The 461,268-nt window shown below is 39.9% G+C and overlaps 6 protein-coding genes and 1 long non-coding RNA gene across 28 annotated transcripts; 5 read left to right on the top strand and 2 right to left on the bottom strand.

Annotated features, from left to right (window-relative positions):
* Nucleotides 1–93,482: 93,482 nt before the first annotated feature.
* On the bottom strand, nucleotides 93,483–210,050 carry LOC138060898 (zinc finger SWIM domain-containing protein 6). Of its 2 annotated transcripts, none has more exons than XM_068925071.1 (14): nucleotides 209,526–210,050; nucleotides 146,138–146,494; nucleotides 136,536–136,684; nucleotides 135,850–136,000; nucleotides 121,532–121,711; nucleotides 119,750–119,926; nucleotides 119,324–119,470; nucleotides 116,092–116,238; nucleotides 114,251–114,511; nucleotides 110,819–110,954; nucleotides 103,945–104,102; nucleotides 103,250–103,413; nucleotides 98,601–98,682; nucleotides 93,483–96,095 (listed from the first exon to the last, which is right to left on the bottom strand). In XM_068925071.1, the coding sequence occupies exons 1-14, from the start codon at nucleotides 210,037–210,039 to the stop codon at nucleotides 95,233–95,235; spliced, it is 3,486 nt and encodes a 1,161-aa protein (XP_068781172.1). In that variant the 5' UTR covers nucleotides 210,040–210,050; the 3' UTR covers nucleotides 93,483–95,232. The 2 variants fall into 2 exon arrangements, with proteins under 2 accessions (XP_068781172.1, XP_068781173.1); XM_068925072.1 differs by lacking the exon at nucleotides 209,526–210,050 and adding an exon at nucleotides 208,500–208,644.
* A 521-nt stretch (nucleotides 210,051–210,571) lies between these two features.
* LOC104146868 (uncharacterized) lies at nucleotides 210,572–284,297 on the top strand. Its single transcript, XM_068926119.1, has 4 exons — nucleotides 210,572–210,704; nucleotides 280,967–281,116; nucleotides 281,812–281,884; nucleotides 282,651–284,297. The coding sequence occupies exons 1-4, from the start codon at nucleotides 210,587–210,589 to the stop codon at nucleotides 282,754–282,756; spliced, it is 447 nt and encodes a 148-aa protein (XP_068782220.1). The 5' UTR covers nucleotides 210,572–210,586; the 3' UTR covers nucleotides 282,757–284,297.
* LOC138064290 (uncharacterized) lies at nucleotides 211,044–237,534 on the top strand. 2 transcript variants are annotated; one of them, XR_011137555.1, is made up of 3 exons: nucleotides 211,044–211,182; nucleotides 225,132–225,222; nucleotides 237,097–237,534. It is a non-coding gene; the product is annotated as an uncharacterized lncRNA (long non-coding RNA). The 2 variants fall into 2 exon arrangements; XR_011137554.1 differs by lacking the exon at nucleotides 225,132–225,222.
* Nucleotides 284,298–285,505: 1,208 nt separating the features above from the next.
* LOC138064289 (NADH dehydrogenase [ubiquinone] 1 alpha subcomplex assembly factor 2-like) lies at nucleotides 285,506–350,769 on the bottom strand. The gene is made up of 4 exons (XM_068926118.1): nucleotides 350,486–350,769; nucleotides 305,652–305,741; nucleotides 299,596–299,636; nucleotides 285,506–285,869 (listed from the first exon to the last, which is right to left on the bottom strand). The coding sequence occupies exons 1-4, from the start codon at nucleotides 350,610–350,612 to the stop codon at nucleotides 285,612–285,614; spliced, it is 516 nt and encodes a 171-aa protein (XP_068782219.1). The 5' UTR covers nucleotides 350,613–350,769; the 3' UTR covers nucleotides 285,506–285,611.
* Nucleotides 350,737–383,749, top strand: LOC138060895 (DNA excision repair protein ERCC-8-like). Of its 6 annotated transcripts, XM_068926098.1 has the most exons (14): nucleotides 350,802–350,940; nucleotides 353,576–353,671; nucleotides 353,823–353,924; nucleotides 358,915–359,038; nucleotides 360,602–360,683; nucleotides 361,390–361,458; nucleotides 364,688–364,754; nucleotides 366,661–366,764; nucleotides 368,899–369,023; nucleotides 374,325–374,522; nucleotides 379,129–379,209; nucleotides 380,033–380,119; nucleotides 381,850–381,954; nucleotides 382,429–383,744. In XM_068926098.1, the coding sequence occupies exons 1-13, from the start codon at nucleotides 350,864–350,866 to the stop codon at nucleotides 381,916–381,918; spliced, it is 1,281 nt and encodes a 426-aa protein (XP_068782199.1). In that variant the 5' UTR covers nucleotides 350,802–350,863; the 3' UTR covers nucleotides 381,919–381,954; nucleotides 382,429–383,744. The 6 variants fall into 6 exon arrangements, with proteins under 6 accessions (XP_068782197.1, XP_068782199.1, XP_068782201.1 ...); XM_068926096.1 differs by having other exon boundaries at nucleotides 350,737–350,940; nucleotides 381,850–383,744; XM_068926100.1 differs by lacking the exon at nucleotides 379,129–379,209.
* Nucleotides 383,750–384,709: 960 nt separating this feature from the next.
* Nucleotides 384,710–439,468, top strand: LOC138060844 (very long chain fatty acid elongase 7-like). Of its 14 annotated transcripts, none has more exons than XM_068926104.1 (10): nucleotides 402,508–402,595; nucleotides 416,838–416,994; nucleotides 417,366–417,555; nucleotides 423,530–423,623; nucleotides 425,929–426,119; nucleotides 428,384–428,464; nucleotides 429,313–429,369; nucleotides 431,091–431,196; nucleotides 434,161–434,297; nucleotides 435,593–439,466. In XM_068926104.1, the coding sequence occupies exons 4-10, from the start codon at nucleotides 423,560–423,562 to the stop codon at nucleotides 435,794–435,796; spliced, it is 840 nt and encodes a 279-aa protein (XP_068782205.1). In that variant the 5' UTR covers nucleotides 402,508–402,595; nucleotides 416,838–416,994; nucleotides 417,366–417,555; nucleotides 423,530–423,559; the 3' UTR covers nucleotides 435,797–439,466. The 14 variants fall into 14 exon arrangements, with proteins under 14 accessions (XP_068782217.1, XP_068782215.1, XP_068782211.1 ...); XM_068926105.1 differs by lacking the exon at nucleotides 416,838–416,994 and adding an exon at nucleotides 411,586–412,539 and having other exon boundaries at nucleotides 402,537–402,595; XM_068926108.1 differs by lacking the exons at nucleotides 416,838–416,994; nucleotides 417,366–417,555 and adding an exon at nucleotides 411,586–411,718 and having other exon boundaries at nucleotides 402,507–402,595.
* A 190-nt stretch (nucleotides 439,469–439,658) lies between these two features.
* LOC138064291 (DEP domain-containing protein 1B-like) lies at nucleotides 439,659–460,744 on the top strand. 2 transcript variants are annotated; one of them, XR_011137556.1, is made up of 11 exons: nucleotides 439,659–439,884; nucleotides 440,486–440,751; nucleotides 448,062–448,197; nucleotides 450,747–450,874; nucleotides 451,667–451,797; nucleotides 452,884–452,931; nucleotides 453,328–453,468; nucleotides 455,821–455,987; nucleotides 457,527–457,703; nucleotides 458,318–458,525; nucleotides 458,828–459,871. XR_011137556.1 is itself a non-coding variant. In XM_068926120.1 (11 exons), exons 1-11 carry the CDS (start codon nucleotides 439,741–439,743, stop codon nucleotides 458,987–458,989), a joined length of 1,686 nt encoding a protein of 561 aa, XP_068782221.1. In that variant the 5' UTR covers nucleotides 439,659–439,740; the 3' UTR covers nucleotides 458,990–460,744. The 2 variants fall into 2 exon arrangements, 1 of the variants encoding a protein (XP_068782221.1); XM_068926120.1 differs by having other exon boundaries at nucleotides 458,340–458,525; nucleotides 458,828–460,744.
* The last annotated feature ends 524 nt before the right edge of the window (nucleotides 460,745–461,268 follow it).

Genomic DNA, 461,268 nt, shown 5'->3' on the forward strand with positions numbered 1-461,268 from the left:
CTGTACTCTGAGTAAACAGGATTGGGCTAATGGTGTTTTGTGTAAATGAGGTACATGTTAGATTGAGTGCATTCGGGTCTGTTTATCTAGTTGCGATTTTTCTTTGCAAGAGCCTTTCAGTCTTCAGTCTCCTTATACAAATGTCCCTTGCACTGGGTGTCTGGGGGAGGGGAGAAGGTCTAAAGAAGTTCAAGATTTTACAGCTGAATTGAATACTGAGGGAAACGGATACCAAGGTCAGGTTAAGAATAAAGAAATTTGATTCAAAGGGCAGTGGTACGGAGGGAAAGACCTAGACTCTAGCAAAACATTTTCCTTATCATGGTTCTGTTATATAAGAAAGTCAGTTATAATATAAGGTGACGACGGAGAGAAAATGTTATGGAAACTGAACATAGCAAAATTTTGCCAGTGATTTATTGTATATGTATTTTGATTGCTCCTTTCCCACTGTTCAGCTCCTCTGCACAAAGATGCGGAGTGGCAGACCCTGAAAATGGATTCTTTCCAACAGACCCCTGCCAGCTCTGGTCATTGATCCAGACGTATATGCTGGCTCAGGAGCAAAAGGCTGGATCTAAATCCTGCCATGAATATTTTCAGGAGTAAGCTATTTCACGCTTTAGTGTTATTACAGTTTTGAATATGTGTATAATGCAGTACTGTATATCAAACAAAACCCTACATAATACTGCAGATGTGACCCCTTCTGTTTCATCTGTGGTACCTAGGAACAGGAAGATAACAGCACAGAATTAATGGGTTTTCTATTGTGGCTCTCCACTAATTATTACAATATTTTCAAGATACTACCACAAAGTGCCACATGGAATGTATTTATATTTAGATAGATTTCATATTGTGTTAAAAATAGGCAGCTTCACTTAAATCACATGGATATCTACTATATGCTCAAAAAAGCCTCCGTGCAGCAGTGCAGAAAAAATTATGTAATTTTTTTTTTTTTTTCAGCAGTAGGCTGTGGACTTTTTCTGATCCATAACGAAAAACTGAAATGGGTAAGCATTGGTTTGGGACATCTGTAGGCCTCAAAGCAGAGTTTAAATTTTCACAAGACGTACATGGTCATTTGCAGACCAGCTCATTTCACTTAAACAAACACAGGAACAGTTTCAGCTAGCTATAAAGATATCGTGACGCTGAAGTGCTTATTTTAGAAACAGATAGAGCTTCCTAGGCTTCAGATCAGAGGTGAATCTAAAGGCAACATCACCGAACCAGGTGAAGAACCTCCCAGCTGTCCGAGGGTATTATTTTGCCACAGCTCCTTTCAACTTGGCTTTAAGTTGGTTGGTTTAGTTACTCAAAACCACTGCGGTTTTGGTGGTTGTTTCAAGTCATACAAAAGGTTTATTTAAAACATGCTTAACCTTATAGAAAATAGCAACAGACTCTGTGTAACAAGGGTGGGATCAGTAAGGCTGTACAGAAATCACTCCAAAAAGCTACATGATGAGTTTTTGTGGTGCGTATCTGAGGCAGCAGGAGGCAAAGTAGCTTTGCACCCTACCAGACTGAGGCTGGGGCTGGGGCATTCGGCCTTCTCCCCACCCCATGTCATTTAGAGAGGCCACAGCCTCTGCAACTTGGCAGCAATGCTGGAACTCACCTCTCTACTGCTACGACCGGGAAAATTGCCCTCAGCACCTACTGAGGTGGTAGGACCCTTTCCTGTTGTCATGGGAGAGAGCCACAGCTGGGACGAGGAGCTCACCCAGGAGTCTGCACGTAGCATAAACCCACTCGGTAGAATGAATGTGATTTCAGAGAGAAATGTTTTTGCTCTTATCCATACATGAAACCCTTACGGGGCTTAAATCAAAAAATACAACTTTATTATATAATTTTAAAGCCCGTTTGCAGAATTCTTCAGATGATAACCTTTTTTTAAAAAAATTATATATTGGGTATAATGTTCTCTATGAACTAGGCATTTTCCACAATTTTCACAGTTCCACACAGTCTAGAGACTTACAATAATACATTAAAAAAATCAAAACTAAGATTTAAAGATAATTTACTTAAATGTTCTGCTCAACCTCCATTACAGAAAGACTGCTATATACTGTAATGCAAGACCATTTAGAATTACAGAGCTCTGCTGAAAACTGTTTACTATTTCGGTACTGACTCTTCCTGCAATCTACCCATGTTCCTAATTCCTTTCTGAACTCTGGTAAATCTGGCTCAGTTCTGCTTGGTGGCAATGACTTCTATAATCTGGCTTATGTGCTCTGTGCAATTTTTTCATTTTTAATGTAACACCTTAGTTTAATTAAATATGTCTTTATTAATCCTTCATGTACCTTTTCTGTACTGTTCATTACTTGATATGCTTTTCATTGCATCCCTTTCTGTTTTGTGCTTTGCCTTTAGGATAAGTCTACACGAGAGGGAAGCATGCCCCCACGCTTAAGCAAGGCCTTTGCCCAAGGCCAGGGGCCGTGCACGTTCCTCATTTGGAAGCTCATGTTTGCAGACACCTTTAATGCTGGAGTTCACTCCAGGGGAGAGAGTGGCATCCTGCTGACCTCAGGATGCTCCTTATACGGCAAAATACGTAAATAAATATTCCTCATCTTTTCCACACCTCATGACATGGGAGCTTTCCCAGCCCTCTAAATCTTTCCTGTCTCTGAAGCTGTCCCTGAGTTGCCATCGTCTCTGCCGCACCCTGTTGTGAGATGGAGCGATGAGAACTGAACACTGCTCCCAGTAAGATGGCACATGTGATTTACATAATTGCACGGTAGTCTTCCATACGCTATTCTTCATTCTGCTCCTGACGGAGCCATACACCTTGGTAGCTTTGCTGACTGTTGCTGTTTGCTGAGCTAAGGTCTTTATCCATTTGTCCACAGCGATGATTCCCAGGTGAGTCGCGCACTTTTGAAAATTTTACTGTGGAACTATTTCCTGAATATATGCACTTAATTAATGATGTATCCACACAGCACTATTTGTGAGCAGAGTGAATGAACCCTGTTGGATACTGAAGTCAGTATACTTTGCAGATGTGCCCTGTAGACATGCCCTTAGCGTCTGAAAAATAATGTGAGTAGTATAGATGGTTCCCTCGCTCACAGTGCAAATAGAGGCACCGAACTTCACCTGCCAGACTGCTACCCCTTGCTCTTCTGGTTTGTTTTAGCATGCAAATATCCTCAAAATCTTTTCAGTGTGTGATTAACTTAAAAAATGTGAGGGTTACTGCAAGAGTTCTAACTCAACTTCCCAGCTTCTTTTTCAGTTTTAACGAACGGATTAGAAAATGATAATTCTAGGGCGGAACTTGGTCAATTTTTTTATTAGCAAAGGTAGTCAGACATGAAACAAATCACTATCCGAAAGAAAATGTCAATAGTTTGAAAGGATTTTTTTAAAAATTCTCAATCAAGAACAAAATTTCAATTTCATGCAGAAGAAAAGATCTGAGGGAAAAAACGGAGGTAAGACAACTGAAATACTTTTTCCTTTGTAATGTTGATGTGTTTAATTTCAATACTACCCAAACATTATTGCTTTAGCATTTTGATTTTTATATAAAATTGTAAATATAAGTAAAATAATAACATTAAATTTCTGTCATAAAACAAAATTCTAGTCATAATGAAACATTGCAACATAATTAAAACTACAAAGTTCAGATGACTCATTTTGACTGTTTCTGTAGCAAATTTCATTGAAATCAACACGTTCTATGAAACAATGCAATTTTAAATAAATTTACTTTTTTTAGCAGAAAACTGCTCTATTAAAAACATGCTCAGAAGTTCCAACTGTTAACCTTTGTCATTTCAGAAATTAACAGTATATTCTCTTTCTTTTGTGTCCCTTAACCAGTTTCTGAAGCAGGAGTTTTTCCTCTCAGTACTTGACCACATTATTTCTTTTGTAGCTTCACTTGTTGGACTTTACTAAAGGCTATTGAAAGTCAAAATAAATTTTATCCCCTATTACTTTATTAGTACATTCTAGAAGATTAAAGAAGCACCATATTCCTTTGAAGAAACTGTGCTAGTTAGACTCCATTGTGATCTTTAGTGCTCTTTTATTGTTTTGATTATAATTCCAACAACTCAAAAAGTGGCATGCCAGATTTTGCAGGTCATTCACTTCTGAAGGTAAACACAGCATTTTCTGTGCATGAATTTTCAGGTAAAGTTGCCAATTTTAGTGAGGTTGTGTTAATTTCAGCTCTGCCATTTCATCCTTAAACTTTTCGGGGCTGCTGGGTGCATTCCCCTGAACCAGATGACTTACTCCTTTTCAATGTATCACTTTGTTTAAGTAGCAGGTTTTCTGAGGCACCTCTTTCTCTGCCAGAACCTCATTCTTAAAATCAAATACGTTTTCTGAGCCAGAAAAATATTATTCGTTTATTTTTGCGGAAGCTAGAATAAAGAAAACTTGATGCGTCAGTTTTGCCACCCATATTTTGGATACCGCCAGCTTCCATATGCATGAAGACTGAGGTCTTCTGTCATCTTGCCCAGTGCTGGTTTTCAGTAGGGTGGGATGAGTTGTAGCAAATCAGCAGCCTGAGCATTGCTGGAATTTCTAGAAACTTTGTGGAAAGGGAAGTTTTTAAGTGAGATATGAAGATAATAATGAGAGTATCTTGCAGACCTTTACAGAGAGCTTCTCCAAAGTATCATGGGAAACCTCGGAGAAAGAACAAAAATAATAGCCAATAAATAGAATGAATAGGATAGAATTATAATAACCAGGATGGGAAATCATCTAGTCCATTCACTGCCAAGCTAGTGCAGTAATCTGATGGCATGTCTTTGTGCCTGCTTTAGTGCCTAGGCGACATGAAAGGATCACGCTGGGAGGTGACAGGACAGACCGCTTGTGTTCCCCCAGTAAGTCCATGTCCCTTGTCCATTGATGGTAACTGTTATGGACTTACTGTGTACTTGACAGTTTCTCTCTAAGCACTCAGCTGTCTGCACAAGTGGTTATGAGGTAGCTTATTCAGGGTGTTCCAGATGAATTACCTGTTGTGTTTTCTCTTTTGTAGAATTCAAGTTTCTTCTTCTGTTGTTTTTCTTTATAAAAGTCACTGAGATAAAGTTGTTCTCTGTTTCCTGTAAAGTAAAACAAAAACTTTTCTGTGGGAACTGAAGTAAAGCCATGGCCAACAGACTAGCCTTCCCCTTAGCAGAGCTTGTACCACCCGGAGCTGGACTGGGGGGCAAGGTCCATCAACGTTAGCAGGGGTGGTCTGGAGCAGCAGTGGCTTGAGAGATGAGTCCTGTGCTGTCCTCAGTTTCTTCACAGGAGCAAAGCAGTTCTGGTGCACGTGAACTAGACTCCTCTTGGGTAAAACTAAAGCTGTGAAGAGCCAGCCCAGGTGCTTAACTGAAGTGCTCCTAGAGGGCTCTGCTTCTGCCTACAAGGCCTTACACTGATGACAGTGTCAGAGGCAGTGACTGCCACCACCACCTGCTAGCAGCAGTTGGGAGGATATTGTCGGACTGGTGAGGCCTGCTGAGCGGCCTGCGGTGCAGAAAGCAAAGCTTTCCCTTGGCAGCTTCACCCCCCTCCCCCCAACTGAGGGAATGCATGAGCCAGAGAAGTAGACTAAGTCTAGTCCAAAGTAAAACCTCTGAAATGCCTGCAGTGTGCATATTGGGTCCTCAGCACTAACTGCTTTGATCTGCTGGTCTTCATTACTTCTTACAATGCAGACATAATCAAAGGTGACTCTAATCCATGTTATCTCAAGGACTAATTCAGGTTTGTAATGTCAGAGTTCCTGGAAAACCAGCAAGCCTCAGACAAAATTCAGGATTCCTTATGCACCCAGCCTCCTTCTGAACTTCTCAATCACTGAGTGTTTAAAATACAGGGCGTAGCCACCAGTCTCACTTTTTGCAAGACTGTATGAGTCAATCACCTCTCAGCAACGATTGAGTTAATATGAATCTAAACATTTGCAGCCAAACATGGCAAAGCAAGCTGTGATCTAGTGAGAGGGAATGACTTAAAATCTGAATCTAAGGAGTATTTAGGTAAGCAGAAAAAGGCATTGCTTTGAAATATCTAACCCCCATACCACTGCAACTCTCACAAGCGCTTCAGAGACAAGACGAACCACCAGCTAGTATCCCAATGTCCAGTGGAAACGCATTATACAGTTTTACAGTAAGTAGGACAGTACGTAACAGAGGCAGAAGCATGTTGCTTGCCAGCCAATCCAGGCACGTATTAGGAGCACAGCATTTGAGTTTTGGCAGTCTCCTGTCAAGGAAGTCTGCCATCAGCTGATGAGGGCCAGAAGATTGCAGCAGATCTGTCCTCCATAAGAGCAGAGAAAAGAGATCATCTGTCACTCTGAGTAAACACTTTTTTGTCTTCTTCCAAAGAAGCCTTTTTACCTTCCTACAGTCCTCCATCTACATTGTTCTACTGGGGTCACAAATACTCAAACTACTGAACTGGAGAAAAAGTGTGCCTGGAACTCATTCATTTTTGTGATAGGTCTTTCAGTATTTCTAGCAGGGAATTTTTCTGGGCACTGACCACTTTGCAATGTAATTGCTTTGGTGTAAGAATAGCTGCAATAAAAAAGAAGCTGGCAGAATTTGTGGTATGTGCGCTTTTGCTCGAGGATTTGTTTCTGTTCATCCATCCAATCTACTGACTTACAATGACACTGAGCGGAGAAAAAGAATGACTGCAGATTTGCATCCTTCTTATCGTGTCAATCACTTACTAAATAAACAACTTAAAATACATTTAGCAGAAGATGCTGTAAGTATCAACACTTCACAATATTAAAGAAATGTGTACAAATGACATACATCTGAGGTTGTACCTTCCTGTTGTGTGGACCAAATCCTCTGGCTTTCACACAGCCACTGGTGAAACCATGCTATTTCAGCGGTATTATTGCCAGCCCTGGAATGAAGCATGTGATAAGGTGTTTGAGCTGACCAGGGCTCTTGTGCTCAGCGTTCCACAAGAAAGAAACTGTCCTGGAGAAAACTGAAGAAGAAATTAAAAGCCCATTCTCTGTTTGTCATAATGCTAATTCAGGGCATCAAGCCTATGTCTGTTCTCTTCGTAGGGAATGTTTAGAATTTATTTCAAGAAACTCCCCTTGACTTTTAATCTAGAGAATAACTTGCTCAACTTAAAGCAATTCTGTGAACTGATTACTATTAGAGAAAAAATATAAAGGAAAAATTAAGGAATATACATTTAAACCAACCCTAGACAGCTCTCAGTTATGCAGCTTTTATTTATGCGAGAGATCACCAGAAGAATTTCCAATCTTTTTTTCCATGTTAGCAATGAACAATCCCTTCAGACGTGACTCAACAGCTACCCAGTCACATACATTTATATGTTCGCACACATTTATCATCAGCTAATATCTGCTATTTCCTTGGTGTGCTAATCCATATACATGAAAATAATGATTTTTAAAATGGTATTTTATCAGTGAGTTTTGACATTAGGGTGATCTTTTCTTTTTAATTTATTTTCCTTGTTTTCTTAGATGGTATTGTCAGTCATAATTCACAATATAAGGTAAAAGAAAAATATCTCAAGTTCAGAAATTTGAGAGTGGGAAGAGAAACAGTGGGGAGGAAGAGAAACATTTTTTTTCTTTTTTTCTTTTTAACTTTCAGCTATGCATTTGCCTAATAAGCCCCAAGACAATTAGGATCTGATGCTTGGAGGTGTTTTTGTAGGGCCCGCCACAAAGCCTGCTGAAGCTGGCAGGAAGATCCCAATTCCCACAGCTCCCGGGTAACTGTGCGCGGGCTGGGGAGGCACCAACCCCAGGAAGCTGCTGCTTCTCTCCTCTGTACTCCCACCTTCCTATGCTTTGCCAGTCAGTGCTGGTGCCTGTGAGGAAACTTGCACTCTTTTATTGCCCTGGGGAAACACGGAAGATAGCTACAGTCAGACCCTCTGTACTTTAGGATGAACATGGACACACATGTCTTTTCACCATAAATTCCAGGTATTTTTTTAAATAAATGTAGAGCTACCGCAGTAAGAGGACAGCTCTTTCTTATCTCCCTTCCCCCCCCAACCCCGCCTTTCCCTCCGCACTACATAGCAAGAGACAAAGAAAGTCTCCCACTCTACCCCTTCATAACCAGTTTGCGCCTGTGACAGTCTATTAGACTGATTAGGGTGATGTTCTTTGTGAGATGTGCTGCAACACACCACCACAAAAGAGTGATTTTATTATATGGGGGAAAATGTCAATTTTCTTACTTGGTATGTTTAATGATGATAATGATTATGATCTTACATTTCTATGGTGCCTCTCCTCCCAGAGGACCTCAGCTTGCTCTGATACTTACTCTGATACACCAACTCTGTGCAGGGATCGCGTCCTCTCCTATTGAAACACAGTCATCTCTGCAATGAATGCAGCAATGGTGCAAAACGATACAACCCAACCCTATAGGACAGAAAACAAAGACCATCTAATTCAGTTAGAAACAGCATCTGGAGGGAAGGAGGTGGGGAAGGTAGGTGCAAAGAAGACTGCTTCTTCCTTCTGAAAAGATGCAGATTCAGTCACAGGAATCAGCATTTGTCACCTTACTCTGCAAATAAATTCGGTGTGACTCACCCTTATAAGGGGAAACAGGATCTGCCCCTAAGGTTAAAACATAAAGACTATCTTTGACTTTTCCTCCCACCATGTGACACTGAGTTTGTCAGAGGTATATCATTAATAACAATAGGACTCAAACTGAGTTTCTAATGGGCAGGGGAGGGAAGGAAGCAACAATAATCAAATAAGTTATTCACTGCCAAATATTAGCTCAGCTTTGATTTGGAAAGAAGCAAAATTGTTTAGTGTGAGCTAGCACCCAAAACTGAAGAAGTTTCACCTGAGCGTTCAGGGAACAAGTGGATTTTTCCAGATGGGAAATTACCACTTTCTAGATGCCTGACAGAGGTAATACCAGCCCAGCTGTCACTGTACTATCTTAATATCAGTTGAGGGAGCGCAAGGAGGTAATACTTGTTAACCGAATTTAGCAGAACCTCTCTTCCAGCAAGAGCATTCTGGGAGGGGTTATAGTCACAAGCCTCATTCAAATTTATGAGCAAACTCTGTGAGCCTGAGGGATATTAAAGCTGTAAGGGCTGCTGACAGAGGCTACAGTAGTAGTCTTATTTTAGATGTTTATTTTCATTGTTTTTACCCCAGAATGTTCTCGAGGTGCAAGCATGGTTTGCTGTGCCTACGTTGAGTGCTCTGTCCGCAATGTGTACAAGTAGAGCCAAGCCAGCTCCAAACAATCTCGGACAGGTGCTGGGAAAGTCAAACCGGGACAGCACAAAGCTCGGTGCAGGACACAAAACTGGCCCAAGCAGCAGGCAAAAAACCTGGGCAGTTAGCTGGCCTTGCACTTCACACCCTTGTGATTAGACTGCCGTCATGACCTTCATTAGTTCCCTGACAGGCAGTTGGGATACACCAATACTACGTTGTGTGTAGATGCCACATGCTACCACGCTGGTGCTGAAGTGCTCCTGCCTACAGGAAGCAGAGATGTCATAAAGGGAGAGAAGGATGTGGAAACTAGAATTATGCCCTTCTGGCTCCTTCACATCATCCCCCTTTTCTCCTCTGCAGGTAGCCCTGAACTCCCAGCACTGTTTCATCCCTGCCCAAGAATGGTCCATCTCTCTACACATCGTCCAGCCTATGCTGCTGACTGGGAGCATATAAATAACAGCAAGAAATACTATATAAATATAGTATAATGACTCTGCTTTTACCTGCCTGGGTTTTTGGTAATATTAAATAAAATGGCTTCAACCGTCTTTCCCCTCCCACTTGCTAAGTGTTTTGTGCCCTGTATGTGGGGATGTGATATTTTTTCTGTTTATATTCACTCTTAAGTAAGATTTATTTTATCAAAGACCATCATCTTGGCTCCTGTTATTTAGAGTCAATCAGCAGTGGGATATAACCCACAGAGAGGTATAACTCTGAAGTGGAGCTGAGGATAAGACTATACAGCCCTGAAAATAGACTGTTGTCATGTCTCTTCCTAAACAGCTGTGCAGCTGGGCTGGCAAGAGTCAGCATAGTCACAGAAAGAGACAAAAAAAGCTAAATGCACAATGCCTCATTGTGTCCTGGAGCCTACACCCTGAGTAACTGCATGTCCTGCACCCTGCATGACTCCAGGCCCTGCTATGTTCTCAGGCTGGAAAACCTGGATCTTATATCTATCTTATGTAGAAAAAGAATTTATTTTGAATTGAAGTTGTGAGATAGTCCAGCTCCCCTGCACAAGCTATAGGGAGCAAGGAAATAACCAATGAAATCATTCAAAATCCCACTCTGCAGCTTCCCCAACCAACCTCAAACATTTCCCCTCCCTCAGTCACAGGGCACACGGAGCTGCTGTGCAACGCGAGCCCTGCGGGTCCGCAGAGCCCGACCACCACCTGCCCTGCTGCTTCCCCATCCCTTTGCCTCCCCAGGGCCATATGAAGAGCCCGGCTGGGCAGTAGGAAGAGAGCTGCCCAGAACATTTGCAATGAAAGCAAAATTTTTGTGGAAAAGAAAAAATTAATCTGCCTCTGTAGTGTCAAAAATGAGCGAACCTGTCCTCCTCTCTTGGTGGGGAGGAGTGATGCGATCCCCCAAAGGAAGGAAAAGTCACTCTATGTCTCGCACTTTGAAAGTCGAAGAGCGGTTACCCTGAGATGCTATACAGTTACAGGTTTTGTTAGATTTAGAATTTGTAGGTCAAGATTATTGGAAAGATATGGGAGTAAAAAGGGCAGGGCCTTCAAAGACTATTCTTCGTTTTCTGAGGACCGAACACACATCCCACAAAGCTCTTTCTCAGCCCTCTACATTAGATATGGAGGACATTATTTACTTGAAGTATCATTTTCCTCATTAAATATAAAACAGCTCTCAAAAGACAAAGATTGCCAGTGGAGAAGTCTGGACCAGAACTCACTTATTTCATTCAGTACCCAAAGGTTCAGCCTGCAGTCTTAAAATTTAACTATATCTTAATAGCCATCCACTAGGAAAGCAGAAGACATCAGACTATCTCTCTGCCAAATTTCAGATTGCTAGAGGCCTTCAAAGATACAAAATAGACAAAAACACAACTGTTAACAAAATCGCCTGCTGTTCGTTAGCCTCATTCTCAGACCTCACTGAACGCTTTTTGCTGAAATGTATTTTTTTATTAAATATTTATTCTTGTCCTGGAGCAGGAAGCACAGAAATGCCAGCCCAAGCCATTGTAAAGTTGTAAGAAACAGAAAACAGGTACCTTTAATAGAAAGGACTAGGCAAGCTCAGTCATGGGCCTTGCTACCAGTTCTGCCTGTATTTAGCCTTTCTGGGTAATACCGAGCAGAGGCTCCGTCTCTGCTGTAAACATTTTTCCATTTTTTTCTTGGAAAACTCTGAAAACGGACTGTTTGCAAGATCTAGAGATGAAAAGCAAGCTAGCAAGTTGCCTCATTGATAGATTTACGTTTGGAGCTTTAACTACTTTCAGCTAAAGCAAGTAGTTTACAGGACAGCGAGTCCTGTCAAGTAGCAAAGAAATCTTAAGCCCAGAACAATAGCAAAAAAAAGCACATACTTTCTTTATGCGTTATTTTTTCCCTTTCCAAGTTCTGTATTGATTTTATTAAGCTCTCCCCAGGCAGAAAATTGTGGTAAGCACAAGCGGGTGCATGCTGATGCTACACTGGTATTTTACAGAAATGTATCCACCGTGCTTTTTTGCTTCCCCTCTTCCTCCTTCCCTCCCCCAGTGTAGTCTCACATCTAAAAGTTTTGCTGCTGCTGTTTTGTTGGGCATTGGCAGAAAGCAGAGGAGGGTGAGCTCGGCCAAGACGGGATGCTCCAGAACTGCCACAATCAACTGAACTGTGAAACTGGGCAGATGAGAGAATAGGTGTTTTCCTGATGCAAACCCAGTAGGCACTCACATTTTAAAATGAGTTGAGCGCTGGTATTGTAAAGAGATGTTTTATTGCATGAGGTTGCTACAGGTCTGGCAAATGACTAGGAAGCTTGACAACTGGCTATCTTGCATCTAATGCATTTTAAATTAAAAATCCAATGTGAAAATGTGCCCTGAAATGAATGACCATTGTGTGCCGGGCAGTTTATCTTACCATTTGTAATGCAATAAAAGAGGATCAGATAAACACAGGCGTAACCTCTGCCACAATTGATAATGTAAAACATCCCTTGTATCATTTGTCTTTCCTTTAGGCAGTATACAAAAGACATAAAAATGAACAATTCATGCCTAAACAAAGAGGAGCTTGAAAGCAGTGCATGTCAGATGTTTACTCTAGGTCATCATTAGGGGGTTGAGTGGATTTGCTTATAAACACAGGTTACTTTGTGGGGAGGGAAATGTGAGAGATAAAGTGTTTTCAGAAACAAGACATCTCTTTTAAAGGCACAATGTTGCTTTTTCTGGCATGCACAGTAAGTTACAGATAATGTTTTTTTATGGGATATGAAATGTCGTCTCATGAGCAGTGTAAAACATAATGTGCTGTAGAAACAATGCTTTTTCTCTCCACTTTGTGCAAATGCCATTTTTCATTACACAGTGAATCTGAGCTTGCTTGGGACTGAAATGAGATCAGAAGAGCACCCTATGACAGATGGATATGCAAACCTCTGATGTACTGAAGAAAGATCTACTTTAGACCACTGGGAGGTGTTCCTTTGGTAGCTTTCACTTGACTCTAAGTTTGAAACATGGGATCTTTCAAGAATGTCACATCTTTTTACGTTATCCATTTTAACCATTCTTATTCATTGCTGAGTTTACACCCAGTCCAACCAGAGGCAGCAGAAGAAAAAGCGCCTAAACAAACAGAAAGAGCCTTGGGGATTCAGTAATGGGTACAGAGCGTGCGTGCCGTAATCATTCTTTTGATTTGTGTTCAGATATGTTTTCTACTTGCCTTGCAAAGAATGCATGCTTTCCCCCCTGGATTACAAATAATCTGAATCTGGATAAAACCATTACAAAGTGCCCTTCAAAACACTGTGCCTGCATTTGAAATGAATGTGTGATGGAAAAGCTAAACACGAGGATTAAAAAACTTTAGTGGATGAGAATTAAATGCAGAAGAGCCTGAGCATAGCAAATATCCTGCTGTGGAGTTTATTCTATCCCTTTTCTGAGCTCTCTGTCCTTCTTTTCCAAAGTGAGTCACCAATATTTACGAATATGAAGACGGAGTGCCTATCTCCGTAACAGAACAAAGCACACACACCCCAACATAACCCCTGCAATGAGGAAACCTGCTTCCTGGGAGCCTCTGCCACCCGCTTCCCCAGGCTCACGGTGCACGGCCCTTCCTGGCTGCAGCACCGGCCAGGCCGGCCCGCAGCCACCCCGGGCCCCCGCTCGCCTTCACTGACGGCTGCACTTGTTTTTACTCTTTCCAGGTCCTGGGCCCTTAGAAAGGGATTTTGCCTACTGAAGCAGGCACCACACAAATAATTCAGTGAACAATCAAAGCTCACAGCCTAACGTAATGGGCACTGGTTACTGCTTTTTTCCCAGACTGGGAACTTTGTCGCTAGGGCTGCTAACTGATAACAGTTTTTCCACAAATCATCGAGAAACTTGCTGTCATCTTTCTCCCAAATAATAATCTGTTGAAAAGTTACTAACTAATAACCTAATTATCCTTCATTTTTCACCCAAGTCAAATTTGGAAATATTCACAGAAGTATATGACTCGTTTGCCAAACAGACTAATACTCATGATAACCAGCCCTGCTGGCGCACGTGAGCCCAGCGCCGCTGTGAGGGCGGCAGGGCAGCAGCCGTGCTCTAAAGTCATATCTGGCAGCTTTTCCATTCACCCGGTGGCTTGTGTGACTTTTTACATGAATACCAAGCAAGGCACGTCTTGCAGTCACGTTGCTGTAAATATACAAGCAGACTGAAATGAGGTGATTAACATGGTTGCTTGGCAAATATTCATTACTTCTTGACAGGTATTCTCGCTTAGCGATCTTAGACTGAATGTAAGCATCCCAGTTAAAGGCACAGGAGGTTGAAAGCAAAAACAGCAGAAATGTGTTCAACATCGTGAAGCGTTGCAACTTAGGTGCAGATCCCCAGATTGTATAGGCAAACTTTTAACTACAGCTGAGCTTTCTGGTGAGTAGGACTTGGCAATGGCACACAACTAGCAATAGATGGCAAACCAGTCATCATTTTTACCATTTTTTCCTTCTGAAATTTATTTGTTGGGCCTAAGAACATAAATTACAACCCTGCTTACCCTACTTGTGCCCTAGGGAAGAGAGGAACCACGCACCATGCTCTGCAGAGTCACCTCAGTGTCACTGTACCTCTGGAAACCTTTCCTCTTTTCAGGTTCCCAGTGCAAGCAGCAGTGCCCAAGCTGTGTTAGCCGCTGGTCTAGATGCCAGCCTGCTTTGCACAGCTGGTCCCTGAAAGCTACACAACAAGCCTTCCTCCTGAGAGCACCCATACTGGCAGCCAGCCTCTCCAGAGGGCTAAAAAGGAGCATCTTGAGCGTCCTCTTTGCATGAGAACTGCTGCCATGAGAGGGCTGATGGCATCAAATCCCACCAGGGACTTTCTCCATGAGCCTCCAAATCAATGACTGGAGGCCCAAGCACCTTCTGGCTTGTGGGAAACTGGACCAGGCATTGTGTTACCCGCCTTCCCGTACGGGCAATCTATGCTGAGTTAGCCTGGAAACCAGAAAGAACCACCTCATTTCCTACTTCTGACGTATATGAGCCCACTGGACGAGAAGAGCTGGGATAACGAAACTACCCGAATGCGAAATAAAGATGAATGTACTATACTATACAAAGATGAATGTGCAATGTACTGCAAATGGGATTGGGCTTGTAAAGGACCCTACCAGCAGTCCTGGAGAAAGTACTAGTACTGAGTCACAGAATGGTTGAGGTCAGAAGGGACCTCTGGAGATCATCTCGTCCAACCCCCCTGCTCAAGCAGGGTCCTCTGGAGCACATTGCCCAGGATCACATCCAGACAGGTTTTGAATATCTCCAGGGAAGGAGACTCCACAACCTACTCCACAGGTTGCCCAGTTCCAATGCTCTGTCACCCTCACAGTGAAGAAGTTTTTTCTCAGGTTCAGATGGAACTTCCTGTGTCTCAGTTTCTGCCCGTTGCCTCTTGTCCTGTCGCTGGGCACCACGGAGAAGAGGCTGGCCCCGTCCTCTTGACACCCTCCCTTCAGATACTTGTACACGTTGATCAGATCCCCTCTCAGTCTTCTCTTCTCCAGGCCGAACAGGCCCAGCTCTTGCAGTCTTTCTTCAGAGGAGAGATGCTCCAGTCCCCTCATCATCTTTGTAGCCCTCCGCTGGACTCTCTCCAGGAGTGCCATGTCTCTCTTGTACTGGGGAGCCCAGAACTGGACACAGGACTCCAGGGGAGGCCTCCCCAGGGCTGAGGAGAGGGGCAGGATCACCTCCCTCGACCTGCTGGCAACACTCTGCCTAATGCACCCCAGGCTCCCATGGGCCTTCTTGGCCACAAGGGCACACTGCTGGCTCATGTTTAACTTGTCCACCAGGACTCCCAGGTCCTTCTTGGCAGAGCTGCTTTCCAGCAGGTCAACCCCCAGCCTGGACTGCTGCATGGGATTATTCCTCCCTTGTTGAACTTCAGGAGGTTCCTCTCTGCCCAACTCTCCAGCCTGTCCAGGTCCCTCTGAATGGCAGCACAGTCTTCTGGTGTGTCAGCCACTCCTCCCAGTTTCGTATCATCAGCAAACTTGCTGAGAGTGCACTCTGCCCCTTCCTCCAGGTCATTGATGAATATGATGAACAAAAGACTGGACCCAGGACTGACCCCTGGGGGACACCACTAGCCACAGGCCTCCAGCTAGACTTTGCACCACTGACCACAACCCTCTGAGCTCTGCCATCCAGCCAGCTCTCAATCCACCTCACTGTCCACTCATCCAGCTCACACTTCCTGAGCTTACCTAGGAAGATGTGATGGGAGACAGTGTCAAAGGCCTTGCTGAAGTCTGGGTAAACAATGTCCACTGCTCTCCCCTCATCTGCCCAGCCAGTCGTTCCGTCATAGAAGGCTATCAGGTTGGTCAAGCATGATTTCCCTTTGGTGAATCCATGCTGACTACTCCGGATCACCTTCTTGTCCTCCACATGCTTAGGGATGACCTCCAGGAGGAGCTGTTCCATCACCTTTCCAGGGATGGAGGTGAGGCTGACAGGCCTGTAGTTTCCTGGCTCCTCCTTCTTGCCCTTTTGGAAGACTGGCGTGACATTGGCTTTCTTCCAGTCCTCAGGCACCTCTCCTGATCTCCAGGACCTTTCAGAGATGATGGAGAGTGGCCTAGCGATAACATCCGCCAGCTCCCTCAGCACTCGTGGGTGCATCCCATCCGGGCCCATGGATTTGTGGATGTCCACTTTGCACAAATGATCTCTAACCTGATCCTCCTTGACCAAGGGAGAGTCTTCCTTTCTCCAGACTTTCTGTCTTGTCTCCAGGGTCTGGAATTCCTGAGGAGTGGCCTTAGCAGTGAAGACGGAAGCAAAGAAGGCATTCAATAACTCTGCCTTCTCTGTATCCTTTGTCACCAGGGCACCCGCCCCATTCAGCAGCGGGCCCACGTTTTCCCTAGTCTTCCTTTTGCTATTGATGTATTTGAAGAAGGCCTTCTTGTTGTCCTTGACATCCCTTGCCACATTTAATTCCAACTGGGCCTTAGCCTTCCTTGTCGCATCCCTGCACGCTCTGACAACGTCCCTGTATTCCTCCCAAGTGGCCTGTCCCCTTTTCCACATTCTGTAGACTTCCTTCTTCTGTTGGAGTTTTGCCAGGAGTTCCTTGCTCATCCATGCAGGTCTCCTGCCCGCTTTGCTGGACTTCTTCCTCAGAGGGATGCACTGCTCTTGAGGCTGGAGGAGGTGATACTTGAATATTAACCAGCTCTCCTGTACCCCACTTCCTTCTAGGGCCTTACCCCATGAGATTCCTCCAAGTTTATGCCAAGCACTGGGTTTTTAGTCCCAAGGGCTCCTAAGGAGACTGCTTGATACAACTTAACAGCTTAGAAAGGGTCCCGTCCTGGAAAAACTGATCACATGTAAAAAAACCCTGTAATTTATTTCCAGATCTCTTTCTATTGCTTTTGCGATGTGGATAGATATTGACGCAGAATGAAAGCTTTCTTCCTGATTTCATTCTTCATTAAAGTCATAATCCTATGGCTGTAATATTCAGTCTACTGCTAAAAGATGTCACAAACTCAGCTTTATTTTTTCACAATAGGATGAAGAGAGAGGAAGATGGGAGGAAACAGAGGATAGTGATACATGAAGTCTCTTAATCTTTTCTGCTAAGGCCTTTCTTATCTTTTGATTTCCATGGTTTTTGATAACACCTCCAGCCTTCCTTAAGGCTGGGAGTCCTCCTCGACTCCTCTCCTCCTCCCAAACTAAGGCCATCCTGTTGCTCTCTCTGTCATCATTTTCTCAGGTTCAGCTATCCCTCAACAGTCCACACTTTGGACTGTTTGTTCCTATGGTCCCATTTGTTTGCATTTACCCTTCTGTAACCAGGAAAAGCATGTTTATCTGTGGACTAGGATAGAGTTATATGACTGACAAAACCTGGAGACAAGGCCTGAATTCATTGACTGGACACCCTATTGCTTTTCAGCCCATCCTCACCTCCAGTGCATGGGCACATCCCACCCTCCTTCCTGTGGAAAGCTCACTGTGCTAGATCTTATACTTGGCTTCCAAATATAATCTTCACCCTCACCTAAAAACATCTATTATTGCAGCTGAAATATACAGAAAAAATGCTAGCGTTGGCTCAGCCCCATTTTGCAGAGACAGTCTCACTGAAGTCGATGAGAACGGCAGAATCTCAGCAGAAGCTCAGAGCCGCCCAGGGCACAGCCACGGAGGAGTTTTGCCAGAAGAAGGATTTAGGGAATTCCAAGTAAAGACTCTAGGATTTTGTGCCTCATCCAGTTCCCATTAACACGCAATGGGAACCCTGTTGCCAGCATGGAGAGAAGCTGGGCCAAGTCTTACACCCTTTTAAAGTTATTTAAAGTCTTGTCAGAATAGTCAGTCCTTTGCCATACTTCTAATTGTCAGGATTTAAAGTTGTTTTCTTCAGATACTATTCAGTAGCTTTTCATGATACGTTCCATCGCACGCCAAATTAAATTGTGCTATTCTATATGAATATATATTCTATAAGAACCTTTGTCATATTCCATCTTAATGGAATCAAGCACAAAATTCAACAAGCTTTTAAAATTCTATCTGCTAAAAAATGAGCTAGTAATATGAAATTCCTCCCACATACTCCCACTCTAATGTTTCTCTAAAATCTATTTATCTTAGTCACGACCTTATGAGCATGAACAGAATGTGGCAAACATTTCTCAGTGTAAGAATGTGTCTAAACTTTGGAAAAAGTTGTTATAGCTGAAAAGGTATAATTTCCACACAGCGTTCAGGTTATATGCTGTGATAAAAAATATAGATGCCAGAAAAGATGTTACTTTGTGTTTTACACTTCACCTAAAATTACTTTTTTTTTTTTTTTAATTTTAATCTAGTACTGCAAGTTACTGAGTGCTCTTGGCTCCCGTTGAAATCAGTGGAAGCCAAATGTTCTCAGGACTTATTAGAAGACATTCAGTAACTCACAGGACCAACTTCTTTAAGAAATAAGTAATTGCTAAATGACAAAACTGCTCATTTAAGGTAATTTTCTGCTGATATTGAAGTCAATGGGAGTTTTTCATTATCTTCAAGGGTAACCGGACAGTGCCTTTGGAAAATGGTAATAAATTAGTAAGGGACACAGAAAAGGTGTGTTCTTAAGTGTGCTTTGCCATTTGGTGAAAAATGTAAATAACAATGAGTATAAATGATTAAGATGTATCCAGAATAAATGGATTAGTTGGACATTGGCTGATTCTACTAGAACTGACTGAATTTTTCTTGAACTTTCTTTATTTTTCTTGAGGGGTGAGAGTAAACGGGTTTTCATTACAATACTATTAAGAATTAGTTTGCATCCAAAATAAAAGCTGAACTGTCCAAAGAAAAGACTGTCCACAGAAACATTGGACCATCTCTGTGTATGTTTTGGGCTAGATCCAAGAACAATATGTTCTGGAAAAAGATGATGTGCTGGAGAAGTTCACCCCTGGTCAGGCATTCCCTAAACTCCAGAAATGTGTAATCTGAGATACTAAAAGTATGTCACAGGCATGTTCAGTATTTATGGATGCCATTTAGCAAGCATGAGGTAAGAGGCAATGAACTTGCCACATAATGTTGTTCCATGTTACTGCATATGATAAAAATGAATGGACTTTTTCCACACTAAATGACAACATTTATTACAATGCATACAAATGCTGAACCAAAGAACTGTACCTTATTTTTTTCAGCTTTCTAGTACTAGCTCAGAAGGCGAGACAAGCTTCCCTGCTTCAGACTGAGAAACCTATTTAAAAATTCATTTCTTTTAAATTTATAATAGTCATTTTGAAGACCGTTCCACAGCTGGGTGACCGTATAGAAAGTAACATAATTTGCACTCAGTTTGGGGAAGCAGTAAGCACATGAAAATCTTTTTTTGTTGATTTATGAGTCAGAGAAAGAAATGCAAGTTGCAGTCCTCTCACTTACCAAATTCTATATCAGCACAACTCTGCTGAGTTAATTCGGAAACATCAGTCCTGAGAAGAGGTGCTGCTTATAGGTGAGCTGAGATAGAGTATCTTGAGACAACTTAGAAAGACTCCTCCTAGGACTGCTGCTGTCTCTCCAACCTGAACAATTTACACTTTGAGGTTTGTTTTTGCAGAATAAAGATCTAGAGATTTCCTTCAAACAAACAGACAAAACCAACTTCTTCCCAACAGTGTCCTAAAGCCTAGGTTTTCTTCAGCTATCCATCCTACTGTAATTGTCACCCCATGTCAATGTCTTAATCAGGAAATAAACTTTTGTAAGCAACTGAATTTTAGTCCCAGGTAATAAATCATAGCTCAAAAAGTCCACTGAACAGTCTATCCAGTAAAAGTTTACCTATCCTGTAGGTACTGGTTTTAATCAATGCTAAGATTTTTTAACTTTCATTTCAGGAAATTATGGCTGATTTTTCACAGATTTTGTAGTTGGATAGCCTAGACCTGGGGCTAGGCAAAATCTGTCACAGTTGAGATTGGTAGGCTAGGGGAGGAAAGAATAAGCTAAGCTTTTACTGGAAATTCTGCTGGCATATTGTGTACGGAGTAGCTGCTGCCACTATGTGACATCTTCCTCCTTTAGGCAAGCACTCAGATGCACCCAGCTCACCCCCCAAAGAGAGTGTGCAAGAGGCACAGCCCCCAGAACAACTGAGCACTGAAGTGTCTCTGGAGCTCTCCTGCGGCTGCCTCTGAGCTGCACTGGTCTCCTCAGTCCTCAGTCCTCCCCATTAGTGTCTAGCCCTGACCCTGGTGGAGGTGCTCATTACCATTTGCCATCTCCATGGAGGAGGCCCTGTAGATGTAAGACTGACTTTATCCTGCTGGTCAGCCAGGCACAGGTCACACCCCACGGGGAGCAGTCAGACTTGCAGATCACAGTGGAAATAATTTGGAAGCTTTCCAGAAGGTTGTGCCCCTTTCCTATACTGCAACATTAAAAACAATACATGCATATGTGCCCCAATTCAAACATGAATTTGTTTTTCAAGTGCCAGCGATTTTCATTATGCATTCTTTTCAGGGATGACTTTCCTTATACCTCAGTCTCTCTGTTCCAGTCCTTCATTATCTATCTCAGTAGTAAGCTTTTCCTAATATCTTACCTGAATGTTAATTGTTTCAGTTTAAGTCTAAGACTTGTCTCTAGCCACCATGGCCATGGAAAATAAATCATCTCCTTCAGTCACTTTGTGTTGCTATGTTTGTTAGCACTGATTCTTTCCTCAGCCTTCTGCAATCTTGGGCTAAAATAACCTCAAATGATGTGTTCACTTCCCTTCTAGACTTCTAACCAGTTTTAGCGTTCTTCTCTGGACTTTTTACAGTTTCTCCACAAGGTTTTCAAAAGAGATCACCCAAGACTGGATACAGCCCTGCAGCTGTGTAGGTAGTTAGGCCTGCCAGTGCTGAACAGAATGGAAGGATTTCTCACACATCTTACAGCTTATATTTCTGTGTATTCAACTACAACATTTGCTGGTGTTGCAACTGTATTTCCTCATCCTCAGTCCATGATCCACAGTAGTCCTCTGATGCTTTCATGAAAACCCTCTATTTTACCAGTTGTTTTCTATCCTATATTTATTTGATGAAGCCTTTCTGAGAAAAATACCTTGCATTTTACGCTATTGAACTGCACAATACTTTTTCAGAACATCTTCCCCTAATGTTAGAGTCATTTTTAATTTTAGTCTTATCTTCAAAACTATCTGTGGCCAGTCCCAATGAACTGATCATTCGGAAATTGAATAGGCTTACTTTATTTTCCCCCACCTAGCTTGATATTGAAAATACTGAACAGAACTGGATCCAGAACTGACTCCTGCAAAACTTCACCAGCTATAACTTCTATTACTAATAGATCCTGGTGGTTTCTTTTCACCTAGATAATATTGTCCCCATCTTAGAGGTTGCCTACATTCAGACCATTCTTCCTCGGTTGGCTTAGGAAAATGTCATATGGAATAGCATGAAAATCTCCCTAAAATTAGGGTATCTGACTATTTCTGTTTCTCTGAAAAATTGTTTATCAAATGGCATTAAATTGACTGGCATTATTTATTCTTGGCAACTCTTAGGTTTGTTTCTACTTATTTTCTTGTTTCCTCTTAGATGTTTAAAAATAGTCTGTGTTGACCATTTTAACATTTTCCAGAAACCAGCAATAACCTGAGAGGTCTATATGCCTTCATTTTACCCCACTTCATAAAGGTTGGCCTTTGTTCTTCCCCATTCTCTGCCACCTCACTTTTCCACAACAGGCTCTTGAAGATACTACTAATAGTGCTGAGACTTCATCTAGATGGTTCTTGTATTACCTTAGGAGTGAGGTTCACTGAGCCTAGCAAGTGTGAAAATATCTGATTTACCCGCAAACTCCCTGAGCATTGCCTCATGACAGTTCTTCATAGGGTGAAACTTGATGGAGTTATATTGGTTGAGGAAAACGATGCCCTGTGACAGTCACCATCAGTTTGCTCTGGTGATTGACAAATTGTCCTACATAGGAGCCCTCTAATACTAACACCATCTGTAGTTTGATTATGATCAATAGATATTGTGATAGGCCTGTGAAAAGTGCTGTTTGATTACTTTTATACGAAGGCAGTACAAAAATGTCTCTTAATTCAAAGTATCACAATATGAGCTGAGAAGCTGGCAGATAAATTATTAGAATACAGGCTTTGCACTGATAAACTTTTGAACTTTCATTGAACTTGTATATTAAGAACAGGCAGTTTTTCCAAGAGGAAAATTCACTAGACAACCTACAATTTTTCTTTCACATATTTAAGGAAGATGTTCGATCTGGTAAGGAAATAATAGTAATTTATGTCTTTGATAATTGAGAAGGATTGTAGTTCTATACACAGAAAGCAGCAGTCGTCACCTGCCCTCTGAGTCAACAGTCCTATTAAAGAGGTAGGTACCACCTTAACCAGATGAAAGCTCAATATTTTGGGCTGGGAGAAGAGGGAAACTTCCATCTCTCTGTGAAATGAAAACATCGGTAACAGCCTCTTGCTCTCCCTTTCCTGCCTTAAGATTTGGCACAAAACTGTTAAATCCTTCTTCTCCTCATGTTCTATTCCTTAAAATGAGGGGGTCATTTCCCCTCTTGCATGCAGATGCAGGCTCTAGGAGTAGCTGTCCTAACAGTTAAAAACCTGCCTTCTTCTGGCTGGGCATGTCTGCAATTCTCCGTCCAGCATCCTGCTCTAAACAAACTGGTATAAACTAAAGGTTGATATATAATTCATGATATAGGTGATTTTTTTTACTACTGACCCACTGTGAAGGAAGAGTGAATCAATTAAAAAGCATCATCTGACATCAGACCGTAAGGCACAAATAAGATTTCCTGACCACATTTGCTTCATCCTATCTAAAGGAAAACTCGTGGAAATGAGACAGGCAGAGAGACGTATGAGAAGGACTGGCTTGCGGACACGCCACCTCCTTCAGCCTTTTGGGGCATGAAGATCATACCTTTTTACATCACATGGAGGAAGTCCAATCCCCTAAAAATCCCTTAAACCATGATCTCTGCAGCTGGGCAGAGACATTCAGGAGAAGGCTGCACATGTACGGCACAGGAGATGAGCCTGCTCATGTCATGAAAAACAGCAGATTTGGGGAAAACAGTAGTTCTGCTTTCTTCACTTGCTGGGGGCTACTGCCTTGCACCACTGTGCTGTGCAGAGGGCCAACGTGCCTGGAGGGAGCAGGGTCTCTTTGGACAAGTGGCACGAGGTGCTTCAGCTTCCTGGCAGGTCTCAGTGAGGGCTGGAGTCTGGACCCACCGCCCAGTCCCACCTCCTTGCCAGGATCCCTCCTCCCTCATCAGAAACATACCTCTCCTTCATCCTAATCTTTCTTCTCTAGTTATTCAGTAATTCTTACCTGTGTCCTCAATCCAGAGCCTTTCAAAGTAAGTGCAGAGCCTTTCAAAGTAAATGGGAATCTCCCAGAGTAACTGAGAACCTCCCACTAACTTAAATAGGCCTTGAATCAGCACCTTTTGAACTATTTTTAGGGTGCTCAGCACTGCAACACTGAAAGAAGTCCTCTGTAATTGCACACACTGCTTTCTTCTGTACTTATAAATGATAAATTCTGTAGTCATTTTCTTTCTTCTTTTCTATTAACTTACAGAAATGAGAGGTGCAACAGGTTTCGGTGAGGTCAGAGGTGTGGGCTGATATTAATCTGACCAAACACAGATACATGCAGATGGTTTAACCACCCTAAGATCCCTTAGCAGAGAAAGGAGAGAAATCAGCACTGCCAAAATGGGGGCCAATGTACGCTAAAGCAGATCGTTTAAGTGGGGCTGAGGAACTGGTGACTTCTGAGATGAAATCATTCTCTGATGAAGACCCTCCTGAGATGACGAGCCTCCAGACAGAAAGCCTTCTGTTTGCCTGCCAAGAGCATCTCTCTAGTTTTCAGCGTGAGTACTGACGTGCCTTTTCCAGGATATTTTAGCTTTAATTTCCAGGATATTACTGTAGCTCAGTAATCTACAAGATACAAAAGAGTGCTCTGCCAGAGCGTACTTCCGCTGTGAGAGGGCAACCTCGCAGGCCTCCCAATGCTATGAAAGGGCTCACAGCTCAGACTGTTTCCAGCAGATCTTCGCTTTGTGGGGTGCCTCCTCCGTCAGATCCAAGCAGGCTGCTGCAGCCACCCTCAGGTTCCCACAGTCAGCCCCAGCTGCCCTCTCCCCCTGGGCTGAGGACTGCTTTCCCGGAGCACCTGGCCCCTGCTGCCCCATTGCTCCCCAGACATTTCTTGCGAAGGTTCATGCTGGGGGGGAGTGAATCTGGCTGGCCCCAAGCTCCACTCCTTCTTACAAGGGGAGAAAAACAGACTAAGTTGAGCTTTCTGGCTTTTAGCTCGGGTTGCTACTTGATCCCTGGGCCATGCTCTTTTGACTTTTGATTCACTCAACGATAAGCATGGTAAGCGGAGAAATTGGACAATACAACAGAAGATCTGGGTGCCTTTATTCTTTCCTTGCAAGTCCTGAATATTTTCTAGAATATTGCATCCTAGACAGCCTTGCTCCTCAGTTGGAGCAAAAACCAGTCACTGTAACACCCTCTCGCTCAGCCCATTCGTTCCCAGTAAATTAGACGTGCCCAGGAATGTTCCCGGGCACTGAGGCCAACTGGCTTGCAACAGCCCATGTCTATGTGAGCAGACCCACCAACGCTCGCTGGCTGCCTGCAAACTGCCCGCTGGGAATGGTCCCTGAGGTTTGGGCCCATGCCAGTTGCCCTGGGCTAGAGAGTGCTGTAAGGGTTTCACAATAGAGATGATCCTGTTCCTGTGCCTGAGCACCTTCCCAGGCGCTGCTTATTTTATACTATTGTCTATAGTAATGCCTTCCTCTTCTTCAGAGCCTCATGCCCAGCTACCACCAACTGCTCCACACTTTGTTTTCCCACAAGTGGCAGCTATAACAATCTGATGTCCTCTTCTCTGCTGGTCAGGGTGCAAGTTGCAAGTTGAACTGAATATTCCCTAGCAAATAGTTTCCCCGCGGTTACCTGAACTGGATCCACACTGACAATATCTTTTCCATTGGTTTGCTTGCTGTTTGTTTTGCTCCTAACGATCTCCTGGCAATCTGGCTAAAATCGTTCATACAAACTGAAGTGCTCCTGGTATGGATAGGATCTAGCACAAATAACTTCCTTCTTCGCTATGTCATAAACTTAAGCTTCATTACATCTCTCTCTCTCCTGTTTAGCAAAGTTTGTCCAAAATGTTTCAGCAGAACTCTTTTCATTGGAAAGTACTGATCAGCTGCAGTCTAAACCTTCAGCAAGGATGTAAAGTATGTGCGATCTGAAAGACAATGCAATGGAAAAGTCAAATCAAAAAAAGAAAATTTTGACCTTTTCAAAATTAAACAACTTTAATTTTATTGACATAAAATGATATATAATGAAGTTGAAATAAAATGTTCTTTCCATTTTTCTTAAATTTGATTTTTGAAGCCAATTCAAATAAAAATATTTGAAACATCAGCCTTTTCCGCTGATTGCAACTCTGTCACCATGTTCATGGCCAGTGGAGAATGAAGGGCTGGCTACTCTTTGTGTGGCAGCTGACTTGCAGAAATGCTCAAGAACAGCAGGCTGGCAAGATCCTGGGCACAAATGTGATTAATTTTTTTATCACCTCATCTGTGAAGAGATTGAAATGAGGTAAGTCTATTAGCTTTGATTTTACATTTAAAAATGTTACAGTGAGAGAGTTGTTTATGTACGGCATCTGCCTCACAAAAGAGCCCTTACAGCGTACACACTGCAGCCATCCTCCTGAATATCCTCCTGATATGAGAATCTCTTTCTCCTTCCTTTCCCTTCCCCCACTCTTTGCCCTGAGGAAATCAGGATTAAGACATTACTTTCTGGCCTCTTTGAAGTATCCCAAACCCCCAGACCCCAAAATCTTTTCCCTTTAGCAATATCGGGTGCTCTAATTGCAATATGTACTTTACATGCAAATTTTAATGATTAGGTTAAAATTAGTTTCTCCTGGAAGGTGAGCAGCAGTGTCCCCTGAAACAAAAACAATTTCTTTGAGACAGATCAATAGCACATGGGAAAGCGATGTTAAATTGGGTACCTTCCTTATTGTATATGCTAGTGAACTTTTTATATACAGAAGTTTCAAGATTCAGCCATACTGGGAAAAGTAATAATAACAGGGTAAACCTAGCATATGAGATTACGATAGCAACTTCCTTATCAGAGTCTATGGAAAATAAATCAAATCTCCAAAAATGTAGAACTCAGACCATGTGGTTCTCACTAGAGCTAGGTAATGTTCAGCAGTTTCAGATCATACCAGAGACTCTGCCTGGTGGTTTCATTGCATTACAAAATGTTTGTGAATCTCTAGTTATCAGGAGTCAGTGCAGAAGAGAGGTGAAAGCAAAGATGCTAAAATTAAAAAATTGTAATTTTTTTTCCGAAGATAGTTTTAGCTCACTTTTGCAAATTCAGTTGACACCCAAAGATGACACAAAAATGCAAGAATGTGTGCTATCGCAAATGAAATCAGTGCATTCTGGAAATCTGGTATGCTAAATAAGATATTGACGACTCATTTAGCTTCATTACATAACATGAAATGAAGCTGGGTGAATCAGGCACCGAGCTGGGAAGCTGTTTTCTATTCTCAGTTCTGCCCATAATCGGCTGCATGGTCTTAGGCAAGCTCGTCACATTAGAAATTTCAATTGAAGAAAAGGGTGGCTAAGATCAACATTTTTGAATATGGGTGCCAATAGTTAAGTGCTTAATTTCAGTTGATATTAAATCCTTGGGATCTGAGAAACATACCATACTTCTGAACACCAGATCATTTATTCAGAAGTCTAAATATGGATTTATACAATGAGCTTACACTCCTGGGTGTGAAAGTCAATAGTTCTATTTTCCCATCTGTGAGATAGGGAGAACATATGAAATAGCCACTGCTGTGCAGCATGTGGGAACATACAGGGGAAAAATAATAAATATGGCACCTCATTCCACATGTTATCAAATATGTACACATATTTGCACATTTTTGCAACAACATTAAAACCATAATTACTATTCTGTCACCACTCTTACTTCTACAAGAAATCTATATTTTGCTGTTGTAAAACTGCGATGAATTTCCAAGATACTGCACTCTGGAAGATGGACTGAAGACTAGCACTGGCACAAGAAAAATGAATATCCTTTGACCAAACATAAATTTAAGTTGGAAACTATAAAAAGATTTCTGACCATTAGAAGTGGAAGAATTGCCTTCCAGTAAGAGCAGTAAGAGCAAATAACTAATCCTTCTGTGGGGTTACAAACAGGTTAGATAATGCTGCCTGAAATAACTGCACTTATTGACCCTGGGAGTCTTTTCCATTCCTACATTCTTTTACCAGTCAGAATAGTTTGATGATGCTCATCAGAAAAATCCTTCACTCCCACATCCTCTGGTTTGGACAATTCCTCATCCTTACATTGCACAATGAATCAAGATGGACACATATATGGAGCCCAGACAGACACATCCCGTTTCCAATGCTCCATTGAAGCATATGGAGGATATGGTACTAAAACCCACAAGATATAGCAAAATTCTTCAAAATCTAGGAAGAAATAGATCTCCTTGAGACTGACTCATTCTGCAGCTGAGGAATCAAGTCATAGCAAGGATTCCTCAAGAAGCTGACATACCTGCGATTATGATATTGCTATTACAGATATATAGCTAGTTTGTGTGGGGATTTGTTTTTTGTTTGTTGGTTTTTGTTTTAGAACTGGATTGTCTAATACCATTTTTCCACTCTATTTTACTGTAACGTATGCAGAGGCCAATCCTTTATCCATTTCTTTAGGTAACCTAACAGAAAAAAAAGATATATTCTTCTCCAGAAGCTAGGCTGTAGAAAGTAAAGTACATAGTGAGAAAGACAGATTGGTCAGAAATGTTCCAATAAAAAAGATTTTCACTAGAATGCAACAGAGACCCTATAACCTGCTGACCTTCACAGTCTCCAGGGGTTTTGCAGGTCCATGCTCAAGTTCTTGAACCCATAAATAAATTTTCTTATTTATAGCAGTGAAACCTCCAACATGAGAGACTGAGAGAACAGTATTTGTGATACAGTTTCAGAGATCTGGGAAATCTTCACTATAAAGCAGTTCTGAGCAGGTAAATAGCACAATTAATGCTAGCAACAAAAGGAGTAAAATCTCTGCCTCTAGGATAAGCTTAGAGAGTACAAGGAAGTTAAATGTATTCAAATCAAGTGGTGTGATGAACATCAGCCGAGAGTGCCTGAAGAACTGTCTGAGCCATTAGCAGTTATCCCAGAGACCCCCCTGGAGGATGGATAAGAAGCCACAAGACTTGAAAAGGTCCAAAATTATGCTACTTTTGAAAATGGGGGAAAGGAGAGGATGGGCACTACACAGAGCTCTGCTTGATTTCAGTATGCACGGAAAATGCTATAATGTTGTAATGTCAAGTTTACAGGTAAGGGTGATTCAAGCTGTTTTACCTTGCATGGGAGAAGTCTTTGAATGTCCACCTGATCACTTATTGTATCCATGCTGACGGATGGTAACTTCTCAAGCATTTCAGATTATGCCTTAGTATTTAACTACATCTATTAGGAGCACATCAGTTCAACTGGCTAGTCATTCTGCCATGACTACTTGGTCATGGTGCATTAATTTGTTTCCATCCCATCTATATTATTCAAGTGCCCCATCACTAAGCACCTGGTGGAAATCCACTATGCTGGAAGATGTGCTGGAGAGGGGATACTAGAGAAAGCTCCCAGCATGTGCCGTTGTCAAGTCACACCACACACCTGACTCAGAGACATAAGATCATACACGGGAGTAACATGACTGCACCACATGGCATATGTGTTCAATCAAAACAACTCATATTTTGAGTATTAAATATTTAAAACAAGTAACGCAAGAACAAGTTGTACCTCATGAATTATTCACAGTAATTTGGTGTTTTGAAAAGTGAATATTTGATAAACTGTGACTTGTTCATGGACAATTTGTAATCAGAAAGAGATGAAAATCATCAATACATTATTCATTACAAATTATTTGTTCATTTCTAGTATCAGGTTATGTTGAGTCTTTGAGCTGTTTACTCACGCTCAGAGCTTTCCTCTGAAGTCCTCTCCACAATGTCATTTCAGACTGCTGTGCATACCTGAAAGAGCCCAAGTCCCCATTTCTCCATCAAAGGTCCCTGGTGAGCAGATGCAACATGGAGCCATGCTCGCCTCAGGCGCCACCTCGCCCCTGATCTCCAGCCGGGGCTCCAGTGGCCGCACGATTCAATGAAGGTGCAAGAGCGGGTAAAGCGTCTGGGTGCTGCTACAGCATAAGCTACAAGTCATACGAAAGCTGATTTTCCAGGGCTGATCACAGTTTGGGAGCAGAGGGAAGCATGGGGCAATGGCATGGTGAAGCATGAGGAGGAGGGAATATAATATTAATCCCCTTCATCACCCGCTCTGCCTTTACTACATGGGCCCGACTGTTGCTATGAGGCAGCCTCCATTTACATTGCAGTGGGAATATTTCACTCTTTCACTAGCAACACCCCTGCTTGACCCCTCAGAGCTGAAAATAGCTGGTTATTCTGTCTGGGGACATAACTCAGGAAATCACTGCAACCTCACTTAGCAGTTTTATTCACAGTATGCCATAGGCAAGAACCTTGCAACATCACTAATTCCCTTAAGGTCTGCGGAGGTTCGAAACATACGTTTCCTGCCAATATGCTGCTTTTTTTAAATGAAACTTTTCTCAACCCATAAGGGCCAGGCTATGTTACAAATCTCACTCACATGCAGTATCTACTTATAAGGTACTGTTCTTGTACCACTTAACTGTTGTTCAGTGAATCTGGCTATTTTTTCACAGCTCCAAAGTCAAATGAAAATAATTGTTTAAAATGGGGCAGAATCACAGAATCACAGAATCACAGAATCGTTTAGGTTGGAAGGGACCTCTGGACATCATCTCGTCCAACCCCCCTGCTCAAGCAGGGTCCTCTAGAGCATATTTCCCAGGATCACATCCAGGCGGGTTTTGAATATCTCCAGGGAAGGAGGCTCCACCACCTCTCTGGGCAACCTGTTCCAATGCTCTGTCACCCTCACAGTGAAGAAGTTTTTCCTCAGGTTCAGATGGAACTTCCTGTGGTTCAGTTTCTGCCCGTTGCCTCTTGTCCTGTCGCTGGGCACCACGGAGAAGAGGCTGGCCTCATCCTCTTGACACTCCCCCTTCAGATACTTGTACACGTTGATGAGATCCCCTCTCAATCTTCTCTTCTCCAGGCCGAACAGGCCCAGCTCTTGCAGTCTTCCTTCAGAGGAGAGGTGCTCCAGCCCTCCAATCATCTTGGTAGCCCTCCGCTGGACTCTCTCCAGGAGTGCCATGTCTCTCTTGTACTGAGGAGCCCAGAACTGGACACAGTACTCCAGGGGAGGCCTCCCCAGGGCTGAGGAGAGGGGCAGGATCACCTCCCTCGACCTGCTGGCAACACTCTGCCTTAATGCACCCCAGGATCCCATTGGCCTTCTTGGGCACAAGGGCACACTGCTGGCTCATGCTTAACTTGTTGTCCACCAGGACTCCCAGGTCCTTCTTGGCAGAGCTGCTTTCCAGCAGGTCAACCCCCAGCCTGGACTGCTGCATGGGGTTATTCCTGCCTAGGTGCAGGACCCTGCACTTGCCTTTGTTGAACTTCATGAGGTTCCTCTCCGCCCAGCTCTCCAGCCTGTCCAGGTCCCTCTGAATGGCAGCACAGTCTTCTGGTGTGTTAGCCTCTCCCCTCCCGTTTAGTATCATCAGCAAACTTGCTGAGGGTGCACTCTGCCCCTTCCTCCAGGTCATTGATGAATATATTGAACAAAAGACTGGAGCCAGGACTGACCCCTGGGGGACACCACTAGCTACAGGCCTCCAACTTGACTCTGCGCCACTCACCACAACCCTCTGAGCTTGGCCATCCAGCCAGCTCTCAATCCACCTCACTGTCCTGAGCTTACCTAGGAGGATGTGATGGGAGACAGTGTCAAAGGCCTTGCTGAAGTCTGGGTAAACAACGTCCACTGCTCTCCCCTCATCTGCCCAGCCAGTCGTTCCGTCATAGAAGGCTATCAGGTTGGTCAAGCATGATTTCCCTTTGGTGAATCCATGCTGACTACTCCGGATCACCTTCTTGTCCTCCACATGCTTAGGGATGACCTCCAGGAGGAGCTGTTCCATCACCTTTCCAGGGATGGAGGTGAGGCTGACAGGCCTGTAGTTTCCTGGCTCCTCCTTCTTGCCCTTTTGGAAGACTGGCGTGACATTGGCTTTCTTCCAGTCCTCAGGCACCTCTCCTGATCTCCAGGACCTTTCAGAGATGATGGAGAGTGGCCTAGCGATAACATCCGCCAGCTCCCTCAGCACTCGTGGGTGCATCCCATCCGGGCCCATGGATTTGTGGATGTCCACTTTGCACAAATGATCTCTAACCTGATCCTCCTTGACCAAGGGAAAGTCTTCCTTTCTCCAGACTTTCTGTCTTGTCTCCAGGGTCTGGAATTCCTGAGGAGTGGCCTTAGCAGTAAAGACTGAAGCAAAGGCAGCATTCAATAACTCTGCCTTCAGCAGAAATTGTTGCTGAATCAGTGTCCTGAGAGCAGAAGAAAAGTTGAGTTTAAAAACAAAAATACGCACCTCAGCGGCTGGGTAAAAACTCTCGAGAAAAAAAAAATATATCCATAAGGAACCACACGCTGTGTTACCCAAGGTGAAGCACAGCTCCTTAAAACGTGCAATTAGGTGCTGGGCAACTCTGCCCTTCAGAGAGAGAAGAAACTCAAGGCCCCTGACCGAGGCTGCTGCCAATGTCCTGAACCTGTACAGGAGGCCCAGCGTAGGAGCTATAGGCGTCTCTCCCATTTCACTCCGGCCAGGAAACAACTCCAGCCAGTGAGATGGTACGCGGGGTGAGTTTAAACAAGAGTGACTCAATAGTTTCAGGCAGTTCACAGGGTCAAATTCCCTTGCAATCTGGCGCTTGACTGATGGCAGCGCAGGCTCGGCCCATCTCCCAGCCGCGGAGGCCGGTAATCGCGTCAGCCCGGGCTGTAAAGAAGTTAGGGGTGAGCCACAGCAGGTGTGTGCTGGAGCCAAGGAGCAGCAGGGCTACCAGCCTTTGCCAAGCAGATGCAGCGCGTGCACAAAATGGAGTCAATAACTCATGGGCTGAGGGGGCCCTCGGCCTCCGGGTCAGATGGTATCACCAGCAACATCCGCAGCTTTTGGGGAGGGGGGTGGGAGGAGCGGGGAGGGAAGGGGCTGCGCCCGCTCGCCCTCGGCAGAGCCCCCTCACAGCAACGGCAGGGGCAGGGCCGGCGCTGTCGCTGCCGGCGGGCTGCTGGCGCTGGCGGTCGCCTCATTTGTCTGCAGCCAGGCGGACGCAGGCAATAAGCACAGAAATCGAACACCGGTCACTGATGATAGCAACTCGAACCCGGAGTCGCACCTGCTGGCGCCGAGCGTATGGGGCAAGGGCGGCCAGGGCAGGCGGCAGGAGCCCCGGCCCCTCGGCCCAGCCCCGGACCTGGGCTGGCGCAGGTGATTTCGGGGCTCCCCGCAGCTGCCGGCCGCGCTCCTCGCGGCCCCGGGTCGGCCCAGTGCAAGCCCGGCCTGCCGGAGGGCGGCTCTCCGCAACGGCACCAACAGGCCTCCCGGCTGCTCAGCCCTGACCGCTGTGAAACCAAAGTGCACAAAGAGAAAGTTCGGCCAGTAAAGCTCTCCTGCTAAAAACGCCTGTGCTCCATAATGCTTTAGGACACAGAACAGCTACCACCGGCTTGAGATGAGGAAGAAATACCGTGGTTAATTTTTTTCTGTGCTTCTTTGCTCCAGTCTTTCTTGCCTTCCTCCTTGAGGTGGCTGGTGCCAGCCACTGTTAAGAGACTCACTGGGCACCGGGTCCTGCTGGAGGGAAACAGCCGGATCCAAGAGGTGCCAGGCTGGCGTGGGGCGCCACCTCCGCCCCTGCCCGGCCGCCCAGCCGGCTTTGCTGCAAAACCTCAGCAGACAGGGCAGGTACAGCATGTGCCTTTACCACATTCCCTGTGGCTTGTAGGAAAATTTACATCTGACTCAAATTTGGTCAATCTAGATTTTTTTTTCTATCTATCGCTCAGGACTCAGAGATATCAGGACTTGGGCAGCACCGCCGGGTGCCTGCGAGGGCCGGGGGGCCGAGGCTCACGGTGGCCAGTGTCCGGGCAGTACTGTTGCCAGCCAGGCTCCCTGGCTGCCCCGGCTGCCACGGCTTCATCCAGCTCCCACCTACGCCTAGGCCACTGCTGGCGGGGGGAACCGAGCCACCCTCACCTCAAGTGGGGAGGGCAAAGCCTGGCCCCTGCCGGTCCTAGCGGTACCATGAAAAGTGGGAAGAAAGGGAAAATGATTAGTCTAGTTTTATTTACAGAGGCAACTTAAGATGTAATTATAAAAGTCCCAAATAACTACTAATGTTGTACAGTCCTTTGCCAAACAAAGGAAACAGCTGTGTTTATAATGCGCCTGGAGAAATCTCCCACAGAAAGCTGTACCCTGTACCCGTCAGACGGGCTCGTCCCAGCGCCCCGCAAGCTGCTCTCCTTGGCCCTCATAATCAGCCCCCACGCACAGGCCCTGGCTCTGCAGTGACCTGGAGGAAAAGCTAAAAGCCACCAAGAACAGTTTTCCAATAACATGGAGAGAAAATTAGTCTCTTCCTTCTTCCACATAGTTAGTATGCATGATTAGTACCCGCACAGCTCACTGGCCTTTTTTAAAGAACCTTTAGATGGAAAAGGATCCTTTTCTCTTCCTCCATTTTCTTTTTTTCTTCCACTGGCAAAATGAAAAAAAAAACCTAACAAACTGGGAAAAGAAGAGAGAAATTGGTAGAGAAGAAATCTGACTTTCAAATTTCTTCTTCAAATTTCTTCTTGCTCCTCTAAAACAACCCAGTTTTTCCCAAAGATTTTTGATAGAATTGCACCAGACAACTGGAATGATTAAAAAAAAAAAACTTCCAAACTTGCAGAATGGAAATTATTACTGTAATTTTCTGCAAAGATATTTTAATACTTCTTGATCAGCTCAGGTTATGTCTACCACGGCAGGGCTGCAAATGATCCCTATTGCCTATGGGACCAAATTACCTCACAGTACGTAGAAGAAAACTAGACAAGACATGTCATGATGCCAGTCATGTTAGCCTCATATATTGCTTCTTTCATGTTGGGAAATAATTCTATCTATCTCCATTCATCTTTGTCTCTGCTTTGCCAGTTTCTAAATCATAATGGAACGTCGTCTTTCTCTCTGCAATTATTTCGACTTCCTAGTAAGCTCTTGCAATGCATGTTAACAAGGTTTTTGGAAACACAAATACATTTCATTCACCAGTTCTTTATCTGGTGTCAGCCCTCTACAAAGTTGTGATATTATGACTAAAGGTGCAATTTTATATTGCATAAAGCTGCATTGGCTTAATTCAGCTGATATAAATTACACCCTTTGTCATTAATGAATATGTAGACACCCATATCAGTTGAAACCTTGCTTATCGTGGGCCATCTTGCACTGTTGAATTTATAGGCACAAGCTGAAATCATATAACCCATTTGAAGCCTTTTTTTTTTAAATCTGCACACAGAGGTTACATCAGTTTAATTAAAAACAGAGTCTATGTGGTGCTATATACAAGCCGTAAGGGATGGGTGGCAACATTTCCCTCTACAGAAGATGCAAGGAATACAGATCTTGCAGAAGAAGCGGGAAAATATATCATGTTTTAAGATGCCAGCTGTTCAAACCATAGCTCTTCTTAGGACACTGTAGGAGGATTTCCCTGACATTTCTCCTTTCTGTTCTCACATGGAGCAAGCAGAAACTGAGGAGAGAGCCTGGGAAGCTAATATCCATTAAGAGCTAGAAAAACAGTTGCAGACGAACCATTTCCAGAAGTGTGGAAAGTGAACCCAAGTTTTTGCCTTTTGTAGATACCATTGTAGGGCGCTTGTTTCTGCAACTGTCCTTTTCTTCTGCCATGTAATCTGTACATCCTGGGCCGTGTATTACCTCCTGTGAGATCAGTAAAACTGTAGTTTGGGTGAATTTTAATAGTTAAGGTGCTAACTGAGTACACCTAGCTTAAGCTGTTCTCCAGCAATTCTGGAGTCACTTACTGTGAACACCCACCCATAAAAGGCTGTACTTCTGTCCATAGTCCTCTTCTATACAGCTCTGTCATGTGGGGTGGTGGGAGAAGAAAACTTCACTGCAGCAAAAAGAGGTAACCTCGGTGGGGGAACCACAGCATGAATATGGCCATAACAATAGTAAATAGACATTTTATCACAGGATACCTAATCACAGCCTGAGGGGCTAACAAAGTGTCCTCTGGTACAGTCCTTCTTCATCTGCTTGACCCCTCTAAGCGGGCTGACTCAGTGGTGTTCTGTGACATGAGACACATCGTGGAGTCTAACTGCCAGGTGCAGGAGAGTCATCACCACTTCCTTCAGCTGGAGGGGTTTCAGTTTTGTTCAGAGAAGAGAGAAGAGAGAGGAGAAGGCTCCCTGGAGTCCACTTGGTCTGCAACTGCTGTCTAACATTGCTGTTCCTCCCTGGACAGCATCTCATTTAGCAGTTACCTGCTTATCCCCCCCATTCAACTCAACATCTACACCTCCGGGCACATGTACCAGTCAGCACAGCTGGGGGCTTTGTGTCCATACCAGCCAGATGGGACACTGGCCAGAACATGGCCACCACACCTTTCTTCCATGTGCCCCATGGTTCCCTCCACAGAAATTAGAAAAGGTTGAAGGTGGCTAGCCTAGGCTGACAGTTATAGGCCACTAGCTTTACAAATAAAACAACTTTATCTCAAGCTATAGCCCTGCGATATTTTTCCATCTTCCCTGCTTAGTATCTGTGGTTACCCCAGCCACAAAACCACAGGATGAAAAAGCAGACCCCACCTTCAGCTGTTGAGGTTAAAGCAGAGCTGGGGAAACAACCTGATGGGAGGGCAGAAGACTGCTTTTCAACCTTCTAGAGACTTCATATGCCCCCAATACACAGAGCAACACCTGCCATGGAGGCATTCCTGGAGATTGCCTCAGCCATTGATTTCTTTTTAAGGAACAGTTGTTGCATACAGCGGTGCACTGAGCAACAACTTAAAATAGTTAGGTGGGATGTGCAATACCTGCAACATAATGATAAGCTACTAGCTGCCAGCAAATTAATTAAAGTAGCCTGATAAATGCACCCATGTTGAGGAGTATATGAATTCTTCATCCCAAAGACTGATAGGAAAGAAAGGTACCTATTCAGGAATAATGGCGCAGTGGCTGCTGTTCCCTTTCTGAATTAATATTCTCCATCAGAAGCTATACAGAGGCTGGCCTACCATCCTTTGGTAGCAGTTTATGTGCCAATAGAATGTGGTTAGTGATGAATAGTATTTGTACTCAGTACAGGATTTGAACATGAATAGATACAGAAAGGTATGCGAGACAGGCTGAATTCAGAGGATGTCTACTGTGAATTTTTAGGACTGAATGTTAGAAAATACGTAATATGAAAAAAAGCAGCCCTCTTAGATTTGGCAGATATGCAGGCATTTCTTTCCATACTAATATTCTCTGGAAAGATAGGGGAACATATTTAAGAGCTGTCATTGCCTTCCCAAGGCACTGTCTCTTTTCTGTTTCTGTCTTTCAGATCCTATGGGGCAAAGGATAGCTTTGCCTGCTCAGGCCTCTGCCATCATTAAAAAAACCATGAGGATAGTATCAATAACACAAGGAAAGCACTTTCATCTTAATGAGATCAGAATTGAAACAATTCACATACATAGATAAACAAAATATTAGCTGTCTTCAAAATCTGAACTGTATCTAACAGGTCTGCAAGTTGCAAATATTTTCAAGTTTGCATGCTTCAAATCTCAGTTCTTGTCTAGCACCCATGGGTGCTGGGGATCTGATACGGGCGTTGGCTCACAGCTGCACCAGCTAAAGGTGTTGTCAGTTCATCGACAGTTTGCTATCACTCCCTACTAAGCAACACACCCCGCATAGCAGGGCTGGCAGAAGAAACATATAAGTTAATGTACCTCCTTCAGCAGATTAAGCGAATGCACCAGTATGTGCCCTGGAGCAGCCAAGGTGGGGGTGCACACTCTGCTCTACCAACTCTGTAACTGAGATGCTGACTTCCAAAAAGGAAGCCAAAAAGACAATTGTGGTAGTAACTTACAAGACCTTTGCAGCAATATTTTCTGGAGCTTGTCTCTCAGAGTCTTAACGCTGCAGATTAATTTCCTAGGTGCCTTTGTTAGAGTATAATGAACCATTATTTACGTCAAGATTATGTGATTTCAAAAGTCAGAGAGATCACCAGAAAACTGAAAAGGTTATATTTTATTTGCACAATTGGTACAATAAAATAGTAAAATTATCATTTATTTGCCATTTTTCATGACAATATTTTTGAATGAGGAATGGTATAATGATGACTGTATATTTTGTCTAATCTGCCGTCTACCACAGAAAGGCAGTCTATGCTAGGATGGATTGGAGCCAGCATTCTGCATGAGCATTTTAGACAGAAATATTCTAACCTGCCTAATGTTATCTAATTATAACCGTTTCTGACATCTCTTTTTGTATTGGTAGTGTCATTGTGTGACATTTAAGCAGGGAAAAAGACTGTAAGATTAAGCTGAGCAGCTCTTATTTTACTGAGCACACAATGACACCTGTGATGTGACATCAGGAGCAATTATTATGGTAGTTATTTATTTATTTATTTATTTATTTCTACAGCAGATCTCTGAAGCACCTATTGGACACTGTTGCGTAGCTCATAGTTCTTCTTTGTAATCTAATTTGCAATTTCACTGGATATATGTATCTGTTTTAAAATACTTGGAATGGCATAAAAGACAGGAGAGACAATCTCGTCTTTGGATTTTGACATACAAGGATTAGAAAATCAGGTTAAAAAAAAAGATGTGGCAATAGATCAAGTATCATCAACAGATGAATAGTATGGAGAAAGGGAATACAAGGGTGCCAACATTGGTCAGAGAGGCCTTATAATCTGTGAAAGAACTGAATTTGTCTGAACTAACTGATTTATATCTAAGTATTAAATTCCAGACTTTTCCTGGAATAGTATTTGTTCCCATCTACAGGGTTAGATTTAGAAACGGTTGAAGATCTCTATAATCCTATTAGAGAGATAAATAGTAGCAGGGATGTATTATTATTGTGTCATTCACTTACCAGATATAGATTAAGAAGCAAATGCAACAACTAATGGTACAGCTTACTTTTTCTTGGACATGATAGTTGACACACATCTTTGCCAAATAATCACTGAACTAGAAATAATACTATGTCAGGCATGGGTTTGGTAGGTAGTGAGAAAATTATAGAACAATTGATCATAGAACATAAACTCAGATTAACTTGACATGAGAAGATTCAGTTTAAATTAAATGGAGGGCTAAACAAAAATAAGTCTAGAGTATTTTCTATTTAAAAGAAGTGACAAACTGCAAAATAAAGAAAACCAGTTGATAAATCAGCTTGAAGTGCTGAAGAAACTGAATGTGTGGAATCCAGGAATTCCCTTAAGTAAAAGATACAAAAACTACTGGAATTAAGAAAAGAGAAAAAAACTGTTATGGAAAGACTTCAGACATGGCTGGATAAACTGCCATTTTCAAAATGGTATGAGGAGTAGGCAAATGAAACTAAAAGAACTTAATGTATTCAACTCAAGGGGAGCAGACAATCACCACCTACAGTAGTAAAAGAACTGGCATGTGAAATAGAAGGTCCAGGAGCAAGGATTTTTTATAAATCTTTCAAGTTGAAGTAATGCTACATAACTGCAGAATAGCATACAAGCATACATAGCATCTATATTTAAGGAAAGGGGAGAAAAGAAACTGAACTACAGGAGTGTTAGACTGACGGTGCAAAAGAAATTTTCTAAACGTAAATCATGTTGGAGCAACTTATTATCCAGTTTTACTAAAGAATTAATTTTTTTTAATAGAAGCTAGATTAAATCTAAACTGGCTTTCCGTAAAATGTATTATTTACTTATTATTTAATATTGTGCCACATGAGAAATTACTAGTTAGAAGGGTAAAAATAGGAGTCAAATAATTTTAAGATATGCATGAAACTAGCCAAGAGATAGATAAAACAACATATCTGTCTGGAAGAAAACTATAGGCACAGAGATTTGTCAATGTAACTTCTTATCAATATGTTTCAGAACAGATATTAATTCATTCTTTCACCCTAACACAGAAAGCAGGTCTATGGAATGAATGACAATCAGAATATCACAGAATTTAAAATGAAAGAAACTGAGATCGAGACTACAAAACAGGATTAAATTTAAACACCCAAATGCAAGATCAGGAACTTGGAGATTATTCAGATTTCTGCTAAAAACTGAGACTTCATCAGCTGGAAATGGTAGTATAGGACAGAGATGTAGATACACTAATCTCCTCGAGAGAGACATTTGCTACTAACAAGATGAGGCCACACAAAAAAAGCAAATACAAACCAAGGACGTATAAGGAACAGCAATGCCACTGAATAAGGCCTTGGGGAGACAACATCCATATACAGTTGAGGCTGCCATGTTTCAAGGAACATGAGTTAAAACAGAAATACATACAAAGACAGACATCTGGCAGAACTAGGGGATTGGAGACCCTCTTTTGGGAGCGGAGGCAAATACTACACAAAAGTCTATATTAGCAAATATAGGCTAAAAGGCACTAGAGCTGCCATTTATAAATACTGGGGAAGGAGAAGAACTATTTAAGCTAGAGGAAAGTGTCAGAACGAGAGCAAAGGGTATCAAATGACCATAAATACCCACAGGCTAAAAATGAGGAGGAGGTTTCCAGTTGTCCACAGTGTGACTTTCTATATTTGCAATAGAAGTATTGGAAGCCAGAAATCTAACTGGTTTTAAGATGAATTGGGATACAGGAATGATATGTGGTATGTTCATGAGGGCAAAGGACTAAATGCAGTGTTGTAGGAGATGCCACACAGGCCTGTATCTTCCATCTTGAAGAATACAGAAAAGCAGACCTCCTAACGTGGTCCTGCAAGCTGCTTTGCACTGTTAGCTCCCTGTGAGATGACACACCACTGTTCAGCGGACTGCAAGTTCTCCCCAAGGGAATACAACATACTAATACAAAGAATTTCCATTTTCCAGTTACAGTTAATTTCTTAGTGGAATTACAAAGCATATTACAAAGGTTGATTAAGTGTCAGTAATGGTTTTTTCTGATTTATACCTTCTCAAAACGCCTGACAGTCGTTCATGATTGCATTTACACATCCGTGCATGCAAACACACAAACACTGTAATTTTCTGCACTGGAAATATGAATCTGCTTCAGCTAAATTACAATTTGGAACGGATGCAAACTTTCCAGCAATTGAAAGCAGTGACTTGGTCCTTTCCTATTTAAAGCCCAGGGCCTCTTGACCTCCCTGGCACCTCTAACATATTCACCTGGTGCCACCTGCAGAGCCTGAGCCAGGGTCACCAGCATGCCAGCCCCAGCCTTCCATTATGGCCCTGCTCAACAGCCCTAGCACGAGAGTGATTTTTCCACCCATGATGGGGAATGAGATGGCTCAGAAGACTGGTGATGTCTCTGCCATGGTTTAAATGCAGGTATGGCTGGATGTGATGTCTGCATATGGTGACAACAAACCTGAAGGTCTGTGTGCTTTGATGATAGGCATTAGCTCTCCCAGCTGGCCCCTTCCACGACCTGTAAACAGAGGTGTTGGGTTAAGCGGACATGGAAATTGAGCCACCAGCAGCCAGGAGTGTCCCAGACCATTGCTGAGGACAGCACCCTGCAGTTACACGTCCAGTGGTCGTCTTGCACCTACTTTGCTGTTAAAGAGAGGATATTGGTATCTAAACCTATATGTCAATGCATTTCCTCAATTCACTTAAATAATTAAACACTGTTTTAGTGCACAAAGCACTCAATCAGAACAAGTCCACCCCCCCCCAGCTCTCTCCATACACACAAAACTTTCATTTCTCTCCTGACATGGAAGTCTCTTGTCATCTAGTTTGATGTAGTTAAATTGACATATCTTGTTAAATCTTACCTAGCGGCTGACATTAAATTGGAATGTAGTAAAGAGATAATGGCTAGCAATATTGTTTCCTCGATTTGCAAATGACTTACTTAAAAACATAATAAATATTAACTGATTCGGCAAACCTGCAACTTTCAATTGCCAGAGCATTTCTGTACTTTAATTCTTCAAAGGAAAAATTGTCACTTGCATAATGCTTCTGAGTGGGGGAAAAATACAGTTTCAATTTTCACATGCTGTAGCATTGTAGGGAAAGATCTTATTTCTTGTCATGTTGTATCCTGTCCCAGAACCAATAAATATTTTATGCATTTAATGCATTTATCAACTCTGCTGTATAAAAAGTACAGAAGAGCCTATGCAGTGGTGTCAAAGACATCTCATGTATTAAGGGAGTCTGAGCAACCTCTTGGGTGCTTCTCCACCTTGAAATTTAACTTTACATCTTATCCATCAACTGAGTGAGAAGTGACAACAGTTCCCTGCTCTCCAAGGTAACGGTGCACTGGTTTTGCTGGTAGAAATGCAATTCTTTTAGCAGTTAGATGCTGTACATTTCCTCACGCTGAGCATTTTCACAGCTTACTCTCTCTTGTCAAGAAAATAGGAAATAATTAAGGATGTAGTTTCTCATTTAATGATGCAAACTCATATTTAGTGAAATTGCTCCAGACCCCTTAAAAATAATGGCTTACATTCATAAATATAACAGAATTTGCTCCAGTCATTTTCTTTTCTGTAAGGCTGAGTTTTTTAAGACAGCATAAAGGAGCCAGATACCTCAAGACAAAAGAAATTCCATAGGACTCGGGTATCTAATTTGTAAACCCCATTGAAAAAACCCATTTATAAACTGTGAATTCTTGCATTTAAAAAAAGAAAAGTCTCATTTGGTTCCTCTCTGTCTATATATAAACAAGCGTGTGTACACATACACACGCATACACACACACGCACACACACACGCACACATATGCCCACTTATAGACACACATGGCACAAAACTTAGTACTGTACTAATTAAATCCACTAGTAACACTGAGATATGAGGCATCATTGATGCAGACGAGGATCACAATGTTACCTAGGAAGCATTGGGTGATATTAGGGATGACTGTGATGAAATTAGGATTAAATTTATAGTTAAGAGTGAAGGTCATGTGCCAAGAGACTAATGACAAGAATTTTGACTAGGAAATGTAAGTTCTCAGCAGCTGGAAAAAAATAGTAGAGAAAGAAAGAGGTCTTTGTGGTATCAGAAAATCAATGGTTGAATATGTACCACTAGCAAGGTGCAGGCCTCTGTGAAATGCAACAGAAGGAAGCTCAGTGTCGTCTGTCCTCCCTGTCTGTACAAACACAGAGGAGAGGGAATGCTATTTAAGCAAAGGCACGATGCTGGCACAAGAGAAAACATATATGAAAGGGACAGGAATACATGTAAGAGGGAAATAAGAAGGAAATAAGAACCCTCTAATAAAAAAACCAGGGGTGAGGAACCAAACTATTTTTAAGATGGAGCTGCTATACAGAAAGATCATCCACACTGCAATTTAGCAAAATTGTGCGATATTGACAACCGCTATTCAAGAGAAATAGGAGACTAGTATAATAAAGGTATTGTACATCAGGAAAGAAGCCATAAAGATCTGCGAGTAAAATAATAAGACTGTTTATTGCTCTGACTTGAGGTAGGTTACCTAGAGGTTTAATCTTGAGTTTTAATTTGAAGAAGATAGCTGGGACTTTCTCATTATTAGATCCTCTGCTACTGAGCATCCTCTCTGATCTCTATTGCAGTCTTTTAGGAGGTGGTTATTTTATTAATAGCAATGTTTTACTTTTCCTCTTTCCAGTCAGTCTGCTGTCCAGATGGAATAGGAATGCTTGGTACTAGAAATAGGCAAGGCTGTATTATTTTTAATTATTATTGTTAAGAATAACCTGTAAGTGGCTTTTCTGGATATTGTATGAATCAGTTATAAAAAACTGATCCCATACATTTTATTCTTCCATTTTTCCTAGTTATAGCTCTAAAGCTTTTAATCCACATGACATTTCCTTTGTTAGGGACTGATTTCATGACATTTTATGTCCTAGCTGGCTCAGACCCTTTTTGTCCTTTCTCTCTTTTCTTTTCTTTTGGATCTAGCATAACTTAATCATTACTTGTAGCAATTCCTTGCCTCGGGCTATTTAATTCAACACAGGTTCCAAATCCTTGAACTCTTCTATTGCCATGTTTTTGGCCCTAAAGTTCAGAGTTTCGAAAGAGACTCTAGAGTGGTAGAAGGTCTTTGAAGGCAAGTGTCAGCTACTCTTGCTGTCATAGCAACCCACAAACTTAACAGAGGGGCTTAGGGCAATGCAAAAGGTCTCTGACTACTCCCCACAAGTAGGATGAACAGGTAACACAATGAAAAATCTCCCACTCAGTCATACAGAAGAAAAAGTTGAATTCTTTCTCCTATTGGCATAACCACTGACGTGCTCTCTCCATGCAGTCGTGGAGCCTGGCAAGCATTGGGTATGCTATAATGATCCTACATATCACTGTCTGATTCTTCCTCATTACTGTATTTTTCTTGTGCTTCCTTATTCTCTGAGGAACCATTTGTTTTAATTTATTTAATCGTAGGAATCAAATGAAGATGCACTTATTTAACCTGGGCTTAGGTTCTTATTCTGTTGTCATTATTAAGCCATGAAATGATCCCAAGCAAAGACCTTTGGTTGCTGTGCTGTCGACTGACCTCTACCTGAATCCAACCTGCTCTCACCCATTTTCAGTTTCTACAAAATAAAAACCCAATTGGAAATGAAGAGATAATAGTAGGGACAGGCAAGAGGAAAAAGAAAGACGAGGCCACAAATGAGAAGATAGTAAGGCTGACCTACCACAGAAGAAAAGCAAGAGTAGCACGGACTGTTGAGTGATTTCCACATACACCTCTGTCATTGTATTTTAATTTTAACCTGCCACACACTTTTGCTTTTTATGTCCTGAGGCTCTGCAGCTAGAAGGTGTCGTTTTGTTGCAAACTTTCATCAGAGGCTCCGAAAAAGACCATCATACTAATCAGCTTTACTGGGTCGTATTGCATACTGAAATCCAGGTCACTGGGGACAAAACCCCCCAAGATGTGGCTTCTGTTTACTGGAATAGGGAGTAACCTAGTAGATTGTAAAATTAATGTTTAACAGTCAGTCTCAAAAGCTATTTAGGGGGCAACTGCTCTTTATATGCAACCACCGGGAACATGCCACAATATATTCTAGAATATCTGGGCTTCGGTCCTTTTTTTGCTCTAAAGTATCACTTGATCTACTCTTCAGGCACAGTAATGAATAGTTAGCATTTTCTCCAGGACGCCTCAACTCAGGAACATACCTTCCCTTTTCTCCAAATGCACTAGCCATTTCATAAGGCTTCTCTCTGCTCCCAGTTGGGGAACGCACTGGAATTAGGAGAAGCTAGGTGCTAAAGAGGGGTGACTTTGTTTTCCATTCAAATGACTACATTCCTATTATTTTTATATGAGTTATACATGTTGTTTGAGGCGCATGTAGGTAGAATGACAAGGGGTTTCGCGTTAAAGGAAACCGGAATAAATAATAAATATACCATTATGAAAATAACCCTAGGGAAGAATGAATCTCTAGGAGTAAATGCAGTGAACCGCTGCTTGCCAGCCTATTTCAACCCTTCCTGTACGTGGAAATCAAATAGCAGAAGGGCTGTAGCTCAAAACCGGTACATCCTCTGGGAGCCTGTGCCAGCCTGCATATTCGAGGGGCTCTCGCGGCTCGCAGCGGCTGCCCATTGAGCCTGACAGTTGGCTGCAGTTTTCGGCACGGCTTCATTATGAATATCCTCATTACCTACAAACTGAGCGTCTCCATCCTCCTCGCCAGGCTCCCCTCGCCCCTCAGCCGAGAGGCTCTCTGGCAGGATGCTCGCTTGTGCCTCCGCTCGACTCTCCTCCGGGCCAGGAGTTAAGAGAGCGGGATGAGGCTGGGAAGATCCCGGGGGAGCAGGGATCCAGCACATCCGTCGGGGCAGAGGCTGGCAGTCCCAGGTGCATCTTCCCAGCTGATTCCAGCAGTTTTAAGTTGTTTCATGCAAAGTCATCATAATCCATAGGCAAACTCCGACTCCTCTTTATCAGGTTTAGCTGAAAAACAAAACAATTAATTAAAAAAGCAAAACATAAGACCCAAACATTATTTATGCCCCTAATTATCTCATTCTAGTGGATATTTTAGTCCCTGTCTGGTCAGAACATTAATTATCTTCATAAATACAGCAAAAGTTAAATAATAAGCACCCAGGGCTACAGAACCACTGTAATGATCAAGCTTAAATGAACATATAAATTTTATTAATGGATGCTTTATACAACTCCATATATTGTAAATCAAACAAAAAACCTATTTCCATCTTCTAAGGTTGCAATGAAAAAGGTTTAACATTATTGAGGATAATTTTTATTAAGTTTAAAACTCCTTTTTTGCAGTAATGAGACTGTTATGGGGGTAATTTAATCTGGTTTGTCATGAGGCACCTCAGCTTGTTAAATAAGTTAATAAATGACTATGCATTAATCAAAGTGACAAAGCTATGAAGAGCTGAGGATGGGAGACAATTCTGGTGATAGTATTAATTAGTATTTAATTAGAAACTTAGGGACCATAAATAAAAAAATCATGGGAGAGACGTTTATGCAAATTGCTTTGGAAGTGTGGTGGAGCTGAATTTGCTTTAAAAAAAACCCTTCCTTCCTTCCACCCTTCCTTCCTTTTTTCTTATTCTTTCCTTCTACTCTGTACTTTGCAGAGTTGTAGTGACATCACATGGATAGAAATGAGCTTGTATTGTTCTTAATTTTTTCCAATTAGAAGACTGAGCTTGAATCACCCTTTTCACTCTTTAAAATGGAAGTATGTTTCAGATTTCTGATTTCTAGACAAACAGAAAGAAATAAAAATCAGAAGAGAGAGAGAAAAGGGATAGAATTTCTACTTCTGCTGTTTTAATCAAGATGTGTGTCACCATTTTCGATGGAAGAATTATGTCATAATGACGTTGCTGACATTCTTCATATACAACAATGTCTCCCATTCATGAGAGCAAACAGTGCTGGAGTTCTCTTAGTTATATTGTGCAATAGAAGTAGCTTTTCTAATTACAGTCATTTCACTATTTTTCCAGTAAGTTGTCCATTTTGAAATGGTAGCAAAAGAAATAATATATCACTCTGTTATGCATTTCAGGCTGTTTTCCTGAGAAGCAGACTTTATTGTTTGTTGCTTTGATACAAGAAGGTTATCCACAGTAAAACTGCTTTTTCTATTCAACAGTCTGTCTCTGTCACGGCTCATTTATGTGTGAACATGACTGACTGAGACCAACATTATCCACAACTGACAAGTGTCAGACCTACAGTTCAATCAGCCTCTTCCTTAAGATAATGCCAAGGGCCGGTTGTTTGAAGTAGTGGGACAATAAAGTGGAGAGAGACAATCAGGGTCAAATTGATCCAATTCCCTGTGTATAAAAGGGATTCTGCCTAATAACACGCAGCTCTTTTTGCTCTCCAAACACATTAGACCTTAAATGGGGACCTGGCCTTCAAGAAAATGTGTGACTGACACGAAGATGCTGAAGTTTTTAGGTGGTTTCTTTAGCCATTTCCTTTCAAGGCTTTTTATTAAGACTATATGTGTAAATCTAAGATAAAATGCACTTAATACCTAGGGTTTTTTGGTTATTTTTGTGGGATGTTTAGACTGCAGAACCCAGTGTTGACACAGAGTTCGTTCTCTTTTTCCTTTTGTTTTATATTTATTTAACAAATCATTTGCATCCGTTAATAAAATTAAACCTGAGAAATGAATAAGAGGCAGCTCCTTTCAGTGACGCTCCCAATTCCCACTGCCAATATAGCGAACTGAGTTCCTGAATATATTTCTTTATATTAAGTCTCCACAGAACGCAGCAGTTAACACAAATATTCCTTCAAAATTACCAGCTGCTTCTGTACTGCAATATATATCAGGTCTGGAATTTAATAAGATATTTTACTGAACTTCCAGAAGATAAAGAGCTGAGCAGTAGTCACTAAAGACTCAAGAGAAATTTTGGTACCTTCAAGCATTAAGACACCAAACTTTTACATATTTCCCTTCCTCCATCCCCTAATTAATAAGCCCCTGGAGTTGCATGTGAACATCTATCTTTTTTTTTTTTTGAGGGATGGAGACAGATCTACATATTTCGATAATCAGAAAGGGTTTTTTTTCCTTTGCCTCTCATTTCCCAGCTATCACCTCCTTAGCATATTGAATGACCCACAAAACCAGATTTATTTCCCCCTCTAGTCCCCATACAAATGCAAAAGTAGGAGGCCATGCCTGCTCTGCAGATCATAAGCTATATATTGCTGGTTCTGTGGTGCTTTTAGCATCGTTTAAATTCTCTGTTGAACCTAGTAAAGTAGGAAAACATGTTCACTATTAACTTTATTATTGTAGGTGCTGATCTGCTTGGGGGGCTTGTGATACAGTGTGGGCAGCGACCTTGCGGCCACACAGGGACCCCCAGCTGGTCCCTGCCAGCAGCCATTTGCAGGGCTCATGCAGCACACAGCTGTATTCAGCTCAGACAGGACCCATCTAGAAGCGCCTGCCATGGCTTTGGCTGGTGTTCGTGGGCTGTCATCCCCCTCAGGTGCTGCCCTGAATGAACCCTGTCTTTTTGACCCCAACTTGGGGTGAGCTGTCCAGCTCTCTTTTCAGTCCCATCTTGGCATTATGAACCTCCACACTTTCCTAGCAAAACCTGGTTGTCTGCAATATGCCCGCTCCTTTTTGGACAAGTATAGATTAATAAAGTGTGGGCAGCAGGAATGAGGTCATATGAGCACTTGGGCATGCTTTGCCGAAGCCCCAAACAACCCTGAGGGCATCGAGCTGTGACCAAAAGGAGTAGGTGTGCCTCAGAGTGGTATAGGTTCTTTGCAGACAAGGCATTTTGGAAATTTCCCTTGCTCTCATGTGGTTTTCTCTGTAAGTTTACATGCTCAGTGAGGTATTTCCTCTAAAAGATAATGTGCTTCTGCTTATTTCTCAGTGGACAAGGAGTTAACCTCTATCATATTTCTGATCAGTTAATGAAAGTGGTTATATGACATTACTAAGTAATAGCAGGACATGGGCTTGATCCCGCCATTCTGTAGGTAGCTAGAGAATTTATTTTCATCACAGTAAATATCAGACCAGGAAGTCCTCCAGGAGGAAGCTCATTGCCTATGAAAACCACTGTTGTACTCTCCAGTGTTAAAACAATAACCCATGTTCATCTGTGGCATAAGTCAACTGTAGGTAGTGACAAAGGCTAATTTGATTGATTTTGGTCAGAGAAAGGTTCTTGTGGTGGGTTATTCCAATAGGGAGCACAACTACGCTACTCTGAATGCCGCCTGGTGAAACCTATTTCCCACTATTGACTAAGGAAGGAACCCTCAAGAACTCACACTAGCCTTATGAATCACACCCAATCAATAGAGTTTGGTGAAAAACTTAAATAATCATCAGGATCAATACTATGTTTATTTATAGCGGTTATAAGCACTGTCACAAACACAGTCTAATAGATTTTTATACCATATTAGCAGAGCCCTATATATTAGAAAAATGCAGTTACCCTTTGTCTCGATAACAATGCAACTAACTTCTTTCTTATAGAGCATCATAAGTTTTGGGGATTACACAAAACAGGGAAAATAAACAAAATGCAATATATACAACTTTTATCAAATTGCAAGTCCAAGGATTTGCTCTGTGCCTTATTTTTTATAGCACTCCCAATTAGACAGGCTCCATGCTTTAGCACCTCAAAATTGTACAGACAGCATTTCATCAGCGTCATTAGGAGATGTTCTCAAATTAGCTACAAGAATAAGATGCTTAACAAATCTAGCCCTATTTCACTTTTTGTGGAATATTCATCAACAAACTTTGAATCTGCAGCCTATGTCTTTCCAACAATGTGAGGAGAAAAAAAAGGAGAAAGAAAACAAAGCAGAAGCTCTCTTTAAGATGCAACTTGGACAGTTTGCAGCAGGCATTACATGGCATGGTTGTCTTCAAAACTAGAGAACTGGACATGATGGCATAGCGAGTACCTCCCAAACCTATGTGCCTATGAATTTATATTACCAGAACAGTTCTAATTATAATAGGAGAAAAATTTATACAGACAAATAAATTATACCTTTCCTGAGCTTGACGTATCCTCCCTGATGGCTAATCTAAAAATTCTAATTAGCTCTCCAATTCCAGAAAACATTTCGGTATACACTGGAATTTGGCGAGCTTCCATGGTTTTAAAATTGTACTGGGGAGCGATGCCTCATGTACAAGGCATGTAATTGCATATGAGAGTGCATGCTATTCCTTTTCATTTGGTAGTTCCTACTTTGATGTGTTTAAGTTTGATTTTCATGGGCATGGGAGGATGAAAGCAAAATCTGGAATGCTCCAAAAATGCTAAAGCAGGAACCAAGTCCTGCACTTTTGTTCAGGTCAGTGATGGAACCACATGTGGACTTAAAACCAAGCCAAACCTGCTTTTATATAACCACTCTAAAGTTTAAGTTAACCAGGGCTCATTAACTTCACCTAGAAGATCTGATACAAGGATCTCAAGAGCTTCTGAAGGAAAGTAGAAATCATTCAAATATCAGTGAACACAGGCCTTCTGTCGTGGCTGGGACAGGAACAGTTTACATCAATAGTTGACCAATGGAGCATTTTAACAGTGGAGTCCTTCTGCACATTTAAGCTGAGGAAGCTGAAATACTGTCCCTCACACTGAAAATGGACCGTTTCATTAATGTTTTTGCATTTTCCAGTTTTTACCAAGTGAACCCTTATAATGCTTCTCGAAAGTAGGCAGATGGCAAAAGTTTGTAAGTGTGGGTCCATGGCTGGGGGAGACGGACACAGAGGGCACACGGGTGCCTTATCCAAGGCGGCACCCACACAGACGGCAGACGTTAGCTACAAGCCTGGAGACTGCGTGCCCTGCTGCACGCCTTCTTATTTCACTGCACATCCACCTGTGAGTGTATCCTTCCAGCTCTGAGCAGTCAGCCCATATCTCACCCTTTACTGAGAGTATGTATTGCCACAAACTAAGGTGATGTAACACCAGTTACTCTAGTGAGCTTTTGTGCGTTTATTGATTTTGCCTGATTTGATTATTACTCACTCTGTGAATGCAGTGAGTGCTATCTGAAGGGTGAACAAGAGCATGAAGAAGAAAAGCACAGTAACCACAGGTTCCTGAGCCTCAGACTGCTTTGATAGTTTGCTGATAGTAAATATTATCCTGTGAGAATATGTGGTGAGTTTTTTATACATATGCATTTCCTTACCTCTTTTCAGTTTTCTTTTTACATGATATTTTTCTTTACACTTACTGAATTTGGTTCCTGCTCCCTGAACGTGCACAGAGGAGGGAGGCAGGAATCTGCATCTACTCATCAAGATGAATTTGAAGCTCCAGCTCCTTTCCATATCACTGCGTTCTATGGCGTGCAACTTGAGGTACTGCCAGAAGAGACAAAACATAGAGGAAAGCACTGTAAGTGCGTGGTGACACCCTGGGTGAACATATCTGCACTGGAATAGAAAAACATCAGGAAAATTAAAACTAGGGAAAATGGGGAGGGGAGGCAGGTTCCAGAAATCAGTCAAAAGTGAACATGCCTTTTCTGGAGATGGGGGAACTGTTTGTGATGCCACTAGTAGTTTGGAGAAAAACAGAGGTATGGTATGTGGATTAAAAACAATGGATATGATAAAGCTGCTTTGACAGGAGGGGTTTATTGTGGCCTAGGAAGCTGAGGCTAAGGAGACTCTGGCCCAAGCAGCCCTTCCTGGTATGGCTTGTCTATGTGCTGTGACATGACATGATAGCTGTCAGGCCACTGCATCCTCCCCACTTCCCAATGCATGTTATAGCTGTATTCATATATGTATTACAGGACTGATCTCACCTGTCCTTCAGGGTCTGTGCACTCCTTTCTGGGGCTTTAGACCTGTATATTAGTACTCTGAGCCCTTGGCCTGATCCTGCTTTTTATAATGCCAAAAGGAATTTCACCAGTGATCTCAGATCAAGCCTAAATGGAATACAAGGGATCAAATGCATCAACAAAAACTCAGAGTAGGTCTGATAACAAGAAATGATATAATTCAATCAGAATAAACTTTTAAATTACTCCCCTGTCCTCTTCATCATTACTTAGGAAAAGGGAATTAAGTGAGCTAAATACCACCCCTCATTGCTGCGTAAATCCACTGACTGACTTCCCATGGCTGCATTGGTTAAATTACCGTGCAGTCTTGCCTAATAAATTTCAGTAAAGATGGCAAAATCCTTTATAGTCCATATTTATTAGAATTTGCATCCCTTGATGCACTAGCCTGTCCCAGAAGACATTAAGCACATTATAAAGTTGGGACGGCCTCTGGCCCCTGCGTGCACGCTGTGCAGTGAGCTATGCATGGGTCCTGGGAAGCAGCACAGCCATGGCCGAAGAAGTGACGCTGCCTCCTGCTTCCCGGAGACTGTTCGAGTGGGGAGCCCTGCACCAGGTGGCAAGGCTGGGGCTGGGCTTGTAAAGCAGCCAGCTTGGAACTCGTCACGCCAAAGATACCAAAAGGTATCACTGTATCACCAGTTTTTTTGCATATGGGGAAGAGTGCAAGGAGCAGTGGGCAAGCAGCAAAGGTCTCTTTCCTTCTTCCCTCTTATCAACTGGTTTGCAGGGGTGGGGAGAGAAAGAGGAGGCAGAGCCCTTGAGGACCCTCATGCCCTGGTGGAAGCTGCACTCAGGAGGTTCCCTGGAGAACGAGCTCCGCTTTCTTCCCCAGCCCTGGGTCTGGGAGGTGTTGTCTCTCCTCTTGCTCTGAAGCCCAGCAATCCCGCACAGCAGTGCGGGTCCTTGCATTGCCGGCAGTCCTGCATGCGGGGGAGCAAGCTGGGAACAGTGCCCAGCTGCCATCCCTCCCCTTTCGCCCTGCTGCCGCGGGGAAGCTGGCCTGTAGCATTGCCATGCTGCGAGGAGGGGAAGTGGGGAGAGACACAGCCAGGAGCAGAGTGCATGGTCAGGGTCAGTGCCACACAACACAGCACAACACACTTCACTGCGTTGATACCGCTTGATATGGCATTAAATTAGAATCACTGCAAGAACATGCAGTTACATGCAATAACATGGGGTCCATCATTATTTTAGAGTATGTCTGTAGCAGCACTGAAACTATCTCCAGCACTATAGATGGAGAATGACGTTTCTGCCTCCATTGGTGCAAGCAGCCAGCTTGGGAAGACCAGAGATTTGCTGAAGTAGAGTCCTTCCAGAAGTATTTTACATTTCTGAAGGGCTCATCAGTAAGAAATAAAAGAGCAAACTATTATTGCTTTGAAGGCAAATAGAGCTTTTCTAAACCACATCAAAAACAGATGTGCTTGAGCAACACTGCACGCACTTTCTAATTTTGTAGGAACTTCCAAGGTGTATTGATCTGGGCCCCTCTCACCTAATATGCAGTCTGAAGTCTGGACACTCCCCTTTGTTTTGAAGAATAGTTTATTAGAGAAGAGCTAAGAACATCTTCCTTTTCTAAATATTATTCTGAAGTCCATTTCTTGAGTTTCTTCATCTATAATATGGGGATATTATTTTCTTCACAACCTCTTAGGACTAACTAATGAAGGACAGTGCATGAATTTAGCTATAAAGTGCCAAGCCTTATTATATTAAGAATATTCCATTAAGTTTAATGCTGTTTCATTTTTAGGCTGTGAAATGAGGCTCTTGTTTTTTACCAGCGTTACCCGAAGGTGAACCAACAGAACCTATCCAATAGCAAGTCAAGATCGCTATATTTTGCTCAGCAGGAGGTTTACAGCAGATCTCAGCTATAGGCCTGTGAAAAGCCTAAAATCTGCTCTGTACAGAAAAGTTCCATGTATGTAATAGGACTGAAATCAGAAAGAATCTAAAGAAATCATTTCAAAACCCAATAGCTTTCATAAAGAGTAATCTCCCTTCTATATATTTTAACAATCCTATGAAATTCTACGGTAACACAAGTATTTCTACAGTAATACAAGTATTTCTATTACATTCTATGCAACAGTTAGAAAAAACTCTGTGGAAAGGTTATCATTGTCTAATTCTAGAGCACTTTGCTGTACATATTCTTCAGAATAGCACTGCAAAGGAATAGTTTTGATGCTGGACAGGGGATATGAGAATTGATTCAAGAAAATGAGAATTTTCCTTTACTGGTTTGGAGAAACTGTCTATATATTAATTCCATTTGATTTTGTGTGATTTTCTACATATGTTTCTATCTACCAACTTGAAAACCCTGTGTTAATTATGAAGCTTGATTGCCTTCTTTCTTTTTTTAATCTCCTCGTGGACAACTGTTCAGCAAGCAATGGCACAAAAGTAACAGTGGAGGGTCGTTAAACATTGACCATCCTCTACTCACAGAGCAGTACAGAGCAGCAAAGTTTTGGCTATGGCCCAGCAGAGCTGTGCTGCCTGAGTGGACATTTCTCTCCACAGGGAGTCATTGCTGGGATTCCCTATGGCAGATATAATTATTTGTGGGGCTACCTTTATTGTTCTGTTACTTACAATGCAATAACGTAGTGTAAGGTCAGATAGGGCAACTGTGATCATCCAATCTGACCTCTTTCGTAACAAAGGTCCTAGGATATCCCTGCATTAATTTCAGTTTGAACTAAGGCTTTCTCTTAGAAGAACACCTTTTCTTTCCCAAATGAGGGGCTGAGGTGGCTGCCCCAGGGGACACAGGTGCCCACTGTGCCCACCTGCAGGATGGGGCCGCTCAGCCCTCCTGAGCTCCAGCCATAGTGAGGCTGGTGCCGGCAGCCTTTGCCTCTCCCAGCAACCACAGCCCTGTGTGGGCTCTCCTTCCGCCAGGCAATATCTGCCATGCCAGCAGCCAATCTGCTCTGCTCTATCATTTTCTGCATGCTTTGGGAGAGTAAAGACCTCTTCTGCCAGCAACTGGGCTTTTGCAGGAGGGTTTCCTTGGCCAGCAAACCACCTCTGTGAGTACCACACCCTTTGCATTGATAACGGTGCTGGGACACCCCGCAAGCGCAGCATCAGGAGGAAGACTGAACCTGGGCACCAGCAGGGACGCGGGTTAAGAGCTGGAGGAGCTGGGTCAGGCAAGAGATGGGTACGGACCTGGCATTGCCCACAGGAAGGGCACGAGAGACAGCCCTGCCCGGGGAGGGCGAAGGAAGCCTCCTGCAGGTGGAGAAGCTGCAGCAGGATGTCAAGGAAAAGTACCATTTATTTCTTTTTCTGTAGAACAGCAGGAGGGAGGGGGTTGGGAAATCCTCAAGAGACCTTGAAGGGCTTTCCTTAACAATTTGAATTTTTTTCTGGAGCAATTGTGACGCTTTCGAGGTTCCGTTGCACTGGACTGCATTTTATTTGCCAACAGTGTGGGACACTAACCTTACCCTAATGCACACTCTAAAAAAGATTTCTCTTTCACGTGTAACAAAATGTCAGACTATAGCTACTACCCCCTCTCTTCCAGAGGAATGAGTGCAATAAGACAAAGCTTATAACCATTTACAACAGCCTAAGGGCAAGCCATTTCTAAATTTTCAGGAGAAATCACTGCTTCTTGCAGGATTGCATGTGCTTGCTGATATTTCTTTTAAATACCACATAAAAACATTGAGAAGAAGACCATGTAAGTAGTATGGAAGAATATGCTTTTACAAAATTTTTCAAAATATTTTATGCTGGTGAGAGTAGCCTTTTCACCACTTAGGAAAATGTGAGAAGTCTTTCAGCACATTGATACCTTTCCTGAAACAGTCACCAGGGTTTTAAATGCACTAGCAGAATTTTAAAAATATGGGCTATTAATAAGTAGGTTGAGACAGCAATCCATTTCTCTCATAAATATTCAAGAGAGATCATATTGTCAGGTCAGTTTGCTAAGGGTCTGAGCCACATTTGAACCTGTGACCCACAAAAAAAATTCAAGTATGTAATCTGTAGCAAAAGGACAACTCTTGTTCTTTAAGAAGCATACTTAAAAGTGTATGCTGTCTTGGTCACTGAAGCTATAGCTGAGTCACGTTTGGATTTTTCTCAGAGGGTTCCCATATAATTCATCTCTCTTGCGACTTAGGGCTATATGCTAGCACATATGATCTTCACATAAGTGGCATATAAGGCCTTAAAATACATGCCTCTCCCTCTTCTGTAGGTTCTGTCCTGTCTATTTGCATTTCCCCCAATAACCATTCTGTCACCATTCTGAAAGAAAGATTTACCTTGACATCTGTTTCCACTTCTGCTATGACTGATGCTGGCTCTGGCACTGACTAAGGGGTGGTCTCTTACAGTATGAGACGAATACATATTCCACTGTTTCTAGGAACAGCTCATAAGGTTCTGGCTTAAGTCTTTACAGAAGATGTCCCCACGCCAGGTCTACTCTAAGCATTACTTCAACCACTACAGTCTCCTATGAACCCAGCTCTCGTGGAGGACAGAGCAAAAATACATCCATCAAAATACACCATTTCATGAATGCATTAAGCTAAACGTAAAACTAGGTTTATGTCCCCAGCCATCCAAGTAGGAGGTTAAAACACTTCATTCCTCTGGTCAATAGACACTTGCTGCTAATTTCCAGCCCCTATTTTTTCATGGACAGTTATTATGCAGTTGCTCTTCTGTCAGTGTTTTCTCGTAGCTGTAAATATCTCTTTTTCTTCTCGAGAGTTAAACCATTCTGTTTACCAAGATATTTACAAGGAGCGGCCACGGCCCTTTCTGAGGAGACAGAAGGCAAGCAAGCGAGAGCCTCTCCCGCAGGACAGGCCCCGCCGCTGTTGCAGTAGCCTTAGAAGCCTCTTTCCCACCAGCTCCCAACTAAACACGAGAGATCAGACCTATATACACATTTCTAGATAGGATATCTTCAGCATTGCACCCTTGGGCACCTACAAAACGGGGGAGGTATTGCACTATCTCCTATTATGCCATCCAGGGTTACAGTTTTTTCACAGGTCCGCTGCATTTACGACTACCTTATGTTCAGTAGATTGTCTCAGGTCTTTCTCTCTCTTCTGCTGCCAGTCAACAACCTTATAGCAGAAACGCTGGTTACCCAGTGAGTGAGTGACCCTGTGTATGCAGCAGCAAATCCCATACCACATCTGCTAGCCCCATCCACAATTTCATCTGGGCTTTCCTCTGAGGTACTCTGATGAGGTACAACGCTTCCTACTCCTCCAGCAGCCGCCACCCAGCCCACTGCAATTTTTCATTCCTCATTTGGACAAAGGATGCCTTCACAAAATGGCAAAAGAGTGTGAGGAAGTCTACACGGCTGACTGCATTTTTACACTCCTTTTCAGTCCAGTTTCCAGCATTTCTACAATCACATAGCTCCCATATCCCTCCTCTGCCATATTAGCATGCATTCCTTTCCTCCCCACGTCCCCCGTCCGAGCAGACTTTTGTCACCAAAGTGATGGCTATTATCACAGCTTGGAATTTATATTTTTACTGTGTAATCAAAGTCCATAAGCAATCTCAGAGAAACCATTTAGCATGTACAAGATCTAGGGGAAAACATCTTTCTTCTATGCAGCGGAAAGAAAAATGTCAAAAATCTATACCCAGGCTCTCTGCCTCCTCAGATTTATATTTTAAATATGTATTTAAAAAATCCCTGAAGAATGTTTGCTGCTGAAGACATTAAGACACACTGAGCTAGGAAGTTAAGTTCCCAAAAGGTTGCAGGCCTGATAGGAATGAAGTAGCCCTGGAAAAGGCAAGGTTAGGATCTCACTTACCGGGCTAGCATTTCTCATCCCTTCCTGGGTCTCCGAAGCAATCCCAACCGGCCGGAGCACTGCAGAGACGGGATGGACTGAGCTCCTCTCCGTGGTGAAACAAAGGTGAAGGTAAGGGAGATCAATATCTGGGAACTTTTGCAGGTAGTATAAAAGTAATTCCAGGATCAATCTGCTTTAGGGCCTTCTTCTGGAAATAATCTTTTTCTTGCCAGCACAGCCTGGGCTCTCATTGCCTGCTGGCAAACTCCGGTAGTGCCCATTCCTGCCTGCAGGTCTTGCCTCTGCCGTGAGACCCCAGCCCTCGTGATGCCATGACATCCCCTCAAGCCGAACACAGAGGCCCCACAGGTTTGTATTTGTGCCTTTCAGCCTGCTGGGCTTTGCAGACGTGGTCTGACATCCAGCTGGCATGTCCTAGAGGTGCAGATGCTCTCCGCGGGCCGCCGCGACCCACAGCAGCTCCATCAGTGACTACACATAGGAGGCCATCGCATGTGAAAGCCGAGCTGGGAAGAGCTGAGGCTCCTTTTGCACCGGTATCCATTGTGACAGGCATGGCCACACCAGCCTTACTTGGGCTAATCTTGGCCCTCCTCTCAGGATCTCTTTCTCCCTCTTAAGGAAGCTGCCAGCTGCATGCTGGCTGCCTCTTAGGCTGGAAAGGCCAGTGGAGGTGATCAGCCCGGCTCAGCGGGGAGCCACCACTGCTGTGTGCTTGCTGTCGTAGGGTGGGCAGGCACCCAGGTCAAGGGATCGGTGTCCCTACATATAGCTGTATTACTGTCACGCAGCAGCAGGCCTCAAAATGCGGCCCTTGTTAGTTTACGAGGGATCGCTGTTGCAAAACATGTCAGAAGCAGCGTTGTCTCCAGCCCAGATTCACCGCTTCTTTCTTGCTTTGAAGCAAGAAAGTTGAACGTGGAAAAAAAAAACATAGAGCAAATTGTCATACACCGTGAGAGTAGGAGGACTTTTGGACTGTCTGGTCTGATCTTCTGCAGAGCATAGACTGTTTCGTTTCCTCCAGATGTTGTTTTAAGCCCGCAGTCTGGGCCGACAAATCCAGGAACACCACCCCTGCGTGCCAGGTACTGAGAAGCAGGGGAACCCCACGGTCAGCTGTGCCCAACATCCTGGATCTGCAAGTGGAGCTGCTCCCTGAGGAAACGCCACACTACAAGCTCTCCACCAACCACACTGTACCTCTAAATCTGGTTCCTAAATCTTGCGATGAGGGTGAACCTGAGCTTTTGAGCAAGATGGACCAGTCTTACAAGGCACCGGATGAAATTCCCCATGTCTCACTGCAGCACTGGCCATTCCTCAGCCAGTCGTATGTCTGTCATCTTGGAGCAAGCCTTTGTGTACGCAGCAAATTGTCATGATGCTGTAATTTCCTTTCTGGGCCCTTGTAGTTATTGTTGTGCATGTCCTGTTTTTCATAATTATGTGATAGTTGGATCAGTGGGAACCCTAGTCACTGACAGTAAAAGGGAATATAACAGGTCTAACACAAAAGGAATCTAGCAATAAGATTGGTACAATCAAGGTTTAATTGTTTAGAGTTCTTTTTCCAGGACTCATGCTATTTTCTCCTGTTACACAGCGGTTATCTTCATAGAATAGATTAGATCTCTATCAGACAAAAATGGCATAGTCTATAATTAACCACTAACATGTATATATTATCTCCATATCCATACATACACAAACACAACAAACGGCTTGACAAAAAGGACATGAAGCTCCCAATGTATTCCATTACATGTTCCACTGAAAACGCTAGAGGAAAATATATTCCCATGGTACTTCGAGTGAAATGAAAGATAATGGCATAGAAAAGAAAAAAGAACAAAAAGCTCAGCACACAAAATGTCAGGGACCAATACTAGCCAAAACAAAATTCGGAAAGTAAAAGCTTACCAAAAAAATGTAGACAAACTTTATCCCATTGGCATATTTTTTATCATGGAAACCTGAAAGAACGCATGATAAAAACAGGTTGTTATGAAGCAAGACCTGACTGGAGCTTCTATTCCTATTGTAATTGCTGAGTAGTTGCGTACAAAATGAAATACAGAGGACACCTCTGTATCCCATATGCTCCAATATCCAAACTATCTGCCTGCTTGTAATTACAGTGATTGGAGAAAAACGACTGCAGAAAGAAAGAGGAAAAAATCTGCCTCAATATTTTTCTCCTATTGTGTGTGGCTCATTTGAATGATAGCGCATTGTGGTTCACAGCAGAGGATTTTGTGCCTGGAATAATGAATTGTCTCCTAGCATAAAATACCTATGCTCACCTTCAGCATCCATTGAGAAGAAGACGTTAAACACTGTGGTGATTTACTGCAGCAGCAGAGAATTTCATATTAATCATATCATGTGATGCCAAATGCTCTGCTGGCATCATTTGTGACACTACTGTACAGCTACTGAGCTTTTCATTTTCAGTGCTGTTAACTTTTTACTGAATTCATATGTAAATACTATAAATAAATTCCGTATGTAAATACTATAAATAAATTCCATAATAAAATATGCCAGGAAATCCTATCTCCTTTAGAAAAAGAGAGCTGATATTTAGGTCTTAAAAAGAATGTTTTCTTCTTAAGATCTTTGCAGATGTGCACACAAACAACTTACCACAAGCTAAGCTGAGATGTGAGTGACCAGGATGCTGGCTGCTTTGGGCAGCCACCCACGGGGATGCTCTCACTCCAGGGCAAACATACACCAGTGACTCTCTCTTCCCTCAGGAAAAAAGATGTTTCACATATAGCATGGGGGAGAGCCTACGCCTAGTCCCTAGTCAGTGATCAAGAAACAGTGGACGTGGTCTACCTGCATGCCCAAAATTACTTCACAGGAATTTGGTAGTAGAACCATAATCCAGGCAGACATCTACCTTGGTGTCACAGAGTATTTAATTTCTTCATATGTTCCCTATGTACTACCCCTCCTTTTTTCCTCACCCATCCATGCACTGGTGTTTCTGTTGTGAGACTGCATCTCCTTTCCAATCCTTCAGCTCCACACAGCACGCTAAAGGAGCTGGAGGGAAGGTGATTGCAGTTGCAGGAGACGAAGTGCTGGAAAGTGAGGATACTACTGCCTCCTCCTGCCTGAAGATGTGTGCCACAAGCCTTTCCCTTCATGAGATACATCATGCAAAGGTGCTCCAAATATATCATTCAAAACAAGGTGTGCTGGCATCACTTAACACACATGCCTTCACCATCCTGTCACATACGGAGTTAGGTTAACGTCAACATATCCCTAGGTATCTAATGCAAATATAGATTTTTAAAAGGAGAGATGAAGAAAAATCACTTAGAACAGTCGCACCCTTCTCTGCCTTTGCAGGGTTGTTCCTTAGGGTTTAGAGCTTAAGTGTACCAAGCTATGGGGCTTCATACACATTCTTGGCATATTGTTCTTATTTCACAGGCAGGAAATATTTTCCTAATCTTCATCTAAATTTACTCAAGCTGCTGTTCCCACACTGCTGATAACGAATCTTTGGAAATCAGTACTCTCTAATAGCTGCTTCAAAGATTTCCCCCTTCCGAACTGCAGGCCTGGAGCACGGTGATGGAAAGACCCTGCCTTAGTTGTGCATCAGCACTGTGGATACACCAGTGTTGCAATCAGCGCTGAGATCTGCTGCTCACATAGGCACACACGGGCATGGGTGTAACTAACTTAGGTATAGCCAGCAGCATGTTACAGTGACGTGAAACAGCACAGGCAAAAAAATCTGACCAAGAACGTGGGGAAATGCTTTAGCTCAAAGCTAACCTGGTTAGAGCTCCTGGTTACTTGCAGTTACTCTGTTTGCATTGCCCAAGCTAGATTAAATTGCTCAAAGCTAGTACAGACATAGTCGAAGCTCGAGATGCAACGAAGAATTACCCTCTGGAATGAGGAGAGCCTGTCCCAGATTTAACAATGACATTTTTCTTGTGAGGAAAAGAATGGTACTGAGAAAAAGGGAGAAAAAATTTTAACTGTATGGTTTTGAGTTTTAAGAAATAATGAAATGTTGCATTGCTTTGAAGTTTTTCCTTGCTTTTCAGTACATCATAGCTTTTTTGACCTAGAAGATAGAATACAGTTACAAATATCAGGATAACTTTTTTTGCAACAACTTTTGCCTTTTGGAAAACAGACATTTCCCTGTTCTTTATGCATCTTGTTTTGATGTGTATTTGATTAATAAAGAATGCTTGAAAATGAAAGTAGACTTTTGGGGGGTTAATATTAAGGATTCCATATCTAGTCCAACATTTCCACGGTTGTTAACACTGACAGAATTACCTTCAAGTTTCATTAATGACTGAAATAGATGTAGATACAATTTTTAGCCTTGAACCCTGCCAATCCCTTTCCAGGTTAAAGATACAAACAGGAGGGGAGCCCATGCCTTCATAATTTTCCTTGGCTAAACTGGAATATTAAAATTACTTAAAAATTACTTTTTTCCAGAGTGTACGGTTACTCACCTCCTCCAAAGAGAAACTTAATGCTGAGGTTTTGCAAAACACAGCACTTCTGGTTAGGAAACAAACTTTGGGGGTAGGAGGAGAAGATAATTTTCTGTCTTTCCAGAGGGTACTCATGTACCTTTCTGGTTTCCTGCAGCTTTCTTGCAGATTGCTGTTGATGTAGTTCTGCTCAGCCCCAGGATGAGCTGCTCCGAGCACAGACTGCCAGAGCTGCTCAGGACACCACATTTTGCAGGAGGACCTGCTCTCCTCAATTTTAGTGACAGATTAGCTGGGAGTTCTCCAGGATTGGCCATGGGAGCTCTAGCCCATATTCCGTGGAAAACAGTAGCCTTAGAGCCCTATAATTAGAGACAATGGTATAGGTTGTTCCGAAAAAACTACCTGCTCCGCTCAAACTGGTTTCTCCCTCCATCGTGATCAAAACTCCCTTCCCGCAGCTTTAGCTCCTGGAACAAGATAACACTGGCCAAAGGTGTTTCACTCCCAAACCCCAAAAACTTAGTTCATACCCACTCTAATGCCAAGTCAGAATGCAGCATACAGATGAAGCTTCTCCATCAGGTCACTCGGCGGCTGGTTCTTCATTTTGAAATGCCTCTTTCAAGCTTTGATTGAAAGGTTTACCTAAGAAATGCACTGCAGGCCCTGCGACCAAATGCATTCAGACAAACAGCCATGCTTTCTCACAGTGGCATAAAGTCAGAGGTTTTGGGGAAGAGGGAGTATCTAACCCTCACCCATCCGACTTCATGGGTCTGGTAAAAACACAACCTGATCCAGATTTCTGCAGGGTTTTGGAAAGAAAACCGAGGTTGCTAATGTCCAAAAAGTCACACTACTTTGGCTCTCTGTTACAAATAAAATAAAATAAAGGTTGGCTCAGGCTTTATCACAAAATCCCAAAACTTTGACGGTTTGGACAAAAAGATCCCAGATATTCCAGAATGCTTGTGATTTCACATAGCCAAAACCTGAGCGAAACAAAACTTCATCAGCCTGCCTCTTGTATTTTTCCAGTGAAAGTAAAAATATGTATCGACGCTGAATTCTAACAGACTGTGCAGATTGAATCCCTGAAAGGAAAAGCCTTTATTACGGACCTGGACTTTCGAGTTCTTTGGAAGCGGTAACTCAGCATGCTAGTCAATAAGACTTGTAAATCCATTTACTGCATCTTTTAGATCAATTTCTTTCTGACTCCTTGTACAACATTTAAAATCTGCTGAAGCCCCAAGACATTCTTCTCCCGTGGTGCCTTTAGAATAAACCACTCAATCATCACAAAAAAACTGCGTATTTCCCTTCACAACCACAAATTGTGACTGGTATTTTAAGCACTATTAAAGCTAAAGAGTTGAATGTTGGAAATATAATAGTAAGTAGATCTTTCACAAGTTCCTTCCTTTCCTTCCATACTGTTGTTTTTGGCTTAGCTTCAAGCAAATGACCGATACAATTTCTTGTTACTATTCTTTCTCCCAGTATCAGGTCTTAATTGTATACCAGCAAAACATTGCCTGTGCGGACAAAATTAAAAATGCAATCAAAAATCAGTAAAAGCATGTGCAACTTTTTACTGGAATTTACTCAATTGTATCTGGCTTTATGACAAGCTATGGCTTTGCAAAACATCCTAGCTTAATCTAGCTTTCTTGTTTAAATCTAAATCCTCTGTTATTCCCTACTGCCCTTCAGTAACTTTCCAAAGGTTTTTCTTGCAAGTGGGAACATTTCAGAAAAGAAAAGGGAAATTATCCATAAGCTTTAGCCCTTAGATGATAACTTAGGAAATAAGTTATGATTACCACCACCAAGAAGGTATTGGTCATGAGCCATTTTTTTCTTCAAGAGTTAGGGGTTTTTTTATATTTATGATAGGTTTGGTGGGTACCTTCATCAAGGAAGAGTTATTATTCTAATCTATTTAAATATGTGCTAGAGTCCAAAATAAAACAACCAAATGTATGCAAAAGTTGTAATACCACCAAATTGACACAAATAAGTGCCTGTGTTCCCTGTAAGAATTAATTCAGATTATAACCAGCATGTTATCATTAATTCAAGGCGAATTTATATGCAAAGGTCTCTTAACTCATACTTAATGTGACATAGCTGTTATGCTGTTGGCTATAGACTGAGTAACCACAGCTCATCAGCCACTCCTGGGATTACTCTTAGGCTGCAAATGGCTGAACTGTGCCATGCGGGTGTTATCTAGCACCACAGTTGTTCTCCTCCGACCACGGTCAGCTCAAGAGGAGCCAATGCAGAAAACGAAAGTGACTCAGAAAGTGGCTTTGCAGTGAAGGTGTAGCCTCTGACTGAAGCTTACAGAGCCTGACAGCAGCTTAATCACTTTGAATGATACCTACCAGTCACTACAGACTGCTGGACTTGGATCACTGTTTCTAACACACAGTAAATTCATGTTACATAGTCTTATAGGTTTTCTAAACAGTTACTGCTGTTCTTCACTAGAGCTGGGTCAGCTTCTCCTATTGAACAATGTATTTAATTTGGTCCTTCGTATTACATCCACACACAGATTTCAGTGTTTTCATTATTTAGAATTATTCACTGAATAATGCATGGAAACATCTTGCAGATTGTGTACTTACTTGTGAATGCTGTGCCACAGTTACTGCATGCTCACTAGTTGGACTGTGTGATTGGTCACAGAAATCTTCCAGTATTTTTTCTATTCTCCTTGTAACTCCCTAGTCCAAGAAGCATTTTCAAACTGCATGTTTTAAAAATGAGAACAATCAGTCAAATACATTTTTTCACCAATACCTATAACATTTTCAATTCCTTTGCACATTCCTAAGAGAATAAATTTTGTATGTTCATATGTGCAGTCAATAAAATGTGGAAAAACTATAAATGTAAATGAATAAATAAATAAAGTCAGCTTTCAGCCTGGTGGGGAGACTACTTAGCTAGGAAATGGGAAACCTATGTTCAGCTTCCTTCTCAGCCTGAAGGCATGTAGCCAGAACCCTCTCAGTTCCCACGAGGCCATCCTTCCCCACTGAGACTCTTGCAGGTGTGGACCTCCTTCACCCTTGCTGAAACTTTCCTGCTTACCAGCCAACGTGATGAGTGTTGCCACACGATGAGTGAAGTCAAGGGGAAACATAAATCAAGAGAACCTGATTTTGTAACCTAGTGGCCTGAGCAGTCTGTAGAAGAAGGTAGCCCTGCCCCAAGGCACTTTTCTGGACAAACCCTCTAAACATTGGTAAAAGCAATGGTGAACAGTAATACCATCATGATGGAAAACATCACCAAAGAAGCAAGGCCTTCCCACCCACTTACCCACCCATCATCAAGAAAGTCTCTGCACTCTGCACTTTCGCTTAATATTTCCTACTGACTGGCTCCAGGCTGCTGCCTACTCAGTACAGTGAATTTGGGGGTTACCCTTTGGAGCTATGTTGCCCTTCCCATTGATTGCACAGCAGTGTGGGTACCCCGCTTCAGTCCACTGGGGCTGGACACCTGCATTTTTAGGAAGTGCAAGGTCTATATCAGAAACCCTCAGTAGATACTCTGAATCTGGCCTCTTATTCCTATTTTCAGTCATTTATCTCACTCTGACCCTGGAAATCCTTCTCACGTGTCACTCCTCCTCACTTTTAGAGGAGAGCTGCTGGTACGTTGTAGGGCCTCCAGAAGAGCCATCACAAACCTCACTTCCCTCCAGCTCTCCATGTGCCGTGACCCCTGTGCCCAGAAGGACGGGAAGGGGGTGAGGGGCACTGCTGAGGCCAGACCCTGGGGAAGGCACAGCCAAGCCAGCACCAACGCCATGGCCCAGGGCAGGAGAGTGTGCGGCGCCCCAAGAAGGCCGGGTGGAAGGAGAGAAAAGTGGAGGAGAGGGATGGGAAAGACAGGGGAGCAGGAAGAGAATGAAAAGGGACCGTTTTAAAAACTAGTTGGACTGAGGACGTGGGAAGAAAGATAAAATGTATGACTATGGAGGGAGGAGAACAAGGAGGCTGGCTGGTAGCTAAGCTGGAGACATGGGACACTTCTGTGGAGCACTGTGTACCAGGTTGAAAGAGCAACACAGAGCCACACATGCAGGAAAAACACAGTGACTTGAAGGCAAATAAAGTCTAAAGTAGTAGGAGTAGAAGTAGAAATAAGGAGTAAATATTTGTCGAAGCTCTTTATACATTTACATCTCTACAGAAGCCAGGCAGGAACTGTGCACATCTTGACACTTCTGCTGGAAGAAGTCTGCAAATGACAGAGTAAGGGCCAGCACTGAGCTGAGGAGCCGTCCTCCCCGCCTCTCCTGCCCTGCTTATGCATGGTCCTGATCGCCGGACTGGGCAGGGCTCCTCTTCTGGTACCACTTCTGGTGTTGCTGCTTCCAACCATTCATCGTGTTCTTTAGCAATGAATATTGCCTCCAAGACACTTCTGGGCCTGCTTGTCCCCTCTCCTTAGTATTATTACTGAGGGTCATGAGATAGTCCTTAAAATTTCAAATGAGAAAGTAAGGTTAACTTTTTAAAAGATGCTTTTTCCAAGGGGGGAAGTCTTCCAGAGCTGCAGCAGAAACAAAAATGTCAGAGTTGAGGAAAGGCCAGGGAGAAGTTGTGAAGGTAAAAGTTTTATGGGGAGGAAAAAGTGTAAACAATATTTGATGGGCATATTTTTAATATAAAAGCAACAAACTAGTGAAATGGGTCAAAAAGCAAGCCCTGTACAAGACCCTGTGTTTCTAATAAACGTTATTGATTTTGTAGGTGCCAGAGTTTTAGCCTCAAAAAATTATGGTGGTTTCTGTAATATCTCCAGTGCTTTGCTACCCAAAATGGCCAGCTGTGAGAGATTGTAACAGAGAGAGAGAGAGAGAGAGAGAGAGAGAAAGAGACTGAAAAACCTTTTTGCGTATTTTCATTTACTATGTTCGGCTCACCCAAATTATAAGGTAGAACGTGGCACAGGATTTTGTGCCTTGAATACTACCTTAACACACATTTTTCATTTCTCACACTCACCTGTAGTGTCAATTGAACAAAAGAGTATTAAGCATGAGGGTGGCACTCTCCAGCAAAAGATGATGTCAGAGAAGTGGAGCTACGGAGTGAACCACCCTTACTGTCGCGATAGTGAAGCTGCAGCTACAGAGAACTCAAAGAGAGACCAGCAGCCTAAATTTTGTGGCACTTTTTATCTCCTAGTGTTACAGGTAAGACCTAATGTTTTTGCAGATGAGATTAGAAGTGCAAGTTATCTCTCTTTCTCCTTTTTCAGGAGCCTGGAGCTTAAGTATAGAAACAAGAGCAAATCTATCTCCTCAGAGGTGTCTTGGTGTATTTCCCTCTATCATTTGGTAGGTTTGTTTTCACAGCCACATCTTTGCATTAAGACAATTTGTCTTTCTTTCTGTCAGTCTTTCTTACTTCTTTTTTTTTCCTGCTTCCTCTTGTTTTATACCTTCCTCAAGTACTTTAAGTTTCTCTTCTCCTATTGTCTTCCAGGGGTAAGGGAAGTCTCACATAGGCAAAAGCTCAGTTCATCTCATTTCCTCCTAGAAGGCAATGGGATGAGTTGCCTGTTGACCATGGTTCCCTCCAGTGTTGGATCCCCCCCATCTCCGAAGAGCCATAAGAGTGAATTGGATTTTCTCAGCTAAATAATGAGGGTGACACATACTGCTGGGATTCAGGTGCTACAGGGGTTAAGTGATATTTTTACAAACCCCCAAAATGCTATGCCACACAAATGTGGTAATAGTTGATCCTTTTCTCCACAGGCACCCAAGGGAGCAGCCATCGGAGGGAACCACTGCCCAAGAACGGCCTGCAGGGCCAAGGTCCCAGGCCGGTGAGCTTCCCTGCAAAATCAAGAAGTTACGAGCAAAAGAGGCATCCCTGAACACTCCTCCACCTGTCACAGGGACGGGAGGAAGAAATCACTTCTCCACGGCTGTGAACAATAGACAGTTACATCTTCCACTAGTTAAATTACAGTAACTGGTACAATGTATTCCAAGCCCTTTTAATTTGAGGGGAAATATAAGGAGAATACACTACCCAGATCTATTTAAGCTGAAGAAATCCCATCCAGCCACCTCCTGGCCTCTTAGAATGTTTGAACGCCGCAGCGCTGGTGGTGAAACGTCTCATGTGTCAGCATGAAGATGCAAGCACACATCAAGGCAATTAGAAGGCCTGGATGCTCTTGTGCTCAGTGGGGGTACATCAGCGCAGAGGAGCTGCGTGAGCAGTGCCATTTCCTACCATTTCTACTTTGTTTCACATCACTTAGGAAAGTCCTTGAACACAGCCCATGCAAACAGAGGTGCAGATGCTTTTAAATTACTGCCTGCAGTTGGTGGCACACCACAAATGCACACCAGTGTCCTCAAGTTCAGACCTCAAGGTTTGCATTTGAAGACAGCCCCTTGTATGTGCCTATTTTCCATCTGTAGCAGAAAAAACACTAGCTATTGAGAAGCACAGCCAACAGCAATACACATAGAAATTAGTGAAACTTGAAAAGTAAAGCAGCAGGCTCCAGCCTAATAACTGGATGCAACATGCTGTCAAATGGGAGGCTGGGTTCAGATTAGCTACTTGTGTCATTTGTTCTGGGAATTAGCGGGGCTAGGAGCATCGCAGAGGCAATGATATTCACCCTCAGGGGAGAATGCGACATGCAGTTCCTCTGCACCCCAGCTCCAGTGACGCGCTGAGAGCAGTGCGGCACCAGTTCAAGGTGGGAGAAAAGCCTGTGGGCTCAACGCCAGGGAGGGAGGGAAGGAGGGGGAATGGGAGGCGCTAGGGGACACAACAGCATGGATGTCCTCCTGGCAAAACGGGGGTGCATGCACCACCTGAGTTTTATGGCAAATCAGTATGAGCGCAGCAGCCTGCGAGTCTCGCAGAGGGAGGTCGGCCTCTTTCAGGGTGAGGGAAGGACAGTTTTGGAGAGCCACAAAGCCTCCTGTGATGGCACGCAGTGGGACAAGGCAACTGCCAACACTGTGTAGCTGGGGAAGGGCAGGCAAGGCAGCTCACTATGCGCATTTCTTTCTTTCCTTCTCCAGCCTAAAACAAATATCATGACTAGGCTAAGGAGCTAGTCACAGGCCTCTCATGTGAAATGTGCCACCAGAACGGAGGTTGCTGTGGCAGGCCTTAGAAATAGTGGCATAAAAAGGTACTTCAGTGCTGTTGTCCATGCTAGGCCTGTGTCTAATGCTGCCTTATCACACTTCATGCCCCTGGCATGCTTAACTGGTGCTTCAGGACCTCACTGATCTGTAGCTGACTCAAGCGTCTTCCTTTTCTAAGGATCAGCAAGGTCAAATGCAACATTAAGTTCATCTTCCAGCAGTCGACTCAAAGTAGATCTTTCCCTCAAGCTGTGTGAATAATAGATTCATTTGGTTTGGTGGTGACACCAAAACACTTTTTTCGTGATGAGTCAACCTAAAGTAGTTTATCTGCTTTTTTGGCAAGGGAAGATTCATTGTGGATTAAAATGCTCGATTTGACCCAAAAATAAGATGTCTTTGTTATCCCCTTTGGATAGGGGAGAACTATGTCTTTTTCTCCAAATTAAATTCAGAAAAAAAAGGAGGGGGGAGTTGAGAGCTTAGGGCGGATATCTCAACACGGAACAACTAAAGTTGCTTTACGAATCATTTTGTTTCCCAATTTTAATACAGTTCCTTATTCAGCATAAGAAGAAAATGACTCTTTCTATGATTCATTCTCACATGAAATTCATAGGGTTTAAAAATGTGCCTGATTTTGGACACATGTTGCTAGCTATATAGCTAGCTAGCTAGCTTTATAGATTAGGTAAGGTGCTCAGTAAGAAACCCCAGTTCCTACAAAGGTTTCTGACCATGGGCAAAAGCAGAGAAAACCCATTGCGTAGGGTGGCCTGCCACAGTGCCATTTCTGACCTGGGAATAGAGAGCGCAGTGGGAGGGCAATACTGGAGCGAGGCTGGGACATGGAAAGGGAAGAGAAGAGAATGGGGAAGTCTCGAGAAACACAGGAAGTATAAGAGGCACCAGCAGTGTGAATCAGAGTGATTTTCCAGTAACCAGGAAATTACAGGAGGGGCCAAGTTGCAACACCCACATGCAAACTCTGACTTCCTGTAAGCCTCAAGGCAGGGGAGGGATGGTGAGACTCAGCCCAGAGATCTGGGACTGTGCTATTCACCTCTCAGCCACATCTGAGGAATCTCTGCACTTTTTTTCTTGCCTTACTGTCCTGAACATCCTTACTTCTCCCCTTTTAAGGAGAGATGCTCAATCTTATATGTTTCTAGACCTATCATAAAGATGCGATCAGGCTAAAAAAAAGTCTAAAACTGTTATAGCAGATTATTAACAATAATAAAAGCACTATATTAGTGCATTATTTTCAATGGCATACACACAAGCAGGGAACAAGTATAGGCTGTAGCCCTGCTTGCCTCTCACCTGGACACAAGCTAAGAGCAGCAGCAGTGACTTGGGTTCATAGGCCCAGCCAAAATAACAGAGATGCTGGACACACCTGAGGCTGCCTGGTCACTGGTGAAGGTGCATTGTGGCTGTCTAGCCCGTAAATGACACTATAAACACAAGAATTTCACCACTGGGGTGTGACAAATGTGAGCACTTGGACAAAATTTCAGCATAAGGCTGAATAGCTGCATCTATCTAGAAAACGAGTGCTTCTATTGTCCAGTCCTTCAAAAACTGCTTTAACAACAGAACACAGCTGGAAAAAGCCATCGCTGCGTAGGTGCGAAGTGTCCTCTGAGCCCAGGGTAAGGGCCTGGCCTCGTGTAGGACTACAGGACAGATATGGAGGATGCAATTGGAGCTGGGGGCTACAAATGAACAGCAAAGTAATGCCAAACAGCGCTGCGGTTCAGAGACGTCCAGGGCTAGGCAAGGGTAATTCAGACTGGGGGAGACTCTTTCCCTGCTAGCAGTAACCAGCAGGAGTATGGCCGGTATGGCTGCAACATATTAGCTCCTGGGCCTGCAGCGATATGAGCTATTCCTCCAAAACATATTCTTAAATTCTGTCCTACCTCCTTGACCAAATCCAAAGCCGGTTTCCCGGAGTCCTATTTGCATCAACTTAGTTAAGAGATTCTGTGCACGTCATCATTTTCTTAACATGATACAGATCTACGGCCTTAAGTGAAGACCAGAGCAGCTGCAGAATATTTGATGTTGTAGAATAAATATAAATTTAGGTAATAAGAAATATTTCTTTATCCTAGATGTTGACAATATTTCAGTAGAGTAAATAAGAAAATAGCCTGCAAACTAAAGATTAGAACAAAACGTGCCAAATGCAGGTTCTCAAAAAAATGCCATGTTAGTAAATTATCTTTATCTCAAAGCAGAAAGGGGGAAACTACATCATCCCTCTGCCATTGTGTACAAAGAGTCCCTGTTTGGGATCAATGAATAGGCATGTGCAGCCAACCTTCTTGCAATTGCCTGCAGGTTATGAATTTGGAAGTTGGTGGAAAATTTCAGATTGAGCCTGAACATTCACTCGCATCTGGACTTTAATGTAACAGCCTAAAGGGAGTGTTGCTCTAAATTTTAAATCACACTGAACTTGATGAAGGACTTGACATGATCTACAGGAAAAGGTCAGAAAAGCTGTAAATGCTTATTTCAAGGAGATTAAACCAGTGCTTTTGATGCTGCTTTTGCACTTCTATCTATGTACCCACTTACAGACTTTGCAGAACCCTTCAAGTGCTTTTCTGTCCTAGGAGATTTTTAGTGCACATGCACTGGAGGACAATGTACATGGCACATAGCCCTGTAAGGGACTAGGGAAATGGAGTCTGTGGGCAACTGCCTCGCAATTGCTAATTCGGTCAGCTCATCAGTAGGAAAACCAGCTGGGCAAGAAGGAGGAAGCTTGGGCTCATTCAGGAACATTAATTCCTTTCACATGAAGGCTGAGGGCTAGCTGAGCTGACAGCAACACATAACGAAAGGTACCTTGACTGTTCAGGGACTATGAAGAATATAATGGACAACATAGCTTCACGTAGTCCCATCGAAATGCAATGCGCAGCTGGGAAGTCATCACACTACACCACACGTGCCTGTAATTTGGGGAGAAAATAAAAATCATAGAAGAAAATGAGACTACACAAGACAGGCCAAATCACTATAACATTATCTCGGAAAAGAGATGTCAGAATGTGCTGAGGTACCTATGATGGGTGCCAGAGACTTCAGTGGCGACAGACAAAAGAGGAACATTTTGTCAAATGTTTGGGCTAGTCAGCTGTACATATTGTGAAACACAGATGTGTCTGCCCTGCAGCACACTTAGGAAAATCTCACTAGGCATTTCTGAATCTTCAGCTGTGCCTACTCTGGGCTATAAGCAGCATTGCCAAGCTGTGTTTGAACTCTGTTTAAATGGCTGACAATTTCCATGGCCAAACTGCCAGAGCGTGAACTCGGTACCATACGCTGGAACATTTGCATCCAAAGTTGGATGAAGTGTGCATTTTCATTTGTGAAACTGGCTGCTAAGATTATCTGATATAGGGAAGAAAACAAGAAAATTGTAGGGGTGTGATGGTAAGGTCTAATATTATTAACGATACCTTCTTGCACATGCAAAAACGAAGAGATTAACAAGAAAAAGGAACCGTGTCTGTGTTTGAACTGCAAGAGGATTGTATGCCACCTCAACTCATAAAAGCTGAGTTTAACCCTGTTCTGTTTGACACAACCATTTTATAACTGCATGGAGCTATTTGACACTGACATGTGGTTCTTGTTCTCCTGCCTTAGGATATCACTTACAGCACTATTCCATATGATTTGCTATGTGAACATTGTTGACATATGAAGCACTGAACTAACTTGTGCTTGCGCTGGTAACTTTTCTGCTTTGAATTTTTCCCCTGCTTACCAGGCATAAAGTTGGATCTGCTGACTTTCATGTATGTATTGCTGATTATTTCATGACAAATTCACATTTGTGATAATTTAGAGAAAAAGCACTGTCCAAGGACAAAACATAAGAATATGGATGAACTTTGGAGATGTTACATAACATACGGCCACAAACCAAATCGCCAGCACCATTTATTTTTGTCTGAGCGCAAGTATTTATAGTGGCTTGTGTGCTATTTAAAAGACGATAGCAAGCATATCTCAACAGCATGTGCTTTCTCCTGTTTGGACTCATGACAGGTGAATTCTTGAATTAGTCTTGTCTATATCCTCTTCCTCTTGTTTCCATCCATACTCTAACGTATGGAATTCCTGGTCCACAAAGCAAACTAAGTAACCCGCACTGCAGTGACAGGAAGAAATCAGTGCGTGGTCATGCCACCAATGTCAGGTTGCATAGGTTTAAGTCCAGGCATGAAGGACTGTATATATATATAATTTGTTAAAATAACGCTGCTTCTCAGGAGCACTTACTAATTTCCAGTTTAGGAAGTTGCACTGCTGCTCATTTAGGCACGCATGCAGAAATGATGTTTATAGGTAATATTTGGAAAACAGTTACTCACATTAGCTCACTAAGTTTCCATAATCGCTACTGTGTATAGCCCCTTTTTAAGGCATAGAGTATTTTGTTCCATCTGGCCACTTTCTATGAAATGATTTTGTTTGGACTGGTTATTGAAAATAAATGATGGTAATATGCTTTGAGGTCAAAAGCAAACCTCATACAACGTCCACTCTGATCACCATGAATTAACAAGGTTCTCTCACTGCAACAACAGGTCCATAAAGCTGAGGTTCTGCAAGCTAATACCATCCAGTGTCCTGGGGTGTATCCAGTAACAGGAGGATTGGTGTAGGATGAGAAAGCATAGAAGTCTCATCTTAATGCATTTGGTTTTTGAGAGTTTGAGTGATTTTTCAACAAACATAATGGGATTTTAGTATTATGATGCTGGACAAGGCTAAAATCTCTTGACTTCAAAGAATGAATAGTTTCATATCTCAAGCATTTCACGCTGAATGTTTGCCAGGATTTTTATCTGAGTCCAACTATTTACAGTGGCTCTAATGCTATGTAAAAGACTGTAGCAAGCCATCCCCAGGGGATTATATTACTATTTGGCTTTATACTTCTTTCACTAGTTCCAATAAATCATGAACTTCTTCAGATGTGTCAGAGGGCATTCCATTTCCTCAACTGCAAATGACAGATGATGAATAATACACATTGCTGATTTTTTTTCCCACCCCAGATTCCTGTCTGGCTCTCCAGTGACTCCAACTGTTGCATTTAGACTCTGTTTTTGCAGATGTGTCATGCATAGTGACTGTGAGTCTCTCAGATTTCATGTGTGAAGACCATTCTCTTACAGTGCAGAGCAATTTGCTGCTATACATATGTATGTACGGTGCTGAGCTCATTTATTGTAAGTGTGAATTTAGTGGTTCTTCCTTCCAACTTGACTATACAGGAGCCTGGAAGGATTGATTGCTTTGTTCAGCTTAGGCACCGAAATAATCATCCAAGTAAGTATGCAGCAAGCCAACCCTGTGCAGTCTTTGCTGAAGAGCATGACTTCATTCTTGCCTTCCAAGCTAGCTAAAAGGCAAATACTTGGCGTATTTAGGCAAATATGCCTTAGAAAGCTGCAGTTACACATTCCACAAAAGCTACAACCTATGTTAGTGGAAGCTGTAAATGGAATATCTTTTCACTTTCTCCATATTAAAAGAACATAAATGGAAGAGGTACTTGTTTTTTGGGGGGGCATTGGCTGGAATAACAGGAGACAAAAATATCAATAGAGCCAGAGAGGAGTTATTCACTCTGTTGCACTCAACAGTGGCTATGATGCAAAATAAGTTACAGAGCCAGTTAGACCGCCCCAATCCTAATATAAGTTTCAGCAGCCTGTGCTGGCCTTAGTCTTTATGCCATTTGTGAATTAGGGCAACCAAGCACACTTACATGGTTCTTGCGGCCACACAACCCCGGCTGCCTTGGGAGCTTGCTTTATTGACTTTTTGATGTGGGAGAAAACTCTCTGGTGGAATCACTGTTCTCACACTATGAGACCCTTGGCTGTTGTGTCATGCAGGGAGTGCACATAGCAGCTGGGACAGGGGGAGAACACCTCTCTGTCCCATCCTGGAAACTCTTACAATCTGAATATCACATGGATGGACCCCTATTTTACAATAGCTATTCCTAAAATATCACCCAAGAATTGAGCATACTTCAGCAAAAAAGCATAATACAACCCATAGACATGCTCTGATCTGACATTGCATGGTTCCTCAGAAAGACTGTTGTAAACCTTGGGAAGATGGCTTAACGTTCGACCTATATATTCCCACCTGAACATAGTGAGATCTGGGCTGTGGCTGGCCAGCACTCATGAAGGTTCTGTAGGACTCATGCAGTAACTGAGCTCACTTCATGTTGACTCTTCCTAGACACGTCATTGCTGCCAGGCATTCCTGTTTTGGTGGGCTCTCAATAGCAGCTAGATCTTAAGCTTGGATGTGTCTTTCTGTGTTAATTTATTCTAGGAGCAAAAAGAAATCCAGTGCAATCCAGGAAATGCAAGTGAACCATATTGACATCCATCTCTGTTGCTGATGCCTACAGCCATAGCTACAGCTTCTACAAGACAATTGCATTCAGCCCAGAAATAACGAGCCGTGGTAGCCTAGCCTAGAAAATACTAGCAGATACTGAGGTTAAGGCTTTGGAGAAGCAGAGAGAAAGACCCTCTCCCACTGAAAAGCTCTTTAAGCACAGAAAAAGAATATTCTAGCTATTTTAATGAGTATATGAAAAAAATCCATAAAAATTATTGAGTGGAAAGCTGTGGGCTTCACAGTGGAGTGACTGTGGGAATTTCAAGAAACAGCTCTCTCGAGGACACGCTAAGAAAAGACAGTTGTTCCGAACTTCAGAAGAAAGACTCTGACAGGAAGTTGGTAAAGAAAGCTACGAGACTCAAGAAAAGTCTCAAATTTGGCTTGGCCAGAAGTACAAAACCTTCTTTACATGATGGACTGAAATTTAAACAAAGATCAAAATTCCAGATCCTCCCACCACCCTGGTACAGAGTTTTTTGCATCTACCTTCCTGTGTTACAAACCCTTCAGTGCAGCCCTGCTCTTGGACCACAAAAGAAGGATGCCTTCTTAGCCACCACTTCGGCTTTTCCAGGAAGCTATTAGTTTGCACAGCAACAAGGATGGCACAGTAGAAGTTACAGGTTGCCAGTGTCTTCCGGTGTTTTGCATTCCCAGATTCATATGCTTAGCTTTCTGCTGTCCAGTATGAGAAGGACCAAGTTTCCATATCACCGGAGTTAGAGCAAAAAATCTGGGACTTGGGCAGGGGAGGGTTTAATGGAAAACAGCAAGTCACAGTGGATCCAGAGCCAAATCAAAGTTTGAGGCTTTTCAGGTCTAGGTATCATTAAAGCCCACTCTGCCCACTTGCAGCACAATTCTTGGAGGGCTCTTTGGGGAGGAGTGAAGGCACCTGGGAGGATAACTATTGGGAACAACCTTGTGTGTGTGTGTGTGTGTGACTCCTCTTTAACCAGACAGACTTTTGAATAGGGAAAGACAATACATGTTTCACGACAATAGACTTTAAATGTCTATTTACAACGTCATATTTAGTACTTAATCAAGATTTTTCTGCTTTACCTGTAACAAATCTGCCAAGAGATCCTATGATGAAGGAAAAGATCCTTCCTGGCAAATCTTTTTAGGAGCCATGTTGAGATACTTTTCTCATATGCTGCAAATTTCCTGCCAACTGGCAGGAACCTGCCAGCACCCAGGCCTGAGAACTTCTCAAAGTTTAAACCTGACCAGGTCACTGCATGGCTCCAGCGTTCACTGCCCTGGCCAGCTGGCTTCTGCTGTGTTCCGTAAATTGCAGAGCGTTGCTTTGGGAAAAATAAAACAAAACAAAATATCTTATTACTTTCTGCTAATTAAACTGTCCCTGCCAAGCAAGCCGTAGCTTTTGATTACCATCATTTTCAGAAGAGGCTGCTCAGTTGCAATGAAATCCCACAACCAGTTCTGGTATGAGACAAGAGGAAAGCGCAGCTTGCCATGCCATAGGAGATGAGATTAAACTTAGTCTTTCTGAAAAGCTACAGAGGAGAGGAAAGACTGTTCAAGATTGGCTGAAGAAATTACCTCAGCTAATTAAGCTGTATCTGAGGCAACTGATTTTCATGTGATCCAATAGGAACTTTTGAGAAGACCATCTAGTAACTCAGTACGGCTTCACCTAAAGCATCACTTAGTTTTGCCATGTCCAAAATGTGCTTAAACCAGATTCCCAATCTACCTTTTAACAATGGATGTCAGAAGGGCACAGTTTGAGAATGTGATGAGGAGTAGTCAGCATGGATTCACCAAAGGGAAATCATGCTTGACCAATCTGGTAGCCTTCTATGACGGAATGACTGGCTGGGTAGATGAGGGGAGAGCAGTGGACGTTGTCTACCTGGACTTCAGCAAGGCTTTGGACACTGTCTCCCATCACATCCTTGTAGGAAGTGTGGGCTAGATGAGCGGACGGTGAGGTGGATTGAGAGCTGGCTGGATGGCCGAGCTCAGAGGGTTGTGGTCAGTGGTGCGGAGTCTAGCTGGAGGCCTGTAGCTAGCGGTGTCCCCCAGGGGTCAGTCCTGGCTCCAGTCTTGTTCAACATATTCATCAATGACCTGGAGGAAGGCGCAGAGTGCACCCTCAGCAAGTTTGCTGATGATACTAAACGGGAGGGGAGAGGCTAACACACCAGAAGACTGTGCTGCCCTTCAGAGGGACCTGGACAGGCTGGAGAGGTGGGCGGAGAGGAACCTCCTGAAGTTAACAAAGGCAAGTGCAGGGTCCTGCACCTAGGCAGGAATAACCCCATGCAGCAGTCCAGGCTGGGGGTTGACCTGCTGGAAAGCAGCTCTGCCAAGAAGGACCTGGGAGTGCTGGTGGACAACAAGTTAAGCATGAGCCAGCAGTGTGCCCTCGTGGCCAAGAAGGCCCATGGGAGCCTGGGGTGCATTAGGCAGAGTGTTGCCAGCAGGTCGAGGGAGGTGATCCTGCCCCTCTCCTCAGCCCTGGGGAGGCCTCCCCTGGAGTCCTGTGTCCAGTTCTGGGCTCCCCAGTACAAGAGAGACATGGCACTCCTGGAGAGAGTCCAGCGGAGGGCTACCAAGATGATTAGAGGGCTGGAGCACCTCTCCTCTGAAGAAAGACTGCAAGAGCTGGGCCTGTTCGGCCTGGAGAAGAGAAGATTGAGAGGGGATCTCATCAACGTGTACAAGTATCTGAAGGGAGGGTGTCAAGAGGATGGGGCCAGACTCTTCTCCGTGGTGCCCAGCGACAGGACAAGAGGCAACGGGCAGAAACTGAGACACAGGAAGTTCCATCTAAACCTGAGGAAAAACTTCTTTCCTGTGAGGGTGAGAGAGCACTGGACCAGGTTGCCCAGAGAGGTAGTGGAGTCTCCTTCCCTGGAGATATTCAAAACCTGTCTGGATGTGATCCTGGGCAATGTGCTCTAGAGGACCCTGCTGGAGCAGCGGGGTTGGACTAGATGATCTCCACAGTTCCCTTCCAACCTCAACCGTTCTGTGATTCTGTGATTCTGTGATTAAACCACAGGTATCTGTATTACCTAAACCATGGTGCAAATGTGATGGGATAGTAAAGTTTTGTAATTAAATCCTACATTAGGGCAGTATTCGCAGAGCAGATGAGATTGAAACAAGAGTTCATTGACCCTCTTGCATTTAAGGGTTCCATTATCTTTTGTTATAGAAATCCCTGAATGCTGCTTACTTCCCATTACATATTTAAGTCCATGTTGTCTCTGACATTCTTAATTCTCTCAAGGTATGAAAGCACTCCTTCTCTGTGCTTATTAATTTCACATGGTACTTTGAGACAAGTTAATAATAGGATCTAACTCATCCACTATCCCACTGTTGGGGAACCAAAATGCACAGAGGAAAAACCCAGCCCTAACAGGAACATTGTTCTGATAAAGCTGTTTTTATCCAATTGTGTCAGAAAGCTAAGCAGCCTGCTGATCCTCAAATTTTGTTCTGCTCTTTGGAAACTAGTACACAGTCCTACAAGTATTACCAACCTGTAACTTAATTTTCCTTCCGATTGCTACATAAATTATGTTATTGCAATTTAGATCTGAGGTTCTTATGCTACCACACTGATATCATTTGAGCAGTGAAGACAGATTGATTAGTCAGAAGATATCGCACAGCAGCAGTCATTCTCCTTTTTTGGAAAGGCACTAGACTAGGGGCAGAGGGAGCTGCCAGGGAAATGCCATATGGTTTGAATGGAAGAATCCTATCTGTCCAATGATTCTCATGCCTATGCTTGAAGCACAGTCTGTGCGAGAGACATGGGCACATGCTGGGGTCTTTAGACACTTGCATAATACAAACATTTACTCTTGTCTTACAACTTCAGTTCAGGAATTATTAATTATCACAGGAAGCATGAAAGCAGCTCACAATGAGTGATTTATTCAGGTAGCAAAGCCATTATTGTATTTATGAATCATCGAATACCTATTGATATTGATCCTATTCCTATTGATTATTTGCAGTTCTTTCAGTAAGCTCTCCCTGTTCACAAACACACACCCTAGTTCAAAGACTGAATTGGTTGCTCAGGTTTTCCTATCTGTTGTCACCCAAGTCGCACACTGTGGGACCACCTTTGGGCAACATTTTACTTGTGTATATGTCCTTAACCTGAGAAAGCCGTCTCGCTGGGAACGATTCAAAGGGAAGGCAGGATGGGGGAGGGAGGGAACTGAGTATTTGGAAGTAAAAGGTAATAAATAAGTCAATGGAACTTCAGGATATATTTTTTAAAGGTTTTGGTACTCCTCTGCAGAGGAAACTACATTAAATCCATTTACAGGGGACTCCAGGCTTTTGGGAAGCTTGTGCCTTTCTGAGGGCTGTGTAGGTTATTTAGAAGACTGTACCTCACCAGGTTTTCCTTTGTGCACACACATGTGAAATCTTAACCAGCAATGCTGCAGCTCGGTCCCTGATGGGCATCTTGCAGGGATGGAGTTGCCACACTTGTGAGTTAAGGGCTCTCCGGCGCCTGCATTCGGCCACTGTGCGTTGAGCTGTACACGTGTGAGCAGAACCGGCGGGTCGCCACGTAGCGTCCCTCTGCCACCTGTCTCTGCTACCAGCAGCCACCACAAGGGATGGGAACATACCCACAGCTCTGTCCTCCTCACTCCCAGCCCTCAGCTCTGGTCTCTGGCCTGGAGTTTTGCAGAGCGCTGCTTTACCCCTACTCTGCACGCTGAATAAATATTTTAACTGACTTATCTGGGCCTCCTCCTGCACATTGGAAATAAGAAAGCTTTTAGGAGGTTTGCAGGAGGGACTTGCTCAGTATACAGAAGGAATTATATGATATTGTGCCTATGGCACAATAGCAGGGGACAGCGATCAATCATCTGTTTCTATCAAACTGCCTTTTTCTGTCACTTCTAGTTGTAATAACCACCCACCACCACTACTCAGAAAACAGCAAGGACATTCCTGGTCACCCTCACAAACTGTATAGTTACCTCTGTTTTGTTTCACTGAGATTTTCCAACTTCCTTCTGTCAGCACACAGTTCAGCGTTTCACCCCAAAGCAACCTGACCCCCTTTTCACTTTCCTGTGAAAGCTCCTCTTTGCACAGCCCTGAAGTCTGACCTTGCAACACTCTCTGCCTTGTCTTTAAGCCTCCTCAGACATACTGCACAATTTTTCGCCCTACGATCAACATAGTTTCTTCCCACATAGTTCACTCAGGGCATGAGGCTTTTCTCTGATTGAAGCAGGCTCCTGGCACATACCAGGAAAGCCACTAGCCAGGGAACATTTTGTTCTATGATGAATAGTGAGGAAATGCAACAACAACAAAAAAAGACTAAACGTGCTGCCACTAAACCTCATTAAAGAGAACTGGAAGACCATGGTAGTGAGCGCTGGGCTCTTCCGACGGTAACTCTGAAAACACAGACCTCACTGCTGCTCCTGCTGAAAGCAGTAATGGAAATTCGACAGTTTCGTGGAAGGAGCAGGACTCGGTCCCCATTATGTGTTCCCTAAGAGCTACACTAAAGGGGAAAAAAAAGAGCAAAATAGCACCTACTTAGGACCAAGCTAACAGGACAAAGTTTACCCATCATTGCGGACTGAGCCAGTGAGAAGGCAATGGCTTTTCCCGCTGCTAATTTTCAAGATAGCAGAGAAGGAAAGAAGACCTGCCTGTTGCCTCTGGCCATCTGTCAGCAAAAAAGGCAGACTGAACTGTCCCATGTAGTTAGAAGACGAGGGAAATGGAGCAAACTTGTCACCTTCATCTTTCTCGCTGATGTTCCCGAGACTGGGAGCTGAGGGTGCAGGCAGGACTGGGCTGCACTCACGCTTATGGTTTAGCTGGTTACGGGTCTTGCCCTCTACATATATGTGTTCCCTTGTGCCGATTTCTTTAGTTTGTTACCACCTGCTCTCAAAGATATCTGAGGGGAAAAAAATGACATCACAGAGCTAACAGAACTGCTGAGCTTTACCTTCTCCTACTCTGTCCAACACTCTTCCTGAGCTTGCCACTGCAGTGACATTTATTGTGGTTTCAGCCCAGTAAAGACTAATCCCTGGGCAAGAAAATGTGCTGAGAAGCACGTGCACGGATCCCATATCAGCGTGAAGATCGCCAACTGCCAAAGGGGAGGTTCGGAGTCAGTAACCTCAGACGCTCCCTGCCCTGGCGCGGGAGCACCCATATGGCCAGTGACGCCGTGGGACCTCCCCCACTGTGGCCTCACATGCTCCCAGTGCTGAGCTTGTGACCTCGCAGGGGACTGCGCCTTGACTGTGGCCAACAATTTAGCCCCGGGACAGAGCGAGGGCTGAGAAATCTGAGCCTTGAAATAATCCCAGAAAAAACAGACTGAGGTGGCAAACCTGTGACATCACGGCAAAACCCCTGAAGTCAGACCAAGAGCCTGTCAGTGCTGAGCCAGGACCTAGCCGGCCAAGGTGTTAGCACCAGGCCAAAGCTCCTGACAGCCGAGGCAGCAGCCTCAGAGTTTCCTGCAGGACTGCTGACTGCTGGCACTTGGAAATGGTGAGTGGTGCTGATTTAAAAAAAAAAAAAAAAAGTCATGACATTGTAGAAAACACAGGATTTGGCATCACCAATTATCTTCTGAAGCTTTAAAAAAACTTCAGGGGGTTATACTTCCCAGCTTCTCAGCTTCCCCAGTTGACGATGCCAACATGCGTCAGAGCTGGACGGCGTGCTGGCGGTGGGACAGGGCTGGCACAGGAACTGCTGGGCAAAGTGACTGCCTGGCTGTGAGGAGAGAGGAGCCAGGACACTGCTGGGACAGCCTGACCTCGTCCTCACAGGCCTAGCAGGACTCCTGGGGAGCTGTTTGCCTTTTTCCCCCAGGAAAGGCTCCCGGCACCATCTGTCTTTGGTTGCCTACCAATACTTTGATATGTGGTTTGTAAGATCAGGAAGATGGTCAGCCCTGCCAGCAATGAGGCCTTCCCCCCTCCCCAAGTTAAACCAGCGCTCCTGGACTACTACCTCCCTCCAGGAGCTGTGGATGTAAGAAAATCCAGCCAGGCTCATGTTTTGTGACAAGACTGAGAGCTGCCAAAACTACCTTCCCTTTACCGCAGCAGCTAGGTCAGTGAGGCAGCGTCCTCAGCTCCGCTGGCTGGAAAGGCTGAGCCCAGAGATGCCACAGCTGTCCGCGCTTTCCCCATCGCCCATGTGAGCGGTGCTAGTCCGGGGAGCTCACCATGGCCCACAAAACTGTGCTGCTGAGCAAGATGCCAGGAGTCACACTTTGCAGTGAGAAGCAGGGACCAGATGCGCAGCAGCAATCCCGCAGCCCAGCACACTCATCTCGGGCTAAGATTACATTTCTATGGCAAAAGCAGCATGGACAGAACTATTTTTGGTTTTCTGCTCACATCCTGTGCATGCAAATAGATGCTCAAACAACATGGTGTTAGCAACCATCTACATATCTAAATTACCAGCAACTCCCCCACTCTATGGGGTGTGAGGGAGTATGTGGCTGCACCTGCCAACCCCCTGTGCAATTTTAGGAAAGACAATGCACACATGGGGAGAAGCAAAGGATAAGGGGGCATCTCTTGATAAAACAGTACCAAAATCTTCCTGTTAACTACCTAGAAGAGGCTGTGTTTCAAAAGAGAGAGAGAGGGATGATTTTCACCAAAATAGCAGCATTCCTGTGTAATTTAATATCCTTGCTTCCTGCTTGTACTGCTTTTAAGAACAAGGATGTTATCCCAGGTAGCACAGCTAAATTCCAAATCCTGACATTGCACTGAGTTTACCTAACTCCCCTTGCAGTTGTCAGTGTGGCAGCGTGACTTCCTGCCCTTGAGCTACCTTATGATGCTATACAGCTGTGCTACACAGCTGCCTCGTGCTAGCCCAGAGCTGGCTGCAGCTCACCAGTGGCAGGGAAAGTATCTCCTCTTGAAGCATTCACTGGAGCTTAGATGAAAGATATTAGCACATATAAATGCTAGAGTGTGATTCTGTCTACTGTTACGTATAGGAAAGACAGAAGCCTATTAAAATCAGTATGAAAATAATTAGGAATAAAGTTAACAAGAAGAAGGTAGGTTTCTCCTGGGATGAATTAATTCTAACAAAAGCAGGAATTTGGTGATTTCAGTCAATATACAAAAGACACAGAGTTGCTCCATATTGAGATCTATTTCAGGAAATAAAAACAGGGAGAAAGCTGGAATGCCTTCATGCTCTATATCAGACATACACAGGTGCAATTACACATTCTGAAAAGGACTGTGGTTCCCATACTGCAATTGGGAAAGCTTTTAGATATCAAACACATTATTTTGCTACATACTGGCACCACCTGAAGTGTTAGATATAATCCAGGGCTACTTACATGCCATTGAAAATTCAAATGGTTTGAAGAACAGAAATGACAAGCTTCACTTCAGGCAGAAGCCAGTATATTCTCTTCCAGAACAACAGATATATCTTTTAAAACCTCTATGGGATTTATTATAGTGGTGCCTATTAGCATCAACATATTTAAGGATGTGTCAGTGTTTCCATTATAAACCCCTATTTTAAAGTGTTTTATATCTCAGCTGTAAACATATGGCACTTGGCATAGATAGACTCAATTCATCTGTTTTTATACAAGGACTTTAAAAAGTGCATGCGCGCGGGCACACACACACACATATACAAGAAACTGTGGGATCTTAGTCTTTAATGCACTTCTGTAGCACAAAAGGCTCTAAATCAAAAGAATAATTTGTCTCCAGCCTGTGACATAGCCCTTTACTTCCACTGCTCTCCTGTTATAGCCAGCTATAATTTGTTTTTCCACCCTTAAAAGCAACTGCTTTTATACAGCACCCACTTCTCTTGAGGGCTTCAGTGTTACTGCAGTGGGAGTTTTTTTTACCTAAGGAGGGAGCCTCCCTCATCCTCCCCATGCACGTTTCTACAACAGGCCTGTAACGAGCTATTTGGTAAACAAGCAGCAGTCTGGAAACTGCCTTTACCTGTAAATAGGAGATTTTTTTTTTTTTAATGCTAGGCTGCAAAGAGCTTTGATACATTTGCAAAATACCAGCGAGTGAAACACAGCTGCCAAGAAGCAATTTGTTTAAGTTTTATCTTTCACTCCTGTTCTGCTATTTATTTTAAGCTGTTAAAAAGAAAACAAAGGAAATGAAATGAAAAGCCTCTCCATTTAGAAGAACCTGGCTGTTCTCTCTCCAGCCTCCCTAGAGTACGCCTTGTGCCCCTTTCTGAATCTCCGAGGAGCCCCACATCTCTCGCAATGAAGGCTGCAGGTCTGGCCAGGCCAGGCCGGGCAGGCGCCCTTCAGGAGCTGCTGGTGGAGCTTGGCCGTGACAGGTAGAAGCGGGAGCAGGTCCTAGAGAGCACTAGGCAAATCCCTGCCCAGGACCATGTACTTTGTGCAGAAGGCCCCGCTCCCACCGGCTTCTGAAGGAGGAGACTTTGCTAGACTGTGCTGTTAAGACCTCATTTTAGCAAAGTACTTTAAGGAAGTGAGAAGCATCGTTGACCTCAAAAGGACTGTTCACACACAGGAACTCAACCATGTGCTCCCATATCTTGCCAGTCGAGGGCCTAAATCAGTAAGACTGCCCCAGATTTATATCTGGTCTTCATGTCAGGGATTCCAGAGGTCTGCCATGGGAACTGCTACTGGCCTAGTGCATAGCACAAGAATTTGTGGGAAAAAAAAAAAAAAGCCAGAGGTGTTTAGTCTTTTGGAAATCATAGCTTTCAGAGAGTGGCGTCTCGTATTTGCATTCTGCAGTGCTGAGAAGGTTCTGCAGTTGTGCTGCCGATAGCTGCCAAAAGTCAGCGTTGTTTGGGAAACCTAGACATCACAGACCCACTGAACAAGCCTAGGAATATTTTATAATTGTTTTCCAAAACTCAGTCATCGCTGAGTTTAAACACAAATCTCTCTTACATACAGAAAATCACCAGAATTCCTGGGCAGTTAAAACATCTGCAGAAAGCCAAGAGCTGCACAAAAACACATTCACACTAAACAAAGGAGCAGAGGCAGCAGCTGCTCAGGCTCGCCTATGGCATGGGATGGGGGAACCAGCACAGAGAGGCTATGCAGAAGATCTCTGAAGTCTCTGTCACCTGTCCCATGCAGGGCTCACCCTGTTGCCATAATCCTCCCCAGCATTTGTCCAGTAAAGAGCATTTAGTATTGGAGAAAGAAGAAACAAGCAGTTTCCCCAGGTCTATCTGCATGCATAGTTTATCAAGCTGTGTAGCTGTGGCCAGAAACATAAATGAAACCTAAGCATAAAACAGAATTGTAACACCTGGTTGTTTTACGCTCCTTGCTGTCCTTTGGCCTGGCCTTAGCACATCCTCATAGGGCGCACACGCTGTTTGGAAAGACCCAAGCTAGGGATGTCAGCTAGTGAGTCAGGCTGCCCTGCACTTAGCTCCAGTAACGTTTCACCCATCTGCAACACCTGCAGAAAAGCTTGGGCCCGTGGTTAATAGCCATGTTCAGGCTTGGACTCCCCCAAACATGCTCGCCTGTAAGCAATGTCAATGGCCCACACGTGACTATCAGTAAAGACAACCTCCCCGTGAATTACTGGCCAACACAGGCCCAGGGCTCAGCAGTTCCTAATGCCCAGGCTTCTGCTCCGTGCTCTCAATTCAGCTGCACTTCTCAAGCATCAGTCTAAACACTAGAAATGTCTTTCATTTTATTTCCCATCACTAGAAAACAGAAACCCAGGATTGCTGCTGCTACTAGATAACCTAGATGTATTGTAAGTAACGCAGAGTGAGCAATGCGATAGCACAGGGAGATTGCCAATATGGCAAGCACACTAGAAATACAAGTTGTTATTCTCCAATTCAGCAGGACAAACAGGTGCATAAAACAGCATTTTCATACTGGGCTAAGTAGAGTCAGTGCCGTTTGAGTGCATCCCATTAGATCATCCCCACACACACACCCAAACTAAACAGACCATCTGGGTACTGAACAACAAGCGACTGAAAGACTAGATCATCCTCTGATTTGTTCGGACTTTCCTAGGATGGTCAACTCGTGCCTTGGCACTGATGCACTCCAAACTCTTATCAATAACTACTGTTTCCCTGACTTGATTCCTTTCTGAGGAAAGAGCAAGAGCTGAAAATCTTTGTCTTTTACAAAAAAATTGCTTCTTTTTAGCCATTGGCTTTTACAGCCTTCATTTCCTGTTTGAGGAAGTCAATATGGTCACAAAATGAACACCGCCAAACTCAGAAGAGCATGATATCACTTCCTCATGAGCCATGGCCACTTCTTCCACAATGTATACTGTCCTTAGCTATCTCTGAGAGACAAGAACTGACCAGTGTCAGGTTCAAGGTTTCCAGCAGGAATAAAAGATCAAACAAAACAGAATTGGCCACCCGGTATTTGCCATATACGTAGCCCAGCATCAAGAACATGGAATGACGCTGTATAGTAAGCTTTCTAAGTACTGAAATACAGAGGGAAAAAGAGAACTGCTGAGGTATGCAACAGTCCTAGATCATTCTGGATGGATCAAACAGTGACGGCTGGAAAAATGCAAACTATTAAATACAAGATACTGTGCCAGTACAACACTCACTGCTTTTCATAAAGGCAGAACCTTCCTCTCAAAAGCATAAGAACTTCAGAGGGGCTTGAAAGGCAAGAATATGGTCTCCCTCTAAAATCACCTTGCCTTAAGCCATTACTGAAGTTTATTCTTCAGCATTTTAGGTACCATCTCACGTTAAATTTTCCAATATGCCTATTAGACTTCTCTGTTGCCCATTATATAGTTTAGACATGGGATGTGAAAGACCTCCCAGACGAGCAGGTAGCAAGCAAGTAAGAAAGACTACTTACTTTCACTGGTGTTTTCTCAGACTGTATAAGGTCGCACTTTTACTTCCTTTAAGGGATACTGATACTGCTTGTAGAGATTGATTGCAAAGTCTTGCGATGCTTAATGTTTTTAATTGGGACCCTGGATTCTTGAAAACGATTGGGGAAGCTCAGCTTTCAAAATCAAAAGCCGCCAGACCTCACGGTATAATAGGAGAGGTGGAGAAATCCTCCACAAGGGCGTAAAAACCCCAGTGCACTGGGGAGCTCAAGACCGAAGCGTGTATTGTATGAGGTGTTTGTATTGACACAGAGGAGTGAGGGAGCAAAGACGAACTGAAAAACTGGGCAGAGTATTTCCATGGCTACTTCTGTATCTAGACCTTATTAGTTGGCTAATATCCTATAATGAACCAGTAGAAGTCATCCACGTGCAGAGAAAAAAGGCATTTAAACACAGGAAACAAAACACCTTCCAAAAATATCTCCTTTCCTTCCTCCCCGCCCCAAAACCCAGCCAGAGAGGGCTGATGCTTGTAGCATTGTCAATAGCAGCTGCCTTTCACAGCTTCTTCTTCAAGGTGAGGTGGGCAGAGAAGGATTGTGAAGAAATTCTTCTTCACAAGAAATTCTTCTTCACAAACATTTGTTCCTTTCAGTAAGAAGTTAACAGGACAATTATGTCTTCCACTTTGGTGGTTATTTGGGATATTTTTAGTTACCACACTAATCTATTAAACATGATTCAAATGTCAATTAGATGCACAAAAGAAATCACGTTTTCGTCACAAACCATGATTTCCACTCATTTAAGTGAACAACTGCTGTTTAGCATTATACAAATAGGATCTTGCTGGGAAAACCTTTCATCCAATTTTCCCTGTTGCAGCTTTAGCCTGCTGAATTGCTTTGGTTGTGCTGTTAAAGGTCCCTTAACACGTAGGCAAGCTGGCCTATGCAAGGGCATCGTTTCTCCCAGATCCCTCATTTTCAGAAAGGAGAGAGGGCTTTGGTTGTTCCATATGTAGTGCATCCAAGAAATGAGTTGCAGTCTAACTTGTTTCCCTGCACACAGGAACAGCCAGGCAATAACAAAAGCATTACAGATAGTCATTCTGCTGTTTAACTAGATTCAGGTCATCCGGAATTGGAGGCCACAAACCCCAAATGATTTTTCCTGCCCACTGACTGGGCAGAATTTGGCACTACTACTCTCACCACTGTTGCTCTTATACCTAAAAGACCTCTCAAAAGTGTGTGCCAAGTTGAGCCTTGATGTAATTCCAGCATCTTCACCAGAGGGACATTTAGCTCTATCCTTAATCACCCTCATACATTCTTTAACTTTTCAGAATCTTTCTCTGAACAGTGACTTGCCTTTGATTCTTGGGACACCAAATCAAGATTTCTTTATGGTCGGACAAGCAATTCCGATGTCGGAGTGGTGGGCTAGAAAGGCAGACAGTGCCCATTCTATATATTATTTGTGTCTGCTGCCTTAGGTTTCAGTGCGTTGGGTCCCTAAAATAAGAGTGACTGAACAGTTCACCTTTCTCATGCACTACTCCATGGGTATTTTCAACAGAGACCAAGCAGAGCCTGGCCATGGACCGCCCTTACCGAGCAATAGCTCCATCTCTCTTTTCGCCTCATCAGATCCCAAGCAGGAAATACCATGAACTTAATCTATCAGAGCTTTCCAGAGAGAAAGCTCTTAAAATTACACGAGGAGACAAAGGCGGAACAAAGGCGAGGAGGAACAAAAGGAAAGTTATAAAAAACAAACGCAGTTGGTACAAAACTCTGTAGGAGACTACTCACTAGATGGCTCCTGGGTGGACGGAACAGCTCAAAACTCAGAGGTTATGACCTAGGCAGCTAAATAAAGGCACTTCTTCCTCTGCTTTTTGATTTCAAGGATACACTGGAGCCCACCTATAACGTGGAACACGGATTCCACTACTTGTGGGCAACTTTTGCTTGTCGGGCTTCAAAATACCAGGTTTAACAGCAAACAACAAAAGAAAGACGACTACTAGCACAAAAACATTAAATGTTTGGATTAGATAATTAAGGGAGAAAAGAATATGAGACAGTTCTTTACACTGTGTAGATAAGGAAGGGTACTATTAGAAAAGAGACATTTCATGACTGTGGTACCTCCTAGTCATAATCATGCTCTAGAAGGAGGAGCTATTGAAATCTGGCAAGGTTGATGTTAGAAATAACTTTGTAGCCAATACATGTTAAGAGATGTCTTTGATCCTAAGACCTTGCAGATGTCTGCAAATACAGCATATGACATAATTTTCTTTTTAAGACAGGTTCTTTTCCTCAGAGCCTATAATGCTCTGCTTCTACTCCCTTTAGGGTTACCTGTACAGATTGATGGATTGATCACAAAAATATTTCAACTGAGGGCTGAGTGCTACTTGATGTTGACAGCCCAGGGTGTTAGTGGAGGCAACACTCCTGTCTTCCTGTGCATGGTATGGAGCGTACACTTCAACAAGATGAGGCAAATCCTAGCAGCCTCTTTTCTCAGTAAAGTGACCCAGAAAACCCGGTCGTTATTCCAGTTAAGAATCTTACAAAGCTCTTCTGCTAATATTCAGTGTAGTTCCTAACATGCCGAAATACCCCCTAAATCTCCACTACCTGTTGCTTTGTCACGAGGCAAAGGTTAGACATAAGGCTGTGGTTTGTGCTCCATGCAAAAGGCATACTTTGAAGGGGATGGGCAGTTAAAAGGGCAGGCTAATGTTTGCCTGTGAGCACAATACATTTCATCCCCAGCCAGAAGTGCAGAAGAAAAGAATCCTTGAGGGTATTATATTTCCCAATCCTGTAAAGGTACCAGCTATACAGCTATTTTTCAAGTTATATCCTGCATTAAAAGCAGGTGAATTATCAAGGCTTTCCTTTTTAAATCAGAATTGGAAGGCTGGCTGATTGTTCAGTGAAAATCCATGATATTTTAATCCAATTGAAGGTGTCTTAGTGAAATAAATTTACTTCTCGTGCAAATCCACTCTGTGGAACTACAAACCTAAATTGACACAACTCATATAGCGAAGTTTCCCTGCATGTAAACTACACCCCCAGTTTTGATGCACTTATGTTACTTATACCCACTTATATGAAAACTTAATTGCTGCTAGACAAACTTTAAAGAAAATTGTAGCTCAGACTGATTTGACAGAACACTAAAACATTACTGAAAAGTGACTTTCAAAGAGACTTTTGAAAGCTTGCAACATCAGACTTGCATTAGTAGTGGAAGCAAGATAGCCTATAGATACAAAGAAAATGACGGAATATGGGTCTACAGAACAGAAAATTTACTTATGCAAAGCACTCAGAGTATCTCCTATATCTAAAAATACCAGGAAGCCATTTTTCCTTTTTGATATTCAAAAAAAAGTCCTTCAGAATTTCATCTGTACTGTAAAAGCTGTTGATCAGTCATCCAAAGCACTAATTGCACATATCGGCAGCTTCACCGTCCTGAACGAGTTCCATCTGTTCTACTGGAGACCCGTGGCGGTCTGCAGTCCCAACCTTCTACTTGCTGTTCTGGCCTCAGAATATTACCTGCAATTTCTCTCAAACAATCTAGTAAATTCTCTGTCACGTACACGCAATCTATGTTTATGTCCATTGCCATAGTGTTTTATAAGCAAAAGATTCTGAGAATAAGACATCAAGTACCCAGAGGAAAACTGTCTTGGATTTCAATTGCAGCTTAGTATCCAAAGTCTGAGGCTCCCATATGTGCCCTTCTTTCTTTTTTCATGATAAAAAGTTGTGCAAAAGCTTAAAAATCTGCTATCCCTTTTTTCCATTAATTTGCAATATTAATCTCCCAACCCTGGAAATATGAGCCTCTTTCTAAAGAAAAAAGTGGATGTGGAAATTAAGTGTTGAACCACTAAAAGGCTAAATGAAAATAATGTAATTTGGGTAGGAAAAATTTGCTGGCTTTTGTTGCTGGCAGAATCAATGGACTATAGAGGAAATCTGAAAACAAATCTATGGGCAAATGTCAGTTTCTTGGGTGGCAAGACAGTCTCCTAACCCTGAAGGAATACCACGTCCTTTAGGATTTCACTCAACTCACCAAAAAAATGAAGATTCAATGGTGGTCTATGATATGGGAGAGCCGTACTCAGTTCCCTTCTCTACTAAATAGCCTGAGACCCTGGATTAACCAGGAAAAAAAAAAAAAGCTTTCATTTAATGGGGTGTTGAAAAGCCCTGTAACATTCTGAGATAGTGATATTAGTGGTAGTCAGTCAGATATCTCAAATACATTGCACTGAAGAGATGCTAAGGGAATTTGAAGCATATTTTTAACAGAAAGTTTCCATATGCTTAACTAGGCTCCAAAATTCATTCCAAAGTTTAGTTCTAGGAATTACATTAGAAATATTCAATCACTGCCACCTGAGAGTTTTAAACAAAAAGGCCCTCAGGTTTTTTTCCTGGAATCTGTTTCCTGGACTCTTCCCACCTCCACAAAACAAGGGCAGTACACATCTGGATATGCTTGCTAAAGAGATTGACCAAACGTTTGTTGGTCCATGAGGACTTTTAAAATGGCGTGAACTGCACTGTGCAGCACCATTGAGGACACATAAAAGACCTAAATCAGTCACAGAAACAAGTCAAACTTCCATCAGTTTTGGAGAAAGAGCAGGCCATCATGCTCAATAAAAGCAGGTGGCAACCAGCAGGACTGCATTTGATTTAAAGTCTTGTTTTTAAATAGGCTTCCGTGCAATTTACACTGTCATCAATGGTGCATTACATGTAAGATGGGGAAAAAAACCAGGCAATCCCTAATACAGAATAGGGTCTCCCATTTGTTCCTTATGGTCTGTAATAGGACACTTATCCAGGACAAAGTAACCAGGGAAGAACAGCGAGGACTGAATACTTGAAAGGGAGAGAAGTCGCAGAGGCTGCAGAACGTTAGCACTACCGAGTCATGACAATTCAGCCATTTAGCAGGGTTTGGTAACATCAAGGTTTACATTAGAAGTTGTGTACAAAGATCTGGTTTACAACATCTGGTTTACATCAGAAGTTGTACAAAGATGCAGACCTTTTCCTCCTTCGTCTTCTAGTAACACAAGCCTCTCTGTCAGAAATCATGACTACGTTGGCACCTCTGATAGTTGCTTGTTGCATGCTAATTCTCCTTTCAGCTGAAGATACTGAAAACGAAAGTGAAGGTGTTGAGATCTCATGGTCAAACATGGCATCATATAACATTCCTTAGACAACAAAGTTCCTAGAGAAACAGAGAGTTCCTCTTCAATTTTCAGCAATGCCGTATCCCAGCATTCACTGAGGCCTGGAAAAATTGACACAAATCCTACAGAACAAGGGCTCCAAAAAAGCAGAAATGCTGGATGTCAGTAGGTCAGCAAAAACTCCATGCCAGGTGGACTGGGCTGCACAGTTCAGAATACACAAAATACTTCAGAAAAGCCAAAGAGCAGCAATAACTGTCCTTATACATATCTGCAGTACATCTCAAGTCCTGCATCAACCTAACTAATCCATTCAGTGAGAGCAATGCCTCCATACACTCTACCATCCACCAAGGCAGTATGTCAGGGCTTACTGTTCATTTTACAGACCAGGCATCTTCAGTCGCAAGCAGCGTTTGGTCCTTCCTCTGAAGTGCTGGGTCTCCTTCCATCTTTTGCACAGGAGCTGGCACAATTTTGAACACTGCCAGTCCTCAGTAGATTTCTGAGAAAAAAAAAAAACACATTTCTTTCCTGATCTTGGTGGTCATATTACTCACCATCATAACACACACAGCGGAAAGCTGAGTATTTCAGATCTGTGAAATATCCATACACAATTCCATTCCAGTAACAGACACCATAAAGGAGGCAGAATCAACTTTCAAAAAACTAATTTTAATCAAAACAAAAAAATTGTTGATCATTAACAAGTTTATAAAACAGTGATTTAGTTACATAAATAAATTGATATCAGTGTATCAAATCTTAATTACTTTCAACTTCATGAGCATGTTTACATGGGTGATGAAGTACAACCTTTTTATCTATTATAATAAATAAAATGGAGAGCATGAAATAGTTTTTCTAAACAAAAATACCTACAAACATACCTCTAGCATGTTCTCTAATGAAGGGAACAAGAGACACTGGACAACTTTTGCACCAAAACATAAAAACTGCTTTAAAAAGCACAAGGATACAGAACCATCAGCTAAAGTAAAGACACTATACTGTAACCAAAGTTGGTATTTAATAATATAATGAACAGTTTGGTAGTTAGATCTCCAGTTTGGTTATTTTAAAGCATTAAGACAAGGCAAGATAGAAGGCTGCTTTTGTTTGAGTAATTCTAGAGAAAATAAAATATATTAAAAAAACAAACTGAAAAGTAGAACAGTCATACCTACACAACTTTCTGTCCTGCACAAAGTCAAAATACCTATGCAGAATATATATATATAATATATATATATGTTATTTGTGCACAAAGGTTAGCTTATTATTAGCTCACTGCAAAGGCGTAATGTATCATGTCAATCATTTTGGAAAAGAATTTGCGTTTTGTGTCAAAAAGGATATTTCTTTAAGTTTTCTAGGCTAGGAGGCACAAACCCCAATTCTGGCATACTGTATTCTTAATGCTAAGGCTTGCTGCTCTGGCTGTGTATTTTTTGTTGTCCCTCTTTACTATAGTGCCTGTTACAAGCATGTGTGTATGTGTGTATACATATATATGTATACACAGGTTGTATAAATATATATATATAAAATTTCCCCCAATAGGTATCAGTCCAACCATGCAATCCAAAAGGTGGCTCTGCATAGATGCCCAGCATATAGTTCACCACCTGAGCCAACCCTGAAGCAAGGCGCACTTTAGTCCTTCTGATAGGTTTTCTTTTTTGTTTAAAACCAAGCTACTGCAGCTTCAAGTATTTTGCATTACATAGATTTTTTTTTTATAAATTAGTTAATGTTATATTTTTCAATATTCAGACATATACTATAATATATATACAGTACAATAAATGCTCTCATTCTTTTTTTAATTTTTTTTGATAAATCCCTGAGAATGTATGTTGACAGTCGCTAAGTTTCCACATGCACAAGCATTGTGTGCCATGCTTCTGGATGAACAGCACTGCAAAGCCACGTGGTCAGCCTTTTAACTATTAGTATTTCATTTGTTGGTTTGTTTAAATACGCTGAAATGTAAGGATGAGTTACAAAGGAGTAAAGCTGAATCCATTCGAGGTACTTATCACAGGATGGAGGTGTTTTGTTTGGTTTTTAAAGCCATTGCAATATATGTTTGTTTTTTGAGGCTGTGAACGTATACAGAAAGAACAGGAGAGCAATGTGGGCTTTTGCCACTTGACAACATATACTCAGTGTAAACCAAACCTTTTTTAACCTCTCTCTCATACAAAACAGAAAAAAGGAAAAAAAAAATTAAACACACAAACTTTCACAACATGACAGTTTAGTTTGCAAACTCAATATAACTATACACATATAATACCGGTGTGGCTCTGTTTCTTTAAGTTAAAAAGGATACAAAGGCAGGCTCAAGTAAAAACAAACCACCCCTTCCCTCCCCCCACCCCCCATTCACACATTTTCGTCAACCAAACCGCTCGCGAACCAACATCATCAGTTTCTTTTTGCCTTTGTAGATTTGTTTTAGGTTGTCAATAAACTGTGTAAACTGGATGTGTCCATCGTGAGCCATTAAGAAGGTCTCTCGGGCCTTGCTGAGGAACTCTATAAACTCACTATAGTGTCGAGGGCTGATGTGAGTGAGACGTGAATGAGTTGTATTAATGTAGGCTCCGATCGTGGCATCCAAGAGTTGCCTCAAAGGGGCTTTGTCCAGTGACATGAGCTTACCAGAGTTCCTCCTTCCATGAAGTCCCACCATGCCAGGAGTGGTCAAAGTACACCTACGCAAAATGTCTGACAGTACTGTTGCACATTTGACACTTTTGACCACCAGAGGTATTATAGCTGCTAGCTCATTTTTCCCAAGGGAGTGGCTGAGCGCACATGCCCACAGAACGTCATTAATGGCAGGGTGTGTGTCCTGATTGTAACTCAGGTTGAGATGCGTCATGGCCAAAGTGGCCAGCTTGTAGGCCCGCATGGGGTAACCACGGTGCTCCATGTATCGTGCTATAGTAAAAAGCTGCGAGTAGCTCATGCCGGTTGTAGCAGCATCTAGAACGATTTGGTAAGCGGTCTCAAAAGCTATGTGATCCTTTTCACATAAGGTCAGTGCAGAGAGGGCACAGTTTTGAGGATCCTTCATGGCACACTGTAGAGCAAGCGTCCTAGCACTGCCGGCCAGCTTCTCCTGCTGATGGCAGTCCAAATGCAGACGGACAATGGTGCTGTTGGACATCACTGTTGTAGCAACAATACTAGTGGCTTCTGTTGGAGTGAAAAGTGTAAACCAGCTTTGCATGATGCTATCCAGTGCATAAACACCTGGGAGAGAGAGAGAAAGGATTAGCCACAACTGATAAAACCTACCAGATGCAAACGTTCAGCAAGAGATCAGATTTTCAGCAAAGTCTAAGAGGCTACCAGTACATCCGAGGGATGCTACCTCATCAAGAAAGGTTAAACCAGATAACGTGTCTAGAGAAGGGTATTAAAATTAAGGCTAATGTGCAATCTCTACAGTAACAACAAAAAAAAGTCTAGCAAGATCAGCTTTCATCTCCTGGTTTGATAACTGAGCTGTTTTACTTGTTATTTAAGACAATTTGGATAACAGATTCTGACCCATTTGGTTGGGGTTGGAGCTCAAAAACTCAGCATCTCATTATATCACTCAAAAGCAGCCCTCACATTTAACATTTTAAAATGGCAATTTTAGCTTCTTTTCTCAATGTGCATCTCAAAGCACAGTGCATGCACAAAAGAGCATTAAAGCACTCTAAATGACTCACTTAATAAAACACTGTGCCATTTAATACTAAGCACACCTTAAAAAGAAAAAAAAAGGACAAAAAAAATCTTAATATGTGCCCCCTTCCCGCCACGTACACACTGCCCAAACAGGCTTTTCAGGTCTTGTACCAAATTGATATGCATCTGAAGCTCCTTATTATGGAAATATGCTAGGCAATATACACTACTGGCTTTTATGTGAAATGCGGAGTTTTCCTTGGCATCACTTTATTGCTGGTGGGTGGGTGGGTGGGTGTGTTTGTGCACGTGTGTGTGCGTGTGTGTGTGTGTGTGCGTGTGTGTGCGGCAGGGGGAGGAAGTTGGAAAAAGTGACTGATGGGTTCCATAAATTGAAGCTTATAGGCAACTAGAGTGCCTTATTATTGCTAGAGGCAGTTTATACACATCTGTGAGGCCACCTAAACCACACCCAGAGGTCCTCATTTCTCTGATGGTTCCTGTGCACCCCTTCATTCATGTACAAAAATTTAGCATAGCCACAGAATATCAGATCTTCAGTTAAATAAACAGATTCCTTGCTTTACCGACTTGATTAAGTCTCAAGAGTATTTTGCATGACATTATAGGTTCTTTATGGGATACTTCTATTAGAATATGTAAACTAATTTAAAGCAGTATTAAAACCTGCATTTTATTTGCCAATATGAAAGTGCACAAAATAATTCCCAGACACTAATATCTGTAAGATAGCCTCAGTAATAATTATCTTAGAAAAGATATAAAAGCAATAAAACAAGAGCATTGCATGAAAATTTGCAGACAAACCACTTTCTGGCTGAGGGCATACAAAGGCAAGCTGTATTTTCCCAAGCTACTGACAACATTAATTTCCCAGTTAAGCGCAAAGCAACGGATAAACTAACCCAGGGAATAGGCAGCAATTTTCTAAATTTCTGAAACTCAAGCAGCATCACTGAGACACAATCCAACTCAAATGTATGAAAGAGAAAGGAAAAAATACAAAGAGAGGCATGCTTTCCGGAAATACCTCTAGTGACAATTAAAGATGCTCCCTCATCATAGTACTTATATTGTTCCCACTACCACAGCTGCTGAATTTTTAGTTACGCAATTTTTAATGCCCTTCACTTTCAGATACTCCATCCTCATCTTGCAAGTTGGAAACTGGAGTAGAGAAGCTAAAGGACCCCTCACCAAGACACGCAGCAAATCTGTTCATTTCTATGCTTTGCCAGAGGATGCCCTGCTAAATGCGCTATCCTCCCACTGCTGTCCTCTAAGTAGGAGGCTGGATTCAGCTCTCACCTTTTTCTTCTTCCCTGAAGGGGTTAACTATATGTATATCAGTATTTGCTTTGCATTTCAGTGGCAGAGGAGGGGCCTGCACAATGTCATAGCCACAGAGCAAAGATGAATTACATTTTAAGCTTGGATTTACCCAGTGGCTTAAAAAAAATGGGAACCTCACCATGAGATCCTGTCTCCTACACCAGTGATGCCAACTTGGGCATTCTCAGCACTTCACTCAACTGCGTTCTGGTTCTTCCTACCTCAGGCAGCACAGAGTTCACCAGATTGCTATTGCACCTGCACCCCGAACCTGGGTTTTTAGAGCAAGCAAAGCTATAGCACAACTGAAGAGTCATTAAACACATGCCTTTTTTCTGCTGCAACCTCAAACCCAGACCCAACAGGGAGTGGAGGTGGGAAGTTTGGGATACCCCCATGTCACACTGTCAGAGTCATGTGAAAGCACAACAGCACTTCCACCATCCCACTGAGGTCATGCTCACCCCTACCTTGTGGGGGAATAATAAATATAAAAATAACACTGTGTTACTCAACTAAGTCTCACTTGGCCTGTGCCTATTTTATCATATGCTCAAGAAAACCTCTTGTCATTGCCATAATTAATGCCTCCTAACCAAAGTAATTTTACAGGCCAACAGAAAGCAGGTGACACTTGCAGAGCCTGGACAGTGACAGACAAGATCAAATGCTCTAAGATTAGCTGATGAAAAGACAGGAGTCCTTGAGGAGTATCTCAGAACATACCTACTTCTGTTGCACATGTTACCAACCACCTCACCATTTCCCGCCGCCGCCAATTCAGCGTTGACAGCGTCATCCGCATCACCTATTAAAACAAAACAAAGTATAAATTAATCCAATAGCAAAACCAAGGCAGTATACAAGCAATAAGGTTTTCAAGTTATTAGGACACAGTGAGACTCAAAACGGCAGTCTCTTGCTCTCTCCGTTCTGTCACCTCTTTTTAGCTGATATGTCAAAAGATTTGAAAAATACTGCTCAGTTATCTTAGAGGAGCATGCAGAGAGTAATTCCAATTGCAGGTCTTTCAAGGTTAGAGGACAGACTGTTTTATCCAGAAAAAACAAAACAAAACAAAAAACCCAAACCGAGCCAATCACCAATTATTCAAATTAAATTATATTGTGACTCCTCCCTCTACGAATGGTAGTTTTTAAGTGGAAATGTGCCCGCTCACGTTGAGCAAACTAACCCATTCACTTTTCCCCCACAGCTGTACTTGTTTTCATTGACTTCACCAATACGGGCTGCAGCTACTGTGTACTGTGATTTGACTTCTGCTTATTCCACAAAGATATATGTACACACTTCCAGATATAGCCAGATATTACTAAAAAGCCCATAGCCATAGTTTTTCCCCATCTGAAAACAGTCCCCATAGTTGTCCCCATAGTTTCCCCACAGTTTTTTCCCCACTCTACACAAAGAAGCTCTATTGTAAGACCACCAGAATCCTACAACAAGATTTTTTTTCAGCTTTGATTGTAGTGCACATTTTACATCACTTACAGTTAGTGCCTGTGTTATTTCGCAAAACGTGGGCAAACAAGCATATGCTTTTTCAGTAACTGAAACTGCATGGAAAGCTTGCTTCAGCTAATTGGACAGACCTCACAGATATCTCAAGGAAGAAAACAAGTGGTTTTCCCCTCACAACATCAGGGATTATACTATGCATTACTGTTTGGTCATTACTGCAGGTCAGTCACAGAGCCCTCAGCATATTAAACTCATAAAATGCATTCATGAAACATCTTGGAGTTATCAGCAATTGTAAGAGAGCTCTTACCCCATATGCCCTCCCAATCCTAAGGAGACTTCAAAGTGACCTGCAGCCCTCTTCGTCATACTAGTTATTCCTGCCCCCTCATTTAGTCCTAAGCTGTAGACAGGGTAATCAAGAAGACTGAACAACTGCTGAGGAGCATAAGTGCACAGAGGATCTTTGAGAACTACGATTGTAAGCAATTGTCTGGGATTGTACACTGGCTTCCAAATATTCCTACCTTGGGGAGCTTGGTAAGTGGTCGTACTCCACTCAAAATAACAGGACAAGAAATTTGTTGGTCTTATTAGCTTCAGAGATTGTGGTATCATTCCTGCTAAACAGTAATCTAAGTGCCAGATCAGGAAGAGCATTTCAAAAGAAAGAAAATTGATCTCTAAGGAGCAACTCTACACATTTTAAAATACAGAAATATGTCTAAGGTAGAGCATGGAACTAGTTTTTTCTTGAAGCCTTTTGGGAAGAAAAATAGGCATCCTCCAGTTAAAATGCTCTGGAGCATAACTGCCTGACCTATTCTCTCTATCCTTTGATGGAGACTTGAGAAGGAGTCTAGATGACTTCCTGTATTGAGTCACATGCAGATTGAAGGCTAACACTCTCACAGTATACAAGATGAATTACTTAGCTTCACCCAAGTGGGAATGAATCCAAGAGAAAGTACAGAAAGGGTATGGACTGCTAAAGATTGAATTCTGGTACTGGTGGGAGAGGGAAGCAGAAACACTTTTTTTGTGAATAATGACTTCTCTGGAAGTCTTCTCTGATGACTTTCCTCTCTGTGGTGGTCTGTAAAACAAAGATTAGTCACAAGAGCCTTTGGTAAACATAGTGGGTATAATAGCTCCAGTGCAGGCTGTACTAACTTGAGAGCAAAAAACACCACCATATCTGGTCTCAAAAAGTTTCATGACTTGAACTGTTCTAGACTAAAGTCCTTTGCACGATATTATGTATTCTTTCATTTCATTAAACTGTGAAAAGCTGAGAATACTAAGACAGAGGCCTTTACTGATAATTAAAAAAAAAACCTCCAATGACTTCAAATAAAGCATTTATTGACATCTGGACCAAGGAGGAACTGAAGTGAATTTATAGCATGACCATGCAGGCAAAGAACTGACCTATCCAGGATCCATGCTGTGAAGTGACGAGAGCTTCTGAACTGGTCAGTAAGTCTGAAAACGCACAGTCGGACACTTATATCCCTGTGAATTATACAGCTTATCTGAAAGCCAAGTTCTCTCCCACAGAGAATAACTTTGACTTTGTTATGCTGGATTTTTAAAAGATTTTCTTGTCTAGAGGAACAGATCTCACAATGCAAGAGATGCAGCAATGGACAACTGACCGTTAGCTCCTGTACCAATGCAAAACCTCTGAATCACGCATACTGGAAGTTTATTAGTTCATTTTAACAGGCTTTCAGAAAAAGGATTCCACTTGCCGAGTGATCACCTGCGCTAACGTGCTCAGCAGTTCTGCCAGCAGTATATGTTTGCATGTGTACAGTAACACTTACTTGCATTGATGCAGCACACAATAGGAGGAGGAATAGAAGTCCCTCCTGTACCTGAAGATCTTACAACTTCTATGACTGTAAGATACTGAGGGACAGAATACACCTAAGATGCTCTGTGCCCACTTGGTCACACTGATAACCGTTTTCCATAGCTAGTTTAAATACCTTCCCTTTACTCATTCACTTAAAACATGCTAACAGTACTCACCACCAGGAATATAGCGGATGGACCCAGGAGTCCATACATTACTCCCAAATCTAAAACACTGTAAGAGATTTTTCTGCCACAGAAATCACAGTGACTGAGCTGTGAAATTGTTGGCATCCTCTCCTCAGCCCAAACTGGTAAACTTCTCAGTGTCATAGTTCAGCGGTAGAACAGAATACCTGGGAGGTCACTGGTGCTCACTTTACAATTTGAGGGGTAAAATAGACTTTTCTATAGCACAAAAACGTCATAAGCAGTCCAATACTAGATAGTGAACACAGACAATCTAACTGGCATTACGTTTGGGGAGGGGAAGGGGGTAAGCATCCATGAGCCATCAAAGACAGTGCCTTTGTGGGAATAACGTAGCTACAGAAGAGTACACAATAGTAAGTTACTACCAGCAAACTGTTACACACCTTTCTTCTTTTAAAGTAAACTATCTTTAAGATTCAAAAAAAAAAAAACAACAACAACAACAACAACTTAATAAGCTTGGGGCAGAACAGTGGATAGTTTCTACCAGTTCTTTCCGACAACCTGGATTTATGAGAAGGTATGAGGTTTATGGTTTTTCTTTCACTAGACCTTACTGAGGACATTCTGATGAGCCTAGCAGTCACACACGGGCATCTATCAATACAGTGACGTACAAAGTGCGCTGTTACCACTGAATGACACTTGGTGAATACTTGAGATGACATATAGGTCAAACTTAAGGATCTTTCTCTCTCAAGAAAACAAACATTTAAGGCAGAAACGTACTGAGATGCGAAAAAAGAAGCAGACTTCTACAGCACCCTTGGGAATAAGACAGGCTAACAAAGCACAGAGAATCTCAGCTTTCTGATAAAAGATTTTAGCTTCTAAAAGTCTAGAATAGGCAAATAGTACCTTTCTCTTTGACATGAGAAGTAACTGGGATAAAATCCTTTCCCCATAAGTCTTTGGAGTTTTGTTTACTGAAGCAAAGTAATAAACGGTTTTCTGATCTTTGCATGTTTTTTTGAAGAACTCCCTGAAGAGGGATGAAGAGATTTATTTTTGTTGAAATGAACTGTGTAAACTCCAAGGTTCATCAGCGTACGGCAAGATTACCCCAGGTATCTAAAACTTAGCTATCTCCTCTTAATTTGTAAAGTCTCTCCTAAGAGGCTTAAAACTCATCTGAGGTTCTTGTACGCTTCAAGCAGTGTGATGCAGATGACTGTCCCACAGCCTGTGGAGCGCATGATTTGATCCTCCTCCGATGAAGGAAGGGAGGGGGCTACTGCTAGCACAGTCTCCCTTAGAAATAGGACATTATGGCTGACCTTGACATTTGTTATTAATTCAGCAAGCACCTTCCAAGTCTCCCAAGTTTGGGAGAAGGGAAGGGGACGGAAAGCAAGGCAAGGAAGTGAAGGGAAGGAAGTGAAGCGAAAGGAAGTGAAGTGAAAGGAAGGAAGTAAGGCATGAAGGCAGGGAGGAAGGAATGCTAAGAAACCCCCAGGACCGGAAAAAGATCTGGTGCATTTCTGCTTATTCACTTTTCTGGCACATAGAATAATTTTGCTCCCTGCCCACACCTGAATACACTCCCGAGGCCATTTGCATTGGTCCTCTGTCACTCCTGAACAGAAGAATGCCCTGCAGCCAGCCACTCCCAGTTCTGTATCACCTAGTGGCACAAAGGGGTCAAGGCAGCCCTTGCTCTGTGTTTACCAATCAACTGCACTTTTCATCAGCAAACAGAATCTAAAAGCTCCAGACAGAGCCCAAGCAGGTATGGTCCAGTGATTTCAAGAGAGCTGTACCCACTAACAGAGGGTCAAATTCCTGTCTTCTACTATAACAATAATGAACACGGAGAATACCTGAAGGCCCAACTCCAGAGAAACTTTCAGAAGAGTGATGTCCGGCAAGCTGTCCATGAGTGTTGCTATTTTAAATGCATCCTGGGCAAGTTTGAAGATGTGTGATGAGGAGTGGATATTTTTCTGGATGGATTCTAACACTGTTTCCAGCCTCCGAACATCACCTGCAAGGTGTAAACAAAATCACCAAAACAGAATAACCTCCCAAAACGTCCAGAGATGCATTAAACTTGAGCTTGTCATTACTACAGCAATAGTATGGTACTTCAGTTATATACATTTTGTTTTTATAAACCCTCTGTAATTAAATCATATACAAACAAAAGACACAAGACAGCACAAACTCTTCTAGTGCCTGGTGGTGTTAGTGCAGTACATGTCAAATAGTCATCTTGATTTCTGAATTGTAGAACTGATTTGTCCACTCCTGGGTCTCATAGTCTACACTGTGTGTCAGAAGAACAAAAAGCTGTCTCATCAGCCTCAGATCAAGCCCATCTGGCTTTCATCCAGCTAGGTTAACTACTTTGCTAGAAAATTAAGTGACAGGCTTAAGTCACATCAGTTTGTTGTTGCCATTTCAAGCTCCCGTCACACTACAATTTGGATTCCTCAACACAGGTTTTAAAATCTGTTTACTCTATGTAATATTAAAAACATACATTTAGTTGAGTATGTAACTGACAGCACTGTACCTTTGGCTGCTGTTAGCATGGTTGATGCCAGCTCACACTGCTGGGATTCAATGTGACTTAGGGTGAACCAGCGGGGATACCGGTTTGGAACAACTGATGCAATGTGATGTGGGCGGGACATGTCTCCTGACGGAGCTGTAGATTCCAATACTAGTAACCTGAAAAAAAGGAAGAAAGTCTCTTTAATCATTACTACATTTGGTTACTCATGAGCAAAACTAAAGCCACAAAAACACTTGGCCTTTTTTTTTTTTTTTTTTTTTTTAAGACATATGTCTTTTTTGGTTACAAAAAAGGATATTGCAAAACTATTTTTTTGAGAGGGAATCTTAAAAGTCCATTTGCCAAATTTGACTACGTAAGTGGGCATCTGTAGGAATTCACAGGACAATTAAGTCATTCAGTAGCCAAGACAGCAGAGACTTTCTCATCATCCATAGAGCCAGAGCTTTTTTGTTGTTGCTGTTTCAGTCTTTGAATCACAACCCTTCAAGGGATGAGGAGAAGTTATCCATCATACTGAGAACATGTAAATATTTTCCAGTATTACTTCATGGGCAAGTGCAACTTTCTTTGCTTGAAACTTCCGTAGCAAAGGGAGGGGGCAGGATTATTCAACAAGTCATTTGGATTTTGACTTTGCAATAAATTCAGACACAAAAGAGTACATTTTACTCTGCAACTATGAACTACTTTTAAAAGTCTTTAAATTTTATAATGTAATATAATCCAATGGTAAGGTCCCAAACAACAGTGACAAGAATCTTCCTTTAAAAGTTACTTTTCAGACTCCATCGTCTAATCCTGAAGCCAGAATTTCTTTGAGTATGCTCCAATCTAAAACAGTCTTACACACAAAAGAGAATTCACACGCAGAAAACTCAAAATCATTGTGTTTGTTTTTGACTACTACAGCTATAACAGAACTCATGGTCCACAGCAGACACTCAGCTGATGGCCCTTCGCCCACCCAAAAGCAATATATTAGGTAAGATAAATGCCAATACAAAAAGTAAGCGTGGTTGAAGGAAAATAACAAGGCACAGGTTCAGGATATGAAAGGTCAACAAGATGTAAGATGATAATAAAAGACAATGTCCAAAAGCAACATCTTTCTAACGGTTGTTTTCTTGATTAGCATTAACATCTTAGTTTCCTGGGCAGTCACAATGCTCTGACAAGTTATAGTAAAAAAAGAAAAGACTGTTATCTGCCAATGTGCTCCTATACTGAACACTTTCTAATGATTCACTCCTGTAACTTGCCAACTGTTCCTTGTCTAAGAGTGTCCTCTTTCTCGCTATCAAACTGAAGCCTGAAAGTGAGTGTGCTTGCACACTTGCTCAGCCTCAATGCAGTGTCCTCCATAGCCAAATGAAATTCTCCAATTTACTGTACAATGACTAGCAGTCACCCCCAACTGGAACATGCGTGTCTCTTTCTTCAGACACCAAGGAAATGCTATAAAAGGTCGGATGCAGAACAGCATCAGTAATATGATCCTACCTCAGGATATGTCTGCAATACAGTTCATGTGGACACACCCAGGCTAGGTCTAAAGTAACTAGCTCAAATGCTAGTGCAAGTGAACCACAGATGTTTAACTTCTCAGAAGTTTTCTGAGGAGCACTCTGACCCTCTAAGCTGAGGCAGCTAAAACATCATCAGTAGCAAAGCCAGTTTACTTCTACAGGAGCTGTAGGTAAAGGTGTATCTGCAGAACAGATACACTGTAAGCTATTCTCAGTCTTCTATGTATATTCAATATAATTCCCTCACACCTGTCACATCGAGTGCTCTCTTGGGGCATGCACGCACCCTATCCCAAAAGTCCATGTGAGCAAACTCGATACAGTCCTATTGTTTTATGGATGTACTGGATGAGAACGTCTAAAATCTGACTGTGATTCAGACTTCTATTTCTACCGATTTTCATATCCAAGTGACCTTCTACCAAGAAGTTATCTAGGAGGACAAGGGAAGCTGGATCTGTTTTGTCAATAATATTGAAAATACTGAACAATATTAAAAATCCATTGCATTGTGATGTTTTGTGATAGAATACTTCTTATGGAATAAACAAATTTAAACATAATTTACAATTTTTTGCACTTCAATAAATACCTAAGTTCTTTAAGTAACTGGAGCGCATAAGATATTTCCACAGCAAGAACGGAGACCTTAAGACAGTTTTAAGATAGCTGCAGAAGAAAGTCCATCAGTTTTCTGTAGGTTCCTGAGGCATACAAGAATACCTTTAAGAATTCTCAGAGAAACGTAATTTTGAATACATGCTCAGGTAGCTAGCAGGCATATATAAATACAACATACCATGTAAATAACCATCAGCAGGTTGTGCTAACATTTTCTGACACATATCACAGAATCACAGAACGGTTGAGGTTGGAAGGGAACTGTGGAGATCATCTAGTCCAACCCCGCTGCTCCAGCAGGGTCCTCTAGAGCACATTGCCCAGGATCACATCCAGACAGGTTTTGAATATCTCCAGGGAAGGAGACTCCACTACCTCTCTGGGCAACCTGTTCCAGTGCTCTCTCACCCTCACAGGAAAGAAGTTTTTTCTCAGGTTCAGATGGAACTTCCTGTGTCTCAGTTTCTGCCCGTTGCCTCTTGTCCTGTCGCTGGGCACCACGGAGAAGAGTCTGGCCCCATCCTCTTGACACCCTCCCTTCAGATACTTGTACACGTTGATCAGATCCCCTCTCAATCTTCTCTTCTCCAGGCCGAACAGGCCCAGCTCTTGCAGTCTTCCTTCAGAGGAGAGGTGCTCCAGCCCTCTAATCATCTTGGTAGCCCTCCGCTGGACTCTCTCCAGGAGTGCCATGTCTCTCTTGTACTGGGGAGAACTGGACACAGTACTCCAGGGGAGGCCTCCCCAGGGCTGAGGAGAGGGGCAGGATCACCTCCCTCGACCTGCTGGCAACACTCTGCCTAATGCACCCCAGGCTCCCATGGGCCTTCTTGGCCACGAGGGCACACTGCTGGCTCATGCTTAACTTGTTGTCCACCAGCACTCCCAGGTCCTTCTTGGCAGAGCTGCTTTCCAGCAGGTCAACCCCCAGCCTGGACTGCTGCATGGGGTTATTCCTCCCCACATGCAGGACCCTGCACTTGCCTTTGTTGAACTGCAGGAGGTTCCTCTCCGCCCAGCTCTCCAGCCTGTCCAGGTCCCTCTGAAGGGCAGCACAGTTTTCTGGTGTGTCAATCACCCCTCCTCCCCCCGTTTAGTATCATCAGCAAACTTGCTGAGAGTGCACTCTGCCCCTTCCTCCAGGTCATTGATGAATATATGTTGAACAAGACTGGAGCCAGGACTGACCCCTGGGGGACACCGCTAGCTACAGGCCTCCAGCTAGACTCCGCACCACTGACCACAACCCTCTGAGCTCGGCCATCCAGCCAGTGGGTTGTTGTCAGTGCACAAATACGTGCACACTAACATGAAAAAAATTCAAGTCAACTAACTTCACTTTTGATTTGGATTAGGAGTCAAACTGGTTCCCTAGTACCACTGAGACACCTCTTTAGCTTTATACATGTAAAAATAAAATACATATAAATTCTTCAGTTGATTTTTTACAAGCACAGAGAGAAGCAAAAAAAGATGTACTATTAAATCATTTCAATAAGCAGGAAAAATTCCCAACTACAGAATGCAAAAGGGATTATTAGGTTATGAGTAATGGTAAATAGACAAAGAGCATGAAAGGAAGAGGCTGTTTTGGGGAAATCTTTTGTCAGTTTGAATCCCATTGCCAGCTTCTATGTTCCTTTGCTGTGAAAAGAAATGCTGTTGTGAATTGGTGGCTTTCATGTAATTTTGGCAAGATTAGGGAGCATCAGAACAAGCACAGGCCGCAGCAGATTTAGCATTCTTCACTTATTTTTCCTTTCAAACGTCAATTATTCAGCCAGGATTTAGCAAAGCTACCTTGTGATTAAACATTTGTATTAAAGTCTGGCTCCCAAAGCAGAGATGAAATTCAGGTTTAAAACGGGATCAGCCAAACTAAGCCAAACATTCAAGTTCAGATTCCAAGTGAGCAGTCAACTAGGCCACAGCAGATCCACATTCTCCAAACCTCCGCTCCGTATGTTTCAGAGCTGCAAGCAGAAAACTCTAGACAGAAGTGACCATCAAGGATTGCAGACACTGCCCTTCTAGACCTGAGGTGTATAAAAGGCACTAGGGTCTCAGCTTCCACTGATTTCATACTGAACGTTCCACACTCAGAAAGCTGCTCCAAAGCAGGTCTGAATAGAGAGAGGCAAAATACTCAAGACCTCTCTCATATGCAGACTGACTTCTATATGTTGAGAGCAACTAGCCATGACATGGTCTTGGAAAGTTAACTTTTTTAAAAATGTTGAGGGGAAGAAAGAAAGACGCTCTGTTCCTAAAAGCAAGAGTAACTGTGCACAAAGACCTGTGCAGCACATTTACAAATTTCATCCATGCTGTTTCCTCCCTGTCATGGAGGAAGAGTTGCTCCAATTTCATTCTTATGAACAGTCCCACCTTACAACCAACAGACAGATATTCAGGCTTCATGTTTGCTTTTTCCTTCCCCCCTCAAATTAACATTAAGTTAGCTTCTCATTTGGTTTGTATCAGGAGTCAACTTTTTTCCTTTGAACCACTGAGCTATCACTTTGGTGTCAATGGAAAGTATAACCTTCTTTAAGAGAATTTTTAAGAAGCGCTGAGGAATGCAGACAGATATGGAATAGCAAGTGTCCACACCTGCCATTACTGCAATTCAAGGTAGTAAATCCACATATCGGAAGAGTGCCAAATAGCAAACTGTATAAAGACTGCTTATTGTCTAGGGCTGAACTCTCATCTGCCTTACAAAGTGATGTCAAAAAGGGCTAAGGAGAACAGCCCTGATTATGCTGATGTCTGCTGTGATTTTACCAGATAGAACAGAACAGATGGCTCTTTCTGATAATGGTCTGTTTGAGAAATAACTTCTCAGGCTGAGGTGGCATCTTCATACCAAAAGATGGCTGGAGCTTCCTAAGACTAACTGGAGATTTCATCATCTTGAATCTTTCAGTGTCTTGCTTGTTCTTCCAGTTGAGAAAGGAAATTTCCAGAAAAAGTTGTTTTCAGTTATGATTTGCTTCTGGGGAAAGCCCAAGTCCTTGGTCAAGAGGAATGGCATGCTGCTGTCACTTTCACTGAAGCGTTCAGTGCACTGTGTGAAACTGCTGACGGATGTCTATTCCAGCCCTTCTGCATGGTTTTAGCAGCTTAGTTTAAGGAGGAAAACTCCATACAAACATAATCTCTCAGAAGCACTTCGAAGTGACTGGAAATAAAGGTAAGGACACAAGTCTATTTTACAAAATGGACCTGCCATTTTTTTTAAATACACATTTTGTACTACCTTGCTGATCTGACATGACCAGGGTTATAGATACATTTGCTTCCGATGACAGAAAAGGGGTGTACTTAAATGGCCCAGTCAGCTTTCTCATCTTACGTTTGAATGTTGTCACAGTTCATCAATAATGCACTTTCTTCCTCTTAATCTAATTCCTAAATTGCTGATCATAAGCAGCAGGTATACAAGTATACTCTCCACATTTCTAGACTCCTTCCCTAACATCTATTACTGGACACTCTTTGAGAAAAATATCAGGCTAAAAAGACCTTTAGCCTGACCATAGCATAATAGCTATGTTTTGTTCCTATGCCTGCCCTCCTGTTCAGTCCTTTGAACACACAATTATTTCTCCTTCTGTTTTGCTTTCTGGAGAAACTGGTTCCAAGAGTAACACATCTACAAATCACCAGGATACAACCTGCCTGATTAATATACATGTAAGTAAAATACCACTTGTGCAGACAGTATGTCCTTCAACCACTGTGCAATCATTCTTGATAATGATGACCTGGAAAACTCAACACTCATATTTTTAACCTGGGCCTTGGTATGCTCCTAGTACTCAGTTATGGCTCTTCTTTGTCAACCATCATTTACTCAAAGTTCTTGACAGCAACCAAATCTAAGGCAATCCAGATGGGACCAGTTTCTTCCCTGCACTGTGGGTGGACAACATAGATTTACCGTTGATCAGTGAGGTCGCTGAAACTTCCTTCAGAAGGACTGTCTTAGCCACCATTAACAATCCAGCCTTCCCTGAGATAAAGCCAGCACTCACTGAGCTTTCCCTGAGAAGCAGCTTTCTCCCAATTACTGAAGACAAATAGGATGCAAGTCAGACATTTTGTTGTCATGTGATATATTCCATTTAAATTCTAATGTTCTCCCAGAACTGTGCAAGACTGCTTAGTGATGAAGTGCACAAAAAATGTACTGGCTCAGACCACACCATGCGGCTTCAAATCTACCGTCTAGAGTTAATTGATAAAGGAGGCTGGTGGAACAAATAGTCCTGCAGAAGAGGCTATGCAGCAGAAGATCTTGAGACCTGACATCTTCATCTGTAAAGATGATTCATGCTGCTGGTGAGATGCCTCTTTCCTCATTTGCCCACCATTACCACCACATAGACATGCATGGGTGAGAGAACACACAGGCTAAAGCTGTTATTGTTTAACACAGAACTGCATTCCCCAAGAGTAGAACCCTAGAAGGGAGGATTTAAAACAGAATTCTGTTTTACAATCGGAAATAAACACTTAATTGCACGTTTATAAATAATTATACTGTACTTAGTACGGATTTCAATTGCTTTTACAGATGAGAGAACCAAAGTAACTTTTCCTTAAAGGGAACAATGCTTCTTTTAGAACAAAAGACCTGTTTTGATTGCCATACTTTTTCCCCTTTTTCCCAATAGTTTTTTTTTGCTCCTCCTACACGAGCTGTGAATACGTACCGCATGGCTCTCAGTGCAGTTTTGTATGCCAATTCAGCATCATGAGGTAGGAGAGAGGTGAAGAGATACTTGGCAAACGTGTGCATTGGAACGCTCTCTCGATGGATGACTTCGCCTAAACCACTGTATGGTCCAGCTGTGTGAAAGAGAAAGAGAATGACAATCTTTACAGAGTGTTAAAACCCCCAAACTTCTGGACCTTTAAAAATATTGACTATACCTTGGAGTTATAACTGGTACTCAGAGACAGAGACTGCTGTACAAAAGTTAAAGGTATAGTGGTATTTTGGGGGAAACGCTTACATACATTACGTGCCATATAGTCTTTAAGACAAAGAGACAGAATGCAGACTCTGTATAGTAGTAAGCATACAACCAGTGCAAATATGAATGACAGAACAGTTCTAGTGCTCTGTGGGGCTTATTCCACAAGTTTACAGCATGCAAAAGCAAAAGGTGAGAATCCCTGCTTCGCCTCTGCATGGTTATAATGTATGCATGAATCCTTACATGCTGCCCAGTGGTGCATGAATACTTGATCACAAATCTGCCAGAAAGAGTGTTTACAGTGGGAAAGTACATATCTTCGATTGTAGTTACATGACCAATCACTACTGCAGCACCCAATTCCTATTAATTTCACCTGACATTAGGTATTTAAATAACTCTGTGGCATGGGCTTTGTCCCCAGAGGAGACTGGGTCAGATCTTGCACTGAAGCCAGTTTTGTTAGTCTCTCACAGCTACATGGTCTTAGAATTTGTATTTGCTCTTGAGAAACTACAACCATTGCTGGGGCTACAGATTCTACTCACACTCAGTGCAGCCAGTGCACTATTTCCACTTCATAACAGCAGTGTCAGGATTGGCAAGAGACACGATAATTTAAAAAAAAAGTAAAAGCAACAATTGCCTTGTTGAATTCTGAACTTTCATGGTGCCTGTGAATCCCATTCTTACATTTTTCCTGAAACCTTGAGGCTGTTATTTCTGTTAATAGGAGATTTGTGTCAGGCAGTTTTTGACTTCAGCAGTTAGAGGTTTAGGCATTAAATGTTGAAAGATACAAGATAAGAATCTTAAACTAAGTATTATAGGACAATTATTGAACAGATAGCAGCCGGGAGTTACAGAATTTACTACAGGAGAAGAACTTCCTCCTCTACTAGAAATTTCAGCCCACCATGCTTGGTTGGATGAATGACTGTGTGAGCACACTTCTTCTTCACTGCAGTCACATGTGTCATTTAAACAGCCTCCAGCGACGATTCTAACTAACATGGACAACCCTACACTGAAGCAGATGAGGAGTACTCACACAACTTATTCAGCCACTTCTGCTGCAGAGGGTGATGAACTTCATGAGAGGCAGTAACAACTTAGACTAGTACAGCAGTTTCGGCAATATTTTTCTGACTGGTGCCTTAGCACAACACACACAAATAGAAATCACTAAGCTTGAAAAAATCTTAACTCCACAGGTGGATGTTTCTGAAGACCAGGGCAGATTACAGAAATGTCACTGAAGACTTTAATAGGTGACATACTGTGTCTCATATAATGATTGGAAATGAAGTTCAAAGCCATTCAAAATTATCTGGCATTGCTTCAATGAAGGAAGCCATTTCATGTATGTTTGCCAATTGGTGGTCCAGTCAGAGACATAAGTTAGGACATGAGAAATGCATGACAAAGCATCTCTATGAAAATACGTTCTATCATTAACATAGTGGCCAAGCAAAAAATTAAAACAGAACAGTTCTCGCAACACAATCTGTCTTCTGCTTTCCCACGCATTCAAATGGTAGTTACACACAGTACACGTTAAGCTACATTAACAACCTAGAAATCAGCTTAATATTGGATTAAGTTCTCTTTATTATATCTACAGGACTTTTAACTATGAAAACACAATTGATATGATTAGGATCTTAAATCACTGTACAGTGTTTCCTCCCTGTGAGCTGACAGTTTCTTCCTGACCTGGAGTAAACTGAAGCTACTGCAGGAAGGCCAGATTTATTAGCATACAGTAATGCAATACCCTCTTCACGTGCTTCTCAGCACAACTATTTCCTAGGCAGTTACTTCAGCAGATTCCCTGCTATGTTCACTTGTTTACTACTCTCGGCAATCATGAAAAGAGTATCAGCGGTCAAAGTAGTAAGCTAGAAGTATCAGGGAACACTTGAGATAAATCCTGCTTTTTCTTCATCAAGTATCCTTGATAGTAAATAAATGCAGCAGATTGATTCAATAAACCAAAGGACACGGTAGTTGTTAATAGCTGGATCCAGAGTAGCTGTTCTTGTGCAAAGGCCGTAAAACAGCAGTAGAGCTTCACCATAATGGAAACTCTCCCTGTGGCGCAGCTTCTCTGAAGTTTCAAACAGTTTAGGGTTCTCAGCTTTGGGTCACTATTACTGACCAAAGTCTTTAAGGATCCGGGCAGTAACAATGACTCAAAGCTGAGAACCCTAAACAACATACTGCATCTCTTCTATTAAAGAAGAAGTTTTAAAAGACACATTTCTTACAGAAAGCAAGCAAAAATTCTCTGACTGGTATAACAGTGTTCAAAACTCACCTAGAGGACTATTGCACTCTCCAGCCTCCCTTGAGCTAGCACTCAAAACTTGGACCATGATTTGGATTATTTGATTCCTTTAAAGTGTTTTCTTCCATTTGAAAAACAAAAACTAGAAAGAGACCCTCAGAACCCACAAGACTACCCTCTGAACAGGAGACTTAAGTACTACATATTAAGACCTGTTTAAAGCTAAGGCAAAGGCATGCAATTTTTTCCACTCATTTTACAGAAATCCATTATGATGATTCCAAGGCATGAGCTGTTTGTCTCAATCAAAATTTAGTCACAAGATCAGGACCTAAGCCACAATATTTCACCATATATTTAGATTTTCACGTACGATGCACATCTTTTTAATTCCTACAAAAAAAAAAAAAGTTGCATTCCTGTCCCAGCAATTGTAAGTGAACTCCTCGGGGTTTTTAGCTGGGAACAGAGATAAAAATCATCCTTTTACAAAGTTGCCAATGTCCCTTTTCAGGCTAATAGTGACATTCAGAATTTTGCTACCTGAGAATTGTTGTTAATCAATGTCTTTATTAATTAATTGTGGGCCTGAGTTGTATAATTAGGACACTGAGATCATGACGAGCATGAAATCTAAAGAATAAAATGCAATAAAAATTAAAATCAAGGGCCTATAGGTCAGTTGATGCCATATCTCTATGGGCATGTGACATTTGAAGTGTATTAATTTTTATAAGAGATTGGTAAGGCAGTTCTGCTGGCGTTCTACTTTAAAAAATAACTTATATAAGTCAGCTTCCGCAAGAATGCTAGTTCTGTGGGGTTTTGTAATTGAAAACAGTTTAAAGAAGCAGTTAGCATCTATATTGAGCTACCTTCTAATAGGAAGACTGCTTGTTTTCGAAAAATCTTCACCAGAGTATCATCCAATTCAATTTCCTGTAGCTTAGAAATGAGCTGCTCCTCATTTCGACAAACCTTCTCTTGTGCATACAAGCCATCTGGCATTATTCGCTGCTGTCCCAGCCCTATCAATGCTACTTCCACAGCCAGCGTTAAATAAGATTCCCCTTCTTCTAAGAACTTATGTGCAGGCAGGTGCTGGTACTCCAGAGATTTGCATTGCCCCATGTTCTCTGTAGAGGGTGACACAAAAAGAATAACACATCAAAAAATCATTCTAATCCATAATCTGCCTATAATCCCACATTTGCAAATGCTTCCTCTGTCAGCATTTAATTTTTTTTAATGATTTAATTGACTATATGAATCAAGATTCAATGATCCACTGTAAACTACTCAATCCAATTCCAGAAGGCAAAAATACAAAAAATTACAAAATAATTACGTTTTTTTAAAAAATCCACTAAAAAGTTTTCATAATTAAGCTGCATCATTTAGAGAAAGGCAGTTTCTTTAGGTCTGTTTTAATAAGGTCAAAATTGGAAGATCCATTTCAATTTTTTGTTTTCTCTGCTCATTTCTGGATGTACTTAAAAGCCTTGATGTTGCATACAGTGGAAAGGGAAGGTTGCTCATACATCTGCATAGGTTCCCGTTGAAGTTAGGATTGTGCAGATACAATAAGCCTTGGAACTTCATGACTTTTTAGCATCCTCCACTCGTCGGAGCTCTGTTTAGGCCTTTTTTTAAATTAAATGCTACAGTTGTATTTATGATAAACAAGTATTACGTTTCTGAACTTTATTTACACTAGAAGTCTTACTTTTAGTAAACATTACTTGCAAATTCCACACAGACTAAGTCATAAATTGCTTTAAGGAGTACTATTGATTCATTTTGCATTTTACAGATCTACCACGTGACAAAATGCTATTCCAACCTCTAGCAGCTTACAGTCTAATTTGGGAACAAAAAGAGTTATTGCAGATAGATGTAATGGAACAGACAACTGCAGCCAATGAGAAGGCAGAACGCATCTGGTAGACTGTGTGTGCAGAGGGAGGTTACTTTTCAACATATACTCTTTTAATTTCATGTGTTCTTTCCTAATTGCAAGTAATCTGATTTCTGTTACTTTAATTAAAGTTATTCCAGAAGTGGTGGACATAGCAGCTTATTGAAGAAAACCTAACTGAATAAAATGAACTTTGAGGCGAAGCCCAAAGAGGAATGGGGATACGCATGTAGAAGAGCTGTAGGTAGAGGGCTGAATCCAGTTTCTGTCCACACAGAAGGCGATAAGAAACTATGGTGGAGATGGAAAGAGAGAGAGGATAAGGTCTGAATCAGTTAAGCTCCTGGCAGGCAAACACTGAAATTAAAATGGGCATACACATCCTGTCCTAAATCATGTACTAATTCTGCAGCACTACCTTCCAATTCATATTCTTTAAAGACCCAGTAGGTCATCACTTTTAGAGTATTTTCTGTAATTTCTCAGAACAATAACAGAGTAAAGCATATGGCAAGAGTGGCTGCTATGAAGTTTTATTTGGTTTTACTTCAAGTGTGAAATACAGAATTTTCTTCAAGAATGAATTCCTGGTAATTTTTGAAGTGTGTTTTCATATAACGTAAAACAAAACTTTACTTCAAACATTTTCCCTCCCTCATGTTTTCTTAGGGAATGAGAATGTGAGCTCCTACACTGTATGAAAACACTGGCTTCAAAGTTAAATCTGAACGGAAAAGTACAAAAATGCCTCTGGTTACTCAAGTCATATAAAAGATAGCCCCCTTTCCAAGGTCTTACCTGGGAAGTCTGAGAATCCATGGAAGCTCTCATCATCCACCCGGCAGGCTTCCATCAGGCTACTGAAGAGGGTGCCGATCGGATCCAAAGGGTGTCCCACCCAACCTTCAAGGTTCGTTATTGAGGTTACTCCTTTGTGGAGAAGTTCTGTTTTAGGAAAAAGGAGGGGGCGTAAGTGGAGCGAAGGTGAATTTTAGCCACTCAAAACAATAGAGAAGTAAAACTGATTAAAATACTTTCAGTACAGCATTCAGAGTATTCTCAGTAGCCTCTGCTTAGACGGGGAAAACAATATCTTTTAGGTTAAATTCATTGCTCTTCGTGATTATGTTAAAAGAGGAAAAAGAACGAAGGCCAAACATCATGTAAACACTATCAAAGTCCATTAGGGGTCAAAAATTTCAACTGCAAAGTCATTTGAAATCTCTTACTAGATGCCACTAAGTATTCTGAAAAAGTTTAGTAAAAAATTACAATTTACTTTTTGCAGAATTCTACCACTCAAAAGTTAACAGTACCATTTATACATTTTAAGCAAATCTGATGATCCTAAGAGAAATACATGAAAATACTTTAAAATATGTTCCACTGCCATAAATAATATATGAGCTTATGTTGCATCTAACTATTTATTGAGATAATAAACTCAGAATAACAGCTCCTTTAAAAAAGGATAAAAAGTTTCAATGACGTATACGAGAAGAATTTGTCCTTTAAAAGGATCAAGTGTGTTTTTCGTTAATCTAAAATTTCAGTCAACAAATATCTACCAAGATACTTTGTTCTGCAGCCCTCATCAATCAGTCAGAACATGAAAAAAATTACTGTTTAGCACAATGAATTGAAGGAAGTATGGCTGTGGTAATAGAGGTTATAGGTTCCCCAAATCCCCTTTTTATGAGCAGTCTCATGACAGTAGCTCCCCTTTGACTCCAATTCTCAGCTTGTTTCCCCTAGACATGTATACACTGCTGAACTATGACAGATCAGCTGCATTATGGGTGACCATTTAAAAACTGTGTACAAACCCTTACGGACGCTTTGTTTCCCTGCCTCCTACAGACTAAAACGTAGCTGCCTCTGTCCTCTCTTATTCACGAAGTACCATCTTTCTGCGTAACCACATTTAATACCACAAAGCCTTAAAACACTAGAAAGCCTGCTTCTTATCTATTTAAATGCGTGGGGCTACATAATGAAAGAGCTACTGAGCTGTTGAACTGAGTGCGTGTTAAGGAGGGCTTTTTTTTGGAGAATCAATTGATATGGAATACGAAAACCAAACAAGTGAATCATCCTCTTACTAATAAATAGCATGTGCTAAAGACAGAAGCAAGTAATATTAATAAAAAAATTAATCACACTGTCTTGTTACTAACTCCCTTATAGTCTGTTTAATCTGCTATGTCTGCTCATGAGCTTCACTTGTGTTATGACAAAGACAGGCTTCAGTCCTCCATACATAAACACATACACACATTTAAATCATGCAAGTGGGTCCACCATAACCGTGGATGGTCCACATGAATAAAAGCTAAGCAGAAGCACGTGGTGCTTGCTGAACTGAAACCTAGAGCTGGGCTGCAGATACATGGTAGAATTCATCTGCTTAGAGATGACCAACACATTTTGGGATATTAAAAGAATATTTTAAAAATTCCAAACGTAAGAGAGAACACAAAAAAAACAAAAGCAGAGTGACAACAGAAAAATGACAAAGGTAGGTGGGACCACGTTTCATACACTCCATCTTTTATTTGCAATACGGTAACATTAGTTGACAGTTATAGAAACTGTTCGCAAGGAAAAGGAACTTAACAGAGGTGCAATTAGCAACTGGGAATAGAAAGCAGCGCTACTGTGACCAGCACATTTCCTACAGGACACCAGCAGATCCTTCACACAGCGCCAGCGTGAATAGCATCTGTGTATGTGTGCCTATGTATGCATATGTTGAACAGTGCCTGTTCGATGCACAGACACACACACACACACACACACACACACACACACACACACACACACACACCCCCCTTCCCCAACCTGAGAAGCTCGAAAAGCTGCAAAGCTATGGTATGTTAAGGGAAGACATGTTACATGATGAAATAACGCAGAAAAGTTCTCACAACTGCTTTTAAGTTTTGTTTAAATCTGGGAACCACAACAAAGCACCAAATTTCTGTATCTGTACTTTGGGTGCTGGGAAACAAAAACGGACGCACAGAGGAAGTGCCAGATACTTTTTTTTTTTTTTTTTTTTTCAAATCAAGTGTCTACCTTGTCTTCACTCATACCTCCAGATGTCCTTTTCTATGAAAGCACCTGCACCTACACTTAAAAAAATTACACGCACGACTGCACACTGGTATTTTTGCTTACAATGCATGAGGATACACACAAGTTAAGAGTAGCAACCAAGCTCGAAAATAAAATTAGAATGAAGGTGTTCTTGCAGTAGTTGAGAACATAATTCATCTTTTCCCATGCACATAAACATATAGCCACACCTTTCTTCCTCCGCTACCTCAAAGTTACGACAAAGTCCAATGTGGGATTATTTTGGTCAGGAAGAACCACATGGCATAGAAACTATACGCAAAGGAGAACATTCCTTCAAAAAACAGGGGTAGCGCTCATCAGAGGAGCAACACAAGACATGCTACGAAACAAGTGTTTCAAAAACTCCTTTTCAGTGACGTCAATCCAGTTCCATTCAGAAATAGCAAAATTCTTAATATCCTAAGAGACTCTGCTGGAACAAACGGCCAAATTCGATGCGTTTCTGTGTGCAGACTTTGCCTCGGTATTACCCTCAACGTCAACCTAGGCTTCCATCTCAGAAATACATAGCTTAGCTAAATTCTACTTGAGAAGAAAAAATGATTTTAAATACCTGACATGCCAAATACAAAGCTCTATTTAACAGCTTACAAATTACACAGGAGGCACATTTACACTGTGTAACCAAACACCCAGATTGGGATAAAGGCCTAATCACGTTAGCTGTATTACAGACAGCACAATAGGGTCCTTGCCCTGAAGAGCTCAGAACCTAACTAAAAGAAAACCTCTGACATCCAGAACGTTACGTTACCACTACGATCATCTGTAAGGAAGAGTTATAGTCAGCTCTTCTACTTTAGTTTCAAAAATAGTTTTCTTATGCAAAGTTCCAGTCTAGTGCTACTGACACCTTGTGCTGCACTTGCCCGTCTCTCTTCCCCACGTTTACCTTTCTTCTGAGCCCGGAACATTTCCAGCTGTTTCTGCTGCTGCCTTCTTAGTGTATTAACAATAGCTATTGCTAGCCTCAGTGCTTCTCTTGGGTATCCATGAGATCGTAACGCATCCACCCTCGCACAGGCTGTAGGAACATGTTCTAAAATGGAAAAAAAGAATTGAGGAATAGCAACGCTTCCATGTCTGCAATGGCCTGTTTTGCTAGGTTACTCAAAAGGGCTTTTTTGTTTGTTTTTTTTGTTTTAAAAACCATGCAAAAGAGACTTAAAAGACTACTTCTGAACCAGCATTTCAAGGGAGCCTCTGTTCTTTTTGCCAGGCTTTTCATTCATCTCCCCACCATCCCCCCCAAAATAATACCATAGAAACAGAACAAAGCAGCAAGTCATGGAAACGTCTTTCCGGTTTAGCCACTTACCATGCCAGAGGGGCCACCCATGAGAGTCAAAGAGCGAGTTTTCAGTGTCGTCATGGTAACAGTAGTTGGTGTATAGGTCACTGCTGATAATGTGCTGTAAGTGGCTGTCCTGCCAGTGAAGATCGCACGCCTCAATGGCTCGAGTGAACACCGTCCGATGTGGCCTGTTCGATGAATCTGTCATTTTCACAAGTTCAGAAAGCTGCATCAGCTTTTACTCATTCATATGTGAATAAGTCATTCACAGTATTCTTGTCTTCTGCCTATTCACCAGCCCCCAACTGATGGTAGCCTGCTTTGCCCCCCTCTGCAAGGAGCAGGCTGCAGATGACATTTCACATCCTATTACCAAGCAGATCAGACGAAGTGTGCGCCATTCACTTTGCATTCAGAAAGACAGATCTACAAAACAGTAAGACTAATACCAAATAGGACTTTGCAAAGGGATCAGCTAAAGATGAAGGACATTCAACAGCGTGTACGCAACACTCCTAAAAAATAAACTGTAAAGTATACGGCATACAGCTACTTCAACAGTCCCAACTTCTCTCCTTCTCAGACCCAGAACTCAGACCCATAGCTGCTAGAATGAGCTGCTAGAATGGACAAACATTACTTGAGGGATTTTTATTTGCTTTCTTTGAGAAGTGACATTAACTTTGAGCACTGGTATAATTTTGTGTCGTAAACACACAAATTCTGCAAAGAAAAGGAGGTACTGAAGCCATGGAACTAACATAATCCCCACTGGATTTGCCATCTTCCTAGGGCAAAAGCAGTCTGCTGACGTGGCCTTGCCTACGAATGTTGAGATGCCATGTCAGAGCTGCCACTAGCCTGCCCAGGTTGGGCTGAACGTCAAGAGATCCAGATAGAAAAGCGCTGCTGCAGGGCGTTACATGCTGAATGAAGTTCTGCACCCAGCTAGCTGTGCGATTTAAAAAGGAACTAAGTTTAACTACTCCCTTCCAACGTAATTTTCTAAGAAAAAGAAACAAGGAAAAATCTTTGTAAGCCCATACCTGCCACGTTCCACAAGCGTTTAACTTTAAAGCAATTGTATGAAATACATATCCAAATATTATTGCTATGAGGGTGTTTTTCCAGTTAAATATTCTGTGTCTTGCTCAGCTAGCAAAGTAGCAATTGTTACTCAGAGAGTACTAAACAGGGCTTCCGTCAGATTTGCTGATCCCGTTTTAGATTAGAAAGAGCATGATATTGAGTAAGAAGAGACGCCTCCTCCAGGAAGGCAGAGTACTGCCTCTGCATCCCACCACACACACCTGGCAGCGCAGAGTGCAAACCACAGAGCACAGCCCACAAATAGCTGCTTTAGCTTCTCGCACGCCCAATTTAAATCAGTTGCAAAAGATCTCTCTTTAAATAGGTATCAAAGGCTTTGTAACTGCAAACAAAATGAAAACCCCAACACCGGAAGGGATATAAGATTATAGATCAAGCAAAGAAACAACAGGCTTTTATATGACATACTTCAAGGACATCTGATTTTCATGCAACAAATATTTAGAAGGACTAAGTGAAAAGTTAGAAGACCTAACTGAACACAATTACTTGCTTTGAAAACACTGCAGCCCCAGCACAAAAATCTATCTATTCTTTCTGCAAGAATAGTATTAGTGAAAATAAACTGACACTTGGCTGGTCAATCCTCAACAAGAGAGTTACTTGTCCTAGGAAAGTGCTGAATTCTGCAAGGCTAGAGTACATAAGATAGAGGTTATATTATATGTTGCAGTCAGTGCATATGTTTAGGCTCACCTTGGTTAGCATTTGCACCCTGAGGCAAAGCATTGGTTAAATTGGGCAGCTCGTTTCCATGGTTTCCATCTTCCCAGGGACAAACATCCACACTGTTCCATTTTTTCAGCTGTTTTAGCCAACTGGCCTTCTGCTCCAACTTGCAGTGGGGATTTAAGACTATACACATCCACAGAGCACCTGATTTTAAAAAAATGGCTAAATTATGTTTTCTATTAAAAATGCAGCAGCCAATGACTAATTGCAAACTTCTATACTGTAATATTTTTTCTCCCCTCAAAAGCTACACTGCTTGTTTCCCAGATAAGCCTGACAGCAGGTAGACTGAATTCCTGACTCTGAATCTTGGAGATAACGTGGCCAGTCGGAAGTAGCTGGAAGACTGTACCAAGCCAACTTTCTTAACCAAAAGGCATTAAGTAGGTCTTTACAATGCATGGCTCATCAGACAGGAATATCAGTCAAAAGCAAATAAGAACTTGCACATAGTTACAGAAGGAAATTAGCCTAGCTTTTCATCTAGTTTTTGTACCCAAAGTAAATGTTGTTTTCTAAGAAAAATAACTATATATTTTCCAGCTTTGCATTGCAGAAATCAAATAAGTGCATTAGTAAAACATGAATTTTGTACACATACATCCATGCTCAAAACCCAGCAGAAGTACTGCTCATCATATAATACGTTTTCAATCACATCTGGGTCTCAGAGACCTAGCAAGCACTGTTTTGTGCAGTCTAATAGGAATAGACATTTTTACTGCAATTACTTCAGTAATTTTGTTACATTGAAAAATTTGTTTTACATTTTCTCTTTACAGAGCTCTAAGGGAAAGCTAATTTGCGCTGACACTTCACACATACCATCACTTTAGAATCTGCTCCCTGACACTGCATAACAGGGCAGGCATAAATACATCAGGGTCTCTAGCAACAATTTTCAAATGGAAAGGTTTTTCTCTAAATCTGCTGTCTCTTCACCAGCGTGAACTTTGACAGAAGCATAAAGATGTCTGAAAGTGCTATTTAGCAACAGTTCATTTGCTCATTAAGAATGTACTTTTACACTATAAGAGATTCAGAGAATATGCTTAATCTATGAGATCTCCATGATAGGCTGAATAAAATAAAATAAATACGTAGCTGGCTCATGCAAGAGAGTAAAATTCTCACATTCAAATATAATTTTGCTAAGTAAGAACGCAATATGGATACCCATAGCACAGGCCACCACATTGCACTCATTCCTAAAGTAACTCAGCATGTCGGTATGCCACAACGCCGGAGCCAGTGGAAACAGAGCTTGATCCTTAAGGCTGTAAGTCTCCAGATATTCAGACTGACATAGAACGGGGAAGTAATACCAAAGAAATCTGAAAAACACTACAAAATGAGACGTGTGGAACACCAGAGAGACACACTACCCAACTGCAGATTACTGCTGCGCTGTAGTTAAATACAGGAGAGCAAAAATTTTTTAAGAAGCTGAAACTTGCACTTTAACTGTATAAAACCAATACCATTTTTTAAAACTTCTTTTAAAGTCAAGTCATATGACTTCGTTTAGAAACACTCTTCGACAAGCTTCACCCCCCTCCAAACAGAGGGAAATTACAAAAGATAATTTTTTTTATTATTAAGCATCGATGCATTCAGTACTGCCCAGGCCAGAAAGAATATATGTCTTGCAACGTGCAAAACAAAACAGAAGATGTGGCAAAAAGGAAAAGGAGAGTCTTGGAGAATAGTTAACTTGGATTTATTTATTTATTTTTAGAATCAAGTATTACTTGAGGGCACTGAGGAGACAAACCAATCCTCAGTATTAAAATAGTAATAATTAAAAAGGAAATTTAATACTTTGTAACCAGATTGCCAGTGTTTCCAGACTGAAGCAAAGGAAAAGTGGAATATTTTAAATATATTTAATAAGCATTTCAAATTATTCAGGCAAGACAGGACACACACTACTGATTACACAATGCCCCCTACAAAATGAGTAGCCTTTCATTTTTCTGCATCTCAGGTACACCACTAGAGGCAAAGGAATTTCCTTGTTTTCTCCAGAAGGTCTGCTATGCATGCAGTACATCAAAAAGGCAGCAAAGGGAAGAGATATCCCAAAGTACCCAAATTCTTTAAAAACTTTCATTTCAAGAGGAAAGCTATGCCAAGTATAACCCCGTTGATAGCAGCTATTGTCTCAGAAACCTAGGCTATTTTTATGCAAACGATGCACGAGGGCAAGTGTATTTATAATAAACCCCATACAAAACACTTAAAATTTCAATAGAGCCCAACTGCACTCTGCTCCCAGTGCCTCCAGTGTGAGCTGTGGGCACGGCTGAGCTCTTCGAGGCCCTCACACAGCTTTCAAGGCTGCCCGATTCCCTGCAGGAAGAGGAGCGCGAGACAAAACTCCCCCGCTAGAAGAGAAGGGAACAGAAAGAGCCTCGGGCTTAGCTCCCGTAGCACTACAAAGGCTACCATCTGGGAGAAGGAAGCATAATGCCAGTGACCCCACAGTCCTCAGCTTCTTTGGGTTTCTGTGTGTGTTGGGGTTTTTTTTTGGTTTTGTTTTGTTTTTCGCATGTGTGTATTTGCCTGTATTCTTATTTCTTCCTCCTTCTCCCCGAGTGCCTTCCCCCAACCCCTGACATCTGCTCCTTTCTGGCTCTTTCAATTCACTGGTTCCTGTCCTGCTTCAAGCACTGAAAAGTCTGAGGAAAACGCTCACTTGTGCCCAGATTTTACCACACGCCAACTGGAAGGAGCCTGGAGGATATCTTTCTATTTAACTCTTATGCTGCTTCAGTGGAAGGCCCCTTGAGCTGTCCTTTAAATGTCACCACCAACCTGAAGGCTTTTACTGGCCTCAGCCAAGGAGTCTTTTTTGTCTGCCTAACGGCTCCTATACTGGGAAACTGCTGATCATGCTTATCCCTTATTACAGAAAAGGGTCATGGAAAAACCAAGGGCAGCTACTTGTAATTTGTGGGGAAACATATCTAAATCAATTTCTAGTGACTTTAATCTGGAAATTGCTGTTCACAACAATCTACACTCAAAAGAAGTTCCCCAAAATACATTCCTGGCATTTTCAAGTAAGTTCACCTGTCTGTCCAGATTTCGTGATGTCACCAAAGCCACTCACAATATGAACAAACATCTCATTAAAGGAAAAAATATAGTATGAATACGTTTGTGTTTACATATTTTATTTTTATCTCTAAGACAGTTTTCTCTCTTCCTCCTGTCTCCCTCTCCCCTCCAGGCATTAGAGATCTTTTCATACTAGATCCTAGAAGTCTGAAACACTCCTCCCCGGAACCACATGCTACTCAACCAAAAGTAAAGTTTTGATTTGGATCCTTTGAGCGTGCAGTGAGGAATTGCCTGTTTTGGTTCAACAATAATCCTCTTGACCTGGAAAAAGCAGCTTTGCCAAAACAGACCTTAGGTTAAAACAGCCCTCTTTTTGAAAATGCACAGTTATAATTCATCTTTAGTTCATCTCATATCACAAAAAATAGGTTCCACTATAGCTCTATATAGCGCATGCCTTCCTTATACATATAGGCGGATGTCAGTACGTTTGTATTTCTCAGTAGACATCCATACCTCTGAATTCATGGGGAGAAAGGGAAGGCATGCTTTTCTACTGATTAGAATTTAAACATGCAGATTGAAAAACATTAAAAAGTGTTCAGTCACTGTAAAAGTAGGTGTTGTAATAATTACACATTCTGTGTATGCATGTATTCATTGACCTAAAGGAAGTGCAAGGAATGTATACAGACTCTCCTTAGAGATTAAGCATTGCTTTGTTTTCATAAATCCCATTATATTTTCTTCTTGCCTCAGTAAATGTGGAGGGGGGAAAAAAACAACCCTAAACCACTAGCTTTAACAGGGGTTAGGACGCTGAGTGAGAGTGAAGATTCAGTCCACGATTCTGTTTGATTACAATCCTCCCAAGAAACCTGTTTTTCCTTGAAATATTATGATGTATTGTCAGGGTTGCTATGTAGATTAGCTGGGGTCAGCATCTCCTCATTTATAATACTAGCATAATCAGTGGCTGAAACTTGGCCTTTGCCTTAGATGTTTACATTTAATATACTTAAGATCAATATGTTCATTTGCAAAATTGAAATAAGCAAGCTATGGATGCACATCTACTTTGGTATTTCTTTGCTCTTCCCATTAATCCAAATCTGTTATTTACAAAATAAAACCCCATAAGCTACCAAATTAGTAGCACTCTATCCTTTCAAAGAAAATGGAGCCAGGTAATCAAGATCATTTCCTTTGTGCAGCAGACAGATCAGCTTCAGCACTGCTGCACACTTGCCACTGTGCCCCATTTGAGCCTCATCAATTCTATTACAAAAGCATCATTTTACAGCATTGAAAGTGCTAGAACAGAAACAATAATAGGAGACGGAACCTATGACCCCTTTAAAATAGAAGTGTCAGCCAAGGACCTGAAAGTGGTTTACATCTGGTTTTTAAATACATACGCAATTTCACCGGGATAGCCACTTGGAAACCTCCAAGAAGGCCGTATATGATATTTACTGCTTCTCAACAAGAAGGACAAGCACCTTCAGAATGACTGGCAAAACCACCTCCCTCCTCCAGGCACTGAGAGATCTCCATTAGAACAAAGCATAATCAGAAGTCCCACTGGAGAATGCTCCAATTAAACAGTTGCTTTTATGGAACAGTGAAGATAGGCAAAGCACTTCAGTGCTGTTCTCTCCTCGATAAGAACCCCAAGGAAAAGTATTCTTAGTATTCAGTTGGATCTAAGTTGCAATTTTATTCATAAAAACAATTCCTTAATGCACTCTGGTTTCTCGATGTAGCCTTCAGAAAAAAAAAAAAAAGCCTGCTATGGGTGCTGTGTTTCTTGGAGAACAGAATGTTTCATTTTGCTCTAATTCATTCTATTACTGAATTAAACTTTGATGTATTGGTCTTGACAAGTGCTTCATGCTGATTGTATTGTGTATGATAGTATAATCACTCCCCATGCATTTCACACTAGCTGGCTGATTAATGCAATAGATTACCTGCAGCACTGATGGCAAGGGGGAATCATTGCCCTTCTGCACACTGAACTCTAAATGTGCGTTAGAGGGAGCACAGGTGTAACGTGGAGACAAAAAATTTCTAGTTCCTTAAGCTTCCCCTTCTCTCTCCCTGCATACCTATGCTCCAAGGGTTAAGGGCATCCATGAATTCTGCTAAAAGGAAATGGGTATTTGCATTTTGAGATGCTGTTCTAAGCTATCATCGGCTACATGCTCTGAACTAGGTGAGTAAGGTAATGAAAACTTTGGCTCCGGATTTCCCATGTTTTCAGCTCTTCGTACAATGGAAATAGCAACTAACCAAGTACTTCTGTCATGCTGCATGAGTCCTTTGTTCCAGGTTATGCCTATTTTAGTCAAGCTTACAAACTGCTGTATCTTTACAGACGCTCATTGCCATTTGACCAGGGGGGTTCATATAAGCACAGAAAGTGACTCAAAAGGCACAGTTGACAATATCACAGCCTGAGATGATAGTCTCCCTAGGAGAGCACCTAGGGATCTGTCACAAGTCCATTTGTTGCCCCTCTCACTAATGGTACCCTATAACCACTTCTAATCATCATAACAAGGCAAAGACGATCGGTCCGCAAACCCAGGAGAACGTATAGAGCACCTGCAAATGAAACTCACTGATTAACTTCCTTAATACCCACAACTCTGTTCATTCATTCGTTCACAATGAATAGATGGTAAAGCATTTCAAATGCTATTACAAATAGTACAAAAATACTCCCTTATGAGTACCTTCAGACAATTCTTCACAAGTTTCTACAGCAGTCACCAATATTCACAGCCAGTGGTGAACCCAAAGTGTGCTCCTGCCCAAAATACAGCCTAGACATTTTACCAAACATTTTAACTGGTACAAATACATTCTCAACAATCAGTCTGTTTTAAGAAAAAAATTAACATGACCATTAACTATAAATAATAATCCTACTTCTACTTAAATTTCTCACAGAGAGGAATCAATTCCTCTCATACTTGGCTTTCCTAGGAAGATGCAAAACTGGAACGTTTGAGAAGTTTGTCAAACAAAACAAGAGCTTTATAAAAGAAAGGGAGGAAAATAGCTCTTATTTCACAGAAAAGTAGGGTAAGTTCAAACACTCCATTGCATAGTGGGAAACAACATAAAAAAAGTAATAATACGGCACCACTACTATGCTCAGAGAGCCTAAAAGACCCACTATAAATGGCCAGAAGAACATATTCTGCTACCTAGTTTGACTTCTTTCATAGTCTAAGATTCTCTGAGTTAACTGTTGCTTCAAGTCCAGAAGTGATGACTGAGCTTTTAGAAAAAACAGTAGATTTCAATGTTAAAAATTTGCAGTAAGAGAATCTAGCATAGCCCTTGGTAAGCTGTTTCACTGGCTGGTTACTATGGCTCCAAATTACAAGCTTATTTCTAGTTAAATTTATTCAGCTTGAATTACAATTTTCACCAACCTTTTGTTTGCTTGGTAGAAAAGTCTTCGCTACTAAGTTTTTTTCTCTGTAGATTCTTTAAATCATGAAGGAGATCGTCCTCCTTCATCTTGCTTGATGGGCGCAAGCACACTGGGATTCTTGTACCTTTAATTCTAAATTGTTTTCCAACTTCTCAGTTATTTTTCCAGTATCCATTCAAGAAAGAAAACCACAAAATATCACAAGGACAGAACGCTGGACTCAAGTCCAGTAAAGCTCAGGGAAGTCAGTGAAGATTCAGTAATTCCACTTCCTAGACCTATTGCTTCTCTTTAGCTCTGGTATTTACTAGAAGTGGTATCTGAAAATTAAATGACAGTTTAGCCTTACCAAGGTATTAAAAATAAGAAGTTAAGCGGAAAGAAAAAATAGTGCTATGTACTAACTTGAGCTCATAATAAAAGTCTAATCTTAATCTTGGACATCATAATTCCACAGATATGGCCGCAATGAGTTTTGTACCAGCTCTGAAACAGAACGATTGTTCAGAACACTTGTAAGAAAATCAGTTCAATTACAAATAAAAATTAAAAAAAATATTTTAAAGCAGATTCTTGAAGAAATTTGGATCCTACTGTCAAACCCATCCAAATGAACCAAACTTTCTGTACAGCATCAAAAACAAACCCCTAAGACTATGCTTATAGACTAAAGGCAATTACTTCCATCATTATTCTTCAAATCTTGCAAATGCAGTTCTACCACAGGAAAGAACACCCTTGAAAATAGCTCCCACTGACTACCATACTATGGCCACACGTACCCTCAGTCCAGATACCATTATGACACATGCCAATAACCTTCTACTGTTCATAATGAAAGAAGAAGGAAATCACCCTCGGAAAAGATGGACAGAACCCATTTTTGCAGTCACGGGGGAAATGAAGGTGACAGCAACAATTGAGACATCGCAGGGCTATGACAGCAATTTCTTTAAGTTGTCATCCATAACTCAGGCCTTAGAGCAGCAAAACTGTCTTGTGACGCTAACTCAGAAATACTGTAATTCAGTGCCTCCAATGGCATAAATCATTCAAATACATTGACATATATTAATAGCATTTTCTGTGAAAGAGGAGATAGAAAACCATATGTGAATGAACCAAAGGCATACACATTTCATAACTGTATGGCAACCACACAGCTAAGACTCACCAAACTAACAGTAAGAAAAGAATTATCAATTAAGCAAAGGTAGCCTACAGGAAATGATGCAGTTGCAGACAAAAATATGTGCAAGATACCACTCCACCTAGCAGTCCCATGATGAACGATCAAGGGAAACCACACAAAGCATGGTGCATTCCTCCTCCTTTGAAACACAGATGTTCCTATAGCTTTCACTTCAAGGCCAAGAATTTAAGATATTAAAGTGCAATTGATTAAGCTAAACTAATACAGTAATTTTAAAGTAACTTTATTGTCCAAAGTAGCAAGGCATTTGCACTCTCATTAACTTTAAGGTAGAACATGATTCAATTAGAACTTCAGGTACCCAAAGAGATCGTCTAAATATGGATATAAGCTTGGCACTCAAATTTGAGAATTACAGCCTTTCTGTACCATTTTAGAAATACCATAAATACCATAAAATTTAGAAATACCATAAAACATGGGGAAAAACAAATGTTTCTGCTGCAAAGGTAATTCTAAAAAGGGATTGCACTAATTTATGCAGTTCCAGAAAAAATGGTATTAGAGTACAAAAACTGTAATGAATGCTTAACTTTAGTGATACTTTTTCATGGCAACACTGAAGTAGTCATCAAATCTGGCATCAGGAAGGAATTTCTCTAGGGGCATACTGGCGACAACCCTAGCTGCTTTTGTCCTTTTTTTCCCCTCCCTTAAGTACTAAGCAGAGATAATCTGTTTAGAATAGCTGGCATGTCCCATTCATACAAGTTTGTCTCTCTAATTGCAAAGGGAAGGAATGTCTGAGACAGAAATATAGATCGAGAATAGCTTCATTTAGTTAAGGCTAAAAGAATCTAACTTAGTATTTTCTAGAAATGAATAAAAACTTCCATCAGAAAAACTCAATGCTTTCAGAACAAAAAAAAAAAAAAAGCATTTAACACTCAGTCATTAGTTTGCTCATGGTAAAACAGTAACTAAATCTTTCTTAACTAATCCGTAATGATTCCTTGCTTGCATTCAACATTTTAAATTAAGTTTAGATGAAGAGCAAAGAGTTACTAATAAAAGATTAGGCCTGATCCTTGAGGAAAAAATGACAAATATATTATATTATTTCTCTGCATGACGTGACCTTGTAATTTTTTTAAATACACAGAGATGTCACTCTGATTCAGAAAATGACCAAAATATCGGCAAATATAAATTCTAATTAGACCACCAGAACGTCCCTAAACTTAAAAAGCAACCCACAGTAAGGCGCAGTGTTCCTGAAAAGCTACTAAGACAATGCATTAAGTAAAGACATGTTATTCCACTCAAGAAATACCTTTACAAGAACAACTCATTTAGCATGCATATCAAAGGATCTTGAGTGTGTTACCCATGAAAGCTTTATGCCAGGAATGAGGCTCATGGCAGTATCACAAGAGGCTCCAACACTTAAAAACATTAGGTACCGACAAGTGGCTGAGGTAGACAGGAAAAGCTTATGCATTTTGATGCGGAGAGTACCCACCTGGAAGTACATATTACCTTCAAATTCTCAACTCTGTGAAGCATAAGAATCAGAGATCAGGATCAGAATGAGGAAAGGCCAGAGTATGTTGGCCAATTATCCACCGCCCTGCCTTGCAAGAGCTCTCTGGATACACCCTCTTCCCCAGGACACAGCCATTTTATTTTTGGCCCATAAGAAAATATTCCTTGACTTAAAAAACAGCTCCCCTCCCCCTTACGTGATTCTTAAATATCAAAATGGAGGAAATCTATTAGAAATGTTTGTTTTGAAACATGCAAATTGTGTGAAGTTTCTTCACCGCAAAGGCAGGCAAGAGGATATAAAGATACTGCAAATGGTAGTTCACAAAAAATATATATCTGATCCTGTAATCTACGTGTTGACAAGCTGTTGGGCTCCATCACTCCACCAAGCAGTAGATACTTGTCTTAGATTCTTCTACTTGACTGCTTTCATCAGATTAAGCATCTGGGATTTAATTTAACAGTTTCAGCTTTATTAAGCTGTCACAAGAGCGGCCCCGCTTTGATAACAGTAGCTGCTCCAATTATGGCTTGGTTTAGGGTTGACAAGTATAATGATTCATTCGTGGCACATGAGAAGCAATAAAAGGTTGTTTTGCATTACAGCTTTAAAAATGTGGGCACTTTTTTCATTTAATTTGTCACTTAGCTTTTGCTAAGAGGACATTTAAATTGCAGTAAAAGGCAAATGGGGCTTTTAGTTTAAATGTAATCCCCATATTTAAATGATCTGTAATGGCGCAGTGTTCGAGTGGGAACACTATTGTTTCACAGTGGGCCCTGATGGTGACATGTGACATTTGTATTCAGGTCCTGTATTATCCATGTGGCTAAAGGGCTTCCAATTTCATTTCACAGCCAGAAGCCTGCAGAAAACACCAATTAACTTGCAGATCCCATTTGCCGACAAAACTCAGCCTCTTCTCGATGTCTGACATCTGGCAGTTCTCAACGTTTAATTCCAAAGCAGAGCCTTGCAGTCATCATGATCCCTGTGCTGGGGCATAAAGTCAAATTTTCCCCTTTTATTAAGAAAATCTTTTCACTTTTCTGGACCACTTTTGCTTAATTTTTGATGGATGAGTATTAAAAAATTATTGCTGAAGTAAGACTATCTTTTTTTCCTCCAGAGTGCAAAAAAGGTTAACTGACCTTTTCTTGAAATCAGAGATCTCTGTTCATCAGGCATAAGCAGATATTTACTGTGCATTTCCATATTCCTCCACCTTATCAATGCAATTTAATTAAAAAGACAGACTTAAGGGGCTTCATATAATTAATCATTCTGGTATGTTTAAGTCTTGAGCCATGGTCATTGACAGTTAAACATCTAAAGATCAGCATGTGAAATTTTCCTGCTGAGATACCATTTAAATAGTAACAACATGAAGAATTCCAGCTCAATGCCAAACTCTGCAAATGGCATTCCTATATTACTGTTCCAAGTTGGAAGTGATCACCGATGTATCACTGAAGTCACATCTAAATCCTTCTAGCGTGAGAAGTATATAAGCTAGTCTCATAGCTTCAACCTGTAATCCTGATCTTGCCAACACATCATATCTCTGGAGTCTAACAAGTAGCTTTCAGCTCAATCCATTATTTGAGATACAATAAGGGAATCAGCTTAAAATAACTATAATATTCTTCCTCCTAATCTAAAAGCTTTAAAAACAACAACAACAAAAAAACACTTTTATATATAACTAGCTAACTTGAGGCCCTCAAACCACAAATTGCTTATGGCATTCGGACTTTGTATTGACTTCTTAGAAAATGGCGAGGCTGCTCATGCTGGTCATGAAGACATTGGGGAAGTGTGATGGTGGGTGGTGGTGTTTTTTTAATTAAGTCAGCATCTTCAGACATTGAAAGGTCAATCTGACTTCTACTGAAGCTAACACAAGTTACTACAACTTCAGCAGGAATTCTAATCAGATCCAATGTGTCTTTGCCAATACCCAAGGTAGAGAGGAAGCATCAGTTAAGTTTTAATGATTGGCTCAAGTGACCCAATCAAGGAGCAAAGCCGAAGGTATTTAAGTATGCTGAAAATCCTACACCAAGACAAACCTGACAAAGCGACTGTATGCCTAACAGTTGGCAGATGGCATCCCAGGGCAAGCAAGCAGGCCTTTATTAAGCAGAGTCTAGATTTACATGCTTTACATGTGCTAAAATCCTCCATAACTACAATGTAAAATTCCTACCTACTTGTGAAATAAATGAGATTACAGCTAAGATAATTTTTTTAAAGACAAAGATAAATGCCAATATCAGATTACTCTGAACAAATACAAAAAGGTAAGTATGTAAAGGCCTGTCCCAACCCCTTTATCGATATTTTAGTCCCATCTTAGGAGAAGATCAAATATTTTAGAACACAATGATACCATCACTCCCTTAGCCCATCTCTGAGCTATCTCTGCCACTACTGCCCCAGGTCTTTGGTCTGCAGGGACATTCTGCTGCTCCTTCTACAGTTTGCTATTGTAACTCTGGTCTGACCTAACACCTCCTTGGCCTTTTGAACATTCACGCTTATTTAGAGAAGAATGTTCACCTTGAAAAAGGGATACTTTTTACCTTGAGTGAAACTCAAGGTGAAATTATAGCAAAAAACATGGCAGCAGCTTGTATTTTTCACACAAGGTAGGAGTCAAGCTGGAGAGACTTATCCAGTTAATTGCAATTTTTACAGAACTTGCTAAGCACCAGTGGAAGGAGTCCTACCAATGTGGGGAAGAACTGGACAGTTTAGCAACATAAAAACAAGACGTACAGCTAGAGTTGGAAGAATCAGGTTAAGTTACCCAGTCATTGTTCTGCCTTTACCCTACTGCATGCTTGAAGCGGGCTGAAATGTATTTGTAACGGAAACTGGAGGACAGGATCAAACTATTTTGATAGTGTTGCAGGAGGTAGAGCAATTCAGGACTGCAACAGCAGGGACTTCTTAAGATTAGAAATATAGTGGCCAAGGCAGCAGTGAGGCTGGAAATTTGCAGTGTAGCTTTTTGGGAGTGGCAAATACTACTCTGATGAAACAAGGGTAAACTACTCAATTCAATTAATTTGAAATATTGGTTATCTGATGCTGCAGGCAAAAAGATTCCAATTCCTCCACCTTCAGGTGGATGCTGTCAAGCAGATGATGTTAATATGAAACTGATGAAACAAGAATAGGAGCCACTAAGACAATTTATCAAAACCTTTTATGTTTATTGGCAGCATGTGGAAAGACTGCTACAGGTAACAGATGGAGAACACATTTCTGTCTCTCCCCACACCTATCAGCTCAATCCACATAAGCAACAAAGCATGAGACCCTCCAGTTTTCAGAACGATACAATTTTGTTGTGTATATGTCCATCTAAGTACGTGCCATGCCTGGCAAAAGGTACTATTCCCCTTCCCCTCCGCCCTCCAAGCCAAGGCAAGATCTTAACAATGACATGCTAAAAGGGTTGTTAAATTTGACACAGAATAGTTATGTCTAGACTCTCTGTCAGAGTTTTGTCCGCTCTAACTTGAAGCTTCCACCACAGAAGTCTCAACTTCAGCTACACAACCAGTGCTTTACCGGCCTAATTCTTCATTCTGAGTAAACATAATTTATGCTAAACAGACTCTATCTAGTCTTAACCCCACTAGACAGTGGGAAATTAATCATCGTCATCTTTAACCTTTACAAGTGGAAAACTCAAGTTCTGCTTTTTTACTTTTCCATCCTAAATGAAGAATTTTACTCTTGTTTTTATATAGTTTCATGTAGCTCGATTCTGGACCTTTAAAATATATTAAGTTCATTTTGATTTTTGGCTCTTTCAGTGTGTACACCTTATCCCACAGGCCATCATCTGTAAGTTTTATATACTTATTCCATTCTGCACAAGACAGGAATAGAAATATTGACCAGAACACATCTGAAGACAGACTTCTGTAAGACTAGACTTGAAGCGTACTTCCAGATTGAGTGGGAACACAGGTAACTACTCCAAGTTCCATGAAACACAAGGCAATTCTGTTTAGGCTGTATGTCTTCAGTTTGCTTTGAGAAAGCCTCCAAGACAGCACCCAAAACCTTACTGCAGCTAACATATACCAAATTAACCCTTTACCTCAAATACCTAGTGAATTATCTTTTAGAGAAACAAATAATTAGATTTACCACTGCTTTTTAAATAATTCAGGTTGTTTTTTGTCACTGTTATCTTCTACATGCTTGCACACCTACAGGTTGGTAGTTTGTTACAGTACCTTGCACTCTATGAAAGCAATGGTGGTGGTCTATTATTACTTAATATTATTCTTCCCTGCCACCTACCCTCCTTTAGAAAATCAGTGACATTTACCACAAAGCACTTTCGAACTTCCCCTCACCGCCACAAATTCTCATAGATTTTCAGAACTTCTGAAGCAGTTACAAATAGTTCAAACTGTGTCAGCTAGTTTCTGGAATACTTCAGAGCAAGTATCAGACTTTACCAGTAAAATATTCTTTTTCCATTACTGCCTGTGTTCCTCTAACTCTTCTGGAACTTAAGTCGTGTATCCTGTCACAATTAGCATTTGCTGGAAAGCAGGAATTGTTTTAGCCATTATTTGATCTCCTTCCCTGCGCAGTAAAGGACTTCTGCTTTCCTTTGTTATATCTTCTTCTGTTAAGAGTATCTTCTCATACTCTCAATGAATATTCTCTTTGCCTTCTAACCCTCTCTAGTTGTGAACAGATTTCTTCCTGACCCTTTCCTGTTTGTTATTGGTTTATATACTTACCCTCAGTTGTATAGATATGCTTCCTCTTACTGTTTGATTCCTTTTAGATCCTCAGGTCATTCACAACCTGTTGCAATTGTACTTGTTTCTTACCATGCTTCCTTTCCTTCCACTGCTATTTTCTCACGCAGTAGATCAGAAATGCCATTTCACCCAACCGTAACTGAACAAGCAAACGTGCTAAAACCTCCAATCTGTTTTATCTAGTACCACAACCCCAAACATTTCATTGTTTCTCCACTATACACACGAACACCTAGATGACTCTGAAGTCTGTGCATTTACCCAGTTCATCCCAGAGCTGCCTATACTTGTCAGTCATTGCAGTTCCTTGTTGTCTCCAAAGCGACAGACGAGGGTCAGCCATGAACTGTTCTGTTATCAATGTCAACATGCGAGCTCCATTTGAATCTCTCATCTTTAGCATCTCTCGCACCTAGAAAACGAGACTTTTAATAAAAACTTGGAAAAAAACCCACATAGTATAGACAATATGCTGCAGTGTTAAACATTCTACCTCTCTGCTAAATAAGAAGTACAATTAATAAAATTGAAGTTACTTTTTGAAGTAGAAGAAAAGTTAGTCTGTCTTCCCAATTTTAATAATGACTTCGGATTTCGGTATGCCACTGCAACTCTTCAAACACACCTCTTCCACACGTAATCCACAGGTATATTTTACAAGCTGCTGCAAGATTATCATACCGGTTTCGCTCACATTTTGGTGGGGAGGAAGAGAACGGCAAAGCTGAAGATGGTTGACGTGTTACTTCATGTCCTTAAACTGATCTCAAGACACATTAGATTGTGGTCCATTGCTGTAGAACAACTCATTAACTTGCCATCATGTTCCCAAGGCTTAGTCTTATTTAAGAACTACTGAACTTTGAGTAAGATGCTAACAAGTATAGACTGGCTAGAGGGGGGAGAAAGACAGAAAAAAAAGAGAAGGTTTAGAATACTCAACAAACCTTTGCAAAAAGCAAATTGAGCTGTTTCCCTGATCCATGGTATCCACCCTGGGAGAGGAAGAGTTTAACCTGTTCTTGGACCTGTTCCTCATCCAAATGCCAGCAGTTTTCATCATCTATGCTAGCACCTGCTGTTGGATCAGGAGCACCTGCAAACAGCAAGAAAAAAAAAACCATTACATTCTATAGAAAGATTGAGGTTCATGGGTCCAAGGGAGAGGAGTAATGCAGAGCTTTTTGGATTTGTGTTCTGTCCTGTTTTGGATGCCTTGGCTTTAATCAAAATAGTCTTGAAAACAGACTTAAATTTCTCTGCAGTAGCCTATGCAGTTAGTGGGAAAGAAATGAAAACCTAGGAAATGTCATTTAAATAAACAGTATTTTATAATAACAACATTAAAATTAAGTCTTTTTTTTTCCTCTCTTTCTTCAGCAGCTATACTAGAAACATTTTACATGGTAAATTACACTTCGCATAGCATTTCTGTAACTGTGATATTAAAACTCCTCTCCCAAAAACACCTGTGCAATTCCTGTTCCTTCAGTAATCTCGCTCAGGCGTACGTGATTGATAGTAAGCACTGATACTGATGAGCATGAGGAAAATCATCAGTGCCTATAAGCTGTGATGGCTCTGCAAAGCTAAACAAAGAGTGAAAAAAATCCCCAAACAAATCCAATGTCTTAAAGCACTAAAGGCTTTTCCTTCCATAAATAAGAATCACAGCTGTGTAAGAGTGTGGTGCTTTTGAAGGACGATTTTTACATAGGTGATCTTACTACTATTGAGTTAATTCTACTTAATTCTTCCTGATTAGTAGCCCAGTGCAAACTAAAGAGTGACTGGATTTATACCAGGAAGTGCTCTGGCAACAGGTTGCTCTAACTCAAGTTTTACAGTTGAGAGCAGTGATTTTCCACTTGTGGCCTCTTCTAAAGGGCTGACAAAACTAAATAAGTTTTTGCACCATCCTGCAATCTACTTACTTCTGAAGAAGAGTGCACCTCCACTGGATATTTTTTTAGAGGTATTCAAACTGAAACGGTTGAAGAGCACTTCTCTAGACTGTCAGAGAAACTCAAGTTAATGCACCACCATAACAGATGTAAGGTATTTTAAGCATGCCCTAGACTCAAGTTAACTCGACATTTAGGATTTGGGGCTCATCACGATTGCACTTTATGGAACTTTGTCAGGCTAGGATTCAAAGGTACAATCTTTGGTACAGAAGTTAAATGTAATAAACGTGATCTTCCCAGAACTCTAATCAAGACAAAGTGACTGCTTTTGCTGAAATGTTTGAGCTCCTTCTAGGATATACTCTCTATCTCCATTAGGTTTCTAGATGTTAGAAACAGAACCACGTCACACAATATATCACCTTGAAGGCCACGTTACCTCTATAACCAATCCAAAAAGAAGGGTACTGCTGGGGAAGGGAAACTACATGGTCAGGCTTGCAAAAACTTGCTTCCAAACAAGTCCCGAGAATTTGAAAGGAAGAGATAGCTACAACTCTTCAGATTCATAAGATTTAAACATTGATTTTATTGATTTAACTATTCATTTCACAACTGCAGCTCTGCCGTGTAGGTAAAGCTTTTAGGCAGTTGCAGGGAACAGTGGAATCTTTATTCAGTGAAAACACAACTGGAAGATTTCAAGCGTTAGAGAGATATCTTGTATGCAGCTACTACTTGCTGAGAAAGTAAAAAAAAATCATACAGCTCAGCAACTTCCTAACCTGCCTCCAACTTGAGAACCTCCAACTGGGACTGCTGCACTGGTGTTGTCCTTATATGTATTTTTAGATTAATAAGAAACTGTGTCTTTGAAGATGTGAAAGAACTCTCCTGTCTTCCACAGGAACCGTAAGAGTGTCTCTAAAGACAGGAATCAAGCCCCAGACTGTACAAAAACTAAGGAATGAAAAACTTCCTCATTCTGTGAGTGCTTCCATCGCTACTATGTTAGTTTTAAGGGGCTTTCAATTCAGTCAGCTACATGAAACACATGCTGATAAGTCTTCAGTTGCAGAGAAGAAGATAAAAAGGGAAATCAAGCCACATGAGAACAAGCAGTGCAGCTGTTGCACAGATCCAGGTTTGTAGTATTACCTTGCAAAATATTTAAATATTTCATTGCTCTAAACACATAGAAAAGCCTTGTGAAAAGAAATTATTAAAAAAATATATATACAAAAAAAAAAACTTACTGTATTTTACTTCAATGGAGATTTAGCTTTAAATAATCTCAGTATGGCTACTTCTAAATTGTATTAAAAATAGCCTAAGATTCCTCAGCTAAGCTTCCCTATTTAGGGAAAAAAACAAAATTCCTTCCGTAACTGTTTACATTTTATCAAAAGCTCATTGGTTAGTTTGTGCTAGAAGGTTAAATTTCAACATAGCTACTGCAGACTCCTCAAGAGCAGCGTTCCCCTATTGGAACAAGGGTGCCCATCAACCTAGGCCAGCTGCTTTGCCCCCCCCGCCACCTCCCCCAGGACTCTAGTATTGTTTTAAATCAAAAATATTCCCTTAAACACTGCTGCCACGATCCCAAATACACCTTCTTCCCTAGGGGCTCAGCGTCACTACATTCGTACCAGCACTACTTTCACACCAGTAGGTTAGAAGAGGTACCAAGGGAAGGGACTGAAGATACCAAGCCAAGGGTCTGAGCTCTAAGATGCTATTCAGCACAGTACTGCAAATACTTCTCATTCAAAGCTGTTTTTTTCACAAGCTTGTATACAGACTACAATCTGTATGATCAAACTTGTTCTTTAGGAAAATCACGATGCATAAAGAAACTTCAGTGCACAATTTACAGGCTCCAGCGACAGTTGTAGCTCACCACTCTTCTGACGCGGCCAGCGGTCTTCAGCAACAGCAGTGGATGAATAAGGCAAGGAGACGGTGTGTCTGAACGGGCACGAGCCCGAACCCCCAGCGGCAGCCTTGCGGTGCACTTGGGCAGTGCCATTCCCCCTGCCCACATCGCACCTGCACCGTGGATAGACATGAGAGTTTCTCCAGGCCTCTCACTTGAGGACTTTTCAAGACTTCTCTGTTCACTTACTAGAAGGTGAACACTCATTTCATTGATCTAGCTTTTCTTCCTCTCTCACTCACACACACACTTCACTGGTGAGCAAGGGACAGGATATCTAAACTGGCACTTTTCTTTTGAAGACATGGTACCAGGTTAACAGAAAAGAAATTACTTAAAACAAGCAGCAAGATTCCAGGAGGGCACTGCCTTTGAAGGCGAAAAATGATGGCCTAGTAACAACTGGCAAGAAGGGTCAAGTTTAAAGCCAGGAAAATCTAAACGTTCAATTGCGAAGACAGCAGCTTCGCTTCGGGTCCTGAGCGGCTCCGAACACACCCCGCGAGGCCCCCGGCGAAGGGTGGCTTGGCTGCTGAAAGCAGCACGGCCGCTCCTGAATTTAGTCTCTACAACACTGCTTGGTACTACAACCAGCTCCCTTTCCCCACCTGTAAACTGGGCATAAACATGCTTCAGAGGGTGCCATGAGGATGATTAGTTCACATTTGAACTATGAAAGTGAAAAGCGCTGTATAATTATACTAAATATTAAAACCTGTAATTAAATAGTGTCAGTTTACAGACACTCACATATTACGCTCCCGCGCCCCAACCTCTGCCTTTGATAACTTCTGTCATGACTGATCTCTGAAATAGGCTTTATGTTACGTACTTACAGACAGTTAAAGACATTAAATAAAATATTTAGCCTAAGTATATAGAGATGGCCGTACATTTTTACTCATGCTCTACTACTGAAAATTAAAACTTCCACACAATCTTAGCAATCAAAGCAGGAATACTATGCACAGTTGTTTCTAACAACATAGACCAGAACAAAAGTTTTAAAAGGGAGTTAAGGCCTTTATATTTACGGTCCTAACACTTTACATGTTAAAAAGAATCCACTCCCAAGTGCTAAGCAGCAGAGCATTTTAAAAAAATACTTTTATCATTTACATAGCAATTTTAAGAGCAACTGCTTTTAAAATTAGCAACTGCATTCAAGAAGCTGTGCTGTATATGGAGAACTTAACTTCTAAAAGAAAACTAAACAGAAGCAAAGCACGAGTCATTGACTTTTCTTTCAAATCTGTATCAACAGTGGAGAGAACGTGGCCTAAAAACAGCCTGAGCTGCAAACTACTCAGGAGCAGATCGACAGTGTAATTTGGACAATAGAATGCAGCGTCTTTAAGACAAACTGCTTCCTTGATCCTTATTTCTGAAGCATCACAACAGTCGTTCTCATCTTCAAATGAAATCGCATCAACTTACTTACTCATTCCAATACTGCATTTTCAAACTTCATTTTATGAAAATCTTATGAGTTAAGTATACAAATGAACTGTAGATCAGTTAAATTTTATTAAATGTCATCTCATGTCAGCATTAAGGAGAAGACAGGGAAAAAGACTACAAACAAAAAGCATAACTTACTAGTACTATGCACAGATTGAATGGTCACAGCTAGAGAGCAAGGCTGCTGCATGCTGACTCACAACAGAATGATAATTGATTTTATAAACTTAGTGTCTTCATAATTTTTCTAAACAATAATTATATAAAAACAAAGATCATAAAATTAATGATTCAAAAACATTATTATGCCTTTGATTCCCCAAATGATTCAAAGTTATACGTAAGTCACTTCACCTTGCACTTGATTTCAGAACTCTGGGGTGGAAGAGAGCACCTGTGAAGCATCATTAAAGCAAAACAGCAACTGCCGTGAAGCAGCCAGTGCTAATACCAGAAAACGTACACACAGTACAGTCTACAGTAAGTTGGCAAGGAAGGTTAACAAACCCTCAAGATGTTTTTAAACTTTCAAACACTTCTTCTGTCCCTTTCATCTGCACATACAGCAAAATGCATAAACTCGTCTCCTGAAAGTATCTAACCTCTCCTGCTAAAATCCTGGTCTCACTAACATCATTAGCATTAAATTTCAAAGTCCACTCGTGCGGCAGAGAGAAGAACTTCCTCATCAGTATAAAGCAGCATGCAGTATTTTCATTGGGTCCCCTTATTTTGTTACATGTCTCAGAACAACATATCCTAATTTATTTCCTAAAATACATGGAAAACTGGTTGCCGTTTCCCACACGCTTCCCTTGCAACTCATTTCTTAAACCTGCTGGTTTAAGCAGGGCCATATGAAAGACTATTTTTTTTTTTTAATGTAATTTATATGCTTTAATAGTAATCAGCTCCCTTCTTCACTTTCAAAGAATTCCAGATGATTACCAATACAGAGTTTTCTGTTGCTCAGCCCTACTCTACAATTTCCCACTAAAAAGCCCTGTCATTTCAATTAAATACACTAGGTCTAGATTAATACACATTCATCTGTATGTCTGGATTACCCCTAGAAACTTCCAGCATAGGAACAGCACTAAATAGTCTGAAATCTTCAGGCAATATGGTCCTTTTTTATCCTTTTTAAAGCAAATCTGAGTATCTTTGGTCGGTTTTTCCTTGTCACGCGCCTCCGTGAGAGCTCTAGTTATGTGCGTTGCAGATGAATGTTTGCAGAGGAGAAACCTCGATCTGCCTGGGCAAATACAGATGCAGCTACCCAGGCACCTCTGCTTCGAAGCACACAGGAAGACAAACGGACCTAAACCCCTTTCTTACACTCCCTCCCTGTTACATTTAAGCTCACTTGCATCTGGTTTCTTATCAAAAAGTGACATAGATTTTGTATTTAATTAGAGAATAGGAGAAATTCTGGAGAATTCCATATGGTTTCTCTAACAGAAGAGATTACAACAGCAGCATGAAGCACTCAGAAAAAAACCAATACAACTCAAAATAAAAAACCGAATTGGTTTCTTAGGCTGTACTTCTACCAGCAAAAGGTAGGCCCCTTTTCGCTCTGCATATAATGAAGAATCGCGACGACCTGCCACGCCGCGTGCTCTGCTCCCAGCCTTAAAGCTGAGCCCGCCTGCCCTGCTCCGAGGGTACGGCAGCGGGCAGGGGGCTCAGCCAGGCAGCGGGATCCCAGCCCGCGCTCCCGAGCCAGCGTCGCTGATGGCAAGCGCTGCCTGAAGCTGGCAGCGGGGGAGCACAGGCTATCAGCATCGACAGCCACAGCGGTCTTCAGTACAGGTGACTACGACCCCACAGCTCTCCAGCTTTGAGACCATCAGGAGCGCATACGATTGTAGCTACTACAGCGTTACAGCGGATGCAACAAATCTTCTCAAACATAGGAAGTGCTTTTGTGTACTAAAGACTCTCAAAAAGCCACTTGTAAGGCAATCACTACTAAGTGCAAATCAGCGTGACAAAGACCGAAGAGGGTTACCAATATATCACTCAGCTTTTCTGAAGAAGTTAGTGAACACACCACATATTCCTGTGCTTCTAGCAGCATCCCCTTATTTTTTCCTGGAGTGAGTCTCAGTCAGGAAATAAGAACGGATATTGCATCACTTGTATCCACCGAGGAACTCAAAGGGATTTGTCATCTCAAAACCTGTGTGTGTCATCAGTGTAAGTCACTTCACTAGTTCCCCCAGTAACCTCTTTTACAGTGACGTGGTCAAAAACAGTCATCAAATGCTGCATAAGACAAAAATTTGAGCAAATGAGCAAGTACCCAATTTACCTTTTGTGAAAGGAAAGTACTGCACAGTTATTCCATCTCCCTAGCCAGTTCATAAGCAAGTCAACAAAAATGCTGTGGTCAAAGCTCTCGAAAGCCATAGATCATTCTTAAATAACAATAACAAGTATTCAAGAGAGCTCATTTCTTTTGCTTATTACTGGAATTAGAAGAAAAATGGAACGAGTACAGCCACCACAAGTGAAAAAATAGAACTTATATTTAACAAAGAAGAAATCAAAAAACCTCTAGGTAACAGTGAAGATAATTTTCTCATCTAGCTACAGATTCAGGACTTCCATTTGATTAAAGCTGTTTTTGCTACTTCAGTGCTAGTTCTCCTCTTACTTTTCTAAGAAAGTTTTTATAAGTAAACTTTTCCTCTTACTTACCTGTGCCTTCAAGTAGTGTTCAATACAATTTCTCTTCAATCAATGGTTTAGCGAGCTTAAACTGTTCAAAGGAAGAGAGGTCTACAAGACAGTTTTGTATAGTTTTTGTTCTGTAAACAGAACATATGCAGCACAAGAGATATGGTGATCTTGTGTTTATCAGCATATGCTTGGATTTCTTTTGAATTTTTTTTTTTTATTTAAGAAATTAGACTAGAGAGCAAAATACCTAATTACAGTATGAATCCCAGAAGAATGCTTACTTGCCATGCAATCAGAGGTGCTTACTTTTTCCTTAAAAGAATCCTGTATATTTTTAGCACAGCAAGCATGCTTAAAAAAAAATAAGACTATAGTTTTAGGAGGGTTCGCGAGGAAGAACAGAAAGCTATAGATCTCTTTCTGTAACTGAGCTTTTCTTTGGTAATAGCAGTTTATTTTTATGCTGCCTAGATTTTCTAGTTCAGTTTCTGGTATTTTATTAAGAAACACCTACAGTCAATGAAGACGCAGAGTAATCTCATTTACCAGGAAAGCATCAAGGAGCATAAGACAAAAGTTTAAGTTTTGTGCATATTTTTAAACCATCCCACTCAAACTTATTGTAAAAGTTCGTAATTGCACATCAACTTAACTTTTGGTTTCCTACTCTTTTACTATTTGGGCTGTGATATAAACATTAAATATCTCTCTAATAAATACCTTAAATACTAATGAGTATACTAAGTAAATATTTCCTTATTTTGACAATAAGGAAATAACTGACACAGAGATCAGCATGCCTCTGATTAGTGTAAGTAGACTTAATGTTGATCAGGTTTAAGCACTCTCTACAGCAGGCTTTCTTCTTTCTCTTCTTGCTTCACATTAGCTATAATATAGCTAACATAGTCATACACAGACATCAGTCTTTCTTCTCCCACCTTTGCTTCCCCTTCCCTCCCCCTTTTCTAATCACTTTCAACTGTACGTCTTCTCTGCGCCACTGACATTCACTCCATAACTGTTCTTCCTCTCAATTCCTTGTGTTCAGGCTACTATTATTCTCACTACGCATTCCTTCAGCCTTCACATCTGAGGCATCTTCCCCTATCGCTTCACGTCCTGCATCTGCTTTATCTTCCCTTTCTTTCCACTCCCAGACAGCTCTGCCACCCACCTTCGCATTTCTTTCTGCGACCATTAAAGAGAGAGCCTTACCTCTGGCCACCTCCCCAGAGCAAGTAGAAGAACACTACTCCTGAAACTCTTCTTCCCAGACTCATCCTGAACCCAAATTCCATCATGCAATAATTCTTTTTATTCCTTCTATAGGCTTCCTATCCAGTCACATTAGAATAAAGTTTCCTGTCACGACTACAAAAATTTGCAACATCACTCTTTCTGCTTTGTATATCCCCCTCCTATTATCCTCAAGGACTACTCCCAGCACCACCTGCCTATAGGTCACTGGACCATACGAAGAGATGTTAGTTTGCAGATGAGCCCTGCTAATGGAAAGACTTGCTTCTATTTTTCTACCCATACAGCATCATGTGCATTTTTATTTCTCTAATATTAGGCAGCTTGATTGTGCTTGTGTTGCAAATTCTGGGGAATGGTGGCCATACCTCTTAAAATCTAACATATAATAACTGTTGCTGTAAACAAACGAACAAACAAAAGGTTGCATTTAGACTACTTATGCTTTCCCTCTAAACTGCACTTGGAGTTATAGCACTGGTCACATTCGAGGACATTTCTACCAGCTGACCTTACAGGAACACAGGACTGTAAGAAGCTAGCTGGGTCAACTCAAACTGTCAATTACCCACTTCTAGTCCAGCAGGCAGCCACCTCAGAAGCCTCATATCACAGTCAGCACCCTTTAACAGACACAAAAAGTTCAGTACGAGAAACTGAAAGCCATTAAAACTCTGCGCTGCAGAAAGAGAGCAGAAAGATCAAGACCTTGGCTGACGCTGCAAAAGGCTGCTGCAAAAGTAATAGGAAAATAATATTGAAATACAGGATTTACATTTCTCCTGACTTCACATACAAACAAAATCCCAAAGGATAATAAATGCATACTTAATGAATGAAAAAACAGTAACACCCACTTGCTTTTATACTTTGCCATTAAACAAAATTACACAATCAAAACGTCAAAAGATTAGCTTTAAAAGAACAAAACAACAAAAAGATGCAGTCGGTAAGCTGACTGCAAGATAGCGTCTTTGAGCAATGTGCCTATACAAAGAAGAACATTCAGCTTTCCTAGCAGGAAAATACAATTGCGAAGTAGGTCCGACCACATATTAACAGAACGGCAGGCATCAATCTCATTGCTTATGAATTCTTTTCCCTTTCACAAAAAGTTTACTTTTCTAAATATCTTAAAGTAAACCTTCAACAACAAAATCCTCTTTTGCGGATTCACACAATCACACAGTAATTCAGGTTGGAAGGGACCTCAGAAGGTCACACTCCTTGTGAATGCCACAAAAAAAGCTCAAAAACCAAAGAATGAGGAAAAGTGAAGAACAGGTATCAAACTTACCATGGACTTGATTGATTTCTGAATTCTGAGAAAGAATTTCATCTGCTAATTTTTGAGCAGTTGGCAAAACTTCTGTGTGGTGCACTGTGATCAAATACTGTACAAATTTTTGTAGTTGGTCTCTGTTCATTTGAAAGAGTGTCTCTGAAATGGGAAGATGCAGTTTGACCTGATCTGGCTTGCGGATCCGGTATAAAGAGAGTGCCACAACGTGGGCACAGTAAAATATGTCCTTGTTTCCACAGCTACAGGTCACTGAGGTAATCTTGCAACGATCAAAGCTGATAGCTACATTGCAAACAGTTTCTGGCTCCGATTGCATTGCAGGCTCTGTCACTGTGCCACTCAAGTGGAAACCTGTGCAAAAAAAAAAAACAAAAATGCTTACATTATTTGGTAAAATACTATGAACTCATTGTCAACTACCTTTCATTAAGAGCATAAAAGTCATTTTGATAATATTTTAAAGATCTTGCTTTAATTACACTCACCTATGAGGAACCCTTTCTTTCCTAAATACCCTTTTCATCTCCAATAAAATCCATCAGAGGTAAAAAGCCCGTTTATGAGCCTTTTTTTGCCATTCCAGTCTGATAACAAGAAAAATATTTGGTAAAAGATACCTGTAGAAACAGAGTTTCACCTGATAAGACCAAAGTGAAACTCCCAGTAGCTCAGCAAGTCTGCAGCAATTTTCCAAACCCCACACCACAGACAGTACACCTCTGAGCAAATTTAAACACTCTTTCAATAAGCCAGAGGGAAGTAGTGCACTCTAGTGGCATGAACCCAGGTCTTAATCTCAACTCTGCCACTGATTCACTTAACGCAAGTCACTTAACCTCTTTGCTTTCACCTCTCCAACAGTAAGCTGATGCTAAAGCTCACCTTCACCTAAGCGATGCAGTAAGACAGCTATATTTGTATAGCGCTTTGGAGATGGAAACTGCTGCAGTTACCAACTTACAGGAAACCAGACTTACAGCACCGAATCAGACGTGTGCCGCTTTTTAGAAGTCTGCGTTATGAGCTTGTTTGCCATTCAGTATGATAAAGGACAGGGCAGAAGAGCAGAGCTTTCTTATACTGTAAGAAGGTATGGTACATAGCAAAAAAGGTGTTCACTTCAGTGAAGACTCCAGGACTCAAAAAACAGCCTTGAGTTGAGGTCTTAAACACTGTGCTCTGAAGATCAGACCTAAACCTACCTGTTTTCCCAACAGGAAGACACAACTTTTGCTCTCAATACTTTATCACGGAACAGCAGATTTTTTTTTTTTTTGGGGGGGGGGGGGGGGGGAGGGGGGGTTAGATTTTACATAAGCATGACCCTGACTTCGGCTCAAGCATTAAGTCAGAGGTATAGATACAGAGCAACACAACCAAATTTCATATGCTGCATCAGTAAACAGTGCATATAAAACAGAAACTATCTGGACCAGACCCTAACAAGTAGGATGTTACATGTTAACTATTTATAATGGAAATAACATAAAAACACACTCTCTTAAAGTCAAAAACTGATTTTAGTATTGTTAAAATACAGGAAAAATGTCGTAGGAAGAGGCATCACATGAAAATTAGGTGGAAAAAAAGGTTTCTATATACATACCTCTAGGCCAAAATGTTATACCTTCAGTTGTTTCAAAAAAAGCTCTTTGAGTTGCAGGAAACAAAGAGGAAAATGTCTCATTTTTTCCATGCGTTTACACTGTACATTTCAGAGCAGGTTGCGTACTCAGCATCACTGTTTGGATTACATTCAACTGCAGTACTCTGATACGCTACTCTGAATAAGCACACACTAACCGAGACTTTGCAAGAGGATGTTTACCAGCTAAAGTAGTTACTGATGAAACTCAAGAGGCAGCAAGTTGTAAAGCACAGAGAGGAAGGGGAGCGAGGACGAACAAGCCTAAAAGTATTTGGTATTGTTGCTCTTGCCTCCTCCCAACACTTTTAAATGGAGAAGGGGAGTAGAACTGCCCTCCCAATCATGAACTCCTCCCTATTGCCCCCCACCTTTTTTTTTTTTCCTAAGTAGTCATGACACGCTCCTGCGAGTGCTCTCTCCAAAACAAACAACAATAAAAGGCTTTGTTAAAACTTTGTCAGCTCTATTTATTTCAGGCCACTTCCCAGTAAATGAAAACTGGGTTGGTAGTCTCAAGTAAATTCCTATTGGAGTACGTTGCATGTTGTATTGTACGGGAGATTTTCTTTTTAATAGCAGTTTCCTGTGAAGCACACATGGAGCTGTTTCTCCTCTATGAGCTGAGGAAAAGCCTAGCACTTGAATAACAAGACTGAAACGACCTGATCCCACTTCCTTCCTACTACTCTTAGTAAGCAGTTAATCTCCCATTAATTCTGGCAGAAAAAGACACAATGAAAGATTTTCCATGAAATCGATTGAAAAAATTATGACCAACCAGCTACTCCAATCATACTATCACTTTTAATTTGTCAGCATGCAATTCAAGCATTCAGAATGACATAGTCTTCCTGGAAAGAGGAACATCTCCAGAAATACCTGAAGTTAAGAGAAGCACCTTCAAGCCCTACTCGTGTTCAAACACACACACAGCTCCCTGCTCCTCCTCCCTATCCACGGAGATTTGTTTGAGAATTCATGTTCCAAGCAGCAACATTTATCAACAGAGGTCCTGGTCTAAACAATGACAGTGCTAACACAGTAAAGTTACCTAAGCTACCCTTCTTAAGTTACAGAGGATTCAAACAAAAAGCCCAGCTGCCATTGCAGCCTAAAACGTAGCAGCTCTTCATTAACTATGTTGCAATGACATACTATGCCTGGTAATTATGAAGCACTATTTTGCACTTCTTTTTTTTGTCTGTGTATTTAAAGAAATAAATTGTTGTTAGTAAATACGACCCTTAAAAAGGTTTCAACATGCCACAGAAAACCATACAGGAAATTTCACCTCAGAAGCCCTGGCAAGGCTGTTAGAATTTAATCTGTTGGACATCAAATACCACCTTTGGCACTAGTCTACAGCAAGGCAGAACACTATACAGGGAGGACTGTTCCCCTCGGGTAGACATATTCTTAAAAATCTTTTTTTTTCCCTGACCATCCAATATCCCCCAAACTAAGAGTGTCAGAAGTTTACAGCAGGGAGAAAAAAAAAAAAAAAAAAGAAAAAACAGAACAGATTCACTGTACACTGCTAAAAAGAAACAGTTGAGTTCAGCAGTAACCTATCGCCTAGCAAGAAGAGAGGTGTTGCAAGCTCCTTGAAGAAGGCCAGAAGAATCACCTGCACTGGGCCTCGAGGATGGGGACATTGCACTAACAAATCCAAAGGAGCAGAAAGTCTCATTTGCTAAAAGCTGTAAACCTTCTCTCCAAAAAGGTATTTCCCTTGAAAGAGAAAATTCATCTTCTACTCAAAGTTATAAACCTTTACTGAAAACACTTATCCTTTCCAAAGAAAATCTCCCAGAACTGTAGTGTTTCACCCTTAAATAAATAGCTCGTTCATTTTTTTTATCTAAAGATAACAAAAGAGTTGCAAGCAGCAAAGTGTGTGTTCACTCCAGAAGCTATTTATGGACCAAGGATGTTTCACCTTTTCCCTTCAGCTGCTGCAGTTCTAAACATTTTCATGTTTTCAAAACAGCACGTGACCAGTAATTCAACCTCTACTGACATTTTCAGTGCGCAGAGGGTTTGCATTCTGCAAAAATGTATTTAGAAAGCCAGTTAGAGCATTAAGACAACATATCAAATGAAGCTCTTTCACTAAGGAATTTTGCTTCTGTTGTTGAACGCTCACCTCAGAGACAAACGCATAGCAAAAAAGTGATTTAGCAGCTGAAAAATAGTGGGGTTTTCAGCTGCTGTACTTCTGGAAGGAGACTGTGCCAAAGTGTCATCAGGAGGAAAGCGTTAAGAAGTTGCTGAATTTTACAAAGTAATTTTCGTCACAACCTGTCTGACAGCGTCCTACGCATTAGCTTAAAACATTTTGGGACTGTGAAACAGTTTGATAAATGTACGTTCACGTTACTACAGTGCGTTACTACATATTCTTCAGATGTACTTCTGAGTTTTGTCACAGAAAATAAGTATTTTAGAACAAAACAAAAATAAAGGAAACTGCAAATTGTAAGAATTAAGAAGAGAGATGGGAGGTGGCGGTGGCATGAGGAGAAGGATCAATAGGTTGGCTTTCAGTTACTCAAGTCAAGCAAATTTTGAAATAGTGAGTTCCATTAATTCAACATGATAACCAGCCAATGTATTACAGTACATAAGAAGTGTCAATGATATCTCACTAATTTTAACTTCTCCTGTCACCTCGTGTAACAAAGTATCTTCCTCAATCTGAGATTTTACTTTGCTAAACTTTGTGGCCCCTAGTCAAAAATACCAATAACATGACATCGAAACACGTTAACAGATTGAAAAATAGCAGGCTTTTCTTATGAACATATGATAGAACTTCTTTAATGTAATTCATAAGAAAAAAATCCAAATATGGACTGCATATATTAAAAACAAAAACAATCACAAAATTTTGCTGTTGAGAATTCTGATGATTAAAAAAAATGGTCTAAGCTCTGCACCTCCAGTTGAAAGCTTTGATTGAAAAACAATCATATATCACCACTGTGTATAGTTTATTTATGATATGAAAAATATAAAAACATCAGAACTGTAATACAGAAATATCCTAAAATTTAAAAAGTGACTTTCAATAGCTTGGTGCCATGTGCCTCTTGAGAACACATTGCATACCGCATCCACTATATACATGTTACAAAAATTAGGAAGTATGCTAGCAACTGTAGTTGGAAAATGATAACTATTGACCCACTAACCCTTACTTTTTTTCAAGTAGTTTACAAGAACTATCTGTATACTCCTATTAAACTGGGCTGTTTTACATGCAGAGAGTTTTGAAGAAGAGATCAACAGATGAGGTTTACTTATAGAAGACCTTTCCTTCCTGAAAGGAAAGTGAAATGCAAAAAATGGGAGCAGCTTGGTCTGAGCACTGGAAAGTGTGCAGTGAGCAAGCCTTGTACGGATAACCTCCTCCTGTGAAGGTAACAATCAGTATCATACCTTCTATCTTTAACAGTCATTCAAATTAACTTGCTGGCCTGCCAGCTAAAATTTATGCAGACTACTATATTACTTGGCAAACATATAACCACTCTTTAAATAATAATAATAATAATAAAAAAACCCTTTGCTTCATCTTGCCTACCAAATAACAACAAGAAATCCTTATGGAAAGAAGTTCCCAACTGTGCCCATTAGCTATTTTTTCATAACTTAGATCAGTGGTTGCACTTTTTTTTTTCCCCAGGACAAGCAAAAGTCTAAACCATGTTTATCTCATTTAAATTTTGTTTTTTAAGAAACGGTTTTCCTTTAAGATGGCAAAGTAGTATCCTAAATTCAATTCTGTCTGAACTTTGGAACACTCTAAAAACAGACCAACAATACACTTTGAAATTATTTTTAAGTCAAAACTTTGCATGCCACCACTCAGCCTGGAGCTAATGTTAACAGCCTATTTATAAACCAGAGAAAACAGTGATTTAAAATGGAAAATACTTGCCCATAGTACCTTAAACACACTAGCACAAAAGGTAATAAGGAGTGGAAAAAAGGACTAATTAACACGGGCGGTACATAAGATGTTTACTGTATGCAGTGAATGCACCCAGTATAGGATAGCTTATGTTTTGAGAGCGTTACCACCTAGAATAAATTTTGCATCGCCATTGCACCCAAACATTAATAGAGCACCTGTCACACACAGCTGCCACAGATTCCATGACTCACTGTCATAAAGCCAATAGTCAGGATTTGATATTTCGGATCGTTGCATACAAGTGAGGGAGCGGAAGCAGCGATACATAATTCCCCGCACACACTCCCCTCGTAACTTGGAAGTTCCCTGCTTTGGGCGCCTGTCCAAGAGGGGGTATGCCGCAACAGTGCCAGAGCTAGTGACTCCAGTGCTGAGACTTACTTGTCCCAACACTGTGATTTCAACAGTTATATTTTAAGACCAAATTCTATCAGGACTTTCTTCAGCAGCCCAACCTTCAAGTCTAAAAACTGTTGAACTACTCATGTCCAACAGACAAAGGCCTTCGCTCACCTCTGAAACAGAGCTACATAATGCCTCTGTATCACATCTCTGCTGCTCAAAAGCAACCTTTTGTGGTCCAAGCAGGAGTCATGCATGACTGTGGATGGGATACATCTAGCCATCCTCCTCTTCCCTAGAGGGAAGGAAAGGCTGTTCAAACAGCAAATAACGCAGCCAAACGCCTTCCCCTACCCCACACAGCCTTATGAGATCCAGCCTGTCTTAGGACAAACACAGACTGCAGCAGCTCATGCCGCCTGGAGGTGAAGGCATAAAAAAAAATATGCTCCCCATGAGCGCTGCCTTGAGGGTCCTTCAAAGTTTTGCTCCTATCCCTCTGGCTAAACAACTTCCAACCCACCCCATATGAACCAAAGAGTATACTACAGAATGATGTTCAGCATTGCTCTCATCCTCAGATCACATCTCTGCAAAAACCTAGAAAGAGTCTGCACTCCAACCATTTAATATGGATATAATCAAGCCCCTTTCCGGTGGTGGCAAGCATTAGCTTTGCTGGAAAAGTGAAAGCAGCAGTGTCTTGGTGTAAGTAAGAGATACCTTAAAAAGAATTTGCCTTCTGGACAGCAGTAACATAGAACTCTACCTCTAGCACAGCGATGCTCAAATTGTGATCTAGGATGCTACGACCAACGATGCTTATGGCCCACAGAGCACAAGCAGAGCAGAAGCAGTAAAGTATCTTCAGTTAAAAGTTTAACATAGTGCAGAATGTTCTCTAGAAGTGTGAACGCTGACAGATTTCTTTCAGATAAAGAAGGGCTAAGAGTTTAACATCCTCTCTCCGTACAAGAGTAAAAGAAAAGAAAACCAAAACCCTCAGTGTGACCCTAGAAACCCTGAAGTTGATGGGTAGAAAAGTACAGTTTACTGTGAGATATGAGCAGACAGGAGGTTCATCAATACATCCTACAATTTTCCTAATAATATACTCCCAGGGAATATGTGACAGCTATTAAAAATTAAAGATGCCCAAGAAATCATAAGCTTCGCAGAATGTGTGCAAATTAACATTTTATGATTTACGATGCATGGAATATGGTAAGCCTCAAACTTTTGAGGGAGACGTAATAGGCTATCGGAGCTGAGGGAAACTGGCTGGAACCGTATTACAAGGGCTCACTGCAACAAAAGTGTGGAGAGGGAGTCATCAAAACGACTACTGGCGCTGAAGAGAAACTGGAAGCAAATTCAGAAGGAAGAGCAAGAAAAAAAAAAGGATAATTAGTACTCAAGAAAGTTGCTAGCGGTGGAGGTGGAGTTACTCCAAAATAATTGAGCTTTTAACCAACCAGGTCAGCTAGTTATACCAGTTAATACACATTTAAATGTTTATCGGTGAGCTGTAATGGAATATAAATGCAGGCAGGCATCAGGCTCAAGTTTAAATTCAATCACAACAAAAGCTGGAAACACAAGGTTAAGACAGACTACTAATCTTCAGTTAAGTTTTGATAAGCAAACCCTCACTGTTTCACCATAAACCTACACAGTTTGGGGGAAACAAAGCAAGCCAGAATAAAGCTGGTGAACTTGGTGAGCTCTGTTGTTTTGCAAAGGGAACAGATTGAGATAGCAGGATGTGCAAGCAGTTTGCAAGGATCTGCATCCCGGGAATATGCTTAGGGAGCCCAAGAACAAGGACTGAATACTACCAGTCTTCAGAGGATCCGTGTGAAGACATTTGTTGCTAGCTTTTGAGGAGGAATTTGCTCTACTACAGTGGGCAGAAGCTGGCATCCCTCCTGCAGGAAGCAGAGATTCATCCCGTAAGCCCAGGGTATCTCCCAAGGTGATGCCATTTTAGCTTTTACTGCCACTTAGTTTTCACATCACGACAATTTGCCGAGAGAAATTATGTTTGGTTGCTGCTGCACAAGTATAAATATCACAAATGGGAAACTGACTGCAAATGAGAAGCAACAAAGCCAAACAAATGCAGATTAAACCTCCTGCTTTCAATAAAATATCCTTAAAGCAATAGAACAGGAAATAGGCTGCTCTTACAGTCATGAAAGTGAATATTTAGAAACTACCAGTCGTTTTAAGTAACTTAGAAGATGCCTCGTCTGTCAAACAGATATAATATGGTCATTTCTTAAAGTTGCTATTTACCTTCTTACTGCTAAGAGGAGATATTTTGCACATTATATCCCTACACTTTAAAGCTTACCCTCAACTAAGAATCATCCGTCTCACCACCAAAAGGAAATAAAAGAAATTAATTCATTTGAGACTGAAGAAAACTCCAGCAAGATCTGCTTGTTTTAAAGGGAGGGGACAGAAGGGAAGAGTCCAGCTCTAACTGGATTCGCTTTGAAAACTCCCTCCACCAGTCCAACCACATCTCTGCTCTCTTCACCTTGGGTTGGCTCAAAGCATGCACTTTTCACATGCTTTCCCACTTTTTATCACGCCTCATGTCAGCATTTATTTCATTAACGCTTGCTGATACCACATCTCCTTTGCTTATGTCATACAGGCTGTATCAACATTACTTTATTGTCGTAATTTAGGGTTCATCTTCGACATAATTTGTACAGTGCTTCTGTAAGGCTCCAACACTCCTTGACTTTTACAAAATAAGAAGGATTAACAGCAATAAGTCTTAAAATGGATACCATCACTTAGTGGCTATTTCTTAAAAGCTCCAAATCTAAATCGGAGAGCAACTTTCTACATATTTTTTCACAGACAAAGGGAATTGAATTAATGCGTGCTACAGAGCAGCATAAAGCCTCATCAGAAAAGATGGCTGGAAGCAAGATGAAGAAGAAAAACTCTTTAAAAATTATATCCTGCTTGACTCATAACACTGCTTATTCAGAAAAAACTGCCTTCTCATCCTCCTGATAAGACTCCCACTGTATTTAATGGGAAGTGGATCAAATCCTAAAAAAAGAAGAACACAGTAATCGCTGATATAAACCGGAGAAGAGATTTTAAAAAGATTAGAAAATGACTGCCTCCTGAAAAGAGGGTGTCAAGATTTCCATAAGGATGCTTAAAGTTCGGGAAAATCCAGCACAGGATGTTTGAAGCACAGGCATCCTGCAGTAAAAGGTATTTAGCTCATTCCAACGATATAAAACATTTAACTGATAAAGTGATATAAGATTGCACTCAAACAGTTCTACTTTAAGCCATGCAAAAGCGCAAGCCAATATAATTTTGAAACTGCTATACTGACCTTCCATCAGGAAATGTTATATTTGGCCTAAAAGAGGAAATTGCCACTCCCATTTCCACTGCTAGTATTGGAGTAAATCATTTTCTTTTGTTTAAAAAGAAGGAAAAAAAAAAAAGATGAATGGTGCATTTATAACAAATGAAAAATAGCATTCAAATTCTCAGAAAGTCAGGGAGACCCTAAAACCTTTCTTTATTGTGAGAGTTTCACTCTTCAACTTGTACAGTATACATTCAGAAAGATTTAATTCCTAACATTCGCAAAATTATTTTATTCCTTTCATTTTATTTGTAACAAGCATTTGTATATAGTATATTACTGCAACTGGATGAATTTCTGTTTATTCATAATCAAAATGGAGGGAAAAGGAGGAAAAGAGGTTTTTAAGTGAGAAAAACACAGTCGTCATGTAGGAGTTCAGGAGTGGCTTAGTCTGGGCTGAAAATTTCATAGCATAAATGTTTTCAGTAACTTCCTCTGGTCACCAGAGCATTACAAGAGATTCCAGCAAAAATAATGAAGTACAACGTAGTATTTCCTGACAAAGCAGCACAGAAAAGGCCACTGAAACCATAGTGTTGAAAGAGTTCCAGGATGAAAGTCTATAAAAACATCAGCATCACAGATGAGTCACCCTTGTGTGGCTGAAGCCAGCTTTAGGGGGAAGCATCATTCTTTTTCTAGCTATACACTGCCAAACACAACGGAGCCCCAAATCCAGACTGGAATCCTGGGGCACTGTTGTAATAAAAATAAAAGTAAAAGTAAAGCAAAAAAAAAAAAAAAAAGAGAGAGACACAGGCAAAGGTCACCTGTACCATAAATCAGAGTATCTTTGATAACACTGGCACGCAGCCTCAACCCACACAATAGCAACAAGTGGGCACATTGTATGAAACAGGTTCTTGTTGCTCACAGCTTTTCCATACTGTTGCTAGGCTAGAAACTAACTCACTTCACAGTAATCAAATTATTTTTCCATGAAACCAAATTAGAATACAGAAGTCCTGGCTAGTGCACCCCATTATCAAAATTAGCTTGTGTGAGTTGCCATACCGTTACTCCTTCAGACAGGCGTGCACCATCTCTTTTCAGACGTGGGATGCAGGATGAATAGGCTTCACATGAGGAAAAAAAAATTGTTTCCAAAGGCGCTGAAAATTCTGAGTATCATTTGCTTACATACCTTTTCATATTTATAAAATATAAATACCTGCTAGTTCAATCGAAAAATACATATGCTTACCATGCCCTAATTTCTTGGCCTCTCTGATTTCCGGAAGCCACAAGCCCAGCAAGCACGTGAAATAGGTAAGGGGGGGGGGGGTGCGAGTGGGGAGCCTGATGTATGTTCTGCTACTGACTAAATCAAATCTTTCCACCACACCAGCACGTTCAGAGCACAAGACTGCTCCTCAAACAATGCAGATAAGATTAATATGCAGTTTTCTTATAGAGGTAATTTAGGAGCCCGCCCGTTCCCCTCAAGTCACATACTAATTCCCCTCAAATGAGCAAAGCATACCATTCTTAGTTGCCAGAGCCAAGCAATTCTTAGGAATATTTACTTCTACCCTGCAGCACCCAAAAGTTTAACAAACTGTAGTTATTCTCACAATCAATCAGATTCTAGACAGTATTTTAGTATCCTAACAGGCTATCCAAGCTTCTACTAACAGAGGTAGTTGAAAAATAAAATGCAATATGGGTAGGTTTTTCTTTTTATTTTTTTTTTATTTTTTTTTAAGAGGTGCCTCACATGCAGAAAATCAAAACTTCCTAGACAACAACACGGAGCAAAATAGTGATTGTGCCTGGGAAGGCAGGGGGGAAACAGGAAAGAACAGAACTGCACTAACAAGGAAGCAAAACTTCCAGGGCAAATTAAAGAAAGAAAACAATTTAAGAAAGGATGAAAAATTATACAACTAAACATGGTCTAATTTTTCATTTATATTTATTTCAGTTATTCCAGTTACTGGAATTTAGCATGCTGTGGTTATGCCTCCAGACCAGGTTATATAGCGCATAATTCATTAGACTGAGGGCTCCAACAAAAAGCACTTCTGATAACATTTTTATGTATATCTTTCACTGAAAAGCCAACAAACATCTTATAACTATCCTTTGTCAAGGATACCGACACAGTTACAAAAATATCATCACTTATTTCACTTCTACAAATCATTTTGGTGAAATACCAAAACAAGGAGGCAGAAAACAAAAACCTCAAAGGTGGTAGGCTTCTAGTCAGCAGCGAGTCAGCCAAAGAGCTTCTTTTATGCAGTGGTGAAATAACTCATCTTCCTACTGGAAACATTTTTCGCTCCCTTCTAGACACCTGCATTCCCTTGCCATTTATTTCTTGGGTTTCGGCTTTTGATAATCTATCTGTTTTACAACTATTAGTGTCTGCAGTAAGTTGTTACATGTTGTACTTGTGGGAACGTGGTTAATACTTCATTTTGTTAGCTTTGGTTGCCTACTAAAACAGTCAAGGGTTAGGCTTGATGAACATGAAACCCAACCCACAAGACTAAGCACGTTGCTGACTAATTTTATGACTCAACATTGTTTGTCTATTTTACTTATCTCAAACTACACATAGATACTGGTACTAAATCTCCTTTTTGATACAGGCCTTGTGTCTACAGGTCTATCTTCTGCTAGAGGAAAAGGTTCTCTTTCTATATTGTTTTAACTTTCATCATAACCTACATTAACAAGAACCAGGGGAAAAAAAGAACAATTACAAGTTCTTAAAGGAAAAATGCCTATGCAGATGTTTATATGAACTCTTGAAACATAGGCAAGTAAAGACAAAAGGGGTGCCCCTCCTCTAGTAGGAAAGTTAAATGGGAATCATTCTTCTACTTTCATCATTGTTGATATTTTTACTGTTACTACTAACGGTTAAACTTGTTTTCTGGGTCAGATTAAATTAAGACGGAACTCTAATGTACTGGAATTATCACACTGGAATTATATTATACCACGTCACTTGCCTAATGTGTTCTCCTAGTGCACTTGCAAGATTGAGAAAAGATTACACATTAACTAGTTCTTAGTGTCGTCCAAGATACTCAAATTGAGAAATCTGCTAGTACTTTAAGTAATTCTTTATATTGCATTGAGAAAGGTAGAAACAGAAGAGTTCAAATCTGTATCTAGCCTCTATTATGAGGCTGAAGATCAGTAAACTGAAAACTAGGCATTTAACACTGCCAATGTCTTAGCTCTCATCAAAATAAATGGAAGCACTTCAAAGTAAGTCAGGCTCCTGAAACCAAAGACTATCGATTGATTTGCTTTATATTTTAAATGGTTCAAAAGAAATTTAAAATATCTAGAAAGGACACCTTCAGTCTTGTCCCCTACAACAACATCCCTACTAATACTGTTCACATGTCTCCCCTACTGAATCACTTGGGCAGAGCAATTCAAAGGAAGCAGCTGGGTACTCTACCAGAGTTTCCCATTTTTTAAGTCAAAAAAAAAAAAAAAAAAAAAAAACCTCTCCCAAAAATCAATCCCTACCTTCTTAAGTCAACTGGAAAGGAAAAGAACTGTTTAACCAGCACCATGTTTCCAAAAGGTTGATTACTCTACGATTAGGTTATTTTTATCTATTGAGAGAGGGTTTAAACAGACCATTCACTATAGCAAGGTAGATTAGACTATGCAGCAAGATTAGTACTCCCTACATTCGGTTTTTCCTGTTTACTTAGCCAAACAGGAGACTTCCTCCTCTGATAAGGAGTGAGACAGATATCAGGAACTGCAAACATTATCAGCCATTTCCTTAAAAATCTGCCTTTCCTCTCTCCAGCCTAAGTCTCTGGATCAGAGTTTGACAGATGTCCATATAATGTCTGTCACCTTTCTTTTACTCTCCAAGCAAGTCTTAGAAGCTCAGATTGATAGCTTACTCCTAACCAGCAAAGATGTTTTCAGGTAAAATGGGGTCACTTTCCCACATGAATATTCAAACATTAGACCAGCTGTTTTCAAAATACTTTGAAAACACAGACTATACCAGTAACTATAGTTACTGGTCTGGAGCACCCAAAGCTAGTTGACCCTTGCTTACTCAGCAAGAAAACCCTATTTCTCACCTCTTACAAGAGAACGCCCACGAGACGCATGAGTGTCAGATTCAGCTGCTAGCTGGGTCTTCCCATCTGCGACATATATTAACTGGATCAACAAGCGTCCTCACACGCTCTGAAAGAGGGATGAGGGAAAACACTGCTCACCTTTTCAGTGCCAATTCTCGTGGATGTTTTTGTTTGCTTTTATTTCATCCTTTGGTTGCTTAAAAAAATAAAGTAAAATGCAAGACATCCATCAACTCAGAACACACAGAAACCTATCACCTTCCACTCACTGTAAGGTGCACTTCACATGCCTGCTTGTCCGTTTGCAATAATAATTCCTCAGTTTGAATACAAAGTAACAGATGAGCATCCCTCTTTATGAATTTACCCCCAAGAGCTCTGAAATGCTGCTCCATTAAAAGCACATCTCCGCACATCCTGCTGGGTTCGGTTGCTGGAATGCTCTACCCCTCCCCGATCCCCTTCGGTCTCTCATGGACTATAGAACCGAAATTAGCTATTCATTACATGTGAAGGAGTCTCACATAGAGCAGCACCCTGCTGCGAAAGACTGCTACTTTACACGGCAATTTCAGAACTACAGCATCTGCTACCTTACTAATATGTATATTTAATGCTGCTGCATAATGTGCAGAATTATATGCTGCTCATTGCCTGTTTGTTCAGATATTATGTACTCTTAAGTAGCATTATTCCCTTCAAAAAACACAGTACTTTTTATTAGGTCTTCTCCCCAGCGTTCTTTGTAACACAACCCCAAATGAGTGGCTCGTAGACTATTCTAGACCAAAAAAAAAACCAACGTGACTCCAGGTGAGGTAACCAAATGTGACAAGCTTCTGGCCAGCAACTACTAATGCAATTCCATTTATATTCTGGGTCTCACTCCCCAGTGTATAGTTTTACATTGTTTTGATATGAAGGGAAGTGGAAAGGGAATCATATCTCAACAACTGGTGGCAAACCTGCTCCAAGTTACTCTTGCCACTGGAAACATCAATACTTGTATTATAGCAACAGTCTTTGCAACAGATTTTTCTCTATTAGAGTAAACTCAAAATAGTAATATTAGGCTCTGCTATACACATGTATTAATCATTTTGTTCACAATAGCAAATGACTTCAGCAGAAAGAAAGGAAAGTTTTAAAGTAGAGAAATAAGACTTTTTGGAGTCTAATATCGAACCATTGCACATAAAACATTTTATATCTTTCAGGGAAGACCTCAATACGCCCCTATACCAAAAGTCCTCTTGTTAAGTCAGTGTCACCAATCATCCCTACACCGGAAGGCCAACTATTTTTTTTTTTTAATTCAGGGAAAGCAAATTATTAATATGCTCAATCCAGGTGACAAAATGATCGGCCATTTGGTCTAGAACGCAGCGAGCACCAGCACGTATGATTCTTAGCTCAGATCCGACCTAATCACACGCTTCCCAAGCAGCCCAAGTAAAGGTAATGAAGCTACTCTGCATGACTAAAGTGATACCCTCTGGGAGGTAGTTATTTAAACTTGTTTTGGAGCAAGCGATAATTTGCTCTCTGTTGGAGGGTCAATGTAATGCAAGGCAGAGGAGATTCCAGGTATACTTTGCTAAAACAAGCTTTATCTAAGCTAGACATCCCAGATTGTGCATGCAGATGTTGGCTTCCCAATTAGTTTTCAGATCATTTTGATGTTAAGACTTGCGGACTACAACAACATAGAAGTACCCCACAGGCCACAATAAGAAATTACAAATAAAATTCCAACTGATGCATTCTTGTTGTTCCAAGCTGCAAATGAATCTAAACACGAGAGAGGAGAGACAGAGAGACCACATCTTGGACAGAGAGAGCTTCCACGTAGTCTCCTCTTATCTGGCATTAGCATGTGATAGTCAAACAGCCCATTGTTTTGATATGAAAGGATGCCCAAGGCTATCCCACCTCTCCCTTTTTTATATAAGCAGTAGACCAGCCTCGTGCCTGAGGACCAAGAGATTCCAATGGATTGGGCCTTTCTGCTCTCCAAAGTACACGTATAAGCTGCTCTGATGTGCAACCCAAAGGCGGTATTGAGAACGTGGTAAAGCAGAAGCTGCACTGCGTTGCCTGACAGCTTGGCAAAAGCAATAGGCTGAAATAGGTTGCTGCCTGTTAGCAGCACTTAGCAGAGTATGGACTGCAGACACTGAGAAGACTGTACCAAGGAGAAGTCAAAAAAGGCAACACTAACCACCACCCCCACCCCCACGCACACACATGTGCACAATTTGCATTCGGTTAGAACAAGGGGAAAATTATTAGTTAGTCTTTTCCACCTTGGATGTGATTAAGGCATTCTCTTAAGCAACAATGAGGATATCTTAATCCTCTTGTATGCTGTTACTGGACCATACAAAGTTTTTCTTTTTTAAAGCGGTAAGCTGTTCAAACAACACATCAATACCTCTCCAAAGAATGAGGATACAGACTTGCCTAGAGAAAACATTAAAGTAATGGTGACCCAATCAGTGAGGAAGGACAGTTACAACTACTGAAATTTGTGAAGCATATGAGGTTCAAGTGGAGCCACTGCTCATATGAACCATGTCAGAATCAGAACAGAATCCGTTCCTTCCTTCCAGCACAGGCAGATGTAACAAGGACAATCACCTTGCAGTCCCTATGAAGGGAAACAACCTCAATACCCAAATCATGAAGCTGAATCAAGACTGTTCTAAAAAAAGGTTAATTCATTTCTGTTTTTTTATTCATCTGCCTAAAATTCATGAAGTAGAAAATGGGACTGTTACACTCAGGTTTTGCAAATTTAGTAGGCTTTTAACATATTCCTGCCAGGGATAAAACTGCTCCAGAAAAAAGCACTTATTTTCTTGTTAAGGGTAAGGATGTCAAAGTTCACACGTTTGCTTTGAAAGGTGATGTTTGCTTTTTGCATGAGGGGCAACGCAAATCTCAAGCCTTCTAGACTATGAAACACAAAAAGACGGCTGAAGAAACTGTCCTTTAAAGCATGATAACTCTTCTTTCTGAAAAAAGCTAGACCAAAAACATAAAGTTGTCTCAAATATCAAGGGAAGTAGCCTTGATGTTTTCTCTGAAAAAGCCACAAGTACTATTTCTATCTTAGGTGAGTTTCCAGGATCTTGTTTTTAGTCTATTTGTCCCCTACAAACTTACTATTAACCACAGGAAATTTTTTTAGGAATTAATTTTTATAGCCAAAGATGCATAGTTTTTCTGAGGACGCTGGGAGCAGCTATTGCTGTAATGGCATGGTGGTAAGAGAAGGAGCAATTACTTTAAACAGTTTCTAGAATGTGACCAGCTCAAAACAAATACTACTTGTATTTATTATTTGAAGAGTTAATACTGAACTCAGAAGTAAAACTTACTGAAGCACACTACTGAATGTTTTCCTTAATTATGTGGCTAAACAAGGGGGAAAAAAAAAGCTGAAATAAAAAGAAGGCAGAATATGTTTGCATTCAGAGCTCCCGGCCTGGTAGTCTCTAACAAGAAAATTCCTTTCTTCAAAGCTGAGACGACCTTCCTTCTTTGTGTTCTTTAAGGGCAGTGAACAGAGAGAAAATGACAATAATCTTCCTAAGTACCTAGGTCTCCAACCACCTAATGAAGTTCCCCCCTCCCAGGACTCCAAAGGCCTTGCTGCAAGGAAGTAAGGCACTCCAGCCCTTGGAGAGTCATGCACCATTGACCCATTCCACAACCACTTCAAAGTGCAGAGAAAAAAATTCCAAAACACCAGAGGCAGCTGGCTAGCGTTTGCAGCACTATAGAGCGTTATTTATGCCCCTAATCCACAAAAATCATTGGCACTGGTGTGTGTTGGAGGAGATGCGTTTCTCCCCTTATTACTGATTTTTTATTGCGGAGTTGAGGAAAGGCAGTGCAGACATGGTGCAGTGGCAGACGGGGCTAAGCCACGGAAACTCTGACAACTAACCACGAGGAACACGTTTACCGCACACAGGCCTCTTCGACCCCCAGAGAGAACAGACTGCAGTTGCCAAAAACTGGTTCATATTTGCAGCAGTCTGAAAAAACAGAAGTTTATGCCTAAAAGCTTTCAGGGCAAAACAGGTAAATTGAGGGTCAGATCAAAGGTTAAATAACTCCAATAGAAGGAGAACTCAAGAAAAAGAAAGGAGAAGAGGGCCCAAAACGGAGCAACATAACCTGTGAGCGATGTCTGGGCCAAGGAAGACCTCTGTATGAGGAACAGGCAGTTGAGATGCCATAGGGGAGCACTTCGGCTTGTTTGCTTCAACTGCTTCACAGTAAAGATTCTTCACACATCAAAACGGGGGGAAGGAGAAGCAAAAAGGTCTATCCCATTTTTAATAAAGAAAAAAGAAGTCTGCTATTATTATACTTACTTTGAGTCTTAACAAAGCTTCAAGCTCAATATTTCAAGGACCATATTTTCCCATAGTTGTGTCAACAGTCGCTGAATCTGATCCATTATCTCCCTACTAATTTGAGGGTGACTAAGTTGGTGCTAAGAATCCTTCAACCTGGTCTACGGTTTACTTTTAGAAACTAGGAAAACGCACTAAGCTGACTATTTTAATGCACCACGATAAACAATTACCTGACAGATTAAAAATATATAGAGAAAAGCAGACATCCATTGCCTGCAAAAAACTAGCTTCCTCCTCCCCTCAGCAGTAGTTCTTCAATCAGATAGCAGCTAACCAAATATGCCAAGACTTACCATTTGAAGTAGAAGGATGGAATGGAATCAGGGTGAGGAAAGGACCTATTACAAAAATTAAGTTTTCATGAAGCCAGAAATTATTTGAAACACAGTATTTAACAGTTGTTTAAAATATGCATAACTAGGTTTGGAATAGTTACCCTGATTTAGAGCAGGAGCACATCTGTTTATGTGTAAGTAAATATAGTCTGACAGTAATTTGGATCATCTATCAGAACGAATCAACTGCAAGCTTAATACGCGTTATTTGTATTCTACATAATAGTCTATTTGTTCTTTGAAGCCACTGCAGTGATAACACATTTAAAGTCTTCCAGTGTGTACTAAATGTAAGGTACCTAGGCAAAGCACAGCATATTCCAGTTGGATGCTTCCCAAACCATATCGCTCAACTTTTTAAATATTACTGCCATCTGGTTACTAGGCTTTGTTTACCAAAACAGTAGCTGTGCACACATTTCTAGAGCAGCTGCAGTCAAAAATTTTAAGTGATACCAGTTGGTTAAGTTACAATTCACATTAAAAAAAAAAAAACCTCTAAAAACGTTTTATCAAATCAGTTACCATTGCACCTAGACAAATGAAAGATATGCAGTTTTGTGCGTTTTGCTCTCTTTCCCATTTCAGTGCTTTAAAGGTTCTTCACCAACTTATTTCCCAACTATGTTGACACAGGAAAGAAGCAACAGTGACAGAAGAATAAGCAAGACCACCTATTTAGCTCTTGACAAATATTACATGCAATTCCCTTCTGGATGAGTACTGGTGCTATAAAGGTAGAAACGTTGCAACACTAGCACTTCAAGTTGTACTTCGGGTACCTATCAAATTATACAAATCTCTCAAAGAGACCCCAGTACCAAGCTGTTCAGAGGCTGAAAGTTCTGATAAATTCCAGGGACTCTTCCCAAAGCCTAGGCCACACTAAATAAAATAAATATTTCAATTATGACTAATCTGAAACAATGCACAATGAAAACCGGGGAAGTCTTGGGAGCAGTGGGAATATTTAAATTGGAAAAAAGCCTGTGGGGTTTTTTCCTATTCCTAATTACAGTTTATTGTATTAATCAGCGTTGGAAACCACAGGCCCAAGGCTCTTTGTGACCAAGTTGTCATGGCTGCACAAAACACTCTCAAGGCCAAATAAGTGAAGAAGCGCCTTCAGCATCTTAGTACTTTGATATCTTACAGGTATCCAGCATACAGAAGAATTCCGATCATTAAAAAAAGGCTCATGGCCTCAGAGGGCAGATATCCTTGACTGGTTGGTTACAGGCCCACGTTAAGGTAATTACAATAAGACTTTTTTTTTTTTTTGGAAGTTCTGTTGTTTGTAAACTTCACCTAAAGCTCCATCCAGCAACCTATTCATTTCAGTAGTCAAATAACCAAATACAAAAGAACCTAACACTTCTTAAAACATGCACAACTAGGTTTGAAATAGTTGTACCAATTTAAAACATAAGCACATGTGTTTGTGTGTAAGGAAATACAGTCTGACAATAACTCGGATCAACTACCAGAATCAACTGCGAATTTAATAAGCTATGGGATAATTAACAAGTGTAGTTCGTACTTTTGTGAATACGTTGAGCTATGTGCTCTTGGCCCAAGTTTGCCACTAGCAGCTTGGTACAAGTTTGGTACATGCATATGCATTCCTTGCAGTAGTCACAGCTAGTTCCTGGATCTGAAAGAAGACTGCAGACTGATAAAGCACCTTACAGTCCAGAACAACTCCGCACACAGATTTTGCAGACACTGTAGTAGACAAGAAGGGTCTCCCTGTTCTCATCCAGAAAGCAGAATTTTGTACGCTACAGTGTCTTCACGTGATGACTTGGAAAGAATTCAGCATTCTTGGAAGCAATAATTAAGTTTTTACTTTTGTTTCTCCTGTCTTTGGAGCCAGATAACCCCAGCCACATGTTCTGGCCCACCACGACTGACACAGGTACAGCATTTGGCAAAGCTCTAGCCTGAGTGGACAGGACTGCTTTATGTAAGATTTCAGGACATAAAACAGTTTCTCCTTGCTAGGGAATAGTAAGAGTTTTGATATCTGACCAAATAAAACAGTGATCAAAAAAAGTTAAAAACAAAACCAAACACGTTTGATTCATAAATAACTTAAAAAAAAAAAAAAAAAAGAACCATGCAATTATGTAAGAAAACCATGCAATAAATACGGAATTCAACAGGTCTATCAATGTAAAATATCTTTGTGAATAGGTTCTGTCTCAATTGTCAGAAAAATAAGCACTAGGGGTTTTACCATGTGAATCATCTATTAGGCCATTAAGATAAACCAACAAGGTAAGCATTTTCTTTTCTTGCCATATTATACAGCTTTGAGGATATTATCTAAAAAGAAAAGCTGAAGGGGCCATATTGGCTTGCTGCAAGTATTTTCATAATATACCCCATACTACATCTTTAAAATAAAATAATCTATAATATAAAAGATTCAAGCAATCAAATATTAATGAAGAGTCACAAGATGATCTTTGGATTTTAAAATACTTTTCAGCTGCTGTGTATCGGAGAATGACCAATGCTGCCTCCTCCCATCCAGCTGAGAAGCTTATGGCAGGACTGTGCTTTAGGTAAACAAAGTAATACAGATTATACAGCAGAACACGCCATGAAAAGCTCTGAACAAAGGAGTAACTGAAAAAACTGTGAACAATTAAAAGACTTTCATTTCTTTAAATGTTGAAACAAATTTAGGAATTGGATACTCCTTTTTTGGATGTGGATCAATGGGTGAACACTCCCTATGACAAAAAAAATTTCGACAAGCTACAAGAACTACACCATCAGGTTATTACTCCTTGACTCTGGAATATATTGCTATCTTCCGGAGAAAAAGTTTATTGTATTGCATTCCTCAAAAATACGTTATTCTTTCAAGAGCTTAATTTCAGATTTCTACAAGCAAAGCTGGCAGGAAAGAAGAGTATTCAAGTAATAAATTTATTTTAACTTCTTTTTGGAAAGAGGTAGAAAAAATATTACGTTCATTTTTAACATTGCCTTAAATCTTCCACCACAACCTGTTACGTGATTTATTCATCTGGTAGATCTTACAATGATAGAGAGTTGGCACTGATGCATGGAGTGTTTTTCCTGTTTGCACTGCATGCACTCACACACAATTTTAGTCTCAATGAAACTCCTAGGAGTTTCTAAAATTTGTATTTAGTTTTTAAATCCAATTTCCAAGATATACACCCCCGTCCCCAGCCTAAACACTTAAATGAAAGGTCTCAAGAACTGGTGATGCTGTTTGTATCTGCTCTCTCCCTCTGCCCCCACCAAGGTTTGAGACAAGAAGAAATCCCCTTTTAATTCTCCCCTCTGTTTCTGACCCACAGCTAACTGCTTTGCCACTGCTAAGTAATACCAGCTGGGGCAGCTATGGACGGAAGCATTATTCACTTGCCCTGGGCTTCAGAAGCTGAAGTCTATGGTTCAGTTTGCACAGGTTGTCTAGATTCCATCACCATCTCTCCAGTGATGCATACGCATCTAAATTCAAATGTAGCACAGGCCAAAGTTTAATTTAATGTTGTTGAGAAGAGGGAGGCAGAATTGTTTTGAAATTCTCCCTGAAAAGGAGCCTGTTGTATTAGAACAAAGCAGCTTGTTTCTATCGTTCCTTTGTTTGACAAGTTTGGGCTGGTTAGAAAGGTCATTTATGCCTCAAAGCATCAAATTAACATTTGAGGACATGAATTTTAAAAATGGCTATTTGCTTCTGCTCTCTGAATTGCTAATGCTTAAAAGAAAAAGAAAAAAAAAAGGAAAAAAGAAAAAAGAGACTTGGTCAGACCCCAAAAGGAAAGAGAGCCTTTTCTTCAGGCAAACTAGGCGTTGATTTTACATCCATGTCAGCACAAGCTGACTATATCTTAATTAAACCTCAGAAATTAAGCAGGTAGTTGAAATGGTGTCAAACAAAAATATCATCTAATTACCAAAGAAATACTATTTGGCATATCATACACAGTTTCCTCCCTCCCCTGCTCCAATACTCACAACGTGAAATCCCCACTGACAGCAGCAACTCCCTAGCATGCTTTGCACTGACTTGTAATCTTTAACACAACCCTGCTCTTGCTAGCCCTGATTTTAATAAACTCTCTACTCGTAGCACAAATAAAATTTTAAGTGTTGAGTTTTTGTTTTTTTTTTTTTAAGAAGTAAACAAAGCCTATGGGCTTTTAAACTAGATACTATAAATATTTGGGACCAAGTTCTCTAAACATTAGGCCCTCCGCTCCCCATCTCTAAAAGCACCCGTGGTTTTCATCTACTTTTCACAACTAGCATCGCCTAAATGAAAAATTACATCTCAGTGAAAGCCTTACAGGCTTATAAAACATTCCCAAATGATTTTCAAAAATAATCAGGTTGACCTCATAAATTATTCCAACCAGGTACAATCTGAGCAAAAGCTCATACCTGTTCATTTGCTTTCTCAAGCGCTCCGCAGCCTGTTCAGCTGCGTCGCGTTCGTTTCCCCCTCCCAGCAGATGGGGGCAGGAATGCAAACTGCAGATAACGCTCCCTGCCGCACGCAGGTCTTGCTGGCTAAAGGGATTCTAATTTTAGGCAACAAGTCCCAAACAATAGCAGCCCTCGCTCAGCTCCAGCAGCCTGCACACGAGCGAGCGAGCGCGCGTGCGTGAGCAAGCGGCTGGCAAAGCCAGCACCAACTACGCAGGGCTGCAAAGAGCTGGGGCGGCGGGAGGAGCTCAAGGTAGCGCGCAACGCGTTTATATTGGCAGTCGCCCTGGGAAACCTGCTCACCTGCCAGGCAGAATCACCCACAATTCAGGGAGGATTGATTTTTAATGCTCCGTTCAAATGGGAAATTTTTATTTATGGAGAATGAGCCACATCCACAGTCCAGAAAAAAAACCAACTTTAAAAAGTTATCTAAATCTTTTTGCCGAGAAGAACCACCTCTACGCTCTTTCACCATCATAAATATTTCAGGCTCAGCACACCATTAAGCTCAAATACCTCTTACCAAATGCAATGCTTCAGTTCTGGCCAGGGTAAGACTCACAGAAACTCAGATGCTCCACCACATTTTAAAAAGACATTGCTCCCCTAAAAATCAACTAGACAGTACAAGCCCTGTGACAGAGTAATCTGCAGCAACAAAAACATCGCCTAGACGTTGCTAGGCACTAGTTCATAGTAAATACAATTGTAAATTGCTAGTACAAAAACAGCTGTTATTTTGAAGACAGCAAAAAAATGTCAGACAACAGACTCTTACACAAGGGAAGTGAAGTCAAAATTTTCTTCATGTTTCCACCTGTTGATATGGGAAAATTATCTCACTGTTTTATGCCAAAATGGGGGAAAAAAGCAGCAAGTAAGAAAAAAAAAATCCTGCGTAAATCTGCTTATAAAATGCTGCTTTGTCACTTTCCTGCAATTGTTATTTGTGTTATTTGTTGAAACTTCAATGCACGGAAAGGAAAAAGTATTAGTACAGAGTTACCCACAGACGTTACTTCCGAACACAGCAGAATTATTCTTTTATTCTTCTGGCGTGTGCAGTTATCAGCACGAAAAGCCAGATACTATACTTTTGCATTGTCGATTCTGCAACCAATAAACTTGTAATAAACTCCTATTAAAATAGCAAAGTAATTCCAGCCTGCTAGGAGCAACAAATGGAAATTTATGTGAATCCTTTTCCTTACTATTTTTAATTGTAGCTAGCACTACAGTGGACTATCCATTATAAGCAGCTGTGCAGCAACTCTGACTTCAAAGAGCATACTTTGAAATAACCTTTCAGAGAAAAAAATTCCAAGATTGCATGAGGTTGGCCAAAAATAAGCCTGCACTCTTCCGGTCTACTCCTACGGATGGATACTAAAGATCTCAAAGTACTGGAGAAATACACATGATGCTGTATCTCAATGTGCTATTACAGTATCTCTGTGACATAAGTACCATACTGTGATACGAGGATTTGTCAGCTAGTACAAAAGAGCTCTGTAATACATTTCAAGGATAGAACTAGGGTACATCATGTTTTACAGAAATTAATCATGCACACTTCAGCCATCAGAAGCAGTTAACAGCAAAGAATATTCAAAAATCTCTTCATCAAATTGTAACTGAGCAAGATCCAGTTTTTCCTAATTCTGGGCCTCCTACTAAGACAGGCAAACACCTACAAAGTATGTCAACTAGTGTGTTTCCTTTGGGATGCAAACAAGAGATACAGTCAGCACAATGAACTATGTCATTTATATCCTAAAGTTTGTATTTTAAAAAATAACGCAAAAAATGGAGTAAGATGGGCATGAAAAAGTTCAAGTCAAAAAGATACAATCAAGTTCAAAACAAAATACTTTCTGCAGGAACTGAACAGACATTTTAACAACAGTTTCTCAGAAAGGCTCAACTCACTTGTTTAGCTACAGTCCCCTGTGGATATAGTTATTTTATTATCAGAAGCATTAAGAGAAAATTTAAGTAACTATTCTGATGGTCAAGACAGTCTCACACAGTCAAGTCCGCACTGCCTATAACAGCTTTCTGAGCTACATACTGAATTTGGTGTGGGGTTTTCAGAGATAACATATTAGCATTCACTCCCTCATCACTGCTGCTCTACCGAGACTCTGCAGTCCCACAAGACCTACCGGCAAAGGGCACCAGTTACTAGGCCGCTATGTCTCATATCCTGGTGCAGGAACAATATGGGATGCAGGGCAGACAGACTTGAAGCGAAAGCTGCCAAGTGTCTAGGGAAGGAGAGATGGAAAAGGAAGTGATATGCAGTAAATGGGATGGGACAGAAAGGGTGTTTATTTGTCACCACCACTACCACCACATCCAAAACTCATCCAGGCAAGTGATAAGCAAGGAGGATTTGCATTGTCCTCATTCAGCAAACCAGAGGGAGGGAAGGAGGGAGACAGGGAGAGAAAGACTCTGCCTTTTTTTGTAGCCAGAGGGGCATCTCTGTCCCCACACCCCATGAAAATTAAGTAACAGCTGCAAAACAAAACCATTTACTTGCCACGGCACATTAACCGGGGGGGGGGGGGGGGGGGGGGAATGTGACACTTGGTAAATTTCCACATTTGCCTTCTGCAAAAAAGTTCTCCTCAGAATGGCTAGACTGGACTCAGAACAACTAGAAAAGCCTTTTGCTGCACTTAAAACCAAATGATTTTTAGCTGCCCATAATACTCAGGAAACTAGTTCTGTTGAGCATTATTTTCTTACCTAATCAAACAGCAGACTAATTTATTATTCCTAAACTATCCACCAGCTGTGAGGGAGAGCTCTGCTCTCAACTCTCTGGCGGTAGGGAGTTCACCAGATAGGCAGTCCCCAAAGACAGACCTAGTGGGGGAAAGCAGGAAAAGAAAGAAGTGGTGTTTTAGTCAGAGCCTTGCTAAGGCAGTTTTCTGTACAAGCTGCATGTGAGGCTGCCTTTTAGTTAATGCCTCTAGAAAGCAACTGAGACGATGACATGCTCCGTTTCAAACTTCTTTAGTTATGAGAACTCGGACAAGGGCGCAATCGTGCCCTTCTAGATAAAGTAGCACCAGTAGCACCTTCCAGCACCAGTGCCCTTCTAGATAAAGTAGTCAATGCAGGAAAAAAATCAACAAGGTACTTAATACATTGTCAGGGAAAGGAAGATTGCCCACTGAACATAGCTAGTGCGCACACATGGCCTTCACTAGAAGTTTCATCTCTTTGCCTATTGTCCTCTGCCTGTTAACAAGGGGACAACATCTAAAATTACAAAGGGGTTGCTACTATTTTTTCAGTTTTTTAGAAGCATTCTGGTGGTCTGTTCCAACATAATTACGCTGACATCCTACTGAATTCTTAACACGGCATCAATACAGACAGGCAGGACCTATACAAGATAGGATCATCAGCTGGTAAAGCAGAAAGACAAAATAGGGTGTCACTTGGATACTACTGTCCTAGTCTTTCCAAAATCACAATAAATAATATGCCACACAGGACTTCTTAGCAGAGACATTTCTGGACACATTTCCCTTCAGTTTACAGAGGAAGAGCGTTTCTTTCCCACACTGCTTCTAGGTTTCTTTCATTATGAGTCACCATGACGCGGGACTTCAAGGTGCAAGTGCATGGGGCATTGCACCTTGCAAACCAGGCTCCAAAACAGAGAAGTGAAACAGCAGCTTGAGGAACACTATCTACCACAACACCAGTGAAAACCAACTACACAATAAAGATCGCTTCTGCCATGTTAATTCACAGATTTAACAAAAAACAAACGAATAAAAACAAATGGAAAGAAATGCACACTTGGGTAGACATTTTAGTAAAATCCTCTACCTAGAAATGTAATCCATTTTCACATATTAAACCTCTAAAAGTGCATTTCAGCAGTAGTTATGAGACGTTAAGCTTTATGCGGTGCCTGTTCTTTGTGGAAACACAGAACTTCAATGGGTCTCATTGCTCACACCCAATTTCTATACAATATACAGCAACATTTAGGTAGCTTGAAAGCTCCAAAGTCCAGTTTTATGTGTTCTGTGCTGCATTTAACTAGACTTAGTCATTTTACAGCTGAAGAGGAAATCCCAGATTGCACTCACTGGAATGAGAGGTGTAAAACTAGTCTGATTCATGCAGGCAACCAAGAGGCTTCAACGTAGTCAAGCTATTGTATCACTTCTGCCTGGACGCCTCAGACAAAACTTGAGGCACCACTGTGGTATGCACTGTCCACTTGCAGTCACGAAATTTAATCATCATCTCCAACAGACAAGACAGGAAAAGGTCAGAGGAGAAAGCAACATACACAAGCAGCGTGACTCACCCAGAGTCATACAGCACCTCAGTGGTACAGAAGAAATTCATCTCTTCTGACTCCTAAAGCCCCAACCATTGACTAGGCTATGTTTGAATCTCACATTTAGAAGTTGTTTTCCATACTAGTACATCTGGTCTTTTCTGGCACTGTTTAAATCTTGGCCCCAATACCATCTGACAATGAATTTCATGGACTAGTCTTGCCTTGCACAAACAAGTTTTTCCTTCTATTAGTTTTTGTTATCTCCATTCTGCTGACTGTTCGCTCCTTTGTCTTCTTTATTATTATGGACAGGTAAACCACGTGGATGCTACCTACATCTGCAATATCATTCACAGGGTAGGAAGTGGAAGAACAGAAAGAACAGGGCTTTTCTTGGTTTCTTTCGTCTCCCCTTCTCCATCATAAAACTCGGTTAGTCCTTCAGTTCCATTACATATTTGTATTTAAACTCTGAATGGAGTCCTGCATTCTGTTCCGCTCAGTTACAACACGATTAAAGTGTTTGTTTTGTATAAGACTTAGTGACAAGTACACACTGACCAGAGATCTGTGATGAGGAACACTGCCCCAGAAGTTTCGCAGATCTATCAGTGAAGACTAGAATGCACAGGAAGAAAGGTAGTCCAAAGGAAAAAAAAAAAAACCCCGCCCAAAAAACCCTAAACAAAAAAGCCAAGGAAGCCCCTTTAAAGAAGCTGCCTGGACCTGCTTAACAAGCGTCCAGACAGTCTACAAGCCTCTACGATCAACAGTTCTCCTAAAATCCTTCAGAAAAGACACATTTAAGTCATGTTCCATTTAGCACTATTACGAGTAATGCTGATATTGAAATATGCCTTCTGTTACTCTCCTGCAACCTGCATATTTTCCAGATACAATCATATTTTGTATTCTTCTCATAATATCCAAAACCATAAATCTGCATCGAATCTGCGCTACAGAGCTGAAGAGAACACAATCCAGAAGACAGTCAAATCTAAAAATAGACTGGTTTTATTCATTATGAACAGAAAACTTTACACCTTTTCATCCTAGAAATGTATTTATACAGAAGTTTTCCCTTAATTTAAAAAAGGGCCTGTGAAGGCACAGTGGCATCCACGCTGCTCCAGTTCTTCTGGCTGTAATTCATACCAGACAAGTCATTTCCTTATAAAGGGCAGACAAGACACGCACAGGTTGCTACCTTCTGCTTCAAAATCCTTGCTGGACTGAAGACAGCCAGAAAGCTAAGAGGGAGAGGAGCTCCCGTTCTGACAGCGGAAAATATACACCGCCAGGGAGCGAGGCCGAAGTATTTCCCAAGCTCCTCCAACCCTGAAACCACAAAAGTTCAAGGCGGTCTTTCGCTGCCCTCCTCACCTCTTCAACCGATCGTCTGAAGTCCTGAAAAGGAAATACGAAAACAGACCTTGGGCTGTTGGGGGAGGGCGGGTATTATTAATTGTTTTCAGTTGCACTACCACTTCGCCTTCATACTGCGGGCCACGGTGCTACAGAGCGAGACGAAGAGGTGGGGAAAAGTGCCAGAAAGCCCGTAAGATCTCCACAAAACAAGAGCCGTGCAGAGAAGACGGCCTTTCGTCTGGGCAAGGGCGGAGGCGTCCGGCATGGGTGCTGGCGCGTGGGGCCAGGCACCCCTCAGCCACCCACGACGGCGACGGCGGCAGAGGCGGCGGGGCCCCTCCGGTGCTGTCAGCCCGCCTGGCCCTCGGCTGAACCGCCTGCGCTGACGTCAGCTGGCGACTGAGGCAGCATTCCTGAACAGTGCAGACAAACCCACTGGTGGGAAGCTTAGAAAGCCCTCAGCTGTAGTGAAGAAAGCAAAGGCTTGGCTGGAAGCCAGACTACTGAGCTCAGCATTTTGTAATGCACTTCCTTTTTACTTAACAGCTTGCATAATGCCTTAGCCAGTTCCACCTTTAACCCTTTATTTACCCCCTTTCACCTCTGAATAGAGTTTACAGCTGCGGTTCTTTCATGTCACCAGCTCATGCAGTGTTATAGTCCAGCAGTTTCTAGAAATACAGAAAAACAAATTGAGAGGCTGTAGTAACCAAGGAGGTTATCTGCATATTTACTCCTCAAAACTGAATGTCTAAAAAAAAAAAAAAAAAAAAAGAGGAACTAGTCTGAAGTACCACAAAGCACATGCAAATTAAGCAGTACCATTCACAGCCAAAAGATTACCTTAATTTCGTCTATTTCTGCGTGGGGTATACCTGTTGACAGAGAGACACAGCCAGAGGCAGATACTGTATTTTCTGCAGCTCTGATTTTAATCAGATTTATATATAATATATGATGCTTACCATCCTGAATCATGAAAATGTCACTCTAATCATATGGATTCATCCATACAAACCAGCCAAATCGGAGGCTTACTATTTGTGCTGTAACAGGAACCTGAGGGTCTGGCCAGGCTCAGGGCTCCACAGCGCGGGGCACGCCGCGGTACAAGCACCGGAAGATGTGGTTCTCGTCACGCTGAGCTGGCAATCTAACTTAAGATCGAAAACAAGTGGATCTAAAACTAGTGGTGGGGGTGAGGCTAAAAATAGCTGTGGTGGTAGTCTGTTACATACACATACTATGCAAATGATTTCCAATAAACTCTACAAATCTGAAAAAATGAAGGAAGTTTTCTGAAGGCCGTGTCACCTTGCTTTCCACATTTCATTCATACCGTCTTAATATTTTTGAGACTACACATTTTGTATTTTAAAGCTATGAATAAAGCACAGTGTGGTAAATTCCTTTCCCCTGCTGCACCCACACTGCTGTAGACCTCTGGGAAAGCAGGCCCACTTACAGAGTGCTGAACCTAGACGACAGTCCTCTGCTATGGCCCCAGGATTATCCCTGCCCAGACTCTCCCCTGTCCACACACACACACACACACACACACACACACATACTGCAAAAACACTTGCCAGTTGTTTTACAATTAACACCAAGAATGATAGATAGATATCAAAGAGAGCTTCAGTACTCCTGAACTACTTTTTTTAAAAGAACCTGTAAGAATGAAATTAAATACAAGACCTAAAAACCAATTTAACACTGCCCGGTGCAAGTGGCAACTACAGCATGCATCAAATTCACAGATAAAGCGTACTTGCAGTATTGCATTTTGTAACACTCGCTAATCACAGAACCCTATTCTAGACCTTCAAGTTTAGCTCTCTTTTTCTGAATATATGCCATACAAAAATACTTTTCTAGCACATGTAGCGGTTTTGGCCCTTCTAGACGAACAGCTATCCAGTATAGCTTGTCTCACCCAGTAAAGAGCATCAATTTTAAAACAGATTAATGGTCACCCTAGGAAATATTTGTATCAAATTCTTTGCTCCTGATTGTTAACATCAGATAAGTACCATAACTTTACAGATACTAGAAACCTGAATCACATAATGTCTGAGCGATATCAGAGTAAACTTAAAGGTACAGTTGTAACTCATCTAGGAAATAAATTGTTGTCAATGCACATTCACAACACAAGACACCTTGCTGCAATCACGTCAGATGACAAAAGCCCAAAGGAAAAAAACATCTATGTATTTCCCGGAGAGGGGCAAATACAGCGCTGGCAAAGTCTCATAACATATCAGACTACCTTTTTTTTAAATGGCAAACTAAAACGTCTTAAACTAGGTGTTCACGTTTAATTGGAAGAATTTAAGTTGCCCACTTGAAAAAAAAAAAAACCCACTAGCATTCCTCAGAACTGGACAGTGCTCGGGGAGAGTTAAAGCAAAATAAAAGCTGTCTTCTGAAAACATAATTTCCATGCTACATTTCAATTTGGAAGAGATATTACAGAATACCAATTCAGCTCCCCAATACCTGTGCTCCTATATCGTATTAGCAGCTAGGACAGGGAAAAAGAAAGGACATCTGTTCCCTAGCATTCCCTCCATGCTGTATTTGCAATCTAAAACATGGTTGGAAATAAATCCCCTTTTCCAATCTCCTGTAACCACCACCCTTAGGAAGCGTAGAAGCTCTAGCTATCAAGACTCTCCAGAGCTGAAGCTTTACTATGTTAGAAGACTGCAACACGTACGCCATGTATTAACTGATAGTACAAAGGATTTCAAATATTGACAAATACCAAACATTTCTACTTCTTCTTTCATCTAAAGTTTTACAGATGTGTTAGACACATTGCATTTGTTGGCAAAATGGACAACAGTTAACTACTGCAAGTAAAAGCGTTTTATCTGAATGCCTAAGTAACACCAGTATCTAAATGCATGGAATGAATTAGTTCAATGTCTTCCAAGCACCAGGGCACTTATTTGAATAAAAGTTCCCAATAGCTACCGTAACTGCCACAACATACATATTTTAAGGTAAGATTTTATCAGTATCTACAGCAACACAAAAAACTCCAATGCACTAGGGAATGACTTAATATTTGCCAGGGGGGCCATGACTTTTAGTTTTCTCGATGTTTACAAATTTGGTCTCTGCTTTAAAACATGCCAGCTCTGTATTTATCTTGCATTTACTAGATAATTGGGTTGGAAAGCATTTGTTGCTTTATCTGATCTATTCTATCATTACAGAGCAGGATTCACGGATTTATAAAATCATTTATCTTTCTGAAATACCCCTAATGATGTCAGTTCCACAAACTAACTTAAATGTTCCAGTGCGTAACTGACAGCGGTGTTGAAAGGACTCCCATTATTGAGTTTCCACTTTCCTAGCTACAGGTTTTCTTTTGCGGCACTTGCATGTTATTAAAAATAACTCCCCATGTGCTTACCCTCTTCCTTTTTTTCTAGTTATGCTCATAAACCACCTTTTCTGATAAAACACAAGTTGAGAAATATTTAGTATATCTCATTTCTAGACACTTCAGAGAGAGTTATAAAACTCAAATTAATAATTATTTCCAAACGTAGAAGTAAAAAGATATGTTTAATTTTGGATTTAGCCTTATGTCTTATTTATAATACTTCCTCAAGACTAATCCAGGCAGCATCTCACTGAAAATAATGTCATTTTGATGGTTTTGCTGTATCACCACCACAATTATCTCACTAATCCTCAAAAGAAAAAGAAAAAAAGATCATCAGCACCGAAGTCAATCACAGTAAGTGCTCTTTCTGGCTCCCCCTGGGGATTTAAAAACAGGAAAATGACTGATGGTCTACAGACCACTCCAGTTCTAGCAGCTTTTAGTATTACCACATTTCTGTTTCACTACTGGCTTTCCATTTGAAAAAGCTGAACATCTCAATACCAGCACACGCAATTCCCACTATCGGCAAAAAGTTTTCTTACAATAATCCCTCTCTTAAAACGCTCAGAGGTTTCCATTTGCCTTTGAGCTTCTCTCATTTAAAACAGTTAAGTTTTATCTGTGACCCATTTTCAGCCTTTGGATTGTTTCAAACTTCTCTTTTTAGCTGCAGAGAACAGTTTGAAAACTCCAAACCCATAAAGTATTACAAAAGGCAAATAACCAAGGAATTTCAAAAATATCTCCTCGGGTTTTTTAGGTTTTTTAAGCCTTTTGATTTCAGAGGAAATCAGTCATGATTTCTGAACACTTTAGTTGACAATTATGCAATGCTGTGCAATTATGTACCTATTTAGTCTGCGAAACCACACGTTCACGTTTGTTTTCATACAATAGTCCTCTTTTTTTTTTAAACCACATTCTTTTGCATCATATTTTAAGACTAAACTTTTCAAAGCTAGGACCGACCAGTACCGTGAGTTTGTATAGGATCTAGCACAAGAAACAAGATAAAATGATACACAGTGTGCAGTAGAGCAAAGGTAGGTATGGGCAGAGGTGACAGGAAGGCACTGTAGAGGCTATGTACACATGCCCTGAAGAAATCCTTCCTTCAGTCATCTAGAAGCAACTCCTCTATCAAATCAACCAAAGACGACTTTATAAACTCTAAACAAAGCATTCAGACTTTATAAGGTGGATGAATAAGGTATATTAAAAAAGTCTTTAAACATGAACAGTTCAAAACAGGAAATCCAGGGAGGAAAACTTAACAGATGAACAAGGAAGTGAAGGGGAGCAAAAGGACAATTCAGCATGAAGATCATACAGCTAAAATTTCCATTTCAAGAGAAAAGGCTGTTCTTACAACCAATAAGCATCTCTGTTCTTATTGCAGTTACATATAAATTACCAGCCTTGCAATTACAGTTAAAGACAAACTTCAATGCTAAGCTGCACCCTTTTAGAGTTGGCAGCTCTTCACAGGTTCTATTTAGGAACAAACAGAACTCTTGCATTTTATTTTTGCAGACCAAGGCATGGATTTCTCGTGCGAGTTCTGCACTCTCAAAACATCTAGTTCTTGGTCTGTGCCCATCTCTGCAAGCCCATATTTCATTCATAGGAGGCCAAAAAAAGCAAGTTTCAAGTGACCTTACTTGTCCCTTTCTTCCCTTCACTGCTACAATTTGTACTGCAATGGATAGTTAAGAGCATAGCTCCTGCGCATTTTCAAACGGTTTTTACTAAGATGCACTGTGGTGTATTGCCTGCTTTCTTAGGGCTAAAAACGAAGCGTTGTGGGCCAGGCTATTTCAAGAGCTCTACAGCAAAGACCTAAGAAGGAACGGATGCTGCAAAGGGAACAGTCCCACATTTAACAGTCGTGGAACAACACTCCTTCAGCTTTCTCGGCCAGCCTGGATACATTTCAGAAAGCAGGGCAGCAGGTATTCCCTTTTTCCAACCAGCAGAGAGAGAAATAGGAAGAAGCCAGCCCACCGAAGCCAAACTGCATAGCCTCTTTTACATAGAGAACTACATCAGATGAATCAAACCCTTGGAAGAACCACTTTGGGGAAAGGGATGTTTTGTTGTCAGGTGTTTTTCCTCCTCCCTTTAGTTTTAGGTTTGCTCCCCCTTACCACTTTGGTTTTTTGAAACAACTTCAGCAGCAGCCAGGCCCGATGTAACTTAACAGCTGGCTTGCAGAAACTAGACGAGCCAGACACAAAAGGGGCTCCCTCTTCCTCCTTCTTGAAGGGAGATTTGCTGCCTTAGCACAAGCACAGATTAGAAGAAGGAAGGTAATAAAGTATACCTTTAATAGCTTATGATTAGCACTGGGAAATCTGTAGCACCTCAGGCTAACACACTTAAGGGCTCAGCTTCACGTGCACTCCTTTCAGCATTAGCGAAAAGACAGGAGCTCGCAAAAAAGGTCACTCGCCGCTGACACTAATTCTTGTTCCCTTACTCTGACCTCCCAAGTTATACCAAAACTGCTCTTTGATGTTGCGCCCTGACCAAAATCAAGGAAAGGATGCAACTAGGAGGAAAAAAAAAAAACCACACACAAGCCATCTTTCACTGGAAAAGTTCCCTGATCCACATCACCAAAAAAAAAAAAACCCCAAAAATATACAAAAAGAAAAAAAAAGGCCAGCACTTCTAGAGCAACTTCAGCTCCTACCGACACCGCAAGAAACGTGTGGAACCATAGCCTAAATCCTACTTAAGTATATACTGAGTTCCCCCACTGGCCCAACGCATGGTAAGACATACTTGCAAATCTTTAACCTATCTTAGGAATTATTTTAATAGATTTTTCCCAGTTTAAAACATGCATTTGAAAATAAAACTGGCTGAACCAAAAACGCAACAGTTCCCCTCCCGGAGATCGTATGCACGCACACACACAGCAGTAACCTTTGTTCTCTTCATACTGTACTTTCAGAGAATTGTCAAATTCTGAAGAACCCAGAAGCCACATGTTTGTCAGCTAAGCTGCTGATCTCACATGAAAACATCACTTCCAGAAGATTTTTATTCTGAGCGTTACTTTAGCTAATAAGCCACCACAACATAAACACTCCTGAAATGGTCTGAAACTTTCACAAGTACTCTGAGTACACATAACCATACCCTCTGCAATTTTAAGTAAAAGACTCTGTGTTCCAGCTTCTGTGTTTCGTTATGACTTCGTTCGGAGAATATATTCCTCATTTCTCTCTTTCAGAACAGTTGCAAACTTTTAACAAGCATTAAAGCTGTTTCTTGAAACTTCAAGCCTCTACAAAGAGATGCATGAAGCCTGTTTATACAATATACTGGAGTTTACTATGGCATTTTCCAGTCTTTACAGAGAGCTGTTTCACTTCAAATTAGAACCTTTGTCGTATTCCCAGCCTACAATATAGCACTCATAAAAAAATGGATTCATCTGCAACAAAGCGTCACGTAGTTTGAACTGCGAGTCTAGGGTTTGAAGGAGCATCACCACAGGGTACAAATGCAAAGTAAAAATGCAATGGCAGTATATAAGGATGCTCCAGCAATATAACAGTTACAGTTATACACTGGGCAACAGAAAATATCATGCAAAGGAGGAAGTTCAGAGACTTGCATTTAAGTTCATAAGCTGCTAGCCAATTATCTCTTTAAAACAGATTCTTCTGAGGAATCATCCCTTATTACTGCCTTCTAAATGGATCTGAAAAAAATCAGGAAAATTCCTGCCTTGCACCAAAAAAGAAAAGCCAGTTGTTAAAACTGTGGTATTGCTGAGGCAAAACATAAAATGAACAAACAGGATTGCCAAGTACATTAGAACACTGCAGTGTAACTGCTAAAGGGCAAAATTAAGAGGCATTAGTGACTCAAAGCTACCCCAACAAATGCCAAAAAAATGGGTAATATCACATTTATCATCCAAGAAAGGCTACCATTACAGCAAAAAAGTTAAGACAGCAGTAAAATGCCAAACATGCTACTTTGCAGGATGTTTAAAGAACATAGCAACAACACCGCCTACAGGGGTAATACTAACAGCTAGCTACAAAGCTGCGGGGCTCCAGCTCTATTTACAGAACGCTTCATTTGTATCCTGATATATTACGTGGTTTCGTCCCCAGATTAAGGACAGGATATAAAATAAAAAGGACCCTCTGAATTATTGGTAACAGTGCTGAGGTCCCAGGGAGTTCAATCCAGACTGCCCTCGTGAAAAGGACAGCGTCTCTGAGAAGGTAAGGGTGAAGGTCAATGCAAATTAGCAGCCACCTAACCTCCTAGCAGTCTCCTGGAAACTTCCCAATAGACAAACTATAGAAAGTGGCCTTGTGAAATTGAGATGTGGAAACCAATCCAGGTCTCACTGGAACTCACTTTCTCCAAATACCTTTAGGAAAAAATGGTCCCCGAGGGCCACCTGTTCCTTCAGAATGGTCAACTTAGTTTAAAGTCTTCTGAAGATTTAATACAAAGGGTTTATACCAACAATGAAGTACAAACAACATTTACATGAAATTTCTTTCCTGTTGCTCCTAAACTACCCTATTTCTCCCAGGGCTAAATCATCACTAAAATTCTGTATGGAAACCATTTTATTTCATTGATGTTATTTCAGGGAATATAACTTTTTAAATTATCTTTACAAAGAACAGCTTGCACGTCTTCCAAAGAGGCAACTGACTGGTGGTGATTACCTCAGATTTTACCTGAAATCCTGACATCACACTTGGTCACAATGCAGGGGGCATAAATTATAATACATAAGCCAAAGCTAAGCCAAAACCCCTACTGAGAATTCACTCCGTGTCTCAGGCTCTAAGGAAGCACTGACTTTGATAAAAAGGACAACCTTACATGTCACTGTAGAAGGTAAAGACATTAATGGTTTACAGAGGAAACTAAAGTGTTTAGTTAGCTGCTGTCACAGATTTGGTTGCAGCAACATCCACTTCTGAGCTAGAAAATACTTCTCTAACTGAAACAAAGTTACATTATCTTCTCCCTCCGGGATGGTGCTGCCAAGAAGAGTGCTGCTTCCCTTTCTGTCAAATGACATGGGCTGAAGAAAAAGGAGATATGAATTGAGAGAACAGTCACAAGCAAGCCCTTGCTTTGCAGAAAGCAAGTCCTAAATAGACTCACTCTACCGAGGTATTTCCAGGCCGTTTTCTCCTGTTGCTTCACTGGCCCTGCAAGGAACGAGAGAACTGGGAAGGAAATAAGGCTTCATCCTAGTTGCCTCACAAGACATATTGATGGCCCAATCTGGGCAAAGTAACAACTTCTTAATCTACAGGCACTGAAGGAAAGACAGACCTCTACTCTGCCAAATCCGAACCTCATCTGCTCACAAAGTCTGAACCTCACACAGCTCTATTTTGTGTTACAAACATTTTAGGCAAGACAGGTTAGCCCAACCTGCCACTCTAACTACTGTCAAAAGGACCTGAAGCACAATCAGCCAGAGTCAACGGACTGCCATTTGCCTACTTGTATCTCTGCTGATGCGAAATCTTCTGTCACTGCTGCCTTGACAAAACAGATCAGAAAAATGAAAAAAAAAAGTGTCGAAATTCTACTGAAGATCCCAAAGCAGACAACATTGTCTCAAGACATACTGCTCTCCAGCCAGAGACAACGAACTGTAGACACAGAGGACATGAACAGAAGGAACAGAAAGAGCCAAAGATGAACTTTACTCGCAGCTAGTTTCACTGTCAAAACAACAACAACAACCCACACGTTTGTACCAACAGCCTTACCTAACCAGGTTGCTTAGACCCAAATATCCTTGCCTTTTTTGGACAGAAAGTAACCATTTGCCTCAGTTAGTTAGTTATTTAGATCCAGCCCATTACCATGCTGTTCAGTCCCTACATTCCATTATTATGATGTTTTACTGTGGACTTGTAATACTCAGAATTACCCTAATTCCCTCTTATTTTTAGAGGACTCTAATTTACACCAGCTTCCCTGCACTCAAACTAAACGTCCTTGTACCCCTTTCGGTGGTTGGAAAAAAAAAAAAATAGTTTTAGCCAAGATGCAAGGGAGCAGCAAAATTTTAGTGGGCATGGAATTGGTGGGGACTTAGCTAAATGTGTTTATGGCATGGAGGGAATATGAATGAGCAAGCATCTAGTAGATCACTTGTCATTAACATAGTAACTATGAATCCTCTAGCTGTATTTGAGTGAGTTTCCCCATGTCTTGCAAGACCTTAAACACCTCAGATTTTACTAAGTCTTACACTGTTGATGATCTTAAACAATATATGAACTGACCTGAAATTATCACAGAATCTTCTGTATTACATTCAAGATGTAACTTGAAGATGTAACTATCTATAACTTAAAACTTTTCAAATATCCTCTTAACAGCAACAGTAATGCTTCTGCAATGAATTCTGAACAAAACTCTTTGAATCAGCCAGATTACCTCCAGAATGAATTCTTCCTGTACGTTTATATCCACCTGCTGCAGTATGTCCTCAAGAGTATGTCGAATGACATACTTGAGTCTTTCTTGAGTTTAAAATGTTGAATGGCTGACAATGCTTGAGGTTTTCCACTAAGCATTCATAGACACGAGCAGATCTTCACAGGTAAAAATGAGGTTTAGGAAATGTTGCTTAAACTACCCCAAAGGAGGGCCATTTTAAGACATGAGAATTTGTAGAGGAAATATTATTACAACAGAGGCCCACCACACAAACTAGAGTTAAAAGTTAGATTGGCAAAATTTTATTTTGTTTTTTGAACAGTGCTAAACTGAGAATTGACAGGTAACACTGGTATCTAAGAAGTCATGGTTACATGGCAAATATTTTGATGTTAATGCAGTCATTTGCAAAGTTAACTAGGTTCCAGCCTTGCAAAGGTAAACTGCACTATACTCAATAAACGAGTTAATCTGAGCAAAGATTATATATAGTTTTGCATTACATCAAGACTGAACTACTGATTACACTAAAGGTCACAAGATAAAAGACTGGACTTATGATATGACAGTTGTTTCAACTACATGACAAGAAATAAATTCATAAACAAGAAAAAAAGAAAAAAAAACCCAGAACTTCCCTGAGTGTGAGGGCTAAAACTTCGACTGCAAGGTTATAAACATATATATACACACACACATGTACACGCATATATTATCATCTACATTCCAGTCATCCATTCATATGCCAGGCTTCTCTTTAAACCACAGCCTACCTGTACTTCTCAACTGTAATCCAAAAATAAAGCAACCATGCGTAATTTAAAGTTGCTTGTTACAATGACAACAAAAAAAATAATGGACTCTACACGTATGTTTTAGAAACTAAAGCCCATTTAAAAGTGCGGTAACCTTTTTTATTACTTTTTGTTTTTAATTCTCTCCTACACTACCCATCTCAAGAGAGGAAAAAAAGGCTTCTGCAGATACTACAAGTGATTTCTTTCAGTGTGGAAGCGAGAGCAGAGGAGAGTATGGATCACTAGTCTCCCACTCCATTTGACAGCTAGCCTCTAAGTTGAACTGTACATATAAAACCCATTCTTTCGGGAAGAGAATAAAGCCATCAGTATATACTTGTTATATTATAGCAAGCATATATGTAGTTTAGCAGTCATACATAGTTATCCCATTCACCTGCATGAAAATGCTTCTTCTGTAAGCCTTACTGTACACAGAAAAGTCACATGCACAGACTGAAAACGGAGAGCCTTTTAGGCTACTTTCAGGAGAAGATGTGCTGTTTAAAGAGTATTTAAATAATTTCACTTCTCAAATGTAATTTTGCACCTGCTTTTCTTCCTTTTTACCTTCTCTATAACTGTGATGAACTAAATTAAAGAGATGCTTATTAAGAACAAATAATCATTGTCTCAAAAACTATTTAGCTTTCAGCATTCTCCCTACCTGCAACTCTACACTAAAACATTCTACTTTGATCTGAACAGAAACTAGCCACTCAGGATGTATTTTGCAACTACAGGTTTTGTTTTGAAGTACCATCTATTTGCAGGAGACTCATCATAAGAAATAATTACATTTGGGAAGAGTAGGAGCTATATCGTGGTATTTGTTGGTGGAAGGGATACAGGAAGAGAGAGGAGATCCAGATCCTAATGGATAGCCTTCTCAACCCATGCCACTGCTTCTGATTCAAATCAGGCTGGTCATGGAGCCAGAAGGTTAAGCTACCGCATAGCTCTCTGAAAATCTTCTACTAAAAACACTTATTTAAAATGTAGTAGTTTCCTGTTGTGCGCAACAGAGAAGATGCAATGCAATCAAACAAAAACTTCTCCAAGAGATTATCCTTACCTCCTCCTTACCAATGCTTTGCTGTATTCAAGATAATTTGGGGAGTCAGAAAGGAGTTGGGGGGAGCAATCCAGGTAAACCTTACGTTATTACCCCTACACCCCAAAAACCTGTCTGTGAGAAGGAAAGCAGCTAGCGGGTCACCTGTAACCAACCTCTATTAAGTCAGTCATAGAAATAACCACAACAAACATACTCTGGCTAGCAAATAGCAATGATAACAGAGGAGAAAATACACAATTAATGGAGTCATTCTGTAGTTCTTGCCAAATGAGAGCAGCACCAATTCCAATCCCCGTGCACTAACCTATCGGTATTAATGCTGCTGTTACAAAGAGTTACGAATGAAATTTTTCCAACTTCACAGGCAGGGTAAATAAGGATTCATTATTGTTTTTAAATTAAAACAAGTGTTTTCATTTCACTGCTCTTTAGGGTTAAGGGGAGTCTGAAATTCTGAAGCTAAAAAAAGTTACATTGTTCCCTTTTTAGGTTTGTTTTTTGATTGTTTGTTTCTAGATTGTTAGTCTAAAAATAATTAGAAGCTTAAAAAGTTAATGCTTAAACTCCTCACTTACATTAGGAAAAAAAAATCAATACAACAACAGAAACTCCAATCTCACAAACAAATCTAAAGTCTCATTCATTAACAAATTTAGGATAACTTTGAAAAAGACATCCAAGATACTCATAAGGAAATAATTTGTATTCTATTTGCAGCCAGAGCCACCATTAACTACCCTGAACTTCCAGATTGAAAAATGCAAGTTACTTTCACTAAGCTGTACTCCACCAAGATCTGCAGTGAGTGGGACTCGCACTCCAAAATAGAGCGGAAACAATTTTTAAACTTCAAAACATGATCACTGTTTACAGCTATCTCCATGGTATCTGCATCCCAGATTAAAAACATGACTAGCATTACTTCTACATAGTTTTTATTCCTGCTCCAACAGTTATCCCCCTTCTCAAGCAAGCTCTAGGTAGATTTGAGGAATAAAGGGATGGAGAATGTTTTATAAGGCGCTCTGTTAACCGAAGCGATGCACACTGTACTTGAAAGATCAGGAATATTTCTTAAAGCTACTTGGGACTTTGTCAGTTTATCAGATGGTCTTACTGAGTGCAAAACAATTTGTCAGCCCCAGTAGTCAGGTTTGCTCTAAACTAAACTGCACCAGACCACTGAGTGTGCTAAAGAGATCCAAGACCCTAAATTCGATACCGAGTTCCATGGACAGCAAAAGGGTAGTTACCACAGGCTCAGTCCCAAAGAGTCTACTGTGTTGGTTAGAACTTCTTTGGGAGAAAGCTCACGAGCCCAGGAATAAATCAACACAAGTTCTGATGTAGTACCTGCTATGTAAGCCTTTGGGCAGTGACATTAGGCTGTGCTGTAAGGAAAGCCATCTCTCTGCTACAGCAAAGAAAGCCTAAGGCTCTTTTTCATTGGTGGCCTATACTAAAAACAGTTTTGTGTTTACGGGGCCACGTATTTCAAAGTATTTTTAAGTACTATTTTGACAGCTTCGCATAAAACTTTGTCTTTTCCCCTCCCCATACTATGCCATGTTCTCTTTGGAGTCCAAGTCCTGAATAAAACAATTATCAAAATTCCGCCTCATGCTTCCATTACTTGCAGCCAGTTCCTTCCAATGGCAAGCTCCTGCACTCCTTCAGATGATCCAACCTTCGAGGTACAGGCTATAAGAGAAATTAATCATCTCATCGGATCCAGCTTTTCTTTCTGTTTTAGCTTTTCAAGTGCAAGAACAGCATTTTCTCATCAATGCCCCTGTTTTATGAAATTCTGTTAAGTTTACTTACCACATACATGCAAGTAGCATTTAGAAGAAAGTAACATATCCTTTCTTACCAGCACTTTCCAGGCAATGGCTTTAAACTAAATACAAATCTCAGGAAGGAGTCTGATGAAACAGTTGATTTCTAAGTAGCTTGCATGTATTGCCTCATCAGACAGCTATGCCCGCCAATATTCTTCAGTCTTGACTGAGAGTTCAAAAATCTCAGAAGCAGAATTCCTAGCCCAGGATTCTCCCAGAATTCTCCCAGGATTAACTCTGCCAAAAAAATGAACTCAAGAGTTTCAACTCTCAGCTAGTCACCTTTTTTAAAAAAGGGAGACAATAGGCCTAAACTATATTGATAACTGTCCAAAAAACTTCTAAGCTTAAATTCAGCTGCCAGCAAAGACACCATCAAAAGTGGTTAATGCCTGCTGAAAGATCTGAAAGGTTCAAAAGAAAAGTGGCAGAGTTGTTTTTGTTTAAAAATCTCTTGTTAAAGCTCATTCTTCATGGAGCAGTTATTTCTTGAAAGAAAGCAGTGAGGGCCTGTTTTTTTTAAAAGACGTTTTAGTGCCAACAAATACAAACATGCACCAAGCGATTAGCTACATAACTAATGTTGAGTTATACGCTTGTCCACACATTTAGGTATAAAGTACTCCTAACACAGGACTACCAGGGTTTCCATTTTCAGTGAAAGTTAGTTTTAAATTCTTCAATCACTTACCAAATTTCAGTAAGTTCCATATTAGCAGTATAGGCCTCAAAGCACATGTAAATCATGTAAACTTAATTTAAGACTCATCAACACTGCCAAAGTATATGTTCTTCAGCTGCAGATGTGGCCAACGCTATAGTAATACCAGGAATCCAATGACATACTGCACAAATACATGCGTCTTATTGGTACAGCGTAGCCTCACCTTTCTAACAGAGGCAATCACATTCTGAAACTGCAAAGAAAAAGTAAATTTTAATTAATCGTATTGCAAGTAGTTCTTCGCAGGATGAACTGTATTTCAAGAACAGAAGACAGCCCTCGAAGAAGGTAAGACCTTTTATACAAAGTTTCAAACGCACAATTCACAATAGATCAGTTCTTTTCCATACTGTCAATAATAATTTGTTCTATTCAAGCAGTACAAACTACAGAAGAACCCAACCAGGCTTTCATAGGGCATGAGATAAGAGAAAACTATAATGAGGGTCACTGACAATGGACTTCACCTCATTATCCATTTGTAACAGATGAACACAGTACAGAACACAAATTGGGAGAGAGCTCCAGAAGAGGAGAAAAGGGAGCATGTTGATAGCAGTATCCAGCTAAAGGGATTCCAAAATTACTTTCTGAGCTCGGGTAATGTTGCTTTCCGTGGCCTCGAAGGTGCCTTCCATAACTGACAAAGAGCTTGCCACAAGCAAGATAAGAGCGTCACCTCTACAATTGAGATGGGTCATTTTGGCTTGGTGGGGGAACAGAACGATTGCCATCCGCGATCTTCCTGTGTCAGAGTCAGCTCAACCTTATCTCTAACATAGAACATTTTGAATGGTATAATTCCCTGTATCTTTCAGTGCTGAGCATGCTGTGTTTTGATAGCCCTGTACATAATAAGTCACTGAACTGTTCTAACTCAACAGCTTTTCAAATATGCACTATGCCCTTTAAGAAAAGGATCCTAAAATGTGACAATCTCTTGCTCTTTATGAACAACATAGTTGAATAATTGCAAAGCAGAGTAATCTAAAAGCAGTGTAAAGAGCTGATAATAAAGGTGGCTGTAACCAATTTTAAACTGCTTTCAATTGTTTGATGAACACATTGCATCTTATCCTCTGTAAAAGAAGTCTGAGCGCTCAAGTCTGCTGTAACTAAGCTCAATTCCTACTGCATGCAAAACATGGAACTTAGACCTGTGCATTATTTTGGAAGATTTTATGAGTGGCACGGGACTGAACAAGGTAAACTGTTCTTCAGTTGGCATATTATAACAACTTATTCTAATTGGTTGACCTAAATATTTTCATATTCTATATTCAGTATCAGCTAAGCTCCAAACAAAATATTAAACTCAAAAATTTTACTTTGTTTGAGTTCACGTAACTCAGCTGGGTTAATAGTTCTTTCTTCCAGGTAGATTCCTAAAGTGTTCAATAGTGCACACTTTAAAAGGGGGTAGTAAGTTATATTAGAAATATTCTTTAAATTATATAAGAAAGTAGTCTGTGGTACAGTTTGTGACATAGTTTATAAGTAGCAATACAAAAATATGTTTGCCAACCATGAAGGCTATAATAAAAAATTTTTTTTTTATTTTGCTCATCAAGATAAAACAATTTGCTCTGAGCAAATGAACAAGCTGAATTATACAACACTGCCTTGCTCCATTTGAGCAAGAGTTTACTTTCTATACATCATTTAGCCTGTACAGTGAGATTGGACTGCTTTCTCATTGTCACGCTGTTGTGCTCAAGTTCTTCTTTGTGCCTGGAGAATTTTTTATTTCTCCTCACACACCATCCCCCAGTCCAGTCACACATGTTAGCAGTTGCTACCCTTCAAAGCAGAACATGCTTTTCTCCTTAAGGAACTTCTCTCTGAGCACTGCTGCTGAGTTATATGGTTAAACGGCAGAGTAAACAAACAACTTAAGAGTTAAAGCAGTCACACGGCAGATCAAGGGTTTGTGGTAATGATTTAGACACCTAGAAAAAATAGGGGGGAAGCTGAGTAGCATTCCTCTAAGGTTATCTAAGTAATGATGCATATGCAAAATAAGAGGTACTGTGGCTGTGGAAAGAGCATTACAAAAGCAAGCACATCAAGATACTGGTTTACAAACATCAGGGGTTGCTTTTTTTGAATGAGTATTTCCAATACACTCCGACATAATGCCAAATTCAGGAAAACCCAAGAGCTCCAAGACCTACAGCGTTTATTTATTTAATCTAGTTTAACCCTAGCGAACCCCCCCCTCCACCATTCCCCACCACAAGACAAATCACACCATTTGTGCAAGCAGTTCCTTCCCTTTATTTCAACAGAACTATTCTCTGTGCATTACTGCATTTTTGCAATGCAAAAAGCAGTGGCATTCAATTTTATTCGCTAAATATTCACGTCCTTCAAGGATGATAAAGTAAAAATAAATCCTTGCACTTCAAAAACACCATATTTGGAGGATTTAAGTTTCCAGATATGTTTCTGATTTGCACTCATGTTGCCAGCTGCCTTTACACTTGTGCTTCTTGAGGAAAAGAAGCCTTCCCCTCTCCACCAAAGGTCTTTGTTCTACCCAGAGGCCAGCTCACCTTACCCCTGAAAGCCTTGTGAGCTTTTGTCAGCTGTTCACACAATAAACAGCTGTAGATGCATGGAAAACCTATTACTACTAGCTGAAAAAGAAAGCTGGCAAGTAGTTTCCGTACTTATAATGGAAGAAAGTCTCGAAAACACATAAGCACTTCAATGTATTCCGAAAGATTTTTTCCCCTCCCTTCCACATCTGTTTGTGAGAGCCTTCAGAATTACTCTGTGTGAACAGCATGATAAACTTAATTAACCTCAGAGGGCCAAAAATAGGCTATCCCCCTGCTAAGTGCTAACGTGAAACGCAAAAACATTAGCAAGAGGAGCAGCAGAGGCATCACCAGCCCATAGGGTTAATGAAGGCTTTCCTACAGTCGTGTTTCTGTTTTATGTAAAACACGAGGTGGGCTGATGCAAATCTAAACACAGGGCAGATGTACACCAACCCTGAATTCTATAACAGAAGAAAAAGACTTTCCTGCTTTTACAGGCATGCTCAGGAATTCCTTAACTTTCAGTGAATTGGTTAAAAGCCACAGATTCCTTTCGCTTACTGTATTTTTCACCCTAAAATAACCTGTCAATTATGCTACAGTTCCTGCTTCGAGATTTTATTTCAGGCATAACATCAAACTTCAAATGATGACCAAGACACAGCACATGCATACTTTATTCCATTTTCTGAGGAAACATTCTTTCCTAAATGACCAGGCTGAGTGAAGTTCAGCTACTTCAGCTGCCAATTGAAAGAACTGAGATTTATCATTTCAGTTCTGTTCATTTTGTCTGCATGCATCAGCTTACAGCAGGTCTCGTCAAGATGTGCCAAACTGCATTCAAAATAACCAGAGCAGAAGATTAAAAGTTTGCAATAATCAGGAATGTATTTCAAGTTTTTAGTAATTAAGAGTTAAAGGATCTAAAAACATTCACAATGTCATTGCATCTAATGAGGTCATATGTCATATTCTGCTTACAAATCAGATGGTCTAAATCTGAATCATCTCCGTATATGTTTAATGGTGTCCTCATGATAAGCAGCACGGGGTTGTTTGGCTTTGCCTCTTCCTTTTGGCATTGCTACATGGTAGGGGGAAAAAGGAAGAGAAGGAAATAAACTGGAAGCATCATGAAGGTCAAGATGCTCAATTATGAGAGGCTCGTGCTGATAAGTACAGTGGTAAGTACAGCATGGATCTGTATACTCACCATCAGTCATCTAATACAGATTTTCCCTTCTTTGAGAAAGCTAGTATTTCCAAAACTAACATACTGCTTTCAATGTCTTGCTTTACTAAACATTTGCAGCAGTGTAAAACCAAGATTAGCCACTCCCATCTGAAAGCAAGTTTCACATGCTTCATTTGCGTGAAGAATGTTCTGAGGCATCCCAATAGCTGAGGTTTCAACCAGTTTACACAGAAAATATCTTTATTTGCTTCATCGTCTAGTGCAGTGTTACTCTAGGGAAGACGTTACCTCTTTAAAAAAAAAGCACCTCAAAAGTTTCAGGCTAGTCCATTTTATGTCTGTTCCTTCTGCCCTAAGTATTCTGAACTACAACAGAACCAGTATTCACATCCTGAAAATGTAACAGACACAACCCAGTGGAAGCCTATCAAATCACTTTACACACTCTTAAGTTCTTCTGGGATGTATTTAACAGAAATCCATAGTGAAAGTAATTTCATGAGTTCCAGACTCCAGTTTGTGCATGATTTTATTTTATCTTTAAAGACGGATATGCATTTAAAGAGACCGCTGGCTGAACCAGACCTGCCACCTGCACCCACAGAACTGACAGCAACTGTCTGGTCTGAATTCAAACAACACCAAAGCGGATAAAACTACAAGAAAAATTTCAGTAGTATCAGTTACCTGAACCAGGCTAAACAACGTTGCGTAACTTCCCATTTACTGCAGGAACAAAAACTATGCAAAGGCACAGCTGGTGACAGGTTCATTGCTCTGTGGAAATTGCCCTGTGGACAGTCTCCCAACGCTGACTGGAAAGTAATCCACAGTACTTTACCCCTTGGTGGGAAGGGGTCAGCTGTCTTTCAGGGAGGTGCAAGATAAAGCTCTGAAGAGAGGAAATTACAGTGAGCAGCTGACATGTAGCAGCTTCTGACCTTGTACCCACAGGCAGCATTCTCACCTTCAGCTGCTGCGAAGGTATTTATGTAATGCTTCTGGATGGCTCCGGGAAGGACAGTAAGTGTAAGTCAAGCTTTCTGATCCAGTTTTGCGAAGTTCTAAACGCGAGTAAATCTGTACACAAAGAACTAAGTTTTTCACTTTTTTTTAAGTGATCGATCATTTTTCACTCAGGCCAGAGTTTTGATGAGAACATCCGTTGTGAGTCACATCTGTTACATTAAGAAAAATCATACCCATAGAGTTTTAAGTTTTGGAGGTCTAGTGACGCTTGCTCCGTTGTAGCACACAGAATCCCAGGTTTTTAACCCACATAAATGCATTTCCAACACAGCAATGCTTTTTCACTACAGAAAAACAGTATGCCCAAGATGAAGAATGGAATATACTCAGTTATGAATAAAGTGTGACTTAAAATACTTCTCCTAAACCAACCTAAATTTGTGTCATGATCTTTGATTTGGGTAAATATTATAATAATAATAAGAGTACACAAATTCATCCATAGCAGATGAAATAATTTAAGAATTTCACCAAGAGAAATGAATTCTACAAACATCATTCCTCTCCTTTTGCCCCAATCAAGTCCTGTAAGCCATTTACACTTCCTGGGATAGTACTTCTTACCCCAGTTACATCTTAGCCAAGCTTCAAAAGTGAACATTTTTATTTCATTTGATTGTGTTAGAGAACCTCTTGCATTACCCACAGGATTGCTCTCTCTGCCCTATGTTAGCTTTATGTGAGCAATAGCACTTTGTATATACTTCAGTACACTGTTCTGAACAGCCAGTTTCCCCTGATTGTATTAGTCTTCAAAATAGCAAAGAGGAAGTAGAGGTAGAGGTGGATAGGTTAAAAGAAAGACAATTGAGAAACCAGACTAATTGGTACAAAAATTCAAGGAGTGATATACCTGGCTCCGCTCTTCATTCTCTAAGCGGACAAAAGTTCAAGCTGGCATTCCGTTAATGAACCTGGCTTGCAGAAATCATGGTGATCTCACACAAGTGAGACGTTAAACGCCTGTGATCAGTCAAATATGATTTGACAGGGAATAACCATCTACTTTAGTAAGCGAGTCAGCAGTGCAGTGATGGAGAAGGAAAGATAAGACTGAATAATTTCACTCTCCCCAAATGAGAAAGTATTTGGTTTAGGAGCCTAGGTAAACATGTACATTAATGACAATAAACACCATCTGCAGAGGTTTGGAAGGAAACTAGACGCTTCAATTAGGGTTGGAGGTCATGCAGGCTCCTTTCCAGCAGCAAAGGACCAGGAAAGGTAAAGTACTCTGTTTAAATACTATACAACGTTAAGGACCAGGTTTTCATCCATACATACCTCAAGAGTGTGCAGAACCACAATCCCCTAGGCAAAGCTGTAGGAAGGCTCTAGAAAGTGAGCAACCTGGATCAAGCTGTTCCCATTGAAACAGGAAGATCCAGTAATAAGCCTTCATCTCTTCCAGTGCAAGCTGAGAAAGGCAAAGCATCCTATCCCACACAGACACCCCCCCCCCCCAAAGCCCCACCAAGTCCCTCTTCCCTTTGCATTAAAGGGAAGCCATTTCCGCCCCGCTGTTCCACACTGCCGAGTGCGCAACAGGGCTTTCAATGCACTTCCCCCCCCCCCCATCAGTCATGGGTATGCTTAGTTCTGCATTACTTGCATCCATCTGGAATAGATCACACATCTGCTTTACTCTACTCCTGAAGACAGATCATTTCAGTAAACAGGACTCACTTATAGGAGCAGCTGTCTGTCCTAGCACACTGCACAAGCCATACAACAGCAGCAACATTCTGCTCAGCTGCTGTCCTACTTCGGAAAGCAGCAATGAAAGTGAAACCCCCCAAAGCTATTTTAGATTCTCAATAAGTCCATATCAAAAGTTCTCAGTTTACAAGCAGTAAGGTTTTCCTCCCCCCCAAGCACCAGCACCACAAACTCAGCTTGAGATCTACAAGTCACACTGCATCACTTCCTTCTGGCATTACTAAAGAATCTGTAAGGCAGCTAAAAACTCTGCTACACCTGCATGACCCTGCAGCCTTCAGCGAGGCTGTAGAGGTGTAACTGATCAAAGCCTCAGAAACAAAGAGGAGAATCCAGCTCCTTTTTAGCTATGTTAGCTCAGCATGGTAATGAAACAAAAAGCTGTATACACTTATTTCAGTAACTTAAGGCAACAGCTATGAATGAAAAATATGCAACATGTTACCTGGTCACCAAACAGCTGGGGAAAAATAAGGGGGAAAAAATTGCCTTGAAAGTCTTTCTTATACATACCTATGCTGAAGCTCAGCTCTGCCTCACCAGAACAGGCAACATGTGAACTTTGGGGGGGCGGGGAGAGCACCTGTTGCAAGAGCTGTATAGATGTAGAAACAAGTGCACAGGTATGACCAGAGTAAATAGTTAGGTATTTTCTTCCCCTTTTCCTGTACTGTTCAGGTGAAAGTTTGTCCGGCTTTCTTTTAACTGCTGGAGGAAGAAGGGGGGGAAAACACAGGGGGGAAAAAAAACCCCACTCATCTCTTAGTTAAAGTTTTATAACAAGGAAAAATATCTTGAATGAATAGGTGTAGTAGACGAATCTATCTTATCCTCACTCATATAAGCCTAGCGCACATCACAATCCATTCCAGGCTCTGGAACAATCAGGTCACCTTTGCCAAGAGCAAATTCCCAAGCATGACAGCCATCTCCTTTCCAGGCAGTAGTCAGGGCTTTATGATCTTCTCATGCTTTCTTGCACCCCCCTCTTCCAATCTTCTCTCCCTTGAATCAACAGTAGCATTTACGTGGCCAATCAACAAGGTAAAAGTTACCTAGTGAAACCTAAATCCTCAAGCAGGCCTCTCTCTGGCTCACCATGCAGCTACATGAACCCTGGCACAAGGGGAAAGCTTGAGGAGAAAAGCAATGTCCCTTTGACAGTAGCCTGCATTTAAGCCAGCTTAAAGCAAATATGAAACCTTAGCATGAAGCACACACAGTGGTCTTCACAGTGGGTCAAGTTGGAAAATGAGAATCACGAAAAACCTTTTCAAAATACAAGCTTATAAACACAGCAATACATATTTTCTGTTCCAAGAGTTACACAATGAGGCACAGAACAGTAAATGAGTCACAGCACAGTAAATGAGTCAGTTATTTCATTTACCATATTCATGACTAGAGTATTTCACAACGGAACATTTTTATTTTGATAGGCTTGTTTCATAGTCTGTCCTCAGAAGACTTCACCTAGCGACAAGAGGGAGCAAGTCTGCTAGAACAGGCTTCTGGAGAACAAGAAGTCCTGAGCTCACGAGAAAGCATTATGACCACAGTTTGTTGCTGTTTCAGCAGGTTTCCTTACAGCAGAGGGCTTGGTCAATGAGGAATGTGCCCACTCCCTAGAAAAAGGGAGGGGGGAAAAGAGTGATAACATTGCTAAACTGTAACTGGAAATACACTTTCAGCTTCTCTCAGAGTAAAGGTTTATGGCCTTTGTCATTTATAATCTTTGATAAGCAACCTAAAGTTACCAGTCTTAGAAGGATGACAGACATCAGGCTTGTATTTTAGCTTTAAACCTATATTTACAGAGCGCTTAGACTACTGGTCTCGGCCTTTGATCAGTACACTACACCTTTATGACACAGTCCAGGATTGCAGGCCAGTACAATAGGCTTTGAACAGCTGAGGTGCACAGTTGGAGCTAATAGAGGCCTCTTCATCAAAAGGCCAGCTCCCCGTACCTGTGCCACTCCACTAGCATGTCCATGTTGGGGCTAAACTAGCTGTACCAACCACACTAGACACTGCTGTTAGATTTATGGAGCTCACTTGTTCACAAATATATTTGGTTCGCTAGGAAAGCGAACCAATCAAAAGCCTGGCAGTGCTTTTGCTGTGGAAGAAGGGAGCTGCTCAGGTGCTGACAGCAGCATGTGACAGCATCAACCGCTAAAGGGGACAAGCCAAAGGTCCCTCCAGCCTGTGCTGAATATGCTCCTGGTGACTTATGCAACTTGTACCCAAGCCACCCATCAAAAATTAAATCATACAAGTCTACCTCAGCTGCATCCCACCTCCAGACCACTCTGCAAAGATATCCTTCCCACTGTACTTCTACAGGCACTTCAACCCAGCATAAGCTGGCAGCACCAGCAGGACAGGTGAATCTGCTCCGACTTCCTCTTACTCTGCCACACCACACTCCCCCATCACCACGCTCAGGACATTAATTTCCTTACTAAGGTGCTATCCAATTCACCCCTTTCAGGCTGTCTGGCCCAGAATACAGTTAAAAATAACCCTCCCTACTGCCTAGCAATTAAGCTACATATTTGTTGTTAATATACAGACTTATTGCACTCTGCTGCTGCTGACTGCACCCATATTCTCTCCTCCACCTCATTCCTCCAGGTAACTTCTGTCAGAGGTGCTCGTGTTGTATCATACCACTTTCCACCACAACACTACCTACCTTCTCTCAGGGCCCAGTAGCCAAGTACACTGAGGCCCTTGTCTGGAACACAGTTCTACAACGGAGCATTTTTCTGGTTCCAGTATGATGCCACCGCACTGGAACTGCTCTCATTGATGTCTCCTGCAAAGATCTTTCCGGATACCTTTCGGGATTTGGATTCCTTTACCTTTCAGTGCTTCTATAGATTGATGATTCTTCTCTGAGAACTTTTGACCTTTACTGGCTTTTGTGGTTCTCTTTTTACTTCCTAAAAATCACAGCTTCGTGTCTCATTGCAGAGTCATCCTCCTCCACTTCCTCCTTTCAGTAGATGTTTCTCAACAGTTATCCCTACTTCTTAACTTCCTTTTGTTATTCAAGGAGGGAGAGGAAGATGGACCTCATTATAGGCAGGGATTCACTAATGTGATTCACCTCTCTTTCCATTTATCCAGTCTAACATTTCACTAGCTATCATTTCACATGTTTGAGTAATCAGGAAGTAGCAGCTTTGATCTTACTGCCATCTTGCTCCTTCCAAGGTTACTCTATGTGTTGGGAGTATTCAGGTTTCTGACTACATCAGCAGCCTTCCTTGTCCCTCTTTCCCTGTGCAAATACAAGTCTTCCCTTTCAAACCTAAAAAAAAAAAAACCACACACACACACTTTGGATCTCTTAACTATTGAGATTACAATACTTATCCTTGTTCTACACTTCTAACCTTTCCCAAGGTTACATATAATATATACCATATATAGCCCTAAAAAAGCAAACAAACAAAAACAAAACAAAAAACACACCTCAGTTGCTCATGGGTCTAGGCTACTACAAATATTTACTACTGGGGAAAGAAAGGATAAGAAAATACATCCTTGACCAACTCCTCTTTGAGATACAGAATGCCTTAAATCTAAGCCACTTATTGCCTGTTAAAGCAAATGAAGACATGGTTTGACTATACTTGGTAAAACATGAATAAATCTGTTTCAAACAGATTTATAAAATATATATAAAATGGAGTCAATGGCTTTGACTATGGAGCCTCCCACGCCCAACAGAAGTAGCTTCCACTTTTGATAAACAAAGTACAGTCTGACAAACACCCTTCAGTTTAAATAGAAAGTCAGCACTTTCTGAAGAAAGAATATTTCGTCAGTGTGTCAGATACTTGCATCCCAATTTCAGTTTTAAATAAAATGGAAAAAACAGAGAAGACCCAGTTCATAACCTTAAGCACCTTTTATGATTTCAAAAGCTACAGGACGGTCAAGTTATAGCTTGCCAACCTGCTGTCCGTTTTGAAAGCTTTGTTTCATTTTGTAGGAAAGAATTCATCAGCTTCCATGCCTTTACTAATACCCACTGGAAGTAGATCAGATTGAGAGAGCGTTCATATGGTATCCTCACTATCTGTCAAGCTCTCTTTGACCTCTACCTTATCTCAGACATCATTCCTTCCCCACTTCTCCTAGCCTCTCATCTATAAAGGTCAACCCAGCATTTTGCTATATTTCTTCTCCTCAAGAAGATGTGTCAAACTCTTATTTACTCCTAAATGCTTCTTCACTCCCACCAAACAGCCACTTATATTTACCATCTATGTAACTAGAAATTAATGCCTGTGAATTATTGCCAGGATACATGACAAACAATGTAAAATTTGATCACTTAAAACTTGTCAGTAAAACTAAGTGACATGTTGTTTCTAAAATTTCTAAGCATCACTAATCAAGTTATCATCAGCTTCCTTATCCCATCAGACTACCAAGGCATCTGTTACATCTCAAGTCCCATTGCTAGCCACCGTCTACCGTTCCTGCGTAGCACATTCAGCTGAAGTCAGTCTCTTCCAAATTCAGGCATTTAGATTTGACCAAGAGAACTGCACCACGGTTCTCTCGCATATCACGGCTTGCAATAACAAAGAGCTAAAAAACACAGTTACACATTTTATACTGCCCTCATCCTTCTGCACTAGAAGAAACAAAATTGAAGCTTCAAGCTTCTATGTAACATAGCTACACTAAATCCAGACACAGAATATAATGGAGTTGATATTTTATCCCCAAGACACTAATTGTAGTCAGTTTGCAAGGTTTCAGTTTACAACCTAAATCAATGGAGGAACTGAGACTCATTATGCATCTACAACAGCAGCAGTACAGCCAGTTGTCCCAGTTGTCATTGGTCATAACAAAGTATTTCAGAATAAAAGCATTCCAGGATTCCTTCCTGTAGCCAATATATTAAACAATTTATTTAGACTCTCACTTTTCCCCCTGTTCTTCAACCGTTAACACCAGTGGACAGCAGAAATGCGGTGAAGCATCACAAGTCATGCTTAGTGGGGTCACTGAGGCCCCCTGAGGTTGTAAATATGCAAACGAAGGTTTTACCAAGACTACTTCTCCCCTGCCCAAAGCAGTTCATTCATTGTATTCCAGAAAAAATGAGAAGGAAAAGCAGCACTTCACTGAGGCTACTGCTGTGCAAGTAATCAATAGCTTATGGTGAGATCCTTCATGCAACCTCACTGACCAGCTCCTGCTTTCCCGAAGATTCCAGGAAGAATATCTGTAAATATTTTTGTCAATAAATTCTTACCACAGGCATTCTATCCACCGTTATGTTATGGCCAAAACTAAACTGGCAAAGATGACCAGCCACCAAGCATATGAAACCCTGACAACGACACTATTTGCATTTATTTATACTTTCCACAAACGTACTCTCAAGCTCATCACTAATTACCAAATATGGATTGATGGATGCCCTATGAACTTGAGACTGGTCAAAATATCAAAGCTGAACCTAGAAATTACATATTAATAAAACTCACCAGCTGCTCCTGACAAGGGAGAAGCTGATTTGATGAAGAGAGTTTGCGCTGCCTCTATGCTCAGTACACGTTGCTGAGCATGTGTATGCAGAAAGAAGACAAGCCGCTAGTATAAAATAGGAAAAAGTTAAACTCTAAGCAAAAGGAAACAAATCCGGAAGAGCCAAAGTTGGTAAAAACCTTTACCCAAAATCTTACTTCCAACACAAGTTCAATATTAAAAATACGAAAATAATTAGGATACTTGAGAACTTGATCTATCTAGTGCAGACCGTAAATTTGTCTCACTCTTTATAAAACAGTTTATCCAATTTTAAGTGTCTCAATGGTCAAATGTTCTTTATATCATTAGTCAGTATAAATTAAACATTGTAGTCAGCTGCACAATTCCTGCTCAGTTCCTACACCATATTTGCATTACTACCGGCTGTCAGTAACCAGTTAGCAGTTAAACTTGGCATGCGTACAACAAAGTGTCTCATTTCTTAGAAGTCATACAGCTATGCAACATTTGATTTTCTCAGTCTTTAAAACGATCATTTGAATGTAATTAACTTTCGGGCAAAAAAAAAAAAAGACACAACAAAGATATATTAAGACCTGCTTCTGTGAAATTTCTTCCTATTATGCCATTTTCCCCCTCATATTTTTCAGGCAATTCCATAACATATTAGAGGTCTGACACCAATTAACAATGAAAGATGACTTATGTAAACAGGCAGATTGTTAAATAAAGCAGGACAAAAGGTAAGTCACCTGAATTTTTAGCACATTAATTCAGTAAATGAGCTTCCGATTTATCTGACCGGCTAGCTCTACTAGCGTGCATGTAAACTTACTGACAGGTTCTACCGCATCCTTCCAATTAACGTCAGGCCTTCTCAGCCATTGCCCATGCGTTTCCAAAGCAAAAAACTTCCAGACATTTCAAAAACTGTCAAATACACTCACTTGCAACACAGACTAGAGGGTTAGAGTAAAATAAAACAAGCTCTCCTTTTTAAAGCCCGTGATGGTGCACATCGCAATTATCTTAAAATGGACTTGAAATACAGATAAAGATACTCCTCTTCCACACTTTGTTTTTCAATTTTCAGGAGAGTTTAATCAAATATAAGTAAAAAAGCCTACATTAAGAGACACTTCAGTCTACACAGAAATGTGTCAAATCAGAAAAGGTCTTTTGTACAATCGCTAAGTTTCTACAGGAGGCCTTTTATCAATTCTGACTTAACCACAAAGGAATTCTCTGCTCTTCAGTTACTATTAGAAGGCTATACTCCCCTGTCTGTTTACACATTTGCAGAATTAAGTCAGAAAAAGCTATTTTCAGATACTGACTTAGATTACAAGTTCTCTAGACATCCTGGCCCTTAACAGTAGGGCCTGTGCAACAAAAGACTAGATGCACATGGCTACCAAGTCAAAAGACAGCATGGTAATACATCGCAAGGACATCACATAAATCATGATAATTGGCATGTAGCTAGAGGGAGAATGCAAACCAGCATGCAGCACCAGCCGACATCTCTAGTGATCCAGGTCACTGAAGGTTATGAAGCTATGTCAAGAACTACATACATACCCAGCAGAGAGAAGCATTTTACATAGGTAGTTTAGATAGTAAACCAAGAGGAAAAACTGGAAGTTCAAGGAGACAGATCTCCCAGAACAACAAGTGTAGTTATTGGACGGTACTCAAGTATTCACATGTTCTCAGGCTGACTGCATTCCAGGCAATCAGAATTCACATTAAATCTGTACCCTTGTTACAGATGAAAGCTCTTTAAAATTTCAAATTAGTTCCTGTCACAGAGAGCATACTCAAAAAACAGGATAGCTTTTGTCAGTTAAAGTAGTTTTTGTTTTTAAATTGCATCAAATTCTCCCACCTAATCCCCAGTGAAAATCTGCTAAAGAGAAAAAGTTAAAGGGTGTCACCTGCATTCTTAAACTACCATAACTTTGCACCAGTATTTTGTTACTGAAAAAATTCAGGATTTGTCTTGACATAACAACTAGGTTACCTAGATAGGAAGTTACATTAAAGTGGAATCCATGAAGATGTATCTTATATTGTGCAACCTAATACACTTTGTCCTTCACCAGTAAAAACTGCTATACATGATAACACGCTTCCTGCCATTATAAATAGGGGTTTTTTTTTTGTTAATAGTCAGTCACCTAGTCTTATATAAAGGTTCATTTTAACAGGTTCCTGAGAAAAATAGCAAACACTATGGCAAAACATAGCAACCAGGAATAGTTATGGATTTTTAAGGGAACCAATTTATCCAGTGCTGACTTTCAAATAGCTTCAGCCTATCCTAACAGACAGATTTTGCTTTTAATTAATTGTTCATCTCTGAAAGTTAGATGAGAGAGGGAGGGAGGGTGGCAGAGAGAGAGAGAAAAAGCATCAGCTGCTGGCATGACAACTGGCTCAAATTCAAGAACTGCTACATACCAAAACATCTGATCATACACAGAGATGGAATCACTTTCTTAAACAGAAAGCAAGCTTTGAAAGTGGAAATTGTTTTAAGTGAGGAAAGTGAGGAAAGCCTTGAGACTAGGGGGAAAAATGAAACAAGAAACGTGAAAACTGACATAAAAACAGATAATGAAATATTTTGTTAGGTCAACACAATATAAAAGTTTCTATAAAAGAGGTTTCTGTGTTTTAAAAATTTTAATGGGAAATGATTTACAGATCATTGTTTCTCCTTAAAAATAACTCCACAACCGAAGTAGTAACACTGTCCTTTTAAAGATTCATTCTACATTAATAATTATACAGAAAAACAGTAACAAGTTTTATTTTCATCCCTTGGAACCTCTTTAAAACACTTTCTCTTGAAATTCAGATTGAATATTTTAGGAAAGATTAAAAAAAGGCATGAGCTGATTTACTAAGTATTCCACATAGAGTAATCTGGTCCTGAAAGAATTTTTTTTTTAAGGTTTCCAAAGAAATTATTCAAGGTCAAAGATAGTACATTAGAGCACACATGCATACACACTGAAAATAGCTTGTGTGTTCCCTAATTAATGCATTGCATTCCAAATCTAACAAGGAAACTGGAATGCATTCAGATGCCTCTCCTTCAGGAATGAATCTTTAAAAATGAGTTCACTGGTTTCTGTTCCAGAACTCAGAAATATTGGTAAATACTTCTTAAAGTAAACTGAAACTGGAATCACTGAAGATATTTTTGTAAGATTGTAATAGTCTTGGAACTAATTCAAAAAAAAAAAGTCCAGTAAGAAGTTAGACATCATTTGTTTACTCCTCCACCACAATATTGTATTAACAAATTCTGGATTACTTGTTTTAGTCATACATTCCTAACCAAACCCCAACATCAGGCCAACTGCTGAAGAAACCATGCTTGTTTCTGGCATGTCAGGAGACATGCCAAACTCTTGCCTATTTGAGGAGGACAAGAAGTTTACCACAACCTTCTCCCCTTGGAAAAGGGTCACTACGCATACCAGGACAATTCAGAACCACAGGACACCAAAAAGTTAATACAAAGCAGACTGCTTACATCTCCATAAATGACAGCCTTAGTTGAGTCATGAAATTTAGTATTACTTACATTCAAAAAAAATGTTTTACTAAATCCACATGTCCTGCAGGTTTCATCAACAATTAAGCATATATTGCATGCTTCAGTGGAGAGCATCACGTCGGCTAAAAGGTGCATTTCAATTCACAGCAAAAAGATGTTTGTGCCAGCTATGATAATAAAATACGCAGCTTTGTTTCATCAATGGAAAGGTGTTTCACACAATACTATTGGCACAAAAACAATTAAAGTTTAAAAGAAGAAAAATTACGTTCTTTTTGCTTGCTCTATGATTTCATGTTATTTTAGGCAAAGACAGCTAGGAAGAACAAAAAAAGGATTTACTAGAACCATCATCCACTGAAAGGATCTGAAAGCTGCTGATAAGAATACATATAGATTGCATGCAACCAGAATTACAGAGAGCAGTTACCAATATGGTCTTGTAAAGCTTTCTGTTCCTGGTGAAAAAAGGCTTCTCCTGGTCTGAAAGCAATTACCAAGTTTTAGCTCATATTTACAAAAAAAAAAAAAAAAAAAGAAGATGGGGGGAATAATTAGCTGTAACAATAGATGATAAAAGCACCTCTGAGGCAGAAGATAAATACTTTTCATTAAAAGAAAATTGAAAAAAAAAAAAAAGATTCACAGGTCTTAACTTCATTTAAGAATCAACTATGGAAACATCCAGGGAGTTCCAATGACTACTTTACACTTCAGAAATTTTACTTTGCTTTTCTTAAAACAGTATTTTATTTACATCCCCCGATCACACATCATTGATAGGCTGTAGAGAATGAATCTGCAGTTCCACACTGATGATTCTGTTCAGCTGAAACCTCTTCCAGAGAGAAGGTAGGGTTTTTTTCCATCTTACTACATTAACACCAAATTCTAGAGCTGTGGTAAGCACCAGTCAATTAGTTCTTTACATTATTTTCCTACCCTAGCAGTTTCTTCTCTCCAACTCACTCTTAGTATTCATACCCAAGAGGCACGACTACTGTGATTATAAAGTCTCACACTATTGTGGAAAGGGGTATAACACCTTAAAGGAAGGCTTATATGAGCAAGCAAGGTCTATGCAGCAAAGACAAATTGACCTCAAATTAAAGACAGACAAGAATATTCTAGGAGTACTTACATGATATACCAGAAAACCACTTCAAGTACTTGTAATGTGGATGCAGCTACAGCAGCAAAGCTGAGCTTTTTATCACTGCAGCCTCTGTCTTTCCCCAAGCAAAAAGTGTCATACCAACACACAGCACAGGGCTTTTTTTTTTTTTTTTTTCCCTCCCCCCCTTCTCCTAGAATAGCTGCATTAAGGGCTCTCGTCAGGTCAACTGTGCTATTGAGGGATCATACCTCCTCCTAACCTTGACAGACATAGCTGTGACGACAATACAGTACTGTAAACTAATTCAGGACTAACCTCAGAAACCAAATATACACTTCACCATCTAAAACTGTCTGCTCACTCTTGGCATCTTTATAAATTTAGCCAAATGAAACACAGTCAATTTCTAATTTTCCTTCCAGATTGTTGTATTTACTCACAAAGTGTTTTCATGTTTAGACTACAATTATCACTAAAAATATTTAGCTTGAAATAAATGAAAAACAACTGTAGTAGAAGAGCTTTGTTTTCTATAGTTGAAAAGGTTTGTTTTAGGAGCCTGAATTCTGTAACCTTTTTAAATAAGGTAAGGAAGAAATCCTTTGTCTGGTTCAAACATACCAAACACTTAAAAAATAAAAAAAGAAAAAAAAAAGGAAAAAGCCCATCGATAAATTTGATGTAAATAGAATTTTTAAGCCAACTCCTTTTGAGAAAAATCTTTCAAAACGAAGTGACGCTAATTATTACGCTGGAGCAATGTCATTTAACTTCAACATACACTAGCAGACAGCTTTTCTGCTCGATTATTAAAACTTGTGTGTATGACTAATGTGTTATCTTCTTTTTATTTAGGATTTCCTTTTAATTACAGATGTGAGACAAAAAGTTAAAAGGGGACATGAAGCAGTGTAACATAAAGAGTTTTAGAAAGAGAATGTAGAAACAAGTTGATTTTTTTTTTTTTTAATTCTGCTGCTTGAAAAAAGTTGCTATGATAAATTTGACTGGATGTTTATACACAGCTAGGTTACCAAATGTAGAATTCAGAAGCAAATGGTTCCATTAACTAGCTCTAAAATTAAATTTATGTCTCCCTCAGATATCAAATCCTGCATTCCCTGTTTACAGTAATACTTTGGTAACAAGTAAGGCTGTTGGAATTGATCTGTAATAAAATGTACTTTGTCCAATAACTGTGCTTTTCCATAGTACAATAGTAAACATTTACAGAGTTTCCATTACTCATACTGCAAAGAACATAAGTTCACATTTATACGGTCACTAAACATGCACTTATATAAACTCAACCTTAAGTTTTCCTCAATGCTACATATTCAGCTGTATTACATGGAACTAATTCCATTCTCCACCCAATATAACTCACTGCAGTCGAATTTGCTTTCACAGTTGCACCTTTTTGCTTCACAAGGAGTATCTCCTTGGCAAGGGTCTTTACCAGCCCTAATGACACAGCTACCCCAAATTATACAAAAAGTTTCCTATGAGAACCCAGCCCACCCCAACTGTTCCACTGCTCCCTCACTGGCCGAGCCAAAAGCCTATGTCAGAGCAACTGACATGTTTCCTACCACCAGTTTCCACTACTATTTTTGCACAGCTTTCCAGAAGAGGCTCACTTAAGTTAAAAAAGAGTGTATTTTCAGTAGTATGTATAGCATTTGTTTGGAATGTGTTTAAGGGCTCCAGAAGCAGCAGTCAACACTTCAGTTGTATTTATGCATATTTTCTTCCTTCACATTGACCCTTGCCAACATTACTCAATGCCCCCCCCCTTCTGAAGCTATACAAAAAGTTACTTTTTTTCTTTCACAACTACTCACTGAGGCCTATTCCACTGCTGAAAGCAAGCAAAGCAAAGCCCACGCTGGGTGTCTGTCTCCTGGAGAAGATTGCATCTTTTATTTATCGCCCCTTGGCTTTATTTTCACAGTGAATTCCTGGCTTAAATGTAATCAGCCAAGAAACCCTCCCTATGTGCACTCCTGTCATTCCTCATCGCTTGCAAACAGAACCAAGTGCAAGCAAAAGGAAAAAAAAAATCTCAGCATTGCCAACCAAACTAAAAAAGCCCTACTTCTGGTTTTGCCAGTCCTGAGGAACCACAGACGTGCCTCAGACCTTCGGAAAGGGCAGGGAAGCCAAGAGACGAAACTTATAAGAAAGTTAATTAGATTAAAAAACAAAACAAATCAAAAAACCAGAAGTGATCGTCTCAAAGCTGAACTCCCCCTAGGCAGAGGGAAGGGCACCGAGCCTAGAAAAAGCAACTGAGCTTCCCTTCGGAAAATAAGCGGCGGTGCCGGAGAGCCCAGCCGCGGGCAGCACCCAGGGGTCCCCGCCCCGGCCCCGCCGCCCCGCGCGGCTCCGCCAACAAAAGGCGCTGACCGGGCACGGCCGGGCCGCCCCGCACCGCCCCGGCCCGGCCCCGTCGGGGGAGCGCGGCCCCGCTCGGCCCGGCCCGGCCCGGCCGGCCGGCAGCCCTCCTCCCCCTTTGTCAAAGCCTCGCCGTTTCACCGGCGGTGAAAAGAAATAAAGAGCCTCTTTTGTCTGGCTTCCCCTTTCGGGGAGGGGGGGGGGAGGGGGAGCGACGGAAAACTGAAAAGGACACAAATAAACATGAAAATGAGAACAAAGTGCCCGGCCCCCTCCCGCTCCGCGGGGCATCGCCTGCCGGCGGTGGGCGCAGCGCGCCCGGCCGCCCCGCGCGCACAAAGCGGCCGCGGCCCGACCCCCCCCATCACCCCCCCGCGGAAGTTTCACCGGGGACCGACCCCCCCCCCGGGCGGGGCCGCCGCCGCCCGGCCCGACCCGCGGGCATCGGGAGGGGGGTGTTAGGTCGTGCGGCCGCGACGGGGCCGAGCCCCCCGGGACTCCCCCTGCCGTGGCCGCCTCCGCCGCGGGGGGGGGGGGGGGGGGGGCACCCACCTCCGGAGCCGCCGGGGAGGAGCTACCGCCCGGGGCTGCGCGGCCGCCGAGGTGAAGAGCAGCGGCAGGCGGCGGCCGGAGCGCGGGGGCAGCGGGAGGAGGCGGCGGCGGGTGGGAGCATTGTTCCAGCAGGAGGAAGAGCGGCGTCGTGTCCCGTCCCGGCCTCCCCCCACCTCTCACCCGCGCTGGTGTCAGGAGGGGGCCGCGGCCCCCCCCCCCCGGGCGCCCCCCGCCGCCGCCCGGACAATGCCTTTGTTCGCCGCTGCCCCCGCCGCCGCCGCCGCGCTCGCACCGCAAATGCGCTCGGGGGGGGGGGGGGCGGGGGGGGATCCTCGCCTTCGTTTTTATTTCTTTATTTTGGATAGCAGCGTATTCCGCCCCCTTCCCCCCCCCCGCCCCCATGTGCCGCCTTCTGCTGATTCATTTCCACTCGCGGCCGCGGTCCCGGGGGGAGGGGGCGGCGGCGGCGGCATCTCCGCTCTATTGTGGCTCGGGGTATTAGGATGACCCGGATTACCGGGGGCGGAGGCGGGGAGGGGACAGACCGAGCGGGATTACACGGCCGGGATTACGGGGCGCGGGCAGGGCAGGGGGCAGCGCGGAAGGGCCGGGCCGGGCCGGGCCGGGGGCGCAGTGCCGCGGCGGCAGCGCTACGTGCCGGGTGCGGGCAGCGGGCCGGGCCGCGGCCGTGTCAAGGAGAGGGGGTGAAGGAGTTATTATGTATTCTGGATGCGAGGGGGAGGAGACTGGCAGAGGAAGTTACACGGCCTGGATTACAGGGTGGCAGCGAGGGGCTGCGCGCACCGCACCGCTCCGCTCCGCGCCGCCGGGCCGGGGGGCTCCGCCGGGCTGGCGGAGGAGCCGGCGGGCGCGGAGGGGGCCAGCGGCGACCGGGGGGGGGGGCGCTGGGGATCACAGGTGGCGGCAGCAGCGGGGAGCGCCGGGGGCCCGGCCCGGCCGGCGGCGCCCTGCCCGGGCAGCGACGCGGCCCCCGGCTCCGGAGCGCGGCCCCGGGCTGTGACTCACCGACTTGCAGGACGTTATCGACGCAGCCGCCGTCGAGCAGCGCGATGCCCCTGCGGAAGGGCAGGCGGGTCTCGTCGGCGGCGGCGGTGTCGGCGGCCCCGCCGGGCGCGGTGCCGGCGGCCCCGCCGGGGGCGGCGGCGGCGGGGTCCTCGGCGCCGGTGTTGAAGGAGGAGTACATGCAGATCTCCCTCTCGCTGCGGGGGAAGGACCAGTAGACGATCCTGCGCTGCACCGGCTCCGGGATCCGCTCGAACCGCTCCTCCACCCGCTGGAAGGGCCACTTCTCCGCCACCTTGCGAGCCGCGATGTCCAGCAGGGACTCGGGGCTCTGGGTCTTGCCGAGCGGCAGCAGCCCCAGGGCGGCGGCGGCAGCTGCAGAGGAGGGTCCGGCGCAGAGCGCCCCGCTGCCGGGTCCGGCGCCGCCCGCCCGCTGGCCCGGCCTGCACCCCGAGCCATAGCCGGGTCTGCAGCAGAGGCGCTTCGCGGGGGGAGGGAGCTGACCGCGCTCCGCCATGATCGCGCCGCTTCTAAGCGGAGAGCGGAAGTGGCTGTACCCTATAAACGGCACCAGGGAGCGAGCGAGCGGCCGCCGCCGCGCCCCGCCCCCTTTTGCCCTTATATGGACGGGGGCGGGGCCCCGACCTCACCCACGGCGAGGGGGCGGCGGCTTATGCAAATCGCCGCCACAAACATAAATAGAACGGCCCGAGGAAGGTTTCCTCCGCGCGCTCTTGGGGGGGGCCGCGGGCGCGCGCTGCTGCCTCCGGCTGCGGGGTGGGGGGGGGAACGCCGTGCCGCTGTGTCGTCTTCTTTCCGTCCCCCCCCCTCCAAACCACCTCCACCACACACCCCCTCCGCTGATGTCACGCGCGCAAGCCCGGGCGCGCCTCGCGCGCGTGGTGGGAAAAGGGGGCGGGGCCGGCGGCGCCCTCAGTGACACCATGTAGGGAATGGAATGCGGGGGCGGGGCCGCCGCGGCCGCAACCCGGTCACCTCTGCTGGGAAAGCCGGGGTGGAGGGGGGGAGGGGGGGGAAGGAAGCGAACGCAGAGAAATACGGTAATGGCACGGGAGCGGCGGCGGCGGGGAAGGCGGGGGCTGGCCCGCCTCCAACCCCTCAAGCCGGGGCGTTGCCGGCGCTGGAGCTGCGGCGAGACGGTGGAGACGCGGCGGAGAGCAGGTGAGAGGCGCCCCCGACCGGCTCCCGACGGCTGCGGCCCCGCGCGGGGAGAGCCGGGCCTGGGCTCCTGCCTCAGAGGCGGGCTGAAACGGGCTTGTCAGCCCGTTTCAGCCCGCCTCTGAGGCAGGAGCCGGGGTTGTTTTCCCCACGCGTGACTGAAGCAGCCCTAGGGCGGCTCTATGGGATGAAGCCAGTTTCAGGTCGCCTCTGGGACAGGAGCCGGGGTCAGTTTCCCCTCGCGTGACGTAAGCAGCCCCCCTCCCTGCCGCCCCAGGCTGTCCCGTCTATCAGAGACACTACGGTAGCCGCCCAGCGCGGCGGGTCCCGGGCGCGCGCGGCCCCACGCGCCCCTGTGGCGGCCGTTACTCGGCCGGCGAGCGCCGGGCGCGAGCTGCGCGTTACCGCCTCGCTCCGCAGATGGTCCGCGCTGGAACCGCTCCGGTAGCCCAAGGTGAAGGGCTTGGTGCCACAACCCGCAGTGAGTAAAGTGAATGCAATTAAAATATTGTGTTTGTCTTGGTGTAGAAAGATGTATATAAAAAAATGCTGGTATTAACCATCTGTTCCGGTTAATTTTTAGCAAGCGGGTATAATGGGTGTAATGGTCGCAGTTTCCACAGTGCGTGAAGTAAAAAGGATTTTTTTTTTTTAATTTTCAGAACTCACTCAAATAAATCATTCAAAAATTATACTTGTGTTCAAATGTAAATGGCCTTCCGTGAAAAAGAAAACGCAGCAGCAGGCTCAAAACCAGAGTATAAGTCATCTAAATAAGACAGAGCGGACCCCAAGTGAAGTCTGTTCTGTTACCTCTGCTCGCAGTACCGAACAGTGGATACGCTTCTAGCCCTAATTATAGCCAGACTACTGATGCAGAATATTATAGAAATACCATGCCGAAAAGATTAGGGCTAACTAATAAAACTGATAACTTTTTTGTTTCTCTCCCTCTCGTGGAGGGAGGCTTTGGTGTAACCTTATTTTAGAGCAATCAACTTTTCTTCTTTTTAATGGAATTAAAGGTTCTGATAAACCTTACCTTGAAAATAGCATTTTTTTTTTTTTAGCAACTTACAGTGGAAGAAACACCTATGTATCTTGCTTCGTTTTAACAGTGAATAGCAGTTGCTGACATGCCGAATCCATAATTTGAGTGCCTTATTGCTTCATTTGCTCATGTAGGCTAACTTATCCAGCTAGACTACATTTTCCATGATGCAAAGCAACTGTTTAGTTGGGAGGTGCACGTTAGGGGAGACAGCCCCATCAGGGAATACAGCTTAAAGAATGGGAAGGCTGTCAGGCATAAAATCCAGGAAATACGAATAACATCAAGCTGACTTGAAAATTAATACCTATTTTTGTTTCCACCAAACCCCTAGACTAGGGCAATAGTTTATTTTTTAAAGAGGTGATTGAATAGTTTTGCAGAAACTGCATTTTCCATTAAAAATGGATGAGAAATTCACTCAACTTTATCAAACTTGCTGACTTAGATTTCTAAAGGAAGATTGGTAGAAAACCTGACAGTGGTTTAGAATATGGAAGTAGTGGCTTTTTGGAATGCTAGTAAGCTCTCGAGAAATTACAAATCAATGCTACTAAGAGAATTTTGCTATCGCTAGGAATTGAACTTTTTTTGCTTTTTTGTTACTGTCGTTTGCTCGTATTAAGAAAGCAGTTAACAGTTTTAAACAAAGGTGTTTAAGCTGCAGATTAAAAGACAGGGTCTAAACTATGTTCAACCTACCTTATTTTCTGTGTATTCTGCAACTTGTTTTATTCTTTGGGATCATGAGAGCTACCTTCTGGAAAGGAAATGAGTGTAAACTGATGCAAGGCGCTTCCCAAGTATAAACGGTCACTCTTGAGGCATTGATTTCACAAATTTGCAGACACCTTGCTGAGATGTTGTCATCATTTTGGGCATCTATCTTCCAAGGGATCTACTGCATTTATATACTTGACTAAATTTGAGGGGTATTTGGGAGCCTGAACACTACAGGCAAGAAGTGAGGGCATCGTGTTGTCTTTTACTATTAAAACACTATCGATTTCAGTATTTCTGAGAGTAAAGAAAGAGAAATGTAGAAGATAAGAAATGAATGACTTTATGATTGCCTATATATTTGTATATATGAGAGCAGAGGAAATATATATTTAATTTTGCCCCCATTTTAATCTTCTTCAAAAATTCTCCACATCTTGAAACAATTTTATTTTCTATATTGTTCGAGCGTTATTTCTGTTTTAAACAAGTGTCTAGCGAGTCAATAAAAAATGCTCTTCTAAATTGGGTAATGACTTGTTCTTTACCAGGTCTTAGCCACCTGCTGCAATAAAAATAACACCCTAATACCACTGGAAGAATTCTTCATGTCATAATAAACAAGCTGTACACTAAAAATTGAGAAATAACAGTGAGAAGTATGCCAATGAGAAATAAGATATCTATGACAAGCAAAAGTAGCCCGTGAGTCAATTATTTCAACTTAGTAGTTTTTCTACCTTTTCAGATCTGGTGAAAAAAATAATCAAAAATTGACTTAAGAAATATTAGAGAAAAGCAGATGAAAAAGCCCATAGATGCACCTGTTTCATTCATCTACCACTCAGCAGGAATAGCTGAGCCCGTTAAGTCTGTGAATATTAATAGCTACACAGGATGCTGCTTAAGCTTTTTGCTTTTCTGGGCTAGGGAGTAAATGAAGAAGTAATGACATCTTTGTTCTTGAGGTGATGCCACAAGCATCACGTGCACTTCTCCTGGGCTCCTTCTGTGTTGGTGTACCTGTCCAACAGCAGTAGCACTAGCAGCTTACAAGTTTTAATCTAAGCCTGAAATTCCTCTGTCCTGCCAGTATTGCCCTTTGAGTTCAAAATGAACTCTCTGAAAGCAACTGGGAAGGAATGTTAATCCCAGGGAAGAAATTAAGGTGTGTTAAAGCTATACCATGACTGTGTTTAAATTTGTAGTTCATTTTTCTTTCAACGGATGTTCCTTTGTGGGGAGACTTTTACTGAGCGTTCGTTTCCTCTTTTTCTGCTTCATGCTTTTAGAAGGGCCGTATTCCAAAGTTATACGGAGAGGAAAGAATGGCCGCAGAGCAGCAACCTGAATTTGGTTAACTTCCTGTACTTAACCAAAGGCTATTCTGCAAGCTACTTGGAAATACAGCCTTGGCAACAGCTCAGTTAAACTCCTCCTTAAGAATGTTTCAAAGCACTAGGCCACTTGTGATCATTTGTACTCATTGCAGTAACAAATACAAGGTTTGAGTATTCTATAGGTTTTGCTTATTTAAAAGAAAAATCACATTCAGCTGTACAGTTGTCTCCATATGAAGTAGAAAACAGTCTGTATGTAGAAAACTCCAGATTTCAGACAACTGCGTGCTGGACAACCCAAGTCACCCTGGTGGTTAAAACTTGTCTGGAAAGATGAGAACAAGAACAACAACCATTAAGGGGAGACATGGCATTTAAGTAGAACAAGAGTCCAAATTCATGCTTTGCATAAAATATTTCTAAACACTGGGAGGGCAGGGGGTCAGAGATGCATAGGAAAAAAATCTTGGGAAAGGAGGCTGAAATTGGGAGGATTCTCAGGGCTAAAGCTTTAAGAAAAATATTTAAGAAAAATTACTAAGAGTTAATTAAAAGTGAAATAATTGAGTATAAGAAAGGCTGATGGCTATACTGAAGCAGATGAATTTACAATGCTAAACACTTTTTTTTTTAACCCGTTCCTCTACAGTTTTTTTTAGATAACTAAGCACTTCTATAGCCTTTAAGAAGGCTATAGATATTATGGATTCCAAATGTATTTATTGTTTGAAAGCTTGAAAAACACTGCTGTAGGAAAAGGCAGCTAATGCACTACACTTTGTTAGCTGCATGAAGTTCACAATTAGCAGATTCTCTGGGAAAACAGGTAATAGGGATGAGAACTGATGAAGTGATAATCTTAAGATTGATAGATGAAAAAAAGTGCTATTTGATCAATATCTTCAGTGTTTAAATCTTTTCTTAGATAGTTTTATCCACTATGTTGAGAGACTATTTTTAACTCTGAGTTAAAAATAGAAAGTCTGCCTTTAATAGCCTTTTAAATCAAACCAAACACTCTAGGATAAATATTGCCAGCACTTTTAAGACTTTAGAGTCCTTCCATTAAAGTGAAAATAAACTATCAGCACTGAATGAGCCCTTTCAAAATGCAGCTTTTTATTCTAATTAAATTCAACAATGATTCCAAAACAAGAGTCAGACGCTAGAGTCTAAAAACATTTAGGAAAGTGTACTTAAAATACTAAGCATGCTTTACCAGTTTTCTAGAATAGTGTAAAGAGACAAACATCTTAATTTGAGCTAAATCCTCTTGACATTCATTGCTATGTCCTCTGCCTTTTTGTGGCTTGATATTTGACTTATGAAGTCATTCTGAGATGGACTGCAGGGGAGGGCATGTGTGTGCCAGAGTCCCAGAGCTGTGTGAATTAATACTGCTCTGTATTTCCTCAAGGAATGAGCACATTCAGTTTACATTTATTGAGAATAGACTCTGGGAATGAATTGTTTCTTCCTTATAAGGAGCCTTGTGTTGGGATATCTGTTGGGACAGTTTAGCTCAGTACTGAGTTACTAGGGATAAAAGCATCACTGCTGCAAATAAAGTGAAAGTGTGCAAGTGACTCCTGAAAATTAAACATGTTGAACTGATTTAGAAGGATCAGAATTTCAAAGTCTTGGAAAAGAGGCATAAGATCATCTCACCTCTCTTTCTTTAGAGCTTTAAGTTATTCATTTAACATTTGCAGCAAGTCTAAAGCAGAAAATTCCGTCTCTGACACGAAACTGGATTTAACATCACTGTAGATTTGTTGTGGCCTTCTACAGATCTAAGTTGCAAAATTTTTGAACTCTCAAAGTAAAAACAGTGTTATTCCTCTCATGAGTTTTTGTAAACTTTATTTTTAAAGGTATATATTTTTCTAGGATCAATATAAGTTCGCCAAAAACTTCTCCCTCTAGGTATGTTTTTTTTTCTCTTTAATGCAAGTATATACACTCAATTATGGTAAGGTGGTTGTGGAATGCAAATAATACTAATAATAAAAACAAAAGATTCTTAAAGCTTTAACCTGTTCTGGTCAGACATTCTCCCCCAGAAATGTGATAGACCAGTTCAGAAGTTATTCAGCTGCAAAATGCCACTGATTATTCAGATGCAAAATGCCACTCAGCCTATCTGGATTGGATATAAGGGCTCCTGGGTAATTCAGACACTCTGTGAAATAAAGGACTAAAATTTCCTGTATTGCAGAAACATGCCAATCATGTTAAGCTTCATTTAGTCAAAGAGAACAACATGGAAGAATAATTAGTAAAGGCCTGATGAGAGAGTATAACATTTTGGGGATTTGTTTTTACTTTCTTCAGTTTTCACCTTCTACCTGTTGTAGCTGCATAGCTGTATTTGGTGCCAACTCCATCCTTAAGCAAACTGCCATTTAAAAGCTATGGCGTTGTATCAGATTGGGTTGAACTAAGTTAGAACTTTGGCATTTGGCCCAGGGCTTAAAAAAGTATTAGAAATTTTGTAGTCCAAGTGCTAACTAGAATGATGTATGCTCGTTTTATCATGCTATTCCTGCAAAGCCAAGTGACTGAGCTGTGGGATGCTGCATCCCCCGGAGCAGTCAACTTTCTAGATATGCTTTTAGCTTTATTTTACACTAACTATATATATTTTCTTGGTATATTAGTCTGTTTCTATCACTTCTTTCTCTTTCCCATGTCCCTTTGACAATACTTTAATAGTGACAATTCAGTCTAGAAACAGACTTTATGCTTCTTTTTTCTAACTAATGTCCCTTAAACATTTCATCCACTTCTCTTCCTACTTCTTATTCTTCCTGTTCTGCAGTCTTGGAAATTGTACCAGAGCTAATATCTCAGCTAAGCCTCCTAATCAAACTCAGAAGATAGAGATAAAATATGGTTAGAGCTCTGCAGTAAAACTTTGTTAGAAAACCCAATACTTCTTTCTACTTCAGTAGCTTCAAAGGTTTCATTGGGATTCCAGTGAGGGAGAGGGCTTTAATTTTTTTCCACTGGCGTGTGGCTAAACAGCATCTAACTTTTTGAAGTTGCTCTGAACAGAAAGGGAGAGCATTCTTCTTTTTCTTCTGTGCTTCAGGGATTAAGATGAGCAGAGAGATATGCCTCCGCTGCAGTTCTACACTTGGAATAATAGTGGCACAATGTACTCTTACTCTTCCAGAGGGTTAGTGCTTTGAGCCTCTTCCATGGGGATATTAGAATTTGCAAGAATTTGCCAAACGATTGTTCACTCCTTTCTCAGTTTTAACTACTGAAAAGGGAGGGAACCCCTTAATACTTAATATGTCTCCATGTTTCTTTGCTTGAATAAATTGGGTAGGACTCATGGGCCATCTATCTTATTGCTAGACATTGTCTTCTGATGAGCTGTATTTGGGGACCTTCAGAAGCAATAGATAGAGGCAATATTTGTGGTGTGGTGTACGCGCTATAGGAGATACTGTGTCAGGCTAGCTGCAGGCTTAGGCAGATGTCACCATCAGTCACCCTAGGGATGTTGTGATCCATGAGCAGGAGGGATAGAAATCTGTTCTGGTGTGTTCATGTAAAATACATTTTTTAGTGGTTCCAGTAAGTGGAGGTTCTGGGTAGGAACAGGTCTCTGTTGAACCTCTGAATTTATTGAGCTGCGATGGCTGCAGTGAAGGTCCAGTGCTATGTTACTGCTCCCCCCGCCCCAAACTGGGAAGAAGAAAGAATCTCTCAAGTACCGTGAGTCGGAACTGCTTCCCAGCTGGTAACTTTCATACGTGCTGCTCAGAGCTTCGTTACAACCAGCACAAAAATCAACTTGTTCTTCTGTGGTTTCAGTGGTTCTGAGTAGCAGCAGCAGATCCTGGCAGATGCTGTCCAGTTTTCACTTTGCTCAGGGCAGCAGCACAGGCATCAAGGCTCTCCAAATGCAAACTTGGACAGCCAATACTGAGTCAATTTGTGCCCTGTTCTGACCTTTCAGCTTATCTTTGCAAACATAAAGGCTTTGATTTTGTCTTTTAAAACAAAAGTTTACCAGCTGTGGTTGAATGGCTGTTTTTCAACGTTCTCTAGGAAAGCTAGAGATATTTTCTTTAACAGGAAAATAAGAAATCACTAGGGTATGGGTCAGGAGTGGAAGAACTGAGGAAAAGAAGGGCAGAAGTAATGCAAGCAAGATTTGAAGGATGACCTAGCACCCAGCCCTTTGCCAACTCCACCCTCTAAATGGCATTTACTGCCAGGGAAATTGGATCCACCCTTGACTGATTCTAACATCAGGAAAATCCTCCTAAAATAACTCTGGGCCTTACAAAAGTTGTAGTTTCCTCTCCCAATAATTGGTGCTGTGGTGACGACCTCCATCTGGTACTCATAAGTTGCAGTCACCACATCTGCTAAGGGGAAGAAGGCAACTTTTTCCCTTTGTTCAGAATCTCTTGCCTTCTCTGCGGTGGTGGACCTAGGAGTGAAAAATTGTTTGCTGAGTTTGAGCATTTCTTGAAAGGAATGGTATCCTCAATACTGGCAACTTGGAAATGAAAATGCAACTTCTGTTTATTCAGGTTTTTAAGAAATGTAGATTAAGAGGAACCACTTTAATAGTATCTGGGGATCGGTCTAAATTCTATTATTGCCACTGAATGTGGGTTTATTTCATACTGTTTACTAAATTGGGAGTATAACCATGGCAACATTCATGACACACTCTGTGTGAATCTGCCAACACAAGAGTGAAATTAGCATTCAGAAGACAACTGCTTGAAAGTGGCTTGAGAGCTAAAAATCATGTTTCAGACAACAGTCAGGATAATGATAAACTTCAGCATCTGCAGAGTGAACATTATGCAAAACTTACTACTTCATCTTAAGCTAATCTCACCAAAAAGTTTTTGTGGTATCACTTGTATAGGTCTTACCTGACTAAGTAAAAGCATAATGATATAAATACGTATAGCCAGCTTTGATTCTGACAAGCCTCATAGCATTTTGTGTGAAGTATACCTATAAATATAAATGCTAATAACCTTCTGTGCTCAACTGTAGTTGGCTGGATGGTTGAAATTAGTTTGCTTGGAAAATATATAGAATAACAGTTCCTAGACAAGATGAAGGTTCTACTTTGCATGTATAGAAAAGAGGTGAGGGGTAAGCAGAAATAAAGGAATGTAATAGGAACTTTCTGAGTTAGTCCTTTGCTGTCCCAGGTAATGTATTGATAAACTCTTGATACTGATAAACTTAGAGTCTAACAGCTAATTTTTTTGTTGTTGTTGCTTGTTGCCTCATTGAAGTTGTGGTTTAAGAGAACGAAGCTGGAACGAATAATAGCTTGTTTCTTCATGTCTCTCCACAGGTCACTTCTTTCTGAAAGGAACATAATAAATGTAACTACACATTTCTTATTGAGAGTCACACCAGCTGTTGCAAGTAATGCTGAACAAAAATATTTCCCTGGTTACTTTTGCCTGCACTTTTATCTGCGGCTAACTCCACTGTTTTTCTTTAAGTCAGTTTCATCTTTTGTGTGCATCTGTCACATAAAGAAATATGTTTCTATAAATAAGCTTCACAAGTCATTTAGGGAGATGTGGAGGAACATGTACAACTACTTTTAACTAACTTTTATAAGTTGGCTAGCTTTTAAGCTGACTCTGCCCTTTTAACAGATGCTCAGAACAGTGACTGTTCTTTATTGCCTCAACACACCATTTTGGGATAACGCATCAGCCAGTCTGATGGAATATTTTATGCAGAATTACTACTTCCTCTGAGTCAGTGCTGTAAATGACAATTACGTGTGCAAAGAACACAGCATCATTCATCTCCCTTGCTGCCCTCATGACAAGAAGTGATACGCTTAGGGAGGGGCATGTTACTCCTAACGATGATATGGATCTATAGAAATGATGAATTGTTACCAGTAAAACACAAAAGACCATTGAATATTTGTTCTGTTTGACACATGTGGGTAAAAACTAATTTTTTATCACATCACAAGGTGAGGAAATGCATCCTATTCCAGCAGTAACTCAGGAGCCTGTTAGCTATCAAAGTTAGGTTTAAAGAACTAAGTTGTCTAGCTTTCATTATCTTTTTTTTAAAACTGACTGAGCAGCTCTCTGATTTGTTATTTTCTGTAAATTAGAAACACAAAAGCAATCCAGAGGACTTGACGAAGCTAGAGTAGTCGCAGTAAAAAGGGTATGTAGGACGACCCAGATGTTTATTCGCCATCAGTCCTAAGATCTATCTAGGCAAAATAATAGATAACTCATACAAGTCTTACCAGTAAACTATTAAAGGAAATCAGTAGAACTAATGTCAGTCCACATGAGTGTATGAAAAATAGATCTATTGACTCCAGTTTTATTAAACAACACATTTGATAAAAATAACTGTTTATGTAATAGCAGTGTTTATGTAATACTTAGACTTTTTGCAGACATTTTGACTTATTGCTGCATGACACCTTTTGTCATGCTAGTTTAATCAATATGGCCTGTTAATTAACTGAATATTGGTTAACTGACAAAACAAAATGGCAGATGGAGAATTCTAACTAGCAAGTATATTCATACTGGGATTATTTTAGGAATTGCTTTCAGCCATATGTTATTTAATGTTTATTTTAAATGACATCAAAGATCTACAGAGTTATTGATGATAGCTCATAGATGACCCAAAAGATTGGGGATGTAATAAACAACAAAGATAAGTCACTGATGCAATCCAGATGACTTTGTTTAATAAGTCAGTTGCAAGCAGACAAGTGTTTTGTGGCTAACTATAAAGTAATACATCTGTGAACAGTGAAGGCAGCCTGTCCTTTTTACCTGTTTATTCAATCCGCCCACTAAGTACTAGCACTCAAGAAAGAACAGAGAGGACCCCCAAATTTGGGACCCAGTTGAACAAGGTATTTTCAAAATGCAATTCCCTGAAAAACGCTGCCTCCTATTTTAGGGGGGACCAAGCCTTCGACCTGTTTCCCTAGGATTCCTTGTATATCATGGCTCTGATCATCTCTAAAACATGCAGTTAGGTTATATGCTTGCACAACTTTATTATGGCATCTCAGAGTAATGCTATAATACTCCCATGCTCTAAATTTACTTTACTTTTGAACGTTATTGAACCAGTCTTTTTAAATATTTGGCTTATGCCATAGATGCTTCACAACTTCAGTTACTCTTCCTCTGCATTATAGAGCTTTTTCACATAGATGTATACGGTATCATTCAGGACTACATTTCCATCTTATCATCAGCAAGTGTACAGAGCATGCTTTTCCCCTGTGCAGACAATCCCCATGTCAGAGGGTCTTTTAGCTCTGTTACCGGCCTAGCTTATACAAGGCAGGAATAAAACTAGCAGATCTCTGAAAGAACATAAGTACTGCTCTTTTCATGTGCTCATTCTTCTATGGCTTTCCAAGCTTCACTAATATCACAGTTAGAGCTGTACAAAATTACTCCAGATGATTTCTGAACAAGTCTGTTGGTACGGCTGTAACAAATTTTGCATGGTCTAATCACCAGCCATATTAGGACAAAGTTAATTCTGCTGTTGCCTTTCTTCAGAAATTTGTGTTTTGCTGGATTTAAGAAGAACAGAAGATGCCACGGGATTTTTATTCTGTTAACCAGCTTTTTTGTTGATTTGGGGATTTGGAGGAAAAATGAAGGGATGCAGAGGTAACACGGGTATCAAAGGTAACAGTGAATGAACTCCTAGATATGGTGCGGTGGTCAAAAAGCCTCATGTAGTTCTTGGCTATACAAAGAGAAACTTCTAGAGAATACAGAGACAATTAGTTCTGTGTTTGGCACTGAAACAGATTTTGTTGGAATACTTTGTCCAGTCCTAGAATTCAAGAAGAGTGTTGGTAGACAGAAAAGGTTCAGAGAAGAGCCAGAATTGATTCACGTGGCATAGCGTGAAGGATGGAAGGAAGTTTTTCTGTTTGGTATATCAAACTGAAAAGTGTATTGACTGCATTCTAAAAGTATCTGCAATGAAATAGCAACTTGATACGTGGCTTTCAGTCTAGCTGACAAAGACATAACAGGATCCAATTGCTGGATGTTGAAGCTGAACAAAAGCAGACTGGAGTTGGGTACAATTTTTCCTAAAGGATGAGGAGTAGTTAACCATTGGAACAATTTGCTGAGAGTTATAATGGATTTTCTGTCTCTGGTGGTTTAACCCCAAGAGATGTCCATCTTAAAAGACATATTCTAGCTGAGCTCAGAAATAATCCAGGAAATCTCAGTGACTTCTATGATAAAACAGATCAGCCCAGATGTTCACAGAGGATATTTTAGCCCTATCTGTGATGCAGAGCAAGGCATTTTTGGTTCTTTCTTCAACTCTGGCATGGGCTTACTTCAGTTTTCTACCTATGGATGCTAACAGCTGTACTGTAGCTTTCATGCAGCTGCAGCAGTCTAAGAAAGGGCATAATCATCAATGTAAATGGTATAGCACAGCAAGAGAGCCAGATTGCAGAAAAGCCTGTCCCAAAGATGTACACAGAAGATAGCCAGCCACACATGGAATTTTAGCACTCCTTTTTCCTGCCTCTTCCAGTTTCTGAGCAACAATCCTGTGAATTAATAATGCATCTGGTGGTTCCATGCTGTATATAAGCTTGTGGCCATATACAGAACGTAGAATACTGTTTTGGATTAACAGTCCTAACCCACTTATCAACTGATTTATTCCCGCATGATTTTTAAACGCACCAAGGAAGCATATAGACACCTGATCTTTTGAGTTGCCAAAAATTCACAGCTTGAGTTTGGACTCTTGTTTACAAAGTGGTATTTAGTCCTTCAAATAAAACGTACAAAAGTAATTAGTAACATTTGCTTATTATTATTTACAGCAACCCATTTCCCTCTTTATACACAGAAAACTGAAACAATATCATTGCTTAGTTGAAAATTTATTTTCTCTGAGCAATAACAAATGCAAAGATCCCTTACAATGGTTACTTCAGCCCTCTTGCAGCTTGGGGCAAAACCACATTGGCAGAAGGACAATATCCTGTCTCTGCTGGCTCTGAAGCCTCTCTGAACTCGACCTGAATATGAACTTATACAAAAGGGACCTCTGTGTAGTGACAGGAACTTGAAAACAGAATACAATTATGTAAGACGTTTAAAATAAGTTGGGAAGCATGTTTGAATGAGATCAGCATTCCAAGTAGTCCTTAAAAAGAATTGGATATTTGTATCTCTGCTCACAGTCTTTTTTTTTTTTTTAATGACTGATCATCTGAATTTTCTCTTAAGTTTACTCCAAGCTGAGACCTTGTATCAAGAGCAATCCCTCTTACCACCCTTTTGGGGCAAAGTTGGCCTTGGCACCCTACACAGATCTCCTAAACTTTAAATACTTTGATACTAGGTTTAGGAGATTTGGATCGAATACCAAGGATTGTGTTAAAAGAATTGCATCACAGAAGGGCCCCTGTGTTCTCCTGTCCAGCTAATAAATTGAATGGTCTTAAGAAGTCAACAGAAAGAATAGTGCCAGTAGTTTCTTGACGGTAGTAGGTGGCGTTGGTCACATGATCATTGCAGCACTGACCATGAAGGAGCTGCACGGACTGCTGCCTTTGGTATAAGTAGCTCCAGTGCTTAGTCTATATTCAGTTGAAGTGTATTTCCAGCTAGGCTGCCAAACAGAATCACATTTACTAATAAGGAGACTCTTCATTCACTTTTAGGAGTAGCTTTTATCTGTGACCTTTTCATCAGACTGCCGTATGCGTTCTTTGTAGTTTCACTGGTCATTGATGTGTCACTACCTCCTCATCTATTGAGGAATCAGATAGCTAGTTGATTATACTTAAAAAAGAAAGTACTCTGGAAATCTACAGCTAAGCAGAGCATCTGATTTCTAGTTAGGTCTTATATTATAGGCGTGAATCTCAGGTGGATGGTCTCATGGTTCCATGCCTGGGGAACTCCAGTTTTGGATTTTGTGCTTCTAAGAATCATCTTTAACTTTGGGGTCCCTTCCGCAGTACAGACTCGGCCCAGCAACTCTCTCTGAGACAGGAGGCTCAAAGTACAACTATCCTGAGACTAGGGCTTAGCCCCTCAAGCCTCCAGTTGATTTTGCCTTCTTGCCTCTCATGCTGTCGTTTGTTTTGCAGCAAAGTCACAAGAACAGACCTTGCAAAGCAACTTCTTGTATGCACTTACTCAGCACAGCATTTGCTGGTCTACACACAACTGCACTTGACCATAATTTCCTCCTTTCTCATAGTCGTCTGAAGAAACAAATTTTAGTCTGCGTCTGTGAGGAGAGGAGGCAAAACCTTCTCCATCTTCCTCTTCCCAGTTTTGCTTTCAAATGTCTTTGAAGGAGGCATCTTTTCTGAAAGAACCCACGTCTTCTGAAAGCAGACTCAGGATCCTGTCTGCTACTTCTGATGAGATTTTCCCAGGATATGCACCAAGCTTATGTCAGAGTGCTGCAACAGCAGTCAATTGTTTGTTGGTACTAGTAACAATCCAATTGCTCTCCCAGGCTGAAACTGTTCCTGGTTGAGGTACTCTTAAAGGCTGTTTCAGCATCATACATATCATCTTGCTTCTGCTACAAAAGGGAGAGTCTAATCTGCACTTCAAATTACAATGAAATCATATCCACAAACTGGCAGTCATTCCCCAGACTATCACACCTTGCTTTTAACATATGGGCTGACTGACACAATCAGATCAAATGATTTTCCAGTCTTTTTGCTGTATCTGCTATGCAGCATTTCTCATTTAAGATTCCTGTAGTGAGACTGTATCTCCAACAATAGCTCAGATTCTCATCTGGTGTAAATTATCATAGTTCCAGTTGACTTCAGTGGATTTGATAATTTATACCAGCTGAGGTTCTGCATTTGAAAACCCTGTAATAAAAAGCAGCTGCTATTATAACTAACCTGAAAAATGATAAGTGCCTAGTATATGCCTGAATCTAGCTATCTTAATAGCTGTTACTTGTCTGCCAGCAGACCACTGCATATTAGAGAATTAGAGTCCTCTTCCCTGTGTCCTGGTAACTGGCCTTGTGTCCTGTATTTCATCAAAAATGAAAGTTGAATGGAGATTACCATAGACCCTGACAGCAGCTTTGCCAGGTGACCCAAAAAGCCAACATTCCTTTGGCAAAGCCCATGAGTTTGGCTCTGCTAGTAGCTAGTCGTATCTTCATACCGACCCTGAGTATTGCACATTGTTATATATGATATTTTAGAGCAGCTACTTAGCTTTGTCACTTTAATGGGTTTTACTTTTTTTTTCTGTATTCATCTTCAAGCCAGATGAACATTGCTCAATACTTAGTATTCATTTGAACTTGTAAAGAATATGAGATTGCATGGACATCAACTATCTCTGTCAAGAACATGGTAAGAATTTGTAAAATATTTTTAGAAAACATGATCTCTGACCTATTCCAATGTGTAACATTGCAAATAAAGTGTCTGTCACTGTATGTTTGAAGAGAATATGTCTTCTTTATTTATAGTTCTTGTTTTACTGGAGTATGTTACGCAGTTTTGCCTGTAAGAACTATTTGTACCATAAAGCATGAAACTGTTTCCCCAATTACTTTAACATGTATATACAGTTGTGCACTTTCTTTTAGTAACAACAGCGCGCACATAGATCTAAACAGCCCCCTTTCTATAAATCACATTCAGGCCTGGTGCAGACAGGCTCCTTGACTGCTACTCAGAGGGGGCATCTTTAGTGAATGACAGAAGTTTTTGTGCATGCTCAAAAACCCTCCTTAGTAGGTCAGTGAGAAAGAAATTGTTCATTCCAACTTGTTCCTCAGAAATCACTGGTCTGACTGTCCTTATATTTTGCAAAGACTTTACCTCCATCTGGAGCCAAAGATAACTCTTTTCCTGTTATGCACGAGTTGAAGCATTGATAGATAACAAGATACTGGATTATAGGAGATGAGCTTTTCTGTTCTTTTCCTGCTAACCAAAGGTCATCTTCTGCATCTCTAAAGCTTCATGTTTCCTCTGCTATCATCCCTTCTCCATACTACTGTAATACGTACTTTAAGAAACCTCTAGCTAGTGCTAAGCCCTAAACCCCCTGTTTATGGTGTTCTTAGAGCGTGTGTGTGTGGAGCATTTTTGCTTTTTCCTTCTTAATCAAATTCGCTTAGAAATGTGTAAACAAGCATCAGTTATGACTCACCAATCCAAAGAAGCTAGCTGTTTACCTAAGAGCATTTACGATCCTAAATTGTGGGAGGTATTTTGATAGTACGTATCAGGTCCTACTACAGTAGCAGGGCCTTGGTTAAGGGATCCTAGGTTAGTTGCTTTAGACAGCAGCTGTAGCAGCATCACCCAGAAGAGCCTAATACACGCAAAAGAAACACATTTGCCCTTCACAAGCCTTTTGGAGGTGCAAACATAAGCACGACAAAAATCACCCTGTTGACCTTAGGTAAACAAACTCCACCAAGCACAGGAAAAGTATCCTTATCTTTACATGGGTGGCAAAACTTCAGCAAGAACCTCACCAAACTTTCTGCCTTTTTTGGCCTTTTCCCTGACTCCCAGTGCCTTTACCCTCACTGCTGTTTGACCACTGTCTCTTTATGGGTGACTCCTTCATCTTACTGCAGAGGGAGGATGTCTCCTACCTCTACCAAATTGCGGCTGCTTTCCAGCTCTTACTTTCCAGCTCTTACATGCCTCACTCTTGTATGAGGCTCACTGCCATCGTTCTGGTCCCACTTAGGGGACGGTACGTGAAGCAATCACAAAGGACAAGAGAAAGGGGAACCAAGACAAATAAATGCATGGAGAACATCATCTCAGTGAATGTGCAGCAAGCCTAAGGTGTGGCTGAACTAGTTTAATAATCTTCTTCCCTTGGGAGTATTTTGTATAAACTCAGAGGAAATAATCAGAAGTACAGTTATTTTTTAATTTATGGTATACATACAATTTATATACATACGCAGTATTTTGTTTATGCAATGTGTATGCTTGAGAATTGCTTTACTCACTTATGAGAAGAATGTTTCTTCTGCATGTGCTCCGTAATATGCTGCTTACTTTTTACAATGCTACTACAGATAGATAAATGGTGGGTATTATGCGTTGGACACAAATATGGCAGCACTTGCATTATCTGACATGCTGGCAAATTGATTTAAATTTATTTGCAGTTAACCAGATTTCCATATCCAAAAACTGATCCTCATTACGGATATTCAATTTTTTAGGATTCTTGTATTTGGTAGAATAAATAGACAGCTTCTTACGGCAGACAGGGATTCGGATGATAAAATACAAGAGGCAGTACCTGCAACTTCACATCAAGTTATCTTGTGAAGTTATCGTGACACGTTTACCTGAACGGCTCTCCATGTAATTATAAGGGGCACTAAAATAGCCATTCCACCCAGCTGCACATACAAAAATGAAAACAATGTCCTTTTAAATTTAAAAAATAGCAAGTATATCAGAAATAAGAGGACTGAGTTAACGTGTCTCTCTGCTGTGAATTATCATACGCTAAGGGCTCCAACTCTTGTTTTCTTGTGGCCCCAACTATGGCACCTTTTTCTTACCCTCTTCTATTGCTCTAATTTCGTGTCAGTGCTAGTTTATGCTGCCTTTAAAAAGTAGAGGAATAACAACCTAAGCAAAACCACATCTTACCATTCCTGCTTTCCTTGTGATCCTCCTCTTCTCTAATCTGGCATACTCCATTTAATCCTGGGCTAGCCTACAAAGTTTGCTGACTATATTTTGTCAGCCATGCTTACCACTGCTGTTGGAACAGCTACATCTAGAGTCCAGAATAAACACCATTTGCCTCAGTGACATTAGATCTCATCTATGAATAATCGGCTCACCTCACCTAGTTTGAGCAGTCCCTAACACCAGCTCTGAATGTCTCTGTCTTTTTGGTCAAAGGTTTAAAACTAAAAAGGGCTTAAATTCAAATTGATCTTTCTCTCCTTTAAGTAGCAGTGTCATTTGAAAAAAATGTGTTGGTCCTGTCAGCCTGGGAATGGTATGTGAACATCAAGGAGCAAGACATGGGTGCTGCCTTATCAGTGAGGAGAAAAGAACAAATGAACCCCGCTTCACAAGACCATAGCAACTATAATATCTCTGAGCAGGCCTATTGTTGTGTGTGCAGTAGGACAAGCAATCCGATACTTTCCTCATCCTCACATGCAGCTGCCATCAAAAATGTACACTCTGTGACCCAAAATGTCACAACAGTTAAGGACAGGCATGACGTGACATAAGAGCTACCTTATAATACCAAACTGAGTTTCACTGAGAAATTGATATTGTAGGAAAATTGAAGGTTTTTATGCTTATTTCTAAGTAATATAGTATCTAGTATACTGTAGGTACACAGTATATCTACCTATCCAGTACCAGACACAGCATGGGAAATGCAGACAACCTACTCATAAGGGATATGCATCCATCAGGTAGCAGAGCTTTGGTACAGTAGCATGGACCTTTAGACACAAGAACATTCACAGCTTGCTTTATATACAGGTGTGAATTCTCTCATTGCTCATAAAAGTTCAAACATTTTAGAAATCCTGCTAAGTGTTCTGCTTTAGAAGCAAATTGCTTTTTACTCCCTCTCACTCCGCGGAAGTGAACTCAGGCTGCTAAAACCTCTCTTTCATATAGCACGTATTTCCCTTAATAAGTAAGTTTTCTATTTGTTACCCTTTTGGTTTCACAATGTGCTTCCTCCTTCTTGACTCAAGAAATAGTAAATAAGAGAGGCTCATTTATCTCCTCTGTAATTGTTTTTGTAGAGTACAGAAATTTCTATGGTATCTCAGATCTGTCTCATTCTAAGCACTGAATTGTTTTCGATCTCTTCATACACAAGCATTGAACTCTAGTAATTTCTAGAACCCCTATATTTCTATCAGGCTTTTTAATCTTGACAGATCTTTTTTTATGTTTTTATTCTAAAACAGGTAAAAAGAGAATTGAGCATATTATTTCAGGTGAGGACACTGCTACTCTGAAAAAAGCATAAAATCTTCCACACAAAATCTGATCAACTTATAGCTAGCTTTTATCTAGAGAGCTGGTTTTATTATTAGGATCCACCTGACTTCAAACAGGCACAATTAAAGAGCATAACAGGAGAAATCAAACTGAACTGACCTATACACTCTTTTTTTTTATTAATTTTAAAGTATACTTTCAATTATTAAAAGTAATTGGTGTGAGAATAGCAGGTCAAATAACACATTACGCACATGTTCAAATCACTTTAATTGTTAAATGTTTTCTGTAGAAAGTCATAATTGGCTAAAACATTCTAGCATGCAGGAATAAAAGGACTGACTTTTCTGTTATTGGTAACACTTTTTCTTTCCTCATAATACAACAGATTTGTGTGCACATGTAAATTTGTGTAGTTGTACTATTCCTTCCTAACATTTAGCAATGCATACATATACATCTGAATCAGTATAATAACTGAACACATTTTGAAGGGGTAACAGTATTTCATTTGAATTTAAATGTCTTGTTTTGAATAAGCAGTTATATTATGGAGCTAAATCAGTCAGCTTAACAACAAAGGGCAGTATGCTGATGAATTATGTATGTTATCTGCATTTTCTGCCTGCTGATAATTGACAGGTATCATGGCACCTTCTACAAACTTCCTGTAATTATATGCCACATATCAAACACTGACTTATGTGTAATGGTCCCCCCCCCCCCAAATGTTTTTATGTTTTATTTAGAGCTTATAGCATTTTTAAATTTTATATTTCTCTCACTCTGGTTTCCAAGCTGTTTTGCCACTCAACCCATTCAACAATGTTAAATTAATAAGATTTCTTGAGCATTAGTTTGTCAGAGTCACTCTTGCAAGCTTTGTTCCATACTTTTTGTTTGTTTTATTTAAAAACATTTAGTAAGGATAAATCAATACCAAAGAGAATTTTCCTTTTAATTGTTTAAGAGAACTAACTTGCTTTTTCAAGACTCGTAGTAAAATAGATGGCTCAGTCTTTGCTATCAAGTTCCTATCTTTAATAACAGATATATTTTAAACATTATATAGCTGGCTTAGAGAGTGGCAGATTAAAAAACTAATTTTGTGAAAGAGCTGATTAAATAGCTGGTTCCTTCTTGGTAGTATGTATTTAATTGAGACTAAGTCTGCCATAGCAAGGACACATTAATTGGGTAGCTCCGCAACTGGACTCATTAGGTGCAATGCTTACTGATTAAATTTAACCACTACTGGGTATCTTAGCACATGATTCAGAATTACTTTTCTTTTAATTCAGTGTTCTGCTCCTTGGAAGGGAATTAATTTTGCTGAAAATTATTTTAATAAAACCTGTGATAATAAAGCTGTAATTAAAAAGGAGTCTTTTAGTTACCTTGAAGGGCTTTTTACTTATATTGTCTTAAATACTCAAATTTATTTTTTAATCTAAAAACTTACATTGAGTAAGTGATATGCCTGGTTTATGTAAAACAGCAGGACGAGTATATACTACAGAAGAGTTCCTCACTCTCTATTATCTCATCCTTGACAGTATCCACTATCAGAGAACATACGTGAAACAAAACCTAACATTTACAGAACGCTATTGTGCATAAAGAAAATTAGATGAATACTTATTTTGTTCCCATTAATTTAGACTTCATTTGTCAACTTCTCCTTTAGAAACCAAAGCTCATACTCTTATCCTGTATCATTGACTAAGTTGAGTTTTGAGGTTCACACCTTAATGAAACAAGTGATCTGATGATACACTACTTTTCAGTGAATTAGAATATACTATTAAATATCTTCATAAAGCATTTTTCATCAAAAAACACTTAAACAGTCAAAATATGGTACCTTGGAACTCGGGTAGAAGGTGACAGCCTGTAAACAGTCAGTGATGTTAAAGGAAATATAATCTACTACCACCAGCTAGTAACATCTCTGTTCTTCACTGAACTGAAAGACAGAAGTTCAGGAAGTGGAAAAAATAACAGTATTTTTTCTATCAGGCATGATTATTGACAAAAACATCTAGACTGTGTGGACCCGGCCTGCTTCAATAAGTCAGAACTCTAAAAAGCTAAGGGTAGATAATTGAGGCAAAGAGCAGAGGGCAGATCTTTCAGCAGTTGTTGGCAAGTTTTTATAAGAACAGTTATCAAAGACCCTTAATTTTCAATAGCTTAACATTGAAAGTAAACCCAGAATTCACAGGGACATGTAGAAGCATTCTGCTATGGCTCTGAGTGCTAACTTTTATACTGCTGCCCCACTTTAGGCCCTACAGCTGATTCTGCAGAAAAAGATACTGCTCGAACTTTTAAAAAATATGCCTTTAGGCAGGAAGTTATGAGGCACTGCAGACATGATTTAAATAGAAATGATCATGCTCCTCTCTAATTTTCATTTTATATTGCCATCAATAAACCTAACACTTTTGAACAGGTTTTTGTTTTCTAGCTGCTGCTTATTCAGCTTATCCTGAAGCAGCACAGCTGCTTTTTCCAGAAGCTTTCCCTTTTCCCAGAAGGCTATCATCAGCTTCAGTGGGAGAAGCTCTCCGAACTAAGAGGTATCCAAACCGCAGTAGGAGGTTAGGAAAGCAAACAGGTTGGGGTGCTTGGGGGACACAAGACTTTCAAATCCAGAATGTCCAGGGGATACATAGGAACTACTCTTAGAAAGGAAATGGCAAATCAAAGACATTTCTGTAGGTTGGCTCACTTAACCAAACGAAATGAAGATTAGGAGAGGACTGGCTTACTCTTGATAAAAACAAAATCCAAACGTCTTACACTCTGTATCCTTCTAAAGAATAATCAAGCAAACATTCAAAACAAAACAGGCTCTATGATTCCTTTTCATCTTTTAATGGTCTGCTCACCTGTCATTCTGCTTAGCATAGTCTAATTTGTTTAGGGCTAAATAATACAACACTTTCCTTACAGGAGTGGTACATATTTAGGCAAGTAATCTTATGAAATTAACTGGACTACTCTTTTAATTAAGGGGTTCGAGACAGGACCTTGGCAAATACCTTTTCTTGTCTGTGAATATTGACATCAAAAGTGCTTACATAAGGGCTTATTATTATGTTAGAGCACTGTTATCTGATTTTTTTTTTTAGTGGGGTGGGCCACACCACCTCCTGCTGGAGCACTCACAGCCTCCAGCTCTCAGTCTTTCCATTATAATGTGGTCAGAAGAGAGTCTATTACATACTGTCTTGCCACAGGAATAGATCTGTCACATCATGGGCACGGATGGCTGCATTTCCAAGCATCTAATGGAAGAGAAGATACACAAAGCCCTTAGGAAAGAGGGTGGAACAGTTTCCAGAACAATTGTCTGGCCCAAGAGGATGGCCCTAGGAAAGAGCATCATGGAACAGCCATAGGCTGAAACTCTTCTGATGGGCTGGGTATGACTTGTGAGCCCTAAGTGGGTACCCCCACACTAGACCTAGTTCAGTTATGCTTGCAATCATGGATCATAAGCTACTAGGTTGTGCAAGTTCAGGCTCATTGTTCAGTCCCTGATCTTTTTATGCCCCTGGAAAAGGGAGTAAATGAAGGATCCTTATTCCCGAACTACAAATGCTACACCTGAATTGAGTTTTTCCTTGCAAGTAAGCTGCAAATAGAGAGAATGCCAGTCTGTTAAATAAGCTCATGTGTTAGAGAATTCCGACTGCTTTCCTCTCAACTACAAGTACTTCTGACAGGACTTACACCTGTATCACTTTGTGGGTAGGTCTTCAAAGGGTGAATTGAAAACACACTGGCCTTTACTTGCCCCTAGAGAATAAGCACATCATTTCTGCTTATTTTAGCACTTTACTCTACCAACAAAAAAGTCTCACAGTGGCAGAACAGGCTGTCATTCTGATAGCAGGCTGACTTGATTAATATAGTTGCAAAGCTTGTTTTGCAATTCAAACCTTGTCAAACCAAATCCAAAATGATTTTCTTGGATAAATCCAATTACAGTGTAAATACTGAATCAGAACATATTTTCTGTAATTAATTACCAAGCAATTTTGTAACAGGAGTCCTAAAGCCTGATAATGTTCTAATGTTCCTGCTGCCAAATGACACCTTTCTGGAACATTTCAGTACTTGGCAGAGGAGGCTGATGGTAAGTTTGCATGCAAAAAGCCACCAGCTTCAGGCTAGCCTGAAAGTGGCTGTGCTCCACTCAGCCCTAGTATTGCTCTAGTGGGAGACAGGAGACTTGACAAGCTGATGTTTAGAGAAAATGGACACATTTCTTATCCTCTGTTTTTCATTTTAAGACCTTTCTGACCTGGATACACTTCTATCAGATCAGTTAAGGCATCAGCAGGCTTTGCTCATCATTGTTACTTAAGACACAGCAGTATTTTATCTTATCATTCTCATTTGTCGTGTGCTTCTATTTCAGTTTAAAAAAAAAACAAATAAACATTTTTATTTTTGAAAAAAGTCAATAGGCAAGTGTTGGGAGTTTTCTCTTCTGGAAAGCTGGCAGACAGATAGTCAGCATTACTGACTCTGAGAAGTTTAAAGACAAAAATGCCGAATCTTTTAGACAACTGTTTTTTTGGTTAGCTGGTAACCTTAATGCCTACAGTAGCTTTAGTTATGTGGGGTCTGATTTTTAAGTTAGGGGCAGCTTTACATGCTCAAATAATTCAAAATAGGGCCATTGGTTTTCCATTAATATTGTTTCCCTTTAAAATAATGGGGTACCAGTTTGTGGCCAAGATCTCACAAATAATGACAGCTCTGAATGGTTCTATTGAAGCACAGGAGTGAGCACAGCAGGTGGAAACATTTTGAAGGAAGCTTTTCTGGGTCTGAAAGTAACGGTTGAAACTGAATGTTTCACAGGAATGTAACAGTTTGGACAATAGCAACAACGACAAAATCCCGTGAAAGGCGTCTGTAGTCTGGGGTAACTGCAGCGGGTGAGAAGGAAAGAGCCCCAGTGGGGGCCAGCCAGCAGCTGTGCTCCCATCAGCGAGAAAAGGGGTTTCCCACATCCCGGGCCCAAGTCCTCGCGCTGAGCCGCACGCAGTCCTCTGTGCTTGCGCACTAGAGACATTCCACATTACGTGAACAAGCAGCAGTCTGGGGAGCTGGCCTGCAGGAGGGGCTACCCCAGGGACAGTGCTCGCCTCCGTGGAGGGTGGCACCAGCCGAGGTCCCCACGTGGAGCCGGGTGCGAGCCTGCCCTCGCCTCCAGGGAAGACCAGCTCGCCTGCACCACGGGTTCATGTGGGATGGTCTCTCTTGTCTTTTCTCTTTTTAAAATGTAAAAGCATCTATCCAGTGATAGTATACAAATAAAATACCTTTTGAAAATTTTCACAATAGAATTGTTATTTTCCAGCCAGACCTTGAACAAAAATATTTACAGGCCACTGACCATCTTGAGAAGTTTCTGGAATTCTCCCACTCAGATGTCAGCTCTCTATTGCATTTTTAGTACTATATTTCACTTTAACATAAGAAAGAAAGAGAAAAAAAATCCTCTATCCCCAAAATATTTCCACCCACGCCAATAAATGTCCTTGTGCTGATGATGCTTAACCAAGAATTTATGTATCATTATATTTCAAAGATGCACTTTAAGTATTTACATGTTACAACTTCCTGAGTAATACAGACTGTACTTGTCTCGAGCTGTTTCTGCAGTACATTTTTTCAACACCCAATTACTACATACTTGCCTCAAGATAATTTGTGGAAAATTTCATGAGCACTGCATTAGCCTTGATTTCTACAAGATGTTATCAAAATCAAAACAAAAATTCATTAAGTAAATATACAATAACTTTGTGCCAATATTGTGTACCCCTTCTGGTTCTCCATGATGCACAAGTTTCACAATTCTACTCCATCAGTATCCATCATATTCATAAACAGACAGCCTTAAGACCCAGTAAAACTGTGGAGAAAGATATTAAAACATCTATGTCTTAGATATGAAAAATCTCACAGTTTTATTGCATAAAGGAATGGAGCAAAATATTTAATAAAAATATGAGATTATTAAAAGCATCAAATCAATTACTGTATTTCCTTACCTGTGATGCCATGGATTAAAACAGCGTCACAGTTCTCTGAGGAGACAATGTAGGAACAGTCTGTGCTTCCTTGAGACAGTTCAGATTTATTGTGATTTTTTACTTTAGAATAGGTGAAAGTAGGAAGACGAGGCAAGTTTAACAATTATAATATTAAAAAAAATACTGCTGTTTTGGAAACAAGGATAACAATGTTGTGTTTGTCAGTGAGAACCTGCAAGTGAAACCAACCAGTCTGCTTTCACTATTAAAGCCAGACCAATAGAGATGGGAAACAGCAATACTTTCAGGAGCAGCAGCAAGGCTGCTAACATAATCTTAGTATCCCCTTTACAACTTGAAAAACCCAAAGCACAGCTTTACTATTTAGGAAATCCATCCAGTTGAATTGAAAGAAGTGGAGAGAGCCAAGCACTAGGCTCGAGGACTTTGCCCAACAAGTATGAAAAGTCTAAACGTAGTGCAGAGGAAACGGTACAGCATGTAATGTAACCCACACCTTGTCCTGTGATGGAGGGCCCAAGGAGAACCAAGCATGATGGGGAAAGAAGAATGCGAGGGGAAGTGCACGGGGTAGTGGGAACTCATGCTGCCATCCGGCAAAGGCAAAGACAGGCTGCATCTCACACGCCACTTGACTAACGTAGACCTAACACTGCTCCTTTCCAGTCACTTGTTGTATGGGGTACCTCAGCACCTATGCTTGCCCATGGATGAGGTCCTCTGTGCCTCTCATCGTGCTAGGTTCGGTACAAAGAACAAAAAGACTATCCATGTACCTAAAGCACTTACAGCGTGAGTCCTGGACCTAAGCTGATATCAAGGCATTAATAAAATGAATAAGCAAGTCTCATGAATATAGCAGCCATCTTGAGGATGCTTTAGAAAGGAGTGTGCATAACAGTTTAATTTCAGCCTTACTTCATTCAAACTTAGTTAAAAGCTCAAAAAAAAAGTTGCATATTTATTGCAAATAAATATTTTGTCAAAAATATTCATCTTCTGGTTGAGCCAGCTGAGGGTTTGAAACATTCTGAGTAATAGAAACAAGTCCTAATTGAACCTATAATTATAATGATTGAAGTTGTAACAGATACTACATAACAGTGCCAGTTGATAACTACTAAGTAGGTGAGAAGACTCGTGCTGTGCAATCCCTCTCATTCTATATTCCCTTAAATTCCCACTCTTACCCTCCTTCCGCTAAAAATTGTTACATCATGTCATAAATGTAGAACATTTTGGGATAGCAGCTGGCATTTTGGTATGGTCTGTGAAGTCCAGATTTGATTTTGACCCGTAGGTTCTATTATATTACAAAACGCCATGATGACATGGTGGATTGGAATTTTGCTTGAGTTAGAACCCCTGGATTTAGCCAGTGCCCTAGCCTTTGCCTTGGTCTGTAGGCATGAAAAGATCTGCAAAATTGCTGCAGAGTAAATATTCATATGCAATAAAAATATCTTCCTTCTCTTTTTGGCTAGAGATTTTTAGAAGACACTGAACACTGAACACTCGTAACAGAAAAAAATTAATATAGTATAAAACTAATGCTCTGCTTTTATTCTGTAGAGATGAGAGGAGTGTTTCTTTAGTATTGAAAACAGTAAAAAAAAATTAAATCATCTCCAAATTTAAATTCTTACCCATTTCTGTACTCCCTACGTTGCTTGTACTACACTGATACTACAATTAGAGTTGTAGTAGCTCCCATTTAGGATTATGCATGCTTTACGTACATGTTGTAAGTACCGTCTTCTAGCAACATTGCAATTTAATTAGAAAAGCTAATATACTCTGTTTTAAGAGAAGAAAATGTTTGGTTATCTCTGCATCACTGAAATCCGAGATCTAGCATATATATGCCTTACATTGTTTAAATATACCTGTTCTGATCTGAGTTGTATTAACATAGAGAGATTCAGTTTTTGTTTATCAGTTTAGCAGCATATCAGCAGCAAGATCTAGGCTAGATCCCCAAACAATTTCCATTTGTGAACAATCAATTTCATGATGCCTAACGCACAGAAAAGCTTCATTTTTTTCTGTAGAGAAGTTCTTGTCTGGGGTTGAGTTGCGGGGAGTCCTGAGAGAAAAAAATCTATAGGACAATAGATATCAATATTCTGCTAATGTTTGGGTTTTGACTTTTTTTTTCTCCTGACAGGAGCAAAGGAAGGAGACCTGAATAAACACAATTCAATACTGGATTTGTCGGTCATGAAATAAAACGAAATAGATACACCAGCTGATTAAATGCTGATGTGAGAAGAACTTTTGGCATGCTTCTTACAACCTGCTGTCATCAAAAAGGTGTCCTATTTAATGTATGGGTTGTGCTAGATTCCAGGCCCACCTCATCTTTGGATCTTTAAACAATGTGGATATTAAGCAGATGTAGGATGTTCCATACCTTACAGTAGCAGAGTGGCTCAGTCTTTTGTCTCTCTTGTACATATATGTGTGTGTGTGTCTGTGTGTGTCTGTGTGTATATGAATTTATTTATAGTCAAGAAACAATTATATGCTCCTTTTCTTAAGTATGAAGGTCACTGACATCCACCTAGCTGTGTAATCATAATATTAAACTAACAAGTGAGATTCATGTTTGGTGTGTATGAGAAATGAGAAAGTACTCTACTGTCCCAAACAGAAATATTTGAATACGTTTCTTACTCCACCACTTGGGGTTACCTTTCTGTAGTCCTGGTCTGCCCCTCATACCATCCATGCTGAAAACACAGTGGGATGCAAAGCAAGATATCCAGGGATCGTGGACTTCTCTTTAAAGATGAAGGGCACAAGCAGTTCATCTTGAGAAATGGAAAAAATATATCTGCAATGAAAAGCCAAGGATCTGAATTTACTCCCTCTGGTGGTCTGCCAGGGTTTACAGCATGTACATACCTTCACATAGTGTCCTGGTGCCAGACTGGGCTTCTTCTTCCTGCCTCTTGCACAGCATTTAAACCCATTGTTGCATTTTTCTAGGCTCTTGCAAGATGCATAACACAGTATAAGAATAAGCAGCTGCATTATTTTCCTAGTGTTGTGTTTCTTTGCTTAAGCACAAATATCAGGTGCCATACACATTCCAGCACTGGTTTATATTTGCACAGTAGTTGTTTAAACAAATTACAGTGCGTGAGTAAGCAGAAGGGGAATGGAGAGAGGACTCCTTTACCTGGAGTAAAGTTTTCCATTGCCAGTGTAACACGCATTTATTGCTGGGCTTGCCTTTGAATGGATCTTGATGACCCAACAGCCTGACACTGAATTATTTTGCATTATCCATTTGCTGAGGTCCTCACATCACTGGTTATTGTCAGAGCAACTGAGGTCAAGAAGCAACTGATTGCATCCATGACTGAGAATACCAGCACTCTCCGTTTCCTATTTCCTCTGCATTCATCTCTAAATCTATGCTAGCTGTCTTTATAGCTTTCCTCTCCCAGTGCTTATACTTGTGAGAACAGGGTTAACGAAACCACTAAGGCTAATAATTTCTTAGGCAGAGATGGGAAGATGTCCTAAATGAAAATAAGATGGTCTGCAAATTACCTCTGTTATTGGATAGGGAACAGAAGAGTTGGGAGGATAGGCGGGGGGGAAAGATATTGGAGCTATATCAGAAAGCTTCAGTTTTTCACTGCCACTTGGTCATTGCTGAGTTTGGTGGTGTTAACAACTGATTTGGGGCTACAGCTGAGGGTAGGTAACACTCCTAGAAAATAACTGAGGTTAGGGGACATCTCTAAAGAGACTTTCAGCTAAATCTTTGCCCCAACGTTTATGCCACCGTAAATCATGTTGGCCAATACAAACTTAGTGTCACCAACAATGGCAGCAAGTGTTCATATTGCAGAAGAAAGGCCTTGAATGATCATTCAACATTTCCCCTTACAATATTTTCAAAATTATTTTCAGCAGCATTTTACCTGAGTGCACTGTTTTACATCTCTGTAGAGCTCCATCAATAAAGCCCTAGTATTCTGCTTCTCCAAATGCCTCTCATATTGAACAAAACATAAGATACATCACAAACAGTGAACTTTTAATGTGAGGGTGAAGGAGGGTGGCTAAGGAGCTGCAGGAGTAGTTGGAGCGGCCAAGGTAGGAGCAATGAGAAAAACGCCAGCTGGGAAACCATAGCCAGGGAGATTGGCGGGGAGTAACGAAGAGGAGAAGGAGAAGTAACAACGAGCAGGCAGATTCACAAAGCACTTGGTCTTAAGTGTGCTCTGACATCCTTGCTATGAGAAGCAGAAGGTTTCAGACCACTAGCTGTGTGCAGTCAGGAACGCCCCAGGCATTCTGACCATATGGTGCATGTACTCCTAATGAAGGCCTATGGCAATTCGTTATTGGCTTACTCCTATAAAAAATACAAGATGCACACTGACTAATATTGCACACTGAATTCGGGGGATTTTCTGGCTTTCAGTATTTGGTCTCTCAATCCCAGCATTACTTTTATTTCATGAGCATATACATTCAGGCACATTTAAGAAAACTTAAGCAAAACTACTACTACTAACTGAAAAGTCCTATTCTTGGGTTATCTTCAGAGTGCCATGCTAAATCTTTGACTTGCTTAGAAAACTAGAAATGTGTTAAACATGCATTTGGACTTAATTTGATATAGTATTCCTGTTATAATGGACAAACCTCAGATCAATTCACTCATACTGAAATACCAAACTTGATACCTTTTAAAATTTTTCTTAAAAAAAAAACTCTTAAATGTGTTTCTTTTATCCCGTTGCTGGGCATAGTTAGCAATTACTGGTGGGCAGTATGCTCTGCTGTAGTTTATTTCCCTTTAAAAAAGCAAGGATCAGGAGCCACCCATGTCTAACAGGGTTTTTTTACAAAGGCAGTTTTGAAGAGTAAAGTTGTTCTCTCATCCCACATTCTTCCACACTCCCCCTGCTTTTCCTGCTGTGAATGTTCTTCCGAATACTTAGGCTGGGTCTGCTCAGTACATCATTTGTTATCCTAGGTCTCTCCATGAATAATAGACAACACAGGGTGAAGTGCATAGATCGCAGAGTGACTCCTCTTCCTTTATTAGAGACAGATGCAAGTAAGGAAATCTAGTCTTCCATATTGAAACCTGTATCTTCAGTAAAGCTGTTCCCATAAAAGGGCCTCTGAGTCACAGGCAAGGAGGTCAACTATTGACCGGGAAATATCAAAGCAAAGTCCACACATTTAAGTAATATAGTTTCCTGTTCCAGTCAGCTCAGCCTTGCTGTCTTTAGGAGGAAAATCCACAAACCCAGATCTTTCTCAGCAATACTGAGCAGATCCCAATTCTTGGAAGCTATCTTCTGCTTGGAAGCTATCTTGTCAGGTAAGAGGGTACACATGTACCCTCTTTTTCATGAGCTTTTTCATGAGCTCCCTACACTCCTTTTCATGAGCTTAGTTGAAAGACTCTCAGATTAGCCACTCCAGCAAGATCTCTTGACTGGGAGCCATCTTTTCTTCCTTTTGTTTTGAAACTAGCTAGCTTCTCCTGTGGGTGGAATGGATACCTCACACTTAGCAGCAACAATTCTTCTACCCAGCCACCATGCCTCTGGATATTATCTGTTCTCTTCACCATGTTAGCCCAAAACTCTGACTACCAGCACCAACCAATTAGGAAAATACCAGCAGCTGACAGTTCTTAGATTATTTGGTGAAAAAGCAATAGGATATTATATGCAAATAAACTTTAATCAGGTGTATAACTTCTGGTGTATGTCTTAGGATATCAAAGCCAGACCCGCTGGAAAACTGAAACTATCCATGAAGGTCATGAAACCAAAAAACAGGGCCCCAAATTTTTAATGCCTTACCTTTGGGACCGTCAGACATCTTCAGCCATGAACCCTTACCCAAGGGAACTCCGGTTGAGTTCCTCTGAGCCAGCACAGGACTGATGTATTGAATCCAACTTCTGGACTTTATTTGCTTTCAAGCCAGTTACATCCATAGAGTCTCTAAGCCTTCATGCACCTTTTCTAAGGGGCAGGTGCTTTCTCTGGTACATCTAGGGATTATGCAGTTTATGACATAGCTGTACCAGTTCCCAGTTTAACTCGCTCAGGATTACGTGGTAGGTAAAGCATTTATAGCCTTCACAAACAAACTTCTTGACCATGCAGTCACTCATTTCACTCACAGAAAAACACAAGAGAGTTAAGAATTAGACAAAAAATAATATATGCCCTTTTGGGGATCCCCAGTACGCCTGAGAGTCTTTCTCCTTTTGTCATTATCCCACAAGGGAGTGCAACCCTTTCTGCTCCCCAATATTCATGCTCAGTCTTCCCGTCTAGTTATGGTGTGAGTTCCTTCCCCTTCACTGGGTGCATTCTTCCCTTTTTTAAAATTGCTCACCCAGGGTTATTAGTAGTCCGCAGCTGGTACCCTCCACTGCTCAGGCAGCACTACCCTATTGGTTTTTGCCCTTCTAGGACTATTTCAGATTCTCAGACATTCACTATTTCCTGACTTAAAATGGACAATGGAGGTTGCACTGAAATCAATATAGAGTTTGTAGGATGGAATAAATGAACGTTGCAGGGTTCCCTGCCTGTTTCAGCCAGGGCTCCCTTCAGAGCCTGGGTTAGAGTCATGTGTGTTGCCTTACACAACATTTAGCAAACAAAAACTGCTCAGAGAACAATCATTTGGAGGCTAGCGTATATTTTTTGTACGGCTTCTGAGGAACACGAAACTCTGTTCACATAATTAAGGAAACAATGGCACATTCCGTTTTATTCTGGTCCTAATTCTCATATTTGCCTATTTTATCTCTTCAAAAAATAACTATGGCTACCTGTTCTATTCACTGGAATATTTGTTTCATTTTATCAAACCTGTTTTTCTTGTTACAATAGCATGTGATCCATCAACTATTTAATATAATTAAGAAAAGAAAAACAGTAACTCTGCAAGTGCACACATTCCAAGGCTGTGATAATATCACAAGTCATGAGAGCTTTGCTTTTCAAGAGAGTATCATTTTGTCAGAATGACAGGGTATGGGTGTCTTTGGGTTAAAAATGAGCTGTATGTTTGTTGTAGGGTTTTTTGATTCCCTTGCCTACATCTTTAGGATAGGAAGGAAGTTTCCTAGTGCCAATTCCTGCATATAAACATGTGACTAATTACACTGGAGACCAGCAGAACTACTCGTGATAGAAAGCACAAGTTCTGAAAATGAACATTTCCAGGATCACCCCAGGGTCCACATATTGACAGGCTGAGGGAGTTTGAGCTGCTTATTCTGGAAACTTTCTTCCAAAGGTTCCCTTATTAAGCAACTCAAAGTGACTGTACCTCACTTCAATAAAGATCTCCCTTTTGCTTTCCAATATGATTTGGAGGAAGTACTTTCAACCCAATCATGCTGACCTTCAAGGTGCAGCTTTTCTGACTTGCAGTATTGCTGGATTTCCAAAATAACTGTACAGCCCATCTCATCTTAAGGTGTCTTGCATAGCTGATGGATCAGGAGACATATTTTTGTGATTTTGTATCTGCTGAATGCATTCGAGATAATACCTGCATAATAATTTCAAGGTCTAGCATTTGTTGTTTAAATTTATGAGGCCTTATTTAAGGCTGTGTTTCAAAAGTACACAGCACTTCAGTGTTTGTGTCTCCTTTCCTTCCTGGCCGTTGCATGCCAGGTATTTTTGCCTGCTTTTCCTGCTGGCTATTGCATGCCAACTAACTTATTGCTATGGCACAGAATATACCCCATCTGTCACAAGCATTTTTAACAGAATCTAAGCTGAATGTTGAATGAAGCTATGCCTTATGTAGAGGAGTTTTAATTATTCTCCGGTCTGTGGAATAGGGGAGTAGGGCCAGAATGAGGAGGACTGGGTTGTCAGGAAGATAGCTGGAGGGAATCAGAATATATCATTACCTAAGGGAGTGGTATCCTCAGTCTTCATCTACTTTAATTTTCTCACCAGACACATCAAATGACAGTGCTGTAGGGCTTAAAAAAATTGGGGCAAGGCTGGGGCAGCGGGTGGCTGATAATGACAGCCTGTCTAGATGTCTAAGTGGCAGACAAGTAGAGAGAAAGAAGTTTGCAGTATGGGCTAGCTAAGGTGGAGTGATAACATATTTGTTTTCATCTGCCTTCTTTCCTGAGCAGGGTTTGGCAGCTGGTTAAGCTGGCTAGCTCCACATGAGCTTCACAAGGCTGTTTATTTAATTTTTTGTTAAGAAAAGTGAATTTTTGGTAATTTCAGCTTGCCCACAAATGATTGCTATTGCATGGAGCACAGGAACAAATGACTTGAATGACTCTTACTTTATTAGCAGAAGCAAGAGGCAACCACAGTCTGATTTTTTTCCACATCTTCTACAAGGACCCAAAGCTACGTGTCCACTGCATATGGAATTACTAGGGGCAAAGGAGAAGCTCTCCAGGAGGGGTCCTAGTAGCAGTACTGCCAATCTTTCTCTCATGCAAATAATTATGCCTATTCCATGTCTGCATCAGTATTTCCACATGGAAATCTCTCTATTTCCTATTCCCCAGGCAAAGCTGACATGTTCCTCTAGCTCGTTCAGATCTGGGGCACCTGCATATGTAGCTGGCACCACAGCCACAAACAATCTGCAGCCCCCCCACTGATGCCGCCCTGAATCCTGCAAGGCCAGGAGGTGCTGATGCTCCCAGTGCAGCTGTGAGCCCTGGCACTTCTCACAGATTCTCGGAAGGAGATGAGAGGTGTCTCATCAGCTCAGGACTGCCTTTCCTGGCCCAGACCTCTTTGTGATTAGAGTAAGCTGGCAGTAAGGAGTAGTATAGTGCTACCCCATCATGTTAGTCCAGAAGAAAATTTCTAATTAAAACCTTTTACCATCTCCAGTGATGGGGAGCAGGTGGGGAGGGTGCACACAGAAGCGTAGGGTTTTTCTTACTCACCTGTACCTATCTAAAAGTTAGGCATTTAGCTGGGGTAGTCATAAGTCTCCACCTGCAGTCAAAGAAGAGAAACAGGCATTTCTAGAGACACATTCGTGCCACCTGAGACAAATCTCTAAAAAGAGGCACCTGTGGCAGGTGATTCATCCCATCTAGCACTTTCTCCTCAGACTAGAGAGAGAGTCTAGACAACTAGGCGTCTAACCTGTAGATGGCAAAAATTAGATGCGATGAGGTCTGTGCACTATAGACAAAAATAAACATGAGATATATGAGTTTCCTTTTGATACTATCCTCCAGCTGTTCTTCTACAAAGTTAATGATGTTGATTTTTTCTTTTTTAATGCCAACTCTTATCTGAAGCCAAATATTTATTTAGTAGCTAAACAGGTCAAACCAGCTATTATAGATCTGCCTGTTGATTAGCAGTAGTTTTGTTTCCACCTAAGACAATGAATGCACCATTCCCATCCTGTGCCATAGTAGCCTTTTCTTTAAAGTTTATCATGAATATCACAGAGCCCATGACATCCTGGGGAAGATGCTGAAAGGCTTCCCTCTTCCACTCCCTGTTGCAGCCAGCAAAGAATTGCTCAGATGTAAAAGTGACAGGCCTTGTATAAATATACCACGTAAAGCATAAAGACTTTCTGAACTTACCCATCGCTTCAGATTTCCAAGTTAGTTATTTGTGATGATAGTCAGCAAGTAACTCCTTACCAACAACTGTCTGCAAAACGTTCACTGCCAATAGTCCTAATATCTGCTCTCTTGCTTACGCATCAGGTGACACTGCATCTGTCTCCTGAATAAAATGCAAGAACACACACAGAGTAAGATCTGCAGAGGAACTCATTTCTGTCTTGGTCTAGAACCACAGTGAACTTGATGACATGCAAAGACGAAAAAGCAAATCAAAGAGCAAAATGACATTTCCTTCCCTATATGACTTGCAATCTTAATATAAAAAAGAGACAACAGGTAGGCACAGAGGGCACTACAAGAAAAATGGCAGTAATGGTCAGCTTGTCAGGCAGTACACATTGCACATCTGTAACCTGACTTATTCAGGTCTCTGTAAATGTCATAGAAGAAAAGAGCTTGTTGAAGACAAGCTGCCATTCTTCAGAGGCGTACAGTGGACTCCTCAACACCAAGACAACATGTACTTTCTCAAAGCCAAACATGTAGTCCTTCATTCCTTCAAAGAAAGAAGACTTTCCAGAACATGTTTCAGGAGAGTGATTCCAAAATGATATCTTTTGTTGCCCAGAGTAAGACTTTTAATTTTCAGCAAAGGACAGAATTTAAAACATACCCCTCTCTCCCTGGCAGTGCTATTGCTCAGCTTTGGCAGCTCCCCACTCTGCTGCCTTCTATAAATCCCACTCCAAGGTGCCAAATTTCCAGCATACCCATGGATCAAATTTGGATGTTAAAAATGCCAAAGGGTGCCTACAGCTCAGGAACTATGACCTTCAGCATTATAACGTCCAAGTCCCTTTTTGGATATAGCCCAAAGACACTCAAGGGCCATACGGAAAGAGAAACAAAGAGGCTGTTCACATATATTTTATGTAGGAATGACATCCTCTTTCTAAGCTGCTTCAGATCATGCACCGTTAGTTTCTAATCTGCAAAAGCACTGGATGGATGCTGTCTTCCTTTTTCTAAAGAAAAGAAAACAAGACACCAGTTTTACAACAGGATCCACAGAGGCAGGTGCCACAGTAAGAGCAAGGGCCAAAGTGATACAGATGTCAAATAAGCCACACTGCTGAGTGCGATGGACCCAGGAGTAGTCCCTCATAGGTGATCACTGCCGAAACAGTCTCGGCTCAGAGTGGGAGAGTGTGAGTAAGGTGCTAGAGGCTCATGAGGGGCCTGTACACTTTTTACAGACTTGGTGCTAAGTGTGAAGCGCTGGGAGAGGGTTTATTTGCTCCAAGTAAATGTCTAGCTTAATATTCAATCTTTGCAATAATCAGAGAGCATGCAAATATTTGTAAGAAGCAAACAAAAAGGCCACAAACATCTCTTTCCTATTCAAGCAAACATTGTTCCTTTTACCCTGTCTTCAGATGTGTATTGCTCAGTAGTAACATCTAGTTATGATTTCTTTCTTTCTTTCTTTATTTATTTATTTATTTGCTTGGTTGGATTTGCATCTCACAGGGGTCCATATCACCCAGCTCAAGGCAAAAGCTAGGAAAACATAAGGTTGTGCTTAAAATATAACTTGTAAGTCACCTACAGAGCGGGAAAGTGTCCAACATGAAGTTATTCTGTTTTGTCCTTCATTCCCAAGGGAGAAAAGCTTTTAAATCAAGCATTGTACCCATCGTACATCTACAGTGACTACAGAAAAATTATATTATCAGCTTTTAAAATGAGAAAAATGTTCTCAACCGAGAACATATTCCCTTGTACAGAGCCTTGCATTAGTCTCGGTCCCAAGTAAGTTTCATACTGCGGGCTTTGGTGACACGTAAATGACTGTTTGCGCTGGGTCTGCCCTACTGTGAGTTACATCTTTTTATCTGAGCTCCGCACACAGTAAAGGTAGCACTTAATGGGTCGCTGCTCTATGGCAGGGCCACTGTTCAAGGGGAGAATATGATATATTGTATCTAGGCCTCAGTCTCTCAGGGACTCCCAAATCGTTAGTCCCTTCTGCCTCTTGTCTTCACAGTGAAATGAAACACATGTTCCAGTAATTAAAAAAATACATTCTTAGATCATTCACGTCTACATTTTTCATTTCACACTGCACTGCCAAACTGTGCAGGGCTGGCCCTATCTTTTAAAAAGTCAAAGGCTTAGAAACAGCATATAATTTTCAGAAGCCATAGACCAAAGATCAGAACGTCTCCAGGGCACATATACTAACTTATTCAGGAATGAGCAAACTCTGCTTTATCCTGTTGTTCTTTGGTTTGTGCAGAATAAACATTCCAGACTGATACACATCATACACAAAGGCCCTTTTCTGGCTCAGAGGAGCAGGGATAGTATTGTGTTTTGTTTGGTCATAGACCTGAAAACAAAAGGCCTCATTTAGAGATATTATGCATTTTCTGAGCAGCAGCAGCATAAACATGATCTGCGCTCTACAAACGACACTGAGGTGTGTTTCACTTCTTCAGAAGAGGTACAGGTAATATACTCCCTGCTCATCTGTGCTAGCACAGATGTTTGCTGGCATGTACTGTCAGCCAGGGTAGAGGACTGACGTGGTTTAAACCCTTCTTCCTCCCTTTCCCCTCATAGCGCACAGCCTTATCGATAAGCCTTTCACTAGTATTAACTCCATTTTCTGGAGGGCTTCAGTGAAAGGACAATTCATGCACTGGCTGTTGGCCCTCAGCCCTGAATTTGGTCATCCATTTGGGCCAAATTCTACCCTCAGACATGGCCAAATGTGGACACACAATGACTTCAGTGGTAATTCTGCCCACCGAGCTGAGAGCACAATTTAGCTGTTAAAGCTGACACAAATCCTGATGCAGAGTCTTTCCTTTGTTCTTTGTTATCACAGAAAGAATTTCAGCCTCCCTTGCAGCTGTTATTTTTATCCAGCAATAACAACACTTTGTGGTCTTTACCAAAAATTAAAATCTGCCCAAAACTCCTTGTTAAAAAAACTGCACAGTGCAGGATTGAAAGTTCCATTTCTTTTGCATTACTGCTTTTAGGTGCTACGTTTAAATACATAGGGTGCATCTACATATTGATCTAGGCAGTTGCATTTCCTGTTGCAGGGATGAAAATAACACATTTTTTTGAAATCTACTCTCCAACTTCCCAAAATATATTCCAGAAGACACATGACCAGGTTCTGATTCCTTTTCTGATATTGAGGAATATTTTACTCTGCAAGTTATCCTATTGAAATCAGTGAAACCATCTATGGAATAAAATACCTTTCAGTAATAGCAAGGATACTAACTTCTAACCTTTCGTGGCAGCACTACCTCCATAACTACAACCATGTAGCAATTCCAATGCATGGACTAGGATAATGCCAACAAAAAAACAAACAAATTAGCAAACAAATAAACAGTGAATCCTGCCTTGTGATTAACTGCACGCACTTACACTTAAATGAGCAACAAACTATATATGAATTTGTGGATTAATACAGTCCAGACAAAACATGTTTTATTTCTTTATTTTACACATACAAAGGTTTAATGAAGTAGTTACTTTTTTTCAAATTACTTGCTCCATTTGAAGTCTGTTTATATGTTCTGCTATTCCAAGATGTTCAAAATATTATTAAGAATTTTGGAAAAAGAGTCAAGAAATCAGGAAAACCTGAAGTGTAAAATGAGGTATTACCAGTTTCTGGATATTGGCTCAGACATACACACACAGGGGCGCACGTGTGCACGTGCACACACACGCACACATTCAGGCTTGTGATAATGTAGAATGGCTTGTTCAAGGGTGCCCACGATAGTTTGCATGAATTATTCTTGGCTCATTGAAATATGTTTGGTTGTTGATGATCTGTGCTTGTGATGAAGGAGGCTGGAAGATCAGTGAACTTACTTAGTTCCTAGCACAGCTCTGCAGGCTGTGCAGTACTCTCAGTTCCTCGTTGCTCCCATCTAGGGGGGCTCCCTGGGGCAGGTACCAGACAGGAATGTAGAGCAGGCAGAGAAAAGCCATGTGCAGAGAAAGGAAGGCAAATGAACAGTCTCATAGCATCTGCTGTGGCCTTGTATATATGCAAGGAAAGCAGACAAGTTTGGGGGAAAAAAAAAAACCAAACTGCCATTGAATATAAGCCTGAATTTGGCAGGGCATGCCCAAAGATGCTTTTTTACTTTTAATGATGTGCCACAGATTTTGAAGGACTGGAGATTTTATGTTGGACTATACATTTCATATATGTAAAGTAATTGTATTGGAAATAGATGATCAGTTCTTAAGTTTCAAAAGGACCTTTGGAGTGCACAAGCATTATAACACTCTCTTTCAAGTGGAAGTCAGGTCCTTTGTCCATCTCACTGTGGGGAGCAGGAGGAGAACTGCTTTTCTACGTGTACTTAAACCAGCAGGCTTTTGCTTAAGATGTGTAGACAGCATGATGTACACTGGGGAGTCTGTGAGTTCTTCTCTTTGGTAGCAACCCATTTCCCTGTCCTGAAGGTGTGCTTTTTGTTCTAGGATGTTTCAGCAAATGGAAAGATATTGACTTTGCTTTCTATAGTCAGGATGACCATTTGTTTTTTATCTCTCTGAAAAAAAAAATGTTAAGGCCATGGTTAGAGAACATGACATTTTCCACAAGAAATATATGGACAAAAGCAGAAACAAAAGCAGAAAAATATTTTACAGGAATCATAGGAAAACAAAACTAAGATTATCATAGAGAGGTAAATGACAGTGCTAAAATATCTTTACATTTAAAATGTAACCACTGCGGTGGTTTATTTTACTTTCTGGACTTCTAAATCTGCCCTGCCTTTTGGCTTTCTGTCACCTGGACTGTAACTTATTCATGATAAGAAGAATATGTGTTAAGATTTAGGATGAACTCTAGTCATAGTGCTTAACAATGGAATAGAAAGGTACTGCTGAAGGGGGAAATTTCCTCAATAGGATGCGTCTTTGGCAGGAGTTGTAGGTCTCTCTGCAGGGGAGCCATTGTGCAGGGAAAGACGAGACGCAAGAGTGAGTCTGGCACTAAACCATAGGCACAGGAGATAGGTAGTTCCACTGCCCAGAGCTGCATGGTGTGCAGCCTGGCAAAGCAGCACTTACCATGCAGATCAGGAAAGGAATACAACAGCGAAAAATCTGAACACTGATAATCCGAGGTCTAGTTAAGACTGGGTTATAATAAAGGCAGTAATCCTCACATGGTTATATAAAAAATTTTATACATCCTCACATGGTTGTATAAGAAGTTAGGCCTCTTGTCCAAATTAGTCATCTTGGCTCCCTCTCTCTCGACGGTGGTGAGAGACAGACACTCCAGAGGGTGATTTATCCTGTCTCCTGTTATCCTAGGATAACATCACTCACCTTCTGAAGCTACTAATTTCTCTCCCTTGCCTGCAGATAGAACCTAGATGATAAAACCTCAGATTCTAATTTATGGCTAATCTTTAGATGGCTCAAGTAGAATGAATCCTCTGAAAGAAATTTGGAATAGAGATTGGTTACAGTCTTAACACCTTGTCTCTTCTAGAGATTTTGCAGTTCCCTTTCAATCCTAATTAAAACTGGCAGCACAGCCACAGGGGTGGAAGTATCTGTGAGAATGCTGAAGGAAAACAGCCTTTTTTGGCTACTAGTTATGTGAGCCTGCTCTGGGAAGCTGCAGGTAACGTGATACAGAAAATGCCAGTGTTTTCCAGAGCCTGATCTATACCCACATTCCCTCTGCGACTATCCAAAATGGAGCTGTGCTGGCATTAGGAACAGCAAGCTATTTTTGCCACACAGCATGAAAGGGCAGGATGACAGCTCTCCAGCTAGCTAAAGAAATTAACATTCTCCATTAACGGAGCGTATGGCAACACAACAGACACAGCAAATTTGCCAAAGAATTCATTATAGTGGATTATTGTAGTGTGGATTGCATTGCTGTATAATGATTCTTTTGTTAGGGGTAAGCTGCACATCCCTACATGAGAAGTTTGATCAAATATTTCATCATTTCAGATTTTCATCTCACTTTGTTATAAAAAAGATTGCAATTCCTATGTAAATGTTGCCTTTTGTGTTAAAAATCACGTATAACTTAACAGAGAGGGACATTTTGCCTCCTTGACATCAATGTGTAGAAGTTACTCTGCAAGCAAATTCCTAGTGAAGCTCTTTTTGCATACACCAGCCATATTTTCTTCTTAGATGTATCTGTTAACCTGGTTTTGCTCCACTGAAGTCAGTGAAATAATTCCAGCTTTTCACTGATGCAGAGGAGATCAGAATCTGCTTCCTGTGACATTAGCCTTCAGATTGCCTGTTCAAGCAAGTCCCACATCATTAAGTAGTATTTTTATACAGCACTGAAACTACACTGCAGAGAGGGGGGAGGTGGCTCCGTAGCTAAAGCTTCTGCACAAGATCATGCACTGGTTCAAGGCCTCTTTGTGCTAATGTTTAGGAGGTTTAAGGGCTAGACTGTTGTGCTAAATCTGTAACTCTGAATGACTCGGACTGGCAGACTCAGGAGCCCGAGGGATGGCTTTATCGTTCCCCTTTCATATACCGTGTGTGGTCATGGAAGCAGTGGAGCAGAGGTCCCTCAATATCATAGCCACACACAGGACTTAGCACTGCCCTGAATGACATGCTCAGTTAGCGTCTGGACTACAAAATCTTCTCCAGAAAACTTAATTCTATTCTGCTGTGCAACCTAAATCTTCAATATAAATGCAATGGGACCAGTCTAGTGATAATGTGTCTTTATATAAGTATATTTTTGGGTATGATTCAGTTTATATAAACCATCAATGTAATCACCAATAAGAAAGAAAAACTGGCATCTGGCGACACCATAATTTCACAGAGGTTATAATCGGAACAAGAGAGGTTATCTGGAGAGCCTCAAAGAATCTTTCTCATTCCAGAATCAGATCTCTTGCTGATATCTTAGTTCCTCCTCTGAATAATAATGCTGAAGCTTTATTAGTTAATCAATAAGACATGATACAGGGTATGGTTATCATAAGATAATCACACCCTGGAGCATTTTGAGGCATGAGCCTTATGCCTCTAATCAGATTGGGGTGAGATTATCTTTTGATAACCACACCCTTGGGGACTGGCTCATTTCTATTATGAGAAAATTTTATGGTTGGGGAAAATGTGCATTTCTGCTGGAGAAAAATGAAAATGGTAGTTTAGAATTAGCAGCCATTTCTCCCAAGCCGAAAAATTAGATTTCCTTTTATAATGCTCCAATGGAATTCCTCACTATCCACGCCATTTTTAAGGCAAAATAATTTCTAAAAAGGTGATGTGCTTGGAAGTCAGTTTTAACTTAGTATCTATCTATTTATATACATCAAAGAGGCACATACACAGGAAAAAATATCCAATGACAAGATTGCTGTAGAGCTGAAAAACAAAGAAAGGCATTGCCTATTTTGCTCTCCTAACAACTACAAAAAAAAAAAGCCAGCAGATTAGGTATTGTTTGTGATTGTCTTATAGGCTACACATCAGATCCTGGGTTATCTATATTAGAACCCTATCTGCAGTTAGTTGTTGTTTATGGTTTACTAATAGTAAATTGCAATATTGATAAAATGTTCAACTTCTTTGAAAAAAGGAAAGTAGAACATTAACTTAGTACTTTTTATCATCGGTGCTCACCCCTGTGTTTCCCTCCCTCCTCTGCCCCAGCTTTGACAGGCTGAGAAATGAAGACATGAAGAGATGAAATTACTAGTCCCAATTTACCCAAGACCCTAGTGGCAGAGCCAGCAGCAGAATCATAGTCTCAGCCTGGAGCAAACTACTACGCTGTAGTCCCTCCTATTAGCTTTAGAGGACCGGGTTACTAAACTGGCCCTGTACTCTTCCTTATGCCTGCCCAGGTGAAAAAGTACCATTTATGAGACAATACCCAATGTTTTTGTGGGGAACCACTGAATTGGAGCCATTCTCTGCCAGAAGGCAGAGTGGAAAGGAGGTGAGCTGTGACCTTCTGAAAAATAAACCATCTGGTAAGAAGCATCCAAATTAAAGAAAAGGTGTGGCAAAACCACAGCAACATCACAGCCCATGTCCCTGCTTTCGCCACATTCTTTTGCGGCTCACCTCCAAACTCTCCACTGGTTACAATTTTTCTAAACTCTTTGTCTGCAATTCATAGGTATGTATAGTTCTGCCTCCATAAAATGAAGGAAAATATTTTTGAAAGGGGACTTTTCTTGCTGAAAGGTGCAGTACGAGCACCTTTCTCACCTGTGTTTGCTGCCACTATTCTTAGCCATAGCTGTTTGTACAGTCCAAGGGCATGAGATTTTGTGAATATATCACAATAACTACAGAACACTACAAAAACTAGTGCAGCTAACTCAGGACTTTTTGCTGATCTACCTGGACAATACTTTGTTCCTGCAGATTTCAACATGGAGCTATTCCAATTTTTCTGGTATTATATGTTTTGATTCTGATCTCCTTTACTGCAGATTTATATAAATGTAGTGCTACTGAAATTGGTGGAATATGTGCAACATACAAATACAAGATGAACAGGATTTAACCTCAAAGAGATGTAAACAGAAGAACTGGGCCTTATGTTTATAACCTTAAAGAAAAAGAGATGAAACAAAATGAAAAATGATGAGACGAAATGAAAAAAGCTCATGGAATTCGAGTAGTTAAAAGAAGTTTTTGTCTGTGTTATAGTACTGAGCTATGAGCCTGGGTATGATTTCTGTCTCATTTCATGGTTAGTCACATTCACACTAGAAGAAGGAAGTGTACAGCAGAATTTTTAATAGCTCAGATTGTTCTGTGCCATCGCCCTGAACATACCCACAAGCACAGCAAAGATCAAAAGTTGTCAGGGCCTTAACATTTAGACAGTGTAGCATGTGTGCATGTGCTTGGAACATGTGTTAGCAGTATAACTGTGACTAGTCTTATATGATGCCCTTAAGAGCCCAAACTACGTAGGCTTTAGTCATGCAGTTGAGTCTTACAGCTATAATTTGTCAAACATCTTTCAGGGCCAATTTACAAAAATAATCCCAAAAGGCAAGTGCCCTTTTCTTTTCCCTTATGGGCATGTTATTGCAAAAGTGTCCAGTGGAGGGGTTTGCATCGGAAGCACATCAGACAGAGAATGTCACAAGACAGCATTCCTTCTATGTCCCAAACTCCCAATGACTTTGATGAAGTTCGGCATGTGTTTAGTGTTCTAAGAAGTTCTATTTATATGATGATTAAGAAAACCCCTACTTGATAGTTTGCGTCAGCTGCTGTTTATTGTATAAAGAAATGGCTTTACTTTTTTAATTGATAGGTCTTTGTAATTGCAGAAGCACAGCTGGAAGATCACAGTTCTAAAACATAAAATTAAATACATATGTCCATGGTGATCTTTTGAAGATGATCATCAGCTAATCATAGACTGATCCAAAACCCACCAAAGTCACTGTGACAAGCTTTTCATTGCATCCAAGGCAAGAACTATAATACTTAATGAATACTCAAACACTGAGGAGGTGCAACACAGCAGTTCATCTCATCCTGAGGAAAGGCCAAGGCGATGAAGTATGCACTGTCGCACTGCGCTAAAGCGCTCCAGAGAGGGTCCCTGGCATGAGTTGTAACAGTCACAAGCACCACCCCATTAGGACGCCCCACCGACTTCTCCAGCCTACACCACGGACCAATCGCCTTGCATGATCGCCTTGCACGGCTGTCCATGGGCAGTTCATGGCCCAGGCTAATGAGTCTGTTCAGCCTTTTCCACTTCAGCTTTTACAGCTCTGTGAAGCAGAAACTGCTTAAAACTCAGCCTAGAGTAGCTCTGTCCTGGGGATGTTCCTAAATTGCCATTATACTGGCCACTAATGTTGTAAAAGGACAAGGCTATAATGGAGCCAAAATCTGGGCTTTATGTTGTCCACCTAGCTAAATAAACTTGGATTTAAAAAACAAAGATGGCATGGGAATCATCTTTAGCATGCAATTATGACTTTGCATTTAGCTCTTGATAACTGAAGGTCCTATCTTCTTTTTATTATTATTACAACACGAATCTGATTATTCAAGAGCATTTATTTGTAATTTCTCCTTGACTATAATAGCAGAAAAAAATGAAATTAACTCGGATTTATTTGCCGGCTTTGTTTTATTCACTTGGCAAATCCTGCAACACCCTTTTTAAGGAGAATTATGTAAAGAGATCTTGCTTTACTTGTTTTGGTACTTTAAACATATATGATCCCTACCTAATTTGAGGTTTCATAATTATTAATTAGCCTGTGCTCCATTTACTGATTAGCTGGCTTTTAGGAGCAGAACAAGCATGCTAGATAGGTCTACGTTAGCACTGAACTTTTTTTTCACAACCTACAAGGGTATTAAAAAAAAACAAGAAATGAGAGGTCACCTCACATAACAGAACAGTTTCAGAAGCATTTCCTAAACTATTTACCAGTCTCTCCTTAATATCAAAGTAGCACGGACACAGCAGCTGTATTTCTTAATTCATCTTGATTTGACAGGTAGACAATATAGACACCAGAAGTATATAGTAAGAAAGTACGGGAAGGAAACGAGTCTGTTATTAGTAATAATAAGCTTACTTTGATCACGTGTCATAACAAGAATTATCACAAAATTTGACTTATCAAAAAACACTGTGAACATTTTAAATGTCATTAAAATGGATTTACAATGCAATGATGAATCTCTAGGGGAATAACAAAATTGTTTCTCTGTAAAATAGCGTACCTCCAAGAGCAAAGCACAAAAGAGAGAGAAGGAGGAAAAAACAAAACATAAAGTAGGTTCTATAGGCCAAACACTAATGCTCACAGGCACCGTGAAGGTTTTACTGTTGCGAATTTAAGATGATCTGCATAAGGAATGTATGCCAAAGCATGCTTGCGCCAAATTCTTCCCATTAAAGTCTTATTGGACTTTGCACCATTACAATCTAATATACAGATTAAATGTGTATGAGAGAGAAATAAAACATGTTTTTGTAAACACTGCAGTGCATTTATCAGAGCAGTCATTTTCTAAGCTATCAGATTGGCTATCTAGATTTGGGATTTTTCATTGAAATAGTACACTGGAATGTCCCCTAAACTCATTTTTGTCTGCTAGATAAATGATATACAGAGTAAATGTTAGCATAAGCCTTAGAAGAATAGTAACATTCTATCTATCCTTCATGGATATCTAAAAACACTAAGGTTATGAGACAAACACAGAAAAAAATATATAAGCTTAAAGGGCGAGACTATCATTTTGTCCTTAAGTCTCTCTTAAAATAACACGGTGTCAGTTTTATCCGGATGTTTCATACTTTTACTTACATGAAAACTTCAGTATTATGTACCTGTCTCTCTAAAGTAATAAATGCTAGTCAAATTTTTCTTCACTAACAGCCGTTTTCAGTGTGAGGGCATATCCTCCATTCCTGCTGGGCTTTTGGTAAACATCAAAAAATCCTGTTACTTGCCCACACAATGTCTCTTCAAAGTGTAGCTTTTTCAAAATGATTTTACATTTTTATGGAATTTCTCCCTTCAGGCAAGAATATTCCTTAATTTTCTTTTCAGGTTGTGATTGCCTTCTAGAAATTTGTTCAATTTCTTATAAATCATTTTTAGTGACATTGCCTTTGTGCCATAGTAATGGTCACTCATGTAACTTAAAGGATAAAAAGTAACGTATTTTCCTAATTTTGTTAGCATGAGAAATAACCAAAGATCTACCAAAAAAAAAAAACAACCTCCAACCCCAAGCCATGTTACCATGAATCCAGAGTAACATTGGCAGCAAAATATAGAATTCACAGTAAAATGGAACTAAGCTGTGAAGAAATAAAATGTCCTGAATCTTACAATAGCCATTATTTGTCAGTGCTGATGAAATAAATATATCCAGCCATTTCTTTGGGCTTTTTTGAAACAGCGCACTTGAAAATACACCATCCCCAGTCTCTGCCACTGCTCACTTGGACAGAGAAAGCTGTGTAAAACATCAAGGAACTGCCCCTGCAGAAAAGTATTACATAATTCCTAATTGCGACCTGCAAAACTGTCTGATCAGCAAAGGGAATCTCTCTCTAACAATTCATTCAAATGTTAGAAATACTTGTTTCTCTAGAGCTGCACTGCTCTATCAGCACTTCCCTAGGCTTTGTGATTCACAGAGGAAAAGTCTTGACAATTTAGCCTCAGGTTGTGCATGCTATGAGAACATATGTGCTTCTACAAATAAGATTTCCATCCTTTGGCCAAAATACATCCACACGACAGGACCATTTGGGCATTTTTTTCTGGACCTAGCTAACCTGAATGCAAAGCCTACCTGCAGCTTTCAGAAGGTACTCTTTCTCTCAGCTTCAAAGCATTTTCAGGGTACAGGAGTCCACCATGAGCTACTGAAGAGGCTGTACATAAAGGTAAGAACACTGCTCTGTCTCAGCATTCAGCCATTCTTGTGAGCCATTCTGTGTAGCTGGTCAACAAGACGTGACAGTGGTTTCCGAGATGCAGATACAAGTTTATTAGGAACTGGACTGGACAAGAACTTGTTCATTTTAAAGACAGTATCTGCTACTTAAAGGAGAGTATTTGTTAGCTTCTGCTGTAGTTATTTATTTTTCTAATTATACAGGAAAGTGGTATTACAGAGAAAATTCTGATCTGAACTGTGGTCACTGAAGAAGACGTTAAAATATGTAATCACTAAGACTTAAAATTAAGATAGTATTATATTAAAATGTTCAGTGACCTCCATACTGTCCATGATCTTTTTAGTGAGAGGGATTTCAAGGTCATGAAGAATAATTCTGTGAAGGCTGAAAATTAAGGAAGTCAAAACCAAATAGGCAGCTCTGTTTGCCTTGTATGTCCCATGCATTCCACAGCATACTGGTGGCTATAGCTGAAAAACTGCTGCCTAAAAACGCTTACTATCTTAGAAGTTTTCAGCTGAAGCTTTTGTTTGGTTAGATACTTTCCATGCAGGGAGGGAAATCAGAGGAATTACATTTTCCAAAACAAATACCTAACTGGAATGTAGGGTGGTGGCCAGTCTTGTCCCCCAGAAAGGAAATGATGAGCAATAAGCTTCTGTCACCTTGCTGCTTTTTTTAATCAAAATTTCTCATCAAGTTTAAATGCACCCTAGTTCTTGTAAGATTTGCATACAGTTCTCAAGAAGACATTACTTCATTGCACATAGGTAAGTTCTTGAGTGAGAGAGAAATAGGCTGCTTGATACTGAATTCTGCTCAAAATACTTTCCAGTTGCCCTACATGATCTGTGAAATCCTGATCTCCTGAAGTTGGTGGCAAAACTAGACTTTAATCGATAGCATTTCACTCTTAGAAGCCCCATGGCAGACATCCAATACCTTACTGTAAAACCTACATGTGCACACTTTGCAACTTGTTAACAGCTTAATGTTTTTGCTCTGAGGGAAGCTTATCACATGTTAATCATTGCCCCAAGACCAGTAAAATAGCGCAATGCATAGCATTGCAATTTATTTTAAACCAATAAAATAAAGAATGTCTTTGTTCTGTTCAAATGGACACAAAACTAGTAACACGAGAAATACATGGGAAAGAACATGTGATGGCTCTCCTGTGTCAGCATTCCTTGGTAGTTCTGACGTTTACCATAACAAGGACTGCTGTAATTGCCTAGAAATCCACAAGTACTTTTCTTGTTCTTTGCTGAACATTACAGTTTTTTGTGTATTTTCCACAAAATTTAAAAACAAGAACACACTCACACACACACATACTGTTAAATTTGGGAGGGAACTACAACTCTCAGAACAAGGATGGGCTGCCTGCTCAGTTGTCATCAGAAAAGCTGATTTCATCTCCATTTGCAGCTGCCTATACATTAGGATTAGATCAGGCTGTGTCACAGAAAGAAAGGCTGTTTCCTGATGGTAGAAGGAGTCAAGGCCCCCCAGAACTATGAATGGTCTAGTTCTGGTCCACAAATTTGGGTATAGAAGTGAAACTCCCATCACTGACCATTGACTGAAAGGATCTGAAGTTACTGGCCTCAGCTACAGAAGACACATGAGCACCACATATGCTTTTATTTTAAAAATTCGTTATTCTATAATGTTATTCTATAATTTAATCACACATATATATACTCTGACACCTCATTCCAAACCCAATCCCTTATCCCAAAGGTCTTCTAAAGCTATTTTTAGATCACCTAACAAAGGCTTATTAGCATATTAGTAGAAGTATGGCACTCCAATATGTGAAATGTCACTCCAAAAACTTGCCACCCGAGGCTGGTTATCATGTGCTCCAGTTGACAATGAATCAGTTATTTTTAACAAAATCATATAATGTCACACATTATACCTGAGAATTGGCAGGAAAGGCAAATATTTCCTTTCAAACATTTCTTTCCACTCTTCTCTTTGAAGCACTAGAAGTTAAAATGCTGATAACAGATCATGCCCCATGTGGGTGGTGTCCAGGGTTTACTTCTCACTGGATCAGCTCAATGGACAGCCTGTTTTAATTTTTTTATTATGTCCATGGGAAATCAAAATCAGAAATGGCAAATGTCTTAGAACAAAGAATTTCATTTGGGACTAATACAGGGTTATATCAGCCAGGCAGGCTGTTAAAGTCAGTGAGAGGCTGTATACACTCAGACCTATATACATGAGTTCTGAAGAGGGATTTGCAGCAGAACAGTTTGGTCTAGAAAATATCCTGGATTCTACTCCCATCTCTTCTGCTTGCTACCACTTGTAGCCTTAGTCAGATCTAGCAAAGGATTTGAGCAATTACAACAAGAATTAAGCATGTTTGAGGTCCCTTAAGTCCATACCTGGGGTGCCACCCATTACCCACACAGTGGCCATTTTATAAATTAGGCTTACGACTTTGGGGCCTGAGAGTCCCATAAGCACCATGTGATTTGTAACTGTTCCCACCAGAGCAGGCAAGCATCTACACTCCATCCCACAGGACCTAGAAACCTGGCAGAGTGATATGTAAAACCTGCTACATAAATGCTCTCCAAGCACACCTATCTGAAGGTGACAGAATAAGATCCTTCACCAAATGCAATTGCATTTGCTATCCTTTCAGATCCCATTCCCAGAGGCACAGGTAATTTCTTATCTATACAACCTAATGGCTAGAACACTTATCTGAAGTGGGAAATCCAAGTTCAGATCCCTCTTCAGCCTCAGTGAACTCAGGTCTGCATATCTCCCTTCCCAGGAGACAATCCAAGTGCTCAGAATATAGGCTATTGAAGCTGATTTGAGCAAAGCAGCAAGATTTGCTGGGCAACAGAATAGCAAGCAAAGGACATGATTCTGTAGTGGAAAGTGGCTCTCTCATGCCTTCTCCCACGGAAGAAGCCAAAACAGACCTTGTGCTCCTCCTCCAACCGGAACATCCAAACATGCTTGGAGGGGAGGAGGGAAAAAAACATAAATGCAGCGTTCATTTTAAGGCTTACAGTACTCACACACTTACTCACAATATTTTCATTATACAGGAGTGCTTCTTTGTAAATGCTATGCCTTTATCAATAAAGTAATCCTAAATGGCTACCCTGTCAGAGGGATCTCTAGGTGGCTAGCTAGTCAGCTTACTTCCATCTTTTAGTTTCTGGGATATGCATGTCACATTCACAAACCCAGCTCTACTTAATTTCATGCCAGAAGATACGTAAAACCTATACACAGGGAATCGATTATGCTGTAAAAAGGAATAAGAGTTTAAGAATTCCAAGGGATCAATGGCAGTAGTAATATTAATGAGCACTGCAGATGCCTTTGGTGTTCTAGTAAAGCAATGTGCCAGCTCTGAGGATATTATGCTCTGACAGCAACACAGCACAGAACACAAATGAAAAAAACAGTGATGCATCTTTGCTGAGGAGCACAAAAGGAAAGGTTCATCGAAGAAGTGAATTTTAAAGATGGATTTAATGGTGATAAAAAAGAGTATGTGGGGCATATCAAGTAGGAACAGGAGGCGAGGAAGATGGAAGTTACATCCTCCCCCTATCTGCGCATCCGAGCCTAACTGCTGCTAAATAGAGTCAAGGGCAAAATGTCATAGAAGAATACAGGTACTTGGGAATATACAAAGGATAAAAGCCTGGAGATTTATTATATGAAAATTATTGTGGTTTAATTAAATGCTTCTGAAGGCCATATTTTAAACCATTACACTGTTAATAAAACACCAGGTGCAAATAATTTTAGGGACAGAATGAGTCACAAAGTATGTGGGAGATGGCAGGGTCTAGCATGAGAATTACTGCATAGAGAGCACGGCTGAGAGGCAGGAGGCAGCAGTTCTATTTCAGACTGTGCCACAGGCTTGTTTCTTAACTGCGTGAATCACAAAGACTCAAATATTTAAAAGCAGCTTCTAATTCCAGATGCTTTGCCTTAGACACTGAGCCTGTCTTTTGAAAAGTGCAGGACACCTGCAGTTCTCCTTGCAGTCAGATATTCTCTGGATGAAGTCATAAATGTATGAAGCCAAGTTCCGATTAACTAAGAGTGAGGCTTCACGTTGTGGCAAAACTGATCGGCTGGCTAGCCGCTGGTAAAAGGGCTGTCCTGCTCCCATCTTATTCTCCCATGAGCTGCTTCTGCTTTTCTCATGGCAGATCTGACCTCACAGATCCAGGGGGCTTACGCTGGCAGAAATATTCACTTGTAGGGGCTTACATATTTTCTGGATTAGCTCCTTGAGTCATCTTACCTTGTGGTCAGATAAGCACAAGAAGGGTGCAGGGGGAGTATAGCAGGACTGGAGGAGTAACGAACGAGTCCCTCTGAGGCAGACAAATTTCATAGCCACTTTTGAGCACAAAAGTCTTATCCTTACCATTGGCTTGTTTCATTCTCATCATTTGTAAAAGAGGAATGGGGGCAGGTTACTGTAAGATTACATTAATAGGAGTATGTATGAGAAAGTACAAAGACTAAGAACAACTCCAACAACAAAAATATGAATCTTGACTAAAATGTTCTGATCCTCAGTTTTCTTCCGTTACCCTGCCCACTGTTCTTCTTTCTTGTTATTCACACCTCTTTGCTTATTAATGCTGTTGAACTCACGTATTTGTTTTAGTTTAAATTTAACTGAAATATGCCCACAGGATAGTACTTTTTAATCAGGCCTCTATTGCTGAAACCCGGCCTATTACTTTTAGTTTCACTCCAGCTGTGCTGCTGCTTCTGGTACCCTGAAACAGCACTCCTCAATCAGGGCTTCTTATCAGAGCCTGACAGGAGGTGCTGCTTCCAATTCATCAGCTAGGAGAAAAAGGCGTGCGGTAGGATAGCTGCTGGTCTGCCAATGCCACTCCACGATAGTCAGCCTTTGAGAGGGATTACTACTTCAAATACTCAATTAGTGAAATCCTGGCTATACTGAAGAAGGCAGTGGGATCTTTGCCACTTGCATGCAGTGAAGCCAAGATTTCACCCATTGTCTCTGTGCAGTTGCGATACACTGATGCTCAGGACTTTCAGGCTCACCCGTGAAAAGTTATTCCCTGCTCCTGATTTAACTTTGTGCAGCACGGAGGTAGTTATAGACCATACAATTCTTAACCATAATAGCCCCCACAGAGATAGTTATGCCAGTTAGCACGACTGTGAGAAAAGAAGGGTAGGTGTTAAATATGAAATCATATTTAGAGATAACAGGTGCTGAAAGGTATCGGCGGATTTCTTTTTGCCATACATTTAAGACTGACAGACTACCTGGAGAAGAGCACAAGAAGTATCAAGCTACATTTATTAGCAGCTAATTATGAGAAATCCACATGAAATTAGCTTTTATCTTATTATCCATGAGCAGATAGTCTCTAATTATACAACTCAGGAATAACAGCAATGGTGGTATTCAGTTATATTGATTTTGCTTCTTAATACAATAACTATTTTATAATCATATTTATTAATTGAAAAATAAACTAGGACAAATAATAAAGCAACTCCTGTGTGGGTATATTCCCATAACCTTCCCATAGCCTGATAATATGGACATACCCCCTATTCCTCAAAAGGTACTAATTCATGTGTTATAGATGATACATGGTTATTATTAAAGATAGATACCTAAATATTTCTCTGAAGATTGATAACGTGATGCCCAGTCATAGTAGGGCATCATTAAGACCATCTTGATTAAATTATGGCAATTGTCTATATGCTGAGTACAATGCATTCTGTAAGAATGACCTTCATCACCTGAAGGTGACCTGCATCAGTCACACAAACCTAGAATTATTCCTCATCCAAAGTAAAGCCGAGAAATTAAATGTATCCCGTAGTAGGACTGCTGGCACAGAAGAACCAGCTTCTATAGGTGAGGAAGCTGCACAGAAACAGGGCATGAGTGTGCTGTGAAACATTAGCCTATAAATAGAAGTGCAGCATGTTATAAAATAAACATGGAAAAAAAGAAAAAAAACTTAGTAGGTTGTTTTCTTTGTGTGCTCACTGCTGGACTCACAATTATATTTTTGCGCATGGAAAGTACTGTATAAACAACATAAACAATGTCAGTGAGGTTTTTTTTAAGTGCTTCATGCTAAATATGACTTAAAAATACAGAAAAAAAGGCATAACACTATACTTCTCTTAAAAATGATAGGAAGAAAAACTTGTAACACTTCTGTTTGCAACTGGATTGTTACACTTCAGCAGTGAAACAAAAACTATTTAATACCTGGAAAATATATATAGTTCCATAGGATGTGGCATCATCCTTATGGGTAAATTTTGAACAACCAATTTTATAATTCCTGAGCCATTTACTCACCACTTAGAAATGTCATTCTCTGGACCAAGTAGACTGTGCTCCACATCAGCTGCACTAAGCAAACCCCATTCAAAGTAAATATTAACAGGACTTCATTTAATGCAGGAGAGAATGTGCATTTGCATTGTTTTATTTGCTTTAAAATATTGAAGTATTACATTTGTGAACACAGGAAGGCATCTATATCCATTAATATACCCAAGCTTAAATTAGGCCAAGTTCCAAAACTGAGGTTTACAACACCAATTCACCTTGTTTCAAAGTTTGGCCCAGGACTCACTGAAATTAATAGAAGTCTTTCTATTGACTTCTAAGTGCACTGAATCATGCGGTTAGTCATCATTATATGCTTTTAAAGCTACACGCAAATGGATAGCTTCTTCTTGTAAAAACATAGCTCACATGCTAATCACTAAAGAGGAGTTCTCTTTATAAATCTTTATTTCTGCTCAGCAGAAAATATAACTTAGTAAGTTTTTTTAAAGTAATCATTTCTCATGTTCAAAAATAGCTAAAATCAAAAAACTTTTGCACAGATAAAGAAAGACGAGGTATGTCAGCATCTGTGTGCTTTCTTCTTATTACTTTCACATTAGGTAAGAGGATTGCAATCAAGTTTAATAGATACAATGATGAGCTAATTTTAATTTGGTGTAGAACAACAGAAAAAAGAGTAGGTATCTCTTTTTTCTTATGAATAGCTAACCACATGGCACAGTAATATCAAGCCTATGATACCAGCACTGTGATTTAGAGAGAACAAAAATTGATCATGGGTTACTCCCAAAGCCGAGCTATTCCATGCAATGCAAGTGTTCCTCTCTCCAAGGGATGGCCTACAGTATTTCAGACACTTACCCATGCAAGTGCCAAACAAAGTAGAAGTGAGAAAAGTTATTTTCAAAGTCCCAAGAAAGTATGTGGTTTTGTTACATAAGAATTATATACACCAGGAATCGGAGTTACTTACAGAAACATCTCCTGGGCTACCTCAGGGATATTCTGAAGCAAAAGAATTAAGCGCCTTTTTAAAAGAATTATTTTGCATATAGAAATACTTCCTTCATGTGAGGCACAGCAGCTCCGACGCATAGGCCCTGGATCTATGCACTTCCTTGGTTTTGGACAAGAGACTGACTAAGAAGTTACAAGATATGATACCTTGAGAGAGGTTCTCAAAAATATTGCCAGCTTACCTATTAATTTGCATCTTTTTACTTTTACAGTGCTTACTGCTAACACGAAGAGCGTCACAAATGATGCAAACGTACTTTCTGTGCAAGAAATATGAGAAAAGCGATAGCAAGCCAAAACAAGCTTGCCCTGTGCATCCCAGTTTACTGCCATGGGTCATTCAGCAGTTCACTTCACAGGTCATGACAGCACACATACCCCATGCAGTGCAGGGAAGCCTGCGATGGGCAAATCATGGGAATGGGAAACAAGGAGGAGTTATAGTGCTGCAGAAAGAATGACAAGAAAGGCAATTTGACAGGGCCCTGATGCTCCTTTAGCTGGTAAAAGTCTTTCTGTGTGCCTACTTCACAGATATGCATGAGAGCGCAAAAGCCCACTTCCTCTTCAGATGACTCCAAGGAGATTTTGTTGCCAGGATGCTGCAGCATTCTCTACCTAATTTTATTGTTACGTGGGACAACATTTGCCTGGGAGACCAGAATATTCTCCTTTATGTGATGTGCAATAACTCAAATTCATATAGACATTTACACACAGAATGTTGCCATTAATAAACTGTTTTTTATTGGAAGATAACTGATGTTTATTTTTTATATCATAAATTTTTGCCTTCCTCAGTGGTATTTTTTTCTATAGGCAAATAGGTTAACCAAATATGCATGTTAAAAATTGCTTCCCTAGTTTCTGCCATATGATCTCAATACAAATGCTTTTAATTTCCAGATGTAATAAAAAGATGCTCTTGTGTATTTATAAAGGCTCTCCTGGATGTTACTTGCTGGTTTATAAATTGCTTTCAAATCTGTTTAGCCAATACCAAGTAGTTCATGATACAATCCAATAAGGACAGTGTTATTCTGGAAAATGGCAGGCAAAGAAAATATCAAAGTCTATACTGAAGCTCAAAGCATAGACAATATAAAAGTATGTTTATTTCTGAAGTCAATGAGAGAATCTTTTTTAATCAACATTTATGTAGTGTGAAAAGCAAGCTTAATCTAATCATGAAAATTATAAGTGCAAATTCATTTTATGTTGGAGGAGAAATGCGTTCAAGATGCCACTCTCTTTGCTGTGAGGGCTGCCATACTAGATTTTTTTAAGGTACTCAGTTGGAAGAGTATGTGGGCCAGAAGCACCCACATATGCTTCTGGAGTGATGAGGAGCAGACATGTAATTTCTGGGTGGGAGGACTGTTATAGTACAGCATGAGAAAGAGGAGGATGAGAGGAGAAGCACATACATTTGGGATTAACTGAACTGTAAGTAGATGTTTACAGGTGATCTACTCACATGAGGTCCGTTTAGCATTACTGCAAAAAGAACAAAGCAATCACAGGGTTACAGTTCATCTAATCCTAAAGTGAATGTGTGAGTTAGGTCAGACAAATTGCACTCTTAAAGTGGCTACTTCTTTCCAGCAGCTGTAATGAGATATTAGGGTGACTAACTCAGCTGTAGCACGTAGGTGAGATGAATCCTTTCACCAATACTTGTTAAAGCAGTACAGCTGGATTAGAGGCAGAGGAAAAAAAAAATCCACTGCATGAAGTAGGGGATAGCCTGTGTAAAACCATCTAAGAATGGGATCTGATTCAGGACAGGGATGGGATAGGAGAGCATTAGGGACAGGACAGTTCTCTGTTTCTAGAAGGAGAAAGGGAGCCCATGCTTAGCTGGAGGGAGGCAGTGCCAGCAGCTTGAGAGAGAAGTCCCTTGCAGAGAGAAAGAGTTAACACTGTGCCCAGAGTAGATGGCTGGATGGAATCCCTCTTTTGGGGCATAGCTCTTTCCTGGCATAGCACCAGTATGCAAGCGATCATTCCTCAGTCAGTTTGCCATATAAAAGAAGAAAAAGATGTAGAGCCCTGCCTGGGGAGAGTTCTCTGTCCTCCACGATACTGCTGATAGCACTGTTCATTTGCTTGGAAGTGCTGAAAGCGCTGGTGGCAGATATGATGCCTAGCAGAGCCAATTCAAACAGGAGCTTCTAGAACATTTTCACTCCTTCAGGGTCACATGAAAGGCTAAGTGGGTGATACCATAACCTAGGTCTATACTAAGGACTGTCAATTGTTGGTGCCAGATCCCGTGAATGCCTTAAAGTCTAGAGATGGGCCACCAGAACTCTGTTGTATGGCAAAGGAATTCTGTGACCAGGTTATTAAAGATAGGCTTTGACATTACAGGCAAACAAATTGAACAGCCCGCGGCTGCCAAAACCAGCAATCCTTTTCCCCTGTGCCTCTTTCTTCATGCCCTGGAAGGTGGAAAGAGATGCGCTGAAGGAACTTTCCTAACTTTGACAAAGAGAAGCACTGCCTGAAGGGGAAGACACGGGTCCTGCCACGTCACTTGTGCTGGCATTTGTCTGCATAGTGGTGAAACGGGCCAGAGAGCTAAATTGGCACAAAAATTATCAGTTCACCTGGCAATCATTTGTCAAAGGATTGAGTTCCAAATTTCTCAGCATTGAAGGCAAAACTGAGCTTTTTTGCCTTTAATTCACTTTGGAAGAAGCTTATATAAACAAGAAAACCTGTTTACACAGTACAGTTGTGCACAAATAGATTTATTCAGTAAGGTTTATCCCACTTCATTTTACCCCAGCACTCATATACAGACAAGTTCCAAATATCCAGCTGCTTTGTTGTTAAAAAAATGGTGACAATTTAATCTAGGAAATCAGATGCTTTAGTTTCCATTAAAGATTTTACAAATAAAAATGCTTTGACAAACTGGTGGTAGTGGTACATATTCTGTCGTATGGAAGAAGGCACAACTAATAAAAAGGTGAAAAAAATCTCAGTGTACTTTGACCTAAATAAAAACTGTCCCAAACCACTTTGTTAAAATTGACCTAAAGAAAAACTGTCCCAACTGTACTCTTCTCAGTTCCTGCTTTATACAAAGTATATTTGCTTTGAACCCACATAACTGCTTGCTTTTGTAAAACTCTTATGAAAGGGGATTCATTTCTAAGTGTGATAACTGCAGTAGGATCCACAAAGAAGCCTGTATCTTCCATAGTCTCCGCACACATCTGCAGTATTGGTCTAAAGTACATGGCAAACACTTGTCTCTCACTACTGCATTATGTGTTCTAGAAAGAGTAAAATCTCACACAAATCATAGAAAATGCCTCAGCCTCCCTGACACGGCCACTTGCTGTTTTTACACTGTTTGTACTCTACTTTGCCTAGAACCTTCCTCTTTAAGTAGCTGAACATTGAATTTAATTATCATACACTGTATTTAATAACTAGAAAACACTGCCATATTAAATATACATTCTTTGTGAAGATGCACTTGTGTTTGAAGGGGAAAATCTTCTAGCTTTCACAATTACAATACTTAGACAAAGGAACTACATCTTCCTTATTTGCTTCTTTACATTTCTTGTACTTCATTGCTATGTTTGCTGTGGGCCAAAAGCAGAACCCCAAATCTGACTCTTTCCAAAATATTTGGGAGTTCAGGAATAACAGAGTACTCCCTACGAGAGGCCCTAGGCTCTGGAATTTGATTCCCTCCGTGGTCCACTAGCTCCTGGATTTAGAAACATTCCAGGCATGCTGCATATTCCCTCTTATCTTACAGGCATTCAAAGAGGATGAGGCCTGAGAGATGGAGGGGCTGGAAATATGAAGAACAATCTAGGTGGGGTTTCATAACATGGCTCCCTAGAGTGTCTTTAGTTTTGGTGGGAGAATACGTAAATAGCAGCATTCATAGTTGGAAAATCTGATGAACTAAAGTACTGTACTGAAAACTTGAAGGCTTTTGGCACGCTAAATGCTGAAAGGTACTTAGAGCTGTGGGTCATTACATGTCTTTTGCTTGTTCCACAACAAAAATAATATGAAGAAACCATGCAGTATAATTGAGTCCCAAATAACCGCACTTACTAAATAATACACAAACATGCAAGATATAGCTAGGGGCATACTGCTGCTCTGACTGCTTTCTGGCAGCTTCTATAAACACAGAGGGTGCTATTAGAAAGTTCACAAGTGATTTAAAGAGACACTAACCTATCCTTACACACTAAGGAATCAAATTGGTGCTGCAGAAATCAAATCAGTAAATAAAAAGAAGTGTAGACTGTAAAAAGAAAGCACCTACTGTGTTGTCCTTTATTTTTTATGAGGAAAAGTAAAATGCAACAGTTGAAGGAATTTTGGTCAAGAAGAATAACATTCTAAAGCACCACAAATCAAAACTGAAAAAGATTCATATAAATAAAGCTAAAAAAATACTGAAGAGGTCTGAACACTGAAGTGGTCTGAGCTATATCTAGCTTTAGGAGCCTGTGAGGTTTTTTAATAGATTGTATTTATGCTATAATAGTTATCCAAGCAAGAAATAAATAATTATATATAAATCTCCCTCCAAACCAAAATGGAAATAGTAAAAACCTTTAACATACGGGTGGCAATATTAACTACAAAGACAGACTTTATTATGGCTCCTTTACATCACTCAGGCAGAATAGGAGGACCTTAAATCAAGCATAAACATTGATATGATTAGGCCCATTTTAAAGAAGCCCCAGTGTAACTGAGAATTGCATTTATAGAATAAAGTTCCCTCTTATTCTTACCATGTTCTGCACAGACACTAAATCTAATCCCTTTAGCGTTCACGCACCATGATTCTAGGAGCCTTTAAAAATACCTGTGATAGACATTACTGTTAAGTGTTCCTTTATATTGCATGATCATACAATATATACCCCCAAATAAATGTAAGATAGAACACTACCGCGTGTGTGTTTATATATATGTACCTATGTGTGTATATATCTATCTATATACACACATACATATATTTATATATCTGCATGGCTCATTACAGACAACACTGCAGTTCAGTTTTGACTGCATCACATTCTATCTTGGTATCTAATGTTCTGGGATTATGTAATTCAATGCCCTATCAAGGTGTAAAAGTGAAAGATGACAAAACAAAGGTCTCTGAAAATAAATAAATTTGAAATTTCCTACCTCATGCATTATTAAAATTATAGCTTTAACAATACATCAACACACAGTATTATATAGCACTCTGACTACAGAGTTCCCCAGTTAGTAGTGAGGCAGGGCTGTGGGAAAACTCCTCGCTAATTTAGAGTCAAAGAAGTTTCTGAACTTAAAGCCAAATATATGAGAAAAGTGCAAACAAGATGAAAGTGGAACCTACCTACAGGAAAACACTTCACAGGCAGTGAAAATGGATGCAATCTAATTCAGAAGATAGATGACAGAATCTCATGTTCTTTTCTGTACTACTGACCACATTAGGGAACTGGCCTCTATTTGAAAGATCTGAAGGAGAGAAGATCAACACTTATTTTAAGTGAGCAGCAAACTGATCCTGTTTCATGAAATCTTTACTGATATATGACATTGTGTTAAATATATTTTAAAAGCATTCGCAACTGAGGATGAAAGATGCTAAGCAGCATATGAGACAAAAATGTAGCACAATGGGTCACATAAGCTTTATTTATAATGCAGACTCTTTGTGGAGAACTTTGACACAGCCTAGAATTGACAGAAAATCATAGTCTTAAAATAAAGTTGTTTGCTGGGATCTGACTGGAATCAGGACTGAAGATTCTGTAGAAAACAGAATTGTCTAGGTGTGGTTTATCAGCACCTCTCACAGAGGATGTATATAGTGTAAATGCAGAAGCTGTACTTGGAAGATATCCAGACATCACATTACTGATTTCTCTCCAAGGGGCAAATAGCCAGTAAGGCCCCAACTTCTACCACTTGGCAGCAAAGTGAAGATATTTAACATACGCAATTTTTTCCAGCTGTGATTTATGAGACTGTTTGTAAATTAATATAAGCATTTGCTATGAAAGAGGCAACAAACCTACCCTTCTGGCAGCCCAATCTTCAGTTACACTAAAGCTATTTTATACTGCTCTGGCACTGACAGGGAGGTTAATGAGAGCAAAGAAGACCTGAGAGTATCTGCTCCCCAGTCATTCACAGCTAGCATTAAGGAATCTAATTTGAACTGCTGATATAGGGGATCTGGATACAACTGTGCTTTTGGAGGAAAGCACGGTGCAAGGCAGAACTCCTCTTATTTGTTTTACCTGCCTTTGTTATGTGCATCTATGTTTTAATTTGTTAGCTCCCTGAGGCAGGGGCATATTGTAAAGGGCTTGCCCAACATGCAGATTCAACACAATCATCTCTAAAGAATTCAAAAAACCTTCTCACCTCCCTTCAACTTTTTTCTCCAGATTCTCCAGTGGTGTAAAATCAAGAAGCAGTCTCTAAAAAGCCAAGCAATTCAGCATCTTCCTCCCATAGATTTAAGCAATGATTCTGAGGATATAAAATTTGCATCATGCTTCTCACTGTCATTTCTATGAGTGTGATTCTCCTTGCAGTCAAGCCAACGGGAAATTCAGTATCAGCATCAACAGGGCAGAACTGGTACAGGAGTCATGAATATCTTTCATCTAACAAAGGAGTCTGCGCTCTGTTTTTTCCATTACTGGAATGGACAGTGCAATTACTGGGGCAGTTTGTGGGAATCACGAGAACTCACACATCTTTCTGTTCTCCATTCTAAAATGGAGAGAGTAGAATTTCCAGTGGAAATGTTTGACCATTTAAATAAACACAAGAAGCACGGAGTAGTTAAACTTTGGGGCTGAGTATAAACACACTTGTTTGGTTCAAGATGTTTTAAGGATGAAAAAGGGGGCCCCCGCCTCTGCCTCTCCCTGCCTGGAAAAGGACTGTGACTAATGTGAAAAATGTTTTTGAATCAGAGCAGGAAAAAGTGTGCCCTCTGTTTTTAGAATACTTCCTTGGTATTTTTGATGAAGTGAAAGCTTTCCTTGGAGAAAACAGATTGCTGTGATTTCCCCTGTAATGTATGCCCAATGGGAACAGGGAGAAAAAGGCTTCCCTTCTCAACAGTAAGTTTGAGGAAAAAACCTGTAACATTCAAAAACAGTCCTAGTTATGCAGGTGTTTCTTTGTTAATCACAGTTTACTGGCAAATCTCAGAATCCAGAACATGGTATCACAGTATGATATTGTGGTATCAAAATGTGAGGGTAGGTAATTTAGTATCCATATAACATAAAGGTTACGCTGAAGCTGCAGTATTCAACCTCATTCTGAAATGCTTCCATTCAAATTGGACACCAAAGCCATTAGTTTCCTCCAGCAAACATAATATAATGTGTAAAATAACAGAGAAAACACTTTGGAGAGCTGTGACAGAGAGCATGAACACTTACCTCATCATCCAAGCTAGATGAAAGACAGTATTGCTGGGAAATAAAGAGAAATACAATACCAAAACCATCCTCTTCCTTAATCTGAAGGATCATTATGCAAGGTAAAATACTATTGACTGTTTCAAAAACAATAGTGATAAAATCACATCTTCTAATTTGAAATAAAAACTAACTATAGGAGGAAAAATTTTTCTTCAGGTGCCACCATCAACTGGCATTACTGTCACTAGAATCACTGAGTTTGATTTCACAGCATATTCACTGAATATGCAATGCAAGAAATCCCCTGTGATCACCTGCTCTACCTCCTGTTTAATCCTGGCCACAAGATTTCTTTGACCCAACCTCTTTACAGAATCACTCTTTCCCCAGAAAAGAGTCCTATTGAGGTATGTAAACCTATCCCTTTATAAAAAGTTGCATGCACATATTAGGCCATGAATAAGACGCTTCTCCAGATGCATATCATAAATATTTACTGAACACTTCAACCATTCCTGGACCAATTCTTTTATTAGAATAGAATATAATCAAAACTCCAAGTTATCTTTAACTCTGCTGGCTATAAGCTCTTCTTCCTGTACTACTTTTACCACTTTCCTGCAGTTCCTACCCTCTGATTTATAATATAAATTATGTTTAGTTTTCTGTTTCTTTATATTTGTTATTTTTGAAATAGCTGCTTTAATTTTTTTTCTAAATGAGTTTGTAGACTGTGTCATCTGCTTTTTCAATTCTTGAATTTTTGGCTTCTGGGGCATCTAGTAAAATGTTCTTTAAAAGTTTCCAATAGTCTTTCACACTTTTTCTGTTCTTTTTCACAAGTTATTTAGCTTCTAAGAATTAACAGCATTTTTAATGGCAAGTGGGAGATATGAAGCAGCGATTTAGGAAAGATACGTATCATCCAGTGCAGTTTTTGATAAAAACACTGTTTTATAAGCACAAGAAATGCTGTACACAAAGTAAATTGGAGAAAGTAGGGCTTACTGTGGGTAAAGAAGTGGTAGGTGACAACAATTAATGTTAAAAAAATAAAAGTAAAAAAGTTCCTAGTGAAATTGGTTAATCTTAAGAATCTGTATTTTTTTAATCTTTATTAACGAGCCTGACATAAAAAGGAATGTACCAATAACAAAGTTGGAACACTTTACCCTTGCAGAGGAGATCATAACATTACATAGAAAGAAACAGGTAATACAGTTTGGTCATTCATGACCAGGAATGAAGGACTAAAAACTGAAAGAGTTGCAGAGGTGCAGAGAGAGTGCTACTGGGATGGTCAGGTACTAAAGGGCTTCTCTAGCAAAATCCAATTTTTTGCCCCTTAGAAGCAAAATCTAAAACTGCCCAGTAAAAACAAGCGTGTAACTACACTGGGGCAGAGGAGGGAATGTCAGGGATGAAAAAGAATTCAGAAGGACCTGAACAGGCTGGAGAAATGGGCAGAGAGGAAGCTTGTGAAGTTCAACAAAGTGGAAATGCCAAGTCATGCACCCAGGGACGAACAACCCACACCAGTAGAGGCTGGGGGCCAACCAGCTGGAAAGCACCTTGGCAGAAAAGGACATGGAAGTCCTTGTGGACAAAAAGGTGAACATGGGCCAGCAATGTGCCCTCCACAGCAAAGAAAGCCAATACCATCCCCTCTCCTCAGCTCAGGTGAGACACATCTGGAGTGCTGTGTCCATTTCTGGGCTCTCCAGTACAAGACAAACATGGATCTGCTGCAGCGAGTCCAGCAAAGGGCCACAAAGATGGTTAAGGGCTTGGAGCATCTCTCATATGAGGAGAAGCTGAAAAAGCTGAGGTTGTTCAGCCTGGAGAAGAAAAGGCTCAGGGGACTCTTACCAGTGTACATAAATGCCTGATGAAGGGGAGCAAAGACAGAGCCAAACTCTTCTCATTGGTATCCAGTGACAGGATAAGAGGTACTGGGCACAAATTTTAACACAGGCAATTCCATTTAAACATAAGAAAAAGCTTTTTTACTATGAAGGTGATACTACAGGTAGCCCAGAGAGGTTGTGAAGTCTCCACCCTTGGAGACAATTAAAATCCAGCCAGAGCTAGCCTTGAGCAACCTGCTCTAGTTGACCCTGCTTTGAGCAGGAGAGTTGGAATAAACCATCTCCAGAGGTCTCTGCCAATCTCAACCATTCTATGATTTTGTGATTCTTTGAAACTAGAAGACAATGTTGGCATAATAAAAAATGTTTATTATTAGTTAGATCAGAAATGTACATGTTTCTAACCTTCAGAATAAAGAAATTCTGCACAAAGCCTCCAATAGGAAAAAATAATTTAGAGATTGATCAGTTTATGAAAGGGATTAGAGACAGAGTTGCCTACAATAGCTGGTAATCAATCTAACTCCCTCAGAAGGTACTTTCCAGTCTTAATTTCCAAAACTAGGGTTTTTAGACCATCAAGTAAGGACATATTTTAGACATCCTGACCTAGCCACAGTCAATTTGGATTAAGAGGTTGCTTGCCCTAAAGATCTGCCAGTGTGTACACTGCATATGTAATTGTTCCCTAACCCAGTTCTGTTAAAATGACTCCGTTTATCTTAAATACATCTGAAACACAATTTATCTTAAATATGCTTAAGTAGATATTTTTAAACCAGTTAATTTTGACAGAACTGTGTTAGAGAGCAGCTATAAATCCAGGTCCAGTTGGACAGCGGCCCCTGACAAAAAACTTTAGCAAGCAGCACTGGGGGCCACCTTCTTAACCTGGATCAGCTATAGGCAGAACAGCTCATCTGATCATGCCCAAAATTACAGGTGTGGACCTTAATTTCTTTCTAGAAATTACAGTAAGTCTAATTCAGACTAAATAGACTAATTCAGACTAAATAGTCAAGGGCACATCAAGCTTTTTCAGAGGCCTACTTGGGTTGCCTATGGCTTAAGGTCAGCACTGGTTTCATGCAATTATGTGGCCTTGCATCAGAGAGCAGTGTGAGAAAAAGCTGTGGGAAGTGGGGTCCTTCACTCCAGAGCTACTTTTAAGCACAGGCTCTCATCCTCAGTCTCTGCCTGAGCTCCCTGATCCTGACAGCAGATCCTGACCCTGATCTGCTCACTGGACTTCCTGGCTTGACCTTGCACTGGTCTCGTCACTACAGGCTCCTGGCTCACCTTGCCTCATGGAACAGCCTGCCCTTGGCTCCCTGGCAAGCATGATCATAAGCCTTTGGATGGTATAGAATAAATTCCTATGTCAATTCTGTGAGTAGAGCTCTTAAAAAAATCATACATGCAGGAGGTAATATTTCCACCTTTAAAAATATATTTTATCTCGTCTATAAATGTTTTTCACTACTGAGAGAAAAGAAAGTCAGATGAGAGTTCAAATCTACTGCTGTTGTATGCCTCAGAATGAAGAAATGGTTAAGAAGGAAGCACCTGATTTTCTTGCAGGGATGAAATATCCCGACACCAATTTTCAGGTGCTTGAGCTAGGTTAGCTCAGGCTACCAAGCTGGTCCTCAAATAAATCAGATATATACTACAGTATTTGGTGACAATCTAAGTTACACAATTTTAGTGGGCTGTTTTTGCTAATTGATGCCTATTCTAAGTGTATACTCCACATGTTTGAAATTTAGGAATGGACCCAGCATTGGCAAGGATGTGCAAGCTGACAGTTACTCAAATTGATACGAATGTCATTAACGTCTCAGTTTCAAGAGCACACATTCATATGTTTTACAAAACTGGCCAGTGCTGTTATGATAAAGGCAAATTTAAGTCAGCAGGATATCGAAGTTATGAGGGCATTTCTAAGAACATTGCCTCCTATAAGTTGAGTCAGAAGGAAATCAGTACAAGTTCCACAGCAGTGAATCACATATTTTTTCTCATTGTCTTTTGTACATGCACCATCATTTAAACATGTGGTCCTGAAGCTGAGGTGTTTCAGATCATGAAACAGTGTCAAGGTGGCTGACGTTTAGATATTCTTTCCTTGGCAATATTCCTTTATATTGGATTGTTCTGCTTTCCTAAGAATGAACTGAAGAGCTTTTAATTTTACCTATTTTAACCCCAGCACACAAATTAGATAACAGAACATATCAGAATTTTCTGTTGTGTTAAAGACAAGGCTTCCCTGTCCCATGTATATGTAATGCTACAGACTGCTAGCATTCCATTCTGTAGGACTAAGAATTCAAATAAGGTACAAACTCCCACTTCTACTGACAACCATTTCCTTCCACTTAAGACAGAGCAGGGAGCAGCAAGGCAAACCAATAATGCTGGCTCTCTTTCAGATCTCAGTGACTCGTATATATGCTTCTTTTATAACTTAATTTAATACTGAAATAGGGACTCATTGTTGGCACTGAAGAAGGGAGCTTACAATACCTTATAAGATGTTTATAAACACATATAAGCAAAAAGACACTGCCATGTTCAGAAGTAAAATGGCAGCCATCTGACACACGGGAAAACTGCACCACAGCATATAGGTCTGGCTGCTCAAGAACAAGTTAGGACGTGGGTCCTCTGTTATGACAACAGTCTTGACTCATTAAGTATACCCTATAAGGAAAGGATTTCACTTTTGCGCTGGATCCCCGGCATCCTGGTTGTACCCTCTATAAAGGAAATGAAAATCACTGCAGCTGTGGAAAGGAAATTTTGTTCAGGAGAATGTGGTTACTTGAACTAGAATTTAGCAAGGACACCACAACATCTGTGAAATGTACCAAGAGGTGTTTCCTGACTATGTTGTGAAAACATCAGAGCACTGAAATACTATATAGTATAATTATTATCACTGCAAATATCAGGACCTCATTTTTACACCATATGCAGAATACAGTGATTCAAGTAAAGAGGTTTGTGCAGGCACCATCCTGGGACATCTGTTCAGTTCCAATTAGAGACAGTGTTAGTGAACCAGTATCATTACTTCCTATTGCTCTTGGAAGAAGGAACATAAAATAATAACTATGCTCAGCTCTATTTTATGAAATATGATGGATTAGATAGAAGTATGGCTCTGGTTCTTTAGTTCTTCTCAAAGCACGTGAAGTTTATACAGAGCAGGCTACGTTTCTTAGAGCGTACATCAGTTAAGTTCTAAAAAGGACTTCATTTAAGACCTAAAGGTCATTCAGTCTCCTCATCTTTGCCTTCTTTGCTGAGGCAGCCATGAAATGCACTTGCTTGTATACAGCTTTTGGAAGATGACTAGTCACCCACTAGGTATACCAACTTCTAGTTAGCTTTTGTAATAGAAAATAGGGTCAGACCACAAAAAGTACAAGAAATATTAGAACTGCATCCACCTCCCCGAATTTGAGAGGGTTGTGTATAGAGCCATTACTTGCACATGGCATAAACTGAATGAATATTGAATACAAGCTCCTACAAAATCAAAAAAAAATTGAATCTGTATCCTAAAAATTGAACTAATAGTCATACTGATAACTGCTTCTTTTATTCAACAACTTCAAAATATTTTAAGAAAGTGAATAAATATTATCACCTACATACGCATAAGGACATAGAGCTGATTCATCTAAGGATATGTTGTTAGGTCTGGGTTTCTTGCACTTCAATTTGGCATTTAACTGAGGCGTTTAAATTAGGAACATTATCCTCAAACCTTAGTGCCCTCTATGGTCTGTGAAAGGAAACAGGCAGCTCCAGAGAGTGATTCACGTCCTGGCGGGCCTGAGTCATTGTTTAGAGGGACCAGTCTTTTTCCACTGACTTTCTCCACTGTTCCCAGTGGAACAGACTTCTGTGGAGATGCCTGAGATTTTTAGAATGAGTCCAGGCCTAGTGTCACAGCTGGTATAAGATCCCATGATTCTGAGTGTGTTACTTGGACTGCTAGACTATGCTACCTCCGAAAAGCTCTGTGGATTTATAAAGCTGAATTGATACTGAATTTTTTCTCTCCTTCCCTTTAAAATAACCCCAATACATCCAGAAGCCTATTAATACGCATTTCAGTCTGGGATATATCAGAATGCAGTAGTAATTTAGGAGAAGAAAAGATCTATATTTTTTATACAACTTCCATTTATATCTTTGTTAATTCTTTTCTCTTTTTGAACTGTAAAAGATACCCAAAATAGGGACAAATGAAGGATGCAGTAAAGGCTTGACACACTTCAGTTCTTCAATTATATCAATCATAAGGGTAATAAAAACAATGCTATTACATGAACGAGTCTCCCCAGAACATGGAAGCCCTTGATCATTCTTTAATCTAGTATTAGATATACATGCTTTTTTGCTTTATCACTTTTTAAAAATACAAAGGTTTGTAGCATGTTGCTTGGCCTATGTGTCATGCATTGTCACAACATATTCTCTATTTTAAAAACTACGTAGTGTCAGAACAATTTATAAGGATGGCTGGAAGTGAATTAAGTACAGCAGCAGTATTACTCATGATTTCGACTACTTTCTTCTTGAATATTCAGGCATAGTTTCATTGAATGGTAGTCAAAGTACAAATGTAAAGGGCTGTTCACATAATTTACAGAATAAAGATGTACTGCAGATCCTCTTCAGCGTAACACACCAATGTTTTTAAATAAAGATTTGTAGCAGAAAAAGAATGCTTCATCTGCAGTGGTACAAAGGAGTTTGGCTCAAGTGAAGCTATAAGAAACAAATTTTATTGGCTTGCACATACGTAGATGTATCATGCATGGTCAAGAAAGTGCCAAGAAAGCTTTCACAACTTAGAGATTTTACAGGCTGGGGAAAAAAAAACAATAGTCAAGTTTAATTTTCATAGCTCTTCAAAAAAAAAAAAACCATATCATTATGCAATGGCACAGGAATTACACCTAGCTCGCTGGAAACGAGAACATTCAGCAGGTGCAATACTGAGTGCCCAGGAAATAATTAATGAAAAGTATACATAAAGATTACTGGAGAATGTATGCTCTATGCAGAAAAAAAGTAGCTTAAAGGAACTAGTTTATCCCCAGAACTTACAAATGATACAAGAGCAGTTAAGAAATTTATCCTGAGTGAAACATCTAGCAGGTTTCTTATATGGAATGATTCCGGACCACTGATACACATCAGTCAACACATGCCACCAACATGAATACCTTTACTCAAAGCTTTTCTTTATCATACATACTCAAACACTCATAGACTCTTCAGTGACTGTTGGCCTAAGAAATGCTTTGCTTTCATGCTGGTAACTCTTCCATTTTCCATGTCTGTATTACATTCTCAGCACACTTCTCCGTGCTGTACTTTACGATAGCTGGATTTTTGAGTGCCATGCAGTGACACTTCCATTCCTCTGCCAGCTCCCCCTTTGGAAGTGTGACAATGGACAGTATTGCTTGTCCCCTCCAGCACGCTCTCATTAAATTCCTTCCAAACTGAACTTTCAATGCTGTTCACATACACGTGTATACACACACACACACACACACACACACACACACACACAGAATTTTATAAATTAACTGGTGATTTAATTTTATCAAAGTTGATGGTTCATAAACACTTACTATTGTGTGATATTTTGACACTACTTCTGTAGCTGTTATCACTGTGGTCATGTAGTAACTGAAAAGCTTACTTCCATCCTAAGTATATCTGGAATGTCATGTAAGTAAAATATTATGATGTTTAGTATGAATCAGCAAACAATGACTTTCAAATCACACTTAAAATGATGTGATCTTTCATTAGCGCATCCTTTCCTGCTCCTTCCTAGGCTCTCCAAGTCTCTAGCTCATCATCTTGTAACTGACAAATACAAAAATAAGTATCTCTCTGGGTTAAAAAAACTTATATATAAAATATACACACACAAACACACATGTACCTATGTGTATTATTTCTTCCCTGTTTCTGTGAATCAGGCATTTTTCTCTTTAAATCAATAAAGGCAAAGAGACAGATAGATAGATGAGACTATTACTATTATGGGAAAGAGCAGAACTAGAAATTAATTTTGCAGTATATCTAAAGGCAGTGACGCTAAGCAAGATGCATATAGCTGTTGACTGAGTCAGTGCTTATTTTGGCCTACGTACCTGAATTTGACACCAAGCATCCATATGTGTGTCCCCTCTAACGTAATATGCAATTTTACCATAAATATACTATATTTATGTAATAGCCCTTCTACTTTTAACTTGGCAACACAGGATGCAAAAACATCTTGTGATTATATTAATAAATACAACATCCCAGAAGTAATATCTATGTTCCAATAAATTTAGGTTGTTATATCCTGTTAACATTTGCAATTTACAAATCAAGCAGGGACTTATACCCTAAGAATTTTAATGCTTATGTAAATGCCTGAAAACACACGTACAGAGACAAGGTTTGTAATAGATGTTATAGGCACAGCCTGAACATTACAGTTTTTTAATTTTTTTAACTTCTAGGTAAGAACGCACAGCTAGGCTATCATAAAAATTTGTGCATAGCACAGAACTGCACTGAACACTTATTCAATCTAAACTATTTTAGATCAGATTTCTTGCTACTGACTCTCTCCTTCGGCAAAATGTTTCCTATCTGCTGCCCTTTGAATAGTATAAATATTCATGAGAAAGAGATATACAAAAGCTGTGTGGCCTCATGGTATTGCTGTTATGCTGCAAAGAACGCAACTCCTGAACTGATCAATACAGTTTCAGTGACTACAAGATTTTCTCGTGTACCAAGCTAATACCCTAACCCTGTGCTTACATTTGCTTTGGAAATAAAACCAACATTTCTTATTCACATCAGCATGTGTTTGTGCACAGAGGAAGAGAGGAAACCTTGGTGCAACATGCATAAAGCAAAAACTCAGACCCTGAATTTTCAATACGGGCAAGTTAGGGGCTGTAACAGTCACACAGCTTTTACTGAGACAGCTGAGCATTTTTGCTGAGGTCATTTCAACAGGGAGCAGTGCAACAAGTAGAGCTCTGACAGCAGCAAGCAGCTATCGCACAGCACTTTTACATCTGGGAATTGCGTGGGGCACTGCAGCTAGTCACTGCAACGCCAGCATTTCCCACAAGGTGCAGGAGATACCTCTGGGATCTTATCCAGACGCAAACAAAACGTGCCCGTGGTCTACCTCCAGACGGCCCTGTGCACCTGAGGAGCCCTGTGACGGGAGCGGGTAAGCGAGACGTGACAGACCGGCGACACCACTCCTTGCGCAGCGCACCGATTCCCAAACCTGCCCTGACCCGGGCGGGTCACCGTCTCATCGCAGCTTCTCTGCTACGCGGTACGAGCTGGCTCCCGGGGCCGCCCACTTGAAAAACCCGGTCAGAAATACAGGAGCCTGCCCCGTCCCGACCGGCAGGGGCTGGGGCAGGGGCTGGGGCTGGGGCAGGGGCTGGGCGGCGCGGGCCGGTCCCCTGCGCGCAGGGCGGCCGCTCGCCGCGGGACCGCGGGCCGGCCGCGGCCCTGGGGCGGCGCGAGGCGGGAGGCGGCGGCGCGGCCCCGCCTCGGGCCCCGCCCGCCCCGCGACCGCCGCCAGGGGGCGCGCGCCGCCGGCGCCCGGGGCGCCCGCCCCCCCTCCCCCCCCGGTCACGTGAGGCCGGCGGCTGCGGAGGAAGGGCGGGTTGGTTCGCCGCGGCCGGCTAGCAGGGCCGCTCTAGCCAGCGGGGGCGGGTGAACTCTGTTTCCTCGGAGGACAGAGGGCATGGGAGGAGCGGCCCCCGCCTTCCTGTTTCCGGTAGTGCGGCCGGCGCCCTCGAGGCCAGCGGTACCGTGGGGGGTGGCGCTGAGGGGACGGCGGCGGCAGCAGCGGCGGCCCTGCCGGGCTGGTGGCGAGTGAGGGAAGGCGGCCCGGCCCGGCCCGGTCCCCTCCGCCCCGAGACCCGGCTGTGCCTCCCCGCGCCGCGTTACCTGTGCTGGGTGGAGGCCGCGCTGCCGCGGCCCGGCGCTCTCCCTCACGCCCGTGTCTTGCCTCCGCAGGGAGCTCGGTGCCGCTCTTCCCTCGCCCGCCGCGCCCGGAGGATGCCCGAGGCGGCGCCCGCTGCCGCCGCAGGTGAGGGCCGCGCGGCGGTCTGCGGGCGGCCGTTGGGAGGGGAGGGCAGGGCAGGGGGCGCGCGCGGGCCGCCCGTAACGGTGGCGGCCGGGGCCGCAGCGCGCGGGCGAAAACGGCCGTCGCCTCCGCGGGGGGGTAGGGGGAGGGGGAGGGGAGCGCCGAAAAGGGTGTTTTTCGATGGGCGCAACTAGTAACGCCAGCGCGAGGAACGCCGCTCCCCAACCGGGCGGCCGTTACTGGCGGGCGTCGCGCACCTCGCGGGTCTGAGCTCCTGCTCGAGGAAGCCCTGGCGCAGCCGCCGCGGGGCGGCGCGGGGCCCCGCCGCTGGGGGCGCGCCGTCGGCGCGGAGCTGACTGCCGCCTCTGGCCCTTGGCCTTACGGCTTACTACGGCGAGTTCGCTGCATTAACCCCCCTCCGCCCCCAGTACAAACTATAGGCAGATAAACTAACTGGAGTTTATTTTCTTCTCCCCTGAAAGGACTGCAGACCTCACCTTTTTTTCCCATGGAATAGCTTTTTATTGGTAGCACCTGAAGCTGTGTTGGATGAAATGCCTAATTGTTTTGCAAACGCTGTAGTTATGTTAACATATAGCCCATACTTCATTTTCCGTTCACTTTCACGTCACTCTAACTTCTAGGAAAAAAAACAGCTTGCCCTTTAATAATGAACAGTGATGATTTATATTAAAATGGTAATTGGCATGTATATATGTTTTTATTTTTCTGAATACTCAGAAATTGAATTATTTTTCTTATTATGTAGGGTTTCCCCAATAGAAAAACAGAAAAGATGTTGGATATTAAGGCTTGGGCTGAATACATTGTGGAGTGGGCTGCAAAGGACCCATATGGCTTTCTTACTACGGTGATCCTGGCCCTTACACCATTGTTCGTAATTAGCGCAGCACTGTCGTGGAAACTTGCAAAAATGATTGAGGCCAGGGAGCGAGAGCAAAAGAAGAAACAGAAACGCCAGGAAAATATTGCAAAAGCCAAACGAACAAAGAAGGATTAATTGGGCAAAAATGCCTTCCTTGTATGAAGAATCAACCTCTTTTTTAAATGAAGCACTGCTGTATGTTATGTTTTCTGTTGTAACTTTCAATACTTGATCCTATGATTTCTTGAAGTTTGAAATTTAACTCCTGAGATATTATTTCTGCTGAAATGATTTGTCTTAAAGTTTACATGGCACTTGATACCACCACTTCTTCTACTACTTGTGTACTAATGCAACTTGCTTTTCTAAATGTGCATGTTAAATTCAGAAATAAATCTGCTGGGTGGGGGTGGATATTTTTTCCTTAATTGAGCTATTACTTAACAATTGTCTTAAATGTGTCAATTAAATTATGGGAAAAATGTAAACTGATTCCTTAATGCTGTGATCTCTGGTTCCTTGTATAGCAAGTCACTCTCTTTATTTTTATTGCTGTAGGAACTTTCTGCAGCAGTAGTCTGTGGTGTGCTTACAGACATTTGTAGTTCATGGCAAACAGGATTACAGAAAGGCAAGTTTTGGCATACCTGTGGCAGACAAAATAACTCCAAAGTTTTGCAGTCTGCTAGCATATCTTACTGATTTCCTTTAAGGACCCTTCATCTGAAGTAAAAATATTAACACAGATTCAATGATGATGAGCTTTGGTCCCACAGAGGTAGCTTATTTCATGGTGGGGCTTGTCTGCACAGAGAAACTAAACTTTGCTTTTTCTAGTTCCTGAACTAACAGCCATCAACAGTCTTTTTAGAGTCTAAACTCCAGGAAGCTGGTGGTTGTTCCTGACATCTTAAAATGTTTCAGGCCACTCGTGTTCTACAAAATATGCTACTTTTTTTGTTTGTTTGTTTTCCCTAATTATCACCCGAACACTCTAGCTATAACCTGTTTCTGCCTTCAGAAACTTTTTATGCCTAAAAGAACAGCCATAAATGGGGTCAGACCAAAGGCCCACCTGGCCTAGTATCCTGTGTGTTAGTGGCCTATAGTAGATGGTTGTGGAACAGTATATGAGGAGGATATGCACATTGGTGATAATTCCTGCCATTTTCTAACGTTCTAGCTACATGTGATTTAGGACCTTCTGAGTTTAGGTTTTTTTTGTTGTTGTTCTCATAGCCCTTGGAACTCTGCTGATCTCCAGGTTGCAAAAAGTTGGCATTGTGAAAAAGTCCAAATTGGCTTATGTTGTAAATATGCCAAAGTTATTTAACCTTAGTTTCAATTCATTTTTAACAGAAATGATTAGTTTTTCAAAGCTTAAGGTTCATTATTAGTCTAGTTCTAAAGAGGCTGTGGCAGTCATTAGGTTATTAGACTCAGCATGTCTCTAAACAGCAGCACATAGTTGTGCTTTCCAGCATTTAGTCCATTCATCATGTGTGTTTTCTAAAAAAAAAAAAAAAGAAGTCAGAGATGTATTGTTCAGATGAGACCTACAGAGGTGATTGATACTAGCAGGATTAAAAGTGAGGAGTTTAATGGAAATAAAAGATAGAATGTGAAATTTATATGCAGTCACTAACTTGTTGACCCTCTTCAACTACTGTTGGTCAAAGCAAGCATTATTAGAATGTAATGTTTACAAATTTTATGAGGAATTAACTCTCCAGTGTTTTTCTTTGATGTTGTTACCTTTGATATTGACATGGCTTAAAACACAGGGAACAGAACTGATGACACTGCATTAATAAATTTGATACTTTTTCAAAAAAGTGTGGTCTTTATTTTGATTTGAAATTCTCAAGCATCATCTCTAAGCACATAATCTGTGTATATGTAAACTATAGCCAAATATATCTAACAAAATCTAGAGAAGTCCCAGCATGCACTCGGAAATAAAAGCTAATGAAGCCTCAGGCCAAAAGTGAGATTTTTAGCTGCTTTGGTAGGTGGCACAGTACTGTGCATGTCTGAGAAAGAAAAAGAGCAAGCTTACCACTGCTCCTTTTGGAAATAACTGACAGTCCCTTGTGCCAAAAAGAACATACCTCTTCATCATTCTTCATTAGCTTTACTAAGTGCTTCTAAACCCTATTAAGAATACTTACGTGTGGTTTAACTCTGTATTTTGTGCTTACTGTTGGCTGGCTAGTAAAACATCAGATATGTTGACTCCTTCATTAACCTAAGTTACAAGACCATGTCCCTAAAATTATTGACAAGCATAGTCACCATAGTGTTAAGGTACTTCCTGTTAATGAGATCAACTTGACCATCCAGTTACCAGAGGAAAGCTAACAACTTTGATATGCTGGCACTATGGAGGGAATTAACAGGAATTTTAGAGAACTATATTGACCAAAAGCCTAGGTTTGAGAATTAAGATCATTTTAAAGTGTATTAAATTAACTAAAATTCATTACATCGAAAGCATAATTGTGTCTTCAAGAAAAAAGTCAACTTAAAAAATTATTTTGCGGAAGTTATTCATCTAGCTAGAAAACCTCTGACCTAAAATGATCTAAAGAATAACTGAGGAACAGCAACTGTTTAAAAAAAAAAAAAACAAACCCTTGTCATTAGTAATATATCTCTTTTTTCACTAAATCCAAACAGATTTTTAACAGTGGTTTGTCATAATTAAGCCTATTTGAATAATTCTGCAAAAATAAACATAGCTTTAATATTAATTTATTGCACACACACACTATATGTATAGCAATTGTTTGTGTTTTCTATTAAAATATTTATCCACTGGCAATAACTGTACATTACAATTGTTTATTTATTATGACTGCTACTGCTGCCTGGTGGCATCCAGGAACCTGGCTGAAAAGTACTTGCAGTGCTTGATGGATCTTGGGAAGGCTCTTTCTTTCCATAGTAAGGGGCTGATGCATGGCCCTTAACATGAGTATGAACTGGTTCAGCAACAAGTCCCTCTTTGTATTCCTTGGCCTGAAGGAGCTTGTCCTTTTCAGATACATCTCTGATTTTTTGTTTCATTTCTTCTCTGTAATTTTCATTCTTAAGAATCTCCTAAAAAAAGAAACACAGTAGAAAAAGATAATTAGATAAAACAGAAATAAATGCAGTGTACAATATTGGAGTAAAACATGTAAGCGGTCCTTATTTTTCTTGACTTCATACTCCACATTTTAAGGTAAGCAGGTAAAATAGAATGAGGCAAAATTAACTGTTTTTGTACAACTTCAATTTTAGCTCTAGTTTAAAATACTCTTAATGTTCTGATCATAGTATCAAAAATCGCATTGTGATGTCCCAATTTCACTATTCTGTTGGATTAAAAGGGAAAAATGATTAAATAGTCATTGTCACATGTGAAAATGCATTGAAATCAGGTTACATTTTACACTGTTTTCCACGTAGAACTTCCTACTATTTATCCCTATAACTCAGTATACCTAATGAGTTTAGATATCTGTGACTGAGGCCCAGTTTTGGGCAGCACAGATGTGATGAGAACGCTAAGCATATTAATGTTTACACTAGCTGTATATTAACTCTAGGTTAATCTACTATACATATTAGCTAAATAATTGTAGTGCATTCGTAAAGGGTATAAAGTCATGCTTATTGCCTCTGTACAGGTAAAAGAAATTCAAACAAAAGTGACCCAGCAGAGGACAGAGGTTTACCTCCATGCCTGCTAAACTGAAAAAACTGTCTGATGCATGTTTCCATTGGAAAGCCAAAGGAAAGAAAAAAAAAAAAAGAGATCTATATTCAGAGTGGGCTTCTACAAATTGTTGACTCTACTAAATGAAACACTGTACTGAAATATAGTTTTGTACAGGTTAAAGCTGGAAATTTACTAATAAAGATGACTAGTGAACTGCAATTTGGCTACTTCCACAGAGAAATGTTGAGGCTATGAGTTGAAGCCAGTGTGATTACTGACTTGTCCACTGGAATAGCAGAAAAAAAGCTATTAGTAGACCCTGCTGTCTTGCTTAGAGGAAAACACAAAGAACTACGAAAGTAAATACAAACAAAAGAAAAAGGCCACCAAAAATACTGAGGTTTGTCCTTCATCTGTTAGCATGTTTCCTAGTGGAAGGGTGATGTGCACGTATGGCAAACAAAACATCTTCATGCTTTGAGTGGGCAGATAGTGAAGATTATTAGAAAGAAAAGAAGAAAAGTGGTATGAATTTTTATAATACTTTGACCCAAATATAACTTAGCTGTTACCAACACCATGTTGTGAGGGAGCTGCTGATAGCCACATTTAGAATTGCGATACATAAGACAAAAAGGCTGAACAGCCTTCTCCAGGTTACAAGTACACGGCAGAGATAGGGAAAAATTAGACTTGTAGACCCCCCCCCTCCCCCTTCTCTGAGCAGAAGACCATGGAATTATTTTAGGAATGGTATTAAAATACATGCAATATTGCCATGAGTTGACATAACAAGTATGTACAACATTTAAGAACATACACAAAAAGTATTTAAAGAAAAGCTCATCATAGAGGTATTATGAAAATAAACATCTTTTTCTTCATTCATAATTGCCTCTATATCTAAATTCACAGATATACCGAACAGAGGCAAAACACTTTATATACTATGGTATGAAGACATGCAAAGAGCAGATAAACAAGTTTGCAGTGAATATGGGAGGAAATTCTCTCATACTTAAAAATTTTGTGAAGTGTCACAAGGTCAAATTTTCAACAGTCAGTATAGGATAAATTCATTATTACTTCTTTCAATTCTGTCCTCGTTTACCATATGCCTGTATAAATCTACCATAACCTTATTGATTTCAAGGGAATTACTCCTATAGTGCTTGTAATACTCCACTACTAAGAAACAAGTAGTGAATCTGTGATATCTGAAGAGTGCAATATGGTCTCTGTTAGAATAGCATCAAATGATTTATTAAGAAAACAAGTGTAATTCACTTACTGTGAACAGCTACTTACAAATTTCAAATCTTTTCCAGTGATTGCATTAAGAAAGTTACCTGACCTTATACAGTCAGATAATAGCTGTAACTAAATTCTAAATGCTTTAAAAGTCCATTTTATATTCTGATGCGTACTTGTCATCTGGTTTTCAGAGTCAGCTAAGACTGTTTTATTAGCTTTCACGGGCCAAAATATAGTTGTGATCTAGTAAAATAAACATTTTCATCTTGAAAAAAGCATGAGAAGAAGTGATCATCATCAGTCAATACTGAAAAAATATTGAGGTGACTTGTTCATAATCTATACAATCACATCAGGACAAAAATTTTCAAGTGAAAAGAACTGCATGCATCCAATTCATGCATAAAATTCCCACCACTAATATGTACACTGAAGTAAGGGTTTGCATTCAAACTCTAAATATGAATCAGGAATCTTGTGTCAACTGGCTCATTATAGAAATTAAGTCAAATAGATAACAGTTTTCTTAGTATCTTGTCTTTTGATACTGATGAGTTTGCTCTGAAAGTGCCTCATGGGACACTAAGTCCTTTTTTTTTTTTTTTTTTTTAAATATGTCACCAGTAATTCATTCACTTGATAGAGTCTCACTAAGACACCTTTTTTTAACCACTGATTGTATTTCTAAATACTATTGCTTCAATTACCATAACCACTGCGGTTTTAAGTAGTTACCAGACTGCAGGTTTCCTGCCATTACAGGCATTTAAATAAAAAACTGAAGCAATTCCAAATTTGAATAAAATAATTAATCACAATGCAAATTATAGGAGGAATTATCTTTAAGATGTACTAGAAACATAAAAGGTCTTTAAAACCACTCTTACTGAACTTGGCTTCAGTATCTGCATGCATTGCCCAGTGCAATTAAGTACAGTGAATGTTAGAAAGGTTCCTCCCCCTTGCACCCTCCTGGCTCTGCCAGGGCTCCCTGCTGCCTGCTGAACAGTGACAGAGAAGCCGACACTGCGCCCTTCTACCCATAACACGTAGTCTGCGAGTCTATGTAGCAGCCACAGCCCTGCTGCTCTGCTTTCTTCTGGCTCACCTGTGCATAGGTGAGGAAGAGTTCATCTGTTTTTTACTTCAAACTACACTGCCAGGTTCAGAACACTTTCTTCCTCCTCCTCCCAGATGAATTGACATATTTTATAATATGGCTAGCTTAATTATCAGCTGCCCAAGTGAAGACACCACTGAAGCTTTGTGATGAAATATATGAACATTAATATGTAATGTGCTCCAACCTTTAAGGGAAATATAACATCTAACTAACCCATACAGGGAATATTACATCTACCAGATAACTAGTTTTCATAGTGCTAGCTTTATTCTTCCAACACTATCTAGTGTTGTGCTGTATTTACAAATAAATGATACAAATGCTTTGAACTTGTAGTTCTCAGGAGGCCACATGATGTCCAAAGAATATCAGAAATGCCCTTTCTTAATTTAATTAAAAGAGAAATCTAAGGATTAGGATTATTCTGCAAAAATATAAAAAAAATGAAGCATGCCAGAAAACATCCAGCCACCTTTTATACCAATTGAAATCTCAACATTTAAACGATCACCTTGAAATCCACCAACTCCCAGCATTTGGAACAAGACAGACACAGCGTGGCCAGGTCTAGGTCCAACAATAAATTCTACAGTTTATTTTTAAGTGGGATGTAAAAGAAGAAAATTTATTCATTGCAGACAGCTACTTGTGCAGTTTTGGTGATGATACCTTCCCTCCTTAGCAAGGTAGGATTTAAGAAAATGATCTCTACGATTTTCTTGAAGAACTTAACATTATTGCTGAGGAAATGCCAATGTGGCTATGTGGAGTTTGCGGCAGCTGCTTTTCATCCAGAAAATCGTTTCTTCCACGTATTCTGACATCTCAATAATGGTAGGAGCTGCATGAACAAAGAATGAAACGCAGCCTGTTCACGCAGGCATCAGAGCCCAAGACATGATGCTGCCTCCCAAGTGCACTGCTGCAAAACAGATTAGACTTTTTCATGTCAGTGGCATTCAAACCCTCAGTGTGCCTGTTTCATCTGCTACATCTGAGCAAACAAAGGAGGGATCTTCTGTAATTTCCATTTTTCTTCCAAACTCTTGCAAACTCTCTATACTTTTTAAAGCTCCCACTTCCCTCTGGCAGCTGAGATGTATCACCAAGCCATTCTCTGCTGTTTGGAAACTATTCACTTCTACTCCACAAAAGGAGAAAATCTAGAAATCAGTCTCAAACAGAAGGACTTTCAGTGACTACTGGACTGCATGGAAGAGCTGCTTTGTAGGCTGAAGGTTTGGGGTGGAACGTTCTTTCAATCTTAACGGATCTTGTACTGTTGCCGCTTCCCATTTTCCTAATAAACTAGCAGCCTTACAGAATAAATAACATGCAGACATAATAAAAATCTCAGCTCCTCCTGGTAGGAAGAAGCCATAAATCTGAAAGCGGTTTTTTCTCTATACTTGCTTGTTCCCCTAGCTGGAGCCTTGCTCAGTAGTGACTAGCCCTTCCAGAAACATACCTCTTGTTTTTCTTCTCCGCAGGCAAATGCTTGTGCTTAAACCTTTCTATCCTGTAGCACTACTGAACCTCATAATCCATAGGGCTGTTTTTGTATCTGAAGAAATCCTCCTTGCTTTCCTGCTACTTCCTTAGTGTTTCCCTCTAAGTCTTCAAGGTATCCATAAGGTATAATGACACTTGCCTTTCATGAAGCATTTTGAATCTCCTGAAGGCAAAAGGCAACCAAGACCTCTGAACACGTAGTTCTAAGGATGCAGGTGGCTAGACACACAGTACCAGTGTAACAACATTCAAGAGAGATTGTATAAAGATTAACAGGTTGGTACTTGGTTGTTTTGTTTTTATTCTTTCCAGATGATTTTCTGAAGACCCCATGTCCAAATCCATAAATAAAGGATGTTATGTATTATTAATTTTGAGCAAAGATATCATTCAGATATCTTCATTTCAGATGGATTGGTACTTTGATTCAAGCTTTTTTATATTGTCATAGAAACTGTTCCAACTTCTTAAATTATCTTAAGTGCATACTTTGGAATACTGGTTTCTGTTGATTTCAACAGGGTTAGCTGACTATTATTTGATGCTAGAACTGCAAAACATCTGAATAGAGTAATGTTATTTGAATTGCGCACATTCCACAGGCTCATAAAGACTTGCATTTTACTGTTTAGGTTTGAATATTTTATGTTTAATTATGAGTGAACTTGAACTCTGAACTCTGCCTGTTAAGTATGCATTGACACAAGTTAGTAGAAATCCTTTCTTTAAAGTTAAAATTAATAAATTGGTAAGTAGAAAGGGAAAAAATCAAATTTGAAGCAGTATTCATAAAGTTGATTGTGAAAAAAAAGTTCATTATATGACAATTTACAACGTCAGAATTTTTTTTTTTTTAACTGACAAATTAACTAAAAATCAAGGAAAGTGCTAGAAGTTAAGGCAAAGCATTTGTTCTTGTAATATCACCAAGCTGGTTAACTAAGCTCCATTTCCTATTTCCATAAGTTAAATAGGCAAGTTGAAATAATAGGATATTGCATTACTTTTCATGACTATGCAACAGACAGAGGACCTGGTCATTGCGAAGCACTGAATTTTCTTACCCAAGGCAGGTAATGTTAACTCAGCATCTGAGCCTGAGCTCAGTAGTGAGCAATAACAACTAAAGTGGTAAATGAGGTGCTGTGTCAGTTGTGGCAGAGGAGCAGTTTAAGTTAGAAAGACGGATCTGGCTTTGCTAGGAAACTTATTTAAATCAAACTGTGGGCCAGCTGACTACTGATTTTATAAAAACCAGTCTTGTTAGATAATTTAAGTCAGGCAACAATCAACATTAGTCAAATCAGTGTAAGATTTGCTTTATTCAGATTTCATTTTAGAGCAAATATCTCTGACCAGCTGCAGTATTAAAACATACACTGTGTTCTGTGCCTTAGCATGATGTTTTGGGAGAATGCACCCCACATATTTCAAAAGCAAACAGACCTGAATGATCTTTGTTGGATACACCACAATTTATGGTATCTTTCATTGTCTATTGGTTTTGTAGAATCTTTCAACATAAAATAGACAAATTACTCAAATTATTAAACTAAAGCAGCTGTTATTTTAGAACATTTACTTTTGCTTATAACATGCACCAACCCCTTAAACATACACAGATATAGACTTCTAATGGTATAACACATGTTTTTGAAAAGGGAAAAATCTGACTACCATTCTCTTGCAAGGGAAAAGTAACTCTTTAGGATTCCCTCTTAGAGTTACTCTGGCGGAAAGCTTGCTTTTTCATTGTGAAAACAATGCTTATTTCAGGTTCCTAATCCTTTAAATGCGTGGCGCTTTGATGTCTATCAGTAACAGCACAAAAATAGTAATTAATTAACATGTAAAGTACTCCAGATTTAATGTGCAAGTGTTAAGCTAATATATTAGTTACAAACACACGTACAGTCATGCTTTGATAACATCTTAATATTTAGTTTTAAATGTAGTGCTAGTACCACGTTTACCATCAGGCTAAATCAGTTAGATACTAATTTTAATTCACAACAATTCTAGTTGAAATCAAATCTACAGAAAAGCAATGGCAATTATTACCAGAGTACTATATTGCTGCTTCTGAGCTACAAAGTTTAGCATGAGCTAAAGTAGTCTCTAGGGCACCGCAGCGTAGCTCACGCGTATTTGGCAGAAACGCGTTCCGACGAGAAAGCAAAAGGAAGAGAAAAAGCACAGACACTGAACCATAAAGCACAGCAGCAATCGTAGCTGGTATGGTTTTGCTTCTGAATTGTTTTTATGATACAACAGAAGCTTTCATAGAGAACCAGTATATTCAAGATCAGAGACAAAACTGCATAGAAGCACCAAAATCACAAACTAGTCTGGCACATAGCGCGCTCTGCCCAGAAAAAAGGGCAGTGCATAGCCTTGATGCCCACGGAGCAAGCCAGGAAGGAACTGTAGCTGTGAGTTAGTCCCAACTTGGTCCTTGCTTCCCCCTTGCTCTCCAGCTGAAGCAATCCCTGCCAGCCCTTCCCCTGGTACAGGCTCCTGCTCCTCCCACCCCCGCTCAGCTGTGCTGCCAGTGACTTAGGAGAGGGAGCCAATGCTCCCTGCCACACAGACCGGAGCTGCAGCCAGGCAGCAGCTCCCGCCTGCAGCATGGGCACTCTCAAGGAAGAGCATGACTTGGGCCCTCAACACTCTGCCCTGGGGAGGCCGATGAGCGGCTATGTTTGAACAAAGTTAAAGCAAACAGAACAAAGTAAAAAAGGCAGGCTTCCTCCAGCTCTTAAAGTGACTTCTCTGACCTCTCCCTTCTGCTTAGACCTCTGCAGCTCAACTCTTTATACTGTCAAATTCTAATGCCCCTTCACATTGAGTAATAACGCTCCCTAAAACCGTGCACACTTTACTATGCAAAATGCTATTTAGTGCACTTAAAGACGTTTGAATATGTCCTGAATTTTCAATCCTGGTTGTGATATTGGACAACAATAGTGGAAAATATTTTGCTTAGAAGAGCTGTTTATCCCTGTGCCTTTTAGCAGTATTTCCCAACTGTAAGTCAGATTTTGCAGCTTCTTGCGGCTTCAGCTGAAACTACTCACTTGCTAAGGCCCTACTCTCTATGCAAGAACGTACAATCTCCATGTCAGAGTTTCCATTTAAAAACTTCCTAACTGAAGTACCTGAAAGGATATAGAAGCAAAAATATAAAGTGCAATCCAGTGTCAAACAAAGAATTTTTCTAAATTGCATCCCATTCTGGTTAAAGGAATATGAATTCTATGTAAACTAATCTCCATGACTGAAGCTAGTTTTGATCATACCATCTCTCAAATAAATAATATTTATGATCAAATAAATGGAAAAAAAGTAGGTATGCATTGTGGCAACTAAACAGAATGTAATTTCAATCTAATTATTCTCTTTTGGGAAGGGGGGCAAAAACAATCATTGAAACTTTATGCTTATTACGACTCACTGAAGTACATTTTTTTTTCCTCCCTTGACAAGGAAGCTGTCAAAACAGATAATTATGGAAATGCTAGCAATAGTTTGAAAGAAGACAGGAGCTGTCACAAAAAGTTTCTTCTTTTAACATTTCACCTTGTATCCAACTGTGCAATTCAGAAGCCATTTAGTTTTATTACTGTGTATCAAGTAGTTAAGCACGAGAAAAATAGTCATTTACTGTGATATTTTCTACTCAAAACTTATTTTCAGGCTCTTGACATTAGTTAAAGGAACATGCAATTCTACTTTAACTCCTATGAAATATTAACATACATACATACATACACGTGCATAACAAAGCAACAGTGAGGTTTCAGTTTAAACTGAGAACACTTCTAGCTATCCAGCCCCATATGGATAGCAGAGGAAGTAGCATTTAGCTTACAGTGAAGCTACTTCTAGTACAAAAATCTGTATTCATAGAGCAGTCTGACTACGAACACATGTCTGGCAATTGCAGGATACCACATTGGCAAGCTCAGAAATGAACCACGTTTCTCTCCACATCAGTTTCTGCAGGCATTGCAATCAGAACCTTGTTTTTTCTCACCTACTCTGCAGCACCCCAAAATGGTCTATAACATTATTTCTCTGTCCATTTTGCAGACAAGGACATGAACAATGCCAAGTTACCCAAATATTCTTAGAACTGCAGGACATTGTCAGAAGTAATGTGTAGCTGCAAGGTCTGTTACAGGGAAAAAAACCAATATATCCAGGTACCTCATGTTACAGACAGGAGAATTCTTTAAAAGCCCCTACAAATCTGATGCTCACTGAAATCAGTCATATTAAAGAAATCAAATGGAGGTTTTGTAACAGAGCTGTTTTTTAAAATTCATTACATGCCTGATATTTTCAAGGTTGGCTATATCTTTAGAAATATGCCACCTAGTTCTTACACTGCAGGTTTAGAGGCTGAAGACTCAGTACATCTTAGATATAAGTTATCTAAGCCAATTTTGATGATAGAACTCATACTATCCAGGTGGGGTAAAAACTGGCTACATGTTGCATACACATTGATCATAAAAAGATGAGAGACAGATGGAAAGGTAGACCCTCTGTTGAAATAGGCACCAATAAACAGCTTACAAGGATCTTATGCATTCAGCCACTATCTCAAGTAAGACCTTCAACAATAGAAAAAAAACATTTCCTTAATTTTTAATATACTTATGTAATGCTATCTCACACTTTAAACAAAACAAAATTTTTAGAAAAGGAATATAACCTAGAATCAATATAGGAGATGCAGAACACAGCAAAGCTTGTGGATATCATGCAAAGCTGAGTGATCACCAAAGTACTTAGCAGTCTTGGGAAGTTCTTGTCAACAGAACTTAGTTTGGAATTCATGAAGGTGCCTAAAAACAGTAGGAAAGACATGCCACATTGCTTTTGCAGGTGTTACAGTGATTAACATCTTTTAAAAGTGGGGAGTTTCTGCTCAATAATGGAAGGGCAACATGACCCCAAAAAGGAGTCCTCAGGAGAAGGAGCCCTCCTACCTCCAAATATTTTTTCATTCTTTTGCAACTGAAACAGGAAAAATTCCAACAGTTAACTTGGCATCTTCATATTCTAATTCTACATGTTTTAAATTAGGAGTAAAATATACAGTCAGAAGGAAAAATAGGAGGATAGGAGGGTATGTGAGACAGCATGTTTACTTTCAAGCCGTCCTCAAAGCCAAGTCAGACCACAGCTTGAAGAACGAAAGGGAAAAGTGTTTTAAAAATTATTTTGCATGGATGGAACATCACTTATATAAAACAACCGCTATTTCCCAATACAACTTTTGTTAAAAATTTCTGACAACAGGAATGCTTAGCATGGTAAATTAGCATGTAAAGTGCTAAGTTATCAAATCTAATTCCACCGAATAGCATTCAATTTAAAAATGTTTTAGTATTTGTAATCTCTAAAATATTTTCATTACTTTAATCAGCAAGGTCTCAAGACAAAGATCTACTTCCTATTTGCCCATAAAATGCTACATACATCTAATTTTCTATATACATAATAATGTAATATTCTGTTCTTTTTAATTATTCATCACTTGTTAAATTGATTAAAATATAGTTTACAACTACATACAAATAAATGTAACGAAAAATCTTCCTCGGCCCAACATATATCACCATACACATTATGTGTAAAGGAACAGATGATACAATAGATGACAGATGATATAGTAATGCTAAGAGATACACATATAAACTCAGATTCTTACCTGCTATAAAACAGCATGTGTATACATAGGTGTATGTGCACATGTACGCTTACATCAGGTGAGGATGTAATCCAAAATTCTCTACCAAAATGGGCTCTCTTATTACCATAGGAACTGAATACGTTTAAGCACAAGATAAGAAACAACTTGATCTGCATTCATTTGCAAAGTTATCACCCTCATCATAACTGAGTTCAGAACGAGACTTGGCATATTTCAAGCTGTAATAAAATCAAAAGGGAACCAACTGTTTCAGTATCCCAGAGGCTGGCTTTTAAAATCCACGACTTCCAACCACTAACATTCCTTACATTACTGGTCAGATTAGAAGTAACACATGTGATGAGCGATATTTTTGGTTTATAACTAGCCCAGTGCACAGAAGTATTGCTCTAAGTGCCCGTCCTCCAAAAACGGAGGAAAAGAGGGGGGGAAAAGGAAAGGAAACATAAATATGTGAAACACTTAGAGCTGAACAAGTTCTCTTGTGAAGTTAGCCCTGCAGTATTCTACCACAAGAAAAACTAGAATCTAAAGATAATAGAAAGAGAGGTCAACCAACGTCCTTTACACAAAAATTAAATTTTTATAATGAAATAAGAGATCAGTTAGCTATCTGTAGAAGAAAAAAAGGCCTGATTACAAAATATTATCAAGTCTAAAAATCACTGTCAAAAGACTTAGCTGGTGTAATGACCTGATCGCAGTGAACACTGTACATAAGGACAAATCATACTTGTTCTTACTTAAGTGACTGACATGTCATGGTGATTCTGAATGATATTCTGTTGGCCTACAACTAAGTCACTGGTTCCCAAAATGTGGTCATTGAGGCTACCAATCAGATATGTCCAGCTGATTTGTGAAGCCATAATATCTTTGCAAGATTTTCAATTCAAAGTTTGATCAGAGTTCATTCAGCTGAGAGTCCAAGCAGTCTGGCAACTGCTATTATCCAATAGCTGAAGCTGAATAACAAGAAAGTTTGACAAATATAAAATACAAATATAAAATACAAACATATACAAATACAAACACTAAAGGGCAAATAAAGTAGAACGGGGGAACAGAAATTTTAATGAAGTTTAACATATGTCAGATTTGATATTAAAAAGAAAAGACATGACAGGCAAGGGACAGGAGAGAAGGAAAAAAAAAAGCAACAGTCAAAAAAGTGGTACTACAGACCACAGACAGAGGAATATAGGCAGACCTCTGGAAACTCATGCTTTAGACTTGCGCTTTAGGAACAGTAATGGTGTTTTGTGGTGTTACAACGTGATGTTGACAGTAAAATGTCTAGTAAGGCACAAAATGCAAAATTTGTGGGCTTTACATCCTTTTTCAGAAATAGTTCAGTCTCATGAGGAATATGTGAAAGAACAAGGAGATTTGTTTTACGGGGTTTCAACATGAAATATGGTCACAAATATTCCCTGGTTCCATAGCTGCCAAACAGCAGTTTACCATATCGGCATTACTGTCAAAAAGGGAATATAATGCAGAATATCAGTCAGTAAATTTTATGTAGCTAAAACACAAAGACAATCAGTACAACATATTGGGACCAAACAGCATTCTACAAGTACTTCGCTAGTATAATTATGTCTATAAGAGCACAGTCTATTGTGGCACACGGGTTTCAAACTGGAAGAAAAGGGATATCATGCATTTCACCCCATACTAATACAGAATAAGATAATTATAAATACACCATTACATATCTACGACATTTGTTGTGTTATTGTCAAAATACTAGAATTTTTACATACATGCAAAATTTTTACATACATAGATTTTTAACTATTTTTTCTTATATGGGAAAATGAACAACTTTAGCGATTACTTGAAGGAAAAGATAACTACTTTTCACATTCCTAGTATATCACTTCTGCTCAATAAGGTAAAGTATCTAGCTGCTAAATAATTTTTTGCATCTCCTTCTTACCTCATGAAGCTGAAGGCATAAGGAGTTCTATAACTCTGAATGCACCATTACTCCCAATAATTTTTTATTCTCCATAAATCGCTTTTTTCTGGAAGGTTAAATATTTAGAACGCTATTGATCCAGAATTCTCTCACCTGTGGAGAACCCTCGTTCCCTGTTTTGAAAGAGAACTGACACCTCCAGTGCTGGAAGAAGTTTTATTGTTTCCGTTCCAAAAACCAGGCTGCCTAAGTTCTCTGGGGAAGATTCTACTTAGCACAATTATCATGGCAGTCTGGCTTATGGAAATAACGTGGCAAAAGGCAGGCAATATCCCTTACCTCTATGTACTACAAGATTGTTTCAACAATAAAAGTTATATGTATACAATTAGGATGGGCCAGAGCTACTTAAAAAGAGATCAGTCCAAGCTGAGACAGAACAACTACTGAAGAATCAATTCTGCCCAAATAACTAGGATGAGGAAAATAAAAGTGCTTTATACTTCTTCGAAGATTAATGTGAAGAAAAATGTGTTAATTTTTAGGTACTGACAAGCTTACAGAATAAATTGAACTTGATTTTCCTGTGTTCTTAAGTATATTACAGCCCTTATACTCTATAACCTCAGTGGCAAGTGCAAAAAAGAGGCAGACAGAAATAGATGAAAAGCTGTAAGTTGTGTAGGAGCTCATTTCTATGAGTTATGGCTTGTAAACATCAGCTGACAGGCTTCCTGAATGGGTCATCTTAACACACAGGCAGGCAGGACAGCTTTTCACAACCAGTATATTTCAGATCTAAGTAACCAAATCCTTGGCTAGAGCATGCCAGCATAGCTTCACTGAATTCAATGCAGTTATTTGTACTGATGCAAGTCAAATATCTGCCCTTGTGGGTGTCAGTTTGAATCTTCTGTACTTTATCTACTCTATCATTCTTAGCTGACTTTCAGCGACTTATAATTACAAATCCAGGGTAAAGAGAGTATGTGTGTATATGTGTGTGTACACATACGCAGATCAACAGTCAAACTCATTCCATTCTTTACAAAGTTGTCAGCATGAAAGACTCACACTGCTTTATTCCATCAGAAACCACTTACGGAAAAAGTCATGGCTGCAACTCCCCCACCTCATTAGCATTGTGAAATGTTAATGTAATTTGTTTTGCTGTACTGATGAATATGCTGGCAACTGGATTTGAAAATTGCATTTTAATGTCAACTACCATGAAAAAAATGTGTCAATACAGAGAAGACCTGCTTTAAAAATTCACAGCAGTAATTTCAGAATTGATTTAATTAAAGAAACTCTTGAATGACCATGGTCATCTTCCAGAATCTAACTTCATATAGATTTCCATAAAAGAAACAATTAAATAACACTAGAGTTTAGGTTTCCATATTTTATCTTACTCTAAGAGAAGATATTTAGTCTGTATATAATTTCACAAATTAGGCAAGCAACATACTGAATTTTCCTCCCAAAAGTGAAAAATTATTGGACAGGTAAGTTCACTATAAATGCATTACTGTAGTTTAACTACAACAATTGAAAATGTAAAGACACTTCATCTCTCACCTCAATGGTGGGTGGATCATTTCTCTTTTTCCTTATCCAAGCTGCAAAAGAAATAAAAATCAGATGGATTATTTCAAAGATGACAAACAGCATTATAACTCAAAATTATAGTAAATTTGTAATGGAAAGCAAACATTTATATACATTTGCTACAGCCTGGCAAACCATAATATCAACTCCCCAGATATAAAGCTCCAAGATATTTTTTCCCTCATCAATACTCTCAGTCTTCACAGAAGGAAGAATTCACCTCTGTTATGAGAGCTTGAACACAGCCTGCACACCACCCACGTTCAAAATAAGGCTGAAGTAGGGCTCAAGTGATGCCAAGCTCTTTGTTGAGCTTGCTGTACAAGGCTGAGTTTCACCCTGAGAAAAGGACAGGACCAGCAGTGAAAGATATGAAAAGCTTTAGACCACTCTAGAGAGAAAGGATTCCTGTCAAAGGTGTTGTTAAAGCCTAAAAACTTAGTCTTATTTATGCTAGTGCTGGATAGATTTCTTTTATAGGAGTGCAAGATACAGCCCAAAATCTGATTGAAGTGACCCACTGTATTAAGGGGGAGGTGCCCTAACTGAGGGAAGAAAGGGAGGCTCCTCCATCAGAGTAAATTCATGTGGGAAAGCACAGCAGAAGAACCACTCTGCCTAAAGCAGTGGCAACCCTGACTGTCCTGTGACTCAGGATTTCCACTATGAGCCAAAAATCAATAGACTGATGCCCACTCCAACCTCAAGCATTGCCTGTTATTTTGGAATTGACTGGCTGCAGCAATCCAAAGGAATCCCATCACAGACAGAGAAATGCCACTGTGTCAAATCTTGTCTCATTCAGTCAATGAATTATTACAGATAGCTCCAACTCTATTGCAAATGTTACTAGATAAACAAATTCCTCGATTGTGAACAGGTCAATATTCACTGTTCTTTAAAAGAACCACTACTGTCATATTTTTTCTTGACTTTTCAATGCATAGAATTGGTAGGTGCCTGTTTGCATATTTTGCAGACATTTGCGTCTCTTCTGCTCTTATTTTTCAAATGAATGAGTAGCAGAATGCAAGTGGCCAGTAATGAACAGAAGGACAAACATAAGGAAAGCCAGTTCCCAAGCACACAGATATGGCAAAATGTTCTTTTCTATGTTTGGATAATTAAGACATTTGTTACTGTGCTGGAAAATTAGAGCAAAAATGACATTTTCATTATCACCCAGTCAAATTCCTGGTCTGGTTTGTAGTTGTCTGTAAAGTTTCAAAAATGCTTTAAAAGGGAATCATTCCAGATTTTAATTTTCTAGTACCATTTATGCTGTATTTTGAGGGCAACTGGAGAAGGAGGAGAGAGAGGAAGTCCAGAACATACACAGAAGTTCACGGAGTCATAATTTCACTTCTCTACTGAAAACGTGATTACACATAGGGTAAAACACTAGCATCACTCTGCTTCAGCAACATTATGAAACCGGTTTTAGGAGGAATAGCTTCCAATTAACCTAAGAAGGGGATTAAGGTAGGCAAAATGGCATCACATAGCTTGGAGTTTAGCCATGACTGCAAGGTTAATTGACTAAAGGTTAATGGTGAAATGTCTGTAACGATACGAAACAAGGTCTTGATTTTATTTCTTGTGCATCAGGTGATACTTTTTGAAGATGTTTTCTTTTAAATAAAATTCTAAAACATCTTAAAACCGACATGTATATGCTTACAAATATCATTCCCTGCCTCCTTTTCTGAGGTCTTTTGGATCTAACCACTATCAGAAACAAATTTGCCACTGTAGAGAAGTGCCTGAGTATGGAATAGTCAACATTAAACTATTGCAGATAGTCTGATATTACTGAAAAGCAAAACAGCCTAGTAGGATAATTACATAATGAAATGGAAAGTCATATTTATTTTTAGAGCTGCAAAATATTTTCAATACACCTCTATTCCTTTCATATATTTTAACTTTATAGCACTTTCCACATGCAGAATCTGGCAAGACCGGAACCTAAACTGGCATGATTGAGACTTACCCTTCTCAGCTGATAGCCCTGCAAACACTCATTGCACAACGAGATTAACGAAAGAATTCTCATGATTGTTATTAGAGAAGATCATAGCCCACAAGCTTGCCCACAAGCATGCCTCCTGTCAGAAATTATCTTTCTCTATACTTAGCAACAGTTCTAATAGCATATAGAATAGTAGGAAAGAGGTAGAAATATCTTAAGTATAATGAAATATGTATACTGGACACTAACCAATAAAAGATACAGCTGGAGAAAGATGGAAGAAGAAAGATTAATGTGCTTTGTGAAAAATGAAAGTTTTAAACTCGCAAAATCTAAGGCATTATTTTCAAAGAATCATCTTCCTCCTTCCTTCCCCGTTCGCATTTCTCTACTATATGGAGGTATTTGTTACAATACCAGTGTTTCAGCTCCACGGCTCTCAGCACCTAAGAACTGCTTCATTTTGTTGAAATTTCTAGCATTTTCTTTAAATGCCAATATTTTCACAGCTGCATTTTAACTTCATCTTATTGTAATTAATGATTCTTGAATAAATTAAAATTTGAAATCCTACAAAATTAAGTTGCAGTTAGAAACTACTGTGGAAATATAAACATTACAGTACATGTTTTTCATTGTCAGAGGGGACTTTCAGTCAGTTATTTGATTAATGATTTTCAGATGAATGGAATACTTTTAATCAAAGATTTTATCATTTAATTATCTGCCTCAGTTCAACAAGCCATAAACAGAACAGTGACGGGTATTACAGTGAAACAAGTTTTGAGAACAGAACATGTGAAGCGAGGAGAATTATCAAACATATTTTCATTCCTTAGTAGACCTCAATTAATACCAACATTCATAAGCAACAAAACAATCCTCGATTTAGGAAGATTTCTTTTATCAAACATTCCATTATCACACTGTACCTATTTAAATACATAGATAGTAAGTCATCATGGCTATTTTTCTTTCCTGTTGTGACAAACATTTGAATGTATGGTTTCGTATGTGATGCCTGCCTTCCCTTTTAATAAACGTCAGGGCTACAAATCTTTTCAGTTTAACCCTAAAAATAGCTTGTGGACACAAAGATTGGGTACCTTTTTCCAAATTGCTATAGGTGAATTCATTTGAGCATCTGTAATGAGCTGCATTAGGAAATCACAAAATAATGAAAGATTCCTTCACTGCTGGGTAGCTGAGGGAGAAATATGGTATCAAAATTTACTAAAAATCTCTTTATAACCAAAAGATGAAGGTAGTTAGCTTTAATATATAATACCCCTCTGTGCAAATCCATTTTTGAAATATCCTGCATAAAGTACACCTCAAAATATTTTTCAAGATTGAAAGCATAAACAAAATTCTCTGAACTGAGGTTATTGCACTTTAGATTCAGAGAGTTTTATCAATCTTACAAAAGCAAAAAAGAATTTTAATCACTCACCTAATCACTCCTCAATCTTTGGGGTGAAGGATCAAGAGATTCTAATATATTTAATCCCCATCAGTTTTCAGGTGGTTCTATTTCAGATACAAAACTATACAAAACTTTAAAATTTTCTGTGGTGTCAAGAGTATTTTGAGCATCCCACACATTGTTCAAAACACTGGAAACTAACCCCTTAAAACTTGTGCCTAAGAGAAACTTACAGAAATAATTAAAGGAAGAACGACTATATGAAAAAAGTATAATGAGTGATTTCTCATTGATTTAGCACTGATTCTAACAATCCAATTAACTAAATGGGATGTAAAATTCTTTTCACTTCAAATTTTAAGATATATCTTATATTCTCTTATAAATTATATAGTAATGTATACAGTTTTGGAAAGGTCTTATCTTTCCCGTCTTTCTTTGCACTCTCCTTTACACCTTTAGTCAACACAGTTTTGAACTACTAAAAAGATTTATATCACAATTAAATATTTACTGATGGAAACTAGGTAAGTAGGTGCTTCATTACATGTTATTTGAACACCATATACACACACACGTACACTCAATCAAAAAGTGTCCAGTGACAGCTGGAGCTAGAAAAGATTTCCATGCAAACACTCCCTTCCACTACACTAACAAAGCAAAGTGCTCTCACACATTATCAGCCAAGATGCTTTGAACCTGGTGAAGTAGGGGAGGTAACATATATGGACTGACTGCAACTGAAACATGCTTCCCTGGCTCTCCCAAAAAATCCTGAGAAAAATGAGTAGACTGCCTCCATTTCAAGCAGTCTAATTATGCTGCGGCTTCTAATTTTATCTGGGTGGTACTGCCTGCATTCTGTACTCATTATAATGCGATTTTTGTCTAAAAGGAATTTTGCTTGCTAACTGGATGTTTCCATCCTAGAGACCCCAGCATTCTTTCATCAGCTCTCATTTGCATTAGTATGCATGAGATTTTCATTGAACTTTAAGACTCCTACAGGCACATAATGCACAGTAATAAGCGTAAAAGTGAGCATGCAAATTAAGGTTTTCATTAATCACTAAATGCTACGGGAAGAGACGGGAAGAGAGAAGAGAAAAAGACTAGGAGTAGGTGGGCAATAAGGTGCTGCATGAAGCATGCCATCTCATGAATCTCTCCAGGCATGTATAATTACTGATCTTCTTTTAGGAGCACTACTGACATGTCCTGAGGAGATAAAGTGCACAAAGTGCACCTTCTACCAGGCAATACAGTAAGTGAACACACAGAACTAGCCTTACAGAAAGGTTATCTGCTGTTTGCACCCATATTGCTGAGGGCAGGGGGTAGAAAAAGTATCCAATTTCACCATGTAGTAGAATATAAGAGGCTTTATCTAAACAAAAATATTTAATATTGATATTGTGAATATGGATCACTTTCTAAATTCAAAAGTAGAGCATAAAAGGAAACATTTTTATTTTTAAAACAAGAAAACAGACTTTATGAACAAATAACTAACGCTGGACTAAGGAGAACACAAGGGATTATGATTCTGTTTTTATACTATTGAGCACGTTTCTGTTTTACAAAAGCCTTGATTGACATTCAGAACTGTTGTAAAAATTCACAAGTCTGATTACCTAGGAGATTTAATCCTGTGGAGCTTTTAAACTAAAATCTTCAGGAGAAAAAAATGCAGTAAAACTCTGCAGGACTGAGCCCTCAGCCCTATATTCAGTAGGCTCTCAGGACCGATACATGAACATCCTCTCCAGAATCTGGGAAAGCAGTTTGCACAGATCGGGTCTCTAATCTGGCTGATTGGTTTATCTATTTGTTTTACAGTTTCCAATTAGTCTCAGTTAGCCTATTTCATGCTTGTAACGAGATAAACACTGGCTAAAAAATCAGCCCCTTGGTTAACCAGCTGTACAGGCTGCATGTGCTAGGTACACAATGGAAGGTTTATCTCAGACCCATTTCAAATCTCCTTACTGCCTGCTCGCACTTCCCAAACAATCCCTTGCCCCCGATTTTGTGCAAGTTCTTCTCAGATAACTCATGTCCTTAAATATTTCCAGGGACAGTACTTTTATTCATTTAGGTAAGAAGCAGCTTTTTTCTAGCCTTTCCCCCTGCCCCATCAGGGTGATGTAGAGGAAATGGGGAGAGGGGAAGAGAGCTTGGATGACTGGTTTTAAATCAGGTGGTCATTAAGGATTATCCACAAGTGAAGTAGCTGAGCACTGGAAGAATTTTATTAGCTTCCCTGAATTTCTTACAATGCCTTAATTTTCCAGGCAAAATTTTCAACAATAGTAGCAGAAAAATTTTGGTTATTCTGTCAGATCCCCCTCAGGCACAAATATTTTCACATTTAATAGGAGAAAGTCATGGCGATGGAGGCTTTATTTATATTTTTATTAAGTACTGATTTCCTAAACATAATTTATCCTATTTGTAAAAGGTTACTTTAAGATTTCATAATAACTAGGCTGTTAAAGTCTCCAATACTGAAGATGAAGGATAACAGACAACCTTTACATATAGTCAGTTATTGCACTGAATTCAGATTCAGTGTTTTTAATAGCAAAGTTATCTTGAAATAAAAACAAAATCTTCAAGATTTACCTTCCCATTCTGTTGGAAAGTCACCCATCTCATACTGATACACTTGCGGATTTACTGCCTCTACAAATCTTCTTTCTGGAATAGTCTGCCCTATAACAAAAACAAACAAAAACAACAGTTAAATTTAAATATATAAATGTATATGTATGCATGTATGTATGTAAGTATATAAAAATTTAAGTTGCTGATTATGTTACTGTTTTGAAAGATCTGTAACAACGTAAGTGTAAATAATGTCTATAGGATAAAAATGAAGGACTAAAATACCAAGAAAATGATTATGATCTAGCAGTCATAATTTGAAATGCAATGTTTAGTAGATTTGGTTAAAGTTTGCATGTTCTAAAGTTGATTTTGATTATTAATGACAAATACATTTCAACCCAACTCATCCCTCCCTTTCAGAATGTTTCTCTGAAGAGCTGTCATTCAGTTTTCTATCAGCCGTTTTTTCCTTTATTCAGATATCCTCCACACACTTGTTGGTGAGGGATCAGAAACTTGAAAGTGTTCTAGAGTCAAAAACTTGCCACCAAAATTTTACTGGTGAGCTCTGCCCAGTGGTCATCTCAAATCAGTGGCAACTACTCTGTGCATGCCAGCCTTTACTCACATCCATGTGAGCTAAATATTTTCCCTGTTAAAAAAGTGGAAGGAAAATGAATAGAGGTCTGATAGGGAACATGCAATATATGAAAAGTGGAGCCAGTGTCAAGAATCTGACACCCCACCCACAGCAACACAGAACAGAGCAGATGTGCTGTCAGATATCATGCTATTGAGTAGAACAATAAACAGTGTATATTTCAGATTTTTAAAAAAATATTTAAAATATGTATCCCTGCAGCCTTCACATACGAAAGTTACTTTATTTCAAAATAGACAGCAGTCAGGAGTTGCTATTCAGCCATCTCTGGTTAACAGATGAACTGCCTAATAAGGTTCTTATTATTTTGCTTTGCTAAGTATTTAATAATGAACTTAAAAATGAATAGCAATTTCTATGTAAGTACCTTCTTTAGAAATGAGCTTTACATTTGTAACATTTCTTTTTAAGCAAAGCATCAATTGTGCTGATTTTTTGCCAAATCCTCTATATCCAATGTTACTATCTGTTTCAGAGATAAGCCATTAGGCAAAGAAAATACAGCGTAACATACTTCCATCTCTAAGATTAGATGTATTTGTCAGTGTTGAAAGCTAAATGATTTATAGTTGTTTTATAGGTGTACAAGTATACAATTCCGATATGCTGAAAATATTATACTTAATACACTTGCTTTATATAATTTCCTTTCAACAATACTGTGGATATACCCATTTCTCAAACTTTTTCTGAGAAAAATTAAAACAAAAAACAAAAAATACAGAATTGCTTTCTTTCCATACATAAGAGTTCCGGAAAAGCTGAAAATCTAATTAGACCTGAGCCCATATAATTCTGAGAATTAATACTCTTCTTCATTCTTGGAAGGTCACTACATTTTACCATTAGCTCAGCACATTTTAAAAAACGGCCCATAATTTTAGTCCTGAGCAGGCAGAAAAACAGTCTGAGTAAACTGATGTAAGCAAAATAAGGAATATATTTTTTTACCTGTTATCACCTCATGTGATTGATGCTATATCTTTATGCATTCCCAGATAAAATGTTAACTAATCTACTTTTAACTAAATACACTGCTGCGCATTCTGCTGCAAGCTTTTACAGAAAACACATACAAAAAAGTTTATCCCCATATTCCAGTCAAATGAGATTTTAGAGCTAAATTCAGAAAATTATTTCCCAAGGAAAAGAATCATCACACAGTAGTGCTGGTGGCTTTTAAGTCTCTCTGCATTTGTGATGCGGATATGATGCTAATTAACTTCAACTGTCTGATTTGCCTTGTCCCCTAGGTTTCTGGCACACCCCTGCTAACAAATAATTTACGTAGATTTTTTCTATTCAAGATCACACAGAGCCCTCTTTAGATTTAATTAAAAACATTTACAATTTACAGAGGTTTTTTTCATACTAGAGATACTGTTTTGCTTTATATTGATTAATTTACTCCCATGTCTTCAAACGAACACCAAAGTCTTTGCTATTGCAGCTCAAGAAACTTCACTTGAAAGTGTATACATACGAAGCAATTACAAATAGCAACTTAAGAACCACAATTTACAATTTTAACTCTAAAGTTAACCTCATTTTCATTCACTAGATCTTAAGACATGTCAGAGTCAAGCTGAGACATAAAATATCCAACGAATAACAGCCAATAACAAAAACACACACAGATTATTTCAGAAAGGATTTAACAGCTGTATAGAATGCTCACATCCAACATAACTTGCACAAAACACTAAAGTAGCCAAGATGTGCTACTGTGCAGGAGTTACATAGGGAAAATGACCAAAAAATTTAAGTACTGTACAGATCTTGCAGTAAGTGATACCATATTTACACGTTTTCATTTCTACATACTTTCCTACTGTACATATTTTCCCTAAGCTTTTCTGTCCCAGGCTGCACGTAAGTCAATGTGATGACTTAAGCGAAGCCTGAAAACAGAAGTGTTTAACAAAAACTAGGTAGTTTGCCAGCAGGAGAAGAAGGGTAGCTGAGGACAGCAGGGGAAATGCTAAATGGAACGTGAGGGGGTAGCAAATGACTTAATGGATTACTTTCTAGATTTCTACAGCTTTGCAGATTGACTATGAAGCCTAGAAACAAAGTTATATTTCCATGCAAAAACATGGTTAGCTGTAGAAATCCGCAGATGTTATAAAATCATAATTTTACCTAAATAAATAAATAAAGATATGTAATGAAGGTTATAAGATGCTGCTCACCTCTCCTTTCAATAAAGGAGAATATGTTAACTTAGTGGTACAACGGACATTAAAAACATACTCATTGCTAGAAGAAGAAGATTACCTAGGAGTAATCAAGTAATCAACTCAATTACTGAGAGGTTTATTCAAGAAAGTGAACCAGTTGAACTTCCTTACCATGTTCTCTGTCCCACAAATAAAGAAAACAATCACAATAGAATAATTATAAAGTTAAATAGTTTACTGTGTTTTCAAAATTGTTCTTGAAAGCTCTTTACTGGTGGATTATGCATATCTACGTATTAATTTTGCAGAAATGCAATGAATTAACAACTCCTCCTTATAAACAGAACAGGGATCAATTTAAGAACATGAAGCAGTAAACTCATTGTTTACACTTGCATAGTATATATCATAATGGAATCAGAGTTCAGTGTATTTTCAGTACTTCTACAATAATAATCTTCACCTTAGGAAATCAACCTTTCAAATATTTCTCCTAAGGAATTCTAATTTTATTTTTAAAAAGCTCAGATTTCTATAAACTTATTTTTTGCCAAGAGTGACAAATTAAGAAATTTCAATAGTTCATGCCAGTAAAAACAAACAAACAAACAAACAAATTAATATAATGGTCCCAAATAAAATAGAAAAAGTTTAATATTTGCACCTGGTATCTATCACTTACACATGCAGTTATATTTTCTCCAATAATTCATAGACTTGAAGTCAGGTAAAAGCCTTTATGCTTTATAAAATCATATTAGAAACTGATTTCAGCTTTTAAGAGTAGCAAGTAAGGCCACAGGCTGCTTTGTTCTATGGTGCTTTGTTCTATGGTTCTTAACATCAAGAGAAGCAGGATCAATGATTTCCAGTTTTACACTGGTGCAGGATCAAGCAGTATTAAACTTTGGCAAGTGCTGAATGAGGAAGTAAAAAGAAACTGGAAGCATCTGACACTCAGAGTCAAATCATATATGCCTAAGTTTTGCTTTTTTTGTTTACATCTTATCAACAGTGTATTTGGCTTTAGAGAGTTGCCTGCAAGTACTAATTTTTTTTGTCTCCAAGGGAAGATGCTTTTTCAGATTTCTTTTGAAGGTCCTATGTAGACGGATGTGAAGGTCCTATGGATGAATGTTTCCACGTTTGGGAACCTATACTGTCAAAGGAAAAAAAAAAAAAACACTCACATGCAGTACAAGTCTCTTCTCACGTCTCAAAAGGAATGCCAGCTGACAATACTGGGGTAACAGCTCTGCCATCTTAGTACTTACATTATGTTAACTGCATTAACTTTCTGCAGCTCCAACTATCCCATGCTCTCTGTAAAAAAACAATTACTATTTTTACCTAGCTATGAGTCTGTATAGCATTTACAACTAATGTCCAATAAGGTGGAAAGAGTTTACCACGTTTAATTCACTTGGGTAACAACTTTTTCTTACTTATTTTATTAAATATTATTTGTACACTGCTAACAATGCATTTGACATGGTACAAAAAGATTAAGGTTAGGCTCACATTGCAGTATAAGCAAAAGATTGCCAAGCTAGTTTTAAGTGGGCTCATCTACCTACTAGAAACAGTCTATTCACAGCAAATGAGCTCTTTGAGCTTTGGTAATTTCTCCAGCTGAGGAGTTTTTCCGACTTCCAGATACCTGGGCAGGCAGGTAAAACTAGCACAAATATTCTACGTTATACTGCAGCCTCTGGTCAATGTACCTTAAAACAAATTACAGCCTAAATACTTTAACACAGGTAAGACCAGACTTGTGGGTTTGGGAAGTCCAAAGGAGAGAGTAACCTTTCTGGTTTTGTTGGTGAGGCACTTAACAGTCACCGTGGAAGAAGTCAACTTTTAATGTGGAATTTGAATGAGCAAAGTGCTAGCTTTCCCAGAGACATATCCCAACAACATGTATCTTTTGTCAGAAAAGGATATTAGCATAACAGCAGCACATCTGATGCTATCCCAGAAGACTTCACTTCCCCTTTGAAGATTTCCATTGATGAGCATGTTTCATGCCTTGATAGCTACCAGTGAAAGGGATCTGTATGTATAAATAATCTTCAAAAGCTTCTAAGATGGATCCTCTGGAGAAGTTCTCATCCACGTAAAAGTTACCAGTGCTAATAATATTTCAAAAATATTATGGTTTGCTTAGCCTGATTGGGTCCTAAATTTTAATCCAGGACGCCGACTTAATAAATGTGATTTCATTCAAATTTTCTCGATACTACCTAGATTTTGCCGTTCTTAGAGGTGTACATCAAAGAATGAAGTTTTTGCAAACACGGTTTACTATTCAGCTACTCAGTAACTGGCAATTGATCTATCACAACGTGTTAATACCTGGAGAGGAAACAAAAACTAGAAAACTATAGGCCCAGAAGAAAGATCACAAGTCACCCCTTGAAACATGAGCAATATCATCTATTTCTAAGAAAGACAGTCCAGGGAAATTACCTACAGGCATATAGAAAAAGAAAAATTGCTCAGTATCATTCTTGCTATGGTGTTGTATGACTATAAGGAAATGCCTTATCCTCTCTTTGATCAATAAGTTGTTGCTGGTTTCCTTTCCTTTCCTATAAAGTAGGACAGAATGACTTAGAAACAGGCAACAGAATTCAATCCTGCCCTATTTACCCCAATCCAATAAAGTAAACATTGAAAGATAACCAGTTCCACACACCAGTTTGTATCTTTCATCTGCTAACCAAAGTGATTTTGATATTGTTGGCCTCTTTGCTGTTTTGCACGGGTGTCTCCTGTATTTTGCTGAATACAGTACAAGCTTATCAATCAGCTTCCTCAAAAGACGTAAGCCACTATGATAACAGTGCCCTGATATATACCTCCCTACGAAAAATAAGCCCAATAAACCTGACCTTTGCCAGAGATCATGCTTTTAAGGCCAGCTTTAACAGATATGTCTGCTGTACCAAAGACATTGATAGCATACAAGCTGCAACTTAACTCTGTTTTCCTAGCTAAAAATAGCTATTTAGATTAACATTTTCCAGTTTTGCACAAACTGCATAGGTTTTTCTTCCTCTTAAACCAAAAAGCCTATGTGGGTCATTAGTTTACACTAATCACATTTTTGCTTAACTGCTCCATTGTATGTCTCCAGCCACCGATGTACTAAATATACATATATATACATACACATATATATGTATATGTTCTGTGTCCCACTGCCTAATTAAGCTTCCAGAACAGATTAAATGTTACAGTAACATGAAGTATTTAATACAAATATATAACAACATTCAAATGAAAGTTACTCAACCAAAGTGTTGATAATAAAGACATAGCATAGATGCAATGAAATTTTGGGGAAAGAAAACTACACAATTGGCTAGGAAGGACTGGGATAGGATGGGAGGGGAAGAAGACAGAACAAGGAGTTCAAATAAGCATTTACTACAGTTAAAATATGAACAAGGAGTTAAGAAAGAAACAGCACTTCACAGATGTTTTATTAAGAAAGGTTTTATTGTTTTTTAAATGTCTGCATATGATACGCCTCCTCTCTCCTATCTCTAAGTTGACGCTATTTTTTGAAGGCTATTAGCTCCCAAGACTGCCTTGCATACTAGCATGACAAACAATTAATACAAAAACTCTGAAAGCAATCTCATTGAATAGAAAAAAATATGCACATGTTGGAAGACTTATCGATACACCGTTAAGCTGTAATTTCTGAAACTGGTGATGGAACAAATATTCTAATAATGATGCAACCAATAACTGAAGAAAACAACAGGAATGGTAGCCCAATTATAGAATGTGCAGTGCTAAAAACTATTTCATTATCCAGTTTCCTAAGGTTAGCTACAACTGAAGATCTCACTGAAATCAGGTGGTGTTCTCTAAATACACTGCTTCCTCTATTTAGTTTACTCAGTAAGATATAGTACCATATCACTATTAGTAAGGTCAGCCCCCTTACAGAAAGGGCTTGCCACTTTTTAGACTTTTTAAGATGATCTTCCTAGTGTTTCTTAACTCAAACATTAAGCAAAAGTTAGTAGGAATACTATCCCAGAAGTCATTTTAAATTAATGAATGCAGTATGAAGAATTTCAAAATGCTAATTATACATGTGTTCCACTTTCTTCCTCAAGCTGGCGTCTTTTACAATTTACAACCATATTTCTGACTTACTGTAATGTTCTAAGTAAAATTGCCATGAGTTTAACAGTTACCATCTGGATTATGGCAACTGTGGTTAAATTTCTCTTAACTGTTCATGTAAGAGCAAACAAGTATTTTGTCTAAAGTAAAACAAGCCTTGCTCTGGAAAGCTCATGGTATTTAAAAGACTTTACAATAAGTGTTTTATTTAAATAATATACTTCTGTTTTACAAACAATATCAAAAGTTTAGAGAATAATCTATTCTAGCAAATCATTAACTGAAGACACCACTTTTTACTTTGGTCTACGGGAAAAAAAAGGAAAACACAGTCAATTGATCAGCAATAGACTAGGTCCTAAGGGTTTTGGGGGTTAGGGAGGTTGCAATTTAAGAAGAACCCAGTAGTTCATTCGACCTTCTAAAAAGTTCAAAAACACATAATTTCCTCATTTCTGATTACTGTAGGATATAATGCATTATGCATTTCTTCAAAAAAAATTACTAAGTATGCTGAACAGATAGCCTATCAACTGTAAATAGTCTGTTCTGTTAGTACGAATGACCATAAGCCTGGTCAGGCTCTGAACATGGCTCTGATCTGTTGCAAAAAGGTTGCTTCAAAATCTGATAAAACAATGTGCAGGCAGAGCAAGATAAATGGCTTCAACGGTTTCAAGTGCAAATCCTTAAGGTAATTTTATTGCAAAACTACACCTTCTAAAGTTTTTATTCCAGATACTCCGCTAATAATTACTGCCAAACACACATTATCTTTTGAACAGCATTATTTACAGTCAAAGCAATGGGAGGTAATATCTAACATACTGAAAGTACTCTTGGGGTTTCAACCCAAAAGCTTTCTAGGGAATAAATCTGCTTTCAAGCCCACTTCAGATCTTATCCGCTATATGATAAGTATCTGAAAACTGTCCTCTGCTTGAACTGCCCAGATGCATGTTTTCTATATGTAAAAACCAAATGAATTTAAACATAGTCATTCTCACTGCAGAAGTAAAGTTGATTTCTCACTCTTCTCTGCACATAATTTTCCTTTTTTCTTTTAGTTTGTGTTTTTATTTTTTGTCATTGCAGAACATCCAAACCAGTCAGAATGGATTACCGGAATTGTGCTTCTCTCTCCAATACTAAATTGTTTATTACAATAAAATCAGAATGCTACAAACAGTTATAAGCTGGTTAGCAGTCAACTTGTATTTACCTACTGCTATGTCACAAATATAGGGATAAGGCCATTCTTTGGGGTGTTTTGCTTTTTAAGAAAGAAACTTAATAATCTTAAAAAGATGAACCTGTAACTGCACTAGGGACCAAAGCCCATGGCTTTTATATAGGTTCACACAAATTTTAGTTTTCTTGACAGCCTGCTGTAACTCAGATGGAAGTGGTTAACCAAAGTAAAAATACCTTTTATTGTAGTTTGTCTCAGAAGCAACTTCCTTCAGTGAACAACGAGATCTAAAAACTCTCTGCTAATTTTCTGCTCGCCATTCTAGTCCCCTAACTCTTAGGAACACAGTAAGATTGAGTGAAATCTAGTCTCCGTTCCTTGCTTGTTGAACAGCCCTGTGCATGCTACCTCATCAAAACAGCAATAAGCCCAGTAGATACTACACCTTTACATAGGAACCACCATTTTGTAAATGAATCTATAAGCAGCTTAGTAGAAATACACAACATTACATTCTTTTTATAACAAAAGTGTAAATAATAATAGTACAAATGCCACTTCCTTGAATATCTGATGGCTCCTCAGTGCTCCGGAACGTGGAAGCTCTCTCCCAACTGTTTTCTTTTGTTTTGTTTTGGTCTATCAGATTCAAGAAACAGTTTTCTACCAATTACTGTCAAAATGTGAATAAATCTGGGACTGAAGTACTGAATATTTTCTGCAAATGTATGAAAAATGGCTTAAAATGGGGATTTAGCATGTATAAAGGAAATTTAGCAAGCAGATAGAAAGTGTACAATAACTTGTAGTCTATAAATAAAAACATAATGCAGGAAGATAAACAAAAAGGCAGTCATGCAGGGAAGAGAAATGGGCAAATGACAGCCAGGGTATGAATTGTAAATGAAATGAAAAGAAAGTTACAGCTATGGAGAACATCAATTAAGCAATATGACCCAAAACAGCAGTGTTACAGTCTGGTTCGGATGATTAATTATATTTCAATTATAAATCATTTACAAACTCTCATTTAGTATTTCCATTTTTCAGAACAAAGTCAATTATTACAGCTAGCTGCACACATACACTCTCAAGGAGCTAATCCTATTTCTGTTTTTTTGGAGGTTTTAATAAATTTTACAAAAGGATTGTGGCTTTGAGATTTGCAAAGATGATCCTGTCACATACAAGGTCTGAACATAATTATAGCTAATACTGTGTATAGTATTTGATGGATTAAAAATATATTAATATTACTATTTTATTGCATTTGCTTTTCATTGCAGTGTATAGGTGGAAAAAGTTAATATTTTTTCAGCCACAGCCACCACAAAAGCACAACTTCTGAGGAAAAGGAAGGTTAGCTAACCTAAAGTAGCTTTTCATTGAGATACACTATCCATTTCAGGTACATTCATATCCTACTGGCACTTCAGTTAAATAACATTACAAAATTGTCTTTTAGACTACAATTTATATGCTATTTATTCTAGCATATAAATTATAAAGTTATCCTTTGAGGCCACACTTGCACTAATTGTAGGTTCTGAAATGCTGTGTTTGGGAGTGTAAGAGAAGGTTCTATAAACCCTCAATCCAGTATTTTCATTAATGGAAATCTCACAAATATAGACATAGATGAAAAACAGATGAAAAAGTGGGACGCAGCATATGTCAACTTAACTATAGTAAGAGTTTATTTGACATATACGTAATTGCTTTGTAGGTGAGAATAAGCAACTTAACCACTTTTACAAAGTTAGCATTTGAGCTTACAAAGCTAGCATAGAGGTCCTGATATTTGAGACAGAAATTGGAGGTGTGCCCTAAATGTGCCAACATGGCTCTGAAATTTGCAGTGCAGTTTGAAATCCACCTGAACAGTGTGAGCGAGCAGAAACAGACTGAACTCTTGACCGTGCAAATACTACAGTCAACTTGGGAGACTTTCTGAGTGTATATATTTTACTCAAATAAAAGCTCTCTGGTCATTCAGTAGGCGAAATACTACTCTTTATGGGTTAAACATTGCTTTGGGAAGAAAAAAAGAAATATCAATGCTGCTACTGTGAACGCCTAAGGCTCAGGGGAAGGGGAGGGAATCAGACAACAGGGCCTAAACGTGATGCGGTCCTTACAGAATACCACCTGTGGGACCCTGTCAGTTCATCTTGCATTTCACTGACTGTTCTAGCTGGGATGAAGGCTACCACAATACAATTTTCAAAGGAACGAGGATAAAGAGAATAGTTTAAAACGGACTCAGAGCGATAGCCCCCAAACAAGACAAAGCCACATGGCAATCGTAGGAAGGAGCAAGAGCTCTTCCTTGGGAGACGTGGAAGTAATTTTAACAGTACAGGAAGTGTGAGTATAGCATGACCCTGGAACAAGCAAACTATTTGCAGAGGCAGCCACTAAGCATGATCGACTGCAGTTAGGAGAAACGCTCTCCATCTTAGAGGAAATAAAATATCTAACAAAGACCGAATGAAAGTAGATAATGGTAGAGTCTGATGGGGTTGACCAGACAGAAAACATTTTCCATTTGTACTTTTTTCCATTGTACTTTCCAGTTTTGTACTTTTATAAAATAACTTGTACGGCAAAGATTTTTTTTTTCCTGTGTGTGAGATGAGACAACTTATCAGGATCAAAACAAACAGGTAAAACAGCAACAGTGACTGCCTTTCTCCTTAAACGCTCGGATAAAGCAACCTAAAGAGTTACAAAGGCATAGACAGTGACAAGACAAATGATGTTATTGTACAGAAGCCAAGTGTGCAAGCAGGGGCTTGGCAGCCTGGGAGTGCAACCACTGGATTAACAATTGGGTCTTGCAACGTTCTCACTGAATTTTGCATCCAGATATCTCACTCGTATTGTATATAAAATAATACTGAAGTTTTCGTTCACTTCAAAATATAGACCTTTTGCTCAGACTAAGCTTTAACCAGTTCTAAAGAATCACATTCAAGATAAAATAAAAAATGGTATTGTAAGAAACAGAGAAGAAAATAGATATTGCCAGAATTAAGCACGTGCCTTGAACTAACAGCTCAAAACACTATCACAAAAATTTACAAATTAAAAGTTGTGCTTCAGAATACTGACTTCATACAGCAAATACATATTGCAGCAGTGAGTTCAAATAAAAGTATTTGAACCAGTTATCCCAGTTATTTCCAACTTATAAGCATAAACTTTTACTCAGATAAACTAACTCTGAATTTGTATACCTCATCCTACACAGGAATAATGCCTTGCTTTGACTATTAAAAAAATATATTATTGAAAAGAGCTTAAAGACAATTCCATATCTATAATACTATGATACAGCTATTCATCTCAAATTCAAAACTGGTATCTCAGCTCTAATAAAGAGAGGTTATGTCCCATCCTTTCTAATTTATACTAATTATTATATTGCATTTGACCTTCCGGATCCCTTAGAAGAAGCGGGGTAAACAATTAACAAGCAAAAAAAAAAACCACCTGAATTCTTGCATCCTAACTTAAGCTTAAAGACATACGAAGACTGAAAAAGAGATGCTTAAATTAGATATCTAAACAAGGGTGCATACTAATTTAGAAACAACTTGCTAAATGCATTTTGACTCGTTAGTGTAACCGTTGACATATGAGTTCAGTAAGCGTTTCTGTTTTTTTGTTGTTCTGAGGGGTTTTTGTTCACCAGACACTGCATTTTGCTTTGATTTCAAGTTTGTTTATACTTACAATATACTTCTGGTCTGCTTTTTCACATATCTTTGAAGTTTCAAAAACAGAAAATAGATTAAAATTATAATTAGTAATGCACAATGATTAAAAGAATGCTTATATTAATGTTTATAGGAGCTTAACTGATGCTGTTCAGGTTAGTACATAACTCTGTAGCTCTTAACATTTAAAGTCAGTAGTTTGTAAAATATCATCTTTTGTTATATACAGAAGTCAGATCTTTACTTCATTAGCGCTCTAAAGAAAACAGGTATTTCCAAGGTAACTGGTACTTGCTTACTGAAATTAAATAATATTTAACAAAAAATACAATCATTTAGTAGATTGGGATTAATAAAGTGAAATGATTTCTCTTGCCTGATTTCATACATCACATTGGTAGGTTACTTTCAAACCTCTGCTTGAAAAGTTTGTTTCTTTAAGCGAGGCTGTGTGCATCAGCTATTTAAAACTGTTTTCCAACAATGCCTATTCAGCAAGAATTACATCTCAGCTGCTTTTGGTCTGCTCAGAATTGTGTAGGTGGTGGAGGGAAAAGAGAGCGAGAGCATGAGAAGGGAAAAAAAATCCATCAACCCCTTACGAAGCCAGGGCACAGCAGCAATTTCTCAGCTGCTTTCCAAGCACCTAAGAACAGGAGAAGGATAGAGTAAGCACCATCTGAAAGTCAAAACTGAGCCAGCCCTGCAAATAAATTCTTCTCCTCAAATCTGAGTTTCTGTTGTCACTTTCGAAGTTAGAAAAACAAAAGCACGCACAAAAAGCAACACACGCACCCCACTCACCAATTTTTCCTACTTTCTACTTCCACAGTTCCAGCTTAACTAAACATTTAGAAAGTTTTAACCAGCAAATATTGAGGTCTATGTGTTTTCACTGTATGTAAATAACTATCAAGTGTTTAAAAGGTCAGCTGTAGGCCTGTTGATTTTAGAGTGTTGTGCTGATGTTAGAAATTAAAGTACCAATTGCAGCTCTTGTAGCCAATAACAACATAGAAAAGTTTCTAAGTGAAAGCCTTTATGACGAGGGCTGAAAAGAAAAGATGAAAAACTGCCTGTGGATAGCAGGGTTTTTGGACTTGCATAGCTTCTGACAGTCAGAAGCTAAGTGTTTGATATACAGAGTTTATGACCACTAAAAAAAAACAAGTTGTGATTGATGTAAACTCTAGAGTCAAATAATTTCACCAGGTACCTTAAAGACTTGTAGACATCTCAGAAGTATTTTAATTTTTAGAAGTAAAAAATAAAAGTACAGTTACTTTACTACACATAACCAATATAATCTCTGAAACGTACTCTCAGAAATAAGAACATTCATGGAGCTTCTCATTACTTCAAAGTTATTGGATTAACCTCATCAGAATCCTAACTATTCTAACTTCCTCTAATTCCTTTTTCTGGTTTGAGCAGCTAAGATGCATAATCTTCATATTTTTATATTAAGATGTCAAACAAGCTCTTTCATTCTTAAATATCTCATTCTTCTAAAAACCTGCACTGATACCGACACTACAAGAGATTTGTGTCTCATCATACTTAAATGCAACTCGGCAATGAAACAAGGGAAAAAATCACACAACCGTTTAGGACGGCGAGTGAAAAGTACTATTTTCAGCATGTTTTAGGGAGACTTGGCATGCAAGATGTAAAGACTAAATACAGTTTGGAGACACTTTAAAATAGCTAATATACCAAAAAGCACTTTCTCCCAATAGTGTTGTACAGTAGTACAACACTCATCTGGCTACACCAATGCCCAGTTTTCTCCCAAGTACCAAAAAAATGATGTCAGCTACAGAGAACACTCTTATCAGTTTCTAGAACATTTAGGTGCCTGCTGACCTTAAAATTATTTTTACTGGCCCTGCTTAACTTGCAAGACATGACAGAATTGCAGCACAGGACAGCACAGACGCTGACTTGTTTTTTGTGAATGTATGTTTGCTTTTTAAATGATCAACTTAATGAGAGTTGATACAAATAAATGCAGAACTTACACATACGCTCATATCTCTGTGTGTGTATGAATGAGAGGGATGAAGGGCACGCAGAAGAACGGAGATGCGACTTTCACCCCTTAAGAAAGGCAACCTATTTTGGCACATTTATGTAACACTCCTTTTCTGTCCTGGAAAGTTATTGTACAATCAGATTACCTGTATGATAAACCTTCCGTAATTACAAGCAAGAGTGTTATTTTTCAGTTTAAGGACACTTTTGACTCGCAGCTGCATTTCACATACTGTACATATGACTAAACATATATTTAAATATCAAATTCAGACATTTTTAGTTCAAATCAATTAGCTAAGAAATCACTCCCTTCTGGCTGCCTATATTTTTCTTTAATCCCGGTCAGTGTAAGACCTTATTACAAGCCATTTGCTACTTTAAGGATGAGGAAAAATCCCAGCCTCGCAATTTTTGTCATTTTTCCCCCCACTTCCCCTGCAGGCTGCTACTGTTGATGGCCTTTATGGAAATATAAATTCAATCAGCAGCTGCAAATTTCATGAGACGTCCATCTTCATGCTGAATTTCTAACCGAATGTCAAAACAATCTGTGGATTTCTCCCTGATGAAATACACTTTGAATTGTAAATTTCTGCAATTTTCTCATGTTAGAATTGGAGCTGCACTAAAATAGAGCTAGTCCAGATATAGCGTCTCCCAGCTTGAGACAAGTCATTTTTCCCCTCATTAGCTCTCCCTACCCCAGAAAGGGTTAAACAATAACCCATGAAAAACAATTTTTACAGGAAAAAATTATATTTTCTATACCTTTTAGCAGTAAAATAAAATATAAAGGCCTTCAATACATTCTAAAGGCTTTTCAAATCAGTTACTTATTTGAACTCATTATTCATTTCACAGTATTTTGCAGTGATACAAATCGAAATTAGCTGCAATAAAACTTAAAAGTATTTCCTATAGTGTCAAAATTGACAAATATTCAAGGAGAGCAAGGTAAGTTCACAGAGATGGTTTCTCTTTCCTCTAAATCTCCATTAGTATTAAATATTGATGGAAAAAACATACAATTAAATGACTAAGATTGAACTGTTTGTACAATTCTAAACAGTTCGCTGTTCTCTGAATACAGTAAAGCAGAATACGATTTCTCTTTCAACTGCTATTTCTTATAGTAGCTTAAAGAGAACATACAACATACCAAGTATACTATAGCAACTTAAGTATTGTGCTTTAGAAGAAAACTTCCTTCTGCAGATACTAACATGAAATATGTAAAAACATTACATTTCCAATTGTCAAGCAAATTAAACAGTCTGTTTATTACACTTCCTTTTCATCTCCTTTCCACATATAAAAATATCATTCACAACAAAGAAAATCATTATTTAATAAAGCCACATCTTATAGTTAAGAACTGGCTGTCTTTGTGTTTGTTTTCTCTCCAGCAATGAATGTGCATGTGTTGAGTGGGTGGGAGGTAGACCTTACTATTAGTCCATAACAGAAAACCATTTCCTTTCAGATGCATCAATAAAATGTCTTCCAAAATACCTGGCTATCATTCAGTTTACTTAAGAATCCAGTGTGGCACCTTCTGTTTGTAAACCTCAAAACAGCCAGTTAATTCTCAGAAGGGGGGAACCTAAAAATGGTTAACTACACAACAATTCCCAGACAAAAAACCCTGAGGTTTTATTGGTCTTAATAAAGTCACTTAAGCATTTATTTTGGTCAAGTGCCCTAGCCATCTCCTCAGTTACCTGCATTGCATTCTGCTTTGTGTGAACGGGAATGACCCAAAAATTGATCACACTTCCAAACTTTGAACACTGTTCTTCACAATTGCCCTGATTGGGTTCTTAGCCTTAAGTGCAATATATATTTATATATTAAAATATGTGACAGAATCAGTCTATGTCAAAAATCAGATCTGCCTCACAAAAAGGTACAAGGAAAGAATACTGTCAAGCAGCTAGTGGGACATACACTATTTATGTGAAATTTTATGTTTTGGCAAGTAATACAGACCAGAGCGGCAACTCGCTCAGTGAAAACTCCTGAGCTCCCTTTTAAAATATACTCATTAAACTGATCCTTGTAAACTTGCTCAGGCATCACTCTCTTCCTGTCTCTCTCTCTCTCTCTCTCTCACACACACACACACACACACACACACTGCTCAAAGAATTATTTCAACAGATCTCTGGTTTTGCTTCATTGAGTCACAACATTCCTGATCAAATAATGCTGAAGGGCTTTTTTTCAGTTTGACGTGGTCAAATATTTATTGGCTTTAACAAAAAAACAAAAGTGCACACCAAGCCCTTCTCTAACACCAGTCGTTTCGTATAGTGAAGCAAATGTTCTTGTCACTCACGCAGCTTGCAGTCACAAATTTTAGCACCTGAGTGTAGATACAGATTCTGTTAGGGCAGATAGTAAGAATGGTAGCTACTGACTGTATTATAAATAGCTTGCATTATAATAGCTTCTTGAATATTTTATTATTTTGTTACATTTCCAGAAAGGAAGGGAGGCATAACATGAAAATTTGGTTTCATTTCTCAAAATATCCAGAATACTACTGATCGTGCCCCTGTAATACATGCCTAAGGTAGGCACCAAGAATTCGTTCTAACAATATTAATCCACTGTGATTTGGTACTTGTTCCCATTCAGCTTAAGGTTTTGTCTTGCATTATTTTAAAATCTCGCATCAACTTATCATAAAAAATTATTTCTAGTTTACCCATATCTTTCAAGTTCTAGGCATCATGCTTTATTGTCACAGATGTGAAGCACTTCCAAAGGCAGCTGATTAAACTTCCATCTAACACAGATGTAGAATTTTGCAATTTCTGAGTGGACTCAGATGAGCCAACTTTCAGGCCTCCTACCAAAACTGAAAACACTAGAGTACTTGAAAATTTAGGCATGAAATGAAATTTGAAAGTAGTGATAATAGGCAACACAGAACTGCACAAAAAAGGAGTCATCATAGGACAGAATGAACAAGTATGACCCTACAAAGCCTAAAATGTGTTAAATATTCTTGAGTGCCATCTTCTGGCACCATAGTTATAGTTACTAAACAAGTGTAATTTACTTTCCTTCCAATATAATCTTGGAAGTTGTTATCATGTCAAATAAGTATGCATGTTTAACAGGAATACTAAATTAATGCACTCAAAAAACTATATTCCTGAGTGAAAAATTTATTTTACAGAATTTTATGTAATGTAAAAAGCTGTATTAGGAGGGGAAATCAGTCATCTGCAGATTAAAAAAAAAAAATCAAGTAGTAACATCAAAGTCAGATAAACCTAAGATGAAGCTAAACTCACATTTTCGCAAGTTGTCAACAGAATTTCAAATACAAAAAAAAAAAAGGACAATTTTTATGGTAAAATGGTAAAATAAACCACTTGCAGATCGCATTAACCTCCTTCCAAATGCTTCCAACTCACATATTTATCATGGAAATACTCTACTTCAGTTTCAGAACTGAGGACTTATTTCTGCAATCAGAAGTCTGGCTATTTACTTTTTCTGTATGTATACTGATTCTTTTAATAAAAAACAGTATTACTACAAACCTTGCCTTGCTCATGTCTTTTAATAATCATGGCTACAACTCCACCACAATATCTTCCTTGGTTTTTCTTCTCAATAGCCAATAATATTAAACAGTTAATTTAGCTTTGCTTTTTTAATTTAACATCCCTCCTAGTTACACAGAAATTATTGACAATCTCCTCCTCATCCTCTTACAAAATTTTTCATTTGCCTGAGGAAAATGCAAGACATCTAACAGGTAGGTTTTGTTTGAAAAGGCTGGTAGCCCTACAACTTTGTGAAGTGAATATTTATTTTAAAATATAGCATAATTGAGGATAGTATTAGGAGAGTGATAAACCAAGAGTGAAATAGCAATGAAATGAAAAATAAACAAAAGGGCTTGGTTTTGCTCATTATCTTTCTATATTTATCAATCACTTTCTCAAAGGTATTTTGTACCATGACAATCCCTAAATAAAAGGTAGCTGTTCCGCTCAGAAGACTCTAAAAATATCTTCTTAAAACATCTTCTTAAAATTGATATGAAGTTTAAAATCTTTACAGAGTAATTAATAGTTTTTAAAATAGAAAAGTACAGAGGTTAAAATTATACTATTTACAGGATCGCCACTTTTCCATATGGCATAAAAGACTTGCCTTTGGGCATGTGGAAACATTAACGTTCATTAAAATTGGTAATAGTTCTTCATTGTTTGTGGCATGTTAACAGGGAAACATGTGAGTGATACACAGGAAACAGACTGATACTGCCACAACAGCAAGTTTTCTAGCAAGAGTTTGCAGATAAGAATTTGGACAGTAGTGGCAGCAGAGAAAGGAACTGACATCAGGATTTGGGAAAACATCTATCCTCTGGAGAGGGCTTGGTTCCTAAGTGCTTGCGTTTTCTTGTCTGCTTTGCCCTTATTTGTTTCAATGGCCTTTTCTTACTGACTCTCCTCTTCTTTTGCCAGTGGGGGAGGAGAAAACAGAATTCGAGAGCTTCCATTACCTGCTGGATCCTTAGAGAAAAATTGTCCTATTAACCAAGTAAAGACCTAGTGAAATTAAAAAGTGGATGGAAATGCTTATTTATTCAGGTACGACTGAAACTTTTTTAGTATTTTGTAAGTATTGCTTGAATAATGTCAACTATAATAATATTGTATTCCCAATATATACAACGCTTACCTCTTAAAATAAAACATGGTCAATCCATGGTCTCTAAAAAATATTTTTCGGTATAATACTAATTTGTGTGCATATTCCAGTAAAAACTTGTGTGTGAGAACTGTAGCACCCTTAGCAAAATCATATGAATAATCATCTTACTCAATGCTATTCAATTTGATTACTATTTAAGATAGCCTTGAAAGCCTCATCTGGAGTGAGGCCATCCTAGTTCGCATATAATCAGGCACACATCTTTTTCCTGTGATCTTACACATTAAGTCTTGCTTTCAATTGTTTTGCATCAATAAGATGAGCAACAATGAGATTTACAATCATAAGAAAATCTCATTAAATAGGCTATGGGCAAAATATGGCAAAGTTCTACATAGCTTTGATGTAACAAGAGGAAAAAGAGCATTAAACCTTTTAGATATTTGCCATCAAATCCTAGTCTTCTGTGCTCATTAATATTTACATTCAGATTCCTAGTCCATCCTAGAAGTAGTGCAAGTTCCTTATGGTTGTTGCATAAATTCATCTTTCTTTCACTTACTTCCCCAAACGTTAGCCCAAACACCTTTGTTAATGTCATATTTCTTCTAATTAAAAAAAGAACTATTTCACAGGTGCTTCAGATGACAAAGTATCTATCCTCTACATGAACTTCCCTCCCTGGAGTGTCTGGGTCATACAGAATTTGGTAGCTAGCAATACACAAATAGCTGCTAGAGGCTCTCTAAATTTAATCACTGCTGTAACCTGCCTCATAAGCAGCAGGCCCAGCAGAGTACTGCCCAATTTGCTTGATGAAAAAGTATAGAAAGAGGAGCACTGAAAATGAAAATAGCATTTAAGGAGTCCCACATCCTTATTTCCTTCCTTCATCGCTTTCCATACCTTGTAAGTAGTAGAAGAGGGAGGGACAAGATCTCTCTCTCTCTCTCTCTCTTTTTTTATTTTTTTAATTAAAAGAAGTTGGCAGTGGAAAGGGAAATTATATTAATATTTCACATCTGGATACTCCATATATGATGATACAGTGTCATAATTTAAATATCAGACTAATTCAACGTCATGATTTACATGTCCATTGGACAAAATATTGTTTCAAACAGTAAAAGGAACAATTAATTCAGCAATGTTATTAAAAAATTTTTTCTGAAGTCAAGATGATTTTAAGCTATACAATAGGCACTTACACATAAGTGATCATTACAGCTATAAATTAAACCGATCATTTGACATCCTTCCATAAGAAAAGAATAACTGTTGACGTACAATGTCATTGTCACAGCAATAGTGTCAACTGAGACTGGTGTACAATATCATTGTCACAGCAATAGTGTCAACTGAGACTGGTAGTTTTGGCTAAAAAGCCATATATACGAGTGTGTGTGTGTATGTGCGTGTAAATACATATTTATTTCTATTCTGAATGTAAAGTGCAATCATCCCTCACTATTTTGAGGTCTCTATATGCTTATAATTACTTTGTTTTCTAATCATTTTTTCCCCATTTTGTTTTCTTTTGTACCTATTAAACACCTTTTAGGTATGCTATCTAGATACTTATCAATATTGATAGCGAGGAAGCTACCGAATACTTTCCTTTTAGTTCACTATTTCGCTTCTTGTCAGATGTAAACGCACTGCTAAGTCTTCAATATTTCTCATGTTAAAAAAATTAATCCCAATATCCCAGTGGCCAGTTCCTCTTTTGTATTTTAAATACATTTTGCGTTCTCTCACATTTCATTTTTATAACAAGTTGTAGATTTTTTCCTCTGCACTGAACTTTAAGCACTGTTTTAGTTCTCATTTATCTTCAGCAATTTATTACTCATCCACACTTGCACCAATCTTCAGATGCACTGAGTAACATCTTCTCTTTTGAGACAACTTCATATCCTCTTTACATTTTAGCCAACTTTCTCACTCTGTCTCTTTGCTAATTAGCACTGCCACCATTTTTACTTGTCTTTCTTCGTCCTAGTATTCCCTCCCCCCCACCCCAGTTTAATTCACCTCGCTGGATTCCATATACTCAATGCATTCAAATGTAGTCAAGGCATTCTTGAACCTCATCCCACAGAATTTCAGAAAAAAAGGGCTAAAATGGCCCAGTACATTACAGTAACACATTTAAGTATTTCCATACCCCCAGTCCTTGAATTTTAAAATGCCAGCGGCAGCTTTATTCTAATTGTTTGCTGCCTTAGTAACGCAGACTGTCAATTCTTGACTAGAAATCACCCTTATTAACAGTTTCTATCTCACTCAGCAGTATGGAGATCTTCTATTATATAAGATTTCTAGATAACATTGTCTTTTTAAAGTGCTAGCACTTCAAAAACATTCGATAGTAATATGATTTAACCTATTAGACAACTAACTACATTAACATAAGATAAAAAGTTCTAGTTTGTCAATTGCTCTCTGGAAATAGATTTGGATCTGTTTTGAAAAGGCTCACAGTGAAGCAATGTTCAGTAAATTAAACATTTTGTTCCAAGAATTCAAAATTTTTTACATTCACAGAAGTATCGGTTCATCACTTGTGAGCTCCTTTAGCATGACAGAAAGCAAGCCATTCAACATGCCTTGGGAAGCTACCTGAGGAAAAGAAGCACATACAGCTATTTAATGCTTGCTACAGACGAGCAGAGAATTCACAAAGGGTAAAGTGTTATTGCTACTTGTGAAATGTTACTAAAATTAAACATAGTGATTACTATACTTTTCACAGTTTGGAAATGTGAGGGGTAAATAAGTGGAAACCTACTGAGTACTGCACACTTACAAGTTTACTGGCCATTGCAACACCACAGAAGTAACAGGAAAAAAAAAATCTCATTATTTGAGACAGGGTCATTTTTTTAGTACAGAATTCTTTCTTTTTAATCACAACTGTACCAACAGAAGCCTAGGGAAGTGGGACAAACAAAAACAAACAAAAAATCCACAGACTTATGCTGTCAATTTTAGATGTGATGATAATGTGCTTCAGAGATAAAATATTCTTCTGCATGACAATTGAACAGATGGAATTTTTCATTTTTTTACTGGACCAATATTTAAAATACAATTCAAATGAAGCTGAAAGCTACTCTCTTCTAAGCAGCAGGTGCACCACCCAAAAAACAATGCACTGAATGCTGCAGAGATTACACTGACATTATAATCGCATTAAACATTTATGCAGTATTTCAAACTAAGTGTTGAAGAAACAATAGACATTAATGCACAGTGTCCTAGTATGAGAAAAACATATTCCATATTTGATGGAGAAAAAAAAACCCTGCAAGATAAGACTAAGTTAACTGCATACATATTTCTGTTCTGTTCCTCCTCTCAAACTGTTGTATTGCTTCAAAAAGTAGTTACAAATGGACTGAACCCTAAAGATATATTGCTATCCAACATTTAAGCTCTTGCTGAGATGTGTTTTTTCTGCCCATCTCTAACTAAACCTGTTACTAAGTAAAATCCCTGATTTGATCCAAGTCTTTGTCCTCTTCTATTTCCAATGTATCCTTGTTGGCTCTTTAATGATACTCCCTCTGTGGTCTGTCAACAATACTGCACTGGGGAGAAGAAAGAAAAAAGCACTTTCTTGTTGTAGTTTTTTTTTTTCTCTGCTATGCTACTTCATTGGCTTCCAGCTTTTTCTGTCACATCAGCATTTTGAACAGCAAGATGAGCTAGAAAGCTCCAGCACACTACAGATTTTGTGGCAATTGTTCCAACAGCTGCTCTCAAATACATAACCGATAATTATTTTGCAATATTTTTCTTAGGCTAACGTCTCGTGGCACTGGCTCTGCCCTTGGTCCCCCCTTCTCTTTCTGTATTTCATCTCTGGATACACTGCCATCTTCATAATACAAACACTCCTCACACGAATATTCTGTAGTACAAAAGGCCCCCGCTTAATGACAATCTCTTTCACCACTTGTTTCTGATACGGATTACTGCTAAGCGCTCTTCCACGTTTGCTTCAAGTTTACTGTCAGGGTTCGCTCACTCCCGTGCAAATACAAATTCTTCTAAGAACTCTGAGACCAACCTCCTTCTGCCTTAAGATGTCTTGTCACTTCCAAATAGATCAATCTTTATATTAAAATCAACATGTCCAAAATGAGTCTTACTCCTTCCTTCCCTCCTAATCACTATGAAATATGCCACTCTGCTTTTTACTTACTGGTTTTATTTTAGAATTGGAGCTGTCTTGTCTCTGTACTCAGGATATATCTCAAACTTACAGGTTCTTTCTGCATAAGATTTTTTTCAATAAAACTTTCCTCATTTCCCACAATACTATGACTGTCATCCAGGCTCAACTACTACAACATTGTTTTCTCTTGACTAGGCATATGCATCCTACTCCACTCATGAATTTATAATACCACTGCAAAGATCGCTTTTCTAAGCAAACTGTGAACATGTCAACTCTGTCTTTAGACCCTTCACAGGATCTCTGCTATATTTCACTTCAGCTACTAGCTACTCTGTTTTCAAACTCCTTTGCAAACTCTCCCTTTCTCAGCTGTCTTTCCATGGCCTGAACTAGGTGCATTCTCATCACTCACTGGGCAGTATTAGCCAACCCACATTTATTTTCTTCCTCTCTGGATAGACAGGTGATCTCCACGAACAGCCACAAACTAACTTCAAAGTTTTCCTTTACCTTCTCCTTTACCATGAAATGTAAAATGAAACAAAATCAAAAGCTTTGGTTAGTCAAGCTGCAGAGGTATTAAGCCTTTACTAATCAGGCTGTGACCATCACTGTCCACATTTATCCAGAGTTCCTTCTCTTATGTAACAACTTTAAACACTTTGTGGATAAAAACTATCTTTCTATCTCAGCTACCCACCATGCATTCAAAGGCACAAGAGCATGGCTTACAGTTCAGAAGCATTTTATGCTTACCAATAAAAAGAGCAAAACTGGTAATAAAATTTAAACTGCACGGATGGAAGAAATGGTGCTGCAGTAGCCAGGAAGGTACTAGAAAATTAGAGGTAGCTGTTGCTCTTTACCCATTACTAAAGCAAATTTTGAAGTCATTTTATGGGAGAATTTTCCTTTATAAGGTCAGCAACTTGAAATAACTGTACATAGGCAAACATATTTTTCCATGCAGTAACCGAACTTCATTTTGTTCCTAATGCAGTTCTGCATCTTTCAGTTTCAGAAGACATGCACTTCTTTTTAGGATTTTTGGTAGGATATGAAAGAAACAAAAAAGTTTTCTACAGATAATGAACTTGCAGTAGGAAAGAAATGAAACATTTGAGATTCTCTAACCTTTTTTAAACTTAGAGATATACAAAGAGACAGATAAAATAAACAAAGCTGGCAGAAACACTGACCAGGAAACATCACTCCCATTGGATTACATGGAGCAACATCAGTGTAAGAGTAAGGATGTCTATAACCCATTTAGCACCCTACATAAATCCACACCTGATCAATATGCAGAACATTATTGACCTGGTAGCTGAAATTTTAGCATTAATTAATGCCTGACAGTATTCTGTCTGGACTACTTAATACGCCTATTCTGCCTAGTCAGCCAGGAAAACAGCTACCAAAGCCACACTTGGTTTCAGGCCATGCCTGCCATATTAAGAAAAACAAAAGTTTAAAAGAAAAGTTGATACAAGATTTATTCCCTCTCCTCACCCATCCATGAAGACGGTCCACATTTGCACTTTGTTCCGCTCAGATGAGTAAAGTACCACATGGAATTTGCCTTTGGCTTTCATTGTGCGTGCTATTATAATTAACAATTTCTTTTCTTCTGGCTCACACAATTTATTTCAATTTAATTCTCCATTTACATTTCCTTAGTTATACTCCTCTTTCAAGTTATGCCATACCTTCCTACTACAGAAAGATTTCCTTTATGCACTCTTTGCACTCAGGGTAATACATCTACAGGAATTCAAGAACACTTAAGCAATGGAACACAATCCCTTTCAGCTGAGAAGAGGTCAGAGTCTGCAAGTAGATGCATTTTAATCACCACCTCCTTTGTCTTGATTACCAGAGGTAATGTAACATTGTGTCAGTGTTTCTATTGTATCTCCTTTTAAAGAGTCTACTGACCTTGCTGTAAAAGCCTGCTGTACTAACTACATTCAGCTTGCATGGTAAGGAAAAGTATATAGACATTGGTAAATAAAGTCTGAAACAATTAATAAACATTTAAACTTCTCAGTATTCCAAATGTTCAAGCCAAGACAATTCAAATCAACTTTTTGAAGTTGCAGATGATTTAAAAAATGTTTTGAGGGGAAAAAAAAAAAAAAAAAGCATGCAAAATAAGATTTCCCATCAGACTAGATTGATAAATTCTACCAAGCAGTACCTAACACAAATCCCTGACTATCCGTTTCCATCTTCATCCATCCATCTGATTCATTCTTCTCCTTATCTGAAAGAGGGGCTGGGGGTAGGGAGAAGTAAATTCAGATAAATGCAGCTGTGTCTTCCTACTGTTTTTCATAGTAAAGTCCATGATCCCTTACAACGAGATTTTCATAGCAGCATGCCTCCAGGGTGAAAAATAAGATCATTCTTCAGATGCTGACATCCAAAACAGAGTATCTTAGATATCTCCGTCTTCCCTTGGATACTACAATATGGGCTTTTGCAAAAGAAACCAACCAAACAACTGTTTGTGATAAGATGACTCCCACGGTGAACTAATAATATCTACAGCCGTGCAACCATGTGGTAAAACTCAATGCAGAGCCTTTTTTGGGTCTTGAGATAGTAATTCATACTAACAGTGCTGATTTCCTATGTACTTTGATAATTTGCAATGAAAACATTACTACAACACCTTTTGATAACTACTGTTCATCCAGAAGCTTTCTATATGTAGGCCTACCACACATAATGCAAGTATACTTGCAAAGCTTAGAGACATACAAAGGGAATCACAGTTCACAAAAGCCAGTTTAAAGCCAGATCACCAGTCAGTGCACAGCTGTCATTCAGGAGGGCGCTGTTACTGGTTGAAGCTCTCTCGTTCCCTTCCAGTACACACAGTAATTGGCTTGAAGGTGCTTGGGTGGCCCACGTTTGTTGCTTATTTGAACTGTTTGTTCACCAACTGCCTCAGTGTTACTAAAGCAAAGTACCAAATACACAACTAACAATGCAACTATACCTACGTGACTTATACAACCGGCATGTTTCTCTTCTGGTATGTTGAGACTATTTAGGTGGATGGTTCTGGTTAGATCTTCAAGGCCTAACTCTGATTTGGAATAGTGGTCTTTTTACTGAGGGCAAGATGTGAATGCCCAAAGGACAACAGAAGAAAGTAGATCAGTTATATGGACTATAACGCACTGCCTTGCTGCACGCTGGAACAGCAGAATCCAGATAATTACTTCTTTTGAGAGCCTGCCTGTAGTCCTGTTTAAGAGTACAGAGTGACAGAGTTAACCACACTCAGGGATACTATGGCTGCTGCACAGGGTTGGAAATCCATCTGACCTCAAGAGAGACTGGGCCTTCCTACCTCCTTCTCCAACTCAAAGGAAAGCCTTGGCCTAGAACGGACAAGATGAGTTGCTCAGAAGCAATACCTTACTATTGTACAGGATCTGCATAGACCACATAGATCTGCATTCCTTCTCAAGGTCTGCAGCTAAAAATATTAGAGACTCCACTGATAGAAACTTCATAGAAACTCTGTTACAGTCCTCCACTTGGTAATCTCTTCCGGTGACAGGGTTAAAAGGGCTTGTTCCAAGGCTGAAAGGAATTAGCTCTTATCTGACAACTCTTTCATAAGAGATGGCAAGTGTCACAAACCACTCTGTCTTACTTAGGTTCATGCTCTTTGTAACAAGAGGGCTATCACTACCACCTCCCACCTGAACTGGATAGTGGGAAAAAACTGCATCCTGTCCACAAACCTTCAAAAGTGTCAACAAAGAAGGAGGCAGAACATACAAAGCTTTCTACTGGTCTCTGGCTACTCTGCTCAGCTCTCTCGCCTCACTGCCTCCAGGGATGATCAGCTGCTGTAAACATCTCAAAAGCAAAAAAAAACTAACTTAAGGGAACTGTCTTTCTAAAACTAAGGACAATTGGGACCTCACAGGAAGGGGATATTTTGCTGAATCACTTTTTACATTTTTTTTTTTTTTTTTTTTTTAGATTTTTTACATTTTTAGGCTGGATTTTTCCTCAGGGAAGCTACTTATCAAGGTTTGTGCCAACAGCTACAGAATTTGAGTCATTAAAGAAAAAAACAAAACTGTAGAATAAGGGGTATTCCACACTTCATAGTGAGAAGTCCAATTCCATTTTCAAACTGGGATGTCCATTCAAACAGATCTGTGGTCTTTTGCACAAAAATTGCTTTCCACCGACTACACGTTTTTAATAATTTGACTCTTTGCTAGTGAAAAAGCAATAAACTAAGATTTCGTGATGCTTAGTTACTCTGAATTACAAACCTGATTCTTCGTTCACTTGATACTGAATTTTTAGTAATATTTAATATACCTGCCAAAAACCTGTGATAACAGGTTTTAACATTGATAACATTGATCTTTGCTATTTTAGCAACTACTGCTTCTCCCTTCCTTTATATAAGAGAGATCCATGTTTCGTTCTAACACAAAACAAAAATCAGAATCTCTTATGTAACCCAATAAAAACACTGAAGATTAAACTAGGTTGTTGGGCTAAGCTTAACAGGAGGAGGGATCTGTTCTCCTGACAAACATCTTGGGTTCCCCCCACAGATATTCATCGTCCTCACACCTGACTTCTAGCTCAGTTTCCACCTTCCCTTTGTCCCAGCTCCATAATTCATGGGGCCACCTGCCAACCTTTTTCTACCATGTGAGTTAAATTGTCTCAGTAACAGGCCTCATGACCATCAGAGCCAGTCTAGGGCTGGGGGGAAGAACAAGATCTCTCCCTTTCAGCAGTAGCAAGCTGTTATATGAATCAGCTGAGCCAATCTCTCATGAACCTGAAGGTTCACAAGAGATTCTGGCTTCAATTTTCTGGCCTTTATCCCACACTATAACTATTATGCATTTGGGTCAGACCCACAATGAGGACTCACCCATTTTCCTGTTCTAGCTCAGGAATTGTTTATGTGACATGTCTTTTTTATCTGAGATAACAGAAATTTCACAAAGTCACACTATTTCATAAGCTACCTGTCACTTCCCCACTTAATTATTTCAAGAAAAACCCAGGAAATTTTGGTGCAACACACTGAAGCAATGTCATGATTTACCTGTTAAAAAAAAAGTTGTTAGTGGATGCTATATTCTTGATTCTCAAGTCAGGAATGGGCTAGGTGGTTTTTTTTTTTTTTTTTTTAAAGTGACAGTAATATCCATATCATAATTTCAAATATATTTTAATAACATGGACAAGCATTTCTATCTTATTTGAAGAAATTCTTGCAGAGAAACAAAACTATTAAGGTGAATAAAAATCTATATGCCAGTCAGATAAGACAAGAAATCACAACTTATTTCTAGAACTACTCTTTTGACTACCTTGTAACCATTATACTAGATTTAATTCAGAATTTTGCTTTGTAAGACAACAGTGGCAAAGTTTTCAATGTTATTATAAACCTGAGCTAGGAAAACAATACCAGCACTTTGCCAGTCTCCACTAGTTATTTACCGACAGGTAAAAATGAGTATTGAGGCTTTGATTATTTAGAATTACTCCATAGTAAACCTAGTTCAACGGTTATTTGAAGCCAGGACAGCCACTGAAAGCAGCAGATTTGCCTTGTTTGCATCCCCAGCTACTTGCACCATTGCTGCCTTGTTTGCATCCCCTTGCTCTCTTGCACCATTGCATTTGTACAATTGTGTCATGAACCGGGCCAGATGAATACTCTTGCCGAAAAAAAGAATTTGTACTAGGTTACTCTTCACATAGATGACAGACTCAAAATGAAGCTGCACAAACGCTTGTAACAAGCAAGAGGGAAAGGCCAACATTAGAAGGTAGACATGAGCAGCCTCAAAGGAAAAGGATTGCCCTGCCTTTTTTGACAGAAATACTAGCTTTTGCTAATTCTGTTAGAACAGAGATTTACTGTGTCATGGAAACAAACCTAGATACTAATTTTAGTGTAGCCAAGTAGCGTCTCACATTAACTGTTTATTTTCTGGAAATTTTCAAGTTCAGTGTTTCCAGCATATTGCTTAGATCAAGTATTTAGAGTCTGTGTTTTTAAATCGGTTTAAACCAGAATAAATACCATATACATTAAATTGAGTATAGACCTCTCCACACAGAATTGCTCTCTCAGTAGTTATTTTGCAAGAACAGAAGAGAGAGGGAAATTCTGGAAGGCAAAGGTAGTTTTGCCATAGACTTCAACAGAATCAGTTTCTTCTCATGATTTATTAGGACAAAAAAAATTCTAAGTCTGTTTTTTTAAAAAATTGATGTAGTTAAAGAGAAAGCATAGCAGATGGGTTTCAGCAGACTCAAGTTATCATTTATTACATTTCTTGATGGAGTAAAAATAGAAGAAGATGTATTACACCTGCTTACGAAAGTCATATCACCGAAACATTCATAGCCCCATAATATCCTGATGTTACATCAGGATAAACTTTAGGTTTCTAGAATATTAGTTCATCTGAAGTTTAATGTAATCTTCAGTTACTTCACTATTATATTATTTCAGTTATTTCACTATTATGAAGACTATACCAACCAGTGTCCAATATTTCAATCTAGTGCATTGGAAAAAAACACGACCTTTCAAGTACAAGTAGGCAAGAAAAGATGACTAAATAGACTCAACCAAAACATTCACTTCAACTATAATATTGAAACAGTCTTGATAGAGTCTTCACGTAATTACTGACTCTTAAAAGTTTCTCTTTTACTCGAGGTGAACCTTTCACAGCTCTTGGACAGCAAGAAGCTCTTCTTCACTAGAAGGTCTCCCTCCTGCCCTCACCAATGCAGAATGAACACTAGCTTGGCGTGGGAACAAGAAAAGCTGCCAGAAACAAACAGATTAAGCTGACCTAGAACTCACTAGAACCATGGCTTCATTTTAATCTGAAAAAAAAACATAGCAAGGATCACCTTATCAAAGGCACAGGACTACCACAGAGGCAATGCCTGATGCAAGATAACATAACTGTATTAGCAATTCAAGGAGTAAGCAAACAGAATTATGACATGACACCTGCAGAACTACAAAACTACAAGCTTGTCTTCAACATAACAACTATCCTTTAAGTTATTTGAAGTCGTCTTCAGTTCAGATGAAAGCAGCTGCATTACAAATGCTCTCAAATCATCCTCATTACTGCTTGGACACTGAAATATTTCCAGTAACAATGTATACATGACAAGGGTCTCTCATGCTCATATTTCCCTCTCCCACACACACACTCTGCTATTGCAAGCTGTGCCTTCCAATCTTGTGTGATGTTTCTTAAAAAAATTATTTTGTGATTAGTTTGGTCACAGGAGCAAAACAAACGTACCTTCTAGTATCTTGTTGCTTGATGCACCTGCTTGAGATAACTGTCTGCAATCCTATTAGAAGCCACAGATCCTGCCTGTTCTACATGATTGGGAACCTTGTTTCCTCCCTGTCCAATTCCTAATTGCCTCATTTGCCTTACAGTAGCAGAGGCAGCTGGCGTGCCAGAAAGGAAACTTTTCTTTGAATGCCTATTTATGTTATTGATAGTGCTGAATTAAAAAGATTTTACGTTCCCCTCTTATGAGCAAAACATTCAGAGAAACAATACTAACAGCTCAGCTCATTTAACAGCGCAGTAGTAGATTTCATTATCAGTTCTGCATGATTTAACCTTCACCTTAATGAAACATGAATAGTGATAGAAATCTTGTTGCTTTAAAGAGCTAACTTCGAAACAGTGATGACTAGCAGTCCGGCTACTGCAAATCAACATATATGTATACATATATGGAAAGTTAGCATTGACAAGGCATCTGTCATTATTTTGTGATCTTGGCAGAGAAAAACAAGGAGTAAGGGTATGCCTGACCACAAACATTGTCTTTCTGTGTAATCACTCTTCCCTTACAGGTGCCTAGCTTTAATTCATGGTTCTGTGAGAAAGATTCATAGCTGCAGGAAAACTCTGAACTTTAACCACATGCATTCCATCAGGTCTTTCCATAATTTAGTTCCTCCTGAATTAGAAGGACAAACTTGCCTTGGCTGCTACGAGCCTTTGGGCTGGTGCTTCTTGATCCATAAAGCAAAACATGATAAATAATAATCCTGTCCAAATGGGAAGCAGGAAGCATTGGATTTTCTACACAACAAAAAATGAAGTAGCAACTGATTGCAATGAATTTATATTTCATGTTTTCCCTACATAGTACTTCCCTGTTGCCTCTGTTCAAATTTGAAGATTCTTGACTAGGCTGTTCAGTTACTGCTTTGCACTAAACAAAAAAAAAAAGGGATAAATGTAAATACTGTATATAGATAAGAGTGAAAAAGGAGTGGGCAGAACTGGGTGGGCAGGCTGGAAAGCACTAGTGGTGTTTTTACTGTTGTTCCAAGTTACTTCATTAGATCACGCAGCCAAGGAAATGCCTGCAAGACATGACTATGGCATATCGTCTTGCACCTTTCCTGAGAAATTGGCACGCTCAAACACCTCTCTCAAGTGCCTGTACCTCAATGCACACAGCATGGGGAATAAACAGGAAGAGTTAGAGATCTCTTTGTGGTCACAGGGCTTTGATCTCATTGCAATGACAGAGACATGGTGAGATAGCTCGCACGACTGGAACATTGTCATGAACGGCACATACTTTTTAGGAAAGATAGGCCAGGAAGGCAAGGTACTGGAGTTGCCCTTTATGGGAGAGAACACCTGGAATGTATGGAGCTCTGCCTCAGGGTGGATGATGAGCAGGTCAAGAGCTTGTGGGTAAGGATTAAAGGGCAGACTAACATGAGTGACACTGTTGCGGGTGTTTGCTGTGGGTGTTTGCTACAGGCCACCTGACCAGGAAGAGGAAGTAGATGAGGCCTTTTACCGACAGCTGGAAGTAGCCTCACAATTATAGGCTCTGGTTCTCACACTGGGACTTCAAGCACCCTGACATCTGCTGGAGGAACAACACAGCAAGGCACAAACAATCCAGAAGGTTCCAGCAAAGCAGTGATGGTAACTTTCTGACACAGGCGATGGAGAAGCCAACAAGGAGAGGTGCGCTGCTGGACCCTGTACTAACAAACAAGGAAGGGCTGGTTGGAGATGTGAAGGTTGGGGGCAGCCTTGGCTGCAGTAACCATGAGATCATGGAGTTCAGAATCCTGCAAGGAGGAAGCAGGGCAATGAGCAGGATTGCAACCCTGGACTTCAGGAGAGCTAACTCTGGCCTCTTCAGGGACCTTCTTGGAAGAATCTCATGGGATCAGGCCCTAGAAGAAAGAGAGGCCCAAGAGAGCTGGTTGATATTCTAGGATCACTTCCTTCAGACTCAAGAATGGTGCATCCCTATAAGCAAGAAGTCAAGCAAAGCGGACAGCAGACCTGCATAGATGAAAAAGGAACTCCTGACAAAACTCAAACATAAGCAGGAGGTGTACAGGAGGTGGAAGGAGGGACAGGCCACTTGGAAGGAGTATAGGAACGTTGTCAGAGTATGCAGAAAGGCGATGAGGAAGGCCAAGGCCCATTGCCAGATTTAATTCCAAAGGGCTGTCAAGAACAAGAAGGGATTCTTCAAATACATCATTAAGAAAAGGAAAACTAGGGAAAATGTGGGCCTGCTACTGAATGGGACAGGGATCTTGGAAAGAGAGAATACAGAGGAGGTGGAGATACTGAATGTCTTCTTTGCTTCAGTCTTTACTGCTAAGGCCACTCCTCAGGAATCTATGACCCAGGAGACCAGGGAGAAAGTGTGGAGAAAGGAAGACTTTCCCTTGGTCAAGGAGGATCAGGTTAGAGATCATTTGTCCACACTTGACATCCACAAGTCCATGGGCCCGGATGGGATGCACCCACGAATGCCGAGGGAGCTGGCAGATGTTGTTGCTGGGCCACTTTCCATCATCTTGGAAAGGTCACGGAGAACAGGAGAGGTGCCTGAGGACTGGAAGAAAGCAAACATCACTCCAGTCTTCAAAAAGGGCAAGAAGGATGACACAGGAAACCACAGGTCAGTCAGCCTCACCTCCATCCCTGGAAAGGTGATGGAACAGCTCCTCCTGCAGGCCATCTCTAAGCATGTGGAGGACAAGAAGGTGATCAGGAGTAGTCAGCATGGATTCACCAAGGGGAAATCATGCTTGACCAATCTGATAGCCTTCTGTGATGGAACGACTGGCTGGGTAGATAAGGGGAAAGCAGTGGATGTTGTCCACCTGGACTTCAGCAAGGCTTTGGACACTGTCTCCCATCACATACTCATAGACAAGCACAAGAAGTGCAGGCTGGATGAGTGGACAGTGAGCTAGACAGAACTGGCTGAATGGCAGGGTTCAGAAGGTTGTAATCAGCAGCACAGAGTCTAGCTGGAGGCCTGTAGCTAGCGGTGTCCCCCAGGGGTCAGTCCTGGGTCCAGTCTTTTGTTCAATGTATTCATCAATGACCTGGAGGAAGGGGCAGAGTGCACTCTCAGCAAGTTTGCTGATGATACGAAACTGGGAGGAGTGGCTGACACAGCAGAAGGCTGTGCTGCCATTCAGAGGGACCTGGACAGGCTGGAGAGCTGGGCGGAGAGGAACCTCCTGAAGTTCCACAAAGGTTGGTGCAGGGTCCTGCACCTGGGGAGGAACAACCCCATGCATCAGTACAGGCTGGGGGTTGACCTGCTGGAAAGTTGCTCTGCAGAGAGTCCTGCAGGGAGTCCTGGTGGAAAACAAGTTGACCAGGAGCCAGCAATGTGCCCTTGCGACCAGGACAATGTCCTAATGTGCGTTAGGAAGAGTGTTGCCAGCAGGCTGAGGGAGGTGATCCTCCCCCTCTACTCAGCCCTGGTGAGGCCACATCTGGAGTACTGTGTCCAGTTCTGGGCTCCCCAGTACGAGAGAGACATGGCCCTACTGGAGGGAGTCCAGCGGAGGGCTACAAAGATGATGAGGGGACTGGAGCACCTCTTCTCTGAAGAAAGGCTGCGAGAGCTGGGCCTGTTTAGCCTGGAGAAGAGAAGACTGAGAGGGGATCTCATCAGTGTGTACAAATATCTGAAGGGAGGGTGTCAAGAGGACGGAGCCAGCCTCTTCTCCGTGGTGCCCAGCGACAGGACAAGAGGCAACGGGCAGAAACTGAGACACAGGAAGTTCCATCTGAACCTGAGGAAAAACTTCTTTCCTGTGAGGGTGTCTGAGCACTGGCAGAGGTTGCCCAGAGAGGTAGTGGAGTCTCCTTCCCTGGAGGTATTCAGAAGCCATGTGGACACAACCCTGGGTAGTGTGCCCTATGCGACCCTACTTGAGTAAGGGCATTTGTGCTAGTTGATCTCCAGAGGTCCCTTCCAACCTCAACCATTATGTGATCATCTTAATTTAAGATTCCTCAGTGAAAAAGAAACAATTATTCCACGGCACTGGGAGAAAAGCCTCAATTTATGTCCTGGACCTTTTTGCCATCTTCTCTACAGAGGAGCAAATAAATGACAGGATGGGAATATACAGCTACTATAGAGGACATTGGAAGTCAAAGCTGCTTAGAAAACCATGTTGTTTGGAAATTCTATGTTAAGAGAATTTCTGATGTAAGACTGAAATAAAATTCAAGTCAATGTAAACAGGTTGGTAGATTTAGAGGCACCTATTTGCCAAACAGGCACTTTTCTTCCAATATGCTTCCAGACAACATCCCTATACAAATATGGATTATATGCAAGCAATGGACCCTTATATAATTGTGCTCCCTCATTCTCTCTACCAGCCATAACAATCAAATACATTTTGGCCAAGATGCCACCATTTTCACCCACACCTAGTTTCATTTTTTCTCTGAACACCAGAGAATGAATACGACCCCCTTTCAAGGACATTAGTTCCACCACATTCAACTTTGTTGTTGCCTGCATCTTCAGAGTCTTCCTCATGCTCTGATGTGATCATGCTGCTGCCTACTACTATACATCTTTGCATCCTAGTTTTCTGGACTGACTCCCTCCATCCCCCACCCCCCACCCCCAATCCAATAGCCCTCTTAAGGTACAAAATGTCAATAAGCTCACACTCTTCATGAACTCCAAAGCTTGTGACACATTCATTTCTTACAGCATTGATCGCCACCTCAGAAAACTGCCAAAATTCATCCTTTTCTTTGACTTTTTCTGCCTAGAAGCAAATTTAATACTGGCTGCAATTCCCTTTACTGGTGCATCCAGATCTTCTAAACTGAAGAGGTTAAAGTCAGCTTAGTCCTTCACTTCAAGAAGGGACAAAACGATAAAACCTAGCACTTCATATGCACATGGCCATAAACAATGAACATCTGGAAATTAAGACTGGACTTCCCTATTTCATCTAATTCCTCTTTCATGCTCCTTTAAGTCATACTCTTTTCTGTGCACCTCCTGTACCAACAGGCAGAGCATGAAACTCATTCTTCCCTTTCTGCAAATCTGACCTTAAAACTATCAAGACTCTTATGATAGAAACTTTATTTGGTATTTTAAAGATTATTTTTATATATATACACACATACACACACACACATATATATATATATAAATAAAAACACACACACAAACTTATTGTACAAAGTAGAAGTCAAACCTAATTCCTTACCACCTTCTCTATTCTTCAAGACAAACTGAAAAGGTTAAAGTGATCCACAGGGCACTGTGCCAGCCTTCCTCAGTTCCTTTTATTTAGCCTCTCTTTTACTAAGATTTGCCAACTGCACTCTTGTTCAGCTCTTTACTCTTCTTATTCTATCTACTCTTTTTCTTAAATAACACTGTAGCCCCTGCATTTTTTAAATGTTTTTATTTTATTGGTAGACTTATTTCACAGTAAGAAAATGTTTCTATAAAAGATCTTGCCAAATAAGCTACCAACAAAAGTGGACAAAGATATATATTATAATCACAATTAACAAAGCATTTAGACAGTATTTATGATCTTGTTAATCCAAAACCATACAGTTAATGAACTGAAATTAATTGTACAGACATCTTTAAAAAAAAGTTTCTGTGCCAGCTACGGGTACACTGAGTCTATCATGCATGTCAAATTTGTTCTCTAGTTTAATAATATAATTTCAAACACTAAAGCTGTATACAAAGTAGATGATTTGTTCTTTCTCACCTATATTAATGACCAATTTTTTTTTCTCCCTTTGAACCAGAAAAATAAGATGAATTCTCCTTGTATTTCAGGATAACTGAAGCTAAATATAATAGAATTTAACCATAAAGCACGTATGATGATATGACGATGACCATGACTGATACGATCATGTTTACAACACACTTTAGCCCCATAGTGACCATGTTCTGAGGATGAAATAGGGGTAAGACTTAACAATTTCATAGGAAAGCGACAAAATTCTACTCTTGGGACAGCTGCTCTTCTCCTGCCTCTTTGGACGCACAACAGGCTCACTTGTGCTAACATTAGAACAGAATGATGTCGCAACATGAGTAGCACCACTTTTCAATATATATACAGGAAAACAAAGTGGAAGCAACTTCATCAAGACAAGCACAAGTGCCCTACAGTTATTTTAACTCTTAGAAAAGACATGCAGTGGAACACATTTGTTACAAACACCGAAAGGGCTGTTATTTGGATCCCTCTAGCCAGTAGCTGTTTAAGTACGCATGGTTGACAGATAAAGTCAGCTAAAATTTTTCCAGTTATTAAATAAATTTATCTGACCTAATAGTTTACTGTTTCTTTCACTATATACACAAAGAGAGAAAGCTACTAACACAAGGAAATTAAAAATATATATATTCTTACTCTGATTTTTGACTGTCAAACGAACCTCAAAGCAAACAAAACAAAAAACAACTAAAAACTAGAACTGGCTATCAAAAAAAATCCAAAATAAAGATGCAAATGCACAGCATATAAAGCTTAATTCTGGCAGGCAAAATTCAACAAGATCAGCAACTCAATATAATATCAATGTGCAGCACACACTGAAGATCAGACCCAGCCCTAGCAACAGAAAACATGCAAGTCACTGCTTGTCCATACGACTACTTATTGCTATTCATGGTTTTCAAATCAGTAAGATTAACATACCATGCCTGTTGTCAATTCATTTTTTGGCAGCTGAAGGAAAACACATATCACTGCACCCAAACAATGTTTTTCAAATATTAATGCTTTGATAATCTGCACTCTTCACAGTGTAATTGCTTTGCTGCATAATGTATCACGCAGACTGAGAAGCTATTTTGTCATTCCAGAATTACTGTTCTAGAAGCTGGCAGTCTGCAATGCAAGTTTTATTTCTGTACAAGTACACATACACACAATTATTTTAGAGTTCCATTTCTCTTTGTTACAAAGTCTCAACTGAAAGGAATATTCAGTGAGCAGCAGCCATACACTATTTCTGTACTAATGGTGCCACCATCTGGACAAGTCTATAATTGTCAACTATTATCTATTTCTATACATAAATAATTTGATATATACACACTCTCACATCCAACAGAAACGTCATATGAGAAATAACACTTTCTAGATACTCTTGTTTTCATAACCAAAATAATTAAGGCACTTAATTTGATTTCCTTTTCATTAATCATGATTCAAATTCTGAGTCTCCTTAATGTCTTAGAATTAGACATGTATAATTAAAACGGGTTTATTAACTTTTAACCTGCACTTGAAAAACTAGCTTGCAATCTGTAATATCTGCAACACTTGATATACCATTTACAAATGCTTCATACCATCAGAATCAGTTTCTGTCCCTTCCTCATATTTCATTCATATAGTGAGAAAGGTAACATTCAGAATCAAAAGTGAGCTGTAGCTCTAATCTCAGAAAACATGCTTTGGAGAGAAAATGTTGTTCCTTGCACTCTAGCGCATACATTACACAGCATTTTGGGAATGTTTCATAACCTAGTCTTCACCATAAAATTCTGGAGAAGAAATAGTAAAATTACTCTACAGCTCTCATACACTGAAAGATAACAGGCCACTATATAAAACAGGAAAAACAACAAAAAAACACACACAGACAACGACTACAAAAAACAACCACAGAGGAATGTTTTAGTCCCAGAAGAATTGTAAGCTTTCTAACCTTCATTAAAAAAATTACATATTTCTATTATAGTCTGGATTCTATAAGATTCAGAACATCCCATATGTTTCACACAATTAATCAATTATCTTTTCCTTGTACAGATTATTACTTATTTGTATATTCCTTGTTTGTAGAGGAAAACAACTGACATGATACAGGACCTAAACATGGACCTGACTGGGCATTCCACACAAAGAAAAGGGCTCCATGCAAGTCAGTGCTTACATTCAATTATTAGAGCAGCAAACTTTAGGACCGAAACTTAGCTATGTCACTTTTCAGACAGTACTTACAATAAAAAAAATTAGCAATTGGTGACCAACTTTCAATGTAGTTTTCCTTTCAATTCAATTTTAATACCACCAAAAATACAGCAATTCATCCACTACCATGCTGAAATAAAACTTAAAGACTAAAATTCTGAGGAATAATTCAAGTCAATTTTACCTACTATGACTTCACCCTGTTTTTCATCTGGCAAACTGAAAAAACATGCTTTGCTGGCCAGCTTTTTAATTAAAGCTCAGATCATCACAGGATCAGGCAACACAGGGCCTCTAATACAGGGTTTATGTAATATTAAAAAAAAAAAAAAACAATAGATACAGAATGCTCCAGGCTTTTTCTACATATTCTTGATAAGCTGCGGCTCCAAACCAAGTTTAACATCCATCTGCTGTTTCTCTTTTTGTTCCAAAGGGAAACATGAAGCTCAAGCCTTTTCTAGAATAACTCCTAACCTCAACAGGAATTGACTACTTTAGTGATTAAGAAGTCAATGAAGAACCACCAGAGTCCTTTGTTTTAGTACTTTTAGCACTGATAAATAATCATAGAAAACTGCCTTCCTGTTACTGATCTACTGTTCTTATAAAAACTTGCCTATTCATGTATTTCATGGAGCGCTCATTTGAACTCTTAACCATTACAATAAATGCCAATACAAATGAAGATACTGAAAAAAATATATTTTGAAAAAACAAGCTGTCCATTACCTAGCCTGAAAAAAAAATGAAAAATCTATACCAGATCTTAAACACGTCAGGCCTCTTAGCTTCTTCTATTTTTTCTTTTAAATAAATTGGTGTTAAAGGTCCTATAAATAAACCTTTTCAAAGGAAATTGTAATCTGTGATCTCCTATCAAATATATTTTGTTGTATTAAATGCATAAGTTGTATGAGAAATGTTTTATAATAAAAAAACACTAATGGTTTAAGAATCACTATGTTACGCAGAAAAAAACAGTTCATCATGTAGCAAAGCTATGGCAATGCCCTGACAGTACGCTATACAATAAGAAAAAAAATGCATTACATAAATAAATCTAGACCGTTTAGTGAAATAGTTGTCCGAGATACTGAAATGAGTCATCAGTCACTGTTACCCAACTGACTACTCTCATCTCCTATCACATCCAGTGACTATCACACTCAGGACTGGCAACTGAAGAGTCATCTCAGAGTTAATGATTTATGCAGGACGTTCCTCTCAAGACAAGCACAATGCAGTTGCTCTATTTAATCGCTGTCATCACTTTTTTAAGGTAGCCTTGTAAAGTTCCACTTGTAGAATACTCTGAAGTATCTTTTCTTCCAAATGAGTCTACCTCACTGTAGTGTTGAAGGTTCGGCTTTTTGAAGATCATGTTTTTTCCCCCACTTTAAAGAAACGTCTCTGATACATATCATACTATGCATCTTCAGTCCCACTGCACGTAAACTTTGATGTTTGGAAAAAATTAACTATTCTAACTCTTACAAACTCTTTTGTGTTTCTGCTAGTAAAATGGTTCTCTTTCAAAAAATTAATGCAACTGGACTCAAAATAGTATCAGTAAGCAACTCAATTTTATATTTTCCTTCTCTGCCTTTCCAAGCTGCCAAGCCTTTCTCCACTCACCCAGTAGAACAGTCCTACCCTTTCAAGCTCACACTTTTGCTACTATTCTTCAGACCTTTCTAAAATAAGACAAAATAGCTGTTAAAATCACATTTGTATGTCATGACAGCTGCTACCCCTTTTTAAATTTCCCCAGTGATTCCCTATATTCCATTGAAATATATCCAAGTTGCTAGCTCTCCCTAACTAGAGTACTCAATCACAGCCAGAATCAGGGATTCAGGACAACCATCCCAGGACTAAGTACAGGTGGTCTCAAAATACAGTGGTGAGTGTCTCGAGTTTGACCTGGACATCCCAGATTTTAGGACATTTTTCAGACTATGTCTACAGTAGCAATTCCATTCAAAGCAACAGTGTGGTTTTGTAGTGAATTCCTTTGTTGTCTCTGTTTATCACATGCTGTTTTGGTTCTCAAAGTTGTTCTTGCGCAGACAACTTGCACTTCTTCAGAATGAAACTAAACTAAAATCCCCGCTTTCAAAATACTTCAAAACTTGATAGGATATTACATTTCACAGCAGGCTGGACTTTCATATTGTAGCATTTACCTAACACTCCCCCACCACACACTTCAGAGAAATTCAGACTGCATATAATGTGGATGTTCAGCTCACAGAAACAAACTAAACTGGATCTGAGGTAAACTCTCTGAACCACAAATGACAGAGATGTGAGGAATCACATAATGGTTGAGGTTGGAAGGGACCTCTGGAGATCAACTAGCACAAATGCCCTTACTCAAGTAGGGTCACATAGGGCACACTACCCAGGATTGTGTCCACATGGCTTCTGAATACCTCCAGGGAAGGAGACTCCACTACCTCTCTGGGCAACCTCTGCCAGTGCTCAGTCACCCTCACAGGAAAGAAGTTTTTCCTCAGGTTCAGATGGAACTTCCTGTGGTTCAGTTTCTGCCCGTTGCCTCTTGTCCTGTCGCTGGGCACCACGGAGAAGAGGCTGGCTCCGTCCTCTTGACACCCTCCCTTCAGATATTTGTACACATTGATGAGATCCCCTCTCAGTCTTCTCTTCTCCAGGCTAAACAGGCCCAGCTCTCGCAGCCTTTCTTCAGAGAAGAGGTGCTCCAGTCCCCTCATCATCTTCGTAGTCCTAATATAGCCCTTCGTAGCACATCACTAATATAGCCCTTGAATAGTTCTGTACCTTGATGGACAGCTGATAGATCCCTATGGATACTTTCCTCCAGCTGAAAGGGCACCATTTCTAACTATCCTCTCAGAACAGTTTTCAACCTGCTATATGCATCCACACAGTAAATTCATAGCCCACATCGTCTAAATTTTGCTTATGAATAGATCTCAAAAAGAATCAAACATCTCAGGTCAAAATACCGCCTCTTTCTTATCAACAAAGCATTGCCCACTCAGAGAATAATTTTGATTAAGAATAAATTTTGTCAAACCAGCAATTCCATACTGGTTTTTACTCAGTACCTTGCTATTTTCCACATACTTACAGCTTGCTTATTTGTTCCTCTCTTTTTCCAGCTCCCAGGATAGTTAAACTGATTCGTAGAGGTGTTTGAGTTCCTGATTTAGCCAGGTTAATTTATTCCTAAACTTCCTAGCTTTCCTCCAGAATAGGGTAATTTGTACTTGTGCCTTTAATAGCTGGGAGGGAGGGAAGAGTACAAGTACCAATCGTCCTACATACCTTTTTCACTTATTCTTTTGAAACGCTCACAGAATCTCTCCTATAAATTTTCTGAATTTATTGAAGCCTTCTTGAAATTTCCTGAAGCACGCTGTTTTTACTGTCCTTATTTCCCTCGTCTCTTAAGGACTGTTACATCCAGCATCTCATGGTCAAGCGTGCCTGGTTGTAACAGTGAGCTCCACCATCATCATCACAAAATAAATTAACAGAATAAAAATCAAAATTTAGACACTTGTATATACGTTTCACCCATCAGTTTCTTATTCCTCTGAAGAAACCTTGCTTCGATCGAAGTTCTTCCTTTCTGCTGGTGTTGAGGGCTTGGTTTTGTTTTTAAAAGACACATCTACACCCACAGCTACAACCCAGTGTCACTGGGTGACATATATGACACCACCAAATTACAGAATTTTCAGAAACAGTATTTTAATACAGAACTTCAGTTGCATTTCATATGTAGTTTCCTGTTGTCCAGTTACATCAAAAAAAGGAAAGTAAGTGTGAATTAACTGTCAATGAATAAACACATTTAAGGAAAACGTGGCATTACTTTCAAGTGTCTCAAGGTTCGGTTTGTAAAGCAAAGTTATAACAAGCCTTCCATTACTTTCATTCCAAAGGTAGAAGAGAAGTATGGAAAGAATTAATAAAACTTTAAGCCTCTGCTAGACATTTTTTCTTAACTTTTTTATATAACTTAAAAATAAATTATTTCTTGCGAAACACATGCGTTGTGTTCTTGCGAAACACATGTGTCAGATCAGAGAGAGCAGAAAAGAGCTTAAACAGCAAACTAAAAGAAGGCAGAAGCAAACTCAGGTGAATATGGTAAGGAAGAGATTCCATAAAAAAATGGCAGCTTTTGACTTCATTTCAAGACATCATGTATAACCTTACCCTATCTAACAGCTCATCATGGTGAATGGTCTCCCTTTCCCTTCTTCATTCCCTCTTCTGTTCCAGTTCTAGCTTGCAATTTATTCTTCACCAAATCATTTTAATTCCTTTTTTCCACCATGACGTTTTCTGCAGAAAGGTCCAATAAATGACAGTGAAAAGCTAGCAGGAATAAGAAATAAAATACAGGGAAGAGAACATCTCTCCCTTTTGGTGGCAGTAAAACATTGAACTGGGGCAAGCTGGCAGTGAAGAATTTTTAACAGATCATGACAAAGAAATAAGAAAAATTGGAAGGATGAGAGAGGAAAAGTTAAAATAGAGAAGTAGAGTACTGATAATTCAACTGACTGAACTCCACTGCGTCGTCTGCATCACTAAAACATATTTAACATGCAAGAGCCTTTAGAAGATTTACAGAAATGCTGTTCTCGCATCCCTCCTTGCCCAAAGCAAAATCTGTGCAACGTTACCTCTGAAGTGTTATACTCAATATTTCTAAAGTTCATTGGATGAAAATTCTTATATCTATCTCAAATCATTACTAAAAGTCTCTTATACTATCTTCCTATAGAATTCAATAACCATGTCCTGTTCCCCCTACTCTCTCACTAGCACTACTACAACCACTGAACAATAATGTTCTAAATAAAGAGCTTGGTCAAAGTTTCAGTAGAAGGCTTTCACTGTGAAACACATGCTGGCACAGATATCTAGAAAAATACTTCCAATATTTCTGATAAAACAAGTTATTTTTACTGCTTTATAAGGACTGAACCTATGATGATTTCATAATCATAGATAAGAACTGTGACCACAGGTTTTCTTGTTTCTTGTAACATAAGCTAGAAGACAGCTGAACTATGGGGAAAAAAGTAGCTTTTCTGTAACCTATCTCATTCAGGATATTATTTCATCACTTGAGACCTTTTTAGTGTCAGAATGCTGTCTTCCCCTCTTCCCAGTTTTCAAATTTTGTTAGTTTACATTTACCACTGTATTTTAATTCAGGGTACCTATGCTCCGATGTATAAGCAAGCAGAGACAGAACATCTCCTCAGTGTTTTCACCCCTCAGACATTTGTGGCTGCTTTTTTGACTCTCTTTCCATCCAGCATAACAGGTGATGACTTCTTGAGTAATAAAATAGTTTTCAGCTTGCAGACCTACTCCACAGATGTATGAAACTCTCTCAGCTTTTATGCAAAGATATACAGAATAGTGCTTGCTTTCCTTTGTAACCTTTTGTGCACCTCTTAGAAACCCGCTATGAACCCCAGCAGTAAAAAGATGGAAGACCACAGGCTGAAAACAAGAAGCAGAAAGCCTGGAATTGTTAGTGTCATTTTAACCCAGAGGAAATCCACACAGCTGCTGAAAGGGTGTCCACATCCTCTTCCCAAACACTTGTTTGAGTAGATATGCTTTAAATCAAACATCTAGGTTTCATGAAGCTGCACAGCAGGACAGATTTGGGAACTGCTCTGAAGGTAAACTAAATCTGAAGGAAACTACTTGTTTCTGAAGGGAAGGTGTGCTCTACCTTTTTGGAAGTGCACTGACTTAAATGACCAACAGCCTTACGCTTTTTGCCTTCGTTCCTCAATTTTGAGGAATATCATGTTCAGAAAGGCTCCGCAGCCTGCAAATGCTCTAGTCGATATGATCATACACACACGGAGTACAGCAAGCAGATGAACAGGGTGAAGGAACACACTATTGTTAATTATATTGTAACATGTGCACTTAAATACCTTCACAGAAGGTGAGAAACTGCATGTAGTAAGTTATACGTGTCTGTTCAGCATAAGTATGTCCTCTACAGAGGATGATGTGAGGACATGCTACAAGAACACCTAGGCTGCTTGAACACAGGCAGAAAACTAAGAAACTGCCTCTCCTTGGAAGTTCAGTAAACATACACAGAGCAATCCACCAAAACACATAATCAAAAGTGTTCTGAATTGAGAAGAGTCAATATGTTTACTGCTGCCTACCTACTACAGGCTTACACTATGCTCTAAACCCTTTCGACAATGGGATTTAGCATCTTCTTACATTAAAGCACCAGTCTAACCAGAAACTGAATGTTGCATATATCTGGCCCACGCTTGGTACCTTTAGCAGCTGCACTATTTCCTTCACTTAGAGGTCTGTCTTCCGTGTAACCTGGGCAGCAACAGCAGCAATGCGGCGGGCTCCCGGGCCGCCCCCAGCCCCAGCCCGGCCCTTCGCGCTCAGCCGCGCCGGGACGCTGCCTCAGCCGGTCACGTACCCACCTTTTACTTCGCCACGGGCACCCGCGGCGCCACCAGGCCCTCCGCCGCCGCCCCCCGGGGCAGGGCGGCCCGGGAGCCCGCGGGGAAAGGCGCCCGCGCACCCCGCACGGGCGGCCCGGGGGCGCCGAGGGAAGCGGGGCCGGGCGAGGCGGCGAGCGGCAGCGGCGCGAGCTGCCCCCTGCGCGCCTACCTGCGCGGGTCTCGTGCTTGGGCACGCGGTAGTACTTGTTGCCGAACTGGTCGGTGCCCACGAGCTCCTTCTCGGGCCCCAGGAGCCGCAGGCGCAGGGCGCGCAGCGCCCGCCAGGGCCGGCTCATCCCGGCACGCGCGAAGGTCGCAACGGCCAACGGCCCCTCGGGCGGCGCAAGCGCACTTGCCCCGCCCCCTTCCCCGACCAGCTGACCCCGCTCGCCCAACGCCTTCCTCGAGCCCGGCCGCTTCCTGCCGGTGAAGGGCGAGTTAACAACGCTGCTTGCCATTGGCGGAGGCCGAGCGCGCCGAGCCAATCCGAGCTTCCCCGCTCCCAAGATGGCGGAGGCGGCGGAGGCGGCGGCCGTTGGGCTTTGTCATGCTGGGCTTCATCGCCGCCCGTCAGGCCGGTCTCGACGATCCTGTGCGGCTGCGCCGGGCCGAGGCCACCCGGAGGTAGCGGGGCGCCAGGCCCGGGGCGGGGGCGGCAGCGGCAGTCTGTGGCGGACCCCCCGCAGCCCATTGGGAGCGGCGGCCCTGCCGGGCTGGTGCGGCTGCTGGCCGCGGTTGCGGCGGCAGGGGGAACGGCACGCTTCGTGCCTCCAGAGGGCTTTTTCTCTATCTGATTGCATTGTGTCCGGCTTTTCCGGAATTGTGCACCTCTTAAATTATCACTTCTGTTCAGGCGTCGCTAGGTACATTGTTTTCATTTAGTCAGGATAATCATCTAGGCTGCGTCCGTACTGCCGTATGGGAGTTTCAGATACTGTAGGGTGAACCTTTTGGGGCTTGTTATGGGGGAAGCTGAAAAGGCTGGGCTCCTCTCTGAGTTGTCATATGTATCCCTGGAGTACTCTTTCTTCTCTGGGAATAGCACATGTCATCGGATTTGGAGGGAACTCGTTCTCTTGAGCTGTGCGTGTGATGTCCAGTTACCAGACCTGCAGGGGGGAGGCAGTTGTCAGCTCCTCACTAGGGCAGTTCTGATAAAGATGCAGATTAGTGTTTCACGCTTCCATGGTGTTTGTCCTTTTACTTTTAATTAACTACACAATTGATTCGCCTTCCCAGGCCTTCCCAGAAGATGTAAAAGAAAGACTCTTTTTGTAATTGAAAATTATGAAGTCGAAGTGATTCCAGAAGCTCCTTTTTGTTGTGCATTGTGACAAAATGATCATGCCCTCTCTGCCTCCTCAGGACTCCTGTAGCATTCACTGTTGAGAATAGAAGCCCAATGGGCAGAATTTGCGTTACTTGGACAGGCATGTACCTGCCAGTTTTCACCCTTAAGCGTTTTCATTTTGATTTAAAAAGAAGCCAGCTATAGTCTTCAGTAGATTGTTTTTGTAACTATATTTTAAGCCACACCTTTTAACACATTTATTTAAGAGGATTTCTTATTTCATTAAAATTCAATCTTGACTTCAAAAGTTTATGACTAGATATCTTGTTCATGTCAGAATTCATATTCTGGGTGAATTCTTGCACAATTATGCTATATTTAATATATTTTAAAAGAGCTTAGTGATTTACTTCTTTTGAAGCATGCCTCATTGTAGAGACATGCTGGAGGCCTACTTCTAGCGGTTAAAAAGTTACTGCTTCTCCTATAAAGATTTTTGCCACTCAACTGGAAAGTTGTAATGGCATATCACTTCTGATTTACTTTGGCTTATTTGCTTAGTCAAATTGTTGGTAGTGGCCCTTACAAGTTAATGCTGTAGGAAGCAGTGATCATCTTGTAAGGCTAATTTTATATCAGGCAGTGTGGTGTAAGTGTATTTTTGTTGGCAAACGCATCTCAGAAGGTGAAAGCAGACGATGTGTCCTTTTGGAATATATAATATGCACCTGTTAGAACTAGAATCATGTTCAAGTCAGAGTCAGGGAACCTGTCAAGACAGGGTTGTGGTTATTATCATGTTCAAAGATACAGATTGCTACCAAATGAAAACACATCACAATATACTAATTTCAGCTCAGAAAAGTTTATCTTAGAAGCTTTGCCATAAACCTATGAGTAGGATTTTTCCTCAGATTGTTTGAGCTGCTAGGGAAGTCTGATTAGAGGATGGACTAGTAGTGCATGCTCAGGAGAGTGGAAACGGGGATGAAGAGACAGGAAAGAAACTTGATTGCTTGCACTGGAGCTGGAAGCTGAGGATTTAAGTTTGCACAAGATGCTAATTTTAAAGCAAAAGAGAAACACTTTGCTAAAACATCTTCAGGAGCGTAAATTTTGCTCATATGACTGGACTGTGTTTTTCAGACAAAAATATATGTGTACTATTTCACAACTAGGTGTTGCAAAATTCCTGCACGATGTTAAGCTCAGCATGCATTGAGATAGCAGTAACGGTTTTGTTTTGCTTTGTTTTTTAAGTGCCTATTTGTCTTTTTTTGGAAGTGGAGATAAAATTTTAGTTTTAGTTGAAACGGTAGTGCATTACTTGCTAGGCAGGTAAATTTGCACGATCTCACAAATGTATGTAAGACTTTACACCTAGATAACAACATTAGATGAATGATTATCTGAAATACTTCACCATGTGGATAACTTTATTTGCTATGTTTTTGTAATATTAAATAAAAATAAACTTTCTGATTCTTAAAAGGTAATATAAAACTAGACCAATTTGTCCACTAGGTGTCCGTAGTTCCAAGTCGGAGTAATAATTTGAAGCTTCAACATAATTGCAATATTTATGACTATAGCAAATTCTTCTTAATGTTTTGCTTTACTCTGTTATTTTTGAATTACATTCCCATTTTTAGGCTTCATATGTTGACCTTAAGTGCAGCTTTGCTGTTCCTTTCAGCCTATTTTACATATTTATTTACCTCTTACCTTTCAAGCAACAGATACGAATAAAGTATTTTTTTTCTACCGGTTTCACAGTTCTTCTTTTCAGTTCTAGATCATGTCTGTAAGTCTAGTTTTACAAAAAAAATAATGGGGATGGGTAAATGCACTGAGGAAAGGTGAAGCTACGGTTTGTCCTGTTCTGAGCTACACGGGTAACATTTTACAATTTTGTTATTCTTCTTGTTCATATTTTTATGTTTTATTTCTCTTTTTTTTTTTTTTAAGGGTTCTGAGTTTGGAATTAAATAAAGACAGGGATGTGGAAAGAATACATGGGAGTGGTATTAACACCCTTGACATTGAGCCTGTTGAGGGAAGATAGTAAGTGTATACCTTAGTTTGGTAAGCATATTATATGAGTACTTCAGTGTGTTTTGGTTTTGTGGAATTATTTTCTTGTTGAACTTTCAATTAATTTGAGCAGATTGAGACCATAAATATTGTAACTTGTGTGCTTTATTTACACTTTCAGCATGTTATCAGGTGGGTCCGATGGCGTTATTGTACTTTATGACCTTGAAAACTTCAGCAGAAAACCGTGCTACACCTGTAAAGCAGTTTGTTCCATAGGAAGGTACGTACTCGAAACAAAAATTCCAGAAAATGTTCATAGTGTTATCTATTGTGTGACTTGCATTAAATTCACAAATAAATGCACATTATTTTTTCCAAAATAAAAAGACTACTGCGAATAGTACTAGAAATCTCTGATAACAGCTGGCATTATGCATTATATATTTTGGCATATAGAGAAAAGCAAGAAACATTGTGAGGGTTCACATGATCTATTAAGTAGCAGGAGTTTTTTCTTTTTTTTTTTTTAAATCTAATCTAACAGTTATATTTTATGTACTATGGTAACTTGCTAGTGTTGTTTGAACAGATCTTTTCATCCTGGCAGTTCAAAAAGTTAAAATGGTAAATACTAGTTGTGCTCATTAGGAAGCTAAAGCAGAGAGATTTGTGTTACAGAATCACAGAATAGTTAACGTTGGAAGGGACCTCTGGAGATTATTTGGTCCAATCCTCCCTGTACAAGCAGAGTCAGCCTGAGCGGGTTGCCCAGGACCATGTCCAGTCAGGTTTTGAATATCTCCAAGCATGGAGACTCCACGACCTCTCTCATGTTCCAATATTTAACCACCCTCACAGTAAAGAAGTGTTTTGTTATGTGCAAGTGTAATTTCCTGTGTTTCAGTTGTGGCCCTTGCCTCTCATCCTGTCACTGGACACCATTCAGAGGAGTCTAGCCCTATCCCCTTCACACCCTTTGCTGTGTACATCTTTACACCCTTTGCTCTGTTGGTGTAGACTCAACATAAAGCTGGGGTTAGGACTCCAGTCTCTTAAGCCTAGGAAAGAAAATTATCCTTTTCCTTGTCAGTTCCTCGTCCTTGAGTTTTCCTTCTATTTCATGTTGAAATTTTCTGACTTTATGCCGGTAGAGATACAAAAATCCTTCTGTGACTATTGTATAAATATTCCTGGTTACATTTCCAATAAACATATTATTATGTGTGTTTTGGAATAATTGTTTGTGTAGGCAAAGGAAGCTGACTTATGCATAACTGTTCACCTGACTGGAAGAAAACTAGCATAGGTTCAATTGCTGATTTTCTTCCCTCTAGCCTTGCCTTCAGCTTCACAAGTAGCTATTTTAGGGACACTTAGATGTTATTGATGCATAAGTAATTAAAGCAGAACTTCTTAAGAACATGTTTGAGTGAGGACAGATGAGTTAGAGACAAAAATGGGACATATTTTTCTGAAAACCAGGTGCTACCATACTGTTCGTATAATCTGAATAAGACTCAAAGCCTTTATAGGTTTATCAGACTTTCCTACAGACAGTCCAAATTTGTCCGTTACAGGCATTGAGTCTTCTAGCAAGAGCTGTTTATCCTTGTGTTTAGATAGTATGGCTATCTAGTAGGTTAGGACTTTATCTGAGGCTCATAGTAAGATGTGTCCTACATTTTAAAAGGTTAGTAGCTACATTTTCCCCTTATTTTTTCCCAGTCTTCAAATTATTTGAGATCTAAGAGCTTCATGACTAAGATCGACACGAGCAGAAAAGATTTATAGCGATAAGAGCCCTAATTTGTGTCCTGCACCATAAGAAAGGAAAAGGATAATAGAACATGCATCAATGTTCCTACCTTACAAATGGGTAAGAACAGAATCTACCACAAGTAAGCTGCGTTTGGTAAGTGTTGATGGCTGGAACTGCTTCAACAAAATAAATTAAAATTGTAATTAAGAACAAGTAATGACTATACATCACTGAATCTCAGAACCAGAAACAAATTTCTGAAACATATACAACAAACTGAAGAAGTACATGCTGACAGCACACAGCATAAAAACTTGCAAATCTGTACTAAAATGATGTCATCATTTACTTCTGAGTTATGGTGGTGGAAATATTCCATACTTGAAAATTCTACCTATGAGCACGTCAGCATGATGTTGATAGATAGCTGGCAGTTTCTTAAAGAGATGTTAATTCAAGCAGATATGTCTTTTATTTCTAATCATTTGAATATGGGCTTAAATTGTACTTTGTAGAATACTGTTCCATATGATAGAAAATACCTCTTATTGCTCAAAGTAGACAGTTACTAGGCTATTTAGTGGGGTTTTGCCTCAATTATTTATTCCAAGTGTTCATTTCATTTCTTAGTATGTTTTATATATTTACTATAGCTAATTCATCTTCAAATTTTGGGATATTATTCATGCAGACATCATGACATCATAAATAGATGTTTAATTACCAGGAAGAAATACTTCCCATGTGACTATCTGGCTCCTGCCTTTGAAGCATGTGATAATGGTATGTTACGTAGGTGTACTGTTGTCCCAGGTTTGCAGGATACAAGGCAAATCTCATCTGGAAGCTGCATAAGTAAAAAGGGTAGTTGCCTTTTTAGAGGACTTTTGAGGCTGTTTCTGAGTAGATTCTGAACTGGGCCAACTGAGGTTCCAGTAGTTCAGAATGTTAGAGGAGCTAGTTCCTGATGGTAGACTGTAATATACCCAGTGTTTCTCATCAGGAATAAAATAATTCCTGTAGAAACACAGCTGCCTACTGTAGAACGTGATGGTTTTTTTTTTTCCTGTGGAAGATTTTTGCTGCAATCTATAGCAACTGCAATCTTTGACTTTTTGCTCATGCTACCTTAATAACTTGTCTAGCAATAATTTCATCAAAGGAATGATTCCAACACCTCTGTCTTGAAGAAAAGCTTACGATGTATGAATGTTTGGGAAGTTAAGTGGCTTGATACGTTTTCTTGTAGATGTCGAGTGTCATTTGAGATTTCTTAGAATACCTGAAACTTTTACATGGGATTAGCATGTATAACATGTTACCTATGGGACACTCAAACCTTGCGAAACTGACAGCTGAAGGATACCATAGAATATTCCAAAAGGTGCTAGATACCTATTTGTGGACAACTAAATCAAACCCCAGAAGTCAGTATCTCCAAAACCTGGATTTAATCATCGTTTGCTATGTAAAAAAAATCTCGCTTATTGAGCTTGTGACTCTACTTTAAAGCAATCCTCAGTGTTAATTAAAGCAGTACTTTAATGCTGGTATTGTAAAAACAAGAACTTTCCAGAATTTTCTGTGTTCTGTTAGGAGTTAGCATGCTGAGCTTCAGCTAGTTTTTTAGGATCTGTGCTGTTGCGTGGCAAAAACTGGCATTTGAGAATAGTAAAAAGGTACCAGCTTCTAGATAATATGTAGCTGGTGCTTGTGTGGAAAGTCATCTTTGCTGTTTGAATCCTGTCCAAGATGAATGGCAGTGACCTTACTATCTATAGAATTAATTCTCTATTATCTTTGGTAGAAAAGGCTGAGATCTCCTGAGTGGTGGGGAAGAATACTGCATATAGAATAAATTGGGAATGGAATGTAGCCCTGAGGCATAGAGCAAAGCTGAATGGCACATGGCCACTACTAAGCCTGGCCAGACCAAAGGTGATTCCTGCATAGCTACTGAAGTGTTTTTGAATTCATCGCTCAGTCCTCTGGGTTATGGGAGAGCTTAATAGCTTTGGTGCAACGTTGAACGCGGTCCGGGATTGTGCCTTTGCATTTATTGCACCAGGATAATTAGTTCCATGAATTTAGATCTTTCTGCACAGTGCATGCAAACGGTTCTGCAGGAATCAGTTCAGATCAAGGCTGGCTTGATTTCAAGGTGCTCCAGGTACTGAAGGTTTTTAGCTTGGCCCACTGTAGCACAAAATCAGGTGAGTTTTAGCACTGTGGCAAGATAACAGGCTGTTCTAGGCCATGCCGTAGAAATAACTAATGCAGGATTTATTAAGCTAAGTTCAATAGCTGCTCAATAGCTCTTGCGTAGTACAGTTAATGCTGGCTTCAGACTGACTTTATTTAAAGACAGTCAGATATCTTTTGTGCTTTTTAGCAACCTAAGCAAGCAGGAAGATTTATTAGCTTAGGTGTACTGCCAGGTATATGTATGTGTGTATTTCTATATACACGTACTTATATCATGCATATATTTGCATATATGTATATGTGTATATACATGCATATAAAGCACACACACACCCTCCTGTATACAAAATCTCTATCATTTACACAATGATACCTCTGCAACAATAATCACTTTGGAGGCCAGGACACTTACTGAGAGACCAGTCCAAAAATAAGAGCTGAAATGAAGAAATCCTGTGGGCCCTTCACTAGCTCCAGATGGAGCCAATTTGACTGTTTTTGTGTGCTACTTCTCAATTTGGGAACATGGTATTGGAACACTGGAGCTGAATCTGCAGGGAACCAACTCAGACATTTGGGACTTAACCAGGTGTGTGGAACTGCCTGTGCTGTTCATAGCCTGGCTGATAGAATCATATCCTCCTTGAGCTGGCAAAATTGGCTCTGGTGTACCTTCTTCCTAGCACTGTTAATATATTATTAATTAGATTTTATTGCTACACACGGTGGGATTGAAAGTTATTGTTATCAAGATAGTTTTTTCTTCTTCTTTCGTTTGTGAATATGACAATAATTAACTCTTGGTAACTCATTCCAGTGCTATCTGGTAACTTCAGTATAACCGAATATCAAGTAGTTATTAGCTTATGTTAGATCATAATCGCTAACGTGTAATTCTTCAAACTATGTATGTGATCATATTTTTCAGTGGATCCAATTATAAGTCAGTGGGTCTCAACAAGCTTAAGTGGTTTGTAATGTTCGGCCCCAACTTGATCTTTAAACATCAGAATTTAAATTTTTCAAGAGATTAGTATCTTTTGTGCCTCAGACTGTCTTAATTTGAGATATGCTACAGATATCATATTTTGAAAATGTAAAAGATCTGCACTTTCTTGAAATAAGGGCTCTTTAAAGTAAGGTACATTGATTGGTCGAAAATTGAGGCACTAAAATCAGTTGTTTCTCTGGAAAGCTTAGATACAATTTTAAAAAATGTTTAAACTACGTTTTTAACTTGTGTCACTGAGTATCAAGACAATTAACTGCTTACTCTAATCGACTGGAATCTTTTTCTCAATTATAGGAGCCATCCTGATGTACATAGATTCAGTGTAGAGACAGTCCAGTGGTATCCTCATGACACTGGCATGTTTACATCTAGCTCATTTGATAAAACATTGAAAATATGGGACACAAATACTTTACAAGTAAGTAAGTAAGAAAGAATTTTTACAACTTCCAGGCTTCTTTCCATATCATTCATTCTGTACCTGCAGTTCACTCAGAGCTCAATAGGAGCAAGCATGTGGAAGGATGAGAAATAACTGATAGTTAGAACTGCAGGTACAGCAGCATGGTGGTGCGGTTCTGCCATTCTCACTTACCTTAATGTGTGTTTGTCTGGTTATGGAGACCTGAATGCCTAAACTGTGTGAGATCTTGGAACCCTTGGGGCTGTTCCTTTCTGTTTAGGCCACAGACAGGAGTACAGCCAGCTGATGTTATGCTACATAAGTTTTTCCACCAAGGACTGATTTGAAGCTATAGTTCATTTTCCGGGATTGTTGAGTGCCTCACAAAAAATAATAAATATTTAATTAATTTATATAGCAGTAGGAATGTAAAGGAGGGCTAGTTATTTCTCATAAGCAAGGCATAAACATTGCTTTTGAAAGGCTGGCCTTGGCATTTAGAAATAAAGAGGATAAAGAGAAATGGAGCGTCTTATATTTGAAAACAATAGTCATGTAGGTTTGGAGAAGACTTCCTGGGTCATTAAGTCCAAAATTCTGCTGTTGTAAGCACTATGTCATAGATCCCCCTTTCTAAAATTTGGAGAGGATGAGAGAAACCGCTAAGAAAATGCTGATGTAACTTCACAGATTCTGTTCACAGATTCTGTAGACTTTAGATTGCTGCTGACTCATTAGTCCTACTCTAACTGTTGAACTATGAATTTTGGATTGTCGTCCTAGGGACACAGCAGAGAATTCATTTTGATCACTTATGAGATGTGAAGCTATGTTTGCAGTCGCTAAACCTTCTCTTAAGCGCAAAGTTCTGTTCATTTTCCAGGTGGCTCTGTGAGCATGACTTAGAAAACACAATGTTTATCTGAAGGCTATCAATTGACCTGAATTCTGCCACCAAATAGTATATTTGAAAACACAGACAGCTTAGGTTTAAGTGGATTTTTCTATACAATCTTTTAGAATGAGGCAACAAGAAAGAAGAGCACCTGGAAGTAGTTGTACTGGCTATTAAAGCCAGTACTGTATTTTTTTAGTTGTTAACATTGTCAAGGGAGCTAATCATTGCGTGTATTTTCATATTTATTTCTTTGAGGAATGAAGGGTAGCATAAGATGTTTGTGAATTGACAAGGGACTCATAAATTTAGTCTAAGATGTTCTTTCCTGGTGACTTCTTTCTCCGTATTGTAGCCTTACTGTTTGCTATTTTTTCTTGTTTCCGTCTTAACTTGTGATAAAGCTTAAATGTCTTCCATTTTTGCTTTTGATCAGCCAACTTTCTTGACCTTTCTTCTGGGTCACCTTACAGGTCTTGCATAATTGTCTACTGTTGCAAGCAGACTTGCTCTGCAATGTTTCCGTGACTGGATTACTAAGTAGACACATTATTATTAGTATGTAAATAGTAATATTTATATTACTCTTATTTGCAGCTGTAACTTGAAAAATGCTTAATGAAAAGGATTTACGTTCTTATAACGTATTTGCACTCTGGTTAAATTGATCTTTTTATTGTCAGCCTGCAGATGTGTTTCATTTTGAGGGAACAGTGTATAGCCATCACATGTCTCCAGTTGCTACCAAACATTGTCTAGTAGCTGGTATGTATGTATTTTTAAGAAATTCTCTATGTATTTTGAAGCTGTACTAAAAAATAAGCAATATTCAGAGATTTTTTTTCCCTCCCCTGTCTTGCATCGTATGAAGACTGAAATTATGTAAGAATTAGGTCATTGTTAAAATGAAATATTTTCAGTTGGACTGATGGATATTTATGATGAGATATTTATGATGATATTTATGATGAGAATTGTTCTTCTGGAATAATGCATAATTCAATTCACCTTCCAGATTAAAATTCCTAAGTATAACTAGTTTGCCCTGAGTTACGTAAGTCAGCCTTTGAAGATCATTAGATTTGAACACAATAAATTGTATATATGGGTATGCGTATGTGATATGTATTATTTACAAGTATGCTATCTAACTATGTTTAGCCAAAAATTATTTAGAGAAGAGATCGTAATTTTAATTCTTAAGCTAGGTAGTGTTTTGTTTGTCTCTAGTTTCTATATTTTATTTGTAATATGTTAAATTCACCTACACTTAAAAATGTAAATCTATTAATAAAATGTGTTGCAGGAACAGCCTGTGTAGTACTCCAACTAAGTGAACTGTTACGCAGCTAACATTTTTCTTCTATTTCTTTGTCATTGCTAGGATTTTTATTTTATTTTATTTTTGTTCTTTCGACTGCTGATTTTTTTGTTTTTTGTTTTAAAGCTTTCTTTGTTTTTCTTGTTACAGTTGGTACCAAAAGCCCCAAAGTACAGCTCTGCGACTTGAAGTCTGGATCCTGTTCTCACATTCTGCAGGGTACTTTTTAGTCTGAAACATAAATGTTAAACAATAACTACTTTGAGTAAAGCAGGCCCTATAAAGAAACACTATATACAATGTATTCTTTGTGAGCAACATGACTTTGTAAGTAACATTTTGTACCAGTTGTGAAAGTTACACAGTGGAAAACGTTCTTCTGGATGTTAATCTAGTGGAAATGAATTGGAGAATACAAATATTAATTCATGAACAGTTATTATAGATGTTTGGGTGTTTTCATGATAAAACCTGATCAGATTGATAGTGATTCATGTTTATTAAATGATTAAGCACTGGCATTGTTTTTGCGTTCATGTAAATTCAATATGGGTGCTGCTTTAAAAAAGAGATCTTTACTAATTTTAACAAAATATCCTATAAAGGTGCTTGTGTGGTTTTAAAAGGTTTCTGCATAAAGAGTAAGATACTATTCACTATGGAACGGTGGTATCTAATGCTTTTTATCGACCTACTTTAGTAAGCTGTACAGTTTTATTGTTTTATAATCAAAGGATACTTAAGGTTGGCAGGGACCTTTGGTAATCATTTGGTCCGCTCTCCTCTGCGCAAGCAGGGTCAGCTAGAGCAGGTTGCCCAAGACCATGTCCAGACAGGTTTTGAAAGTTTTCTAGGGTGGAGACCACAACCTCTCCAGGCAACTTACTCCACTGTTCAACCACTCTCACAGGAAGTAAGTTTTCTTATGTTCAAGTGGAATTTCCTGTGTTTCAGTGTGTGCCCGTTGCCTCTCAGTCTGTCACTGGGCACCACTCAGAAGTGTCTATCCCCATCTCTTTACGCTCTTCCATGATATTTATATTTATGGATGTTTATAAACATGGATAACATGTCCCCTAAGCTTTCTCTTCTGCAGGCTAAACAATCCCAGCTCCATCAGCCTCCCCTCATATGATAGATGCTCCCATCCCTTAGCCATCTTTGTGGACACAGCACTGCAGACGATGTGGTCTCACCAGGGCTGAGTAGAGAAAGAAGGATCACCTGCCTTGACATACTGGCAACACTCTTCCTAATGCAGCCCGGGCTACCATTGGCCCTCTTTGTCGAAAGGGCACGTTGCTGGCCTGTGTTCAGCTTGTGGTTCACCAGAACCCCCAGGCCTTTCTCTGCAAAGCTGCTCTCCAGCTGTTTGTCCCCCAGCCTGTACTGGTGTGTAGGGTTATTCCTCTCCAGGTGCAGGACTTTGCATTTCCCTTTGTTGAATTTCATGAGGTTCTTCTCTGCCCATCTCTCCAGCCTGTTGAGGTCCCTCTGAATAGCAGCACAGCCCTCTGGGGTATCGGTCACTCCTCCCAGTTTTGTATCATCAGCAAACTTGCTAAGGTTACACGCTATCCCTTCATTCAGGTCACTGAGGGAATAAGTTGAACAATATTGGACCCAGTGTTTACCCCTGGGGGACACTGCTAGCTACAAGCCTCCAGCTAGGCTCTGTGCCACTGATCACAACCCTCTGAGCCTGGAAGTTCAGAGTTTTCAGTCCACCTCACTATCCACTCACCTAGCCTATACTTCCTCAGCTTTTCTATGAGACTAGGAAGGCCTTTGACACTGTCTCCCATAACAAAGTCCATTACTTTTTGCACTTGATGGGAATTTACCCTTAAGGCCATTTTGCTAATGTGGAATAAAGGCCTTTGACCAGGGGGGTGGTGGGGGTGTATACATGATCAAGTGAAGGCAGTGATGAGATAAATGTGCTCATACTTCAAATAAGCAGGGCAAGAGCCAGATCTGATCTAGAAACTGTAGAGAAGCGTTAGCTCCAACACAGCAACATGCAAATGCATCTCTTTCTTCTGTGGTCAGCTCATCTAATAGCAGCCTAGGTGCTTTTGTGTGATGCAGAACTTGAGCTAGTAAGTCCTCCTGAACTGAATCATCTCTATGCAAACCAGGATGGGCATCTCAGTGATCTATTTCTAGAATTGAGAGCACTGGAGAATGCAGACACAAAAAGTCGTTCTCCAGAGAATCAGTTTGGGTTCAGTAGGGCTTCTTAATTTTGAGTCAGGGTTAGCGCTTTCCAGGCGCAGGCTGATTGTGTCTTTATGCGCAGCACGGTGCAGTTAGCTCAAGTGCAATATCACAGGAACAGGTGGAGGCAGTTTATGTCCTTCACTAAACATAATCTAGTCATTCTTTACAGAACTTGAAGCACTCAATAGTGTGTTGCAAATAGATGTGAATATTTTCACATAGGCTACTCTGACAGCTGAAATGGAGCTAAATTCATGCTGGACTGCAGTTTACTCAGTGGAGCGAAATAAATGTGACTGCACTGTGCCTTCCAAGTGTAACCTGTAGTCTGTTATGGAGATTTTTCCATCATCCTGGGCATCCCAGCCCTTTGATTAACTCAGGTAATGGAAAACTATCTGTTTAATAGAAGATGCATCAGAAGCAAGGTGGTTCATGTAGCTCTAGACTGCATAGCAAAAAAATAGTTGTACGACTTAGTTTATTTTTCAGCAATATGTTTTAATTATTATGTGAAGCATGGTTGCAATCCTTGTATTTAGGTCACCTTATACTTCCTATTGTGTATATTTGTTTAGCACTTTTGGAACTTTTTTTCCGACTTTTAAAATGTATTTATATTACTTGACGCTGAGCAGCGCTGGGGATGATACTGCTAAGAAGTCAAAAACAGGCATTTAACTTAATATCTTAATATTTGGAGCATAATAAGGGGAAAAACAAATATCGGTTTAAGGACTAAAATATATGAGGATCAGCTGTGTAAGGTTTTAATCTTAAGTACATAAAGTAGACGTACTTTTTATTAAAGATTTTGAAATCATTTGAAGAAAAATGTATGCTAAATTTCTTCTTTATATAAGAGTACCAGGGCTAATGCAAAATTTAATAACAGTGTTTAAAATAATCTCAGTAGCTGTGACTGTACTGTTCTGTGTTTTGCACTACTAAAACCAGTAAAAGTTGTATAATACCGTATTGTATCACTTTCAGCTAACTGCAATCCCACTCAAGCAAGAGGAGGAAAGGAAGATAACTTCTAGTCCAAAATAAATTTATATTACAATGTAGGCATTTCAGATTATTGTTTTGAATTGGTGGGTCCTATAGAAATGAGGGATATTTGTTTGTTTGTTTGTTTGTTTTCACTGTAGTTATTTGCATAAAATGGTGTGTATAAATATTTTTCTAGAAAATCAGGTAAGCTTTTTCTTACCATTTTTAGGTCACAGACAAGAAGTGCTAGCAGTGTCTTGGTCCCCACGTCATGAATATATTTTGGCGACAGCAAGGTAAACATGTTTCTATACTTTTATAAGCAATAGTATCTGATGAGAAAATTTTAGATCTTCATTATGCATATTTTTTACAACTCAAATGAACTTTGAAAATCAATCTTCATTATATACTTAACCTACTTACAGTTTTGTAGAACTTGAATAGAAAAACTAGGCCTGAAGAGCTATCCAAGTGATACTTATTTTATAGGAAAATTGTAAACAGGGTTTTGCAATAGTAATTGCATTTAAAGGTGCAGACAAATGATGTATAACACTGTAGAGATACTACTTCTTGTTACTGCTTATTAGTGTGCATACTGCTCATGCATGATAAGTAATAGCTTTCCAAGCTGCAGCAATTTAGTTAGTTTCAATTGTATGTTGACACACTCAGGCCATTTTTTTTCATTTCAGTCATTTTCAGTCCAAAAGATCCTTTTGACTTTCCTATAGCTTTTACAAATGTTACCTTTTGGGTATAATGTGAAATTTCCCTTCTCCATTTCTTGGTTGGCACATTTTTTCTTTTGAATTACAGAGGGAAATGGATATTTATAATTGAGAATGAAATTTGTGTAAGTTGGTATCAGAATTGCATACCCTTGGCTTGTGATGCCATGAAGGTTCAACATAGTTGTGGAATTTTCTAACAGCATAATTTTTTTTGATTTGCTTTGTTTGATTGTCTTAGCAAATAAAAGATTGTTTCTTTTCTTTGCCACAGAAATAGTGGCAAACTTTGTTCGTTATTGAAATACTGATTTATTAAAGTCTCCCAAAACATTTTGTTTTGAAGTTGCGTAACTTCAAACGACATCTACTTATATTGTCATGTTGCCTTGTGGTAACTGCATGCTAAATGTGTGCCTTCACGGCTCTATTTTTAGTTTAGGACTTTAGTTGGACTGTATTTGCAAATAATATAACAGGGCCGTTTCTCGGATCAAGACAGGTATGGACTAGAAACTCTTGCAGCACTGAGGTACTGACTGGGTAGTGAGGAGAAATTGACGAGTACTGCTAAAAAGAGAAGGAGACTGAACTTACCCTGTATCAGGAGTTGGGACTGTTTTCCAAGATCATTGTATGTTTGTTTGGGATCACTTATGAGGAGGGAGAATATGCTTTTGATTTTTATGTGGCTTTTATATGAAACGTTTTGTCTGAAATTTCTCTAATTGAGGTTAGACGCTTAGAAAGTTCTGAGAGGAGATTGGAATAGTCAGAGAAGAGACATTTTCTGCATATTTTTCATAGTTTTCAGTTTCAGGTGCTAGAAAAGCTTATAAGCTCTTTTCTGCTCTTTGGAACTGGCTCGAAAAGGTTAGCAATAGAAAGTGCATTGTCAAAGATGAAAAACACTAATTTTTTTTAATAAGGGAGCTCTTTGTATGCCTTTGTTAAGGATATTTCAGTGAACTACCTACAGTTTATTGCTCATTTTATAATCAGCTGAAACCTCAACAAATATCTCTGTGGTCTTAGAATATTTGCTTGTAGCCAAGTGACGTGTTTTCAGAATATTCAGCTGGAATACCACTTGGAAGGTAGCAGACTTGAGCTGTAGTGAAGAGGAGCACAAAAGAAAAAATTAGTCATTGGCTTTGTCAGATAAAGAGCAGATATGAAATAATCTTATCAACAGTTGCTGTGGTTTTGGTCAGTTTGTATTTTAAGTTAGGACTGTACATCTTCCAGCTATTAATGTACTGATCTAACTTAAGAACGCACAGGAAAAAATGTATGCTTTAGTTAGAAGACTGCTTATCTAAGAAGCAATTTGACTCGGTACATTTTCCAGCTGTAGATCAAAGCGAAGCAGTTGTTTTTGTTTAACTGGACTGGCTAAAGAAAGCTATTGACCTTAGCGGGTGCAATTTCCCTAATGGATACATCAGTGCAAATTTGTTTTTCTCAGTGCTGATGGTAGAGTAAAATTATGGGATGTGAGGAGAGCATCTGGATGTCTGACTACGCTTGATCAGCACAATGGAGAGAAGTCCAAAGCATCTTCTGAAGCAGGTAATACAGATTATAACTGGCAGTAAACCATACGTGACTAGAATCATTCTTTAATTTCCTAAATTAGTTAAATATTAGGACTGGCAAAGACAATAGTTATAATCCAGTTATCATGTCGTGCATAACATAAGTCATTGAATTTTATTCAGTTATTTCTGTTATGGACCCAATGATTGTGGTTAGGTGTCTTGTTTAGAAAGATCTCCTTCACAACAGTATTGTGTCTGTTTTGAATATTTGTTCCCCCTAAAACTGGGAATGGTGCCATCTATTTTATGTGAGGAAGAATTCATTCCTGTTGTAGCTTAGGTTTCTTATGATAAAAAATCACTACATTACACGTTAGCTGCCATAATAGCTAATTACTTTCTTCTAAAACAAAGACAAAAGCACATTCCTTTTTCCTATATAAACTAGTTTGCCTTCCAAGGCAAGCCTCTAGAATATTTTGTCTTAGACATGGTTCTGTAAAGTTAATTATCATCCTTTTACACTGAATAAGGTATAAAATAGAGTTGAATGTTATGATTATGTTTAATTTTGCAGGAAGCTAAATTCCACTCATTTTAGTACAACCGAACACATTAGTGGTGCCTAATATCAGTAGTTATTAGCTACAACATTAATAATTGATATAACTTCAAGTCCCATTTCTATGCCAAAAAAGCAAACTAAATTAAAGGAAAGGTGTTGTACTTTTCAATTATAGTTCATGAATTTGAATTCATTCTGGACCAAAGGTCTGTAATTTGTGTAGGCCAAAAAAGTGCTTGAACAGTAGCTGCTCTGAGGTAGAAATGCATATGATTTAGAAATAAATTATATATATGTACTCCTGAATTTGTTCAAGTTGTTAATATAGCTTTAGGACCCTTTCTCCATTCCATGACTATATAGGTTGTCCATTTCTTCTTTTTTTTTCTTTTTTCTTGTTTAATTAGAACACTTAAACTAGAAAATTCTGACTTTGAGACCGATCTGAAAAATGACTTATGTATAGATATAAAATATATAGAAAGTAATAAAGTAATATATGAAATATGTATTAAAATAATTAGAAATAAAGTAGAAATTGTTTATATATCCTAGTTCCGAGTGAAGGAATTTGCATAGGGTGTATCATAGCTATTAAAGCTACAAGTGGTTCTGACTTCTTCTGTGCAATTTATGTTGTGCATAGAGAAATACACACAAATCTGTAAAATCAAGCTGATTTTCAAAAATGTACAATCAGAGGATTTGAAATAGCAGTGAATATCTGTTTTAAGAACCCCTCTGTCTGCTGGGTAAATTGTAGTGTGGTAATATAGGTGTTTGGTATTGAGTATTTTTAATTTCATTGAAATACAAGAAATTACGGAGATGAAAGCTAAGACTTTTTATAAAATAAAATTGGTTACTTTTTTATCTCATTTTGTTTGTAAGAGATGGATAGTGGACTTCTATGCAACTCCTGAAATAATTAGTGTAATTGTATTGTCTATTATATAGTGTAATTTTGTATGTTTGCTTGAATGCTGCATTACCGTATTCAAACACAACTGCTTTCTTTTCACTTTGTTGTTTTTCTGTCTCTGACAGGACCAGAGTGATTTGTTGATACTTTAGTGGCAATCAAATGAACCAGGAGATTGAATATATTGAAATATATCTGAACTGAAACAAATGCAGCTAACAAAGTTGTTTAGAAAATCGTTACAAAACAGATAAAGCTTCTTTACCTAAAAGATATGTCTAAATTGTATACTACAGTATAATGTGGAGATATCTCATCTTCTCACTGGGTTAATTCGTGGGCATCATCCGTTTATCCGTGGTATCCACTGAGTCCTGTGTTCACTATTTTATCCTGCTTAAGAATATGCAGAATTGCAGGATGAACTCAACTGAATTCCTTTATAGTATGCAATGAGCAATATGTGCAAAGCCAGCTGTGTATGCCAGCTATTTATAGCTGTATATTTTTAAATGAAATGATCCATGGAGATCACGCTTTCATAAACCAAAAATTAAATTATTAATTTAGTTATACATTACCATTTAAACAGCACATTTAGTACTATACATTTAACTAAAAATGTGTATACAGAATGGTACTTCCATATAAGTCTGAAATAGCTCTTTTTTCTGGCAGCGAACACTGCTCACAATGGGAGAGTTAATGGTTTATGCTATACAAATGATGGGCTTCATCTGTTGACTGTTGGTACAGACGATCGGATGAGACTCTGGAACAGCTCCACTGGAGAAAACACATTAGTAAGTTTTCAAGGATCGTTGGTTATGTTTTTATTTGCACTTAATTTTTAAAGATTGCTAATAGTTTGTGCAATTATAGTTACACCTCTGGATATTCATTCATTGTCATAGAGGGTATTGCTGCTTTATCTCAGTTTGCTGACGATTTTTCAAGTTTTTTTTGTGTTCAGGATTTTTCCCCTTATTTTTGCTTGTTAAAAAAATACGGAATATGAACTGTGCTACCCATGGGGAAGGTGCTCATTCCTGAGTGTTTCACTGTTCGACTGCTAGGTTTCCTTGCTACTTTCTTTTAACTGTTTTGACGGAATCTCTGTCATGGATGTTTACAGCAGTATCAGAAATATCCATCCCCTCTACATTTGCATTGTAACCCAACAGAAAAAAAGATTCTACTTCTGCTCCAGTCCTTTCTGTGAACTGATTTTTGCTAGAGATTCCTATTTTAATTTTCTTTCTGATAAAGAAAATTGTTTTCTGCCTTTGAAGAGGGACACGTTGTAGCCGCATCAGTTTCCGTGAGATTTTAGGTAATAAGGATAACATGTTCTCTCGCTGCTATCAGGAAGGGAAGAAGAAATCTCTACTTCAGCAATCTTTTACTTCCTCCTGCTTAGTTTGAGAACACAGCAAAAAGTATTCCCTATAGACATTCAAATGAAAGGACTTTTCTATCCTCATACTATTCATATTTGCCAGTTCCTTCTCAGCACTTCATAAACAGACATCTTTCTGTCTCCAAATCACCATCACCAAAGTAGATAATACAGTTTGTTCATTCTCCTACCATCAGCTGGATCAATGCCTTTTGTTTTTCTGTGCCTATTAGTTCACTGACTTGTTTCATAGGCTATTTTACTCTTTTCTTAATTGGGCTTGAATAGCTTGATCCTGTGTTGCTATTTTGTTATTTTAAGTCCAGAATTGTATTGTCCAGAGTAGTGTATTTTCATACACCACACAGACATATCGCTTAAAGTAGTTTTAAGTCATCAGCAGTCAACTAAATGCATGTGCAGGTAATACAAGTTCACTCCCATAGTTCCTTTGATCTCCCCTAGCCAGTCCTCCTTATCTCCACAGGTTTTTTCCTTCTCTGTGCTAGTAACACCCTTCCCTTTCTCTCTGACTTACACCACAAACATAGAAACAAGCCTGCACGAACTGTAGTGAATCTGCAGCCACCCTGGCGGAAGAGAAAGATATGAAAAAAATAACTCTAAATGCTTGCCTGTCTCACTTTTGCTACCTTGAATTCTCAGTCCCTCTCTGATTTCCTACACCTGCTTCCTCTGCCTGAATAACCCACTATCCTCTTTACCTTTGGGTTTTTTTTTTCCTGGTTATAGCAGAAATCTTTTCAAAGAACTAGAGATTTTAATGGCTGCCCAGTTTTTCTCAGTAGAAAGAGAACCATACAACAGCAGATATGCAACATCTAAGTATTTTTCTGTAAAGTATCTTTAAGTATGTGACATCTATATGAGGTTTGGCTTGTTCTCTTGTGGGTGGGTAATACGTAGACAGAGATAAGTGCAAGTGCTAGTAATGAATACAGATAAACTCCACCTGCACTCCTGATTTTGCCCAGATCATTAATATAGCTTTAGAATCCTTTCTCCATCCCATAACTATACAGGTTGTCTGTTTCTTCTACTTTATTCTTTTTTTCTTTTTTAATTGGAATGCTTAAACTAGAAAACTCTGAGATACATCTGAAAAACGGCTGCTATCATTTGGTTGTTTCTAGCCAGAAAGAATCCTTATTCCTCCCAATTGTGTTATAAAATGCTTTGTTTTTCAGCAGAATGCTAGATAAATTATGACTTTGAACTCTCTTGTCCAAAATCTTACAAGACTTTTGTATGGACAGTGTACAAAATATCTGTATTAGTATAGTATATTGAACACTGTATAGTGTATTGAACACTGAAAAAACAATTAAGTTCTAAAAGTTAGCGATCGATAATGGAGATGTCATGCATGCAATCCTCACTCCTTTTTGCCGATTAAACTCGGTAAAAACTGGGGAGAGTCTTTTTTCCCCCTTCGTTTTGGGACGTCGAAGAGGAAACTAACATATGATTAAATATTAAAGGAAAATATACTCACACAGGACTGCAAGACTTATGATCCCAATCTAAGCTAGTTTCCCACTCCTTTTAATTTTTGCACTCTAGAGCTATATTTATGAATCCATTGTAATTAAACATATAATGATTTGTTTCTTTAGCCATATCCGATTTCACCTTTCAAAAAAATTATGGAGCAGGAGAGTTTTTTTTCCTGTTCTCATAACCTTAAATTCCCTCTTTGCGTTTTGTGGCTATATCAGACATTATGGGGAAAACATTAGGAGAGTTAGAAAAGAGGTTTTTGAAGGAGGAAGGGTTTGGGTTTTTATTTCCGCTTTTTGAAAAATCATGAGAAAAGCTTTCTCATTTAGCAAAATGTATTTTTCAAGTATAGTTCTCTGAAGAATATCTAAGAACCTTAACCTTCACTGTCTTTTTGATTAGTTTTATTTTGTATTTGTTTTTCAGAACTAAAGTACAAGGTTGTCTTTGAAGTCAGTCTGCTGTTTATAGTATTCTAGGAAGCAGCTTCTAGAAATTTCCAAATTTTTAAATATTTGTGGAATAAGTTGTTCTAGTCATGGACCTGATTTTCCATCCCCTATGAAGAGGTGATTTTTCCTGCAAGTATAGTGTGTTTTTAAACTTGGGTAAACTGAATCCTCTCAATTCTAGATATAAAATGACTGCATTGGCCTTGGAAATAGGAAATACACATACCAACTTCCTGTAAAAAATGATTGCTTTCACTGACACAGAAATTACTAATTTTCACTGTACTTTTAAGGTTAATGGTAGTCCAGTAACTCTTTTGTTATTTTGATTTTTTTTTAATCTTCGCTGGTATAACAGAAGCCCCACATCTGATGAAAATATCCTTCCGATATGAAAATATCAACCTACGTGAAAGCTAATCAAACGATCTTTTTGTAAACATTTTTAGCATGATTGAGAGAGATGTTTTTTCTAGACTCCTTTCTTCAATTTTTCCTACATAAGTGCTCTTAGCTATGAAAGAACAAACTTTAATAAGAGAACAACAGATAGTCTTCTTCCTTACCTGGCTTGACTGATCCTTGTATTTGTCCCAAACTATGGACTCAGGCAATCAAGATAGGATGGATCAAGAACCTGACAAAGACAGACATTTGTTTTAAAATATTTGCCCGATAAACGTTACAAATATGTTAAGTTATAGTGAACAGATTTTCAGTACTTAGAATTTTTAACTGTAGACCATGAGGGTTTTGGAGGGAGCTTTAAAATGGACCTAGAGAACTTTACTGAAGTTGTACGTACAAGCAGTTCTCTGTTTTTCAGCAGAAGTTAAGAGCAGCGATTGCAAGGCAATAATATTTAAAAGCAAAATATTTTATGTACAATGGTATGTAGTGTTAATTAATTTTTCTAATGTCTTAAATTAAAAATATACTTATTAGGAAAAAATTTTAATCATGAAATAATTTGCAAGTTTCAGGTGTTCATAGGGGGCTTCCTCTTCCTCGTGAATATGAATATATGTTTTATTTGTTGAAATTTTAATACCTTATTTTAATTAAGTTTGTTTAGAGGTAAGATATACTGTTCACATGAGTACACTTCTGATCTCTTATAAAGGACCTAATTAGACTGATAAATTCGATTGGAATGTTTCCTAGCATGTTCGGAAATTTTTCATTTTTAAACTTCAGTGAACTTTCAATCTGTGTAGGACTTATCAAGAGCTTGAAACGTATCTAACACTGATAAGCTATACTTTATATACTTTTTATTTGCAAGGCTTCCCACGCAACTCCCAAGCCAGGGTCCTAGTTAGCCATATAGCAATGCTATACTTACAGGGAACAATATTGAATTTCTTAGTGATGATGAAGTCCAGAATTTAGCAGCGGACGTAGGCACTTTAATATATCACTCTTGATTAGTCCATAAGAAATAATTTAGGAAGTTATTCTTTTCTTCTCCTTCATGAATCTTTTCTTCCTAATCCCTTTATTTTTACCTTTTATTTATGACATCCTTCTGCTTTTCCTTCAGTCCTTTTCATACTGCCTATTGCTCTTCTACTATTTCTTGCAAGCTCATGGGGGAGAGGTGCAGAATCTTTTTCTGCATTGCTGATGGCTCTATTCCTACTTCCAAGAGCAAGGGATGACTTGCTGAGAAAGCCCTGAGGGCTGGTTCTGGTGTTGGCTCGACGGGTGCTTTTCTTTTCCATCCAAATAGCATATGTACTTCAGAAATACAGCCTTCTGCAATATTGATCAACTCTCATAAAGAAAAGGCACTTTCAGGGTAAGAAGGAAGGGGTGGGTCAAGTTTTCTTCAGTCTGTGGAGTAAGCAAGTCATACAGGAAAGGTTGAGTTGTCAGCTGTTTGTTTTGTTTTGTTTTGTTTTGTTTTTGAGGTGAATGTGTGTAATAGAAGCTAGGCTGAGACCCCGATCTCGCTTTATACTTACCACTGAAATGTTTAATGTAGCAGTGTAATTAGGCCCATAGCCTTTACCAACTAGCAGAAAGTTACCTCTGCTTTCTATAGTTTAGTTTAAGAGAGAGAACTTATTCTCTCTACTACTATTTGAAAACTGATATTTTGAAATTACGTATAAACTAGCTTGTGTGTGTGTGCTTGTGTATGTGAAATATTTTAAAGAGAACACACTAGGAAAATGCAAATGCTGTCTCTTAAAATAAGCACGAGCTCTTGAAAGCTTTACATTTAACATTTCCAATTGCTGGAACTTTCAGAAAACATAAGTTGTCTTACTTATAACTATATGTGTAGTATTGTGCATATCTAGTTCTTTTAACAGTTTTAATATTTGAGAGAAAGTGGCTAGGAGGGACCATCTAAGAAAACGTTTAAGAAGGTAATTCCTGAACTAATTCTGATTTCAGTAGTAGTTTTGTTGCATCAAAGAGGATCTGGCCTGAATGGTCTATGCAAATTCCATCTTTAGGTGTGGAACTGCTGCATTTGTAGGCATATCTTCCCCCCCCCCCCCGCCTTGTTTCTCAAAGTTTACATTAAAGAGAATAAACTTTAATGAACAGAAAAATAATTCTCTTGATACACATCTGTATCTGCAAATTCCAAGAGTTATGTTAAAATTGGGAAGCTTAACATGAATTTTATTGGGTATTAATGAAAAAAGTCCTTTTTATATAAAGCTACTTCTTGTAGTTTTAATTAATAACTAACTGCATAATCTTTCATTTTACAGGTGAACTATGGGAAAGTCTATAATGAAAGTAGAAAAGGACTCAAATTCACCATCTCTTGTGGCTGTAATCCAGAGTTTGCTTTTGTACCGTATGGTAGTACCATTGCTGTTTATACAATTTTCTCAGGAGAACTGATAACTATGCTTAGAGGGCATTATAATACTGTTGACTGCTGTGTATTTCAACCTAATTTTCAGGTAAGCGAAGTACTTGGGACAACCTGGAATATTTATGCAGATTGCCAAACCATTTGCACAAAAAGTAGTATATTTTCAGGGATGTGTTTTAGCGGAAAAGCTTGAAATAACAGGTAGCTCAGTGGCTTTGTCAAGTGAGAAAAGTTAGGTCAAGTATTTCTGATGGCCCTTTCTATATCTGATTCCTTCCCCTATTCATTTCGTCTCCCATAGGTAACTTTTGAGTAAACCTGTAGTTATTTTTGCCTTACATTGTCATTAATAAATCGTATGTGTTATTAAGGCTTTTGCTGGTCTTCTGTAAGAGTGAAGGGGAATTTTCTTCCCTTTTACTGAGAAAATCAGTGGCTTAAGAAGAGGTATTTGCCTTTTTCTGAAATATCTAAGACTAGTCACAGTAAGAAAGCAGGTGAAGAGCGCTTAGATGAAGTGCGTAGGTCTTCCCAGCGGTACTGAGAAACCTCTGATAAGCTTCACTGGTGATCTTGCCTAAATGCTTGTAGCTATACCAATCACTGCAGCTACAAACAGTTTAGAAGTTGAGAACATAATCCGCCTCTTAAATTAATCCAGGCATACTTCACACAAGAAATATCATTGCATTACAGGGCTCATGACTCTGCCACCCCTTTTTTCTTTCTGCCTGTGGTACATCTCTCTTTTGTACTGAAAGTCTTAAAGATAGCAAAGTCTAATTTGTTGTGAGGTACTTTACAACAGATTGTTTTTATGGTTTGTGGTGTGGCAAGGGAAGGGTGGATATTCTTATGTTTTTTTAAGTCTATTACATAGTTGCCTTCAGTTTTTGAGGACTATACTTAATGTTCCAGCTCCTTCTTTTTAGTCTTTTGTTTCTGAAATAACAGACAGAAGCATTTGAGGCAGAAAGGACAAGCGAGTATCTTTTTGACCTCTCATACGACACATCATAGAATTTGATCTGTTGTTCTCATGTTGAGTGCAGCAACTTTGAAGGAATGTTTCCCTACCAGTAAGATGGACTTCATTAGGAGATTTGAACACATTATAGATGAGGTGGTAGAGCCCAAGCTGACAAACTTTGCTAGACAGGAAAAGCATTTCTAGGAGGAATAGGCAGGGAGATACTGGATCCACTGAGAAGTGGAATATTGCCTCTCCTGCCTTCCCAGCCCCCAAATGGAACTCAGTTATGAAAAGGTTGAGAATCCCTGTATTAAAATACGTATCTTCCTCTCTTAATTAAACATTCCAAAGTATGGAATATCTGCTTCTTCTGTTGGTGCTGCAAACAAACCAAATCCTTATTATTAATAGATTCAGTTTATAACCGAAGCAAATCTTTCCTGGATTTAGTTTCTATTCATTAATTCTTCTTGGACTTTTCTTGGCTAGATTAAAAAATTATTTATCTTTTTAAGAATGGTCTCAAAATGAAGGTGCGAGTGTGTTTGTATAAAGTCATCTTTGGTTTTTTTTTTTTTTTTTTGATAAGCTGAAGAGATGAGGCTATATAAATATTACTATAAAGCATATTTTCCAGCCCTGGAAATGCATATCCCTTTATCTCATCTCTACCTTGTCTTTTGAAATACTTAGAAATGTATGTGACATTGGAGTATCGGCATCAGTATTATACAATACGCCAGAATTATCTCCCTGTTCTTGTTTATCACTCTTCTATGTGTGTGTGTGTGTGTATGTAGGTGTGTGCGCGTGCGTGTGTGCATACACAATTTGTGTGCACGTGAGCGCACACACGCGCACACATTTGTGTGCGTGAGCGCTCACAATTTGTGAGCGTGCACGCAATAACTGCATCGATCAGAATAGCTATAGGCTTATGCTGACAACTTAACTTCATTTGTTTATCCACTGTGATTCCTGAGTCTCTTTCAGAGTCACCCTTACTACAGTTCAGTTTTGCATTCTCTGTGTGGCTGGCTGTCTTCCCTTTTTCTTTGCACGTTCTTGCTTTTGTTGGTATAAAACTGTTGCTCGGTTTGGTGGGATTAGGTCACTATATTGTAAGTGTGTCAACACCAAAGGTATTGCTAGTGTTAACTTTGTTTATGTTGACATGTATTCTTCTAAACAGCTACTTCTGCCTTGAGATCATTAAACACTTTCATCAGTCTTCGTATAATTCTACTAAAAATTATAATATCCCAGTTAAAACTCCTTTTTTGAGAATGCAGGCACTTGTAGAATTTGTATCTATCTTATTTTACTATTGCAAACAGTACTAAATCAATAATGTTAGAAATTTGTTTCCATTTATGCATGTATATTATCAGTTAGACTTGTTATAAATACAATCAATTTTGCTTGACAAAACCTGCTTTGCTGTAAAATGTGTTAACTGATGTTGTTTATTTTCCGAATATCTTCATTCTTCAGTAATTGCAGAATTCCACTGAGAATCTTCAGAATCTTTTTAATCACCTTTTCCATTATCTTGTCTGAGATTAAAGAAATGTCAATCAGTCCATTAGTATCTGTATCATTCTACTTATTTTTTTGTTTTGCTTTTCTGAATGGTATATTAGCTCACTTTCAGCTCTCTCTCTCTCTCTATATAGTTCAACATGTTTCAAACATATTTAACTTAAGTAGGCCAGAAGTTTTCTCAAACAGCTCTTCTAAGACTCTTTGACGCTAGTTATTCATCTGATGAAATGAATAGCTGCGTAGATGTAGGCTTTTTAACATCTGTCTTTCTTATTAGCACATTAGAACTTAGCACGTTATCTTCATGTGAAACAAGATCTACATCTGACTGTTCTACATAATTTCTGCCATTTCCTTCTAGTAGTAGGTCTCTGTCTTTTTTTTTTTTAGGTTTTTCTTCATATTAATAATCTTTTAAACTTTTTTACTGTCTTTAACCCTGCTGAATGATTTTCCTACCCCACCCCAAATCTGCTCTTTAAGTTTTTTTTATTATTTATTTTTCTGTTCAAAACTTCTGATTGATATTTATTGCTCCCAGTCCCTCCCTTTCCTTCTATTTATTAGGCGTATTTTAATCACTGTCTTTGTTTCATCTCGTGACTGGAACAGGCTTTAAAAAACTTGTGTACTGATTTTGTATTTGAGGTGTGAAGTATCTTCTTTCTGCTCAGAACTGTATAATCAGCTATGATCTGTGGTACCCAAGCCATTTGCAAGGCAATGATAGTAGGCTTTGTCTATTCTTATTAGGTCCAAATTAATTAACATTCATAGGTAGAACACCTTTGTGTCTGAGTTACTGTGTGTAGCTGCCTCTGCAGTGTAGTGTGAGATTTAGTTAACGTGTGTGTATATCCTTTTGAGATCCTGGCAATAAAGCAATAAAATCCACTTTATTATTGTTGGCCTAAATTTTTCTTAAGTAACTCTCTCTGTGAAGTTAATGAGATATTAGGCTGCTTGAGTAATAAGAACTGCAGAATATTGCCCATTAAGAAATTAGGAAATCTTTCAGGAGATGTTTACTGTTGGGTCTAATATGCTAGATACCAATGTGCCTTATTAACTGCTTAAAATAATTTAAGTAAACAAGCAAGACATGTTTACCTTTCAGAAACAAAAATGAAGTAAATAACTATTAATTAATTATGAAGTAAAAAATATTAGCAGTGCATCAGGAGCAGTGTTGTTTTAAAATATAGGTACTTTTATGTTCAGGGAATACCAATCACAGCTACAGAGGTATTTGGTAAACCTACCCATCTGTAACAATCCAGTGGTAGGCTAACAAATAACGACAGCTAAAAGTTAAATTAAGTTCTACTTGCAATCCGTCTTCAGAATGTTAAGACATAGCATTGAAATGTTATGCTGTAATGTACCATAAATATGCGTGGAGCTTTATATGTTGACTCTTCTTTTAACTGACTTAAGCTCTGAGTCACTGTTTCAGGTTGTAATAATTATAAATATTAGTCAACACGGTCTATATTAAGTGAAGACCTTGCAATCCCAGGACCAGAAAGAGAGACAGGTTGTAATAAAGATTAACTGGAATATACTGACTTCTCAATTACATTGCTTAGAAGGAGGGATTTGTGGTGGGAGAGATTGCTTGTTTTTTAAAGTTCCAGTGATACTGTGTATCTTGCAAAAGACAGGATGCTTGAATAGAGTAGAGTACTGCCAACAGGATGAAGTGATATCTGACCTATACCTTGATATAACTTTGACCTATTTTATTCTTCTAAGCAAGATAAGTAGGATGTTTATCTCTCAGAAAAATTTGAACTCCAATCTTGTATGTGTTTTATGCATGAATAACTTTGTTCCTGGGAGTAGTTTCACAGAAGTCAGTATATCAGCTCACTTGAGTAAGGTAACCCACATAAATGGGTATTTATAGGAACTAGGCAACTTAATAGTTACTATTAAGAGCCTGCACCAACGGTCAGGGTAATTGATGCTTTTCTAGAATTAAATACACATAGTACAAAAGGAGGCTTTCTGCAAACACAGAACTGTAATTATTATTGAATTATGTTGAATCGACTTATTAAAATAGTGTTGGAGATATGTACGCAGTTGCTGGGTTAAGTGTAGGAGCCAACATCTTTTAGAATGTAGGTATGTTTCACTCCCGTAATTTAACGTGTGGTAGTTCTCGTCTTAGTTGTTGTCAGACGTTTCATATGAGAAGCAGGAGTTTGATTCAAGATTGAAGGCATATGAAAATATCTCCATACACTTTCATGTAAGTAGCAGTTTGGAAAACAGGAGTGTTAGGAGTGCAAAATTTACTGCAAACATGGTGCAGTATTTCTGAATAGCAAGTGACAGAGAAACCTGTATTTCCTTTAATAAAGAACTAAGAAAATGAAGCTGTGTTTGACTGTTAGCTGTTTGCTGCAGAGACTGTTTTTTTACCATGTGTTTGCAGGGTGACTAGCACAATGGGCTCCCAGTCATTGCCATAATAAATAGGGTTATATATACTAGAAATAATAAATCGGTCTTTCTGATCTCTGCCTTCCCAACAGGATGCAGGCTTCAAGTTGTTCCTTGTTTGTACTTTTCCTTCCCTAGGCATACTCGAACTGTGTTTACCTAACACTCCTTTGCTCCGTACTTACGCACTCTTCTAACTAATGTCTTATTAAATGTTTTTGAGTTGATTCGTATTGTCAATTATGATAGAAAAAACTTTTCCTTTTTCCTTCTTCCCTTTCCATTGACCATAAATACAACTATCTTATAAGCTTGCTAACTCTTAAGTTAGGTTACTTTTCAGGAGACACGTGAGAGGGAAGAAAAAAAGTACATTTAAGCAATGAAGTTCACTTAAACGCGGGTAGTGCTATTTTGATAACCACCCTGGGGGAGATATCAGAACTTATTCTTTTTGTCTAGTATGCTTGTAAAATATACTGTTTATCAAGATTATATTACAGATTAGAAATTACATATGTGTCTTTATTTCTAAATAAAAATTTCATACACTTTGTATGCCAGCATTATTACTATTTCAGTATTCAGTAAATTTGTATAGGAGACATTTTTTGCTTGCTTTTTTAAAGGAGCTTTATAGTGGTAGCAAAGATTGCAATATCCTTGCTTGGATACCTGCTCTTCGAGAGCCAGTTCCTGATGACGTTTCTGAAAAGGTAATTAATAGTTTATTCAGTTGAAATATACTCTTCGTGGCTGTTATACTTGAGAGAAAAATAATTATGTATGAAATGGATTTTCACCTTCAAAATTTTGTAACAGTACTGATTCAGAGGAAAATCACCTAGGTATTGTTTCTCTGTAATCTCCTGGTTGTTGTTCTGAGGTTTCAGGGGCCTTTTTTTTTGATGGTCTTGAAAAATCTCTTGCAGGCTTCTACCTTCTCACTTAATTAAAAGTAGTACTTTTTATTTGGTTGTTGGGCTTTCAACTTCCACTTCAGCTTCCTTAAATTCCTTACTGTTTTCTGTAGTTTATGCTCATTTGGAAGCGGGAAAAATGTCAAAGGAAAATTGCATTTTAATTTGTTTAGGAATATACTGTGTACTAAAAATATGATTAAGCTACAGATCATATCCCAATACTTTTGATACAGAAATACAATAAAGAAAATAGAGCTTGAAAGAAGACATGCAGGCTGTCACAGGGCAGATGATAAGTAGCACTATTTTCTGTGAGAGAACATGTTTTCCCTCTTACTATTAGAACTGGGCAATAAAAGTTTGAATGACCAGTATGAGGGGGAAAAAAATTTAGATTTTAAGGAACTTAAGCCATGCACAAAATAAGAGTCCAGCAACTTGTCCTGATGTTAAAAAAATCAGGAGAGACTAATATTTTGACTCATATCACACAAAAAATCCAATTTTCTAAAATTTCAGAAATGTTCCATTTTGAAAAGGATAGCAATTGTAACAAAACACTTTTTACTTTGTTTTGAAACACAACTTATTAAAAACTACCTTACATTTAAACAAAGAAAAAATCACTTTCACAGTTTCGATTACCTAAAATCAAAATGTGTTCAGTTAACCTGAAATGAATATTTTTATTCTGTTTAACTGAGAATTTTTAGAATTTTGTTTTTCAGAACAAGCAAATTATTTTTTTAGTCTGAGGGGGGGAAAAAAAGCCATTATTTACCCATCTCTGATTATAATTGCCCCCTTAAGTTTGACATTATGGAGGCTGAGTCATATGCCATTGTTTTGAAATCCGTTAAGCTACTGCTGCTGTTTACAAATGTTATAAGTTGGCACTGTCTCTGAAAGAAGCAGTTCTGCTCTCCACAGGCCACTAGTTCCTGCTCCCTCCCATGTGCTAGAACAGGCATTTGCGTTGCCTGTATTTTAAGACTCTGAACCCAGGCTAGAAGTAAACAAGCCAAAAAAAAAAAAAAAGTTTTACCCATGGTCAGAACTGTGATTTAGTGCACTGCTTGATTGCACAAACCCTTGAGCTGACACAAGGGTAAGGTGAGAACTAGTTGGAGGCAGATAGAGGCTGAGACTACTTCTTGAGACAGTAGTACTCAGTTATGCTGGGACAATGAAATTGTGTTTTAAGCAACACAAAACAAACACAAGTTATAATATCTGTATATTATATTTTACTTTTACATTTTTAGAGCTTCCAGTTAATGTTCCAGATATTTTTGTTGAAATTGGAGTTAAAAAGAATACCTTGTCTTTTCACAATTTATTCCATCTCTAATGAACAGAGTGGGCAAAGAATTGATTGCAAAAATCCAATATCGGTGAGACACACAACAGTTTGTCTGCAGATAGTAATTTAAGAAAGATGTTACCTTTGTTTGCTTTTAATGTTTTTAATTGCTTGGAGTTCTATTAAAGCAAACCGCTGAGAGAATTTTTATTTTCTTTAGTTTCTATCTCAACAGCATTTAATTCCAGCATATGAAGACGCGTGGAGCAGCAGTGAGGATGAAAGCTGAATTTCAATTGTGTGCTGATATAAACCTGACATTCAGGTACTACGTTCAAGGACTTTTGGATATTGTCAGGTTTCTTGTGGCTGGATTTTCGTACAGTTGTATTAAAGCCAGGTCTTTCAGAAGTAAGCTTCCACTTCTTTTTTGTGTCATTTTCTTCACTTTTATTGCTACATATAAAGGATTACTTTTTCGTGTCTGCTGACTTTTACGCTTACCCTTACACGTTGGTATACTTTATTCAGTGTTGAACAGCAGCTGAAAGAAAACTAAAAGTCCTTGTGACCTGTAAATAGTAGATTGTTTCTGGTATCACTAATACATAGGGAGATAATCCCTTAATTTCTGAGAGACCTGATGCAGAGGATTTTGCCTTAAGGAAGGCTAGCTCAGGGATACTTCCAGTTTATTTTCTGCAATGTCTAGGTGGAGCAGACTGAGTCCTTTTATGAGTGTCTGTGTGCAGTGGGAGCCTAAATGAATTTATGTGCCTGTTCTTTTGTGTTTTGTCAGTTTTGCAGAAGTTTCTCCATGAATGAGATGTTCAGTTCAGGAAGAGGCAGATTATCTATCCAAGTGTTTATATGGCATCCCCTATCAACTTGTGTCTGAATCTCACCAAGAAAGTTAAAAATAGAAATTAATTTTGTTAGGTTTTTGTTGTTCCTGTTAACATGTTTTTAAGGTCAGTCCTCTATGTATGAATCTCATACACGCTTCCCTAGCCAGGGTGAAGAATTCATGGACAGAAACAGGCTTGAGGTACAGTACAAGACAAAGTATGGATCATGTTTCAAGTTAGAAATATAGAATGTAGTCCTTCAAAACCCTTTGCTTTCATCTGAGTTTGTAGTCCTAATACCTACTCTGTTTTGGCAGGGAGGAGTTATGGGGGGTCATTGCCTAATCTCAATCGCTAGTTTATGCCTCAGCAGTAATGTACTCACTAATCTGAGAGCTAAGTCAGAAGTTCTCATTGGATGGAGCTGCAGCACTTCAGGGGAAAAAACAGAAGAAAGGAAATGGAGCACTTCAAGCAGTAATAATACAGTTTCTGGAAGTGAAATAAATTTATAAATAAATCAAAGATAGTAATTTGATCTTTGTATAGTGTATAGATATGATCGGTATGCATTTTTGAATTAATTCACTGTACTTCTGTATTTTAATATCTGTACAAAATATAGACTGTCACTTTCTATATCAGTCTAGATCCTAGCAGCGTGGAATAAGACAATGTGAGGAGGGAGCATATCAAGGGAATGTTTTCATTAGGCATGTTTCATATATAGTTCGTATTTTCAGGGAGAGACCCAAAATTTAACTTATGCTATTAAACGGATTGTTGCAGGGTAGAAGGCCTGCAGAAGTTTCAGCTGATGTTAGTTTAAAAGACCAGTCTGACCCTGTCACTTTACGGTAATAGAAAAAAAGGACTTAATTTTCTATTTTTTAAGTGACAGTTTTCATTACCAATGGTTATTTTTTCTATCTAAAACAGGAAAAACTGGGGAACAAATTTGAAGTGAGATTACACGTTTTGGTTTTGTCTTTAAAAAGATATCTGTTATTAGGGATGACTTTTGTTGCATGTTATAAATGTGCATATATTTTGTATATGAAAGCAGCATTGCATATATTTGGTATTTGAATTTCTAAAAGTTTACTCAATAAATCATGTCAGAGCTAATTATCAAAGAATGAATACATTATTTTTCAAATCAGTTTTCAGTGATCAGTTTCCAATCTGTAAAATGATTGCAAATGTTGATGTTACAAAAAACAGCTCTATGGTGGACCTCCTCGGAGTAAAAAGTCTTTTTTCTTATATTTCAATGGAATTGCCTGTGTTACAATTTGTGCCCAATGTCTCTTGTCCTGTCACTGGATACCAATGAGAAGAGTCTGGCTCTATCTTCTTTACTTCCTTTCATCAGGCATTTATACACATTGGTTAAGACTCCCCTGAGCTTTTTCTTCTCCAGGCTAAACAGTCTCACCTTTTTTCAGCTTCTCCTCATATGAGAGATGCTCCAAGCCCTTAACCATCTTTGTGGCCCTTTACTGAACCCACTGCAGCGTGTCCACGTCTCTCTAGGAAACCCAGAACTGAACAGAACACTACAGGTGTCACACCTGGGCTGAGCAGAGGGGAAGGATCACCTTCATTGACATGCTGGCAACTCTTCCTAATGCAGCCCAGGTTCTTGGCATTTGCTGCAAGGCTGTATTGCTGGCTCTTGTTCACCTTGCTGTCCACTAGAACCCCCAGGGTCCTTCTTTGCAAAGCTGCTTTCCGGCTGGTTGGCCCTCAGCCTGTTCTGGTGTGTGGGGTTGTTCCTCCCCAAGTACAGGACTTTGCATTTCCCTTTGCTGAATTTCATGAGGTTCCTCTCTGCCCATTTCTCTGGCCTCTCAAGGTCCCTGTGAATGGGAGGGAAATCCCCTGGTGTATCGACCACTCTTTCTGTATCGCCTGCAGACTTGCTGAAGGTGCACTCTGCTCCATGATCCGGGCCATTAATGAAGATGTTAGACAGCACTGGCCCCACTGTTGACTCCTGGGGTGCTCCGCTAACGACTGGCCCCTAGCCGGGCTTCGTGCCATTGATTGCAACCCGGAGTCTGGCCAGTTTTGAGTTCAGCCAGTTCTCAGTTCATCGCGCTGTCTGTTTATCTAATCTGTACTTCATCAGTCTGTCAGTGAAGATGTTACGGGAGACAGTGGTGAAAGCCTTACTGAAGTCAAGATAAACAACATCCACTGCCCTCCTTTCATCCACCCAGCTGGTCATTTCATCATGGAAGGCTATCAGGTTGGTCAGTCGTGATTTTCCCTTTGTAAATCGATGCTGACTACTCTCAATCACCTTCTTAACCTTCATATGTTTGCAAGTGGTTTCCAGGATTATTTGTTCCATCCCCTTCCGATGGAGCAAGGTGAGGCTGACCAGCCTGTTGTTGTTCCCTGGATCCTCTGTCTTGTTGCTCTTGAAGGCAGGAGTGATGCTTGCCTCCTTCCAGTTCTCAGGAACTTCCCCCAAATGCCATGACCTTTCAAAAGTAGTTGAGAGTGGCCTCACAAAGACATCAGCTGGTTCCCGCAGCGCTTGTGGCTGCATCCCATCAGGTCCCGTGGACTTGTGTACGTGCAGTTTGTTGAAGCGTTCCGTAACCTGATCCTCCTGCCTCAAGGGTAAGTCTTCCTTCCTGCAGACTTCCCCTCTGGTCACGGGGACTTGGGACTGCTGAAGGCAAGTCCTACGAGTAAAGACCAAAGCAAAGGATCGTTGAGAACCTTGACTTTTTCCGTGTCCTCTGTCACCAGGTCCTCTGCCCGATTCAGCCGCAGGCCCACGTTTTCCCTGATCTTCCTTTGGCTGCTGATGTACCTTCTTGCCCTTGGCATCCCTTTCTGGATTCAACTCTAAATGGGCTTTGGCTTTCCTAACGCCATCTCTGTGCTGGGAGAGTTTCTCTATATTCCTTCTGGTTCACCTGTCCCTGCTTCCACTTCTTGTATGCTTCCTTTTTATGTCTGGCTTTTGTCAGGAGCTGCTTGTTCATCCGTGCTGGTTTGCTGCCAGCTCTGCTTGACTCCCTGCACGTGGGGATGGATCATTCTTGAGCTTGGAGGAGGTGGTCTTTGGAAATCAACCAGCTCGCCTGGACCCCTCTTCTCTTCAGAGCTGTCTCTCATGGGATTCTAACAAGCAGATCACTGAATAGGGATCTATTTAGAGATGTGGAAACTTTCCTCTATAGTTTTATGGGAATTATTTTCCTATATTGTTGTATAATTTTTTGCATTATAGTAGTTTTGTGTAAATTGTCCCATGAATGCAATATGGCTTGCAGCTCAGGAAGAGGTGGACTGGGGATTATCTGCCCAGATAGTTTTCTACTCAGGTAGCTGTCAATTTAGTGTCTGAATCTGTCTCAGATAGTTAAAAAAAGAAATAGCCTTGGGGTTTTAATGCCCCTGTTAACAGTTATGTCTTCTAAACATGAATCTTCCCTAATTCTCCTCTGATATCAAATGATGATGTCATTATTATCTGTCTTGACTGTCCTCTGCTGGAAGGAGAGGAGTTTCTGGTGGGAGAAATAGAAACAGCTGTGTCTCACCTGGGCAAGAATCTAGGCCCGTTTAAAAATCCAGCAGCTGAAAACCTTGCGTACAATGGCAATAGGTGATAGGTGATGTTTAGTTTCCAAGCTGTTAAACTTCTACTGCTAGCTGGTATCTCAAACATTGATTTCTGGGAAAATTCTGCATTGGGTAATGGCGTATGCCCTATGATTTCCTTAAGTATTTAAAGTTCCCTGTAGATATGGTAAATTTGTTATTTACATTCTCCAGATAAAGGATGTGCCTTTTTTTTTTTTTTTTTATTTCTGCTGCATTCTTATGGTGACTGTATTTAATTACTAGGTGAAGTGTTCATATCCTCTGAATGAAAGATTACAAAGGTCAGTGAAGATATATATTAGTTTTCACAGAGCAGAACCAAACTCTAAGCAAAGAGGGACAGCTGCAACTGTGCATATCTTGCTTGTTTGTAAGTCAAATGTGGTAATTACCCCTGAGTCTTCACCTTCTATGACTATTCTGTTTCTATTCTTATAGCATGTCTTTATAAAATTTGTAGTGTCTGAGCTCCTTCAGAGCCAGAAGTGCAGCAAGTGGAGTATTACAGGCTTAATTGCACTTCCCATCCTTGTGTCAGTTTGAAAAAAGATTTGAAAATCCAGTCAGGGGTCAGATGTGGTGCTGTATTCATGTGGAAATAAAGTCATTCACGTGAGCAGCGACTAGCTGAGAGATGGATTCTAAATTCCCATTAAAAATAGTAAGAAAGTTTAAAGGGTTTGTTTAAACTAAACCTGACAGCACTCGACTGTAATAGCAGGTACTGGGATTTAGTATTCGTACTCCAAAGTAGAATACATATGAAAGTGCTTTCATCCTTTCAGGCTATTCCAGGAATTAGAAGACTTAGAAGACTTGTTTTGCCTGCCAGGGAAGCTGAGAAGATTTTCGTTTCAGCTTGACGCAGAAGGTACCAAAAGACAAAAAAGAATTTATTGCCTCTTACAAGAGATCAAAGAATTTCCTTTCCCTTCTAGCCTAAGGAAAGAATGGAGATGGGAGCCTGTCTGAGGCCAGCCCAATTGAAAAAAATCAGGAGAGCCTAAGAAAAGCCTCCTTCAGCTTGAGTGAAAGTTGATTTCTGTTAAAAAAAAGAAACTCTCTCTCTTTCTTCAGAGAGTCAGCTATGACTCTTTGATTATTTAAGTCTGGATTATGATACTTGAAAAAAATTAGGCAGTAAGACATCCAAGCAAAAAGCTGGTTCTTCTTCCTCCTATAGAGAGTCCTGGAAGAAGGCATTAGCACAGGAAAATAGAAATATGGTTAACTCCCAACCCAAGTACTGAAAAAACAAGTTCAGCACCATGTGCTTACCCCTTTATGCTCTTTTCTCTATCCCCAGTATTTCCACTGTTACACGTATGGTGACAAGACTAAAACTTTAGGGACTTATTTGCTACCTTTTTCACATTGTACTTGAGCTGGGCTTTTTATTGCACAAATGACATCTTTTTTTTTTTTTTTTTAATCAAGAATGAGTTCTTCATCTACTTGCTTAGCCTGATGCTTGAGATTTTAAAACTTCTGTCACTGCAAGGCTAAAGAAATTCTCAGATTTGGGAATATCAACAAAATTGAATTTTTTTTCTATGTTTAACCTTGTGTTATAGTCCTTATTCCACTTTGCACATACATATATACATATGTATGTGTGTACACAGACACATATAAATAAAAGAAACACCACTCTGAGGGCTCCTTTTGAGAAAAGGTCTCAGTCTTCAATGCAGGTAGAGGTCTAGGGCGTACAGTTAAGCTCTTCCGTGCATATTGGCCTAGCATCTGTCATAGTGAACGTATGAGCCTAGTAATAGCTTAGTACAAATTAAGTTTGAGGTCTGTGGTCAAGTTATGGCATATCAGTTAAGCCACAGGAACTGTTCAGCTACATATATTTGGCATGCAACACATATGAACTAACATGGCTAAGGTAGTCCACAGTGAAAGAGAGGTTGAGTATTTGCCATGTGCTTAGCCACTTAGATCTGTGCTGGAATACTGAGATGTCTAAGAGACATTCTTGAGGCAGCATATTGGTTACAGTGGACAGCAGTTAATATTCATAATATCCAACTAAACGAAAGTATGTAAAACGAATCAGTAAAGTGCTTTTGTGAGATTAAAGATAAGTTATGAAATAGACATGCCTTCTTTCTGCTTCCCTTGTTTTTGTTTTCTTTTAGTCTATTTTGTAAAAACAATGGGAATGGAGGGTAAGAAGGAATGACTGAGTGGCCAGGAGTTCACGCAGATGCATACCTGCTCCCCACAGCTTCATTCCTTCAGGAATGAAGGCAGGTGTACCCACCAGCACACACGTGCTCCCTGGATGACTGCTAACCAGTGTTATCCACTAAGCTGTCAACCCTTAACCACTCTCAGTCTTGCCAAATTTCACCAAGCCCAAGAAATCAGAAAAAAATATTTGGGGCTGCTGAGGAAGAGCTTTCTATTTACTTTTAAAAAAGAATTTTGAAATTGCATAGGGATATAGTTTTTTTTTTTTTAATTTTCAATTTATCACTATTTGCTTTCAAATTAACGGAGAAAGAAAACAGTATTTTTAATTATGCATTTTAGTGAGTCAAGACGTTGTGCTAGGAAGGAGACTTTCAGTCAGTCACTGAGGTCTGTACATTTGGAAGATTACAAATATGCCCTTTTCTTACAGCTGTTCAAAAGATGCCTCTGTAACCCTAAACAGGTTTTATACTAAATTTCCCTATGCCACATAGGAGATTAAAATCAGCAGTTCAAATCAGTCCATCCAGTTATTTTTACAGCCATATGTTTGCAATCTAGAGTAACGTGTTTAAGCAAGAACAGAGTAATTTGTTCAGCAAGAAAAATAATATGCCTTTATTTAATACAAGTTAGATTAATGGGGGGAGAGAAAAGAGAGTTTAGTAAAATATTTTGCTGTTGTCAGATAACAGCCACATTTGAAAGATAATAAGCATTTTCCTTTTCTGTTGGCTGCAAAGGATTTATTTAATAGGATATTTGCTTTATGTTAGTTACAGGTCTTATCCTCTAACAGAATTATTCCCAGATTAAGTTTAAGTAAATTTGAAATCATACTTTTAGAAAAGTTAGATCAAAAATGTATTCATAATGAACAGAGAAATATAGTATGCTCTTGCTGGAGATCATTGGCAAGTATAGACTTATATTTGGTAGCCGGCCAGTTTCATTTGTATTTAAAATTTGAAATTGACTCTTAATCTTCTGTTAGTAGTTCAGGATGGCCTCTGAAGGAACTGTAGGTTTTAATGCCCATATGTCTGTGTTACTTTCATCCACAAAAATATTTCTTGGTCTGTATGGAGGATCTTTAATCTGTCAGTACCATTTTAAGAAAGTTGAGGAGCCTGAAAAAGAGATCCCTTGCCTGTAACTCAGGGTACGTCTGTTCTGCTGGCAGCAGTATGATACAGAAAAGTTAACTGTAGCTTGAATGAGCAACCTAGCCAAAGCAACGCAGGCTGAAGTACTTTGCTGTGATGCTATGCTATAGCTTAGCTTATATATATATTAGACTCTTATTGCCATGGCTAGGCTACTTTATTTGGTACTGTGATAATACACTTCTTTCCTGTTCTCTGGAGATACGCTATATCAATAAGGTACAATGAATTAATCATTTTGGGGAGCCCATGTTTGTTGTAATAGAAGTTACACCAAACATTAAGCATATGGTGAGAATAGTGAGGAGTTTGCATGTTTTGTGGCAGTTGGTGGGGAGTGTCTCGTGTTGCTCAACAGTTAATTGCTGTTGCTATCACCACCTACACTGTTCTGGAGCTCCTAAGGAAATCAGCTGATTATAATTCTCATGCTAGCAAACATGAAAAAAATGTTTTGGGACTTTATGAAACAGTAGATTTATACGAAGTTCTTTTCTTTTGCCTATCACTAGTTCTTCCCGAGGGATTGTATGGCCCAGAGAATACATCTTTGCACCTAGAGCGTGCTTATGGCCTATTTCAGTTGGAGCTAAGCATCTTAGTATCTGAAGGGTCTGATGTTGTTCTGTGGTTCTGCGCTGCTACTGGTGCAGCTGGAACTGTACCCTGAGCAGAACATCTGCATGCGTTCCATGGGAAACGGTCACGGTTGGCACTCATTTTGAGTGTATGGCATATTCTCAGGGTACTGCACAAATTACTTCCCAAGGAAAAAAATTGCATCTCTCAGGTTGCACTGACCTCTGCCACCTGAATATTCATCATTGTTTATAAAGAAAGTTTCCAGAGCATTTAGTTGTTTTGCAGACAACTAGTGTACCCAAGGGCCTAAGTGAATGTTCAAAACACCTGCTTAATCCTGTTCTTCCACTGTGGATACATAATAAGGTTTAGGTTGACTAATGAAGTATATCAAAATAATTTAAATAGCACTCAGTGATGGGTGCCATGTTAAATGTAGATAACTATGAGACTGGCAGAACTCTGATGAAAGAATTATATTACTGCTTGGCAGGAGTGATTGTCTAACACCCCTGTGCTGGAATATAGGTTCCAACATCTCAGGAAGTTCATGCTGTGTGCTCTAAGCAAGTGTAAGCTCTTTTCACTGCTGTACCGTGTAACAGTGTATTTCAGCGATCTTAAGTACTGTGCCAGCAAAGTTTCTTTTCCTGCCAGAGAGAGGACAAAACAGGTGAGTCAGTAGGTGGAAAGTGGTCCAGTAGTCCACCAGACTGGCTGAGCACTAAGCTAACAATCCCAAGAAAAATGGAAGTTACAGGTAGTAAACAAAGGAGCTATTCTAGTAAGCAGTTTTTTGAAAGGGATGGTAGAGCCCCGTTTGTGCCCCGAGCTGCGCAGGACATGTATGCTCAGCAGTCCTCCATGCTACACTGGTGCACTGCAAGACCCTGTGCTCACACCTGCGGTGCCTTGGTCTGTCAAGCCCTGAGGTAAAGCTTACCCTCTGCATGGGTCAGTGCGCAAGAGCTTTGAAAGGGGTGAATCCCACACCTCTCTACCTTCCTTTTGTCTCCACTGCTTTACCCACAGTCACTTACGTTCAAGTCTTTCGTCATCACAGCTACTCTCTCTTCTCCCTCGCTCAACATCAGGCTGTTGATATCTATTGCTGTTAATTTTCATCTCCTTTCTCTGCTGCACATAGTCATTCCCACAGACAGGTCTCCAAGCGGGGACTCAGTCCTGGCCTCTCTCTACACTAAAGCCCTCAACCTTTTACTCCCCCATTGAATATTATTGATTAAGCTGTTCTGCTTAGAATCTGCAGTTCTCTTTGTTTTCAAAATATTGCCCAACCTCTCTGGGCAGTTCTTTGGCCTGCGCTCCCCTTTCTTCCCCATTTGCATTTGGTAGGCATGGCTACGTGCTTAGGTGCATACGGTGGTTTACCAGCTCAAATAGCATTTTGAGCAGAAGACCATAAGACAGCGTTGATCTGAAAGCCATTTTGGTATGTTAGAGCAGAACTGTACCCACAGAATAAGGCCAAATGAGAGGGAGTATTCATTAGCTTTTTCATAATCCTATGTTAACATATACAAGCAGTTTCTGGAATAACACTAGCTGCTATTTCACTCATTTAGACTCAATGGAATATTTTCCTATGACAAAGAAGTGCTTTAGTTCCCGCCCTTCCAGTATTTGCTTATTACAGTCAGTAGAAAACAATTGTCTTGAAAAACTGACACTTAAATATTATTTATAATTGACCTATTTTCATTATTATTTTCTTCAGTCACCTGCATCTTCTTAAAACATTACTAACTTCAACTAAGTTATTAAATAAATGTTGAATATCTACTTTATCTAAAAAGGTATTTAGTTAAATAAAAGCGTAGCTAAAATATTGCAGAAATCTCTGAAAATTATCAGTGCTAACTGCCATACTAAAGACTTCAACTTTGTGCAATGTGAAACAGCTACCAGCTTTGTTCTTTGTCCCGATTTGTAGATTCTGCTTCTCCTACCCACATTCGTATTTCTGCCTTTCTCTTCATTATTTTCTAAATGCTCTTTCATCTTAAGCTTAGGCTAGTCCAAGCTGAATTGGTTAATTCCCCTTTAAAACGGTCTCCACTGCCTCATCGTTCGTCACCATATCTAATGCCAGCAGCCTCCCTGAGTCAAAGCTGTAAGGTCTTCTCCACCTAAAATACCCAGTGTCGAGATTTTACCACTTCTTCCTCTATAACTATTTATAAAATCTGGTCTAACTTTTTCTGTTCCAAGAGTCCACTAACTTTCATTCCCTCACCTTCCATCTTGATTAATTCCTCTTTACTTACTTACTCCCACGTTTCCATTCTACCACCTATTTAATGAAAGGTGCCACAAATTTAAGACACTTCTCATGCTAAAATCTTGGTGTCTTCTTTGACAACTTTTGCTTTTATTCTCTCACTACATTACTTCCTCTTTAAACCCCTTCCTCTTTAAACGCCTTCAATACCATTCATAATTCTGATCTAGCCTACTTAAGTAATCTTTGTTCATTTACTCTTCCAGCAACTATCTCTACCCTTCTTACTACCTTACTCCAAGCTGGTCTACCCAGCTTGTAACGTCTCATTCATATCAGATTTCAAGACCCACTTTTGTCATTACGTCTGTAGAAAATGAGTCAGACTTTTGTTATGGTTACCTCTTAAATATTCATGAGGAGGTGTTTCAGTGTTATGTTTTCAGCAGCATCCCATGCTGTCCCTTTATTGTGTGTGTCTCAGGTCGTCAATAACCCCGAAAATTGACACCTGACATAGCTGACAAACATACCTTGCTTCTTCTGGGTGATCACCATTATCTAACTTTTTAAAATCACTCCTCTTCCTTTCTACTGTCGTAACCTTTTAACTGTTCATTGTATCAAGACTCACATCTTCTTGATACTATAATGCAACTAGCACACCTTTTAGGCACTTGAGACTATGCTAATAATCCTAACGAGTCTATTTGCAAAAAGATATCACAAATGTATTAAATATATGAATGATTAAATGTACCAGGTAAGCCTTGATCTAACATAAGCAGCAAAACCAAGTGGTATTTTATTACATCCACAGATGTATTCTGAATTATTACAGGATGATTAACCAAGAAATGCAGAGTATATTTAAGGAACGCTGCACACAGTGCTTTAACGGAGGGGCTAAACTTTGTAAAAAGAACAACATAGTGAAAACTGCTTTGAGAAAATGACACTTTTCCTCAGACCCTATTAAAATCTGAGCACATGCTGCACAAAGCATAGAGGATTTCCCCGAATGGACTTAACAGAAATCTGCAAGCAAGTAGATGCTCTACATTATTCTAACTCCACCCAATGTCATCCCACTCAGAGTTATCACCTATTGCAGATGACAAAGTCATTACCAGTGATGGCAATGCCAGAGACAGTCAATGGAAAGAGCCCTACTCATGTCCCTGTCACTCAGGCTGCCCCAGAGCAGCCTCTAGAATTTGTAGCTTTGAGCCCCTCCAGGCTGTTAAGGTAAAGGCAGGCTAAACAGGCACTGGGATGTCTTGGCAGTTGTGTGAGAGAGTTCAAAGTGGCTAAAATTAGCTTTGCTTCACCTCTCCTCAGGTAGCAAGAAGGGAAGCTCTGATGTAGGAATCGAATGCTTCTTTAGCACAAAAATCCTGCTATGGCTTGGCAGAGTCTTTAAAACAAATCCAGGATAATGGAAGAAATTTGTATGGAAACTCACTGCTTTGTCTGCTCAGGTTATTTCTCTCCTTTTTTTCCTATCTAGTCCATCTCCTTTTTATATTTTTAGACAGTTCGCATCCTCCTTACCTTCCTTGGTAGCCTGTTTGGAAAAAGAAGGTGTTTTCTTGGGAACTCTAATCTAAAAGCCTTTTAACTATTAAAGATTAACCACTAAAGCAGCTGTGGAAAAGCACACATTTTCATGACACTTGACACTAGCCTGCCATGTTCTGAAACTCAGTTGCTATTAGTAATCCTTTAACAGCTTGTTCACACTTAACAGGTTAATAGGAAGACAAGTCCAGGTCCTGTGTGGAAAATGTACAAATGCCATGAAAGCCTCTGACTGCAAGCAAGCAAGTGTAGAAGCCTGTCTTTATAGTGGCACAATTTGTTAGAGATTTTGGTTTTGATGAAGCTTCCCAGTGAGTTGGTTTCTGAGAGTGACTTGGGCTCTTTCGAAACAGAGGGACTGAGGCTGCACGCGTGCCTGTGCTCAGAGGGAAAAAAGGATGAATTTAGCAAATGGGGGAGTGCAAACAAAACATTCTTCTGGAGAGGATGATGCGCATGTCTGTCTGGAAAAGCAAAGCTCTAAAATAATCACACAGATAGAAAACCCAATGCTAGGGCACTGGTAGTAGTTTTCCAAACAGTATCTATTACTATGTTGAATTTAGGGGCCAAAGATTCTGATCTAAATGCTCAAAACATTACAACTTTAGTTAGATTTCCCTATACATTTACAGAGATTTGGATCTTTTCTTTACATAAGGTGATCAAAAGCAGTTTCCAATGTCAGGGAGTTGTTTCCTCCACAGCACTTTGCTTAGTCCCTCTTTAGTGATATTGATTTGTTTCTGCTTCACCATAAAATCACAGTGGTTTCACCATTTAGAGACAATTAGCTAAATTTTTCAAAGAATGAGTACTAGGTGGAGCTAGGCTTTGAGATTTCTTTTATTTTAGGAATCTCAGTGATATTTCAAATGGCTTGCCTTAAAAGAAAAAAATCATTAGTTCTGTTATAAATTAATTTGTGCTTTGGAAGCACCTGAATCCTCTAGCAGAATCAAAGACCAAACATCCTGGGACAAGATCCAGCCATGCTGACAATCAGAAAGACGGTGAGACAAAGGGAATGACAATGGCTTTTCTTGAAGATTTATTTTCAATTGTTAATTTATTTTTATTGTTATTACATTAACTGGCAGTATGTAGGATTATTTCTTTAGTATTTGCTGCCAGATCTTAGACCAGAAAGATTAGATCCGAGTGCCCTGAAAAGAGCACTAATTGCTGTATGGCTATGAAAATACTGCTACCAGGAAATGATGCTGCTTGGGGGTAACTTCCTTTTGCTAGTGTTCAGTACATGACAAAGACAAGCGACCTTAAAAATGGTAAGAGAGAACAGTAAATACAGCAATTTAGTTATTTCCTCATGCCACAATGACATTATCTCTGCAGGCACAGATTTCCACTGCATTCGTATGCATGAGCTTATGTAGCCTTTGAGAATTTTTATGTGTATAACTCATTATAAACAGTAATGACCAAGATCAACCTGAGAGCAGCCTGTAAGACATTAGTCAGAAATGTTTCTGAAAACCTTGATATAAGCTCAGAAATTGCATTTTGTCCTCCAGTTGCATCTCTCAGTATGCAAAGGTGAGCCAAATACAATGATGGTTTCCCTTGACCACAGTAAACCCTTGGATAAGACACTGGTTGTCAGCAAAGAGGGAGAGAAGGAACTAAGCTTCAGACATTCAGAAATGCTTGATAAGCCATATTAGAAAGCCGTGTTAGAAAGATAACAACTAGGAAAGTATAAGTTTCTTTTTGAAATGCTGATTTTTTTTATAAGATTGAACTTGCAGCTCTTTACAGTTGCATTAATCTCAGCTAATCTGTTCCAGCTGTTCTTATAACACATTATTTTGCCTGTGGCTGCCCTAGAGTGAGCATTAAGCCATGTCAAAATGGGTGGAGATATAAAAACAAGTTGACCTAAAAGGATTTTTTTCAGCTCCCACCTACACATAAAAGTCAGATAATGCTCTGCCATCTGATATGGAGCAACAGTCCCACTTCCACCTGTTAATCTTGACCTATTTAAATTCTCAAGCCCAACAGTAAAAAAAAAAACTGCAGAAGAGGAAGAATGACAGCACCTCCTATGAAGCACACTGTAAGACATAAAAGCTGTTGCATGCAAATTGCTTGACATTTCCCCATATACAGCTATTGAAGATGGCAGAAATCTGCTTGGGTGAGTGTCCTCACTTTGACAGTAGTCCAGGTTTATCTGTGTCAGTAATACACCCTGTAGGATCTGAAGTTCCTCGTTGACGAGTCTAATTTCTCAGATAGAATGGAAAGTCAGTGATCTTTTTTGGAAGAAACCTTTTGGTATACTAATTTCAGGCTAAAACTTTCACAAGTTTGTTTGATGTTTTTTTCTTCTACCTTCCTTCCATTCTGGCCTCCAGCTCCCTTACAAGTAAATGAAGTTTCACTGCAGATTCACCAAGACAGAATGTGTTTTTCAAGTTATGTCACCATTCACATCTTGAAGTCTTGCTTTGAGCCTCACTGTTTGATGATGCATACCTTTAGGCATATTTTCGGCAGGGCATGTTATCAGCAAAAGCCTATATTCTGAACTTTACCAATGATATATAAGCTGGTAGTAACATAGTAACATAAGGAATTTTGAGTACTTCAGAACAAATCAGACTACTTTGCTCATCTCTATAAGCAACTCACACCTATATCACTAGTAGTGCCTCTTAGTAGTTGTGTCTGCTTAACAGACCACTCTCAGGGAGAAAATACTGCCTTGAAGATCAGTGACATTGCGGGAATGAAATGCATCTGTGCTGGCCTATTTTGAATCGTTCCTTTGTCTGTCACAGACCTGCACAGGGTGTTTTCCTTGAGGTACTAGTAAAGCCAAGATGACAGAATCCCAAAAAGGAAGCCATGCTGAGGTCAGTAACAGTCCAAACAACGGTCAGTTAACTCCTGAGGTCAGCTCCTATCCTCTCTCCTCCACTCCTGCCACAGTGCTAATTAAGTACAACCCAGTTTTGTTAGGCTTTGTAGTTTTAAGAGTATTTCCTCAGCTCTCAAGTAAGCTTTAGTTATTTGTTCTGAGTTTGATGATCCTGTAGTTATGCTACTAGCGGCATTTGAGTTAGCAAGAATAAGAGTTCGGGTATGTTTGTGCAAGCTATTGGGATAGTAAGTGTAAGTGCTTCTCCTTTAGAAGGAGAACTTTTAAGTTGCAATGGGAAGGTATGTGTTGTTTTGCTGGTATGTGATCCTGGTTTGTGTTTAGTGTGAAAATCTCACACTTGATTGTAAAGGCTCAAAGAAAAGAGGAATGCAGTAAGTAGTGCTTTGAATAAAAGTCTTAGTATAATCTAAAACTGTCTACCTTCTTCCTGAAAAGGAATTGATGATGAGTGTTGTCAAGCTGTAAATTCATAGAGGAAAAGATGGTGATGGGTATGCATATCTGTATAAGCTGGTCAGGAGCGTGTAGAAAAGACTAAACTTCTTGGCTGGAGAATGCTAGGGATAGCACTCACCTAAGCAGATTAGAACTATTGAGCACAGCAACACACTAGCACAGCTTAGCTATTTGTGTGTACTGATTCTGTTTTCACTTTGTTTTGTTGCAGTGTTAAAACTCAGATTATAGGGTATCTGTGAAGAGGGAAGATGCAAAAAAGGATTATATTCTTTCTCTCTGTTCCTATGGAATGAACTTGTTGCCTGAAAGGAGGGGGAACACCAACACTACAACTGAGCAGAAAAGGATTTTGGGGTAGTTTGGGTGACAAAACTGTAAGGGGGGAGCTGCATCACATCCCCCTCCCAGCAGAGTGCCTAGAGAATCAGCCTGGTGTAACAGAGCTATTAAGTGCCCTGGCTTTTGCACTGGGCAGATGGAGAACTGTAGAGAGATGCTCAGCACTCTGACTGCTGCACTTCTTACAGGAAAGGAATGCAATTTGCTGCAACTTCAGGATTGGGTGTTCAACTTATGAAACAGCAGAACTAAATACTCATTCATCTCTTCTTACTATTCTTTCTTCTGCTTATTCAGTATGAAAGCCTATTACTTCATATGATTTTCAGCCATCCTTCTGGATTGATATATGCAATGACTCTAAGTCTTGGCACACTTCTGCTAGTAATTATTATAGAGCTTATGAAAATTAGCTGAACCAATGAACTTGTTCCAAATTTACATTGAAGTAATCAAGAGAGGGATCCACCATACAGAGAATGCTATCAATGAGCAGAAAACTAAGGCTTGTTCAGCTGCTTCATTCCCTGAGCATTCTTCCTCTTTGGGGTGCAGCATATAGCTGGCATTTAGCCAGTCTTGGTCAACGCATTCATCAGTGACATGGGTCAGAGTATACCCTCAGCAGGTTTGCTGATGATACAAAACTGGGAGGAGTGGCTGATACACCAGGGGGCTGTGCTGCCATTCAGAGGGACCTGGACAGGCTGGAGAGCTGGGTGGAGAGGAACCTCCTGAAGTTCAACAAAGGCAAGAGCAGGGTCCTGCACCTCGGGAGGAAGAACCCTACACACCAGTACGGGTTAGGGGTTGACCTGCTGGAAGGCAGCCCTGCAGAGAAGGACCTGGGAGTCCTGGTGGACAAGAAGTTGACCATGAGGCAGCAATGTGCCCCTGTGGCCAGGAGGGCCAATGGGATCCTGGGGTGCATTAGGCAGAGTGTTGCCAGCAGGTCGAGGGAGGTGATCCTGCCCCTCTCCTCAGCCCTGGGGAGGCCTCCCCTGGAGTACTGTGTCCAGTTCTGGGCTCCCCAGTCCAAGAGAGACATGGCACTCCTGGAGAGAGTCCAGCGGAGGGCTACAAAGATGATGAGGGGACTGGAGCATCTCTCCTCTGAAGAAAGACTGCGAGAGCTGGGCCTGTTCAGCCTGGAGAAGAGAAGACTGAGAGGGGATCTGATCAACGTGTACAAGTATCTGAAGGGAGGGTGTCAAAAGGACGGGCCAGACTCTTCTCTGTGGTGCCCAGCGACAGGACAAGAGGCAACGGGCAGAAACTGAACCACAGGAAGTTCCATCTGAACCTGAGGAAAAACTTCTTTCCTGTGAGGGTGACTGAGCACTGGAACAGGTTGCCCAGAGAGGTAGTGGAGTCTCCTTCCCTGGAGATATTCAAAACCCACGTGGAGGTGATCCTGGGCAGTGTGTTCTAGATGACCCTGCTTGAGCAGGGAGGTTGGACTAGATGATCTTGGAGGTCCCTTCCAACCTCATCCGTTCTGTGATTTAGGGTCATGATGATTTGGGTTAGCTTTAGAAAGAAAATCTTGAGACAACTGTGTATGTTTTCTGGTGGGAGCCTGTTTCCTTATAAGCAGTGGTTCCCCAAGATAATAGGGGAAAAATCTCTGATTTCCATAAGGGTAGTATCCCTATGAGAAACTGTTTCTTGGCTTATTGCAGAAGTTTTGTTTGTACGTGCTTTCCTTATTTACTGTCTCTCCTGCACAGTTGTAACTGATCATTTGTAGGGACTGGAAGATTGTAAGCAGTCCTAGGAAAAGAATCTTTAAGATGCTGCAGCATCTTGCCATGCAGTTGGTTGATTTAACTGCTTCTGTAGCTGTCTATCTAACTCCATAGAGAAGCACAGATTCTTTCTACTGAGTGTGACAGAAGGTTCTCTCTTACTCTTTAGATTAGACCAAATCTGTGACTCTAGAGTCTAGTTTTCTGATGGCTGCTACCAATACCTTCCAGCGTATCTATACCATCTCATTTTAACATGTGCTGTCAGTGACACGAGGGCCTCTTGTAACTCTAATAACTTCTGGGTGTAACAGAACACCAGCACAGTGCATTCTTTCATAATGGAAAATGTCCACATTTCTACATGTAGGTGCTTAATAATGGAAGATGTCCTTAATGCCTTTTGCAAATGTTTTTAGAAAACCAAATATATAGGTGGGTTTTTTTGTTTTTTAGTTTCAAAAGCCTAACTTAAAATATCTGACCTGTGGTAGTACTACAGGTATGAGAGGTCTCAGAAGAAATGTCATTAGCTATGAAACGAAATATATAGACTTCTATCTCTTGACTGCAATCATGTGACAAGAATCAGGAGTTCAAAGAGAGACCCACATGGTATAGTGGATTACTACACAATGGATTCAAATGCAACTATTACATAAAGAATAAAACTGGCTGGTAATTAGGTAATGGAATTACTTTTCTATGAATCTTTGTAGGAATACTTTAGGAATCATTTCCTAAAAAGTTTCCAATGCTGTTAATATTCCCCAGTAGACACAGGAGCACTTCTTCTGATTCTTCTCCCATATTCAGGTTTTTGTGCTTCAAATACATTTCTAGAGAATACTAATCTCTAAAAGGCTCTTAAAACAGCATCTCATCAACAAAATGACAGTCTAAAAATCTTTTAGTCAGTAGAAGAGTAGCATCTGAGCTATCTTAATTCTAGTAAGGTATCAAAATGAGGACAAATATTGGTTGGCAGTATTCATAGCAAGCACAGTTCTTAACTCTGCATAGACCTGGAGCTGAGTCTTCAGTGTCTTATAAAACCCACAGAATTGTCTCCAGTTTCTTTGTCTGTTTCCTCCTGCTCCGCTCTTAGATCATGAATGTATGGAACTCAAAAGGCTGCTTAGCTCAATGGTAATTCTCGTGTAATTTGGTAATTCCAACCTTGGCCACTCTGTGATGTGCAGCTTTGACATGCTGACCGTTGAGAAGCCTAGTTGCTACTACCTCTTGCTTCCAAATTTAAATGCCCCTGACTTAGTCTTGCCTTGTGTTGCTCTGCTTTCTTTGTGTGTGCAGGGCACAGCTCCCTCCTTCATGCTGCCTATCCTGTGCTACATATAACTGTATGTTAATCATTTACCTGCCCTGAGCAGGTCAACCATTATTTCTATCTTCTCTCAGACTTGTCCAATGATTAGAACTACCTTTGCTCCTGAAGTATACCAAAGGTGAGGCCATATACTCTCTTTACGAGGATCTGGTTTGAAGAGACAAATAGTAGCTGTGCTGTTGGCATCAGATGTGTTAGGGCTGTTAGTTTGTATCTGCTAATTGTTGTTAGTTTTTTGTGTTAATGACAGCAGCCTGGCATTTTGAAGTCTACAGGTGACCTACTTAATTTTTATTATTACGCAGCATGCTGTCCCATTTTATCTCAGCCAAGGTAGCCCTATCAAGCTTGGGAAAACAGATACTACAACACATGATGAATATTAGTTGCTTATTGAGCCACACAGCCGCAGCCCTCAGGAGAAGTCAAAATTTATTAGTCTAAGGCTCCCAAAGGCTCTGCCTGAGCAGGGATGTGCTAGCTTTTAAGGTCTCTTTGTAGTTTTTCTTGGCTGATGTCTTAAGAAGTGGTTTGAAGCAAGAAATCAAAGAAGTTTCCAACTTTTGAAAATTAAGAGGTGGGGGGGGGGGTGTTATTAGTTTGTTTGTTTTTTCTTCATGGGTAAGACATATGAAATTGCTGCATGGATTGTTTTATTTCTTCATATCCCTTTTTAGCCAAACCCAGTGATCTTAAGACGTCCTCTTAAAAGCCTCAGGATTTCTTCACTCAGCATAATCGTAACAGTTCCAACAGAAGCATGAAGCAAACCCAAAAGCTCGAGGTCCTCCTCCTAATCTCCAGCCTAATCAATTGCTCAGTGATGTGAATTTCTACAGGGTCCCTATGTTTCTCCATCCCTGTCGCATCACCTGATTTTCAGCCCCTTGTAGTATTTTCACTCTCATAACAAGCTTTCTATGTTGGTTCTGCCTCTTGCGAACTCAAGCTTCTTGTGGTGTGGTGGTTTCAAACTTCTTGCTGCCCTCCAACTTAGAGACCCCTTCTGCACTTACACATTGATTATTAATTTCATAGCAACAGCTTGCATTCTTCCATCTTATCTTTTCTCTACACCTCATAAAAGGAGTTTCCCTCTTTTCTTCACTTTTACCTTTACACCTCTCTGCTCCTTATTTCTGCCTCTTCTTTTGATTCAAGGTGTTATCTCCTTGCTTGTCATCTCAAAGGCTGTATTTTATAGCTTTCTATGGACTTAAGTGACAGACAAACGAAAATGAAGCACCTCCTTACACTTCAGAAATTCCCCATAACCCGTCATTGGGCTCCATATTTCTCTAGATCGGAGTTATTTGGGGGAAATTATCCTCATCCAGGATAGTTTCAAAGCAGGGAACGTACACATATTGCAGTCTCTTTGGGGTGAGAGTAGGACCTAACGCACAACTGGTCAGGATTAGCTCAATACTTAATTTTTTTAAAACAACGAATTATTCAGCCTTCCTAGCTTTGCCTTCAGTGAACCTCAGTGGTCGTTGATCCCTCAGCATAACGAAGTCATGCCGAAGTTCTGCAGTTCCCCGTGCTTGTGGGAAGTACTAATAAGCGAGCTACAGGCACCAGGAGAAACACTTGAACACCGCAGCGGTGGGTCCTGCAACAGGGAGAAAACAGATCTTTTTTCTCGCGTTTTTCACACCCCGCCGCACCCGAGGGCGCAGCCGCGTGAGACGGGCCGGGCCGCCCCCCTCGGCGGGGCCGGGGCTACGCGGGCGGGCGGGGCCGGTGACTCAGGGCCGCCCGCCCCGGCGGGGGTGAGCGCGGCGGGGGGCGGCGCCGGGGCGGGCGGGGCGGAGGGGAGGGGAGGAGGGGGCCGGTCCGAGCCACCACCCGGCCGGGCCGGGCCGGGCCGCGGAGCAGTTGCTGTCCGGCGGCTGCGGGGACAGGTGGGGTCGCGCCGCGTGAGTGCTGCCGGGGGCGCTCGGGGAAACTCCGCTCCGGCCCGGCGCGGGGTGGGGTGGGGGCCCGCTACCTGCCGCCGGGAGCGGCCGCGGGGTGTCGGCTGGGGCGCGCCGTGCCCAGCGCGGCGGAGGGCGCGCAGCCCCGGGGCGGCCGGGCCGGGCCGGGCGGGGGCGAGGGCGAGGGGGCGCGTCTGCCCCGGGCCCCTCCGTGTCTGCACGAGGGCACGGGCGTCCGCCGGGCCACGCTCCCGCCGGGCTTGCGCTCGCCGGGCTGGGGCAGCTGGGGCCGCGCCTCGCGGTGCCCGTTCCCCAAGCCCCCGGCTGTGCCCTGCAGACTATCGTGCATGCTGAGCTCATTGCCCCATCTTGAAGAGCAAGTAGCACCAAAGGTGAAACATGGGGAAGGCCTCTGCCTTACGCAGTAGGGCTGCATCAAGGATTTTATTCTTAAAAAATGCCATCTGTGATTCCACACCCAAGAGAGAAGAGTTGGCAAGAAATGGAGGCCTCTTCCTCTGCAGGGGTTACAGTTGGAGACAGCCAGGGGAGGGTTGTGGCCCATGTGCTTAAGGTGATATTAAAGTGTAAGGCTGGAAGGATGATGTCTAGTCAGGGGTTGTCTAGCTAGCCACAAGCAGGGCAGCTCTGCCTGGCCTGCTATCTTTCTCTTGAGGTGAGACAGGTCTTCTGGTGTTAGTGTGCTTGGTGAGTACAACCCTAAGGACTGGCAGCGTCAATAACATGATGCGATGAGGAAATAAGAACGGTTGCTGGTGCACATGGCCGACAAGGCTGTATCACGCCAGGCTCTTGGACTTGTCCTTTGTGAGCGTGGATCTATGTTGCTTGTTTGAGCTGATTCCAACTGGGTTTTAGGCCTTACCGCCCCTAAAATAGAACCGAGTCCATTGTACATGGGTCCATCCAAGACATATGTGAAGCTGCAGACTAACTTTTACTGACTTCTTTGCTTGCTTGTAGAGGAAATCAAGTTGCCTAAAGCTGTTAGAACCTTACAGCCGTGTATGGTACCTTCTTTCCTTACTTTGCTGTAACTCAGTCCTGCCCGGAACTGAGTGTCTATCCATACTGGAGATCACCATGTGGGAGTAGTTTGAACGAGTTTTTCTGGTTGTCGGTAGCAGCCCGGTGCTGGTGCTGACAGCTTGGGAATTCGGCACTGCCTAATTTATTCTGCTGCTCAGCATCTGGGATGCTGGCTATGACACAGTCTGGCTTGCTTACAGCTGGCTTGGGTAGTGATATCTTTGTTGCTTATTTACACTCTATTAGGCAGTGTGGATGTACCCTGAAAATGCTTTACTTTGGACTGGGAACGTTTCTGTTTAGGCATGTTTACTTGAAGTAAGTACAGAAACATAGGGTGTAAAAACCAAGACAAACATGCTTCTCAGTCCTCCTAGGCAGCACCTTTCTTGCAAGTGCAGGGAAATAACACAGCTTTATGGCATTTCATTATAATGTGTCAATCAGTTTTCTATTAAGTAGTACTTATTTACAGCTACAGTAAGGCAGGTTATTGTACAGGAAGCAATATTCATGGAATGTGTTGGGAAAGATGCCATGGCATTAGTCAAATTATACATGCCGAATAGGACTTGACTAGTTATGAAGCTAGCTGAATACCATGACATATCTATCAACTACTTACACACCAGCAAAAGAATTAATCAGGTATATTTCTGTATACCAACATAACTCGACTGCCCTTGCTGACTGCATACTCTGTGTTGTTCTTAGTGCTGTTCTCTTCCTAGCTTTGTTTCACTCTGCTGCAATAAAAGGGGCTAACTTTTTTTTTTCTACCTTGCACTCTTGCAAGAGCTCTTGCTCTTTCATGTGAATCTATTTCTACTCAGTACTTCTGATTTAAATTTCATCTCCTCTGTTCCAGTGGCCTGCCCCTGCCAGGTTTTGAACTGTTAGCAGATGTTGAATGAGGCAGAGGAGTAAACAAACCCACACCCAAACGTAGGAGGCGTGTGTGTGGCTAAAGGAAATGGTAGGAAGTCAGTTCTTTGCTCTATTCAGGTACAGGAAGTGGAAGGGAGCTGGGATCCCTTCCAGAATCTTTGTTAGCTACTTGTGAAGTTGTATGCGTTTGTCCTCTTTTGGATCTAGTTTTGCGGACTTAAGATGGTGTCTTTCACTGGCACTTACCACACTCATCATTGCTGTCTGGGGCTGCCACCCCTGGGCAATGGTGTGAGTGCTCCCTGGTCTGCTCCGGACAAAATGAGATAGTTTAGCTCGTGACAGTGGAGTCAACACATCTGGCTTGCTTTATCTTGCTACAAATAGGGATCATTTGTAAAATATGAATCATTGAACTATGGCAGATAGGCAAGGCTGAACAGATGATGATGATGCCATCTTTCAGTGGCATAGCTGTTTGTAAAAATCATTTTATGGTTTAACTTTAATATCGGTTTCTGGCTAGTGGGTGTCTGAAGTTTGAAGTTACTTCCCTAATCCTGTGTAGCTGAAAAGAAAGAAATACTATTCCTCCGTTCCTCTTGCTATTCTTTTGTCTGCCAGAACAGCTTTTCACTCTTCTTCTTTTCTTACCTTAAGTCACAGCAGAATAGCACAAGTACATTTTTTTTTTATTTTCCTCATTGCCCTCAAGTTTGAGAACTGTCAAGTTCGATTACATCTTTCTCTATTGGCATTTATAGATGCTTCAAACAGTAGCTGAAGTTCTGATAGGCCTTTCTAACTATTCAGGAGGAGGCTAATCTGTACTTGGAAGCTTCCTCTGAAACCGAAAGGGCAGAAGCGAAGCGCAAGGAAACTCGAGCAGGGACTGCTAAGAATGATTATTACCATAAAAAAGATTTAAAGCATATCACAAAAGCTTCGCAGTTGTTTTAGATTTAATTTTATGAGCTTTCTGCTCATTTAAAAAAGAAATTACATTAAAAGCTGGGCATTTGCTCTCCATTGTTCTGCAGTGCTGGAGAGCAGATCTTATGCTTGCTCTGGGATGAGAATAGGAAAGTGGGATGGATGGACCAATGTCCTGCCTCCAGTGTCCAGGCTAAGCACTGCGTCTATAGAAGGCACGTGCAGCACTAGCAGTGAAGAGTAGACCTTCTACTACTTGAAAATATTGGATTCTTAGAATAAAAACATACAATTAACAAAATATTTTTTTATACCTAATTGTACTTTCCTTTACAGGGAGAGAAAATAGAATTCAAAGCGGGTCACGCAATACAGTTTTATTTTTTGTAGTCTGTTATGAGGTGTTCAGTTTACAAGAAGTTTTGAAAAGTTACAAGTGATGTTGCAGTCCAGAATTTTTCTGTTCTTCTAAAACGTAGATGAAATCCAAAAAGCAATAGAAAAAAAAATATTTCAGTTGATATTAAATCTGAAAGTTTCTACCCTTATGAGAGATAATACAGCATCTATGATATCTCTCTGCTTTATTACTTATCTTTGGTTTCAGTGTTTAATGTTGACCTCTGAACAGGAAATGGTGAGGGTTTTTTTTTTTTGTAATATGCTAATACCATGTATGATGTAGTAAAATGCTTTCCATGTGCTTGTTGATGTGTATATATAGCTTATTTTGGATATTTTTTTGCCCTCATGTATTCTCCAGCTTATATTCTGCTTGCTTATGATGTTGCAAGAAATGTGTTTTTTTTACTTATGATGTTGGCAGGAAAAGATCTATATGCAGTCATAAATTAAGTAATATATGAGACGCCTAGACGGTTTAGAGCATAACAGGTATATACCATATTTTGGTTGTTATCCTCCTGATAATCAAAGAGAATCAGGGGAACCAAATTTCAGCAGGATTTTTTTTTTCCTTGAAATCCTAAGCCAGCATACAAAACTAATGTTACTCTTAAACTTCCACTGCTAAAGCCTATGCAGCCCAAAACAAGCTCTGGATTCCAACTGTGGAGTGACAAAGATGTCACAAGGAGGACAAATGCAGATGTTAATAAATAAACTCTATGAATCATCATAATTGTTTGCCAGGAGCAAAGGAATTCATATTGCCCCTCTTAACTGTGTCAGGGCTTTATTGCTCATCAAAGTAAAGGCAATAAACACTCTTATCTCCACTCAGCTAATGATACCAACTTAGTCCGAATATGTTGTAGTTTCACCAGCATTTCTTTTATCTTAAGTACTTATGCCCTTGTGCCTCTTTTTTTCAGTTATGCTGGTATAACCCTTGGTGTAGGCCAGCGCTGGGCTGTGCTGAGGAACTGGTCTGGGTTAAAAATAACGCTCCATTTTCTGTGGGGTTGTTTTCCCCCACCCTTGATGAGTTTCCCAATCTGTTTTATTATGCTGCCACAAAAACAGTTGTTCCAGCACAAGTAAAGGGTGATGTGGGAGCAGGAATGAGTAATGGGTGTAGGGGTGGATTAAGATGATATTGCCACCATTAAAAAAGTGCTCTTAAAATTCCAAACTTAGCCTGTGAACTTGCTCTCCTTGAGCAGTCAATATTCAAGAGAAGCCTCTTGTAGCAGCTTCATGAATCCCTACGCATTGCCTCTGGGTATTTAATTGCATGGTGAATTCTTTGCAGTTTGGATTATCTTTTATATTGATACAATGCCTTGCAAACTGGGTCCCATGCTTGGAGGCTCTATTCAAAACCATTTTTTTTTTTTTTGTTTTAAAGGCAGTACTTCAGCCAAACTTGTGTGAATATGAACCTAATTCCGTATGATGCACCAGGAAACACAAACAAATAGTATGCACAGTGCAAAGATTATAAAAGTACCCCTAGGCATCTCCTGGACTGGAATTCAAGATAATGTCAGTATTGTAATTACTGTATATAGGTTTATGGGTATGTCTGAGTTTTTTTTTTTTTTTAAAGAAAGAAAAAACCCACCAGCCCACGAGGAATAACTTCACTCCTTTTATTCTTTGTCTTCTAACAAAAGAAGGGAACAATTCATGCCAGAGTCTGAAACACAAAGATTAGTTTGTTGATTTGGAAATAATTTGAATTGTATGATCAATCCTGAAACAGCTTAAAGCAAAGCCACAATAACCTGATTCAGTGCTTCTCTGTATGCTTTCAAGGTATGGATACGTTTCACATTGGTACCATTCCCTTTCTTTCAGGAAAGTTAGCAGAGCTGGCAAATGGTTTTTGATTGGGTTTTGCCTAATCATTTAGACAGTAGAAATACTGGAAACTGTTATAAGTGGTTGAAACTAATGTTTTGTGATTGACCTGGGAAGAGTGCAAGGTGACAGAGAAACTTCTTGCATTAGAGCTGTTGTCACTGGTGGAAGAGAAGAGATGTTTTTGATGAAAAACTCTCTCTGCTTAGTCTAGTTTTGAAATACAGTATTTTTTTTTAAATGTTTAAAATTGGAATTTTGTCCCTTTGGCCTTTACAGCCAATATTTTCTTTTATTTTCTTTTGATAAAATACCTTTTTGTAATTAAAAGGTATTGGCTGAAGCATTAAGAATATCAGTGTTATAGGTCAGGTGTGCTTGTTTATTCTGCAAAGAAAGTGTCATGATACTTGTTTACCATGTATTGTTATGAGTAGGTAGGGATGGGCAACATGGAAATGTCAATCACTTATTCAGAGGAGTAATAGCTGATAATGTTGCCTTTTCCTGTAAAGGTGAAGATTGCCTAAATGTAAATACATTTCAACTGAATAGTGTATTCTACAATATTTACATTTATAACATCCGTTATAATTCCTTTTTTAGTTGCTGAGATATATAGTTGGAAATATCTGGATTAAACTAGATTCTCTAATCACTTTTATCGTCAGAGCTCTGTGGCTTGTCTCTTCAGTACTGAAATACAAGCTTCATTTTTGAGACTTTTAACTGTACGGGATGGATGCGACAAGCTTAATGAAATTATTGTAATGCATTTTAGAAGTGACCTGTCCACCCTTATCTCTTGTGGCTGAGATGTATGGGAGGAACAACGTATAAAAGCCAAGAGGCTGATGTAGTAAGCTAAGCATTCACTGTCAACTTTGAAACTAAACCTTTCACAAAACAGCAGTGTTTCAGGGAATGTTGTTACAGATGTTACCTTGGATCACCTGAATGGATATTATTGTCCCAGCAATATTGTTTCTGTATCACCTTTTATTTTGTATTAAGTTAACTTGTTGAAGAGGAGCCTGCTCAAGTTCAGTTTTACTTCAAGAAGTAAGAAACCATAGAGAAGCTTGCTAATTGCTTAGTGCATGGCTCTGGTGTTCAGGAAATCCACTCCTATTGTATTCTAACCGTGAACACGACTCGTACAGTTTGGACTACAGAAGAAGTTGGGTGGAGGGAGAGCAAAAGATGTGAGCTCTCTGCCTCCATTCAGAAACCTTTTAGTGAGTGTTTGAAATGTTCTGGGGTAAGAAAACTCCTAGTTTAAATTGAGATTATTCGGAAACTGCTTCTCATAAACTGAAATGGTCCACTGATCAGGTAGAGGAGTTTATGTAAAAGTTATGGGGGAAAAAAGATTCCTGGATATGAGCTGGAAAACACTGGCTTCTGATTTTTCTTTGTGTTCTTCCCAGTCCATTGAAATGAGGTTGGTACTACACTTTAAAGCTGAACAGCTTGGATACCCCATTTGACCTACCTCTAAAGTTATTGAAGGGAAAACTGCTTCTGGAGCTGTGGAAATTATGCAGTTTGACCCTCTTGCTTTTATCCTGCAGAGGCTTTACGTAAGTCCTTTTATGATGTACTCTCCACCTCATCAGTTGCCTTCATCCAAGGTGCCAGAGCATTGGACAATGCTTAATTGAATCTAAAGAGACTCCTGTGCTAAGGAAGAGAGCTGTTTTTACAGGTGGCAAAATTATGTTACCTTGAGTCAGCTCTTGAGACAGTAGCAGTGGAAAGAGGCTTAGTCCTCCATCCCAGTCAGTGGAAAAGCAGCAGGCTTTTTGGATGCAGTCAGCTGGGCAAACCTGCTGCTATAGAAGGTGTATGAAGAGGGCTGACTGTGGGTGAAAAAGTGAATTCCTTGGTTTGAATATGGATGGCAACGGTAGAAGAGAAACTACTGTGCCTCGGTAGAAACTGCTTGGGTGATGAAGGCTGTGGTGTTGCTTTAGGCTCAGGCTGCAATATGTGATGTGGTAGTTTTGCATAATGACTGGAGTATTGAACTGGAATTCAAGACCTTAATCTTGCTCACAGATTTACTGTACTCTTCTAGGTGATGGAAAAATTGCCCTTTCTTTTCTGACCTCTTCTGTGAAGCTCAGAAGTCTGTACGTGAAAAAATGCTCTGTCAGCCCTTTTTTTGGTAACTGAAATGCATAGTTATATATAAGCTTAATCTTTCTTTATATTGGAGGGATTCCAGTTTTCCTTTCCTTTACTGCTGTTGTATGCTGAGTAGACTATTAGACACTTGTCTGCTTCTTGTATGCTGATGTTTTACAGGAGCATTAGTCTTAGGCTGAGTAATTCATTTCTTGCCAAGCTTCTGCACTGAAAGTATTGTTGTCTCCTGTGTTGTTCTGATGTGGTACATCTACTACCTAATGTACTTTGCTGATGGAATGAACTTTTTGAGCTATTTGTATTTGGCAATCTTTCAGGATCAGAAAGAGGGAAAAATAAGTGCAGTTGCCGTGGCCTGATGTACCAGGTTCATCTGTGCACACTATCTAGGTGAACTGATCTGTTTTAATCTGTGGCGATGTCTTGTGGTCCTGGGGAGCCTCTGAGTGCTTGAAGGATGATGAAAACTGCATTGCTGTTATGGCACTGGAAGATACTGATACAAAATGGAAAGTATTCAGTAGTTTTCCCAGGTAGAATTGTGCCTTACAATGTACCTGTGATAAACCTATACATTAATGGAGTGTATTTCATTCTGTTCTTAAGTTACTATTCAATATTTTAAGCGATGTCTGAAAAATCCAATGTTACAAACTCACAGCCTGTAAAATGGTGCTTTACACGCTGTTCTTGAGCTTCCTGAAAGTGTCAAATACTGAAGGCTTTTTTAAAAAAATTCCTGTTAGCAAAGAAACTAAGGTCTAGGTAAATAGATTTAGAATAGAAATAAAAACCTTCATGGCTGTATCATGTCATTTATGTATTTTATCCATAATGTCAGCCTCTACTTTGCATTTTGTGTTGTGCCAACCACTGCATGCTGCCTACTGGGAAACTGAATGAGGAACAGAAACTTTTTTTAAGTTGAAGTGTATAACCAGATCTAGTTTAATAAAATTTTTTAAGATGCTTTTGCTAATCAAGTCAATTAACTGTTTTAGCTCGTGGAGAATTTTACTTTCACGGAAGCTTTTGAGGTAGAATCATTTCTAGCGGTTAGGTTGACATCTGATGACTGTCTCACAGCATTGCTTTGTCCTTGGAGTGACCTCCTTGTTGTCTATTTAAGCCTTCTGCTGCTCTGAGTCATCTTGATTGGATGTTTCTTTTTCTCTTTCTAATGCTCGTAGGCAGCTATGATGGCCCTGTTTTGTCCTGTTTATTGAGTCCTGACCCCGAGTGCTTTCACAGGATGCCCTTTGGAAGTCCAACACCTCTTTAGCCCTTGGGAGGGCAGCTACTCATTCCATGGAGAAGACTAAGCTAAAGACAAACATTTACAAGACAGAGGGAGAGTAAATGGAGAAGAGCGTTTTTGGAATTGCTCTTATAGTACTGAGTCAAAGCAAAGGTGCTCCCTTTCTTGTGTTCCTACCATGTGCCCAGCCTCTGTGAAACTGGATCACCCTGCAAGGGATGCAGACATTTCCTCTGAAGGGAAGGGTGCTGTGGAGAGTTGCCAGCTGTGCAGAGGCAGCATCCAGGAGAGCTTTGGTGGTACCCAAAAGCTTACTCGAATTTCAAACAGAATCAAATGGGAGTTTATAATATACTAATTTACCTCTATGCATCCCTGGCCTCAAAGTAGAAGCACAATGCAATCTGGACAGTGTCTTTTTTTTTGACTACAGGATTATTCTGCAGGGACACTTCCTCCAGCTGTCCCTAAAGTTCAGATGTCTCCTTGCCTTCTGCTCTCCACCCTCTGCGATTCCTCCCTTGAGTACAGAATACAGCAGATACTGGGAAACATCTTACTTTTTTGTAAGGCATTTCTGCCTCACCTCAATTTCTGAAACTGTATTTCACTTCTTCAGTAACTCCAGCTAAGTATAAACCAATTCTTTCTTTCTAAGTGGAAATCCTCTTTGGGATGCAGGAGGAAAACTGAGTCTCACAAGCTGTTAAGAGAAATTAGAACTCTATTCATGTCCCTACCGCTGCAGAAAGCCAGCGTTCTCTTACTCCAGCTGGCTAAGACCCGAGTCTCCAAACACTGGCATGATGTACCTTAATGGTTTTCCTGACACTAATATTAGTGATTGTTTTGCAGTAACTAACTAAATCTTTCATCATGGTGAAGAAATATCTCAGGCTGTTGATTTTAAACAAAAAAGCCCACGCCTTTATGTGTCATTGCACCCACAATGATTTGGGGCCTCCAACTGCACCTCTCCAACTTACCGTGTCTGGATTGGAAAGACTTAAGATGTTGCTGTGCAGTAGCTTCCTGGAACACTTCAAAAAGGGCATTCACAACAATAGTTGATTTGCCAAGACTGAACTTGTAAGCAATGGGATTTGTTATGATTATGTGAGCATACTTTCTCGTTTATAAGCAGTGCTCTGGTACTTCAGTTTGAAAACCTGCTTAGCACAATTTCCTTTAAAATGACTTCTCTCACCCTAAAGTCACCTCTCGCTCTTCAGCAGTCACTGCCAGTGTTGCATTTCCTAAGGTTCACCATTGCGCCGTGTGGATGTGCCCGCGCAGCTGGTTTTTGCTTTCTTTTGGAAGAGCCTCCTAAGGGGTGCCACGTTCCTCATGTTGACAGCACTCAACAGCATGTCCACTATGCTGCATGGTAGCTTTAAAAAAAAAAAAAAAAAAAGGCGGGGGGGGGAGGGCTGCCATTAACAGTTCTAGGTCAGCCTTACTTAAAATTCATGCCTGTGTATGTACCCACCTAGTGCAGCACAAGCAAAATTGGAGCAGAGAGAATGCATTATTTTGCTGCTCAGCTGAGGTATCTGCTTAGGACCCAGAGGGGTAGGTAGGTTGAACAAGTGCAGGTGGTGGGAAACAAGGGTAAGGGAAGTCAGCCCAAGTCAGCATGGTAGTGGTGTGGGAGCAGTTCAGTCTTTAATACAGCAGTTTACAAAAACTAAACAAAATAATATATGCAACTCCCCACAGGTGTTATCAGTGCTACTACTTACTAATGTTCCGAACCCAGCAAGACTCCAGCTGGTGCAATAAAATGCCATATAATGATGCAAAGCTAATGTCATTTTATCTACAGTGACAGTGCTGAGCTGAGTGTATGCTATAGGCAGGATGTTACTGTAGAAATATGCTTTTTCCATTGGTATTGGTGACTATTTTTCACTTTACTTGCTCATCTCTTCTTTTTTTGAGTGAATATTGAATTTTTAAGGTAACAATTCTTTTCTCTCCCCTTCCTGTGAAATTCCTTTTTGCTGTATTTTGATATTACAAAGACAGCACCATCTCCACATCTCTGTCTATCAAGTGGAAATTTATGGGGTTTTTTTTTCTGTATTTAATTTTCTCCAGTGCTGAATACCCACAGATATATTGACATTGAATATATGGTAACAAGATGTCTTTGAAAATTAGAAGGCTTGTCTACTTTTTTCCATAGGTATTAGCCAGATTAGGAAGATGTTACCTGTGTAACAAATCCTATTTCCATTTGTTTTAAGGAGTTTCCTCTGTAAGCTGAGGTCTTGTTCTGCATCTCTATTCTTGTTTAGCTTCCAAAGAGTTGAACTGAGTCCCCTCAATAGTGACTATTTAACAATGATATATTTAATTGTTCTGTTAAATGATGGGTAAATACAAACTGAGCTTTTTTTTTTTTTTTTTTTTTTTTTAACCAGCTCTTGGTAACAAACTGTTTCTGTTGTAATTGATTTGATGTGTGAGATTTTCATATGCAATTCTCCTATTAATGGTTGATAAGGATGGATGATATGACTGAGCAGCCCAATAGCTCAGCTTGCAGCTGAAGGGGACTCACTCATGTCTTTTTTTGCATGTTTTCGCATCATATGCTTCAATCAGGCAAGTAAGTTACAAGCAATAGTATTCATAACTAGAGTCAATTCTAAGCCCTCCTACCTGAAAGTACAAGAATGATACAAACTTTGTGTAATGGTATAACAGAAAAGAGGTAGGAAGATTTTTTGAGTGAACGCAAATCTTGGCAACATTAGCTGAATCTGTTTGCTTGTGGCCTGCCCGTGGTCAGGGTGTATGAAGAAGGTAATGAGAACTGATACAAGGATGCTCTGATGTGTATCCCGTATGTTTCTCCCTGAAAGGAGAAATGGTAGAAAAGCTGAAAAGAGTCTTACCATTTAACATTCAGAAAACTACAGTGTATATGTAAAACAAGCAATTTTCATCACTACGTAAGAAGAAATTCAGCATTGCTAATCTTATTTTGTGCCCATTTGTTCTTAATCTTCAAAAATGCTAACTTTTGTTGTCTTCAGAGATCTTCAGTCACTTTCATTCCAAGTATTTAGTTAACTCTTCCACCATACACATCTTTTTAGAGCTTATCTGTAAATTGTGTATAGAACATAGAAGTATATTAATTTTAATAAAGTTAATGGCACAAATTCAAGTTAAAAAAGCAGAGCACGCTAGCTTAAATACCACTCCCTACCCTTCTAAGTCAGTATGGAGTTTTATATTCTGCATTGGTTACTAACAATGTGCATGCACTTTTGAAATATCACAGATATATATAAAACAGTTCATATATTTTTTTATATATATATAAAAATATATGAAATCAGAACTATCCCTACTATAGGGGAGAAACCAAAATGAGTAAAGCTCTTCATATTGACTTGCAGAATGAATGTGGAACATTGGGGTGTGTGTGTGTGTGTGTGTGTGTGTGTGTGTTAGCACCATTTTTTGTGCATCTGAAAACATAAGATTGCATTACAACTGTTTAGCTCCCAGTTCTCATTTTGTGAAAGCCTAGTTGAAGTGGCCCAAAGCTTAGCTGATCGGACTTGGGAGAAAAATTAAAACATTGCACAAAGTTTTCTGGTCACATAATTAACAAGGACAAAAAAGGAAGAGCTAGCCCTTTGGATGAGAAGATTAGCCTGAGTCAGAGATGGCCCAAATATTAAATGAATACCTCACCAGAGTTTTTCATAAGGGTAATGATGTACTCTTATCTAATGGAAAAGAGGTCGCAGTAATAAAGATAATGACATCGTAGGTGAAATCAAACCTTATTTTGACTTCCAGGTGAAAGTAGTCATGCAACGTGTTACAGCTCACCATGCAGACAAGAGTAGGTGACTTCGTGAGGCAGTGTTGCAGAACTGAAGTGAAATCTGAGTGCCAAGAGCGAGGCATGCACTGAGGCACCAATAGTGGCAGTGTCTATTATACACTGGGCGCCAGAGCAGCTCACAGTATGGAGAAGAAAATAGGTAGATTAGTCGTCTGTGGGACGAGTGACATGCAAGCATGGTCAACTAGAGTTCCTCGTAAAGGTAGGGGAGCATTGATACCAAGTTTGAATTCTAGCAGCTTTTCCCCTAACTCTTTTGTGTTTTTGCCTTTCGCTCAAACACTGGAAATGCAGCGAGAGAAAATTGGGGAAGATATGCTAATGTCCATGGTGTTTGTTTTCCCAGTGAAACTGGGAATTCTTTCAGGTGCCTGCCCAATATATCTTCTTCATACTTGAGTGAAGTTGATAATCCTGTTCAGTCTTGTAAGGAAACTCCCATCCAGACTGTGCCTGTGGGGGCTGTTTGGGCTTGATGTGCCTTTCTGTGTCATGTGGGACATTAGTCCCTAGGTTCACTTTCATTTACATCATTGTGACAGCAGGTAATTTAAGATATTAGTGATGCTGGATCCCTCACTGCCTTATTGTAGCTCAATGTAATTTCTGTGGCTTCAGTTCTTGTGTTGTGAATTGCTCTTGTGGTTTGTGATGGACAGAGGTGCAGTGTGCACAGTTCTGTCTAAAGCTCTAGTACACGGCTGTCAATGATTGTGCAGGACTGGACTTGATAATCCCTGTACTCTTCCTATGTGGTTTCACCATCAGCATGAGCTCGTCTACGGCTGAGCTGCTGCTCCCTCCTCCCTCCCTTTCTGCACATCCCAGGTGCTGTGTTCTCCCCCTTTTCCTTGCATGAGCTCTTTCAGCTGCACCTGCTGATCTGACTGAAAAATAACCATTCCCTGAAAGGGTCAGATTTCAGTTGGGTCAGTGCACTGCTGGGGCTCCTCCTGCAGCTGCCTGAGGACCAGATGGTTTGTCATGTCATGCTGTGGAACTGCGCATTTGGGCGGTTCCTCCATTCAGCCATTGCAAGTGGATGGGTGGTGTAAGAAGACAGAGAGAAGGCACCCACTGTTGCCTGCAAACAGCAGCGCCACATCTGCTGCACGTGAAAGACTTGAAACAGTTCCCAAAGGAAGGAGCTTTTCTATCTCTGTTATCGCTGTTTAGCCTTGCTGTGAAGTCTCCAGTATCAGATCTTTTAACAATTGAATTCGTAGGCAGGTGTAGAAAGAAACATGACTTGGTCTTTATTTTAGGTGGCATCAGAATGGAAAATCCATTAGGCTGGCAAAAAAACAATGGGACATGTGATTAAAATGAAATATGTTTTCACTAGTTCTGCTGCTTACAGAATGCTTTATTCGTGTAGGTAAATGACAGATTTGATGTTAGTTTGAAAAGCAAAGCATTAAATAAAGAGGTACTCTGTACATAGTTCAATAAAGGTACGGGGTAACTATCAGATCTCTGACTGAGTACTGCCAATGGTGGATTTTACAAGTAGATGCTAAATTTCTAGATGCTAGATTTCTAAATCTAAGTAGATGCTAGATTTCTAAATCTCTTTCATATCTTTAGGATTTTTTTTTTTAAGGAACTTGCACTATTCCCTCTCCAATGTCTAATGCAAAATATACATGGAGAAATTGTTGATGCACTATAATGAATTAGGATTTGTTTTTTGGGAAGGACTATCTGAAATTTAATCAAGGTAACAACTAACTAATACCTCTCTCAGAACTTGGAAATTTCTCGGAAGACCTCCATTACAGAATTGCCTTGCGTGCTTTCTCTACTTGATTTAGGCAGAACTGTCATCTAACAGGAGCGGTGTTTACAAGTCATCTTAAGAAGAAAGAGAAGACCACCTAATGCTAAGCAGGAAGTAGCCAACTTGTCTGTAAGATGAGGCTTTCCAAAAATGGATTATGTGGTTGAGAGAAGGCATAAAGGATCAGAAAGGTAATGAAAACTCTTAGGGAAGTCGGTAACAATAGGTGACATCTAACGACAATTTTAAACTTGGTTGCAGAATATAGGTGAGTAATCAATCTGATGTAATAAATAGGCAGTTTGTATTTGTTTGCCTTGTGGTGTAAGGAGTAATGTAGTTACAATATGTGTGATTGTATAACCATGCAATCTGGGGAGATGGAAAGGGCAGAGCTAGTACTTCCCAGGTAAAGCTAAAGATACGATCTGTGAAATGTTCTGGTTTAACTGCCTTGTGAACTCTGAGGACAGAATTACAATAGCACATTAAGTGATTCTGAAATACTGAAGTTTCATAATTGTGCCCGAATATGTAAGTCAGTATTACTCTTATTTCCTAGGTTATCATTTTGAAATCAGACCTGCCCGAGTCAACCCTTTCTGTAGGCTTTCACTGCCTGCCTAGGGTTTCTGGAGACAGAGGGTCCCCCGTTGTTATCAGACTGCCTGCTCTGGGCCCTGACCTGCGTACGCTCCTGAATCTTTGCTTTTGGCATCGGCTGCAAGTGGAAATTATCCTGGTGGAAATTTGTACGTTATTGTATTTTCCTGTCTTTTGCTAAAATATATGTGTAAAAATAGTTTATCCATCTTGCTAATTCTTAGCTTTGCTCTCTAACGTGAATTCTGAACGCGAGTGACCGCTGAGCTTCGGAGGCTGGTTTCCAGAACAGCAAAGCTTGCATTAGATTCCCGGTGAGATTGTTTCATTTTGCTCAGTTCTGTGAGGGTTCTTTTCTTCGCTTGTCTTCTGTGTAATGGCCATTGGTGCTAAAACTTCTGTTGTAAAATTGCTGTTTAAAAGCCAATCTTGGTATCTCCTTCAATGTTTAAAATCTCTATGTAGGGGGAATAGAGTAGCCTAAAGAATGGCAAATATCTTTCATGTGGGTTAAGCAAAGGAATGTGAGAAATTTATTGTTCTCCTAAAAAAAAAAAAAATGCTTGAGGCATACCAGTAATTCCCCTTACAAGGATCACCAATAGCCTTTGTGTACTAACAGAATTTGAGCGCTTGCAACAGCTTGGTATCTACCTCTTGTTACAAGGAGGCTGTCTTCACATGGTTTGCCGTGGTATTTGTGGCTTTTTTGATTGTGAAAATGCACATTGTTTGCTGGTGTAAATGATCTTATTGTCCACATTTGCCTCTCCCGTAAAGGTAATGGTCAAACTTGAAATTGGTTCTGCGAAGCTGTGTGCCTTAACTCAGCTACAGTTAGGGGACCACTACTTCTGCTGTCTCCTGAGCCACAGGAAACCAGATGCCAGCAAATGACTTTGCTCTTTTCAAATGGCCTTTTCCATCATTTGGCTCATCTAGACTCCCCATTTTTATAAAAAATGAAGACATATTTCTTTAAAGGCCTCTTCAGAAATAATGTTAGTACAGCTTGCTGGAGCCTAGATACAAAATATTACTTCCATTGACATTTTTAAATCAAAAAGAAGTGCTCTTTTTTTTCCCCTGAGTACCTTGTGTCTGTTTTTGTGAGGTGATTTCAGTGCTTGTTTTCCGAACACGTGTGTTTGGGAGGGTTGCATATATGTTCTTTAGAACTTTTCAAGCTACACGGACTGAACTTAAATAGTTGGATTTTTTTTTTTTTAATTTAAGTAAATCACTTCTGATACATCATTTAAAATAACCTCATTTTAAAAATTAGTCAGGCAGTGTGACTTCTGTGATTTTGGGAAGGTTTATTGCATTCTGGACACTCTTATTTTTAAAAGAAAATTCCTTACTGCTAAGGCATTTTATTTGTATTTTATGATTTTGTTATAAGCAGAAAGTGGAACATTGGAGAGTAAGGTAGCTTAATTGTGGCTATACAGATGCTTAATATGAGGATGGATTTGCAGCAACAGGAACTTAAGGCCTTGTACTTAACTAATAGCTTTTTCTGTTTATCCCCAGTCTTTGTCACTTCAGGCCAAATATTTCCAATGTTATATTTGTCCGGATAAGTTCAATAGAAGCAACCTGCCAGACATTATGGAGGATTGCATTATGGCCGAGGCATTACCAGGTTGCTTCCTAGCAACGTGGTAGTATGGTGAAAAAAAAGTTTTTCAAAGACGGTTTGGTTGTTGCTGAAGCATAAGCTCGTTGTCTGTCTTGTGGGGAGAGGGGGTTTCTTTTACTCTTTTATTTGAAAAAAAAAAAGAGGCCTTGAACATATTTCTTCCTGTATGTATGAGAATTTTAGGCGTGTGAAAGAAGTGTAACAGGGTAAGACAAAATAGCTCCCATGCTGCTGTTAACTCTACTAATATGTAGTTAACAAATGCAGAATCCTAATAACCTAATGTAATGCGAACAGTCCTTCACAGAAGTGGAATTCTTCCCGTACAAAGGAAAACTAGGTAGCTAACTAAATTTAATGATTAGAGTTGTAAAGCACATTGAAAGTAAAGTAGCAGTGTTACGTACAAAACTTAATTTTAAATTTTTAACTGTAGAAAAGTTTTGAACAGCAGTCTTTCTTGCAGACATTACTCCTGCTCTTAGAATAATTAGCTGCTTATGCTCTGCTTACTCTCAGATGCAGAATAATTTATCATTTAGTCAATATATCGGTGTGTTGGGGCTGAGCTAAGGTGGCTGCTCTCTGACTGGTGCATCCTTCTCTCAAGGACAGCAGCTAAACTGCAAAAATTTCAGAAGTGGTTTAGCAACTGCTTTAGAGTTCTGCCTTGCTTGCTTGCTTATGAACAAAAATAAACCTGGAAGGCAAAGCGTCCCTGCTGTATCATTTCTTGTGAAATGTTTTAAAGGGAGCAGAACTGCAAGTCCGGACCACTACTGGAGTCAGGAGAGTTGGGACTACGCCTCTCCCAGGGAAAAGGGACAAAGTGTTGTTTTCATCTGCTGTGCTTCTACCAGCAGCAGCTTGCTGTTGGAAACAGTCAGATTCCAGGTTAAAAGTTTACTTTTGGTCACAATGGCTAGCAGGTGTAAGAGTTGCTATTTAAACACAGACAACAGATTTGTCTGACTCCTAATATAAAATTAAAGTGATGTTGACAAGGTAAGAGGATAAATGTAAAGAATTGCGTATTTGTCAGCTTGCATTGTCAGGATGAGAGAGGATCATACTATGACAGGGAAGAAAAGTCAAATCAGCTCTTGCTCCAAACCTGCAATGAATGATGACCACATTCAGGGCCAGCAACCGCAGCAGAATTTTCTGGATTTTTGAGAGCCTATTTTGAAGCAGTAAATTATTAATTTAGTGTAGGGTTTGGTCAGCAAGTTGAGCTAGCCAGCCTGAGTTCCAGTAAGAACTCTATCACGATGGGAGCAGGAAGGTTGTGAATGTGCCTTGAAGTTATTACCCTATTGTTTTATTGAAGTGCTATATTTAAATATAAGGTGGTTATTTGTATTCAGCGAATATAATTTTATTGAAACATTGAGCCATGCTGTGCACAAGGTGTCTGTAGCTTTTGGTAGAATATCACTGTAGGTGTTTGACATACTGCTGAACTATGTATCTTCTATTTGCTGCGCCATGTCTCTTCATAGCCTTGTGCAACTGAAATAGGAAGATTACTGGATGTTAAGGATAACGTAATCAGTCTAACTCTTTTAATAAAGTATTCATACAATAGATTTTTATTCCCTCCCTCCACCCCTGGGTTGCTGTGATTATCATCAGGCACTCTGCAGTTACTAGGTGTTCAAGACAGCATAGACTTTACATTTGATATCATCCACAGTGTGGCTTATGGAGCAAGATGGTGGGGTATTTATAATTTACCTCTGGCCATAGAATCTCTTTCTCATGTGTGACAGCTATTGCCAAAAAGAGGAGCATCACTGAAGTCTTCCCTAGAAAGGAAGGGGATGTACCCTGCTTCTCCTAATTTTCCAACACCTTTAAAACTGTAGACTTTTGTAACACATTAGTGCCATTGGCAGCAAATCTTGGTCAGAAGGAACATGGACTTCCTCTTGTTGGGTGTGATGAAAGTGAGTGTGCCTGCACATGCTCATTGAACTCAGGTGTGATTGTGCATGTGTGTACATTACAACTGGGAGTAAATGCAGTTGCTGTGGATTTATGGGCACAGCTAGAGCTCAGGATTGTAGAGGAAGTTGTTTATTGATTACAGCAAATGTCTTTGGATCTGATCAATGTGATATGGCTGGAGCAAGGCATCACTGAATAAAAAAATGGTAATAGATTAAGCTGAAATCTTTAAAGAAGTCTAGTTCCTGGTATGCTGTTCTGCTGTAGGCTATATAGATCAGAAAGCGTTTGTTTAAAAAAAAAAAAAAAAAAAAAAAAGTGAAAAGGGGATATTTATACTTCATTTAAATAAAAAAAGGAGTCTTTGATCCCCTTGAAATTGGAGGTTATGCTACAGACTGCAACGCCCATGTGTCGGAGCAATGTTTACTCTATTGGAATGATACGGTCAGTAGTTTGGAGCAAGCAGATTAATTTATGTAAGTAGAAATTGACAGTTGTGTGTATTAAAATCAGAAATACGTTGATGGCTTTCAATAAAGCTTTTGACCGTCAGTAAATGTTCAGAATTGTCTCAGCCATCCCCTGTATCCAAGGTTATGTGGTGAAGAGACTGACGTAGGTCTAGAGTTCAGCTCAGTGTAATAACAGGATACTACTTTTGTGACGTGAGCGTTACAGTTAGAAGATTGTGTGAGGGATCATGGGACAGTCCTCTGCTTTTTAGTTGCTGTATCTTTTTTTCTTTGAGCAGCAAGGATTAAGTTTGCATTTATAGAAGATGTAGAGTAATATATTAAGCTAACAAACAAGAAAAATATATCTTAACTACTTTGTGAAGGATGATAGGCTTGTTGGGTCAATATTCACTTTTCAAGCATCCACAACATTAGTTTTTAGTCTGTAAAGTGCAAGAATTCTAAGGTTGTATCTTAAATGTGGTGGCTATGATGAAATGGGAGCCTCATCACCTCCTCTTTGTTCTTTTGTACTCAAGATACTTCGTGTAGCTCTTCAAATGTATAGGGTGCTGTCTTAGTCAAGGTAGTAGAGAGTATGTGCCTGAAGACAGTCAGCACAAAGGCAGTGGCATTGACTTGGGAAATGCTGGTGCTGGAGAATGGTATTTCTGGAAGATGTGAACTTTAAAGAGAGATTTGCAGAGGGGAACATTTTCTGAACAAGAAGTGGATGCACAGACACATAACCTGGAAGCATAAGTAGGAAAACAAGTGGGTAGCAAAATGGGACCTGGGGAGAGGTAGATCAGAGGGATTCTAATGAAGGCAGCTTTGTGCTGGTATTGTGTCTTGTAATGAAGGGTGGGTGTGGTGTATTTTGAGTTGCCTAAAAACTCTTATGAAATGGGAGTGAGCAAGAGATAAATTTAGATGGGAGTTAAGAGTGAGTTTATTGTGCAGGACTGTGAAGGTGAGGACAAACGGGGAGCTGATGGAGAGCTCTAAGGAGAGAGCAGGGCGAGGAGGGCAGCATCACCATTGGCAGGGCGGGAGAGGCAGGAAGCTGCAGCTGGAGCAGCCTGGTGGAGGCGGGTTGGAGGCTGGAGGAAATGGGCTGCTTGTCAACATGCACTGCTGTCTACAAGGCCAGCAAAGGCAAATTGCGTGCACAGACGTACTGACAGAAATCACGTGGCTAAGTGAGACATGGAAACGGGAATAGGAGAGGCACCATTTGAATGAATATATATATATATATAGAGAGAGAGAGAGAGAGAAAGAGAGAGAGAGAGGTTTTCTTAGAGTATTTTCTGAAGGAATGAGATGAAGGGAAGGTTAATGAGTATTTGGTTTTGGAGCAAAAATCAGTATGCACAGAAGCTTATTTCTTTGCTTTACATATGTGGGTGGTGCAGTTTGCAAACTAGATGTGCTGGGTAATTTTTGTGAGTTACTGATATTACTGGTGGTACTATGACACTTCACAGTCCTGATGTGGAAACAGTTGATTCATCAGAGTGTAATTTGCATAGTAAGTATAGCATGACTAATTATTGTATATAAAGGGAGTGTGCAGACATACTGGCATCTTTCTCTCCCTCCCTCCTATCTTACAAATACTTCTTAGTTAGAAAATTTAAGTTCTTGGTAGTAAGAGCAAATGTTGCAAAGCTGTACTTTTCCTCATATCAATGAATTGAACTTTAAATGGAGATGGTAATAAAAATGAATTTAAGCAGCTGCTCTTTATTTAATTTCCCCTTAACTGTAACAGTTACCCACAGCATGGTTTCTTGAGATAACACTTTCTGGCATGGAAGCACCATGTTTGGCATCTAGAGATTACAAAATCATATTGTTACCCGTACCGACTCGGCTATAAATTAGCACCAAACATAGTGTGATGCGATCAGCTACCACTCCCTGGTCAGTGTTTCACTTGCAGTGTGTGGTTAATCTCCATATTTTTCCTATTCTGCCTCCTGAAAATCTTTCCCAAAATCATTTTTGTTTTCATTAATTATCGAAATCCATGTTTCTGTTTTGTTTTTTTTTTTTCCCCTGCAGGCAGCATCATAAAATCTTAATCAAGTGAAAATGGCCTTTAGCAATCTGACATCAAAGGCTGTACTACTTTATGATGAATGGATTAAAGATGCTGGTGAGTCATTTCAGTCTAAAATTTATTAACTTTCAATGATTTTGAATAGCATTGTGTATCTATTCGAAGTGTACTGTTTGTCAGCAACTTAAAGTGCCTTTGTCTTCCTGTAAATGTTTCTTAAGACTTGTGAAGTTACCTATTGACATTATAACTATAAAGAACAGAATAGTTTCTGCAATGAAAATGGAAAAACAAACCCCAGGTACTTATGGACTTAAACCCCAGCGATTCTTCTATAAGGGCTTTCTGGCATGCCAGAAAATAGTACTTTGTATTTTTCTGCACTACTGAACATAAAGCTTTAATTTTTTTTGCAAAACTAGTAATATTTTATCAGTTAATTGAGCTAGGTGCACAACGGTGCTGTATTTTGCTGATGCTAACATAGCAGGTAAAAGAAAGTACAAAACCTGGTGAGTTATGATATTATCTGAAATTACTCCTCAGAGTAATTCACTGTGTCTCACTCCTGTTTAGAAAAGGAACATTATTCTTTTGTTGCAGCTGGTAGAAGGATATTAAACATGCTTTGGTTTAACATTGTTGTTCTGTAGTTCTTCATGTTTATCAAAGAAATGACAGAAGAGATCTCAAGTTTGGGATTAAAACCATCTGTATAAGAGAGATCTGTCAGTGTTCCTCACCACAGTGAGCACACAGTGAAAGGGTTTAACTGATCCTTGGGGAAAATGTGAGAAGCAGTTATAGTCTGATCAATGAAATACCCACCTTAGTCTTTCCAGTGTACCTGAGAACCGTTTCTCTTGTTCTATAGCACCAGACTTGCTGATGTGGCTGTCACATGGGTGAAGTGGACTGGGGCAGGTGGCAGTGCCTTTCTGCTGTGGTGACCCTGGCTTCAGAGCCCAAATTCCTTGTCTCTGCCTACCGGTGCTTGTACCTGGCACCTTGCAAAATACCATTAGAGGTTAGACATGTCTTCTCAGTTTTGGTAGTATCAGTGCAAGGGGTAGGTGCAAAAGAGCAGTCAGTTGTGAAGAGCTGGTGATTCTCTTGCAGTGCTATGTGTACAGATTTCATTTTTTAATCTAATGCCTGGTGCTGTGGTTCACAATCCTTGTTAGTTTGTGGGCAGCAGGATTGAGCACTTTACGGCTGTAAGCAGCATTATATTTTGCTCTCCTTCGTGGTCTTTACTTTAATTTCCAGTGGCTGGAAACAACATCAGAGGGTGTCAGGGATAATATGTTGCTTGAATGTCATGGGCTGAAGATCATTAACCTGGGGCAGTTCAGTCATATATTAAACACTTAACAAAAATTTGCAGTGGTATAATTCCACCCCCAAAATAGAGCAACAGAGCATGAAAGCCGCAGTTTACTGACCCAGTAGTTAAGTTGGGGTCATTCAGAAATGAAACTTCCAAAAGTAGACTTGTTTTAAAAAAAAAAAAAAAAAAAAAAAATTCATTTGGTATTCTCCTGATTATGGAGAAATGGTCAGGCCTTTGGTGAGCCAAGCCTCTACGATGGGCCGCAAAGACAGTGAATCATGGTGGAATCTCAGTTGAAACATCTGCTGTGGTCAGCCATGGAGAGAGAGAAAACGTTATGTGCATAGAAGAATGACTCCATCTGCAAAAGTTAAAATCCAAGTGGGCTAACTGGAGAGGAATTTACAGCATTTTTGTCATTTGGAGGCTTATAATATGAAATTGTGTGTTTTATACTGCAGTGAAAGGGTTGACATGTCTGGATTTAATAAACCCAGGCCTCAAGTACTAAGCTACGAATACCGACTGATGGGACAGAACATCTTCTAACTTTGAAATCCGTACTATTACTGTGTCTAACACCCTACTGCTTATAAGGCTTGAGGATTTTGAAGAGTGGGGCTACTTGGTATTCTGTGACCTGAGGTTGGTAAATAAGGTTCCTGCTCCCCCAGAGGAGTGAAGTCTTGCTTGGAGATGCAGCCTCAGTGCTCTGCTTGCCTGTTATCTTCCTCTGCTGCATCCCATGCTGTATTAATGTGTGAAAATGTGAACTTTTCTTGAGGCAGAGCTTTACCCTGAAATTCGGAGTGCTGCTGGTTCTGGAGTGCTGCCTGCCCTCTTGGTTACGAGCGTGAAGGGTTGATGCAGAAGGAAGGCTGGCATCTGGAAGGTGCTAAACCTTGTGAGCCAGTTGATGGTGATTTGCAGCAAATGCTTTCTGCAGCTTGAGAAGTGAACGCAGAACCTTTCTGATTAAGAATCTGTAGCTTTTTAGGACTTTAAGTACTGGAAAGATCTGACTCTTTTTTATTTTTTTTTTCCTCCCCCTCTCCTCCGCTCTCCCAGATCCAAGAGTGGAAGGCTGGCTGCTCATGTCTTCACCTTTTCCAACAACCATTATCATTGGAGCATATGTTTATTTTGCCACTTCTTTGGGACCCAAACTCATGGAAAATAAAAAGTCTTTTGAACTCAGGCAGATAATGGTATTTTACAATTTTAGTATAGTAGCCCTCTCCTTATATATGACTTATGAGGTAAGTACAACATTTATTTGTAATGCATTTATACATTTTGTGACTCTAACTACTGCATACCATGTTCTGAGGAATTTATTAATGAAATTCCTCCTCTACAATTCTCCAAAAAGCATTTAGGTTGTTGTAATTACTTTCCTCCAAGGAGTATGCTAAACTAATTGAGCTAATACTTGGAAAAAGTAAGTCAGTCATACCTAGAAAGGAAGATTGTAAAATATTTTATGTGCCATTACATGTCTCTTTAAAAATTACAAATCCTCATAACTTATTTAATTTCCCTGGGCTGGGGCAGGCAAAGTAGATTACATGTTTTTCTTAGCCTGCTGTAATTGTTTCTGTCCTGCTACATGATAGCTGACAGTTTCAACTGATGCTTCATGGACTGATTCAACTTTATAGACTATGCTTAACTGCAGAATAAACTTCAGTTAAATCTGAATTTTCAACTCTAGAGGTTTACAATATCTAATTTTGAGATCTTCATCCTTAAATCTTTAGCACTGACTTTTTAGAAGTAGTAAATACTCTTTCTCTGAGAAGGAATCTTGAGATTTTGCTGTAGTGGGTAGTTCAAACAAATGTTAAGACTTCAAAGTTGGATGGGTTAAATATGGTTATGCAGTGAATGACCTAAAATCCTTAAGCATGAGTGGTACATACCATATAAAAGCTATCATTTAGAACAAGCTTTTAAAACTTAAAGACAGCTAATGGTTGCTTCAATAAAAAAAAAAAAAGTAGCTATTTAACAATAGTATTGTGTGAACGATAGTCTTGTGCGTTTGCCTGGTAAAACACCACTGACTGTCTTTGTGTTAAATGTGGTTATATGGCTGTAGCTATTTCGGGTTTGGCAAATTGGTAATGAAAAGTTCCCAGATGATCCCGCCAAATCGACAACCTTTCTGTTAACTCAGTTTGCATAACTTCCATCATGAGTTACAGTGAACTGCTGACTGTTTTTTTTTTTCTAAACAATACTTTAAAGTCCATGCAGCAGCTGCTATTTTGTGTAGTGACTGTTGTGTCAAATGTCATAAATGTTGTGCGAAATGCATGCGTGTTTGGTTTTTTTTTTTAATTCTTTGTTTTGAAAAATCTCCAAGCTGTCTTCTTTTTGTGATTTGGTGATGAGTTTGCTTTTGATTTTAAACCCTTGGAAACTAAACCAAAAATTAAACTTAAATTTAATACTAATACAGTCTTTGATTAATCTGCTGTGAAGGCGCCTATTTTAAAATTTCATGAAAGAATACATAGAGACAGTATAACAGATTGAATCTCAGCCATTGTCTGGCTCTCAGCAAAAAGCTAATTCTTTCCCTCTTTGGATCCAAGCCATTTTGTGGGTGCTTTAGTATTGTGCTGTCTTGATGATATTTCAAATCTTGTTTTATTTAAGCAACTAGTTCTTTAAAAATAAAACAGCTAATGCAGTTATGGACTAAAACCTTCATCTGTCAAGAAAACTGAACTTCCTATCATCCATGAGTGGTGGATTATGATGATTAATCCATGACAGGTATTTTTTAAACACACGTAACATCTAGTAGTCCTAGTGGCTGGCGGGAGTGTGAACCAAGAGCAATTTTAACAATGTTGCTCTTGTCCAAGTTTTAATATATTCCAAGAGAAAAGATTATGTGTGATACTTGTTACATAGAGTCCACTGGTCCTGTACCTCTACTTTTGATTGTAAAGCCTTAGCTTCTCGTGCATCTTGTCAGTGAAAGACTAATTGCATTAATTAAGCAAAATTTTAGAAACTGTGAGGCCAAAAATATAGTGCATATTGGTTCTTTCCTTGTCTTAATGACTTTAAACTATGCTTTTCTGTTTTACTGTTTTCTTAAGTATTGAGATGTTTGGCTCTAATAACCATTTTCAAAAATTTAAAAATGGTTGATTTTCTTTTGTGACCTGATTTACACAATAAGATGGTTATTCAGCATTTGTTTTGAGTTGTAGCTGTTTATCCTCTTCAGTTATTAAAACTGAGATAAAAGGAGGGACAGAGAAGATTCTCATCCATAGGTGTGGTCTTGGAATTAGAAATGTATTAAACTGTAACAGCAAAGGGTTTTATGATAGCTAGCCCACATAGAGGTAGATGACTGACAAGGTTGCTGATTCAACAAGTTTTTAATGTTGTTTCTTTCTCATGCTTAGTGATTGTGAAAGTCAACTGAAATGAATGAATCTTTCGTAAGTCATACAGTAAACTTTTTTCCTTTTTTTTTTTTTTTTTTTTTGCGCCACAGTTTCTTATGTCAGGCTGGGCCACAGGGTATTCATTCCGGTGTGATATTGTTGACTACTCAAGGTCACCTACAGCTCTCAGAGTAAGTTGCCAAATGTAAGGCCAAATTGTTATGCTACGCTAACTTTGTTTTTGGAACTCCTTTTTGAGCAACGAAGTGCATTGCTGTAGAGTGGAATGCACTAAACAAAAATGCTCTTTGCATAATGGAGAGCATGTGAGTTAACTGAAGGGTTAGGTTGTTTAGGAAAAAAGGAATAAACAATGTATTTTTTGGCTTGTTCATCATGGTTTTACAATTCCATAAGGATTAAGGAATGTTTTATGTTTTTAAAAAAAAAAAAAAAAAAAGCAGACAAAACACTATATAATTAAATAGCTTTCTGTCAACTTTGAGACACCATATACTTGTCCATATACTTTCATGTTATATAGTTACTTATTATTCCTGCAGCTTGCATGTTGGGATTTGTGATTGTTGGGATTTGTGATTGTTGGGATTTGTGATTGTTGGGATTTGTGATTGTTGGGATTTGTGATTGTTGGGATTTGTGATTGTTGGGATTTGTGATTGTTGGGATTTGTGATTGTTGGGATTTGTGATTGTTGGGATTTGTGATTGTTGGGATTTGTGATTGTTGGGATTTGTGATTGTTGGGATTTGTGATTGTTGGGATTTGTGATTGTTGGGATTTGTGATTGTTGGGATTTGTGATTGTTGGGATTTGTGATTGTTGGGATTTGTGATTGTTGGGATTTGTGATTGTTGGGATTTGTGATTGTTGGGATTTGTGATTGTTGGGATTTGTGATTGTTGGGATTTGTGATTGTTGGGATTTGTGATTGTTGGGATTTGTGATTGTTGGGATTTGTGATTGTTGGGATTTGTGATTGTTGGGATTTGACTATTTTTGGTTTTTATTCTTGCAGATGGTACGAGTTTGTTGGCTTTACTATTTTTCCAAGTTTATTGAATTATTAGACACTGTAAGTACTCGTAAACTAATAAATTAAGTAGTGATGTTTCCTCTTCACAATTAAAGCACCAGTGCTGCTGCAGAGGCAGAGGGCATGAATTGCTCATTTATGAGCCCTCAGACCTTCAGTTATTGGAATACCATCAAAGTGTTTACTCTTGTTACCTCTTCTCATCTCCTTGTCCCATTACACTGTTGTTCCTTGATTATCAGGGAAAAAGTTAATTTGTGAAAGATAGCTTTAAGAAAGAGGAAGCCCTCAAAAATTGTCTGCTTAACAGCTGAATACACCAAGCTGTTGCATTACAGAGATACTTGTCTCAACACTGACTACTGCAGATTAAAATTGGCATTGGCTATGTTGAATTTTGCTCCATAATATCTTCAGATTTTAGCTTCCACCTTCTGAATGTTTGCATCGACAACTCTGAGTACACCATGAATTGCCATACCCACCTGCTTCAAATTCACATGTATACCTTGGTTGATGGGCCAATGTTAGTCCTATACTCTAAGCTGTTTCAAAGAAAGTCTGGGCAGCAATACATTAAAGCAGAGTGCGGGCCTTACTTGCCCCCTCCAGCTGTCTGCCTTCTCCTCTCTGAGCCTGACACCTTCTAGTAGGGCTGGTTTAGCGTTTCTCACACCAGCTTCTGAATGTTGGAGCTGGCTGTGATTTCAGATTGCCTTATTGTGTCAGGCACAATAATGGTGATTCAGGAGCTGACTAATGAGCAGTTAGGATGCCCTACACTCAACAAGAAGAGTTACCCATTAACTTTCATCTGCAAAAACTCATGATTGAACACCTGAAGATCATACTGACAGGGCCAAATGGAATGCTGATGGAAGGACCGGGAATGCTGAAACTGGAAAAGCCTGACCAATTTAGTGCTCTCTGTACCTTTACTACCCAGTGGTTAGGTTTTCCCTTTGTAATTAGCCCTGGGCCTGAAAAAAAATCTTTTAAATTTTATTCTGAATTTTCCCAGTCGGGTACCTGTTTCTCAGTAGCTTTTTTGGTGTTATAGTTAAGGTAATTTCTTGGCTGTATTTAACAGGCAGTTGTTTCCAAATGTTTTCCCTGGCACACCAGACTCTTCTTTTCCACTGTGTTCATTTTCTTGTCCCCTGACTCTACACTTCTCATGACCTGATTTCTCCTGATACAGTTTTCTTGATGAATCTTCCCTTAACACTTCTCTCTGTGTCTGTCCTTTTAAATGTGGCTGGTCAATATCCATTAAGAAATACTTACATTTCTTCTTCCTAATGCTATCTTTTTCTAAGGGTAGCTAAGTCAGGGTTCATAGCAAAGTACTATTTCCCTAACTTAATATTTTTTCCTGTTCGTATCTGTAGCTACTCCTTCAGTTACTCTTTCTAAATGGTTTTTTATTAGTAGCTCAAGGAACTTAAAATCTGATGTTTTCAGCTACTTTTCAGTCCAAACAAGTCCATCTTACACTCTCCATTGTAGTCATTGATGATGACTCAACCTTGGACATTTGCTCTCAAAAGCCAGAGAAAACTTTGATAAATTTTGGTGGATTTTACTTACTGGTTTGATTTTATGGAAAATTTGCTACTCAAGTCCAGTGCCTCAGTTTCTCTTCTCATGAGACAGCAACTGTGAAGAATTGTTAATTGTATAGTAGTGAGCATACAGTTTTTGATAAGTCTGGGCTTGTATATCTTCTGTAACGTTCTGTTTATTAAAATATGTTTCAGATATTTTTTGTTCTGCGTAAGAAAAACAGCCAAGTTACATTCCTGCATGTCTTTCATCATTCCATCATGCCATGGACCTGGTGGTTTGGAGTCAAATTTGCTGCAGGTAGTGGAGTGACAGTTTAAGTTGTACATATCTTCTGGTAGCAAAAGTTTTTAAAAAAAAAAAAAAAAAAGACAAATGTATTTAAAGAACAGCATTAAAAAGCTTGCAAACATCAATGTTAAGTATATAGTCTATAGTTTTCATGTAACAGTGGAGATCACCATACATTACAATTTTTTGAATGGATGAGAAGTACTCATTTTTATTTGACAGCATTTTGTGCACATATGCTTTCTGCTAGGGGACGAAGGTGCAAAGGAGAGAGGCATGTATAAACCAAGAGCATTTTCACATGAAAATAAAAATCTGATTGCAAAATCAGACGTCCTGGAGGAGAAGTGTGGGTAGATGTTCTGCCAAAACTTAGACATCTGTCCCTTGAAGTGTAAGAATTGAACTGGAGGGGAGAAGTGTGCACTCATTGTTCTTAGCATCCTTTGTTTTGCCTGCTTTAGAAGTTATTCAGGCTTTGTTGCAGTTATTTTTACTGGCCTTGGATCACATAATTGGGAGCTTATTTATAATACTCTGGCTCTCACAGACCTACTAAGATATTTTCTGGGCCTTATTTATTATATAAGCTTAGGCTGTATCCACATTTGAATTGTGTTGAACTGAAATTCTTTGTCCAGTTCTTCCTCTAGCTTGCTTTCACTTTCTCCTTCGCCCCTCTGAGTCCTTTTTTTTTTTTTCCCTGCTTAAACCTTTCTAATCCCCTTCCCTCTACTCTACTGGTCTCTCTGAAGATGAAAAAAGAGGCATCCTTGCATTTCATTTACTGGAAATGCATCTTTCTATGCTATCGTGTTAGTGTGTAACACTAATAAATATAGCATGCCATGAGAATATCCTGGTGACCATAGAGTGGAGAAATGTACAGTCTAGTAATATATCTGTAGGAATTTTTTTTTGTAGCATTCAGCATGAGCAGAAGGAGTGTTCACCAGAGGGTAGGATTTTTGTACATATTTTTTCATTCATGTTCATATTATTTTTCACCCCAGAAAACAGGTGACAAATTGGTGAAAAGGACTATTGCTTATTAAATCAGATCTGTTAATGCTTGTTTTATGAATTTAAAAAAAAAGGCCCTGAAAGCAGTCAAGAAGGTTGGTAGGTAGGATCTTTTGAAGGTGTCCAGTGTGCAGATTTTCCTAGTGTGTAAAGGGATATACTTTTGCTGTAGCTGTCTAGCTTCTATTACTGAGAAGTTGATGTCTTGAGCATGTCTGTCTTAAATGTTCCTGAGTAACTGATATTTTAATTTAATGATGAAATGGTAAGGTTTTCTCAATGTGGAGTTCAGTATGTTTTTAGATTTGCTAAGAATTCCCAGCAACTAATAGTCCCTCCTTGTCCACCTTGAAAAGTTTCCATTTTAGGTGATTAACTTTCTGACTTTTATCTGAACATCAGATCAGTATACCAGATACAGGCTTAGCATCAGATTAAAATTTCCCATGTGAAAATTTGACAAATACTTTCTGCAAAGTGTGCAAGATCTGTTTTGTCCTCTGATAGTGATATTCCCTCATATTCATGAAGAGCTGTGGGTTTTTTTCCTAACACTCTATTGTTTATCTTTATACTAATCTTCCCAAATATTGTTCTGATAACTGAAAATTGTTTCCAGGAATTTCAGTCCTGTTGATGCTGCTCTTGTATTCAGTTTCATCACTGTTCGTCCTCCCTTCTAAACAGAGGTATTATGGTCTCTACTGATGAAGCTTTGGAACCTGTTTTTAAAAAACAATGGGTTTGGGAAAAGAGAGGAGGATTTCTCTCTGACATAAGCACCATTGTACAATTCCCTATTTATGTGTGGTGTTGCTTTTTGGAGCACACTTTTGTACGGTTGCTTAGGTTTTTTTTCCTTTTTTTCTCTACTTTAACTATTTTGTTTTTCACTTTGGAATATCCACTGCACAGGCCAGAAAGTATGTATGTTTGGACTGTAGAAACACTTCAAATTATTTTCAGAAATGTAAGTAGCTAAATAGCAAAGAGAGTTTACAGTCACAGCTGAAGCTGTGTGATCTACGAAGCTGAAAGGCTAGTGTGAGCTACTAAAATCACAAAATAAATTTTATTTTAAACTTGAATGATTGTTAATGGAAAATTGGCTTTTGGTTACAAAAATTTCTCATTGTGTTTGGCTTTCATGACTCTTTTTTTTTCCTTGGTACTCAATATTTTCATGTTTATATTTCAGAAATACTTTCCTGTCTGTATATACCACTTCTTGGATCATTTTTACCTATAATTTTTTGTGTTCATTAAAATAGAATTACTCTTGGCAGGATCATCTAATTCCATGTTTGATCCACAGGAGAAGTAAACATTTCCTTGCTCACTTTTTGAAATGTTTCTATCTCACCAGTTTGTTTGCCCCAAAGCAGGGGGTTACTTGGCCTTAAATTTTATTTCCCCTGTCAGTGTGGTTTTGAGATGGAGCATGGATTTGTGGGACTTTCACTTGCATCATGACTCCCAAAACTTACTATCTAAACTGTGATTCCTTCTCTGGAAATCTCTGTTGGGTGGAGAACTTATCTTCTAGATCTGTGCTAAGTTCATCATAATGCCTAGAAAAGAAGCATAAAGCAGGAGGAGCATTGTTACCACTAAATTCTCTGACCCTCCTTCATGTATATATTTTAATGAAAAAAACAAAGGAACAAAAAAAAGGCACTAACACTTCTTGCATGTACTTAGGTCATTTAGGCTTTATCTCTGTTTTGGAAATGATTAGATAGGCCTTTACTGAGAAAGGAAACTGCTGAGACCCTTCAGAATTGGCATCAACACAATTCAGGTTAAACACTTATAAGGGCTAATCAAAGTCTGTAGGTTTTGGAATACATTTTTTTTTTTCTCCCTCACTCAAAACAAAGTGCCAGGACTCCTGAGATGGCTTTTTAAATACCTGATGCAATAATGCTACCATATTTTGTTCTTCCGCAGGTGGTTTAGGAACGTTTCATGCTTTGTTGAACTGTATTGTACATGCCATCATGTACACTTACTATGGACTCTGCTCTTTGGGACCAGCCTATCATAAATATTTGTGGTGGAAAAAATACATGACAACTATACAGCTTGTGAGTAATTTTCTGTTTGGCCTGAACATCTCTCAGAAGGCTGGCTAACTAATGCAGACTTTATGCAGTAAAATTTCTACTTTGTTTTAGTTAAGTTCATACATTATATATAGCTTACAGTTGGTACAAGAGTTTTACTCATGCTTTAACTGAGTAAAGGAAAAAGTGTGAGTGCCACTCAAATCTGCTGACTTCAGCATTTGCAGTAATCACTGAGATTTACACACAAGAGGTTTTCAGTTATGCAGTACTTGGTGATAAATTTACAAAACTCACTGCCTGTGTAAAAATGATTAGAATGTAAGTTTTCACCAAGAAAACATATGAATAACTTATTAATATACAGAATACACATGTAAATAGTAATGAGTAAAGAAAAAAGTGTCACCTTAGGTATTTATTAAGAATTTCTTGTCCAGTCTTTCACATAAATTGTTTGATTTTTAAATAAGTTACTTCTCTTTAATTCAGAACCTTAAAAAATGTTCTTGCGGTAATTGCATTAACTGTTCTGTCAGCATTAGATCACTTTGAAATGGTTACTGCTCTGGTTGCTTTTTCACACCCTGCTTTTTTATAGTTGAATTCTCAAAACTCTGATTCTGATTAAACTATTTGTTTGGCCTGACCAAAGAGACTTCTGCTGGTGGAGGAGGGAAAGGAGCAGGGAGAAGTAACCATGGCTGGTAACTGCTTATACCAGGTCTGGTGTCAGTGGAAGAGTTCCTGTTAACTAAGGATGATTTAGCTTGAACAATTATAACCTGTTTAAAGTCTTTTTGTCCTGGTGCTACTACCTGTGGATTATTAACTTTCCTTTTATGTGGAACTCTTTTCTTTAAAATTCTTCATTAAATTGTTTCTTGGGACCTGCAGACCTTTGTGTAACAAGACATTCTGTAAGGTAGAGAGGGAGGAAATGTATGTTCACCAGTCCTGCTGGGCTGTTTTTTCAAAAGGAGCTTCACGTTTGTCACTAGTCAGACACGTCTGTTTTTTGTTTCTTCTCTGATCTGGGAAGTGCAGACTTCCTTTCCCCTAGTAAGGGTTTCCCCATGCTGCTTGCAATTCGCTTTCAGTTTATCCCAGGACTTTCCCTTCTTTATTCTGTGAAAAGGTTTTCCAGTGGAGTAAAATTGGGGGGGGAACTCTAAAGGTTCATCTCTATAGTGGACAAAGACTCCTCAACTCTGTGTTCTTTCTGTATGCGAGGTACGATGAATCTTTTTAAATGTGTATAGTAAGTTTGTCTTTTATTTTAAAAATACTTATTTTTCCTAATATATCTCTTCCAGGTCCAGTTTATTATGGTTACAGGCCATATAGGACAAATCTACATTATGGATGACTGTCAGTACCAGTATCCAATTTTCATGTTTATTATTTGGCTGTATGGCTCTATGTTTTTGGTTTTGTTTCTCCACTTCTGGTACCATGCTTACACAAAGGGGCAAAGACTACCAAAGATGACAAGAAATGGGATCAGCAAAGATCAGTGAAACAAAGTCTTGTCTATAAAAATGTGTATATCTCACAGTGGAAACTTGTACTACTTGACAATCAAGATACTTAGGTGCACACTACACTGTGTATATTTTGTATGTTTTTTTTTCCAAAACAGAGCTTGTATTTTTACCATAAGTTATTTGGGTTTCAGAATTTGGGGGAATTGGGGGAACAATGTGGATCTCTAATTAAAAAAATATTTTTAAAAAGTTGCATTTTTTTTAACAACTTGCTCATCTCTATCCTGTTAGAAATGACTGGAGAGATGATTTCTATTTAGAAGATGCATGCAAATACAAATATTCATTGGGAAAACTAAAATGTGTATGACAAGTACATAGCACTTTGAACGCTGAGAAAAAAATTATTTCACTTTGTTATAAGTTATTGAAAACGTCAGCTGCATTTGATTAAAAGAATTAAATTTCAGTCAGTACAGTTTATAGAGCTTATAATTAATAAAGCTTATAATTAATATAGTTAATACATTTAAACATTGTTATATGTGTTTACCAACTATATCACATTAAAGAATGGGCTATATATATCTTACTGTGTCAAAGTATGGTGTCTAATTTGAAGATTTTTTTTTTTGGACATATCCTCTCTTACTAAAATATCTCAAGTCACTTCATGCAGGAAACTTATACTCATTTAAGCATTATCCCAAGTGAAGGAAACATCTACTAATTTAAACATTATCTGAATTATCTTGTTGTATAATGATCAAAAAAAACTACTGATGTGTTCAACAAAGAATAAAAATATTGTTATATTATTCAACATGTCTACAGAGATATTTTGATTTTGGTAGGCTAGCCTGTTTAGGGGGAAAAAAATCTTGTAATTCAGTAGCCAGAATCTTAGTCTTCCATTAACTTTTTTTTCTTTAATGGAGTTTGAAGCCAAAATATCAGCTAGTATAGATTGTACTGTGCCCTATTGTTCTCCCATTTCCCTTACCTATTGAAATATATGCCTAGAAATTTTTATTTTATTGTTTGTTTGTTTTAACAACTTGAGGTTAAGGTTCCTCTATTGATAGCACTTTGCCTCTGCTGTCTGGTACTAGGTAAAAACATGCATGCCGTTCCTTGAACTATTGAGAGGAACGGTGCAGCAGGCCGTGGTCATAGGACATGACTGCAGTCCGTATAGAATCAACCAACATGTTATTTTTCCATGGCTAGGCAGATTGTTGTGGTCACACCTGTACAGAAATTAAAGGACCTAGCTATCTGTATGCAAGTTGAATTTATACTGTACGAGTTTATTAAGGAATTACTGTACACAATAGACCTGTAAACGAGATGTTTAAGAAGTTTTAAATGAACATGTTGTATACTGTTTTCTATTATGATCACTGCTAATAGAAGAGAAGCCTGTAATTTTTGCTTTGTACTTGATTCAGTCTGTGGGATTTTCAAATACCTTAAACTTTTGGGGATTCTTGAGTTGCCTCCCTGTTGTACAATTCCAAAAAAGTAAGTTTTGTTACCTGGTTACTTTTATGGGAATAATGACATTTATTGTGTTTGGTTAGTGCTAAAAGTATTTGAACTTTATCTTGGACATGAGTTGCAAATGATTTCTTACAAAATTACATGAGCCTCCTTTATAAAACAAGGTAACTTATATTTTATCTTTCATCTTTCTATTATTTAATCCCTGCAGCCGTCAACAGTCATGGCAGATTGAAAGTTAGATCCCAGAAAGCACTGCACTTGAGATGTATCTTGCAATCCCCTAATTTTTAGCTGCTTGATCATAGAATCCTCTGTGCTGATTTTTTAGGCTCCCTGGCAGCGCACAGAATCCAAAACAACCAGGATGCTGAATAGGGGCCACACAGACTTGCTGTGAAAATTATCATCACTGACCATAAGTCTTGAATCCAGTCAGCCTCCAGCTCATGTTTGTGTTCCCTTGGGTTCCAGGGTGCCTAAGGATAGGCACCTATCACTTTTTATTCAAACAGCTGGACAGAACTTGCCTCTCTCTTATTTTTAAAGCTTGAATGTGCCCCATTTTTTTTAATATAAGAGCTTATCAAATAAGCACTGATGGAGAAAGAAAATGGGACAATTTGGTTCATAGCCTTGAGCCTGAGGGTCCAAACATGTATGGGAACAATAGGCCTCCCAGGAAAGGGCTGTAATTGTTAATCTACAGTGTGAGCTGGGTGATGCTATTCCCCACCTCTTCTGGAGGGTGTGCATTTCTCTGTACTCTTGCAGATAATTACTAAGATGGTGGGGGAAGTCCTAGTTCTGGTCTCTGATTTCACAGTACTCCCCCCTCTTTCCCCTGCAAATAATACAAAATGCATAAATATGCAGGGATCAGGACCAGCTGGAGAGACCACATCTCCATCTACATTTGAAAGGAAAGCATCCAGCAGCTGACTCTGAGGGGCCAGACACACTGTTGGTTTGGGGCCTAGATCAGCACCTGATCCTTCAAACATAGCTGGGCCTAAGTGGGAGCTGGGAGTGTATTTGCTCAAAACTGAGCATGTGCAAGTGCTGGCCTGCAGTAAGCCAGGAAAAACTTCCAAATCTAGCAGAGGCACAATAACCAAGTACTTTGAGAGCCAGTTGCTTGAGATTAACAAGTAAGAAGCGGTAGTAGAAAGTGGAGATGCTGATCGTTCAGCAGATTGTCAGCAAGGGCCACTCCAGCTTCCTGTTACATAATTTCTTTCTTGCACACTGGTTTAGTTTTCTGTATGTTATAAAGCCAACTGTCAGTCATTTTTGTTCTCTGAAATTTTACTTGACCAAGAAATAGGAATACAAATAAAGGCAACATAGATTTATAAGCATTCTCTGCAAGATAAATAGTTAATATACAACAAGTGTTTTATATTAAAAACAGTTCATGCTGTGTCATGTTCCTTTGGCTGTAAAACAGAAACCATGGTGTAATTAATGATTTTCCCAAAATGTTTGGCTTTATTCCTGTAACATCTATTATAATATAGCTTGCTTTTCTGTTTTGATATCCTGACAAGTGCAAACATTTAGAGGAAAAAAAAAAAAGCATTATTTCAGGGTGCTGTAATGGATATATCTTGAGAGGTTGCATATAGTATAATTATCCTTGTGACATCAATACAAAACGTTATTAAATGCATCATGGTACACACAGTGTTGCAGCCTGTGAGAATCATAGTCTTGATCTGGACAGTCACATATTTTCCTGCTTAAAAATTGTGCATCTTACTTGCCTAAACGTTATCATAAATTTCAGTTATTTTAGTACATAAATTTTAGTACTCCCGAGGAAAGGGGAGTGTGATATTAAACAAGATTATAGTGAACGTTTTCTGATAATGAGAGGAAGTGGGTTGAAATGTTGCATTTCAACATGGATGTGGCTAATGAGAAATGCTAGTATTGCCGCAGGTACTGGGCTAAAGTGCTAATAAGCGTCACTTCCCACTCTGTCCGGCATTTTGCGTAAGATAGAGAGTATCCCAGGAGCCTATCAGTGCTTTTCGGCGTTGCGCAAGGTCTGCTCACTGGTTTCCCCTGGAGGCTGCAACCAAAGGAGACGTCGCTGTTCCCGCCTGCCCTGCCGGCGTCCAGGGGTCCTTTGTCTCCTGCCGTCCTAATGGTTCTGCCTTCTGCCCTCTCCCTCCTGCCCGCCGCGGCTCAGCCGGGCCCCGCCGCCTGCCGTGTCCGGGGCCGCCCCTGCGGGGGACGGGCCCCCCGCCGCGGCCCTGCTCAGCTGAGGGCCCCCCCCGCGGCCACCGCCGCTCCCCCTCGCCGCGGCGCGAGCCTCCCCGCCGCCCGGGGGCGGCCGTTACAGACCACCCAAAAGGCGCCGGACGTCGGGAGGTGGGGCACCCCCGAGGGTGTGGGGAGGTGTGCCAGCCGGCCCCTCCGCCAATCAAGAGCGGCGGCGGGCTTGTCACGTGCAGCGTCGCCGCCCAATGGGAGAAAGCGGTGCCTTGCGGGCCGGGATTCAAACGGTCGGCGGGCGCGGTGGCGGCTGGTCTCCGTGGAGACGGCGTGGCCCGGCCGCGGCCATGGAGCCGAGGCTGGTCGGCCCTGGGCCCTACCGCGCTACCCGGCTGGTGAGAGCTTCCCCTGAGGCGGCGGCCGCTCCGTCCCCCTCCCGTGCTGTGCAGTCTCCTTCGCGGAGACCCCAGGCAGCGGCCCCTTGTCTCAAGGCAGGCCAGGCCGGCCCCACTGGCCGCGAGCCCCGCCGGGCCGGGCCCGGAGCCTGTCCCGGGGGGCTGCGCTCGCCTCCCGGGCGCTTCCCCGGGCGAGTGCGTGTGGGTGGGGGGCTCGCCGGGCGCCGCGCACGGCCTGCCGCGGACGGCCTGCCGCGGACAGGGCGCTGGGCAGGGCCCTGGGGGCCTGCGTCGCTGGGCCTTGGCCTAGCCTTTTGTCAGGGAAAAGCTAAGGGGAAGTTAAAGCGTTAGCTGCGGCCTTGGAGCCGTAGGTAGGTAGCATAGGAGTCTGGATGTTACAGCTTTCTGTGTTTTGTCTTTATGTTTAAATCCCGTATGCTTAAATCTTAGTTTTGGATTTTAGTGCTCTTGTAAGAAAAGGTGGTCAAAATGCATACAGCTGTGCTTTCAGATCTGATTACCTTCTGATCTTACCTCACAGAACTGAAATGTTTCTAGTGGAAGAGCTGCTGTAACAGCTTGCTCTGTTCTTCTTCCATAGTGGAATGAGATAATCGAGCTCTTTCGTTCTGGGATGCCTTTACGGAAGCATCGGTGCCGCTTCAAAAGCTATGAGCGTTGTTTCAAAGCCTCGGAGGCAGTGGACTGGTTACATGAACTACTTGGCTGCAATCAAAACTTTGGCCCAGAAGTAACTCGCAATCAAACAGTTAAGCTGCTTAAAAAATTCCTGAAAAATCATGTTATTGAAGATATTAAAGGAAGATGGGGCAAAGAGGACTTTCAAGACGATGGTCACTTATATAGGTAAACCTATTTACAGTGACTTCATAAAACTTTGGTTTTATGAAAACAGGGAGCAGTAACACTTGAGTATTGGTTTTGAAATATTTCTGTAAAATATCTTTGGAAAGGTGTCACTGTCTTTTTTTTCTCGCTTCCTGTTAAAGACTTTCCTTTTCTTTAGCAATGTATGAGTGTTGTGATTTAATGTTTGGCTGTTGGAAGACGCTTTTACTTGATTTCATCTTATGAATGCTAACAAAAGCTTTTGTAACTTTTGTCAGTTAATAAGAGTTCTGTTTGCTGTTAATAGACATCGTTTGTCTATCTTTTAAAAAAATGCATCTGAAGAAGATACTGGTGGAAGTGAGAATAATGTTGAGTATCCAAAACTCCAGTTTTTCTTCTTCTTCCCTACTTAGGAACTTTAGATACTCTTTCTCATCATTTCTGAGAGGAGGGGAGGGTTTTCTGAATTTAAATATCATTGAGGATGTAATGTTTTCTATATGCTGTGCGTTGAAGATTGAGCCTGTAGGTTTAAAAAAAAATGTAGATAAGAAATAAAAGAAAATTAAGTTTTATTAGCTCATCCTCAAGAATACTGTTTACTTATCTCTGCTTAGTCTCTTAACTGATGGCTTGTTAACAGGGGAAAACAATTTTATTTGTAATGAAAGCCTAGTCTCATTGGAGTGGGTTCCTTGCACTTTTGTGTCTCCAGTTAATGACTGGGTGTTCACATGTTGAAGGTTCTGAACTTGTGCCATCTTGCGTTGTCCTATTCCCTGACAGATTAGCTTAAAATAAGCATTGGCTTGAATGTGGTTTCGTAACATATTGGAGTGAGTCCCTTCTTAGGGGAAATGGGAACATCTTCTAATAGAGTAAGAAGGAAAATCAGTCAGCAGTAATGCTTTCTTTCTACTTGTTAACCTTTTTCTTAAAGACATTTTATGTAATAGTCTCTTTGTAATGGTTTCTTAATGCTGTCTCTGAAAAATGGAATGTAATGCTGAAATGCTTGATGTGGATGAAGTCAGTTTTTCATTGTCCTTTATGATCTCTTCTAGCCTGTTTGTAAAGTGGGTAACTAACCTTTTTTGCAGACCCGCGAATTAGGTTAAGTGTGTCTATTCAGAGCACTCCTAACTTTAATACTTGGAATACTTTAACAGTGGGAATTATGATGTATGTGATGTACTCTTGTTGTAAATATGGTTAATTTTAAAGAAAATTTCTCAAGCCAACCCTGTTTTTTAAGCAGCTGTTCCAGTGGAGTTCAGTTGACTTATGACTGCTTGGATTTGTACATAATCCAGTAACAAATTAATGCTTAACTGTATTGTTCTTTATGATATCGCATGACACCTTTCAGTAAAAGTGGTTGTTGGTTTTTAGCCTGGCTTCTTTAGGAAACAACATTGAATGTCAGTGTGAGTGTTACTGCCTTACTGCCAAGTAACTTGAGTCTTTTGACAAATTTAGATCAATCCTCATAGATGTTTTAAATATCTTGGGGGAGCAGAAAATGAATGCTCTCTCCAGACTTAATATTTTATTCCACTAAGGGAGATTTCATGTAATTGTAAATCATGGAATATGTTAAATTTTAGAACTTGAGACTCAAATTTCAAGGACATGGTGACTTGTTTCTGAAGACATTTTGACGAGTTGATGAGAAGAAGATCTGTTAATAAGTATCTAAAAACAACATATGTCTCATGTATTTTGTGATCTGAGAATAACTGAAGATTGGGAAAGTATTTGGAGGAAGTATTATATGTGCTTGTCTTGTTCTTAAAGTCTTCTCCGGTTCAAAAACAAGATACTGGGATAGTTAATCTAATCATTGAATAATTCAGGCTGGAAGAGACCTTTGCATCTCATCTAGTCCAACATCCTGCCCAAAGCAGGGGCCAACTTCCAAGTCAGATTGCCCTTCAGTTTGACCTAGTATGGCTGCTTCTATGTGTTAATCATTCAGAGAATTTTATGGTCAGTTCTCTTTTACTTAATTATGGAGTATTAGGCAGAAGTTGTGGCAGACTTGCAGGAAAGTGAATGTTGAATCCGTTCTTCAAAAGACGGAGAAGAGCAGCCGGTGCGTTATAAGATGGAAAGTCTGCCATCAGTCTCAAGTGGAACTAGGCATGTCGACTAGCTTTGTAGAAATAGTATGTTACTACTTCAACTGGTAGTTGCCAACATACTTAACAATCACTGTTTCTTTTTATTAAAACTCATTCTATAAAAAACATACCTGAGCTAATACAGCTTGATTAATAAATAGAAGTGATAAATGGAGCATGTAGCTGAGGGTGCATTTTTGTTTAGCTTAAACCAGAATGCGTTACAACCCCTCAAGGTGGTCTCATTGCTTTTCTTCAGCTGGCTTCAGTGTTTCTATGGCTATGTAGTTGGTCAGGCCAGTTGCTAATACGAATATGGTGCTTCTCCTCTCCTCCAATAAATAGTTCTGTTTTTCAAATGGGTTGGCTAACTAATCTGATCCTCTCTGTGGCTGCCCATTGCTGTATATGGGGTGGGGGAAGGCACTGGAATATGCAGGTGGGAGCAGAACAGGAGGCAGAAGTATGCCAAATGCCAGTAGTTATGGCTTAAGCTGATCAAGAAATAGAACATGTTGTTAATGTCTACCTGATATTAATGTGAAAAGAGCCTAAAAGTCACTAGACCATATAAACTAAAAATGCAAAGTAATTTTTTTAAAAAGACTTTGAATGCTCTTTAGTGTTCTAAAACAAAATATAATTGTTGATTAAAATGTTTAGAGGATGCAAGTTGATGGGGTAATTTCTGATGTTGAACACAGCTCACTTGCAAAGCCAACCTTAATATATAATTTATTTTTGTAATTTTTAACATCGAAAAGCAAAGTTGTAAATCTGCTAAAGGCTATAGTCTGGAGCTTTGGAGATTTAAGGAGTAAGATAAAGACAGGCAAGAGCTGTAGCATGAAGTTCACTGCGATTCATTGTGCAAAAAAAATGCTTGCATGAGCATTTACTGGAGACGTGTCTTTGGAAATATAGTGTTAGTGTAGCTCTTACTAATGCAGAAGCAGTGATCTCCAGTAGTGGCATCAAAACTTCCAAAAAAAAAAAATGACGGAATAGATTTGTAATAGAGCAGCAATAACACCAGATTTAGTACACATGTGGTGAGGCTAAAGACGATCAATATTTGACATAACAGTTGAGCGACTTGATTAGTCTACAAGTATTTATTTAATGAAAAAATACTGAAGAACAGAAAGTGATTATGATGTGACTGGACGCTGCAGCTAGAGAAATTCAGAAATAAGGCCTTTCTTTACTCTTACTTTTTAATTGATTCCAGTAATTGGAAAACATCCTTTTCTAAGTGTCTAAAGAAAAATCCACTGCATTTGAAGCTGTTGTAGGTCTTGGGCACACATTAAGAAGTCTCCTTCTTGTGCTAGGAAGGAAATTGAATGGTCTTAAAGCTGGAAACTAAAGATCCTATTTGCTGGCCTTACGCTAGAAATATTGAAGACAAGAGCTGTAGAGGATCTTCCTTCTTTACTTCAGGTTGGAGAAGACTAAATGTAAAAGAGTAGTTCGGAGTAGACTGGCTCTTACCTTAAAATTGATAAGGTAATAATAGGCTCTTTTGGATGTTAATAATGAGTCATTGGTTATAGGATTCCTTTTCAGACTCTCACTTCTTCCTTCCTCACCTCCCCAGATCTTTGAAGTGTGCATGTTATCCAGTGATGCTAAAATGATTAGGTGTTGCTATGACACATGGCAGTCGTGTATGTCACTGGTTTGGTGTATGACTTAGTCCATTCTTGCCCTATCTTTCTTAGGGCAGCCCTATCTGTTTTTTTCCCCACTGGAGTCAGAGGCATTAAGGTGGCTAGAGGCAGTACTTTGTCCCCTCTCTTCCTGGACATTGATTAGTTCTGTCAAAAGATTAAATAGTTTTTGGTAACTAGTGATATTATATTTTCTCTTTTGTTTTTTGGGGTGCCTTTTTTGCTTTTTTTTTTTCCTATTGGCAGTGTGACATATTCAAATGATTTTGCTCATTTCTACTTTGTAGTTTCAGCCGTGAGACTCCCACAAGCTGAAGGTTATAGGAAGCTCTGGGAGTTGGTTGGGTGAAATATCGTTCTATGCTTACCACTTTCTTATGCTCTTTCCCTAATCATCTGCTGTTCAGAAGAAGCTTTTGTTGTCTTCATGTTCTTTTCCACCTCCAATTCAAAGGATAATTAAGTTACTAATGGAACAGTTTGATATTTTTAATAAAATTGCATACTTTTTTGCGTACATTTGAGTCGACTTTTGCCAATAGGCTTGGAGCATAAATAAACTGTAGACTAATAACATTTTTGATGTTTGACTTAAGTATTAACACACACTGGTCTCCTCTTTGTGCAACTAAACCCCTATTTTTCACTCTTCCTTTATTCATGTATTTAATGTCCTGGCAGCTCCCTCTGGTGGGCTTTCCTAATTTTACTCTGTAAATACAGGTCTCGCATCATGTTGATGCGGGTACAAGCGCAAGTAGCTTTTAATTCCATTGACAATGCTTACTCTGGAAACCTTGAGATAAGTGATATCTCTTATAAATTACCATCTCAGTTTACTGTAATTGCAACTGTATAATACATTGCACAAGCTGTATTAGAAACAAGGTGGTTAGATCTTTTAATAACCTTTGATGTAATTGTCTGCTGTCGTTCACTCCATAGAGTATACAAAGGATTCGTGAACATTGCCAAATGTTGATTTGGTCTGTTAGGCAAAGCTTAGATAAGAAGGTGAGAACCGATGAGGCTTCTAGAAATAGCAAAGGCTTTCTGTGTGTCCTAGCTTACTGGTTTAATGTAGTCTACAACAGTAAATGGGATGCTACAGTTATGGAAGCTTTTAGTTTTACAGTTCTTGGAGTCTGAATGATTGCATTAAAAGTAAAAAGGTTAGCACTGCTACTCTGCTGCTAAACCTTTGAGAAACCAGCTGTGGTACTTGCTTTACTGATAGTACCTATGTTAGTTGAGGACACTGTTCTCCAGTCTCTGCCCCAGCCGCAAACAGGTATCTTCCCTCCTTGTATAAAGTCCTAAAATTAGTGTTTTTGGCTGGAAGCGCTGTTAATTTTAACATGTCAGCTTGGGAATGCCCCCTACTTACTAGTTTCAGGTAATGTTATTTTGCTAATAAGCTTGGTCACCATAAAACCAGAAATGTTTAACTGCTCACTCAAATGCCTTGCTCCTTCTGGATCTTGGCATAGTGCTACCTTAAAAAAAAGGAGAATGCACCTACTTCTTTTCTGGTTGTGAGAACTCATTTCTTTACTGACTGGCTTACAGCTGAGGCAGCAAGTGACATAAAGCTAGAGATTATGAAGAGCTAGAGAGAAAAAAGGGAACTGTCTAAACAGTTCCCTTACTGTTCAAATTGTAAGGGAAAGGGGGGGGAAAAAACTACAGATTTGAGATCTTAACAACCTAAGAAATAATGAATGGTAGAAAAATAGTTGAGAACACAGCTGAACATCTTGAGCACTGCAGTCTAGGTCACTTTTAAGAGGTAAATGTTTGCAGGATTGGTGCCAGGTGTTTATTGCCTCTTCCCAGAGGTTGTTCCAAGAGGGACATATGAACATATGTCCCTCTGTGGAGATTCTTTAGAAGAGCCTTGGGAAGCATACCAAGTGGGCTCAGTTTGCATGTTCAAAACTTATAACCTATATAGTATAATGCTACCTCACTAACAAAATTATGAGGCAAAATTAATTTGAAGACTAATTAAATATTTGAACTGCCCTCAGAAAATGAGGTGGAATTTTAGAGAAAACTTGAGGAATCCTTGAGCATGAGAAACCTTCTGTTAGGATATAATTGAATGTTATCCAGTGGTGTACAAGCTCTTGCTGCTTAATTGGAACGTAAAAGGCAGTTATGGCTATGACCGAGGGAATGAGCATCAAGATTCTCAGCATCTAAACACTAGGGGTGTGTGTAAATGAGATCTGATCTGGGCTGGTCTAATGATATGTTGCCATGAAACAAATTTGTCTTTCTGATGAAGATGTGCTGCCATTAATTTTTTTAGTTTAGGCTCTGACACTCATCTAGCCACACACTGACATGGTTAGTGAGTTGAATAGTCTTGTGTGCTCAGAGCACAGGAAGGAAGTGGGAATTCACCTGTGGGAAATGGAGAAGAAAGAGCAAGACCACCCTTTGGCTGCTGTAAGCCATTAAATTGACTCAACTGTATGGTTTAACTTTGTTCTTAGGATGCAGTTCAATAACACTTCAGATTAGTTTCTTAATTCTTCATCATCTTACTTCTTCCCCTGCACTAAAGCTCATCTAACCCTGCAGCAAGTTAGTTTGTAGAACTACCTCAGAAAGAAAATTGCTCTAGAATTAACTTAATTGATTTTTCTCCTATTTTAGTTACCTGAGCTGATCTGTTTGCAGAATCAAGCCAGGGCCAATAAGAGGTATGGGAGTAAGAGTGCATGCGTAGGGTGTGCTGTGCAAGGGGAGATAGAGCAGGCGCTATTAGATCAGCTAGGTGGGGAGGAACCTAGGTTTCAAAGTGATTTAATTCTGATCAGACTGGAGATGTGGCTGAATTTAATGTGATCTGGAATTTCTGTTTTGCAATATCTGCAGAGGCTAGTTTGATTTCCTTTTTTAATTCCACCAACAAATGCCTTCAAGGGTGAATGAGGTTTTGCACAACTGGTTGCAAAGCGGTTTCTGAAAAGAGCTCCAGGATGTGATCCTGGTCTGGAAAGCATGCCAATACAGAAGAAATGGTTATGTGGATAACATTTTGCTGTGTTGACACATGCATGCTTGCAAATTAAATCCAAGTGCTACTTATGTGACTTGCTGTGTCGCTTTGCTTTCAGAGATGCATGTTAGAGGTATACCTGACACAGGAAAAATCTCCTTACAGCTTTTTCAGCAGAACTAGCATCCTCTCGTGAGGACTTGAGTCAGTTGTCTAAGCACTGGAAGCTGATGTCTTTTGAGATGCAGTGGGGTATCAGATATCCACATGAGACTCTAAATTATGTCATAGGATGTTCAAGGGACCTGCACTATTCTGGAGCAGCAGCTGGAGGCCAAACAAGACATCTTATGACATTTGGTGTGTTACTCAGCACCTGCCTTAAGCAATTAAGCCACACTCTGAATGTCCAAGGTTTTTGTGATACATATGCTTGTGAAGGCCTACTTACACAGCTTTGAATGGCTAATTATGTAATTCAAAATTCACGGGCTTTTAAGAAATGTTCTTTAATTGTAGATTTCCTCCTTCCTCGCCGTTGAAGCCATATCCAAAGAAACCTTCCTGCACAAAGGAAGTAATTAAATTTCCAGATTGGAATGAACCTAAGGGTGGCACTTCCCAAGAACACATCCTGGTGAAATCGGTCACAATGGTAAGTTTTGTTTTCATTTCCCTAAGCATATGCAAATTTGGAAAGCAAAATAGATAATCCATAGAAATAAATGGAACAAATGATATCTTAGTAGCATCACCAATTATTTGACAGTAAGGTTAAATGCAAAGTACTTCTATTATTTTAAACTTATAGGAAGTAAAGTTGCTGCGGATATTGATTTTGAGTGTTCTTTCTGCTACAGATTGTAGTATCCTTAGTATACCAAGTGCAGCATGGTCATATTTTGATATTCAGTTTGTATACCAGTTTGCAGTAACTTCAGTAATGTGTTTGCTATATTACAATGCAAAATAGTAGTTTTACTATCACTTACTGTAATTTTTTACCTAGACTTTTCATGTAGTAAATACATACAGTATTACTCTTTTTCTAACTACTATGAAGTTGTTAGGACTTCCATTTCCTTTGTCACAGTAGCCCTTCACACTTCCTTTGTCTTGTGGCTAGTGAAGGGTGGTGCTGGATTTGTTGCTTCCCTTTGTGAGTTTGGAGGTTGATCCTGCCCAATCTTTAGCTCTGATTGATCTAACCGTTTCAAAGTGTTTTTAAAAAAAAAAAAAAAAAACACCACACACACACACTCTGTTGCCTGTATTAGTAAAACAAACAGAATTATATCATTTCTTACAATTTAAACATCTTAAAAGTTGTTACATGTCTCCAGGATATTTTTTGTGTGTGAGTATACTCGTACTTTGTGTGAACTGGAGGGACTTCTTGTAATAATTTTACCTTTCACATTGCTGCTGTTCAGGGCAGCACATTAGCCTTGGATTTCTTGGTTATTGAAAGTCTGTTTGGAAAAGTAGCTCCTACTATTTAGCTGGACATCTAGAAGTCCTGAATAGATAGCTACTCTATATTTGGAATTCAGTTCCTTTAGGTGCAGATCTAATACGCCTTTCATGTGTAGCAGGTTTCTATCTTAATGTAGTATACATATTTCACAGTATACGTCTCTTTATGTAGGATTTTCCAAGAAAACAGGAAATTCCAGGATTTGGAAGTCTAAAATTCAAACCTCTATGTTGCAGGGTATGATATATTCTTTTGGATGGGGTTAACCTCTGGTCCTTTTTTGAATAAAAGTGGAGCATCTGAGGTGCCTTCCTGTGTTTCCATATAAACATAGGCTGATCTAAGCCTATAAATTTGGTTTCCATCTTCTCTTCGACTAGGCATTTCTGCCATTTTCCCTGTGACAGTACCTAAATGTGTGAGCCACACAGTGAGGTGGTTCAATGAGCTGAGCTAGCGGAAAAGAATTTTTTTTTTTCCCCTCTATTTTGGTTTCAGTCAAACCAGCAACCTGAATTAGCTTGTCCAAACTGAAGCCAGTGAAAAGGAAAGAGTGGAAAGAGTGTTATCCAAGTATCCTGCCCTAATAGGCATCAGCAAAGGATTGTACGCATATGTCTGCCTCAGTGCTACAGTATATAGTCTGGCATTGTAGCTCAAAATAGCTTTTTTCAGTGGTTTAGGCTAATACAGTGGACTTGGAGTAATGGAGGCAAAGGAATATGTTTCTTTCTGCTGGTTCTTTTATAAAGCTGTAGCTTCCCGTGGAAGGGTGAAGTGGACAGGTAGCTGAAAGTGGCAGTGTTTTAAAATGCTGCAGTAATTGATATCTTGATATATCATCATGATATATCAACGTATTCATGTATTTTGTGCTGAAGAACAATTATCCCATGCCGTAACACCCTTCGGAGGGTGTTATCTGTTTCAAATTTGTTCTAGTTTGGTGCCATGGAGTAACTACTGGTTGGAGTAATTAAATGCATTCCTGGACTGCGTTTTGTGGTTTAGTTTTGGTCACAAGGAATCCTATTAATGTACTCTAAGGATTGATCTGTGGTGCAAATCAAAACAGTTACTCGAGACGATCAGGAGTTTTGCCCAGCAAAGTATACTGCTGACATAAACAATGCATCCGTTGACACATTCGTGACAACTTTCAAGCATCAAGCTGGGACTGGATGATTAACCAAAAGATGGTAGTTGCACAGATTTGTGTCCTCTTTTGCTTTAGTTTGTTCTGTTACAATGGTGAACTAGCTCTGATGGAGCTAGCTGTAGCTCTTTGCTTTCCCTTTCTTCCCATATAAAATCTTCTTGAAGAGTTTACTATTTAGTTGTGGTTGGTATATTCTGAATAAGAATAAGTATCAGTCATTGATATCTTAGGAGAAATTATTGAAGAATTATTAGCTATAAGTGGTAGCTGAGAACAAGTGATTGGAACTGGATGTAATCACAGAGAGAATCTGAATATAGGGTTGGAGGCCATTGACTCCTGATTTTTAAGTGCTATTCTGACACATCTTTTTTGGCTTTGGACCAAATACATGAGAGGCAAAGATGCTTTGTATTTATAAAACCTAAATACTTGTAGCCTGGAGATTTTACTAGAACTTATGAATACTTAAAATACTTGTAACAGAAAATGTTATACTGTAGGTATAATATATGATTTTAATATTTTAAAAATTGCCAGCTCTGGGAAGTGTTTTTTCTGATTGCAGAACTCTGAAATGTGGTACAAGCGTCACAGCATAGCTATAGGAGAAGTACCAGCATGCAAACTTGTGTACCGCAGACAGCTAACACAGGCAAATGTAGAAGAGATCTGGAAATCCATAACATTGTCACGGTGAGTGTACTTGTGAGTCGTGACATGGTGAGACTAACACTGTGTAGTAGGTAAGTCTTGTCTGTCTTTTCTACTGATGTTCATTATTTCAGCCTCTCGCCCCTCATCACTGCCGTTATACTTGTATTAGCTAGACTAACCATACTGCTTACTGTCTGGCTATCAAATTCTGCAAATGATGTTCGCATCTTTGACTTTTTTCTTGTGATGCTATCTCATTCCTTCTGTTCAGTGGGCTTTGTGTTGTTTATCTACTTTTTTTCCTCCCAATTCCTTTCTTGTCATGAAATTGAAGCACTCCTGTAGGAGTATAATATCGTAGAACCCTTTAATGACGTGTGCAATATGGAGTCTGAGGAGCTAAGAAATGGAACAGCTGATCATAAATGCGAAATGCTTTGTAAGACTGAGATAGCCTTTACTATTTCTAAAAGGAAAATCTTATACAAAGTTAAAGGCATTCCTCTAGACCAATAAATGCTTTTTTTCTGTAAAAAAAACAAAAAAACAAAAAAAACCCCAAAAAACTAGCTATTTTTATGACATATCTGAAGCCTTACTGCAGATTTTTATATTTGAAATGGCATGTTATCTTCATGCAGTAAACTTGATCTGCCGCAGCACAGCACAGAAATTTTAATGATCAAAGGATAGATTTCAGACTGCTTTAGTCGTCCACATGCTAAAGCAAGAAATGGAAAAGGTCTCTATTTCAGAATCATATCTGTATTGATACTATGTTTATATCTTTCAGATTAGATGTATGAACTATGTGTTTATATATATTTACAGCTTACAAAAAATCTTAGGTCTGGATTGTCTGGATGAAGTGCTAGACACGAAGCTTGTGAATTCTAAGCATATTGTTCAAAATGCGTACAACGTCAATAAGCAAGGAATTGTCATTTTGGAAGATAAATCAAGTGAGTATTTCAGAAGTTTTTATTTAACTCTTGTTTAATATATTGTAGTTTGATAATACACGAAGCATTAACTCTAATCTATACTAACATGTGGCATCTTTGTGGTTGTATAACCACATCTATACTAGAATTTTTTTACTAAATATACCATTCTTGTCCTCTAAAGTCCTAGTAGTAGGAAGCAGTATTCATTCTTCCGTGTTTTTACCCTCTTCAACGTACTCTTGCTTTAGTGGGGTTGAAAGATGAAGGTGAAAGACAGCAGCAAGCCTTTGCCTATGAGGATAGGGATCTTACTCATTTTAAGCTGGCTTGGCCAGCCCAGCCCTTAACTGTACTTGAATTACAGGGGGCTATAGGAGATCCATGTGTACCACAGATTGAAAGCATCAAAATATACACTGAGAGGCTTAAATATTTATCACTTTTGCATCTTCAGTCAACATGTTTTAAGATTAGTGCCAAATTTAAATCTCTTTTGGTGCATTCAGGGGGAAATTGAAGCATCTTTGCTGCTGTGATATATTACTTTAGATATTATTGCTGCTGTGTTTTCAGTGAGATTGGTAAAGCAGTGAAATATTGGATTGTAATGTGGCCTAGTCCGTTGGGGCGGGGGGGAACACATCCAAAGTCTGTACCTGTTCATTTTACAGACAATTGGAGCAGCAGCTCAAGAATATTACCTACCTCCCTTCAGAACTGACAAAATTGAATTTGTGAGTTCCTTTCATCACATGCAAAGTAAACACCTTACTGTAAAGTGCTATTGAAGGTGTAATTTGAACTAGTTTGGCTAGTGTTTGCAAGGCAGGTCGAGAACTCCTTTATAGGATTCGTTCTGCTTGTTGAGTTATAAGGGCATTAGGTGTGACTGACTGATATTGAGTACTGGAGATACTAAAGCATAGCTCTGACTCTAGATCTGATGGAAGATATTTGTATTTTAAGGAATAGCCTGCCTTTTTAATTAGTCAACTTCCTAAAGTGCAAGAATTTAACTTCAATTTTATCTTATAGTTTAACGCTTTAATTCTCAAGCTTTTTTTTTTCCGTTTCATTTTTCCTTCTTTCTCCCCTATGCAGAGGAATTACCTCACTGGATATTGTCAGCAATGAAATGTCTAGCAAACTGTAAGTTTGTTTCCCCCTCTTTCTCTCCCCCCCAGCCCTGCCAAAAAAGTTGAATTGATTATTCCTTTACCACTTTACCACTTCATCAAATATCTCTTGTAATTCAGGGTTGATATTTTCTTCTGATTGTAGCCTTGAAAGCAGAGCTTGAAAAAATCTACCAGCATAAGTCCCGCTGCCAGTGCAGTCTATTTCACTGAAATATATAGAGCACTCAACAGTTCTATTCATACTTTTCCTGTTAAATATGTTTTCACTAAATCTGTTGAAATATAAGTGTAATGTAACTTTGAATAATAAATCTAAACTTTTTTCTGTTTTAAGTTGCATTTTTATTGACTGGAATAGAAAATAATGATCTTGTTGGTGACTGCAAATGAATTTTTTTTTTTTCAGGGCCCAGCTGCTCAGATTTGAAGCAGCCTACATATTCAGGATTTGAAAGAGATGTCTTCAAAACTATAGCAGATTACTTTGGCCAGATGAAAGAGCCTCTTCTCACGTTTCATCTTTTTGATGTTTTTGTCAGTGTTTTAGGTAAGTAGTCAGGGATGTAACCAAAAAAGGAAGGAGTCTCAAGAAGACAATTCAGCATACCTATGGTGAAGCTTAACTCCTTGTTGCACTGGAAATTGCTTAGAAAGAACAGTAAGAAAACAAGTATAAGGCAGAGATGCCTAGTTTGTAGCTCTGCTAGCGCTTTTCTTGTCTATCCACTTGGACTCTCTTCTGAGAGCTGATTTGTGATTCTTTGAAAGGGGGGAATTCTGTTCGGGTGCAGCTAAAAGAAGGGGGAGGGTCGAGTTCATCTTAAAACTTGAGAAATATATGCAAAAATCCTAGGTGCCCTGCATAACCATATCAAGGTGCCTCACTGCTATTTTTGCATGAAGACTGTCTAGAGCACTTCTCTTTTCCAAGAGGTTGGCTGAACTAGTTTTCAAAATAGCTAAGAAAATAGGACTAAAGTACTAGTAATCATCAGATATTTTGCCCACTTGAAATGAAGCTTACTATTTGTATAGCTTGTAATTATTCTTTATATAGCAACTTTATTATGACTAGTTATTCCTCAGTGCCATTTCTAAACATATGCACCAGTATGCATGCCAAATCTTCCTTTGAACTCTGAAAAAGCTTTGCTTTGAAAATGAAATTAATTACAATGTTTTAGCATGTTTTTTTGGAATACTCTGTTGTGGCTGCCATGCTTGCTACTGTACTTTTTTGTTATTTTAATAACAAGCAACTTTGATTTTTTACGCTGTGTGGAGCAGACTGGCTTGGTGAATGAGGAGAGAGCTGTGAATGTTGTTTGTGTTGATTTTAAGGCTTTCAACACAGTCTCCCATAACATCCTACGACAAGCTGGAGTATGGGCTAAATAAGCAGACAGTGAGGTGAACTGCTGGGGCTCAAGAAGTTTTGATCAGTGGCTTGAAGTCTAGCTGGAGGCCAGTCATCAGTGGAGTACCCTACGGTTCAATACTGGGGCAACTGCTGTTTAACATCTTCATTAATGAGCTGCATGGTGGGACAGAAAGCAACCTCTGCAAATTTGCAGATGATACAAAAAGGGGAGGAGTGGTTGATATGACAAGTAGCTGTGCTGCCATGCAGAGAGACCTTGACAGGCTGGAGGAATGGGCAAAGAGGGACCTCATGAAGATCAACAAAGGGGAAATGCCAAGTCCTGCGCCTAGGGAGGAACAACCGCATGCACCAGTACAGGCTGGGGGCCAGCTAGCTTTGCAGAGAAAGGCCTGGGGATCCTGGTGGACCACAAGCTGAACGTGAGCCAGCAATGTGCCCTCATGGCAAAGAGGGCCAACAATATCCTGAGCTGCATTAGGAAGAATGTTCCCAGCAGGTAGAGGGAGGTGATCCTTTCCCTCTGCTCAGCCATGGTGAGGCCACATTTGGAGTGGTATGTTTAATTCTGGGGTCCCCAGTACAAGACAGACATGGATTTACTGGAGAGAGCCCAGCGAAGAGCCACAAGGATGATTGGAGCACCTCATATGAAGGGAGGCTGAGAGAGCTGGAGAAGAGAAAGCTCTTACCAATGTTTATAAATATTTGATCGGACAGTGTAAAGAAGATGGAGTCAAATTCTCAGTGGTGCCCAGTGACAGGACGAGAGGCAATGGGTACAAACTGAAATTCAGTTTGAACATAAGAACATACTACTTTACTGTGCACGTGGTTGAACATTAGAGCAGGTTGCCCCGAGAAGTTGTGGTCCCCATCCGTACTTCTTTCACTGACCCCTAGAAACCCAAACAGGGATGAGGTCTTCATGGTAAACTCTCTTTATGGGCATGCAAACTACCACTGAACTCTATTGTGCATGTCCAATCTTCAAATTCTTGTGATTGCTTATGATCTGTTTTCTCAAGAATTTGTTAGTAGAACTAGTCTATAGCTCTGAAGGAAGAGTCAGTACTCTCACAATTGTTCATGAATATCCTTGCTGTTTATGTTCTCAGATTGTTGCTCCAGACTATTTTTTTTTTTTTGTGGTGGTTGTTGCTTACACTTCAGTTGTTTTTTAGGGCTGGGTTTTTAAAAAAAAAAAAAAAAAAGTAGAGGAAGAACCCAACTTATTATAGTTCTCTGAATATCTACTAATATCCAGAGATATGGGTTATGGTTATTAATATTCCCCAGTGTATCAGAAGTAAGTCTTGTAAGTAGTTAAACAAGGTGCATAGTGGGAAATGATTTTAGTTTTAGGGGTGTCTTCCTGGATTTGTTGGGCAGTCAAGTTCTAGGAGGGTATTAAATGAGTGGGGAAGGAATTTGGGAGGAGTTTTAGACATATTTTAAATGTTATGGAAAAGCATAATTCTGAAATGTTACTGAATTTCCTGATCTTCTATCAACTAGGTCTGCTGCAAAAACACAGTAAGGTCATAGAAGCTCTTCAGATTTCCTGTCTCCTGCTGCCTCCAGAAAACCGGAAAAAACTACAGCTATTGGTGAGGATGATGGCAAGAATTAGCTCTAACAAGGACTTGCCACCTCTTTCTGAATCAGTGAGGACCAAAACCTTGGTAAGTATAGTCCAAGGCAAAAAGTCTAAACAGGACTTTTGGAGTCGCACAGATAAAAGATTCTTTTTCAAAAATAGAATGCAAATACAAAATACAGTTTGCCTGTTTGCTGAAGAGTTGATTTATTCCAACTGTGCAAAAAGCTACTTTGGATTTAGATGGATCAGGGTTTCTTGGTAAGACGTGAGCAAATAAAGAATTAGTTCAGAATTTGGAAGTTTCCTTATCTTTGAAAGTCATATCTCAGCTGGTTTTCCACACAGACTAGTGGGACTTGAACAGGTTCACTGTTGAGTGGAAAAAATAAAATACAGCAGAAGGTGAAGTCTCTAGTATTCTTTCTTACTGCAGAAAGTGAGAAAAAGACACAGAAAACTATTGCCTGGCTGAATCATAATTAAAAGGATGTAGCTGAATGTTCTGATTCTGATTTACTTGTTCTAAGCCATTAACAAAATCCTACCAAATTATATCAATACTTATTTCTGTATGTCACTTAACTACAACAGTTTTCCCCTCTGAGGGTCATTATGATCATATTTTGACAAAGCCCTAATCTGTGTTAATGCTTTTTCTATGGAGCTATTTGTGGACTTATCACTGTTTGCATCAGCATGTTATGATAAAGTCAAATTGGTATTTGTTGTATTAGGTGTAATTTATAGAGATTCCATGTGGCTAAAAAATCTTTTTGGTTAACTGTCAAGATTTCTGCAAGCAAAAGGGCAGTGGAAAACTAAGCAGTGCAGCTACTCTGTAAAAGTCTTGAGGTAGCATGCATAAACCTAAACTTGTTCTATAGCAATTAAGATTTTAATTAACTATGAATGTTATTTGATTAGAATAATTAAATTTTTGACTGCTAAGGTTGTAATTTAATTAACTATAAATGTATTTGATTAAAATTGTTATAATCTACATGTTATTTTTAGAAGTGAATCCTTTACAATCCACGTATTTTGTACTAAGTTTTTATGCGGCAGAGCGTAATATCTATGGTACATGGCAGAAAACTAACACCTTGTTTGCCTTCTATGCTTATAGTGTTAATGACGTGTGCACAGACAGAAAACTAATATTTTAGACTGAATGTTTGAGCCTGAGATTACATGAAGCGAACTTGACCTGAACTTTAGTTTAGGGTTTGAAAATCATGACATTAACTTTTCTTTTTGTTGCTTAACTTTTAATAAATTGCTTTGTAATTTTAAAATCTTTAAATATTTGTGTCCTGTTTACCTGGAAAAGCCATGTGAAATGGCTATCTGGCCAAGTTTTGAGGGGAGAAAAAATGAACTTAGCCCTTCTACATCTAAAGTTAAGGACTGACTATATAATTGCAGCAAGAGCTGTCTTCAGTCCACTTGAAGAGTGTTGTTGTGCACAGTACTCTTTTTATATTGATGCGCTGGAAGTATGGTGAGTTTTGTGCTCTGGAAATCTTTTTTTTTTTTTGAAGGTCACCTTTTTAATACAAATCTCTCCTTCTCCCTATTGATAGAAAAATATATACAATAATTGTGTGTTTTTTTTTCTCAGATGGTTCAGGCATTTTCCCGTTGTATTCTCTGCTCAAAGGAGGAAATAGACTTGGATGAACTGCTTGCTGCTAAACTAGTATCTTTTCTCATGGACAATTATCAAGAAATCTTAAACATTCCCTCTTCCTTAAAAGCTTCTATAGAGCAACATGTTGTACATCTCCAAAGAGTCCAAGTAGGTGTCCATGGAAAAAAGTCTTATGTCTTGTGCTACTGTATCAAATTTTTCCTTTCACAGATCTTAAATACTTTGTTTTTGCTAGTATATGCAGAGCTAACTTTCACTGCTGTCCTTCAATTACAAGTATGTATTTAAATCAAACTAAGCAGATTCTGGGTGGTTTAGAGACAGGAACTCTTAAACATGTTCTCCTCTAGGGCAGCCCCATATCTTGTGGGAATGGGGACCTGATCTGGGAAACTAAATTTGTGGTGAAGAAAAACTGTAAGGGGTATTCAGTGTTTTTCAGTGTTCTGTTTTTCTATTGGAGCTATCCTTACTGGCTCAACTTTTTCATAACTTTATTCTAGTTCCTTTTCCTAGTATCTTATTTTTATTTTGTTCAAAGCTGCTATCTTTCTAGTTCTTTCTTCCTTAATTTTGTACTGAAATGGTTGGTTAGTTTTAAGTTCTTCCAAGAATGAATCAGGCTTCCTTAGTGTCGTGTTTTTTGACTTACTAGAACTCACTGTGATGCAAGAGATGGGAATCTCAGGTCTTTATTCCATATCTTCTCTATTTAGGGACTTTAAGTGATTAAGTCACTTTTCCCAAATTTATTCCAGAAGCTTTTCTTTTTACTCTCTTCAGATAAAATATGCTGGAGCTGACACTGATGCAACTTTTTATGCTCCATCATTTTATCACCAAATCAGTACAGATGAATTTGAATCCCAAAGGGCAAATGGCTCTCAAGAACCGCTGGCAGCTTTATTGGAAGAAATCGCAATGAATAAAGAAATATCTGTCAAAGACAAGAAGAAGAAACTCAAACAAGTAAATAAAAATTCTAATTCAGTCTTAATTTTAAAATGTTCTATCAAGTCTTAAATGTCTAGCTTTCAAGATAAATTTTTAGATTTAAAATAGTAGATATTCTTGATTTATAGCTTTTTAGTGGTTTAGAATAGAAGTGTTGTGATGAAACAAACAGTATTGGAAAATGAGTTTTCTATATAGAGGTATATAGAGTACATTAGAAGAGTATATGTTTTCCTATTCCATAAGTGGAAGTGGCACTTTATTTAAATGCCAAGTTTTGGAGTGAATTCTTCGTTTAAATTGATGCATCTTTCTAGTTTCAGAAATCTTACCCCGAAGTGTATAGAATACGATTTCCTACCCCTGAAGCTGAAGCGCTGCTATTTCCAGAAAAAAATAAACAGAAACCACCAATACTGATGTGGGCCTTAAAAAAACCATTTCAACCATTTCACAGAACCAGAAGCTTTCGAATGTAAATGGCTTGTAATTCATCAGCAAACTGCATCCAAGCATGTTATTGATGGATATTATGCAAAAGGAGCCTGACCAGCATGTAATTTCTGAAAAAGCTACTGGAGTAGTAGTTCTACTGCTGATGCAGTAGAAAAGGCCAAAAGAGGAGGAAAGTATTGAGGAGGTAGAAATGTGAACCTTTATCAGTATTTTTGTGAATCATTTTTTTAATGCCTGTTTTGTTTTTTCAAAAAAAAAAAAAAAAGTTGGTATTCTGTGTGGGTAGTAAGACACACTTACTGTATTTTAACCATCCCTTCATGATCTAAATGTATTTTTTGGTAATGTAGTGCTGGTATCTTGTAAACAACATTTTTTTCCCTTGAAAATGAATCTGTTGTATAAACTGGACTATATTTGTTTACATATAGCTTGAAGAATTAATATGCTGTACATACTTGAATAAGTATGAAACACTGGATTTTGTTTGTTGTGTATCGTAGTTTCTTGATATAAGCATAAGGCTGATTTCAGAGAAGTGTAAAAACTTGTGCTTAATTTCCTGATTCATGTGATGTGGTACAGCTTGAGTCAACTCCTGTTGAAATTTCATTAACCTCTGTAGTGCAGATCCAGGTTTTTAAAGCAATTTCCATACCTCTTACTAAGTATTGCTGTATAAAATTGGATACTTGTCCAGTAGAAGTTGTACATTTTATCAAAAAATTCAAAGCCTTGCATGTCCTCTGGAAAAGGAAGGCAAATGTGGAAGTGACGTTAAAGGATATGTACCTTTAATGGTTGCATTTTTCTGTATTATGAAACATACTGTACCTATAACTTGACTACGTATAGCTTGATTGATTCCGACAGCACTTTTGAGCTATTAAAACATTAATGTTTTCAAATATTTACTTACAGTGGTGGTTTCATATTATGCATCAGATCTTAAATGAGCAGCATTTCACAAGTGTTGAATCCCCAGAGTAGAGTTTGTACAGGTGGGAAAGTAGCTGACATCTCACCAAGCTTCTGTCTGAAAATGTAATAAGCATCATGGTGACTGACTATCCTGTAATGCAGCATTGAGAGTGTTTTCACTTTGCTAACCTCCTAACTAGTCAGTAAGTTATAAGATGTGCATTACAAGGTTGCTGGTTTAATAGATTAGAAAATTCCTCAGGCATTGTGCTTTTGAACAGTGCATGCATGATTCCATGATGTGTTTTCACTTATCAGTTAGATTGGAATCAAATCCAAGTATTCATTTCTTAAGCAAAAGTGATACATTTTTCTTTAATGATATTAAGGAAATATTAACTAATTTATATTTAAAGTAGTCCGAGACCACCTATCTTTTGCACTAGGTCTCCAAATGTGACACAGTTTTTTAGATTTGCCATAGTCTTCTGTATATGCTTGTGTACAGCTGAACTTAGCTGTCACTAGACAAAATCTGTAACAGATCAGTTACAGCACTAATCCACGAAGTACAATAATGAGTTAGGCTAGTAGGAACGGATGTGTTGTCTGAAAAAGTGGAAGCTCAGCTTAAGTGAACTCTAACATCAGTCTACCTCTCCTGCAAAGGAGAGGTAGGAGCCAATCTATTAGCTACTGAAAATCACTTCCTTGTTTATTGACATGCCTTTTAATGTTGCACTGGATTTTTTTCCCCTATTGTTCCTTTTTTCTGTTATTCTTAGCTTTCCTTAGGCTGTTTTAAACAGTATTTTTTAATTTGAAATATAATTAAACTTAAAATTCAATTGAAACTTAAACTGAAGTTTACGCATTAGTTTCCATAAGGAGAAATTGAAGGCATGTTAAATGTTTCAACAGGTCAATGCCTTTTCATTTCAAGGAGTTCTTTCCTTGACTGTGGTAAAAACAAATGAAGCATGTCTGTCTATTCACAATTCCCATGCCTGTCAAGCAATAACAAAAAATGCTTTGAAAGCTCAGAGGGCGTGTAGGGAACTGTATCCAAAATAATAATTTTACAGACTGAATTTTAACTGTCACCTAATCCTGGAGACAAAAAAACCTTATCTTAGTAATAGGAGAAGATATGTGACTATGGCCACTACTTATAGTTCTTCGTTGCCTTATGACTGGACTGACTGCACATATGCAAGAGGACTATAATATGAACAGCAAAGTAAGTTTACTTATTTCTTTAAGGGTAGAAGGTGTGAGGAGTAGGCTTCTAGAAGGTTAGCCATAAGCTATAGTTAATAGAAACTTAAGTTTGGATATTAAGATTCTCAACTGTTAAATGTTAATTAACATTAACTTCTGC

This window comes from Struthio camelus, chromosome W, assembly GCF_040807025.1.
Source record: "Struthio camelus isolate bStrCam1 chromosome W, bStrCam1.hap1, whole genome shotgun sequence".
NCBI classification, from domain to species: domain Eukaryota; kingdom Metazoa; phylum Chordata; class Aves; order Struthioniformes; family Struthionidae; genus Struthio; species Struthio camelus.

Excerpts from the sequence above, each read along its gene's own strand:
- LOC138060898 (XM_068925071.1), bottom strand. The coding sequence starts at position 210,039 with ATGGCGGAGCGCGGTCAGCTCCCTCCCCCCGCGAAGCGCCTCTGCTGC. Across the intron at positions 116,239-119,323 it reads GTTCCGGGCTCAGAAGAAAG|AACTTCTCCACAAAGGAGTA; the intron begins GTAAACGTGGGG and ends TTCCTAAAACAG. Across the intron at positions 96,096-98,600 it reads AACATGTGCAACAGAAGTAG|GTGTTTATGCACTGGATAGC; the intron begins GTATGTTCTGAG and ends TCTCTCTCCCAG.
- LOC104146868 (XM_068926119.1), top strand. The coding sequence starts at position 210,587 with ATGGCACGGGAGCGGCGGCGGCGGGGAAGGCGGGGGCTGGCCCGCCTC. Across the intron at positions 281,117-281,811 it reads CGCAGCTTCTCTGCTACGCG|GGAGCTCGGTGCCGCTCTTC; the intron begins GTACGAGCTGGC and ends TTGCCTCCGCAG. Across the intron at positions 281,885-282,650 it reads GGCGCCCGCTGCCGCCGCAG|GGTTTCCCCAATAGAAAAAC; the intron begins GTGAGGGCCGCG and ends CTTATTATGTAG.
- LOC138064289 (XM_068926118.1), bottom strand. The coding sequence starts at position 350,612 with ATGAGCCGGCCCTGGCGGGCGCTGCGCGCCCTGCGCCTGCGGCTCCTG. Across the intron at positions 305,742-350,485 it reads CAAGCACGAGACCCGCGCAG|GGCAGACTATTCCAGAAAGA; the intron begins GTAGGCGCGCAG and ends TTTTTGTTATAG. Across the intron at positions 285,870-299,595 it reads ATGATCCACCCACCATTGAG|GAGATTCTTAAGAATGAAAA; the intron begins GTGAGAGATGAA and ends TTCTTTTTTTAG.
- LOC138060895 (XM_068926096.1), top strand. The coding sequence starts at position 350,864 with ATGCTGGGCTTCATCGCCGCCCGTCAGGCCGGTCTCGACGATCCTGTG. Across the intron at positions 353,672-353,822 it reads GAGCCTGTTGAGGGAAGATA|CATGTTATCAGGTGGGTCCG; the intron begins GTAAGTGTATAC and ends TTACACTTTCAG. Across the intron at positions 360,684-361,389 it reads CAAACATTGTCTAGTAGCTG|TTGGTACCAAAAGCCCCAAA; the intron begins GTATGTATGTAT and ends TTCTTGTTACAG.
- LOC138060844 (XM_068926116.1), top strand. The coding sequence starts at position 423,560 with ATGGCCTTTAGCAATCTGACATCAAAGGCTGTACTACTTTATGATGAA. Across the intron at positions 423,624-425,928 it reads TGAATGGATTAAAGATGCTG|ATCCAAGAGTGGAAGGCTGG; the intron begins GTGAGTCATTTC and ends CCGCTCTCCCAG. Across the intron at positions 426,120-428,383 it reads CCTTATATATGACTTATGAG|TTTCTTATGTCAGGCTGGGC; the intron begins GTAAGTACAACA and ends TTTGCGCCACAG.
- LOC138064291 (XM_068926120.1), top strand. The coding sequence starts at position 439,741 with ATGGGAGAAAGCGGTGCCTTGCGGGCCGGGATTCAAACGGTCGGCGGG. Across the intron at positions 450,875-451,666 it reads AAATCCATAACATTGTCACG|CTTACAAAAAATCTTAGGTC; the intron begins GTGAGTGTACTT and ends ATATATTTACAG. Across the intron at positions 455,988-457,526 it reads CAGTGAGGACCAAAACCTTG|ATGGTTCAGGCATTTTCCCG; the intron begins GTAAGTATAGTC and ends TTTTTTTCTCAG.